Raw genomic sequence first — 456092 nt, 5'->3', positions numbered from 1 at the left:
CGGCCATCTCCTTCCATTTGGAGAGCATCTTCCTGGGCCTCATCTCCACGGGCAGGTTGAGCCTGTGGCAGAAGTAGCTGACAACGCCCTGGTCCTCCAGCAGCAGAGGCACTCGGTACACCGAAGTCACGTCATGGACACAGATCACCTGCAAGAACGAACTGTTTATCGATTGACGTGCTGCCGAAATTCCGTACAATAACTGGCGCGAAAGATCCGCCTTTTATCACCTGCGTGGGCTCCACGTGACAAAACATGGAGATCTTCTCCTTCACCGCCGTTTCCAAGGGCGTTGCGCAGCGGCACATGATCTGAAGCACAGATTGGACTTTTCTTTTTGCACGTGTATCCAGTTTTGACAGCATCGATTTGTCTCGGTGCTCGTATTTTTTTGCCTCACCAGGTCGGGAGACAAGCCGAGGCCTCTGAGCTCCCGCACGCTGTTTTGTGTCGGCTTGGTTTTCTGCTCTCCTGTCGTGTTTGGCTGGAGAGAAAAACAAAGGCCTTTAAGGGGGGGGGCTCATAAAATTAAATACTTTTGCGCTACAAATATCAATTCATGCTTTTTTTCCACAACCAATGCTGTATTAAAACAAATTTGTTTTGTAAAACATGGGTTTATTCCTGTTTGGCACCCCCGGCCCCCCTTCCCATTTAACAAGCCACAATTATTCAGTCAGATCTCGGAAACACGGTGCAGGTCCTTTAATCATAGTTATTATTGAATATATTTACCAGTGACATTTTGAGTCGGCTTTTCAGATGGATTTTATTTATTAAAAACCAAGTGTCCCAATTATTCAACCTCTTGTCGTTCCGCACTGCATTTCAAAAAAGTTTTAATATACAGTCAAACCTCGGTTTTCGAACGTCTCTGTTATTGACCAAATCGGTTTTCGACCAAAACTTTCGAGTTTTTTATGCCTCGGATGACGACCGAATTTCGGTTCTCGAACAAACTGAGCACACTTGAATGCGTCACTTGACTCCTCTCGCCTTCCTTACTCAAGGAAGTGACGCTTCCTCAGGTAGACGAGGAAGTGACGCTTCCTCGTGTAGCGTTCCATTGTGAACAGACGTGTTCAATAAAGTATTTTTTTTTTAAAAGAGTGTGGTTTCGGTTTTCGAACAGCCTTCTGGAACGGATTGTGGTCGAAAACCGAGGTATGACTGTATTTTTGTTAATTGGCAAATCATGAAAAATCTGAAATGGAGTCTTGAACCTTCATTTTTAAATGTACGCGAAAATAACAATGACGCACTTGTCGGAAGCCTTTTCTGAAGGGTTTGAAGAAGAGTGAAACAGCAGCGAGGGAGGGGGTGGGGTGTAATCACTCACCTGCGGCACGAGGCTCACGTGGATGTTGCAGAAGTTCTCCCTCTTCACCTTGAATTGAAACTGCCTGAAGGCCTCAATGAACGGCATGCTCTCGATGTCTCCCACCGTGCCCCCCAGCTGCGGACACCGCACACCGGCTTTAGGGCGCATTGCATCATCGTGACAGGGCCGAGATCGATTTTGAGGTTCAACATTTTCATCAGATGGCATCATGTGTCTCGAAATGTATTTTGACATCACTTTAAATGTCTTCACTCTGGCCCATCAGTTTTTTGACATATTGTCATTTTTGTCAGTTTGTTTCACCCGTAAAATCTTGCGCACTACAGAGGTGATTTTGCGTGTGTGTGTGTGTGTGTGTGTGTGTGTGTGTGTGTGTGTGTGTGATAAACAACCGAGAGCACAAGACGATATCTTCAAGATGAACCGACCGCAATTGCGCTTCGTTTTGGACTGAAGACATTGAGTAATAGTCACAGCCGGCTGTGCACACCCAACCGTGCAGCAGATCGCCGACAGATGCGCGCGCTTCACCGCCTCAGGCAACGCACCAAAGCAAAACATTCAGTCCTCTTTCGCCACAACATGTGGCTTCGTATTTTTACTCACACAGCACTTTTTATTTTTTTTAAACCCAGTTTAGGCCACAAAGTGTATAAAAGCCAAGCCAACTGACCTCTATGACACAAACTTGAGGCTCGACGCCATCCCCGTCCACGGAAACCTTGGCCTGATTCATCACCCACTCCTGGATCGCATCGGTGATGTGAGGAACCACTGGACGGGGTGGAAAAGACACAATTCTAAGGTTTGCATGCCCACTGATATGGGCATTAAAAATAAATGCATTGTTATTGTGGTCTATTTTAAACAATATAATGGCTTTAGAATCCTTTATTTATTTATTTATTTTAGCTATTTGCGTGATTACTACATTGAACGATCTTTGGGTTGAAATATAGATCTTTTTTTTTCCAATTGTAAGCATAATATTTAAAAATTTATCATTTTCAGTACTTGAAAAAAATATACACTTTTTCAACTGTAACTACATGAATGTTCCATTAAGCATCCTATGTATCTTTATAAAGTTAATCCATTTTCATGTATGCATTTATTTCACGTAAAATCGTTTTCTTTCTTTTAAACACAAAATATTTAATGACAATTAATGGACTTTATAAAAGACTGCTGTGTAAATATACGGTAGCACATTAGCGCTGAGTGGGGTAAAAATACGTCGTCTGAATTCCAAATTTAAAGCTTTGTTCGTTCCCCACCAAACATTAAACATTATAATTCATATTTCAAGCTCCCTAAATAAAAGTAGCCGAGTCAACTGGTATCATGACATGGCTGCTTTACGTCTAAATGCACAATAAGGGCTCATTTAAACAAATGACAGCAATGGTTAAACTAAATAAACAAACAAAAAGGCTCCAAAGCTACATTATTAGCGGTTTCTCACCTTGCACGGTCTTGCCCAGGTAGTCTCCTCTCCTCTCCTTGTTGATGACCGACTGGTAGATCTTCCCCGTGGTCAGGTTGTTGTCCCTCGTCAGGCGGATATCCAGGAAACGCTCGTAGTTGCCCAAGTCCAGATCCACCTCACCGCCATCATCCAGCACAAAAACCTCACCTATATGCACACGGAGAATGCACTAGTGTGGCTCTTCGAACAAAAGTAGCATCCATCTTGTCAAATATTAACCACGCGGCACGAAACTAGGCTCTAAGTAACCGAGACGTCCGGTTGACTGACCATGCTCATAAGGCGAGAAAGTGCCGGCGTCTATGTTGATGTACGGGTCAATTTTGATGGCTGTGACGTGAAGGCCGCATGACTTGAGGAGCGTGCCCACGCTGCTGGCGATGATGCCCTTGCCGATGCCGGAAATCACACCGCCGGTGACTAGGATGTACTTCATAGTGGCATAGGAGATCTGGACGGAGAGCACACATGGTATCGACGGTCAACGTTTGACAAAAGCACTTCAAACGGAGATGAGCGTAAAGTATCAACACCATACATCCAACATGTACTCAATCATGAACTCATGTGACATAAATGGACTGTAGTCAGGGGTTTAATTATTCAACCCAAACAAGCCACCTTCACATTAATCTCATCATGAGTATACAAGCCAAAATAACAAGCTAGAATGGGCAAACAAATATACACACGGGCACTTCACACAAGTCATTGAACTCACCCTTTTGGTATTTGATGACAAAAATGAATGTTGGGCAATGTAAGCAAATTGTAATGGCAGTAGTAGAGTACACAGGCTATCACGTAGTAGTAAGTAGATGCATCAGGGGAGAAGCAGAACTATACTTTCAGTTTCACTTGGGACTGTGCACAACATGCATTCAAGGACTGTCAACAAAACAAACACATATGGGGTATTCGTTTCAAATGATTAAACCTAACCCCAAGATTCAACTAGATGGTTACAAAGTAATACGTTCATGTCTTTGAACAAAAACAAAAAAATAGAGAATGGACAAGATTGTTAGGGAATAATGTGAAATAAATCTGCCCTTTCAATCTACGGAATCAAGAATTTTCTCTGTAGAGTCAGTTTTCTCCGCAGGATCAATACATTTTTTCTCTTCTTTGTAGATTCCTTGGGGCATTGTTTAACCGTGTGATGATCACTGTTGGTCAGATGACTTCGAAAGGGACAGTAGTTTTACTTTATTTTTGTTTTTACTATGCTTGAGTTACATTCGCTTGCATACAGTGCAGCACACACGCAAACAAACAATATTCTCGTGACTCTGGGTTAAGGCTTGACTGTGTTGACCGTTTATGGATATTTCAACCATCATTCTTAATCTCTAAAAAATATGCGGCACTTCATCAGGGGTGCCCAGATGCGGTCCTCGAAAGTTTGTTTATTGAACATATAAAACATACAATACAATAATAAATTGACAAAAGTCAAAGCTCCATAAGCAGCCCGTTTTCGATGTCTCCCTCCGCCGCCAAAACACCTGATTCAAATGATCAGGAGCCTTACGAGGCTGCCTTCTGCAAAGATTGCTGATGCAGGAGGTAAACTTGTAAAACAGGCTGGATAAGGGCTCTCGCGGACGCACTTGGGCATCATTGTACTACGTGTACGAAGACGTCGTTCAAGCATGGCCTATTTTGAACGCACGGAAATGAAATGGCGGGAGTTTGACTTAGTTTAACGGCTGTTCCGCACTTTTGCAACGCAGGCACGCCGGTAAGTCATTCACGATTTGGTCTTCATTTCTAAACGCTAATGGACTCTATTTTAATTACTGTGATCTTACGGCAATGAATTCAAACTCAAATTACGTTAGCTTGCTAGTGGGAAGCGCTCATTGTCAAAAGATTTGAGGCGTTCGCACGTCAACGTGTGCGCAAATCAACGTCAGCATACTTACCAAGCGACTACACATCAACAGTCGTGTGGAGTCGAATGGATGCGATGCGTTTATCTGCGTTATTGGAGCCTTTTGGTGTGTATCCGAGGGCTGTTTTGCACGCTGACAACAACACGTGCAGGACAAGCTGACTTTCCTGGACGTTCTTCTTCGACTACACTTCCCACCGACTTTCAGGACTTTCTTTACGATGCTGCCCCCTACAGATTAGTATTTTTTTCTTGTTTTGTTATTGAGACTAAATTAAACAATGACAAACACACAAATGTATAACAAAATTTATAAACACAAATGCAACACAAGAAATAAGCATAAAAAGGCACGGTAAACTTTCATCCGAGGTTAACAAAAGAAAACTCACTAAAAAACTCAAGAAACGCTTTTATTGTTCCACTTGTGAAAGGAGACATTGATTCTATCCTCGCTTATGTACAACTGCTTAGAACGACAATGCACATACAAAAATAGTCGCTACGATTGTATAACTGTTTATGTTTAATGTTCTGTGTTCTATGATATTATTTTTGTTATTTTATGTTTACTGCTGCAAAGCGCTTCATTGCAGCTGCAGCTATTGTGAAATAAGTACATGAACAGAAATGTATTTATTGTATTGTATTCTTTATTCATTTCAATGTCTTTACATTTAGATTATCTCTAAAACGAATATATATACATTTAGAAGGGATTTGGACATTCTTAATTTGTAAAAAAAATAATAATAATAAAATAAAATTTGCCCAGTAACTGCATAATACTGATCAGGACAAAGACTTGTCACCAAAGACAAAACTTGTAGACGAGAAAAATAAATGACAATATTTGCCTTTTTGTGTCTGTTAATATTTAGCATATATTTATTTTCTAATTTATGCGATTGTTTAAAATTAAAAAAAGTATTTTGCTTCCGCCGCTGCTGTGACGTCATCCTACCAAGCTTCTTTACTTCCTGAGTTACTTCTTTACTTCTTGAGTCACTCACCGGTCTCCTCTATACCACGCCTCTTTCAAAATCGGCCAATCAGAAGCAGAGGTTTTGGCTCGTCCCAAAAATCTTCCGGAATGGAAGATAATAAGCATTGGTTTTCATTCGACATCTTTATTCAAGTACCGTAAACGGAGTGCTTCCAGGTTAGTGTGCGTTCATTATTGTCGTCATTGTAAAAATAATGGACTGTTTTTATGGTTCAAACACCCTATTTCACTATATGTTTGTAGTTCTAAATTTGACTCGAATATTCACCACTAGATGGCATAGAACTTCCATGATATGTTGCCTGAGCTGCTGAGCCAACAATGGGTTCGGCTATTCGCACGTCGGAGACAGGTGTCGCTGATGGTGTAGTTCAGGCATGTCCAGCTCCGGTCCTGGAGGGCCACTGTCCTGCCTGTTTTCTATCTCTCTGGGCTGCAACACACCTGATTCAGATGATCAGCTCATCAGCCAGCTCTGAAGCAGCATTAGAACAATTCTGATTATTTGAATCAGGTGTGTTGCTCCTGGGAGAGCTGGAAAACAGGCAGGACAGCGGCCCTTGAGGACCGACTTTGGACACCCCTGGTGTAGTTAAACTCGCCTGACTTGTGAGCGGGCTGCGTGGAATCCGTTCCAACTCAGTGACGGTGTGAATGGTTGTTTGTCTCTATAAGTGCCTTGCGAATGACTGGCAACCATTTCAGTGTGTAGTCTACCTTGCACCCGGAGTCAGCTGGGAGAGGATCCAGCGCCCCCCCCCCCCCCACCCCGTTCAGGATAAGCGGTGTTGAGTATGGATGGATGGCTAATGAAGGCGAAACGAGACATCGGTGTGACACAGGGATTTGTGTTATTGTTCCAGGAGGTAATCTCTGTGGTTAAGTGACGCCTAATAAAATCAACCGGTGCTCCCCAAAATGTCACTCATGCCACACAGATTGAGACATTAAGCGTCTCCCTTAATGTATAGACTACTCTGGTGCATGCTCCAGATTTCTAATCCTGCACCAGTCTCGATCTAATTAAAGGCCTCATCCTCGCCACCTCATTTTGAAAAGTCACTCCTTTCAATTACTGATGACAAGTGAGCACCGACACACATTAACCTCCTACGTGAAGAGCTCCTTTGGCTGCCCACCATCTCTCCCTGCAAGAACACGGTGGCAGGCGGGCAATCCAAAGGCAGTTCCACCTCTTTGGAATGTGCTAATCGCATTTAAGCAAAGATGATGATAACACGGTACTTTGTCATGCCACGTTTTTGCAATATGTTTTGGTCACGTGACCCAGCATTGGCGGAGTCCGCTGCAAGGACACGTGCTGGGCTGTTAATTATTGTCCATACCTGTTTGGCACGTGACCTTTAGGAGCTTCCTGCAAGAGAGAACAACAAGATTGACAAAATTTCAGAAATGGATGATGATGATGATGATGATGATGATCATCCACTTCAAATGACTGCAGGCGAGGCACCTCTCAAACGGGAGATGTGACCTAATTTTCGCACCTATTTCACATTGAAGCTCATATAAAATTGATTGACTTTGCCACTATTATAGCGGACACCGGGCTGTCGTAATGTGATCGCGCCGGTGTCGGCTACGCTCAGCGAGGTTTATGGAGATATTAAAATGGAGCAAATTAAAAGTGAAATTGCATTCGTCTTTGCACGGTCTGATGCAGAGTAGCTGCAGCGTCAATCTAAATAAACGGATGTTTGCGAATGTTCCCCGGAGGGATTTGTCTCCTAACCCTCTGCCGTAACTAAAGCATGGTACACACAGGCTGATAATTTCACCCTTCCGATCAAATTTAGCAAAGGTCTGATTTTCAGATGTCTCTAAAATATTGTCCTAAGTGATTATCTTGTGCTATGGGGTGTGTGTTCAGAGTGATTTTTCCTCTCTTATCTGCTTGGAAAATGGTTCAGGTTGATGGTTCTAAGTGTTAAATATCTTCATCATTCATGAAAGGTGGGCGAGTATCGATAACAGGTATTGGGCCATACCACCCTGATTTCAATCTATTGGCTGCTTATGAAGGCTCCTGATACCAGTCCCCGTTAGGGCCCCCCAAAAAAATTAAACAATCGAGTTAGTCCCCCTCCCCAGTTTTTACGGCATATTCGGTGGCGGTTTGACACATTGGTGAATCATCATGTCAAGAAGAAAGGCATTGTGATCATCAAAATTTCATTTATCAAAGGTACAAGTTGTACTGGTACTCTGCATAGGTAGTGGTGAGTACTCAAGAGTGAATACTGATATCCTGTAAAAGGCCAGGACCCGCCTTTTAAAGTCTCTCACACACACACACACACACACACACACACACACACACACACACACACACACACACACAGACGGATAGATAGATAGCATCTATCTAGCTAGCTGGCTAGCTAGCTAGTTATCTCTAGTGTGTTCATGCGTGTTATAGTGCTCCGGTGCCGCTTGATTTATTTGGTTTGTTTGTTTTTTGGGTATTTAACCGTTCAATAAACGGCTGAAAGTCCTTCTTATTTTTTTCATTTCACTCATGTGCACTCAAAGCTCATTGAGTGTACAAATATTGGCCTACAACACAAAGGGGAAAAAAAATCGACCCAGTAACACATTGCAACCGGTAAAATGTTCAAACTGCGGCACTCGTATGTCAAGGTTACCCCTGTATTTTGTAATAAGTGTAAAAAGGATAACATATTTAAAACAGCTGAGCCCTCTGCTGGATGTGGTGGGGCACCGCCTCCCTTGCCCCGAATGGAGAGTTGTATTTCCAGTTCTCACGCACCCGCATGCACATTATATTTGAAGTCCTTCATGCAAGCGACAACAAGGTCAGGTGTGGTTGTGAAGCGGCGCCTCGGGCAAACAATAGTCTGTCAGGAATTCGACTCAAGAGCGTCTGCTTTCTTATCATTGTGTTAAAGCTAAGTCGCGCTGCTGCTTTTACATCCTGCGTGCGCGTGTGAGCATCTGGAGCATTGAAAGCTGCTTGCTGGAGACACAGTGCACAGTGGTTCTCAAACTGTTTAAGTAGCACATTGATGATCAAATTCATCTCCAACTATTTTAATAATCAGGTAACTGTTTAAAACCATTGTTTGACTTGAAATTGCCCCAATCCTCTGATTTCAGCCAGTCAATGCGAGCTAGCTACGGTCATTATTATTATTCAAACGAACACAAGTTAATGTTTGAGCAATCAATCTAAAAGGTAACACCTGAGCACCTAAATGCACCCATCAGGCACATGTTCCAATACTTTTGCTCACTTGAACAGTGGGTTGGCTTTAAAAAAAAAAAAAAAAAAAAAAAAGGTGCTCTGTCAGGGGTTGTTTAACACATCTTGATGACCTCTTCTACCGCCCAGGCTGCTCTTCTCGGCAATAATGTTCCATTTTGCACAATTTAAGGTGAGTTAAACGGGCAAGTGAAACAGTTTGAAACATCACAGTAACAGGGATGCATCGACTTGGAGAACCCCTCGAAAATTTTGAACTGTCACACAATCTGGCAATGGACTCCCCTGAGTTGTAGACAAAAAAAAAATGTATATATATATATGTGTATAGATATATATACACATAGAGAGAGATGTGTGTTTGTGTGCTTTTGTACAATATATTGTAAAACGACCCCGATTTTGTTTTATTTTATTTTTTAAACAAAACACTAAATTACTCTGAAACCCATTTTTCAATTCTTTGCTCTGTTGTACTTAGGTTGAAGTGACCATTCCGAGCAGACTTTGAGTTCTGGCAAACTGTCGTTCGGTGGGAATTCTTGTCACATTGCTATTTGTGATATCGATCGAAATATATTTCTTGATGTGTAATTCTGTCAAACGTGCGCAGTGAGTCGACATAATTCCGAATCTCATTTTCCACAATGCATCTGCATTTGTACTCCCTGCTCTCTGCGCGTGTCATGTCACTTGTTCATTTGATTGATAGGCTGGCATTCAATTCCAGTTGACAAAATTTGTACACGTTCCAAGTCGCATGTCAACAATAGCTCGGTAATTGGCTGTTGTTTGGATCGCTACTTTGAGCAGCTCTGTATTTGCATGCGCCACGGCGGAGTGTGACACCCACCATTGTAATGTAATGGCAAGCCATTACATAAGACACCAGAGTTTGAGAAAGCCAATGTCGGTTGAAGGGCGTTGCCTGTTTGTTGTGCGCGCAGACTCGAGTCTTTGTGAGCTCCTCCCGTAACTTGCGGCAAGTCTAATTTGATTACAAGCGCAGAGGGAGGATCAGCCTCGAGGGATGGCGCTTGTTCAATACTCGATTGCGGGTGAGGGGGCACGGATGACAATGACCAGAGTTAAGAATTGACAAAGTCGCATACAAATAGGTTAGGAAAGATGGAGTCGAAGAGAGACTTCTACCAGGGGAGGCGGATGAGGTTCACTCATACAGATGCCAACGGCTCCCGTGCCGTTTATCACATCCAAACTGCTAGCGTGGAGTCGCTCATTTAATGCTTGTTTCACGCCTCCTGCACCAAAGGGCTTCTTTACACAGGAGCGTTTGAACTGAAAATAGAAAAAATGATGTCGTTTCGCCAATTGCTTTACACGACAACAGTGTTTAAGAGTCTAAAAAAATGCAAATGTTAAAAAAAAAAAGTTAATCCCCCTTTTTTTGTGTTATTTCAGAAACACGCTCAGATGCCAAAAGGTGCCAACAAAGTCCTGTCCGTATAGGAAAGTAGTAAAGTAACTGATATCAGGTGATACTTTCTTCTCCGATGGCCTCGACACACCAATCTGACGTCGGCAATCGGGAGGCGGGCCGGGTGTCGGCTTGGTGTCAGGTGAGTATTCATTCACGCACATGCGCAGAAGGTTTGAAGTAGTTGGCATCTCAGCCAGCTGGTTGTGACGTGAACGCTGTCACTATCCCAGCGCAACGTGCCAACATTTCGACCGATGCACATTGATGACAGACAATGTGGGGATAAGACCAATGTAAATGTTTTGTGAAGAAAAAAAAAAAATTTCGACCATATTTGGAAATGCAGTTTCTTCACAACTGCTTCATCGACACCGTGCGGTGCCCAAAGTGCTTTGCAGTGCCTCACGTTCACTCATTCACACATTCATTAACTAATTGGTGACTGCTGTCATACAATGGCATGCGCTGCCAGTCTCACTGGGAGCAATTTAGGGTTCGGCGTGTTGCCCAAGGACACTCCAACAGTGGACAATTTAGCCACAGCCAGCCATAATTATCATACAACTGCAGTAATATTGGCAATATCCCACCCTAGCTTTGCCTCCTTGCTCACCATGCATACCACCACCCACGCTCTCTGATCCAGCAGTTTTGTCAACGGCTTTATTCCCAACGGCCGCGTTACTTTCGGAATCTTGGACAGCCGCTCACAGGTCAGTTTGCGGGGGAGGATATTGTTGTGTCTTGGTGGGCCACACGCGAAAAGTGCAGTAACATCACGCATGCCGCCGTCCCCCCCCATCGTGTGGGGTGTTACAATTTCAAAATCTGTTAAGATGTTAAAAGTGTGTCTGTACCCAGCTTTGCAGGAATCTTGTAGATTAATAATTATAAAACACTGTCACCATTTTCATTTCTGGGTCAATGGTGACGTTGCCACAACCAAAATAGCGAGGCTTCTCCTGCAAAGTGTCATTTACTAACACCGTCACATTCTTGACAAGCATACATCGACTCCCACCAAATCCAAGTGAGTATCCTTGGGGCCCTAAAATAACTCCTTGCATTGGAAAGTGAGGGGGTAGCAAAGATGAGGGTTGAACCCCGGTGCCTTGTGACCGTGTGCATCAGGGCTCGTTGACCACGCGGCCCTCTCAAGTCAGTTGTCGGGGGCCGACTGAACAAGTGGTTCTTTTATTGACAACTCTCGGCCTCTTCATGCATTGAATAGCGCTTGCCGACACCAATCAACTGTGGCAGCGTCGTTTACAGGCCGGAGAGCTATGGCTGCCTGCTGATGGGAAAATAAAAAAACACTCGCGACCTCTTCTTGTCAGGTTTGTTCCTTTCTCAAAAGGCTCCAGCCAGTACAAGTGCCAGTTTTGTACACCTGTGAGTTGAAAAATGGGCACCCGTGTTCACAAAAAAACCCCAAAACAAACAAAGAACACCCCCCCCCTGCCCCCACACAAGGAACTACCAAATAAACAAAGTTCATAAAAAAAGCCAAAAGTATCAAAGAGACACACACAAATAGAATAAAGTGAAAACTACAGGAACCAGAACTTGAAGTCGTTAATGTGACAGCATCAACAACAACAAACCGAGAAGGACTCAACCAAAGCAGGGAGCTAAATACAGTCAAACTGGCGAGACAACAAGGCACACCTGGACAACACACGATTGGCTGAAGGCAGCTGATTGATGGATCCAAGGAACCGGACTGATGAGTACAAGTGGGAATGAAAACCTAATGAGTAGAGATGACATGAAAAAAAAGGGTCCCAGGAGAAACATGACAAACTGTGAAATAAAATTAAATCTAATCAAAACTAAGGTAGCAAAAAAAAAAAAAAAGATCATTCATCAGAGTTGGCACTCAAATCTGAGTCAAAATATTGACTTCCCGCTATATTTTATTTCATAACATTCAACAAATGACTCCGGTGCCTGCATTTTTATATTACGCTGTTTTTTCTTTTTTTTTGGTGAAACCTGGATTGCATAACTGTCATTCAATGAATGAGTCAACTTTGTCAAACTTACTTCGAGTCCCTTGAAGGTGTTTGGACCACATAACAGTGTAGCGAGATGTGCGTTTATCATTTTGACAAACAATTTCCTTGTTGACCAAATAGTGAACTTAGTGACGTTTGCTCTTGGGTTCAGACCATTATTAAGGATATGAGGTAATTTGATCATTGAAGGACACCGCCCCCCCCCCCCCTATTTTCATGCAAGGCAAATATTTACTCAAGAGACAACTTTATGCTAGCTAGCTGGCTAGCTAGCTAGCTATGCAGTTATATTCATCCCGTGACAGAAACATAACTAGCTGATCAGTCAATGAAAAAGTATTGATGAATGTAAATTCCCCGCACGTGCCATTGCATGATCATTATTTCTTCTTTGCACTGTGGTCTTCCACAATTTTGCAATTTGAAACATATTTTATTTTGCCACCACGCCATCATAAGTCAAATGTCAGTGCATCATGCCCACAAAGGAGCTACAGTGTTACACAATGTAGTGTCCTATTTTGGTGGCCTTATCAATAGGGGATTTGTTTCACAGCCTCTCAGCCGCGTCTTTGTCCGTGAGAAGTCCTCATGAAGGAGCGCAGGAGGGGGGCGAGGTCGAGGGGGGGGGGGGGACAATGGGCGTCTTGATCGGAACGACGTATCACTTTGGATCACATGTATAGAGGAATGCGGCAGCATGACCAGCCAGAACCGATGCGGTTTGGCCCCCGTGCGGACCGTGAACATCTGCGAACAAGCCTAACGAGTGTGATGGCATCAGGAGCAAGGTTCAGTCAGGTCTCATCCTGAGCTTCAAAGCCTCCCGCGGCTAAGTGCAGGAGAAAAGGCTGACTTGTTACCACGAGAAACAAAAAGCTATTGACCGGCGACCTTCTCTGTCACAGGGCCTGTGTCACACTTGGTTGCTCACAAATAGTACCTGAATCCAGTACCTCTCGATAATATTCCTCTTGTCCGCATACTGTCCTGAATTTCAGTCTTGGGCTTGCGGTGACTTTGCGGAGGCCAAACTGGACCTTTATGGCCCGCCTCTCCGTCAATGTTTATCAAGGAAATCCTCAGCGCTGATGCTGGAACGGAGCTTGAATTTACATCGGAAACGATCCACTTAAGACTGTCGACTGTTGAGGTCAGCAGGCGCTCGCGAGTCGGAACCCCGGCCCGCTTCCTTTCGCTTTTCCAGGGCGCTGAACCACGGCCGCCGTAAAAGCAATGATCAGAGGATCTCACCTCTCTCTCCACACCCAATGAGTATGGAATGCAGCGTGCATGTGCGATCAACCTCCCGTTGACACCCGGTGCTCGTGATGGGCAATTTTATGGCCGGCACGAGGGTGAGCGCAGCACACAAGATGTTTAAAAAAAAAAAAAACATCGGGCAAGGCCACGGGGAGTGATTGCAATCCTCAGCTATTTGTTTTGGAGAGCCAGGGGGAGGGGCTGGGGCACTTGGAGATGGATGTGATCTCACGTTAATTGTGTGGGCGCGCATGTATGCGCGGGATGTGTTGTTGAAATTTCTGAGAGCAGTGCAGATTTGTGTGTGTTTTTTTTTTTTTTACAAGCTCAGCAGGGGTTTGCGCTAATGTGTACGTGCAAGTCAGCGAGTCTCGTGAGTGTGTGTGAGTGCTCTACTTCAACACTCGGCTGGGGTTAACGCCTGGAGTCTTCGGAGTGTGATGCTGAATTTGCAGAGTCTTCTGAGCCCAAAGCAGACTAGCACGTTATCGGCAAGTCTTTTGCTACATAGCAATGCTTTGGTACCAAACAACCATTTTCTTGCTGTTTCTACAAGTCAAATAAAACACACATCAGTACACATGTCTGCATTAGAAAACAGCAGAATCCCTGAGGCTGAACATGGTCTGTTCCGGAAGACTTGTTGACATGCCATTTGTCCCCAAAAATGACAGATCAGCTCTCACCTTAACTCTGTGTCATTGAAAGCAACAAACTAAACCACATATATGAACAAAATTGTAATTATTGACTCGGATCTGAGTTTTTATCAACCACATAAAAGCTTTTACTAACTTACCTGAGACCACCAGAAAAATATCGTTCGAATGAAGGGTTTTCTGTCACAAGACACAGGAAAAACTTGCTCATGCTTTTATTTTCAGTAGGTTCGATTACTGTAATGGTGTCTTGACAAGTGTCAGAAAAAAAAAAAATCAATTGGTGCCGCCAGAGTCCATACAAACGCCAGGAAACCGGTTTTCATAGGGCTTGTTGTTGGTCAGCCGAGTCTATTCTGGATTCCACAACCAATTGGCACCGTAAATTTCCAAATGCTAGATAGCTAGCTTTCACAGAATTCACGCTGCAATTTCTGTTGTTCAAAGTTGGCATGTCAACTTTCGTTTTTTCTTCCAAGATTGCTTTCACTGCAGCTTGTCGCCTTGCGGGATTGTGTCCATTTTGAGTTTACTTTCACATTCCGAAGTCTTAAAATGTAGTCATCATTTCTTCTTCTTGGCTCGTAATCATGTGTCCTCTGGTCTTTCTTCCTCTTCCAGCTTTTTTTTTTTTTTTTTTGCCTGCCTGCCAGCTCCTAAGCCTTTTGGAACCTATTTGGTTATATAAAGATGTCGAGTTTCCTGCCCTGGCCAAGGTAAGCCTGCGTACAGCACATCGCGCATTGCAACATTTTGGTATTTTGACACCTCTTTTTGGAGGGATAAATTGTTTTTTTTTTCATCATTTATAAAACCGCCATAAAAATGCCATTCTGAGCTCAAAGTGCTGCTCAACAAGAGGAAACACAGTCCTTGCAGGAATCACAAGTACCCGCGTGGTATTTTGAGAACGGAAATCAAATCATTACATTTGGACCTATTTAAACTTAACATTTAGTGGTCTTGCAGTGTCTATAGTTAACTTCCGCTTTGGCAAATGTCAGTTGTCATCTTTCATTTGGGATCCTTTCCAAAGTGTAAAAGGCCCAACTTGGCACTAGTGCAAGGTACAAGCAAGGAGGATATTTTTTTAAATGTATGTCATGTACTTTAGTCCACAGCATACCTCACTTTTAGGTTACGGAGAACTGTTTATTTGATTTGAAACCCCCTTGGAAATGGAATTTGACATTTTCCAATTTTGAGTTGATTTTTTTTTTCTGTTTGTCCTTTATGGTGTGATTGCACTTCGTGTAGTATTTGAGTCTGTTGGAGTTGGAGTCAGAGTAGGGGATGCAGAGAACAGGGAAATAAGGAAATTAATGACTCGCTGTGGCAACCCCTGAAAAGGGACAAGCCGAAAGAAGAAGAAGAAGTGGTATTTGAGTCTGTTCTTATTTTTCTTATTACAGCGTGGAGCTACTATCTTGATCCAGAAAGTAAAAAACCCTGCCACAGTTTGGCTTTAGCCAAAGGTGCCTCAACTCACCGGCAGTTAAACGGACGGTTGAAGAAAAGCACCTGTGGCTGAAGCCGAACTGTGGCAGGGTTTTTATTTTCTGGACCTGGATTCGCCACCTCTGTGGATTTCATTTGCCGTTTGTTATTTTTATTGTTCTGCACCCTTATTCCAATAAAATACATTTTTAGCGCTCATATTCGTGTTTCTCTGGGCTCCAATAGTCGGTGTACTAGTTCACAACAGTTGACATGTTTTCCCTTGTGAGGGTAAGTGCTAGATAGATAAAACCGATGAGGAATCGCCAATGTGTCAAACTGCCGCCGATAGCGGCAACCACTGCAAAGGAGGGTTAACTCGACATCTGAAATGTTTCGCCTTAAGTATCGGTGGCTGGTATCGGCAGCCTCCGCAAAATAGAGACTCGATACCTTAGAATAAGGCAGTTATCGGCACAATACCGACAACTGGTATCAGTCCTAGCATTTATTTATATGTAACCAAAGCCTGAACTATTCAAGTTAAACTGGACTTTTTGGGGGGAGCTGAATCCATGTGGACACACCTTAAATTAACCACCTTGTGACCAAATTCACTCACTCTCCCCTGCTGAGGAATGATGAAGGTCGATTCTAATTGATCTCCTTCTCAGTTAGCTGCTCCTCTGCCACGCAGGCCGCCACTCTATCAGCCATCAGTCATCCGCTTTCCCTTCCCTTACCCAGCAGTCGATCCAGACCAGAGGTGGAACCAAAATGCCCAGTCTGGCATGCATAATCCCCCAATGCTGACCTGAATTCCTCTCGTTTTTTTTTTTTTTGTCCTCTGCTACTTGTGCTTCAGTGTTCCAGTCAGCGGCACCCGCCCACTTTCCATTTCCTCTCTTTTGCTCCCGATGCCCTTTTCCGACACATTATGTTACTTTTGTCGCGTCACTTGGTGTGAATTTGACACATTGCCTGCGCGTCACCTGTTTATCAGGATTTCACTTTGTGCAAACACTCGGCAGCGTGCGTGTGCATGTGTGTGTGTCTATGTGGGGAGGGTGTTTCCAAGGTTACCGCCGAGGCACTAAATAACTGTGACAGCTGTGGCTGGGGACTCTAGTCAAGCAAAACGATATCGCCATAGATACAGAGTACTAGTCAGCAACAACACTTAATTCCCCTGTGGCGTTAAACACAAACAAATAGGCATTTGGATGTGAAGCCATAACCACAATTTGCGCGTCCTTCTTTTAGCAGGTCATTGAGTCTGTTGTGTCATTTATTATCAGGAGAGTGTGGGCATGCTTGCAAATGATCGTCTCAACCTCTAAACATTTCTAGAGGGCCACTTTTGAAGAATATTAAAAAGCAGAACAACAAATCTGCAGTGAAATCATGTGTATGTTACTGAGCGGTTAGAGGCAACGGAGAATGCTTAGATTGTAATCTCCACAGTAGTGCGCCCGTGGCCATCTGTGCCGCAGTGATGGTGTGTGTGTGTGTGTGTGTGTGTGTGTGTTTGTGTGTGCGCCTCTTGGCCTGCGTGACGTCTGTTCTAAGCCCAGTGCGGGCTGGTGGCGCATGCATTCATCTCGCCGTCACCCAAAAGCAGATGTCGCCAGGACGATGGGGAGCGGCAGATTGCGGTGGCAGGCGACCGGTGGCAGGTTGAATGTGTCTCCGCCCCACGGTGCCCAGCAGATGGAAGCTGAGGTCATTATCTGTTCGCTATCTTCATCCACCTAGGAAAATAAATAAATAAATACAACACCTTGAGGCGGGCTCCTACGGAGTCAATCAGTACCTGAACACGACATGAAAGTAACTGACTGGGTTGAGCCAAATTTGTGAAATCCTCCGTCCATACTTTGTGTTCATTTTGTCCGTCTGTCAGCCACATTTAGTGCCACGAAAACTGTGAGGGCAATGTTAAGATTGGAAAAGAATGATTCCTTTATTTATTTTTTCTTCTATTTGTACCCTTTCATGCACCCTGTAAACTGATAAAATAATAACCCGTCCACTGTCGTGACTGATGTCCCTGAAAGGGGTTAATAGTGAATTCATAAATACGGTAATATGAAGATTTGCAGAAAAACACTTGGCCACGTACACTATATAAAACCAATTGAACAAGACTCAGCACAGTCAACCTTCGTTCATCACTGGGGCTGCTTTCCTGACTCACCTGCAATAGTTGCAAAGCTGCAAGTTTCGATCAAACCTTTGACCGTCACATTCCAAAAACATGCACGGTAGGTTCATGGAACATTTTAAATCAAGGGTGTCAAATTCATTTTTTGTAATGAGCTGCATTTTAGTTACCATTTCCCTTGGTGGGCCGTTATGACTGAAACCATATAAGGAAGTCAATAATACTGGTTTATTTAACTATTGTTGAAGTTATTGTAATGAGGGGTTTGATAACAAGACAATGCTTACAATAGCTGGCTCTTATTTATTACATATGAGAATCGTTTCATTTTGGTCGAGATTTTGGCAAGCATCACGGAAGCTGACATGTTTGATTCGCTTTCGCGGGCCACAGAAAATTATGTGGTGGGCTAAATCTGGCCCCTGGGCCTTGAGTTTGACACGTATACTTTAAATTGTCCCGAGGTGTGATTGTAAACGGTTGGTTGTCGATGCGTGCCCGGCGATTGGCCGGCATCCAATTCAGGGTGTTACCCCGCCTGCGTGTCAACAAACACGCGCATACCATCGCAGGCTTTACATTGCACACACGCATGAAGCAATTTAATCTGTTTGTTGTGTCGCTGATGATTGAAAATAAATTGCGCCCGTCTTCTTCGCCGCACCTTATTTGTGCTGTCCGACGTGTGCGCTATCCCCAAATTGTTGGGCCACTTGAATTTCTCTCATCACTGGTAAAAAAATCAAATAAAAACAGAACATTAATAAGTGGCCATTCAGAGTGAATATCCAAGTCATCAACTACACTCGGAAAGTAGGGCAGCCTGGAAGAGAAGCGCTGTGTCACAGTAGGCGGCCGTTGCTGCTTTATTACATTGCCCGGATCCTTGGATAATAGGCTGTACAGTATACTGCATACAGACGTGACTAAGTCCTTGTTTACGTGCATCTTGTCATGTCCTTTCTGTGTGTGCTCTGCTTAAGGCAGCTGTCAGTAACAGAGGGTCTTTTCTCACTCTCTCACAATAAGGCTGCATGGAGTAGCTACCTTGCGAGTCGGGGGGGGGGGTGGGTGGTAGGGGCTTCGCGCTTATCCCTGCAGGCTACAGTAGCCTGAACGGCGCAAATATCACTTCATACTGTACGCGAATGTGTGTTTAATCCGTTTCCTCCAAGCAGATACATGTTCCAGATGCGTGATTTGTATGATTGAGGGCAGTGTTTGTGGAACAGCGTTGTTTGCAGCCGCGGCGGCGTGGCGCCAAATGCGCAATTCTTCCCGTTTTTTGTTGGCTCTCTGGGTTAAAAGCTGCGCTCGAGCCACATTTGGGCACAGCGTCTCCTGCGCAATCAGCGCGCCGGAGGTGTCGGTTGGTTTACAGCCCCTCGCACGCATGTGGCACGCAGATGTGCTCCAAAGGCCCTCTCTCCGGGGGGCGTTGCTGTCCGGCCGTTAGCGTCATTTTATTGAGCCACCGAGGTGATCAAAGGTTGCGATGGTTGCTTTTCCGAGTGTTTGTTTTCTACTGATTGTCTTGGACGGTGTTTTTTTGCGGTGGTAGATGTATGGCAGTGCCTTCGGGGGTTGTCTTAGATGCGGGAATAGAAATAACTAGCTTGCGCAGCACACTGTTTTGACCGTATTAAAGACATGAGCGTTCACCAAACAAGGAGAGGCTGTTGTGTCCTTGCAGGCCGCTGTTGTGATCATGAGAGGTTTTAAACAACGTTGGGCAATCTCAGGGGGGCGCCCACTTCAGAACTGCTTTAGTTTGCACTCATGAAGTCAACCTCACAAGAGAAAAAGATGCGATATCACCACCTTAGAGGTCACCTTTTTTATCAGAGCTCAATTTTTGGTCTATCGGGATTAACCAACCAAAACAAAGTCTATTTGTTTATTTTTTGGTTGCTGTTTTTTGAAAAACTTCTGTCAAGATTAGCAAATAATAATTACCAAAACGTCTTTTTAATCATTCAAGAAATAGCACATGAATCTCAATGTCAAACGTCAGGCATGCCTTTGTTATCTACAGCTTGGATTGTTTGGCCTTGGCAGAGGTCTGCGCTCACGAGTGCCGTTCTGCTTCTTAGTTTTTCCTCAAGTGCACCAAGTGGGCAAACATTTCTTGACCTGAATTCCATCAGCACATGTTTTGTCGGTGAGCAGCCAATGAGAAGCTCATGAGTGACTTTTAAACACCTTTCAAAAATAAACCTAAACCCTAAACACAGGCTAACTGGGAGTAAGACCACTTCATGTTTCATCGAACTAATTCTGTCTCCACTTTTCCGATGAAGTTCAATATTTTATATTTATTTAGTTTTTGGGGGCCTCAGTCTAATTTCACAGATTTGCCTCTTTGCGCCAGATTGTGGACAGTGTGGTTCCACATAATGTCGTTAATTACACAGTAGCACAACAAAAACAATTCTAAGCAGTTGCTTTTTCCCTGAGGACACTTTAAGCGACAATTTGTAGTAATTTTAACTTTAATACAAGAGCGCTTTTACAGCACAAGACCATGGCCCAAAGTACACCCCCCCCCCCCCTCTTCGGTCAAAATACACAAAAGCGAAAGATAAACTGCCCACGCAAAGACCCTGTGTAGTGAATTCAGAGATTTGTTTTTGAAAATGCATATCTAAGGATACTATAATTGCTGAAACCCGAGCAAAGACCGTATGTAGTATAGCATTTGTGGAAATATAAAGCTGTTTTTCACCATTGCAATTTCCCTGATTTTTTTTGGGGGGGGGGGGGGGGGGCTGTGGCTAAAAGTCCAGGATGAACTGCCCCTGCTCCTCTGTATGAGAACTTGAGTATCCCCAATGACATTATTGATAATATGCTGCATTTGCAACATGCTAGTAGGTAGCTAGCTATGCCTGCACTTTGAAAATCCCTTTGCATCGTCCGTAAGCGACTCCGCTTTGGAGTACCTCATTGTCTTCTTTGAGTATGCAACCATCGTCAGACAAAGGCCAAAGAGTGAGGGAGGGTGAAAAAAATACATTTGAACAACTCCGACTTGACAACCAAGTGGGGCTTTAGGCTTTCTTGGCTACTTTAGAGTGCCTTGTTGTCTGCTGTGAGCGCACGTTAATCATGGAGAGAAGGCAGAATAACATGGGGGAAAAAATAGGTTTGCTCAGTATGTACGGTATACACTGGAAACGTTCTAAATTTGGACTTGGGTAGAGATTTGGTCTCCATCACCAAATCGCGATCATGACTTCATCATGTCTACCTCAGTGGAAAAATGGCTTCAAGCACATCTGATCACAGAGTTTGAGGAGCCATCGCCTGCAAGTTTTTTTTTTTTTTTAACCAGCTCCTAGCTGGTCCGTCAACATCAAACAGTCACCCATCCTCCCCGCTGTCCCGGCTGCTCGCGACCTTGGGGGAATGCTCGGTGCTCAGTCTCATGCAAATGGCACTGCTCACCCAGCCCTCCTGTCCTGCAGAGCCAATGCAAATGATCACTTTCAATATTGTATGTCGTTGCCAACCGGGGTGGAAGGTCGGGCGTTGCAACTAGGCGAGCTGCTACTTGTTCACAAACAGCCCACAGGGTGAGAAGGAAAGCAAGGCTCCGCGAAGACAAAGGTAAAAGCATCGTTTGTGTTTTGACCGTGGAGGAAGCACTTCATCACCAAGTTGCCAAATTACACTCATTAAGTGTGCCGATCCGCTGCCTGCATACTAATTGTGACACAGGCAGTGGACGCATAACCAAATACAATTACCGCCTTCCTCCACGGCGACAGCTAATGCTATTATGTGCCAATATTGCGGCTTATGTTTTCAGAAACAGTCAAGTCATTTAAAAGTAGATCTCCCAGAATATGGCCCATTTTGAAACATGTGGGTTAAAAGATCTAAAAGGGGAAAAAGTATCACCCAGATTCAGCATTCCCCTTTGATTCAAGACAACAAAATGTTTTTTACAATTTTTCAATATTGGACCCAATCGAGATTTTGTTTGACATCACAAGATCGAGTTTTTTGTGCTAATCATTATTTTATGGAGATGGTTTATGTTTTGCCCTTAAGACACGGTCATTTTAGCAGAGATTTGAGTTGATTGCCAAACATAAAAAAGACAAAAAAATATTGGCACAATTGTATCAGGGATCCCCAACCTCTTTTTGCCCCACGGACCGGTTTCATGTCAGACAATATTTTCAGTGTTTTCAGGTAATATTTCAAATCATCCTTCCGCATCTGTTTAGACCAACAGTAGTGCATATGTGTGACGTTCATAGGGTATCGCGGCCGCAGATTCCCAGCGTGCTGACGACATTTGACTTGACATTTTACTCTCCCTGCCTCTGCCCACACAGCAACTTCCCATATCATCTATAAGTAATTCAATTAGGGTGGAGACTGTTTGGTGACCAGACGGAAGCTTAAGCATTAACATAATTCCAGACTGTGAGGCACACTCCACTCTGTGGTGAGCCTGCATGTGTCCTCCTCCACCGCGCACACACACACACACACACACATGTGCACACCCCAAAACCAACTGAGCATCTCTGAGAATTTTATTATCATTCTCTTGGAGCGTTTTAGTGAGTAATCGTTGGGATTTGCAGCTCCTGATCCGCCATTTACATGTCAAAACCTCCCTGGGCTCTGGATGTAAGGGACCCAATTTGGAATGACAAAGCTCAGCCAGACACAGCTGATCCACAAAAGAGGGGCTGGTTAAGTTCTTCCTCCCAGTCACCAGCTGCTCCACTGACCCATAGAAACCCCCCCATTCAGCACAGCACTGCACAGCGGTGCTGCCACGTGCGCGCCATCTGAGGAGCTCGCCTCTCATCTATCTCATTTGCTACCATTGATTATGTTATCGGGGACACTCAGTTAGGGACATTGTGTTCCTATTCGCTTTTTATTCACTCAATTTGCGACTTGATTGGATGCGTGTCGGACAGGAAAAGGCAACGTTTTCCAAAGGTGCGGAACAAATGACAAACACAAGCGGTGCCATGATGCACACGTTTAATTCGTTGCGTCGTATTTCAAATCATCTTTCCGTATTTCAATGGACGAAAATGGAATCACAACCCTGCCCCTCCATTTTTTTTTTTAAACTCAAAATGTTGTACGGCAGACCCGTTGTAAACAAAGGACATTTTGAAGTGCGTAATCTTACATGTTTTCATATCAAAACAGCAATGGAAGGGTTCGTTTTTTTGCATGGGTACTGCACATTCATTTTTTATTGTTTTTTACAATGAATCAAAAAAACCCTTTTTCAAGATACCCCCTGCCTGCTCGAGGATGAATAAATTAGCTCTTACATCATTCATTTGGGTCGTGACACTTTAGTTTGGACATGTTTCATAAAGGAAAGAGGTTGCACAACAAGCTAATCCCCTCACAGTTGTCTCTTCCGTGCGATTATGTAAACTCCAGATGATTCAATCCTTCCCTTTCATGCGTTTTGTGTATTCTGTCGGGCACCGTCATTGATTTGCTTTAACACCAGCGTGTGCAGCGTCGATCACATGGACGCGGGTTCTGTTTGTGTCCGCCTCTCGACACAAAGCGGTTAAGGGATGTGTCACCCCTCCTAGCATTGTGCACTGGAAATACAGGATCCAGGCCAGGGGCTTAGTTTTGGAGGTCACGCCCATTGTGTTTTTCTTAGATTTTGGCCATCATTACCAAGGGGATTCAAACATTTTCCAACAGCAGCCGGTGTTTCCATAAGTGAGGCCGGAGAGTACCTGACTGCTCGTTATAAGTAAGACAACCGCTGGGCCTCAAACCAGATGGTCAGGTAGGGCCGGCTCCTGTTGATGCAAGGGGGGCGGATTGTGTAAGTAGATTTAAACCGGCGAAAAATGGGGACGCGTTTCATTAGCGTCGCCGGCGGCAGCTCTATATATGGCGCGCGAGCCCACAGAAACAGACGTGCGGAGATGAAAATAGCCTTTAATAGCCCCGTTTGGGGAGTTTTATTCCATCCCACTCTGCTGCCACAAGGAAAGTGACAGACGGCGCAGAGTCCGCTGAGAGCGGGCTCCATTCACCCAACCGCCGCGCTCCCTCGGGCCGAGAGGGAAGGTGGGAGAGTGTGGGAAAAAGGAGGGGCGGTGGAACAATAGAGGTGGGTTATGGTGGGGTGAACAGAAAGACGAGTGACAAGAATGAGCTGGAAGCCGTGTTGTTTGATCGGCGCTCCAGGAATTATATAACCAAATACCTCGTTTACCGACGTGTGATCATTCATGCGTGATCATGCATTTTTTACACATGAAGCAACTTCATTCTTCCCACTTGAAGTTTACGAGACGCGACCTCAAAACGTTTCAGTCAATCATTAAAAAATAAAAATAAAAACATGGCATCCAGCTGCAAGAAGTTACGATTCAGTCTGCTCTTGAATAGCTCGTTCGACTCTCAGCAACCTTTGACAACACACGTTATCTTTTGTTGGCAGCCTTGGAACTCCACCAGACTGTAGGCCGACACACATTTGCATTGACAGAATAGAGTAGAATGGAATCATCATTTTTTTGGGGGTGGGGGGTGGTGAAGAGATTTTTGGCCATGTGCCAACTGAGCTATGACTCCTGATCGTATTCAGCCAACTTTGTTTTCATGAAGCATAAGCACAGTGACGTCCAGTCTGTCCTCAAAACAGTTTGCCGCTACTACCGCTACCAGTCCTGCCACTCACAATCTGACAAACTGTGACAGTTAGCTGCTTACATTCGCCTTCTTATGACATAAGCTAATACCCGCCAAATTTTCGCCGCCGTCGTGAGTATTGAGATATTTTTTCTGTAGCCCAAAATCGACTATTCAGATTGTCCTTGGCAATTAGCATTATCTCGCCGCCTGTTGCACATCAGTAAAATTCAATCAAAATCCTTTGTGTTGCAAAAATAATTTTGAATTCCGTTTCCAGAGCTCGGTTGAAACGGGGATCAATTGAGATCTGAATTTGAATCAGAATCATACAAATGTAAATGTGATTGTCACAGCCATACTACTGCTATTTTGCAACGATTTAGGTGAGAGTTACCTCATGTATGATGAATCTATAATGAAGACTTAGCGGGTCCTTATAATATCCCCTAGCAAGGCTATATTAAAAGGCTTTGGTCTCTGGAGGGTACTCTGTGCACATTCACTTGTAATAGCTTTTTCATCCAGAGGTGTCCTGAGCTGGAAGAACATTCACAGTCAATGCTGCTGCTGCTGCTGCTGCTGCAGATGTGTTGGGGGTTGGGAAGCATGGAAGGATGGAGGGAGTGTGGGTGGTAGAAACCCAATCCCCTCATATTGGGTGCACATTGCCCCCAGAGAGTATCCAAGAAACCGGAGGCCCAGCTGTCCTTAACAATGGATCTGCCCCTCACCAGCCACCACTCAAAAAGAATGGGGGAGGGGGGGGGGGCTCATTGTGACTCCTCAAGGGCTGCGTCCAGGGAGACTAGCCAGAACATGCTCTCCTTCAACACAGACATGTCTATTGCTGCTTGAGACACGAAACGTGCATTCTATTGCCATCACATGGCTATCACAAGCTTCTGTTGCTAAAACTTCATATTTAGTGGATCAACAGCAGGGTTGTCCAAAATCCGTTAGTACTAGTCCTCTAATAGTTACATTTCATGCTTTGAGTCTGAAATGTGTGACAAGACATGACCGTGACCTTTTTAAGGGCATAGCTTCATAAAATGAAATGGACACTGACATGATAACATTTTACCTATAGCATTCGCTGACCTTCATATGAAGCATTCAAAGTGATTTGGATGGCTTGGTAAAAGGAACAAGAAAATGGGGACAGAATGAGAGCTAATGATGACAACAAACTGTCCTAAGACTTTGGTGGTATTTGGCCGCTCAAGTTAGTTTGCATTTGATGTAAGCCAACTTGGAATAATTTCTGCCAGAGCGAGTGTTGTTGTATGTCTTTGTGTCTGGGGCTTTGCCGTTCTTTTGTTCACATAGAACGTTCAAAGCCTCTGAGGTGAACAAAAGTGAGCACTAAAGCTAGCTATTCAATGTAAATCCTCATGCTACAGTGGAGAGAGAACAGACATTAGTTTTCGCTTATATAAGCTAACAGAGCATGTCCGTTTATAGCCTGATTAAGTGCCTTTATTTACACGTTCATTTTAGTTCGGTGTTTAATTGCTAGCTCTCAATTGTTTGACGGTGTACTGAAACTAATCAAGCATTTATTTCTTTACTTATCGTCTATATATTTATTCATCTAATCGTTCATGTATTTGGTGACAGATTATTGTTTCAGTCATTACATGCTCAGAGCAACCGAGGTGGAAAAAAGGCTAACTCTAACAGACAATTTCTACTCAATGTAGGCTACTAGCGTGTCACATCTTAATGTAGCTTTCGGTTTGTCCTGTTTGGATCGTTAATTTTTTTTTTTTTATAGCAGGTCAAAAGGTATCTTGTAACCATGGTGGTTAGCTGGCTATCTTGTATAATTTCACAATTGGATTGAGTTTGTTTCATAGTTTAATTTACAGTGTTTTCTTAAAAAACATTTTGAGCGACCAAAATCTGCAACTCAAGCTAGCAGCAAAGGCAACGCAGCTATTGTGATCTGTAGATTCTCTCATGAGATGGGTTAGAAAATTCTTACGTTCTGGTAGATTTGGACAGTGTTGTTTTAAAATGCAATGCTTTTCACAGCAAGAATAACCAAAAGCTTGTACAATATTACCCCACTGTGACGGTTACATTGTGTTGGCCATGCGAGTGTTGTGTTTCTCTTACTTTCGAATAAACTGTTTCAAGCATCCACAATGGCCGAAAATAACAACTTAAGCCTGCACTAAAAGCAAACGGGCCGTATCGACCTATTGCAACCGCTAGCTGCTCATGTTCTGTTCCTCTGAAATTGGGAGTGTTAATCTTTTCCCGTTTTGTACAGTGTTTTGTGACAAATTTGAAAGCATTCACACGATCAAGAGCTTTGCTTTAGCGCCCCACAAAAAAAAATTAAATTAACCCAAAAAAAAGGGTTTTGTAGTCATTTCTTGTCCGTTAGTTGCTAACGCTACATTGTTTTGAAGGTGAAGTTTTCTTGTTTTGCTTCATTGTTTTGTTACAAAATGCCACATACTGTTTAGCGTGCCACCTAAGAAACAAACAATCCAATATTTTGTGACAGCTGGCTGTTAGTGTTCGCCTACCGTCGACTATTTTCAAGTTGCTTGATCTAAAATAGGAACATTATAACCACTTAGCGAAACCTTTGCCCCATGCGGTACTTCTAACATGTAGAGAAAAACACCGGCGTTTATTTACAAATACTAGTTGATTGGCACTTACTTTCCAAATTCATGTACAGACATTAATTTTCTTCTAATCACCGGCATGAGCTGTCAGTCTTTTATTGTGCCCTAACTGCTGATTGTTGATGAGGATGGTGCTGCGATAAGTGACTTGGAGTTTGTCGGGAGGGACTGAGAGACATGTGGGTGAGACAAAGAGAGGCAAACGTTGTTGTGGGATGCTGTTTTCGTGTAGGTGAGCGTCTCTCAGGTATTCCTCCTCCCGCCAGCGAGGTCTTTTATTCCGTGCAGCACAAACAGACACAAAGTCCACCGGGGGAAGCAGCAGTCTGTCAGTTCTGAGGCTTATGTTGAAGGCTGCCCCTCCCCCTCACCCCACAATACAACAACGATTCTCTCTCTCTCTCTCTCTCTCTCTCTCTCTCTCTCTCTCTCTCTCTCTCATATGCTTGAAGGCATATGAGACAGACACATACACGCAGAGGGGCGGCCTTTTTCTCCTTCACACACTCAATTGTCCTCTATGCCCTCCCTCTGTTTATTCACGGCGACCCCGGTGCTGATACCATCTAATTCTATCTCAATTACATCAGCCAACTCCCTATCCTGCTCACCAACAACTGTTTTCCTTCATACCCCTGGCTGTCGACCTCAATCAGCACTGTGCCTTGAATAATAATAACAATACTACTGCTAATAAATAATGCAATAAATACTTGCCAAACTCACCTGCTTGTGAGTTCTTCTGTCAAAATATTGTTTTGTTTGTGCTTAGTGTTTTTGATTGAGTGACATAAGGGAAACTGCTCGTGCCGAAGTGAAACCCCCCCCAAATTCTATTAAAAAAAACAAACAAACAAAACAACTCAGAGGATGCTCCACAACCCATAAAAAGACCAATTATTTATTTCGTACTCGCTAATTCATACATATATTTGAGGCAGTGATACATGCATGTTATACAGTATATGGTTTTCAAAATGCGGTGTATGAAACGAATCTGAACGTTCACACAAGCTTCTGAGCGTTCCTTGGACCACGTCAGACATGCACATGACGGCTAAACCAGTATCACACCAGTCCAAAACCTGAGACAAGTTACATGATGTAGGTATGACACAAAAAAATTCAAACCACCTATATATTAAAAAAGAACATAATTGTATAGACATTTGTGACAAGAATAAAATCACCCACAGTGCATTGCTTTTATTTTAGCACGCCGGTTATTTTAAAGCATCGTGACTTAAGTCTCAATTAAAATCTGCATGAATAAAGATGCACTTTTCCCACACAAATCTTCCATGTGCAAAAGAGCCTCATTTAAAGGGCTCGTAAACAATGCCCATGTTTGGACTTCCCGAAGAGAGCGATGCCCGTGTCGCCTGCAGCGTCTCGTCAGTGGCGAGTGTGAGTGCATGTGGATCAGTGTATAATTCAAACCATAGCAGAACAACTGAGTGTGCCCCCTCACTTACGCTACTGAAACTGTAAGGGAGGAGGCAATGGTGTGGTGTCCTGTTTTTAGATTAAACTGGGGTGGAAATAAAGGAATGAGTATAGAAATGTAATGTGTGTGTGCCAGCATCACCGTGTGCGCTGAAAGGGTGCGAACAGTGTGCACTTGCTCACGCTAAGAATTCAAAATGGCTTCCGTCCTTGTTCAAGTCGGTGCATACCTTCTTGAATTTCTTTTTGGGGTGCGTCCTGTTGTGTCCACCACTGGTACTGTTGTCAACGGCCAATCCAATTCTAACATTCCCCGGGGAGCTAATCAAGTGAGCTTGGGGAAGGAATTTCATTGGTGACTGCTAAAATCCATTTATTTTCGCAAGGATTTTCGTGATTACAAAGAATTGCCAGTTTTCCAGCATGTTGAGGCCCCCAAAAATTGTTTGGACATTAGTCTAAAAAAAAATAAAAAATAAAATTACACATTGGCATTCCAAGAGGGCCTGTGTATGGCCTGGTACTCAGCCCCTATTAATAGTGTGAAGGAAGGAAAAACAATGCAACAAATAGCAACGCTATGATTGGCACGGATTATAACCCGAGCAAACAAACACAAAACAATGTGGATTTAGGACAAAGCGAGAGCATGCGGAGAGTGGGAAATTGGACCGTTTCATTCCGTTGCATCAGCACCCCAGCTTGCTTTGTTACACCAAATAATAAGGGGGTGGTCACGCGTTATAAACTTGCAAATTGTGATGCAACGGACAAAAAAAAAAAGATTTCTGTGAGATATGATTTCTGTTCTGTGTTCGCCTCTAATTATACGCTGCTGCCTTTCCTGTAGCCAGAAAGCCCCCCCCCCAAAAAAACCCCTAAAAGCTCGTACCTCCCCTTCCCTTGGCAGGTGAGCCATAAAGTGAAGAATTGTTACCCGACCGAGTCGTAAATCATTCATGCAGATTTGATTGGTTTGAATGTCCCTTCACATGCGACGTTTTAGCATCACCGTTGTCTTTTTAATGAGATGCTGGTGCACATTGCACAGACAGTTATGTCACATTGACCAATTGTGTTCTTTTACTTTTGAAGGGTTCCATATTTTGTAAAATAAATAAATAAAAAACACTCGTGCCATCCCCTCTCGTTTTTTTCCGTGATTTCCCATCTTTGTTCCTTGTTCTCCAGTCAAATGCTTCCTTGTGGACTTTTTTTTCTCCGCTTTTGGCAGTTAATAATATCCAATACAGTACTAAAACTAACCGTTTTAATGATTTCTGTGACTTGGTGCAGAGGGCAGGTCAGGTGCTTCTGATCCTGCCGCAAGACTGTCAGGAACATTTTGTAATGCAGTGGAACCCCAAAATATGAACTTATATAATCAGAGAAGCATGGACATAGAAACATTGTGTTACAGACAATGTGCAAGATACCATTTTACAGTCTGAACGGTCTCACAAGTTAACAAATGTTAAGGGTGAAACTAAAAGTACATCAAAGACTTCGTACACATCTCAACTTTTCTTTTTTTAAAGTCTTGCCTGGATTCAGTAGCCAATCCGATCGCAGCGGTGCATGATAGATGCTAATTATAGTTAGCATGAAGCTAAGATGTGTTTTGAGAGAAGTTGTAATTGTCTTTGTTTTATGTTTACTTTGACAGTAAATTTCAAGTGGGGCAGCCTGGTGGTCCAGTGGTTAGCGCATTGACCTCACTGTGCAGAGGTCGTGGGTTCAATCCCAGCCTTCCTGTGTGAAGTTTGCATGTTTTCCAAGGACCTGCGTGGTTTTTATTCGGGTACTCCGGTTTCCTCCCACATTCAAAAAACTTGCATGGCAGGCTAATTGAACATTCTAAATTGTCCCAAGGTGTGAGTGCGAGTGCAGATGGTTGTTCGTCTGTGTGTGCCCTGCGATTGGTTCAGGGTGTCCCCCGCCCACTGCCCGACGACGGCTGGGATGGGCTTCAGCACCCCCGCGTCCCTTGTGAGGATTATGCGGATCGGAAAATGAATTAATGAATTTCAAGTGGGCGTGGCATGTTACACAATTTGCCAAAAGTGTAAGTTGAGTTCCATTCACCGGCAACATTCAGAGCTCGCATTTCAAGTTTGAGCTCACAAGTAAAAAAATAAAAAATACGAGGCCGAGTGACAACTCGCATCTCAGAGACTCCTTTGGATCACTTGGAGGGCTGCGGAGGGGTTAAATCAAAACCGATTTTCCGATTCATTTTTTTGCTACACCCCTGGTCACTTGGATCTCAGAGCACCACCGTAGCAATCCAAGAAGACCCTGAATTGGACCTCATTGTCGTCCTAATTTTTTTTCCCATGTAGTGGTGCACATCGCTGCCACTCACAGGACCGGAGTAGCACAACAACAACCATTATAACAGCGCGAAGTAGAACCGTTTTATAAACGACTGGCACGTCGTCTGCACACGTCGACGTTTTCCTGCTGTTTCGTACGTACAGCGTGACATGAACCACAACACTGAAATATGAAATCTGCCATTGTGTGAGATTTCGACTCAGCTCGAGCAGAGGTCCACGCTCGGCAAAGCGCTCGTATTTTTCCCGCTGCTTCTTGAGTGGTGGTTTGCGCCGATCCATTACAGAACGTCAACGCGCAGAGAGAGGACATTTGACAGTCTGTCATTGAACTCCCGCCGTGCACTGACCATCGAGTTCCTGTTCCAGACAATAACAGGAAGTGGTTAACAAGCTCCCCGACTGGCAAGTCCAGTCGTGGAAATTCTACACGTCCTCCCACAACAGCAACAACGTCCCGATACCGAATATAAGTGAATCTCTTCCTCCAATCTATTTTGCATGCGGAAACCAAAATATCTGGCATAACAGAAATTAAAAGAGCGCTTTGGGGTGAAGCGAGAAGGCTTTAAATAATGCATGCGTGTGTACAAACTGCAGGGGCTGACTTCTTCTATATTTCCAAAAGCAGTGACCTTTACCTTGCTTCGCATACAAATGAAGCGAGTGCTTCGACGCCGCCGTCATGTTTATGTGAATGTTAATCATGCTTGGCTTGCCCCGAGTGGCCGCTGCAGTGGATACTGGAGGGAAAACAGGCGCGCTTCCCCCCCCCCCCCCTTTTTTTTTTTTTTTGCCCAACATATTGCACCTCAGCGGACAAACAAAGGCTAAAAACAGAACCGTGTTTTCATTTGCGGTTTGGAATCGATGTTGTCGAGTTATTTCTGGGAGGCAGCGTTGCGCTGTGACTAATCAATGGAAAAAATGAGTGGTGATTCTTGTGCTTTTTTTTTTCGTTCGAAACGATGATGCAACATCGCCAAAGGTCATGTTGTGGTTAGCAAGGAGGCATTTCCCCCTTTGATGTGCTCCCTTGTGCTCTCTTTTTTCAGTCTTTCTTCATCTGGATGGATGACTGTGTTTTATTGTCACACATGGACAAGGAACAGATCAAGATCTCTATGGGCAATCAATCAAATGGCATATGCCGGATTGTGGCTAATGCCTCTTTAAGACAAAAGTGAGCTATGAATTGAGATGTCAGATCCACTTGCGCTTCTTCTTTTTTTTGCCTTCCCAATGCCGCTAAATGGTGCCGCGACCGGTATAATATCCGCCGTCCTTCTGCAAACACGCGCCACTCCCAGAAAGGTTTTGCTACGTTTCTCCTTCGCCTCAGCCTGTAATTAATGTTCTTCAGGAGAGGGGGGGGGGGGGGGGGGGATGTGTAAATATAGTTGCTCAGTCTTTTAGCCAATTACGCAGAACAAAGACAGCGGATGTCAGCAGAATCCTCAGCGCTCGGGGAGCTCCGAGCACCAGCAGGCCTGACCTTCAGGCTTTCACGTCTTTACCGCTCCTTATCTGCCACGCGTTACTTTCTTATTGGCGTCTTGGCTCAATCTGCTGCAGTCTTCCAAGGACGGCTCCGCCGTTTGAATCAAACAAGCCCCCCCTCTTTTTTTTTTTTTTTTTGGACTGCATATTCCAGCACAATTATCATACTCGAAATAACAGACATTGGCCAAGGTCGAACAGCCCTAATTTGGATCGGCACCAAATTGGAAGCTTTTATGTAGGCAGCCACACCAAAAAATGTGGTGGACGCATTCTTGGCTCTGATTGCGTCGCTCTTAAAGATTTGTCGACATTAACGTTGAAGTGGTTGTATTGTTTTCTGAATCCTGCTAACTATAATGATATATAGATTTAAAAAAAAAAAACATCAATGAAGAGACTGGCGGAGTCGTTTTTGCATAACTTTGCATACCCCCACCCCCACAATACCGTGCAGAAATAAGCTTCTATGGGAAAATGAAATCACCCCAATCCACACCACAAATGAATTTGTCACACCCGAACACAATATTTTATGGAGATGTGAAAGGTAGTGTTGGTGTGAGGAAAAGAAAACATTTAAACATGAATAAAAGGACAATTTCTTTAATTCACGCTGTTTATTAATATTATTATTGTTATTATGTTATGATAATGATGAGGATAATTACTATTCATTTCTCTCCGTGGATTTTACATAACTGTGCTAATTGTAAAAGTAAGAAAGAAAAATAATGACAATGGTCAAATGACATTTCCTGGATCTCCACCAAAATATGTTATTAGGTGATTTCTTGCTCAGTGACAACCAATTGATGATTTACAAAGTTTTGTGAGGACTCATTAAAGTTGCAAAACTGCCGCATTGTTCCCCAATAAGAAAAAAAATATATCTCTTCAAATTGCAATTGGTCTGCATCCCCTCATTTGAATGGCTTCATTCTCGGCCCATACCGCAGTCCCGGTGAAAGCGTCATGAAAATCTGCATGTTTTGCTCAATTCTGCCAACTATTGAAGGGAAATCACAACAATGAAGAAACATTTCAAGGCTACCAAAACCAAAGGGAATTTCCAACAAAATGTAATTGGTTCTTTGATGGCCATTGTCAAAATTCCTGGCTCTTGTTGAATTTGTTTTTCTCCGAGTCTGACAAAAAGTCAAAGAGGAAATAACCTTGTAGTATGTTCTCAACAGCTGGGGTGGGGAGTGTGGGGGTGTGGGGGGAGAAAAAAATGCCGGAAAATGAATGTTTTCGCTTTTGGCAAGCGTCCACACAATTTGGTGGAACTCGCCATCGACGTGACCACGTCCTCCGGCCAAAACACAAAACAAACCGCGCCGTTTTAAAGTCATCCCTCTAATTGTATCTATGACCTATTTCGGAACAGGTTCATCGTCCAGGCTCTGTTTTCTTTGATTTAAAAAAAAAGCTCTCGGCACTCTTGCACCTCGCATATGCAAATGAAGTGTTTTGAGCAGCTTGTGCAAGGCGGCGAGCTGTATGTATTGTAGCAGAATGCCGGACTGGCTGATCTTTCTGGAAAGACTGGCTGCGCAAAGAGGAAGAAGATGCTCCCACTGACTCGTGTGTGTGTGTGTGTGTGTGTGTGTGTGTGTGTGTGTGTGTGTGTGTGTGTGTGTGTGTGTGTGTGTGTGTGTGTGTGTGTGTGTGTGTGTGTGTGTGTGTGTGTGTGTGTATACACCCCGGAGTCAATAAGCGAACCAACGCGTTTGATGGGGGCGAGTACTGTACCAGCTTTAAGTTGACTGAGCTGGTCCGCATTCATAAAGCATCGGTTTGCTCTTCTATTTGCATTCTTCAAGTGGGGTACGGAGGGGACTAGCATTGTGTGTTGTAGTGACACAATGTCACATACGTACATGCCCAACCTTACAGTAGTCAACCCAGGGCCACTTACAGAAAAGACGCAGGTACTCCTTTGGATGGAATTAAAACTCAGATGGAACCTTAATCATGAGTATGGGAACGTAAAGAAAGCCTAGATATATTTTTTTTAAACTGGATTTAAAAGCAGTAGCACTTGGGGCTCACTTCAGTTTTGTTGGTAGTTTATTCCATTGGCGGCATAACGGCGAAATACTGATGCACCGTCTTTGCTTTGATCTCTGGGCTCCAATAAGATAAGATAAGATAAGATAAGATAAGAAAACCTTTATTCGTCTCGCAATGGAGAAATTCACGATTCACAGCAGCAAAGTTATGAAAGGAAGAAGTAGAACAACAAAATATAGGAGCTGCTGGAAAGGCAGCCACTCACGCGGCGCCATTTTGAAGTCAAAATAACAAAAATAACACAACACAACACATAGGACACAGACAGTCGTGCAATCTTCACCACTTTTATGCATACACTTTGTTGTCTGTAGCAGTTATAGATGAAAGAGGAGAGGATCAAAGTGTCCTTTCACCAGTGGATCAGAGACGTCATGCTGAAAATGGCACCCGAATCTGCTGACCTCAGAACCCGACTGACTTTCTATTGAATTACAGTCGCATTTTTTTTTCATGTGTTCAGGAGCCAACCCATTCAGGGATTTGTCGACCAATAGCAGTGTTTTAAAATCTATTTAACAGCTGAGTGGGAGCCAGTGTCAAGCCTGAAGCACTGGAGTCATGGGTTCTGATTTCTTAGTTCTTCCCGAGCTGCAAAGTAACATCAATCCAAATCAATTATTTATTTATTTATTTTTTACATTGCAAAAGGTGGCTTTTTTTCCGTATTTATCATTCAGGAAAGAATTTATCTTTAAGTCGGGCTACTGGAAGAGGTTGGTATCGATGAAAATGCGAGTCCAAATGAGGTTTATTTAGCCTCGTTGTAAATGCCATCCTCGTGTTTTATTTATTTTTAATTATTTTTTTTTATCCGCTACATCTTGTCACAGGCCATTTGCATGATTCACATGGCTTAATTGATCTCATTTGCATATATAAGGAACAGCCAGGCTTCCTCTCAGCTATCCAGCCTCAACATCTCGCCTATGGGGTCTTTGTTTACTCCATCGCACCGGCATCACTATTCATGAGTCTTATCTGAAAACACTCCAGAAGAATTCCGGAAACGTGAGCGATATTTCTTTTGTGAAAGAAACACAAGGAGCCCCATTTGACATTGATCTATGACAAAAGGCCATGGGGAACAACAACAACAACAACAACAGCGCCGTCGGATCCTCCAGAAGCGCCGTGACCTGTGGCGAAGGCAGCCGGAGGTGTGGCTCGCTGCCTCCAGGACGTCTTAAAATAGGTCACACGTGTGGGAGGACAGATCCTTGTCGGCACACACCATCAGCGTTCGTATACGTCCTGATGGGATGCCGTTTGCTTAGAGGAAGTGGGGATTGGTTATCAATTACATTTGCGCCGCTGGTGCAGGCAACCAGAAGGGAGCAAAGAGCAGGGGGGGGGGGGTGTTTGTTTAAACAAAGTGGACATTCATCAACGCTGCCAATCGTAGCCGACATGATTAAGTTACCCACAGCGGGGGTCGCTTGTGCACTCGCACTCTGGACTTAAGTGCAAGGACAGATGCTGGTGTCAGAAAGACGATGGGATCAGAACAAGTAGTGATTCAACTCCTGGACTAAAGTTTAAAAAAAAAACATAATTACAAACTTTGATTTGTAACTGAGCAGAAAAGTAACAAAAATTAACAGCCCTCCACACAAAAGTTTCTCTCTTCTATTAATTTGCAAAGTGCTCGTACTGAGAAGAAAAGTCACATGACAAGTCGTATGTTTTTTTTCCAACGGCGTCGGATGTTCCTGCAACTTATACTCAGGTGCGACATGTGCGTATCGATTAAAACTAGAGCTACGACTGGCACCCAAAATCCCTGTTCCGTAATCAGCTTGACTTTTTTTTTGGGGCAGTTTGCAAATACATAACCTGCCGGCTGGCCACCGGCACTAATGCACCAATAATATTTGCCAACATGTCAAACGACAGTTGAAGAAGAAACGGAAGAAGAAGAAGAAGAAGTAGTTGTAGTCGTACTCATGGCAACTACGGTAAGCCATTTTGAACTAAAAAGTAAAACTTTTTGGTAGTAAGTTACAAGCGGGAGTAAAAGATGCTTTTTTGACTCTATGACTTTAAAATATCGTAAAATAAAATGTCATTGGCATGCTAACGTTTAGCATCAATAGTCAAGGTCTTTAAGCAACGGATATTAGAATACAAAAGTAGGGAGAGGGTGCCTGGTCGCGTGAGTTCCCAAAGTAGTCGAATTAACATCTGCATTTTACACTCAGGGTAAACTGTCGCCGAAGTGTCACAACAAGCAAGCGAACGGACGGCAGTGGCAGCCCGCCGAGCCGCCAGCGACTCCCTCTTACGAGCCGACATGAAACATTCTGTAAGCCGGTGAGAAATGTCTTGGCGAGGAGCATGCTTCTGACACCAAGCCATCACATGCACTTTCGATCTGCTCGACTCGTTCTTTTGCGTTCACGTGTGACAAAGTTCCACAGCGACGCAAGAGGGGAAATTTTGCCCTCGTCGACGTAGCGCCATCTTGGCCAAAAAAGGGTAACACGCACACAAACACACACACACGTCATGGCAATTGTATTGATATGTATCTTCCCTGCTGAAGACGCCAAAATCTGACCAAATCGCGCATTTACGGTCGCCTTCAAAACTGACCAAACGTGTTCGACAGGGCAAATGGACGACGGCCTTTTCTTGATGCAATTCACCACCCACTCGATGCAATGATTCAGTCGCTTCAATTTGTCTGATGTCATAGCATTTATCCGGACCATTTCTGAGCTTCTTGAGTACTACATGATGGCAGAGTTGCGTCATTAGCGCGGTCAGCACTGAGTTCCGCTCAACTTTTCCATCACGAGGGCCGCGCTTCTCGCGAACGGTGACTCTTTGCCAATCGGCTTGATCACTCTCGACTTATCATCACATGAGTGAGACGGAAGTTGGGTTGATAAAAGCGTTACTTGGAAGCAAAAAAAAAAAAAGAGACTCTTCAATGGAAGTGACTTGTGGAATATGTCTTGGGGGATTTTTTTTAAAGGATGGGGGAGGGGGAGCGGGGGTGTACCAAACCCAAGTGAAATAGTCTGCTGCTTCTTCTCTGCCAGTTGTCACAAGAGTAAACAGGATGTGTGCAGCGTATTAGAGGGTGGGGGGAGGGCCGGCCGGCAAGGCGTAAGCCTCCAAAAGAGGAGCAAAGCAAGCTAAGCTGAGTGGATACGCCTTTCTGACAGACAATGAGTGTTATGAGCAACAGCCGAAATGACGCGGCCACACATCATTTTCCTGACAAGGTCTCAGGGTGTTTTGATTCAGCGGCGCACTGACTCATGGCGCCATAAAAGAAGCAGCTGATCACTTTGAGACCAACAATGACAAATTGAAAAGAGGAATTGAAGGTGGAGACAGCGCTTCTATTCTGATACGCCTTTGGCGAAATGGACAGTTGGGATGTTTACGAACGAGTGGCAGTAAAATGTCAGTGGATTGTCAGTGGATTCCCCTACAAAAAAAAAAAAAACAAATCTCATGGTTCAAAACTGTGGTTTGTCGATTTGGATGTCAAATGTGTTTGTATTATTCCAATTTTTCGTCCATATTTTCCATCCATCCATTTTCCGATCCGCTTTACCCTCACAAGGGTCGCGGGGGTTGCCGGAGCCTATCCCAGCTGTCTTCGGGCACTTGGCGGGGGACACCCTGAACCGGTTGCCAGTCAATCACAGGGCACACAGAGACGAACAACCATCTGCGCTAACACTCACCCCTAGGAACAATTTTTGTGTTTTAAATCAGCCTGCCATGCATGTTTATGGAATGTGGGAGGAAACCGGAGTACCCGGAGAAAACCCACGCAGGCCCGGGGAGAAAATGCAAACTCCGCACAGGAAGACCAGAGCCAGCATCGAACCTGCGACCTCTGCACTGTGAGATCGACGCGCTAACCACTAACCGCTAAGCACCGGGCCGCCCTATACTGTATTTTCCATTTCACTTCAAATCAATATCGGCTTAAATTGTCACTCATTGGCCTCTTTGATGATATTCGTTTTTTAAAATGCTGAAAAGATCAGTCATCAAAGGTATGCAGGGGAAAAAGCGTGACCAAAGCTGGATTTAACAGCATTTATACTTGGGGCTGACTTCACTTCTGTTAGCAACTTTTTCCATTTGTGCGCAGCATAACAGCTAAATGCCGCTTCACCTTGTTTGCTTTGAAACCCGGGTGCCGCAAACTGACACAAGTTTGCCGTCCTCAGAGCACTACTGGTTTTATAGTCCATGAGCGTTGATGTCTTCAGGACCAGAACCAGTGCTTTGTAGACCAGTAGCGGAATCTTCATCGCCGGAGGAGGCTTGTCCATCCCGATGCTCCATGTGTTGTCTTTTGTCAGGGTTCCTTGCAGTGTCACGGACCAGCCATGTTGCTTTTCATCACGCAACTAGTTTGCTTCTCTTCAGCCGAGCGACGTCTGCCAGGCTCTCGTCGCTTGGCGGCATGTCAATTTCATGACCGCAGCGTGTCATCGCCGCCAATTCTCTGCCTGCGTGCGCGATTCACTCGGACGCTCGCAAACGATTGTCGTGGACGCTTAATCCCGCGGGTCGAGTCAGGTACACTGCACGATGATGAGGCGGGCTGTGCGGGGACTGAGGCGACGTGCGGACTGACAAGCAGACAGACAAGCGTGGCCGCTAATGCGGCAGGCAGGGAGGCGCTGATGGCCGGTTGCCAAGGTGACACAGGCCAGCCGGGTTGTGTCTCATTTGCGGATGCAAACGAGACCTTGCAGCTCTTACCGACGCTTGCAAAGCCTCCTCGGGAGACGTCAACTAAAACCCTCGCTCCCGGGAGAACGGCTCCCGCCCCTTGTTCCTGCGCACACCTGATCTGACGAAGGAAGGCATGCGCGAGTATTTGTTTGCTTTTCATGTTTTCCTGCAACCCGCCTCCTTTTGTGTCCAGTGGGCTCCTCTTGAGAAGAAGGATTGCGAGTGGCTTCGAAAAGTGTCCGACAACCCCCCACATTGACATCTTCCCTCCTTGTATCCTGCAAGCCTCCATTGATTCTCTCTGTTGAATTGGCCCTTTTCAGAGAGGGGGAGGTTTTGGGAGGGAGGGGGGGGGGGGGGCGGCAGGGGTAGGGGGGGGGGTGTCTGCTGTTGAATAACAGCTCTCAGCCGATGCAGCACTCCATCCCAACGACAACAAAAAGGCAGACTCCTTTGTTTAGCTAAAGGTAAACAGCTGGGAACAGATGATGCTGGTCGGGGTGATTTTTACGTGGCCGCAGCCAAGTGGGGTGACAAGGTTTTGTTGTGGAGGACACAAACGCACAACCGGAGAGCCAATCAAGTCACACAGGAAGAAAAAGGAAACAAAAACAACAACAACAGGTTTTTAATTTGTTTGCCAAGATCAGAAAGCATCATCGGAGGGCACTCTGCTCCAACACCCGAAAGACCGGATGACATTTAAAACGTAACGTGCTGTGATTTCGTCGGAAATCCTCCCAACGAAAATAAACACTTGTATTACGGTGACAATTTTCCAGTAGAGTGAGTAACGAAACCGCATGTGCGCTTTGCAGTGACTCAAGTTTAAAGGGGAACGAAACCCATGATGTCAACTTTCTGGGACATTCTAAATGTGGGTATCTTCTTTATCAGGCCAGTGCTTCCTAAAATCTACAAAATATGTATTGTTAAAAAAAAACACAAGATTTAAAGTGATCTATTTGTATATGGGAGCCGCCACTTTCAAGTCTTTCACTCTCAGGAGTGGTGGCTTTGGTAGAGGGGTAAAGCGCTTTCTCCCCAGTGGACATGGTGTCATGACATTTTTTTTGCAATGGGCCCATTTTGCCTTCGATGCTATTATTTCTTCTTGGTTGGATTTCCTGTTAGTCTGGATGCGCTGTGGCTCGGTGCTCCCTCTCATAGGTCGGTTTTGGTACAGCGACAGACATCTATGTTGGATGAGGAGACATAATATTGTTGACATAATGTGTGTGGTGTGTTTCTGGGAGTCAGATCCGGATTCCAACACAATACAATACTGATAATTGAATAATTTGCAGATTCATTATAAAAATAAAAACGCTGCCCGCTGGTCGCCTGGTTTGCGTGTCGGCCTCACAGTGCGGAGGTGCAGGGTTCGATTCCGGCTTTACTGTGTGGAATCTGCACGTTCTCCCCGTGCCTGCTTGGGTTTTTTGCGGGTACTGCAGTTTCCTCCCACATTCCAGAAACATGCATGGCAGGTTAATGAAACACTCTAAATTGTCCCTAGGTGTGACTGTGAGCGCGGATGGTTGTTCGTCTTTGTGTGTCCTGCGATTGGCTGGCAACCGGTTCAGGGTGTCGCCCGCCTACTGCCTATAGACAACTGGGCTAGGCTTTGGCATGCCCGTGACCCTCGTGGAAAATGGATGGATGGAATAGAAATATATAATGATTGAAATAACTTCCTTTAACTCCTTGAACAATATTTGCCCGTTTCAAAAGAGCACATTTTGGCCAATTAATTGGTCAGGCCCACTAAATTGACACAAACTGGCCCACCTCCGTTTTGTTCAGATTTCAAAACAATTTCCAAGGAAATTATGGAAGCTCCCCAAATTTCCCGAATTGCACCAAACCGGCAGTTCGACTTTCCATGTAAACATGTTGACTACGACATGTTTGTTTGTTTTTTTAAACGAGAAACAGGCTCTACAATATGTAGACTTAATAAAACGCATTAAAAACACCCCGTCGCGGCCACCCCAGCATGAAAAACATCTCCCACCCCCCTTCCAAATCGTAGCAAGTAATTAACGAGAGAGTAAATGCATTATTAGTTGCGATCATTTCGCAGTGGCGAGTACAAAACGAGTGCAAATGGAAGGCCCATTAACAAGTGAGGCTGACATACACTTATGAGAAATGCCACATATGCCGCGCCGACCAAATCCTGAATGGTTAAATGGTCATGAATAATTAGGGCATTCTCTCAGTGAGCAGATGTCTCTTTCTGCCGAGCGCCGCTCCTCGCAAGGATGAACTGGCGGTGAGATAAGCCCGGTGGAGGAGTCGGGTAAGGGAGGGGGTTGTGGTGAGGGGAGGGGGCGCTCATCTTTTTCGACTTCTTTTCCGGATGTGAAAGCAGAAAATATTGGACGATGCGGTCTGTTGAGACAGTATAGCGTTGGGGCACAATCACACACTCCCCCGCATACGTAACGCTCTCTCACACTCAGACACACACACACACACACGCGCGCATACACACACATACACATTGAAGACTGATCAATGCGTCCGGCCCACTGACCTTCCCCCAAAACACACACACAGGACATCACACGGGTTATTTACGAGCATTCCCACTTGAAGTCCGATGAGGCTTTGGTCCTAAGGATCCACTCATGCGTCTGCGCAGCCATAAATTTCAGAGTTCACGACTTAAATATTGATAATCGCTTGTCTTGTCCAAAGAGATGGGACACTTTGTCTTGTAAGTATCTTCCTGAGCTTTCCGAGGACTGTTTCTTTTAATGGCTTGATGCTTGAAAGAAGGAGGGGGACGCCTCATTGGTCAATAGTGTGTTCAGGAGATCGGTGGAGGTTAAATGGAAAATTGACATCCCTATTGACGATTCTTTTATTGAAGCTGCCATTAAAAAAAAAACACAAATAAACACGCTGAATGCCTTCAAGCACGAGAGAAGCTATGTTGACACGATGGGGCGGTAATGAGCAAAAGACGCAAAAGTGGGGTCTCGTCTGCACTTTTTATTTCCCGTTTTGACGTGCGTTGATCGGAGAAAATATGCGCGGTGACGCAAGAGTGTGTGGAAGCCGATTGTGTGTGCATGCCGGGCGGCTAGGCGGTGCTGTGATTGTATTGTATTGTACTTAAAAGTGAAATACAACTGATCTGTGCTCAAACAATGTACTGTAGTGGATTGAAAAAAAACTGAAGCCAATGTAACTCTTTAAACATTTAATTTTGGGAGTCTTTCACATATGCGAGAGCCCACATACCATTAGTGGTACTCGTAGCGCACTTCAAAGAACCACTGGATACGAAATAGTACAAATTTATCCAATGAGTTAATAGGTTGCAGACTAGTTCATTCGGCACTGTTTGTAACCCTGAAAATGTCACGGTTTGGGTTCATGGCAAACCCGAAGCTCTCTTTGAAGCCTACTTCGAAGCCGTCTGTGGTTCGTATGCCAGGCCGGTCGTTAGCGATGTAACTGGCTAAACTGGTCATTTGGCTCTGATTTGATTATGGAGCATCATCAAGAAGATGCTCATTATGCAAAAGCAGAAGTTGAATAAGGCGTGCATTTGAATAACTTTCCACTCTTGGGACCATGTTTGATTTACGTAATATCAAGTCGAAGGCAAAGAAGAAGCCTTGGAGCTAATGTCGCTGGAGAGGGATCGAAAAACAAAAACACTGATGAAGCCCGGATGACAAAATGAAAGAAAAACAACATCAAGCTCAAACCTTGAGAATGACGGCCTGGCTCTACAAAAATAACAAAACTCTCGTTTTAGGTCGCGGATGACCCGGTGATGCTCAGGTGATTCCCGTGGGTGCTTTGTAATGTCAGCATTGAGTCATTCAAAGAGATGCTGAACATTATCGATGTTGGTCTTTGTGGCATTAACACAGATACAAAAAATAAAAACAAAAAAGCGGCCATCTAATTAAATGCGTTGCCTTTTGTGGAAGGAACGGTCTACCGCCTGTCCGGTCTCGAGCGTTGTTTCCCATGCTCGCTGTCACTCGTTGTTTGACGAGCAAACCGAGACGGCTCTTAGGCGGCTCTTTAGGCGGCTCCGGTGTCCGAACGGGGATTTATATCCGGGCAGATTGCGCGCCACAAATTACGCTCTCCGAGCCGACACGTTCAATAAAAGCAGAACCTAACAATCCTCCTGAGGTTGAGAGGATTTATGCGGGTATTATGCTCATCGACTGCACCTCCACCTCGGGAAGGTCTTCGGAACAACACTTCATATTAGCCCTCATGGGAGGCACTAGACAATCCCGCATTGCTGGATTTCCCCTGCAGGTCCAAGGGCCCAAATCCAATTTAAATCCGATATCGCTGATTATTTTTGGGATGCATTCCAAGTGACACATGGATCTAATCTGGAGTTGTTTTCACTGGCGGCAAATATGAAACATGAAAGGAGTCAAATAAATGATCCCAAAGGGCAGAAAAAAAAATGTGTTGTGATATTTCTTAATGTCGTTGTTTTGGTTTCATTGCATCACGACACGATTCACAACCTGCACTCAGTTCAGAAACAGATCCGAAATTGAAAAGATATGCCTCATCATTCGGTTTATCCGATAAATTGAGGTCGCCTCTGCCTTTCAATTAGCCCTCCCCCCTCCGCAGAATAACGCCCCGCCAGCCACAGCCTGACGGTTTTATGGCGTGTAAATGCAATATCATAAAAGTCTGTAAAGGTCACGCGGTGCCCGCCGCTAAAAAAGTGTATCTCGGCGCGGTGATGTGACTTGACTGGCGAAAATCTGCGGAAGGCGATAACTGTCAGTGTTCATGCGGCGACACGCAATCCAATCGCGGAGCGTCGCGCTAAAGGTCAGCCAATGCAAACAAGCGCGCCGTCGATATATGCATTTATGGATTTGTTTCTAGAGGGGTGCGGCGAGGGGGAGGGTTTGACATGGAGGGGAGGTGACTTGAACTCTGGGATTTTTAAGCGGGGGGGGGGGGGGGACCGATGAGGAAACAATATTATTAAGGCGATTGAATTACACGCAAGCAAATTTGAACAAAATCAATGAGGAGCATGTTTAGGGCTCCAAGCTCATTGATTGTGATGCAGTTTTTTTCCCCCCTTTTAAGCCTGCCCGCCCTCAGTTATGACTGTTCTGCACTGGGGACAAAGATATGAGTCACAAGGAGACGATGACTTATTCCTCAGCCGAGCCGCTCGACAGCTTTTACTGTCCTATCGAGACGTGTTGTAACCTTCGAGTTCCACTTCCCTTTTTCACTCATCATCATGTACACCTGCACAATTGAACGACATCCAACACAAGAGCTGGAAAGACTTAAGGCAGGGGTGTCAAACTCATTTTTGTCGCGGGTCACTATGGAGTTACGTCTTCCCTCGGAGGGCCATGACAACAGAAACCGAATTAACGTTTCATCATCACATCATATTATTACTTGTACACCCCAAAATTGATGGCTTCCTAGTTTTGAAATCAGTCAACAGTGTAGCAAAATTATCACAAAATCTCAACATTATTTACGACACATGACAATTTGGCATTTCGGTACAGATTTTAGCAAGCATCATGGAATTTGACACCCACGATTTGCTTTAGCGGGCCACATAAAATGACATGGCGGGCCGAATCTGGCCCCCGAACCTTGAGTTTGACACCTGTGACTTAAGGGATAATAAAGGTCAAAATTCCCATTTCGGAAACATCGGATATCATCTGTTTACATGTGTGAGCGGACAGAGAATATCCCAATTTAAACGGCGACGCACGGAGAACGTGACGCAAATACATGTCGTTTTCCACTTGTTGCGTTCTACCGTCGATAAAACCCATTCGACTCATGTCACCCGCCGCAGGAGTAAAGCGCTCGGTTTTTGCCTCACTCACCAAAGTGAGAGAGTCATTAAGCATTGTGAGGTGATCAGAAGTGCGGTCATTTCGATCCCATGACAAATGTGCGAATAACGAATCGTCAAGTCATTGCAAGTGTCCTATTAAAATTATGAGCAAGGCACCAAACTGCATACACACAAAAATATGACACCAACCACTCGAGCTTGTGTGAATCTAAGGGTGTGCCTAATTTTTTTGGGCCGTCGAGTGCACGTAGAGTGTGTATGTGGGGTGATGAAACCGCTTGACTGTTTCAATTCAAAGCGCTTTTCCGTCTCGGGCGTTTTCGTTTTCGATCAGAGCAAACTTTTTTTTTTCCCGCACTAAATCTCATCGTTGACAGGACGGTAATTCTCAACAGTCGGGGGACTGTTTGTCGGGGCAAAGTGTCACACCAGTCAAATGGCACTTGGTAGAAGCAAGGTGGGGGGGTTGGTGATTGTGTGTTGGCCTGGCTGAAGGTATTTGTGTGTGAAAAGGAAGTGTGCGTCCCTGATCACCACATCAGCAGGAAATCTCGGCAGGAGGCCTGCTTGTGGCGCCCCCCGCGTTTTGCAGTCCTTTTGCAACTGACACACTGGTGCAAGTTAGAAAATAGCCCTCCCCCTCCCCCCAAAAAATATTTTTTTGCATTTCGTACAAGAAGTAGTGCGCATGCAGCCAAGTGCTAAAGTGTGATGATTTTAGATGCGTTCCAACACATTCGTTAAGCTATGTAAAATGCGCCGAGCGGCCAAAAGGAGCGTCACAATGAGGTGATCTTTTACTTCAGAGCTTGGATTGATTTATTTCCCATCCACTTGGCAAACTGGCCCAAGCATTTTACTTTTTTTTTTTTTCAAATGAACTTCACAGCTTCCTAAAACGCTAGTTGAGGCACAAAGCCACTTGATCTTATGCTCAAAATGTGGGCGCCGAGCCAGCTGGAAGCACAGCAGTGGGGCGGGGGAAAGGGGGGGGGCGCAGGGTGGTGAAGTTGGAAGTAGCCGTTGGCTGGTGTGCTGCCCATTCTCATTTAGTAAACTTCACTTGCGCTCAAGTCTCCGCAACTCGAAGTGACATCGCTCCACTCGCTGTTGTGAATGTGTTGCTGCAACAATTCACCCGAAAAAGGGAAATATTTGCACCCACCTTAAAAAAATAAATAAATAATATAAGGTCGAGAGGGTGAAGTGCCGACAGACTGAAAAAATATATATAATAATTAAAAAAAATAAGAGAGGAGGACAGAATGGGGAGCTCTGAATCGCCAGACGGTGCCAAGATTTTCTTTGTTGAAAAAGGAAAAACCATAACGGGGAGGGGAAAAAGCAAACCATGCTCCTATAAGGTATGGGGGGAGTAGGAGGGTATTGGTTCACGGACATTATCGCCCAGACACCCTCAGCAGGCCATCGCGGCCTTGAATAAGGTCACACCATCTCCTCAACAGCACACTTGCTTATTTGGTCACTTTAAGGGGTGTGGCCCAGTGATTGGCATCCGAGTTGGCCGGTTCAAATTTGATGTGAGCGAAGAATTCGGGGATTTTCATTTTGTATTTGTATATCCAGTTCAATGAACGGCTCAAAGTGCATCACCGAGGCCGTCAGATTACTATGATGGCGCCATTTTATTTTTTCCCCTTCACTCGCACGGTACGGTATCTGAACCTTGCCCGTATTTCAGATTTTGACTCACAACACAGAGTGAAAAAAACTTGCCACTACATGTGTAAATCCCCCCAAAAAAGCACACGATCCTTTTCACATTCTCCTTCATACACTTTTGTATTGTCTTTCTGTTACGTTTTATAACAGCGTGAGCAACAAAAGCAAATCCAAGCCTTTTATTGGGTCTCATCACCAAAAGAGTGATGGACTAACTGCACATTTGCACCGGTAGCAACATGTCGCTTTTATTTCCTCCGCGGACGACTTATCGGCTTGACACTTTTAAGCAGAACGGCGGCTCAGACGTCCACCATTTACTATAATTGAGAACCGCATAAAGTGGGTCCCCGGCAGACCATTGTGAGATTTTATTGTGACGTACAGACAATACGGCTCGGCTTGAACGCCGTCGATTGGGTAATAATGGACGTATTGATTCCAGCGGTGCACTTGACCGTCTGCATCTGCTCTGTGACATCACGCCTTTCGCATGACAGCGCAAGGAACAAAAAGACCTCAAGGAGGTAAATCTTCCTGTTTAATGTCAAGAGTCCAGAACACATACCAAAAAAAAAAATAATCATCATCATCATTATGATGTAGCTGTGCGGGGAACATTGCAGCTTTTGTCCTCCAAGAGCAGTAGCTTGTCTCCTCTGTATCATCTTATAAAAGAGGAACAAGATGGCTTCCCTTGAAAGGAAGCGTATGATTTGCAGAAATGCCATCGTGGTGAAAATAAACAACACGCCGGCGCTTACGTAAGCCTCTGGATCTTCTTTCTCCGTTCTGTCCTTTCCAATCAAGGCTTTTACTCTACCCGCTCGGTAAAGAGTAAAACCGCGGCTGGAAGTGTTTGTGCAATTTACTGTTCAGACAGCCGCACAAAAAAAAAAAAAGAAAAAGATGACCCCGGGCAATCAAATTTGACAAAGCACACCATTCACGCGCAGAACATGTAAGCAATGCAGGCAATTTGTTTTTGCGTCTATATTTAGGGCCGCCATTACGCAATAGCGCTCTATTAAACTATTTGTATCAAGTGGAATTCTCTGGGAAGCGTCATCAACAGTATTGCCTTGTCATATCCCCCCCGTCCCGTCCCATGCTGTTAGCAATAAGCCCTCCCACCTCCACTGCGTCCCCCCACCTCGACAAAACACCACGCAACAGGGTGGAGGTCAAAACAGACTGCAGATAAGAGAGACGGAGAAGGAGGCGGAGTCTGAGGGTGGATGACGGTGGGACGTACTCCCTGACCGCAGAGCACAATGTCTTATCTTGTCCTCGCCGGTTATCAGCCGCACACGGAGCATGTGTCCTCTGCCGTCAGAAATTTTAATAATCATCAAGGGAAGGCGAACAAACAGAGCAGCGGAAAAAGCCAAGAGCTTGATTGTTTTTTTTGGGTTTTTTTTTTTTTTTTACTGTTGTGATGCAGCAGTTACATTTGATGTCATGTTGCCCTCCTATTTTTATTTTTTTTTCCCCCCGTCGTGTTACTCCCTCAAAAGTGTTTTGATCATCAATAACACAAGTGTGAAACTCAAGGCCCGCCATCTCAATTTTAATATGGCACACACGCAAAAAGCTTGACATCATTTTTCTCTCAATTTCTGTTCCAAACTGAAGTGCATGATTCGCTCTTTCCATTTTCACTTGACAATTGAAAAAATTCAAATGTCACTGATTACGAAGTTGTTTGCTTGTTTGTTTGGGGGGTTTTGTGACTGTTAGACAAGTTTCAGCAACCTTAAAAACCTTGACACTTGGTTTCGACCTTACTTTTGAGAAGCTCGGTCATCTGGGAGGGGCTTAAAGTAGAGCTGCTGCTCTTCTGCATTGAACGGAGCCAGATGAGGTGGCTCGGGCATCTGGTTAGGATGCCTCCTGGATGCTTTCCTATTGAGGTGTTTTGGGAACGATCCAATACAGAGACGTTCTCTGGGCTGCAAATGCCAATGGACATTCACACCCGCCAAAAGCCGAGATTCAAACCTTGAACTATTTTTACTATTGTGGTTTAACTGTGACCAAATTTGTGAATCTTTTCCAGAATGTCCGGGCCACTCGGAGTCACCGTTCTCTTCCAGTGGCCTGGGAAGGAAATCGATGAACTCATGATGGTTCTTATGTGTTCTCGAAGTCACTACTGGTGCAGTCATTGGCTGAGTTCCATGGCAATCATGACAAGCAGCGCGTCCGTCCGCCTTCATGTGGACGTTTGTAAGCCAACCTGTCAATCATTACGCATCAACGGTTCAGCTGCGTCCGCGCCATGGAATGAGGCGGTGACTGTAAACAAGTGAGAAAACAGCAGGCCAAGTCTTGCTTTCAGGGTCTTGTTACGGATGCGTGCCAAAGATCTGGAGAGAATTTCCCTGCGTCCCGTGTTCTCGATTCATGCGTTCAAACAGCAATATCCCGGGGATGAGCCCAGACTGGATCTTGGATAAGCCGCTAGCCTCATGGCTTAGCCCCCCCCGCCACCCTCCTTCCCGCTCCCGCCCTCCCTGGGCAACGTACACGACACTTGCCAATTTAATAAAAAGCGACTTTGTCATGCGTATCTCTCCCGCAGCTTCCTGGCCCTGAGTGACAACAGTGTGAGTGGAGAAGAAAAACAGGAAGACGGGCAGAAGCGATCAAGGCTGAACGCAGGCATTTACAGTACGTTTTTTTATCTGAACATAAAAAAGCCGCAGCGCACGTCCTCGCGAGGACATTGCTCAACATGTCGAGCCGAGGGTGGCGCAACGCAACGCAGATAGGTTTCCCGGACAGGAAAGGAGAACTTGTCGCTTCCTGTCAAATGGCAACGTCGAACTGTCAGCGCTCGGGCGAGAGCGGAACTCGGCTCGGTGGCGGCCTACGCGGGAAGATTGACGGACCGAACTTTGCACATTTGCCCTTTTCCTCTGTGGTGTCTTTGAAATTCTCCCCAACGGTTTGTCGGTTGGCGTAACCCAACCCCAACCCAAACACACCACAGACTTGTGTGACAGTGCCTGAAACATCTCAAATATGCCAAGATCCCCCCCCCCCCACCCCACGAGGTTCTTGTCATGTAAATGCATCCTGTCGGTGGAGCTGCTATAGCTCAACTAAAATGCACATAGAACTAGGCTGCACTTTAAAGCCCCCCTACTCTCCCACCCAGAGAGCAAAGGTGTTCTGTTTTCCACAGTTTTTCTTTCTGTAGCCCAATTCCATAATCCGGCAATGCCCCCCCCCCCCCAAGCCCCCCACCCTCGACACCATCCACACACACTTCCTGATTATCTCGCTGCCGTAATGAAGCGCTTGAGCGCGAACTGAGTCCAAAGTGATTTTGTGCTGTGAGTCATTTGGGTAAATATGGGGAATGACAGCGCTGACTTTCAATTTGGGCTCAGCTGTTTAAGCAGCCTAGTTGGAGCTCACAAACGCGCTGACAGACGCACGCGCAGCTGTCGGCGCTTTAGGTGATGTTTTTTTTTTTTGTTGTTTTTGTTTTGCTTTGGGAAGATTGTTTAATGCGTAGATGCAAGAGTTGCAGCGACAAGCGTTTGGTGTTCCGCAGATGGGCCCGCGGCAAAGGCCGAGCGTGTTTGAACCATCTCCAGTGTTACTGCGGCCGTGTATCGGGCGATTAGGCCGGCTTCGATTTCGACGGCTCCCCGAATGGCAAACGGAAAAAAATTATATTACGCCGGGAACTCGACGTACCGTATTTGGCAGCCCAGTGGAAAAGTGATCACCGCAAAAATAACTGTACTGGCTGCCTGACGAAAAGGGGCTGAATGACTTCAGATTATTTCTAGTCGATACTAAACGTGTTGATCGTCGAGTTGACGCGAATCAATGATGCCATTTATAACCTATTGTCTGATGTGGATCGAGTTTTGCAAGAGTTTTATAAGATCCAAGTGACTGTGAGACCCTAAAGTTCGTATCTCACTGATCAGCAAAGGTTTGCAAATGTGTGCGCAAATTTCTTTACGACAAGAAAAACATGTTTGAGACTATTAAAATTCTTACAGAATTTCTTTGTGACCTTGAAGGAGCCCTGACCAAAAAACAACAACATTCCCTACGTGTGCACACACACGTGCAAACCTTGGCTGCTCGGTGAAGCAAGGCCTTCTAGTGAGTGCTAGCTTTCCACACGAATTAATCACTTGGGCGTCCATGTTGTTGCCAAAAAACGTGATTGGCAATAAATCGACCTCAAGCTTGACCTGTCATTGTGGAGTGGTTAAGTTGGCTAGTCAGTTCAACCCCTTTGAATAAACACATTTAAAAATACAAGAAGAAAGTAATAGTAGAAGAAGCTAGGCTAACTGTTAGCTGATCTGCTAACTACTCTCGTCATTTGTACTACGCCGAATGACTTGGGAGACACCTTAGACTTGTACAAACCCTCAACACAAGCAGTTGCTCCTCTGTTTGTGTACGGCAACAGTGCAGGCTGCAGGTCGCTTCCCGATTGGCTGTTGCTCACGTTTGACGTTTGTATTTGGCCCTTTTGCCAACCCAGATCGTAAAATTGATTGAAAAATGCTCCACGTGAGACAGGTTGTTGGTATTCAGGCCTCACCGCGCGTCGGTTTCCTGCAACACGGGGCTGTAAACAAACCTTTTGGAGACGAGATCAAAGTCCTGCGCTAAGCTAGCCAAACAGGCTGCCGGTACACGCGGGTGCACGTGCGAGGAGTGACACCGGGTGCTCAACTTCTCCTGACATCTGTGAAGCAATTAGCTGAAAGAAGAGAAAACATCTCTGCCCACCCCCCCTCCTCCTCCCCGCCCCCCACTCGTCTCTCGCACCCCTCCTCCATCACCGCGTGCAGTGCATCCCTTCCCTTCCTCCACCAAACTCCCAACCAAGCGCAGGACAGCACAGCCCAGCCGGCCGGCTTCGGCCTTGTTGCAAAGCCGCCCGCCCCTGTCTGGCCTGCGCTGGTGTGAGATACTCATGGGGGGGGGGGGGGGGGGGGGGGGGGGCATTCAGGGCCTGGGGGGTGGGGGGGTGGGGTGATGAGGTTGGATGTCAAGAATGTGGCTCATGGTCGACTCTTTTGTGTGTTTTGTGCGAGATGAATAGGCCCACATCGGGGCTGGGGCGCTCGGCGGGCTTCCCCGTTGACTTGTGTGCTCGAAAAGCCTTCAAAACGAGACAGTTGATCAACTTCAAAACGCCCACTTCTCAGAGACCGACAGATCTCCTTCATGTATCGTGTCTCATCATCATAGGATGATGAGTTGGCTGTCATTTCAATTCGATGCCTCGAGCGTTCCATCCTCCCTCGGTTAATATTCACTCAAGCAAATTAGTTGACGAGCATTAAAAAAAAAAAAATGCTATTTAGTAGATATATTTTCGGTTTCCGAAAGAAGATTCATTCTCTTTGAAGTGAATAAATGTCATGGACAAGCGCTGTCAAAACAGTCGAGCAAACATTGCGGAGTGCATTCGTTTGTCTGTCTGTTGGCGGACGACTTCCTGGTTTATGCAGAATGACCAAAGACGACTGTGACTGTGGAATGGTCGCGGCTTCACTCAAAACGAGAAAAAAAAGTTTCATCGTAACCGCCACGTCGTACTGTTGGACGTCACTTGTACATTAGAAAGTCATTTGTTTATTTCTTGGATGAGGCCGGAGGTACGAAATGTCTTAAAACCACAATGTGAACCGCTACGCAACCGATGCCCACTTTGCTCACAATCCCCCCCCCCCCCCCCCCCCCCAAAATTGCTACGAGACCCGGTCACCCTTCTCCCCGTTTGTCCCCGAAACCCAACAGCCTGCAGGCTACAGCTATATAGAAATATGTTCCGTTTTATTGCTAATTATTTACAACCCGTCACCTCATTAACAGCGCTGGAGAGATAATGAAAGATTTAATAGGTCACTCTTTCCGCCGTGTTCTTCTACTCCCTCCTTACTTCACCGGTGCCGGTTTGACAAACCGGACGGGCGGTTCTGGTGTCCACTCGTCGGCTTTCTCCTGTGCCGTGAGTACATTCCTCGAGGCAACTGGAAACATCATCAGTGGCTCTAAGGCAGGAAGTGCAGTGGAGGGAACATGATTAGTGTGTGTGTCGACAACGATGCCCCGGGCGAGTAACACTGAAGAATGGTGTTGCTTGGATATGGAGGCGGCGCAGCTCGTGCTTGTGACTGTAAATGACCGACATTGCTCGGTAACCATCGCAAGAATGGCTGACGCGAGCCGCTTTGTGCTGTTTGCGTAGCTTGCATGAAGTCATCATCGACGTGTGTGTGAACACCTGCGAGGCACTAAGGTGACTTATCAGGCCTCGGGCATCGAGATAAGAGGGGAAAGGGATTTCTCAGGTGCGGCGGGGAACGTTATTTCTGCGGTTATCTGACGGCTCAGACTTCCCTTCGCGGGCTCGACTTTCGAAAAGCTTTGAATGCCGCCTGTCAAACTCTCAAGGGTTCCAAACGATTTCAGGACATTTTCACGTCTTTCGCACAACCGCGCACACAGAAACCGTCGCTACGCGAAGGCCGCTAATGGGCCCGTTTGAAACCAGCGAGAGGGCACGTCTGGCGTCTGTTTTTATTTTTGTTTTGTTTTTTTAACTGCCATTGTTTTGGATCTGGACACGGGATTGTTGGAAGGGGTCCGATATCTGGCAACAGCACTTCAACTGACAACCACAAAACAGTTGCAAGAGGGAATTTCCGCCTCAAAGTAGATGAGGAGTGATAGGGGGGAGGGGGGGGGGGTTTGAAGGGAGGCGACACAGAATAAAAGTGACAGTTTGGAGATGGGCTTGTTCCGTCTCTGCTTTTTTTTTGTTGCAGAGGATGTGGTCGCGTTGGCTTCATCAAGACACAATCTTCAGCTCTTAGCGGGAAGCAGTTGGGATGAGAACCAGCCTCTCCAAATCTGAGGCCGTGTCCCTCAGCCGGAATAGGGCGGACTGCCCCCCTCCCTGTACGGGTTGAGGAGGAGTTGGGCACTTGAAGAACGCGAGCTGGGCGATTGACGAGATGGAGAGCTGAGCCATAAGGCGAAGCTCTCGAGTTAACGGTCCCTCTACGTTCCCCCTGCGATTGGCTGGCAATCGGTTCAGGGTGTCCCCCGCCTACTGCCCGAAGACAGCTGGGATAGGCTCCGGCAACCCCCGCGCGACCCTTCTGAGGGTAAAGCGGATCGGAAAATGGATGGATGGCTTTTTTTGGGGTTTACAATTTTTCTGAAGTCATTCGATTGTAATGATCACAGTAACGACTAAGCAAATGTTCCACAAGACTCCGGTTGGCCATGATCGTTTCCATTTTTGAGCAGCAAGACTGCTGCCAGAAACGCACTCGCAAGCTAGCAAATACAGCCTTGCATTATATAATGAAGTACATCATCTGGGTTTACGCTCCAAATTAAAGAAGATTTCAAAATGCCCCTGTTGGGTTTTGCAGTTGGCTATTTGGATGGTTGCCAATCAGTATTAGATAAATTCCAAGCATTTTTTTTTTTACACGCCCTGACCTCGTTTCAGACTGGAAAAGACCTGATGAGGCCTGGTCATTAAAATGCCAGCGTTTTAATGTCCTTGAAGTAGTTGAAGGAAATGATGGCTGGACACTCTGTACGAGGAATTCCGAATGGAACACAGGTGGCGTATTTGGAAGTAGCTCAGTAACGAGTTTGCCAAAAGCATTTAAGCACTGAACGCTGAAGCACGTAATAGAGCACCCGAACTTTAGATTTTGGACTTTGCAACTTTTTTTTTTTTTGCCACGACAAAATATGCTATGGTTAAAATATGCACGCAGCCGTGAATGACACAAAACACTGTCAGGATAACACAACAGTATATCCTTCCATTTTCTGTATCGCCGATCCTGTTCTGGGTTACTTGATTTTGAGTACACCCGGTCGCCAATCAGTCTCGGGGTCCATCGATAGAAAGCCGACCATTCGCGCTCACTTTCACACTGCCACTGAGTGGCAACTGTACAAAGGCTGCCTGCACTGTATTCAGGTGAGTGGCCCACCGCATCGTCCGTGACCCTCATGCATAGAAAAACGGATTTTATGATGCGACCAAGCGGGGAAGACAGGTGGGCAATCGACTTCCTCATTCAGATGAAAATATTACGTAGCTTTGGACATTTTCATTTTCATTCAAAAGGTGTGCTGTAGTTATAAAAATCCCGATGGCAATTGGGAAAAAAAGAAATGCCTGGCTCAGTGGCAGTTCGCTAATAATTAATGAGACTGCGGACTTTGTGTTGTTTGGATGACTTCCCGAAGAAATTAAAATCTGGATCACTCTTGTTTGTTTACCGTTGCGTTACCCTGATAATGAGTTTATTTTTAGGTGTGTTTTTGTTTTGTTTTTTTGCTGCGACACGCGCGTGGACTTGGTTTACTCGAGTCGACCATGTGACCCCCCCAGTGCATAACGTGACTCAGTCCTGTTTCGCAGAACTGTTCATACCGAGCGTACAAATCGACAAAAACAGAATGCGCTCTCTCTCTCTCTCTCTCTCTCTTTCTCGAAGCTCTCTGTTTACAAATCCATACACTTTACCGACCGCGAAACACGGAGGAGGCCTGTTTATGTTCCGAGGCCGCGTTTCGCCGCACAGGGTGCCTTGGATCGGTTCGCAGTGCGATGGGTACAATTACTTCTAATGACAAGGCGTTGTGGAGCAAAACGTGCTGACGAGCGTCAGAAAGCTCGGTCTCAGTCACAGGTCACGGATTCCGCGAAGGGAGGAAAACCCAAAACACACGGGGGGGGGGGGGGGTGGAAAGAAAAAAAAACACCGCAGAAAGGCTACGAAGAAGGTCTGTTCACATCTTGATCGAACATTTGCGGAAGGAGCTGAAACTTGCAGTCGGCAGGTGCACGGACGGACGGGGCTCAATGGGAGTGACAAAAATAGTTTTCGGCGGTGGCCTGAAAAGGGCTGCCGGCTTTGGTTTCCATCATTTTGGGCCAGTCCTTTTTAGTCTGTTGGGCCACAACTCAAACGCAGTTGCTGATTTCTATTCATTCGTTTTCAGACCACTCTTCAATTACAATTACTTTGCTTGGTTTTAAGTTCTTCTTCTTCTTCTTCTTATTATTATTATTATTATCATGATTTTTTTTAAATTATTGTTTTTATTTTTTGTATTTTTTTTGCATCACGTTCATGCATGTTTTTCTAGTGGCGTTGGCTAGAACCCCCCCCCCCAACCCCCCACGAGGTGCCCATAGAAATGAAAACATTTTGATCTTCATAGCCCGCCAATCCACCGAGGTTGTACTGCCGCATTCCTGTTTCATTTACACATGTACCTACAACTTTTCTCCTAACCTGATGTGGGCTGCGTTTAATTTTAGTCACAGAAAATGCTGTGGGCCGAAAAAAAAAACAACCACACAGCACCATCAAATAGAAACAACAAAAACAAGGTGAGTCAGCATTCATGTGGAACAATCACAAACGTGTTGTCGGAAAGTCTTTCCTCAAGTGGTACATTCCGACCACCCCCAATCCGGACGCCCCCCCTTCCACTTTTCTTTTCTTTTTTTTTTTTTTGAAACTTTCACTCAGCCTCCAATCCAAAGTCCCTCACACCCACTTCTGTGTTCCAGCACGGTACACTGGACTCAGAACCTCCCCCCACCCTCCCGGCAACCTTGACTCAGACTTATTGCCCTCGCTCAGCTGCTCACCTCCATGCCGACTGTTGATTGGTGCGCCAGAGGAGAAGGAAGCCTTGGGAGTATTTATAGAGATTCTCTGGTTTACCAGAACAATAACAAGCCTCCGCCCCACCCCCACCCCCTTAACCACCTTTTCAACACAAACAAAGTGAAGAGGCCACATGACTTGTCGGTTTCACGTGGGACACTTTGCACGTCGCTCGCATGCGGCGATAACAAGACTAGAAGGTGAACTTTGTCAAGCGGGGCCGCGTGCGTGAAGAAATCACGTCCGCCGGTCGCTTTGACGCACATGACGGCAAGTGACTTTTTCACATGCTGTCAACATTCGTGCGATGCAATTTGACATGCGGGCTTACATCCATCCATCTATTTTCTGATCCGCTTTTATCCTTACAAGGGTCGCAGGGGTGCCGGAGCCTATCCGAGCCGTCTTTGAGCACCAGGCGGGGGACACCCTGAACGGGTTGCCAGCTAATCGCAAGTCACACACAGACGAACAACGATCCGCGCTCACACTCATACCTAGGGACAATTTAGAGCACAGGTGTCAAAATCAAGGCCCGGGGGCCAGATCTGGCCCACCACATCATTTTATGTGGCCCTCGAAAGCAATTCAAACATGGCAAATTCTATGAAGCTTGCTAAAATATGTACCAAAATTTCAAATTCTCATATGTAATAAATGAGAGAGACGTTGAAAGCATTTTTCTTGTTGCCAAACACCCCGTTACAATCACATAAACTATTATTCTTGACTTCTTAAAATGATTTCAATCATAATGGCCCTCCAAGGAAAATGGTACCTAAAATGTTGCCCGTGACAAAAATGACTTTGACACCCCTGATTTTGAGTGTTCAATCAGCCTGCCATTCATGTTTTTGGAATGTGGGAGAAAACCGCAGTACCCGGAAAAAACCCGCACATGCAGGGAGAACATGCAAACAGAGCCGGAATCGAACCCTCTACCTCTGACTGAGGTCGACGCGCTAACTACTGGACCACCGGGGCCGCCCGCCAGTTTATATAACAAAGGGCCCGCCAGCTTATATGACAAACGGGCTTGCTTTTCCTTTCAGTCCTTGAAAAACATTCCGGGTAACAGATGACAACTTTTGTCAGTGAAAACTGTATGCTGCATATCAGGCCAATATTTGGCGATGACTGGAATAAGGAAAAACACCATCAAACGTTTGATTGCCACATACTCATATCCAGACAAAACATGTCAGGAAGATATTGATTATTAACTTGAACAATTTGAAACCGCATTGTAATAAAGGCGTTTATTTTGTTCCGTGGGCAAGCTTGGACCTTAACTTATCAAAATCGATCACTCGCCGTTAAAATTAACGCCGATGCCGTTAACTCATTCAGTACCAACCAATTCTGGACCAAGTCTGAAAAGACGTATAAAAACGTCTTTGGGAGTGAATGAGTTAATCAAAAACCCAATTGTTTAGGGTTTGTTTTTTTTTTTCATTTTAAAAATAAATAAATAAACAGCGCTGTGTTGGATAAAAACATGAAAAAAAAAACCAAAACGGAATGTCCTTCTGTTTTACAATGGAGCTCTCTTCCGACAGTGGTGGCGTAACCCGTACGTAAATTGAAGTTATAAGTCAACAAAATCAATTACAAGTCATGTGTCTACCTTCACGGTGACTCGGCCTGCTTTCAGACGTTTATTGTGCCCGAGTCGATCGTGAGTCTCGAATTCGTTTTACAAAGCTTCCACACCCTTCTACGTTTTGCGCCGTTGTCATGTCAACCAAAACGACCACCGTTTGCATCCAATCTTATGCAAACGGACGTCGTCGTTATGGAAGTCAGAGACCTCTTTTTTTCAAATCTGGATGTGAATCCAGTATGGCGGAGCGACCAATTGTCCGCTGTGGCTGGTGAGCTCCGTTTGGCGATTACCCGCGTTCACTTTGCTCCCGTTTTGCTGGCGCGCGTGCGTTTGGGGTGTGGGCCCGTGGATTTTTGTTTCAAGTCTTCAGTCGTGGCGGTCAAAGTGGATATAAGTTACTTGGAAAGCAAGTAATTTGTTTGTTTCAAGCCATGGAAACGATTCTCCCAATATGTATCGACCTGACTGAGGCAAAAAGAAATAAATAAAATAATTTATCATCAGGATAATTGCTTGATGAGTCAAACTCGGGTCCTTAAAAAAAACAACAACAAAAAAACCAGTATTGTGACAAAATCTCACTTTTGTAGGCATGCCGGGACATTAAAAGAGACACTGTATCAGCACGTGTAATTACTTGCACTGGATAATGGATTTGCTGAGGCGGCGGCATCTGACGTAGCACTCGTCGTTTGATGTTTTTCGGTATGTCGAGCATGCACACGCCTCACAGATTCACTCGGTTAATTGGCGCAACAATTGCGGAGGTCGACCGATTTGCCGCGATGGAGGATACCTCCGTAGGAATGTCGGCATGGAGATTGGCCAACGGCGGTTTGAGCGGAGCCGAGTTGTGCAAAGCCTCGCCGGCGCAGACATTTGCGACGTGGTCGGGGTTGGCTGTTTATTCTGAAGTCTGAAAAAGCTGTGAAATTTCACCTGGTTTCCGCCGAGTGCTGCGATTGTTGTTTTGTTTTTTGTTTTTTTTTCGATGGCTGACTCAAGTTGCCGTTTCAGCTACTAGGAGAGCTTTGGCGTCATCCCATCCCAACCATCATCGTTTAATTGGCCAATTACTTCAGCAAAGTACATTCATGCAACACCCACTCCCGACTCCAGACTACTTTCTCTTCATTTGTTTTCTTTCCATTCAATCCGTGACTTTGCGCAACCTATGAAAGTAAAGCGAATCCGGCAGAGCATCGCCGAGGCCCCAAAGGATACGCCATACTGAGAAGTGGGACGGTTCCGTTTTGGGGTGGGGCCTTCTTGGTGAAGGGTCATGTGATGTTTGCCCGAAGGTTTACACCGACAGTGGGGCGGAACATTTGTTTTGGTTTCCAAGATCAAAAGGTGTGGGGGGAAAAAAAAAAACGATTCTTGCTTTTGGCCCGGGTGTCAGTTTGGAAAGCCTTTAGGCGTTTTAGTAATGGTGGTGCAATTTGCAAAATAATTCGACAAAGGAAATTAACTTTTGATTGCACCACCAATTACCTTTAAATGAAGAGGGTATTTTTTTTGTTTTATTTTTTTTTTAATGGGACTTACAAAAGTTCACTGACAATGAGACGATTTGGGTTAAGTCATTTCGAGAATGAAAACATAAAATGCTACCGTGCCGGGCGGAACCCAACAAGACCAGTTGGTCCAAACAAGCTTGTCGGTAAAGCTGTCACTTTCGGAACGCTCGAATGGGGATATTGAGGGTGGGGACAAAAAAAAAAAATTTGACCTGACCGCTGCGTCCTTCCTTGGAAACTCTTTCAACTCATTTTTACTTGTGATTGTTTGAATACCTCTCCACCCATTAAAGTCGGATTACATGACGCTCCACTTTTTACGTAATCAACACTAATTAACTTCATGTCTGAGGAGCGTTTGTCATCCCATTTTCCTCGGCGCTACAAAGATAGGTAGGCAGATCAGTCCGGGGGTCTTAAATCCCTAAATCTCATGGTGGTGGGGGGGGGGGGACCACAATTTTCCATTTGCGCATCAATTCGCTGTCACTAATGATGAGTCATCCATTCACACTGTGAACATTCGCGAGAGCGCCGTCACCCCATCATCTTAAAATACGGCGCATGCGGAGTCGACGTGAAACGCCGCCCTGGCGTGACTCATGCTGAGGCGCAGGCCGGCGGCCCACGCCAACGCTGAGTGGAAGTGCCGCTTGCACCCTATTGCTCCTATTAACAAAGTCACATGACCCCCCCCACCCCCATTTCACCCCCCCCCCCCACACACACACATACACCACCACTCTAGCAAGCACGCATGCACGCTCACTCACACGTTAGGGATCGATAAATGGCTCAAGGCAGCTGTGTCCATGTGTTTGTTTGTGTTGAGTGTTGGCCACGCCCCCAAAACCATGGACTACAGTCAGTGGGCAGGATACAGTTCTCCAATGCACACAAAGCCGAAGCCCGACGACGTTTTGTAGAAATATTTGTTGTTTGTACTTAAAAAAAAAAAATAAATCGCGTTTGACACAGCCGGCAATGCAAGTCTACTGGAAATTGGGACTCTTCTGGTCCGATCATTTGGCACCCATTTCAATGGAAACGCACAAAATAACGACGGCATCAAACCAGTTTGCTACCTGGTGGAAACACAGTGAAAGGTCAACACTTCATATTCGTTGGATGTTATTTATTTATTTATTTATTTATTCACGATAAGCATCCGTTTGGCTTAATCAAGAAATAAATAAGGAGGCTTCGAACTGTTGCACACCACTTCCAGCTGAGATTTTCTGTCAACCTAAATGCAAAACAAAAGAGAATTGCGCAGTGTGAATTGAAAATTTAGCGCAAAGCTCACAAACGGAAACAGCAGGCTAACAACAAGACATGCCAACAGTCAGCACTGATAGCGGCGGATATTTGAACGCCAATGACGAAGCAACACATGTAGACAGAGGGTAACAATACTCACAGGCATGTATTCGACATCCTCTATGAAAAAGAAGCGGATATTAAAGCGTCTTACACAGTCACTTACAGTAGTACTTGCAGTACAAGGAGAGGTACTATTCTTCTTCACTTGTATCTGCATGACTGTACTTCATGACAGTATCGTACTTGTTACTTTTGACAAATTCAGCAACAATCATACATTGCTCACAAATCAATTTTTATTCCAAATATACTTCATTACAAATCACAGAAAAGTGTCACACAAAATCGCACGCTTATATTTCTATATCACAATTATAAATGTAATCTCACAATGTATATACAAAGCAGGACTCGATGTTGGTTAAGTGCGAAGGGGTAGGGTGAGGGTAAATTAGAATTTTTTTTATTTTTGGCCTGTGTGATTGTGTGCTGTGAACTGTTTCACTCTGGCTCAACAGAGCCCAGAAGAGCATTCAATGTTGATTTTGTTTTTTTTATTTGCACTGACTGACTGGTTGGGTGACTTCCTCAGTGAAGAGCGCCCCTCACCTGGCAGTAGCTTGTTGATACTCGCTTAAAATGGCCTCGGACAATGTCAAACAATGACAAAAGGCCTGCCGAGCGATCGTTTGCCATTTCCAGGCACACATGTTCCCTGGATGATAGATCGTCTCCCTCACGTCTCCACACACTCACTCTTGGGGGGGGGGGGCAGTTTCATTTGGGGAAAGTAGGCGCGGGGGTCGTTGTCCTCAAGTGGACAATCGGCAACACGTGCATCTGGCGAGCGCCGGGTCGCATCGATAGTCGGCACACGCAGCGCATGGGCGCACAGCTGTGGCTACATGGCCTAGAATAGCACATTCCTCCGTGCGCCCCCTCCTCGCAAGGACCCACTTGCTAGCTCACGCGGACCACATGTGGACGTGCATAAACAAACAAAACGGCAAAAAACAACCCCCCAACCCCACCCACACACACACAAAGAAACATGCTCTTTTAACGACCCCATTGCCACAATTGGATTCCCCGCTTATTCCTCGTGCACACACACACTCAAGGCACGCTCATGTAAGCACCTAAATGTCCTTTCAAGGCTTATGTTGCTTCCTGTGTCTCTTGCAACACACGTCTCATGTCTCCTGAGCAAAAAAAAAAAAAAAAAGAGGTCAGCTGGCTGCAGGGCCTTTTCCTATTGGGCTCCCTTCTCTCTCTCTCTCTCTCTCTTGAATAATCTGGTTGATGACATCACAGCGGCTAAGTTTACAGTCAGGCAGCAAGGCTCTGGCATGAATTCAATGGGGGAGTAGAAGAGACTGCCATGTAAACTGCATTTTTCTGACCAGCCAGGTCAGCGGTGGTAAAGAGATGTCTGCTTATATCAAGGTTAAAAAAAATAATAATAACAACAACGGAATAAGGTCGGACTAACTTCAATTACGGAAGTCATGTTTAGACATGAGTGGTTCTAGAATATCAGATCCTTGCTGGTGCAGATCTAAAATGCAACAGTTACAGTTAGTATTACTTTTTATTTTTACTCTCTACATCCCCCCCTCCCACCCCCCGGCCCAAAAAAAAATACATTTTGTCATGTTGCATCTCTAAGTAAATGACTTGTTTCTATCTATCGACCTATCTATGGAAGGAAAAGGATGTCTGTTTTTCTTTAAAGTGAAACGCAGCGGGAGAAGAGTATTTAAATGTCTTTCCAGTGTCACCGCTCTGAAGACTGCCCTTTTCTCCGTTACGCCCCTGCACAATTACACTAATGGGCCAATGGGAAGAGAGAAGCACCCCCCCCCGCTCCCCCATGACTCCGCCCCCCCCCCCTTTCCCACCTCCCTCCTCCTCCTCCCTCCACGGAGAAGACCGCCTTCCTTCCTCGGGAGCTTTTTAGATGTGCATAATCCCCGAGTTGACCCAGAAAATCGTCAGTCGCTCGCTTGAAGATCTGATGCTGCAGTCTTTGTGCGCACCTCACCCGGCAATGACGCGCGGCCCCGCGGACTCCTCGCACTGAGCGATAAACCCCCCCGCCCCCCCACACCCCTTCTACCTCCCTCCTCTCCTCACCTCTCCCTCCCTCTCCTTCCTCACCGCAGCGGACCACCGAACCAGCGGACCGGGCCGAGAGCTTTGAGTGGACTAACTTTGGACTTTTTCTTTTTCTTTTTTTTTTTCTTTTTTTTTTTGTCGCGGAGGAGCTGAGCACGGTAAGCGGTGCACATTGTGTTGTTGTTGTTGTTGTTGCATTGAATCGCAAAGCCGGAGAATGTTGGCGTTTCTCTTGCCGTGTGTGTGCGCGCGCATGCCTCCTCGCTATCTCCTCACCGCGTCGCCCCATTGTTTCCTCGTTTGTGTCAAAGGCGCCCTTAAAAAAAAAGGATTGTGATGATTCCGTGACGGAGGGAGGGGGGCCGGGAGGGGGGGTCGGTTGGTAAGGACCCGAATTGAGACGCGCCGCGCGTTGCATCGGTGTTCTTTGTTGCAACCTTGCGTGCGTAAAAATCTGCCCGTGTGTGTGTGTGTGCGGGTCTACACCCCCCCTGCCCCCCGCCTCCCCACACCGCCGCCGCTCCATTGCATTGAATTGGACACTGAAGCCATTTTCAAAGGCAATCGCGTCGCTTCTTGTCCTGTGAATGTGACACGTTTTCAAAGCGGCGTTCATGAGGAAGAAGACTAAATGGCGCAAGGTGAGGGCATCCTAACAACCCGATGTGTGTGTGTGTGTTGTCCCCGCAGGAGGCATGGCAGAGCACCTCATGATGCCCATGAATCACGGTTCAGCCGGCGCCGGTCTCCACGCGTACCGGATGGGCATGAACGGCCTTGCGGCGGGCCACCCACCGCACGGCCAGCAGGCCTCGACCATGCGGGCCATGCCCGGCGGCCAGATGATGCACTACGCCGGCGCGCAGGCCGGCATGGAGATGCGCCAACGGCAGGGTATGGTGCCACCCGGCGGGCCCATGAGCGGCGCCCAAATGGGGCACCACCACCAGATGATGTACAACGGGCAGCAGCATCACATGCACCAGGCCCAGCAGCAGCAGGTCCAACAACAACAACAGCAGCAGCAGCAGCAGCAGCAGCAGCAGCAACACGCCGCCCAGCAGAGCCAGTTCATGAACGGAGGCCTGACGTCGCAGCAGCTCATGGCCAGCATGCAGCTCCAAAAACTCAACACGCAATATCATGGACACCCGCTGGGCCCCATGGGCGGCGGCGGCGGGGGTCACATGGGCAACCCGGCCAACCAGTACCGCATGAACCCGGCCCAACTGGCCAACATGCAGCACATGGCGGTCCCGGCGCTGGCGCTGAACGGCATGGATGCGGACATGATCGACGAGGAGGCGCTCACCTCGCTGGTGGTGGAGCTCGGCCTGGACCGGGTCCAGGAGCTGCCCGAACTCTTCCTGGGCCAGAACGAGTTTGACTTCATCTCGGACTTTGTCAGCAAACAGCAGCCCAGCACGGTTAGCTGCTGAGACCACCCCGTTGCTCCCCTCCCCCCCCCCCAAACCCCGCAAATAGAAAAGCTCCACATAACCACCTAGCCCGGATCAACGGGACAAACACACGGATGGTGCCCTCATCATTTTTTTTTTTTAAGGACCGCCGAGCCGAGGACTTGCGCGGAGAACTCTGCCGGTGGGTCGTCGTGGTCTACAGGGTGCTGGGAGGGGGTTATAGTTTCCCCTCCCCACTTCCTGGACGTGAATGTAAAAAGACGAAAACAAAAGTCACAAAGCCACTCTGAACAATGACACTGTGTTTCCGCCGAGGTGTATTTATTTATAATCGGACGTGGAGAACCACCACCAGCCGGGGCCAAGTGATTCGTCAAGATTTGACTTTCTTTAGTCAGCCCACCCCCCTGCACCCCCCCCCCTTTCCTCATCCTCCAGCTTGTTATTAAAATAAGCTCAGAAGGTCCAAAAAGGAGCCTTAATTTTATGAGGCGTCGTCCAATTTTTCAGAGTTTAAAAAAAAAAAACAATTTTTTTTTTTTGGATGTGCTGTTCTCAAAAAAAATAAATAAATCAACTGCTTGTACTGTATGAAGCTGTATAACTCCAACATGTCCACACTGTTTTGTGTTCTCATGGAGACGTAGAACCGCCTTAATCACGCAGATTCTTATTTATTATTGGTTGGTTGTAGTCCCTTTTTTTTTTTTTTTTTTTGGTTTGTTTGTTTTTGGGTGGATGAGATTTTGAAAGGAGGGAGGGACGGTCTTTGTGAAAGGTTTTAAGGATCAATAAAGATGGCCTGGATATAGAAGTGTGGCCTGCTTTTCCATTCATTGCATAGCCTCTCGCTCCCGAGCCGCCCGCCGTGGCTGTTTGTCCTCACCACCCCCACCCCGCCCACCTCCCCTCAACTAAGTCCCGAGGTTTAACCCGCAACTGAGGGTACACCTTGCTTTCTACCGCCATGGCAATGTGATACAATATTTATACGCTGGAGGTGCGCCCCTGCAGTCGGCCAATTGTGGTCATTTTGGGGCCTGACGCGGTTTTTGAGTGCCATCTATGTGAAATACTGCATTTTAAAAAAAAATTCAAGGTCTTAACAGTTGTGTAAGAAATCTCAAGTCAAGCTTTTTATGGTTGCAGCCTTTTCAAATGGTGCAATCCGAAAGATGGTGTTGTCAAAGACGATGATTTTTGGAGAAATTTCAAGTGGATCAGAGTTCATGGGTGAGAGGTGCTCCCTATTGACTCTTCTGGCATTGGCGCCCATTTGGTCAAATTGTGAAAAAATGTCTTGCGGTGCTACACCAGTGTGAGAAATTTCAAGTCAATCAGACTTACATTTCACTTTGGTCAGTTTGGTGCTCGATAAAGCGGTCCAAATTTGGCAAAATTCTACAAGATTTATTTTTTTGGTCACGTTACGCTTGTGAGAAATTTTCAAGTCAATAACAAATCATGTGTCGGCTTTTTTAAAATGTTATTTCTTTAAATATTGGTACGTAATCACAAGTCTTAAAACTACAATCAGAAAGATTATTTTTTGGGAATTTTTCAAGTCAATCGGATTTGAGCGGTGCTGCCTCTTAAATGTTTTGGGGCTTAATAACGGTGACAATTTTGCCCTTTTCGGGCAAAATTCCAGAATCCAAAGGTATTGTAGGGACGATGAGCTGCATCAGTGTGCTCAATATTTCAAGTCAGTCTGACTTTTACTGAGGTTTTTCTTTTCATATGGGAGATAGAGAGCGACGGTAGTAAAACGCCACGAGCTAAACGATCATGAGAAGACAACAGCCGGATTTGTGTGAGAACTTGCAAGTCAGACTTACGGGGTGGGATGATGACGATTTTAGTGCGCAATAACACTGGCTCAACTTGTGTTTGAGAAGTTTCAAGTCATTCACTTCAAGGCTGAGAATGTTTTGAGGTTAGATAAGATACAACTTGTGGAAAACACTGAGCGTGACTCGTTGAGAAATTTCAAGTCAAACACATTTTGGTTCGACTGTGTGACGTAAAAAAAACAAAAAACAAAAACATGGGAGTTGAAGAACATTTTTCATGTCCACAATATTGACCTGGCCTTGTGTGAGAATTTTCGATTCACCCACTTAAAGGGCGGCGGGAAGAGGCTTTTGAATTTTTTTGTAATCACGGCGCTCATTAACGGCGTCGCCAACTGGCAAAGCATTCTGATCCAAAACATGTTTTCGTACTATGAGCTGGAATGAGAAATTGCAAGTCGATCCAATTTAATGTTCTGTCGATCGTATCCGGATTGTAGGTGATTGTAATTGTGATTGTGTTGCTTGGATGTTTCTCGTATGACTTGCAAATACGGAAATAATTCACACAACGTAGACAATGTTGGCACCTACGGGAAATTTTGAATTGTCTGGGCCGCCATCTTCGGAGCGTTACATTTTGTTCCCGCTGATTCATTATATTGACACCCAAGTGGTAGATACTCACTCATTGGTTTTGCTGGCCATCAATTTAAAATCAAGTCTCTTACATAAATACAGTGCTAGCTATACATTTCGCTGTGTTTGTTTACGTTCAATAAACACCAGCCACGAAAAGGGAAGAAGCTTTGAAAAGTCGTGTTTAACTGACATTAGTTTCACTTAAAGCACTGTGAACATTTGGTTCCTTGATGCGCTTGTGTGTGTGTGTGTGTGTATGGGTTGGGGGAGGTGTGACTGGCCAAAGAATGCTTACCTTGATGGGGGTTTAAGTGACTTAAAGCTTGTAAGCCGTGACTCACAAGAAGCCTGGTGCCTTTTCACAGCTCGGGAACACACACACACACACACACACACACACACACACACACACCAGGTGGACGGACAACTCAGATAGATGTTGAGGACTCGAAGACTTATGTCCCAAAGTTCAAGTTAGACCACTTGGGTGAGCCTTATAAAATGTTTTTCTTTTTTTAATTAACAGCATTCCCATCTGGTAAAAATCCGTTGTTGTTGTTGTTGTTGAGAACACTGAGGTGGACTTGTTGGAGAATTTTCAAGTAAAAAAAAAAAAAAAAAAAGCTGGAAGACAAATTCCGCCTTTTATAGTTGCCATCATTACGCAAATGTGACCATTTAAATGTTTGTTGTTGTCGAGAATCCAAAGCATGTCTTTGTACTTAAAACCGAATTTATGCGTGAGGATTTTCAAGTCAGTCAGACTTCTTTCTCTCTTTGTCTGTTCATCTTAATTCAGAGCCGATATTGCACATGATAGCAATTCAAATTTAAAATGGGGAAAAAAAAGTTACGTTTCTATGCTTTTCTTTCCCACTGCTAATATGAGAAATTTCAAGTCAGCAACACTAATTGGGTGACAGGTGCGGCCTTTTACATGATGTGTCTCAATAACAGCTGGTAAAATGATGCCTTCCTTCTCAAGGGTTTAGTTTGGCTTGTGTGTGAGAAATTTCAAGTCATTCACTCTCACTGGATGAGGTCAGGCAGCATTTTAGAGTTTGTAATGATGAGAAATTTCAGGATAGTCATATTTAGCATCGTAGCACATTAGCATAATTTTCTAGGTTGACCGTGATGCACGTTAGGAAATTTCAAGTCAATGGCATTTACTGTGTGTCTTTTTTCATGTCAAGAACATTCAGCCGGATTGAAATGTCAACTTTAGAGGCCTCTTTAACCCCCCCCCCCCCCCCAGATGCTAACGGAATGTGAAAATAGCCAACCTTCGACTGCATCCGTGTGCGTTGCTGTGTGCTAATTAGCATAAACGGTGAAGAGAGTGAGTGATGCGGCGCTCAATTTTTTTTTGGGGGGGGGGTTGTTGTGTGCCTGCGGGCGATGAGGCGCTTGATTGGAGGTCACGCTGAGGGAAATATCGTGGCCGCATTTAGCGTATCACATTGTCAACAGAAGCATCTTTAGCAACGCGAGCGCTAATGGGGGGGGGGGGGGGGGGGGACAAGCACTTCCCGAAATAGTCGCTGCTGCAACTTATTGCTCCAGTTTTGGCCTTCCCATTTCTTCTTCACTTAATGTTGTTGTTGTGCTTTTCATCAAAGCCGTGCACATTTTCATTTACATGTTGACATTTCTTTGATAGCAAATTTCACACGTGTCAAATTTCAAGTATCTTGTTGGGTCTAAGATTTGGGGCGAAATCTGTGGCGCAAGTGTTTGATGTTGAGGAAAACTGAATTGGATTGTGTGAGAAATTTCAAGAGTCAATCCCGTTTTGTGGGTGACTGAAGCTGGCCTTTAAATGACGATATATGTGTGAGAAATTGCAGCATTTTGAACGTTGACTTTTTGTGACTTCATAACAGTGAGTAAAAACATACGATTTGAAGGATGTTTTTATGTTGAGAACTTTGGGCCGGGCTTGCGGGTGAGAAATTTCAAGTCATTTACTGATTTGGGTGAGAGGTGTAGCCTGATCAAATTTGACATTTTGCGGCAAAATAACAGTTAGTGCCATTGTCTTTTTTTTTTTCTCTAAGGCAGCGCTGAGTTGGACTTTTGTTTTGAGAATTTTCAAGTCACTCACACCTGTTGGATGAGGGGCACAGCCTTTTAAATGTTGCGTAATCGTCAGAAAAATGTTGCCACGATGTCTCGTCTAGACTAGAGAATATCGAGCTGGGCTTGTGTGTCGGAAATTTCAAGTCACACCTTTTACGGGTTGAGAGGGGCGGCCTTTTAAACGTTGACATTTTGCATCTTAATAACAACTCGTAACTTTCTCTCTATTGTCTAGAGACCATGGAGTGGAAGACAACTTGAGAGCGGGACGTTATTGGAGGACGACCGACGAGGAAGTATCCCTGTTAACCAATTAAGCGCCTGCGTATTTTCTTTGGCTTGTGGAGAGAGAAAAGGTCGTCAAAGTAGGCCAAGGCACATCGCTTAGCAACGGGCATCGTGCATGCCACCGATTTGGTGAGACGGTCTGCGTTCGTGCGTGTGCACGTGCCTGCGTGGGCTCGCGCGCGCGTGGCGCCCGCTCGCATATCGGCTAATTGCGCGTTGTAATGTTATGCCTCAATTAAAGCGGCAGCGCGTGCTCATATCAGCTTCATAAAGATGAGAACGGCTCCGGCAGCCGATCGGATGCGACGCTGGCTCGCTGTAATTAGGAATCGTGCGTCCGAGTCGTTGCCTCAGATCACTGATCTTACTCGTCTCTTATCATGGTGGACATGGCTGGACACTGTTAGCATTTTAGCATGCACGTGGTGTGTGAGCATGTCTTGCCATTACAAAAAAATAAAAATTTAAAATTAAAAATCTCAAAAACCTTTGAAAATAATTTCAGCATTTAAGAGTTTGGAGATATTTTATTCAAGAGGAGAATGAGGGCAGCAAGAAAGCAGTAACATTTGAAGAGACACATAGGCCGAATGAATACAAAATTATAAACATGCTCAAGTCTTAGACTCGCAGACTCCCGTTGCCAGAGCACTCCAATTTTGTTTTGTTGCCCTAAGTCTCCTCATTTGAGAATACACGTACTCCATATGAAAGTAAACACACGACAAACTCCACTTTGTTGTCCTTAATCTCCTCACAAACAACACAAAAATGTTCAAGAGGAGACTAAGGACAGCAGCCACGAGTTTTAGCCTGTGCAGGACTTCACATTCTCCACATACATGCAGCCACTTAGCGAGAACACAAATTTTATTCAACAAGAGACTGAGGGCAGTCAGAAGATTGTAAGATGTGAGGATACAGAGCTAGAAATGACAAAACTGAACACATCAGGTTCACGTTAGCTAAACCAGTTGCTGTGCCTAAGCTTTGGAAATTTTTATACTCCACAGTCTCCACTTTATTGCACTTTGCCCTCAACCGAGGAGAGCGACTGCCGGACATGATCAAAAGTTCATTTTCAAAGTGGGACTTTTCAATGCAAAAGCCGGCTCCCGCGCAGGGGGAAGCATAGAAAGGATGAGGATTTTATGACCTAGTGGTTAGCAAGTCAAATCCGGAGGCAATTATTCCTTCGTGCTCCTTTAAGAGCCCACCTGCCCGCCCGCCCGCCTGCCGGCCTCAGTCAGCGTACGTTTGCGACTTCTGCTTTTTGCTGCAAACCGTCTTCCTCTGTCAGCTCATCGTGTTCTCGTTTTAAGTCACCCGACCCAAGCCGCATGCTGACAAATAAGGCAATGCGAAAGAGGGTATTAAAATATATATGTTTAAAAAAAAAGTTTTGTTGGAGGTTTTGCCAACAGGTGCCTTTCTGATGCCGATGGAAAAACACCTCACGTGTTTATGTCCTTTTATTGTTCGTAGGCTTTGTTACAGGGAAGGATGGACGTCCATTTGCAGCTTTCACGCATGAGCGGGCCTTGGAGGAGGTGCTCAAACACACACGCACACACACATGCCCACACACATGCAGTCGGGCATACAACGTGATCAAACAAGCTAACGTCCCAGTATCAGCGCGGCGTCGAGAGAAGCGGGATTCATGTGACGAAGCAGCGCTTTGCACAACTCTTAAGAAAGTAAACAAAACAACAGGTCAAGGTCTCAAGGTTTGAATGTTTTGGGGAGGAAATAAAACCCATGTCTTGATTATACAACAAATACGTAGAAGGTCACTTGCTCGAGTTACAAGTACAGTGGTGCCTTGAGATCTCATTGAATGGAATAATCCATTGCAGTCTCAAATCCAGTCTCGAATCATTATATTTTTATGATTAATAAAACTCCTTTTTAATGAATTAGGATGAAAAACAATGAAAGTTACCTTGGCCAATTGGGGCAGTATAAGACAGACAGGCGTACTGGACATGTACGTCTGTATAGTAGAGACCTCCCAGCTCCTTGCAGAGGATAAAGAATATATCCCTGTGAGTACTGTTAAATCGAATGTGTCACTGCACCGTAGGAATTGAAATTGTGACTTGAATCCCAAGCAGCGTTTTGGCAAATGGTGAACATATTCCTGTCTAGTTTAGCATGCCTGGGATTGCGTTGCGCCTCAGTGAGCTGCGCGCCACCGATGCGCCTGATAATTTGTTCACAGAAAGAAGACCGCGCTTGGTGTGAAGTAAAACCATGCACACCTTCATTTTCGTGCCGCGACATATGCGCGCTTGTGATTTTGGTGTACCGAGTTGCGCATTGCGGACAGAGGTTCAGATTACACTTCTCCGGCGCACCTGTCGATTTGGTCAGAAAAAATTGACTGTATTTTGGACTACCTAAAACAACGTCGAACTTGTGGCGCAGGTGGTGTACCGCGATTTCGTTGTACGAAAATATGGCTCAATAAGCCTAACCAATTAAGGCCAAAACATACATGGAACAAAAATGTGATATTTCTAAAAAAAACTTGAATACAGATTCATGTATTGCTTTTTGTTTTGAAAAAATACATGGGAAGATGGCCTTAAAAAAGAGATTATTAAATGATTTTCCAAACTCGTTCAGCCCTACTGTAGAGGATTCGATGGCTGCCATCGAATGAGTTAAAATGCGAAATGTGAGAATCGCAACAGTGTCCACAATTCGATCCGCGTTGAACACAAAGAAGAGAAAGTGTGCGATGACGAGACAACTTGGTGTTATTTATTGACAACAAGGGCATGTTTCTGTCTGTTTGTTTGACAGTTTCTACGGGTGGGGGAGTTGGGGACTCGATGGGGCACGCTTGAACTTGCCAGATCATTTCAAGGTTTTTTTTTTTTTTGTCACGTCGGCGGTTTAGGTGTTTCGCTGGTGGGAAAACAGCAAATCCCTCGGGGGTTAAGGTTCATTTGGATGGACTCGGGCGCAACTTCCTGACACGTGACCGTTGTTTCATGCAAAGTGTGTGTGTGTGTGTGTTTGTGGATCGGTACGCGCCCTAATCGCATCCACGCCGCGTTCTTTCCAGGAGACACTCAGTTAAGCTAATTGTTTTGTTTTCCGGCCGCAAGCTGCTGAGGGAGGGTGGGGTGGGGGGGGGGGGTGGCTGTAAAAGACAGCCATGTATGGAGCACATGCAAGCCTCGGCGGCTAAGTGACTGATTTTGGCATGTCGAGGCAGGTGACAGGTTGCCAGGCGACGGGAGACTCCTCCTCCTTCGCCGCCCTCCCGAAATCTGGCCTCGCATGATTTGCCAGCTCTTTGAAGTCAAAAGCAGCCGGTGTAAATAATTGATTTCCCTGCACGCGGCTGACACCTCGTCGCGGCCCGAGCACGTCGAGGCATCCCGACGACGTCTGAAGGTAGTAAATATTTAAGGTGCGTGTGATTTACACCGGCTGCGGTTTTTGCAGAAGGGGGGGGGGGGGCAAAGTTTGGTCACGCAGAATGAATATGTTATGCTTTGTTTGTATTCCGTCACCAGGTGAATTCCCTCCGTTTAATAAAACACTCAGTCTTTCTGATGTGATTTGTCAAAGCATACCGAACCGATTGTGAAAGTGACATTCAAAGGAGAAGTAATTGCTTTTGTTTGGTTTTGCTCCCAGCCTCCCCCTGCAGGCTTCATTTATTTGAAGCCACATCAGTAGAGATGCGCACTTTACCCTATCTGCTGGTTTGTACTACGTCATCCGTCCGCGACTTGGACACCCTTCCGTCATCGTCCCTCCGTCGTCGTCATTTTAGAGCGTTTACTTCCAGTCCGGCCCACACCTCCGGGGGGGGGGGGGAAGCGCCCGGGCATGATACAATGTCATGTAGGAATCCTCTTTTCAATTTTATACTCCAAAACAAGTAGTAAAACATACGTCCTTCATCCCATATCATTGTTTAAAAAGTTAGCGAGGTAATGTCTGTGCATGATCGCGGCACCTGTTTTTAGCCAGTTATGAACCTTTTAGTCACCGTGTAACATAAGGTATTACGAAAATGAATATGCACCTATATCACATGGGCCAATTTGTTTTGTTTGTTTGTTTGTTTTTTGCTTTGATCCAAGGTCAGCAAGACAAATGAGAATTTGTTCTCAATTGCCTTTAATAAAGGTGAAATAGGAGGAAAAACACTTTTGTGTTGCAGTCCTTTCATATGAAACAAATTTGTAAAACGTATATGGTGAACACCGTTTATCACAGGGATACGTTCCAGATCCACCCACAAAAATGGAAAATCTGCGATCGGCAGACCCTATTAAACAGCATTTTTGATGGTTTTGTGAGGCCCCACGGAGGGGACTTGGGTGGAGGATTTTTACTCTGGCATGATACAGTAAAGACGTACAACCAATATGCTATTTAAATTTGGCTTTTCAGACTTTGTAAATTACACTTTAGACTTTGTCATTTCAAGGAGCTGTCGAGCAACTTTTGGAAAGTCACGTGTGTCTTCATAGTAGTAAAAAAATATATATATCTATATATATATAGAGAGAGAGATATATAGATGCACACAGTATGTAACTTTTTTCTTTTTTTTGCTACGGTACGGATACGGACTCGCCAGGTTTCAGCAACAGAGCTGCAAACAGATGTTTTTTTTTTGTTTTTTTTTTACACAAGCGAACAAAGACAATTGTGTTGCTGGTGTATAAAGGCACATTTATTACATTGCGCTGTCTCAACAACCGAATGTACCAACACAAATAATCCAAGTGTGTTGACTGATAATATTGCTTTCATTTTTCTTGGGAAAGGCATCGGCGTGTTGACGCTGTAACATATTTCACAAGCCGATCAATAATGACTGAGGCCCAATTCTGCTGCGGGGGCCTTCTCACTGAATTGCATTATGTTGCAAGGACTTCATATGATTCTATTTACACCGTGTACACGCGGCTTTTATGTGACCCGACCGGTCGGGTCCAATTTTTATGAGAGCAGAGACGAGGAAACGTTTCGCGGGCCCGGCCAGCCGGCAGGCACGTTTGTTAATAGGCTAGACGGGAGCCAAAGAGTATTAGGGCAGCCTGTGTTCTGTACACAGTGTCTTCATGAGCGCAGCTTTAGAGCTACGTGCTAATCTGGTGACAGCGGCGAGCACATGCTTCCAAAGGCAGACTCGCTGTCTGTAAGCGTGGGGGTGGAATTAATACAAGAGAGCGCTTCTTGTCAGGCTTTACGTGAGGCTGCTGCGCTCATCAAGTAACACAAACGTGGCCATTCATTCTCTATTGTGTTTCATTTGAACTGCCCTTTGCAGTGGTTTGTAGATGAGTCAACTGCCCCTTCCATGAAGTTTCCAGGTTTGCGGCCCCGCTATTTCTCTGCCTTTTTTTCCGTGCAGTTAATGACTTGACAAGTTTACATTTGGTGTAATTCCACTGTCGAGCACCAGATGGCGGCACGTTATGTAGTTTGAGACAGTGTAAATTTGGGAAAAGTCCAGTCTGCTAACCTTTACGTCACCTCTCCTTCACCCTTGTTGGATGATGTCATCCGGTCAAGGAGAGGTGGCTCCTTTTCAACTTCGCTTTCACATGAATTTGAGTCCACTCTTCCTCACGTCATTGCGCCACGGCGAGTAATGCTAACCCAAGTCTGGCTTGCGGACTTGGCCTGCGAAACTCTTTGCTTGAGCCCCCATCCCACTGAGCTGCGACCACCAGGAGTAACCTTTGACAAAGGTGTCTTAAAGGTTCCATCCTGCCACCTTTCCTAAACATCTGTAGGATTTGAACAAAGTACCCTCCAAGTACTTCTGTTTTTTTTACATGCTTGGATAGGAAAATAATTTCCCAGGCAAAAACAAGAACCTGAATAGGCCTTTTGTTTTTTTTTTTTGTTTTTTTGGTTATTTTTTGAAACGTCATCCTCTCACATCCTGCTTTTTACACCGACAGAAAGTGACGGCTGTGGTCTTTGGGCTCTCCCACCCCTATTTAACAGGCACACTCAGAGCCCCGTGAGCACAAAAAGTAGGCCTGCTGCTGCTTTTCAGTGTCATGAATTTTAAATTTAGAATGATGCCACCGGCATGTTGAAACATTGAGGCATGAGATGATTCACAAAAAGTGACCAATCGTTTTTACATACAGTGGGGCCTGAAAGGCCTCCAAGTGGTCAATTTTTGACTGCTCTTGTTGTCATTAAGGTGGCAGCTGATCTGTAAGCCCAAGAAAGCTGGCACGTTTGAGCAGAAGGCGCCCTGCACACAAACAGCAGAGCAACACATGTTGACAGACAACAAAACGGTACACTCTCGCATATACAGTATTCTTTGTCGTTTGCGTGAAAAACTTAATATTAATGCCGCACTCATGAACTGAGAGGAGCTGAGACATCTCAGAGAATTTTATAGCCATCAGTGAGTCTGCCCCCAAGTGGCCAAGGCCAGCACACCAGAGCAAGCACATTGCATTAAACTCTCACGGCTGTATGTTTTTATAAAGCACAACAATATGGAGCGCTATTTTTCCCTCTTTAAAATGCACATTGCAACAAAGTTTGTTGCATTTTTTTGGAGGGGGGCTGAAACTGATTCCTGCATGATTTGACACAAGTTACGAGCGTGGTCACATCGTGAGTGACATTCTTATTTCATCGGCACCACTGTGTACACAACCGAGAATTTACACTCACAGTCACACCTAAGAACAATTTAAAGTAAACCGAACATGTATGTTTTGGGATGTGGGAGGAACAGAGTACAACAGAGATTAGAACCTGGATTTCCTGACTGGTAGGCAGATCTACTATAAACACTTGCCCCCACCGTGCTCCGTGAGGTTGGAATTGCACCAGGCAGGAAAGATACACTTCTGAAGAGGCACAAAATAAAGTTCCAACCGCCGTTGTGCAAGACATCAGTAGAGCAGTTAGCTTGACATGAAGACGGTTACAGCTCCTCAGTAAGCCGCAGTAATATTAGCACAGGATCAGGATTGAAGGCCTGCGATTATTGTTATATGAGCTGTCTCCGCTGTTTGCGTTCACATATCCGTACTGTATCGGTGTGTCTGTTGCTTTGCAAACAGAGCACACTCTCAAAGGGCTTCGCAAGCGTCACCCCTGCACTGGAAGCGTCTTAAGCGCCCCGAGGCTGCTTAGGAAATGCAGTAGCGCCCAGGAGAGGATGAGATGCGACCGCGAGACCTGAGTTGAATCGGATTTCTCTGTTTGTAAGGTGCTCCGCGTCTCTACATACAGTTTTAAAAGAAAAAGTCTTTCTTCTCAAAACTGACAATTCATGCTTTAAGTAACGTTTCATTGAAGCAATAGCTTTGAAGGAGTACGTGATGTGGGCAAGCAATCCTGATTGTGAAGACGAGAGGCAGATTAGGTTGATATCGCAACACATCCATCCATCCATCCATTTTCCGATCCGCTTTATCCTCACAAGGGTCGCGGGGGGTGCTGGAGCCTATCCCAGCCGTCTTCGGGCAGTAGGCGGGGGACACCCAGAACCGGTTGCCAGCCAATCGCAGGGCACACACAGACAAACAATGATCCGTGCCCACACTCACACCTAGAGACAATTTGGAGTGTTCAATCCGCTTGCCATGCATGTTTTTGGAATGTGGGAGGAAACCGAAGTACCCGGAGAAAACCCACGGATGAAATCTGATTGGGCCAAAAAAAAAAAAAGACCTGGAGGCAATGCAGCCTAGATAAATGCGGCAAAAGAAGGGAATAGACTGTTGGGAATAAATTCTCAATGGTGCCTTGAGATACGAGTTTAATTCAATCTGTGACCTATGTTCATAATTCAAGTACTCTGTCAAAGAATTGTCTCCTAAGAGAAAATGTCTGGTCCAGCCACCTTGAAAGAAAATTCAAACATTTTTGCTTCTTTGTAGGGCTATCATGTTGGTTGTTCTTCACAGTGGATAAAGAAAATAGGTTTGTGTTTAGATTGCTTGAACAAAACCATCACATGCTAACTCTTAGCCCATGTGCCTATGCAGTATCCCATAGTACGTAAGCATTAAGCGAGTAGAGGCAGTTCATTTAAATAAGCGACGTGCAATACTTTGTGTAGTTTAAAAAAATTGTTTTGCTTAGTTTGAGCATAAACGTCAGCTGAGAGTGTCAAAAACGGCTTGAAGCCTCCTTTCTTGATGAATTGTTCACTGTGTGCAATTGCTGCTTGTTTTGACATGAGTCGCCTGGCGTAATACAGCGCTCTCAAGGCTACCCCTGTTTTACTTTTGAAGCTGTAAATGTTCTTTGGTGTTTCTGATAGTGTTTAGCCTTGCTGACCTCCCACCACCGCCTTCATCGTACACTGGTGAACATATTTTTGCACTTGGGCTGAACAAGGTTTTACGCGACTTCCCATGGAACAAACGTTTTGAATATAGTCGAACAAGCCAACCTGTTCGTGCTTCTACGCACATCGACAACACCTTCCTACGTCATGTGATGTATGACTACGTAAATCTTGCACATACACATCCAGGTCGAAGCACTGCTATCTATACGCCATTACGTGTCACTCATTACAATACATCTCGAACGCGCTTTGAGAGGTGACCGTGGGCCAGGCAGCACTTTCACAAATGTGCAATATTCAGCACAAAGAGCTGTTATTTCTGGCTATAAATAGCGCCACTTACGCCCCCCCGCCACACACACACACACACACACTGGCTAGCATGCACAATAAGCCCAGGCATCAGGGCCCTGGCTTGTGACATTGTGTGTAGTGTTCTCTCACACATGCACGTCAGTTACAATCAGTGGGCTGGGTCACTCTTTTCCTGTTTGCACTCAAAGGATGCGGTTGAACGGTTTTGCCGACGTCACGCATCGCACATGCTAAGAGAAGCCCAGTGGTGTGGTGACATCCAATGACAGTGAAGGCCGTTGTTGTCATCACCGAGCACACACAAAATGGTGTGGCGGATGCAAAAATGGCTGCTTATGAAGAGTCCGAGTAGGAAAGAAAAAAAAACATAGTGATGATGGCGCTGAGGGGAACAGATGGAGATGTGGCCCACCCATGGCACAACATGTCACAGTCCCAAGGAGAAACACCAAGGAGACAAAGGAAGGGAGGGTGGGAGGAAGGAAGGAGCCATAGTGCGACTCTGCTACCCCCTGCTGGCTAAAATGTGTCGATGTAAGTTATTGACGGTTCAGCAATTTACATACTGTATTGTCCTCTGACTTTTAATATATTTTTTGAAATAGGATTCGTGTATGGAAGTGAAGCGGCTCTCTGTGGAAGAGGAGAACGGAACCAATCTCTGTATTCGATTATTTGATTGTTTTATTGTCAATGTTTTTAATGTTACGTGTGCTGTTGTGTTATTGTTACTTTATGTCAAATGTTCTAGAAAGTGCTTCGTTGCGGCTGCAGCTGTTGTGAAAGATGTCATCTATTGTACTGTATGTAGTATGTGTCCAACACACTCAAAACACAATATGAGCAATTAAAAGTTACATTATATATTTATTTAACAGTGTTAACAGGTGATAGTCTTCAAGTAGGAACTCTAATATTATAGTATCAAAACTTTTTTTTTTTTTTTAACAAGTAAAAATGACCAATGTAAATGACACAGATAACAAGAAACGACAGATGTTGTCACGGCAAAATGATTATACTTTATCATTTAGCGATAAAAAGCAAATTCCTCTGGCCATAGTTAATGTTGCGTGCGCCTCTAAAGAGACGTTTGTTACAAGCACTGCCAGCTCTTTGCACCGAACGTAGTGATTATATCAGTAAACGTTCTCAAACAAAAAGGCAAAACACATTATATTAAAAGTATAAAAAGTGAAAATGTACAATCAGGCTATTGAAAAAAAAAAAGCCCATTTTGATGTGTAATTGTCATAAAAACAAACAACAACAACAAAAAAAAAAAGACTACAGACATATCCCATGCTGCCTTGGGGCTGGATTGTGCTACATGAAATCAATGTCCTCATTGGATGAGGTGGACGTGGTTCCGAAGATGGCGGCCGATATACGCAACGAGTCAAATCGTGCTCCTGGAAGTGAGCGAAGACCTTTGGAAGGCAAATCTGCGGAACATCGGGCTCCTCCTGTGCTCAGGCTCGTTTGAGCCTGTCGATGTGAAAGGTGAGTTTGAGGGCGGGGCCCAGCTTCAATCCCATATACTTCATCATGGTGTCGCTGCGCAACAGCAACAGTGCCTTGCCGTCGATTTCCTGCCGCAGAGGACATTGCGCGTTCATTGCACAGTTGCACCTTACAAATGATTGTATTCCTTCCTACTTCGCATGCTGAAATATATCGCAGCTTTGTCTTACGTGTTTCCTGAACAGGTCTGCGTGCGGTGCCAGCACGGGGTCGATGTCTTTAATGTAGCGCATGACGTCGTCGACGCTCCACAGGTTGGGATCCTGACCGCCAGATTTGGTGCCCTCCCCAAAACAACTTGATCCTTAAAGCAGCACCAGCGCAGACTCATTGCAGGGACGGCCGGGGGAGCGTGCTTGCGAGTGCGTGTCGTGTGTATTTACCCGACGAGCTGGCACGATGCACACGGATCCCCGACGTTGGCGTTAACGAGCTCGGGGAGAGGGGGCTCGTCTTTAAATGTTCCAACGTCGCCGCGACAGCGGGCTCCCCTGACCAACGCAGTGATGAAATGCGCAAATAGTTCAACTAAATGTCATCTTTATAGATGCCACATGCCACGAACCTTCTCTTCAAACGCTGCCGTATAGTCACTTTTGCTGATTAAGAATGCGTTCAGACTTGACTGAAGAATTGAACTTGACAGATGCCACTTGGGAGGATTTTTGTTTTAACCCTTTCAGGGACAGCGGTTACTGCAGTGGACAGCTTACCATGTCATCAGGTTGCATAAAAAGGTTGACATCAGGATTGTCTCACAATCATTCATTCACAGTTGACACCTTGACCACTTTCTTTAAACCCCGCTTTAAATTTCATCTTTCCGAATACATGAAGACAATTTTCCTTTAACGCCACTAAAAACTAAGCTTTGCCAATCCCACGCCGCACACTTGGCCATTGAACGCCACTGTGTAATTCAGTTGAACAGATCCCGACTTAAAGCGGTTTCTCTTTAAATTCGACCATAAATGTCCGGCATGGGGGGGACTTGCCTAACTTGGTGAAGTCGATCACAAAAATTGGTTGCTCCAAAAATCTCTGCCTCAAAACTATAATTAATGATTTTCATATCATGTTTGTGGCATTAGGACCATGTTTGGCCCCTTTCATGTTTCCATAGGGACATTTATTGCTGACGGACACAGCCACTCGGCAACAAATGTCCAACTTCCTTCCTTCCTTCCTACTGAGCCACACTGAATAGTTGAAAAGATGCCCAAGGTTTGGGGTCTCTTGAAAAGAAAAGAGTTGAATGGATTTACTACAAAGCGGAGAGGGAGGAGTTTCAAGTCAGCAACATGCGGATGTGAACACGTGAAGAGACCTGCTGCTTGAGGTAAATAACTCGGAGCTCAGTTCCACCAGACCATGCTTGTATCTCGGGTTTGTGCTTGCAAGGAGAAAAAAAAAAAATCGCCCAATGATGGCTCGAAAGTTGGGTCACTGAAGGCACCGCTGTAGAGAGTATATTGCGGATCTTTGCAAGTGGGCCCGCACACCACCCGCGATAAATGGGGGGCTGACGACAGCTGTCATTTAACTGTCATCTGAAGTGTGAAGACCCCAACCCCACGGCCGAATTGACGCGTACCTGTAATGAAGGTGCGTCTGTCGTAATGCAGGCTTTCTCTGGCCACAGGCTGACTGCCAAAAAGCGGGTCGCAGTGTAGATTGTGGCAGAGCTTCTCCAGGAAGCGGAGGACATAGGTGACGCTGCTGGCGGTGGGCAGCGTCAACGTGTGCTGCTGCTTCTCGAAGAAGGCTGCGAGCACAAATCCACCCGCAAATTGTATTTCCATTGCGGGTCATTTGATGGGCAAAATAACCTCACCTGAAATGACTTCACCGCCCTGGCCGGGTTTAAGGCAGGAGAAGACGCTGGCCTGGTTGTGGGCGGAGTCGACGCAGGCTTGGACGCACTGCTGAAGCACCGACGACGCCTGGGCGGGCCCAAAGTGGTCCGGCAGCTGCTGGATGCGCTGCTGGTTCAGATGGGGACCGACCTTGCCATACTTGTTTAGGTAGACACATACTAGGGGGACAAAAAGACAATGAACCCCCCGTTTATCGTCGGCGTGGATACGTTCCAGATCCACCCGCAGTAGGGTGAAACTCTGGGATGCCAATGTGTTGAGAATACACTGTGTAATGTAGCGTGTGGATATGTGCATGTGCCTTTAAGAGGCGGGGCCTGGTGGGGTGGATTGCGATGTGCATGAGCCCTGTGAGTTGAGCCGGATGTGAGTTGTGGCCGACAGCAGCTCCTGCGCGAGTGTCCTTCATTGTGGTTATGCGTTTGACTGTTCTCCAGGAAATCAATAAATGGTGTTGGCGATTGTGGCTCGCCTTTCTCGCATGCGGGGGGCATCCAAGTAAATGTATGTCGAGTGTAAGCCCACATATTTGCGATTCGCTACTTGCATCTTCACCTCGTCGCGGATTTGTTTCGGTTCTTCGTTGAAAAGTAATATTTGCTGTTTTTGTGCTCAGACCAAAACCTTGTCTGCATTAAAATGACTTGTTGCTTTGGTGCCGTCTTGGAGCTAAGGCACTATGTTGAAGTGAGTTTGGGAGCGTCATGTAGTTTGTTGTAAGATTTATTCATTCATTTTTTTCACCGGAGTGTCATTTACTTGCCGATTTTCGCTTTTACTGACCGGTCTTTGTCCCATTTGCGGGTACTGTAAAAGCCCATAAAAACGCAATATAGCGGCGGGTGAAAACTATTTTTGGTACCTGTAGGTGCCTGTAGTGCAAATTTGGGGATGGTGGCATTGTCGAGCGGCACAGTGCTGGTGTCGGGCTCTGGGGTGCTGCTGGTGGGAGACGTGGGGACCGGGTGAGGCACCAGGCGAGGTTTTCTCTGGACACAGAAGCGTCACGGCATCAGGAAATTTGGGCAGTCAGCTGTCATTGTTTCGCTTAAAATGGTCTAAATCTCCTGATTTCAGCTTTTTCAACTGTATTTATCTGATTACCGCAGTCCTTTGTAAAAGCAAACTGATTATCTTTTGGGTTGTATTTAAAAATAATAATAATAATAATAATAATTTGCAAACATCTGCTTTTACCTTGGCAAACAATAAGCCATCCAAGTAACTAAATCAATCCCTCGCATGTGATATTGCTTCACTGGCGTTTAGTTGTTGTTTTGTTTACCACTAAACAATTCCGCATAAATAATTGGAGCGTAAACAGAAATAGGGGAAAATATATTTTGTATTACACTTTAAACGCGAAAATAAAATTGGATCTGATTGATGGAAGGAATAATCAATTCTAAAAATAATCCAGAGTGGTAGCCCTAACGCTAAAATTTATTATTTTTTTGGGGGGGGGGCTGATCTCTTAAGCTTTTTTTTTTTTTTTTGCATAGTTTTGCGAGATAACTGTAAAGTAAATATGGTTGGCAGTTGTTTCGGCGTCGCATGAGAAACAGCAGCTACAAAGTAAAGCTACAGGCCAAGAAATCAATCAAATACAGCACTGGCAATGCTGGCCGGTTAACAGCTTCAACGACTGCTCTCCGGTGGCTCCATTATGATTCGTGTTGGCCACTTTTATGATTTGTTTGCCAGCTTGCTAAGTGGAAGCGTCACACAGAAAACAATCTGCTGTACTTGTCAAAAGCCATTAGGTGTGCAACCGCTACCTTGCTGCCAGGCTTTGGCCCTCTTTTCTTTGGAATCTTGACGGGTGCGTCCTGCATCTGTGGCAGGGCTAACCTCTGCGCCCAGTTGACCGGGACTCTGCCGCGGGGTCGTCCCGGAGCCGTCGTAGGCCGCCCGGGCCCGGCCGTGGCGTCTGGCAAGAAGCTGGCTCTCTTTACCCAGCCCAACTGCAATGAGGCAAAGCAACTTGATGATAGAACTAATGGGGGCGGTACCGCACTGCCAAAAACTCGGTAGACTTGGTGGGGACTCATGCAATATGATAGCACACAACAATACAATGTATGTTATTATCTATCTAAAAATATGACAAAAAAAAACACATGACACTCACCCAAGATGCTGATTATCGAATGTATGAATGCATGGGTTGAGATTGCTAGAGAGCTATTTTGCTAGCGGAAGTTAGCTACAAGAAGTTTTGCTTCGACCAACATCATCAAGGGCCAGCGCTGTGGCCCGTGAGGATGACTTTCCATCCATCCATTTTCCGAACCGCTTGATCCTCACTAGGGTCGCGGGGGGTGCTGGAGCCTATCCCAGCCGTCTTCGGGCAGTAGGCGGGGACACCCTGGATCAGTTGCCAGCCAATCGCAGGGCACACAGAGACGAACAACCATTCACGCCCACACTCACACCTAGGGACAATTTAGAGCGTCCAATCAGCCTGCCATGCATGTATTTTGGAATGTGGGAGGAAACCGGAGCACCCGGAGAAAACCCACGCAGGCCCGGGGAGAACATGCAAACTCCACACAGGGAGGCCGGAGCTGGAATTGAACCTGGTACCTCTGCACTGTGAAGCCGACGTGCTAACCACTGGACTACCGGGCCGCCGAGGATGAATTTGAAATGAGAAAAGTTAGAGCGTCTGCAACCTACCTTACGTCCCGGTTTGGGTCCTCGTTTCTTGGGGATCTTAACGGGCTCCAGGCTTTTCTCCGTCTGGATGCTTGGCGGTCCCAAGGCTGAGGCCTTTTGACTCCAAGAGCCCTTGACTTTTCGCCGTCCGGGTTTGCGGCCCCTCTGGCCGCCGGCTTTGCTTACCGCGGGGGTCGTGTGCACGGCCGAGGTCTCGACGGCCCCGTCCGTTAACGGTCCGCTGGTCTTTGGCATCACAGCTGCAATAGTAGACAGGGGCCGGAAAAAAAACAAAAAACAGGGCGTGGGTTACCAGGAATGTTTCGGGAAACACAACATAGTAAAATGAATACCGAGTCATATGATCACGAGGGAGGGAAAGAGCTCGAGGTTACATGAGGCTGTTCACTGAGAAACGCTGACCTACAAACACTTCATGATACTGGCAACACTGTCGCATTATTTGCATTAAAGGCAGCTCATTCATTCAATCCAACTATCCCAATGCCAAGCAATATATCTCTTTGTTTCCCTTTTTGGGCAATTTAAAAAAATAAAATAAAATAAAGGCACCAGTGATGGCAAAGAGGGGGAAAAAAAAAAATTGCTCCTCAGAAAACGGTACGCTCTGTCCAGGCTGCTCGGTAGAATTTGGATAATTTTTAAGACCCACAGAATATCGTGTTCTGTCAAAATACAGGCAACGTCTTTTCTCTTGACTGTGAAACACCGTTTTTTTGCTACCAACTCGCGACACATGCTCTGCTTATACCAAACGTACGTGTAGCCGGCTCAAGTGCAAGGTACCTAAACGTGTCCTCTCCCTCATAATAGACACAAGTCGAACGACCCCGATGAATCTTTTTCTTCCACTCAAAAGCTGTGCTGATCTCAAAGCCAAAAGGACGCAACAGCGCCATCAAGAACGATATGTTGGCCATGAGTGGTTTACAAACCTGACTACCGCAGACAAGCTCGACGAGAGCGTCTTCCAAGGCCTAGCTGTTCAAAACAGTCCGATTCTAGTTCACAGATAAAAACATCCGCTGTCGTGAAGGAGTTGAAAAGGGACTTATGATGGTGACAGTTTGACCCAGGAAATGATGACTTCAATTTCCATTGTTTCATTTCGGGATTTCTTCCACAGAATTTTCTTGTTGCCTAAATAGCGCCGAAAAGCGCATCATGAGCATTGTCTAAATCGAATGGAACAAGGCGGCAAATCTAGGCAAGATTTGAACCCAGCCTGCCTTTCAAATGCTGCGACGTAGCAACCGGCGGTGTGAATTTAAGCCTTTGAGGCGCCACTCAGTGTGAGGAAGGCAGCTGCTGATAGATCGGAGGTCACACTGACAGTCAATCAAACACCTTCGGCAGACAGGTGCCACGGGAAAATTACTTCTAAGAAGCGCAGGAGGGAAAGGAAACTTGTGTACAATATACACCCTGCGGGGATCTCAGATGAAATATACTCCGATCAATGCAGCGTTGCAAGTTGCAACAAGTTGTCATTCGGTGGAAAAAAAAAAAAAATCCTTACAGATGGGTTTAATTCTTTGCTAACACGTTTTAGGACCTTGCGGTGCCGCGTTCATTGAGCAGTGGCAGCCGTTGCCCACACCGAAGTGTTGAGCAAGCAAATTCTTGTTTTCACACAGTCACACACGCGAGCGGCAACCTCCTGGGGGAAACTTTCATTCTCTCACTTGAAGTGCATTTCGGCTATTCCACTCTTCTTACCTTCGCTACCCTGGCTCAAATTAAAAGTCGCACGTGTCATCTCGCGTGCTTCCTTCCCTGCAGATTAATTTTTGTCTCGCGCCCTCAGTGACACTCGTCCTGTGTCGCTCCTCCCTGCTCTTCTCTCCTCCCGCTATCTGCTCACCAGTCTACAGTTTATTGGCATACATTCAAATAGAAGTTTCTCAGGAGTGCCCGCCCAACCCATCAAGGCCAAAATGTGCGATGCGCACCTTTTGTTCCGGGCGGCTGCAGGTTGTCCCCGGTGCGTGCGCACCAGCCAACCGGGAAGATGTCGCGCGAGTCGTAGCGGCAGTAGTAGTCGAAGGCCCCCCGCCAGCCGTCAAAAGTAACCTGCAGCTCCACTCCGCGCAGAGCGCCCACAGTGGCCGGGCAGATGAAGTGAGGGTTTTTGCGGTCTACCGCCTCCAGTTTCATGCCCACTTGGAAGGAGTTCTGCTCTGGCGCGGGGGGCTCCTGCTGTGGATGATGCGCAGGAAAAAGGTCACGGTACGTGACACGGCGTAATATATCGCGCGGGCCTTGAATCCCAGAAACCTTACGGCCGATGACGGATGAATTTAAAACTGTGTTAAGGTCAGGGAACTATTTATTTATAGTTTCTGTTAACTTTATCAGAGATGCTGCTGACCTTGGGAACTGTCTCCACCCTTTGGAATTAAAACAAGATCAGTGAAAATTTAACATGACATGTATTTTGAAATTTTGCAAATGTTATTTACGGTGGAGAATAATATGGAGGTATTGTTTTAAGTTTTCATTGAACTTTTTAAGACATGCTGATGACCACGGGAGCTCCCTGAACTTGTTAGAATTTAAAAACGATGTTTACTGTCCAAAAAAAAGTGTTGGAGTTTGTATTTGTTTTTATTTTATTTTATTTTTTTAACATTTTGATGGCAATAAGTTCCCTTCTAGTGAAAGTAAATATCAGCTCCAAATTGGGAGAATGCGGAATGAAGCCCCACTTCAAAAGTAAAGTAAGTCAGGGGAACCCCCCCAACATATCTTTGTTGAATTGTCACGCCTTTCATGGGGCTCATGCAATTATATTAAATACAGATGCAGCGTGCCAAACCAAATTGCATGATGAACTGAGACGCTGTCTACTCGAATGGAGACGACTATTTGAGGACCTGCGTGCGAGTGATGTAGAGTTACCTTGTGAAAGATGCGCGGAGGCGCCATCTCAGCACCATTTAGTGTCTTCAGAAGAAACAAGGGCCAGGAGGATGCGTTTAGACGGAAACCTGACCCGTGAATTTTCAGAATTTGAGCTATTCCGTCTAAGGCCAAACCACAATCAATCATGGCCAATGTCAGTGCGCGGTGTCTTTTACCAAGCGGGGGCTGCAACATCCCGCCGCTCTTCTCGCAGTTGCCAATGGGCTGGATCTCGGACGAGTCCACCAGGCGCCAGAAGTCGTTCTTGTTGTCGGAGCCGTCGAGGCGCAGGCGGAGCCGCGACCCCGTCAGGCCCACCACCGTGGCGATGCAGGTGGACGTGGTGTTGCGCGGGTCCTGAGCCTCCAGTTTCATGCCGGCTTTGAACTCATTCACGGGCGGCGTAAGGCTCTAGAGGGGTCGTTGATTGAGACGTGAGTGGCAGATTGCCGTTCTCTACGCCGACAAGGTTATCGTTTACCTGACGGAAGCATGACACAGGTGCTGCACTGGCGCCTGTCTCTTTGAGGTACTTCTCCCAACTGAAATGGCCTGTGTGGAAAGAAATACGATTCATACATTTGTGCAGGACTTGCTTTGAGAATGGGGCCTCTGAAGTTAAATGCTCTGAAGTCGCGTGATTTGGTGACACCTTTCCCAAAGAGCGGCCTCAACGGTGGTGTATAAGGAGAGGGGACATCATGTGGACTTGTCCAGTGACGTTGCTTGCAAAGCAACAGGGCAGGATAAATGATCGTCGGGTATTCAATTTGCACCCTGTTGCCGGCATTGTGGACCCCATCTCTGTTATAGCCGATCATACTTCAGAAAGCAAATAACTCCAAAGGTCAACTCTGCGCCCACATTATGACAGTGACTTTTATGGAGACCCATAATGATCTTTGGCAACTTAATAAGAATTACCTTGGAACAGGGAAGGCAACCGGGAGGGCCGTCCACTCCGAGCGTGCTTGATCTTTCTTGCATCTTTCCACTCTATAGCTAAAAAGGTTTTGACAGTAAAATAAATCCATCTACCGGAGAAATTCCTCTCAGTCAATATTTGATGTGAGCATTGCACTTTGGAAAAAAAAAAGAGACGCCACTGAAAATGCCATAACTGATTGCAAATGCAACAGCGACGAGCTATTCAATAAATCTTTTGAATGACACAATAATAACATGTTACCTTTCTGCGGCACAGGCTTCCTCATGCTCCACTGCTACGGAACAATCTCAGGATATGAAAGTAGCTGACCACCCTAAGAGATTTAAAACAAACAAAAAAAAACTCAACTCAAGTAAACAGGCCAACCACAAGATTCAGGAATTCATTTCAAAACATGTTTATAATTGGGGTTGTACTGCTGTATTCATGGAGGTGTTTCTCATCATTCATCTCCTATAGAATGAGGTGCAACAATTAATCAATAACGTGACAACTACAGTAAGTGATGGTCAAATTTGTTGTAATTACATAATCCATGAATAGTTTAATTAACAATTGTCCAAATCTTTGGACTCTCTGCTTCTCGACAGTAAATATTCCGATTTCTGGAGTCCTCTACGAAAGCGGAGAGATCATCTTTTAATCGATGACGCAAATCATCTTTTTTTGCAACCGTAGTAGTAATAACCCGTAGTTGATGTGTCGTGAAACCTGAAACAGCCTGAGAAATGCATCTCAAACTCATGACAGTGCATGAAGGTGTACCTTACGTAGCGTCCGATGAGTGTACGCAGTGTTTGATGGATGAGTGAAGAATAGCGCCAACAATGAATTCGACGCGTATCACCCCCCCCCCCCCCCCCCGATAATACGGCACCGACTTACCTTAGAAGTTCATGACCGCTAAGCGATGTTCTCTTCCCACCAGACCGGCTTGTTTTCCACACAAGTGCGCCTTTTTCTTTCGGCGATCAAGTCCAAGCGAGCCGCCACCTTCCAAGACGACGAATGACAAAACAACAACATTAACGGGGTCTTCAACTTCACTTTCAACTAAAGCCTCCTCGGCTCCCTGAAGTCTCGAATCTGCCAGAAAAATAAAGCACACTGTTCGGTTAGCTTGGCTCGCCCACGTTAGTGACACGCAGACGGCAGACGCGCGGCGCCTCATTCAAAGTACAAAAGCCTCCTCCTCCCTCCTCCTAGCTTCCCCCTCGACACACAAGCCGAGGAGTCCTGCCAGCTCGGCTTGACAGGCGGCGTTGCTAGTCAGGAGCTCGGCTAACCAACGCTACCACTACGGTGTAAGTCCCACAAAAAAGCCAGTACGTGTAACATGACAGTACTTGACTTGTTATGACAAACACATACGTGCCAATGCAGGCAATCGAGGCTCGGAAGCTAACTAGCTTAGCATGCTAAGCGCTAGCTCGTTGTTGACCTTATTAAAAAAAAATCTATATACATGATGGCAATGCGTACGACAAGAAGTGTACCAGGCACACTTTCTGAGGCGGTCGCGTTTGCTTTTGCAGGCTCCGCGACGACGCCGTGTCCTGATAGAAGACGCAGCTGTCAAGTCTTGTTTGGAGACGCGAGCTGGCTTTGTAGCGTGTTGTTGTTGCCAAGGAGTTACCGCCACGCCGCCATTTTTGCGACTGGATGTCGATTGATCGTTGAGTAAACTGGGGGTGCTGGGGGGCTGAGGGGGCTTTTCCAGACGGTACGACGAGACCCTGCAAGATGGTCAGAAGAGGAAATAGCGTAACCCAGTGGCCAAAATGTGGTACAATATTACAAGAACAGCGTCACAAGAAACACGCTTCATCTCGTGGGGTAGATACACAATTGTACAGTAGAGATGAAAAAAACGTTACAATTTGTTTATATATATATATATATATATACACATATATATATATATGCATTCATAGATAAAGGGCAGAGGAAAGCCGTTGTAGTGGATGTAGCGGTCTCAAGTGATGGAAACATCAGAAAGAAGGAACACGAGAAACTCGAGAAACACCAAGGACTCAGAGAGGTGCTGGAGAGAGCCTGGAAGGTAAAGGTGACAGTCGTGCCTGCGGTGGTCGGAGCACTCGGGGCAGTGACCCCCAAACTAGATGAGTGGTTGCAACAGATCGGATATCTCAGTCCAGAAATGTGTAGTGCTGGGAACAGCAAGGATACTGCGCAGAACCCTCAAGCTTCCTGGCCTCTGGTAGAGGACCCGAGCTGAATGGGGGACGGGCACCACCTGAGGGGTGAGACGAGGATTTAAAAAAATGTTTTGCATTGAAAATGTATGATCAAAAATGAAATATAAGAAAAGTACTTTTTTTTTTTGCATGCGTGCACATATTTTGTCCATATTTAAAATAGCATTTTTGGAAATGCCATTCAGGTTAGGAAATGTGAGGTATTGTGTGGACCCCAATAACAACAAACTGATATCCGGGCCTGCTTAATTGAATAAAAAGCTGTTATACTCTCAGGAAACCATGATTTATTTTGGTTTGTGAAAGGCAACAGGTGGATACACAGGTTTATTGTGCCTTCTGACATATAATCAAAGAAAATTTTATTTTTCTGCCTGTCGCAGGCATTGATAAATGAACAAATTATTTGAAATTGCATGATTTCCCACATTTACAGTACCGTGCGTTGGTTGTTAGGAGGATTGTTGATGTAAAAGATTGATAGATCACTGCCACAGTATTTGCAATTTGCATTAAAAGATTTATATTCCAACATTGTAGCTCAATACGTTTCGATGCTTACACACACGAAAGACTTCTATCTTAATAAAAGGCTACTATCATACACCGTATAAATATCTGTTCTCATAAATGATTGCAAGAAAGTCATGATTGTTTTAAATGTTACTGCAGTACAGCGCGATGGTGCAATTTAAGCACATTAAGTAAGATGTGTTCTAGTTCTAAAATAAAATAAAGATTGCCTGGAGCAAAACCTGACATTATTTATAGCTATTTGTTCCAGTAAAAAATATTCGAACATAGTGAACCCACAAATAGGGAATTTTAATATTTCATACATATTTCTGAATATAGTAGGCCTGGAATGAAGTCTTATAAAACAGTGTTTCTCTTAAAATTTTCAGGACACTTACCCAATAATGAAATAAAATGCAGAGCTCTATTCTCTAAATCTGTCGCAACCGTAGCACTGCCGAGCCATCCAACAATATACAGTGAACTGCTTAGACAACCATGCATAGGTGTTTCAAGGTTGTTGTTGCGGATGTGCTGAAGCACTCCTAAAATGAATCCCAAGATCCATAAAAATTGAGTAGTAAATAATAATCACTTTTACATAGTCTTGAAACACGTAAAATTGGACAGAAATAGTTTGAAACCGAATTTTTCAACAAAAAAAATCTGCTAGCTGAGTGCTAGTGTTATACCCACACAGAGCGATAAACTGTCTTCCAAGGATATGGCGCAAGTACCTGACTTAAACATGGACATTTGACACATTTCCTCAAGCACTCAATACCAACACGCTATATACTTTACCAGTCCTCATTTTTGCTTCATTTAATCGTAGCTCACTTTTTATGTTGTGAGGTAGGCAAAAGTTTTCCTACAGCTAAGAAATGATTCATTCTAATGGTCGTTCGCACAGTACCACAGTACAGTACTCTTTTTGAAGTGGAGTGAAAGAAGCTAGATGTTGTGTCAAGTCCATGTGTTAAGAATAAAACCAAGATGCTCGTGACAAGCTAACTGACTGGATGGCAATGAACATTCTAACTCCAACTCAGACAGGAAGAGGGAGGATTTTTAGATATTTATGTTTAAAGTACTGGCACAAAGTTATTGTATTACATTTCATTTCCTGTAAAAGTACAAAATTAAGTCCGGTGTCCATTTTATGATATTTTTAATACAGAATACAGTAGTTGGACTGGTTTACCATTACTACTACAACTACAAAAAAATGTGGATGTAGAGGTGCTACTGTATCAGAATGAGTTGTCTCCTTTCAGAAATTAGTCGTGTTACAGTCTGCTTGTTTTGTAAATGTAATCCAGTCCTCTTTGTCAGATTTCACAATTGTGTCACAGACTTTACCAAGAGGTGAAAGCACTTCTTGGGAATGTACAAAAATGACAGACCGTAGTAACTTCTGACCCAACGAAGTCGAATTGAGGCTGCAGTCGAAAACTGCCTTTATTCAGATGTAAGGGTGCAAAACCTGAAACGAGCTGCCATGTCAATTAAGGACCGAGTGGCAAACGTTGCTATGTAATTTGGAGAGAACCAACACCCCCAGCACTCTGCTTGTGTGTGTCATGGTCAGGGCTGCTCATGCCCGGCTTCATCCTGTGTTGGGCAGGCCGTGGCCCCGTGCACCCCCCCATTCCACCTCCCAATCCTCCTTGCAGGCCAGTCAATTATGTTCGGTTTCACACGGTGAAAAGGGTTAATTGGCAGTGCCCACGCGCCTGATTGGACCTGTTTCACGCCTGTCGGCCTTCATCGCTTCAAAGGAAGCCACCCCCCACCCGCTCCCCCTCGCCGCCACCAGTCCACCGGGAGACGTTATCAGAGCACTCACGCAGTCACACTCCTAGTGGACATGCACGCAGTGTTCTTCAAAAAACGCCCGTCTGATAGTCGTGGGAGCTCGAATTTGTGCACACGAGCGACACTGCACTCGAGCTAGTGTGCTCATGCTGAGACGTGAGCATGTTTACGTTCTACCGTTGACCACAAGGGGTCAGTGTTGCTTCAATCAAGACCCATGATCACTCCTGTCTCATTATCATCATCATCATCGTCGCCATCATTTTGCTATCCTCTGAGGACCCAATGATCCATCACGGCACATTGTTCTGTCATTTCAAATCACTCGTTAAATCCTAATAATGATCGTCTTCTTTCATTATGTAATATTCATGCCGTCCTTTTCTCTCTCTCCTTTTTTTTTTTAAAGTCGATTTTGTCTTGAAGAGTGGCTCATTGTCAAGTTTCCCTCCAGTGTTATTGTGTGCTTGTCTCTCAGTAAGTCCATGTGATCTTAGTTCTTTATTAATAAGGCATAAGCCACACAGAGCTGCCGGCACCCAACTCCATTATGGCCGCCATACAAGTTCGTTAGAGCCAATTAACTGCACGGACAATGGGCCTTGCTCAGCGGCTATTTCGTTCATGAAGCACGGTGCTTTCAATATATTATGGTGCTATAAGTCTTGCAAAGGTGCTTTTGAAAGCTCGTGGCATGAACAAGCCTCTCAATAGTGTCTGCTTTCCTGAGAATTTAGTTGGGTTTCATAATCATCTCTCCTCAATGGTGCTGGCCCTAATTGATCGTCAGTCACATTTTGACAATTCGCTAAAATCCGCACCTACAGTCAGATCCATAAATATCAGGACATGGATATGATTCTCATCTTTTTTTGGCTTGAAACCTACAGCGTTTTAACTACGGACTTTCAGCTTTGATTTGAGGGTATTTTTCTTCAACTCAGGTGAGCGTTTATATAGGTGCCTCCCACTTTTTAAGGGACCAAATGGATGGATCAATGGTGGATGGATACAACTTTATTGTCAAATGTGCTGAATGTGTAACAAATGTAATGGGACAAATGAACAATCCCGAGTAAGACTTTCACTTTTAACTACATATGTATGGTTTTTACAGAATTTTTACAGCTTGGTGAATGTCACATTTTACCAAAGAAATATTTGTTGGAAAAGCCAGCATGCAGTTTGAGAAAGAATCTTTGTATGCTTCACTGTTTAAGCCACAGGTGCATATTTTTTGATTTAATGATGTAATTACCGGTACTGTATATTTTTATAAAATATAATATTGCTCATTGCTATTTTTCTCATTCAGAAATACATCAGATTTAATTTATTTCTTTTTGTCATGAGTCAGGAATGGACTAAGGGCATTTCCATTGATTTCAATGGCGAAAAAGTATTTGGTATCCAAGTGAGAAACAAGTACTCAAGGAACAGAGTCATATCTCAAGGGACCGCTATACTTACAGCATTATTACGACTTGGCCATGGCGACATCTAGCTGAGTCTCACCTAAACCTACAAGCGTAATTTTTGTTGTGAAAGATCATGCGATGGCAAGGAATTTTTGACTGGCCGTCACATCTGCGACGTTGCGACACTTCAAAATTTGAATTGCCACTTGCCTCTCCTCCTACAGTTGTCCCTCCTTATATCACAATTAAGTTTTTGCTGCTTCAGTGCATCATGATTTAATTTTTTTACTTTTGTACTATATCGCAAATTATTGGGGAGGGTGCTTTAATGGCAGAGAATTTCTTAAATTTGGGCTCATTTCTCAAGTAACGTGACCCCCGCGATATAAAGGGGATTACTGTAATTTAGACATTAAAAGAAAATGAATGTCTACATTCCGTGTCAGTGGTAATTCAGAACAAGGCGGAAACGTGCCGTCTTCTACAGACATTGTTCAAGTGGCTAAAGTGCTACATGTGTGTTTGTGCGTCCTTCTGTTTTTACCTCACACTCGGCGGGTGCATTTCTGGCGACCCAAAGAAGTGCAGTGTCGAGTGTGAAGACGCTTGGACATCCAATCCCTAAAATGTGTTTTTGCTCTCACTTGTTCACAGCCACACGTTTCCATGGGATTTCCTTCACGTGCCTTCGTCGCCGGCTTGCATCGCTTCGTCAGCGGGACTCTGCCACCTGGAACTCTCCGTTCAGGAGTCAAAGGTATCAAACGCTACAAGTCATGCCGAAAGCAAAGCTGCAGTTATGGATGGAGACGTCACAGGCAAAAGCTTTGGACACTTAAGTCAGTCAGTCCCAAAGACGTTTTTAAACGTCTTTTCAGACTTGGTCCAGAATTGGCTGGTACTGAATGAGTTAATGATGCATTTTGAGAACACAAAAATTTTTCTCTTTGCAACAGAAAGTTTTTTTTCAAACTGTATTAGGTTTGCACATCCGGCTGTGTTTTACTTTTCTCTTAGTGAACTTAGATACAAAGAAATATTTTTGATGCAGCCCAACGGCATCAATAAAAATGTAAACAAGAGCACGGAGGGAGCGCAAAACTCTGCTGAAGCTTGAAATTTTTGAAAGGTAAGATCAATGAGGGATCGACCACAACCGTGAGACGTTCAAACGGTTGTGATGGAGGCATTTTTACTCCAGTCCTGTAGGGGGCGGCAAAGCGTGGATTTCATATTTTCCCTTGCATGTGTGGATTCTTGGCATGAAGTCATCTTTGTTGACAAATTGTGATGTTTGTCGCCTTTTGAAATTATATCCGCTTATGAAAAAGGCAAAAAAAAATCTGATTCCAATTCACATATCGGCCCAAAAAATATACTGTATATATATCGGAATTGATCTGCAGCGTGAATAGAGCCTTATGATGTGGCGCATATCGGCATGTGAGTTTGAGACCAGTGTTTGTGAAATGTGTCAAAGAATGAGTTGTGTCTCGATCAATCTTACCTTGCTTCTTGGCCCCCGCCAATCCACCTTTCCCAGTGACCCTGCACAGGTTAAGCAGTATTACAAATAGTCGGTACACGGGACCAGCTTCTCAATTTGGCAGCAGACTCAGTTTTGGGTCTGTTCCGAGTGTCTTGCTCGCTCTTTCTCATTTTTATCACACTAATTGAGTCTGGCTGGGCTTGCTGGCAATGTGTTTTTGGACTTCCCAACATGTCGCCGAAGGTGTCCGTTCGCCAATGGCCGGGCTCCATCTTCGCGGCCTGTTTCTGCTCACACAGGCGGGACGGCGAGGATCTTTTCCCACTGCGCCTCCTTGTCACTTTCAGCACTCTGGCACGCTCCAACAAAGTCACCCCCACACCTACCCCTCCTTTATTCACACGGACACAAATATCCACATCCACGCCGTCATTAGCGCGCGCACATGCACACACACACACACACACACACACACACACACACGAGCATGTGCACACAGCGAGAGTCAGATTGCGTGTGTTCCCTCCCAACTGTGCCTCAGAGGACCGTGAGCGTGTGTTGCACAGACGAGGACACGCACACACAAACGCGAGTCCTGCTACACACTCCCCATCACTGCTGGCATCCTGGGAGGGACACGCGAGAGGGAGAGCGAGCACGAGCATATGTTGGATCGACGTTTGTCGGAGGGGGGGATATTTCTCTTTGGATGTTGTCTCACAAGCTCTGACGGCGTGGCGCAGAAAGAAGTCGTTATTTTTTTTCTCTTTTTTTTTTTCTCCCCCGTCCAATTTATTAATCCTTTTAGGCGATGTTCTCTGTTCAGAAATGCAAATTGAATCAATCTGAGGCTGACTTTAAGACTTTTCAAGTGGGATTTAATTAGAAGCCGGGGCCTGCAGTTTTTAATGAGAGAGGGGGTGGAGAAAGAGAGAGAGAGAGAGAGAAAAGATTCATGGGGAGGGAGAGTGGGTTTGCGGTTTTGATCTGGGGTCCTGCTGGAGAAAGGATACACAAACACACAACAAACACACACACACACACACACACACACACACACACACACAAAGTTAGAAACATGCGCACATGCACGCAAATTCACCCTGTGTTTGGTTTTTCCCTCATCTCTGTCTTCCGAGAGTTCAAGCAGACATCTTTTTTCACTTGAAATTACATCTCCAAATCTGCCGCCCAAAAGTTCGTCAGTGTTAAAGGAATGACGCTTGACTTTGGACTTCAATGATGTTTTGAGCGGAAGAGGGCAGGGTTGGAAACATGGTTCAAGACAGATGTCTGTTGAAGGGGAAAAGTTCACTTTTGGAAATATTAGGACCGAAATATCAGAGAATTAATACCGTGGATGTTTGCGAATCTTATTTTATACCCTGTTGGATTCGATCAGTTCAAAGCAGTTTCATGTACTCAGGATGGGAAGAACAAGGCCGGTTCGACAAATGTACTTTCAAATTAAGGCTTTCGGTCGTGAAAGTCTAAAGATCGGTCGAACTTTTCCCAGTGAAGATGCCTTTGACCTACGTTAAGTACAAACACTTGAGATCTAGTCTGAAATCAAGAATTAGCGACTCATTTGAAATGCCGCCCATGAAGTGTACTGATTTGACCTGAACCATATAAATTCCTCCCGCTCTGACAAAAGGCCGTGAGCCTCAAAGCCTAAAAAGTGGTTGAAATTCCATAGTGACATTGTCTGTGACCGAACTGCCCCAAACACTTAACTCATTCACTCCCAAAGACGTTTTTATACGTCTTTTCAGACTTGGTCTAGAATTGGATGGTACTGAATGAGTTAAAAGGTCGGGAATCTGTCGAGTTGTTCGGCAAATGGGCTTTCACCGATAGAGCGCTTTTCTACCTTCAAGGTACTCAAAGTGCTTTGACTACGTCCTCGTTCACCCACTGCTGACGCCGGAGCAACTGGGCTTCTTCTTAGGCGAAGGCAGTCTCGTCACATCAGCGCGGCTCGGTTCAAACAAAGTCGATTCGGTTTCACGCGTGCCTTTCGCTTGACTCACTGAGAAGGATCGAGACATCCAAACGTGGCGTGTCGTCAACGAGCACACGCATGTACGCTATGTGTGTCAGAGCCCAAATGTTATTTCTGTGTTTATTGTGTTTATTTTTAGTCATTGCCGCTCTTTTGAACATTTACGGACCCTCCCGTCACTCGAGTACCAACGATTGTAACAGACAGCGCCTCCTTCAAAAGGAAATCTGCTTCTTGGATTCATCAGAGACTTTTCACTGCCATTTGGCTTCCGCACACTCTGGATGATACATTTTGGGGGGGGGGGGGATATGGTGCCGTTGGAAAGGGTGAAGTCAGCCCGTGGTGCCAGGATGTGGTTTTGTTGGGAGCCCTCCGCCCTTTTCTCTTTTGCCTTTCCTGCCACCCACTCAAAGCGGGGCTTTGGAAACGGCATTGGCGTTTTTGAGGGCAGTAGCGTGACATCTTCACGGCCGCGCTGTCGGAATTGTATTTTTTATTTTCTCTCTGTTGTCCCTTCTATGCGTTTCCCATTCTGTGTTGAGGAATCCACTAAAGTGGGAGGGGAAGGCTTTGACTCATGAGTGCTTCTAAATTGACCATTTCCACTTTCAGAGGATTGTGTGTGATGCTGTCTAACAGGAGATGCGGTTTGTCTCTGTGGGGGAGGAAAAAGAAAAAAAAAAGCTGCGATAAATGTCAGGAAGATTATTTCAGTCTTGCAAAGCTTAACACGGTGTAGGACAAAACATGAAGAGATAGGAAGCAAAACAGCAATTTTCGACGACCACTTGCAAAAGAGGAACAAGATGCGAGGACGCCCCTTTTAAGTCAAAACAGCCAGCGCGTGCCACCGCGAGAAAAATGTTTGTCAACCGGCCTCGCACCGTCAATGTTTAAACAATACTAATTAATCTCCGTTATAGGAACATGTAATTAATCTCCCTCTCATCCATTATGGCTGTCTCTCTGTCTGCGCGCTCACATTTTAATGGAACATGAAAGGGAAACCCAAAGAGCAAATGCTATGTTGTGGTCCTTGCGGGGAGCTCATTGTGGGACTCACATCAGAGGAGAAGACAGGCCGAGAGGCAGACGGACGGACATGTTTTGACAAACAGACAGTTGGTCCAAAACTCCTCCCCATCCGAGCGCTCTGTGCCACCTCTCCCTCACTCGCCGTCTTTGAACTAAGGCCTTCATTAACAATCTGCTGATTAACAAGCTGGGGAACACAGGGGGTAGATGGATCAGAGGCGCACGGATAGACAGCGAGAGACATGGAGAGAAATAATAAGAGCGGGATGCAAGTGAAGACTGCATCCGCACTATGCCGCCACATTCAGACTGCATATTAATTTCCACAGGGCCGCGGCAACAACACTAAAAATACAGCTTCATTAAAAAAAAAAAAAGAGGCAAGGAAAAAAAAATGGATGGAAAAGTTGGACGTGACTCAAACTTAGCTGCAATGCAATGAAACATCCAATCAGCTTTGGCATACTATTGACACCATCGCCATTCCTCGGAGATCAATTTGTTTTAACAATTAGCTTGTTAATTAATCAACAAGCGTGCAGAAATCCTACTTTTGGGGGGGGGGGGGGGTCCAAATGTCTGTCATACATTTGCTGACTCCACAAATTGTGACCCTACGAATTTTTCAAGATCCTTAAGCTGATTATTATTTATTTTTTAATTTATTTTTTGCTTTGACTTGCGATCAAAAATTTGGCATACAAGCGCCGTAATTCCAACAATAAGCAGCAGTTGGGCAGATGGTGAACACAAAAAGGAGGCTTCAAACTGCTTTACTGTCAGTCACTCCTGATTGAAATTTGCTTCCAAAGTCAACACAAAACAAAGAGAAGGATACATGATGGATTCAAAACAACCTTGTCGCTGTGCCTTCAGTCCGCTTACCTTATTGCTAACAAACAGCGCAAAGTGTGATAGACAGGCTAACAAATTAGCACCTAGCATGTTAAAACGCTTTGAGCAACAGTTATTTGAACACAAATAGTACATCAACGGCCACACAAAAGACTGACACTATACTGTAACAATACCTCCAGGCATATAAAAAAGGCATATAAAAATAACAAAACAACACATACACTCGTAGTTAGTGATGTAAAATGAGTCCCTTTATGTCAAGTGATGGCTATTCTTTATTTTTATTTTTTTTTTGCGTCCCCTTTCATAATGAGTGTTTCCAATAAGCCAAAGACCAAGTTCGTTGACCGAGGTTAATGAAGGACAGGGGGCTTGGGCTCCAACTTTCATCAGCCATATTTCTCCGGGAAATCTCTGTCAAAATTACAAACGTATGACCTTTGTTCATTTGTCTCGTAGATTGTTATGATTGCCCCCCCCCCGCCCCCCAAAAAATATTTTGGCAGCAACTGGAAGCTGTTCAAACCACAGGCACATGGTTTGACGGCATGCCATTCTGTGTTTGCTTCACTCGGCTTTCGTCCGGTTTGTTGTGTTCCAGTTGAGGCCTCATTAATACCGAGGTTGCTAGACCATGGAGACAAAAGAGTGGGCGCGAGAGCAAACTTTTCACGACGTTCTGCATTCCGATGTCAAAAGGAAAAGCGCCGTGACAGACGACAAAACTATCATGGCACTCCTTGCCAGCAACGAGGGCCGACATAACGTTTGGGCCCCGTTTATTCCTCGACATTCATTTTCCTTACACTCAGACGGGTAACTGATGAACCGTTTTTATTTTTTTTCAAAACCTTAACTATACATCCAGCCCCTCTCATAGGGGTGTCTTATAAATCGATTTTCAAAACCACCAACAGGACCCCAAAACTTTAATCTTATTACTACAGTATGGGCGTTTTGAGAACGGATATTCTTCAGAACCCCAACCCGATGCCTGTCACCCCCGAACCTTAATCAGCCGCGTTTATCGAACTCGTCTTCTTCACCGCTGTATTTTAGAGTAATAAGTCGGCTCACTTTTCTGATGCTATCTGACACCGGATCATCCAGGGAGCATGAGTCCAATCAGTAACATTGTCCTTGGGAGTATTCTACCCATAGCTGTTGTCAGGTTTTTAGCAATCATTCTATTTGTGAGCAACACAACCCTATTGATTGTCACGGTGTGTTCCACAATGTCAACAACAACTCTGCTTTTCCTTTTACCGCTAATCGTTGAGGCCTTTGTATATTTCCGTGATCTCAACTCTTTCATGCGCCCCCGTAACCTGATCACATGACAAGCCGTCCGCTGTAGTAACCGCTGTCCCTGAATGGGTAAGAATAAAAGATGAGCTCGGCTGGCTATTTTTATTTATTTATTCATATATTTAATTGTAGTTCATCGAAAAGTGCACCATGCAAAACAGGCAGGGAGGTTTTCATCAGAAAAGACGACGCAGACTCCACTATTTGCATACCGCCACCTCTGCACCGGACACAATTTAAATTCAACTCGAAAGAAAAGTTCGGATTTCATTTCGTTATCTTTAAACGTATTAAACGAGTTAAATACAGAGCTTAGCAAGTCGGGGGAGTCAGGAATCATTTTCAGACGCTAACAGCTTATTAGCCCGTGTGTTTAGTGCAAGTAGCAGGAATATACAAAGAAGCGGCGAAGGAGACGATGAATCGGACCGGGAGGGATGGGAAAAACCCGGTCTGACACGGGGTGTTAGACAGCGGCAGGGATTCGGGCTGATGCGGCCAGACAGCGAAGTAGATGGCCTGACGGACGGATCGAGCGAGACAGGATCCACGGAGGCGGCGAGTGCGAAGGAACCGTCTGCGAATTAATGGTGCCTCTCATCGCAAGTTGAATGCTCTCCGGCGAAAGAAAAAAAAACAAGCAAGTCAGTCCAACAAATAATGAATACGCAAATAAATAAATCAGGCCGTAAATATATGAATAAACATGATGAAACTTCTGAAGGACGGATGGTGATGGATATGCAGTCATGGTGCGTATTTGCCCGTCTTTGTTAATTGATTTTTTTGCGTTTGAAAATGTTCATGTTTGCCTGTTAAGGTCGTGAACGTGTATACATACATGCATACATACATACATACATACATACGTGCATACATACATATCAGAGGCGATTGCTCTAAGACTGCAAGGGAAGCTCACCTTCCCCTAAAATGTCAAAATATAATTGATCAAATAGATTTGTGTACATACAATTGTGTGCGCATGTCATTGACTAAATATGCGCTACAAGGCGCTCAACTTCTGTTCCCGAATCACAGCTTCTTACTACTGGTTACGACGCGACTCTCTTCTCATTCATTCTCACAGCTTCATTGTGCTTTAAACTGTGTGGACGCTGAGCGTCTACAGCGCGGACGCTGGGCGTCGAGAGAGTTCAGTGTAGGTCGTCTCAATGCATTGAAACGAGACGAGTCATTGGATAAATGATGGTTTTTGTCCCGCCCATCTGACGCTCTGCGTTTCTGGGAGTCTATGGAAAATGGGCGTTTATGGTCTGGTCCGGACGCTCAGCTTTTCTGCATGATGATTGGATGATCTGTCTGAGGCCGAATCTCTTTTTGATTGACAGCGACATGAGCCAATCACCGGTCTGAAGATGTAGGCCTCCGTGGGAGCGTTTTTCAATTCTCATTCTGTTCTGAGTTGAACTGGAGACTTCTTCTAATCATTTTAGCGACGCTCTTTTTGTTAAAATGACAAGCGACAGATTAATCTTTTATTTCTGGTGTGTTTTATTGTAGTTGCTTGTGTTCGCAGACTGACTTATATCAACCCAGTTAAGTCCCTGGAAAAGACGCCTTGTTGGTATGACAGTGTCACATATCATTTTCTTGAAAAGGAACGCAGAGTAGAATTCACGTATAAATAAACGGACATATTTTGTGATGTAGCCCCAAATTGAGCTTCCCCTCCCCGACAGACCAGCATCCGCCACTGGCACATATGTACTTGACGTAGGCTTGTAGGCATCCATTAGAGTGCGTCGGAGCGTCGCGGTCGACCGAGAGTTCGTCCTTGCTTAAGTTTGTATTTACTTGCGTTTGGCTTTGTGATGCATTTATCCATTTTTATTTGCGTCGGCCAACTCGCGTGTGTACGTGTGTGCATGTGTGTGTGTGGTGGGCTCTCTAGTGAGTCTCCTTAACATCAAACAGCTGGAAGTGATAAAATATTTAGGAAGCACTGGGAGTCTGTGAATATTAATACGGCCTTTTCCTTCTGTCTCTCCAATCTCCCCGTCTTTTTTTCTCATCTGCCTCCTTCGTTCCTCGACCGTGCGTCAGGCCGCCTAGCGCCGCTACATGTGTCCGCGCGTCCCCTCTCGCGACCCCGCTGATGGGGGTACATCACAGCGCTTTAATTGGGAGTCGCCCACGCCCGCCGGCACGGGCGGAGAGGAGTTGACCTCTGTCGCGCCGGTGGCGTCGGTTTCTCACCGCGCGGGGGATAAGCCGTGTCACATGTCCCCGCGTGGTGCCCGGCGGCGGAAATGGACTTGGCCACGGCGCACCCCTGCGCCATGTCAAACACGAGAGCAGACCAACTGGCAGGGACTTGCACTGGCTCATGAACAAGCACAGCCATGGGGCCTCTTTACCCGCGCTTGGTATTTTTTGGAGTTCAAGCCTTAGCGTCGACTGCATTACTAGCGCTGGAACAGCTAAAGCAGGGTACAAATTGGAGCATTTATACACTGATCACGGACAGCAGAAACAGGATTGTTGGATGGAATTTATAGATACATGTGCATCCACAGCGTTATTTCCTCCCCGGATCGTCCGAGACTCATAAATGCTAAACCTGATGATGATTTTCAATTTCTTGTGCTCCGACGAATCCTTTTCGGATCTCTTATCTAAGCTAGCCGTTTTGGCTGCTGTTTCAACGCGCTTGCCGCATAAAAGCAGCAAGCACACCGAGGCCGATGGTTTCCCCATCATGTGTAAGGGCCCTCGAATTTGAACCCTTTCAGGGACAGCGGTTACTTCAGTGGACAGCTTGTCATGTTATCGGGTTACAGCCGCAAGCCAGGGTGAGAAAAGCATGAAAGGGTTCAAATCACTTCAGATGCTCAAAATTGGTACATTTTAACCAGGCTTAAATTGAATGGCTGGCTGGAAATTGAACGTGAAATGACACAAAACTCTGTAACAAGTTAATTACTGACAGGCGGTATCTCAAATTCTTCACGCACTTTGAAATAATGCTGAAAATTGGGCACGGCAAGGAACGTGTATTCCAAAACGTCTCGGCCCGGCTATGATACAAAATCAGATTCTGTTCTATTTCCTGCGGGGATTTCGTGTTGAAGAGCTCTATGAACAGACCTGACCTTTCCTTCAGCAGTCATCTTGTCTGAAGATGCAGCTCACCTTAAAGCCTTCAGGCTAGGGTGAGAATCGCAAAATGGATTCTACATAAACGATCAAAACCAACAATGCGGATCACGAGAGGCCATTCTTGACTTGTCGCCGCGCAGGAAAGCAGGTGGCCTGATCGCTAGCATATCGCAGGACAGGCAGACGGGAGGATGCCGCCTGTTGTAGCGTCAATGTCGAGAGCGGCAATGTAATTACAGGCGTTCTGATAAAAATCAATCTCATCTATGACGCTCGCAGCACATTTCGCCGGCTCAAAAGATGCCTGCCTCGTTTCGAGAGAGAGAGGGAGAGAGAAATGGCAGGAAGTTGAGGTGGAGGGATGAGAACTGCAGCCATCTCTTATGTGCACTCAAGTTGCGCCGCTGAGGCATTTTCTCGAACAATTCTGAAAAATCACTGTCTGTTCAACTGCAGTGACCTCAGCACGTTGGCGCGATTTCAGGCTTGGCTAGGTGGCGCTGTATCTCCGTATATCCGGGCAGGAGAACAATGGCTCGTAATTCAGCAAGTTTCTTTTCCCCACCCCACTTTTCCCTCCCCGGAACATGTGTGTGTGGGGGGTTTTTTTCTTTTCTTTTTTGGCGACTTTCTTCTTTGTGATAAAGACAGCAAGCATCGTATTTGTACCAACAGGCCCATTTTTTTAACCTGATTAAAATTTACGGGAATAGTCCAGATGTCATGATATTGAGGGCAATCAAGAACAAGCGGTTTTATATGATCAGCATGTGACAGATGAAAAGGTTTTTTTTTTTTGATGTTGCGCTACTGACATGCCATCAAGGGCCCGCAACAAAAATGTGGATTGACTTAAGAGTCAGTTTCCGATTTATTTTCATCTGACGGGAGGAGGTTCTGGGACTTTCCACATGTGATATCAACGGATGTGACTTGGCGTCTAAATCGATTTGGAATGGATTGTGAATGTAGACAAGAGAAGTAGAACCCTGTGTTATCCCCGCCGAAGGCAAATTCAGTTTCACATTCCGAAGTCTGGCGCAGCAGGACTTGAACTTAAGCCTCCCTTTGGTCTGGTGCGGTCCGCGAGCCAACACGTGTTGACAGTGTGCATCGTCAACGATGCTTACAAGAACAGGATGTCTTTCCAACTTGTAGAATGGACAGCGACGTAAGTGCCAGACGTTTTTTAACTATTTTATTTTTAACCTTGTCACTCAAGCAATCAAGAATAATTTGAATAGCGAAAGACAAAACCATGCAACCATGCAGACAAATATGATATTCACCACGTGTCCTGTTATTATCTTGTGACCAGTTCAGGGTGTGCGCCGCCTCTTGCCCAACAACGTCAGCCGGAATAGGCCGCAACTGGATAAGGGCGACAGAAAATAGATGAATGGATGGATAAGCGCCCTTTGCCGTCATGGTTTCTGATGATACAATGATCTTCGGTACGTGTCCTGTAAGCGTTCAGGAGATGGACAGAAACACGCAACAAATGGTTACCAACGGAAGGTTTTGGCTGGCCATGAAAGTGGTTGCATGTCATAGCAACCTCTGCTTCCTCGCGTCGACTTGTCCGTCCTGTCCCCATCCTATCAGGCGTCCGGTGAAATAACGAACACAAAACGCAAGGTTTCAGTGTGACAGCAGAAGCGCGGAGGAAGGAGATGATCAGAGCAGGCTGTCGGCCCCTGGTTTCAGATTTTTGCCAAGAATACTCTGGTGACCTTTAGATCCAATTTTGAATTTTTGAGGGATGTTTTCCATTTGCGGGCCTGTGAAAGGAATTCTCAAAGAAAGAGTGTCACGCGAAGGTGTTGAGCCACCATGAGAATCCTCAATTCACTTCAAATGCAGCAACGAGGAACTCTTTTGGTGAGATCAAGGCCATTGTCCCAAAATACAGAACTGTGGATTTGCCGTCTTTTGATGGGTGAAGAGCTTTGTCAATTGGAATGAGATCTGGGGACTGTAACTAAAACTCGAGCATGTGATTCCGATTATTTTTCAGGAAAAAAAAAGGACCTCTATTGTGAATGGAAGCATCTGCAGTTCTTCTTTCCACTCTCATTAATGCAGTTTTCCCCCTTTTGTTTGATAGCCATCTGCACAGTTACAATTTTTGAAATCGTCTACATATATCTGTAAAAATCCGATATTGCTGTTGTTGTTTTAGCATTGGCGGGATTATCGCATGTGCTGTAGTACCAACGCCAATTGACCCAATTAGCTCCGAGAGTCTATTGATTCTGAAGTTACAATTTGTTCATATTATAGATGGATTGCTATTATCCCACAATGCTCTTCCCCTGCCAAGGAGACAAAGGCACGGAAAGTGACACAAAACAGACGGGTGCGCAAGCACGCACGCACGCACGTACACAGCTGTCGAAGGAGAGAAAAGACAGAGATGGAGGAGAAAGGCGTCAGTGTGGAGAGGATTTATGAGCCGGGCCTGTCTGTTGGCGATGGGCCTGGGCCCTCTGTGGTCCACTCCTCTGTAATATTCACCACTCCTCAGGCTCCCAAGTGTCTGCCTGCGGCCGCAGTGTGCACTCACACGCACGCACGCACACGCGCGCGTTGCAGACGGCTCCAGAAGAATCCAGTCAGTGTGCAATTACCCTTCTGCTGTCATTGGGCAGTTAACATCTGCTTGCTCTTTTGTCTCTTCTCATCCCTTTTTTTTTTCTTTTTGCGTATTCATTCATCTCACCTTTCCGCCCGTCCCCGACGCCCCACCTGACCTAGTGCGCGGACGTAGAGACGAAGCCACGAAAACCGCCGGTTGGCGTGGTCAAGCGCACTGGAATTCCACTTAACTGGCACCGACGGTCAACTGGTTTCGAGAGCGCCGAGTGAGTGGCGGCTGGACTGCAAAATCTTCCATGTCTCAAAAGCGCACAGAAGGATGATAGCGGAAACCTTGAAAGTCAAACGGTGAAGTTGGGCTCAGTTGAAGCAAACTACAAAATCCGTGATGTCCAGTATCCCTCGGTAACTTTTTAAACGACGATACTGAGGATGAATGAAGTGAGTTTTATTATGATTTGCAATGTGTTCCGGTCATTTAGAGCAGAACATTGAAAAGGTTGATCGAAAGTCGTGCAGACTTTGGGGATGGTAGTGTTTAATAAAACTGCTGGAGCGGAGCGCGTGAGTGGTGGTATGCATGGTGAGCAGAGAGCTGAGATTGGGTGAGGTTTTGTCCTTGCCTTTGTTCGACATTTCTCGAAGTACATTTGCGAGAGCCCTCGCGAACATCATGTTGCTGTTCTGCAGACAGCAAACTAGTCGAGACTGAATCAACTCTGTGAAAGGTGCACAATGCAACAATGGTGGCGGGCAGCGCTGTCGAGCAGGTCAGGGCCGAACAAGGACTCGTTGAACAAAGAGGCACAGGAACAGCACGGCGATGCAAACGGAAAAAAAGTAGATAGCCTAAACAGGACTGTGATATAGGGGATTTTTGTGTGTGTGTGTGTGTGTGTGTGTGTTTTTGTGGCTTGGTTGCCATGGTTACAGCTACAGGAACTCAGTCGCTTTATCCATCCATCCATTTTCTGATCCGCTGTATCCTCACAAGGGTCGAGGGGGGTGCTGGAGCCTATCCCAGCCGTCTTTGGGTAGCAGGCGGGGGACACCCTGAACCGGTTGCCACCCAATTGCAGGGCACACAGAGACAAACAACCATCCGCGCTCACACCCACACCTTAGAGTGGTCAATCAGCCTCCCATGCATGTTTTTGGAATGTGGGAGGAAACCGGAGTACCCGGAGAAAACCCACACAGGCATAGGGAGAACATGCAAACTCCACACAGGTAGGCCAGAGCCAGGATCGAACCCGCGACCTCTGCACTATGAGGTGGACGTGACAAGCACTGGATCACCAGGCCGCCCAGCCGCTTTATTTATTCATTAATTTCTTTATTTATTTTGCATATGATGAATCCAACCAAATTACAATTAGCCGTTACAGAAGCTAGCTCGTTGTTATCACAAAAACACAAACACATCTTGTGTTCTGCTATATATGCTCAGCTGGTAAATTGTTATGATATGAGGGGGTGGAAACTTGTTTTGTGACTTGTTCATTTATTTTCCCAGGCTGGTTAGCACAAAATGTTGTTCCATGTGTTTTGTATTTTGACGCTGCAGTCACAAAATACACAGCAAAGACATTCACTCAAAAATCAGCTGAAGATGATCCAGCCCAAAAAAAGAAAAAAAAAAAAACGAATGAAGCAGATTGCAGGAAAGAGTCATCAAATAAGCATTCAGTTGGGATCAAGTGCACCACTGACACACGTTCCGGGCTAGCTCGCTAATAAGCTGCTTATGTGCATCAAACGCGCGCAGCTCCGCTTTTTGTTTAGAGGCCGGTTTGATCTTGAGGAGGTAGGAGGTGACATGGCGCCTGCTCGTGGCTTGTAGCCGCCACGCTTGTCTTTTTTACTCGCTGCGCCGTGTAACGCCGTCAATCTGCGAGCTGCTGTCAATCACGCCAGACATTAGCATGCAACTCCAGCCAGCCGAGACGGAGGCCTCATTTATTTTAAACTATGCCGCCATTATTTCAGGCGGCACAGAGGGATAAATTAAATCTGATTTGAATTTTAGAGGAAAAAGTAAGGAAATAGAAAAGCACGGTGTTTAATTTGCTTGTCTTCTCGTTTGACGTGACGTTTCGGGTACAATATGTGACATTCGACAGAGCAAGGATAATGCAACACTGTGCCGTAGTGGCATCTGCCTCACAGTCCAGACGTCCTGGGTTCAAATCTTGACTTAGGTCCTCACACGAGGAGCTTGCATGTCCTCTCCGTGCTCGTGGAAATATACGAATGATAGGTGCCCTGCCCTCCTTTCGGTTGCAATCTTCTACGTGGCACCTGCTGATTATTCATTGCAAGGTACCTCGTTTTGTTTGTTCTGAGTTTTTCCCAAGTTAGCTAATTTCATGTCAACCTTTTGTCAAGTCATCTTTATTTTTTTGTTGTTGTTGTTGTATTTTTCCTCACGCTTGCGTGCTCTTTAGGATTAAATAAATACTGTCAAAACTGCATAGCTATATTTGTTTGCCCCAATGATTCAGTTGTGACGATGATAGCCGCAGCTGCGACATTGTTAGCATGACTTATACATAATGGAGCGTCACTATTTCCAGCGGGGCATGTCCTTACTACAATTTAAGGTGGGATTCACATAATTTTTCTACACATACGACAAAGAATACTGTGACTATTGATGAAATGATGAAATACCCACCGCTAAAAGGGTAAGAACAGCCACATAGATGCTAACCATTGCCTATGTTAACATTAGCTTTAAGATAGCAGACTAAAGGCTAATCTACGTGGTTGTTTTAAATACACGAAGTGTAATTCTCTTTGTGTGATGTTTCGTGTGACAGTAAACTTCAACTGTGAGGAAACAACTTGGAGTCTCTTTTCCTGAAAAATCTCTTATATACCACTCATATCTCAAGTTTACGTTTGCAAGTCAAAGCAAACAAGAATAATAATAGTAATAATCCGAATGACACTGTCACTCGTATCTCAGGGCATGACGGTATATGAAAATCCCTTTCCCGTTATTACGGAGTAGAGTAGGATCTTGAACTCAGCCATGATGATTGTTTGAACTTGTGATGTGATTGTATGCTTGGACTGTCATTCATTGGCTAATACAGGACGCTTCCGGGGCCCGCGTGTAAGGTAGTTGCAATGAGGCAGTGCTGCCGTTTTTAACAAAGAGACAACATGGGGACGGCTGACAAAGGAAGAATAAAGCGAGGGCGATAAAGAATTGGGAAGGTGAGAGTACAGAGAAGAGGGACTGAGGACTGTGAGGGACACATGAGAGAGTCCAAAAGGAAAGGAGTGCTAGCGGGGCGAGCTTATGAAATTGAGCCCGTCCGCACGTTCAAAGCCAGTGCATGAGGGATTTGACAATAAGAAAGACTGGGAAGGAAAAAACCCCCCCAAAAAACATCAGTGGCACAGAAACAACAAAAGCAAGAAAAGCAGCAAGGAGGATGAGGAAGACTTTGGAAGTAACCCATAAAAAGTGTCCTTTTTATTTTTTGGGAGGCCTCTACATGCAGTATGTTGGACACGTCAAGGGGACACTGTGAAACACTTTAAATGCAGAAGATGCATGTGCTGCTTTCTTTCAAATGTGACCTTTTGGAGCGTTTTAGCAAAATTGGATGTGATGGATATTGAGTGGAACTTTGGACCTCAAACACAAACCATTTCAGGAGGGTGATTCATTTTCCCAATTAGAAATATTCATAGTACTGTGAAATGAATACGCCCTTTGGCCATCATAAAATTTGACTGGTGCTCAGGTAATGTTTTAAATTTCATTTTAGCGTAATTAAAGATGCCATAAAGTGAATTCAGAGATTAGTTGCAAAAGACATTCATTTTATACTTTAAATCCATGAATTTGCTTTAAGTGCTGAAAATTCGTTTTCCCTGATTTCTTTGGAGCGCTAGCACGACGCCCAGTGATTCACTTGGGCGTCACGCATGAGTCGCCCCCCCTACCCACTCATCCGCCAAGATATTACAACTGAGCGTCTTTATTTCATTTGGCACAATTGTGCGTTACCATTTCTACCAATACCGCATGCTTTTAACTAGCTAGGTGTGTCTCCAAGCCGCAAAAATGTATCAGTGACTGGACGAGCCCACCACTGGTCCATGGCGTCCAGCGGCCTGTGAGCTGGTGAGCTAGCCGGTGAGCTAGCTGGTGAGCTAGCCGGTGAGCTAGCCGGTTGGCTAGCGTCTCTTGTTGACGCATCGAAAAGCCTTGAGACCACTGAGTGGGATTTGTCACAGCCAACATAGGCTTTAAGTGGATAGATTTTCTTTGCTAAAACATATAGGCATTACATAAATGTTAGTGCAAACTTATTTGATTGACAGTTGAAAGTGTAACGAGAAAGGCAGATTTGTATTTTGTTTTTTTAAAGAAGCGATTCTTCTATCTAGTAATTCTATGGGATATTTCTTTTGTCCGACTGTTTGCCTCTTGAAAAACTTTGTGTGACTCAAATCTCAAGGCAGCACTGTAATTATAATTCCTGTATTTCCAAATCTCACTGACCAGCGTCCTCGTAATTAACTATGTTCGACAGGTTCCACTGTACCGACTCCAACTTTCCAACTCAGCTCTCTCTTGTGTCAGATATCAAAATCCGCAACATAGCCATCCATACGGCATTTATTTATTTATTTTTAGGAAAACTCGGGTTATGTTCAGGGAGTTGGAGCGGGCGGCAGATTCGCTGCATAACACGAGGGCGGCGAGCCCCCCTCTGAGAGCCAGTGCTCAGAAGTGGCCTTGCGGCGCTACCCGCCACTTCCAAACAGCATCATGAAGGAGCGTCACTGTGGCGGCCGTCGAGACCCAATTCAAAGAACCCCCGGCCACAGCATGTGAGGTATGCTGAGGGACGGGATGCAAAGAGCAAGAGGAATGTGGATGCTCCTCCATATCCTGCCATTGCCTCCCCACATTCCACCCTTTGTCTTTTTTTTTTATTTTTTATCCCTGACATTTTTGTCTCTGCGACGACTTTCTACATTTGCATAAGTGAGCCGAGCGTCCCAAATTGTGCTCTCTCTTCCCTCCCTTTTAGTTAACAAGAGCAGAGAGTTCAAAGTGTAGCCCAAACGGCTTACATGTGTTTCGATTAAGAAGCTGGCACGCACTTGCCATTTTAATGGGCTTTCCCTGCTCTTAGTTTGCGCGGCGCTGGGAATTCGGAGGTAAAAGGCTCTTAATTGCTCCGGCTATGGCAGGAATGCGGTGGGTCGGATGGCAGGAATGCTGCGTGACGCTTTAAGGCCCATATGTGGGCACAGATGCTCAAATGGCACACACAGCAGAAAAAAAAGAACACCAGAAGGTTGAAGGTCAAGTTAAGGCGGCGCTGTGCATAGAGGCAATCAATTAGCACCTGCTGTGTTTAATGTGATCAAGATCATTGCCTCTTGACTAACTGGCCTTTATTCAGTGCGAGCGCCACCTCACTGGGCCTTGAGCTTTTCATGGGGTCTCGCCGGCCCTTGTTTTGTTCTTAGTCCTGAAAAAGAAAAGATTACTGTTCAGCTGCTACTATTTGTATCTGGGAAACCTACGCCAACTCTTCAAATGAACTAATGGATGGGAAAAAAAAACACACACATAAAAGAGCCACTTAGAGACGAGTCGACAGTCTTACATTTTTTTAATGCAGCTCTTGTATTGAAAGTTCTCTCTCCATTGCGATCACTGCAAAATTTCAGCTTTGTGTGCGTGTGTGTGTGTGTGTGTGTGTGTGTATATATATATATATATATATATATATATATATATATATATATACTGTATATGGTGGCGCGGGCACCCACAGCGGCTCCTCTTGTTGTCTGTTGTCTGTTTAAGAGGGAGGAAATTTCAGCTGTGCTGTATTACACATTTGACAATAAAGTTGTACTTGATACTTGATATATCTTACGTTATTTCGTGCAACCAGCTGATGTAATAAAATTGAGTAAATTCAGCGACATTTTTTTCGCTGTAATTTTTTTCACCTGACTGGGATATAAATACCCTCAAATTAAAACTGTGTTCCACTCTCCTTTTGGAATACTTCACCCTTCTTAAAGCCCACTGGGTGCAAAATGATCCCAGCCATGTAAAATTAGAAAACGAGAGGAGGAAGGAGGAAAAAAAAAGCATAACCAATGCTGTGGCATGTGACCTAATGACAGGTTTGTGGAGGGAAATGAGTGGTGGTGGGGGGGGGGGGGCGTGGGTGTGTGGCACAATCATCACCTTTTGTCCCACGGTGGTTTGTGGTGTGCCCGTTGGGCGGGCAGGCCTCCTTGTGGGTGCCCGCTGAAGGCTGGGGGAGTGGAGGTGTGCTGAGATGAGGATTAACATATGAAAACTCACTCTCTCTCACACACACACACACACACACACACACACACACACACACACACACACACACACACACACACACACACATTCCAAGTCACCCTATTATTATCATTATGCAAGTGTGACTGCAAATGGTCCCCGTGAGCGCCAACAGATATGAAGGCATTTTTGATGAGACACACGCTCACGCACACACTCATGGTTCCCTTCGACCTCTGCTCCGAGGCGAGACAGCGCCAGCACACAGGCTGCCGCGGGCGCCCAGCGCCAGCGTGTGTGCCCAGCTGCATGCCAACTGCGCCTGCGGGCAGCCCGGCCCCCACGCACCCAAGGGAGCGAACGGCCTCTATGTTCTCCATCCTTGCCGCCTCCCGATTCCGCCCGCCCCAGTTTTCCTCACCCTCTCTCCACTGTCCTCCCTTCCCCGTTTCTCCCGTCCATCTCTTTTTCCTCTCACTCTGGCTACAAGTCCTGGAGAGTGACTGACAGGCTGTGAATTGCTCTGAGGCTATACCCAGATAAAAGGCAAGGCATACACACGCACACACATGCACACACACACTTCACTGAGAATCACATCCACTGTCAAAGACACAAATCCCACCATTCTCATATTGGGACGGCTGCAATACACACTCCAACCAATGTGGAGTGACAATCTCTTTGTCCGCTCCCTCCGCCCTGATGCTGAGTGTTTGGTCACTCGCTGTAATGTTGCCTGTGTGTGTGTATGTGTGTGTGAGAGACAGAGACACAGACACAGACAGACAGACAGACAGACAGAGAGAGACTGACGCAGGCAGAGTCAGTGTGTGTGTTTGTGAGAGGGGAAGATATTGCATCGCAGTGTGTGGTGTCAGCTCTGGCTGCGTGAGCTGACACTGATTATAGTCTTCACAGCTCGCTCCCATCACAGGCAAACCATACAGACGAGGCCAAAGCCCGTTATTTAAAAAAAAAAAAAAAAGTTGCAACGCTGCTGCCTGGGTACGCAATTGCATTGCTCTTATATGCCTTCAGCTGCTTGGCTATTTGCCTACACCGCTGGTTTGTAGACATCAAAATCGGATCTCTGAATTATGACAAACGCTTCTGAGAGTGTGTGAATCAGAATTGGACAAACAAGATTAGAGTAAAATACGCACCTAAAGTGGACCAAAAGAGTTCGAACAGGTGTTATTTATGACCTCCGTGTACACGACGAGCCCTCACTACAATGAGCAGCAAAGGATTAGCTTTTGGAGTGTCCTTTGGCTTCTTAGTGACACATATGTGTCATTAAGGTTCATTTAACAGGGTTCCAGAGTGCTTTTTTTTTGTCTTAAAAAACAAGAACTCAAGAACAATAGTTTTTTTTTCTTTTTGGGAGATTGGATTGGAACGGATTAATGGCATTTTCATTCGATTCAATGAGGAAAGATGACTTGTGATGCGATCCTAGTCATGGCACCACTGTTTAAAAAAAAAAAAAAAAAGCAAAATAGTTTTTTATTTTTCTCAATGGCGTTGGTGGCAAACCACAGGTGTTGTATTGATGCAGGATTTTGGTAAGCCTACGCTGAATGGCTTTCTGCTTGTCTTTGCCTGTTGTGCCAAGTGTTAGGCCGCACTTTGGAGTGTATAATTATTATCACAAGCCTTGTGTCTTTCCCCTCAAATGCGGCGACACCACGCGCAAGCACTGAGACGAACAAACGGCGACGTCTGAGGGCCCCGCTCTCACATTTCAGTGTCATCGACTGCTTTACGCCACATAGAAAAAGCAGTCCATGCTCGATGAAGCGAGTAATGGGTGCATTTGACTAGCTGGAGTGGAAAAGCTGAGGTAGCGAGGGTGGGTGGTGGGGGGAGGGCAGTGGGAGGGGATGGGGGGGGGGTTGTCGACAGGTGAGGTAATGAGGATGGGAGACAGATTGAAGGTGATTAGCACAAAGGAGGGAAGGGCGGCGGCCCGCGCTTCATGTTACAACAGAGCCAGTTACCTCGTCATCTGCAGCCTCAGCGGGCGTTGGCGTGACGTGCCGCACGACGCCGGCAGCAATCTGTGTGCCTGATGCCAAGCCAACCGGAGTGGTGGCGCTGACGAGAGAGGCGCTGCTAGCTAGCGCGCGACTGTGGCTATTTGTTTAACGACAGCGGATTACAACCCTTTGAGGGGCCGTGAATAATGTAACGCCCATTTGACCTGAAATCGAATAGAAGTCGTGTATACGAAGAAAATAATAATAAATATGTTTTTTTTAAATGGCGATATGGTATCCCTACAAAACAGGGTTGGGACAGTGCAGGTACAGTACGGTCTGTAACTCGGTTGTGGGGCCGTGGTTCTGTACGACTAAGTAGATATTTTGTGCATCAAGAAAACACGTTTTTTTTTTTCAACTCTCCATATGTGCTCTTTATTCTGATTGTCAGCAAAAACTGTATTTTGTAATCGTTCAGAAACTCAGAACGCAGTTGGAATGTGCTGACCACCGAGTTAGAGCGTCGCATTGAATTTTGATTTGGCATTTGCAGATGATTTCCTAAACAAAGTACTGACTTGTTCACAATGACACAAAATTAAAGGAACTGTTTTTTGTGTGATGTTGAGCACAATCAACTCCACGTGAAGGGAAAATGCTCTTATTTCATTTTTTTATCGTTTCACGGTCGATGCAATAAATGCACAAAAATAACAAATATTGAATGATTTCATGATTATGATTCTACAAGGCTTGAAATAACTTTTTTCTTTGCGTAATAATTTTATTTATTGATTTATTGTGTTTTTTTTTCGATCTCTAATCACATTTTTACATCTTTGATTCCCATTGCGCACTGCAACAAAATGTATTTTCTGGCCTAGAGACATTTTCAATGGAGCATTTTCAAACACAAATACACATTTCAGTTTGAATTTAGTATTTCTGAAAAGATTGCAAGGTCTTTAGGCAAAGCGAAATTGATTTTTAAAAAAATCATCATCATCAACATCATTTTGAGAACATTTCTTGTGGAGACCTCAAAAGTCAAGATCAAACCTCAGGACTCTTGTGAAAACAAATAACACAAATAATATTGTAAATAATTTACACAGTATTTTTATACTTTGGGCCATATTAGCCTCCTGGCTGGCAGAGGCTCTCATGGAGCGTGATTCATCAATGGTTTCGGTCGCGTTTAGAAGTATTGAGTACAACATAATTTTCTCTCCGACATGTATTAATTTACCTCTTATTTGGCTATTCAAACTTGAATGTGCTCTGCTTTATCACGGATACAGCCAGACCTCTATGAAAAGTGTACTCCATAACTTAAAATAACTTAGCAATTTGCATGGCTTCTCCATTTTTTCCTGGTCAGCTCTTTGTGAGAATGATACTTTTCAGAAATGGCGCTTTTTCGCCACCTTGGAAGTGACGATGACTGTCTCCACAATATTTAGCCGCACTAGCTAGCTAGCCGAAACGCGTTGCGAGCTAGCTGGTGCGGCATCAGTAGCAGCGAGCTTGGACCTCCGATAAAATCTGCCTTTGATCTGAGTATATTGCTCCACTTGAATGCGTTTGGGTCCAGCCCAGTGAAGCTTTTTGGGTACCGTCTCGGCATTTCATTCATTGAAAAAAAATGTAGTGATTCTCAGTTTTGCTGTTCAGCGTGTTTCGATGCTATTTTTGACTGGCCAACTGCCATGTGAAACCGCTTATTCTGAACCTAATTTGAATTGTGATTATGTTGGGCAATCATAGAATTCTTTTGATTCAATTGCGTAACAAACTGCATAAACTACTCTGCGGACATCATTTAAAAAATATGGAAATTCAAAACAAATTATTCCTAAGTTGGCAGCTCGGTGGTTATTTTGCCACCTGTCGTGCCGGCAGCCTTCTGATGCATTTTCACATGGACAAAAATCGAAACAAAATGCAATTAATGGGCGTTAACTTGGACAATACGACACGACTGCGTGCCAGGCTCAATCTGCGAAAGAACAGAACAAGTCAGCCGATACCTCAACCTCTCAGGCACTTGAGTCAGCGCGACGGCTGCAGACTCTGGAGAGTCGCCACCGCCGGTCTGGCCCTGAATCACGAACAGCGCTGACGAGCGCCCTTGTGCCCACGGCCGCAGTGTGAATGTTAAATGTAGCTGTGCGCTCCCGTCATCCGTGCGCAAATGGCACAATGCGCACCTCGGTGCGCGGTGTGCATTAACCCCCCGACTGGAGATGATGTAACGGCGAGGTCGGCGGAGGTCGAGCATTGTTCGCGGTGCCTTGCATGATGGAAGCCATCCGTTACTTATGCTATTTATAAAAAGCCCGACTGGATTTACAGAGATGTCTTGGAACAAGCGTACTGAAGCGTGAGACCAATAATTGGGCCAAGTTTTCTCTCGCTTGTCGTCTGTCTCGAAAAGATTATCCTGACCGATTATCCTTTGGTGTGGGGTGCATTAAGAGTGATTCCCCACCTCCTGATCTGCTCATGGACTGGTCAGGGCCAATAATGGTAAATGTTACAGCTCTTCGAGTTTTACTTGCGCAAATCCTGACACCAATTTGGGCCAAGCCACATATGTGATGATTGCGAAGTGAAACGGAACGAGTTGTGTTGTATTTGTGTATATTTATGATCTAAAACGATAATCAGAGAAGCTAACAGTCTGTCAAGCGTCTTCTCTTACTCCTCTTTCTTCTTTTTTGTATTTCCCGACGCGCCACGCTGCCTCTCACAGGTCTCTCGGTGCTATGACAGAAGTCTTGTGTCGGTCATTTGGTGTTTGCTGTCTCGCGTTTTAAAAATCAGGAACTTTACTTTACCCTGCTTGAAGACCATGCTAATGAACGCCTACTCTTTCCAGATCAAATGGAACTTTTAGCCTCTGAATGAATCTGGTTTGTATGGATTCCAGGCTATTTTTCACTCCACTTGAAATCATGAAAATAGTCCGTTCCGAGATCTGCGTTCATTGCAGCCGTCATCACACTTTTATGACTTTGAAAGACAGTTTTAGAGAGGGTCGTAAAAGTGTTTAAAAACAACAGTACGGATTTAGAGGTACGGTTTATCATGAAAATTGTGACTGTCTGGAAGGATGTTGGTGATTAAGTCTCTTTTTTAAGAATATTGATTTAAAGCAAGATGAGAGGCTCTCTGCATTGGTTTATCAATAAAAGTGCACCATTCAATTTCAATGGCTCTCAAAGACGAGAATGAAGTCTCATCATTGCCGAAGTAAAATTAGCGTGCGGTTTTCCCACCGTGGTCTTGATGGCCTCCAGATGGCCGCCTCAGTTTACCCGCTTGCAGCTTCTGTGGGCGGCGGCTGGCGGCGGTGAAAATACCGATGTGCAGTGCGTAGCGGCATGCGAGGAGCAGGTGTATGGCGGCGTAGCGGTGGCGCAGATCCCGTTCCCGCTGCCGGGCCCCTTCCGTTGCTAAATGACTGCGTTGCTGCCCCGCCTCTTTTGACTTTGTTTTTTTTGTCGGGTTTTTTTTTTTAGCTTTTGAAATGTAGCCAGGCAGATGTTCATGTACCACACCTGTACGAGATGCAGCCTTTAACAGGCTGAACACACATACTTACGCTTATTCAGGCATCCATTTTGTATGAGGGGTGGCATTCACGTGATACCATCATAGAATTTTGCCAGTGATAAGAATAGTGTCTGAATAAGAAGAAAAGGATCCATGAAAATGCCGATATCTATGAAACTGAAAAAGATGGGGGGGGGCACACTGAGCCTACATGAAAATTAAATCTACTCATTTAACACGACATGACCCTAAAATGAAGCTTCACAATGTTCCATTTTACTGTATGAAAAAATACTTTTTTAAAGCCTTCTTGCTATGTTGCCGAAGAAATGGTCCCATTTCAAAATTAAAACCCTTCGAATGAAAATAAATGAAACCAATGTCAAAATTCAAAACACGTATGAGTTATAACTCAAATGTTGTCAACTCAGATTTTTTTTCTTCTGGGATTTTTCCAATAGATGTCATTGCGAAAAGCTGACTCAAGTAGTAAGAACAATGACAAATGAAGTCATACGATTTTCAGCCTCTGCCCCACAGAACGGAGTGTCTGATGAGGTAAAAGACAGGTTCTTTGAAAGCTTTAAATAGCCCATCCTCAGCATGGATCAAAGTGAAAAGGTTTTTAAAATCGGCGCAAACCGAAATGGACACGTTGGTCGAGCTGAAGACAGATTTTTACCAAGTCCATGTAGGAAACAGGCTTGGCAAAAGGAATCAGGAGCGGAGGAATAATTCTTTTATGTGCCAGGAATGTCAAATGTGGCTCTTGAGCCGCATGCAGCTCTTTAGCGCCGCCCTGGTGGCTCCGTGGAACTTTTTCAAAAATGTTTGAAAATGGAAAAAGATGGGGGCGGGAAATATATTTTTTGACACAGTTTGCCGTGAGAGATTATCAAGTATGCTGTCGGACGCTGTCCAATTTCACTTCATTGGTCAGACGGTTATTGATTCACACTAAATGATTTGTCTCGTGCTATATTTATGCCAGCGACATGTTGTGACAGGCTGAACAATTCACCTTACTCTCCACGAGGTGGCAGAAAGCGCCTCAGTAAAATGTGCCTCCACTTTTCGGAATGTTTTGGTTTGGTGGCATACTGAGAATTTTTTTATTTTATTTTATTTTTTTACGTCAAAGCAGTGATATGCACTTTTCGTTGTGGTGTGACGATATCGATAGTACATCATCTCACTACATCACACGCGCTTGGTTCTTCCGGCTAGCAGGAATGACACATGATGATATCACTCTTGCGTACATGCATGTTCTCACAAGGCCTGACCTGATCCAGTGACACGCATCTCTCTTGAACCTCTTTGCCCCTGGACGTGCAGTTTCTCCCACCTCGGCGCTACACGCCTCCATCCCCCGCCGCCTCGCCTTTCGATATTGTGTGCCATTACACTTGCGCGTTTTTGCAGCTGGAGCCGGCCTGTCTGGCCGGCGCGGCCTTAATGGAGAGGTGTACGGCGAGCCTGCAGGAGAGACGGTCTTGCTTTCTCACACGCTGCTGTCAAAAAGCATACAGGCCTGATTAACGACAACAGCCACAATAGCTCTTTATGCATTCTCTCCTCTCGGCTGGCCCGCTGCCAAGCCAGCCTCAGGGATGTAGAGGTGTACTCCTGCTTCTGTGTGTGTGTGTGTGTGTACGTGTGTGCGTTTGCCAGAGAGAGAGAGAGAGAGAGGAAGGTGAGGGATGTAATATGTTATAATTATGTGTGTGCTCTATGTAGGGGAGGGAGGCTTTCTAAAAAGTGCCAAAGAGAATAATCAAACGCTGCAAAGCCAATTCACAACTCGCCAAGTGGACTGAGGTCTTTGACAGATTTGAAAAATGCGGCCTTTTTTTAAGAAAAAAAAAATATATATACTGTATATATGTATAAAATATATATTCATCCATCCATTTTCCGAACCGCTTGATCATCACTAGGGTCGCGGGGGGTGCTGGAGCCTATCCCAGCCGTCTTCGGGCAGTAGGCGGGGACACCCTGAATCAGTTGCCAACCAATCGCAGGGCACACAGAGACAAACAACCATTCACGCCCACACTCACACCTAGGGACAATCAGCCTGCCATGCATGTTTTTGGAATGTGGGAGGAAACCGGAGCACCCGGAGAAAACCCACGCAGGCCCGGGGAGAACATGCAAACTCCACACAGGGAGGCCGGAGCTGTAATTGAACCCGGTACCTCTGCACTGTGAAGTCGAGGTGCTAACCACTGGACTACCGGGCCGCCCATAAAATATATATATATATTTTAAAAATATATATATATACAGTATATACAGTATATATATATATATATACATTTTTTGGGGTAGGCATTCATCAAGCAAAATCTGTCTGTTTGTCTCCACACACACGCATATACATATATATGCGTGTATATATATATATATATATATATATGCGTGTATATGTATATATATGTATATATATATATGCGTGTATATATATATATATGCGTGTATATATATATATACACATACTCACACACACACACACACACACACACACACACACACAATGTGAGGCCGTAGTATGTCACGTGGATGTTGTGGCATTCTCTGAAGCTCACTCGTACCTCAAAATTCTTCTTGGAACACAAAGCGCAAAATGAAGCCAGCAAAACTTCTCGTAAGTTGGTTCTCTCTCTGTAAGCCAAGGTCCCGCTGATCTGATCCTGGGACTGCAACACTACCAGTCAGTCTCCAACCCAGTTGGATACTGTAGCCCTGAAAGTTCCGAACTGTTGTTGCTGCTCGACGTCGAGGCGCGGTTGCGCGGTTGCGCGCTTGTGCGCTTGCGCTCTTGCGGGTGCACGCTCGCTAGCAGCCATCTCCCCTCGCTCCTAACACAGAAAGGTTGAGAAGAGCCATCTTTCATCTCCTCTGCATCATCACAGCGTCTGCATTATTAATGGGCCTGATTACTGTAATCAAAAATTCTTATTTATTTGGAGGAAGGAGGAGGAAGAGCAGGGATGGAGGGCGGCGGCGGCGGCGGCGGCGGCGGCGGCGGGGCCTGCGCAGGCTTCTCTCTCCAGACAAAAAACCTTTTGGTCTCCTGCTTTAATTTTTCAGAAATGGAGATGCCGCAGTGCCCTATCTTCCCCGAGTTCAGAGCTAAGCTAGTTAGGCGCACATAAACATGCAAATACAGAAGCTCTGACATTCAAACTTTTTTTTTTCTCCTTTCCCTCGCAGACTTTGAGCCTCGCCTTGCCGACACTTACGCACACTCATGCCGCACACACGCCCGAAGATAACTGTCAATAATAGCTTCTTCACCAAGACAATCATGCAGACCTTCAGAAGTAGCCGAGGCAGAAAGCGCAGCGTACGCGTCCTTGCCTTTCATCCGCCTTTTTGAGCTTCCTTCCAGCCTCTTCAATGAAATCTGCCTCCTTTGGCCTTCCTCCTCCTCCTTTTCTCTCCTTCCATGCTTCCTCCTCAGCCAGCCTGTCTTAATCTCTCCTGGCGCCGCCATTTGCATGCAAATAGTCCATTAGCGGCTGTGGCAAGAGGAGACGCAGCCAGGAGCTCACCACCAGGTAATCAAGGACAAAAGGAGTGCAGGAAAGGCGGGTGATGAAAAGAAAGATGGAGTGCCGGAGGAAAGGGGGAGAGGAAGGTGGGGGGTGAGGGGCGGGCACCCGAGATCACAGGTGAAATATGGCGGCGTGGCAAGCGGCGCAGAGGAAGGAAAAGGTGAGGCGAGGAGAGGTGACATGCGGAAGCAGGAGGTGATCTTTTGTAATGCAAAAGGTTCGAGTTAAGATTCGAACGAGTGCAGCGCGCTGGGGATCAGAGCAGACTTCAGTGGCGCTTGTCGCCGCGTCTCTCGGCAAGCTTTAACAACTCAAAAGCAAGTCGGCGTTGATTTCATGTTTTATCTGCATTTTTTTCCCCTCCTTTTAAAGCATCTTGCAACAAAATAGCTCGTGACAATGCATTGCCGATAAAAAAGTTGCGGAAAATGCTAGCATCTCAAGTGGTATGCTTTTTTTTTTTCTTCACATGTTCAAACAATTGCCGTGTTTCTTAAAGAGGGGCTTTGAAGTATGAGTGGCTGAACCTCCGAGCGTTTCAAGATACAAGACATCTTTACGAAACAAGTAGCACGAGTAGACAAACCGTGAACAATTTATCCCACCACCCAAAATATAAAAAAGTAAAACCCTTCAAGCTATTAAATGTCAGTCTCCGATGGACTTTAAGCTCAAACTAAAGATAAAATTAGGAGACCTACACGTTGTGCGTGCTTCAAAAACATACTGCAGCTTAATGCTAATGCTAACCCAAAATTGCAAGCGTATACAGTACATGTAACCTTTTGCTTAAGCAATTGCATTCGACCACACTTTTGAGTAGTAGCATATTTTTATCCATTCACCATTCCATTTTGATTAGCTTCCAAAATATTCACTATATCTGTCCTCGGTCATATTCTTTATCATCTGCAAGGAGCTCAGATGAGCTGCGAGGAACTTTCATTGGGCGGATGTTTTTTTTTTTTTTTCATAAACACCACCGTATTCTTTTTGCTTGCAAGAAATATAAGATTTGCACAAAGCAAGGCTGCAATCGGGCAGGGTTCGATTCCAAAGTTGGGGAACTTGGCTTGCTTTGTATCTTGCATATGAGCGTCTGTGTTGCTTGGCGAGCTATTACATGTTGTGTTGGAACATGTCAGGTGTTGTAAACCTCTTACAACACACGTTTGCAGCAGGCAGAATGACAGTAAAGGGGGGGGGGGATCATACAAGACGACATTTTAATTCCCAAATCTGACATTTTTTTTTCAGCTCCTTAATATAAGGCATTTGCACATATTACAATCTTGTCAGTTTACATTAAGGAGTAGGTGAAACATGGCAAATGTGGTTTTAATTCATGACGTCCTAAAAAACAAAACAAAACAAAACAAACAAACAAAAAAAAAGAATCGGCCATCCTCACCTCGCATCCACGTGCACCGATGCATGCGCTAGTTAAACTTCTTATGGGAGAAGAAGCGCATAAGCGTCAAAGGAAATGAGCCTCTCTCCATCGACACCCCCCCTCACCCCCTCCCGCTGCGAAGTTCTTGATTGCGGCCTGTTTGATGTCCTAAACGCGGCGTGCTAAGATTTGCTCTCTGTTCCTCACCGAGCCCCGTTTGAAGCCGTGCTTGAGCGACACCGCATTCGCCTTGCTACACTCTTCCTTAAAATGGCAATTATTCCTCTTTATTTTATTTATTTTATTTATATATTTATAATAATATCTTCCTGAGCTCGTCGCATATGGCGGGGCGGCGGAGGAGGGCGACACGGAGCGCTGACTCGCACCCACACACTTGATTTTAACGAAGCCGTAAATATGCACGCTGCAAATACTTCTCTCTCCTGACTTGAGACAGCCGCTTTACTGTTTCCTCAACGCCTTTTTTTTTTTTTTTTTTTGCCCTCCTCCCTGTCACAAGTATTACTGAAATTACACCTCCCGCAGATATCAGCAGCATGCACCTATTAAGGCTCATACATTACTGTCACGGGTGCTTGGTTGAACCTGCCTCCCCTGCTTCTCCGCGTCTTCATAAGCTTCTGCTGTCAGTTGGGGGAATATAAAAGAGTCTTTCGAGATACAAGGCACCGTAAAGATGTTTATTACCTCCACCAGGGAGGTGATTATTCACTCCGCAGTGTCTTTATGTGCTCGCGGGATCGCGCAGAGGCCAGTGATTGTCATCAGGGACTTCTTTGAAATTTCTTCACACCAACAGCCCAGTCCGGTCTGGAATCACGTTGGTACCGTCCGTTTGTCAAGTCATCCGTTTGATACAGAGAGACGAAATAAGATCTTATTTTTAATTATTATTATTATTTTATTTTTTTTACCAGAGTCTGAAAGAAGTTGTATTTGGAAAAAGCAGGTGAGATAGATAGATAGATAGATAGATTAATAGCCTCTTCACTTTTGCAAAGTGAAGAGGTTGAGAAAGCTGCTGGAACAGAGCGTGAAGGTGGTGGTATGCACGGTGAGCAGAGAGTGAAGATAAGGTGGGGTCATACCAATAAATAAACATTACCATAATTACATAAACATGGCCCAGTGACTTTTTAATTGAATAATTGGAGAAAATCATTTTTTATGTACAACTTTATTCTTGTTGCATGACTTAAAAAACGTATTTTTTTTCATCCAACTTTATCCTCATTATGATTTTTTTTCTTGACCTAAATGTATGTGATCTTTTGATGCGTACTTTAATCTGACTTGAACATCACGCGCTTTGTGCACGCCGAATGTCGAGGTGTCGTGTCAGAGCAGGTTTCACCCAAACCAGATCCAGATTGCGCTTTCGTCTTTATGGGTGGAAAATCCCGTTTAGAATTCTGCCCTTACATCTCAGATCTGGCTCAAGATGAAAACCTCGCCGCCTTTTAACAATTAAGATCGTGATCTCTCCTTTGTGCGAAGTAAGGTCACCGCTCGTCCAGCTTGGAGTCGCGCGCGCACGCACCAGCACACGTTCCACCCGCCGCTTGTGTGTTCTCGTCGCGATGCGCCGCCTGCCACACCAAGCCGGCGTGATGCAAAGGCACGCGCACGGCAAAGCGCGCCGCGCCGAGACGGCGGAGGACACGCTCGACTCGCCCAACTTGGCCTGTGCCCAGCGGTGCACTCCCCTTTTATGACCCATGTTTTATGGTTTATTTAAAAAGTAACAGTCCCTTTATAGGTCATTAAAGTCCAAATAAAAGCCAGCAGACTGCACTGCACTGGAGTGGGGCGCGAGCAGACGCCAGCCACGTTGCAATACATACAAGGGCAAGGCAAAGAGCTTCCGAGGCCAAGACGGGTTGACCTTACTTACGCTTTGCATCGCCTCCCTGGCCCGAAACCGATGAGCTTAGAAGCAGAAAAACGTACAATGCCGAAACAACGTCGGACTGGAAATTCTCAATGACCTTTGAAATTGCATATGCAGGCGATAGCCACTTTCAAGTAAATAATGACGGGCTGGTGGTGAGCACTTACGCCTCGGGGTTCAGATATTTGGCGTCCGAATCTTGGGTCTGGTCTTCCTGTGTGGTGTTTATATGTTCTCCCTGCATTTTAGCGGGTTTCCACCAGGTACAGTTTATGGTGGGTGTTATGTTCTAGAAGTCCCCCAGAGCGAGGAAAATCTGCAAAATAGTGACCGTGTGCTTCATTATTTGTATATTTTCAAAATAGTCATGCATATAAAACCAATATAGTGGTACCTCTACTTACGAATGTCTCTTCATATGAAATTTTCAAGTTACGAAACGCCTCAAAAGGAAAATATTGCCTCTTGTTGTTAAAGACATTTCAAGATACGAAAGGTAAAAAAAATATAGTATGGGCTGCAACTCACAGCTCCGAGTAACCTGAACGCAACATACTTCTAGCTGCTCTGCCATTGGCTATTGCCTAGCATCTTCCTGGCATCCCATTGGCTAAGAGGGACCTCTACCGTATGTGTCGATATGTGGTGTAGATAGCTAAATAGATAGAGATGTGTCTATCCAGCGTCCTCGTCATTCGCCCCTCAGGCGTTTTGATAGTGTTTACGTAAATGTGAATCACCCAGAAAAAGTGTTCGCTCACTATGCTAATGTTTGCGATTCGACATTTTCAAAGGATTGTTAAAAGCCGACAAAAGCAAACGTCCTTGGATCAGTTCTTTACAAAACGCCAGACAAAAACCACCTCTGAGAGAGAACATGAACTAAAGAGGGCAAAAAAATGATGAGGACGATGAGTTCAAAGTTCAATGGCCATCATTTTTCCTTATTATTCTATTCTTTGTTTTTTTCCACAACTCTCATTTATTGCGCAATAATCTAATTGTAACGTGTATTTGTTACAAATTTTGATGCATTTTTATGCTTTCGAAAACATTTATGTCAGAATTTTGGGAGGGCGAGGAACGGATTAGGGCATTTACATGGAAAATGCGTCTCTACTTACAAAATTTTCTAGTTAAGAAATTTCTCTTAGAACCAATTCATTTTGTAAATAGAGGTACCACTGTATATATGCATGTGAGGGCTGAGCGTTACTTTTGTCCTCTCGTTCCACACTGTAGAATCTGCGACGTTGAATATGCGTGTGACTGGATTCTCGTTCTCTTGATGCCGACTCTTGAGGACGATACTTCTGCTAAAACAAGTGTCACATAAAAACCCAAAGAAAAAGCACTGCGCACGAGTTCATATTTTCACGCGTTTGTTTCTAAGATGTGTTTGAACCATTTTCACGGGATTGCTCGCGCTCAATAGCAACCACACTTTGGGTGGCGGATGAATGAATGGAATGAAGCTAATGCATGCGCGTGGACGCCTCGCCACCGCTTTGGATGGTTACACTTTGACCCCTGCGCGGCGGCAAAGTGGCCATGATTAACGCGGCAGAAATGTCAGCGGGGAATAATGGGCGCGGTGTAATTATGCAGCCCATGCGGCCACGGCGAGAGCAGATGAGATGGACGGCCGTCCGTCCAAATGCAGGTTGTCGTTTCGCAAATCGCTTTGATTCTTCGGCAGGACGTCGGTGTCCTCAAGTTCAATATGAGACAGAAAGAAAGATTTGTCGATATCATTTTGAAGTCAATTGTTCGACATGTATGGATATGAATTTTGCGTGTAAGACGTAAAGAGATATTGAGTGTAATCGGGTCCGAAAATAGTATTTATTTAATTTCCTGATCAGTATGTTGAATTGCATGTTGTTGCATTTAATAGTCGTGTTGGCCTATTTTTAAAGGTTAACAGTCGTGAGGGTTAACCAGTTCATGCACCCTGTATGCTAATAACCCGATAAGCTGTCCACTGTAGTCACTGCTGTCCCTGAAAGGGTCAATTGTTCACACGATGGCATCTTTCTCCAAGTTAAAGAGCTCTCGACGTTGACGCTCACGCACTCTCCAGCAATCGACAGGCTACCAAAAGAGGAACCAAGGCAAGTTCCTAAAATGGCAAAGGACAAGACGGAGAAGCGGCGGTCATCGCCGGTGTAGCGATATCATTTCATATCGTCATCAGAGTCAATTACTGAATCAATTAGTCGTGTCGCCGTAGCTTGATCGTATCGTTATTTATTATGAAATGACGGCGGAAGACATGAACCGACACGCGGCACATGGCGGCTTGAATCAGCAGATGCTAACATGCCTTGTGCAAGAACTGTGTGCAGATCACCTCCCACCACACGCAAAATTTGGCGTTGCCGTCATTGATAAAAGCACTTCCCGACGCTCGATAAATCAGTGATATCCAATATCCTATCCAGCTGGCGCATGTATCTCGTGATGCCCTTTTCGTCAAAGTGAGGTGTGAATTCACTTGGACGGAATGTTGATGGGGCGGCCCGGTGATCCATTGGTCGATCTCACAGTGCAGAGGTCGTGGGTTCAATCCCGGCTCCGACCTTCCTGTGTGGAGTTTGCATGTTCTCCCCGGCCCTGCGTGGGTTTTCTCCGGGTACTCCGGTTTCCTCCTACATTCCAAAAACATGCACGGCAGGCTGATTGAACACTCCAAATTGTCCCTCGGTGTGAGTGTGAGCGAGGATGGTTGTTCGTCTTTGTGTGTGCCTTGCCATTGGCTGGCAACCCGTTCAGGGGTTGTCCCCCCGCCTACTGCCCCAAAGACAGCTGGGATAGGCTCCGGCACCCCCCCCCCCCCCCCACCCTCCGGCAACCTTTGTTAGAATAAAGCTGATCGGAAAATGGATGGATGGAATGTTGAAGGTTGGTTTTTCTCCCCGTTCGTCTGTGGCGTGCTGGTGTTGCTATGCTGCCAATGTGGCTGCGTCAAGACATGCACGCGGGAACGTTCACGTGACATCTGGAACTCTATTGTTATTGTTTTTTTGTTTTGTTTTTTTAGGCGATGCCAATAATAGCGTACCGGCCTTCATACCGTGACGATATGGTACCACATGTTGATTAGCTTCTCGTTGACTGGAGGTAACTTCCGCGTGAACAAGACAATAAAAAGTGGCTGCGATTTAGCCTTCTTTACGCTCACGCGTACGTCGCGACTCGCGGGTGAATCACACACGCGTCGTCATATCGGAGACGAGCCGCTCAATAACAACACTTTGTGTGTGTAAACGAGCGGCAAGGCCGAGTGCAAGTTGTGTTGCCCGTGACGTCCTCGCGGCGAAAGGTCTGCGTTATATGTTGGCGTCCTTGACGCCGTATAACCGGGCGCTCGTACAAATCCTCTGTTGCAATATGTGTACGTTTCCTTTGTCTGCAGAAGTCATAAAAGGAAACCGAAAGATGGCGAGGGGGCAGAAAGCTTTTTCGTTGTGCATTCACCTCGCAGAAGCAGCGAGTAATGTCTGAGATTTGTGTGTGCGAGCACGTGTGTGTGTGTGTGTGTGTATGTGCGCGTGCGCGTGGCTCATCCTCAGAAAGGGTGAGGTGGCCTTTGCCCTCCTCTTTTTCACTAGCTCCGTCCGAACGCGCGTGTGAGAGGGGGCACGGCCAGCGAGGCCTCTGTCTTATTAGCGATAATGAGAGAGAGCAAGACACTCTGCCAATTTACATCCGTAATCTGATATTAGTTCCTGCCGCCCACAGTGGATGGGAGCACACACACACACACACACACACACACACACACACACACACACACACACACACACACACACACACACAGAGTGCAGAAGGGTGTGTGAGCAATGGCAGAGGTGCACAAAATCTCCCTCACTCTCAGAGGTGCAATGATTGTATGAATATTGAGGGCTCAACCATAGAAGTGCAATTGTGTAATTTAATCCACTTGTACTTTGCAATCGTCACTTTGCAATGTGAAATGATCCCAAACATTCTCTCTGGACAGTCTTTTATGCCCGCTTTCCTCCTGCCTCACACTTTTTGCTCTGCAGTAGATGTTGACAGGCGGCCCCGGTGGACGTCTGGTTCACGCGTCGGTCTCACAGTGCAGAGGTGCCGGGTTTGATTCCGGCTCCGGCCTTCTTGTGTGGAGTTTGCATGTTCTCCCCGTGCCTGCGTGGGTTTTCTCCGGGTACTCCGGTTTCCTCCCACATTCCAAAAACTTGGTGTGGCAGGTTAATGGAGCACTCTAAATCGTCCCACGGTGTGAGCGCGGATGGTTGTTTGTCTCTGTGTGCCCTGCGATTGGCTGGCAACCGGTTCAGGGTGTCCCCCGCCTACTGCCCGAAGATTGCTGGGATAGACCCGCGACCCTTGTGAGGTTACAGCAGATCAGAAAATGGGATTCTGTTCAATGTTGGCTCGGTATCGGGTGGGACTCGGATCAAGGGTGAGGGAGCGGCAGTCAAAATCCACTCCCGTGTCTGTCGGTCCTCTGCAGTGACAAAATAATCACTTCGAAATCCAGTGAGATGGCGAATAATCCACAATATAATGTGGTATTATTACATAAGTAAAATGAACAAAATCTGCGATGCAGTGAAACCACAAAAGCTGAACCGACATCTCGCGGGCGAAGACGTTGGCCCTTTCTCTTACCTTTCCTTTTAGCCTTGACCCTCGTTGCATTAACCTTACCTGCAGCTCCAAAAGTGTATTTGTGTGTTACTGCATTTTTTTTTCCCTTTCCCTCTCTCGATGTTGCGCATGGCGTCTCCTCGTACCGCCACACACTCTTTCTCACCAATTACCTGTCTGCAGGGCTCCGTCTGTGTTGTGTGATTGAAAGAGGAACCCAAGGATGTGTGTGTGTGTGCGTGCGCGCGCGCTCGCACGCATATGGCAGCTTGTGTGAGAGAATGTGTGTGTGTGTGTGTGTGTGTGTGTGTCTCGGCGTCTCATTCTTCTGTTTCCCCCTCCGGATCTCATGTATAATTTATGAGCTGCCTCATGAATATGCTAATTAGCCGACATGCAGGGAGAGGTGAGAGGGCTTCCCCTGTTCTATTCTTACATCCGTCTGATGAGAGAGCAAAAGAGAAAGGGATGGAGAGGAAAGAGGATGGTGGGTGGGTATTGGAGGAAAGAGGATAAATAAATGAGGGAGGAGGGTGCGGCAGGGCGGGGGCGCTCGACGACAAAGGGCATGATGCTGGAAGAAGAGTGCGCGGAAAACGCATTTATATGAAATCCCCACCGCTCAACAAATACGCATTGTGGCAATATGGGCGCCGGTGAGCCTGGCGTTGTTGCTCAATAATGTGCCGGAGACAAATGAATCACCCATGCTGAGGGGATGCGGGGGGCGAAATTGGAGGCGGCGGTGAGGGGGGGGGGGGGGACCAATGAGATGAAACAAAAGAAAATAGTTGTTCTGTCGATATTTCAGTCGTGATTTTTATTGTTTTTGTCAAGGCGGGTAAGTCGGCGTCAAGACTTGGGCGCCTTGCTGTGTTTTGGGCACCATGATCATTTTCCGACATCCGAATGTAGTTGGAAATGAATATAAGAATGACTTTCATACCAACTGGGACAGGTCACTTCAAAAATGGAGCAGTTAACTTCACAGTGGAGAAGGGGAGACGCGGCGAGAGATGGTGCGCGTGAAAGTCTCTGCCCACAATTCACAGACGGCAAGACAGCAAAGTCACACTCGGGACGGGAAAGTCACACTCGGTTGTCTTTGTAGCAGAAACCCCAACAGCCACGGGGCCAGCCAAACAAGCCGTGATATGGCAGAACCGGTGTCTCTGTTGAGATTATAGGAGCGGACCACACACGATAGGACCAAAACTCTTAAATTCCTGTTTTTCGTTTTGTTTTTGTCTTTATGTGCTGGCTCTGTAACAGATAATCTTTCAAGATGTGAAAACATCCTTATGTGTGTACCAGGCCTAAGTACATAGTGTGAGTACTTTTTTGTTGGAGCTGTCCTTGAATTACCCAAAAAAAAAAAAAGGCTGACAAAAGCAGGATAATCAGATACGTTGCATTGAGGTGGTAGCGAGATTTAGCCAATAGCTAACAAACTAGCCACAAGAGGGAGGAGTAAACATCAAACGCATCGTCTTCAAAGTTGCGTAACATGAAAAAGCTTTTAAAGCACATCAAACCCTGACAGGCAGCTGCGGCAACATCTCGCTCGCCTTTCTTCTCGCTTCTTCTTCTTCTTCTTCAACTGCACTCCTCTATCTGCCGGGCCGCTGCCGCCGCCACCGTCGCCTCGCCTTTTGTCTCGCAATTTTGCTCACAGGATGGGAAATAGTGCATGACATGCTCAGTATCTCCGCGCGTGTGTGTGTGTGTGTGTGTGTGGTGCAGCCCCGTGTGTAGCGAGGGCATTTCAGTCGACAGCTGATGATTCAGCATCTGTCCCCGCGCTTACGTAAGAGACGCGCACATGAGGCCCGAGCGGCCGACTGGCTGACCGAACGGCAAAACGCGCCGGACGGACACGCCGGCGACCCTCCGGCATGCAAATGAGCACGCCAGCCGCCGCGCTGTACTCCAAATCCACCTGTGCGTCTAATGAGAGCCATATCAAACACTTCCTCTTCTTTTCTGCTACTTGCGTTTGCCATGATGGAATAATTGCCCCGCTGGGATTTCAATGAGGGATTCGGGTTAGACCAAGTGGACGTCACGTGGGGGTGTCTGGGCTCAGTCATAGCTTGAGCTGCCTGCCAATCACACACCAAACCCAAAAGTCAAACAAGGATATTCTATATTCGTCATTGCTAATACTGCCGACGAAGCTAAACCAAAATTCCGTTCTGAATCCGTCAATGAATCGATTATAAAAGCAGTTGTTCATTTGATAGACAATTAGTTGGTGAGTCGTGGATTCATTGTCGCATCCCTGCACCTCGTGAAAAAAATCATTCGATGAAACCATTTGGTTCGGTTGAACATTTTACATATAGAATGTCAATTTTTGTGTGTGTACGTGCGTCACGTCTCCCAGGAAACTTTTGCTGATACCCAAGAGGGGGGGAGGAGAAAAAAAACACGATTAAGCCAGTGAGAGAGCAAGAGCGAGTTCGGCACAGGGGCGGACCCGAGTTCATTACGCTCAACTTGGATGGCGGCGGGAGGGAGAAAATGGAGACTGACAAGAATAGCGCCTGTCGGCATGCAAATCGATGCAGTTAGCGAGCCGACCTGCCTCCTTATCAACATACAATGGCAAACACACACACACACACACAAATGCGCATATTTACAACACACAAAAGTGAGTGTTTGGCTGAAGGTTGCACATGCCGGGAGCATGCACAAGCATAGCTTTCGGTGCTTGAAAAGCAGAAGGCAAAAAACAAAAAACAAAAAAACCTAACGGACGACGTGTGCCCTTCAGAGCGCGAGCCTGACGGGGAGATGGACGTCTGGGGTGGGCCCCTCGGAGTCCCGCGGAGGACTCAAGGTCACGCGCTGTAACGGCGAGAGATGCCGTAACGTAGTGGAAAACGCCTGCAACCAGCCCGCGCATGCCCAAGCGTGACACTTTGAGTGGACCCTTTTGAGGAGAAGTGAAAGTAGAGAAAGTAGGCGAGAGCGAGCGAGGTGTCGCCTCTCCTCACTGATCCCCAATGCCGAGGGGGATTTGCATACATTTTTAATCAAAGCAAATTAGATCATAACCAAATTAAAGCGCGCTTTCCAGCCGCCCCCTTTCTCTGTCTGCCTCCTGTTCCATCCTCCCACCTTTCTCCCCATCATTTAATTATAGACGCTAATAGGTAGACCACTGCAGAAACTTCACCAGCATGAAGATAATTGACCAAATAAACGGACGGTGCTTAACACGTGTATGAGGCCAGCAACCGATGTAAGATGGATGCCACAGCTGCCCAACATTAACAGCGATGGTGAGAAGCAAAATGGTGTCACGACTAATGCGGGTATATGTAGAAGCTCGACGATCCATCGTGTTATTGCTCCTGCCAAGAATACATTTTCAAATCAAAAAAATTGTTTACTAGGATTCATCATTGTGTTATTTGCAGTGGCGCCTTGAGATCTTAGTCGAAAAAAAGTCAAATCAGATCATCTTTCGCCGTTGAAATGAAAAAGCCATTCGTCTGTTCCAGTCGCAAAATATATGCTTTTTACTAAGCATCTGTAATATTGTACCGTTTAAAAAAAGAGTAATGACGTAAATAAATAGAGTGTAAAGAACACTTCAACAACAACATTCAACATTCATTCAACAATGCTTGCAGCCATGTATTCTTTATCCTCTGCATAGAGCGAATAATATTGATGCTGTACTAGTGAGCTGAGACATCTAGTAACAGGAACAAGGCCGGCCCGAAAATTGCAAAAATTTGCAAATAATTTACGCCCCGTTATATAATTGCACCGAAAATAATAAATTACAGCATTTTTAAAAATTGGGGGGGGGGGGGGGGAATCAATGATTATTATTATTATTATTATTTGAATAACATTACTACAACTAATACTACTCATAGTAATAATAATAGTCATAACTTTCAGTTTTTGCAAGCTGCATAAGGTTGAAGTTTGTCAGGTGTGAGGGGTGCATAATGCGCTGTCACGAGCTAATCCGGGAGCGTGGTGATGGGCACGATGGCATCTTCCTCCCCTCCTCGTCTTCCTCCCGCATCCTGTATGTGAATGTGTCATGGAGGAGACATCAGGAGGCTGCCTGCTGATTTATTCATGATATGACTTTTAATATCATTTACTGGGACATGGAAGTCTGCATCTTAAATAGGCCTGCAGGCACCTTTGGGTGGCGGCGTGCAGAACGCGCATCCATTTTGTGTGAGTGTGTGTGTTTCGGAGGGTGGGGCAGGGGGGCAGTACGTGTGGAGACATCTCGATTCCTCGTATGTCTTGTCACCGTTTAATATGTGTTTGGTTTTGGGTTGCCAAATGTGTGACGCGTTTTACGTGGGGGATTATGTTTTCGGGAAAACAGCTGCAGGTCGATTTGTCATGGAGAACAGTGGTGCCCTGAGATACAAGTTAAATCTGTTCCGTGATCTCACTTGTGTCTCAGAATCAGGATGCCATTCATATCAAACCTTGCTGTTGTATGCGTGGGTAGAAAGGAGTTACTTTTATTTTATTTTATTATTATTTTTTGTCAATTCCAAGAGGAAACAGGCCATTTCAGAAACATCAGAGGAGCCCTCAGTTGCAAGCTATTAAAACGCACAGACCGAACCATGGACGTAATCAAGAATGTCCCAGTTTGCGGTGCTGATGACATTTCAAGTTCTTGTGGCCATTTGTTTTAACTTCACCTCTGTGTCTTGAAAGGTTGAGCAAGTGGTCAGGTATTGGCTGCTAGCGCTAGCTAGTAACTTGTAGCTAACTCATTCAGCGATGAGCTTCGGCGTATACTCGCTCCACGTAACTTCAGATCTTTTACATTTAGCGTGATTATTTGTGATTGTAGCCCCTCCAATGCAGGGGTCGCTGCTTACAACAATTCGACGTGATTCTTGGTTCCCCATTGATGGAATTTAACAAGCAACAAAACAAACTAGCCCGCTAGCTGGCGATGTTACTCACCTTGCCGTACTAGTCGAGTTAGCTTTGAGTTTGTAGTTCTCCTTTCTGTTGACCAAGCAGGTCTCGCAGGTTTCCCTCGAGGTTCCTCCACGAAACAAAGATGAACATCAGGCCACTTTCTAGCCTTCTAGCCTCTAGCCAGAGAGCGAAGCGCGATCAGAGCACCATGTGCAGCAACGCCACAGTTTTGTATGTGCACACTGCACACGCTGCGTCCATTAACTCATTCAGTACCAGCCAATTCTGGATCAAGTCTGAAAAGCCGTTTAAAAACGTCTTTGGGAGTGAATGAGTTAAGAAACATGTGCGGTGACGTGGGTGAAGCCAGTTGCGAGATGAAGACGCCAGTAAACGGTTAAACGCGCGTCAAGACCAAATGCCGCTGCTCCGAGCCATTTTGAGCGGCGACAGGGCCAAGTGGAGTTTTATTGTATTTATTTATTTATTTCGGGCCCGTGCGCGTCCTGAGCTGAAGGTGGGGGTAAAGATGAGTCTCAAATCTGGAGGCGAAGAACACTCATTTCCACTGTAAAGGATCACACGGCAGTGTGACTGGGGGTGCCTCGTGGATTAAAGAACATTCCCTAAAAAATGGAGCTGAACGCTTAAATGTGCAATTAGTCGGACGTTTATTTTCTCTCCATGTCTCAGTACTTGTAAGAACGTACGCAGATGACTTGAGGCTGTATCGCAAAAGCTGTTCGGCGCACTTAAGCTTTGGCAACTTTTCTATTTTTAACGCCTTTGCATGAGCGGGAGCCTGGAGCTATTTGTTAGCATGCTAGAAGCGGGCTAGTTGGCCTCCCGTTTCAAAGTCGGAGCTAACAAATTTGCTTGGAGTTCATATTAGTGTTTGCGGCTACGTTACGAGAACTTGAAAAATGCGATGCGAGTCAATGGAATGGCTTAAATCACGTCATTTTGGATTTGTGCCTAAACGCTCCATAATAATTTGGAAAAATGAGATGGGGGGAAAAGACACTCTGGGCTGTATCGACATGACCGGGTATCGACGTGTATCGAGGAGACGGGTTGGTCATTTCGAAGGTTATTCAAGAGAAATAAAAGGAGTGAACTAACTGCAGCTAAAATTGAAAAAACGTTTTTGTGAACAAAATCCAGTGCCCTTTTAAAAACTACAACTCGATCTACATATTTATAAAACTAAAAGTAAAACTGCTCAACAAATTGGTGCGACATTTTTTTTAAATCTGAGATGCACGTAAGCTTTTCTATTAGATATTTTTTTCGATTGATTGCAAATCTGTCAATGTTTTTTTTTTCTCTGGCACATCATGTTTTCATCATCATCATAATAATTATAATACAATAAATAATATCTATGCTAATGTTAATGAATTAAGGGCAACAGGTGGACTTTTATTTGAAACATTATAGGTATAAATGACAAAGCATGGTAAAATCTGTGTTGCGCAAGCAAGCTTTTCTTGGTCAAACTTAAAAAAACCAAAACTGAAAATATCTGAAGAACTTGCTCTGCCGAAACAAAAACAAAGACATTTTTGAAATCAGCATTAAAAATACATTCAGGGGATAGGGACACAAAGTCATCTCTGATTAAAATTGGCTGTTGACCAGTTGAATGAAAGTGTAAATTGACATTTACATCAATTAATATCAAACGTGAGCTTTTCAAAGAAAAATAAGGTCCAACAGTCATTTGGGGATCTTCGTTTACTTTATTAGACTTATTGTAGTAATTATTAATAAGAATAGTGTTATCATACTTATTGTGATTTTTCTTTTTTTTAAATCATCTTGACTCGAGAAATGCTCTCTGTGTCTTTGCTCAATAGCTGCATGGGCGGTGAGGAAGGCGAGCCAGGGCCAACCACTGGTAAAAAGTACAACACATTCTCAGTGTGATGTGCAACAGTTGCAGAAAACGTCCAACAAATCTCTTAGAGTTCGGGAAACAAGAATGGAGGCGGTCCAGTGGGAGACATGAACTGCATGCGTGAGTGTGCGCGTGCCTGCGTGCGTGTGTGTGTGTGTGTGTGTGTGCGTGCGTGTGTGTGTGATGTCTGACGGGCGAAAGCGTTGCTGCGTGCCTGCCGGTCCAACGTGCCCGCGAGTCAGCCATCAAACTTTCACGTGGGCACATCAATAATTCAGCACGCTGCATTGTGCAAGTAACGGCGTGCCACTGAGGCTGACGACAAAGCGTGGAGGGGCCGAGGACAGACGGGCAAGACGTCACACGTCTTTTGGAGCTAATTGCTCTCTCTTCTCCACTCGTGCGTGTCCAATTAGAAGCATTCGTAACATTTCAACGCAGTCGCCGTCGTGTTCAAGATCAACTGCACGCGTCACGTTTTGTGTCGTCATTGCGATGTGCTGGAGCTAGCAGGCAAAAAGTGTGTCAGAAAAAGTTCCAGGACCGGCATCACAAACTCTGTGACCCCCGCCTATAAGCCGTCAATCGGATGCTTTTTTTTGTTTTTTGTTTTTTGTTTTTTTTTTGTTTGTTTGGGGTTTTTTTTTTGCTCACTTGCTTTGATATGAGCGCTGTAAGGTGGCAGTGAACTCAGCTCAACTCACTTTGTAACAAGCAGCAGTTTGGCAGAGAGCAAATAAGTCTTCAAAAAGGAGAATTGTTCGAGGTCTTCAGTGCCCTTCCCAGTTGGTCTAAAACTAAATGCGAAACAGACGATTACACCTACAGTGTTGTATTTAAAGCAATCACATAGCTTAGCATTTCAGTCCGCTAGGTTAATGCTAACACTAAATAGCATTCATGTTGTGGCAACAGATTGTACACAAACAATGCAGCAAAATACTCACAGTCATATATTCTTTATCCTCTGGAAAGAATGTCTAATATTAGTGCCGTACCGATGAGCTGTAAGGAAGCAGCTTACGCATCTTTCCTTGGGGAAAGGCCAATTAGCTTCATGTTGATAAACCATGCAAAACAGCATAGATATATGAACAGTTAGCATCAGTACTTGTGGTGTTATTACCTGTGAATCAACACAAATTTGAATACAAACAGTGCTGCAACACATAGACAGACAACATTACAATACTCACAAGCATGTATTCTTTATCCTCCGGAAGAATAACTAACATGACTGCCATATAGAGAAGCTGAGAGAGGAGCCTGGTCTTCTCTACATTATATGAAGGAAATATGCTACTGTTTTTTGGGAAGCCACATATTCCTTTTTTTTCTTCACATTCTTGACTTAGAATGATTTGGCCCACTCGGTGCCATTTTGTCTGCTGAGCGTGTCTTTAGCGGGACGCAGCCTCGTTTGTTGTACTTTGTATGACCAATTCCAAAAGGTCAATAGCGTATTTACTTTGTATTATTGCATTGTGCCTGATGTGCTGTTGGAGGGTGGAGCAATTCTAATGTCACTTTTTGCTCTGGACATGGACAGTGCCAGCAAGGCCTTCCCTGCTTGCCTAAAAAAATGTCAGAAGACATTTACCACCTAAATTTGGATATTTGTTTTGTCAAATGATATTCATTTCTACCCAACAGTCTATTCAGTTCTCTTTTTTTTTTTCAAACGATTTCTCTTGGCTGCCCTGCTTACATTTATGTGGATGCTCACGTTTTTTTTTTTGTTTTTTTTAAAATTCCAATCAGATTTCAGGATCTAGTAGTTGCCATGTCAGGCTAATCTGCCATGGGCCAATACAATTAGTCGCAATCTTCTGATCGGCTATTCGGAGCAAAATTTTATTTCATCATCAGCATCTCTGGCGACTATGTTGTTTATTTATTGCTTATTCCGATTTTCTGCTTTTGTCACAGATCAATATAAATTCAATTCGTGGGTCTTCATTAGGAATGTTTGATCCCATTTTTTAACATATGATACGAGTACTAGTACGAGTATTCATTCTTGAGCACTAACAGTGGCAAGTACCCATACCTCAAGTTTTTTTTCCGATATAGATAATTTCATCGAACACATTGACAAAATATTGCGGCTATATGATGTGTCATACTGCAGTCTAGCACCAACTACTGGCAAGGAGGACTTACTCAAGGTCAGATTTGGTTTTGTCTTGAGTATTGGTGGCTAGTATCGGCAACCTCCATGGTTACTCGATACCTTAAATTAAGGCTGGTATTGGTACTCGCCCATCTCTTGTTTTCATAATTGCAACATGATAAACAAAGTGACGGATTAGGTCAGGTAAGGGCCCAGGTAGCAAATACAACATCTTCCTTTGCTTCCTTTTGCTTCTGCTTATGTAAAAAAAAAAAAAAAAAAAAACCTGGCTTTTTCTTACTGTGTTTTTTTTTTTTTTTTGTCAGCTGATGGAGCACAAACGTACTGCGCGGCGTCAACGCGTGTTTTCTCACACATGCGCACACCCAGACATGGACTTGATGTTGGCGTGCGAGCCTGCGAACGGAGACGACTGACAGGCGAGGCAAAGTGCTGATGGGGGCTGGGGGCTGGGGGGGGGCAACCTTCCTTCATGGAATTCTCAAGCGATGGGAACGTAGTGGATGTGGATGGTTGCATGGGAATAACCCAAATCGAGGAGATTTCACCATCCGGACTGGAAGACCTCCGCCAAGGCCGAGCAATCACAATTTGCATCAACATTTGTGCGGGAATGAAATGATTTCAAAATTCTGTTTTACATCCAGCCAGAAATGATGTGAGTTTAAATGTAAGGGGTTTTTTTTTCTCAATTAATTTTGTTCATCTGATGTTTCAACTCAAAAGGAGGCCCGCCCCGTCACTTTTAATAATAATAATAATAATAATAATAATAATAATAATACATTTTATTTATAAGCGCCTTTCAAGACCCCCAAGGACACTTTACAATAAGTAATAAATACCACTGAAGAGCCCCTGAAAGGCCCTCCGTCCTCGCCCTCCTCCCAATGACTGCCAAGCGACCTTTGGTCACGTGACCTTGCAGAAGCACGGCGGCTGACCTTGGACGGCGGGCCCAGCGCGACCTGCTTGAGGGCGACGCGGCGTCTCCGTGTACGTTGCCTCATCACGCCAATGTGACGAATCTCAAGCAGTGCGTTTTTCGCACCCTCGGTTACTTCAGACGAACTGAGGTCACGCTGGGGTCACGTCCAAGGTCACTGCTCAGGCGATCCAGGAGTTATTTTCCCACCAATGTAATACAGCAAAAATAAATAAATAATAATTAGTATTTTAAATTATTCATTATTCATTAACTTGTGATTTATTTATAAAAATATTTTACACATTGTGATATTTTAATATTCAGGATGAACACTATTTTCTATTTAATATTGCATTCTTAAGATTACCAGGGTTCATTTTTATTTAAGTTTGTAAATATTTAATCATGGAATGTACTTTCGATATGTAGCCGTTGCAATCTCTTGAAAATTTGACCTTTTACTCAAAATTAAGTCAAATGTCTGTTTTGTGAAGACTCATATTTTGGACCAAACTTAATGCATTGTCCTGTGTTACTTTTATGCATTTTTTTTCGGCAACTTGTGAAGCTTTGGTGAACTTTTGCTGGACATTTTCACGCCGGGGTGAACTCATTTTTGTTGCCACTGTGTTGAGACTTACACACACATACACAGAGTATATCATTCTATTACATTTTTTGAAATTATTGTTGTCATAGAGCATTTTGATCATGAAATATTCATGAGTGATTTGTTGCATTTTTACTTCGACATGTCATTCGTGTCGAAGTAAAGTGACGAGAATACTATTCAACTTTTTATGACTTCAAATGTCATAAAACCAAAACAAACAACTGTTGCTCTCCTTGCCCACATGCCTGGGCATCACCGTACCTTAAATACTTCATTTGAATGTTGCTCACAAATCCAATTTTGGCTCGCATCACAAAGCAAAAAATTGACCAAACTCGGAGCAGGTGGGGAGATGAGCCGAAGTGCGCGGCCCAGCGCAGACCTCATCAATATTTCAAGCGGCTCTCAATTCGAGCCAGTGTTCCGGTGAACCGTCGCCGTCCGCGCTGTTCACCTCGGCGGGGGTTCCGACCTGAAAGGGCGCGAGGGGAGTTGATGTGATGTCATTGCCTAAATGTACCGTCATGATGTTATACCACACGTCAGAGTGGTAAGAATTGAATAGGGCCGTCCCCGGGGATGACTGACATGAAATCACGAGCCAACGTTCGTTGTGGTTGTCACGGCGCCCCAGACAAGTGGCTCAACTGCATCGAATTAAAATTAAGCACACAGCCTTGAAAATTAACACCGCAACCTTGCCCGCACGACATATTTATGGGCGTGTCATTCAGGGGCCTGTTCGCTCAAGATTTAAATTGGATTTTCGACAAAAACTAAAACATGTCTCGAGTCTTTGAAATGTCACTTTCAAAAAGTTTGTTTTTAACAGAAGGAATATGACAACACAGGGTTTTCATATCAATACAGTATATTTCATGTCAACCTCTTCAAAGATTGTCCAAAGCTTCTTTAACCAAGGAGTCTCATGTACTTTGCTCCCATTAAATACTTTGCAATTGATTCTACCCTCTGACATTGTAACCAATCGATTCCATCAACGTAACATTTCACCTATCCGTTGGTTAAACGCAGGGACCCGCATCTATAATAAATCCATCCGTACTTCATTTCTGAAGAGGTCAGATTTTTTTTTTTTTGTTTTGAAACAACCCCTTAAGGAAATCTTGTGAGTGCAAATGAAAGGACTGAATGAGAGAAGCTAAAGTGCTATTTCAACGGCGAAATGAAGAGATGGGAAAGAGGCGAGCACTCGCACGCACACACGCACGCTCGCTCGTTCTCTGGGCTTTGCGCCGCCCTCGAACTGGCGGCCGTCGTGGTTAAAGGTGAAACCCAAAGGTCCAACGTAATCGCTTCCCCGGAGAAGAGTCACAATGCACAACGTGGCCTTGAGCTCCTGCCGTGCGCTTCCTCCACCCGAATTCTCAATCAGTTTTGCGATGGCTGCCGGGCAACCTTGGAGATTTCCTCGCTTCCTTTGTCCGATTGTCCTTCCACGCCGCGCTTCACACGGCACAATTGGCACAATTGCAAAAACGCAAGTCAACTCCGCTTCGTTGCAGGGGATGCATTACAAAACAACTCGCCAACGGGGAAAAACCGCAGAGACAGAAAAAAAACATATCGCTGGGCGGAATCCTTGTACAGTGGTACCACGACTTACGAACGTCTCTTCATACGAAATTTTCAAGTTACGAAACGTCTCAATTGGAAAATATTGCCTCTTGTTACGAAAGAAACTTCAAGCTAAGAAAGGTACAGATACAGTATGGACTGCTACTCGCAGCTCCGAGTTTCCTGAAGGCAACATACTTCTAGCTGCTCTGCCATTGACTATTACCGAGCATCATCCTGGCATCCCATTGGCTAAGAGGGGCCTCTACCGTGTCTGTCTATGAGTGTAGATAGCTAAATAGATGGATATGTGTCGATGCAGCGTCCTCGTCATTAGCCCCTGGATTTTGGGGGGGCTTGGAACGAATTAGGGCATTTACATGGAAAACGCGTCTCTACTTACAAAATTGCTTCCAGAACCAATTAATTTCGTAAGTAGCGCTACCACTGTAGCTGCAAAATTACCACTTTTCAGGAGACCCCCATAATGCCGTTCAAACATAAACGTTTAGCCACTCAGGAAGGATGAGAGGTGCACTTTTACAATAATTTGTCAAATTAACACCCACATGTGTGGACTCACCAAGTGGATTGAGTTGTGAAAAAAATATATTGACCAAATTATGACACAAGATTTCTTGTCCCGAGATCAGATTTTGACCCGCCTCCGTCCTTCGGCCGCTGCGAGGTGTTTCGGCGCCGCCCGAGATCTGAGATCAGTCTGCCGTTGACCCGCTGTGAGCCTGAGCTGCGGGCCCTGCTGAGTAGTGAGAAATTAATTAAGAGTGAAACAGCAGCAGGAGGCAAAGATGGAGGGGGAGGAAGAGGAACGGGAGCCTTCCAAAGTGCCTGCGGTGACCGGAGGGGGGGGGGGGGGGGGGGTCTTCTCCGGAAGGATCAAGACAATTATTGCTATTATCATTGTCTAATGTGCATCTCTGTCTCCTCACTTGACTCGGCCTTTGATTGTCGCCCCCTTCTGGCCCCTCTTTTATGCCTCCCCCCCCAACCCCACCACCGCCCACTCCTCCTTTACCTCCCCAGAGCAAGGACGCGCTGTTTGCCGGTGGCGGCCGCAGAAGAGGCCCTAATGAGATGTCTATCGCCTCCGTCTAGACTGGACTGCACCCCCAGCCCCCACCCCCACACACAGCCCACAAGCACCAGTGCACCACCAGGCAATGTATTACACACTGTTCCCTGTCTCCAGCCCAGGGAATAGTAAGTGAGTTTGTGTGTGTGTGTGTGTGTGTGTGTGTGTGTGTGTGTGTGGCATGACCAACGTGTCTGGGAGGCAGGGGAGCTGCACTTGGCAATAGATTTGGGCTTTTTTTTTTTTTTTTTTGCATGCTTGTTTGTGCGCATATGTTGACAGTGTGTGTTGGAAATGGCACGATTTGGGGGCAGGCCGCCGGGTCGGCAACGCGACGCCGTGATGGATGCCCTGGCACGCACCCCTCATCGTCCCTCATCCCAAACTCTGATTGCCTATTCGGACACCCCCCCCCCCCCCCCCTGAAAAAAATGGGAAGGATAATGCCCTCTAAATCAAACTATCCTTGTTATCAAAGCCAAGCCTGCAGTCTCTTCCAGCTAGGCACTCCCACAGTGGAGCTCCACCAGAGGGACCAACACCAGGGGGCCCTTCGTGACTCCGCCGAGTCCTCTCCATTGGCAAAGGCAACATTTCTTTCACACTTTTTTGTTTTAGCTTTTAACTGGTCGAATATCCGCTCCAGCCTTTTTGTGGATTTAGCATGTTGGGCTTTATAAAGACTCGTCAATGCATTTGAACTTTCATTCTAAAACACGTGCCTTTAAAACATGCCATTTTGATAGCTTGGCACCACAAACACCTGTTTGCAAAACAATATTCCTCTGTTTTTTCCTTGCTTAGCGCTCATTCAGAAAAGAAAGACAAAATCGCATTACATGTTGTTTAGGAACTAGCTAGCGTCGGCTCAATGGTATGTCACATGTTGCTGTTTAAGAGCTACAGTGTTGGCTAGCTAGTGATGGCTCAACTTTTATGCTATCAAAGCAACATTTTCCCTGAGCATTGCTAACCTCTGTTTGCAAAATAGTTCTGCTTAGTGATCATATTGAAAAGAAGACAAAAACTATGACATGGTTTTGTAAGAGCTTGTTAGTGTTGGCTCAACTTTTATGCTAAATCGGGTAATGCCAACTTAATATTTTACTGTGTGGTTTTTTTTTCCAGATTCGTTTTTTATTTAATTAGATTTTTTTATACTTAAATTAATTAATTCCCACTACAGTTTCTTGTAGACTGATGTGGTCTTTCCACAATATTGTGTACCTCCATGTTTTTGTTCCAGGTGGCCTTCATCTGCACAAAATGTACAGCACGTGTTTGCTGTTGTGGTTCAAGGTTGGAGTGTGAGTGTGATTGAATCAAAATATTCAGCTCCGCCTTGTTTCGCTCTTGTTTTTGGAGACTGTGTCCCTAATCAAGAGTCTGCCGTTGGAAAGGAATCAGTCAGTTTGGTACACGTGAAAAGATGGATCTTCTCTCACTACGGCGGCTTCGTCTTCACATTGTGCGTGTGGCATCTCTCATGCTAACCTGCAGCACACAGACACACACAAGTGACTCTTTAATGAACAGAGTGTGTGTGTGTGTGCGCGTGCACGCGCGTGTTCGGGGGTGGGTAGAAAGAGAGAGAGAGCGAAATGAAAGAGAGACAGCGGGCTCGTTAGCAGCCATGCTGAAAGTCTGCTCCAGTTACTCGCTCGACTGGGGGGGGCCGCCTGTGTTTTTTTCTTTCCTTTTTTTCACTCTGATGCGTTTGTGCGTCGCACCTCCCTCCCTCACTCACCTTTTCACCCCTCCTTCCTGGTGACACACTCCCTGAAGGTCACGTAAGGGAGCCGACAAGGTGAGTCACCTTCAGCTCTCTTTGTGGACGGTCACTGCCAAGCAAGGCCTCTCTGCCGGCCTAAAAATGAGCCTAAACACTAAACAAAAGCTTGGACTCGCATCAAAATTCGACATTTGTGTTGGCATTAGCCACCGAATGACCAAATCAACTCGAATAAGTTACTTCATTGGTGTCCAATCTGTGGCCCGGGGGCCATTTGTGGCCCACCATCCTTTTTATATACATATTAAAAAAAAGACATTTACTCCTAATAAAATAATTCTATGCACTGTAGACCTCCTCTGAAAATATATATCAATGGGATGGATGTGCGTAATTTGTGTTACAATCAAATGTCTTTTTTTTCCACACTTAACGTTTTGTGTTATTGTATTAAATATCAATGAATGGTTGCAGTACGTTTCCTGAAACCATCTGAGGTTGGTTCAGACCAATCGAGCTTTTACAGTCTGCCACCTGCAGTACATCACCATTCTCTGGAAAAATATTCTTGCCTCAGTTCACCTTGCTGCCGTCGACGAGAAGTTTGGGAGGGTGGTCGGGTGTGGGGGCGACTGTTAATAATCGGAGGCACTTTTGCGTTATTCATGCATGCCTGCGCGAGCGCGCGTCCCGCGGGAGGTCGCAAACAGCTCTTATCCGCCGCCATCGAAGGCTGACGCTCCAAAGCTGCTGCCATCAGCCACAAACTCATTAATTACTCTTTAGTATCAAGCCGTAATTAGAGACACCAATCAGGAGGAAGATGCACCCCATCCCTCACTCTCCTTCCACCCCCAGCCCTATTAGCACTGTGCTGTGTGCAAAGTGATCTAAACTAAAGCTGAGATGGTTGGAGGACGGGAGAGGGGGGAGACAAAGGATGGAGAGAGAAGGGGGGCACAGAGGTCATGTGAGAAAGAACACAAGAGGGGGGTGATGTCGACACCGAAGAGGAGCATTAATTTGACATTAATTGTGTCATCTTGTGCTTTATTGACCCCCCCCCACACCCCCCCAAACCCTCGCCTCGCAACGCGTCACCTCCCCTCCTCCCACCCACGCAAACACCTCTCATCCTTCCTGAGTGGCTCAAGAGATGAGCAAAGACGTGTCTCGAATGGGAGGGGTGAGGATGATGAGGGTGACACGGGGACAAGAGGATGAAGAGGTGAGAGGTTTTGCGGGCGGTCTCCAAGGGACGCGCCGGCAACACCGTCTTTGCCATTGAGTCAGGACGTCAATGTGGAGACCCATTGATGATGTCATTGATGGTGTCATCAGAACACAAATCAGCTTTCCACATTGAAATGAATGGAAATGCCATTAATCCGTTCTTTTATATTGTGACTCATATCATATTCTTCAAAAGTAACCGCGTTCTACTTGAGCACAGTTTTTGGCTACTCTGTCCACTTCTGCTCATTTCTTGAAAATAGCCCTAATATTTGATACAGTTCTTTTATTGAACGCGATTCGACCCTGTCGGTGTACCTAATAATGTGTCCAGTGTGTTTTGCGCCACCAGGCCAAGTTGCGATCATTTCGTCATGTTGCATCACGGTTGCATCTACACTATTTCGGATTCCTCGCTAACCTTCTGCGTTAACGACAACACCAAAAACAAACTCGTAAAGATCGTCTTTGGCGGTCATTCAGGAACGCGTGTGCGCACGTGGATTTGTGTTTGTGTGTGTGTGTGTGTGTGTGTGTCCGTGCGTCTGCGTGATTCCGTCTAATTTTCTTACCAAATATAGACGCTGCCATCAGGCCGCCATCTGCAGCAGATTATTGGACTTGTGCGAGTTACCTGGCACCCATTTGGACTTCCAGTCCAAATGCTTGTCCGCACACACACACGCGAACACACACACATATGTTGGCTGTATTCAGAATCCTTCCCGAGCCATGACATACTGTAGTGTGTTGTAAAGCGGCTTCGCAATTTTGTGGTGCTGTGAGTGAATTTTTTTAAATCGGTTAATAAATGATTCCGTTTAATTTTTACTCAAAGTAGCGTGTTTTCACTTATGCTACGCCACACAAGTACAATTTCGTCTTGCTTTAAAAATTTGGGGGTATAGTTCCCCTTGAAATGGTCGGCAACTGTTTGGTTTGGTGGAGAAAATGACGTGCACAAGTGAGATCATCCAAAGTTCTAATTTTCAGTTCAATTTGTCTTCTCTCTTTCCTTTTTTTTAACCTCATCTTGTCTAAAATCCCTTCACGACTGAAAAGCTATTTGAAGAAGCGGAAGAAGAAGAAGAAAAAAAACGTTATTTCAGTTATAATGCACGGCGAGATTTAGAAATCCATTTCATCCATCCATTTGATGAAGTACTTATCCTCATCGGGGTAGCAGGCAGATTTAAAAATAACCAACCCCACCCCCTTGGCCACCCCCAAAAATGTGCCTGGGTTAAAAAGAAAAGGGCAGACGCTATCTAAAATAAACAATTGTATGTAGGCGCTTTTAGCCTAAAAAAATGACCATGAGCCATTTTTAGCCGAAAAAACCCGACCATGTATAGTAAGGCGTTTTTAGACGAAAACAACGACCATGTACAATAAGACGTTTTTAGCCGAAAAAAAATGACCATGGATAGTAAGGCGTTTTTAGCCGAAAAAAGAGACCATGTGTAGGAAGGTGTTTTTAGCCGAAAAAACGACCATGGATAGTAAGGCGTTTTTAGCCGAAAAAAGAGACCATGTGTAGGAAGGTGTTTTTAGCCGAAAAAAAACGACCATGAATAGTAAGGGGTTTTTAGCCGAAAAAAATGACCATGTATAGTCCGGCATTTTTAGCCGAAAGAAAACCAACCATATATAGTCAGGCGTTTTTAGCTGAAATAAATGACCATGTATAGTAAGGCATTTTAACTCGAAAAAACGACATAGTATAGTAAGGCGTTTTTGGCCCGAAAAAAACGACATAGTATAGTATGGCGTTTTTAGCCGAAAAAAAAACGACCATTATAGTAAGGCGTTTTTAGCCCGAAAAAAACGGCATAGTATTGTAAGGCGTTTTTAGCCCGAAAAAAACAGCATAATATAGTAAGGCGTTTTTAGCCCGAAAAAAACGATATAGTATAGTATGGCGTTTTTAGCCGAAAAAAAAACGACCATTATAGTAAGGCGTTTTTAGCCCGAAAAAAACGGCATAGTATTGTAAGGCGTTTTTAGCCCGAAAAAAACAGCATAATATAGTAAGGCGTTTTTAGCCGAAAAAAAAAACGACCATGTATAGTAAGGCGTTTTAGCCCGAAAAAACCGGCATAGTATAGTAAGGCGTTTTTAGCCTGAAAAAAACGACATAGAATAGTATGGCGTTTTTAGCCGAAAAAAAAACGACCATGTATAGTAAAGCGTTTTTAGCCCGAAAAAAACAACAGTATAGATAGTAAGGCGTTTTTCGCCCGAAAAAAAACGACATAGTATAGTAAGGCGTTTTTAGCCCGAAAAAAACGACATGGTATATATAGTATGGCGTTTTTAGCCGAAAAAACCCCCCCGACCATGTATAGTAAGCCGTTTTTAGCCCGAAAAAAACTACACAGTATAGTAAGTTGTTTTTAGCCCGAAAAAAACGACATAGTATAGTAAGGCATTTTTAGCCCGAAAAAAACGACATAGTATAGTAAGTCGTTTCAAGCCCGAAAAAAACGAGATAGTATAGTAAGGCGTTTTTAGCCCGAAAAAAACGACATAGTATATATAGTAAGGCGTTTTTAGCCCGAAAAAAAGGACATAGTATAGTAAGGCTTTTTTAGCCCAAAGAAACGACATAGTATATATAGTAAGGCGTTTTTAAGCCGAAAAAAACGACATAGTATAGTAAGGCGTTTTTAGCCTGAAAAAACGACATAGTATATATAGTAAGGCGTTTTTAGGCCAAAAAAAACGACCATGTATAGTAAGGCGTTTTTAGCTAAAAATGAAACGACATAGTATAGTAAGGCGTTTTTAGCCCGAAAAAAACGGCATAGTATAGTAAGGCATTTTTAGCCCGAAAAAAACGGCATAGTATATATAGTAAGGCGTTTTTACCCCGAAAAAAACGACAGTATAGTATGACGTTTTTAGCCCGAAAAAAACGGCATAGTATAGTAAGGCGTTTTTAGCCCGAAAAAAATGACATAGTATAGTAAGGCGTTTTTAGCCCGAAAAAAAACGACCATGTATAGTAAGGCGTTTTTAGGCCAAAAAAAACGACCATGTATAGTAAGGCGTTTTTAGCTAAAAAAAACCCCCGACATAGTATAGTAAGTCGTTTCAAGCCCGAAAAAAACGAGATAGTATAGTAAGGCGTTTTTAGCCCGAAAAAAACGACATAGTATATATAGTAAGGCGTTTTTAGCCCGAAAAAAAGGACATAGTATAGTAAGGCTTTTTTAGCCCAAAGAAACGACATAGTATATATAGTAAGGCGTTTTTAAGCCGAAAAAAAACGACATAGTATAGTAAGGCGATTTTAGCCTGAAAAAAACGACATAGTATAATAAGGCGTTTTTAGCCCGAAAAAAACGACATAGTATAGTAAGGCGTTTTTAGCCCGAAAAAAAAAACGACCATGTATAGTAAGGCGTTTTTAGCCGAAAAAAGAGACCATGTGTAGGAAGGTGTTTTTAGCCGAAAAAAAACGACCATGAATAGTAAGGGGTTTTTAGCCGAAAAAAATGACCATGTATAGTCCGGCATTTTTAGCCGAAAGAAAACCAACCATATATAGTCAGGCGTTTTTAGCTGAAATAAATGACCATGTATAGTAAGGCATTTTAACTCGAAAAAACGACATAGTATAGTAAGGCGTTTTTGGCCCGAAAAAAACGACATAGTATAGTATGGCGTTTTTAGCCGAAAAAAAAACGACCATTATAGTAAGGCGTTTTTAGCCCGAAAAAAACGGCATAGTATTGTAAGGCGTTTTTAGCCCGAAAAAAACAGCATAATATAGTAAGGCGTTTTTAGCCCGAAAAAAACGATATAGTATAGTATGGCGTTTTTAGCCGAAAAAAAAACGACCATTATAGTAAGGCGTTTTTAGCCCGAAAAAAACGGCATAGTATTGTAAGGCGTTTTTAGCCCGAAAAAAACAGCATAATATAGTAAGGCGTTTTTAGCCGAAAAAAAAAACGACCATGTATAGTAAGGCGTTTTAGCCCGAAAAAACCGGCATAGTATAGTAAGGCGTTTTTAGCCTGAAAAAAACGACATAGAATAGTATGGCGTTTTTAGCCGAAAAAAAAACGACCATGTATAGTAAAGCGTTTTTAGCCCGAAAAAAACAACAGTATAGATAGTAAGGCGTTTTTCGCCCGAAAAAAAACGACATAGTATAGTAAGGCGTTTTTAGCCCGAAAAAAACGACATGGTATATATAGTATGGCGTTTTTAGCCGAAAAAACCCCCCCGACCATGTATAGTAAGCCGTTTTTAGCCCGAAAAAAACTACACAGTATAGTAAGTTGTTTTTAGCCCGAAAAAAACGACATAGTATAGTAAGGCATTTTTAGCCCGAAAAAAACGACATAGTATAGTAAGTCGTTTCAAGCCCGAAAAAAACGAGATAGTATAGTAAGGCGTTTTTAGCCCGAAAAAAACGACATAGTATATATAGTAAGGCGTTTTTAGCCCGAAAAAAAGGACATAGTATAGTAAGGCTTTTTTAGCCCAAAGAAACGACATAGTATATATAGTAAGGCGTTTTTAAGCCGAAAAAAACGACATAGTATAGTAAGGCGTTTTTAGCCTGAAAAAAACGACATAGTATATATAGTAAGGCGTTTTTAGGCCAAAAAAAACGACCATGTATAGTAAGGCGTTTTTAGCTAAAAATGAAACGACATAGTATAGTAAGGCGTTTTTAGCCCGAAAAAAACGGCATAGTATAGTAAGGCATTTTTAGCCCGAAAAAAACGGCATAGTATATATAGTAAGGCGTTTTTACCCCGAAAAAAACGACAGTATAGTATGACGTTTTTAGCCCCAAAAAAACGGCATAGTATAGTAAGGCGTTTTTAGCCCGAAAAAAATGACATAGTATAGTAAGGCGTTTTTAGCCCGAAAAAAAACGACCATGTATAGTAAGGCGTTTTTAGGCCAAAAAAAACGACCATGTATAGTAAGGCGTTTTTAGCTAAAAAAAAACCCCGACATAGTATAGTAAGTCGTTTCAAGCCCGAAAAAAACGAGATAGTATAGTAAGGCGTTTTTAGCCCGAAAAAAACGACATAGTATATATAGTAAGGCGTTTTTAGCCCGAAAAAAAGGACATAGTATAGTAAGGCTTTTTTAGCCCAAAGAAACGACATAGTATATATAGTAAGGCGTTTTTAAGCCGAAAAAAAACGACATAGTATAGTAAGGCGATTTTAGCCTGAAAAAAACGACATAGTATAATAAGGCGTTTTTAGCCCGAAAAAAACGACATAGTATAGTAAGGCGTTTTTAGCCCGAAAAAAAAAACGACCATGTATAGTAAGGCGTTTTTAGGCCAAAAAAAACGACATAGTATAGTAAGGCGTTTTTAGCTAAAAAAAAAAAAACGACATAGTATAGTAAGTCGCTTCAAGCCCGAAAAAAACGAGATAGTATAGTAAGGCGTTTTTAGCCCGAAAAAAAAGGACATAGTATAGTAAGGCTTTTTTAGCCCAAAGAAACGACATAGTATATATAGTAAGGCGTTTTTAAGCCGAAAAAAACGACATAGTATAGTAAGGCGATTTTAGCCTGAAAAAACCGACATAGTATAGTAAGGCGTTTTTAGCCCGAAAAAAACGACATAGTATAGTAAGGCGATTTTAGCCTGAAAAAACCGACATAGTATAGTAAGGCGTTTTTAGGCCGAAAAAACCGACATAGTATAGTAAGGCGTTTTTAGCTAAAAAAGAAACAACATAGTATAGTAAGGCGTTTTCAGGCCAAAAAAAAACGACATAGTATAGTAAGGCGTTTTTAGCCTGAAAAAAGCGACATAGTATAGTAAGGTGTTTTTAGCCCGAAAAAAATGACATAGTATAGTAAGGCGTTTTTAGCTAAAAAAGAAATGACATAGTATATGTAGTAAGGCGTTTTTAGCCCGAAAAAAAAGGACATAGTATAGTAAGGCTTTTTTAGCCCAAAAAAACGACATAGTATAGTAAGGCGTTTTTAGGCCGAAAAAAACGACATAGTATAGTAAGGCGTTTTTAGGCCGAAAAAACCGACATAGTATAGTAAGGAGTTTTTAGCCCGAAAAAAATGACATAGTATAGTAAGGCGTTTTTAGCTAAAAAAGAAACGACATAATATAGTAAGGCGTTTTTAGGCCAAAAAAAACGACATAGTATAGTAAGGCGTTTTTGGCCGGAAAAAACGACATAGTATAGTAAGGCGTTTTTAGCCTGAAAAAAACGACATAGTATAGTAAGGCGTTTTTAGCCCGAAAAAAATGACATAGTATAGTAAGGCGTTTTTAGCTAAAAAAGAAACGACATAGTATAGTAAGGCGTTTTAAGGCCGAAAAAAATGACATAGTATAGTAAGGCGTTTTTAGCCCGAAAAAAACGACATAGTATAGTAAGGCGTTTTAGCCCAAAAAAACGACATAGTATAGTAAGGAGTTTTGAGGCCGAAAAAAACGACATAGTATAGTAAGGCGTTTTTAGCCCGAAAAAAACGACATAGTATAGTAAGGCGTTTTTAGCTTAAAAAAAAAAACGACATAGTATAGTAAGGCGTTTTTAGCTAAAAAAAAACGACATAGTATTGTAAGGCGTTTTTAGCCCGAAAAAAACGACATAGTATAGTAAGGCGTTTTTAGGCCGAAAAAAACGACATAGTATAATAGTAAGCCTTTTTTAGCCCGGAAAAACCGACATAGTATAGTAAGCCGTTTTTAGGCCGAAAAAAACGACATAGTATAATAGTAAGCCGTTTTTAGCCCGAAAAAAACGACATAGTATAGTAAGGCGTTTTTAGCCCGAAAAAAACGACATAGTATAGTAAGGCGTTTTTAGGCGGGAAAAAAACGACATAGTATAGTAAGGCGTTTTTAGCCCGAAAAAAACAACATAGTATAGTAAGGCGTTTTTAGCCCGAAAAAAATGACATAGTATAGTAAGGCGTTTTAGCCCAAAAAAACGACATAGTATAGTAAGGAGTTTTGAGGCCGAAAAAAAACGACATAGTATAGTAAGGCGTTTTTAGCCCGAAAAAAATGACATAGTATAGTAAGGCGTTTTTAGCTAAAAAAAAAAAAAACGACATAGTATAGTAAGGCGTTTTTAGCTAAAAAAAACGACATAGTATAGTAAGGCGTTTTTAGCCCGAAAAAAACGACATAGTATAGTAAGGCGTTTTTAGGCCGAAAAAAACGACATAGTATAATAGTAAGCCTTTTTTAGCCCGGAAAAACCGACATAGTATAGTAAGCCGTTTTTAGGCCGAAAAAAACGACATAGTATAATAGTAAGCCGTTTTTAGCCCGAAAAAAACGACATAGTATAGTATGGCGTTTTTAGCCCGAAAAAAACGACATAGTATAGTAAGGCGTTTTTAGCTTAAAAAAAAAAAAAAACGACATAGTATAGTAAGGCGTTTTTAGCTAAAAAAAACGACATAGTATAGTAAGGCGTTTTTAGGCGGGAAAAAACGACATAGTATGGTAAGGCGTTTTAAGCCCGAAAAAAACGACATAGTAAAGTAAGGCGTTTTTAGCTTAAAAAAAAAAAAAGACATAGTATAGTAAGGCATTTTTAGGCCAAACAACATGGTCGTTTGAACGGTGGTTTCCTTGATTGAACACCTGCATGTGTACCTCTCCACCACCAGTGACATTGACTGTATCTGCACGATCGGCATATTTGACATGCACTCCGGAAAGTTTGCAGGAAAAAGTAACCTCATGTTTGGTGTTGTATTTTCACACATCACTGAGTGGGGTTCGAACCGGGGTTGCCTGGACTTTGCAAACACCTGCATCTGTACCCCTACACCACCAGTGACTGTGGCCTGCTCTGCACTATAGGCATATTTGACATGCACTCCGGAAAGTTTGCAGGAAAAAGTAACCTCATGTTTGGTGTTGTATTTTCATTCATCACTGAGCAGGGTTCGAACCGGGGTTGCCTGGACCAAACAGCTGCAACTGTACCCCTACACCACCAGTGACTGTGATTTGCCCTGCACTATAGGCGTATTTGGCATGCACAAGGGAGGGTTTACAGTTAAAAAAAATAAAATAAAAGCAAAGCGTTTGGTGTATTTTATTTTCACATGTGACTGAGCGGGGTTTGAACCCAGGGAGCCTGGACCGAAAGCTGGCGCGGGTGCCTCGACACTTTCTTTCTATGTCGTTTTTTTCGGGCTAAAAACGGCTTACTATACTATGTCGTTTTTTTCGTCTGAAAATGCCATACTAGACTATGTCGTTTTTTTTTCGGGCAAAAAACGCCTTACTATACGATGTCGTTTTTTTCGTCTAAAAACGCCTTACTATACTATGTCGTTTTTTTTCGGGCAAAAAACGCCTTACTATACGAGGTTGTTTTTTTCGTCTAAAAACGCCTTACTGTACATGGTCGTTTTTTTCATCTAAAAACGCCTTACTATACATGGTCGTTTTTTTCGTCGGAAAACACCTTACTATACATGGTCGTTTTTTCGGCTAAAAACGCCTTACTATACATGGTCGTTTTTTTCGTCTAGAAACGCCTTACTATACATGGTCTTTTTTTTCGGCTAAAAATGCCTTACTATACATGGTCGTTTTTTCGGCTAAAAACGCCTTACTATACATGGTCGTTTTTTTCGGCGGAAAACGCCTTACTATACATGGTCATTTTTTTTCGGCTAAAAACGCCTTACTATACATGGTCGTTTTTTCGTCTAAAAACGCCTTACTATGCATGGTCGTTTTTTTGTGTCTAAAAAGGCCTTACTATACATGGTCGTTTTTTCGGCTAAAAACGCCTTACTATACATGGTCGTTTTTTCATCGAAAAACGCCTTACTATACATGATCGTTTTTTTCGGCTAAAAACGCCGTACTATACATGGTCGTTTTTTTCGTCTAAAAACGCCTTACTGCACATGGTCGTTTTTTTTTCCGTCTAAAAACGCCTTCCTATACATGATCGTTTTTTTCGTCTAAAAACGCCTTACTATACATGGTCGTTTTTTTCGTCTAAAAATGCCTTACTATTCATGGTCGTTTTTTTGGGGGGCTAAAAATGCCTTACGATACATGGTCTTTTTTTTCGTCTAAAAACGCCATGGTCGTTTTTTTTCATCTAAAAATGCCTAACTATGTGGTTGGGGGTTTTTTCGGTTAAAAACGCCTTACTATACATGGTCTTTTTTTTTCCAGCTAAAAACGCCTTACTATACATAGTCGTTTTTTTCGTCTAAAAACGCCTTACCCTACATATTCGTTTTTTTCATCTAAAAATGCCTTACCATACATGGTCGTTTTTTTCGTCTAAAAACGCCTTACTATTCATTGTCGTTATTTTTTTGGGCTACAAACGCCTTACTGTACATGGTCGTTTTTTTTTTTTTCAGCTAAAAACAACTTACTATACATGGTCGGGGGCGGGGGGGTTTTGGCTAAAAACGCCTTAATATATATTTACAGTATATATATAAATTTAAGCCTTCCAAGGTAATGCAAAGTCTCTTCCCAGGTGGACTTGACGGGGCGGCATTAATAACTTAAATGGCGAGAGTCGCGTCCGCCAGGACGAGCAGAACGCTGACATCGGGCTAATTGATTGGGCCTTTTGCGGTCGACTTTAAAAGGCCCTTAAGGTTTTGCGTGATGACCCTTCTCCACCATCTCGCACGTGTCGCGTCGTGTGGGGTTTTTCAACTCTTTGAATACGAAAAAAAAAAAAACGTAATCCAGATCAAAAGTGCCACTGTTGTGCGAAAGTTTTCTCCAAAAGATGCTTCTCGAACAAAAGCTCCAAAACCGATCGAGACTTTTTTTCATAACCACAGTTTAAAGCGAGCTCAGCAAATCTTGGCTCCGTGTGGAATTTGCACATGCAAATTAGCGATGACTCTTAAGGCATCTAAATTGTTAACATAAATGGCTGCTTGTCTACCTATGCCGTTCGAATGGCCGGCAACCAGTCCATGGCGTACCCCCCCGTCTTGCCCAAAAGTCAGCCTGGATAGGCTCCACTTCATCCGTGACTGATGAGCGCTAAAGAATGGCTGGAGATGTCTGATGGAGCAAGAAGTGCCGAGACCTCACAAGCTCTCTTCAAGGACACGGTCGCTCCGTCCGCTAGCGCTTAGCGCTTAGCGGCGTCCCCAGCCAGCCTTTAGCACGGAGGGCGGTCTGAAAGCATCTACGACGGAGGAGGAAGGACCTGCTCCCAGATGCTTGAGTGGATGAGTAATGACTCGCTAATGCTGTCTCGTTCTCTGCGATAATGAGGAAAAGAAGAGCAGACCCTCCCCGAGGCGCAGCACCTGGACCGAGTGGACTGGCTGGCTGGCTCTGCCCGGTGCACCTCCCAGGAGAGCCTTGCTCTGGATCCACGCCAGACTCCAAAGTGGACCTCCTCGTGCCCCACGGAGAATTGATGGAGCGTCTTGGGAAAGTTTTAGCTCATCTAAATAAAAAAAACTTCATTCTGCTCCTCATTTCTTTCCCTGTGGGAGGTCATTGCGGAGTGGAGTCAGTCGCCCCTTTTATGCTGCCTGAAGGGCTTTGGGGTTCTTAAATTTCTAAGTCCACTTGTATAACTCTCTGTGACTCTTCCAGTATCTCTTCTTCACAACCTGCTGATGCCACTCTAAGCTCAGTGGCTGTTTGAAGCCTAGCAATGGCGAGATACTTTGTGATCACATGCTACACTTCCAGCTTATCAGCGAAGCAAGGGGTCGGTCATGTGGTGGTCTGGTGGGCACACATGGCTACCGATGGAACGGCTTCCTCGTATTTATTGATGATGTGACCGCTGCTAAAAGCTGCAGCACAAATTTTGGTCGAAATATTTTATAACTAGGCCTTTTTGTAGAAATCTAGGAAATTTGTGTTGCTGCTAAATATACGCGTGTGAGTGCACATGTGCGTTTGGGGGGCGGGAGGGGGGGGTGGGCTGGTCTCCCCTGGGGCCTGGCAGTATGGCGCTGTAGTGCTGCACACTCCTCCCGTGAAAACACCTCCAGTGGGAGCAGGACAGCTGTGGCCAACCTATCCCCGCTTCGTGGGCCATAACGAGCCTCATGACACACACCTATTACGCCGACACTGACAATCTGGCTGCCTGCTTCGTGTGTGTGTGTGTCACATTCACAGTCACACATGCACACACAGTGCTTTTCACACGTCGACTGAAAAAAAAATAAAAAATGATGTCCCCAGACTGCCACAGGTCTCATTGTCATCCTCACGCAGGCATTTCATCCAAGGACCAAAAGCTCCAAGTCAGGCCAGACCTCTGTCCGCCAAGGCTTCAATCAGTTGACACCCGGAAAAAGCAGTGACTGAATGCGCACACCATCCTGGACGCAAAGAGCACAACACATTGATGTTATTTGATGACCTTTGTAAGTGTCTAAATGCATGTTAAATGTGAATGGCTGCCAATCTGGAAGAGGAATTTAAAAGTTAATTCTAAAAAGGATGAAAATAAATATTTTCAGCTTGACCGTGTATAGAGGAGGTCGGGGTTTTTTTTTTTTATGGGAGGGGTGGATTTTGGGCACCATGTGTATATTCTGTCAGCAACGACAAACAGATTGGAGTTCTTTCTTTTAAATGCATTTATTTAACAGTCACCAGATGATGAGATACATTCTCTTGAAAAAAAGAAATAGACAACAAAACTGATATTCTTTTGAGATTTTTTTTTAAAAACTATTTTACAATATTCTTAATATATAGATTTTGTACAAAATAAATGTAAGTAAAACAGGAAGGGGGAGGGGGGGTTGACATCTTAAAAAACAGGAGGAGGGGGGTGTACAGGCGTTGACTGAAACAACTACCACATTTAGGATTCGACAAAGACCAATCTCTTTCATAAATAAATATAGGAAAATTAGACATCACGTACAGCTCTCTTTTCGGATAGAAGAAGTGTGTCGCTTGCGTGTGGCTTCGACAAACGCAACTTGCCCGTTTTTCTGGGAAGGCTCCACACCTTTCCCCAACCAGTACGTTCTACTGAAACCAGTGCGACCGAAAAGCCCTGCAATTGGAGGTGTGTTTCCCTCACTTAATGGTCTGATAGTCTCTGCCATGTTTTGACCTTTGGCTCAAACAATAACGCCCCCCCCCTCCCCACACACAACCCACCTTTTGCTTTTGTCTGCAAGCCCAAATGCACCGAGGGTCTCCTTGGAGGAGCCAGAGAAGAAGAAGAGGTGGGGGGGGGGGGGGTAAAGGGTGTCCTCGCCATGACTTCTTCAAGGCCAATGAGGAAGAAACACCCCCCCACCACCACCACCACCTTTCCCACCACTCTATTCTTCACCACATCCCCATGTACTCCACCCACCACCCCCACACTCACAAACACAGAGACAATCGAGCAAAGCACAGATGTGGGCGGGCGACCGACCGGAGTCTGGGAAGAAGGTCAAACTTGCAACATCATTTCACCGACAAGAGTTTCCTCACTGCTAATACGTCAGCGCTGTTGGTCCTTAGAATTTGCAACGACACAACGACATCTACACAATAAACACACAGGGAAAAAAAAGGGGGGGCGGGGGGGGGGGGGATGTGCGTGAATGGATTTGCGGGCTTCTCATCAACCCGAGCCCCTTTCACAGTGGCTCCCCAAACCCCTCCCGAATTCCTCTCCTGCGTGTAAGGTACCGACCAACGCGGGATGGGAATGGGCTTCTCACCTCGTGTCCGAAGGCGTAACTGACCAAACTGTGATTTGACGGGAAGGTGCGGTGTGAAAGGGGGCGGGGAAAAGTCATGACCGAAAAGCGATGTCAAAAAAAGGATTTTCTGTCAAGGGGGGACTGAAGGCAAACATTTTCTTTGCAAAAATAAATTCTCTGTGACCTCACTGTAGACTAAACACTGCATTCTGATTCCTATTTGCGTTCGTGGAATAAGAATGAAGGAGATGAATCCGTCCAGTTGTATCCATATCGGGGCGCTGCCGTTTTGTCATGTGCCAACCGTTTGGCGTCCACTGAAAATGACGTCAAAATGCCCTCGGGCTCACATTGCGAACGTCACGACTCACCTGCTGTCTGGGTTTGGTCATGTGACCTTCGCAATGCGAGCCCGAGGGCACTTTGACGTCAAATTCAGTTGGCGGTTGTCTGACGGCAGAGGACAAAATGGCAGCAATTTGAGAGCAGTGAAAACCGATGAAACACTGAAATAACCGCAAATGCAAGATTCCGAACAATACAATGTTTTCGACTAGTGGGGCCACATTAGATGTACTATTGCAGAGAATGTTTTTGCCTCGAGTTCCCCTTTAAGGGCCAAACTTCATTTCTATCTGGTTGAAAAGTGGACGCTGACATTGGCATCGCACCAGTTCGTCCTGGCTCTCTCAACAACCCTCCCCCCCCCCCCCCCCCTCCTCTCACCACCGCCTATTCCCCTGCTCGGGTGAGATATGGGAGGACAATGTGTTAGATTCTCAATAATGACGCATCGCTGCCGCATCACTTTGGAGATTAAAAGCAAGATGCTGAATTTCAATCAAGCCCCATTAATGGCTCGCTGTGAGTAATGGCCACTTTGTCTCCGCTGGCAGGCGAGAGGAGAGAGAGAGAGAGAGACAGAAACAGAGAGAGGGAGAGAGAGAGACACTTCCAGACAGCGGTGCAAGAGCGAGAAAGTGCGAGAGAGCGAACGGCTCCAGAGGCCCAGGTGAGACAAGGTGAGACAAGTTTTTAATTCACCAAATTGCATGCAAGCGAATAATGATAGAATCCATTTGGTGATGTAGTGACAACACGCCTTGGCCGAATGGCAAGGGGACATTAACGAAACATCGCATCCGACAGAAGAGTCAAAAGTGCCAAGGTCCGGATGTATGAAGCCGTAAATTACGAGAACGCCAGCGCTAAGACATTGGCGAGAATTGATTGGATCTCATGAGCATGAATTTCATTATGAGGAAGCCGGTTCCGGATCAAAAATTGATTTGCATTTATTGAGTTTTTGCTCCGGTCGCTGTGCCGCAATCGTACTGCGGCAAGGTGTTTTCATTTATTTATTATCGTTAACAATGTTTGGTCCCCACTTGTGACGATGACTGATTAAGGGTCCTATTTGAGTTTGACTTCTGACACTTGATCAACTCAGAGAACGCGCCGGGTTCTGCAAGAGCCGCTCTGCGAACGCACTTGCGATAAAGTGCACGGAGAGTTCATCTCTCGTGGTGGATGAGAAGCGATGATGCTGAGAGATTGTCATCACAGTATAGCTGATATGAGGAAATACCAAATGAGACATGAGCTCGGACTCACAGGGAGAGGTGGGGTGTGGGTCGGGGGCGGGGTAGGACCAAAAACAAAAAAGGGGAAGGGGGCGACAGACAACAAAGAAAGACATGGTCCTATAGTCTCTGTGTCAAGTCAGGTATGTCACAGTTGAGCACAGTGCTTCATGGGTACGATTGTTCTTTCGTGGACGCCAGACGGGCGGTCTCAGAGTTCAGCCGGGGACCCAGCTCTGGTTGCTGTGGCTTTGCTGCGGACCGGCCAGTCCGCTCATTCCCATCCCCATGCCCATGGTCACACCCATGCCCATCCCCATTCCGATGCCCACCCCCTGGGCGAGGGAGCAGTCAAAGTTGAAGTCCATCTCCTCTCCAGAGTCCATGATGTCATGGAGGAGGATGGACTCCACGTCACAGTCCAAGCTGCCCTGGAACATGTCGATGTCCAGGTCAGCGGGTAGTCTCTCGTGCGGGTGGGCTTGGTGGTAGCCGTGGTGGTACCCCCCGGTGCCGTTGCTGGCGACCATACCCTGACCGTGGTGGAAGGGTCCGTTCGCCATGGCTTGGTGCTGTGGATCGGTATAATGGTTGTGACGGGGGTGCGGATGCGGCGCGGTGGCCAAATGGCAGGAGTCTTGGGGCATGCCGAGCATCCCCGCCGGGTTGGGGGGCAGCGTGGTCGACGCCGGGAGGTGGGCGTGCGACGGCGGGCTGTACAGATAGGGAGTTTTGTGATTGTAGCTCTGCAGCCGGTTGCCGTTGCCGCACGGGTTCAGGGGCGGCGCTCGGGGCGGGGTGTGGTTATGGCCGAGGCCGTGAGATGAGTTGTGGTTGTGAAGGGATGTATGGCTGTGAGTTCTGTTGTGGCTGTGACTGTGAGGTCCGTTGTGGCTCTGGCCGTGGCCGTCGTGGTGCCCGGCGTGGTGGCTGTGAGGGTTGGAGCCGTTGCACGACATCAGCGGTTGGCCTTCTCTCTTCAGGCCCAGCATCATTTCCTTGGGACAGTACGGCTGCCCGGTTGACCCTCCGGTCAGAAGACTCTGCAGGGCGTTGGTGCTGGAATAGGCTCGCATCGTTCCGGAGAACCTGGCCGGCTTATTTTCTTGAATGGTTTGCATGGGCGAGTGGTGGCGCATCATGCCCATGCCTGCCGTACCGTACCCCCCTGTTCCGTAGGAGGACTGGCTCTTCACTCCAAAACTGTAGTGGTAGACTGAGGTCTGGTGCTTCTGTCTGCAGACAGACGGATGCTGTTGGTGTTGCTGCTGTGAATGATGGTGATGATAGCCATCTTCCATCAGCTGTTCATCGAGACTGATGGCGCCTGTCAGGCTCGCCAGCTGAGGCAATTGCTCAAGGGGAGGACAGCGGTTGGCTGCCCCCATGGACGGAGAGCGGGCGGTGGGTGACGGGTAGAGGCGGGGGGAGGTGGAGCAGGAAAGGCCTCCTTCGTCGGGTTCTTCCGGTTCCCCCTCCGCTAGGATGGGTGACAAACGCCCGCTCAGGGTGGAGGCGGACGAGCTGGCCCTCGAGTGGAGATCCGTCCAGGCGTCAAACTCACTGTCCGTCACCGAGGTCCCTCCAGAACCGGGTAGGCCTTTATGCGGCGGGCTGCCGTGGTCCGGGGAGCTCTGTAGGCCCGCGACGGCCGACCCCGCTCCGATTCCAGGACGTCCGACCCGCTTGCCTCGAATGCGACCTTTGCTCTTGAGATACTTGGTGTTGTTGTCCATGGAGACGGCTCGCCGCCTCGGAGCCTTGCCCATCTTCCCGCCGTCTGGGTTCAACATCCACCAGGAGCTCTTTCCCGTGCCCTCGTTCTGAACGCGGATGAAACGGGTGTGCAGCGACAGGTTGTGACGGATGGAATTCTGCAGAGACACAGAAGAAAAAGGCGGATTAAGGATCATATTAAGACCCTCCAGAGGACACGTGTCCATATCCTTGTCTGTGGTCAGGACTGAAAGCGACGTTGTGGCTCTTTGGTATTTCTGTGACAACGACAGCGAGCTCTCACTTCACGGTGGAGATCTGTTCCTACACACACACACACACACACACACACACACACACGGCTTCAGAGGACAGTCGGAGCTGCCGAGGCGCGCTCAGACCCTGTCGGCCAGCGCCAACCCGAAAGGAGCCGCGCCGCCGTCTTTCGAGGCGCTCGGCACGCACGTCGGTCCTCCTACTTTGGCTCCCATCAATCCAGCTGTCCTCCTCTTCTTCTCCGTTCAGAACGGGCCCTGATGTGAGCTGCTGCGGATGGCTGTTGTGCATGTTTGAAGTCTGCGCCAGGCTGGCTGAGTGCCAGCCGCCGTCGCTCTCCGGAGCGTGCCTTGAATGGGAGGATGTATCAAGAGATTGAGCTGGGGGGCAAGGAAGGCTAATGGATGGATCCCAATTTCCAATGTCTATTGCCACAGCCAATCTCCTTCCTCGCCTCCCCTCCATTTTTTTTTCTGTCCCCGTCGCAATCCCCCAATTTCTATTCCGTCATTGAGTGCCTCTTCTTTTTCTGTGTCGTTTCTTATTTCCCACATTTCTTCCGCGCCCACAACAATCATTTTCCACGTCTGCTTTCAATCGCTCTGCCGTCAATTATGCAGTGTGTCACCAATTACGTTCCCATTATCCTGCCGGCGTGTACAGTCAGCCACTCGCTAATTCAGAGGATCTCGTTTTTGTATTATCGTTTACATTTCAAGTGCTGCTGGATGCGGAAGTTTCCGATACGGGGGCAGAGCCACCCGCCGAAAATTTGCCGTTTTTTTTTTTTTTTTTTTGCGTGCCAAGCACTTCGGCAAGCACCCGCTGTGGTTTGGGAATGTAGGGCGACAATCGGTTCATTGAAATTGAGGGGGTACACACACTTCCACCGTCTCCATTATGTTTCGGATTATTTGTATTCACGGCGAAATGCGCGCCGGGGAAACAAAATAAATCAAATTCTGGCAGAGAACACGCAGGGAGAGGCAGAGACGGGGAGACGAACTGAATTCAGGTGATCTGAAAATGCCTCCTTGGGTTATCTCACTGTGACACCTCCGGCGGCGCGGCGCCATGGCAACCTGGTAAACGCGCAATGGCAGAACTATATCATATTGTGGTGAGCGATGGAAGGAGAGCGGGGGATGGGGGGGAGGGGGGGAGGGTGGCGGAAGATGCGGGAGGTTCTTTTGATGCCGCTGCTCCAACACTAAACAGCCTTTCATCTCGGCTGTGCAAAGGCCCGCAGGGGACGTCGGCTCCCCGCTACTGACGGCTTTTTGACGCACCAACTCCACCCCCAACCCCCCCAAAAAAAATCACCCCCCCCCCCCCCAACCGATCACACCGCTCCCCATCATTTTATGCCTTAAGTGAAATATTCCGTCTCTCTCTGATGATAACCTCGTCCACCCGCATGATGACGATTTCGAAGAACAGACCACGTCTATTCACATTAGCTCCTTTCACACTAGCCATGTAGGTCATTTTCTTCCTCCCTAAAACTCACCATTGTGTGTGTGTAAGGTACCGGCATAGGATGGGCGGTTGGAGTTTCAAACTTGCCTGCTTCTCACGTACGATCAGGGACAGTTTTATCATCCGTGAATCACCGTCCACGCCGCTTTGTGTCGAAAGCATTTGCCCAAGACATCCCATTCGCTAAGAAGGACCTCGTCCGTATGTGTCTGTGTGTGTAGATAGAATGCGTCTATGCAGCGTCCTCGTTACTTGCCCTTAGGGCCATGAGGCATTCCGTTAGTTTTACGTAAATGTGAATCACCCAGAAAAAAATTTCACCAGTCCGACGATCGCTCACGATGCGGATGTTTGCCTTGGACATTTTTGAAGGATTGTCAAAAGCCGACAAAAGCAAACATCCTTGGATCAGTTCTTTCCAAAATGCCAGCCAAAAAACACTTCTGAGAGAGAAGATGAACTTAAGAGGGCAAAAAAACGATGAGGATGCATTTAAAAGTTAGATGACCATCATTTTTATTCTTTACTCTATTCTTTGTTTTTTACATGACGCCCAACTCTCATTTATTGTGCAATACTCTAATGGTAACATGTATTTGTTGCATATTTTGATGCATTTGTATGCTTTAGAAAACATTTATGTCCGAATTTTGGGAGGGCTTGGAACGGATTATGGCATTTACATGGAAAACGCGTCTCGACTTACATCATTTTCTAGTTAATTAATTTCTTCCAGAACCAATTAATTTCATAAGTAGAGGTTCCACTGCATCTGAATGCGCGAAGCCCCAACGACCGAAGGTGCCAGTGTGCCGCTTTGGTGAGGGCCGTCTAAAAGGTACAGGCAAGTAAGCCTGTAAGGTGACAATTGGTGGACGACCGTCCAGACGTATGATGTTTTGTGGTTCTGGACAGAATGAAATGAACGACATTGGGCACTCCAACCAAAGACGTGAAACAATGTCCGTACTTCGGAATTTATCACCGCATGCGTTCACGCTCGTGATAAGCCTACGAGTGCTCCGACTTGCGTACAAAATCGCGTTCCAGCAATGTCGTTGGAATGGAACGTCATCTATCAACAGTGGAACCCCCGAGGATTCATATCTGTACATCCTCCGTAAAAATTTCGGTGCAAAAACAAGTCTGAAAAAAATGTCAAAACATTGCACATTTAGCAAAATTAAAGCTTTTTGGAATCATAACAATCCAAATATCAGCTTGTGAAATCCTGTAGCAACATTAAATTCACACATGCTGTACGTCCTCATTCAGACACCGAGGACAAGCTCGGTTTCTGGTTCTTCAGATGCCATTTGTGGCGTGTTTTCATGAAATGCCGGAGAATAAAAGTGTTCGTACACGGTTGTCACTGGAGTCAAGATGTGTGAAAAAGATTCCAAGCCTCTGCAGCCCATCTGAGAGTAAATGGGGCCAACCCCGGCCCAGCTGCACTTGCACTTCAGGCTAAAACTCTGTGTGACCCGTCTGATTCAAATCTCAATTTTATCCCCGTGTGAGGGAAGAGCAGCCACACTAAACTTGGAGGGATTTGCCGTCATCCCAAACCCTCTTTATCTGATGAATCCACCTGCTAGAGAGATTTGGGAGATTTCGGACGGCGGCCAGCCATGACGCTGGTCATCAGCATCAGCCAGGCTCCGAGCGCCACATGTTCTGGTTCGAGCAGCTGAAATGAGAGGACGGCTATGCCGGTGTTTTCCACCGTGTGGGTGTTGCGCTTCATTTCAGCTTCTCCCGGGTCTCAGCCTTGCGGGGGCAATTTTGGCCAAACGATGGCCCTCGCGCCCCCAAAACAGGCAGTCGCTACTAATCCATCTCTATCCCAGCGTAATCCCCGACAATCCTGAGCTAATCCCAAGTAGATTCAGTGGCACTCCCAGCTGGGCGTCTCGCACAGAGCCGCGCCAGGTCACCGCGGATGCGGCGGGCAAGCCCGGATATGCCGGGATTCGGTAGCGACGCCGAATATTAACGTGGAAACGATCCTATAGAATGGGATCGTTCCACTTCCGAGGGTTTACAAAAACCTTGACATCATTTGAAATCGGAGTGTGGCCCCGGTAAATAATCTTAAATGAGCTTCATGTTGGAAAAACATCAGACGTCTCAAAAATTCCAACAGATGTAGAATTCCACAAAACTTGACTCATGTTCAATATTTGCGTAACAATCACTTTTTGCCTTCCGTGCGAGTATAACGGCACCATCGGATTCTGACCCTGAATTACTAACACTGAATTTTATCCATCTATCCATCCATTTTCTGAACCGGTTTATCCACACAAGGGTCACCAGGGGTGTTGCAGCCTATCCCAACTGTCTTTGGGAAGTAGGCGGGGGACACTCTGAACCGGTTGCCAGCCAATCGCAGGGCACACAGAGACGAACAACCATCCTCGCTCACACTCACACTTAGGGACAATTTAGAGTGTTCAATCAGCCTGTCATGCATGTTTTTGGAATGTGGGAGGAAAGCGGAATACCCGGAGAAAACCCACGCAGGCACGGCGTGAACACGCAAATTCCACATGGGAAGGCCGGAGCCGGGATCGAACCCACGACCTCTGCACTGTGATGTCGACACGATAACCACTGGATCCACCGGGCACACCGCTGAATTTTACTCCCATCAAAAAATATTCAATGTATACGTTATTGTAACCCTTTCACGCACCCTGTAACCCGATAACGAGATAAACTGAGTTCGGTCTTTGGCGCGGGGCTCGTCAAGCCAGCTAGCTTCCGTCCTACACTGGGGCCTAGCTAGCTTTGCCACATTTTCACCCCTTTCAGATGGAATAGAATAAAATCAAAAACTTTATTATGTATAAAATATTCATAGAATGGAAATTTTCTCCTCCACCCCCCCACTCCCCGCCCCCAAGCTCGCCAAGGCAGACAAATGAAGCCGGCAAAAACATACAATGACAGGGGAACACACACATCACACGCTCGGGTCCGGGAAACGACTTCCTATTCAAATCATTCCCACCCTTTAATACAACGGGCCTTCGAGAAAGGCCGCTAAATAATTAATGAAGCGGCGGCAGGGTCTATACAGATGCACTTTCTGCTCCTGGAATATTTGGTGGGAGGAGGGGGGAAAACACACACACACAAAAAAGAATTCAGAAAGTAGTTGTTATGGGTTGCAGACCAGCACACACACAAAGCGAATTAGGTCAAACGGGGATAATTCGGGTTATACAGTAAAAGAGGATAAGGTAATTGAGAAGCACCAATCACAGCCAATTAAAGTGAACAAAATTCTCCTGGCTGATTGGAATCGAGACTCATTAGGGTCTAAACGGCCAGGCGGCTTCTTTGGCTATTTCGACAATGGACGGCAAAGCATCCGAATGGCTTCTTTGGACTCAAAATAATAAGCTGGACAGCAAAAACGGAGCACTGGGAGACGGTGAAATAGACATAATCCACCTGCAGCAACAACTCGCCAATGCTGCTGCGCGATGATGACTTTGTGTAAGGTACTCATCACGTCAAGGAAAAGACAATCAACCCCCTGCGGATGTGGAATATTATTTCTAAAAGACGACTTGTCACCGATGCTCGGTTCAAGAAAACTGGAAATGGATTAGTGTCGTCAGAGTGTCGACAGCATGTGTTCCTGCGACGTACGTCTTCACACGGGGGGGGGCAAAGGCGAGCCAGAGCGGCGGACGCACTTTTGGCTCATTTATTGAACAATAACACAATAATGAGTTTGCTGCCGGCCACGCCGCTCATCCCGACATTCGTAAACAAAACTCGGCGATGTCTCGCGGCTACCCAGCCGGGCACCGCCCCCCTCAAGCCACACGCATACGCACAGAGACGACAATGTGTATTCTACAGGATTTCCGATATCTAGGAATATATTTCATGCTTGCATTAAATTTTCTTGTGTGTTCGATTGACTTTACAATGGGTCTAAAAAGTGAATCGCAGTCGGTTTAAGTCTGTTTTGTTCAATTTAAATCTGGCATATAACACCCTCCCACCCCCCAACCCAACCCGCGAACAATGGAGGTTCACTGTATTTGTGAAGGACAAACTTCAAAGAGACGTCTCACAACACTAGTGGCACAAAAATGCTACAAAACTGCAAAAAAAAAAAAAAAATGCAATGTTTTGTTTTTTTAAATTCAAATATATACAGGCAATCGTGTTAACGTTTGGGCATCCGTTAGATGAGATAAGATAACCTTTATTTGTCCCACACTGGGGAAATTTGCAACCATCCTTATTTTTAAATGTGCACTGCATATACAATAAAGTGATTGAATGAAAACATGAAATTGTCTGGGTGGCCCTAAACGTCTTTCCATCCATCCATCCATTTCCTGATCTGCTTTATCCTCACAAGGGTCGCGGGGGGTGCTTGAGCCGATCCCAGCCGTCTTCGGGCAGTAGGTGGGGGACAATTGTTTGCGCTCACACTCACACCTAGGGACAATTTCGAGTGTCCAATCAGCCTGCCATGCAGGTTTTTGGAATGTGGGAGGAAAGCGGTTTACCCAGAGAAAAACCACGTAGGCACAGGGAGAACATGCAAACCCCACACAGGAAGGTTAGAATCGAACCCTGCACCTCTGCACTGAGAGGGCCGACGCGCTAACCACTGGGCCACCTGGTCGCCCTCGTAGTAAATATATAACAGTAAATAAATACTATAGTGACAAAATATAGAACTATTATTTCCAAATACTGCGATTGGCTGGCAACCGGTTCAGGGTGTCCCCCGCCTACTGCCCGAAGACGGCTGGGATAGGCTCCAGGACCCCCCGCGACCCTAGTGAGGATTAAGCGGTTCGGAGAATGAATGAATAAACGAATTATTTCAAAATATGTGTATTGATTACTTCACTGTGGGTTTTTTTTTTTTTTTGCATAGCAGTTGGTGTTTAGCTATCATCGCGATACTCTTTAGTGACTGGTAAAAGTGACTTTAGAAAAACAGGACGTTTGTTGTCAAGGCTGTTGACAGTCTAATTATATTTCACAAACAAGGAAAAGACTGTCTTTGTGCGGTTCGTTGCCCGTGTTTTTTGTTTAGGTTTGAGGAACGCTTTGAGGTCGGACCTCGGGAGCGCCACGTGGCTTAGATCAGATTTTCAGAGCTGTCTCGAATAAGTCCCGATGATCTGGTCATTGGAGAGTTTCTACAACAGCCTCGAGACAACACCGAACAGAGACGTTCACTCCGATGCTAGCGCTAACGTGACATCATTGTGTCCAGACCGAGCTAACGTTCTTGTAGATGACTGAGGGAAATGATGTCGGTTTGTTTTACAACATTGTTGACAGTTTAATCATATATTTACAAACAAAAACAAAACACTAGTGTGGTTGCTTGACTGGAACGTTTTGTGATTGGACCGCGTTAGCGCCACGCGGACTCGAACGCCTCCAAAAATCTTCACCAAGGAATGTGATTGCTACGGTAAAATGCTAACAGATGAAACACTGTACAATCCAAACTGGTGTTTGTACAAACTCTATAACGTTGGCACCAATGCTAGCGCTAACATGACATACCCAGTCTGAGTGAAAGTTGACTACTGTGGGCATAGAACGGATAATTATATAGTGACAGAAAAAGAATAGAACAGTGGTCGCCCGTGCTTTTCTTGATGCTCAAGGTAGCATTTTTCAGATTTTTTTTCTCCGTCTTGAATACATCAAAACACACACACACACACACACACACACACGCACAACATAACCTAACACTTGATATGAGTTTCGTTGTTTACTTTCATTGTGTTGTTTATTGACTGTTGCTATTGCTATTGTCAAATCAAATCGAAAGCGCCAAGCAATAGTGTTTTTGTCTGTGGAACATATCCTCAGTTGCGTGTGAATTGTAACAGGGCGGGGGTGTCCAAATCTGGTCCTCAGGGGCCCTGATCCAATATGTTTTTAGATGTCTCCCTCCTCTAACGACGCCTGATTCTAACGATCAGGATTGTTTTATCAGGCTACTGAAGATGCCAACCCCACACTCTGCCCATCTGCAGGCTTTCGTCATCTATCGACAGAGCTCTAAGATGCCACAACGTTGGTACCAAAGCTTTCGCCGATGGGAAAGTAGCAATTGGTGCTGAGGTAGGTATTAGCTACGTTAAACCTGGGTTGTCGGTGGAAATTACAGTAAGCCATTGCCACACGTCTATGTGCATTTTTGCTGCATTTTCTTCCCCATCCAATCATCTGTAAGCCGTTTTTGAGGACAAGGAAAGGAAATTTATTTTGAACGTGCCAAACGCAGTGAAATGCTAGATCCAGGGTTGCTATGGTAACGATGGGGCGGGGCGGGGGCGCCAAACCATGTTCGAGCCGTTATGTAAAGGTCAAACGATCACATATTGTTGCATTGGCGCAGCGAGTGGGGCAAGCGTTACTTCTGTCTGCGCCGATGATTTGTGTGGGATAACCTGAGTGGCACGGCGGCAGCTGCGCGCTGAGGTACAGAGGGGGCGAAGGGATGGGAAAATTGAGGTACCGTAAGGGGCCCCGCCGTCCCAGGCGCACAAAGGGTTGCCCTCAAAATGCCCCAGACTTAACCCACTCGCAAAGAAGAAGCCGAGAGCGCGGGGGCTGGGGGGGGGGGGGGGGGGGGGGGCGAGAGGAAGCGGATCAAACGGTGTCATCGCGAGGCAGCGAGGTCTGGGAAAGAAAGCGTCGGAAGCCGGCTGAAGGGGCGAAAGCGGCGTTGGGGGCGCCGGGCCCCGCTAAGAGACGCAGCAGCTGCTCTTGTAGAGACGCTTGCCACACTCCACTGGTATTACCCCAGCAATTTTCACGCAGAATGGAGCCATTAGGTCTTGGTCAAAAAGCGGGGGGGGGGGGGGGGTGTCCCTGCATGGCGCGCATTGATTTGATGGGGCGAAATCAAGAGGGACGAACACAAGCGCTAGCTGTGTTGATTGTGATTTCTTTTTTTCAATTCCGTGTGCGCAAGGCGGCAGGGATCAGGGGAACGGCGGAGGGAAAAGTGTGGGCGCAGGGGGGGGGGGGGGGGTGAGGGGCTCTCAACACAGGCACAGTTTTGTTCTGCGCAGGAATGAGTTTTGTCAGCTAAGCCTGTCTCGGGGCTATTGGTGGAAATTAGCGCCGGCTAAATATTCGCTTTCCCTGATTGATGTCACGGCTGGAGTTGTCCCCCTCCTTTGAAGGGAAATAAAGAATCCAGGGGATAAATAGGGACAGGGTTACGGGAAAGGGGGGGGGGCGGAGGAGAGGAACTGGTGTCTGTGGGAACCTGGAATGAGGTCTAAAGGGCCGAACGGCTGCACAGATATGACACAAAGGAGCCCAGACGATATGACGTACTGGCGACAAGCGAGACGGCGAAGAAAACAACACGGGGAACGTTTGCGGGCACGCGTGAGAGCGAGAGACGGAGCTATTTGCCTGAGCGGCTCCGAGCGAGATGATTAAAATCCCTTTAGGAGGCTTCTTTAAGAGAGACAGATGGGCAGGGCGGCCTGTTTTTGGAATGAAATCAAATTGAAGAGATTAAAAATAGGCGAGGCGTCGATTAGGAGGTGAGAAACAGTTACTCCTCCGCCACACGACACTGTCACCTCTGCAAGCGCCGCGCAGGCTCAATAAAGCTGCTATTAGTGGCATCGGGGGCCGGGTTGGACCAGTGTGGAGTCTGGCAATTGGCACCGATGGTCATGTCTTGCACAAGAAGCAGGCGGGGGGGGGGGGGGGGGGGGCAAGGTGAGCTGGGGCCACTCGGTGGCGTCCACACCCTGGACTGGTCATTTCAATGAACGTGCGTGTTGTGGAAGGTGGGAGGAGCCTGATCCACACAAGCATGCCGAGAGGATGCAGATGCCACAGAAGCCCAAAAGGACACACACGCGCGAACCAGTCAAGTCACAAATGAAGGCATAAACACCCCCACAAACAAAAATAAAAAAATCTAACAGGTGTCCAATTATTGTTCGTTCAAAGGTGAAACCAGTTTGAAAGTCCTCATTCCTGAAAAAGTGGTCAAAAAAGCGAGCTGACATCAGAAAAATGCGCATTCGGGGGGACTTTATGATGCTGGATGGTTTCTTCGTTTATGATTGACAGGTGGTGTAATCTCTTACTTAGACCCACCGTCACTTCAACAACCGTTTTAGTTATTCGGGAATCAAAAATCATGTGAAAATATTTTTTTGAAATGCCACAAGCAACGCATTTGAAAGGTCACCCCGTCCTTTTCTTTATGGCGCACGTTTAAATTCTTTCAAATGTTTGAAGTCGACTTCCAAGAATGACCCGATGTCATTCAAGGTGCAGTTTGTCATCAAAACCGCAGCGCACGTGATTGTTCTTAGACAGCTTAAGCGGCAGATATGTAAATCTATCTTTTCACAGCCATCGCTCTTAATGCTTTTTAAGCGGATTCCGCCCGCAGTGTCCGCATCCGAGCGAGGGCGTGTGTGTGCAAATGTTCATACTAACGGCAACTGATTCGAGTACCTCTCAGCTTGCGAAATGACGCGTGAGTACAATGCTCGCAATGTCATTAAAGCGTAGCAGACATATTTAGGCCCCCCAATACATATTTGTACACTGAATTCAACAAGTTAAAAAAAAACGTGTACATTTTGGCAAGTTCGTGTATCCTAGTGAAAATTGATTTTGGAGTGCCCCAACCCTTCAAAACTTACTCCAGCGAAAATATTTGTGGCAAGGGAGGGGGAACTATTCGGTTTGGGATGGTGCTGCACAGAGACAGACCCGCGAGCTGTGAGCAAATTCACTCCATCAGACGTTGTCGTGGGAAGTCAAAGCCCCCCTTCTAACCTTGCTTCGCTCTTTGAAATAAACCGAATTCCCCAATCAATGTAAGATGACGCAGTGAACAAAAAGAAACTAATCGTAACAAATTGACCAAACGTATATCGAAACGCGCAGCTAGCAGGTAGCCACGACTTCCGAAGATGAAGCTATTTCGACAAGAGAAGTTCCTCCCACGAGCCACGTCGACAAAAAATAAATAAATAATGAGGCAACACAAGAAACCCGTTGAATCGTTTGAACGAGAAGCACCAAACTGACCAAGTGGAAAGTGCGAAAACGCGAGCAGAAGTTTGCCTGCCCACGGAAACATCAGCCGCTTAGTCGCTAATAATAACGAGCCAGCAGCCACCGGATGAAAGCAGCAACCAATCGTGTCCCACTCGCAAGTAGCAATGATGCTAACGCCGTGTGTAGCATCGTCGTAACTTCAACAATGATTATGTTTACATTATGAGGCGTATTTATTCATCCCGATTGGTCTATTTCTTCGTAGTTCACTGTGTTTATTTTATTTTATTCCACATTTGCTGTGCGGTAGAATAACACTACTTGAAATGAATGAATGTCGAATTACTCTATAATTATCTTTGTTGTCAGTACCTGGGGTTTAAAACTGACAATTTAAAAGCAATACAAAAAAAAAGGTTGCCGGTCTGCGAATAGCATGTACTTGTCTCAACCTGTGCATGGCATAAAAAAGGTTGGAGTCCACTGCTCCAAAGTGAGCGACGTCAAAGTTTGCTAATCATTGAGGATTCTCATAAAATTACAAAGGGGTATCTCCACAAAATTAGGTTTGCACATCTATCGTAACTGGACGCACCAAAAAGTCTCAAGATCCATGCTCATAATAGGCTCGATTCCTGTATTCATGGGTGACAAGATGATTAAAAAAAATTCCTTTTGATGGTTATCGAATTGAGGTCTGGCAGTATTTTGCTTGATGATTGCTTGGAAATTTTTTTACGGATGCGCTGTCGTAGAGGTGGCGAAATGATTCATAAGCATGCAAAGTTTCGGGACCCAAACGGTGCTCGTTTCCTCATCAGCGTAGGGATACGTTGACATGCCTGTTTGCAGTCATACTTGCTGTGTTGTTGTTGTTTTTTTTGGGGGGGGGGGGGGGGGGTTCGCTTTATAGCTATGGCCTACACGTGTTTTGCTTACAAACATTTCCCATAATTTCGGTGACGGCACAGTCCAAATTACAAACAAATCCGGAACTCTGCTGTACATTGAAGGCGTTTGCGGACAGCAGCAAGTTACGACATGCCGATCGTACCTTTAAAGCAATAGCTGTCAACTCAATGCTGAATGTGAGCAGGTAAGAAAAAGAAAACAAAATCACAAATGTGGCTTCCCAGGACTCCCATTGTACTCAAATTGACTGAATTTGTACAGTCGAGCGATTCAAAAGGTGCTCCATATCCGACCCCATTATTCCGCAACACCGCGGGAGTGCCATTTATGAAAAAGGCTGCGAATGGAAAGCCAAAAGCGTCGCGCGCTCCTGCGCCGGATCAGGAAGTGGACGTGGAGAGGGGCCTGTAATGGAGTTGGTGGGGGATTCCTGCCTGACTGTGCACTAATTGCGGCCAACGGTTGGCGAGCCGTCAGCGAAGCCCGCCCCCGGTGCCAAAGGGAGGCGTTGGCATCGGGGCGGCGACGGGGCGAAGGGCTGCCACAGCTTTGGAGGGTAAAAATAGACGCGGACAGATTAGCGGAGCATCTGAGACCCGGACAGGGGATCGGAAAATCCACTCGGCTAATGCCAGGGACAGCTGAGTGTTGCCGGTGGGCGTAAAGGGGACACAATCTGGGCCTCGCATCTGACGCCCACGCATGTTAAAACGGGAAAAAAAAAGTGTTGTGGTGGACACACAGTGCGGAGGGTTTTTTTTTTTTTTTTTTTTTAATGCGGATACCTGCAAGGGAGGCCGAGCTCACACCCGCCCACGGAGGATTCACACAACAGGTGTTTTGGCTCGGCCACCTGTGGGGCCGGCAGCCTGCTCGCACTTCACACACTTGGTGCCGAGGGAGCAAACTAACATTTTCCACTGGGCTTGCCATGCCTTTGTTCACTGAAAGCAACATTGGAGAGGAGGCACTTTATGAGCCGTTTTTTTTTTTTTTTTTTTTCACAAGACGGGCAGAATCTGAACGTGCGAGCTTTGGCGGGTCCACGTGTGCACCTGTGTGTCGAAAGGCGTCATTATTTATACATTGGAGCACTTTAATAGCCCACAGACGCAGTGTGGATTAGATTATGGTGCCTCCATATGAATTAATGCCCCCCCCCGACCCCCATCCATTTATTTTTGTTTTTCATCGCTATGTACTCTCGTTCGGAACGAGATTCTAATTCCCCTCGTTTTAAAGGTCAGCGAACGCCACACAAAAAGCCAAGCCGTTGAACGCGCGCGCGAATAAACAGTGTCTGACAATTTGAGTGTTTGTACAAGAACGACGAACAACCCAATGGAGGCGCTTCCCCGACTTTGCCCCCCCCCCCGGCCCCCCGCCACACATCAAGTGACGCAACAGAACGGAATAATCCTGAACCGATTACAGCCGACGACTCCTCGCCACCCTGCGACAGAAACCGCGTCCGCTCGGGTTGTGATCGGAGAAACCACGGTCCGAGGCGCCACGTTTGAATTCTTACTGAACCACAAACAACATGGTGCGATTGTCAAGGAAGAAACACGCTCTGGATGCCGTTGCTTTCCAGTAATCCCTCATTTAATCGCGAAATTTAGGTTCCAGACCAGGCACGCCATATACAAAACGCGTTAAACAGCCGCCGTAGTTTGTTTGAATCATTTCAATATGCATATAACAACACAATATATGCATGCGTTGTGCGGGTAATCGTTTTTTTTTGTCCATTCCTAACTGTAATATCTGTGATGTGGAATGTTTGTGGCCTGTTGAGCGAGGTGTAAGTCGATGCATGAGAATGTCGAGTGGGCTGGCTCTTAACTTGCAAAAAGCGCTCGCCACTCCGCGTGTTTCGTGACGCTGTCAGTTGCGGCTATTGGCAGGTCGGCGAAGGAGGTGCCCCGCCCCTGCTTGACTGCATTTTCTTACCGTTTGCTCAGTAAACCGAGTGAAAGTCCACTGGCGACTGTGTCAAGTTAGCAGAGGTAGACGAGATTAAATTCGCTAACAATGTTTGCCCACAGACATCTGTGGCATCTTCTTTTTATTACATTTCGACAACTTTTCCTCCAGATTCAAGTTTATTGCTACGTCAATCCACGGTAACAGTCCGCGTGGAGAAATTATTACCACTGTCATCTGTGATACACTAGCGCGATAAAAATGTCAAAAAATCTGCAAAAAGTGAACCGCCATATAGCGAGGAAATCTGTATTCTAATATTTGAAAGGCTGTTGGCAATGATAGCATTGACCGCAATCTTGCATGTCGGCAACAGAGACTCGCCACGCTTTGCTTTTTATCCACAAGTACCGAGGAAATATTATTGTATAGTACATTATGCGTACATTATATACCGTATACTGTATTGGTTGTGGTTGGCAGGAACCAAAAATATAATTTTCACTGCGAAAACAGCATGTGATACAAAATGCCATTTTTGATGAGCCAGTAATGACATCTGCAACATTTTGACACCATGCGTGGTTCAAATTTCCGATGAAATTTCCAACGGTCGACGACACATGAGCACTAACGACACAGCAGCTCAGGCGCATTGCTGACAAGTTTTCCAAGTTATGAACCACCATTTTTTTTTTTTTAGACCAAATTTGAGTTACGTGCAAGCTTCGGAAAAGCCGTGGCTCGATGACGTCAGCGACACAACTCACAAAACCGGCATCTCACTCACATCTCATCACAACTCATGAAAATGCCGCACTTGCAAGTTAAGGTAACGCTGTAAATAAATTTTTAGACATCAGAGCGCTGATTTGATTGTGAAGCCTCTGTTGGTATGCGCAGAGACTCAAATCATCATTTTTCTTTTCTGCTTTTTTTTTTTTTTAGCCTCCCCCTAATCTCATTCCTAACGATGACAATCTAATTTCCCACGTTCTAAAGGTCAGCGAACACCACCGATGACACTTGAATGAACGTCGTTCTCAGCATTTAATTCAATTTTGCCCGCCGCTTGCCGAGCAAACGCCGCGCGCTAAAATTCCTTGCATTGCATCCCGGCGTGTCCCCCCCACAATAAAGCACCATACCACACACACACACACACACACACACACATGCACTGGCGGGTGAAGATAAGTCAGTCAAGTGCTAGTTTGTGTTATATGTTCATAAAATAAGCTCCTTAATTTTGCACTCTCAGTTAAAGTGGGGTGGATAAACACACAATACAATACAATCACACAGACACACACACAGACATGCCGGTGTGACACAAAGCTTGGCACACCGGGCACACTCGTTACCGCAATGCCAAGCTACCAGTTGCTAAGGAGACCTGTGGGAGAAGGAGGGTTCCGTGTTGTTGCCATAGCAGCCAGCTCGCTCCCTGCCAGCCAGCTCCCTCGGGGTGGGGGAGAAACAGCGCCAGAGGTGGGTGGGTGGTCGGAGGGCGGGGGGGGGGGGGGGGGGTGAAGTTGCTACAGAGGTAGAGGGCAGTGGTTTAAACGGGCTATGAGGTGCCGCGGAACTTCATTAGGCCCACCCCACGTGACCACGCACGCACAAAGACGACGATAGAACAAAGGGGGTCTTGAATACAGAGAGGACCACCAGCTTGGAAGTTTGCAGGGACGCAGAGGACGAGCAAGGCCGCGCGAAGATCTGCATGTGTGTGTGTGTGTGTCTGTTTTTGGCGCAACGACCTTGCCCTTCATCGCCAGCATCCCCCTAAAAAATAAAAATAAAAACATTCACCCACCAGCCGTCAAAAGGCAGGAGCAGTCTCAATGGCACGCATCACCACGTACGTCACGCGGACATAACAACTCCAAAACATTTTTAAAGGAGGTGCGCTGTCTAAACGCCGGTGTCGATGCGAGTCCGTTCGCGCGATCAATTCTAAGTCAATGACAAAATCAGCCGCTTATTATTTGTACATATTTTTGAGCTATTTATTCATTTTTATTTTGGGCCTTTCAATATCTTGCTCAAACACACAACCTGCGGGTTAGCAGATGACGTCTCGATCACTGAGCAATGCCTGCCTAGTTTTTAAGTGTTTTCATAATTTTTTTATATATGGTAATCCCTTGATTATCCAGAACAACCTCGCAATCGACAAAATCTGCAAAGTGGCAACCAAATATTTGTTTATTAAGTCCCCGCCCGCTCTTTCTGCACTGTGGTATCTGCGACGTTGAATGTGCGCCGGCCGTGCTGAGTGACATGGAAGTCATTGAATGGCTAAAGCGTTCAGCCACTCTGCGTAGTGAGTGGCAGCGGGTCAGTCGAGGTGAGTTGACGGGGAATGTGCTTGTGTTTGACTTTAGTTTGTTACGGTTGATTAAAAAACAAAAACAAAAATGGATTAAAGGTGTGCCAGAAGCTAACGCTAACCACCTGCTATGGATCGCTTTTCGTTCAAGCCAGCGATCTTCTTTCTTCTTTTACCACTTAAACTGCACGGTTCTAACTAACGTCGGTCGTCGCTATGAAATTAGCTAACAATGTTTACTTCACCCTTGATGTGCCGTCGTGTCACTTAGCTCAATTGTGCTAATAGTCTCGTTGAACTTCTGTCAAGTGCGAAATGATCCCAAACATTTGCACGCGATGTCTTTTCGCACACTTAGCTCCTGGCTCGCTAGTCTGCGGTAACACAAAAAGAAAATACGGCCCGCAAAATCCCCACGACATCGGGAATAACCGACTTAAGTTACGAAGCTTACCCTGGAATGAATTCGTTCTATTTGCGTGACTTCGAACGAAGGAAATGTGAGATGGAAATTTTGAAATCATCTTCGCTCACAAATATAAACATTGAAAATATCGTCATTCGGTTTGAACGTTGGTTTCACATGATTAAAATGTGGTCAATTTGGTGTAAAAACAACTGCATCATTTTTTTTTTTGGTCACACTTTAATCATGTGCTAGCGGTGTACAATTAAGTCCATTCAAAGGACGGCTTTTTCAGTATCCCTTCCTTAAGTCCCGAGTAATTAAAAGTTGTCTTGGTTTTTAATTAGCTGTCGATTGAGAGCGCCAGTTATCATCCCGGTGGACCATCCAGTCAAGCCATTGATTTGAATTTGCAGGAAGCCTCGCAGGTCATTAATCAATTTTCCTATTTGTCCTTTTATGGTCATAGCTGAGATTTCAATACGTTGCAAAAGATTACGCTCAACCCGACTACGTTAATGAGGTTCAGATCAACGTGATAAGTGACTTTCCGTCACGGCCGCCCGCACTCATTATGTTTCCTGAGTCTGAGGACGTGCCATCACTTTTTTTTTGTTGTTGCCGTTGTTGTTGTTTATTTTTATATTGCGTGTGTGTGTGTGTGGTTCTGATATTTTACCATCAAATTGAAGGAAAAGTCAAAATGCCAAATGTCTCCTCTTGGACTTAAACGAGTGCCTTTAAGTCAGCGAGTGGCTAATGAGCGTCTCTTCTCAACAGTGCCGCCGCTGTTTTTGTTTATGGCTTCAGCAACATGAATTCTTTAAAAAAAAAGGGGGGGGGGGAATAGAAAAAAAAATGGATGGTTGGGGATAAATCACGAGAATCCGGCGGGGGTTTTTAAGAGCCACGTTACAAAACCAGAGCGTCGCATCTTTTGCAAAACGACATGCGACGTGGTTGGACGTTCATGACGAGAACATTTAGGCTGGATTTACACTGCGCGATTAAAGTGGCAACTTTTTCCTTTCAGGTGGCACACCTTGGATACGTGAAATGTGAAAAAATACAAATAAATCTGATTCGTATCAGATGTCTCCTGATGCAAGCTTGAGGCCCAGCAACACAAGCAAACATGTTTAAAACAGCGCTTGATAATATGTTCATGTTTTTTTTTAAACATACAGTAATGACAACCAAATAGAACAGAATGCAGAAGGTCGACTATCACTTATTCTACACAGAGGATAAAGAATATTGCCTTTGAGTCATGTTATGTTATCTGTCTGTGTCGTTGGCACTAAGGCGTTTTGGATTTTTTTTGTTGTTTTTTTAGGCAAAGCTATGTGGTTATTTTGAATACACAACGTATAATTCTCTTAGTCTGATGTTTAGTTTGACAGTAGATTTCGACATGGAGGACCAAAAAAATGGGGTCACTCATATCTCCAACAGATTTGGAGAAAAAATACTTTTTGGCAGCACAAGGTGAGAAAGGGTTAATAAAAACCTACCGGTACTTAATATTTTGTGCACAAGAGCTCCTTGACACCGCTTATCACGTCATGTCCAGCCAATGTCTCCCATTTCCATACCGCCGACGGTTCCTTTTAATCAACACGGGGCCCACGCGAGCCTCGCGGCCGATCCGATAAGGCACAATCAATCCTTTGTGCTCGCTAATTTTGTCCGCTGCGAGCATTTGGTTTTTTTGTTTACGAAACCAATTTCTCATAGATCAGATGAGATTAAAAGTCTTAAAAAATATAGATATAAAGACCTTATTAACAAGTTGTTGTTGCTAAATTCCCGCTAGCCCGCATGTCTGGAACAGAGGAAAGAGGGGAATTCCTGCTGGGGGGGGGGGATATCATCATGTGCTTTGACAGGCAAAAAATATCAGATGACAAAGTTCCGCACTTCTATACAACCAATGAAAAGACGTTTGACTGCATTCACGACCGCAATGAATGCTTCAAGTGTACATCAATCCGTCCATTTTCTAGGGCGCCTGTCCTCAGTCTCGCGGGTGAGCTGGAGCTCGTCCCGGCTGACTCATGGGGCACATAGAGGAAAATCTTGGGCTGATATTCGCACAATTTGGACAACTTGGAGTCCAAACAACATTGTAAAGTGTCGCCGATCCCAATTGACTTTGGGTGAGAGGCGGGCTATACGTCGGACCAGAAGCGGCGGAAGCAGGGTTGTTGTTTTTGCTTGGTGTCAAGTTGGACTTGAAGCCAATCACTGAATTCCTCTCTGTGAGCGAAAAAGAGGAGCAATTAACCAGTGAGGTAGCGATTCGCAGGTGGTGAGTGTTAAAAGGAGGATTGGCAGAAGTAAAATGGGGACAATGACAGCGCGATTGTCTTATAGGTGCGCGCCGGGCGTCACGCCATCAAACGGATGAGTTCCTCCGCGAATACGGTAGTTGCCTCCTTGGCAGCGTGCCCCCCCCCCCCAAAAGAAGACCGGCTCGACCTCGAAATAGGTACGCTACGGATGTCGCCGACATGCACCGCGTGCTAACGACTCACGAACAACTACGGTGGCCGTAAATTACGGAGAAGGTGCCGAGACGCATCACGGTTAAACGAGATGCGTGGCTTCAAAGTCTTCGTATGAGTTTTGTGGCAATTTAAACTCAAGTTGTCCTGTGTGGTCTCGGTGCGGAGCGCAAGCGGCGTCTGACATCGTTTGATTCCGCCGCGCACCCACTAGAACCCCACCCCCACCCCCACCCGCTCCCCGCCCCTCTACTCTTGCCCGCTTTTCCCCACGTTTGAAGCTGGCATGAGGACGATGAGATCCAGGGAGGCGCCTCTCATCTGAGAGGAATGAGGATACTGGCGGGTTGGGGGGTGGGGGGGGGGCGGTTGTAAGGAAATGCACAAGTACCCCCTCCCTATTCAGCTCCATGAAACAAAAAAGCGCCCAATTAAGTCAGTTTGAGTTAGGGTCTTTTTGTGTGTGTGTTTATTGTGAGCGGGGCGGCGGGGGACGGTGGGGGGGGGGTGGATTGAACTGTGGATGCAATAAATGGAAATAAGGGGGAAATACGCTAAGTAGCTGAGACTATCTAAAAGGCGGCAGGGTATACTGTATGTGTGTGTGCGCGTCGGGGGGGGGGGCAGGGGGGGAGGCTCTTTCCTTTGCTTGTTGTGTGCGTCCCTCCCCAACCCCACCCCGCGCCATTCTCCCGCCTTGGAGGGCCAAACTCGGCTCTCAGCTCCTCGACGGGAGACGCTGAAATATTAATCGCCACGCTCCAGCCGCCGACGAGCGAACACAATCGCTTCAAACTCCCACCCTAATGAGTGTGTTCATGAATGGCTAATGCGCACAGATGGGTGGCTGATGACGGGATGGCTCGCAACGGGGAGGAGGTTGTGTGTGTGCGTGTGTGTGTGTTGAGGGGGCGGGGGGCATAGAAAGACAAAGTGGGGGTTGTGGAAAGTGAAATTGTTTAGGCGGGGGCGCAGGGATGCTGGTTGTGTAGGGGGGGGGGGGTGCACAGGCACGCCGTGACCTTTTAAGAGCCTCCTGAAAACTTAATTAAGACTAACCCTTCTCTATACTCCCTTCAACACACACACACACACACACACACGCACACTATAGCGATAGCATTAACACGCTAAAGCGGACCCCCGACTATTCGCTATTCACAATTTTTTTTTTTCCTGTGGGATATCCTCAGCGACTCCATGTACTGTGAGGCTCAAGAGCAGCTTTGACTACTCAGCTCGGAAAGCATATTACTACTTTCCCCTCAAAAGGGAAAAGTAGTAATATGTGCTATGCAATATCTATATATGATGATTTGAGATATGCTATATCTCAACAGTTAGACAAAAAGTTTGCTTGTTGGGGAGAAGCTCCAGTAAGTGGCTCTTCGCAGAGGATAAGGAATGTAAACCTGTGAGCATTGTCATCTGATCTGCATGCTTAATCTGTCCGTCGCGTAAATAATGACGCGTAGATTAATTATCGGACCGTACGCGTGGTGTTTCTTATTGTGTGCTAGCGGAGGCTGCAAGTTTCCAACACACTGTGAACTTTGAAAAACCTGCACTGTAACACACACTCTCACACACACACACGCATGCACGCACACAACCAAATACTACTATTACTACACTACACGCTTCTCATCTAAGACTTCATCCCATTACAAGCACAAACGGACGAGCTTCCTCACAGGACGAAACGTCACAGGACGACAAGCTCAGACTGTTCACGTTGCTATCCCGAGTTAACCGAAGACACGGGTGGACATGAAAAGGGCACGAAGCGCCCCCCGTCCCCCGTCCCGCACGGCCACAACTCATCAAAAGAACACAGCTGACCGCGGATGAGTCGCTTCACCCGAATTGGCGATTCGTACGGCGGTGCGCGAAGGGCTCCACGTCGGGTTTACGACAGTCCTGACCTATGCCGTGTGCCGAAAAACAAGTTGGCCTGGGAACACATAAGAAGTCATCCGCGCCCGTTGGTTGGTGTGTCCTCACTAGTTTTCAATTAAGTGTTACGTTGATATTTTTATGGGAGTTTTAAGGGACCAAAAGTAATGGAAAAATGCTACAATCAAACTTTGAAATTTAGTTGCAAGTCCTTTGCCGTTGCATAAAACCAGAAGAATTTCATCCCCGGCCCCCGATGCTCCGCCGGCCCTCAACGGCAGCCGTCTTCACTTCCTGCTTGTTGTTGCTTGGGGGCATTTTCCCCTTCACTTTTGTCTTTGGCAAGTGGAACGCGCGCTCAATCGGATTTAGGTCAGGTGCTGTATTCGATGGCCAGTGTACTTTGCCTTCAAGAACGCTTGGGTCGCCCTCGCCATGAGAGCGCACATGTGCTCTCATTTCCATTTGGAGGTCATGTGCTCCCTGACGTCATGCGCCGAAAAATGCGGGTTAACGCGTCTTCCCAGGACGTTTCCGCAGAGGCCACCTGGGGATTAAGTGCAGCCGCGCATATGCAGACGCGCACGCACACACACACACACACACACACACACACACACACACACACACACACACACACACACACACACACACACACACACACAAGGGCACACACACTCGCACACACTCACACCCGCGCACACCCACCCACACACACATACACACTCACACACACAGGCAGAAAACTGCATCTAATTAGAGGAGTGAGATGCTCTGACCTAATTCCTAACCTCTCCTCCGCTGCCAGTCTTAGGGCCTCCCCTCGCATCGGTTGGATTAGGCGGGAAAATGGAAAGTGGCGCACCGTGTGGGAGCCGGAGCACGACGGGGATTCAGACGGGTGAAGGCAAAGGTGGTCACGGCGTCATTAACGACGGACGTTGGCATATCGTGAGTACCGTATTTACGCTCACAGCGGGCTGGGCTGTTACTCAACTGCAGGTGGGTGGCAAGTGTCTATTAGGGGTGGGGGGAGGGGGGACGACGACCCTTTGGCGGATGATGCAGAAGTGTGAGAGATATAAGTTGGATTCGTTCCGTGACACCAATCACTTGTGTTATTTCAAATCATTTTACACCATAGAAATGACAGCCACCCCCCCCCCCCAAAAATGTGTTATTGTAATTCAGAGCTAAATAGGATTACATTTGAACAGTGGCCTGCCTTGGCCACCTGGGGGCAGCATACATATACAGTATATAGACACATCAGCCCCTCTCAGCTCCTTGCGGAGGAAAAAGAATATGTGTGTGTGCCATTATGTCGAATGTCCAAACGTTTTGCTGCGGCATTTGTCCTCAAATGTCTGTCACCTCAATTGTTTGTGAATGCATTGCCATGAAGTGTTAGCGTTAGCGTTAGCATTATGTTAGCAGGCTAAAGGCTCAACTATGTGGTTGTTTGAAGTACACAACATGAAATTCTTGTAATATATCTCGCAATGAGTCTCTGGGAAGTCTCACAAAAACTGGACCTCTTCTGTTACTCTGCGGCATGATGTCACTTCAAGATTGATCCCCAGTAGCTGGTGAAAATAGTTTGGTTGGCTTGGTTAAAAGTGGAGCACTGTAACGTGACTGCGCCGAAGGACCCGCTCAGCCACGAAGAGAAATGCGTAAGAGTTTTTTAAATTAGCAATGGAACATGCATGACTTTTTTGTCTCTGGTAAAATACCAACTTCAACGATGTCGTGTTTAGGACCACAACCACGATTTGATGAGAAGATTTTGGAGATGCAAGCATCCCATCTGACAACGACTCCGGTATAGAGTCTCGCTATATCGCGGATTGCCACGTCCTGGAAATGTGCCCCACACAATAAACAGGGGTTCACTGTACCTAATAAATTGTCCAGCGTGTCGCATGGCATGCCCACTCTTATGCGTCGCCACAGTTCCAAGACCCTCGGGCGAGCTCGCCCGGGATCACCCTGATGTCCCGCCTGATGGTCCGTCTGTCCGTCACGTTGAAATTCACGCCGACGGACGCGGCCGTATTTATAGTGAAGGTGCGTGATGGGGGGGGAACGGGGGGTGGGGGAAGGGCGCGGTGGGGCGTTTGTGCCAAGCGAGAGACTCGGCGACACACATCTGTCAGCATCTTTGCATGGGATGATACGCGCATGCGGAAAGGTGCTGCACCTTTGCATTTTCGTGTGTGTCACGGCTCTCCTGGAAGGAACGGAGGGAGGGAGGGAGGGAGGGAGGAAGGGAACGGGGAGGGTGGCGGTGCGCCGTGGTTGGGCTGCAGCGGCAGTTTCCGCCTGAGTGCGACTGTCAGTGGGCATCAGTCAAGCCCAGCAGTGTGGCAGGACGCGGGGATCATTAGTGGAGACGCGGGGAGCGAGAGAGGACGGCAGAGTGGAGATGCGGGCAGGAAAAAGGGGGCCGGCGAGCGGCTGCGTTGAGTCGGCCGCCGCGTCTTAATATCCCGTCTTGAGAGCATTACGCACACGGCACTGCACTTTCCTCTCAGTCACGCAATCGGCCCCTCCGCTGAGACCCCGGCCCGGGCCTCCCTCTCCGTCACTCCCCCCCTCCCGTCTGCATCCATCCATCCGCACCCAGGCTGTCTTCGCCCCCCCCTCTCTGAAGACATACCCTCACTTAAGAAGGAGTGCGACGCGGGTCCCCACCCCACTCCCGCGTTCCATCTCAGTTTTTTTTTTTGTCTGCCCCACATCCCACCTTGCACTTTTCCTCCCCGTGACTTGACCTGCTCCTAACCGCGACGAGATGGAACAGCTGTGCGACACATGTTGCCAGATGGCCCCCACGCGGATAAAAGTGATGGGACGCCAGGTCATGGCACAAACGGCGAGAGGACATTGCATGCGTGGGAATTTGGGGGACGGTAGACGCGGGGGGGGGGAGGACGTGCTGGCTCGCCATCTTGTCATTCGGGCATGTGACAAGAATTCCTCAAAATCTGTCATACTGCCGAGTCTGGTTGGAATGGTCACTTCAAACCGAGGACAACAAACCAAGAAGTTAAAAATTGGAGGAGAGGTTCCGGAGAAATTTGGCCATTTCGGGGGAATGTTTTTTTTTTTTTTCCGATATTGCCTACGGAAATTTCGGTTGACATCAGCTTCACATTTGAGCAAAACGGGATAGCTCGATTAGAGCGTATCTCCTCGACCCTGTGGTTTCGTTCTTCTGTTTGGTGAACTCCGATTGGCTGACAAGTTTCAGTTCAAAATAGCCGCCAATAAGTTTGTGCGGGCCAAAATTTCAACGGGTTCTCCAAGTTGACGCGTCCAAATCGACGTGACATTTCAAACGGCGTCACTTTCCTTAAAGTAGGGCAATAGAAGAGGTCATGTGCTGTAGTCATTTGCTGCTTTTTGTGAAATAATTTTTCATGGAGGACCGAAGAGGCCTTCAAGTGCTCATTCCATGTTTTTTTTTCTCCACAAAGATGCGGCCACTTGTCAAGTTGCTACTCAAAGGTGGTGGTGGTGGGGGGGGGGGGGGGGGTTCTACACTTAACCAAATTCCCGTTTATCGCAGGGGATAAGCATTGTCATATGATCAGTCTGTGACCTGCACGGCGACGCCCTATGCCGAATATCGCAATCAACATCGCTGACATTTACCAAAAACAACCGTGTCTACAAAGCTAACCCGTGTTAGCACATGTGGCAAATCCTCCCCTGGCTCGCCGGGATTCCAGGTTCGCTGCTCCCATCTGTTTGTTTTGCCGTCGTTCGCTTTTACGGCTACCCTACACAAACGCTTTTAACGGCCAACCCGGCGACACATCGTCCGTCTGGGCCCCGGCAGCTCGGATTTGGCAGCTCGCGGAGCGCGTAGTTGAGCATTACGCTATGCTAATGACCGTAGCCGCGTGATATCGTGGCACTCTAATCTGGCCGCATGCCAGGGAAACTGAGAGATTAACGTTTTTTTTTTGGGGGGGGGGGGGGGTCCACCAAATAGAGAATGTGTGAGCGAGCGGTTGGAAGAGGACGCAGACAGCTCAAAGGAATTAGGTCCTCAAATAGATGGTTGATTATTTGTAGTAGCACAGACACCGTAAAGGACTACTACACAGATTCGGGCCTCGCCCGTTGCAAGCAGCGGTATATATTTTTAAAAAGTGATCCGCTTCGAACGGTCAAGACTGTACAGGTGCGACTGAGCAAAATCCATGCTCTTTGACCTTCAACTTGTTTGATTATCAAATTTCTATTACCTATAATAAAAAAATGGTTATGCTGCATTACCTCATGGGGGAAGAGAACAGGGGCTAGGACATATTTGAAGAGCTTTGGGATAAAATACGGAAATGGGAGTTTGGAACATTCAGAGCGTGATTCTTCAAATATGTCAAATAATCAACAATCATTTAGAGTCTTTTCTGTACAGCGGTACCTCTACTTAGGAAATTAATTGGTTCTGGAAGAAATTTCTGAACAAGATAATTATTTAAGTAGAGGCGCGTTTTCCATGTAAATGCCCTAATCCGTTCCAAGCCCCCCAAAATTCAGACATAAATGTTTTATAAAGCATAAAAATGCATCAGAATATGTAACGGATACATGTTACAATTAGATTATTGCACAATAAATGAGAGTTGTGCATAATGTAAAAAAACAAAGGAGTATAAAAATGATGGTCATTTAACTTTTACATGCGTCCTCATCCTTTGTTGCCCTCTTTAGTTCATTTTTGTGTTTTTTGCCTGGCGTTTTGTCAAGAACTGATCCAAGGACGTTTGCTTTTGTCGGCTTAGAACAATCTTTTGAAAATGTCCAAGGCAAACATCAGCACAGTGAGCGATCGCCAGACTGGTGAACATTTCTTCTGGGTGATTCCCATTTACATAAAACTATCGGAACGTCTCATGACCCGAGGGGCGAATAACAGGGACGCTGCATAGACACAATCTATCTACACACACAGACACATACGGTAGAGGTCCTTCTTAGCCAATGGGATGCCAGAATTTTACCCTCACAGCCCCTGCGGCAAAAATCGGTCAAATCCAATCCGCATTTTGAACGATATCGCTTTCAAATTTGACCGTGGACTTTGACGAACGGAAAGCAATAGCCACTCTTGAGTTCCACAGCAAAACGACAGCCGGCACTTGGATGAACTTTCATTGGACTGCCGTTTGTTTGCATGAGAAGGCAGATCATACTTCATATCTCGAAGCTCATTTCTGGGGAGTCATCCCAATGTCGTGAGCACTTTTTGCCGGTGCGCACAGACACAACGGCAAGCGTGGGACAAGGTGTGTGAGCGCCTGACGCTCACACACAAACTTGCCCTTGTTCAGTGACCATCTCTCCCTAATCACTATTCCAGACGCAGCGCCACCTTCTTCTAGACAAGCGCGCACACACGCACAAAGAGTCACCCACGGACAAGCTTGACCCGCCCTCCCTTCTTCATTGCGCGCCCCCCCCCCCCCACCACCAATCGGCTTCCCTCTCACACCTCCTTGCCACTCATCTGGATCTTTGCACCGCGGTGGATCACTTGGGCGTATTTGCTGAATACTCGAAGAAGTTGATGGCAGCTATGAGGGGTTCAAGAGAGCTAAGCGGAACGAGGCAAGGGGGATTTTCCATTGAAAATCGTTTTGAAAATATCAAATAAGTTTGGAGTAGCCCCTTAATGCCGTTTTTCTCTCGTCCCCAACCCACAATGACCAAACTGAATCTGAAATAAAGTTCAAATGAAATTTCTTTTTTTTTTGGGTGGGCGGGGTGGTATGATTTGGTGAAGGAGCTGAGCTAAAAGACGAAGTTCTCAATTTACCGGTTGATCAATGTTCCCGCCCTCACCAACTATGGTCACGACCTCTGGGACCGCAATAATATTGTCCCAACATTATTGCATCATGAGATTATTTTTTTTTTTGACATATGCGCCAAAAAAAAAAAAAAATGGTGGCTCGCTACTTTTGACATTGGACGGCAAGGAAAACACCAATTGTTGAACGGATTTCAAAAAGCGCTTTGATAACAACAAGAAATAAACTCCGTACGTCATGAAAAGTTTCGACAGTTTCAAATTTGCATTCGGAATTTGCTTTGTCGGACCACATAAAATGATTGGACGGGCCGCATCAGGCCCGCAGGCCTTGGGTTTGACACCGGGACCTTATGCAATACATTTTGATGCTGCTCCCGAAATATACACACACACACAAACACGCACACGCACGAGCACGAGAACGCACACTCGCCCCTACCCCCGCACCATTTACCCATTTGGCACTAATTGAAGGATCTTTTTTCAGAAGCTGTAATTGCACACATTTAATTATTTATTTTGATGGGAGGCAATCTGGTGGATAGTGGTGTGTGTGTGTGTGTGAGAGAGTGGGGTTGGGGGCGTGTGCGCGCACACGTGCGTGTGGCGCAAAAGAGCGCGGGTGGGCGAGATGGCGCGGGTCGTCGCAGCTTTTCATCTAAATGTGTGTGAGGGCAGCGCTACTCTTAGTCTAGGCTAAGGCTCTGCTGGGATTTGAATGTATGAACAGAATATGAGGAATTCGCTCAAACGTGTGCGTGCGTGAGAGCGAGCGAGCGGGCGTGCGGCCATCCCAAAGTGCATGAGCTCTCCGAGTGCAGCGGGAGTGCACTAATGGACGGACACTTGAACTGAAGTGTATGTGCAGAATGTAGCTGAAGTGCAGCCAAGTCTGACTTGGAAGCTGCGCGTCTCCACTCTCTGACTCTTTGTCGTGGTCGTTGCCTATCAGGTTCTGATTTTCATCTTCTCGCATTGACAGAAGCTTAACCCCACCGCCCCCCCCCCCGCACCCCCCCCCCCCTCCCTCCACCGCCATCCACTCTCCCTGTTAAACCTCCTTTGAGCAGGAGACGTGCGGATCGGGCGGGTGGCCGGCAGTCTCGCCTGGTCTCCCGCTGTGCTCTGAGCGGAATGAAATAAGGGGAGATGACATGTAACCACCAGTAGTCTTGACCTTTATCAAGCTCGGCCGCCTGCTGCAGGCTGAATGAGACATTAAGAAAATGACTGAGCATTATTAACCCCTACTTACTTACTTATACAAACAGACATGCACGCGCGCACGCGCACACATCTTCACCAACTGTGGATTTATTTATTTTTTTTATACTGCTGATTGTTAAATCCAACCATCAAACTGGGAATAACAGTCGTGACGTATGCACAAACTCCACTACAGCAGTGTATATTTATATATATATATATTATAAAAACAAGCTGTAGCTTAGTTATTTGCGTGGCCGTTTCCTTCACTCTGATGTTAATTTCTGTAGATGGCAGGGTGCAATGCCCTGACATGTATGAAAATGGCTGGAATTGGAATCATTTGCTGAATTCTTATTCCACGAACGCACTATTAATCAGAATGTGTTTAAATAAGCAAGCCAGATCGAACGCATGATTGCAAAGAATTTTTTTTTTTTGCCTCGAGTTCCCTTTTCAAAAAGGGTTTTATGATGGTGACAGATTGAGCCTGCAATCGATTAATTCCTTTTCCATTCCGACCTATGGGAAAATTGTTTTGAAACTGGAACAACTCGGGAGTCAACCAATAGTACGATCTAGCACTATATGCATTTTTTTTCCTTTTGTTTTTGCAAGTGTGGACTTTCATGTGACCCTTTTTTACAAAGAACAGAGTGGCTCAACTTGTGATTGATCCCGCATGTCGAACTCGCCTTTTATGAACCCGCGCGAGTGCTTCAAACTGAGGCGAAACCTGTGAGGGCCCAGATGTGGACCCTGGCGACCTCGCTGTACATCTGACAAGACAGCATTTGCCTGCTTTGCTTTCTGCTTTTCTCCTTCTCATTTGGCAGCGTGCACGTGTGGCCGCCCTGCTGCTCCACAGTCAATCAATGAGCAGTGACAATTCCCATAGTGACATTTAGGCAGAAGAAAGCCGGGCATTTATCACTTTAGTTGGAAAGAAGATGGGGAAAAGAATGAGTGAGTGAGCCCATGTGTGTGTGTGTGAGGGTGAGGGAAGGATGGTGAGAAAGAGAGAGAGAACGAGAGAGAGCTGGCAAGAGCGGGCGCCACGGATGAAAAGGGGATTTCAAACGCACATGAAAGCAGCAGGAGAAATGAGCGAGGAACGAGGGAAATGAGCGATAAAAAGGCTACTTTGTGGGGGAGCGGGGCGAGTGCGAAACGGAACAAGTGAGGAGAGAAGAGGAGGAAGGGGAGGCCCGCCAGTGATTGACAGCGGCAAAGAGCAAGACAAAGAAGGAAAAGAAGAAGGGGATTGGCTGAGAAAACCCCAGGCTGTGGAAAGGAGTTACAAATGTAAAAAAAAAAAAATAGAAAGGCGGGGGAGAGAAAGAGAGTGGGGCGAGGGGAAGGAAAGAGGAGGAAGGGAGGCATGAAAAAGGGAAATTTGAGAGAGAAAAGAGAGAGGGAGCCAGACGAGTCGGGTTCATTCGAGGCGACGAGCGCTCACACCTCACACGGTCAGCATACTAAACGCCGGACCCTGTCCTGACCCAGATTAACGCAATGACATACAAATCCAATTGGGAAGCATTTGCCCACCACCCCCACCGAACTGCCCGCCCAACCCGCCTTGACCGGAGCCATCCCGTCTCTCTCTCTCTCTCTCTCTCCCTCGCTCTGTCACAGCTGCTCTCACACGCACCTCGTAACCCATCAACCACGGCCAAATCCCCTGCCAGATTGGTTGGAATATGCCAAAAATAAAATACAGTTTACACCAAGCGCTACAATTTGGTTCATAAGCTACACGTGTCACACGAGTCCATACGTAGACGGAAATGAAATATTTCCGCCACGGCTCTTCCCAAACCGGGCCTAGTTGCAACAAAATGCAATGATTTTAATCCGAGAGGAGACTGAGGGCAGCAAGAAAACGGGCAGCGACGGCAAAATTGAGACTGTGGAGTATAAGCACTGCGGCCATGTCATGACGTAGTGGGCGACATGAATGAAATCCGTGGCTGCAGAGAACCCCAAACATTTTTTTTTTTTTAAAAGACGTTAACCCTTTCAGGGACAGCGGCGACTACAGTGGACAGTTTGTCATGATATCAGGCTACAGGTTATCATTCTTGCTACATGAAAGGGTTGAAGTATGAAATTCACATCATTTCCAACTGGGATGTGATTTTTATTCATATCTTCACATGGTCATTGTTTTTTTTGGGAGGCGGGGGGGGGGGCGGGGCGGGGCTCTAGCGCAAAGCACAGCCACGCCACCGTTTCTGATGATGGACAAACGAGTACAAGAAGCCGGACTGAAAGGAACCGCCGTATTTTGAAGCCTGCGCACGCAAAGTGATTTCTTTCCAAGGTCGGCTCCCTCTTCCGGGCTCAGGTAAAGCTGACATTAGCGCTCTCAGCGGGGCGCTCGGCAGCCGCTACCCGAGGTGACCTCGGCTCCATCCGTCAGCCGCGGTCGCCCGGCTCGGGCCGCCGTCCATTAGCATAACAAGCATCCCTTCGGCACATAACTCTTGCCGCTCCTCCTTTTTCTATCAACCTGCTGCAATCAGTCACCGCTAACAACATTTCCCTTTGTGATGCATCCCCCCCTTCCCCCCCGCCATAACACACCTCCTCACCCCGCGCCCATCCCCTCCTCCCATCACTTCTGAGTTCAGGTAAAGTGATGGACAATATCCCAGACCCGCAACCCCTTTCCGCTCCTGACAGAGCCTTGATGGACAGGCTGAGGGAGGGGGTGGGAGGGGTGCGCACAGAGGAAAAGGTCCAGAGACGAACGCCGTTTAGCTCGGCATGCATCATCGCCTTCCTCGGGGGACGGCTGCCTAGCGACAACGCGCCGCGTAAACACACGTGCGGGCGGGCGGCCATCCATCCCGTGGGTACAGGAAGAGCGACGTTGGTTGCGGGGGGGGGGTTGTAACGGTGGGGAGGGGGGAGAAAGCGAATCAGGAAATGGGCGGCGTGATTTGTGGCAGAACCGTTTTGTGTCCGGGAGAGCAATCCGGCTCGGGGCGCACTTCATCTTGCGGCGAGGACGCATCTGTGTTGTTTATCTAACGCCGCTGCCGTCTTGTTACATTGAAATATTCATACACATGTATGACAAGATCAGGCCCATTATGGCGCTCTCGCCACGGGGGAGCGGGCATCAGTCAGAGTAAATTATGAAGACAAGACGCATTTCATAATCCTACGGATAGGCTTCAAGTGGAGTATCATTGCGGGCCGGCATCAATCACGGGCGCGCATATTGTCTATGCTGTCATCAGTATGATAATGTGCGATGGGCTATTTCAAGGATAAACTCGCCATTACAATATTTCACAAAGCATGTAAGCAAAGGAAAAGACATTAAGGCCTGGTGTCGTGTACGTCATCAGACATCACATGACCGGTGGTTCAAAGAGATCGGCCGCATAAACAGATGAGGCGTCGAGTGCAACGCTCTCTAAATCGTAAAATCCATATCATCTCCAACGCCGTTGAGCGATCGCGATGCGAGTTGGCAAAGCGAAAGGTCAGTTTGGATGGCGCTATGCCAAACAACCGTAAAAACCTGATTTCACGGAACCTCTGGGGTTCTATTTTAGTTACCAACGCGAGGCACGTGGCTTGACGCCCAATGTGGGTGATTTCCCAGATCGGCGGACTCGGAGGGGAAAGTCTGCGCCGCTGTGGGAGTGGTCACAGTCTACATTAATCATTGGCAATCAAAGCAGCTCCTTTGATTGCCTTTAAACGCGGTGCACTCATCCCCGCACGAAAGCCTTGACATGGTGAAAGGACATCGAGGAGGGAATTAGGCACATGGAGACCGCGCCCCCAGTGATCACGAGTGTTCCCCCTCTCCATAGATGTGCCATCCAGCGGAATGACTTAAAATAACTACAACACTATGATTCAGAGGGTTCCATGCACACTATTCGCATATTTCTGGATAAAATATGACTCATGAGCCCAACTGTTGTCCATGCGCTGGTTTTAGACATGGTCTGGGCAGGGATTGAATTCAGATCGATTTTCTAACACCAAAACTATCACTTTGCCAGGCATATCGCCAAGAGCTCATTCACCTGCGCGGGTGTGCCCACCTCGGCGGGACCCCGGTCTGCCGAACTGGGCACCGCCAGCTTTGAGCTAAGAAGAAAATCGGGATCTGCCCACATTTGCACTCTTAATCCGGAAAAAAAAAAGATGATTGAGTTTAGATGTTTTTATAGTCAAATTTGCTGAGTCATTTTGGCATCGAACGATATCGTGTAACACAGATAGACAAAAAAAGTAAATGTGATGCAAATTTGATCTCGCTCGGTCCAAACAGCACTCGTGAACGGTAGAAAACGCATATCTTGAAGTACAAATAAAAATATTATGGCGCACGCTAATAAGAAGTAGCTAGCGCGGGCCCGCCCGGGGGCCACGGCGTCGCGTTCTCGAAGACAAAGCAGAAGCGAGCAGGGCACGCCGGGCCCTGTGGTGCTGGAGGAGAAGGAGCCAGCGTGACTGCCGCATGCCCGCCCGCCCGCCTGCCTGCCTTCCCGCCCGCAATTAAGGCGGAATCAGGGAGAAATCTGCGCTGCCTTGATAATGAGCTTCGTCTGAATTATTAACGAGAGCTGCTCCCCCGGGACTCGGACTCCCACTGAGCCCATCAACCCCCCCCCCCCTACGCCCCAGCCCCCGCCCCCCCCCCCCCAAACACCCCCCACGTACACTCACACGGAGAAATAGCACACAAACGCAGCAGCACAACAATGCCAGAGCGCGGCAACATGGCCGCCACACACGTGTTGCCTGAAATGTTCATTTTAGTGCCGGTTGGCACATTTGAATGAAAAATGAACGCGCACGTTTTCTGTGTATATTATGACGCACTTGATGACTTTTTTTTCCTTTTCTGGCACGCACTAGAGAATTTGAAGAGTCGACTTTTTGTACTTGTCACTTTTTGGCAGGTATTTCAAGTTGTGAATCGTTGCCAAGGATCATCTGTGCTGCGATATGCAAAAGTGGGTGGATTACCTTCACGTGGCGCTGGAATTGATAATATTACAGTGTCGTCACGAATGATTCGATGAACTGATTTTGATCTGAGGCCAAAAAAAAAAACAGTAATGCGCATGATTGTTTTGGAAATACGAGAAATCAGCTTTTGTTTGTTGAAGGAAGTGGCAAAGTTCAAATGTAGCCTAATGCGTTTTTATGTTTTGCTTTGTTTTTGTTTTTGGGTTTGGTTTTTCAAGTGTTCCTGCTTAATTTCTGTTCCATTTGTTTTTGTTAACTTCAGGCATTGGTCTCAAAACTTTCTGTGAACTCAACCAGCAGTCTGAAAAGAGAATGTAGGGGAAATTGCCTTCGAGAAGTAATAAGAAAATTTCAAATGTTCAAATTGATGTGTTGACATAAAATACAGCGTAATCAGTTTTGAATAACAGAAAGACAAAATTTCTTTTGTGACAAATCGAAGAAGGAATTTTTACAGAGAATTTCTTGTGAGTTAAGTTTGACATTTCTATGATTATTTTTTTATGGAAAGAGCAGTGTTAAAAAAAAGAAGGCTGTGACCTACACTCCATTTCACAAGGTGGCAGTAAAGCACCAAAATTTGTTAGCCAACCGCCAAAAGACGAGAGAAGAAAATGACATCGAAGAAAAAGCACCGATAGTCATGACAACTTGGTTTCGGTTTCCACAAAGATTTACAAGGCCCACCAGGATTTTATCTTCGGCTACGATGCGACGCGGGATTTTTTTAGTTAAGGTCGGCCCAACTTTAAAAGAAAACTTTTTGGGCATTTTAGGATCCGCATTTTAGGATTTTAGGCAGCCGCCAGCGTGCTTAACAGTTCAACAGATTATCAAATACGCGTATGGGAAATGTATGCGAGTGGTTTTACGTTTAAAGCTCTTTGGGCAGTCACCGTATGATGCGGATACACTGATCAATAGTGCACTCGATTTACCAATTACACTGGATTTTCATCTGTTGGATTAGGACATGTTTTGTTTTGGGGGCTTTTTGGACGGATGAACAGACGAACTGACGGACCGGTGAAATTTACTGAGCGGAGCGATGACGGAAAGCGAGCTTAAAATAACATGGACGGACTGACCGGGGAACGATTACAATTTGGTTCGATTTGAAATAATGATGACGAATAATGGACCAGCAAAATTCCCTGACACGCCCACTTCTGGCGGTTATGTGGCTGACGCACAATGAATTAATCAATACATGGCTTTTATTTTGGCGAGTAGAGTGGCCATCGGTTCACCATGTTTGTTAAAGGAAGGGGGGGGGGGGGTCCATTTCTATCATTTCCTACATTTGTTTCTTTTGAACTAAAATCACGTCCCGCTTCCTGTAACGTGCACCTGCACTGACATGAAGGGAAATGTGTTGTTTCTGGCCAGTGCCTCCCAAAAATAGTCCTTTTCCAATTGTTTGGAATGTGTGGCAGGGACTGGAGGGGCACTGCAAGCCACTCACACAAACGCTGTCCTATTTTTGCTGCTACCAGAGGAGGAGCTGGAGGATATCGGAACAGGAACAAGGGGATGTTTATTCCCATTTTATTGCGTTGGTGTGTGTGTGTGTGTGTGTGGGTGATGAATGGAAGCCTCCCCCCCTCCCCCGCCCGACCCCCAAGTTCAGCCAGCAGCACTGGCGTGACTCACAAACCCCTCAACTGTCCCCCTCTGCGCCTCCCCGCCCCTGCGCCCCAATTTCATAACGCGTTTCCTGGAAACATCCAAGCAGTGGTGTAACACTCGGGGCCGTCGACCCCGCCATCAAACGTTCACGACATCAAACTTTTACACACAGCAACACACCACCGCGTCTGTCCCCGCAGCTGCCAAAGGCATTTGCACCCACTCCACCCCGAATTTTTTTTTTTTTTTTTTTAAATCTCCCCACCCAAAAAAAAAAAAATAAAAAATAAAAGATCTTTCAAAACAAGCCTGACAGCAAAGCGGGCACCACAGAGACCGTCTTCACCCCTCCCAAGAACACAGTGTTCCTCCATGGGTGGTTCCAGTTTGTTTGATGCAAATGTGCACAAATAGTGGCAAGCGTCACCCTTACTGCTGCCGCCCCCCCTAAAAAAAAAACAAAAAAAACATTTGAAGCCACGTGCTCTCTGCAACATCCCGGAAGACTTGGCCAAAACCGTTTCCATCGCACACAAACCCCCGTAGAAAACAACTTCGAAAACAAAGGCCGCCATTGAAGGCATCACGATGAAAAAAAAAAAACATTTCTACAAACTAAGCCTGTTTGTCAAAGTAAAAATTTCCATTTAGTGGTGGCTGTGAGCGTGACCCCCGAAACATTTGCTTTATTCGGCCTTCCTGGATTTTCTTTTTTTAATTCGGCCCTTGAAGGCAGTTTTTCTAAGGAGCGTGAAATTTGCTCGGCATGTCTATCTTCAAGAAAGAAGTCTTGCCCAAAAAAGACACAGGAAATCTGCTGCCCTTGTTTCAATTTGACATTTTTAGGTCATTTTGTACCTCTCTGGGTGTCCTTCAAAGACAAACTTACGGTACAGATTTGGTTTTATGGCTACCAAATCTCCAGAAAATCTACAAGACAGACGGTTGACACGAAAGTGCCAGAGCTTTCCATTTTGGTCCTTGCATTTGGGTGGGGCCAGCTGGCAAAGTTTGACAACTCACCATGAAACAAGAAACTCATAACTGTGTAAAGATGCACTTGCTAAGATGAAATTTGCTCGGCATTTCTTGCATGAGTAGACCCACAAAAAAAACTAACAACAAAAAAAAGTCTCAAAAGACCATGCCCAGAAAAGGAAGTCAGCCATTTTGGTTTAAAGCCATTCCAAAAGAAAAACTCATCGTAGCAATTTGCTCTCAATGAAATTTGGAAGGCATGAGTAGACCCACCAAAAATAAATCTCAAAAGACTATGCCCAAAAAGACACAGGAAGTCTGCCATTTTGGCCATTTCTAAAAGTAAAGGACAAACTGCTTATGGTTTGGTCCAACTGGTACCAAATTTGGACCATGTACACTCGATGGATCGGGGACGCTAAGCTGCCAAGCGTTGGCGTTTTTGTCAATGTGCTTGAACGGGGCATGCTCGTGAAATTTGATGAGTCGACATAAAACTGGAAACTTGCATAACTCAGCTCGCTCGATATGTTGATAGCCAGTTTTCTTCCTTGGTAGGATGAAATTTGGCAGGCACGTCGATCACGAGCGGACGTCCAAATATGTCTCTGGAAAGCATTCTACTTTGAATGCTGCAAATTTCCGCCGTTTCCAGGAGACTGACTTTGAGAGTCCAAATTTAAAGAAGGTCTACTTGACAGCTAGCGGACACGACACCGCTGAACATGCATAATTATGCAGGCGGATTTCAGTTGCCTACTGCGCCGGCGTACTTCGCTAATGTGCAATTATTCTACCTGACCCCTTTATACTTGAGTCTGGCGCAGACCCCCCCCCCCCCCCCACCCCCTCCAGTTTGAGAATACCTGCCCTACTGAGATCAAAGTTTAAAAAAAAAATATTAAATTAAAAATCGAATTAAAAGCTTCAATATGCCGGAGAAAATGTATGAAACATACTGAGAAATATACACACACAGCGGCACCTGGTTAGCTCCCATCCCTCCGCCCCCCTCCGCCCCCCCCCCACCCACTTTTTTTTAAGCGAGCATGGCTAACAGGCTTGGTAGGAAATGCTTAAACCGATGAAGCTCTATTCAGCTGCAAACTACATCTAAATTAGTTCAAGCCTGTCGAATTGTGAACTTGACGCTCTCATCCCTCTTGCGTTCTGCTCCAAAAGCCCCGGCAGCTCAAGGGAGAGGAGCGGAGGGGAAATCCGGCATTGTTATCCTATTATCTGGGAGATAATGTGAGATATGAGATTTCCTCTTAGATTAGAGTAGGCGTACTGCTTAAGGCGGTCTTGCCTGTTCGCAATCCCGAGGCCACGGCGCTTCTCGGCAACGGCTCCTCGCCCCGGCGTGCATTTTGCGCCAAAAACCCGCCAAGACGCAAAGAACGACGGAGGCAGGGAGAGAAGTAATGGATGGATGGCGGCAGTGATGAAAGAGCAGGAATCAAAGAAAACCGATGGAAGGAAATTGCAAAGTGGGCAAATTCGCATTGTTTTTCATTCTGCCCCCCCCCACACCCCCACCGTCCTGATTGCCGTCTGCCGAATTTGAATGCGTGCCCATGCTTTTGCTAATTTGCATGTACATTAATCATTTTCAGTGAGAAATGAACTGCCTGAAGGCTTCGAGGGAAGGTTGGCGTCGGCGCGAGGGGTGGGGGGGACGGGGGCCATGGCATCGTGCATCTTGGCATCCGACCGGCGACCCCGACGAATACGCCGCCTGAATTCAACGTGGCTCGCAACGCGCGAGCCGACGAGAGACGTAAGGTGCTCATAATCCCGCAACATAAATCTGCCCAACATGCATCATATGCTCTCATTCTAAACGTGTGCGTGTGCGTGTGCGTGGGTGTGTGTGTGTGTGTGTGTGTGTGGCACTCTCAAATTACTCTGCTCCCCTGAGCCAAGACGGAGGATAAAATATGAATCAGCTGATGTCTTGGATAGTTTCCAGTCTCTCCAGGCTTCCCAGCCAATCGTCAAGTGACACAAGCTTGCACATGAAGTGTACCATAGCAGACACACACACACAAACACACACACACAAACACACACACACAATCTAGGCACACTTTCAAAATCCCACCATGTCATGAACACTCTCTGACTACCTCCTTCAATCCGTTGGGGTTACGAAGCACAGTGGAACCTCTCAGGTTAAACTGCAAAACCATGGCAGGATGCTAGCCAACCTCAAATCAATATTCTGCTCCTCGGTTGTACAGTTAAAGCACGAGCAATGTTTTACCTCACATTTTCACGCTCTTCTGAAAGCACGGACGCCTGACTGATTTCAAGTTAGGTTGCAGTTCGGAAAAGTCACAATTTCCAATGGGCAAAGTGACACGCATGCTAAAACTGTGACCGCCGCTGCGAAGTGTTAGCATACGTCGGGGTGTCCCGTTATAAATGATCACAAAGCGAGCTGGGGGCCATTCTTAATGAATCGATTTGCTAAACGGCTGCTTTTTGAGAAGGGAGCTGAGAGGAGTATCCTGCCCCCGCATTTTTACGCTCATATCTCAAGTTTGGCTCGCAAGTCAAAGCAAACTACCGGCTGAGTGACTGTTCATATCTCAAAGCAGTGGCGCGCCATGTCGCTCGTATCTCAAGACAGTGCTTTTTGTGACATTTTTTGATATTTTGCTCGCCATTTTTCCACAGGTAAAATGTTTTCCTGAGCTCAAGAAAAATTAACACAAAAAAGGAGCTGCCCCCACGAAATGTTTGGTTGGATTGAATGCAACGCGCCCGTGGGGTACATACACGCTGATCTAGAATATTCAGGCGACGCCAAACAATAAGGACGACATATATTTTTACGGCCGCCTTGCGCTGCGCTACAACAATAAAATTCTACGGTAGCTTTTGTTTGTTTGTTTTTTTTTTGGTAAATCTGAGCATCTGCCTGTCAGCGTTTCCAACTGGCTGCGCAATCCTCCCCCCCCCCCTCCCCCAATGGACTCCCAAGCGTTGGGAAAAGCCCTGCGCTGCCATAACAGAAGGGCCAAGGAATAACAGATTTCTCCATCATTACGCTGACATATACATTAACGGCCAACGCCGACCCTGACGACACGATCTGACGCCCTAAATGAAGTTCTTCTATGTACCTTCAGGCCATCTCCACAACCGCTCCAACACATCAATCCAGTTCCATCGCGATCCCACCATTGAACAAGTGAGGGGCGAAAACGACGTGCACAACGTCCTCTGCGCTGACACGCTGTCAGGCCAATCACGCTGGCGGAGCGCGCACGCCTATGGAAGGAGACAGCCCCTCCCTCAGCAACGCCCCCCCCCCCACAAAAGAGGCAAACAAACAAGGCACAACGTGACGCTTGGCTGCAACTGACAAGTGCCTCTCCCATGCGCCGCGCATTCCAGATGCACCTGTGGAGGCCTTCAATTCATCGAGACACAAAGCAAACGCTGGCCACTCTGCGATAGGGATTTTTGGTGAAACCCTCACCGATTCACACGGTCACAATTTGAATTGATGGTAGGTTGTTTTTTCTTCCCCCTATGGGGCAAGGAAATTATGGTTTGGTATTTTGTCGTGCCTTCTGAAACACTCTGTTGTCACAAGATTATCCATCCATGCAAGCATCCATCTATTTTCGAATCCGCTTTTCTTTCACGAGGCGTGCCGGAGGCTATCCCAGCTATCTTTGAGCAGTAAGCGGGGGGAAACCCTGAACCGGTTGCGAGCCAATCGCAGGGCGCACATAGAGTAACAACCATTCACGCTCACAATTGCACCGAAGGACACTTTTGAGTGTTCTATTAACCTGCCATGCATGTTTTTGGAATGGACACCCCTGGTCAGTCCACATGTGTGGGGATTAATTTTACAAATTATTGATCAATAAAAAAATGTAAGTAAAAAATGGCACTCTCTCTTTTTGATCATGCTGTTACTATGGCGCGTTTGGGGTCTCTTGAAAAGTGATCATTTTGGAGACAGAAGAACCCCCCCACCCCCATGCCAGAGTTACATATTTGTATTTGATTTTTTTATTTTGTTTTAGTTTACCTCTGTATTTGATTTTTTTAGTATGCTTTGCCGGGTCCGACTGCAAATGAGTACCTGTTGCCTTACCTGCATAAATAAAGGTTAAATTAATAAATGTACAATACTGCCTTGAGATACAAGTAGCGCCGAGATACAAGCCAACAAAAAAAAAAATTCTTTTGTTTTTTGGAGGGTTGGGAGGGGGCTGGGGAGTGAAGGCTGGAACGGATTAATGGCCTTTCCATTCATTTCAATGGCGAAAGATAATTTGCAATTGAGTGGTTTGAGTTGAGAATGTGGTTACAAAATGAATTAAACTCATAGGCGGGACGAGAACGGGTTCTGTACGTTTGTTTCATTGGTTTGCCAGTCCCCGTATGGATGCATGCCCATTTTGAAATCATACAACTTCATTATTTGGTTTGAAAGCCGCTGGTCTGGGTGTTTCATAATGCCGTAATGGCTCTTTGTCCTTCTGATCAGTACAATATGGCAAATCCGACCATGCTAGCTTTCCCTAGTACGCAGACTACCTCGGCGGTTAGTATTCCTCCATTTTTTAAAAAAAATTAACACACCACAGAAACCATGAGAGCAGATCGGATTACCGCTCAACTTTAGGGCATCCGACAATAAAGGGCCAATTAATCTCCCCTGCGGTGGTGACGAGTACAGCTGGGAGGCGTAGGAAGGGTTCAAAAGTGCACAGCGCTTCCTAAACTCCCTCCTGTAAGAAGGTAATTGGGAAGTCGTGACCCGAGGATGCCGCAGCCTTCCAAGAAGTCAAAAGCCATCAGGTATTTATAGGAGCTTAATGGCGGTGTCTAGGTGTAGCCCCGGTCTAGCACTCTGATCCCGTCACCGTCGCCTCTGTTCCGCCGCGACTCACGGCGGGAATAATTTATGCCTTTGAGGAGGATTTTTTTTTTTTTCCCAGTACCGCCGCATATAGTCCAGGTTTGATACGCGGTCCCAAGAGGTTGCTTTGCTTTTAGTTGGACATACAACCCTCCAAGCCATCTCCCACGCAAACAGCCAAGCAACAGCACTTCATTTCATTTCATTTGATTTCGTCAGCAGCTTACCGACAATTATGTGCTGCCCACCCCCCCCCCCCCACCCTTCAAATTCTCCACCACATCAGAAAGAGAATCTGTTTATGTTGAAGCCAACGTTTTGCTCGTGGTTAATTCTCTTTCGCAGTGCTGCTAAAAGGAATCGCCCATTCTGAATAAAAGGCTGAAATGGTCGGACACAATGGCAAACAGACTTGTTCAAATTAGACTCGTCATGCTCAGACCATCTTTTAAATGTCCTTTTTCAAACACAATCTGACTCAAAGATTTTTTTTGAACCCATCGGGTTTCTCTTTCAAGAAGATGGATGGAAAACAATCCCAAGATGTTTCATATCAAGTAGGCTCGTTGCAGGACAAACAAGACTCTTTTGACAGTGCATCCGTATGAAACCATTTCCGCTTCCTGTTTGTCTGGACCCTCCAGCCGCCGCATGTGACCACGCGCCGGCCGCTCACGTCTTAGACCAGCCTGCTTTAAACGTCTTAGCTAATCCCCCGCCATGATTACCTGCAGCGGGGCCCCTCGTCTGGACCATGGACTGGAATAGCCCGCCACCACCTCCTTCCAACCCCTTCATTTGCCGTCACATAAATAGCAAGTCGCTTAAAGATCAAGAAGTCGGGCCTGTGCGGGTCAAGAGGTTACGTGCGGCGTAGTAGGACTGAAGTCTACCTGGAGACGTGCCTTAGCGCGGTTCACTTTAATGGGGCAGGATTAAAGTGTCAGTCAGGTGCGTGTTGTCCCCGCCATCGAGCGGTGACTGGGTTTAGCCGTTATGCAACACACAACAAGTTTCATCCAAAAAAAGGCAAATCCCCCCCCCCTCCGAGGGAGGTTGGGGGGTGGGGGGAGAAATGAATGGACACGGTACGATTGTACTGTTTGCATGACACGCCTAGAAGATGTAGTAATGGGACGACGTGACAGCTCCATGTGATAAATTTAGCAATGGGCATATGAATACATGTTCAATAATGAGATTAGCGAGGAGAGAGGAGGCGGCCAGCGCTAAATCCCGTTTTATAGCCAAGGATATCCTACGAACCCACATATCATGTCAAGTATTTGACAGGAATGCCAACAGCCCCGACAATGCGCCCACAGACCGGCCTTGGCCGCGCACGTTTCTCACGCATCGCCGCGGAAAAGCGACTCCATTCACATGCAAATGTGACAAGAAAGCGAGCGAGGGCTCCGAGATCGCCGCTCGGCGAAGGTGAGCGATCTTTCGCCGACCCTTCCCTCTCGTCTGCTCAAACGGTCACGGGTGAGGGGCGACCGGGCAGGCACTGGATGATAACGCGGGCATATGTCCGGGGGGGTGGGTGGGGGATGTATGCAAGGGGGGGGGGGGGGGGGGGGAAAGGGGGGGGGCGGGGGGAAAAGGGGGGGCGTTATTCTAGGCTCCCGGCCAGATAGACGGCGGAGGCTGCGTTGTGCGTGCTAAGTTCTCATCATCCTTTTGAATATTTACCCACTGTGGGCAGCTGACCTCGTGATCCCCCCCCCCCCCTCCATTACAAGTACGGACTCTCATTCGCTTCAAGAGGCCAACATTAGAGCAGCTACTCCAACGGCGATACGTGCAACACCCCCATTAACTTGACGTGTGTATCACTGTCACAAAGAGAGGTACAGTCCAAAGGCCTCTCGGTGTCGTCTGCACTAAATGGACCTCATGGGACTAATTAGTGGGCACCAAGGTAACAGTTTGTCTACTTTAGCAGGGCAAAAGAGGACATGTTCCAAATGCATCAGGTGCAGGGAAGTCGTACATGAGGGCCAATACAACCCTACAAATTCAACGGCAATTTGCCTGAAAGCATTCACGTTTGCTTTTTGGGTTCTGCATGGGTGCCCATCGACACTTTGGTAGATGAGACCTTGAGGGGCATGAGTTGGCATAAACCGTATTTGATAAAGGGGTCAAGACTTTATTCTAAGAGGCATCTCACACGTGCCAATCGGGACACACATAATGAGTATTTACGTGCACACATACACTCCAACTGGTGCTCAAGCTCTTTTTGCTCTGGATGGGAAAATGTTTTTTTCTTTTTACTTCATCCCGAATTATGATGATTACTCTCTCATCACTTCCTCCCAACGTTTTGATATTTGAGAGGCATTTTTTGGAGTTCCTGGGCCAATGGTAGCTTCATTTACTGAGGGGGGCGGGGGGATCACAGGCACCTGAAATGGTGGCAGGTGTGTGCTGGGATCCGTTAATCTGAGTTTGAATGTTATTGTTTAATTCTGAACACAGCGATGTCCCCATTTAAAAGAGGGTGTGCGCACTTATGCAACTGTTACTTCGCTTCTTTCTTTTTCTTTAACTTTTCCTCTCAATTTCCCGACTTGAGTTGTACGGGGTACAGTTTACCTCGAGTGGAAAAAAAGTTTTTCAGGATTTGTCGTGATCTCAGTTTTGTGTACCACAAAAACAGAGGTGTGGGGGGGGGGGTTATTCCACTTTATGGCTTCCCCCCTCCCCCAAAAAAACGTTTTAATAGTTGTTTTATTGACTGTTTTAATTGTGTTAAAGAAAAATACATTTCTTCACAGCATCTTGCCATTGGGTGCCTATAATTGATTTTTTTTCAGCTTGAGATGCACCTGCCCCCCCCCCAAATATCTATGTGCTAGAACCTACCCCCTAAAAGTACTGACATACTTCTGTAGTTTGGTACCCTTGGCACTTTGATGTCGAGACCTTTGATTCCTAGACACGTTTTTGTTCCCGGAAGTTGTTTTATTTAATTCGTGCAAATTCTCTATCAGGGGACCCAAAAAAAAAAAACATTGTCTGACAATCAGCATCCAGACTCAAGCGACGAGCATGTCGTATAAAAGCGGATGTTTCATGCACTGCTGACCTGCTTGCCAGGCTCGTTACACGCACGCCGCAAGTGGCGACTCTCCAGTCTCAAGTCAATCAGCCATCGGTGATCAATTAGAATGATTGGCAGCCTGAATGAACCGTGACGAGCTCACGCGTGGTTGCCGTCCGCGCGTGAGCTCCACTCACACCCCCATCTCGCGTCGCCCGCTCGGCGGACGCCTAAACAAAGGCTTTGGCGAACCGTGCGTGCGCATCCGCTCCCAAGTGTGCGTGGCGCCTTACCTTCCATCCCGCCGAGCTGTTGCTGTCGCCTTTATCCTTGAAATAGGGCACGAAGCGGACCATCCAGTCGTAGATCTGCGACAGCGTCAGCCTCTTCTCCGGGGTGCTCTCGATGGCGCGGGTGATGAGGTCCGCGTACGACTGGTTCCCCCACGCGTTCCGCCGCGACGACTTGGCTTTGCGCAGCGGTCCGCTGGCGTCCAGGCACGGGTGCGCGGCGCCGGCCGGTGCCGGGGCGCCGGCCGGATGCTTGAGCTCGCCCGGCGCGCCGCCAGCCAGCAGCCCGGCTCGGCACGCCGGTACGTCCTCCGGCTCCACCTTGATGCCGGCCAACGGGAGCCCCCCGCTGACCTCGTGGAAATCCTCCGGGCAGGGCAGCGGCCAGGTGCACGAGCGAGGCCGGCTTTGCGGCTCGAAATCCGAATCAACCTGATGAGCGTCCAGTTCGTCGTCCTCCATCATCAACATTTGCGTGCCTGGTGGGAGAAATCAAAGCTGCGGGGCTGGCGTGGCGTGGAGTCGGCGATACATCCACGTTATTTGATTTTTTTTGGGGGGGGGGGGGGGGCGTGGGGGCAGGAGGGGTTCTCCGCACCGTGCGTGTCTCGCTGGATCACTTCACGCCGAAAATGCTCACGCGGCTCTTCAACTTACGGCGTGGATCAACGAGGGAGGGGGGGTCGGCGGCATAGACGGATCATGATGAATCGAATCACAGCAGCGGGCGCATCATCGCGTGTAAAGACAGCAGCAGCAATAAAAGTAACAACACCTTTTCGTCCATTTTAGCCGAAAAAAAAAACCTCCAATGAAACGTCCCTTTTTTGATCAGCAGCACGTCGAAGATGCCGGCATCGATTCTCCTCCGGCAGCGGCGGCGGCAGCAACAGATGATATTCGAGATGCGTGCGCAGCTTTAACGGTCGATAAATCCACCGAGGAGACACCGGGAAGGTACGGAGAAAGGCAGGGAAGGATCACCCGGGGGAGGGAGGGAGGGGGGGGGGGGCGAGGCCTGATTGTAGCGTGAATTATTCAATCTTTCCGTTGAAGCAAGTCGGCGGGCGTACCGGCGTCTACAATTCGAATAAAGAGGCGTGACGAAGCGGTGGATTTCCAGGCAACAACAACGAGAAGAAAAAAAAAAAAAAGAAAACAGGCGTCCACTTGTCAGCTCTCATGAAAAAAAAAAAGACCCAAAAATGTCAATGAAATGCACTCCTCGCGCTCAGCTGACACGCACGTCATCCGCAAATGAATGCGAGGAGGTGACGCGCGCGCCGTGGCCGTGGAGTGCCAGGCAAGAGATGCTGTCAATTGTGGAGTGCGCTCAGGAAATCAATACACTCCCCATCGTGATCGCATTGAGACCCCCAACTCTGCCCTCCTTCCTTCCCTCCTTCTCTCTCTCTCCTCCAGTTTGAGGCTCCACAATCCTTCAATCAAAAAAAGAAAAGAAAAGCCTGGTGAGTGAGTGTTCGTTCTGGCGCAGCGCCGCTTTGTGTGTGCCAGATTCCACGCCCAGCCGTGATTTAGAGAGAAAAAAAAAATTATATCTACACGAGAGGTGGAATTTGGTCACAATTCCACTCATGCATGCACGAGTAAATGCGCGGTGGGGTGGGGGGGGGGGTGGACACTACAATGCTGTGAGGGGATTTGCGCCATGTGCGTGACTGCAAGCGTGTGTCCAGGCTGAGTGTGGAGCGTCCAAATGCCCCCCCCCCCCCACCCCACAGGGGACTGGAGAGCGCGCAGGTTTCACCTCTGCTGATTATTTGGCGGCTATACCCCAGCGAGTGTAATTTTCGATGGCGATTAGACAGATTTAACTCCGATTAAAGAAGATTAGGTAACCCTAGATTTTTAATCCGGAGGAAGTGAGGTGAAATGGGGTCTTTAACCAAATTAAATGTCCACGACACACGCCATGGGTGAGGAAATAAAACGGTTGATCGGAGATCCACGGGCGATGATCTCGATCTGTGTGCCTTGCTGGTTGATACCCCTGCCCCTCCTACTCAATTCCATCGGCAGACACCCTGGCCGCTGACAGCCACAGGTGCTCCAAATAGAACCCATAACAAAAACCAACCATAATTCGGAATATGAACGCTATTCTAATTGTGGCTCGAATACCGCTCCGTAGTTTTTTTTTACCTTTAATCAGCCAGAAAGATTGGACCCGGGCTATTTTGCAGTCTGCCACGCATTTCACGCAGACTCACACCTGTTATGTTGGTGCTTGCCGCAAGGAAGCCGATTACTTATTCATGAACTTTACAGTAAGATCCATTTTCACACATACGCACCCGAAGACGCGTGCACACTGACGCCACAATGTAATGTACTATTATTTCGCTCATAGTTCACATGATCGCGTTTTCGTTTTTTTTTTTTAAAGTCAATTTTGGATGCGGTTACGGTTATCCACAACAGCAACGATCATTTTTATGCTCCATTGTGATGCTCAACAACTTTCGGATGTTGTGTGGGATGCGCCAAGTATCTCGGTCGATGTCGTTCACGATGCTGAGCTCGGCAGACGACACTAAAAACACTTCATATTGAGGCACTTACTTGCTAACGCACGCGCGAGTCACTTTGTGGAGGAACCCAAACATATTACGTTTCATCTGGCGATTAGCCCGCCTCTTCGGTGGCCCAAAAAAACGTGCCTTCAAATGAAGCTGCAGTAATAAACTAACCACCAGAGGGTGCTAGAACTGCACAAATGGAAAATAACATAACTTCAAACTTTTAATATCGTGACATGACGACGATATCGCGGGGGTACTGCCGATATCGTTACATCCCTAATCGTGTCATCACATCACGAGACAAGTTCAATTCACCACCGGTGTGAGGTTACAGTGCCACCTGTTGGCTTGGCATGCACTTAAATGACCATCGATGTGTTTTCATTTGAGCTAACTCGGTTGGAGAATCTTTGGAGTCGTTGGAATGGACCTTCTTGAATGCTTTTGTATCTCGTCTCCCTGCACAAATCGGGCCTCGAATTTGCAACGAGAGGACAGAGGCTGGAGTCGTGGCGTCGCATTGTGCGTGAGAGTGGGAGCAGCTGCGGCCGTGCCTCCTACAGCACATTTGAGCTGATGCGAAGCATTTTTTCGGAGGGCCGCGCTAGCCACATCAGAACCATTGTTTTGAGTGTGCGAGAGCAAGTCTGCCAATGTGCCTTCTGCATGCAAAGCGGGCACTTCAAAGTGGCACAACACTCCGAGCACATACCTCATGCCGGACCCACACTTGAGCCAGTACGCCCGATGTTTCCAGCTATGACCTCAAGGTCGGCTACGCTGCCTGCATCGTTTGACCAAAAGGGGCCGAGCCGAGTTGCCTCGTTCCGACGGGTCAGAATGAGTGACAATAGGCGAAAATCTGGTCAGAGTCAAGCAAGTGAGTCAGAAAGTGAGACGGCCAAAGCCGTGAGAGGTTTTTTTAAAACGACATTGTCCCCATACCAGACATTCCACAACCATTGTGGCTGGCTGCTCTGCGGCTGATCCTGGAACAGCGCGTTCCTCGCAGCAGTAATCACCTCGCCCGGCCGCAAGCGAGGAAGCTGCAGCATCAACCAGGCGCAGCATTTGAGCCTGTCAATTAGCACCCTGGAATTCTTTTTGCAAAAGGCTCAGGGACATATTTTTCCTCCCGGCCTCCAAAAACAAAACAACCCCCCCCCCCCCCCCGAAAAAAACCCCAAAGCCTACCCTGGTTTCTTTGACTTCAGCGGCCCCTCACAACCTCACTATGTTGTGTAATATCTGCAAAGCTACCCATTGGGATCGCAATAAAAGGACGCTGAAGAAACCACAAGATCACTCAGGGGAGTTTGATGCGTGTCGAGAAACCGAAGACCACCCCTCACCCCCGGCTCCTTCCCTCTCTTTTCTTTCCCATGGTGGTTTCTCCCTTTCCCAGCACACAAGCCGCACACTCTAACAAGCATATGGGCTCGCAATGACACAGGAAGGAGACGACTCCAATCCAGGCCAACAGTTGGAGACGTTCCTTCGAAGGTGAAGCTGGATTTCAGCCCCCCTGGCGGCGCTGGCCCCACGCCGCCTGACTTAAAGACTTTCTGCTCCGAGCATGATCCCCGCCTTCGACGTGGACGTCTTTGTCATGCGCGCTGCCAACTTGGCATATTCAGCCTCGGAGACGACAAAGGCGATGGCTGCCAAGAGTTTTAATTAAGACCGTGGTGAAATGGAAAAAAAAATCAAAAAAGGCACACGCAGGTAATGACTCCTCTGCCTGTTTCTTCGATCTCACAAAATGTGATTAATTATCACTAGCTGCCTTGGCCAATTAATTACATTTAATAGGTAAATGCCCTGCCCTGCGATTGGCTGGCAACTGATTCAGGGTGTCCCCCGCCTACTGCCCGGAGACGGCTGGGATAGGCTCCAGCACCCCCCGCGACCCTAGTGAGGATCAAGCGGTTCGGAAAATGGATGGATGGATGGAGGTAAATGCCCGAGGAACGAAAAAAAATTGTGTTCCAAGGGAGTCCATCCAAATCCTCTCATTGCCATCCTGGCCAGCCTATTTGGAGAAAGCTTCCAAATTTAAACAGATAGAGCTCATCGGATTGTAGATGTGGATTATCAAAATGACATTGTTCAACGTTTGGTATGTTCATTCACTAACTTCAGTTCGACTTGGACAACTAGAACAAAAATGAAACAAATCAATCCAACTCAGTTATGGTGACATCAAAATGCATACGCATTCTAAATAAAACCTGTGCTCCGCCTCCAAAATCTCTCCATCGGCTGCATGTTTATTATGTCAGTTACCCGAATGAATAATGGTTTTCACTCGATGATTCCAAACATTCTGATTTCCCTGTAGTTTTGGTTCACAAGAAACTACCACAATATCAACACCTCAAAGGGCAAACCCTGGGACGTGCGTGGTATTAATCCTCGAGAGCCGATCGAGCCTCGTCAATATTGTGACGCTGTGCAAATTGAGAGAGGGCCACTCTACGAGTCAGAGTTCCTCCAAATAAAGCATGCGGCACATATTGCCTCTGGCAGGGAGTTGAAGGCCTCACTTGTGCATGTCAATGGTTGGCTGCGGCCACGAAAGCCGAGTAGGCCCGACGCCAAGACACTGATTAGCCCGGCAAGGCCTCCATTCTCCCGGCGATGCGGAGCGGAGGTGCAGTGGGAGTACGGCTCATCACCAAAGAGCACTGTGCTAAACACAAGTTGAAGTGGAAGAAAGCCAGGAAACTGTAGAGTACCCATGCCGGACATAGAAAGCCTTGGGCAAGGAGGCATCTGCCTCTTTAATGCATAATTCAGGCCGAGCTGAAACATCGCGCTTTGGTCCCTCAGCTTGCTGGAAAACATCCACCAGATGATCTGGAATCGCCGGCCATCATCTTGACGCAGTAGCCACATCATTAGGGATAGCTGCGCAAAGATCGGTACAAAAGCTTGATGAACTACAGTGATCCCTGACTTATCGAGGTTAATGGGGACCCGGGACCACCCGCGAAAGACGAAAATCCGCGAAGTAGGGTTTGAGTAACCCACGTGATAAGACATAAAGGAGGTTGCTGGGCGGGGTTGCACAGCCAATCAGCGCACGGTATAAGTCCACTCGTGCTGTCATTGGTCGACATCACGCTGGGAAACAATCAAGTAAAGCCATATACAAAAGCCAAAAAGTAGTTTATCATGCCAAAGAGACCGGCTTGTTCCTGTTTGCAGACTAAACAAGTTAAGATAACGACATTTGAGAAAAAAGTGAAGTTACCCGCCTCAGGACGTCGCGCCTGTGACGCGTCCACAGCTGCTATGACAAACCGCCAATCATCATCATGACTCCTGCAATTTCCTCGGCATACATTGGGTGCGTTTCCCACTTCTGCCGAGGTTTGTGTGTTAGGTCACTCCCTAAGACAACAAAAGGCGGGAGATGAGCAAAATGTGTCCAGAGCTGTTCTGAGATTGTAATGGATTGTGCCCAAGTAAGACATCGCTACTTGACTCCTAGTCTGTCTTGGGTTTTCAAGTTTGTCTTAAGGGTCTGCGTGCCTGACAGACCTGACAACTGTCACAGAGAGATAGTGGTTGACTTCCAACTTCCTGTGTTTTTCAACCATTATAAATTCTGGATAGTCATTGTATTTGTTTCAGAATGATACCGCACCACAAGTGATATCGACTCATTCAGTACCAGCCAATTCTGGACCAAGTCTGAAAAGACGTTTAAAAACGTCTTTGGGAGTGAATGAGTAAGTAACATTATTCCACGGCACGACATGGACGAACGCGGCTGGAGTGGAGCTCATGAAACAATGAGAGTTGGCGACTCGTAAGTGGACACCAAACAACGGACAATGCGCTGCGATGGAAAAAAATTGTGACCCTTATCGGGTTTGGAGGCTCCACATCAAGTGTACCGGTGCAGAGCATTGACAAAAAGGTGGGATGATTGTCAAGGAAGCCGATTGTCACAGAGCGAGGAACAGGGCGAGAATAACGGCCAGAATGGTTCGGACATCTTCAACGCCGTTCACTGGCGATTCCCATTTTGAATCACCGCAAAACTGGGGACCCTCGTGAAAAGTAGTTAATGAACCAACCACACCCAGTGCGCAACATTTCTGTCGCATTAAAATAAAGCCAAACTACTTAATCAAGAAAGGTGTGCGCTGCGCAATACTGCGACCTAGTGGGAAAAAAAATCAATCATGTTTATGTTAGCATCCGTTTGGAGCAAATAATTAGCGTATGCAAATAATATTTCAATGCCATCACCATATTGCACTGAGCAGCCATGTCGCGGTAAGTTCCATTTTGGGTTCTACGGCTGTCGTCACGCGCAAAGAACACAAGAGACAAATTCACTTGTGGAATTAATCCCTGAGGGTTAGATGTCAAACATGTTGGTTTGAACTGCCAATTTAAAAAAAAAAGGCCATTTTATTACAGTTAATGTACAATGAAATCCTTTCTCTGCATTAAACACATTCGCGAGTAACATTAGATCAATTTACCTGTCTGTACATTTATTTTGATTGCCTTAGTTTGTAGAAGTGTAGAGCTGAAGCGCAACCGACGGAGAGATTTTTCGTCACATGGAGAAAACATCGGGCTCAGAAGGAGGAAGTTGGGAGAGCGCTTGCATTGCATCGCATTAAATTGCAGTCAAGTAGCTAATTTGGCGCCCCCGTGATCGCATACGCAAAAGATGTAAGTGCAGCGACTGTGCGTACCGGCCACACCGTCCCACGTTTCCACCTCAGCAAATTTTCTCTCATCACCTGTGATTTGCAGCTAGGTCAACTCGTACGGACAGACGTCGGCCCCGAGCGCTTCCCCCATGACACGCAAAGGCGGTCGCCTTACATGGCAAATGCATCTTCCTGGACGGATATAATCAGAGGCACTCATGTCTTATTGGCCGCATTATTATGTCAACTGACAGGATGTGCATTAGTTACTTCAGTCGCCGCGCTGCAGATTGGCCATAATGTTGACACACTGGCGGAGAGGCCAATTTGGAGCACAGCGTGAAGTGGGAAGAACCTGAGGCAGATGCGAAGCTTTCATGTGTAATAGTCCCAGCTCAAGTTCCCATGAAAGAGGCACTAATGGGTTAACAGTGCAATGAGCTGGAGAGGGGAGGGAAAATCAATGCTTTTGTGGAGGGGAAGAAAGAGAGCCTTTCACAGGTCTATGTATCATTACGCAATTGAGAAAGCTAATTAGTGTGTGTGTGGGGGGGGGGGGGGCAGATCTCGCAGCTAATTATTTCCATGGCAACCAAACCTCCTGTACATGATCTGCGGTGGTGAGAAAAGCAGAGCAATTAGGAGGCCAGCCGCATTGAGGAGCAACAGTGACCCCTAGTGTACAAGGGGTGGCATGTCCATTATACTTATATACAGTATGTATACCAAAAAAAAAAAAAAAAAAAAAAGAATAGCTGTAGTAGGAAATTAGCAATATGTCATTATGTTTCATTGTTGCTCGAGTATGCACGTTGTGTATTTCGGTCCTGGGCCTTCGTTTGGGACTTACCCGGCTTGTGACAAAGACGTCACAATTTTAAAAACCATCAAAACAGAATGCAACTTACATCTGTAACAGTTTAACAGTTCAATCTTTATCTAGTAACATGACTTAAACAATTTAAAAAAAAAATACCATAAATCATACTGACCAAAGACTCCAACCATCTACAAAAAATTTTGTTGATTTCTTGTTTAACTCTTCCCCTATGCCAGCAAAGTTCAGGAACGGGCAGAACAAGTAAAAAAAAAAAAAGTTATCCCGTTAGATGGCAGAAGGTACGGCAAACTTTTGGGTCCAGCCAAGTGATGGCTTCCGGTGAGTGTATTAAAATAAACAGGGCCATATTTCACACCGAGTATGCCGTGTCAAGATGATCGTTATTTCAGTATTTTTGTTTGGTGGCCATGAGATGTGAATGGTTTCAAATTGGTGCCTTGACTCAAAGACGGTTGGGAAGCACTGCCTTAGTGGGAACTACGGCCTCTCATCTATAAACTGTCAATCTGTCATCTGTCCGTCAATGTCTCTGTTTGCTGGGATCAATCTTCTCCAGGTGAACCAGAGGTTTGAGCTGTTCCGCAAAACTGCGCATGTCCTCCGACACGGTGTCCTGGCCGGCGGGCGCCAACACGCTCAGCTCTACCAAGTAAGACAGCGACAGCCGCTCCGTGTTGTCCGTGTTCCCCGGGACCAGGATTCGCGACAGTTTGCTGACCACCACTTTCATGGCGCCTTTGCGGAAAATGTGCCCGTTGGCCACAAACTCGTGGTCCATGCGGAAGCCCATCTCGTTGAGGAACTCGGGCAAACTGTGCGAGGCGGCCACGTCCACGCAGTTGCGCACCAGTGCGTGGCGGCTCTTGTCGCCCACCTCCGGCTGCCCCAGGTAACGCAGGTGCCACGGGGCGGCAGGCTGGGAAAGCGAGCGACGGGCACGCAGGATAAAAGGGTTACCTTGCTGGCCTTTCAGCAGATAAACCAGCTCGTGGTCAGTGAAGGTGGAAGGTTCCATGTTGTCGCAAAGGCCTCGCAGGCGATGCAAGAGGCTTTCCAGGGCCTGGTCCAACACACTTCCTGAAGCCATACGCAATGTGGTGTGGTGAGATAAGGGCTGGGCAAGGTTAGTGATCAATTGCAGGTCAATCATGGTGATTGGCTGTGAGTGCATTTGCTCGATCCAATATGATTGAAATGCATGTGACAGCGACCTTTGCGCAAAATGGATTTGTATTTTATTTTTTTTAAGTTTGATCTGTAAAACACAAAAACATTATTGGTTTATAACGCGTGCTGTTGCTCTACTTCACTTTTAGAATCGTGTGCCATGAAAAAAAAATTTTGGGATTTTTTTTTTTTCTGAGACACAACACCGAGCCCTATGATGAATAGAAGTGCAAAAGTCGCCTTGCTTTATTCGGCAACAGCTAAATTTATTACACTTACTTAATCCCCCAAAAAATGAATAAATACAATCTTCTGTGTCAAACATGGTCTAATATGGGTCTTCTGTTTTGGAAGGGGGCGGCCCGGTATCAAGTGGTTAGCACGTCGGCTTCACAGTGCAGAGGTACCGGGTTCAATTCCAGCTCCGGCCTCCCTGTGTGGAGTTTGCATGTTCTCCCCGGGCCTGTGTGGGTTTTCTCCGGGTGCTCCGGTTTCCTCCCACGTTCCAAAAACATGCATGGCAGGCTGATTGAACACTGTAAATTGTCCCTAGGTGTGAGTGTGAGCGTGCATGGTTGTTCGTCTCTGTGTGCCCTGCGATTGGCTGGCAACTGGTTCAGAGTGTCCCCCGCCTACTGCCCGAAGACGGCTGGGATAGGCTCCAGCACCCCCCGCGACCCTAGTGAGGATTGAGCGGTTCGGAAAATGGATGGATGGATGGATGTTTTGGAAGGCCCTTACGTACTTTTGTCCCAAGTTACTGAGTTCAAATACTGTTTGCTGCTGCCTTCAGCTTGTGCTTCCGGGTTTTTTTTGCTTTATGTGTTACGAGTGGGAAAATATCTCAAGAGAAAACTATACACAGTATTTTAATAATAAAAACGATGCTTAAATAACGGTTCATATTGTCTCATATTCAACTCACACATTTTGAAGGCATTCGAAGCTATTTGTGCTTCGTGTAATGTTGGCAACATTGAGAGATCTTTGTTTACCGCTCAAAACAACCCATTACCCATTATTGAGTGTATGTCTGGTCTTCATGACGTATTATGCACACATTATGTTTCTACCTCTAGTCATTTCCTCTGACGGGGAATGCATCTTACCTTGTAAAAGGTACTCCATCATGTTGATGGTGCCGCCGGTAACGGGCATCACAGTGACTGGAGGAGCCTCCATCTCGCTTCAGCAACTGTAAACTAGAACAACGGTTTGCACTTCACCTCAACTCAATGATCGTGCTAAGATAGCGGGGGGGGGGGGGGGACATCGATGGGTCACCTTTGATTTCCAGAAGTTCCAGCTGCCGTAGGTCACCGGCAAAGACAGCCGGCCTCCGCAGGAAACACCGAGGAGCCAAGAGGCCTCGCGGTCGTCTAATAAAACGCCTCAACAGCAGTGCCAGCTACCAAGGAATGTCCGCGTGTTTATGAGTTAACTAATACAAGTTACGTTTATGAAGGCACCAGAACAACATTAACGGAGCTAGAGAAGGAAAACGCGGCTCTGTTCACGATGTGTAGCGGTGTAAGCTAGCAAGCTAACTAGCCGCTAGTTAAGTTGTCGGAACCGTGGTTAAAACTCGCTTCATTACGTCGCGAGCGAAACAACGCATTTGTCTGGGACGCCACACAAGACAGTTGACCAACTTGTGCTTCTTTGCTCCCGCTACTACTTTTGCTGTTCTTCTTCTTCTTGTTATTTGATTATTGGCAAACACCGCCAACTAGTGGTAAGGAGTACATTGCTACGTTTTTTATTGGTTACTGTATTGTATAATTATTACTGTACTTAATACTCAGATATAACATTTTAACTACAGTGACTAGTCACCGTGTATGTTAATAATTGCTTATTTTTAGTATTTAAAAATATAATATTCGAATTTGCAATGAGGTTCACAGCATTCTATCTGATTTCGGGATCGTGTTTCTATTTATTTTTAATAAAAATATAAAACGTTTTTATATTCTTCCAATGTTCCTCTTGTTCCCAGGTTATTCCTTGGATGTCAGTTTATGTTGTAGCACTTTTCACAGCAATCGCTATTGTCTCTACTCCCGATTCAGCTTGAGTGCAGCTGATTATTTCAACAATAAAGTGTGTAGTACAACGTTTTTTTAATCGTAATCTCATTTTACTTTGCAAAAGTGCCTTCCACTTTCCTGACTTAGCCCATTTCTTTACTTAATAACTTACCACCTCTGCATTTGATATTTTCCCCCTTCCTTTTGTGCAACTCTTTGACAAACTGCCGCCACCTAGAGGAACAAGTCAAGAAACGCGCGGCAGTGCGTGAATTGGGAGTGATTTACAACAAAAGTTACACAGCCATGTTATCAATAGTGACACTTACACAACAAACATTCATGTGACGTTAAGGAAAGCGAACAATGGAGTCGGCTTCGAGTGAATTATTGATCTGTGCCCACCCCGCCCATCGTGGTGTGAGCTCCGTTGACGTCACGTCTACTGGCGAGCAAGTTAGTAAAAAAAATATCTGCGCATGTTAGTTGTTTAACCTAGTGGCCTTTTTTCTTTCTTGTCCTCCCGGAGCGGTTGCCCTTGCCGTAATATGTCGCTTAGCGAGTCTTTCGGGTACTTGCCGTCGTCCTGGTTCGGGTTCGTGCTGCACTCGCTCGCTCTGCTGTGCCTGGTCGCCGTCGTCTACAAAGTCGTCGTGCTCCTGATTCAGAGGAGGGATGCCTTGCGAAACTTTAAGGCGTTCACGGGACCGCCGGGGCACTGGTTCTTTGGGCATGTCCTGCAGGTGAGAAACATTCAAACTTGCTGAGGTTATTCTGTTTGCAATGCTTGGCGACCTTGACGTCGCGTGCAACTGAAATGCGTTTGCATGCACGACACTTGTTGCTCAGGCATGTTGCCTTGCTCTCTTACAGTTTAAACAAGATGGGACTGACTTAGACCAGATGGTCAAATGGGGGGAGCAGCACCCCTATGCCTTCCCTCTGTGGTTTGGTCCCTGTGTCTGTTACATGAACATCCACCATCCAGATTATGTGAAAAGCATCCTGACATCAACAGGTCTCGAATCTATTTATATTTTCTATTGTCGCACGCCCACGACACCTGTGAGGATAAGCGGATTCGAAAATGGATGGATGGATGACGTAGAGCGGACGTCTGCAAGCAAGACTTTCTACGATGGCTTTAAACACGATCAGAAACACCAAAGATCCATTGATCACCTAAATGTTAACATTTTTCTTCTCTGACATTGTAATAATAGTAATTTGGTTGAATAAACTAGAATAGGTGAAGAGACCCAAGTACAATAAGAAAATTGCTTGATGCTGATAGAAAATGAGGTGTAAATTGCTCCAATTATTGAACTATCAAGGTATGTCTAATAGTTTTGGGAATGAGATGTGGATTAAATTGGCTCAATCCCCAATCAAGGAACGTGTGCTACTGAATCTGATGTCACTTGTTTTTTTGTTTTCTCATTTACCTTACAGAGCCAAAAGATGATTATGCTTACAAATTCATCAAGACCTGGATTGGTAAGACCGACTTTTTTTCCCCCCCCCTGCTGCCCGATGTGGCAAAAGTAATTAATGATATAATACATCTTTATTGATGTAGTGCTTTTAGAACAGCTGCAGTACCCGTTGACACCTGCGGGGGGAAAAATGGGGATAAAAACTTCTCCGTATGCAAAATAATCCATTTTGAACGTGCATGGCGTTTATATTGAGAAGAAAGCACTAGCTGGCGTCGGCTGAACATTTATGCTTTCAAAAAAAGTTGTCTTAATGTTGTGAACTCACTTCCAAAAAAAATGCTAAAATGGTAAAAACAACTGGAAAAAATACACCCCACCTGCATATGTTTCTTCAGAAAGGGTGAGGATTTTTTTTTTTTTTTAACGCCAGCCGTTGATGGTTATGACGTTTGCATTTGCTAAATACCTTCCAAAGTGATTCTGCACTTCCGCGCACGTTGCATCCTCAGGTGACGGCCTGCTGGTTTCTCACGGTCAGAAATGGTTCCGCCACAGAAGGCTCCTGACGCCGGGTTTCCATTACGACGTGCTGAAATCACACCTAAAATTAATGTCAGAGTCAGCTAAAACCATGTTGGTAAGTACCTACCCCTTGACATGTAACTCACAGACCAAAAAAGTGGAATTCAAATGTTCTTTGAGACGCACTTACATCCAAATATCCACACAAATCTCATTCAGAGGATGCATCAATTGCTTGTTTTGTTTTTTTTGCGGAGGGGGGGGGGGGTTGTGGTAGTGTGTCAGGATTAGGAGACGAGGTTTGGTTGCGATTGAGTCACAAACTCTCTATTACACTGAAAAGTATTTCAGCAAGAAAAGCAGAAATTGAAGCAAAAGACAGGTTGAACGCTTCCGAATATGACATGTGGACCCGCTAGGACAAATGGGAGCGTTATTCCAGCAGCGGCGAGTCCTTCGAGCTGTTTGAACACGTCAGCCTGATGACACTGGACACCATCATGAAGTGCGCGTTCAGTCGCAACAGCAACTGTCAGACCGAAAGGTCAGCCCGCGCCAGCCGCGCTCGTCTGCGCGTCCCCCTTTCTGGGCAGCACCCCAACCTAAACACTTTGCCTCTTCGCTATCTGCTTTCAGTGGAACCAACGAGTACATCAAATCGGTGTACCAGCTCACCGATTTGATCAACCTTCGCTTTCGGACCTTTCCTTACCACAACGACCTCATTTTCTACCTGAGTCCGCACGGCTTCAGGCACAGGAGAGCCTGCAAGGTGGCTCATAGTCATACGGGTAAAAGCTCCGCGTCCCATATTACGATGGGGGGGGGGGGGGGGGGGGGGGTCGGGGTGTCGTCGTCAAGTCAGATCTTCTGTCTTTGTCTTTTCAAAGAGGAAGTGATAAGGAAGAGAAAAGAAGCCCTGAAGGAAGAGAAGGAGCCGGAGCGTATCCGCACCAAAAGGACGTTGGACTTTCTGGACATTCTGCTCTTGGCAAGAGTAAGTTTCGTAACTTGAAATTTCTTTCTTAACTCATTCACTCCCAAAGACGTTTTCAAACGTCTTTTCAGACTTGGTCCAGAATTGGCTGGTACTGAATGAGTTAACAAGAGGCAATATATCCCTCTTGAGATGTTTCGTAACTTGAAAAGTTACGTCTGTTTCATATGGAGAGACGTTCGTAAGTCGAGGTACCACTGTAGTGAATTGTTGTCTTATCTTAATAGCAAGTTTCGATTGCTTGGCATGCCAGCAAGTGATTTGTTGTTTTTTTTTTATGTCCAATCGTCAAGGATGAGAATGAGCAGGAGCTTTCAGATGAAGACATCCGAGCCGAGGTGGACACCTTCATGTTTGAGGGCCACGACACCACCGCCAGTGGCATCTCCTTCATCCTCCACACCCTCGCCTGCCACCCGGAACACCAGAACAAGTGCCGGGAGGAGATCGCCCAAGTCCTGGACGGCAAAGACAACATGGAGTGGTAACATATTTCCACGGAGAGAGCGGCGTCTCTTGTTATAAGAGTCAAAGAGTTTGATGATTAACCAGGACGGTCTTTGCCAGGGAGGATCTGAGCAAAATGCCCTACACCACCATGTGCATCAAAGAATCGCTGCGGCTGTTCCCGCCTGTGCCGGGAATGGCCCGAAAACTCACCAAACCCATCACTTTTTTGGATGGAAGGACTATGCCGGCAGGTCAGTCGTGTCTCAATGGACATAAAAAAATTTTTACTGGCACCTGAATAATGTATGGTACACCACGTTTTAAATTATGATGCAAAATGGACCTCGCAACCGATGTCATCTGGGAGAGGCTCCAGCCAGGCCTTGTCAGGCTAAGCAGCACAGAAAACGAGCGGCTGAAAAATGTCGCGTTTGTTGTTTTTTTTTTAAACTTTTTTGTAGGTTCTCTCGTCGGGACGAGTGTGTATGCGCTCCACAGGAACGCCACAGTCTGGGAAAACCCAAATGTAAGTAAGGCTTATGATGAAGACATTTGAACTCGTTCGCTGCCCAAGTGTACACTTGTCAATTACCATTTTTTTCAAAAGCGCAATCCTACTCCACTGCAAATTTCAATCATGGAAAGCACTTCACTGATGCACGACCATCACGAGATGATATTTATGCCTCCTTTGAGATGTCAGCAGTTTGTGCGTTCGCTAGGAGGAACGGCTGCATTTTGTGCAACCTAGCTTTCTTCTACCGCAGATTTTTTTTAAAAGACGGGGAAAAAAGGCAGAATCAAACTTCTTTTTTTCCCTGGTGAAAAGAAAAAGTCTATTCTTTCATTTAGTAGATTTGGTGTATGTCATCAATGGCCACAATGTCCGCAGGAGCTTGAAATTGTCAATATGCTGCAAAATGGCTAGCCGCGAATGAGTTGAACAACCGTCATTTAGCCACCAATGACAAAAACAAATTTGAAAATACGATACTCCTAAGTGGTTGAGATGACACAATGGTTAGAAAAAAAAAGAGCCTACGAATGGCAAACAAAGGAAAGAAAAGTTACTAAGAAAAATGGCGTGCCAAAGGCGTCTTCCATTCTATGTTAGCATTCAGCTAGCCAGCCGCTGTAAGGTATATTTGGTTGTTTGAGCAATATCTTCTCCTATTTTGTTTTTTCCGTCATGTACATGGAAAAACGTGTGACTTTCGCACGTCTGCAAGCGCTGCCGGGTTTGAGGCAAAGATACTGAAGTAAACCGAGTGTTGCTATTTCTTTGCTCACAATTGAGAAAAGACAGGAATGGCAATTTTCCGGCGATACGCGGAAATCCGCCATTTTATTTCTTAAATTGATCATTTTTGTGAATCGTCTAAATCCGGTGAGAAAATTTTAGGGGGGGGTCAGGTACCTTATCGTCGAGTTTTCACGAGCTCTCCCGATCAGTCTTCGCCCCTTTCCGCTTTTTTCATCACTAGCCATTGCCATCCCTGAAAAGAAGCAATACTAATCTCAACAGACATAACATTTTGAATCACGCCGTCACTAGAGTCTTCCAAATCCCCCCACAAACAGTCACATTTTTGTCTTTTCATGTCATTGCAGATGTTTGACCCACTTCGCTTCCTGCCGGAGAACTCTTCCGAAAGGTCACCGCATGCTTTTGTCCCCTTCTCTGCTGGCCCCAGGTCAGTTTGCGTGATGCGGTGCAAATCCTCAAGGCGGGGAGGCTTCTCTTTTTTGCCCCACCTATTTACCAAACACAAAAATGCGGACAGATTTACTTTGAGGGGTCAACAACTACCTATACAAAGTACATCTTCATTCATTGTTTCCCTACCATCTGAAAGCTATTATTTTTTATTTAAAAAAAAGGTACCTTTCCAGAGTTTGGCTGGTCCTGCGACTTGTATATATTGACTTGTATATATGAAGGAAAAAAAAGTTGTGTCAGGCTGGCCAAGTGGTATCGGTGTCATAGTGTCTGAGTATTTTTGTCGAATCCAAGTACAAAAGTACAGTATCGTAAAAGTGTACTCAAAAATAGAACAGTTCGACAAATACATAGAGAAGAGCATAGAATGGTCGAATGGCTTGCTTGCCAGAGCTCTTGTCTTGGCAGAACAATTTATAAAATGAATCAAATTGTGATTTTAAAAAAAAAATAAAAATCAGCCCCAATTGGATCTTAGTCCACAGATGTGTGTATTCCCATCCTTGTAGGAACTGCATCGGTCAGAACTTTGCCATGAACGAGCTGAAAGTGGTGGTGGCTTCAACTCTGAGGAGGTACCAGCTGATGGAGAACCCCACGAGGAAGCCCAAGATCATTCCTCGACTGGTGCTTCGCTCGCTCAATGGCATCCACATAAGGATCAAAGCTCTGGACACCTGAGTCCGTCTTGTCAGTGATATTTTAGTCCCTCTATTCACCACTATGGCTGCAGAATCTTACCCAGGCCGTCCTCTTACCGTGACCCCCCGCACTATTCCACTCTTTGCACGTTTCGTTCGTTTTTCATTAACGCGGCTGTCTTGTTTTTGGTCAGGTTTGTTTACGTTTTTGTTCATAGGTGCTGTCAATGAATTTCTTCTTTTTTTTGTTTTTCCAGGAATAACAAAAGTAATGCGTGGCCGCCAGTGCACCATTCATTTTGCGGCCAGTAAAGACAAAAACGATTCTGAAAAATAACGTAGGACATTTATTTGGAATATGAATAAGAAAACCTTTATATTACACTGCCACTGGTGTGAACATTTTACATTTCAGCTAACGTGGTTACTGAGTGGCCAAGTAAGTTCAATGTTCGCCTGACAGGTGGTCAATGTTTACCAAACATGAGTTGGAAATTTCTTTCCACATGAGACGCGTCGCCAGTTTTGAATTCAGGAAAGTAAAACCGTCACATTTATCATAATTTGGCAGAAATACAAAATTAACACCATATGCTTGTGCGGACTTTCAAATGATGTCAATTTGTAGTAGGGCTGTCGCTATTGAAAAATGTAATTTCTCGACATGTTCTTCTATTAAATTGAGAAAGCTTCTTTTGATTTATTTCAGTTGATTTTAAATGTCCTTCAATCTTTTGTTGGTAACTGTGTTGAAATGTTGGCAATGTATTTTCTTTCAGTAATTTTAATAAGGTCTTTTTGCTTTGCCTTTTAATGTTGTCGGCCGATCAATGTGTTAAAACTTTTCGGTGTTGTGCTCTTGGTTGTGTGAAGCCCATTGAGATGTCTTGTGTATGTAATGTGCTAAAAAAAAATAATAAGTTGCCTGCCTTCCTTTCATGAAATCAGAGAATTACTGTTGAGACAAATCACCACTGAAGGTTATTACAGCATCTAACAAATCAAAATAATATCAAATGTACTTTTTAGAATTAAAATCAGTCTTGAGTTATTATTATTTTTGAATGAATACTTTTGGCCATGTTAATGGAACTTGGAGAGCATTGTGTAAAAAGTTGCTCTGAATCTTAGGCGTAGTGCTGAGGACCCCTGATGGACGATTTAAATACTACATTGGCAAAAAAAAAATATTCCACCGTCCGCAAGTGTAACTCAGCCAAAAGAACACAGCCTCGAATTAAGAAATACAGCATAATGTAAACAACAAAGCCCCACTATTGGCATTACAAAGTTTCGTTTAGAAACCTACGAGGGTGATGCTTGTGCGTTGTTGTTGCTGTCCGTTCCTAAAAAGGGTCTGGTTACAACAACTACGGCTAATATGTTCCGTACTGAAGTGCACTTTAAAGGGTCAAACTCGTGTACATTATTCGATAGATTCATTAAACATATTGGAATGTATTTAAAGTCTTTAATTGTATTCCATTGATGGAATGTATTAACATTTATTTACTCAATTTTATTGTCATCTTTGTCACTTGTTAGTATTTGTTGTTTCCCACAGTACCATAATACAAGATGTAGACATTGAATACCTCACAGTACAACGAGTGCTTCACATTGTTAAATTTTTACAGCCTCCTTGTGTTTTATTCCTGAGTGTCAAATTGGACCAACCTGACACCCCCCCTCCCCCAAGGACCCAAACATACATGTGCAACCGCGCAAATAAAAAGGTAAAAGACCAGCAATTCATTTAAGGATCAATCAGTTTAATTTAACCCAAAGCAGGAAGCCATTACTTATCTTGTTGTATGAATAGTATGTTATGCCAATCAATATATATCGCTTGCATGGACAGATGAATGAAGATATACAGTGTTTGTATGTATTTGATGAGCTCTCGCACCCCCCACCAAATGAGTACAGCACCTGTGGCTGAACCAAAACTGTTGCAGGGTTTTTTAACTTTCGGGAACTGGTTTTGCCACCTCTGGTCAAGCATCCAGAGGTTTGATTTGAATGTGGATGCCAGTTTCGGGGCGAAGCACAATTCTATAAAGGGGCCTGGGCTTCTTAGTGGGGTCCTCAATCAGCTGGTACCTCTTGAGCATCAAAGCCACGACCACTTTTATCTCGTTCATGGCGAAACTCTGACCAATGCAGTTCCTAAGGGGCGAGGTGGGAAAAAAATATACTCACTGTTCGCTGGAGATAAACAGTCACACACAAGAACACGTGGACGAACCTTAAGCCTGCGGAGAAGGGCACAAATGCATGTGGGGACCTTTGGGAAGTGTTGTCTGGCAGGAATCGTAACGGGTCAAACAGCTGAGATGACCCAAGATGGCAAAATGACAAATTTCAGCAGCAAATCCTCTTAAATACTTGGGTATTTCTAATAAAGGGATCTAAGGGCTCCATTTTCATTGCTGGTGCAAGTGAAAATGCCGATTTTTGTCGGGGTGCAAAGCTGTGTGGGTGTGTCCTTGAAGATAAGCGCGGCAGAGTGACAACACTGTGACAGAAAGTCCGAAAGTTACACCTGCCTGGGCCACAGAATAGTGGCTCAGCTGGTCTAACACGATTTTGGTGAATTTGATAGGAGCGCAGTCAGACAGCGGGTGTAAAACCTTCAGAGTCATTGCACAAATCAATTAACGCTCGGGTCAAACACAGACGCCCGCATTCTTTTCTGCACAGAGATGCCTTCAGGAAAGATGTGAATGCGTCACATTAAATGGAATGGAAAGAGTCACTTCAATTGCCGGCATTTGAAGGCGGTTGTGGTATGCCCACAACGGCGCAGACCACCCTTTTTCTTTCTTTTTTTTTAAATACACTGATTTTGCGCAAAATTACCAACACAGCGGATGTGTCGCCGCACAGATTTACACCGCTCGTCACGGCAGAATTGCACCAGTCACGTAAATAGAACCCCGCGTGTTTGGAGCAATGACACGAGAAAAGCTAGGCCAGTGACACCACCAGTCAAAAGAGTTTCACTTGCATCAGGGTTCTCCCAGACGGTTGCATTCCTGTGTAGTGCAAACACCAGCAGAGCAATCAAAGAACCTATAAGAAAAGGAAATACAGTGAATTCCTATTTTTCCCATGGATATAGTCCAGAGCTACGCGATACAGGGCAGCCAATAAAAAATTTATTTACTTAGTTAGTTATTTTAGGCTTAGAATTAGGAAGCAGCTACTGCTTGTGTTGTGTGTGTGTGTGTGTGTGGATACCATATCTGACAGCTCATTCATAACAATGATAAGGGGCACTACAAGACCTCCAATTTTGGCCCACAGCCTGCGTGCACACGCACACATACACACACACACACACACACACACAATTGGGACGCCTTGTGTGGTAACTTGAAAAACTTGTACAGTATGTTGGGGCACTCATAAGTCAAAGCACCACTGCGGCGCTAATGTTGTTGGGTAATATTCCGAGAATGTGTTTTCAGCTCTCGACGGACGAAAACAGTTGCCCTAACCACTGACCTTCTGGCAAAGTTCTTCCGTCAAAAAAAGTCATTGGTTTGGTGAGTTTTCTGGAAACTACTGGAACAGGCGGGTAAAGCCGAAGGGATTCTTTGATGCACATGGTGGTGTAAGGCATGTTCGCCAGATCCTCCCTAGTGAAAGATGACACAGACCAAACGATCGCCATCATGGTCAGGTTGAGGTTGAGGTTGGAGAAAACTGTGCAAAGCAGTGAAAGCGTTTTTCTGCCCAAAGTGAAGATGTGTTTACCAATCCACGGTGTCCTTGTCACCCAGGACTTGGGTGACCTCCTCCCTGCATATTTTCTGATGTTCTGGGTTGCAAGCCAGAGTGTAAAAAATAAAAGAGAGAGCAACGGCGCTGCTTTCATGGCCCGCCACCATGAAGGTCTTCACCTCTGCTTGTATTTCTTCATTTGTCAGGCCCGCCTGATTGTCACCCTATGAAGAAAAAAAAAATGCTTGTTACGTGGTCAAATAGTGCTCCAGCCATTTCCTTCACGGGAGTCGTGGGTGAGCTGGAGCATAACCCAGCTGACTTTGGGTCCACCCTGGACTGGCGCTAACACTCGCATTCACACTTTAAGATGATGCAGTCTTGAATTAAGCTAGCATGCGTGTTTATGGAACAGGGGTGGAAGTTGCATCGTCAATGCTGCAGTAACTACAAAAAAAAAAAAAATGTTCTCAGGTGGAAGAGTTCCTCATTGAGAAATGCCAGCCATTTGATCTACCGAGGGAATTCACGAATATGATTGCAGCTGCTGTGTACGTGACTCCCAGACCTAATGTCGAAGCTAACAAGGCACTCAGAGATTCTTGAAGTCGCCAGTGGGCTCTTGACCAAACACCCAGACAGAGATTTCTTGGGATTTCAACCACACCACCTTAAAAGTCTGCGCTGGGGGAGCCTGGAATTTTTTTACACAAAGTCCGCAGTCGGTTCATATCCAAAAGAACACCTCCAATTGTTATCACACTGCGCTCCGGATGTCCTCAAGGCTCCGTACTCAGCCCGTTGTTATTCACGCTGCAAAATGCACGACTGTGTATCCATATAAGAGGGCAAGAAGAACATTAAACAGCTAGAGGGTTGGTGCACAGAGGATAACCTGCTGCTCTACATGGACAATTCATTCCCCGTTACAATTTGATGTATGGTATATTTGATGTGTGTTTTTTTTTAATGAAACATACTCTTGCTGAGAGTAGAGTGTCCAGAAAGTCCAATTTTGCGGTGGCCGGGAGGTGGTGCGGCTCCTTCGCTTCCTGCGCTAGTTGTTCTTTTCTCTGTTTTATCACTTCATCTGTGAAAAAGCAAAAGAAAAGATGATTGAGTAACAATGAACCCTTGCGAAATCGCGCTTCATTTTCACTGCCCCCGAATATCGTCCATGTTTCAACAAAAGCTCTTCTTCAATGGACACTCGCAATTGTTCGCGGGTCATTGGGATCGGGGCTTTTGGCAATTTTTTTATGGTTCTGTAGAACATTGGTGTTTAGATGGACGATGTTGGGCTTTCTTAAGTTCAACACATTTCTGATATTGTTTCTCGATATCACGGATTTTCATATTTTGTGGATGTATCTGGAACGCAACGCAACTGCAAACAGGGCTTGATGGGAGTTTCTGTGAGCAAATCAATTAGGAACGGGTGATCCTTTGCAGAGTTTTACCTGTACAGCCGTTAAAGGCTTTGCAGGCTCTCCTGTAGCTGAAGCCGAGAGGGCTCAGATGGAATAGGAGCTTGTTGTGGTAAAGAGGGTTTCGGAAGCGCAAGCAGCCAATTTCGGCGAGCTCCCTTGTTACTTTGAGGAACTCGGGTGTTCGGCTGAAACCAGAAAAATGAAGCGTTAGCTTTTCCTGTGCCAGAAAGAGAAGGAAATAATCAGAAGCACTGCAAGGCTGACCTCGCGGTCTTTTTCTTGGAGCTAAAGGCGCAGTTCATGATGATGTCCATCGTCATGACGGTGATGTGTTCACATATCTCAAAGGACTCACCGGTGTTTGAATAGCGCTCCAATTTGTCCTGGTGACAATGGGTCAGCAAGTCAGACTTGGCAAAGGCCAGTTTTAAAAGGCACGGTGTGGTGGGTTGTGGGTGGGGGGTACTTTGGATGAGATGGACTCTGTTAGGCACTGGCTTGACACATGAGCCATCCACCAAGTGGTTGGTTGATAAGCCTGATATCATCTGCCACAAACCCCAAATGCGAGGACTGTATTTTTCGCATTATAAGGCACACCTTCAACGAATGGCCTATTTTAAAACGGTTTTCATATAGAGGGCACACCGCATAGAATAGATGCTACAGTCGTAGCTGCAGTTGCGTTAGGTAACCAGCAGATGGAGCAACACTAAAGGGAATGCAATTAAACACAAGACAGCTTTATTTTTATTTCAGGCTTTAACAAGCTTTAACAAAGCCCTTAACCTGAACAATTAAAATACTACGGCCGAGAAATAAGAATATTGATCCATATATAAGCGCATCGGATTATAAGGCGCACGGTCGGCTTTTGAGAAAATAGGAATGCTTTTAGGTGCGCCTTATAGTGCGGAAACTTTTGCCACCCATGGTAGTCAAGGAAGAACAACAACATGTACTCACCAACATAGTATTTGCTGCCTGGGACATCACTTTCACATACGGTTTCAAAATATCAATACGAAACGCCGGATTCAGGAGCTTTCTGTGGATAAGCCATTTCTCATCATCCAACAACAATAAGCCGTCACCTGAGGATTCAAGATGGTGGCATGTCAAAGTGTGCCCGAGAAATGAAACTCTGGCATGAATCACTCCAAAATGTCTCTCACCAATCCAGTCCAGAAAAATCTGATATGACATATTCTTTGGCTCTGTAAGAGATGGGACACGGCATAATTTCTTGTTGTGAAGCACGGACAACAGAGGGATTTATATTGTGCCAATACGCAACCCAGATTTGCTGGGTATCTACGCTCCAAAAATGGAAGCCGTATTGCTTCCTCACCTTTTCTGTTAAAGTTCTCTGATGTGACGAAACCCCATCTAGGTATTTATCTTGTGTGTTTTATGCTTGTGCCAATTATGAAAGCAATTCAAAGGGGTGCCAATTATTCACATATTACTACTTGTGGGCTGGCCCAGTCCCGATGCCCCACCAATGGCAAGGGTCCACTGTACGCCTTTTTCACAACCTTGAGATTGACTGGCGTTTAAACTTGTAATATTACCAATCACCACGAGATGGCAGACAGGGCTTGGCATGCTCCCCGAAACTACAAGGGTAGGCTAAATAAGATTTTGTGGATTTGGAATGATTTTTTTTTTCCTCATGTCAAAAAGGTTTTTTATTTATTTATTGGTCATACATCTGTTTTATTTGCCAACCCAGTGGCACCGATGAAAAACTGTGACCCCCACCCCCACCCCAGTATTTAAGTTGATTCAATTTCTTTTGCCATTTTCAGCAACAAGTATGAGTATTATACATGAGAAATGATGGTACACTTCAATTTATTTGTAACATCTGCTCTGCTACCTCCTATTTGAAATGTTGATAGAAATGCAAATAGACACCTGAGGACGTCAAAAAGGTTTTAGCGTAATCGGGGTGGTGGATGTAGAGGAATTTAATGGGACCGTGGCGAATGGTGAAAGCGTAGGGGTACTGCCTCCCCCATTTGATCAGCTGTTCCAAGCCAGACTCATCTTGTTGAACCTGAAAAAAAACCACACACACACACGCACACAAAGATGTTCTCTGTAGCCTGAAACCTCTCAGTCTTTCCTTAATGAATGTGTTTGTATGTCTTACCATGAAAGTATGACCCATCAACCAGTGTCCGGCTGGTCCTGGAAAGATCGGAGGTTTTCCAGCGGCATCCCTTAGCTGAAGCAGCACTGCCAATAATTTATAGATAACAGCGACAAGGAGGCAAACGACAGCCGTTTGCATGAAGCGGCCCAATTCAAGACCCTCCAAGGCTTCAGTGAGCCCCATGTCGTCGTGTATCAATTCCAGAAAGAAAGAGAGGACAAGAAAGTGACACTTGGTACGCAAAACCTGCTAAGGTGCGCTGCGCTTTTATCGGCATTGTGGGCGGGGCTCGTTGAGCACAAAGTTGCCAAACAGCCACTTTTCTCCTTTGCAAATTTATGAATATTTTGATGAAGCGAACCCACGACACGGATGCCATTGAGACCTGGGAGCTCTTTCCAACTTTAAAATATGTCTTTTTTTTGCGGAGTTTTTTCAAACATGGAGTCAACCAAAAAGGCCGAACCCCAATTACGACTGTAAAGATTAAAACTTGTCCTGAAAGGATTACGTGTGATAAAAATGGTAACTAAATTCATGTTCCATCACATTTTTTCTAAAATGTATTGCAATAAATGCAACCAACTTCACAAATGCACTGTCCATTATTCAAAAATATCATTTAAGCCGCCGGAGCAAATGTCCGCGGTTTGAAGATTGAATTCACAGATTCTTTCGCATACCACCGGTGGTATTTGTATCACACTTTGAGAATCACTGACAGGGAAAAGCAGCAAATGGCAAGCTTTGACATGTTTTTTTAAAAAGTTTATTTCTGGTCCTTGACATGATGTGGAAAAAAAATTAAAAGACGGGAGGTGAACAGTCAAGGTCGAGAAGAAACTAAAGGGGTAAAAAAAAAAAAAAAATAATCTAACTTATCCCTGATGGCGAGGTGGTCTCGGACCCTCCGCCCTTCACCCAAGCCACTAAAGCTTTATATAGAGAGGTACACTTCACAGCTGGCATCGAGTCACACTCACTCATTTCATTCCATTTGGACTGAGAGCACCGACGCTCTCCATTTAAGACTAGCAGTCCGCGTGAATGCCATTTTAAAACCAGCTCCGAATATAAACTGAGTCCGATGATATTTTTTTTCATACCAGCGGCCTCATATGTGGAAGAGCCGGCATCCCGTTTCCCGCATTTTATCGGTCCTGTCACCACTTAGTGCATTGCTCAAGAGTTCCTGAGAAGAAGAAGTGCAGCATAACAAAAACAAAGGCAACTTCATCCCGTTCATTTCTATGATAATTGATAACAATACAACTCTGCGCTAAACAAGAAGAGAGTTGTATTTTTTTTCACGTCCAAATACTTTGAACATGAAAAAAAAATACAACGAAACAAAAAAAACAAAAAACAAAAAGTCTTAAATGGTCGGTCCCATGCGACTTAAAGACAATTACTCAGGTGAGCATAGTGCGTTTTACATTCAACACCAACAGGAGGTGCCAGAAGCAATTATTGCTGCGTTCCCACTTCTGGGAAATGGAAATTTCGCAACAAAGTCGATTCAAAACATGACCGAGAAGCGAAATAAGTAGTGGATGAATTTGATTTTTTTCTACAAATTGATTTGACTATTTCTTTCATTGAATCCACCTCCTCATCATGTCGGGCTCTCAGGGGTTACAGTACTGTACCCGCCATGTGATCAGTGAGGTCTTGCTACATGCCTCAGTAGGTGCTGCTGTTTTGATTTGCTTGTTTTGACTGAGGTGGAAGAAAGAGGTGAGGGCTTACAAACACAAATTGGAGAAACAAATGCTAGCAGTGACCTCAAAGGAGACTGAAACTGTCAAGAAACAGCACTTTGGCAAATATTGACCAGTTTTTCAAAAACTAGTTTTTAGTCTCCTGCCACTCCCAGTTGATATTGATTCTGTAACCAAAGCTGAACATATTTTTTTATACAATTACACGTGTGTTTAAAACAAATATTTGGCTTAGCCTTGAGTGCGTTAGCGTCACTGGATACTTTCTATGCAATTTCCAGCGGTAAACAGTCAAAATTTTCGTCAGCCTGCAAACATATCGTTTACAGTCGACAGCAAGTGACAAAATGCGTTTTTCAAAGGTGTTAGTTGTACATGGAAAATAACGAAATATTATTATTATTTTCACTGCTTAAAATGGCTAAATTAGTAAGCATCCCTTCTCATGCTGCTACATAACAGGAAACACATGACCCGTTATGCAACTGGTGTTAGAACACAGACATTCAATTTAACAGTACTCCCAGTCATAGATTCTTTTTCGTACCGCAAGGAGTTGAGGAACTGCGACGCTACACCCGTGGCTCTCCGGCGCAATTGCGAGTTGGTCAGTTCCAATTATCCTTTTCTAGCACCTGAGCATACAGTTAGCTAGCCATGCAGTTAGCTAGCCATGCCCCCCGCCGAAAAATGAAATCTTCCCTTGGTGCCAAAATTTACAGAACTGCTCGCTGGCGTTCTTGACATTCGAAAGTATTCGGAATTTTGAGTTCTTCGGGCTGCCATAATATGTGTGAGGTGAGGCGTTCATTTAGAACGAGGCCAGCGACCGTGTCCGTCGTGTGCGCACGAATGACGCTTGCCGAAGATCGGTTACTGTACGTTCCCCTGAAGTGTCCCCGTTAGGCGGACTCACGCAACGGCACAACAGTAAGCGGTGCGGCGTCGTATCAGACGAGCCGGCCAGCCGTCCAGAAGCCTGTTAGCTCAGGTGCTAGCGGCCGACTAGCGCCTCTGAAAAACCCCGTGACAACCAGAAGATGTCACCATGTAGGTATACTGAGGCATGAAATCAATGCGACACGTACAAACGTAACCGATTGACAGGTGGCAGTTTAGCCGACAGACCTACAACATCTGAGAGGCGAGAGAAGGGGTGGATTTCATATCAAATTTTTTAAATACATTTTGAAAACATTTTTTCGTTATAGGTGAATTTCTATTTAATCAAATTTGGGAAGTTTGTTTACAACTGTGTGGTGTGCCCAATTTAGAAAACACTTTTATTTTCATTTGACCCGAACTTTAAATGTCCATGTGTAATACTAGACTTCAGAAACATTACGGAATTAATTTTTTTTTTAAGTAGATGCCACACCCTTCCCCACAGCATCGATCAGAGGGAACTCATGACAGAAATTACAGCAAAATCTAATTGTTTAACAAACAGTCAGGGCACTTTTTAAGTTTTGAATCGAGGTGACTCTTCATAACACGAGACGGTAAATTTCTAAGTTCCCAGTTTTCTCAAAGGCAGCGCAGGCAAGACAACTGAGAAAATGGAAGTCCCTTGCAGGAATATAATGTCATTTAAAAAGAATGTTACAGGTAAATCTCACTATTGAAAAAAACTTTTAGTTTTTATCCTTTGGATGTGTGTTTAATAAAAGCATCCATATTTCAAGTAATGATGCCGGGATGTTTAAACTAACCTGTTGGGCGAGTACGTTGGTTTTCTCCTTAGCTTTTTTGATTGAGCACACAACGGACTCCACAAACTGCGCTGTTACACTCATTTGGCCTTTCTGCTACAAAAATTTAGTGCCACCTCTGGAGTCTTGAACACTGGGGTAGGCAACCTCTTTCCAAAAGTCATAAGTCAATGAACAACATTTTTTTTTTTTAAGAAGGCGGGCCAAATAAAAGGCTCTGGCTGGCCCGAGTTCCACAGGTTGCCCACCCCTGTTCGAAGAGGCTACCATGGGTTATTGTGCAGTACCTGACTGGGTTTACATGTGCAAGTAGTGGAGAGCGCAAAGAAGGGACGAGGAGCCACATTCTCAAGTGCACCAACGACATTAAGACCGTTGACCAACCTTGGATTTGATCCCACAAAAAAAAGCAGAAAAATAAGTAAACACAATAAATAAATAAATACAGAAAAAGGGGTAAATGCTCTTGTTCATCCCCACACCTTTTTTTTTTTGGTTGTCACTATTAAGAAAGCCAAACTTGCATGTGGGAAGGCTGAAATTGACAGTCTTTAAAGAGGCGAAAACAACTTTTGAGCAAGACTTGGTCTTTTTGGTCAATCAACACAGAAAACTCAACTATGGAAGCAGAAGGAGTTCTTTGGACCCAACATTGGCTACAATTTTTTTTTTAATTATCAAGTAACTAGAACTTTGGTTCCAGCACCAAATCTAAGCAAAGACAGAGAGCACTTGGCTGCACTTTTACCACAAGTGACCATTCCCAAAACGATAATATTCACCGTCGCTCCATTTTGCAGCTTCGAATTTCTTGTTTGCAACTTGAAAAGCATCCCAGTAAACGCGAGTATGAACACAAAAATTGGAAAAGGCGGCTTGAAGGGGAACTCCAGGCAAACATGATCTTTGCATAGGTGCCCACTAGTCGAAAGGCTCTATTGTGATGAATATTGCTTTCGTGTCATAAATACGAAGCAAATGAATCCATCTGTTGTCATCCATCTCAAGCGGCTGCCATTTTGGTTTTATACCGCCCTCTGCTGTTGACTAAAAAAACAACAACATCACAGTGCCACCAGGCTCGCATTGGGAACATCACGCCTCACCTGTTTTACGAGTTTGGTCACGTGACGTTCACTTTGTGTGCCCGGGGGCACTTTGATGTCATTTTCAGCCAACGGGACAGAATGGCAGCATCCTGAGATTGTTTTAAAACGAATTCATCTCCTGCATTTTTACCCCCACAAAGTCAATAATCATAAGAATATTTTGGTTGGACTCGTGGGGGCACATCATATCAATGAGAAAATTCATCACGAGTTTCCCCTTTGAACCTAGAAAGAAGAAGAGTGGACAAACAAACATTTAAAACGACTCAGAAAACCCGTTTGACATTTTGTGGGGGGGGGGTTCCACATGGAGCAGCAGGTCGAGCCACCTGAGTGAGATTATAATATATGTTTTTTTTTTTTTTAACGTGGATGTAAGACCACACTCAGACTCAAACATTCACTATACGTCCTCCTCCACCTCACCAATCTTCTCCGCGGCTTCCAGTGGCCAGCTTTGACGCTGCGAGGTGAATCCCTCGGGATCCTTGGCCCCGTCTTCCCTGATCCTTCGCTGCTCGGCGCCTCGCAGAAGGAGGCTGTGGTAGTTGGCGAACCGGTGCGGGCTGAGCTGCGCCAGAGCCTGCATCGCGAGCGAGCGCTCCCTGTCGGCGTCCGTTTGGAACATGCCGCCTTCCAGCATGGTGGGCCGCGAGAAAGCCGAAGAGTGGGGCCGCGGCGGCTGGAGGCGCTCGCCCGCGTCCACGTCAGCTTCCTGGTGGTCGTCGGGACCTCGTCTGGGCCAGCGCGTGCGCAGCTCCAGGCAGCTGTGTCCCTTGCGGTGGCGCTGGAGGTGGTCCTCGCGGGCGAAGGCCTTGTGGCAGAGCAGGCACTCGAAGGGCCGCGCGCCGCTGTGCAGGGACAAGTGGTTCTTCAGGTCGTACGAGTGCAGGAAGCGGGCGGGGCAGTGCGGACACGAGTAGGGACGCTCGCCCGTGTGCTTTCGCATGTGGATCTTCAACTTGTCATTCCTAGATGCAAAAACACAACAGGTGGTGAAAAGACGGCCGGGGGTTGCGCGAGGATGGGCAACCAAACTGCGACATCAAATCTCCAGTCCATTTGGCTGGTGTGAGAGCTCCAATTCAACGACCAGCCGCGGGAAATGATCCGACTTATTACCCAATTATTCGGCACAGAAATGAATACGGTTCACCATCACGGGAATCCCAGTCATATATTCTTTATCCTCTGCAAGGTGCTGAGATGAGCTGTCTCTTCTATACTGCCCTCCGGTGGCCAAAGTGGGAGGCAGCAAAATGGCCATTCAATTGATGCAAAGTGTGACAATATTGTTTTAATTCTTTGCAATTCTATTTATGTCATTACTGCAAAACAGCAAAAAATATATATTTTTGTAAGATAATATATTTTTTGGCTGTTTTTTTTTTTGGTCTTAAGTGGATTCATGACATTTCCATTCCTTTCACTGAGGAAAGTTGATTTGCGAAAGGGGTGATTTGAGTTTCCGAAATAAACAGTGAGATTTTCTCATGTAATTGCAATCAATAATAAAGTTTGGGAAACGCTGTTTTTTCATCATCCGATTATCGCGGACTTGCTGACATGGGTGGGAAGGGATCGTAAAGCCCTCCGATTTTTGCGCGAGTGTTGTAAGGTATCAGGAAGAATTATTGAATGCTCTTCCCCTAGACGGTAGAAGATACAATTACCCCGTGTAAATTTCAAGAAACATTTTTATTTGGAGGTGCCAAGTGCACACTTAGTGGCGTACCGACATGCAACGTGAGTGCCATTTAACGACTGCAGTGGTTCCTGTCGCCACTGAGCGACAATAATCACAAAAGGAAGAATGAGAATGGCGAGAAATAATTCAGTCTAAGAAGAGTGTCCACGACACACTCGGTCAAATATTGTTTAAGATGATCGCACCAAATTTCAGTTTCATTCTTCTTATTTCATTGACAGGCAGTGAGTAATTTTAATTTATGCCGAGTTGCGCAACATAAATGAATAGAATGACTGGTCATGATCGAGCTCCACAGTCAACAAACGGCACACGTACACGCACCCGATGAACTCCCATGTCATTAATGCAATTGTTTCTCTTGCCAGTTGCTCATTGTAATTATCGAATTGCAAATATGAATGGCAGCTTCAACCTTGAACAATAGAAATGAAAACAACGCATTGTTTTTCCACTGGCGCGACGGCACACTGAAACGGGCCAATAGCTGGATGCTGAAAGAGCAGCAGGCAAGTGCACACATACACCCCACGTGGTGCTCAAGCACTTGCACTTCTGCCGAAGCCCCCCCATCCTTTTTTTTTCTTCATTCATATATTGGAAAAAAAAAATAATCATAATAAAAAACTCTCAGTAATCATTTCCAGCGTTTTGATATTTGATGGGCAGTTGAGTCTTTGGGAGAATTGCACATGCGCTGCCATTACATTGTCCAGATTGTTAATTAAGAATTAGTGGACAAAAAGAAAGTTGTATCGCTTTAACTTGGTCTCATTTTTTGTATCCGACAAAGACTCGGGCTTGTAACCCAGCGCAGGGTAAGCACCTGCAGAAATCGGAGAGATGGGTGTCGTATTCTGGAGGTTTGCGTACCTGGTGAAGCGAACCCCGCAGGCGGAGCACTGGAAGGGTTTCTCTCCGGTGTGCGTCCTCATGTGTCGAGGCAGTTTTCCCGCTCCGTGGATGATCTTCTGACAGACGGGACACTGCTGAGGCATTTGCGACTTCCTCTTCCTGCCGACCCCGACCTCCGTCGTTGCCGAGGCCGACGCCGCGCCGATCCCCCGCTCGGCCACGGAGGAAGTGGTTGAGGTGCTTTCCATCAGCGTACCTTCGTTGCCAAAGCCCTCCATGTCTTCTTCTTCGGACAGTTTGTCCTCCGGGGGGGCGGCTGTGGGTGGGGGCCATTGGTTCATCCAGTGTAGGTGGCCTCCATTTAACGTGGGGCCCCTCTCTGGTACTCGGACCGCCCCGGCGTCGCCGTTCTTCCTCCATTTGAAGAGAAGCTCGTCCGGTTCCGGGCTGAGGGGTTGGGCGGGGGGCAGCGAGCACATGCTCTCCGACAGAGGTGAAGGGTACGAGACCGGGGAAACGGGCGGCGGGTTCAAAAGTGAGTCGATGTGATGCGGCTGCACTTTTTTCACCTTCTTCCGGTCCGTTTTCCTTCGGGATCCGCGCTCGACTGCCGGCCTCTGAACGGCATCCGCGTGCTGCTGCCTCTCCTCCTCTTCCGGCTCCGCCTTCTCCCCCAGGATGTCCCTGCAGGCGTCCGCCACGCACTGGATGCCCAAAAGCTGAGCCCCCCGCAGCACGTCCCTCATCCCGGAGCAGGGGATGGTCAAGGTGGCCGTGTAGGCGAACTCCAGCAGGGCGTCCAGGGCGTCGGGCGCCACGCAGTCCAGCTGGCACACGCTGAAACCTCCGCCACCGCCCTCACCGCAGCCGCCTTCCTCTGCCCCGAAGAGCCGGCGGAAGTAGAGACTGACGGCGGCCATGACGGCGCGGTGGGTCGGGTAACGTGCCCCGCGAGAGGTCAGAGTGAGGTCGCACAGGAGCCCCGAGCGCCTCTGGTCATTGAGGTGGGAGAGAAGCTCGTTGCTGTGCTCCGGGAAGGGGATTCCAATCAGACCGTCCTCGCCTGAAGACATCACCACCTGGGGAAACACAGAAAGTCTTTCAGTCCCGCAATACCGGTCACTCACCACTGGGTGGCAGTGTCGCTTTGCAAACAACAAAATTGCTGTTCCGGCTCCTTGTCAGAGGCTTTCAAAGGGGAAGCGGCTGCATTGAATTCAGTAGTTTTGAGTTGTTCTAAAAGTGGTTAGCATCTCTTTAAACATGTATGACAGTCATGTCAGCGTTGTCAAAGAGATTATGATGAGCCTGGAATGATTCAATTCACTTTACATCACAGCAAATTAGAATCGAAAATGTCCATCAACATGTTTTTGACGTCGATTTAAAAAAGTGTCTTGAGGTTTTTGGGATAGGGTTTTTTTTCTTAGTTTTTAAGTTTGACCTCTAAAAGCTTGTGCAACACAGATTTTACCATGCAAGGTAAAGCTTTATGGTTTCAGATATTGCACCTGTTGCTGAAGAAACAATAATTCATGCATAATAATAAATACATGATGAGATTACATTTCGTCATCATCATCATGATTATTATTTAAAAATCTGAAGTGCTAGAGAAAAAAAATGAGGGCAGATTCAGAATCGGCACCAAAAATTCTTGTTAAAAATAGTATTATGTGTTATGACATTTTTTTTTAAAAAGTGTTTTCAAATGAACCATCCAAACATTTTTTTTTATAATTGTGCTTGTCCTCATGATCATCATAGACCACCCTGGACTTTTATTATTTAAAAAAAAAATAGAACAAGATTATACTCAAGCCCCATAACTGAGCAGACTACATATTTCTATAGTGAAAGAGAAAGTCTTTTTTTGGGAGGCTATATTAACATACAGTACATGAAAACACACCTAATTTTAAGGGTCCCAGACGGGACTTCCGAAATTGACGAACTAGCCCGCCCCCCCTCGTCAAAAGCTGGAAATGATTATCCTTGTGAAGCCAGAGTTTTTGACACAACTGGAAATGGATTGGTGTACCAAATGAAGCGTCCAGTGAGTGTAGCTTCGTTTTTGGACATCGTGCACGCGAAGGACAGTGTAAGCGAGGCTCAGCAGCCGTCTCTTATCCCATCTACTCTGTTTCCATACATGACTTCCTTTAGAGTTAGCGATGATGCGTGCCTCACACACTTGTGTGGACGGGAGGCCTGTAAATTGTTTGAGAGGAGCGGAACAGACACAGGATTATGCAATGACGGAGCGGCGTAACCACAGGCCACTTGGTTAATTCCCTTTATAGCATTAGCCGTTTGATTAAAATACCTGAGCAAGAAGCGAGGTCCAAATGGACCCGGAAGGAAAGAAAGAAAGAAAAGAAAGACGCGCCCTCGCAGGAGGAAGTGGAAATGTAGAGTGGGCGAGAGAATGAGGAAGATTAAAAAATGCAACATAACCTAGGCTGGTTTACGCTCACATTTGTGTCCTGTCAATGACGCTAATGTCTGACTTCACAATCTTATTATTTTATTTTAATTTATGTATTTATTTATTTTTTTTACTGACAGGATGCTCCACTTGGATGAACACGAAACCAAAGTGTGGAAGAAGCTAGACTGGTGATAAAGAAGATCCCTTTTTGGCCTTCGCTACATTGCGCTTCAATTATCGCGGCTTCACTCCATCGCGTTCCCCCCCCCCCCCCTCCAAAGTACTGTATTCAGAAAAAAATGCCAAATGACTCAGAGGTTTTGTATATGGCTGTACTTGATTGGTTCCCAGCGATGTCGACCAATGACAGCGACGAGTGGATCTATACCGTGAGCTGATTGGCTGTGCAGCCCCACCCAGCAACCTCCCTTGTGTCTTATCACGTGGGTGCCTATGATCAGTGTCTAGACACACTGTTGTGTTCGCTACTTGTGCTTGTGCGTGCGCACGTACGTACGTGTGTGTGTGTGTGTGTGTGTGTGTGTGTGTGTGGCTAGGGTAGGGGTGCACGCGAGAGCAAGTCTCTCTCGCTCTCTCTCAAAAGGCAATGCAGATGAATGTTAATTACTGTATAAGGTTTTATAATTAAAGATTTAAGTAAACGTGTAATGCCGTAGTCATTGTCTCAAATATGTCAAGTATAAATACTGTTTACATATTTTAAACATGCTGGTACCCACAAACCCTTACACAAAAATTCCTAAGGGGGGGGGGGGGGGGGGGGGCAAACCCCACTTCACGGATTTTCGTCTTTCGCGGGTGGTCCCGGTCCCCATTCACCGCGATAAGTGAGGGATCACTGTAGTAGCAACCATTGGGGGGGAGGGGTGACTAAAATTTGGATGCTAATGTGCTGCGTGCGCACCAAAACGATGTAAGGCACATTACATGAGTTAAGCAGCAAATGCTAAAGTTGGTGCACGTCCATCGGCGGTAGCACGTGGGCTGAAACTTAACCAATAGATAAATGAGCACGATACATTTCAAGTTCCTGGGAATCACAGTCTCCCAGGACATGAAGTGGGAAGTCAACACCATCTCCATCCTGAAAAGGGCCCGGCAGAGGATGTACTTCCTGAGGCTGCTGAGGAAGCATGGCCTGCCACAGGAGGTGCTACGACAGTTCTACACGGCAGTCATCGAATCAATCCTGTGTTCTTCCATCACGGTTTGGTTTGGGGCCGCCACAAAAAAGGACAAAATCCGACTTCAACGGACAGTTAGGACGGCGGAAAAAATCGTTGGCACCGCCCTACCCACTCTTGAGGACTTGCACACTGCAAGAATCAAGACAAGGGCACGGAAAATCCTCCTGGATCCCCCGCACCCTGCCCACCACCTTTTCCAGCTACTCCCCTCAGGCAGACGCTACAGATCCATGCGCACCAAATCCAGTAGACACTTAAACAGCTTCTTCCCTCTAGCCATTAACTCCTTAAACAGTCACTGACGTAGTCACTCTTCTTGTACTACAAATACTGCTACTGGTTACTCTAAAATGGTTCAATGATTTGTTGTTTACGATGATACTAATGCAGCGTGTTATACCGGAGACAAATCCCTTGCGTGTTCTACATACTTGGCCAATAAAGATGATTCTGATTCTGATTAAATGTCAATGCTGCTCACCTAGGCAGAACCCCCCACCCCCGCCAAACATCTTTGATGGGTCATTAATCTCTGAACAGCGCCCCACTCTCAAATTGCGGAACAACCAGCTCGTCCCGCAGGTCACTCTCTCTCTCTCTCTCTCTCTCTCTCTCTCCCCCCTTCTTGCTTGACCGCCACACAAAGAGCTCCCCACCCCAAAAACGAATCAACAGATTTGTATTTGTCTCGAGAATGGTCATTTTGGTCTAAAAAAATGTCAAAATTTTCATCCCTGCGCAGTACCTTTTCAGGCGTGGTATGCAATTTGTATACAGGCGCCCTCTGGTGGTATACAAAACAATAACATATTTAAATGCCCTTGTCCACAATGTTACAGTGATCTCAAATGCGTTTTGTTCTTTTTTTCCAATGCCGTACAGGACATGCAATTTAGTTGTATTGAACCTTTAAGTACCAGACATTTGCATTCAATCTTTTGCAGCAACGTGACAAGTGGAGGGGGTGTGAGCACTTCAAAGACCTGCAAAATGTATGTAACTTTTATGTGCAACATGTTTCAATTGAATCATGACTGAAGTCCAGATTTTAGATTTGATTTGATTTTTTTTATGCTGGGGTCAAAAGTTGGACAACCGGATAAAGTCAAGCTGAGAATGTCTTTGCATACTGATCCTCTTTTGGAACGCGCGGGAGCTGAAGACAACCCGGCTGACTCTCTTCACTGAAACTAGAATACGCATGTTTCTGGCATTTGGGGTGCTGAGAGGAAACTTGCGTAAGCGGGGAGAACAAGCAAACTTCACGCTTCCGGAAATTGAGAACCGTGACACACCGCACACCACCAGTTCAGCGCGCTGCCCGGATCATTTCTAATATTTCCTATTCGACTCCGATTCTCATGGAGCCCCTGGGTACCGAGACCCAAGTCCCTTGTCCTGCCTCCCCTCATCCGCATTCTACCTACTCAACACTCGTAATTCCCCACACCTGAGCGGACCTGATTTTCCACAAACAACCCGAGCTGCACACACCCACAGCCAGCAGCGGCGGCAGCCCTCCGCTTGTTGTCTCCTTCCCATAGCAACTGGCAGCCCCCTGGCCATCCAATAAGAGCGTTCCCACGACGCCCTACACAACCACGCTACATCCACCAGACGAACCTGCTCCAAAACACACCCAGTCAAACACACATGCGCCCCCCCCCCCCCCGACGGGCACGCACATAAATATAAGCGCACGTTGCATGTCAGCCTGTGGTCTCATCCAACCCCCACGCACGTAAACACACACCCTGTCCCGTTTTGCCCCCACCCACCATTGTTAGATTTAACCTGTTATGTGACAATCTTAACTGCGATCTATTTAAAACTGGCAAAGGTGAACTCCACCCATTAGAAAAGAAGTCAAGCCAATTAAACGGTTGACAACAGCTTGGCAAATCAATGCTAAGATCCCCACACGCAGTGGCACAATCAACATCGTGAGTCAAGAGTAGCTCTTCGGCCCACGCCAGTGTGACACTATGAACACGAGAAGTCCAAACTTTCGGTTAGATGGTATTTATTGAGGCGCAGCCACCTTGAAGTCAACCCAAGATCACCATGGTTAACAAAATCCATTCTCGCCATTGGCCCAGCAGTACGAAGGGGCACGGCATCTCAAACGGGCTGAAGCAAGACAAAAAATATGCTGTATAAATTCTTGATTCTTGGGGTCTTTTCACATTCACTCCAAAATGCACACTTTTTTTTTAACATTATGACCACTTCAACTTATACAACTGCACTACGACTATACTCCAAAAACAGTTTGGGTCAAAAATAAAACAATTTGGGTTAAAAAAAAAAATCATAATGGACCGATCCACGACTTGGGTCAATCTGATCCAACTTTCTGGGTTGTTTTCCACAAAACAACCACCAAAAATTGGGTTGCTTTTTTTGTTAGTCCACAAGTACTGAGATCGTGTTAAAACAAACAAAAAAAGAACCTAAAATCCTACCTTTCCTGTCTTTAAGGGCCTCGGCGGTAAGCATCTCATGGCATCCATCTTTTTTGCTCTGCTTTCAAAGCACTTGCTCCTACTTCCTCCTCCTCGCCTCAGATGAGCAACTTGAAAGTTCTCCTCTCTTTCTAAGTGTCATGTTCAAGCGTTCATCCTGTTCGGCACGTACGTCGGCTTGCTCGTTTGGCCTGCTGCGATCAAAAGTGACTGAGACACCCCTCCCCCCCCCCACCCGCGGGTACATAGACGGCCGCCTACGTGCCCCCGATTACTAAAACATCCAATTCCGATAAATGTCAGCTGCTCGCCATCGTATTCGGAACAAGTTCGACAGGCTGTATCCGGCCATGGCAGAACCATGGCTCTTCAGTCAAATCAATAATCAATTATATCTCAACAGGTTAGTCCGGAAGCAAAACTTCCAAACAAAGAACAACACTTGACGGTTCAACAATCCCCTCCAAAAAAAAGTCTGGGCAAAGTCAAAGCGCCAAAACTCACATATTGGCGCCATGAGTCATTTGACGCCAAAACACAAACATTTTGAAAGGTGCAATACAAGACTTCAAACATGGAAACTGATGCCTCGCTTTAAAAAGCACGAAACAGCCAAAACCAGAAACCAAATGACATCAACGTGCCTTATTTTTTTACCCTAAAGCCTTTTCATGTGCTTGACTGAGGAAGGAAGTTGATTAAATTGTAGCTTACATATTTATGTTTCGGTGAAATACTATCATGCATAGTACGGCAGTGACAGGGCGTGCCGTATCATGTCGAAAGTCATGGGGGGTGGGAGGTGTGGGGGCGGAAATTGGTAAGAGCAATTTTAGGCAAACAAAAGATTCGTTCTTGCTGGCTGTTTTTAACTCTTTGTTGTTGTTGTGCATACAAACATGGCCAGCAAAATGGCCTCCGCATATTAGCTGACCATGCTGAGTGTTGAGTGACAGACCAAAACAAAAAGGTACATTTTTATCTGCAATCCTTTTTTTGTTTTGTTTTGTTTTTAAACAACCGAGCTTCTCAATGGATGGTGACAAATTATTTTAACAGCTCCCTTAAAAGCTATGCTTTATTATCTTTGTCAAGGCAGAACTTGTGCTGGCGAGTAATTAAGTATAGTAAAAAAATAATAATAATAATAAAAAAATGAAACGTTTCCTTCGAAACCATTATTTCGACTAATTTTAAGCCAAACAACCGATAAAATACAATACATATCCAAGTTGCCGAGGCTGTGTTTTGAACCCTGGCCACTACGCACTGCTAAGTTTATTCCTTTTAAGCATGCCGGGCCACTTTTGGGCTTCCAAAAGCACATTTTCGCTTTCGACCAAATAACATTTAATAATCAAAACAGGATGTTGTGATGATGTAAGGAAAAACCACCACCGGGATACACTTTTGGGGGAGGCCCGATGTCGCTAGTTTAGGCTAGCCCGCTCGCCATCACTAGCAGTGGGAACACAGAATGGCAGCGAGGAACAAATTCGGTGACACAAAATGGGCTAGGCCCGATGTCGCTAGCTTGGGTTAGCCCGCTCGCCATCACTGACAGTGGGAAGACAAAATGACAGCGAGGAACAAATGCGGTGACACAAAATGGGCTAGGCCCGATGTCGCTAGCTTGGGTTAGCCCGCTCGCCATCACTGGCAGTGGGAACACAAAATGACAGCGAGGAACAAATGCGGTGACACAAAATGGGCTAGGCCCGATGTCGCTAGCTTGGGTTAGCCCGCTCGCCATCACTGGCAGTGGGAACACAAAATGGCAGCGAGAAACAAGTGCGGCGACACAAAAAGATGGTTTGTTGCTCGAATATTCCGTCAAGTAACACACGGAACATAACTGCGCTAACTAGTACTTTATTCATCATAGAAGGAGATGTTGTAGGAGACCACTCGCACCAACACACCACCACGCGTTACGGCGCCATGTAGTTCATGTCGTAACACTTGTCAGAATACGGAATACGGTCAGTGTGTGTTAATATTTCATCAAAATGGAGAGCGGCAGCTATGAGTTAGCATGGTGACCTGCAATCTTGCAATATTATATACAAGTCTGCCTTCAAATGGAATAAAAGCACCAATGAAATAGCAACACTGAAACTGAAATGCTTCATTCTGCAAAACCTGGCCACTACGTGGTGTCTGACAACACACTGCGCTGCCGGGACGGACACATTGTCGGTAAACATTTTAATAACTTTATAATTGATTTGTTCTTTGAAGCATCAATGTTAATTTGTGCAATTGCAATGCTTTGGTTTGAGTGAGGCGAGCACACAGCCATAGCCAGGAAGTCATAATTTAGTCCAATATACACATGACACGAAGTACTCAGGAATGGTTTACTCTTTCAGGATTAAATGGTATATTAAAAATAAGATCAATATGAAATAATCATGAAAACTTTACGTATTATACCACGAATACACAGGGGGAGGGGGGGGGGGGGCAGCCACAACTTGGCTCAACACTCCAAAAGGTTTAAATGTCGGAGCCTGCCTTGTCAAGACCAATCTTGGTTACTCTTTTTGTTTTTATGAAACCAATTGGTAAAAACTTTGGGACAATAAACTTCAGGGACTCAATCATTAAATGATGAGCTTTAGTTCAGTGTGAAATAAAGGAAATTCTTTCATAACAACATGAAATGTGTAAACTAAACATCCGCTACACTATTCCTTCACAATGTATCCTGCCGCACCTTGTTATAATCACGCTGAAATATACGTTTTATACGACATTTCCGAACCGCTTCTGAAAAACGGGATGTCCCCATACGACCTGATCAGACTCATTAAAATGACAATTGCAATTCGTACCCGGGGAAATCTTTTTTTTTTCCTTTTTCTTCAAATGCACGTCAATGGAAAGAGTGCAATTTCAGATGAATTAAAGTAAGGTACAACGAGGGGGGTTTTCGGAGGAGCCCGCATGACATTTCCTGTCCCGGACGCGCTCAAATACATCAAGATGCATGCATCACGGCTAATTTGCCCTCATCACGTGGTATCCCTTAAAGCACACTCGGAAAAAATCGCAAGTTGTTGTTGTTGATTCAAGACATGAAACCGAAGACAAAACGTGGACTCTTTTGTCTGTATGAACCGGCGCACTTCTCGGTGCAGACATTGACACCGCAAGAGGATAAAAACACAACCGCTGGCTTAAATGTCACAAAGCACCTCTGGTTACATATTCATTACCCGAACTGGTTTCTTCATGTTAATTGTGTTTCGGGGAATCAATTAAATTTGACATAAGGTGTGCTTTTTATCTTCATTTTCCACCAAACTTATAGTCCATATCAAGAATGTTAACTCTCAAGCGGCCACCAACGGCTCGCGCTGCTTTTCGATACTATCCGTTATTCCTTTGCCGCAAATATCTGGGCGAGTTGAGCTCCGGGGCGAGTCTTTGTCATTCGCCTGCTTTCATTATGCAACATGGCTTCCTCTCGCCAAGTCGTTACTTTCAGGGCCTCTTCGTAGAATACGGAGCGTTTCATCATGGTTGTTTTTCGCCGCTGGGGGTCTCCACGCAAATAAAGAGTGAAAATTGAACAGAAGATGCATTTTGGGACGGAAACTTCATGAGGGTCCACGAGCAGCGTAACTACCGGGAAAGTGAGCAAAACGTGCACGTGACTTCTGCATTTGAAAAGAAAAAAAAAAGAAAAGAAGGGGTCACAGTGTCTGTGTGTATATCAAAAATCCCAATGTACGTACGTACGCACACACACACACAGGCAGTGTATGCGTGTGGAACTACGAGTGTTATTCTAATGGCTCTTGTTTTCCATTAAACTTAAGTAAGTTTTCCCAGTCCACCTCAATTATATCAAGCTCCAACATGAGCGGGGGGAAAAAGTGACTTTATGCTCTTCAGAGAAAAGCACGGCCGAGAGGGAGAAATGCTCTTATGAGGTCTGATGTCACATGTTTTCCAATGTGCTAGAGTATGAGTATGTGTGTGTGTGTGTTTTATTTTTTTTATTTTCACTCGAGGCCGCTTTCACAACAATATCGCTTATTTACTACTCCTATATCTGTGACTTCCGCCCGAGCGCGTTAGTTGTTTATTTGTCGAGATTACACAAGAACTTCACAACCGATTTCCTAGAAACGCCGCGGCGCGTGTTCCGAGGAAGAAAACGTGAAACTGCTTCATCCAGATAGAGGAATTTATTTCGGGCGGCTTGAGTCACAGTGGAAGCGTTCTTATGTGTCTCCACCACCCCCCCCCCCCCTCCCACCATGCAAATGGTACGGTCTCGCCTATTGCGATCGTATTATGATCAAACGTAACAACAAACAACTTGAAAAATAAATAATGTGGTTTGGTGAATTTAGATCCTCAATGGCGCCACGGTCGAAACACCCCACCAACATCCCAATCATCTCCAAATGGTCGAGTCCAACATTGCAAATGGACTTTTGTTCTCGAGCAAATAGCGTAATTGCAATGTTTGCATCTCGGTTTGTTTTTCAGGAACGCAATCTCTCTTTTTTGGTCCCTTAATTCATGAAGGAACCATTGCCCCCTTTTTCCAGAGTTAGAAATGGTGCGGTCTGGTCATCTTACGCCATTGTCCGTAAACCAGGAAGTGACTTGCTCAGATGCTACTACCCAGCGTTTTGCAATTTCAGTGACAACAGTACGGTTCAGGCCACCCCAAAATTAAAAAAGGCTCCAGTCCTTCTGTCTAACATCATCCTCCATCAATCAGGAAAACCTCATATATTGATCAATGAAACACCTCACACCAAGTTTTAATGGCTTTTTTTTCTGAAATGGTCCAAGTCCAGAATTCCTACTGTAGACAATTTCCATGAAGCGGTGAGTATTTTTTTTTCTTTTTGTTAGAAAGTCACCATCAACCAGCTCCTCATCCCCAAAAAAAAAAAAAAAGTAGTCCCAATGTCTTAGTCATTATTCATAATTTTGCTGCTGTAAATTGGGAATTTCTCCATTGTGAGACAAATTACGGTTTTCTTATCTCCTCTTGTTAACATCCTCAATGAATCATCAAGTCGGATAGCTAACAGACGAATAAACATCATCTTCAAAGTCCGTGTTGTGTCTTCACAAAATGTAAAAACTCTTCTCCAAGTGGGATATCGCACCTTGAACCAGAAATCAACCTGCAAACGTTTTTTTTTTCCATGATTAAAATTTGTTATTCCCATGTTCATAAACAAGTCAAGTTGGAATAATTTCACGTCCCAAAGTAAAGAAATACATTTAAAAAATGCTGCGGTCTTCCATGGAGCAGAAAGTGACCTGCTAACATGTACAACCTAAAGCATTCCACAAATTTTGACACTTTTTTGGGAGGATTTTCATTTGATCATTTTGCCGTTTGAGTCACAGTGAAACGACTCCCTCCAATCCGAGATTTTTTTTTTTTTAAGAAAAACAACCGGGTATTCTGTCATCACCAACAGTTTCATGCATTACACCCCAAAAAAAGTAGCGATCATCCTCACACTATAGAAAGTGGAAGTGCCCTGCTAACATACTGACAGAAAAACTGCCCGACCACTTTTTTGTAGTCGTTTTGAACAAGGTCTGTGCTCTCTTGAACGTTATGACAGTTATGATTGACATTCTTGAGAAGGGAACTGTCATTGAATTAAAAAAAAAATGCCCAACATTACTCCACGTCAATCCCACGCAGCTCAAGTATTACTCGAACAAGAACTCATTGCTCACACTGTACGGTAAAGGAAGCCCTCCTCTACATAACCAACACACGTCGACAGCCGCCGTCACTCACGACCACACGACAAAATCGACCCAAGCGGAGGCAAAAGCGACATGAAGAAGCTCCTCGTTACCGTTTGTCCTCCGCACGCTCGTCCTCCTCTCATGGCTCGTCTTCTCCCGCGTCAAAGAGCCAAACAGACTCTTTACACTTGACTTGTTTAGGGAGGGTGACGGGGGCGGTGAGGGGGGGGGGGGGTGGGGAGGTAGTGAAAGGGGCGATTTCGTGGGACACCTCGGAGGAAGAGGAAGGGAGGAGGGAGCAAGTGTGGAGGGGGGGGGATGACAGGAGAGGCCAGCACCGCACACTTGACTCGCAAGAACCTCCTTTGAGCGCACCGCATTTATTGTTTGTTTGTTTATTGAACATAAAACATATATACAGTAATAATTTGACAGAAAATAAGGTAGATAAAAAAAGTAAAAAGAAAGAAATCAATCTTCATTCAACACAGTTATTATGTTCAAGGGAGTAGGAAGAAGTAAAAAACTTATCTAGTCCTACCCCGTTATGTGATTGATATAAAAATGATTTATTAGATACAATCAGAAAAGAAAAAAAGTAAGAAGAAAGAAGTCTCCATTAAGGCTCATACTTTACCCTTAACCGTGATATTTTTACAACTTTTGGTTTGTATCGGGATTATATACTTCCACACCCTGACACTCTTGTGTCAATTTTCTCTTGTATTCATAATGGATATTTATATACCTTTCTCTATTTATCAACTTAGTTCTGATTTATCATTATATTTAATGTTTTGAATTTATCATTTTAACTCTGATTGATGTAGGTTGTTTGTACTATTTTTTTTGAATTTGTTTTTGAACTCAGCAAGCGATTTACTCATTTTCAGGTCCGTTTCGAGATTATTCCACAGATTAACACCTTTGATAGATACACTTCTTTGCTTGATGTTTGTTCTTGTTTTGAGTTTTTTGAATAAGTTGGTACCTCTTAAATCATAGCTGCTTTCTCGAATTTCGAAAAACTTCTGAATGTTTTGGCAGAGCAGGTTATTGTGTGCTTTGTACATTAATTGGGCGATTTTAAAGTCAACCAGGTCATAAAATTTCATCGTATTTAATTTGATAAATAGTGGATTTGTGGGTTCCGTATATTTTGATCTATTAATAATTCGAATTGCTTTTTTTTTGTAGGTTGAGAATAGGGAGTGTGTTTGTTTTGCAGGCATTTCCCCATATTTCTACACAGTAGGTCATTTAAGATCATGAAGAAAAAAAACACACTCAAGTTCCACTTGTTCTCTTTGCATCCAGCCACGAGGAATTCATCAAGACTCAGCCATGGACATTTAAATGCTCATTTGTGTCACGTCCTCATCAAAAGTGTGTGCGTGCACACACACACACACACACACGCGGTCTTAGTTCTAACACATGACATTATTTATTTCACTGCCTAGGGTGACAGCAGATGACTACTGATTTAGAGACATCGTTTGACTTCAAATTGTCCCAATTCTCCGAATTTCAGCCTCTCAACAGTAAATATGCTCCGCATTTCTGTAGTTCGCCATGAAAGCAGAGATTTTATCTTTGTTTTTAATCAAAAATGAGACATTTGCAAGCATCTGCTTTTACTCTGGGAAACAATGAGCCACATTTTTGCCTGTTTTTGACACGTTACAGACCAAAACCATCATCGAATTAGGTTTGTGCATTTTCCCTTTTGAAAAAGGGCCATCAGTCAACCACCAGGGAAGCAACGCATGAAGGCTTGATGAATGAAGCTGCCCAAATAACAAGCACGTTGAGCCTGCAGCAATAGCCTCAAATCACTCGATGGACTGATGAGAGCGAGTCATATCAAGAGAAGAAAGGACCGCAAAAATTGGAGATGAGGAGCGAGTGGCTCCGAAGGGATCAACATCCGTTGTCTAGACCTGTTGCAAATTCGGCGCATGTGGCGTTAAAAAGATAATACTGTAGTATCTCTACTTACAAAATGAATTGGTTATGGAAGAAATTTCTTCACGAGGAGGTTTTGTTAAGTAGAGACACGTTTTCCATGCAAATGCTCTAATCCGTTCCAAGCCTCCCAAAATTCAGACGGAAATGTTTCCTGAAGCGTAAAAACGCATCAAAATATGTAACAAATACATGTTGCAATTAGATTATTGCATAATAAATGAGAGTTGTGCATAATGTAAAAATAAAAAATAAAATGAAGACTAAAAATGATGGTCATTTAACTTTTAACTGCGTTCTCATCGTTTTTCGCCCTCTTTAGTTCATGTTCTCTCAGGAGTGATTTTTACCTGGCGTTTTGGAAAGAACTGATCCAAGGACGTTTGCGTGTATCAGCTTTTAACAATCCTTCGTCAGCATAGTGAGCGATCACCGGACTGGTAAACTCATTCACATTTACGTCAAACTATCGGACGCTTTAAAGACACATATCTATCTATCTACACACATAGACACATACGCTCGAGGTCGCTCTTAGCCAATGGGATGCCAGGATGATACTCGGTAATAGCCAATGGCAGAGCAGCTATAAGTATGTTGCGTTCAGGAAAGTCGGAGCCGAGAGTTGCAGCCCATACTGTATTTTTACCTTTCGTATCTTGAAATTTTATTTTGTAACGAGAGGCAATATTTTCCTGTTGAGGCGTTTCGTAACTTGAAAATTTCGTATGATGAGACGTTCCTAAGTAGGGGTAGCACTGTAGCTTATTTATTCTGTTAGCCGTGGGGAAATAAATTTTGCGTTTTCAACTATTTGCTCAACCTGTATTGTTTTGTGTTTTTTGTTATTGTAAAGTGTCCTTGGGTGTCTTGAAAGGCGCTTATAAATAAAATGTATTATTATTATTATATATTATTTAACATGTATCCTAAAATGGCAACATCTTGGTTTGGAAGGTTCACTTGGCACAAATTGCCTGTTGAAAAGCAGGAATTATCTCATTCAACGCCAAACACGTTTTTCTTCATGCTTTTTAAAAATCCAGGCATTACATCCCAGGTACATCTTTATGTATTTTAAAAAAAAACACACACACACATGGTAGGGTTAAAAAAAGGAATGAAAATAGCCGGCACTGAATGAGTTTTTTTTAAAACAAAAACAAAAACATTTTGTCTAACATGATGAATAACTGATTACTATTCATGACTACAATAGATCCAAATTATCGGGATCGGCCATAATCGTGCAGCTTTGATATTTATATTTGCTTTCAATTCGCGTTGCTGCACTCTGTCGTCTGCCAGGTCGGCATTGCAGCTGAGGATCTGAACTGAAGAAATAACGGTTAAATAAATCATCTTACAGCTCTTGCATTGGATATCACTTGAGAGCACGACTTGGTGTGTGTATGTGTGATTTCTGCCACACTTGCCACAATAAAAAGACGCACACAAAAAAAAGAAGAAAGCGCAGGAAGACGGGTTGGAAAAAGGAAGCGTCTGTGATTTCGAACGACATGTAGGAGGGGCTGCATGAACACGTTCTTAGAAATCACACAAGAAAAGTGCGTTTAACGGGGGAGGAGACGGGAGGGGTGGGCGTCGAGATGCTCGGGGAGATAATGCGGAGAGAGAAGACAAGGTTAAAACAGGAAAATCTCGTCGGAAGGGGCCTCCGACAATCTGTGTCAGGGAGGAGACGTGAAACAAGAGCGCTCAGCAAAGAGTTGCGTTTCAGGGCCAAAAGAGAGAAGAGGGCCGACGCAAATGGAGAAGGGAGAGCAACCGCCACCGACAGAGAGGCGGGCGAACACGCCGCCGCCGCCACGCAAAATTTCTTGCGCATGTCGCGGCGGAAGTGCATCAACATTAGCAACGTCGCCATCGCTTTCTGCGGCTCCAACCAAGCGCATTTTGGGCAAAATTGAGAGTGAGTGAGAGTGAGAGATTGAGAGAGCGAGAGAGAGAGAGCGTTCGAGGATGTGTGGGCGAATCCAATTCGACATGTGACGTCAGTTAACGTGTTCGACAAAAACTGGATTTCTCTATGTGTGGTTTTGATTTGATGAGTCCCAACCCAAACGGCATCCTGTTTAACTCGGCATGACTGCGGTGCATAAATGAATTCTATTCATGATTTGCAGCGATGTGCGATATTTGACAACCTTGGAACCCAACAAAAGGTTTTCTGAAAAAAAAAAATGGCACTACCAATCTCCATGCATGAGGTTAGCAAATCGTGTAGGACTTGAGCTTGGGAATTGACTAGTTTTGCTTGTCATTATTTGGGTGATGCCAGGACAGAAGGGTACTCGTGATTGCAAAAAGGACAAAGACTGACGATCACTAACCAACCGTGACATCGGAAAGGATCTGGTGGCTCGCTACAGCATGAGCAATATGAGCATCTCAAAAGTGTGGCTTGAGGCGACAATTAGGTGATTAATGGACAACTACTCAATTATGAAAACTAATCGACAACTATTCCGAGAACGGAGTCATCGGTTTGAGACTTAAATTTGTTCACATCCTCCGAGTTTTAGCCTCTCAACAGTAAATATTCTCCCATGTAGTCCCATGAAAATGAGACATTTGCAAACATCTGCTTTTACTTTGGAAAACAATGATTGACAATTTTTGCTGACTTTTTTATGGATGTTGCGGACAACACCAGGAACTGGATCAGAATCAATTTGTGAATATGCATTTTCTGCACTGTCAATTTCAAAATATGTCCCCTTTTTGAATAAAGGGAGGTGAATATAAAGGTGTTTATTTTATTCGATTCGGCGATTTATCGATTAATATGAAAATAAACTTTAATACAGCACTAAATGATTGTGTTTTTTTTAATGGCGGTCAACTCTCGAGGTTCCACTGAGAAAATAAAGACTAATAAAAACATTTATTTCAGTATATTTAAACAGGCATTTAAGCCCAAAGAAAATGCTGACTTTCGTTCATTTGAATATATATAAAAAATAAGAATAATGTGTGATCAAACAACCTAAACAGCATGTGACGCCGAAAAAATAAAACGTGGCAGAGGGTTGTCAGCGTACAACAATACATTGACAGCAAAAACTTAGTCGACTAGTTGCTAGAGTGAGAATATGCCTCGTTTCGCGCGGCGAATCTGTCCACAGTACTCGCGACATGTTCAACACTGCCATACGAAAGTAGATTCCTCAAAAGTGTAGACACAAGTTGCAAAATGCAACAGTAAGTATTCCGATGCATTTCCATAGACACACATTCAAATGCAATTTGGACTGAATATGCAGATTAATCCCCGAAGAGGAAATTCAATGCATATTCCGCTGTATGTTTGTGCTGCGCAAACAACACACAAGAGAGCGCAGTGGGAGGATGCCTTGCTCAGGGGCACATTAGCATTTTGCTGTTTGACAATGATCCGCCGCAGGACTGGAAGCATGACCCTCCTTTTGCGAAGCCCAAGTGCTTGCTGATAATCCGATGCCGCCTGGATTTATCATCGCAGTTATCAACGTCTACAACTAAAGGGCGTGACGGAGTGAACCGAAAAAGACATTTTCAAGCCAACGTGGCCGTGAGATGTTACAACAAGTTGCCACATCACTGGGAGGGTCTCAACAACTGCTGCTGTCATCCTTACAAGTCAACTGACTAATTTAACAAGAACATGTCGCAAACGCACGCACACACACGCACGCGTGCGCATACAAAAACAAACGCTGCAAAGCTAAGTGATCGCGATCAGTTTCCTTTTCCTGCATTCGCTCAAGGTGGTCGAGCGGTAGCCGCGATGGAGCGATACCTGAAAAAGCGAGCGCTACGCCAAGTCAGCAGAGAGTCGATCGGAGCACACGAAGTGTGACGTCACACCTTCCTGACGAGACACTGATAGCGGGCTCGGTAAAGAGCAGGCGCTTCCTGTCAATCCGTGAATATCGCGTCCGTAAAGGAGGAACTTACCGTACGGCTGACTAATTGGCACACGAGCTAACAATCAGCATCTACACTATGTAGCGGTGTTGTTACCCGTGAAGCAACAGTAACAGCGGAGTAAGACACATAAATCCTCTTTGGCATAAGGTAGCAACACTCACAGGAATATTTTCTTTATCTATGCAAAGAACGACTAAAATGGGTGCTGTACTGAACAGCCAAGAGGCACTGAGCCTACAGTACCTGTACAGCATTTATATTTTTAAAATTATTTTTGTGTTTATGTAATGACTGTTAGCTTTATATTTTATTTTAAAAAAAACACCTATCATGATATTTTTCATTACAAACGTGTTTACTTTGTATTTGGAACACATTAATGGAATTTCCATCCATTTCAATGGGGAAAGGATATTTGAGATGCAAGTATGATACAATGAATCACCAACGTAAGAGTGTTACCGGTACTTACATTGGTGATTCATTGTAAATTCATTATTTTGCCATCAAAAGCACATTTTCATTAGTGTTGTTGTTGGTACCTAATAGAAGATTCCAGATAGTCCTGACGAGGCGTCACTCAAGCAAACACTCTTAGCATCAAAGTCACAGTTGGGTATGAAATATATCTTTTTCACAAAACGCTTCTTTTCTGCATTTTCAGAGGCTCCAAAATAGGTGTTTTGGATGTTTTACTGTGGATGACTGAAAAACGAACTTTTTGCATGTGATGAGCTTCTGTGTTTACAAAAAACAATTTCCCGTGAGCCTTGAAAAGATCAGTCAGAATGCTCTAAATTGGCTTTCACGCAAGAGGCTCTCTTCTTCGAAAATGGCTGGCGTTGAAAGATTTCATGAACCCATTCAACAAACATCCATTCAACGATGACAATGTCCATTCCCGGTTGTGACACTTTGCAGCTAGTCACGCGCAAATGAAGTGAGCCAACGCAACGTATCACGATAACGAGTTTTCACCAGTCGGCGGGATGTTGCCGACACTGCATGAAGGTGAATATTCATATTTCACGTCATGCTGAAATGTCCAAATGCCCATTAAGTGTGATCTTGGACAACAACAATAGAAATATTTGAAGGAAGCACGCTAACATTGTACAGTAAGGCCGTGTCGTTCATTGTAATGCCGATATTTCTCACCCCCTTATCAGCACAATGAACGGAGGCACTTAATGGGGGGTTTTCTTCCTCCGAAAGAGGACCAAATGCGGCTTGGTGGAGTTCCCCTTCCACACATGTGACCTCAAGTGGGGGGTGGGGGGGGTCACTTTCAAATGTGGGGGTGTCTTGCTCATTACGCCTGGGTGTTTCTGTCTTCTCACTTTCCCTGAAGCTAACGCCATTATGATAAGCGCCGGCTCAGAAGCGTCAGTCTGTCTTACTCGAAGAGTTGAATCACAAGCCGCGGAGGAGTCACAGGAGTGCGCCGCGCTCGGGAGCGCGGGAGGGACCTCCGAGGCTGTCGCGGCGCCCCGTGACTAAAAATGAGGAAATGGCACACGCACAACTTCCTCTATTGACACATGTCGAGTGGGGGCAAGACTCAACTGTAGCACAGTGGACTGACCACACACACACACACAACTAGCACCTGTTGAGAATGCATCATCCGTCGGACTTTGCTTACTTAGCAGGAATGAATGAGTCGAAAAGATGAGGGAAAACTTTTCCACCAATTGAAATGATTGCGGCCAAAGAGCTCAAGACGCAACATCATGATGAGAAAGTCGAAAGGATGAGAAATGGGAGTTCGTGCATACACAGTGTTGCTGGAAGCCCTCCATTCGAAACCACCTTTCACCACGCCACAGACACATGGTAGTCACCAGTCACACGCTAGCAGAGCCAGGATCACATGCTTTCTTACACCATGAAGCAAGTACACACACTCGCACACGCTTTTACTCAGCGAGATGCTTTCGCGCGCCTCACTCGGTTGTTATTTGGGAAACGATTATCAATCGATCACATTTTGAAACAAGTGAAGCAAAATGGAGTTTGTTGTCTAAAGAACAGGACATGGGACAAATAAAGGACATCTTAAATCATCCACGCGAGGTTGAGCTTCAGCCACACTTTGGCACAAATCCGGCAAGACGCATTCATCTGCTTAGTTTAACATTTACGAGGCAGCAAGACTTCAGAACTGTCAGAGATTCTCCTTTCCCATGAACAAATAATGCTGAAACAATTCACGGATTCCTTCAATTGATTTCATCAAAATATTGGCCGAAACGTGTTGGCCTCCGCTACCGTAGATGGCGCTGTGCTCCTTTTGGCTCTTATAATTTTGAGCTTTTTCACACTGACCATTTATGTCAAAGAGAGACATGGCCATTCAGTCAGTCCATCACTGACGGACATCCGTTTGACTGACGAACGACGAGCAACTTCCAAAAAAAAAAAAAAAACAGACTAAGCAATGATGGAAACGCGTTTTCGTCTGTCAGTTCAATCGTCACTAAGCGGGTCAAATGCTGACGAAACTCTCAGTCCGTCACTGCTGGGTTGGGTGCCCGTTTCCCCTGACGACTGAAGAAAACACGTCCGCCTTTGTCTGCTGTATGCTTGTTTGCAATATGACAACGTCACATACCGTATTAGCTAAATGTGAAGCTTTTTAAACTGCCAATCAAACCTCGGGGATCATTGAACTTGAGCATACCGTACTCATAAAAGTGCAAGTGTAGTTTTTGGCTCAATTCCTGGAGCGTCTTTTAAAAGCAGAGAGCGTGGGCTGCGCTCAAACCACACAGGAGTTAACTTCCAGGCTGCCTATGAAATATTCAAGCGCTCCACCACTTTGTCCATCTCCGCAGGCCCGACGTGGTGTTTTTTTTTTTTTTCCAGGCAGCCCTGCCCGTATGACAGAAGCCCCGCCTACTTGGCATGGCATTGCCACGTCACTTTAATGGCTGCATTTGTGTGTGGCCAGCATAACTACAGAGAAGGCCAAGAAAGATTTTTCACAGCTCATCCCAAGCGTGAAATTTGCTGCTCAGCAACCCCTAACAAGATGGGTGGCCACGGTTTAATCTTATTTGATTGGGGGGGGGGGGGGTTATTGCGGTTATTGTAGCATATTTTTAAAGTTGAGTTTTCAAGGAATCAATGTTTTTTTTTTTTTCTAATTGTAGGACCAACACACATTTCCACATAGTATGATGTCATGAATTACAATACCTGAGGTCCCAGGTCAGCCCAGGAAGTCCCAAGACTAATGAAATTGAAAACTGAACAACAAAATAGAACCAAATAAAGGTGATAAAAAGAGGAGGGAGCTACTTACACAGTTTGAATGTGTGCAAATACGAAATGTCTGACATGAATTGCTTTTACAAGTTCCAACTGAGTGTGAGGTCCTGACGGTAAATGTGATTGGATGAACATGTCGGGGGAGGGCGGGGCCAGTGCAAACGAGGACAGGTGCGGTGTGAGTGAGCCAACTCCTGGTTGGAGTCAAGACTGAAAAAATATGAATGACATCAAAATGTCAACTCGAGTAACATCTTAGCTTCGACCGCAAAACATCTCAAGTCATAAAACGCCCTGGTGCCAGATCGTGATCCAGAATAGGAATTTCGTAGAGGATTAGCTGTTAATTAAAATTCATCAGTATAACTACAACTACAATTATAAAAATAATTTTACATTATATTGAATAATTCAATTCACACTTGAATAACTAAGCAATATTAATTCATTGCCAAGGATGTTTTTTTTATTTTTTTAAGAATCCAGGCAATCAATCCCAGGTACTTCTTTATGTATTTTTTTTTCTTGTAGTAAGATAAGGCAGGAGCTGAGAATGGCTGGTACTGATTAATAAATAAAAAATTTCAAAATAATGAAAAATTCCCAAAACACGTTGCAATCATCAAACATCAACACAGTCATTTCCTTTTTTTTCCAATATATTTTTTTTAATTTACCGAGTGTACAGTTAACATCAGCATTTGCTCACCTATACACAAAGTTAGACACGCTGCTCTTTATCATCTTTCTTTTCAGGACACACTAAAAGAGCATTTCTCTAAAAGTCAGTCCACTTGCTGTGGGCTGACTGCAAACAAGCCTCACATTACAAGACATTTTGTGAGGATGTCGCACCCAACATGAATATTAATGACATTAATAATAATCATGAGCTGCCTTTAATCTTGACAAGAGCATGATTCCTACCTGCAGTCCATAAACAGCGGCGAGAATGGCTCCTTTTCCGTCTCCCTCCCTTTGGTGGTCTCAGCTGCTGTCTTCCAACCTGAGAGAAGAAATAAAATTCACTTTGAGAATTTTCCATGATGACCTTGATCTCTTTTAAGTCCCACAAAAGGGGAGTCTGAGGAGCCTAAAAAGGACGTGACCTCAAATAAAGGATGTGCTGAGTGAGTACAATAGTGCACTCACTCTCACATGATACAACTCACATTTGTCATGTAAGGATTGGAGAAGTGATGCGTGTTTGGGTCTAGTTTAAAAAAAAATAATTTTTTTAAAGCCAGCCACATCCTGTAACATCATTACAGATATTATCAGTTGGGTCAACGCAAGCCTTTCGAAGCTGCGTTTTTATATTTAGCCCATTTGTAATCGCATTCGGCTACAGTAGGAGATTGGGAGGCCGCACTGCCGAAAAGTGCAAGCCGATTCTGACTCCACATATGATGATGACGATGATGTTGATGAAGCGTTGTCATGGAAGGAAGCAGGCAAGCATAGAGGTCGCGCCAGGACAGCGGAAGGTAGAGATGAAGCAGATGTCCAATTATCCCGGGCGGCCATTGGCATCCGATTGCTGTTGGATGGGCGTGACGGATGGACCTTGCACCTCCCGCCATGGCAGCGGCAGCGGCGGCCATGGTGATCACACACAGTAAAAAGAAAGGCCGACTTCCAAGGGGCTTCTGCACTCTTTCGAAAATCAGCATTCAAGCTCCAGAAATACGAAAGATTGAGATTGTACTGCATGTCGACGGCCAGGATGAGTTCCGCTCCTGGGAAGGAGCAATGTTACTTCGAGCTGAAAAGGTGGACGAAGCCTTGCTCCAAACAAACAAAATGTCGAGCAAATACGTTGATTTAAATCGGGATGTTCGGATGCCACTAGTTGGTGAGCCTTGCCTTATAGTCTTCAGTTTGTTATGATTTGCACTTGACAGCAGTGTGCAACTGCGCTGCATCGCACCAGAGAGCCACTTCTAATATTTTGACCTAAGCTGACATGAGGAAGTCAAGTGAGGTGGTATCGCACCTGCATGGGCGTCTCTCGACTGAACCACACAAGTCGTTTGAGTGTGCCCATTGCAGGGGAAACCAAACCTAAGCCAGTTGAGCTTGTTGGGCCGGTCTGTCAGAGGGGCGAGCCAGCCTCATCTACCTCTGTGAACACACAGACACACACACACACACAAGCCCACTGGCATGTCAGGCCTCCCCACCCCTTCAAGCATGCGCCAGTACACAAAACACAGGGTGCGCCCTTGTTATGAAGAGGATGGTGATGAGGATGATGGTGGTGAGACCACGCACTAACGAGCAGTGTGGCTAAATCCCCCCTGCCCCCCCCCCCCCTGCATGCGTGTGCACGGCAGGCAGGTGACGTGCGTGGAGCGGGTTAGGTTTTGGATATCAGCCCACGTCTTCTATAATTAGCAAGCACACAAATGGACTCCGCGACCCCTCCTCTCGCTCTTTTTCTTTCTCTGGCTCTCCCTCTACTTCTCACCTGGTTGATAAATTTATGCTCCAAACTATCACGCAACGGAGCACAAGGCCACTACCGTGGAATAGTAAATGTACCCGTGACGTCGCTGGCGAGTCCTCCCGTGACCCTGCTCTGAAACTAAAGGAGGAGGAGGAGGAGGTGAAACGGGCGCGGACATATACGTGCTGTATGTTCAATATACGAACGCCTCTACAAATAAATGAATTCAAACACAAGGAAGGTGTTGGAGTCGAAATGTTTGCACGCACCTGTGTGTCACCTGTCCGGTGACTCGTCGCCTCCCACCGCTCACTTCCTGGTTCGTGTCGACCCGAAATGCCAACTTCTTCCTCGTGTTGTTTTTTTGGTTTGCTTGTTTGTTTGTTTTTTAAATTCTTCAATAAATTAATATAATCCACCCGCGAGGTCCACAGCCTTCGCTTCAGCTCACAACTTGGTCACACGGTGTCGCGTCCACATCACCGGTCAAAGCCCCCACCCCCTCGCCGGCGACACTGCCTCCTCTGGCCCACTCCAACGTCTCCTGCTCCGCCTTCCGAGAACCAGGAAGCGGCTTGGCCTACTTAACGCCCCGCCAAGCGCCGATTGGCTTCGGTGTCGTGGGAGAGGAGATCGCCGGCGGTAGTGGGCAGGACCCTGGGGCAGGCGGAAGTAAGAGGGAGGCGGGCCGACCAACAGGCCCGATGAGCCGGCGGGGGAAGAAGACAGGTGGGAGGGATTGTAGCATCAGGTGGATGTTGAGCAAAATGACCTTAAAAAAATCAATGTTATCAGATTTTACAAGGTTCTGGATGAAATTGAATGAACATTAGAAGTCGAATGTGAAGTGTCAGCCAGTTAGAGGACAAGCAGCTCCTTTATGTTGCTAAACTTTGGTATCTACTGTTACTGTTTTAATAAACAACACTTTACCAACTAAACCGCAAAAAAAATATTAGTTTCATGTTCACGCAGTGACTTGTGTGCCAGTATCAATATATTAGTGGTATTTGAGTGTTGGATGCACTTTTGACAAGACTCGACCCATTGGCTGTGGATGGTGGGATAAGCAATTATATTTCTCAGCCTGGTTGCTTGCTTGCTATGGTGTGAAAGTAATGATTTTGATTGATGTTGACTATAAGAATGAAATGTTTTTTTAATTCAAACAGATTTTAGAGTTTGCATTCAGCTGAATTGTATATTTACGCTTTAAATGTGACGTAAATAATCATTTAAAAATGTGGCGGAGTATCAAGTGATCAAAGAAATAGGTTCACAGATATCCCAAATTTTCCCAAGGTATGGGGGTGGCCAAAGGCGTGGCCACTTCTGGCCACCCTGCAGCTCCGGCCCTGCTACATGCGTAGTCCATCTTCTCGTGTTCACCAGTCAGAAAAGCTGATTAGAGCATCCACCTCACAGTTCTGGTTGGGGGGTTCAAATCAAGGCTCCATTATTCCTATGCGGAGTTTGTGTAATTTCCTGGTATCGGGCCATAACCTCTTATGTCACAATTTGCAAAATGTTACATTTTTCCACAAATCAATATTGATCAGTCACCAAATGTGTGTGTCTGTGATTTTGAACAACTGTTGATCAATGTAAAGTGTTAAAAATGGCTTGCTGTCTTTGACGATGTAATGTGAATAGATGAACAAATTTAAGAGCTGATTTTTTTTTGTATCCTGAAAAGTTCTGGGGGGGGGGGGGGGGGTTCTACATAAATGTTGGCTATTGCCTAGATTTTCATATTAAATTGTTTTTACTTTCATCTCGAAAATAAACAAACTCACACTCTGTGGGTGGTGAGATTAATTTAATATCGTCTGTGGTATGAACAGCAATAGTTTAAAAAAACGTGACTCATTCATCTCAGACAAGACACATACAGGTATGTATTTAGAGGAATAAACGTTGCATTGTGTTTCATGCAGACAATAGAGTCGGTTTGATGTGGTCTTGAGTGGGAATCTCTGCTTTTCTCTCTAAGTTTGAATCCTCGTCTCTCTCTTCCTCGGTGGGTTCCAAAGTTAGAGTGCAGGAAGTGGTGAGCTCCACTAGCCCACTTTTTTATACCACCCCCTCCTTCACACAAAATCTCTGCTTGTTCTGCGCGTGTGCTGCCAGATGTGTGCAGACTTGCCAAAGTCTTGTTTAAGACCTACGCAAAGTTGATTTCTATAAGTTGTTGTTTAATTATTCTTTTGCAATGAGACTTCAAGATGAGTGATGCAGCTCAGAACAGAAGCACAGGTGCCTTCACAATGATGCCCACTGGAACTAACCAAGTAGCCCCCAAGGACCACGTGAGCCACCCATGGGCCAGTTTGAAAAAAATAATTTATGAGACGTAGTGATTTCCTAAGAATGTCGTAGAAGTGATCGTTTGAAAATGTAAACAGTTGCAGAGATTGGTTTTAAAAAGTGGTACATATTGATATTTCAAGAGTCTGTGTGTTTATATGGCTATGCTTTTATGTACACGACTATTCTTGATGAGCTTCTATGTTGTGTCAAGTTCGTGATGATTCAAAATTTCATGAATCTCAGCCGTAGCACCTGTCATGGGAGCCTTCTTAATTGCCCATCAGAGCGGTATTATTTTTACTTGGGCCCTTCGTCACGCTGCTCTCGCAAATTCACGATTGCAGTCAATATTTGGATGAATCACACTTCTTGGCTTATTGTGATAAAATAAGATGAAGAAAAAAAGTACGTCGGTTCCCGAATGCGCCTTCTGGGTCTTGTGCGCCTTTCGAAACGGCGTTTATAGGGTCGGAGGAAAACCTGGACCTGACAGCAAGTGGGTCTAATGATCAGAACGTTGTCGCCATCTAGCGATCACTGACATTTAAAGCACACAACCGAGGTTTCCGGCATGATCGGCACTTGTCTTAGTTTTAATGCCATAAAACGTCCTTGCATGACATGTTTGGTGTTATGCGTTCTGAATTTGCGTGGTGAAACTCACCAGGTCCAAATCAAACAGCGACTGAACGTAACTCCAACGTACCACGATGCCTCTTATGTGGCAACTGTAAAAAGTCATCATGCCCTCGAGAGCGGCAGGTTAAATAACTGCGCTGCTCACTGGTGAAGGAGGATATTCATTTACATGGAGACGAAATGGGACAGATTCAGGAAAACTTCACCTTGGACACAAGCGAGGCCGCCCTGCTGAGAGGCGTCGAGATTAACTGGGAAATAAAGGGGACAAGAGGCAACGCGGTGCTGAATGAATCCGGCTGCTCCCGAGTACAAGGTCACCGTGGAGCTGCAATAAAATAGAGAACTCAAACGAAAGCAGATAACAAGGCATCAAAACGTCTCTTGTGTGTTCAACGTGAATTCAAGTGGATCCAATGTTAACCTGAAAATAATTACCAACTGAATACAGTGGTTCCTCTACTTACGAATGTCTCTTCATACGAAATTTTCAAGTTACGAAACGTCTCAACAGGAAAGTATTGCCTATTGTTACGGAAGGAATTTTAAGATACGAAAGGTAAAAAAAATAAAATACAGTATGGTCCGCAAACTGCAGCTCCGAGTTTCCTGAACGCAACATACTTATAGATGCTCTGCTATTGGCTAAGACCGATCATCATCCTGGCATCCTATTGGGTTAGAGGGACTTCTCGCATGTGTTTATGCGTATAGATATATAAATGTGGAGAGAGAGAGAGAGAGAGAGAGAGAGAGAGAATGTGTTCTGCGTCCTCGGCGTTCGGATATTTTTTATATAAATGTAAATCACCCAGAAAAGGTGTTCACCAGTCAAGCGATTGCTCACTATGCTGATGTTTGCCTGGACATTTTCGAAGGTTCAGTGTTGTTTTACCTGAAATTGGAAGCAATGGTGGCATGTCAGCACAGTCCCGTCCGTCACTTCCAATCCGGCGCTGCCAGCAACCATTGTTGACCCAAGACATTAATTATGCATTGAAGGAAAAAGAGGCACAAACATATTCAAATAAGCACATGCCCCCAACACCTTCCACGGGATGATATCTAAAGCAGCTTTATTCTTATTATAGAGTCACACATACAACAGCATCATGACAATCTGTTCCTCCCACCATTCTGACATGGAATTGCTCTTTTTTTTTTTGTTTCTTTGTTTTTACTCCATTCGAAAGCTAGAGTTGTGATAAATACAAAATCAACCATTTTGGTCCTTAAATATAGATCTCGTCTAGGCATCGTGGTATCCTTGTTGCTACCCACACAGAACATCAAACGTGAGTGGAAATGGGAGGGAAAGCGAGACCGCAAAACAAGTAGGAGGCCGCCCGCGTGATGAACAAGAGGCTGGCGGGGTGTCGAGGAAACCGTGAGCGGCGTCAAAAGGAAGCGTTTGCCTGCCGAGCTGTGAAATCACATGAAAGCTGCGCGGACAGACATGAAAAGCCAGAGTGGAAGGCGGCCGAGCGGGCACGTATTTACAAAGCAGCCAAAGCAAAGTCAGCCACAGCGAACAGCGCAGAGGCAGTGAAAGACTACGATTGACACAAGTTGCCTGGAGGAAAGTTCAAAAGTTTGCCGCATATGAAAAAAAACTAAACACACGAACACACACACACTTGGGACGAAACAAAACTCATGTTTGTGTACTGCTCCTAGCTATTCACGCGTGGCGATCTTTTCGCTGTTATTACACTTTGATGAAGACGGGAGGCAAAAGGAAGCCGTGTCTATTGCCTGTACGCATTTGCTCGCTCCTTTTCCACATAAATCACATTTTCATATCTTCATAGTTTCAGTACAGTGACGTACAGTACTGTGCATAAGTCTTGGGTCACATTTAGATTTCTTGGTTCTGACCCGTGGTTTACAAAACTCTTTACATCAACACCACAATGACCAACATGAAAATACAGCAGTCTTGTCGAGGTTTCCTAAAAACTATATTGAATATGTTTTGTTACCCACTGTCACATTATGCTCACGTTTGAGTAGTAATACGACACTGAAATGTAAGAAAATGAAAAACGTACGGTAAAGATTCAGTTAAAACATATTTGCTCAGAAACACAAGAGGGAGCCCACGGACCACGAGTGTAACACGTCATACCGCATTTTAAGAATCACTGGTTTGAGAACACGCAAAATTATCTCTTAGCAACGGCCTAGCAAGGATTGTCAGCGCCAGAGCTGGGTAGAATTATTTGTGACCTGTGAGAGAGAGAGAGAGAGAGAGAAGGCTTATAAGAACAAAAGCAGGTCTCTTCCATCCTTAATTGTCTAATCATCCTTAATTGACGAATCATAAATATGTCTGCTGCACACCTGTGAGATCGCTGGCCTGTGTGTGCGTGTGTGTATATGTGTGTGTGTGTGTGTGTGTGTTAGTGCGCTCTGCTCAAGCCCAAAGGCCCACGTGGGTCAATTTTTTTTTTATGTAAATGCTAATTGGTCGCTACTTCACGGATTTTCGTTTATCGCGGGTGGTTTTGGTCCCCATTAACCGCGATAAACAAGGGATTACTGTATATCAATTTTCTCGAGTCCTTGTTCTTATTGGGGTCTCAGATGAATATGGAGAGGCAGCGGACACGGTGCACCGGTCGCCAGCCAATGGCACGGCACATGTGCACAAACAACGATTCACCCTCGCAGAGACAGGTTGGAAGCCGGAATACCTGCAGAAAAATGTAAAGCCAAGATTCCAACTCTGAACCTCAGAATCAGGTAGACGTCTTTACCGCTATTTAATCTCATTAACAAAAACAAAACGGTTATTTGCTAAAAATCCAAGAACGAAACAAGTCGACTAAAACAGATGTCAGAGTTGCTAACAGTCGGTTGGTCAAATGATCGCATCGTTCACTGTGTGTTTTTCTTTCGGTTTCTGTTTTGTCTGTTTTTTTTTTTTACATTCAATATTTCCAATTAAACAATACGCTTACATTCAAACAATCGTAAGGTCGCTGTACTATAGATCACCGAAACATCAATACTGGAAGTGTCCAAACACTTGTGCACAGTATTGGAAGCTATTTCACATGTATTGCTGTTTTCATCCACCAGGGAATGCAAATGGAGCAAATTCCCCACCCACTGTTGGTTCTTTGCTTCCGCATCCCTGCCCCTAGCTTGCCCCAACCATCACTGACCCCCATTTTGAGTGTAGGCCTGTACACACGTTGCATGTCTTCTTCCTTGATGGGTGGCCTGGTTGAGTCACACAAACACGTCATGTTCTAAGGCGACCACATCCTAGCATGAATGCAAACACCATGAAACTGTCCACGTGAGACTTGATTTCTGTCTGTATGTCCGATTTCCTCTTCCTTTTTGCTTTCACATGTTGGCAGGCAGTTTGTGTCTCAGTCCCTCTGAGTCTTTTCTGGCCACCGGCAGCTGGGGGTCGTTTTTCCCGACCTTAGGGGAGGTGTTGTTAGCCGGAGTGGTTGTATGCGTTGATGGGACGGTGGAAGCCTGCAAGGGCGAATGGAGTTTGGAGGGATGGGCCGATGCGACTGCGGTGGCTGTGTTTTGTTTTGGTGGGTGTGTGGATGCGGCGGCAGAGCCACTCGGAGATGTCGTGGCCAAAGATGGGGGCTTTGTTGAGACCGGGTTTGACTTTGCGGGACGATTCAACGCCGATGTGGTGCTCGGGGTGAGTACGGGATGGGTTTGCTTAACTGGGTGAACGGTGAACCGCACTTTGGTGGGGGAGCTTGTGCTCACAGAGCCAGGATTTGAGGGTAGGGGTGAAGCAGGTTTGGGGATCTGGCTGGAAGAGGGGGTCCGGGCGGAACTAAATACAGAAGGATGCAGACAGGATGTTGGACTTGGGGATTTACTCAGGGGAGGGTTGGATGTTGGCGGTGAAGGCGGCGCGAGTGTCTGGGTAGGATTTGGTGAAAAGACCGACGTTAGCGTTGGAGTAGCGGTTTGGGTGGTGGTCGGCGGATGGGTGCGCGCCACCTGGGTGAGAGTTGGGGATGGGATTGGGGTTGGTACAGGGCTGGGACCAGACAACGGTGACGCGGTCGGCGGCGTAATGGATGCCTTGACCCGGGCACCTTGCGGGGGGGCCGAGGACACGGCAACCACGGGCGACGGGAGTGAAGAGCTCAGAGACGACTTGGGTCCGAACGTTTGAGGCAGTGGAACCGGAGTGGAAACAGACGATGGCGGAGGGGTGGACGAGGGCGAGGGTGATGAAGAGCGTGGAGAAGGAGTGGCGATTGGTTTGGGACGCGGCGTTGACACGAGTGACAGCGGGGCGGTTCCTGTCAAGGGAGGTGTGGAGCAGGGAGGCGGCGAGGACGAGCGGGAAGGTGCATTCGGACTTGGTTTTGGACGGGGCGTCTGCGAGGGCGCCGGTGTCGGCGACGAGGGAGTGGGAGCGGGTGAAGGGACGGCAGATGGCGGCGTTTGCTTTGGAGAGGAAGCGGCAGACGTCATGTGCGGAGATGTGGAGATGGGCGGGGGGTTCGTGTGAGGGGCACATTGTGCGTACATGGCGGGCTGAATCGGCGGTTGCATTTGCGCGTTGGATGTAAGATTCGCAACGGGCTGCACCGGAGGGTTGGAGGTTAGCATTCCTGCGCTGCCACCTCGAGCTAACTGCCCTGCCAGGAAAGGAGCTGCGAGCAAATTCCCGCCAGACGCCTTCCGATGGAGAGTGGGGTGAGGCTGCAATCCGGCCCAGGAGCGGTGAGGCAGGGTGGGCTGTGATGCCGACAGCAGCCTGGCTTCTTGGGTGAGTCTGCCTAACGCGGGCAGGCCTTGACAACCGTTGCCCCCGTGGCGCAGCAGCGCTTCTTTTGCCCCCTGCTGGTTCGTCACCGAAGTGCTGCTGTCTAACGGGCCGACGGCGGCGGGAGACGGATTGCTGCCCTGCATCTTGGGTATGGGTGGAGTTGACGCTCCAAGAGCTCCACCAAGCGCCGATGGATAATCAGCCTGGAGGCGCAGGTTGTAGTGAAGAGTCCTTCCTTGTTGGACTGGCACAGAGGAGGCCGCGGCCGGAGGAGTTTTGGCCACCGGTGGGGACGTCAAGCCGCCGAGCGGGCCCACGGTGGAGGGGGAGGCAGGGAACGCTCTGGGGGACAAACCTCCCATCCCGCTCATTGCCATCATTCCGATGAGGGAGCTGACCGAGGGGCGCAGGGGTTGCAAAACGGGAGCCCGAGGAGGTGAAAGCGGAAACGTCGAGGAGGGTGACGGTGAGATAAGAGGCGAGGGCAGGAAGAAAGTGCCCCCTAGTGGATGCTGCTGCTGCTGCTGTTGCTGCATGAGGGCGATGGCCACGTTGCTGGTCGCGGCGGCCGTTTGCAGCGGGGCATGGACCAGTGGCGCCCAGATGACGGGGCGGGGCCTGGGGGACATTGCGCCACTTCCTCCGATGACGCCGCTTCTTCCCGCCGCGGCTGCCGCGATGGCGTCCTGCATGGCCGGCATGCTGTCGTGCTTGACGATCTGCTGGACCAAAATGCTGTCGCAGGAGCCCAGACTGCCCGCTGTCAGGCCCCCGCCACCTGCTCCCGGACCTCCACCACCCCGACCGCCGCCACGGCCCATACTGCCCCCGAGCGAACCTCCTTGAGATGACTTCCGTAGCAGCACCGAGTTCTTCCTGCCTGTCGGGGAACAACGCAAACAAACATTTTTCTCCAATAAATGTATAAGGCAGTGATGACAAACAACTAAGTGAGTTGGAAGTGTGAAAAAATAAAATAAAAATCAGCCATGTCAGACCTTCCTGTGTTGTGGCCGTGAGTCATCACAGATCGCATCTGGCTGTTTGTTCTTTATCTTTTGTTGTTTGAAAATAATTTTGTGTTGAGCAAAAATGGAATTAAATTAAATCATTCACTCCCAAAGACGTTTTTAAACGTCTTTTCAGACTTGGTCTAGAATTGGCTGGTACTGAATGAGTTAAAAACGTGTAAAAATGACGGTATGCAGGCCATGACTGACAGCAAACTAAGATTGAAGACCTCCTGGAAAGTTTTTATGATGATCACAGTGTAACCCTGAAGCCGTTATTTCAATGCACATTATTTCCATCAAGAAAATGTTTTCCAAATCCAAACACATCAAAGTTTTGCGGTTCGTGAGTGCCCTTTAAATTGTTCGGGTTTCACAGCTTTTGATCATTCCGTTTTTCTCTCGTCATTTAAAGATGTGCTCTGACCTTTCTTCAAAGGACGTGGCTCACAATAGTGCCTTAAGACTTGAAAATTGCTGTCCCATAATTGCTGGATTAAGATTAAAAAAAAAAACACATGGAAAAAAAAAGGCAGGAAAGTCAGAAATTACCTATGCGGTCCAATCGGTCGACAGCGACGGTCTCGAAGGCTCGCCTCATCATGGGGTGCTCCTCCAGAACCTCATTAAAGCTGTCCACACTGAGAGAGTACAGACGGCAATATGTGTCTGCACGCACGCTGGCCGTCCTCCGCCCTCGAGTCAACAAACAGATTTCTGGGATCGGAAAGGCAACAAAAGCAAATGGGAAGATCAAGAAAGGCACGCAAACAGAAACATCTTCCTCCCGGGAAGACGTCACCTCCGAAGTAAGAGCCGTCGCTCAGTTTGGTCTCCTTGTTGCCACGGGTGAGCACGCCGACACGGCCGTGCTGGATGAAGTACATCTTCCTTCCGACGGTGCCCTCTCGGATGATGAAGTCGGCCGGCTGGAAGACCTCGAAGCGAAGTTTGGTGAGCACGGCGGTGACAAAGTTGGGGTCGGCGTTGGCGAACAGCGGCATGTTGGCCACCAGGCTGCGGCAGTTAAAGCTCACGATCTCCTGCGCACACGGACGGTGGAACAACGTTTCTTGTCCATCCATGTTTTTTTTTTCATGTCTCTGCCTCTTGCTCCAGACTTTCCCGCTGCTGGGTCAACCAAATCACAACGGAGAGGCTTGTTGCCGCCTATCAATGCACTGTTTTCAAAGCCAAACAGCAATCGAGAAGCGGAATGTGAACCATAACGGCTAATTGAAGAGAATTTTTTTTTTAGTGCCAGCCTAAAAACGGCCAGGTAGTGGCATTCAAAATTTCGCTGTCTAATCTGAAAAAAAAAATAATAATCAAATAAGGTGTATTTTTTTCAGATATCATTAGCTAAATTAGCTTTTTTCGCTACTCAGTTCCAAAGTGAGCAGTGCTACGTTTCGAGCCAATGCTAGCTAGCTCTTCACATCCAACGTAGCGTGATTTTTTTTCACTTCTCAGTACAATTAGAGCAGTTTAGAAAATATGAACGCAGAGAAAGGATTAATTCAGAGAAGCTTCCAAAACAGGTATTGCAGATACTGTAAAAATTCATTTTTACCTTTATACTTCAGTACATTTTAGAATCTGTACTTGTTGTTCAAGAGTTGATTAAATACTCTACTTTCATTTGTTTTTTTTTTCTTTCAACATGAATATCTTCTACTCGAGTAGAGTGTGAGTACTTTTGCCACCTTTGCTACGGACAGGCCGAACAGCCAATCGCAGGGGACATGACACACAAACAAGCAACCGGTGACTTACTTTGACACATCTGGACAATTCAGAGTCTTCATTGAAACTAACAAGAACATTTTTGGATTGTAGGAGGAAGCCGGAGTAACCAGAGAAAAGCCACACAAGCATGGGGGGGCAACAGTCATCGGAGAAATCAGGAAAAAGTGCTGACCACTTGTCTACCTTGCTGCCCATAATTTGTGTTTTTAGTGTGTGTGTGTACCTCTTTAAGTGGCTCACTGAGCTCTCCCAGGATGTTCTCCTCGTCAAACATTTTCCCTTGGAAGCGGTGCTCATAGTACTCGTGGATTTTTTGCCGCACGTCTGCGGGAAGCTTGTGGAAGGACATGTACTGCTCCACCTGCTTGTACTGCACGCACACACACACACAAAAGCTTCTTTATGCTTATTGAACAACGTATTCTACTTTATTTTCCATTTGGGGCCTATTCATGTTTTTGTTTTTTGTTTAAATCATGAAAAAAGAAAACTTTTTTTTTTCCTGGGACATCAATCAGTAATAGTCGCAATATTTGTTTTTTTTATTTCATGGTACTTGGAGGATCAAATTTAAAATTTTGGGGAAAATCATGTCGCAAGATTATTTATTTCATCAAAATTTGAGTTGAAAAAAAATGACTACACTTTAAAATAAAATGACATCACAATTTTAAATTACATTTGAAAATCAAATAAAAATGTAAAATTAAATTTAATGCAATTCATGGTTGAAATCTGATATTTCGGGGCAAATTTGATCACAACTGTAAATCAATGAAACAAGCATACAAATTAAACTGCACGACAATTTAAAAATCAATCCCCTTATAGATACATTTCGAGTACATTAAATTAGCATTGAAAACGGGATAAGATGTCTTCCTTAATTTGCTCAACCAGAAACAAAATTTTACAAATGTCAAATGTGAAAGACGGATACCAAAACTAGACTACAGTCCAACTGTGTAATGCGGCGGCTTATTCAGAAATCTGACAAAGGTTTTGGGACACCTGGCCATTGCCTGAACAGGACGCCAAAATGGAAGAGAATATTGAAGTGGTACTCATTGCTTCTCCAACAGTTTTCACTTTTCTGACTTTCTGCCTGATGTTGGAGCATGCAAGATTATTATTATTTTTTGACATTACGCTATACCGCCCTCTATTTTAGATTCTTCCACGCCACACTCCCCAAAACACGTCTTTCCGACCTTTGGAAGCATACAATAATCCATAACGTTCCGATTGGGGTGAAAGCGTGTCACGCGCGGTCACCTTCTCCTGGTATTGCCGCCGCGACGAGTCCAACGACTGGATGAGTGCGGTGGCGTGGCCGATGAACATGGCGTAGCAGGTGGCTCCCACGATCATACTCAGCATGGTGAGCCACACGTCGGTCATGCCCTCCGGGGCCTGGGCGCCGTAGCCGATGCACAGCATGTGGCTCATGGCTTTGAAGAGGGCGTACGAGTACTGCACGCCCCACGTGTCGTTCTGCGGGGGCCAAAAGGAGCGCTGCATTTCACGCCACACATTTCACATCCCCGGTCGGCAAAATCAAGCTGTACACTTGACGTCAATCGCGACAAATTTGAGCATAACGCCTCCCTTGCGAGTAAAGTCAGCAAAGGTCTGGTCGAAAAGATTATCCTGAGTAATTATCGTGTCGAGTGCGTTAAGCAGATTAAAAATGTTTCTGATAAAATTTGAGCATTTTCGCTCTTGCCTAAAATGGTCTGATTGGCTCTGTAAAATATTATGCTGAGTGATTATCTTTTTCACTTCCGATATGATACCAATATTGCAGCTCGAGGAAGGTCCGATACCAATATCTATATGATACGATATCAGCAGTATGTTCAGAATCAAAGTGGCTAACCAGAGAGGAGCAGGAACAGAGTCGGGAATGAACTCCATCCATCCATTTTCCGAACCGCTTGATCCTCACTAGGGTCGCGGGGGGTGCTGGAGCCTATCCCAGCCATCTCCGGGCAGTAGGCGGGGGACACCCTGAATCAGTTGCCAGCCAATCGCAGGGCACACAGAGACGAACAACCACCCACGCCCACACTCACACCTAGGGACAATTTAGAGCGTCCAATCAGCCTGACCTGCATGTTTTTGGAATGTGGGAGGAAACCGGAGCACCCGGAGAAAACCCACGCAGGCCCGGGGAGAACATGCAAACTCCACACAGGGAGGCCGGAGCTGGAATCGAACCCGGTACCTCTGCACTGTGAAGCCGACGTGCTAACCACTGGACTACCGGGCCGCCCTTCGGGAATGAACTGCATGTATGTAAGTGCTAATATCGGAGATTTTAGATGTAGATCATATTTAATCCGACATTTTTTTTTCTGATATCGGACCGATATTCAATATCAATACCGGATCGTGATGCCCTTAGTTCAGTGGGAACTTTCTCAACGATCTTCTTGGCTAACGGTGAGGACCGATAATCGTAAACGTTAAACCTGTTCAATATTTACAAGTGCAAATCCTCATCCCCGAGTTTGGCTCTTCTTCTCGTATTTTCCTTCAGTTTGGATGGCCTACGGTTCCGCTCAGTCTCTGTGGGTGACGAGACTCATAATTGTCAGTGGGGACAGTACATGTGGTGCGCTGCGTTTGGCATCTGGAACACGCCACACACTGTCAAAGCAGAACACACCACGCACTGTGTTCTTTTTTTTTCTTGTCCTGTTTGGGGGTCACTCACGTTGTAAAAATAGGCTAGGCTGTTAAAAATGATTTTGCTTAAGAGTCGGACTTCTTACCACCAAGCAAGGGGCCAATTAATCCGTCTCAAAGCACATTTTAAACTGAAACACACCAATTGAGAGTGTCATGCTTGACAAAAAATTAAATATAAAAATATCTCATCAGCTATAGAAGGACAATTATGCAATTTTAAAGGTCAAACTGAATGCAAATTGGACCCACATGGAATACTGTGTGTGTTATGTGTGCTCAACACACGAGGGGACTTTCTCCAGGGATGATCCTAGCATTTGGCTGCTTGGCAACAGCCGCCTTGGCAACGGCGGTGACATGACTCAGCGCTTCATTCATTTGGGTCCTGTTGTGTGTATATTTTACCTTCAAAAAAATAAAATAAAATACACCCATTCACAAACACACTTCCACCACATCACTCTGGAGGATTTGTGTGATATTTTCCCCTCCCTCATGGGGCTATGTGATGATCATGACGCTTTTATTCCAGTCGGCCATCTTGTTGCATGAGCCAATTAACAGCAAACATCGTACGCGCGCACACACACACACAAACGCAGATAACCCGACAAGCAGGCCTGGGTGGGCGCCATGGGAAATATAAAGTGCGGGGTGTTCAAACAAAGCGAGAGTTGGCTCTGTGGTTTTGAACGAAAAAGGCAAACTTGGCCCTCTCACCACCATCAGGTTCTTGGAGACCCAGCAGTCGGGCGGGAAGTCCTGCAGCATGGGCACCAGGAACTGCAGGCAACCGTCCCAGTGGCACAGCAACAGCATCATCCCGATCAGATTGACGATTCTCACCATGGCGCTGGCCAGGTCGTACGTCATGTGGAAAATCTGAGGAGGGGCAAGCCACGGTGGACTCGGCACAATTAGCGGGATGCGCTTGAACCCCGATAATAAAGCAGGTGACTTTTTCTAGGCGAACGTGGCACCGATTCTCAATTCCCGCGCCTCATCGGAAGGCAAAGTCAAGTTGGGGAAGAGGTTTCACCCGTCGAGTGCGAGGCTCTCACCTCCTCCCACTGGTGGATGTAGCGTATGAGTCTGGAGAGCCGCAGCAGCCGAAGCAAGCTGAGGATTTTGGTGAAGCGGACGATGCGCAACGCCCTCGCCGTCCGGTACACCTCGGAGTCCAGACTGTCCACCATCAGGAAGATGTAGTCCACAGGGATGGAGGACACAAAGTCCACCAGGAACCAGCTCTTCAGGTAGTTCTGGCGGATGGCCCTGTGGCACAATCGGTTTGGTAGCGTTCCATATTTGGAGCACCGAGCCGGGCGGAAGCGCTCGGAGTGTTAGCCTCTGTGTTTGGTCACATGACGTTCACAATGTGAGCCCGAGGGCACTTTGACATCAATTTCGGTCGGCAGCAGACAACAGGAAAGGACAAAATGGCAGCGCCCTCAGATGGATAAAAAAGGATGGATTCATCTGCCTAATTCTTATTCCACAAACATAATGCTAATCAGAACACCGGTGGGCCGCACAGAAATATTTGACCTTGAGTACTACTTTCAGAATCCCCTCCACCGCCCCTCTAGCTTGATGCTAACCTCCAACGGAAATTACACTTGCCATGCTAACGGTTAGCATCGACACTTGCGGTTTTGCCTTTTCAGCAACAAATATTTGAACGTAAACGTTGGAACTAAACACTTAAGACGGATACTGTGAAGTTCTCAAAGATATGTGTCGTTTACCTCCCACAAAAAAAATAAAATAATAATAATAATATTACAGCAAGTTACTGAGTGGTCGTAGAAGAAGCCGATGTTTCTTCGTTTGGATGAGTGCACGACACAGTAGTGGGCAAGCAGTACAATGAGCAACGAACGCTTTAAATTCTCAATGTGACTCATCTGACTGAGTCGAGACACCAAGTGTTTGGGTTTTGCTAGCCGCCGCCGCCGCCGATGCTAACGTACACGCGCACACCCACTCACCGGGGGTCCAGCAGTATTTCCGTACTGTCCTCCTTGACGATGCCCGTGCGGAAGTTGAGGACCAGGTCGACCATGAAGAGCGTGTCGGACACCACGTTGAAGATGATCCACGACGGCGTGTTCTCGTCACGGAAGAAGGTGATGCCCACCGGCAGCACGATCAAGTTGCCCATCATCAGCACCAGCATTAACAGGTCCCAGTAGAACCTGCACGGGGACCAACAAGGGCTTTTTGAAACACCAAAAAAAAAAAAAAAAAAACTGGGGCAACTAAGTGAACTGTGGAGGACAAACGGATCTTATCGGTAACCTTGAGACGCCTCATCCATCTGGATTGCGTGCGCGCCCTTTGGGAAGGCGGGAGTGACGCAAAGGCCCGCTTCCGGAACGACGGCGACGCGGCGATGTTGAACGTGATTAACGGATGACACGCCAGACGACCCAATCATGTGCAGGCCACTTGTGTTCTCCTTCTGCCTCTCTCCCAAACGGTCGCTCTCTCATCCATCACCCGTATCCGTATCAATGACTCGTCTCACACACGCGCACACACACACAACAACACACTCTGGCTTTCAGAGAGTGCACTCAAGTGCTGTGGTCGATCGCTATTGAGCTCTAATTTGGTAACAAAACCTCATGGTGGGACCACTAGACTGATGAAGATGAAGTACGATTCATCACACACACATGCGCGCACAAGCACACACACACACGCCCATTTACTGCTGCCATAGCGATATATGGAGATGAATTGTGACCTTGAGGACTCCTTTTGTTCACTGTGATTACAGAGAACAATTTGATGACACGGTGTGATCCAGTGGGATGGGTAACCATGAATGAATAAGAAGGAAGAATGAAAAGAAATTGGAGTGCAACATGCAGTCCACTCGGATGCGAGATGCTCTCTTACAACCATGACTCCCTCGTTATAGTACCTTCAAAATGGCAGCGACAGTTTAAGGCAAAAGGAGGTCTTAAATCAGGGGGTGGGCAAAGTTCGGCCTGCTCTGTTCTTTCGCCCCGCCATCAAGGGTTTGTCATTATCACTACTCCGAGAGTCTTCGTTGCATTCATTTAGCCATTTTGTTTGTTGTAGCTAAAAGTCATAAGCTATGGGGTTTTTTTTTTAAATGAATGTGTTCAAAACAAAACAAAAGTTATAAAAATATCACGGTTAAGGGTAAAGTATGAGCCTTAATGGAGACTTCTTTCTTCTTACTTTCTTTCTTTTCCGAATGATATAAAAAATGATTTATTAGATATAAACACATAACGGGGTAGGACTAGATACGTTTTTTTACTTCTTCCTACTCCCTTGAACATAATAACTGTGTTGAATGAAGACTGATTTCTTTCTTTTTTAGTATTTTATTTACCTTATTTTCTGTCAAATTATTACCGTATATGTTTTATGTTCAATAAACAAACCAAACCAAATGCGGGAATGTTGATCCTGCCATTGATCCTGCCTTGCTGGGATCCAGCCCCCCCCCCCCCCCCCCCAAAGCCTTCGGACACTAGAACCGCCCCTGCTGAGACGTAAAAATGTGAGCGAGTCAAGCGGCGGCGTCAATACTCTCCGGATGCACCGTCGATGGCAAGCTGGGTGCCTGAGAAGCTTTCTGATCTGGAAAGAGTGGACCCATGCGACGACTTGAGTAGATGTGCGTACGTGTACGTGTGTGTGCGCAAAGTTATTGAAGTGGACCCCGTTGCTAGCGTGCGCATCAGAATTGCAAATGCAATTATAGTTGCTCGATGGGCGCTCTTGCCAGTGCTCTGATGAGCGTGAGCAGGTGCTGGGCGGGAAGTAGTGACCTGCGAGGAACTGCTCAGCTGGTGTCACACTCCATGCTCATTTCACCCACCGCGTCTCCTGTGATTGCGGCCTTGTCTGCCTTGATGAGAAGACGAGGGCCGTTTCTCTCGCTACGCAAGTAAATGTGCGCAATGATATGTTTATTTTTTTATTTTTTTCGTTTTTACGTGTCAAGACGCTCTCGGATTTGCGACTGCTGCTAGCGCCGAGCCGGCACGCTTTGGCTGTCGATTTATATTCATTTTGACGTTAAGCGAGGGACACCCTGGACTGGTCGCCAGTCAATCACCTGACATGCTTATCGATGAATAATTTTGTGTCTTTAATTAAATTTATAATCGTATTTGTGGGATGTGGGAGGAAGCACAAGTACCCACATGCAGTGGCTGAGAAGGGTGTGGGAGGCGGGGCCTCTCCACTAGCTCCGCCAGTGCCCACACGGGATAGATAGTGCCCAGATTTGAGATTTGAAACCCAAATGTCAGAACTTCAAGGCAGACTTCATAACTATGAGTCCAATATTGCTTCTTTGTCCCCAATTTTCATGACGCCTTTGCAACGCTTTTCAATTCCATTTCAAACGGAAACTGAAGCGATTCAAAAACGGAACCAACAAAATTCAATCCAAAATGTTAATTTTTCACCAGGCCACCACGGACGCAAACATGAAGCCAATTTCTTTTGAACCAAGTACAACCAAAGTAATAAAAAAGCCAAAGTTAGTGAACTGAAAATACCTCTGGAAAAAACAAAAAAAAAAGCAATTTCTTTCAGCCAGCTGCTCGCTTTGTTCTGAAATTAATTGATGGAAATAAATGCAATAAAGTCCCGGCCGTAGACGTCACCGAAACAAGTAATAAGACTCGCTTGGTTGGCCATGGACAAAAGTAGTGAGACGTCGCCGCAGTCTTACTGCCTTCGATCCGAGTCGGCTCGCTTCACATTCAGGATATTGTTTCTTTTAGAAAGTGTCAACCAAAAGCCAAAGAAAAAGCAAAACGCATCTTGCATTATAGTGAAACAAAACGGCGCAAAGACATCGAGAAGTTTCTATTCAGCCAATTGACATAATAATCGCCTCTGCACTATCTCTGCCTCATGACCTGAAGTTGTTCCCGGCTGAGGATTCAGAGCCACTTTCAAGCAACGGCCACGGTCCACCCAAAAAAAAAAAAAAAGTGGGAGGCACACTTATCAACTGTTATCAAAAAAGATAAGGCAACAGCTGTGGTTGCAAGCTGCAATTGCAGACGGCTAACCGCTAACAACTTTCGGTGATGGAGGTCACATGCCACCGTAGGTGAAAGCTGACCTGCTTTTTTATTTTATTTTTTGTTTTAAATACCTTTTTTTGTGAAAGTGAAACTGAACGGCTGCTTAGCATGTAGTGTCCACTAACACGATAAATTTTAATACACACAGGCGCACAAATCCCCCGTGCGATCGATTTGCGACCAATCCGCAGGCTATCGGTCGATCGCGATCGACTGGTTCTTCACTGAAGAACAAGGAACGGTAAAGGGGGCTTGAGACTTAATTGGTCTTTACTCTCGCTTCAGATTACAGGTACTTAACTCAAAAGTTATATGCGTTGAATTTTGCATGATGCACACTCAAGGTGCATAATTTACAACGGGCATACATAATTAATCAATCTGCAATTGTAATCCTCCGCCGGCGGCAATTGGAATTACGAATCTCACTGAGGCGGGTACGCGTGGATTTCAACGGAGCGAGATTACCTGCGCACGCACGCGCTCCTAACACGACGTCAGCGCGGACTTCAATTTGACAGACACGCAATACAAGTGCATGTGTGTGTGTGCGTGTGTGTCAGATGAAACAAAAAGTGGGCCAGGAGGATCCCTGGAGATCAAGTCATCCATTGTTGCCTCAGTGTGTCTTGGCCCTTGGCATTTTACGAAAGGCGGTGTCACATTGGCATGTCCACGAATGATTGCATTGTCAGCGTACACCAGACAAGTGCAATTTCCAGAGTGGAACACAACGCCATCCGTGACACTGCTCAACTTAAAATTGGTTCAGATGTCAGAAAAAAAATTGAAAGCATTTCAATTTATATTTGTCCAAGCTATCGCCATCATAAAAAAAAATCATCAAACACCTCGGCCATTTGTTCACAAGCGCCAAGCTAGCTAGCGTGAGAAGCTAGCATAGCAATCTATCTATATCTTCACTCGGTCCAACATCACAAAAAGCCCTCTGTCCACAAAACGATGAGTCAGACCATCTATGGCCGAGAGTCGTGTCAAATTAATGGTAGTGGGACAATAAACAGGAAGTTGGAACCAACCAAAATAAAACCAGCAAAAACACTCAACCGGCTTCAACAAAAACAACACGAAGATTTAACTCACATTAACTCATTCACTCCCAAAGACGTTTTTAAACGTCTTTTCAGACGTGGTTCAGAATCGGTTGGTACTGAATGAGTTAAAGGCATTATTTTTATTTTTTTTACAGAAAAGAGAGCCGGGTGCCCTATTTGTTTGTACTTTTGAGGGTCGGAATCTTAGTGCTTCCGTAAGATGCGGAGTTTCTATGTTCCTCTCAAATTCTACAAACATGCCATGCTAGGTTCATTAAACCCTCTCAGTCTGGGCTGTCACGCTCAACTGGTGTGGGGGCCACTGGAGATCAAGGCGGCATATGTCAGAGCCGCAACAAGTACAATACTCCGCAAAAAAGAGGTTCACGTATTTTTACTCTGACAAGTGGAGACGTGGCTGTCAAAATTGGACGACTTGTCACCTGCACTTTGCCTGCGACGGAAACAACCCTCACTCTGCCTGACGCCCCCCCCCCCCTCCGTCATCTCTTGCTCCCCCCCAACACCTATTCTTGTTCTGCCTTCATACATCCTCGACTGCGTCCTCCCTCTCCTTTACTGCCTTGTAAAATGGTGGCCTCCTTCACCGCCGCCAGCGACTCTTGATTTTTAAGTGTGCTGTGATCTCCTGTCAATGTATTTCCTCGACCGCTTATACTTGTTGACCTGGGGCCAATTCCAGTTGATTTGGGGTGAGAAGTAGGCTACAACCAAGACTGGTCGCCAGCCAATAACAGTATTGATCGGTGATTCTCAAATATTTTACACGGAGTATCACCTCAAGAAATACTGGACAATCCAAGTACCACCAAAGTATCCGAAATATTGTAAGTCACTGACACAGCTTGAACATTAAAAGTGCGCTTAACCCTTTCATGCATCATGTAACCTGATGGCATGGTAAGCTGTACTAACCCCTGTCCCTGAAAGGGTTAAATAAAAACCTAAAAAAAACATAACATGTACTTTAAAAATGCTGATTAAATTTCACACAAGTGAAATAAAAATTGGATCGAAAATTTCCAAAGGCCGGAAGTTGCCACAACGGATTTGCATGAAATCATCCGTGTCGCCGATAACATCAAATAAATTCTCTTCGATAAGTGGGGGGAATAATTTGCTTCTCGAGATCAGTTGCCATCATCATCAAGGCTCCCTCGATTATGTTCCTCCTGTCACTGTTTGGTTTTCTTGTTTCTTTTTAATATGTGTAGCTGATACATCTCAAAGATTTCAACCCTTGTTGTCTTCCTCTCTCTCCAGAAATTGGTCACTCAAGTCACGTGACGTAAGTCGAGTCAGACGAGTTCGAATGGAGTCCGACTTTTTCTTTTTAGGTACAACCTGCTTGGCAAAAACGCATGCATGACTTGACGTTGACTGCAACGACAATAAAGTCATCTTGTTTACAGTTAAATATCTGCATTTTGAACAAAGCGTGCTCTTTTTATTTTCTTTTTTTTGGGGCGGGGGGCGGGGGGGGGGGGGGTGAAGGGACATTTGTGCGACATTTGTGGCAACCAAGTCCAGTTATTATTAAATTGACCTGGGTCTTGCTTAAAAACCGAAGGTTGAGTAGAAGACACTGGAAAAATTTGCAATAATAAAATTTTTAAAAAAAACATACTCGAGTAAAGCCCATTGAAAAATCAAGTTGAGTAAGGCAATGAAGTAGTCCTGGTTGTAATCTGTGTACGTGCATGTTTGTCTTACCTGAAGTCGCTGTAGGGGTGTATGATCCAGGCGCCGGCCGACTTGAGTCGTTCCTGTTCCAGAGCCACGGCCTTGTGGGATCCGAACATGCGCAGGCTAAACTTGTTGACGCCGGGCTGCAGCATGGCTCCGAACTGCCTCTGGATGAAGGTGCTCTGGTTGGACTGGCTGTAGTCGTCTCCGTCCAGCCCCAGGCCGAACCCGGCCAGCGCCGACGGTCCCAGCGTATCGGGCGTCCCCGCCGCCGTGGTGTTGCACGCGGTCGTGGTGGTGGTCTCCGGTCCGGTGGCCACCACCATCACCCCCGTGCCCGCCGACGAGGAGGTGGAGGCCAGGGCGGGACGGGAGGGGGCGAATCCCACCGAGCGGGGCGGAGGGTGAGCGAGAGGCACCGGGGTGGTCGGCGTGCCTGCCGTGCGGAAGGGGTGGCCCGAGCTCATGATGGAGAGGCGGCGGCCGCGTCCTCCCGAGGGGGCGGCGGGGTCGCCCCCGAAAGAAGCCTTCTCGCCCTCTAGGGACACCTGGGACAGCCTGTAGCCCGGCGAGGGGAGGCTGCCCTTGCTGCGCCTCTTCGACTCGGCTCCGTTACGTCGGGGGAGGCTGTCACCCCCGGAGCCTCCCGCGCTACTCGGCGTCCCCGCACCCCCCACCACCCCATCCATCCGTGAGGAGGATCAAAATTAGGGGAGGGGGGGGAATATATATATCAACAGTATTTTGAGCTGCAGGTCATCTGTCGGGTTTTGGCTCACAGTTTAAGTATGGCAACAGTTGTTTGAGAGATGTTGAAGTTCCCTTGAGCAAGGCACCGACCCTTTGACGCCGACATCTCTCCTTGCATGCCCGCACGTGTGTCAAATGGCTCTCCGGTAGTGTTGATTCAACGCAAATATACGTCAGAGTGTGACTTGAATTTTCTCCCTAAAAGATGAGTAAAATAAATTCAAAATATTCAAAAAGTCATTGTGCCTTTGGGTCGCAGAATCAATCTCCATTTGGATGGCAGCGTGTGACGTTGGTCCTCAAAGATGTTTTTACTCTCCTTCCTCGTCCTTGAGAGCTCCGCCGGAGGCCCTCTCTCGCCTCTCCACAGCCGCCCTCATCGCGCCGACGCCGGTCACACCGGCACCGGATCGCCGCTCTCCCGAGACGGCAGTGGAAACAATGCCGGATCCCTTTTCCTCCGCCCCGCGCACGACGAAGGATGATCGGGTGCACATACAGGCGAGCAAGGGCGTTGGGTTCGCTATCAAGAAGGGGGGGGGGGGGGGGGGTCGTCGGTGGGCAGTGAGGGGCGCACTAAATTAGACTCCCAATCGGAGGCGCGCCAGCCCGAGTTGAGTCGCCACGGAAGGCGCGGTGACGTTCACGGTTGGGGTAAAAAAAGAAAAGGAAAAAGGGTGATGGAGGAGGGAAGACGCCGCCGAAGTCTCGCTCACGACCCCAAGCCCCCCCCCCCCTTCCAAAATAACAACGATGGATGGTTGCCGCTCTGAACACGGTCACCTTCTCCTCGGCATCATCCACGCGCGCTCCCACTCGCGAGGACCTTCCGTGACATCTTGTCCACAAGGACGCGCGCTCATGAGAACCGGGATGATGACGGCGTCCTCTTCCGCTTCGCTTCGAAAAAAAAAAAAATCAACAACTTGTTGAGTAGTCCAAGTGTCGCCTCGCCTTCCGTCCTTCGGAAGACATCCGACCGTGTGACGTCACGGGTGGATTTCACTTCTCCCCACGAGGTCGCAGAGCCTCTCGCGCGTTGATGAAATTCGATCCCTCAACACATCCGCACGCCTTCCTGTTGTCTTTTGCTGAACGAGTGGATTGAATGGACCTGTCGTCATGACGTCCGAACCCTCCCCGACATCCTCCAGACGCACGCGTCCGCTGGCCGCTTGTGCGTCATCCACGCGCGCCCATCCAAGAGGGGGTGGGGGGAGTGTGGGGGGCAAACATGACAACCTAGTCCCGCATATTACTTAAACGCAGACGAGGAGGGAAGACGCACACATTTGTTCTCCACGTGCCCACTTAACGGTGCATGTTGAGATTGTCAGCGTCATGGGTGGCAGCCACGTTTCAAGAAAACTCCTCTTTAATTGGCCATGATAGACATCAGCTGTGATCACTCCCACAGGGCACGACACAAAGTAAAAAAAAAAAAAAGATGCAATGTTGTGAAGCCGCAAAAACTGAGCCGTGATCGAGTGAGGGACAACTGCACTAAGGGAGGGGAGGGGAGGGGAGGGGAGGGGAGGGGGGGGGTGAAAGGTCAACTCTTTCTGTGATTTAAAAATTCTCAGACGGATTCGCAACCCGCTCATTTTCCACCGACTGCCATCCGAATGTCTGAGAGGCCAACCTAGGGAGGAGCGAAACAAAATAAAGCACCAGAAAGAATGGCGTCATGACTTTATGGACGGAGCAGTGTGCCGTTGCGGGCATCTGGCTCATCTCAACGAACAAAAGACCACGAGTCATCTCTCCGATCTGCTATCGTAAAAAAATAAAACAAAAGAACTGCTCCGGCGGAGAGAAAGACTGCGGCTGAAATCAAAGGACAGAGTCCATAATCGTATATTGCGGCGGTTATCTTTCTTTCTTTTTTTTAACCATCACTCACACGTCAAAGAGAGGCAAAGAATATGAGAGTGGACGGCCAAAACCGGAGCGGCTCCCTTCCCATCCCGAGCACAAGAGGAGAGAGGAGAGGTTACGATTGCTTCAAGTTTTATTGGCTGAGCCGGAGTCATTGCTTTGAAAACAGACACGCATCGTGCCCGAGTGGAAATGTGAGCTAGCTTAATCACACGCCACTGTCGCGAAGTGTAACCGTAAGTGTTCGCCGGAGACGGCCGCTGACGGCTACGTGACGTTGACGGCCCTCATGATGTTCGTGTGACCCGACCCCGGGATCCAGCCGGTCACAATGATCACCATGTCGCCCTCTTTGAAGAATCCTCTCGCCTTGCCTGTTCCACACAAGAAATAACCCAGCGTCAAGGCACGGCCGGAAACGTCGACGCGGGTTACACGGTTTAACGACGGCGTCACGTTCCCTGAGTGAGGCTGGATCTCAAATTTGGATCAACATTGCCAAGTTAGTGGCAGAAAACAAACAAAAAAACCCAAAACCCTTACCTATTTCTATTCCAAAGTTGACACGGTTGTCGACATCGTCGGCCCAGACGGGCGCTGGTAGAGGGTGAAAGAGGACGGGGAAGACTCCTCGCAGCAACTGCGACTGACGCGCCACCTGGACAAAAAAAAGAGCTTCAACTTATTAGCCAGCACGCTGCAATTTTGATTGGGATATTTTGGGCCTCGTCTAGGCATGAAAAAAAAAAAGTTCCATCAGCCTGCCATGCGGGTTTTTGGAATGTGGGAGGAAACCGGAGTACCCGGAGAAAACCCACGCAGGCCCGGGGAGAACATGCAAATTCCACACAGGAAGGACCACTATAGCGCCTGCACGATAGTAATTTTCAGGGGTTGCATTTCAAGGTAGTTAAAAAATAGCGATGGAATCAACATCTTGGGACTTTTACCTGCGGGATTTTTGACCCCACCGCCGCCTTCAAAGGCAGCTCAGTGGCTCGAAGGAACCCCGCTTGCGACCATCAGCGCGACCACACCAATGCCCAGACGTGACGCTGCGGACGACTCACCTGAGCGCTGACCTTCAGGTGGCGCCGCCGCATAGCGCGCGAGGGTGGATTAATGACACATGACTCACAAGTCAGCGCGTTTCTAATCCAGTCGTGGCCCACATTTCAAACTATTTTGGATCGCGACAAAATGACGGGCAAGTAAGTCAAATAAACGCTAGCGGTGGAGTCATGAGATAACATCGGCACCCATGTTATACTTAGAAAAATAAAAAATAAACCCCTAAAAGATACATGTTGGCGTAGGATGCAATTTATGATACTCGGCTCTTCTCTTGTTTAACGTGGGGTGAGTTTGAAACGAGCGATTTCACGTTTCTGTGGGTGCGACGCTAACAAAGGCGTCAGTCACTGCTCACTCATTTTCAAGGCAGTTGGCTGGTTGTGTACCTGCGGGCTCCTGGTGACGGCAATGATTGGACAGCGGGGCCGATACCTGGACAGGAGGTGTGCCGCCCTGTATACACACACACACACACACACACACACACACGGAAATATGATAAATATGCATGACTGAAAGCTTAAATATGTCCCGTTTATTATATCGGCGAGCAGAGGTCATCCCAGGGAATCTGTTTGCATGCACAAAACAGAAGGCAAAACACAATCATTCCTGTGGGGACTGAAAACAGAAAAAGGCATTTGTTCCGTCAGCTGATTTCCTTCGGGAGATATGACTAACATTCGGTTGTTTGTTTCTGAAAGTCTGTTTGCTATAAGGAAAAATAAAAATAAATGAAGTCCATCATTTTCAGGAAGTATTCAACAGAATGACTGCGAGTTGCAGTTAAAACAGTGTCAGGCTGCAAATCAATGAAACCCAAAAAGCTTGCTGAAAACTTGTTTGTTTTTTTTGGGTGATTATTTTGTGAAAACGTACATATTGCGGAAGTACTACCATGATGTCAACAGACGCTTAATGTGCTGAGAAATTAGAAAAGTCTGCACTCAATAATATACCTTAAAAATATACTTCATAGAAAACAAACAAACAAACAAACAAACAAAAAGAAAAGAAAGAAATTGTGATGTGCAAACCTCGGCCACATAGGGGCAGTATAAGACAGTCGCACAGATATCCTGTAATAATATTAGCCGCTCTTCACAGAGGATAAAAAGCATATGTCTTGTTCTATTGTTTGTCCACAAGTGTTGCTGCATTGTTTGTGTTCGGATATCCATTGCTTTAAGGTGAACAAGCCTGCCGCAGACATGCTAATCGTTAGCGAATATGCCGGTGGTGTTTCCCATTGTATGTGAGCATTAAAAAAGAGGAGACTATGTAGCCGTTTTAAATACACAATGTGTATTTTTTTTTTTTAATGTTTGCTTTGACAGAAACTTTTGTGAAGAACAATTGCTAACGTTATTATTTCATTTGTATCTGATGAAACCACAAAAAAATGTTTGGGGTTTTTTTTGTTGTTGTTTTTTTTCAATTGAGGGTTTGTACGGATAAGGTTAGAGTGCCCACCTGCCACTAGAGGTGAGGACGATAATGGCGCCAGCGCAGCACTTAAAGGACGACTCAACGGCCCCGATGGCCGTGACCTCTGTGGGGTCCGAGGACAGCGGGGTCAGGCGGCGCAGCTCCTCAAATAGCTGCTGGTGGAAAATGGCCGCCTCTGCCTCCCTGCAAATCTGACAGCAAGGGATGAGACAGTCAGCGGGGTGGGGGGGTGGGGGGGGTTCTATGAGCAACACGCACACACGCGCACCGAGTGCATCATGGCGACTGCCTTCACGGGAAACAGGCCCTTGGCGGTCTCGCCGGATAGCATCACGCAGTCGGCTCCGTCCAGCACGGCGTTGGCCACGTCACTGCCCTCTGCTCGCGTGGGCCGCGGGTGGACCATCATGCTCTCCAGCATCTGCGCACACGCACACGCACACGCACACGCACACGCACACGCACACGCACACACACACACACACACACACACACACACACACACACACACACACACACACACACACAAACCTCGATTTTAATTCCCTGAGCCACAGAACAGGCATTTGAATCACATTGGCATATTTTAAACAAAGTGAAATAATCGGTGAGATTTTGCGAAGGACCAAATGATTGAAAAATACAACTCACCATAACACTGACTGTAGTACAGTGGTGCCTTGATATGAGTTTTATTTGTTCGATGCCCATTAAAACATTCATATCTTAAATCATCTTCTCCCATAGAAATGAATGGAAATGCCATTAATCCGTTCTAGCCTTGCTAAATTAGTCAAATCAATATAAAATAGTTTGGGCAATTATTGTTTGAGTGAGTGTTCACAGGGTAAGAAAATGATTGCAAAATCTGACCTGCGTGGCGCAGATGACAGGCTTGCCGGATGCGTTGCAGCGACCAATCATCATCTTCTGGGCGATGAAGACTTTCTCGGCGGGGATCTCGATGCCCAGGTCTCCCCTGGCGACCATCACGCCATCGCTTTCCGCCAAGATTTCCTCAATGCTGATACACAAATGAATGAATAGGGGGAGAGGGAGAGAAGAGGTGGGGGACTTCATGTTTGGGATCGCAGCAAAAATCGAATATTTTTGCTGCGTGACTCACGGGGCAGGCATCCAAAATGAGCGTGCCGCAGATGAGACGGTTATGACAAATATCCCACCGTAATTGCACCGAATCAAATATTCATGAGACGCTCAGGAGAAATCGATCATTATGAACGGCCGCCGGCAAAGTTGGCGGCAGATAAGTAATGGCGGAACGTCGGCTCGGAATCGTAAATTGTGTCACGATTACATTAAGTGGTGGCCGTACGTCACGCGGGCAGACTGCGAGCGGCGGGTCAAAGTCCCAGCTGACACCGGCTGTCAGGCGGCCATCAACGCCCCTTTCAGCGCCGCATCATGAACTCGCCCCCCCCCTCCAGCTACTGGCCGACGCTCCAGGAATTAATCCCTTTCCAAATGCTGCTCATCATTTCCTCAACCGCAAAGCTGGCTTCTGGCTCTTTTTCTCCACACCATGGGAACTGCTGCACATTTCGCAACTTCTCTGTACATTAGTCACAAAATTGGGGGATATTGGACTGTCGGCTAAAAACTTCAAATCTCCATTCTCTTCCGCTTATCCAAGGTCGAGTCAAGGACGAGCAGCTTTAAGCAGGGAAGCCCCGACTTCTGTCTCCCAAACCTCAGAGACCCCACACTCTGTTTCCAAACTTATAATAATAAGACAACTTGCCTTGAAGACAAAATATATATATATATATATATATATATATATATATATATATATACAGTATATATATGTATAAAAATACAGATAGCAAGAGATAAATATTTTGAAATATGTCTATATCTATTTTTGGATGAGTTGGATAAATAATAAACGGGTAATGACGAGTAAAATTGTCTCTCTGGTCCATTTTAGTGACGTAACATGCTCGGTGAGGCAAAGTATATTGAACCCATTGACTCTCGTTCCTCCTCTGCAAAGCCAGAGATAGGGCCAAGGTGGGGCACGACATTCCAGTCTCCACAGATTACGATGATGAATAAAATGTTTCATCAAGTTGAACGGCCGCCAGTTTGCGCTGTACTCGTAAGCATCAAAAGCCGTGCCGGCCGGCTGTGCCGTCGCTGCTTTTATGTTTACACCCGGCTATTAATTGAGACAAAGCTCCGTTCGGGCAGAGATTTCACATGAATGACATAAGGGTGGACTCACTTCTGGACTCCTTGGCGACTTTCCACCTTGCTGATCACCTTGATGTTCCTCCCGTGCGGGCCCAGGGCTCGCCTCACGTCGCGGACGTCCTTCGCGGAGCGGATGAAACTGGCGAATACGATGTCCACGCCCTGGGCCACGCCGAACCTCAGGTCGGCCTCGTCCCGCTCGCTGACCGCCGGCATGCCGATCAGATCGCAGCCGGGCAGGTTGACGCCTTTGCGGCTGCAGAGCACGCCGTCAGCCTCCACCACCGTGTCCACCCAGTCCGGACCTGCCCCGGCGCCCCATACGTTGGCTACATCAGCGAAATCTGATCTCACTTCTGTCTATTGATTATTGATGATCAAATATATTTTGAAAGAGAAATTTGCCTTCACGTTGTTGGATTTATTTGCGCTTATTTGTGACAGCATATCATGCATCATATTGACAGTACATTATTTGTTCGGAATTCATTCGCAAATGTATTACAATGAGAAAACGAGTTTTAGATGTATCGTTCTTTTCAATGATATCACATCACGTGCAATACAGTCATTATTTATTAAAATATTTCTTAAAATATCCATCCATCCATTTTCCGAACCGCTTGATCCTCACTAGGGTCGCGGGGGGTGCTGGAGCCTATCCCAGCCGTCTTCGGGCAGTAGGCGGGGACACCCTGAATCAGTTGCCAGCCAATCGCAGGGCACACAGAGACGAACAACCATTCACGCCCACACTCACACCTAGGGACAATTTAGAGCGTCCAATCAGCCTGCCATGCATGTTTTTGGAATGTGGGAGGAAACCGGAGCACCCGGAGAAAACCCACGCAGGCCCGGGGAGAACATGCAAACTCCACACAGGGAGGCCAGAGCTGGAATCGAACCCGGTACCTCTGCACCGTGAAGCCGACGTGCTAACCACTGGACTACCGGGCCGCCCATTTCTTAAAATATGAGCTTTAAATTGATTATGTTTTATTTGTTTTCAATTACAGTGGTACCTCTACATAAGAAATGAATTGGTTCTAGAAGAAATTTCTTAACTAGAAAATTTTGGAAGTAGAGACGCGTTTTCCATGTAAGTGCCCTAATCCGTTCCAAGCCCCCCCGGCACCCCCAAATTCCGACATGAATGTTTTCTAAAACATAAAAATGCATCAGAATATATAACAAATACATGCGACAATTAGATCATTGCACAATAAATGAGAGTTTTGCATAAGGTAAAAAACTAAGAGCAGAGTAAAGAATAAAAATGACCCATCTGATCAAGTCACGTCCCATTTGAAAATACATTTTGCCACCACCTACTGGACTGGAGTGTAACTGCCCAGCACATCAGGCGGGGGGGCGACAGTCATTTCGTACCTGTTTCCTGAACTTTAAGTCCAATGAGGCCGTCGTCGATGTAGATCTTGTCCCCGCTCTTTAGGACCCGCGGTAGATCGGGATAGTCCACCCAGATGTTCTTGCCATCTGTGGAGTCTTTGTCGGCTTGTGCCGTCACCACGCGAACATGGCTGCCCTTTTCCAGCTTCACCTCCTCCTCCACTTTCTTCACAAACAAACACACGTGTTGTAGAGCGCACACACACACACACACTTTCGTATGTTTATTTAACTTTGTCCATGTGTTGCTCAAATGATGACTCGTGATTACAGTCAGCCATCTGCTCCATTTAAAGTTGCAGTCAGATGGCAGGAAGTGTTGTTGGCGGCCCAAATCCCAAGTGTGTTCGTATTTGTATACTTTCTCCATGGCGACATAACTACGATCTGTGCGCCGCGTGCGTCATGCAGAGCATCCAATAATCCAATCAAGACATGAAAAGGTTTCCAACAGCTTGCAGTAATTTAGCACGCAAAGTAGACGAGGTGCAACGTGAACACAAGAGTCCCAAAATAGCACATGACAACACCACCTGTTGTTACCACGATTAAATGCGCAGAAAGATAATAACTAAGAGGATGTATAAAAATGGACTTTTTAAACTGCCCTTGCACCTCACCCTTAAGGGTCAAGGGGGCTGCAGCAGCTAAAAGCAGATTAATTTCAACCAGCAATATGATCAAGCGTTGATATTCTTTGATCCTTGGGGTATTTCCACTCCGAGCACGCCACAGCCATGTTATTACAAGAAAAATCAACGGCAAAAAATGATCTGCGTTGTGCTGTTTTACCCCGTTCACTAATCCAGTGCGTATCTCTGGTCCTTTGGTATCCAAGGCGATGGCCACAGGCCGATAGTACAGCGGGTCAGATGTGACCGTCTCCACCGCCTCGCGGATGTTCTTGATGGTTTCGCTGTGGTACTGAAAGACAATCGATACACGTCGAGAGCGTTGTGAGAGCGCAAAAAAAAAACAATTGTGGGCCAATGCTGCGTGGACACGCACCTCGTGGGAACCGTGTGAAAAATTCAAACGTGCGATGTTCATCCCGGCTTTGACCATCTCTTGGAGTTTGGCAACGGATCGGGAAGCGGGACCTTCAAGGAAGGAAGTACATTTTTATTTACATCGCTCTTTTCAAAATATATCGCTGCCTTGTTATACACAATATATGTACTGCAACGCATGACGAAAGAAGAATCAGGAAAAAGTCCCTGCGGGATAGATGACATGATTCAGTGTGATGTCACTGTCCTTGGACGAAGCTGGGCCAATCTGTCAACAAGTCAGAGTGACAGTTGGCCGACTCCAACGTGAGCAGCGCGCGAGCGTGTCTGACAAGCTGCTGCTCACTCGCCAGCGAACACACGGCGACGGGCGACGAGATCGCCTTTTATTGACAGCGAGCAGGTGTTTTGCTGACCGATGGTGCACACGATGCTGGTGTTGCGGGCCGTGATGGGTTCCTGGTCGATGTCCAGAAGACACAGGTGCTCCAGGAAGGTGTCGGCCATGCTGGCGTCCAGCTGCTGGCGCTGGATGAAAGAGTCGGGCATCGTCATGGCCTCCGAGTAGCGTCTGATGCGAGCTGCACACGGACAAAAAAAGAACAAAAAATGGTCAACAGGCTCAGACGGGCCGACATGGAGTGTTCATCGGCTGCAGTACGCACGCCACGCGATCATAACTCATTCACTCCCAAAGACGGTTTTAAACGTCTTTTCAGACTTGGTCTAGAACTGGCTAGTACTGAATGAGTTAACGATAAGCCCATATCAGAGACGTCACTCACGATTGCGACCAGCCGAGTTTGAAAGGAAACAAGCGACTGTCGTTTTCTAACAGCTGAACGTTCGTCTGCAGGGGAAGCGCGATGGATGTTAGCTTGCGCTGCCTGAAGCGTACTTGAGTAAAAAGTCCCTCCGCCGCGCCTTCAAACGAGATAACGTTTTATTTGCTTTTGTTCTCGGCCGAAGACTTATTACCGAAGACAATATGGTCTTAATTTCCTCCCCCAGGGTACATATCGTTATCTCTACAACAAGAAATGTAACAGCGGCCTCGGCATGCGTATGCAAGATTGTATGAAGTGTCAGTCACGCTAACCGAATTGCATTTCTGTATTCATCTTGTGTGTCATGGCTGGAAAAGGACAGGCTGAGCATGCTCAAATGCCACGTGAATGTGAAAATCATAATTTGCATTCATGAGCGTGCCATGACAGAAATACGAGACGCGTCCCCCATTCATGGACTGCAGTAAGAAAAGCTGGAGATACTCAGACACATTTAGATCGAGCTCTTTTTCCTTATCGGGGGCCGTTTTCGAGTTATATGACGGTTAAGCGTGATTCATTTGATTGGCATTCGTCCTTTCTTCATCCAGTTAAGACAACGGAGAATAGAAATGTGTCTGAAGGGGGGGGGGGGGGGCAATCAACGTCATAGGGGACAGAATGATTGTGATACATTCCGAGCAGTTTGTGGTTGGAATGTTATTTGGGTTGTTTCAATACTCCAACGGGCCGGATCTGGGCCACAGGTCATAGGTCGCGGAGCCGTGATGGAGCCACCCCCAGGCGGTCGTGAATGCAAGACGGACGGTCCCGATCGATATCCCGCTCCGACAGCGGCACGTTGGAGTAGAATGGAAGCAGCCTGGGGGGGCCTTGACATTTAACGCCAAACGCATTTACATGATGTTTATGCTCAAAGGAATGTGGGGGGGGGGGGGGGACTCCACTGCTACTTGCCACTCAAGTGCTAAAGTTTACATCTCTGGGGGGGGTGATGAAAAAAAAAACCACACTCATCAGAGTTGACAAAATATTCGGAGGTAGACACAATTTTACAGGGAGAAAAGTGCTAGGTGATAGGCTACAGGCAGAATATTGTTATATTCGCAATATCGTCAGGAACATGTTCTGACAAGATGATTTGAGATACGCCAATGTTTGAGCATTTTGATCTCGAGGCACAACTGAATTTAATTTAAATAAATAAATAAAAATAATACTGCAGCTAACATGGGGCTCATAACAAGGTCCGTGTGATTAAAAAAAAAAAAAGGCTTCACTCACCCATTTTGACACCAGCAGGCACCTCTTGTTGCTTTACTCGTTTTTTTATTTAAGTGAAATATGAAATATTTTGGATGTCTTTTGAATGTCGCCTCTGTCTTAACTGCTTGTTTCCACTCAGCACGCACACTTAATCACACACGCTCATAATCAAAGTCGTGTAGCCACGCCTCCACCTGCCTCTCTCATTAACCCTCTCAACCCTCCACACACACGCACACATCACGTTACGTCAGGACGTCGGTGTGAGGATCGTGAAAGTGTCAGAAACCAAATTGGTCTAATAACGTGGATTACGCCACACAAGTGCGCTGAAGGTCAGTGTGACATTTATCTATTTGTGGCATCGCTGCAGCATTACGCAATTCACACAAAAACTGAAACACACGTTGTGTGAGATCAAGTGTGACCCTCCCACTCAAAGGTCATGAGGAACATGACACAAATCACCGGTGAGGATATCGTCATTCTCATTATTTTCCTTCGAAACATTTGCAGCAACTCCAACTTAACTGCAATCTTGAAAAAGTTTTAAAATTGGTGTGCGATCATAAAATCCAACGACTTTAGATTGCTGTCAATCAGTCATGATCTCGTGTTCCAATGAGGACAAAAATATCCCCAAATATGTGCAATTTTTCCATGCTGGGTGATATTAAGTGTGGGAATAAACCGGAAATTTGCTATTTAAAAAAAAACACGATGGCATTAGTTTTTCCAAATACAAATTTTCTGAAAACTGCAACAAATTCCAAATTTGTAGTCATTAAAAAGAAGAAAAATAATATGAAGGCAAAATAAATTAATGCAAAATAATGAATATACAATTAATATTTTTTAAATGAGTAAAAGGGTAAAATGACACTGAAATAAATACAATTGAGATGAAATAACTGCAATTCAAAGGAAATAAAATTGCATCAAATCCAATCGCATTCAGCTTAAAAAGAAATGAACATGAATAAAATTTAATTGGCCACGATTTGAGTTGAAGGTGAGGCAACAACTTGTCTCGTCCTTCCTGTTGAGATTCATGAAAATTTTGCGAGCTCAATCACGACTGGCTCACGCCGTGTGATGCGTTGACGACTTTTAGACTTTGACACAGGCTGCAATGATGTCAAGTGACCCTTTTTTGCCCCCCAACTTGTCTCTCAGCTATTTTTATTTCTTTTAAATAGTAACTTGTGACTCAGCTTGGCAGACGGAAGCAGGAGTAAATCTTTAGCTAGGGAGCAAACAGACCTTTGCACCTTTGCCGCCGCACAAGCGCAATTTAACAATGCGTGCTCATCAAGTATTCTTGTGTCATATAAATAAAATAAAATAAAAGATCTGCCCAGCACAGTCACGTTGATCAAAAGTTGTCATTTCACGCGCGTGCCTCACTTTGGAAGCCAGCAGCCTTTTTCCAAAAGGTGGACATGGTGTCCAGTATTTCCCTCGTTGCACTGCAGCTCATGACAAAATCAAACGTGACCATGAACTCGTGCAAATAATAAACTGGCGAGCATGCAAAATCGGGCCGCGGCGGAAGAAAGACGAGACGATGATAGGAAAGCCGGAAAATAGGAAAGCAAGCACCAACCTGTCGGACGCAGCAAGCCGCAGGCCGTGAATGAAAGTCGACAAACAGCCCGAGCAGGAAAGGCCGGGAGGGCTGCCTCAGCTTGAGCGCCACCTACAGGACAATTCTGGCAGACATTTGCTCATCACGAAAACCACAGGGCATAGAAAGCACACTTTATTTGGACTTGAGTCAACCATTGTTTGAATACAAAGTGAAAAGGGGTTGGGCAGTACTGTACTTGTGTGTGTGTGTGTGTGTGTGTGTGTGTGTGTGTGTGCGCGCGCGTGTCAGAGCATCCTGAAGGTGATCCTGGGAGGGGACTCGGGCTGCAGGATGAGCATGAACTTGGTGTCGATGTCTTGAGACGAGGACACGCTGAGGTGGAAGTTGAGCAGGATCTAAGCGCACAAAGAAAAAGGCCGGCCGGCCTCAAGTCAAGAAATGCTCTTTTGGAGCCCAACGACAGCCTCGACCGCCAGCGTCCTCACTTTCTGCTTGTTGTTTGGCCTTCGGCAAGTGAAACGCATGCTCAGTTGGATTCATTTCAGGTGATAAAAAATATTAAATACTGTAAATAACTACAGTACATACATACGTTAAAAAAAAAAAAAAAAAAAAAAACCCTGAGTTTTAAAAGGGCAGGTTTTTCCAGGGATATAAAAAGTCGACAACCCCTGTTCAAATGCCAGATTTGATGTCAATCAAATTCAATTGATTTTTTTTTGTTTTGTTTTGTTTTCCCTTTTTGAAAGAGGAGGTAGAACTACAGAAGGAAAGCATACCATGTCACTTGTGGTCAAGAGTGGTTTAAAAAGCCAACACACCCCTGGATTACATCTGGGGTTGAGGGGGGGTGGTGTTAAAAATAATATCTAATATCTATAAGAAAAATCATTTCCAAAAAATTTGACAAAAAAACTCTTACTGTCCAATCCAGAAGACATTCCTTTTCTTTCTGTCACTCTTAAATGCCTTTCAATTTTTTTTTTGTGTTCTTTTAATAATTCATAGTAAGGTACTTTTGTTGTCTTTGCTTTGCCTTCAGCCATTCGTTTGTAGATGCTTTTAGGATTGGCCCTTTTGGTTGTGTGAAGCACATAGAGTTGGCTTGTGTATGAAATGTGCTACATGAATACAACTTGCCTAGAATTTCTAGGGTTTCCTTTGCCTTGAATGAAGGTTGCATGAGGGCGCCAGTTTCACCCCCTCATTGCACTTTCTGCGATGGGCAAAACGGATCGGAAATGGGCGCGAAAAAAAAAAAAAACACCTCACGTGCATGAGCAAGAGTTGAATCTCGTTCTCCGCGATCCTGCGGCCGACGCACTGCCTGGAGCCGAAGCCAAACGCCAGCGAGCGGAACGCCCCGCCGCCGTCGGCCCTTTCCTGTCGCATTCGGGTCCAACGAGCCGGGTCGAAGGTCAGCGGGTCGTCGAAGACCTCCGCACTCCTCCCCATGGGGTAAAGACAGGCCTGGACTAAGGTCTGAGGGCGCAGAAGACGCCACTCTAACGTTTGGATGTTGGCGCCGTGATTGGTTGACGCGATTGACTCACTCCGGCCGGAATCTTGTAGTTCTGGAGAACGAGATCTCGGACTGGGTAGCGCTGAACCGTGATGCCGACTGGATACAGCCTGGAGAAACGCAGGTGAGTTTTGTAAGCACCGCGGCAATGAAAGTCTAAAGTGAATTCAGACGATTCACAAAGCGATTTGTGTACCCGACGGACCAACGCAGACAGACAACATGTCGTTTTTTGTCATGATTATTTTTAAGATCAGTATTACCGTATTGGCCCGAATATAAGACGGTGTTTTTTGCATTGAAATAAGACTGAAAAAGTGGGGGTCGTCTTATATTCGGGGTCTAGACATTATACCCATTCCCGACGCTAGATGGCGCCAGATATCATTGAAGCGAATGCTGAACTTGACTCCCAGGCCAAAGTGAACCCCTGTCACGAAGAATAAAAATAAAAATAGCGCTAGCACGAAGAAGAAAAATAAAAAATAGCGGTAAGAAAAGAAAGAAGAAAATAATAGAAGAGATAACAGAAAATGGAGAAACGTAGCGACAATCTGGGGAAAAGTGGGTCGAAGATCGGTTGGTTAACCGGCAGCTGAGGAGAAGTTACGATGTAATTTACATTTCAAAAACCAGAAGCCATTCATTTACGAATGTGATTGCACTTTAGATTTAAATGAGGCAAAAAAAAAATGCTTTTTCTCTCAAATATATTGTTATAATCATTTGTTTCAGATGCACTGTAATTATTTTCTGTATAAAAATTAATTTGGTGTTCAAAATGTCTTTTTTCAAACTTGAGTCTTGAAAAAGAGGGGGTCGTCTTATAATCAGGGCCGTCTTATATTCGGCCCAATACGGTATCTAAAGACAAATGAATAGTGAATAAAAAGTTATTTGCATACCTGAGAATCTCCTTGACGGTGCCTTTAAGTAGCGGTGCCCCCTCCAGAGCTTTGTGAGGGTCGCCGTGGGCCCGGCCCACCGACTCGGTCACCTGCTGCCTGACGCTTTCCTGCATAGCGGGGTTCCGAGCCAGCTCGAACAAAGCGAATTGCAGCGGCACCGCCGTCTGGACAGAAATCAACGCAATCAATCGGTGCAAGGAGATCAACGGAGCGGCCGCGTCACTCACGCACCGTGTCGACCGCGCCGGCCATCAGTTCGGTCATGTTGGCTTTGATGGTCTCGCGAGTCAACTGGCCTTTCTCCAGGAGCTGGCCCAGAACTCCGGGGACCTCGCCCACATCGGGTCTGGAAGACAAGCGCTGGAAGCCCCTCTTAATACTGGTCTCGGCTGCAAGGACACAAGCGGCTTAAGTGCGCGCAAAATGATTTCAAAATCTCAACGTTATTTATTACAAATGACAATTTGACATTTCGGTACAGATTTGAGCAAATTGACACACATGATTTGCTTTCGCGGGCCACATAAAATGACCTGGCGGGCCGGATCTGGCACCCGGGCCTTGAGTTTCACACCTGTGAAGTACAAGCCCTCATCACCCAAGCAAGTACCGAGACCTGAAAAATCGAGAAATGTTGATCTGACGCTACCGTGGTCGAAAATGTGGTCCCACGCAGTGGCATGCTGCGTCCACAAGGAGGCGCCCAAGCGCTCCAGCAAGGCGGAGGGCAGGTAGAGGAGGGGCACGGTGGTGGCCAGCATTCTTTCCACTGCCCAGATGAACTTCTGAGACTCCATGGAGGGCGTTGACGAGAAAAGGCCGATGCGCTCCCCGTACAGAACGTAGCAGCTGGCTGCGTGAGACGAGACGAGATTATCTGTCTTTATGTTTTTGCTGCAAAATATGTGTTCATACATCCGTTGGTTCAAGGGTCACATCACTGCCACGTAGATGCTAACGGTTAGCATCTGTTTATGGTGTTTGTGTGATACTTTCTTGAAGACAATCGTTGCCCTTTGCAATCTCGCAGTTGGCTTTTTCTTGTCTTGAGGACTATTTTTTGATGATTATTTTTCTGACACCCACCCACCCACGCACGCGCGCGCGCGCACACACACAATTCAACGTCCCTCATACTACAGTGTAAAACGTGAGGATTGTGACCCCGTCTGGACAAAAATGATATCTGCACAGTGCATGTATTCTGGAAGTGAGCGCCTGCGATACATGAGGAAGGAAATCCATTTTGGAATAAGGGTATAGCACAAGAAAAATGGCCACTTTTGCATTGGAGCCGTCTTGCGAGGAAAAATGCAAAACGATTACAGAGGGATCCGACATCAACTCTGACCTTCCAGCGCAAAAGCGAAGAGGTCCGGACTGGGGTTCAAGGTCAGGCTGCTTTTGCCGTGCTTCACGCCGGTCTGGTCCTCCAGGCGGCTCCCGATCATGCGGCAGAAGTCCCTCGCTACCTCGTCCATGTGGGGAACGAAACGCTTGACTGCCGCGCTCAGCATCACCTCCTTGTTGAGGAGCAGACGGTCGGCGCGCCACTCGGCACCGTTCCTGCCCACACACGGACAGTCAGTAAGGCTCTGTGTGTGTGTGTGTGTGAGAGAGAGTGTGTGTGAGTTGCTGACTTGAGGAAGACTCCTTTTTCGTGCCCGCGGATCTCTCTGTGCAAGGCCCACGGCTGCAGGACCATCCGTTGCGGGTTTAGGCCTTCGTAACGGAACAACTCAGCGATGTCTCCTGGCAACATGATGTTCACGCTGCTTTGAAGGCCCAGGTGCTCCCTTTAGCGTGCAAACACACACGCACACGCACAGTAAATCCCTGAAAGTAACACATTGAGACATAAGGTGGTGAATTGAGAACGGGTCCAAAGCATACCACATCGTACATTATGCGTCAATCCAGATAAAGATCCAACACAAACCACGTCACCTGTTATTTACTGACGTCGAGGATGAATTAGAACCAAAGCATCTCACATCACGTGCTTCCTGTCCATAGTGAGTAGTAGACTATGATCCAAAGCATGCCACATCATCCGTCATCTTTATCCGTGTCAGGGATCAGCTCATGGTCCACGGCATACCAAATCATGTGTGTTAGGTGACTTTGAGACAATGAGCTCATGATCCAAAGCATGTCACATCATGCGTTATCTTATATCGATGTATGGAGAGGATTCTCTTGTGATCCAAGGCATACCACATCACGCTATTCGGACTGAAGGAGATGAAGCCATCGTTCTCTCTTAGCAGACAGGATCGGCTGGCGATCCAAAGCATACCACATCATCGCGAGCGGGAAGTACCTGTAGATGGGTCCCAGCGAGTTGAAGGAGCTTTCCATGTGCTTGTGGAGCAGCCGGAAACGACCTTCCCTCCAGAAGGTGAGCAGATTGAGCCATCTGTTGGCCCCCGTGTGCGGGATCTCCTCAAAGCTCCTCACGCCGCCGCCGCCGCCGCTCGTCCCTACGACTTCTCCCGCTTCTTTCCCGCCCGGCGTCATGCCGAGCGCCCTGGAGGCCGTGGCGCCGCCCAGCCGGGCCGGGATGCGCGTTCTCAGTGCCGTGGCCATGCTCGTCGCGGGCGCCAGTGAAATGTCAGGTCCGGTTTACTGCGGGAAGCCTTGGAAGCGGCGGTCTTGATAGCGGCTGATGATTTATGGACGCTAAGGTGGACGGTTCAAGAGAAGGACAACAAAACACGACAGCGCTGCCCAGAAAAGACGGCAGAGAGGACGTCCAGATGCACAAATAAAGCTTTATTCAAACATTTGTTCACGCTTTCAATGACATTTGAGACACTCTCCTCGTCTGTAGAAAATATACATTTACACACCAATTGGAGGTCACTTCATGGAGAAAAATAGAAATAAAAATAAAAAGTCCTGTTGCGTATGTAAGCAATGGACAAACCTTTGTGATTCCGTTTTTTTAAGAAATTACAGATTTTACAGGGCCAAGTTGTACATACAGGAGACTTAAATTGTTTTTTAAAAAAATGTTTAAAAAGTTAAAATGTGTACATAAAATATTTTAAATAATTCACTCTAATGTTTGAATTATTTTGAACACATTTAATATGCATGGGATTTATTAAAGGGGTGGCCACTATTTCAGCAAATACAAAAACATTTCATTTTTAATTCTTTTTATTTTTTTTTTGTCTGACTGTACATTTCACAAAAACGTAATGAAAAAAATGTCCCTACGAGTGCTCACAGCCAAAATAGCTAAAACACCTTCCTGGAGATTGCAGCAAGGATGTCGTCATGACAACCACTTTTGCTGACACACAGCCCAGCATAGGACGTTACCAAATACTTTTGATATTTAACAGAGTTAAGATCAATGAATTCAAATGAAAACGTTTTCAATGGTTTTAATCTACTACGGGGCAACTTGTACAAATATTTGGAAATTATATTTGTAGAGAAAAAAATTATGTACAGTATATATGTGTATATATATTCGATTACCTTTTTTGATTTGATTGGCTGGGGGATGTCACAGTGTAATTGGTAAATCGAGTGCGTTTTGGAGTCAAATGACCAAATACGATTCCTTGCCCTATAAAGACATAATCGTATTGTACAACAGTTTGTGCTTGACCATGAGGGGGTCATTTCAAAAAGACATTTTTGTGCACCGGCACGTCGATCACATGACTTGACAAGAGCGCCCTCTGTGTGGCGTGGCAGCGGCGCGTTTGGCGCCTTTCCCTTCCGCCAGCGGGCCCAAGCCGAGGCCTTGGAAGGCGTCGAGCAGGTTGAAGCCGTCATCCTTGGTTTTGCTGTCGGGACGCAGCAGCTTGGACAGCTCGCGGGGGAGCGACACTTTGCCGCCAACGCATTTCAGGTGGCTGGCATCCTTGGAGTTCTTATCGAAAGGGAACAAAACACAACATTCGGGCCTTGAACAAACAACGGGGTGTCTTTTCCAATCTCGCTCTTTAATAAAAAATAAATAAAAACTATATAAGCATGGAGGGAGATTTTCACTCGACTGCAATGACGTGCATATCTCCCGAATGCTACGCAAACGCACCTCTGCGAGCTGATATTTTCTCCTGAAGTGAGATCTCATGGCTGCTCTCTCAGCATTCTTCTGAGCATTCGTGGCTTTGCGCAGCTTTCTGAATGCAAAAAAACATACATGACATAAAAATAAACATGAGGCTCTCTGGACTGAACTCTCTTCCGTGATCAATGTCCGTACAGTCGGCTGTTATTCAAACACATGAAATAGTTAGCATGTGAGCTCCTGAGCCAATGACAACATATCCCACTGGAACGGCGCGCTTAAAATTAAGGTTGACTACCACCTAGAGGACTGGAGTGGAATAGGTTCTGCATTTCTGATCCTGTCGATTCAATGCAACTTCCGTCAGCAATGTCACGATACAATGTAGCTGCGATCCAGCTACATGGATCGGCACCGTCCTAGCGCATAACGGTCAGATATTGACAAAGCATCATTTTTATGTTATTGATCGATTGAATCGATATGAATTCATGAAATCATTTTATACGCAAAATGATCAATGCTTTTTTATTTTGTATTCAGGTTTAAGTTTTATTTGTATTTATTGTTCTTTTTCGCTTGTGCACATCATCTCTGATCGGCGCCGAAGATTTATGTCATATGCAACATAGATAAAAAATAATAATAGGTCAACATAAATCATGGCGGCCGGCGCTGAAGACAACGAAGCAAATTGTTTGTCTCAATGGAAACACTTTTGTGAGAAAGTCTTGACAACTGCGGTGACGCCGAATCGAATAGAGATCGAGCTTGTTCCGATATCAATTTCTTTTTGTTTTTTTTACATTTTGCAATCAGTAAAGCCGAGTTGAGAAAAAATTCCAATGAGAAGGCATTCTACTCTGTTCATTTGAAGTTACCTTCAATGATGTTAGCTTTATGTACTGTACAGCGGAAAATATTCTTACGGTATCAAAACATGACCGATATCGTCAGTATCGCATGTAATTGCGCCCAAAAAAAGTGATATATATCGCTTAGTTAATATTGATACCGGCACGTATTGCAACATTACACCGCTACTTCGAACGCATGATGAATTGGAAAAGAGGAAAGATAACTTGCTACGTTTACACTTGCCTCTCTTTATCCAAGTCGGCCTGGTAAGCACGACCCACCGAAGGATACTTTGAGGGAGTTGGTCGAGGGGGGGCCTTTCCCGACCTGCCGCAGCGTCCTCTTCCTCCCGCCCGTGGAACTCTGTTGGTCTTGCTTTTGGCAAACCACTTCCTGTTGCTTACGGTGCACACGCAGCTGCTGAGCCTCCTGATGGGCGCACGAAGAGATTTTTTCACTCTTGCCATGGACTCCATGATCTACTGACGCAACAAAGAGCGTCGTTAAAAGGGAAACTCCAAACATTTTCTTTCGTCATGATGCTTTTTTATTTATTTTTTGACGATGAAGGTCGAAGCTTTTCAGTGTGAAGGTGCAGTTGCAGACCTGCCTTTTAAATGCCCAGATCAAAAGAAATCCAAGTTGTGGCAATGGATGAAAACAAAAACTTTACATTTTTTCTTCGTTGTTTGCGACGATCAAAATGTGGCCTCCGAACGAACGTGACTTACTAATTTAGACTTTTTGACGGAGGCCTGCGTTGTTGTGCTTCTCTCCTTTGGTCATGCTGTGTGGATGTGACGGGTCACATTCGGGAATCAGGACGTGCTCTCAGGAAGTAATAAGTCAGGTGGAGACCTGGGCAAGGACAAGGACGCTAGTCACACACACACACACACACAGGCAGCATGGAAAGAATGATGTTCTGGCAGTGAAAGACGGCGCAAGTATTTATTTAACCTTTGCTTATCCAGCTAAGGCAGTTGAGGACGCTCATTTGCAAAGCCTTTTAGCCTAAATAGAGCACATGAAAGCAAAGTAAAATAAGAGAGAGAGCAGACACATATTTGCTCGGTAACTGCAGCCATTTGTTGCCGATATCGGGATTTGCTGACGGGGCTAATTGTCGAAAACTGGGTGAGAGGTCTGCAGACTGGCGGTTCCACTTTAGGCAACAGATATTTGTGGAAAATGACATGACAGCAACTTCCTGAATCACGCTAGGAGGAGGAGGAGTGTATTCCAAAATACTGCCGCCTGGTAGCCCGGGTGGGCACAATGAACTGGATTGCAGCATGAAATCACGGCGCACAAACTTTACATCAGACTGAATGATTAATCTTGAGTTTCGATCCATTCCAGTAATTTTCCTTATTAAAGAAAAACACTTGTGGGGATTTTGTCAGGAAGGCTGCAAGGGATGAATGGCAATTCCATCGATTTCAATGGGCAGAGGATATAAAATGCAGGGTTTTGAGCCGTGTATGTGGTCACGGAACAAATTAGATTCATAACTCAAGGCGTCACTGTCAAACAAACTGTCCCAAGTGATATAGTTATACATTTACACAACACGCAGCTTTATGGTGAACACGTACCCATTCGTGAGCGACGCGAGACTCACCCATGGTTGAAGGTCGGTGGTCAGAGTTGGCAAAAAGGATTGTGCAAAATTCTTGATTCTAACAGATGCCTTCACATCTACCTGTTTGAAACTGAACACAAGGACCAATAACGAAAGTTATGATCAGCCCTGACCCATCGGTGTGGTCTATTCCTGGAGGAGGCGACCCTTCCTCTTCTTTTGGTTGACCACGCCACCCTCCTGCAAGGATTAGCACTTAATAAGGAAGATCTCATTAGCCGGGGCAGGTAATGCACTCCCATGACTCACGTGCTCAGCTACAAGGCTTTAAAAAAAAAAAAAGGGACACATAAGGATGATGTCATGCACACTGATACCAGCCGGCTGCTTTGTGAAGCATCGACTTGGCCCCAGTTGACCGGACCCCTTGATGTCTAATTTAAAAATGAATTGTCGTTCCAACACGATGCGGTGTACGGCTGCACTGAACATTTAATTCCTGATTCTGATTCTTTCGCTTGTCACTAGTAAAACCAGTATTAGAAGAATCCTACAGTGGGAAATTGAAGAAAATAATAATAATAATAATAATACATTTTATTTATAAGCGCCTTTCAAGACACCCAAGGACACTTTACAACAACAAAAAACACAAAACTGTGGACTTTAGCCTGGTTTGATCAATCAACTTTGATCAATATTATAGCACATATCACACTTGCTCAACAAAATGTACATGATGGCCACAAAGTGGGGTTATTGGTCACTATTGCTGAGCACATTGTGTCCTCGGAGCTGTGTGTGAGAATGGTACAATAGCTTCCCGTGCAAGGGCGCTAAAAAGAGCCACTTAGAGGATTTCCATGTGGATCAGTGTCCAACACGTGCACACACATTGCCGAGAGGTCAGCGGGGAAACGCACAAAAGCTGCATACGAAACGCACGCCATCGGGCCGACTGGTTTAGAAACGATGCGACGAGGTCACCCGGTGAGGACCGGAGAGGAAGACGGCTAACTAAAGTTAGCTCCTTAACGTGACTTAGCTTGCGCTGATACGCCACACGACATCGTACACGTGCTGACTGACAAATGCATGACGTAGCAAAGCGCAGCTTACAGGCACGGGTGCTAACAAGTCATTAAAGAATACAGGAAAATCACGTATCTTCGCTGTTAGCCAAGCAAAGTTTTTTTTGGGGGGTGGGGGGTAACTTAGTTTGGGTGGAAAATGCTTTTTGCCAGTGTAGCGCCATTTACAAAGGTATACCTGTATGTATAAATATATATTTTTCAAGCATTTGCTAAATTAGATTTCCCCCATTGTTCACAGAAAGACTCGCTATTTTTTCCTAATCCTCAAACACACATTTTTCCTTGTCTTAAATTCTGAGTGGGAGTTCCGAAACTGAAATCGTCAAGATAGGAAAAAGATCCGCAGCCTTCATCTTTTGTACAAGCCATCCTAATTTAATGTCCACTCATCCATGTTCACCAATGGATAATCGATGGCTAGCTTTAGCATCAACAACAAACTGCCACCTTTTTCGGCAAATAACAGAATACAGTAGGTTTATTAAAAAAAAAAAAAAAAACAACAAATTCTGCAACCAGACGTCGCGAGTCGAAAACAAAGTTGTGAATATAGCATTTCCATACATTTTAATAAAGAAAGATGATTTCAAGGCTGGTGTTTTGAGTTAAGAGCAGAGTCACAGAACAAATTAAGCTTTTATCTCAAGGTGTCACTGTATTTACATTAAATCAGCAAATAGTGTTGCCAGAAGATGACGACGGGCAGATAAGTGTACCCCCCCACACACACACACGGCTCGACCAAGGTTGGAGGTAAGAACGCACAATGGCAGCCTTGAGTGTTCGCTCTGCACTCCATCAAGAAGCCAGAGTCAATGGCAACAGACGTGAGCCGTCCGTGCCGTGTGACATTCGCTCCTTTTTATTTCCCCCGTTTCGACCAAGTTGTTGCAACTTGGTCGAAACAGTTTGCAGTTTTTTGTTAGCATTAAGCTAGCAGGAGGAAATCATGCAGCAGGCAACATGGTTTGGTTGTTGAAATCAACAACGTGTACATCTCTTTTATGGTCCAGCTTTGTGTTCCAATGTTGTCCAGGGTTCAGCAAGTCAAGAGAGCCAGGAAGGACTTTTCCAACGATAGGGAGATGATACACTGCGAGATCTGGTGGGCACTGCCCCTCCCAGTCACCCTAATGCAGAATTCCCACTACCAGTGTTACAAACTGGTACGATTTGGTTCAACCCGGATCTGGCTCATGTTCCCACTGCAAGCGGGAAGGCAAAAAAAGTGTCCGCGCCATCAATGGCGTGACATTGTTAGCCGTGCAACGCACGGCGCTGTCCTGTGCCATTTCTGCCGTTGCCAAGAGGTAACCATTCTGATCAACAAGTCAACAGACTCATTCTGGTCAACCGACTGCACCGTTTCTAGCGCCGCTCTCCAGTGTCGTACCACTGCGTTTGGTACGCCGCAATATTCCGTGCGAACCTCATTGCTTTCCATGGGGAAACTATCGGCCCATATTGTAGCCATTTCTCGGTGTCTGACTCCTTGCTGACTGTTGGGGTTGCAGAAAGAAAGGGTGGCTCAAAGCGGAGGAAAGAGAGATGCGTTTGGAAGGCTCGTACTCCAGCGTCCTCTCCAGAAGGTCAAAAAACTGATGGTGTTCCCTGCCCTGTGACAGCAGGTATTTCTGTGGGGGGGTGTCAAGTTAAGGTTTTAAACTCTTGACTTGGTGTTGAAAAGATGGGTGGCAAGCTTACCTGCAAAGGCTTGCACTTGGCTTTGACGTAGCGTCCAGACTTGGAGCACTCGTTCCAGTTCAGGCGGCCACAGTGGAAATAGCTCTGCTTCCTGGATAGAAGAATTTTTGTTGAATGGGGGGCGGGGGGGGGGGGGGGCTGTCCAAGGCGGCCCGGTGGTCCAGTGGTTAGCGCGAGTGCAGAGGTACCGGGTTCAATTCCAGCTCCGGCCTCCCTGTGTGGAGTTTGCATGTTCTCCCCTGGCCTGGGTGGGTTTTCTGTGCGGGTACTCGGGTTTCCTCCCACATTCCAAAAACATGCACGGCAAACTGATTGAACACTCTAAATTGTCCCTAGGTGCGAGTGTGAGCGCGGATGGTTGTTCGTCTCTGTGTGCCGTGCGATTGGCTGGCAACCAGTTCAGGGTGTCCCCCGCCTACTGCCCCAAGACAGCTGGGATAGGCTCCAGCACCCCGCCGCGACCCTTGTGAGGATAAAGCGCATCGGAGAATTGGATGGATGGTGTCCGATGTTTCCTACTCAACTGAAGGCATTTGTTTGCTCAAGGCACAAAGTGACTAATTTAAGAAGCATTCCAACGAAGGCCACTATTTTGACCGTGTAGCGCTTGTTACCTGCTCCTTCGAACCATTCTCTGAGGAATCGGCCCATGGATGTGTTCCATCATAGCAAGATGCTCCTTATTGTCGTGAGTCTGTCGGAGCAGATGTCACATCAAATTCATCTGCTCTGGATTTGCAGTGGTGCAAAGCCACAGGTTAAAGACCTGGTACAGAGTGAATCCTGCGTAGTACTCAAACAGGATGCAGCCGATACTCCACACATCGCAAGGGTGACTCCAACCCAACTCTGCAACGGACACAAGTCAGATCACGGCGGCCAAACGCCGGATATAACGCGCGCCTTACCCAGTATGACCTCAGGGGCTCGATAGTGGCGCGTGGAGATGACGGTAGAGTGGTGTTCAAGGTCAAATGTGGCACTCCCAAAATCCACCACGCGCACCGTGGTGTCTTTGAGGCGCTTCTCGTTGCACTTCTGCAAGAAGAACAGACGCAGCAAGCGGAACCGGTCCAGACATTAGAAATGTGTGATTGTGGTTCCTCGCGCACTACAAAACCAGTCCGCCATTTGGGAGTTCAACAGCCTCAGTATCATGCTCCTTGTCTCAAGTTTAAACGTTCATACCATTTAGTGATCAAGGTTTCACAGTCAAAAGTGTTCCTAGAAATCCTGGCGGTCAGTATATAGAAGTGGAATTCAAATTCCTGACGTTCCAGTTGTCAGGTCACCCCCAAGGTCCTCGCAAGTCACAATTCCTGCTTCAAAGTGTGTCAGTTGCTCGAGTATTTCAAGAGTTTCCTTTGTCCTTCCTGTTCTTCTGGATTTCAGTCGGCCCCGTGTTCCAGTTTTGTCCCATAGTTAAAAAAACTGTTGCGACTTTGCACGTATTTGGTACACAAAGGGCACCTTAGGACGTGTTCCTAACATCCAAGCGTTCCATTGCCAAGTATTCCACCTCGTGTTCAATGGCTGTCATATTTATGATATTATTGGATTCCAATGGACCAAGTCTGACCAGTTTTTGTGAGCGTTAAAAAAGTTTGCATCTGGTCCCCAGTGTTCTGATTTGGACTGAGCCCAAACCCAAAGCAACAGTATGTTTGAGGGTGGCCTGTGATGAAAATGTTTTACTCTGTTGACAATCGGCTTGATTTCAATAATGGCCGTCGTGCTATTTAATATGATAATTTTTCTCAGCAAAATGCCACAACAAGGTCAACACAACCGACAGCATACATGAATCGACATATTTCTATAAATACATTTTAAGTGGGTGATGCTGTGCTTTTTGAGAGTCGCTTTCACCAGTGCAACAATCAAGAAAGTGCTCTCTCTGTCTTTCTCTTTTTTTTCTCTTCTAACCTTCAGTTTTCCTATCCCCGGCCTGCGTGTCTGCTTTTGGTTTCTAACCTTGTCAGCATTGTATATGACAGAGTAGTCAGAGTTGACAAAAAGGATGTTCTCTGGCTTCAGGTCGGTGTGCGTCAGCCTGTTGTCATGGAGAACTGCAGTGAAAAGAGAAGGAAGGGAAGGTGGTGGGGGGCGGGGCGGGGGGGGGCGTTAGGTGGCGATTAATAGAGCGGAAGGCAACAACGCCCTCTTCTGGTTGACGCGGGTTGGTGTCAATGTTAGAAAATGTGATGACATCACAAACCGACGGTATTTTTTTCGTTGAGAAACTGTTCATCTCAATTTTACTGACATGAAGTTCAATCATATGTTTAGTTGTGCAACGTTTATGGAATTCAGACTTCAACATCTCAGCATGTGATGATAAATGACTTACTGTCTTTGAGAGACTTGCGCAATTTACAACATGGTGACAGGCCTAAAGCCATATTACCCATTACTGTAGCCCTAATGAACTTGAGTTAAACTCAGACACACTTAGAATCTCATCTCATCCTCAGAGTTGCCTCCCCCCCACCCCGCACATCGCAGCTCGCAGTCTTCCCAACTTCATAATCCTCTTACTGACATCAGACACATTTATCAACGAGCAAGTAAGGAATAAAAATAAAGTGGCTACGCCACTTGCAACGCTTCAACTTGGTACTCACAGCTGCCGGCGCGGCAGATCTGCTGGGCCATGTGTCGGATGTGGTGGATGGGGTAAGGCAGGAAGTTGTTGCCTTTCTGGAAGTCGAAGGTGCTGACGGACAAGAGCTCGAAGGAGATGCAGATGTGGCCGTAGTAGGCGAACCAGTCCAGCATCTGCACACAGTGGCTGGATTTGGGGAGAAAAGGATGGAGAGTTGCATCACCCTGACACCCAATGACTGGTCCATTGATAGAGCAAAACGTATTGATGAATGAACATGAAAGCAGCAGGCACAATGTAGCTCAGTGGCCAGGAATAAAAGTCTTAAAAACCCCCAGCATAAAATCCTCAAAACTTCGGGCAGTAGGCGGGGGACACCCTGAACCAGTCGCCAGCCAATCGTATAGATGAACAACACTCACACCGAGGGACAATTTAGAGTCTTCAATCAGCCTGCCATGTACCTTTTTGGAATGTGGGAGGAAACCGGAGTACCCGGAGAAAACCCACGCAGGCCCGGGGAGAACACCCAAACTCCACACAGGAAGGTCGGAGCCGGGATCGAACCCACAACCTCTACACTGTGAGGTCGACGCGCTTAATCACTGGCCCACCGGGTTGCCCACTAACAAGTCAATTTTGTAAAAAAAAAAAAAAAAACCTTCAGTAAACAATGTCACATGTTCCCAATCTTGAGGGTATTTTTTTTTTCAAACCAACGATTTGGGGTTAATATTTCTTGAAGTGACATTGCAACCACCGATAGGTGGTAAGTGTTGCTACCATGTCAGAAAGTACTAATTCGAGGCATCTATTTGTGTTGCGGGGGTTTCTAGGGGAGAACATGCATAGTTGGCTAATACTCGGGGTGTGACGTGTCTGAAGAAATGTGCGACGAAAGAGAAACCTCTCACTATAGTTTGTGCTGGTCTTTGCGGCTAATTTTCTCCAGCACGTTGATCTCCAGTTTGGCCGCTTCTCTGTACTTCTCGATGTTCTTAATGATCTTCAGAGCAATTTGACACCCGCTCCTGCGCGTTCGAGAAAAAGGAGTTAACATCCCACTTCCTGAATTCTAACTCGTCTTTCATGAGCGCACGATTTTGATGAGATGGGATTTTTTTTTTTTTTTACCTCTTGTGGTCCAAACATTGAACCACCTTCCCAAAGGTCCCTTCGCCCAGCGTGTCCAAGATCTCATCTGCGAGACCAACATGACTGCGTGTTAACATCATGGAGGAAACGCTGAACTGTTACCTACATCGGTCCTCGAGGACGTCCCCCTTTTTGTAGGCCAGGTGGCCGTTCTCCGTGTCTCGGTCGGCATCGGCTGCCGCTTCACGACTTCCTCGCTGGGGAAAAGTCAAGAGTTTGGTGTACACAAATGGGATATTGATAAGCAAATACGCATGTGGATGAACTTTAATAAGATGTGACATCTGACCTCTTTGGAGGCGTCAGGGCTCTATTTCCATCCACATTCGGCGACTGTTATTAATATCGGAAGCCTCAGCGTGCGCATGTCGTACTACGGCCGCTCCGTAGGTGCGTACTTGCAACCAACTAATGCATGGGCGGTTTTAGGTCAAGGCCACGATGGACGCACAAAGAGATACTCACCGACAAGCAGAGGCACAAACAATCCAGGAAGTTTTTGTACACAGAGTGAAGCGTCGTCTTGCCCATTGTGTGCAGGAGAGGATGGAGGAAGAAAAAAAAATAATAATCGGTCCCGCCGCCACTTGAGGGGAAAAAACGGGGCTGGAGATTGTCAGCTCACATCGAAAGCGGAGGGAGAAAAGTACGCAGGAACAAGACGGTCACGCCACGCATGAAGCAAAGGCGGCAACTCCAAGGGCAAAAAGTGAGAGAAGGCAACAGGACGGAGCGGAGACTAATAATAAACCTCGGTGGCGCTGACAAGCCCTCTTGGAGTGGAGGAAGACTCAAGATGTGGCCGGAGAGGGGGCGGGGGGGGGGGGGGGGGGGAGCAGTGCTCCGGTTTCACTTCACTGTGCCGCCGTCCTCGCACCTCCTTAACCTCGCCTGTGTTTTGCCACACCTGTCCTGATGGGCACTGCTCACGTATCTGACACTAAACAGCGCACGCTCGCATCACATTGGATTGAACTTTATTGGACGGGATGTCAAGATAACGGCGAATTTCTTACACTTTAAAAAAAAAAAAGAAGTGGACAAACTGTGTGGCATGTAAAAACAACTGTCAAGATTATTAGAATCTGCCTGCTGCGACTATCGTAAAAACAACAGCAAGTTTTTTTTAACTCATTGCCATTTACAACAAGTAACAAACATCAGGTCGCTTTCAAGATGTAAAAACGTACAACAATTACATTTGATACAATGTAGAAAAATGTTCTGCCTTGAAACAAGTATGAATAAAATCTGAAGTTGTAAAAATGTCGAACAACTACTTGGTGTTACAATTTCCAAATTTCTTTTGGGACTTTTAAACCAGTATTCTGAAAGTCAGAATGTGTAAAAATGTACAACGGATACGATGAACAACGAACAGATTGAAGAAAGGGGGAGATGCTTTCACTAAGGCAGAAGCTCCTTGTCGTACTTGGGACCAGGTAGGATCACGATGTCCCCGTATGGTTCGAACTGCTCTGCACGCAACTTACCAGTCGCCAAAATATCTACAAGACAACAACAGCGCAAGTATCGCATTGAATTGCAAAATCTCGTAATAGGTCAAAATCACACATTGTGGCCGTTCTCGCGATTGATCTTTTCCCTCTGATATGTTCATCTACTGTTATGTCGTCGGGGTCAAAGCCAAAACTTCCAAGTCCAAATTTGGTCAATTTTTTTTCCGCCGACAATCGTCGACAAAAAAAAAAAAAACAGGACAAATCCTGTCCGAACCAAGCTACACAACACAACAAAAGTGGAGCAGGAAAAGGTTCGACTGCTCACGCGCATTTCCACCAAGCTCGACGACGAGCAAATATGTCCACAGCTGAATCTCATGAGCGAGCGGTAATTTATCACAATCACTAATCATCAAATACTCTTTGTCAATTTGTGTCAATTGAAATTGTCATTATTTCAGCCATTTTGTTTGACGGCGCGGTGGGATTTTTTTTCTCATGTAAAATGGCTCGGCTCAATTTAAGTTTGGGAAACATCGGCGTTTGTAATCACAGTCAATCCTTTTGAACTTGGCTAATGGTTGACAACAGTCATCTTACCAAGGAGCTTCTGGAAAATGTTGCCGACAGTCTTACGGTTGGGCTCTGGCGGAAGGAGAGAATGAAAAAGCAGAGCTTTATCTTCCAGCTCGCCCAACCATGGCCTGCAGACACACACACGCACACGCACACACGTCAGTGCACACGATCACACGCGCGCGCTCGCACTCCCGTCGCTCCTCATCTGCCAGGAGTGCGGCTCAGAAGCAGGTGATGATGATTACGTCACAGACTCCTCTGATTTCGCCGACCTGTCTTCCGGCAATTCGGGGATCTCCTGCAGTGCGGCGCCATCTTGGGACACGCTGATGGATGGAAACGGGTCACGTAAAGGAGACGTTACCTCGCTCCTCATATTCACAAACAAGTGGATACCTTGCGATATGACTTTCTTTCGTACCGAGACCAAATTTGCAGCGCAAAATTATTCAAATCATCTTTCCCCATTGGAATGAATGGAAATGCAGTTAATCCGTTCCAGCCGCAAAGGTTACCTATTCTCGAAACATTTGCGGTTCATATAACCTGAAATTTTTGATCAGAAAAACTGGTTTAGCATAGTTTGGGATTACAGCAATTTCTATTCTTTGTTTTGACTTAAAAAAAAAACAACTTGCAACTGGGGGTTCAGTATCTGGCTCAAGAACACTTCGACATGGCCACAATGGCCAGGGATTGAACCCACAACCTCTGGGTTGAGAGAAAACCACTCTACCATTGATCCATGGTGCCTGTCGCTTTTTGGTTTCTTTTTTTGAAAATGCAGTTTTTTAAAAAAAAAGTTTTTCTTGATTTAATATTTGAGTGCCAGATAAAATAAGTCACCAAGGGGTAGAGCAATGCGGGGCACGGTGGTCAATTCGTGAGCACGCCCGCCTCAGTTCAGGGTGCACCTCGCCGACTGCCCGAAGACTGCTGGAATAAGCTCCGCCCTCTTGAGGATAAGAGCTTCAGACTGATCGTGTCCTTCCACCCCAAAAGGAAACCGATGTGAATTGCAGGTTGCCAGATCCTGTGAAGTGTGCTGGCACCATCTAGCCGTGGTGATGGAAAGCACGCCAAGTATTTGGAATTCTGCTCATACCTCGAGACATCCATCAGGTGGTATCGCAAGGCACCGCTGCGCATATTTCTATGAAAATCACCTTTCTTGCTCGAGTGGGTCGATTGGGGAGATGTGTTTGGGGGATTCCCGCCGGTTGGACACCTCCAGTGGAAGTGAACCAGAACCTGCCACACACACACACACACACGCATGTAACACAGGGACAAAATACTGCATCCCTATTTTTCACAGAGGAGTCAAATCCAGGTTAAAAAAAATTGACAGACCCTGCATAGTTTGGCTTTCGCCACAGGTGCTTCGACTCTACCGGTGGGAAAACAAGCTCACAGAGTCAAAGCACAAGTAGCTAAAGCTCAACCGTGTCAGGCTATTGTTGTCTCGGGACAAGAATTGCAGCTGCCCTGCGTGTACCTGACATTTCTGGCGCCTCGGGTTCTGGTCCATCTCTCGGCACCTGCCACCACACACACACGACACGACACAAGAGTCAACTCGTCATCACATTTGCTGTCCTCCAAATAAGTAGTGTGCCTCCCTCCTCCTTCCCCTTGCTAACCTCGGCGCTGCTGCCGTCGGGCCCGATCGCTCGCCCTTCCTCAGAACTACTGGTGGCCGCGCCTTCGCCGACGGGCCACAGCTCGGTGCTGGCGAGAGGCGTGATGGTGGCGGCCTGTGTCCATTGCAAGTGTAACTCTTCAGGTAAAACTGTGGGAAGGAGAGCAGCGGCGGAGGAATGGGAGGGAGAAATAGCTCGGTGTTATATTTTTGGAAAGGTGACTGAGGTGAGCTTTCAAAGATGCAGCAGGTGGAGAAGCGTGAGGACAGAGAAGAATGCGAACGAAGGTGAAAGCTGTTATGGACGGACGGGGGAGGAATACATTTATTTCATAGTTTTTAAGAAAACGGGGGTCTTAGAGCTCAAACGTAGAGAAAAATTTCTCCGTTTTGGATTCCGCACCCCCAAAAATCAGTTAAAAACAGTTCTCGGAGCGAACTCCACAGAAACTGCGTCAGTGTGACCACTTGCCAAAAGATTTGTTTGTGACACTTCAAAAGACGGTGCGTGAAAGTGCGACGCGACTTGCGATACTGACAGCCACAGGGCTGGCTGAGCAGCTCCTGATCAGTTTTCAGCCCGTGCGACTCGGCCGGGAGGAGCCGCTGCGTCCTGGTCCCAAACAAGTCGTCCTTGATCTGCTGCTCCAGCTCCTCATGGGGAATCTGCGTCTGCGGGTCCAAGAAGATCAGTTGCCTCCCCCTCTTCCTCTTCCTCTTCGGCTGTGTCTCCTCTGGGCGGGGCGCATCCTAGGACGCAAGAACAGTCGCCGTAATTTGCCAGCCAAGAATAGAACATTGCGGTTGCTAGAACGGGACATTCGGAATCACATTTGTAACTCGACAAGACTTCTGAAAGGAATCGGGAGCTTAAAGCGACACCGTGACATCATCCTTCAGTGTTCAAATCATTCCGAAGCTTCGAGACCCTCACCTGTGTCCAACGAGACGCACATTTCGCACTGAAGTTTTGTTGCGTGACCTTGGCGCTAAGTGCCATAAAACGAAAGGCTGCAAACAAAGAGGAAGTAGTGGCTCTTGGCTTCGAGATGCGTTGCCACCCGGCTGAAATCCTCCGCAAAAATAAAGCGATGACAAATGCTGTCACAGAGTAATGCCTCAACTTCCCACAAAGGGCGGCAAAGACATGAAAGCGATGGATTCGGATGCTTCCCAGGTGCTTTGAGCGATGTCATGACATCGGCGCTTTCTCTCTATGATCTCACCTCAGATCTTCTTGTACGATGATACAATACGATTGTGAAAAAGTTCAACCGCAGAGGTCAACTTGGCTGCGTATGATAGTGATATAAATTTTGATAGTCGGAAGTCAGACTGGGTAAAAAATACGGTGCGGGGGGGGCTACCGCTGGCACGCCCATAGTCTCTGACCTGCCCTCACATTGACCACGAAGAAAAATGTAAAACAGGCAGAGCTTTTGTTTTGAAAGTTGTGCTTTTTACGTGCACGCGAGCGTACGTTGGTCCGAGCGAGGTCGCGCGCAAGAGCGAGCATTTCTGTTCAAAGTGTCGCAGTGTTAGTGACGTTTTCGCGTATATAAGATAAGAAGATAAGAAAACCTTTATTAGTCTCGCAATGGAGAAATTCCAGATTCACAGCAGCAAAGTTATGAAAGGAAGAAGTAGAACAACAAAATATAGGAGCTGCTGGAAATCTCTGACCCCTGCGGCAAATTATTTTATTTTCCCCCAAAAAAGAGACGAGCAAATGACATGGTGGTCCGAATGCGAGTGCCGGCCTTATTTTCTGCACGGTAGAGGGAAGAGGGCCAAGACGTTTTGGCCTGACAAAACTGTACGCAAACCTACAATTTCATATACCGTATTGGCCCGAATATAAGACGGTGTTTTTTGCATTGAAATAAGACTGAAAAAGTGGGGGTCGTCTTATATTCGGGGTCTAGACATTGTACAAATTCACGACGCTAGATGGCGCCAGATATCATTGAAGCGAATGCTGAACTTGACTCCCCAGGCCAAAGTGAACCCCTGCCATGAAGAATAAAAATAAAAATAGTGGTAGCACGAAGAAGAAAAATAAAAAATAGCGGTAAGAAAAGAAAGAAGAAAATAATAGAAGAGATAACAGAAAATGGAGAAACGTAGCGACAATCTGGAGAAAAGTGGGTCGAAGATCGGTTGGTTAACCGGCAGCTGAGGAGAAGTTACGATGTAATTTGCATTTCAAAAACCAGAAGCCATTCATTTACGAATGTGATTGCACTTTAGATTTGAATGATGCAAAATGACATGCTTTTTCTCTCAAATATATTGTTATAATCATTTGTTTCAGATGCACTGTCATTTTTTTCTGTATAAAAATTTATTTGGTGTTCAAAGTCTTTTTTCAAACTTGGGTCTTGAAAAAGAGGGGGTCGTCTTATAATCAGGGCCGTCTTATATACGGGCCGATACGGTACTGTACATATTGGCTGTAATATAAGTTATCACTGTATCATCATACATCATGACCGTCAATAAGATTCTCTTTCCCACTTGTCTCAATATTAGACAGTCGTGACGAGGAACGTCCCCTGCGAGTTGGCGGTTAGTGCACAAAATAAATATCATCATCATCGCCTTTTTTATTCAGACCAGCGAGCCTCCTCAGGTTTGTACCTTCATGTCTGGGGCCGGCACCGCAGCCATCGGAGGTGACGAGGATGGCGGGGGAGGAGCAACGGGGGTCATTTGATCAGCGAGGGGTTGAGGCATCCCCGGGGATCCATCCCGGGTAGGCAAGATGAGGTCCTGGCCGGATGCCGTCGTGGGATCCGCTCTAAACAAGGACGGTCACAGTGATGGATAGTTTCGCAATGGACGTAAATCCGAGCAGAGAGCGTTGCGGCCAGACAGGACGTTCCTCGTGTGACGATTCGTGTTTATTATTATGTTTAGAAAATACCACAGTTTTCATGCAGGTCATATCATATTTTGTTGTATTTATCCGGCTTTAAAGGCCCATCCCTGAAAATATCGTCTGACATTAAACCGCTCCGTGGGGCAAAAAAGGTTGCGGACCGAGGGGTTAGACCCAATGTTGATCATTTCGCGGACAAGCGCAAGGCCGGTGGATCTTTGAGGAGGGATGCGCATCTGTGGGAGTGGTCACAGCTAACTTCACTCATGGTGAGTCAAAGTTTCATTGCATGCTGGAATCTCCACATGGCAGAGGCACATCTGCTTGCGTTTGTCGCCGCTGATGTGAAAATTATAAAAACTAGCAGCGATCGGGTTGAGTCAAGTCGTGACCTTTCAGCTGACTTCAGACTCGTCTGCTAGCATCCATATGTGTAGCTTCCACAGTGACGCTTACATCATCGGAGCCAATAGCGGAAGTGGCGTGTTCTCAAAAATAGATCGCGATTATCTACCAAATATTTTTGTTCTTTTTTAACCTTTTTGGACACTGTGAACCGTGATATTTATTTTATTATTTTTAATACCCGATTCACCTCATTCTCCAGCCGTAATGAGATCTCGTTCATACATTTGCATAACACATTACTGGCAATCCGGAGCAATTGGCGGCTCTGTATTTTTGAAGGAAATAAATCTGATCTCCATCTTGCCTGTTCCCTGATCAAATTCATCAAAATCGCCTTTGACCAACAGTGCCAGTATTTGGATGACGTCTGAGCAGGCGTCGTTTTATCTGAGTGTTCATTTATGTGCGTAGCTGTGTAAAATGTGTGTCGTCTTTCAGATTTGGCTTTACGTGAGGGCGGTCCCTGTGGCCTCTCTCCCAAGCGTCGGCTCCCTCGCTCGCTCCACCTCTGCCGCATCTTCTGCCGCTGAAAAGGGACGCATAGACGAGAAGTTGACTGTTGCCGTGCCTTCCGGCGTCATGGGAAACGGTGGCTCACCGGTCAGGAAGTGGTCAGGCTGGGCCTGCAGAGCTTCAATTGTAACGTCGACATTGTCAAACAGGTCTTGGCCAAAAAACTGCCAATAAACACCAAATCAAATCAAACGGAAGCCTGAACGTTTTCCCACTCCTGTCCGCTCTGGTGAGTGTGTGTGTGTGTGTGTGGTACCTCGGGTAAAACTATGACAGCGGGTTCCGGCTCTTTGATGGTGATGCTTTGTGGAGACACGGTGTGTCCTGGGAGAGGGTCGAAACCAAGAGTCACATAACACGCGGGAAGCATTTCATCAGCATGACATTTGCAGTGTCAATGTGACATCAGGATCTCCTGCGCAACATAGCAACATGGAGCGGAAGCATCGAGCAGAAAAGATTCTCTCTGGTTGCAGACGGACATGTATTTTTTTTCTGTGTTATGCTCGTAACATGTTCAACTTTCTCAAGCAGCCTATCATGGAAGGCTTTCATCAAAATGGTGCAGCTCCCTTTTGATGCTAATGAGGACAAGCGATGCCGAAAATGGAATGATGGTAAATTGCTATTACTGCTCATCGGTGAAGCCGAGCGGACCGGGGAGGGTTCAAGCTCTGTAGAAGAGGCTCGTCGCTCGGGGGTTTGCTCCATCTGAGACACAAACGCAACGTGAATGGAACAATTAGGCATCGAAGCGGCACAGCAACCTTCCTGTTCTTGTATAACCTCCTCCAAGCACAAACCATCAATAAACGTATGTCTTGTAATTTCCGGACTATAGAGCGCACTTGATTATAAGCCACCACATTTTAAATGGAAAAAAAAAATGTGTGCACATATAAGCCGCACCTGTATATAAGCCGCAGGTGCCCACATTGCAACCGGAGATATTTACAAAGAAAGCCGGTACACAGAAAGCGTTTTTCAAAGTTTCAATAACTTTTCTTTCCAAATAGTGCCTGTACACGGTAGCACCACGGCAGTAAAATAGCATCAACAGGTCTGGTTAAAAAAAAAACCCATAAAAGTAACTGTTCGTTGTCGACTAATGCTTTTTTTTTTTCTATGAAGAAAAAATCCTCACTTGCCGTAACACTCGGTCAACCATTCCTTCATTCGGTTTTCTACCATCTACGCTTTCGTGTCGACTTTCACGACAATGTCTTTAGGAAGTTTTTTTTGTTGTTGTTGCCATCGTAATCCTTGGTGGATGCAAAACACAGGTCAAACGCGCCCTCTCATGGCCGGTTGTTTTCGGTGTGTGACGGATGATAGCGTCTTCCTCGACACGTATATATCAACTCGTCTCATTCTTACCTTTTATTCTTGAGCGCTCCCTGACAACCATTAGAAAAATCGGTATATAGGCCTGTTCATTATATAAGCCGCAGAGTTGAAAGCGTGTGACAAAAGCCGCGGCTTATAGTCCAGAAATTACGGTATGTGTTTTCAGCACCTGCATTAGAGTGCTGGGACTTGGCATGAACTCTTCCATCTCTCCAAATAGTGGGTCCAGCGGCCCATCGATCTCATCCAGGAGAGACAGAGGGTCTGTGCAAAGCATCATTTTTCTAGCAGGAAACATAAAGAGACGCCATCTTATTCACTGCCGGAAAATGCGCGAGATGTGCAAGATTAGGCCTCACCTGCCCAAGTCCGCCATGTCCAGCTTCCTGGGTCTGGTATACTTCAACAACTTGCCAACAAGGGACTGGAGCTCCTCTGAAGGGGGACAGTATGTGAAACCACTTTTTGCCACTTACTTCCTTACTGCTTCATATGTTTCTCTTTACAAAACGCAAAACTACTCCAGTTTCTGGGAGCAACATTTGACTGGTGTTTTTTTTTTTTCTCAGAATGGCTGCAGGTGGAAGAGTTACGAGTGGTGGCGTGCGTGTGACGTGAGCGCTTCCTCACTCAGAAACATGGCACACTGGCGATGGTAGACCACCACCACGCCATACTGCAGCTGGGAGGACAAGTAGAGGGAAAAGCGAGGCCGCGGCATGCCGGGCTGAGGAGGCTGGACCTGTTCCAGGATGTAGCTCATGATGTCGTCACTGGGAAGTCATCAAGTGCATATTTCCGGGCATGAGCAACTCATTAATTTTTTTTTTATTGGTCTAAGCAAACATACCCAAAAAACCCCAGTAAGAACAGTCCCAAAAATAGTTTCTCTGTGCTGTGCACATTTTTTTGTGCCTCAAGTTCCACTCCTTGCCCCCCAAAAATGCAAAAAAAGTAAATGTAATAACACAATAGTAATAGTTTCTCAGGCATGCATAATACAGGAAAAGACACTAAATATGAAATAGTCATTGTAACTTATGTCATGACTAACATTCAGGGCCACGACAACATAACTCAAAGGGCATAATTGAAGACCATGTTCTTTTATTTTTCAACTTTAAAACGTGTTAACGGGGTCTTAATATGACAGTGAGGCAGGTTCAAGTGAGATGATGAGAACGAATAGAAGAAAAGTGATCTTACCAGGTTCGCGGAACATTGACTTGGAGCAATTCGCGGCGAGTAACGGTGACGCCACGAGTCGCCACCAACCTACATACAGCAAAGAAGAAAAAATAAAGAAGAGTTCATCTGAATCCACTACAAGTGCAGCGGTCGTCCGGAGACAATCCATTATTTCACTGTCATCATTAGAGCGCAAAATGAGCAAGAAACCGATTTTGGGGGAGACGCGGCTGGGCTACACCCTGGACTGGTCGCCGGGCAAAAACAGACAAACAAGCATTGCCAGTCACGAAGGTCTCAATGTGTGCGTAGTTGTGCTACTTGAACAAAGGAGACGCGTGGGCTGCATAAACAGATTATTTCATTTTCTAATTACACGTCTATACCCGTATTTCGCCACTGCTTTCAGACACGCTCAATGAAATTGATTGTACGCCCCCCCCCCCAAAAAAAACCCAGATTAAGTGGCATTTTGAAGTTCATTTCCATCCAAAATGATGGCGTCTTACATCATTCGAACATCATCGCTTCTTGAAAAAAAGGGGATTCGTGCGCTGCCTATGCAGATCATTTTCATTTTCTAATTCCACGTAAATAACGGTACTTAAATCTTTTGCAAGGTGAAATACTTTGTCTGAAAACTAATTATGTTGACTAATATAGGTTTCATCATAGCACCTTAGCCAGAGCAATTATCGTGGTTTATCGTTGGCTAGCTAGTCGATCACATTTATATTGAATTAACAAATGATGTACATTTTACTCACCAAATCGTAGAAAAACATCCAGTGCCTCGCCTTAAAACAACTGGGTAGTAAAACATATTGGATAAGTGAGTTAAAGTTGTTAAAAGGTTTCTCACGAAATTGATCGTAGGTATTTTTGAAAGTTTTAGAAGTAGGGGGGATTGTCGAATGTTTCTGCATGGGACGCTGTGATTGGTCCATCCGATTTGGTTGTCAGGGAAGGGAAGACTTTCTTTTCGAGGGGGATGGAGATTGATGGAGATTACATCGCACATTACACAGAAGATTCGAGATTTAAAATAGATACCGGTGGCCTCTCCAGATACGGCTGGGTGATATGGTAAAATTAAAATTAAATCTCAATTTTTTTTCCCACTGAAAAAAAAAATCGCTTCAATTGACAGCAAACAAGCTTTCAAATTTCTTGTTTTTTCCTCCCAGTATTAACATTGCACCATCCGTCACAAAATTATTGTCAATCATTGTTTTTAAAAATCCAACACATTCCTCCGTTGAAAAATGTCCAAGCACGTTGATAAATCTGTTTTAACATATATAGTAAGGGCTAAATGAGCAAATGGCAATGTTCAGCACGACTGATCTTTTCTATGGAATTCCATTATCATCTGGAAAGCAACGTGAAAATGATCCCGCTTCTGTTGCGCTCGAACATTCAAGCTAGCTGGAATTAAAGTCAGTGCCCACAATCCTTCCGTCATTATTCAAATGCAGCAGAAGAATGAAACTCTGAGATCTTATTACAGGTGGCCAAACAATTGCATTTACCAGTATAAGTCACTTCAAGTGTTTCCTTCATTTGATTACATGCATGATTTTGGCGTGTCCCATACACAGCTCTGCAGTGTTTATGACCCAAGTCAGCAAAAATCACCTTGAGTAATAAATTATTGAACCGTGCAGTCCTACTTCCCTCTTGTAGTGGGAAAAAAAGGAATAAACAAGCACCCTGGAGCAGCACTTTCTGAAAGAAAAGGACATTTTATTCCACTGTAACTCAACCTTCTTTCATGAATGAATATTAAAAAAAAATAGCTGTCATGAAACTCTAACTCAAAAGACAACAAGCACATCCTATCTTTTTGTTTTGTTTTAAAGAAGCGGTGCGGTCACAGGAGTCTACCGCGACACTCGGTGGAGCCGCAGCAGCAAAGCAGCACTTTGCCTTGCACGCTGCCCACTTCGTAGTTGTAGTCCCACGTCAGCTCCGTACCCGCCCGGATACGCCTGCGCAAGGACATGAGGATGTGATTGAGGAAAAAAAACAAAACAACCTGAAACCAAACACGACTTCCAAACAAATGCAGGACTTATCACATATCATTTACAACACTTGAGCGGCAAACGTTTGCTACTCCCCCGCCCGTCAGCATGTAAGGTGAGCGACAAACTCACTTGCTAGCAAAAAATGCCACCCAGGGGAACCTCAAGTCATGCGTGTCCACAAAGACGTTCTGGACAAACAGGTTGGGACTGCAGCTATGCTGTAGCGCCAAAAAGAGAGGACAGAGAAGTGATGGCGATCACCTTCGGTCAAAAGACTTTGTCGAGCTCACTCACGTTGAGGTAGCGGCCGAGGTTTCCCTCCAGCTTGGCGTCGATGATGTAACATGACTCTTCGCCGTCGAAGAATTGCCGCGTGTTTTTGTGGCCGCTCTCGCCGCCGCCGCCGCCGCCGGTTGTGCCCTGCTGGCCCGACTTCCCGCCGGGCCCGCCCTGAGACGCTCCGCCTCCAGGCGCGCCCGTCTTCACCATCATGCCGTGGCCGGTCTTGAGCGCGATGCCGCGAGTGGATTTCACGGCCACTTGCTTCTTGACCACGCCTGAACAAAGCGGGAGACTCAAATTAGGAGCGCATCAGCAGGGATGCGGCTCGTTTGTCCCTCTTCTCACCCGGGGCGGCTTTGTCTTTCTCCTTATTGTCGTCTGACCCGGAGCTGATGGTCTGGACGTCGTCGCTGTCCGAGAGAGTGGTAATGTCTTGCTTTTTGGGCGTATCAGGCTTCACTTGGCTGCGAGTCAAGACGGGGCACATTGAGGATTGGATCATTGCTGTTTGAACGTTACGTTTGATTCCAGGTGGTGAGCGATAACGCACCTCTTGAGGTCTCCGGAGTCCTGTGAAGGAAACAGAAAAGGATCAGGATTCAAATGACATAACATATGCCACACTGGGAAAAAATATTTTATTAAGTGGTTCTAGAAGAGTGTGTTTTTGAACAATATGTGCATGCTTGGTCTTGACGTAAATGCTCAGCAACGTCACCTATGCACTTGAAAATGGCGGCCTCTTACCAGAGCACGTTTTCGACCGGAGAACTTGTTTTAAACTACTCGTAACTTGTTTTTTTTTAATCAAGATGTTGCTTTCATAAAAGTGCTAAAACTTATCGCAACTACTGTGCTCAATAGACAAATGAACGCCATCTCGGTCAATCACGCGACGGTGACACACATCTCCAGCTGAGCAATTTCACGTCGCGCAGAATGTAAATGGCACATCGGAACGGATCACGTGATGTTAAAACAGTTGCCCAGAGATCTTCATTTCGAATGATTTCAATCAGAATGACAAAACGCATTTTCGTCGTCGTCGTGATTTTCTTGGTGTTGACTCACCTTCTTTATTCCCTGGCTGGTGAGCCAGGAAGCCACTTTGCTTTTTCCCGTCTCCTCGGTCACGGGCAGCGACTTGTCGTCACCTTTGGCCGCCGCGGGATTCCCATCTTTGTCGTCTTGACTCCCTGAGGGAGGAGGGAAGCGTTCACGAGACAAATGTTGCTCTCGGCGTGAAATCGATCAGACCGAAGTGCGATAGGCAGGAGTGGAGGGGGGGGGGGGGGAATCCCCTCCTGTCTTTGTTATTAATTTGTTTTATTGTTATATGAAGAATGATATCATATGCTCCATGCACAGCACTTTGTAAACAGCTGCGGTTGTTTTAAAGTGCTCCATAAAACATAAACTTGAGTTTATGTGACATGGGCTGCTGATCGTGTACGTGCTAGAAGCATGGCGTTGATACTTTATGATCCTCTCAGTTTTATGTGCATTTAAAGGCATTTTGGAGGGGAAATCAACTATTTGTGTATGGGCTGAGTCTCTGTCCCATTACCCCGGTTTTGGCAGCACCAGAGTGTCGTCAAGCTACGCAGATACCACGCGGTGGAATAAGACTTTTCAAGAAGCCCCTCAAAGCAAACATTGCAAGCTTGGAGCGCGGGAGTCACTTCGGACTCAGAAAGCTCACCTTCCTTGTGGCCTTTGGCTTGTCCACGCGTGGTGTAACTCCTCCACACAGAACTGCTGCTGTAGTAGGTGTCTTTGACAAACGTGTCATCCGAACTGTCGCTTTCGTCACTCTTGGAATCCTTATCTTCTTCCTCGTTGCTTTCCTCCGACGACCTCGAGCTGTCAGCTGCGGGAGCGGTGACGAACCAGGCAGTCAAGCGTTACGATGAACTGCTACTGGAACAGGCCCACAACCGTGAGGGGCGGGGGGGGGGGGGGGGGGGGGGGGGGGGGGGGGGCTCACCCTTTTTGCCCTGCCGTCCAAAGGAGTTTGCTGCCACTAAGGCAGACGGCTGGATTTTTAACCTGGACATGTCCACACCGCTGCCCTCGCTGTCGGAGCAGTGGGCCTCACTCTCGTAGCCCTCCTTGAAGTTCTCCACACTCTCAATGTGGTCCAGGTTAGCAAAATACTCGTCGCCCATCTCCAAGCCTTCTTTGTCGGCAAAGTCATCCGTCAGGATTTTACCTGAAGGAGTCAAGCAGCGACTTTGAAATAAACAGTAGCCTTGTGTATGGTTTTTTTTTTCCCCTCCACTTGAGGATGTGACGTACCGGCGTAGATGCAGACGAAGGAGCCCTTGGCCACGTCATCCAAGCAGCGGATGCCCCAGCCTTTGTTTTGGGTCTTGAAGAGCTGAAGACGCACCTGCAGGCCGTGCTGCACCAGCCGGTTGGTGCACATTTGAGAGCAGCACTTGCAGCGCTTATTACACTCGTAGATGCTGAGCAGATGCGGCACACGAAAGCCAGTGAGTCAATGTGTGATGAGGAACCTCTCTGTCCGGTCACGCGAAAAATTCTGACCCTGTGGGTAGGCACTCCTCGAGACGCTTGTTCAGAAAGCCAGCGTTTGGGTTGATCTGTCCACCAGGAGTACAACCGGTAGCCTGTAGTGTCAGCTGATGGCAAGAACATTTGGACCTGGAACCAAACGCGAAGACGAGTATCAGATGCCCGAGCCACCTCATCTGGCTCCTCTCGAAGTGGAGAAGCGGCTCGACTCTTGAGCCCCTCCCAGATGAGGTTCTCACCCGTTTTGTTTTTATTTGACGGCCAATTCCTGGTTGCTCACTCAAGTTGCTTGTCGATTGGCTATCAAGATTCACTGCGTCAAGAGTCACGAGTAGTTGGCTTTCCCGATTTTATCTTTAGATTGACACGATTATTGGTACAAACTCACTCTCTAAGCACACCTCGGACCAAAGGATAATCTTACAGGACAAACTTCGAAAACATCAATCTCGGATGGAGTGCAACTTGACTCACTTGTCCTGACAGCCATCGGTGCAATCGCACCCAACCAGGAAATCTGGACTCGTGTTGATGAACACCCCGTCCTCCGGAATGCGCTCTTTGCCTTGAAAAGTGAGGAAAACAACTTTCATCCATCACTCGGTTCGAAATTACAGTTGTCAACCTAAAGGCAGAATCAATACGTCATTAACCGCATCCGTTGCGTGCTTACTGTAGGCAACTTTAGGGGGCGGCGTGGAATCAATCTCGTTGACGCAGGAGAGCGGGATGTCCTCGTTCCCTCTGGTGATGTCTGCGATGTAATAGAAGGGCCTGAGCGGCTGGAAGTTGCGGTCCACCAGCACGTAGGGGTCCAGACAGAACATCTCCAAGAAGATGAAGTCACAGGTGGTCTGGAAGAGGTAGCGCTGGATCTCGATCATGTTACGCAGGCAGAGGCCGCACGGGGCCTTGTAGATCACGTGGAAGGTCATCTACAGTGGGGGAGAATTTGCACACGTTCAGCACCAATTGGAGGAAGGCGGCCCGGCATCGCCCGCCGTGTCCCGGCCCCGCGTTGCTTCGGGCTCACCTTGCGGTTGACTTTGCGCCGGCCCGTCATGCGTCGGAAGTCGTACAGCAGCGGAATGAGGAGAGGGTTCTTCCCTCGGTGCATGTCGCGCTTGGCCGGCCGTACGCGGTTCAAACAGGCCGGCTGGCAGAGGTGCTCCATGTAGAAGATGCGGTCGGTCGGGGCTCGGTACGACGGCTGGTGCGGGATGGTGACCGCCGGGTGGGCCGTCGCGGGCGGGGTGGCGGGGGCCGCCGTCGCTTTGGGATACAACTGAACCGGCACGGGAGTCTCTACGGGACTGATGATTAAGGAAAGAGAATTAGATCAGCTCAACACTTCGATGCTACTGCTTGTGATGATTGTGCAGCGGCCATTTCACCTTGGCACGTTGCTGGGGTTGGTGGCGAGCGACTGCATGACTTTAGAGGCGTGGGTGCCGCCTACGCCAGGAACAAACGGAGACGTGCTCTTCTTGGCCATCTGATGTTTGGTTCTTCGTGGGGAGCACAGGCAGAAAAACAAAGTGAGCCAGTGGGAATGATTATCGCTTATCATTGATAAATCTACACGGGCGAAAACATACGTTTTATCGAGTTTTGTCCAACCACCGTGCGCACGACTTCACCAAACGGGCAGGCACACGCGCATGGGCAGTGAACATTTCCGGAACAATGAGCGATTTACAGTTGGAATAGGACACGTGCCACACGGGCGACATTAAAAACAAACGCTGTGCCGAGCATTTTTAACGAGCGAGAAGTACGAGATGAGCTAAACTGCCGGAGGTAGGCGCCACTTCAATGCGAGTGGATACATTCCCTTTAGTGAGGTTGTGTGTGTACATCTTTGGGCATACAGTTAGCGTCTGTAATTCTCAATAGACATCAACGTACTCGGAACGTGGCAACTGAGTGAGGTTACTGCTTGTTGGGGTGGTTGGCGGCTGTTGGATTTGAGGTGTCAGAAGGCCCTGGGGGGGTGCCGGCTTAATCGGAGAAACTCCAATGGGAGAAGCTCCAACATGGCCGTCGCTAGTGTACTGGACTACGGGGCCTTTACTTCTCAGTGCACCTGGAGATCAACACAACAAGCAAAGCAGTTCAATGGAAATGCAATTCCAGCTTCCCAAAAACAAGTGTAATGTGTTTTTAATAAGAAATTCAGCACCCTGTGTACTGTTACACTGAATAAGAATTAATTGCTACATCCATATGCAGTGCTACATCCATATGGATCACATGTGTCAAACTCAAGGCCCGGGGGCCAGATCTGGCCTGCTTGGTCAATTTATGTGGCCCGTGAAAGCAAATCACGTGCGTCAACTAGCTTAGATCTGTACCAAAATGGCAAATTGTCATGTGTAATAAATAGTGTTGAGATTTTGCAATAATTTCGTTACCTTGTTTACCATCACTTAAACAGTAATAAAAAAACGATTTGAAATCGACTTGACTGATTTTTAAACTAGTAGCCTATTGATTTGTTGTGCACAGGTAATAATAATTACCTGTGCACAACATAATTCTGTGGTTTCTCTGTCACAACGGCCCTCCATGGGAAGACGTAACTCCAAATTGGCCCACAACTAAAATGAGTTTGACACCCGTGATATGGATGGACTGAGCCAGTGCCAAACTACCCCAGTAGGCGGAGGTAATAAATCACTCTAGGCAGACAAGAATTTGTCGACACGTTGCTCCACCGTTTGTGTGTTCAAATATCCCGCTGCTGTATGCGTTACAACAACACAACGGCACCGATGTTACACTTTAGCATCTCGGGTGCTATGCATTGTTAGCAGTAAGCTGTTTATATGCCTCTATCAATACCTCTCTTATCGTGTCAATCAAAACTGAGGATTACAATTTTAGTCAAGGCATAATTTCGATAGCGTGCAGGTGTGTGTAACAAAGGCGCTGATGAGCATATTCGAGTGGGTGTTACCCATATTGGGTCGCGTCCTCAGCTGGCCGGCCAGCTTCTTCTCTTGCGTGTTGGCGGTGGTCATCTTCAAGTTGAACATCGGCTCCAACCTGGTGGAGCCGCGGTAGATCCACTCACTCCTCTTATCATCCTGATGCACAGCAAATGAGGCTGAGCAACCGTTTGTCCAAATCAATGAACAATAGACAGTGGATATATAAAAGGTCTACACACCCCTGTTCAACAGCCAAATTTTCGAGACATCAAAAAATGAGATTGAGATATGTCATTTCGAAACCTTCCACCTTTAACGTGACCTACATAACCTGTACAAGTACAATGAAAGACAAACTGAAATCTTTCAAGGATTAAAAAAAAACAAAAAAAACAACAACGCCAGAATAAGTTGGTTACATAAATATGCACAACCTCAAACTGATCATTTGGTGATAGCACTCAAGACTTTTTGGGTAGGGGTCCATCAGTAGCAATGTGACAAGATTTCCAAAAAATGACAGCCTGTCAAAAAGTCTGGTTGGAATGGCCACTTCAACCTGAGCACATGCATCGAGAATTTGAAGAATTAGCTGCTGTGATCCTGAAAGTTTGCGTTTTGGTGCTGGGAAAAAAAAGAATTTTTTTTTTGACATCACGACAACCTGCCAATTGGACAGGGGCGTGCAGATTCTTGCTATTTAATGCTGTTTCACTATCACAGGATCATTTGATTCAAGTGTGGTTTCTTTGTACCAGAAAAAGGATCTTGACCAAGCTGCCGTCCACTTCCTCGACTTTACTTTTCCACCAGGTTCCCTCCCACTCTGTTTTGATGATCTGGCCAACTTTAAGGAGCACCATGGGCCTGCTGGGATACGCCGTGATGTACTCCTCGATGAAGTCTCGACACGACGCGTCCTCAATGTCCTCCCACGTACGCTTCACTGTCAATTAAACAATAATATTAATAAAAATAAAAAAAAAACATTTAGCAACAGTAACGATGGTTAAAAAAATAAGAGCTACATGAATGTACAAGTTTATACAAAAGTCTCATTTCTATGAGTTTATTTGTTTATTTTTTTAATTAATAGGTTTTCATTATTTTCAATATTATTGATGTACATAATTTGTTGAGGGTGGAAGAATGCCACGTAACCAAACCGGTAATTGGATCATCATTCATTTACGCTTGCGCATTTTTTGCGCTGTCCATTTGAAAAAGTGTCAAGTCTTTGAATAAAGGGATGGAAATGTAAAAAATATTGTACTAATAGCATCATTTATGGTTGAATAAAGGAGTGATTATCAACAAGCTTGGTCCATGATCAAAATGAATGTTAGTCGCAGAGCCAATTCGAGAAGAAAAGGAGCCTTACATGGTCTGCAGACAGGGAAGAGGTCCGGAAGGTTGACGTAGGAAGCGTAGCCGTCGTCGAAGAAGATCAAGAACCTGCCAGACAAACGGGGACGTCAAGCGGCGGATCTCCTTCAACTTCCGTTTGACCTCGTCTGGCGACGCGCCTCATCTGATTCTTGGTGGTGGGCATCTCCGCCACGATGCCGGCGTACAGCCACATTTGGTGGCTGTCCTTGTACTTGGCCACCACGCGGGCCCCCACGAACAGACTCTCCAAGGTGGGGTTGTAGTCAAAGGCCACGTGGTTCCCAGAGAGCAGGCTCTTGCCTTTGTCAAACTTCACTTTGTATTTATAGGAATTTGTGCCTGAACGTGCGCACAACAACACAGTCGGTCAAGTTGCACCACTTTGAATGTTGTCAGTGGAAACGGTCGCGCACCGATGGCGTTGATGGCAACCAGGGTGCCCTTGTGCCAGGTCTTCATGCGTTTCTTGCCCAGAATGTTCATGCCCACTTGCAGCTCATCTTCTCTCTTCTTGGGGCTGATGTGGCTCACGGGCTGAGTGCTGATCTGAGACACGATCACGGCTGGCGGCGTGGGGTGAGGACCTGCGGGATGGGGAGACTGCGTTTAGCGCTGGAAAGTTTGCTAAATGGAAATATGAGAACGCAAGAGAGGAGCAAAAACATATAAAGGTATTTATAACAGCAGTAGAGTTTGGTGTCACTTTTGATGTATGCACAATAAACATTCTCAAAATGACATTATGTGGCAGTGGCTCTTATCCCTTTTTAAAAAAAAAACAATTTAGCTTTGCTTCTAGACATAAAAATACAGTTTGCTGGTATACACAAGGTCTATTTAAGATATAAAAACTGCCCATTTTATACACAAAAAAAAAGAAAGCCAATTGTTTTTGTTTTTTTGTTCAATAAAACCTTCCTGGGATTAACCTGCAAAAATGGTTGGATGGAATGATGGATGGATGGTTGCATAGACAAATAGTTTTACAAAATTTGAAAGTTCCTCCTCAAATTAAGTCATTGATTCACAAAACTGCTCCGCAGAGAAAATAAATTCTCTAGGGGGGAAAGCACGCACCTGACTGTGCTGGCGATCTGGTTAAGGTGTTCCCTGGCGAAGGTCTGGTGACGATTTGGACCAATTTGTTGACCTGCTCAGCCGTTTTCCTGATCGCAGTGGCGGTATCCTGAATCCAACAGCAACAGCATCAGCGTTATGTCACAGTGAGGCCGGATCCATGTACGCACGTCAATCTCTTTCCATTTTTGTCACGGGTAAGCTTTTGCCTATCCCAGCTGACTTTGGGCACACCCCTGAGGGGGCACAGGCCGGACAGGTCAGCGGCCCGGCCAAGGGCAACTAATTATCCCACTCACGGCCACAAACGGTCCGAAGTCCTCCTGGTGCTTACCATTGGTTCTTGAATGGTGATGACAGATTTCTGTGGCGGGACCACTGACATGCGGAGAGAAGTGAAACAAGGTATGAATTGCTCATTTGAATTACAAGAAACTGGTCCCACATGAAAGCTGATTTGGGACAAACTTAAGTCTTTGAAGAGATTTCCTGTCCCAACGTTGCCAATTTATTTAGTAGGGACAAAAAGGTTTTGGATACAGTGGTGTCTTGAGGTACCAGTTGAAATTCTTAGCCAGATACCTAATTTAAAACACTCGCATCTCAAATTTTCCCTCACCAATGAAATTAATTGGGTTAGAACAACGTTGCATTGATGCTAATAGTTAGCCAGTCCCTATGGCATTTCCCATTAGGCTAGCACTAGCATTAGGCTAGTATTAGCATTAAGCTAGCAAACTAAAGGGAAAACTGTGTGGTTGCTTTAAATACATGTCACACTCCATGTTTTATGTTTAGTTTGACGTTAAACTTCAAACGTGAGAGGCAATAAACAGCTTGAAGTCTCTTTTGGTTCATTCACTGGTTGCAAAACGGCTGCTTGTTGTGAAGTGAGTTGAGTTGACAAGAAGCAGCAGTTTGGTAACCAATGAACAATTCTTCACAAAAGAGGCTTCGAGCTGTTGCATACCACTCCCGCTTGAAGTTTATACAATACAACACTTCATTACATCACACGTTAAGCTTTTAAAACAAAATAAAAATAATACAACACAACACATAAAAAAATGAAACATCTGAAGAAGAAGCAGGACTATCCTTCTTCGTTTGTGTCCATGTGACTGTAGTGTTACAGTCTCTTGGTGACCAAGACGGGCACACCAGAAGGAGCAGTACAGTCAATTGGGTTGGAGCATTAAATTATATTCCACAAACCGTTTCATTCTTTACATTCCATTTAATTATGCTTTATAATTCTATTTTTACAGAGAGCTGTTGTTTTCACGTATTTAAAAAATATACAGTTATATATGTATATTATTTTTGGTGGTTGAACACTGGAACGGATTAATGGCAATGCCACTCATTCCCACAGGGAAAGACGATATGCCATGTTTCATAAAAGAGGGTGGACTGTATCATATTGGAGGAATCCATTTTGAGCAGGGTGCGCAAGCACTCACAGCATCCGACGGCGATGACGTCATCGTCGTCATCGTCATCATCTATCTCTATGACCTCAGCACTCATAGGGCCTCCGCCGCCGTCTTCGTCCTCTGAGCTGCTCTTGTACACCAGCCCGTTCTTCTGGTACGTCTCCCTCACCAGCTTTTCGCACTCCACCAATGACCTGAGGGCCGAGAGGAACGAGAGGAACCAGCGTGACTCGGCAAGCGCCGGCACTGCCGGTGCAGCAGCTCACTTTTTGGTATCGTTGATGAGCTTCTCCGTGGCCGCCTCCTCTTGCTCCTTCTGCTCCACCCGCTGAGTCAGCTCACTGAGCTGAGCCCGTTTCTTCTGCACGAGCTCGCTGTTCTCCACCATCTCGTTGATCAACTTCTTCAGCTCATCCAGAGAGACGCCCAGCTCATCCTCCAGAGCCGAGTCCCAGCCCTCCACCTCCATTCTGAAAGAGGCCAAATGGACAGTAACTAACCATTTTCCCTCAAAGAGTGATGGCATGCGACCAACCATTCCTCACCAAATATAGAAAACTATGGGCATTTTTAATTAGCAGGGGCTGACAAATACTGATTTCAACTGTCAACAAAATTAATCACACAACCAATGCTTGAAGATGTTGTTTGTTCACTTGGATAGTTTGATTGTGGACTGATGAAGTGACGATAGAATGGTGGAAGCATACTGCTGCCACACAAGATTTACACACACAAAAAAAACAACAACATTTTGTATCATGTTATATTGTGATGAGTTTGACTTGCACATTCGTCAAACAATTCTGGTCACAGGTTTTTTTTTTTTTTTTTTTTGTTTTATAAATTAAAAATCAGGGCGGCCCGGTAGTCCAGTGGTTAGCACGTCGGCTTCACAGTGCAGAGGTACCGGGTTCGATTCCAGCTCCGGCCTCCCTGTGTGGAGTTTGCATGTTCTCCCCGGGCCTGCGTGGGTTTTCTCCGGGTGCTCCGGTTTCCTCCCACATTCCAAAAACATGCATGTCAGGCTGATTGGACGCTCTAAATTGTCCCTAGGTGTGAGTGTGGGCATGGATGGTTGTTCGTCTCTGTGTGCCCTGCGATTGGCTGGCAACTGATTCAGGGTGTCCCCCGCCTACTGCCCGGAGCTGGCTGGGATAGGCTCCAGCACCCCCCGCGACCCTAGTGAGGATCAAGCGGTTCGGAAAATGGATGGATGGATGGAAATTAAAAATCACAAGCTATGCAACTACGCTCCTTTCCTAAAATACTGTAAACAATGAAATAAAGTCAGTCCAACTATTTCAAAAGATTTAAAATTTAAACAGAAGACAAACACAAACACCCACGGCTCCATCAGATTTCAACCGGAAGGAATTGTTACATTCTATCTTGTCAAATGCGCAAGTCAAATTTATTTGATAGTGGAGGAGGGATTTTTTTGGAGTGGGTTTTTTTTTTCGTGTGGCAATACCTCGCGTCTGTACTTATGCAATATTTTAAACTTGAAATATGGAATATATTCGCATTTATTTAACATTGAGAAGTCTGAGCATTCATTTGATGTCTATCCTGTTTTAAAGTTGCACCCGGCACTTTCAGGCCAACCATTATGCTGATGTGTATGTCCCTCGGTGAAAGTGGGTTTGACGTCCCTGAGAAAGTAGACAATTCAAGGACGACTGATGGTTATAATTAGACTGTCTATTATTCAGCCTTGGTGGTGAACCGGGAGATTTTGCTGACGTAAACTATGTGGATTGATGCAACAAAAGATACATTGAAGCTCTTGTGACACTATGCAGATTTTATTGTCAGTCATCTTTGTGATGCATTTTGGCATGCGTGAGAGTGATGCTTGTGTTTGCGCAATAGGTAATCTTGTTATACATGAAATATTACAAATAGGTGATGGTGGAGCATCTTTTTAAACACTGTAAACAAGCTCGCCGTGATGCGCTCAAGTGCTCAGACTCCCTTCTTGAACGCCAACGGACGTTCATTGCGAGGCGAAGGAATCGACTAAAACATCTGACCAAAAAGTAGCTTCGTTCAAAAGCAAAGATGCTAGCAGGTTAGCCTAGCCTTAGCGGTGAGAAAGTCTCCGGTGTGGGATGACTGCCTGCAGGTAACCTCGAGAAAGCCCACAAACTTGTTCTCTCTCTCGTTCTCAACCGCGTCACAAAGAGCGTGGTGCGGCGAAAACAGGACTGGAAGGCAACACTTACCCATCGCCAGTGTCCATCTTGCGTGCTCGCACGTCAATACCAACCACTAACTTGCTTAAGCTAGCAGCGAAATAGGTCGGCGCATGTTTCTCCGGCATCATCGGAGTGGGCGGGGTTATCTCCTCTGCTGCCTAGTTCAAAATCAATAAATAAAAACATACATAATACACGCCGACTCGCGGGTTTGTTGGTGAACACGCAAACATACTCTCTTTTTAAACTCACTTTTACTTCTTTTTTTTAGGCGGGGGTCGGGGTGAATAGGGGGGCATTCTTGTATCTTATCAATTAAACAGACAAAAGTGACGGGTTTTTCCCCCAAATTAAAATCATTCCAAATAGTTAACGTAATTTCTTAAATTGTAAAACGTAATCAATAATTCCTAAACGACTGATTCTATTAAGTGAACTGCATATTGTAATTTCTAATTATTTGATAAATTACTGCATGTCACAGAAACGAATTATATTGTATTGTGAATTTAGAAATTGTATTACTTTCCATTCACGTAATAGTATTTATTTTTCAATTGATTAAATAAAATGTGAATGTTCTTCTTTTTTTTTGGAAAATGTCATTTTAAAACGTAATTATTTTGTGTGTTTGTGTATTTCATAAATAATTACTTTTTCATGTTATTCAATGTATAGTAAAATGTAATTTGTAATTATTTAATAAATTAACATTTCCATTAATTAAACAACAAAAATATGACTTTAATACCGGAATGAAAACTAGAGAATTTAAATGTAGTACAATGCAGTCGAATAGCAAGTATCGAAAAACAGGTTGTATACATTACCAGTAATGTACGGTAAGTGTTTGGCATCACATTGGGGATGACATGGCTGTCATAGAGGTCGTTTCCCAACTCAGAAGTAGTACAATCCCTGGTCATTGCAATCATAACACTACAAATGGGAACATGAAAATTTAATTGTGATTCCATAATTTCAGGTGATTGACTGTTCCAACTAATTTCTAAAACTGTTATCTCATCAATTGAAAACATCCCCATTGCATAAAATGTAAAAAATAAAACCAAGCAGCAATTTTAATTATTTGACCTGCAGAACCCTCCAATTATGAACAGTAAGATAGAGATACTTACATTCATTGTTGAAGATGTGTTCCAGCTAAGGGGCGAACAACAACAACAAAATCTCCCATTTCTTTCATATTTTATCAATATAACAATTTATTACAAAAACAAACATTTCGTTCACGTGTTGAACATTTCTTAAACATTTACAGAATATTTATATATTTGTGTCTCTATGAGTGTGATAAAAGTTCACATCATTGGAAAACCCCTGCACAAAAGAGCAACCAAAAAGAGTCACCAAAAAAAGCTCCTTGAAAAAAGGCTTTACATACAGCGAGTGTCGAATGGGCGTTGCACACACAAAAAAATGGCCGAATTTCAACTCATTTCAACGTTTAAAATTATTTTAAATATTTATCAGCCCACAACATTGTGATCAAACAACAAAAAGATTGAGTTGGCAAAACTTTCAGTCCAGTTTCAATTGCTTGTCTCAAACATGAAAGCAATTATTCATAATAATTACTTTACCTCTATTTTTCCCCCCATTTGTATCCCCAAACACCATGATTAAACCATGACAGAAAAGACCAACCAAGCATCGCTCGTCAGACAACCACTCAACGACTACAATTAGGACGCACACAAAAATAGAATGGCTTTAAAAATACACAATGTGGGGTTTTTTTTGTAACTTATTGCTGTGTGGTCTTATTACATATTTTGTTTGGCTTCTCCTTTTTTCCTTTTTTTTTGAAAGAAAAGGAATACAAAGTGCCCATACATGGTACAGAGTATTTTGCAGGGCGAAAGAAGAGATTACCAAGCATATCTGAAACAGACTCCGAAAACAGATTGATACTTATACACGCACGCACGTATTTGATACATACAGTATGCAGACAAGGTGTTTACCTAAAACGAATCGATTGGAAAACAAATCAACCCCCCCCCCCCCAAAAAAAAAAATAAGGTGTACAGTGGAAGCTCCAATCTACTAGGACAAATGTTTGGTCAAAACATGCTTCAAATGTCATACAACTGTTGATCATAATGTGTCTCAATGCATCAGGACTGAATTTGTTACACAGTGTGTATACACACACACACAGGTTGCAAGGTTGGCAGTTTTGTTTTCTCTCTCAGTTGTCATCTTACCATTTTCAGCTTTTAAAACAATTCAACATTTTATTTTCTATTTAGTTGGTGGAGCTTTCATGCCAGTGTGCTCACTAGATGGAGGATTTTTGTAATTGGAAGTGCACGAGCAACACTGAACGGATGGTGGGTTGACGTTAGAGGTTCCACTGTACGTAAAATTAAAAAAAAATAAAAAAGGAAAAAAAATCTGCCCAGAGAAAAACAGAAAGAATACATAAGTGAAGCCACATTGAAAACAGTACTCAGTGTGAAACCCAAGTAATGTAGAAGCACTCCATGAAGTAGTGCCGACATGCAGAGGCCCGGCATGGATTTAAAAACGTCTATAAGGGAAGGATAAACAGAGCGTGTTCCCGTGTGTGTGCGCAAACAATATTTAAAAAAAAGAAATAAAATAAAAACACCTGTCATTTCCTGAGAGTTATTAAAAAGAAAAGATTGGATCCATGAAGTCTAACTGCAACAAGTTCAAATTGCCTGAGAAGAATCAGGAACGTACAAGAACAAAAGGCCATTGTGTGTGAGTGTGTGTGAACTGATTCACTACCTGTCTGTTTACCTGTCTGATTTTTGTCGAGAAAATGGCTGCCATCCCTTGATTCTTTTTTTTTTCACTCCCCCGATCGTCTAACCTGCAGTCACTACTCTCCGTGGCTCCTTGTTGAGCAGTGCAAGGGAAGCCAAAGCAAAAAGCAAAGACAGATGCTCTCAAAAGCAGGAGAGATGGATGAGTCAAAAGTAACAAAGAGGGAAAAGTCTTTGATGGGTTGGGGGGGGGGGGAGGCGGAGTACACCTGCAGTCACTCATTAAATGAGGGGTACATGGGAATATCAAAGTCATCGCTGTTGAAGGTGCTGGGCTGGTCTAGCATGGACAACACGTCCTGAAAAGAGAGAGACACATATAGAGGATTAATACCAGTGGTTGACTTTTTCCACTGCTGTCCATCCATCCACATTTTCTCCTGCTTGGGTGGGCGGAGCCTATACCAGGCACCTATACCTATATACGAGCACCACGACAAGAGTGTGTGCACTTGCATCACTCACAGTAAACATGTCTTGCTGGTTGCCTTGTGCGTGAGGGTGCTGGTCTGCGTTGCCCTGCGAATGCTGCTGCTGGCCTTGCCATTGGGGCCACACTGCCTCCGTTGCCCGCGAAGGGAATTGCGATTGGGAAGCATCTGGAATGCGAGAACCAGCTGTGAGCCAATTCGTCAATCGTCTGGGACATCAAAGCGAAAGAGAGACGCGCATATGAACGCCACTTACCGTAACCGTTTGTGTTGGCACTGGCGCGCGCGTTGATTTGTGGATAGTTTGCGCCGCTGGTCTGGCTGGGAGCAGCACCCGTGGGCATCTGGCCAAAAGAACTAGAAGAGCCGAATCCCCCCATGGGAGCAAATGGTGGTGACATTGTCTTTGCTGCTTGGGGAGCCACCTGCTGCAAAGTGAGGAGACGAGTTACCGATTATTAGGTCGATCTAAGGTGATTATTTTTAGTACTAGCCATTTTCAGACCCTTGTTTACGCTGAGATTTTTTTTTTTTTAACCTGGGATTGAATATGTGAAGTCTCAAGACATAAATATGTCTTTGAGAGGTTGGCATTTATAAACAGGATTAAATGTTGGGGCTATTACTGCTGCAACTACAAAAAACAGGGTGCATTATTGTATTGTATCTCAAACAGACATGGGGAAAAACCCCATCAACGAATTACACTAACAACAGGACCAATATTCCACCAGATGGCAGCAAAATCTGCAAATATGCAAATGATGGACTGTGAATATTGGGAGGGGGAGTTACTGTACCTGAGTATTGAATTGCGTTCCGCCACCTGCTCCAGGACCAGGCCATCCTCCTGACGGTCCTCCATGGAGGGGGCTGGCAGTGTTGGAGGGGGTGACAGGCTGTGGGCCTCCATTTTGCCGGGACATCTGGGCCAGCATCTGTCCTGCTGAGTGGGTCGGCTGTGACATCTGCGGCGCCATACCAACCGGCCTGTACAATGCGGAAGGAGGGAAATGGAAGGAAAAAACTTAACAAAAAACAACATGCATCAAAGAAAAGAACAAGATGGCACGGCAACAATTATAGCAGCCTAGAAAGGCCAGGCAACAATAGAGGAATTAGACCACAAAGCCAATAGTTTTGGCCTGGCAGCATCAACTACCACTAGAAAATTGATGCGGTTAACCCGAAAAAGCTTTCTTGTGGAATCTGTCTTACGAATGACAGAACGGCATGTCAAATCTTGTTCGCTCTGATCAGCTCCGCAAAACGTGATGAATTCTAAATACATGTGACAGCAAATGAAATGACAGTCAAGCAGGGTGTGGACCCACTGCAATGTCTACTTCAATATATTTCATTACATTTTTACCATAGGAGACACATGATTGCGAGACCTTCAATTTAAAATGACCAGTTCGTCGAAAATAATTCCAATGCAGATTGGTGGGGGCGAGTTCTTTGTGGAAATATGATTTAATCATTTCATCATAAAGAAATATCATCAATATCCAACCTGTATGTATCATTGGCGCGACCGGCGTTGAAATTGTTGACAGCGGGATAGATTTGAGCTGAGGGCGTTGAAGTGGCGATCACGCCCTTGGTCTGACTGGGGCCCTGGAAAAGGGACGGCGAGTACAGGTCTGGCTTTTCCAGGCTCTTGTTGTGGTCCGGCCCGGTCAAAGTCACCGACTGCACCGGCATCTGATGACAACCGTACCAGTGAACATGTTCCAAAAACTCATTTTGCCTCAGACTACGATCCATAAAATATAAATGATATCATTATACATTCATACATGTATGGATTGGAACATTCAGCACAATAAAGTGCCACAAGCATCACGTCACTGTCCAAAATGGAATCCTTGCAACTCCAAAATCACAACTTTTTAGGACATTTTGCTGGCGTCGCCAAACGTCGCATCGTTCAATCGTACTTTATATTGCAGACACATTGCTCCCCAACAAAATCCCCAAATCATGTTCAATCACAAATAGTTAAAAGGGTTTTATGATGATTATTTAAGGGAAGCATCTTGGCGGCTATACTTCATAAAATCATGACAATTTTTTGTGTAAAACGCTCCTGGCATTGATTGTGAGTAGTGCCACTGTGTTCCATCCGATCGGTCACCATTCGCAACAGCAAGAGGCTGTACCTGTGAGAGCGTTATCGGTCCTGCCTCGTACAGGCTGTCTCTGGCCCCGCCCCCTTCCAGCTCAGCCTGCTGCTGTTGCTGCTGCAATTGCCTGTGAAAGGACAAGACTATGAGTGACGACCGCAAGTGCCGTCGGAGCAGGCTCATTAAGAATCCCACCGCACCTGCACCGAGTGAGTGACAAACACAAAAGAAAGAAAAATAAAAATGAATACAAGAGCCCACCACCGGTCACCATCAAAAAAGAGACAAGGAGAGTATTCGCTTTACATTCTGGTGGAGCATATGCTGCTCCCATGCAAATGACACCTGAATAACCTTGTTAGAAGTAGGGCTGGGCAATTACATTGATGGATCAAATTCAAATTTGGTTTCTCATGAAAACTTGATCATTGAAGAACAGTAGAGTACTCAAAGCATTGTCCTAATCTATTAAAAAAATGTAGTCCACTTATAAAAGCTCCATTGCAGCTTTCGTCTTGCACTCTTAATTGATGTGTGTACTTCATGCATGCATGGCACCATGCGGAGCCTCAGAGGCCCCGGCAGCGCGCAGAAGGAACAGCCTGTATTTATTCATTCATCTTTACATTTATTGCTATCAGTTGAACATGCTTGATTATTGTGTTACTTTGTTGCAAATGTATTTTCTGGTTGTTCTTTCAAGTCAGGTTTAAAATTGAGTTTTGGTTACAGTTTTCAAATTAATGAATAATCATGTTTTCAAATGGTTATCCCCCCCCCCCCCCATAATGGCCCAGCCTTAGTTTGAAGTACACTACAGTCCATCTGACACCGTTTCGACATGCATTAACGCTAACACCAGGAATGCTGTCAGGAGGAAGGGAGGAGCTGGACGTCCGCCGTGAAGAAGGCGCTACTTTTTGACCCAGCCTGCTCTCACCTGGTAGCTACCTGGCTCGGGCTAACGACCACAGGGGGGCTGTTTGAGCCACTCTGACCCAGGGAGCGGGGCAGCAAAACCCCCGGGGAATGGATGGGGGTGAGGGGGTCCTGAGTCGCATTTCTATTGCCGCCCCCCACCCCAAGAGGTGGCATATAGGGAGACAGGGATCAGTGTGACATTGGGAGAATGTAAAAGAACGTGCGGACTGGAGTCATAACTAAACATTTTCCTTACATCATGACAAATTTGACATCATTTTAATAAGGAGAGTTAATGATGGAATTAGGTCAGATAATCACCAGCAAGAAAAACTAAGCTCGAAATACGCAACTCACTTGACGTTGACATTTGTGCAGATGATGTATTCAATCTCCTCAGAAAATGGATTCTGGAAGGTGAAGCAACTGGTTCTCATCCAAAGCCATTCTCTGGATTTGGTGCGGAACCTGAACATCACGGAAAGCACTTGACCCTTCAGCTTCATCACCTGCGGACACAGAGAAGCATGCTGATGTTCATGCGAGTTAAGTGCCAAACGCATGACACCACGTTTGAAGAGCCTCACCAGAAATTTACGATGCAGCGAGCGCAACCATTCAACATGAAACCAGTGCCCACGGATTCAAGGGAGCAAGCAATTTCATTCACTCACGGCAAGAACTACCCATTGAAGCATTTGACGACAGTCACCGAATTCCTTTTGGTGTGAAGACGTATGCATGCATGACTTTAACATCACTCATCCTCCAGCATAAAAATGGGAGTTGAAGACCGTGCGAAGGGCTTACAAGCGAAATAAACTGCTTGTTGGCTGGCTGGCTGCTGTGTTTGAGCACAAACCAAAGTCAAAGTGCTGTATATGAGATGGAACATTCGCATCAACTACAAGAAATACAATTATATCATTACAATAATAACAGTAAAATTATAATTCCTCGAATAACAAGTCTATTCAGACAAGTCACTGGCTGAAGGCATTTCAACTTCATCTGTTGTAAAGGCTGAAAGAATGAAGGCGAGTTGGAACGTTCATGTTGAATTACTGAAGCGATGGTAGCATGCTCACCTGTTGCCTCTATGATATTTTATGTTTCTACACTGCGTGGAAAAAAATAAAACGAAAAACGATGGGTATTTCATTCGGTAGGAGAACCCTCCCCCCACTCCCCAAACATTTAACCTATGCCCAAAAAGAAGTCGGCAATTTTGGATTGAAGTGGCCATTTTAACTTATTTTTGCTCATTTCGCAGGCGTCCCTCAAAAGTAAACTTGATTTTGTCTCATTAGAAGAACACTTACAAGACAGTTGGGCAACAATGAATTGTAAAATATTTACTTTTCATTCTTGTCTGTGGGTGGAGCACGACAGCAACATCTGGCGACTCGCCCAAGAAAGCGGAACAAAAGAAATCATCGTAATAATTATTAATTTGTACCACATTGGGTACATTGGATCCATGTGGCCTACCATTACTTACATAATAACGAAGCGCACACACGCAACACATGTGATGAGAGACAAGAGCGTGGCTGCACACTGCCTGCTGCAAACATTCACGCACGCACCACTACATTGCTGGGTCATGTTTCACACATGTGACCTTTAACAAATCACACTGAAGGGCAGAAGGCATTAGGAGACCAGTTAGTCATGCGCATTGGGTAAAATGATCCTCGGCAGTGGCGCCACAACAAAAACATGAACATAAAAACTGAAAATATGTATTGTGTCAAACGGGCGACCATAAGTAAACCCAATTGTGAAAATGATTGAATTTCTTTCAACTGTGACAACGTTTTAAATGTTGCTACCACGGTAGACCCAGAGGCGATTGTCTGTGGCGTATTTCTTGAATGGTTGTTTGTCTGGCGACCATTCCAGGGTGTAATCATAAATAAACTGGGCTGCCACGCAAACCTAAGAAGGACAACCACTGGCTACACGAACTGGTTGGCTGTTCCAATGTTTTGGGTTTTTTTGTACCTGTTGGAAGCTGTCTCGGAGCAAGCCCTGGTCTTCAGGATGGGCCAATTCCAGTATATTTTTTCCCAACAGTTCCTAAAAGACACACCTTGTTAACTCATGCTATGTAATTAACTCAATCACTCCCAAAGACGTTTTTAAACGTCATTTCAGACTTGGTCCAGAATTGGCTGGTACTGAATGAGTTAAGCTTCTCAACCAAAAAAAAAAAAAAAAGACAACATGTGAGTTCAAGCTCCACAATTTATTTTCACAAATTCACAATTCCTTTATTCAAACAACATGAAACAAAAGAGCGTTAAGGTGGGGGCGTGTACCTGAGGCTGGTAGCTGATGGCTGCCACACAGCGGTGGTCGACAAAGGTGAAAACGCCCTGGCAGTTATGGCGTGAAATGAACTCCACTGGAACACTGATACTGTTGACGTCCGTGTCACCTGGACAGCAGGTCACCTGAGGCGGGTCGTTGCATTTGAAAGAGAAATACGCCGACCATTATGACGGGCAGCATTTAACAAAGCCACTCGTGCGACTCAACCGCTTGTCAACTGTATGAGTTGTAGCAGCAAGTGACGGAGAACGGACAGAGGATTTCGAATCCCAGCGAAATTGTGCAAACATCAGACGTAATCCGCTTTCGAAAAGTCTGCAGCGTGGCCATGAAGTCATATTTTGTGGTTGATATGCTCAGAGACACGCGTCTCCACTGCCATCACAGGACTGACCAGTGAGCTGACTAAATCACGCTGGTAGGTTCTTAATTGGAGACAACGTAATGGATGCAGATGCACGCACGGCGTGAATCCAACCTGTAGTCTGCCGATGGCGACGAGACAGTAGCGACTCCCCTGCGTGTTGTCCGCGTCACTGTCTGATAAGGACACCCCTGAAGCGCAAAAGTGTATTTGAGCACAGGAGTTGCATGTACACCGCATCAAGAAGCTATTCGCAGCACTTGACTTCACAGCCTTTGTCCAAAAGGGATTCAATTCATTTCCTCCAAAAGGTCCACACACACACACCACATGTGATCACGTGATTCTCCTTTCCTTTGAGATTTCATGTATGTTAACGAATTGCTTGATAAAAAGGAAAACAATCCCGCCTCAAGAGCCTCGATCTTGTGAATGGAACCACAATTTCAAAAGGTGTGACGACTCAATGTGAGGTTTGTTTGCAAATGCATTAAAAGATACAAAACGTAGAAATCACATGTCAGTATTCTTTGCTTCGTACTGTTTTTTTTTTTTTTTTATGGACGCACCTTCAGCAGCAATTATAGCCTCAAGTTTTGTTTTGTTTGTTTTACCCACCTCTGGATAGTTTCGGCAGTTCTTTTTTGTAGCAACGGCGTAAGTGTACCAAGCTTGTGGTATCATATTCAAAAGAAGTGGATGCGGGAATTGCTGCTTAAAGTACATCAACAAAACACTGACCAATGTTTGTGTGGACATGATCACTTGCTTTTTATTTTAGAGATTTTGCAGGTAGCTACAAATGGAGGGGGGAAAAAAAAAAGCGTTGCCATTTATGAGGTACTGTGTGTGGAATTTGAGGAGTAAAATGAGATGGCTCCATTTTGGAATCAGGCTGTAAGAAGGAAAATGTAGAAAGAGTGAAGTGCTGCGAATATTTCAGCGGCCAGCATGTTTTACCTGCAGGCGGCCAGGATTTGATGTATCCTGTACAGTGGACCACCACGTACTGAGGCTCGCCCTCCTTTGCTGCACCCAAACCGTTCCTAATTTGAAGCAGCGGGGGTGGGGGGGGGGGGGGGGAATAAAGATTAAATGTGCCCCATATGCAGGAGTCCGTCACACGAGCACGATACTGCGGTAGGGATAATTCGCAGCCTTGGTTCTCATCACCTGTTTCTATTCCTAAGGAAGTTTAGTCTGTTCATGGACATGGGTTCCACTGGACAGGAGCCACACCTGCAATTAGAACCAAAACCACCATGTGAAGAAATGTTGCATTCGGGCGCACCTCTCACTCACTAGATGTCGCATCAACAATAGGACAGACACCTCATTCTGCATATGAATGATCGCCGGGCTCCCATCGTCATCCTGGCGGAGGACTGCTGGCTCTCCTTCTTCACAGTTCCCGTTTTCAAGTCCAACATCCTCCCTTTGATGGAGCACAATCAGGCGATTAGCAAACCCCGACTCCTTCGAGACAAGAGCTTTCCTGCTGTGCGCTTTGGATACCTGTGTTGTTATTCTCGGCGGTGGACAGCTGCTCCCTCAGCTTCTCCGTGTCATCGGGGTGCAGCTGGTCGTACAGGGACGAGCCCAGCCAGTCGGACTGCGACTGGTTCAGGACGGGTGTCAGCGAGTCCGACACGTAAACGATGCGACCCGTCTCACACGACACCACGAACAGAAAGCCATCTGCTGCCTCCAGGATGAGGTGCTTCAGCTCCTGCAGTCAAACGGCATCGGGCTCGGTATTAAAACGCAGCGAAAAGCATTTCAACTTGCACAGTACAGGTATATCAGCTGCAACGGAAATCCAAAGCTATTACTTGTGTACCAACTCAAAGTTGCGCCCCCCACAATCCAGGAAAAAAACCCCAACCAAAAACACGCAACTATTCTTTGCAGGTTGTATCGGAATTAAAGGCAGCCACATAAGAAAGCGCAGCACAATGAATTGAATTGAAGCGTTACATCTTGACTGCGCAAACTGTTGAATTTGTAACATTCGCGTGCTTATAAAATACATTCTAGTGCTCTGTTCCTTATTGCACAAACATTTCAAAGTCTTTATTAGGATTCAAGTGTTACGAGCATGGTCAAGATCCCCAATAAATTAATATCTCAAGGCACCACTGTACACTTGGCAGACAAAGGGTATTTCAAAGACTTGGGACTTTTTCATCTGCATGTGGGAAAATACCCCCCCCCCCCCCCCCCCAAATCGTGGATTTGGAGTTTGCAGTCTCACTATTTCATTGATTTTTTTGGGCCAGTTGGAAACTTTTGAAAGCGCACAAATTTTTTAAGCATGTGAAAACGGGAAGGAGGCCAATTTCAAATTCACTTTTTCCCCCATTGATAATTTGATAATTATAGGAATGTCCAATTATCCTTGCTCTCTCGGGATGTATGACATGTTTTTAAATGCGTGTTTGTGTTGTTTTAAAAGTATATTTTAGGATCTTAAAGGTAAGTGCTGTAAATGGTATAAAAACTCACCTCAATCTCTGTATCAGGGATTTTGCATTTATTGCTGCAATGGTATATTGGGGGTCTATAACCTCTATGATGTAGGTAGGTTGACTGTATTTTGTTGTCGTGGATGTCGGAGTGTCAGGAAAATCTGTGCAATTGTTTAATAATTGTCAGCCTATTTTCAATGACGAAAAGCTAGTGTGAACCGTGATCCATCCCGCTGTCTTTAATTGGTTCCCCCTCTCAACTTAATACCATCCCAAGAGTGTCTTCACCTGGTCGGTGAGAAAGGACGGTTTGTAGGAGCCGTCCGGGTTGGTGTTGCCGCTGCCCCTCAGTGCCTTCATGTGGGATACGGCCATTCGCAGAATGGTAAGCTTGTCGGGCTTGCGTGCCAGCGCGCTGCACGTGGGCACCATATCCGACAGCTCCGTGATGTAGGCCGTCATCTTGTTCCGCCTCCGCCGCTCGATCTCGCTGTGGTTCTCCCTGGAGCGGACGGGACAGGAGGGAGAGCCGGATGGACAACGCGAGGGAGAGCTTAGAGTTAATGTCATAATGTGCCAGTGGGCCGTCTCTGAAGAAGAGCTGGGAATGAGATGAATAAATCGTGATTTGTCCAAAAAGAAAAGGAAAAAAAATGAATTTGAGCAAGCGAGTCTGCTCTTTCAATGTCAGGTGTATGACAACAGAGAGAGCAAGAGCTGACCAAGAGAAAGAGACCGCCTGAGGAGAGGGAATAAAGAGAAAAGAGAAGGATTACCGACGTGAAACATAGTGAAAGTTGTTAGTGAGCCATAAAAAATGGACTTGTCTCTGTTGGGGAAGACGCGCAAGATTGACAGGGTTGATATCCCTGACAGTCCTGTCAAGATGGAGAGTGAGCTCGCGGTCCCGACAAAAGGTTCACACACACGACTTAATTCAGCGGTCCCTACCTCGCAAAGCGCTCTTTGTCGTTGGAGCCTCCTGTGTCGTCGTCACACCTGATGAAAGAGGGAACGGGCAGATCGCCATCAGTTGGCAGCTGTCGCCACGGCGACATGGAACACAATGTACGCCATGATAAGACTCCAGTACCTGAACAACTTGTTTCCTTCGTCGTCATCGTCAAAATCAGGCCTGCAATCCAAGTAGGAGACATAAAATAGCAGCGACACGATACAATAATAATACGAAAAGGCCTTCTATATTCTGGAACACTAAACATTTTTTGCAGTCGACTGTAATGAGATGAAAGTCAAGTCTAAGTTGACTAATTGATGACATTATTGATTTTTTTTGACCAGCATAGGAAGTAGGAAGAAAAAAAAAACAGTTTAGAAATAAAACCAAGCGTGAGGCTGAATGCTGGTGTTGGCAAATGTTTTACTAGTTAAGGAGTGGCCGCTCTCTTTTTGTGCTCAGGAGATGAGCACGTCAGAGAACGGGACATCAAAGCCCCCCCCCCCCCCCCCCCCCTTCGCCATTCACAAAGCAGCCATTTCTGTGTCATTATTTCTATTCCACTTGTGGTTTTTATTTTATCTGAGGATATACTTTTGAATTGTGCAACTACAGCAAAGGATCATGTTTGCAGATTGAATTTGGGGGGAAAAAAAAAAAAGGATGTATATTGTGACGTGACAATGACGTTTGTGCAAAGACGTGAAAAAATTTGCCCAAAGTCCTCGTGTGGTTGGAGCGGCCACTTCAAACTGCGTTTAATGCACCAAGACATTTGGAAATGGGATGATTGGTTGCAAGAAAAAAAAAGTCACAATTAGTTGGTCTCAAGCTTGAAACGTTGCAGAGTCCTGACGTGTCAACTCATCAGTTCGACCCCTTTTCTTTGTATTGCTACAATGGCAATACATTTAATATTTTAGTCTGTTTTGGTCACACCGCAGGAGTCCGATTACGAATTTGATCAGAAAAACTTGGCCAATCCCAAATTCAAAGTAACAAGAGGGAAATCAGAAGGTGTCGCTCACATAATTACGAGCGTGTTATTGAACACTTACGCTGCTCGTCTCTTGCTTCCTTTTGGGACGACAGCTCCGCCACTGGCTTGGGCCCCGCCTGCTCCCATGGCCAGATCCGGCTCGGCTAAATCTATTAATAAACAAACAATGGGGCAGAAACCATAGGTCAAAAATCCAATTGGGGGGCCCAGCGCAATCAGCGACAATAAAGTATGTGACACAGACAGAAAAAGAGAAGAATATTTCAAAAGCAGTTCATTGCAGCCTTTCATCTGTAATTTGAGAGTATTTACATCCAAATCAGGTATCGAGTGAAGGAATGGCAACGTGCCTTGCACTTCTGAAGGGACCAAATGGAATGAGACAAAGGAATAATCAGAAAAGAAGCTTTGCCTTTTGAACGAATACTTGGTGGCAAATCATTTGTAGTCGCATCGAGCCTGAAGTGCGGAATTCACCAACTGCGACAACAAACACTGAATTTCATCCCGAGTGACGACAACTATCTCCAGTTTCAGCTTGTTGTTGCATGTGATATTTTCCCTTTACTTCTGCCTTTAAGATAAAGGTTTTCTTATTTGTCTCACAATGGAGGGATTCCCACTTTACAGCAGCATAATTAGGGAGAAAGTAGAAGACAAAAAGTGTATCAATATAAATATAAAAAATATAAATATCAGCATATTAAAAATGGGTGAGTGGGGGTGAATCCAGGTTTACAGGACCGTCTATTCAATAGCCTGACAGCTGTCGGCAGGAACAAGCGGCGGTACCTCTCCTTCTTATCAATCTCTTGCTGAAGGAGCTTCAATAGAATAACCGATTTTTTTACAGTGACAGGCCGACACATCAAGAAATCCAAGGGAACCAGTTCCATTGACAGCCAACCTGGCAATGGCACAGCTGAGCAGCCTATTGTGTTTTGATCCCTTCAAAAGTGGGAGGCACATATACAAATTGGTCATTCCTACAAATTCATTCATTAAAGCTTAAAGTCTGCAGTTAAAGCACATCACGCTTCTTTCATTTCAAATCATTTGTGGTTCCAAAAAAAATAATAAATCACATCGCAACATTTATTCATCTGACTAATGCACTTTTACAAATCAACAAGATAGAGTATGCACAACGCATGCAGTGCAGTTGTCGCCGTGAGCATCCACAATTGCTTCACTATCGTCATTTTTGAACGTTTATGGAAAACAAGCAAAAACGGCAAATTCAAAACAACAACAACAAAAAAACTAGATTCAACCCTTGTGGATTTCTACGCCCTGGCTGATGAGCATAAACATTGACGAGACCCCCCGAGCACACTGTCATTTCTTAATGATTTTATGACAGTAAGATCGAAATGAGACGAGCAATTGTGCTAGTAGGTGCCGAGTTGTGCAAGTCCCCTTCTCCTCTGAGCACTTAGCTTAGCTCTGAGGCTAGTTTAGGCGCCGCTGTCACGCTATTTTGAGCAAAGTGTCCCACTTGACGACAGGGTACAAAACGCGCTGTAAACAACAAGCAGCTATGTCCGTAGAATGTCGATGTGACTTTTGTGGCACTTTACCTTGGTTTGAAGATGACATGTCCGTGTGGAGCAACATAAACAAACTACTTCGGGGAAGGAAAAAAATGGACCCCAAACCCCCGTTCCTCCCTCCCACCCCCTAAGCTAGAAGCTAACTAGCACTACGGCCAAATCCTCAATGGCACGTCCCTAATGTGCACTCAACAGGTCGGTGCCATGCCTGGCGCGTTTCTCAGAAGGGCTCGAAGGTTCGAAGGCAAGAAAAAGTCAACGCCGGAGCTCGGTTTGAGGTGTTTTCCCGATTTGTGTCGGCTTTCAACCGAACTCTGGCTTCAAGATGGCGCTCCTAGCTTCGCGAGCTACAAGCACAGTGTTTTGTTTTCCGCTTCCCCCATTGGACGAGAGGCCAGCCGGATACACATGACGTCACAGGTTGGGAAACCGTGTTAAGCCACGCCCCCCGGCTTTGGGCGAGAGTACAGTATTACCACAATCACGTTTGCAAAAAAGACCACAAAAAGTTTAAAATGACAATCGTCTTACCAGAAATATACATGTAGTTATGTTTAACTATTTAAGACAAAGTATTCACAGTGCTTCACATTCGCCAACTCTACCCTGACAGCCCCCCCTCCCCAGAACTAATTAATTTCCCCCTCTAAATTTTCCTCACACAACCCCAGAATGACCACATGAAAAAAACAGAAATCACATTTATATAGATTCGGTGGCGGAGCTACAGTACTTTTGTAACGCAAAACACTGTTATCTCAAATTATATTTCCCCTTTGAAATGATTTAAAAATGCCATTAATCATTTCCTGGCTCTGCCACAAAAAAAAGAAATCAAAAGGAAAATGGCACTAACTAATGTACTTTATAAAACATACAGCAATAGTGTAGTGAAATAGAATGAGGGGAAAAAATTTAACAATTTTTGGCACATTTAACGGACATTGTGCTGCTCCTTCTGATGCGTACCCATTGGCTACCTTGAACCATCCGATTTTAGTTTTTGGAGATGTAAGACATAATTTCTCCATTGCGAGACTAATAAAGGTTTTCTTAATTCAGATGAGCTATACTTGAGATGTGAGCACTTTATGGCAGTAAACTGTAAGTAAATAAGTAAGGCAGCAGTTTGGCAAATAATCAGCATTTCAAAAACCCCACTCCCTGTTTAAGTTTACTGTCAAACTAAACAGAAAATAAAGAGAATGACACACTATTAACAACCAATGTTGCCTTAAGAACAGACCCTGCCCGTTTAATGCTAACAAATACTGTAATGGGAAGTACCATTGGCATGCTAATGGTTAGCACAACTCTTTGGCCTCACCAGGAGGAACAATACACTTGATTGGAATGCAACAGTACAATAATATAGAGTGGTTATTTATCTTTAAAAAAAAACAGCTTTTTTGAAACTGATTAAGAGCAATTGAATTGGGGAAAGGTGATTTGACAAGTGTTTTGAGTTACAACCGTGTTCACGTCACAAACTAAATTTCTGTCTCAAGGCACCACTGTACAATGAATGAAATATCAATTGCAAAACCAGATTAGTTTTGCCTTTGGAGTGTGGGTTGTGAATTTGGGTTCGTGGTATAAACGGCGTCCTGTGGGTCCGACAGTTCTGAAGTAACAAATATGGGAAGCAATGTCACACACAATTGGGCTGAGAGGCCACAAGAAGAAAAAAAGAGCTTTCTTGAGGCTTTGTAGCTTCAGGACACACATTAAACTAAAGAGGCTGGACCTAAATCTTTAAACTCAAAGTAATGTCGACCACAAAACAGAAAGAGAAACGGAGCAAGACTCCTGGTTGTTGGATTAGCATTATACTGCACCTGCATGACGGTTGGGGATTCTCAATTGATCCGAAGTTTCATGATGAAACAAATGAATACAATGGACTTCATTCTCTGTGGAATCTAAAATGAGAACAACTTGAAAATGAATCATTTGCTTCAAATACTTCGGTAAGAAAGAATACAAGACATACAAGATTGTCGATGTGATTCATAATCTTTTGTTTTTATTATTAATAACAATACTTAGGGAGTCATTTAACAAAAACAAAAAATAATAATACTGTAACCCGGACCCAGGTTTTGCTTGTGCGACCGGGGGAAGAAGAAAGCTTGCTGGTCGGTTGGTCGTGATTAGTTTGAAAGGAAAGTAGAGCAATAAAGGTAGGTGGCGGTGGAATGGGGGATACGTGGAGGAGGAGAGTGAAGAAGGAGGACATGCTGCTTGTGATGTGTGTGTGTGTGTGTGTGTATAGGAGGCGGAGACAGAGAAGAACAGGACAAGCAGAGGAGAGGGAATGTCCCATAAATTACAAATAAGGCACTTGACATTGGAGGGAAAAAAAAATTGAAATGTTAAAGCATAACAAAACATGGCTTTGCGATAACCTCCTGGCGACGTCAAATATCACACTTCGAGACTCTTTTCATGTACAAAATGTTTGCCCGGGTTCATCAACATCACCCAAGCAACTAGGCAGTGGTCTTTAACATGAGCAAGATTCCACTTGTTCCGATAAATGTGAATAAAACAAAAAAACAGCAAACACAATCAAAGCTGCAATTCTGCAAACGGGTCAAATCTGAAACAGTGCTCAACATACTGCTTCCATGAATAGTGGCTGTTCCTCAACTGCAGATGGGAAGAGGCATCGATGTGAACTTGGGTAGTTACAACACATCCCTGTGAGCCGCATGCCTCCAGTGTTGCTAAGCGCAGTGATTCCATGCGTGGAGGGCGAGAAACCCAAAACAAGGGATGCCGGCACATTGTGCTGCATGCGGTTGCACACATCGCCGTACAATTACCACCACGGGGCTAGGAATAACCTTTCATGGGTAATTTCTTTTCCAAGTGTTCTTTATTGAGAGCCCATGTGTGGGCATTAACAAACAAAAAAAAAAGGTAAAGCCCATGACAATCGGTTGATAAATGAGCATTTTTCAAGTTATTGTTGAGGCCTGTGTATTGTCTTTAACAGGAAAGTCACCCTTGCCAACATGGCCACCATGTAAGCGGGGCGGTTAATTGGGCTGCGACAATGCGCTGGCATGAAATGAATGTTGTGGTCGTTTTAAAACAGTCTTCCCCAACAAGTGGGAACATTCAACGACTTATTTTATATATATACTGTATATATATATTGGAGAGAGAGAGAAATTTGAACATTTTCTCCATTAGGGGGCAGTGTTGTATTTGGCGTTTCCGTCACTGTCTTCTTCAGGGTGCCAGCAACTCAGAGATTAAAAAAAAAAAAACAAATCTGATGTGCTCGGAAAAAAGTAAATATATTTTTGAAATCAGCATCAAGAATACGTTATGGCCATCTCTGATTAAAATTTGCTGTTGACCGGCTTCAATTTGCAAAACGACTACCTTGGGAGCATGGTCGGTCTGTTGGAGGGATGGTCACTATTTGAGGGCAGACAGTAAGCTTGAGAAAATATTTTGGGACTGTAGCTTTGTGGCATTGGAAGTGAATGAAAGTCCCAAGAGCTTGACAGAAAGTGTGAGGCACACAGTTTTGAAAGTCAAAGAAAGGAAGTGTGAGGTTGTGCAAAGACATCGCGATAGCTCGTTGCATAGACACAATTCAGGTAAATAAATGCCCCGTCCTCCCCTTTCATAAGAGGGATGCTCCATTTGTTCAGTTTTAGTCAAAGCAAAAAGCAAAAACAATTAAAGCGAGGTTTAAAAATGGTGCTCTGTTTTTTTTTTTCTTTTGAAAGAAGCCGTTATTGGGCTGTAAGGCACACAGAGTTGGAGCGAGCGAGGAAAGCTACGCGGGGCGTGGCGCGGTCACTCCCCTCCGCCCTCCTCTCCAGTTTCTTCCCTGTCTGCAGTGAGAACGCACGCGGGCCCACATCAGAGTCAGGCCACCGTTGATGACCAAGCAAGACTGAGCCATGATGCTTCCTGCCGCGTTCGTTTGGCTTTGTCCAAATGTGTGTGTATGTGTGTGTGCGTCGTGCTGTACAAAGGTGTCAAATTTGCATCTCTCTCGCCGCCGCCTGTGCCGCCGGCATACGAGTCCATGCGGCGTGCACGTCCTTGCTGTCATTCCAACTTGCTGTGGTTGTTGTTGAGCACCGCGTGGCCGTTCTGCAGCGGTCCGTTTGCCTTTGGGACCTTTTTAACGTCCTCCTCTTCCTCCTCATCTTCGGACTCGTCCGTCTCGTCCTTGTCGCTGCGCTCGTCATCCACCTTTTCCTGCAAGTAGGAGAAAGCGTGCGTGCGTGATCCTTTTGATGCGCAATGAGCCAAAGGCTTGCATGACGTCACATGAGATGACGCTTCCACCTTTCTGTCATTTGTCAACATTTTGGCGGACTGAAAGTCCCCGAAAAGTGAATAAGAATGTCTTCTAACTTTGACACCACCACAGAGAAGTGTTGCAAACGACAGGGCGGGGCTTTGTTAAGAACCTTTCGAATCGATTTCGAGCCTTGTGATTGGAATTCGATTCCTTATTGATTTGAATGCTTTCATCGTGATTCAGTCAGAAGTAGTAATAAACAAAAAAATTATCGTAGCTTTCGACAAGGTTTAAATATTGATCCGGATGCTCCTGTGAATATGTCCTGTGTCCCCTTGCATTTTTGAGCAATAAAACATTTGGAAATAAACAATGGCACAATTAATTTGTGCACATGGTGTCCAAAAGCAAAAAAATCATGACAGTTCTGTATAAACTGAAAAAGTAAAGCCACCCCTAAAAAAGAAAATAGTAAAGCCTAAAGTGAATCATTTAGCAGTATTTCTGAACAGATCCCGCATAAGGGCGGCTTGATTTCTAAGTGACTCGATGAAAAAGTGTGTCATGAAGGCACGCCAAAATTAAAAATAAAAATAGTGAACACAGAGTACTACAAAAAGTAGTCTTCACGCGTTTGTCAATTATCTTCAAACTTTTAAAATGTATTTCGGGGGGGGGGGGGGGGGGGATAAATCGCGGAATGTACTTGACAGGGTCTTTCAAAAACACTTACATTGTTGGTGAGGAAGCGGACGGCAATCCGTATGATGAGAATGGCCCAGAAGATGTGAAGACACTGCAGCACCATGAGAAGACCATTGAAGAAGTAGTAGCCAAAGAAGGGCTCATAGATGGTCACGGGGTACACCCAAGTGCAGTAGATGATCCTGCATAGATGGTCCATTTTTAGGATGACAACATTTTGAAAAGACTTTCTATGTAGGCGTGGCCAAAGGTTGCGGCCCGCCATCCACTGACAGTGACTCAACTGGCTTCACACAGTTTGCCGCATAACACGCGTGAGTATAGCTAGCAGACACGGACTCCAATAAGTTGCTTAGAGAGTTTAAAAAAAAACTGCCACGATCCATGCTAAACTTTGGCATGTCAATTGGAGTTTTCCAATATGTCAGCATTAAGCAAGCAGGCCATTCTGAAAGCCTTGTTTAGGGTTGTTTTAAATATGCACGGCCTAACTCTCAGTTTTCAACGTTTAGTTTGACAGTGAACTTCAAAAGCATTTGAAATCACTTTTGAAAAAAACATTTCACAACGTGTCAACCAGCTGCTTGGTGTGAAGTGAGCGGAGTCGAGTCCGCCGCTACCGCCTAGCGCTTGGATCTCACATTACGCTGGTCAACAGCAGTGATGGCTTTACGTGTCCCTTTGGACGTTGGTTTAAAATATGTCTTTTTTTTTCTAGCAGATGAGCTTTTTTTTTTAGATACTTTTCCTTTTTAATTTTTTTTTTAACTGTTATTATTAACCCTTTCATGCACCCTGTAACCTGATAACACGATAAACTGTCCACTGTAGTAACCGCTGTCCCTGAAAGGGTTAAATCTGAACCCCTACCTCAAGAATTTGTTAGCCCGGTCACTCATGAGTCAGGGGATCAAGGTAAAGAATTTCTGGATGGATTGCTTTCGGAATGTTTAATCAATTCAAGTTGAAGAACGCCAATTTTCAACACTACCGGAAGGGAAAGATGCCGAGGCGAGTTACGATGAAGACTGCGGCGAATACGATGAAGATGTAGTTGCAGGCATTTCGCCAGCCAGCATAGTTGAACATCTTGGCAGACTGGGGGGAGGGAGGGAGAGAGAGAGAGAGAGAGAGAGAGAGAGAGAGAGAGAGAGAGAGAGAGGAAAAATGTGAGTATTTCTCCACTAGGTGGCAGTGTTGTATTTGGCATTTCTGTCTTCTTCAGTTTGCCAAACTCAACTTAACCTTATTGACGCAACTGTTGGATTTAAAAAAGCCTGATTTGTGTGTTTACCTCCAGGAGGTAATCAGAGGAGTCATGCACCAGCATGATGAGCGTTCCGGCACGGATGTAGTTGACGCACCAAGAGAAGCTGATGAGGAGGATGGTTGCCACATGGTGGACTATCTGCTCCTTGAAGTCCTATAAGATAAAAAAATCAGCCGTTTTATCTTATTCACGCGTCCGCCGGGTTCGAAACCTGCTGTGCGCAGGATTTTCATTCAGCTGACGCACGTCGAGCAAAGTCCAAACACATGCGTTCGGTCTCATACACACGTGCGACAACAGTCCAACGTCCACACACACACACACACACATGCCAGATGCCAGAATGGATCACACAGCGAGAGGACAGAATGAGTTTTCTTGTTTTGCCCCCTCTCAATCACCCAGTAGGGTCGTTTGTGGGATTTGCTTCGATTTTTTTGATCCACTGACTTTGCGTTTGACATCGGAGGCCACGCTGAAGAGCAGGGAGCCGTAGAAGCCCAGTTCGATCATGTAGTACCAATACTGAGATGGGAGCAGAGTCTGAGGAAGGGAAATAAACCAACATCAATCCGTTTCGTGTTGTGGAAAACTTGATTTGAAAAAACAAGCAAAAAACAAAACAAACAAAATTAAAACAAAGGGGGGGTGACATGCACTAATTACACTGGTCACCAAACTACCATTTTTTTTTAAATCAGAGATGCAAGTAAACCTTTCTGGACATGTTTTTTGCGCAGATTCCAAAACTGCCCTTGTTTTTTCCGTAGCACATCATCTTTTCAAAATCGTAACAATAATAACAATAATATGTAATAGAGTAATACTGTATTTTTAGCCATACTTATGAATGAAGGGTTAGGCACAGAAACGATTTTTTTTCCCTCTGAAATCTTAACGCTATAAATGACAATGCATCGTATAATCTGGATTGCGCGGCCTTTTTTGGTCAAATGCTATTATAGACTAATAAAAAAGAAAACATGAACCCGGTCTGTTGGGGGGTAAAAAAGTACAGCCATTAGGAAAAAAAAATCAAGACCATATTGGCCTTTACCTGGAAAGTAGAAATGTTTTTCTTAAAAAAAATAATATTTTTTTCTAAATTTACCAATATATAAAAATTCATGTAATTCCTGCATCTGGCCAAAACAGCCCTTTGCATTTCATTCCAAGTGCGCTTTCAAGAGACGTACCAGCACAGGAAAGCCTTGCCACATCTCCTGCACGTCATACAGCCAAGGTTTCTGCAAGAAGGACAAGTCAAGTCAAGTCAAGTCAACTGTATTTATAGAGCACTTTCAAACAGCCATCGCTGCATTCAAAGTGCTGTACATGGAGCAATTTAACATGCACAATAAACAGTAAGACAAATCGGTAATAAAGGCGGTAGAAAGCACCAAACAGAAAAACCAAGAACAAATCTAAGTCATGCTGAGTCGAATGCCAAAGAATACAAGTGAGTTTTGAGGAGGGTTTTGAAGATGGGCAGCGAGGAGGCTTGCTGAATGTTCAGTGGGAGGTCATTCCAGAGAGAGGAACCAGCAACAGAAAAGGCTCGATCCCCTCTGAGCCTCAGTTTAGTTCTTGGTACTTCTAATAATGTCTGGTCCACAGACCTGAGGCGCCGGGCAGGTGTGTAGGGGCGGATGAGCTCAGAGAGGTAAGGTGGTGCTAGATTATTCAGAGATTTGAAAACAAATAAGAGGATCTTGAAAATAACTCTAAAATGTATGGGGAGCCAGTGAAGGGATGCCAGAGTAGGAGTTATGTGCTCCCTCTTACGAGTACCAGTCAAGAGGCGGGCAGCGGCATTCTGGACCAGCTGACCCCCCCCCCCCCCAAAAAAAATCAGCAGTCAAAACAAGATCTCAGCGTGCATGGGACACGAGGACGTAAATGAGGTGGGAGGAGGGAGAAGACAGCCGAGGTATGGCGGTTATACTCACATCGATGAGGGCGGCCAGGCCAGCAATGAAAGCAAGAAGGTAAAAGGTAAATCTCCAACTGCAAGAGAACACACACACATAGACAGACTTTCTGCTCAGTCAATGGAGAGAAACAGTTGGCGCATTTACTAACACGCATGCGAGCATACACAAACACACAACACAAATCCTCAGTTGAAGGGCAACTACAGTCGGGTGCACACATGGTCACCAATCAGGCCAGATTTGAGATCATTCAGCAGAGGCACGATTATCAAATTCCTCCAAAGTCAGATTGTTGCGGTCACACTTAAAAAAATAACATAAAAAAAAGTACAGTCACTTGACTTGAAGTCCTTGCCAATATCGAGACCCGATCCACGAACAATACAATTACTAAACGTTCAGATTCATTCTAAATATCCAACTCTGGGCTACATCCCATTTTTTCCCTTTTAAATAAAATTCAAATTGTTTTCTCTTTTTATGGGACTTAGTTTTTAATGACTTCATTTTGAGTCATCCTTTCGTGTCCAAAATAATCCTTGTATGTTTGATGCCCATATCCTGTGAGTGTAAGCTCAGGTGCTGTCCGGTTTTCCAGTTTAGAAAAAGTGAGTTCTAATCTTATCACAGGATGAGGTCGTTGTTTTAACCGCACCTCTATTTCCATGAATGATCACACACTAACTTAAGCAGCAGTGGTGATTGAGTTACTGTGGGTCATGCGCTAACGATTGTGTGTGTCAAGGCAAAAGGTACATGGAGGCATTATAACATGTGCAGGCTAAAAATAGAGCGCTACTTTCGTCCGCAGAAATGTGCTCATGGAGTCGGGAGTGACACATGAATGGCAGCAGCTCGGAGCACCGCTCTTGGCAACGTGGCACACGCCGTATGTCCGCGTATGTGTGTGCGCTTACCTGGCCTCTCGAAACTTTTTCAGCAAACTCGGCCTGTCCTGATTCCGCCGCCTTCGAAACCATCGTTGCACTTGTCTTTCCGAGCAGCCCGTCTGCTTGCAAAGACTCACGAGAGAAACCTGCATTTGCAATTGCAAACCGCCGATTAGTAATGTTTCGAGGCGAAATATGCTCGACGGCTATGGACATCTACCTGCGTGGGGTTTTTGGTAACTTTGCAAAAGTACGACTCCAATGTGGGGTTGTGAGGCACCCTGAGCCGTACTGTTTCTTTTACCCCGAGTAAAGAGGCCAGAGGCGTTGCCACCGTCCTGCAAAACAACATGGCTGTCAGTGATAGCGTGAACGGAAAATAGTAGTGGCCCCAGTAGTGCACCATGAGGGACACCATAATAATGAATTTACTAATCCAAAAGAAGAAGAGAATTGGGACAAAAGGTGCAAAAAATATATATACATTCAATTTGATGATACAATCAATTTGAAACATGATTTGACGAGCCCTGTAAAATGACAACGCTGAAGACGCCGAGACACACACACACACACACACACACACACACATACATACGCATGGAAGCACGCAAACTGACCTTTCAAAGACCTGACGGACAATTAGGAATAAGAGAGCGATGGGCAGGGCCACCCACAAATCGGTCGCTTTGGCATACACTCGTCCATCCCGGTCCTCCAGGTCAGCCCAGCCCAGACCTTCGGGAAACCACAACCGCTCTTGCCAGAACCAGGCGCTCAGCTCGGACAGCATCCTAAAACACAAGACACATTAGAAGTAAAAATGAAGATGGGGCACACATGCTCCACGCCCAGACCAAAATAGTCACAGCACTCCAAGCAAAGTGTAAGTGCAGCAGGGGGTTCACAACCACACGTGTGTCTCGTGAGCCGGGGCAGTCATTGGGCACAGTCGGTACGATGTCATTTCAAGAATTCGACAGTGGCACAATCGCTTGGTCTGAAACTGGAAGCCTGGTGGTTTGCATTTGACTGATGCGTACAGCGGAGGCCGAGCCTGTGGAGGCCCACGAGAGGGAGCGTGACTCAGAGCGACTGCAACTTTACATTCATACTTTCCAACAGCGCATCCCTCGGCCCCTTTACACAGCGCACCCAGCGAGGACGTGACGAGTTGGAGGGAGTGGCAGAGTTAAAAAGGGGGAAGCGGCATGTGAGCGATTACTCATCGTATGTGCACGGCGGCGGGGGAATGGCCCCCCTTCCATTCTTGGGACTCTCAGTCTCAGCATCTGTCAATCCTTAAGCATTTCCATCCCCACCAGTAATCTGCAAGGGTTCCTTCCCCCTCTTTGGCCTGGTGGCATGTGTAATTCTCCCCTCCCTCTATGACTTTGGAAACATGCAGCTTAGATTCTTTTTCGGATTACAGCGGAGCAAGCCAAAACGCATTATCCACACTTGCTTTGAAAGTAAACGTATTACACTGTGTAATAGTGAATCACTGGATCTGTTCAAAATGATTTTCTAGCTCCTGCCACGGCTCACAGTCGCAACCTTTAACTCTGGTGTCCCTCATGGTGCAGTATTGGGGCCACTACTGATTTCTCTCGATGCTCATCACGTGTGACACAAGACCTCCGACTATCTGACTACCTATTACAATCGGCTGTAGCTGGAGGCCCATACTTTCTCAACATCCATAAAATGTCCAGGGTCCTCAGACGAGAAGCTGCACAGCTCTGTTTAAAATTTGCTTGAATTTTCTGGCAAGCCTGTGATTGGCTCCTGACCACTCAAGAGTGCGGGGCCGGTCACCCAATGTCATTTGTAGAATAATACCAAACGGATAGGTGCTGCCTTTGCGACAGTTAGGGACGGCGATGCCAACAATAGTGACATTTGCCGGACTTCAAGATGCCGATTCTATGATTCACCAATATTGTCAACCCATGAGTTTGAAAAACTGCCATTCCGCTTTTCTACATCTCAACCTAGCCATTCAGTTTTTGACGGCATTTTCCTGTGATGGACCCATTTTCAGCATGCTGTTTGTTGTCATACCAGACACAGCTGTGCACTAGCGTATGCTTGAGTCGGTCGGGTGGGGCAAAGAAAATGCCTAAGTGAAATTTACAGTCAACCAAGATTTAACGCGTCCGTGTTAGAATCTCAAGAGGAATATTCATGTTCTAAAAAACGGCGGTGAGGACACATGCCAAAATTCACTGTGCTTCTACAGAGACGTTTTATTCGTGGGCTGTGTTTAATTATACAGTAGACAGCGTTAAACAGCTCTTTTTTTTTTTAAAAATGACATGATTTAAAGATGGAATGGAGGAACATCTGTTGGAAAAGCGCTATATACTGTAAACAAAGTTGGGTTGGGAACAAAGGGATCATTGAAAACTATGCATCGGAACAATGTGCTTTTTTTATTTTCTTTTTATCTCCATGCGTAAATCCATTTCCGAAAACGCAAGCCTGGATTGGTCGCCAATCAAATGCTTGGCACATATTGACAAACAACAATTCAGAACGATGCACAACAGTTTTCAAGACCTTTTGGGTGATGTTGCGGTGTGCTCTCACCTACAGAAAAAATGGGCTAAAAAGCACCTTCAAATTTGAGTAAAATGGTAAAAAAAAAAAAAAAAAAAAACATCCACTCAACATTTTTGTTGCTAGTCAGGAAGGCCCTGCTCGGACTGGTTTAGAGTTTCAGTTAAAAGATCCAACCAAGAGCTCATTCAGGCCATAAATTCGACGGCAGCGTCACCAGTTTTAAAAACAATGGCGCAATTATTAAAATAACTATCGGAAGCTGCACATAAAGAACATTCTTTGCGAGAAGAGCAATGCGGGCAGTAAAATACAGTGGTACCTCTACTGACAAAATTCATTGGTTCTGAAAGAAATTACTTAACTAGAACATTTTGGAAGTAAAGACGCATTTTCCATGTAAATGCCCTAATTCGTTCAAAGCCCCCCCCCCCCCCATAAGTATGCTGCGTTCAGGAAACGCCCATACTGTATTCTTACCCATCTTGAAATTTCTTTCGTAACAAGAAGCAATATTTTCCTGTTGAGGCGTTTCATAACTTGAAAATTTGAAATGAAGACGCATTCGAAGGTAGAGGGACCACTGTAGCTCGCTAGCAAACAATCGTGAATGTATTTCTTACGGAGGATTTTAGAGGCATTTGAAGTGCTCATTCCATGTTTTGAGGGGGGAGGGGGGTCTTCACATCACATTGCTACAAAATCTTAGTAGGACAAAATGAAAGATTCAACCCCCAGTGCTGTGTGGTACCCTCGTGTGAGCCGCCGTCCATGAAACACCGTACTGTATGGCACAGTCTATTTTTCACTCCATGTCATATTAGTCAATCCCCCCCCTCCCCCCCGACTCCCCAGCACAAGTGCAAGACGGGACGGCTGACATAGTTTTCCCACTTTATTTTGCCAACTCTTCAAGCCAACAGCGCGTTTGTTGTGCAATGTCCCATAACACTAAACCAGAAATCTAAACTACAACAGATAAGAAAATTACTTTGAGCAAAGGAAGGGTCCAAAGGGGAGCAACAGGCAAGTATTAGACTGTTGCCGCAAGGTTGGAGGGAATTTCCAAATCAAGGTGACATATTTCGGTTCATGTGCTGAGATCATCTGTTGATTTCAGCAGTTTTAAGGACTTTTTCTCCCCTCCCGTGAATAACATTCCATTGGTCGAGCAGATCATATGAGTCGGCTCTGACCATTTCAAAGGCCCAATGAAAGAGAGGGGATGCCTCTGGCAGGGGAGGGAGACGGGAAGTTGTGTGTGTGTGTGTCTGTGTGTCTCTCTCTAGCTCTCTCACCGCCAAGCTACGTTCGAAAGACACGGTGATTCAAAAGAGGGAGGCCCAGCTTCAGTTCTTCTCCAATCTGCAAACCCCAAAAAACAAAAGTCTCCAATGGTAAAGGCTCTTTGCGTTTTGGACTAATCGCAAAGCTAAATGGAGCAGACGGCAGCCAGGTATCGAGTTGGGGGACAATGCAGGGAACGTTAACATCCGGCTGCCATCACGGCACAAGAGCTCCGTACTGTCTCTTGACTTTTTTAATCAATGAAGAACAAGTTATCGAGTCAACTAATAGATGGTTTACCGCGGGACAGAAAGCAAGAACGGGAGCAAATCATTCGCAGCCATGAGACGTGCGCCAGAGCAAACCATTCCACGTATTCGTCGTCTGGAACGATGACTCATTCATAACACGAGTTAAGTTTTCCAAGGAAGAGCGTCTACATGCTCAATGTGGGAGGTGGACGACAAATACAGGACATCGAGAGATCACAAACTCGCTTCATGAAACAACTTTTTGACATAAACGAGTAGAAATAGAGCCCTAAATTCTTGATTGATCCCAAAGAGACGATCATCATGACACCAAGCGACTTTCCAGGACACCAGGTGCAATTCTTCGGTTCAGTACGCATCGTTTTGCATTGCCACTGCATCCAAAACGTCCAACCCGCACCATCCCAGTTATCAGTACAGCGGTTTTCGGTAAACCGCGGCGTTTTCGTTAATACGGCGGCGTAGGTGACCGCTAATGCAGTCATAAAATCAGAACTACAGAACCATATTTTGATTGAACCAAACGATTTCGAGGCCACAAAACGAGAACAATCTCATGAAAAACAGGAAGTATTCTCATGCAAGTTTGTGACCTGAAAATATTTTACAAGGGCGACAATCAGAAACAGAAGAGCTCCTGTACAAAAAATTTTTTCAATCATACTATGAACTAGAGGAGCTATGGACATTCTAATGCATGGGGTTCCCATTACACCGATTGCGATCGACCGGTAGATCGCGGACTGGTCCCAAGTCGATCGCGAGGGTGTAGAGGAGGATAAAAAAACCTTTCGATCCCGCCCGTACCGTCGCAAACCCGAGTGTACAGCTTGCGAATTGTTTTGCTGAATGGGCCATCGTGCCGCCGCCGTTTCCCAGCAGCTCTGCGGGCAGAGCCGCCAAAGCCTGAATGCGCACATTGTGGCCTGAAGTGGCAGTCGGGGGAGGCTGGCATGCTTCGCGCACACGCTTCGTTAGCGTTAACTCGGGTCAGGCCTCCCGAGTGTCAAACCAATCATCAAAATTTGTAGCATTCCTGACAAAGCCGTCGAAGAAGATGCGGCCGTCCAGCAAAGACAGTAAAAGAGTCACTCTCCATATTTGCTGACCTGTTCACGAAATGTTTTCCATACAGTGGACGGCAATCACAACAAAGTCAATGTTCATGCTTTTGACACAGATTTGTGACCTGATGAATTGGGGATTAAACCGGCTCGCAGGCAGAGGAGAAACATCCCATTCGGCAGACACGAACGGGGGGGTCATAATATTCGTGGATTGTCTTCTGCTGACTGGAGAGGCCAAGTCTGCTTCCTTGCTGAGCACAACGTGACTGGCCACATGCCATGCATGCGGTGCATGTGAGAATCTATGAGAGGAAAAGCCAACAGCTTCTCTGTCTTCTACGGAGCCTGCTCATTATTTCGAAGCGTCATAGTTCCAAATAGTACCTCAAAAGTATGACTCGTGTCACACAACCGGTGTGATACTTTCGTCCAGCGTTAGCCAGTGCTCAGTGTCAAGCTAGTTGGAGGTGACAACCAACAGTCAGGTGCCTCACGGTCCTCCAAAGTGCAGAACAATTTGTCCTTGCAATACTTTGTACAACTTTATATATTTTTTTCCCACTCCTGAAACAATGACTGCATTGCGAACAAATCAATCTTGCTAGCAAATAACATCGTTTCACTTATCTGTGTGAAAAGTACCCACAAAGTGTGAAAAGTATTTCCTGAAAAGTTAGTGCACATTTCGTTGTTGTTCTTTCAAATTATATTTAAAGAAGAGTTTTCAGGGATTCAATGAATTTCTCTTTGCTCAAAATACAAGGATGCAAAGGTCAAAGGACTTTTTTTTTCTTATGCCAACACACATTTCTGAATGACATGGCACAAATTACAAGACCTGAGGTCCCAGCTAAGCCCAGTTTCAGACTCGTGAAAATAAAAATAAAACACTAACATAAGATATAAATAAATATGGGAAAGATAACGGGGTATTCTTATTCGCATCAAATGTGTGGACATAGCACAATGAAAACGCAAGACGCTTGAATTTCATGAGGTATTTACAAGGTCATTTTGTACTTAAGGAATAATCATTACATTCATCGTGATTTCAATCTCAATCAGAGTCATTGGGATATTTATTATTTCCGGAATCATCCAGCCCTACCAGTCAGTTGTCGTGTGCATTATTTAGACAATCCATTCATTTAACTTTCACTGCAAGGCCACGCAACGAGCTGCCGATAAACGGATATTTATTTTTCATGACCAGGGCGAGAGTGTTCCACTTCCTGTAGATGTGTACATCTCAATCAGCCTAATGTATGGATAATGGCACAAAGCATGAGCCTTAAGCAAGTAATGTTTGATTAGTGCGTAAAATGCTATCATTTATTCATTGTAAATACAGGACGCGTGTACTTAAGAACAACAGTTTGGTCAAAGAGCGATAAACAAAGCATGAAATCATCACAAATGTACATATGAGCAGTGAGTTGAGCTGAAGCCCATCTCGGGCTGACTGGGTGAGAATTGGGTTACGTCCTGGACTGGTCGCCAGTCAATCACATATTACAGTGACAAACAAGCCGTCACACCTACGAACAGCAGTAATTCTCAACTGAAGGGTCAGGATTACTCAATTACTCGAGGAATCAATGGAATACTGTTATCAATAGGATCGATTCTACAAATATTTATTTGTGGCAACCCTAGCTGAGAACCAAAGAATTAGTCTAACTTGCATTTGTTGTGGGAGAACATGCAAACTACACACAGCAAGGACAAAGCTCGAATTCGAACTCCGGGAACTGTGAGGCAACCACCACTACAGGCAAACCCAAATAAACAAGTGTTTTATTGTATTCTTTTTGTATAAGTGGAAGAAGACCAGCAAAGGTTTCACTGCTCAGGTCGTGAGGTCGACTGATGCTGTTTTTACTGTGCGTAAGTCAAATCATCAATCTTAGCGTAATCAAGCGGGACAATCCAACCGCAGCGAGGAGTGTCAAAGTAATGACCGATCCTTAAAATCGAATCGAGTGTCTCAATAAATGTTTGGTTATTTACTAGCAACAGTCACTACTCTTCCAGCTGTGCGTTAGCCTACTAAGCTAACTTTCATACAGAATGCCGAACAGCGACGCTTAGTATCAAAATGCCGACAAAAACAGACCACGGTGTGTTTCAGAATAAATGTATGCGAATGTTTTAGACGTGGACGCGGCGTTTAGTAGCCAAAGGCCCGCTATTTGAAGCTAATTAAATGACTCGCGTGAGTGTGTGATGACGTCGTCGCCATTCGCCTGCCAACCCGCCGCAAAACGCACACATTTGGCCCAAAGCGAGAAATTGGGGAACCGGTACTTACTTTTTTTCTTGTCTTCTTTCTTCCCGCAGACAATTGGGGAATTCGTTCGGCTTGGCCCCCACTCCCCCCCCCCACAAAAAAAATTTGGTTTCCACAGAGACAAGCGAGCTAACGGTGCCGCTGAATGAATGTCCAGCTCAAGCTTAGCAGCACACGCAGACTCTTTACATCTTCGAAAGTTCGAATATCACTTTTCTGATGAAGAAAAAAAAAAAAGATGTCCCTAATAGGCCGTTGAAAGCAACACCGAGAGATTTACACACGTGGCGGGGTAGCGCGATGCTGCACTGCGCCCGCTTGTTGTTCCCCTCAGTTGTGTTTTCTTCTTGCTTTTTCTCCTCCGCGTTATGCTGTGTAAAAGCCTGCGGAGTCCGTCCGGCTGCGTTTGGCCGGCCAGAGGCGAAAGCTGGCCGGGGGAAAGCCAGAGAAAAAGAGTGCGGGCGCGGGGGAGCAAGGCACCAAGGCAGGCGGGGCGAGGAGTGAGTGAATAACGGAGAGGGAGGGACAACGACTCGCTGGATGGATGGCGGCCAAGCGTCCGACACTGAGACACATCCGCGTTTTGTTCCGCTCGGAGGACACACAGACAAACAGGCAGGCAGACCAGCGGTTGTCCTTACCGTTTGTCGTGCAGATGTATGCAGCTGTGTCCACGCATTTACAACAACGCCAAGATTAGCCCACAAGTCTGTTCCCTGTTGGACAATTTTCATTTAAAACAAGACCTCAAAACAGCTAATTGGTATCATAATACTTGATTAATCTGATAATGGATTAGTTGTCAATTAATCAATGAATTATTGCACAACTAAACTAACTACATTAGTGTAGTGAACTGAAATCGTGTATGGAGAGATTAAAACAAACAAACTCATGATAATAAACGGCCAACTCCCTCAAAGAAAAACACGAGATAACAGAGAACACTTGCCTCATACACGACGCGTTTTTTAATTAATGGCGCCTCCTGCTGGTCACAAATGGAATAACAAAAGACAATATTTTGAAAGAGGAATGAAACTTGAAGGGTTCCTGAAACCTTCTGTCCTATTTATGCTTTCCACATTTGGGCGTTTAAAACCACTTTATACAAAATTTGAACATTCCACAATTTCTAATATGCATTGAAGTAATAACACACGGCTATCCAGATACAGTAGAGTAAAAATTATGAACAATATTCCCCCCCAAAAATGTATGACTCAGTGAGGCATGATTAAAATGCAGAAATGCGTTTTTTCTTGCACGATGGACTGTAGGGAAATGATTCACGATTCCACCATTCCTTGCTCACGCCCACGCTTTGTAAAACACGACAGGACACGTCTGTAGTAGGATACTTTTTATTTTAACTTAAAAAGAGAGCGAATCAAAAACAGGGTTCAATAAATTAGAAATAAATATAATCGTTGTTGTCATTAATAATACATTATAATTACGCCATTGCGAGAGTCTGACACAAACAGGCCCTCGGAACGTTTTGTTTTTTTTGTTTTCTCTAGAAAATTTCTAAAATGAAAATATTGCAACCCACTCAGTCCCCTTTTCTCCCCCACCCAATAAACAAAATAATTAGATAAATAAATAAAAAATAGCTCAAATATTAAAACCTCCCGAATAAAAGTGCGACCAACCCCCCTCCCCCTCCCTGTGTTGTTCACCTAAAATCTACGTAGAAATTTAAAATAGGTTAGTGATTTTCCCATTGTACAATTTGGAATGTGATAATCCCTTTTGACGAAGATGATAATGTTATTCGTGGTCATAATAACAATAACAATGACAATAATAATAATAATAATAATAATGTTGTGTCCTTTTTCAGAGTTGCTAAAGATCTTTTTGCATGTTTTTTTCATGTTTTTAAATGCTGTTCTTTGTCGACTAAGTTATTTACACCTTCTCCCCTTTCTGTGTGTTTTCTTTCTTTGCTTCTGTCTTGTTTTACATTTTTTTGTACTGAAATGAAAACACCGTCATCCGGTCAGCCCCTCTATATTTGTCAGGTAATAGAGATGTATAGAAATGTCTATGGAAGTGATATATCAGCACTTTTTTCTTTTTTTTTTAAAGTAAACTGTCCACATACGTCAGGCTCGCACTGGACTAAAACACCCTGTCGGCGACTAGATGGCGCTCTCGGCTCTACGTGGAGTGTGTTTGTAGTATGTACACTTGTCGGCGGTCTTGGAGGTTGCTTGTGTGTGTGTGTGTGTGTGTGTGTGTGTGTGTGTGTCAGCGCAAGCACGGAAAAGCACTCCTGTGCACAGAGGAAAAAGCGCTCTGGAATTTCCACCTCGGCTTGGAAAGGTCATCTGTGAACGGAGGGATGGATGGATGGATGGATGGAAAGTATGATAATGGCGGTGGTTGACAAGGGGTAGAGAGAAGGACAGAAGCTTCGTTAGACGTCATATTTTGTGTACCGTGGTTCAAAGTAGCGGCGGGACACCAAATGGATATTGTCATGTCCTGTTTTCTTGTATATGTTGTCCCTCTGATTGGTTGAGCTTAAAATGTGCACCAAAGCTTCATTTACAGGGGCGTGCGAATATTGTTCCAGTGGCATCCTCTTTGGATGCAAATGAAGCATGTGTGTGTTATGCGAAAGTGTTTTTGCAAATAACATCACACGCCTTTTATTTATAATAGGGGGCGCTGTGTGAAAACGCTTCTCACACTGCCGTGACAGCTGCGACACATTTTTGTGTGTGATATTTGGACTGAACTCAAACGCAGGGCATTTGCTACATGTCGTTTTTCCTCTCAGAATTCCTCATTCGGTTGAAGGCTCTTCTACAGTATGCAAGAGGCATTTGTTTTTTCAACCATCACAACCACAATCCAGTGGAACCTCCAAAAGTAAAAAGGATTTCTTTTTTTTTTTTACTTGCTTGCACATAAAAGTTCAATACAACCTGTATGTAAAATTTGTGTTTGAAAAAAAACTGTCCTATTCTGGCACAATAAATAAATAAATAAAATACAATTTTAAAAAATAGTTTAAATTACTGTCATTTTGAGGTGTTATCTTTTTCCCATACCACTAGAGGGAGCCCATAACACTTTGAAAATCACTGCCTGAGATTATATTTGGTGATTATGTTGCACTTCCCTTTGTACCTCCAAACACATGATTACAATTGGAAAATAATAACGCCTATTTGGAAATATCACATGACTATCGACCTCAGTTTGAAATACAGTGCTGTTCGACCCGTATTGACACTACACACAGTAGTCATGAATAGTTTCTCTTCTCCTGTGACACGCGTGTAAACACACGCATAAGCACTCACCATCTGTTCAATGGAGCAGTGACACAAAACCCACAGAAACTCATCAAAAACAAAGCGACGAAAGAATCAAACCACACAATGGCTCAAATGACCGCTGCGCGTCAGTAACAAATGTCCAATCGTATTTATCGTGTCTTGACTTTTGTCCGCTATTGATCAGAGTGTCAATAGAAAAATCGCCCGACACAATCTGTGGTCACCACGGCAACAGGACATGCAGGTCAGCCGACGGCCGCTCGCTCGATGTGACGACACAAAGACGGTCGAGCCTACGCAGGCAATCAATCGGCCAAGGCAACCCAAACAGAGGCCGGCCAATCAACTCGCAACTATGTTTGAGGAAGTGGGCGGGGGAGGGGCTTTTATCGCTCACCAGGCGACCATTGCCTTAGCGATGGTGGTACTGCTGAAAACTGATTGGACGGAAGGATCTCGGCTGAGTTGCCATGATAGCAAAAGAAACAGAACAGCAGCAGGGAAGAAAATCAACATGATTGCAGTCAATTAAAATTGGACATTTTACTGCCATCCTGTGCTGACGACGGTTGTAATAAAAGACCATTAGCGCCGACCGTACTTTATTTATCTATTGTTCGTATTTCAATACCGGTAATGGAGAATTTTTCTTTTTGAACAAAATAACAAAATACAGTATATTAACTATATTTACAGTTTCACGTGTACATGTGGCTAAAAAGCGAAGTGTGGAAAGTCTCTGTCACTGAAATAAATGGGATGTTGTTAGCATACCCTCTTTTATTTCTTGCCGGTTTTCTCCTTCGTACCATTAAAGCTACCTTGGCCACGGCAATGTATTTGTTCTTTGTGGACCAACAAAAATTTGTGGACCAACAAAAATGAATACACTACAGCATGTCTTGTTCACAATTGTCAGGCTCAATTGTGCTCAGTTTAGACGCCCTCACCACATAACTTGGAATTTGTTTATCTTTCACTTGAATTCATCCGAGGGTGTTTGGTGCCACTGTTTTGCCCAGAAAAACATTGTCGACGTTATATTTCCTCGTTGCTCTGTTTTCATTTCGTCTCGTTATTTCTTCCCGGTGTTTGACTCATGCGCTATCACCTTTGGTTTGGCGTGTCATGAGCAAGCTCACCTTCATTTCTGTATTCATCCTCGGTCTGTCACTCAGTACGGGCGGTTGGCATCCTTGGGCCTCTTGAGCTGCACTTTCAGTCTCTTCATGCCAATCTGGAAGCCGTTCATCGCCTGGATGGCGGCCTGAGCGCTGGCCGGGTTGTCGAAACTCACAAATCCTGGAAGGGGAGGATGACAAAAAAAAAAAAAAAAAAGAGGACAGCTTGTTTTGAGGATCCTGGAATTCATGTCATCCCGCCTCAACTTTGAGACACAGCACGGCACTGTACATCAAAATAATTAATGGGCAGCATAACTCATCCTCTGTAAGCCTCCCCCACACCCTGTGTATTATTTTTTTTTTTTACCACTTGTCCTTTGCTGTGTCCGATACAGCCGCTGTCTGCCTTCCCGCTGCTCCCTTTGTCTACCACATGGGTGTGTGTGTGTTTACGTGTGCGTCTCACCAAAACATTTGCTCTGGTTGGTGGCCCGGTCAACAAACACCTTCGCCGAAATGACATTGCCAAAGGGCAAAAACATCTGCAGCATTTCGGAATCACTGAACTCCTGAGGCAGGTGGTAGATGAAGATGTTGCAGCCCTCAGGACCTGCCGCACACACAAGACAACTTTATAGGGGATGTCTGGAGAAAAGGGGTGTGGTCCTAAACACAGACTAAAAAAAAAAAAAAAAGTCATCACCTTCTCTTTGCTGCTGTTGCTGGGGCTGCTGGTGTTGCTGGGCAACCAGCGTCGGCTGCTGGGGGAACGGCTGACCGACCAATCCGTAGGCGGCGGGGTACGCCGCTACTGGGGCAGACAAACGGCGACGTTATCCGATTGGGCGGCGCCAACAGGTGGCAACACGGGAACGTCCAATGGGGTGTGTTTATTTCCAGCCCAAATGTGTCCCGTTGAAGGTGAAAACTATAAAACGTCTGCAAAAACAATGACCGAGACCACCGCTGTCCCCCACCTCCCTCTCCACTCTGTGGCGATAAATCCTCCACACACGCAGCGCATTTTCGATCATGATGCTTGACGGACCAGCTTTTAAGAAGAATAACAATATTCCACAAGTTCGCCTTCCTCTTTCGAACTTGGGCCAAACTGTTGTAGTGGAATACAGTCAATATGAAAAAGCTGTTTTCAGTCGGAAATATGCTGCATTTATCAACCGATACAGTGATTTCTTCATATATTTGTGGTTGAATAATAACTGCAATTTCAACCCTTTGCAGGTTTTTTTCCCCCCGACACTTTGCGAAGAACACCCGAGGTGTCGCCAAATCAATGTCTACGTAGGAATTGTTGCCAAGGAACTATGTTGAAGTGACTCACGGTATATGAGAGACAAGCTTTGTCTGTCGGAAAGGAGCAAAGTTTAGCCTGGGTTGTTAGCGGAAGTTACAGAGTCTTCACCGCTTCTGCACGGACACGTGCACATCCGGAATATTTGGGGGGGGGGGGTTTCTGAAGCGCCTGTTGTTAAAACTATTGAGGAATTTATCGAAAAATAGTTGACGACCAGAGAAAAAAGTAAATAAATAAGTAATGGGGGAAATAAAATACAATAAAATGGTAGCATATGTTTACCACCAAAAAGAAGATCAGACAAATTGCAAGTGGTTGATGTGTGTGAGGCTCCAGAGTGGAGTGCACCCACCTGTGTAGTGCTGCATGCCGGCATAGGCCTGCTGGAGCGGGTCCAAAGCTGCTGGAGTTTGAGCTGGGAAAAAAAAAACGATGTTGAGATTGAAAAATTAACTGTTCCTTGTTGTTGTTTGAAATGCCACATTCTGACTCAGCGCTTTTCCAATTGTGAGGCGCAGAAGAGGACTTGAGAGATGGCATCTTGTCATCGACATGATCTTCACATCAATGAATGGCATTCATTATCATTGGCAAATGTGTTATTTCAGTAGCGTGTATCAAACCGGTCGTCCATTGCACCATTTTGTTTGAGAGGGGGAAAAAAAACGCAGCATTCCTTACTTGGTCAAAAGAGGAAACAGCGGCGAGCAAAACGCTTTACCAAATCGGCTGCAGACAATCCGTATTGTTAACGTGGGCGGACAGGATTTATCGTAATGCATATGCAGTGCTACCCAGTGACCGCAGAGGAATTATTTTAGCTGTCAGGAGAGAACCACAAAAAAAAAAAAAGACTTTCAATTTTACAAAAGGTGATGGCTAATATGAAAAGGATTTCTATATGATGCTGAGACGGTCATACAAAAAAACTGAAAAGGCAAGCATTGGTGAATTATTTATGGTTCCTCGCTTCTGAAAAGTGAAAAAAAAAAAAAAAAGACTTGAAATTTGACAATGGTGAAATGGAGGCTGATGTCAAACGAATTTGCAGGCATACAATGTTGAGACTAATCATAATAATTCACAAAACAGAAAAGTGCACCGCGAGCAGAGATGAATCCTTTTGATGTCAGAACCAAAGTGAAATGTTCAAAAAAAAAAAAAAGGCCATTTGTTGACGACTGTAGTTTCACATCCATCATATACCTTGATATGTGTGAACGCCGTTGGTGTATAATGTCTCGGTGCCTTGCTGTCCGTTGGTTGGTGCGGGCACGCTGCCGTAACCATTCACTCCGATTGGCGGGGGGAGAGCTGGCACGGGCGTAGCTGCGATAGTCGGTGGAGTGTTCGTCCCTGCAGGCATGAATTGCACAGACAAAATCTCAGCCATCGTTGACGACATTTATGCAGAGTTGATTTCGAGTTGAACTAAAAATGGCTGGAAAAATATGACGGGCTGGGTGAGTATGGAGTCTAGGTATCGGTATCGGGACGATACCAGCATTATTTTAAGGTATCGGGTACTTTTGAAGGATGCCGAACCCCCCCCTCCCAAAAACATCAAAAAAAGTCTTCGTGGCCTGCAGGTGAAACAATGAATCATCTCGGGCGTCAGAAAGACATAAAGGTCTTTGTGTTGTTGAAATTGTATGTATTATAAGTAAAAGGGGCGTCACGATCCAATATTGATATCGGATAACAGTCCGATATCAGCAAAATAAATATGAATAAATAAACAAAAAAATAAAAATATAGTTTTCAACGTTTATAGTTTTTTTCCTCAGGGTCCTTTAATTTATTTTATTTTTATTTTATTCAAGTGCACTTCGTTTTTATGTTTGAGGTTGAATTTATATCACCCAGATGTTTGGAATCAGTGGGTCCTATTTTCTATTGTTGTTTGTTTGAATAGTATCACTTGATCACGTTTCTTCTAACATTTCCTACTGAAAAAAATAAAATCATGTATCATTCATGTTGATATTGTTTGGGATCGAGCTAGGTATCGGGCAGTACTCGAGGCTGCAATCAAAATCGGCATGGTATCTGAAGTGCAAAAAAAGTTGAAATTGATGGCAAAACGCCTCAGTGGAGCGAAGCGAGCGCCTACCGGAGGACGGCGTGATGGGCGTGATGGGCGTGGCGATGATTCCGTTGGCATTGAGTGCCGCCATCTGCTGCATCTGTACGGCGGCGACTGTCGCCACGGGGGACAAGTACGCCGACTGGGCGACCAGAGCCTGCTGTTGGACAAGCTGTAGCGTGGGGACGGGGGAGGAGGGGATCGTGGAAGAGCACGTGGAAGACAAAGAGACAGTTAAATGTTTCTGGGAAGATGCGAGAGAGGAGGGCGAGGGACAAGGGAGAGCGAGTGATGGAAGAGCAGATGAATAGAGATCTAATTACGAGAGCATTATGGCCCGAGTCAGTGGGTTAATGGCGGCGTGTTGCAGGCGGGCTAAATGCCAGATGACGTACGTCCTGTTGTCCGGCTAACAAGGTTAGCAGCAATTAGCCGTCGGAAAGTGAGGACATCCTTTCACGAGTGCGCCACTTGCCTGAGCGTTGACCGCCTGCGTGTAGGCGTTGTAGGCGGGGAAGTTGAGGGTCATGGGGCTGAAGATGCCCAGCTGGGAGGCCACTTGCTGCATCCTCCTCAGCCCCCGCTCCTTCTCCGTGTCGGCGAACTTCACCACCAGACTGGACGACGCCCCCTGGCACGAAAGCGCGTCGCCGTCAGCGTCAGACTTGTCATCGACATGATCTTCACATCAATGAATGGCATTCATTATCATTGGCAAATGTGTTATTTCAGTAGCGTGTATCAAACCGGTCGTCCTTTGCACCATTCGGTCGCCAAGAAGTGGCTTTCACTTTTCAAAACGCTTTGGTTCACAGCCATTGTGAAACTTGTCCAAATGCTCGCAATTTCAGCCTCGAATATTCTGATTTCTTTTGTCCTCCATGAAAGCTTCCCGATTATCTCTGTCAGACATTTTCTGACATGTTACGGATCAAACCAGAAACTGAATCAGAATCAATCTACTGAAAAAAGGCCATCTATGAAGTGAGGCCGTTCTAGCAATGACCTGTTTTGTTTTGTTTTTTTGTTTTGTTTCGGGGTTTTTTCCTGACAGGAAATGGGAGGAATCGATTTGAGCACGGTGTTTTTCTTAAGTGGTCTATTCAAGGAAACGTGATAATGGGATGGCTAGTCTTGCTCATCTTTTCATTTATTGTATAGATTTGGCTCACGCAAGCCCGGATCGCTGTTTCATAGCCAAAGGCCCGGAGGCTTTCTGATCATTTGGAAGCACCTTCAACTCACAGGCATTGTGCGACTCCCGTGCAGGCTATTGATTGCAGCCTGGGCTTCAGCGTGTCCCTGGAATTTGACAAATGCACACCCTAAAGGAACAGGAACAACAAAAGCGAGTCAGTCAGACAACATGAGCTCCATTCAAATCAGCCGTGACCCGTCGCGTACCTTTGCTGGTGCCGTCAGGTCCTCTCAACACGGTGCACTCGTCGATGCTGCCAAAGGGCTCAAACAGCCTTCGAACGTCCTCGTCGCTCTGTTGCTTTCCCAGCATGCCCACAAACAACTTCCTGTCCTCTGAGGTGCAAAGCGAACAAGGAGGAAAATGATTTGGAGCAGAGTCTGCTCTTGAAAATCATATTCTTAGCAGCCAGAGGTCCTCCAGGGGTCCTTTGAGGCCACTTACGTAGACACAAACGACGACACTACCACGGTGAGTCGGTTTCTCTGTAATATTAAACATTGGTCGTACTAGAGGATGATAAAGAAGATGTACATGCTTGTGAGTATTTTTAATTTGTGTGTCTATATGTGTTACTCTACAATTTTTGTTCAAACATTTGTTGCTTAAATGGTTATTAAACAGTAAATCATTGATGCTGACCGTTTGCATCTCAATGGTGATTCTTATTACATGTTAGCATTAAGCTAAGCTAGTTCTCAAGGCAATAAACACCATGTAATTCTCTTTGTTTCATGTTTATTTTGACAGTAAATTTCCACTGGGAATGACAACAAACAGATTGGAGCCTTCTTCTTCTTTTTTTTTTTTAAGAACTGTGAATTATTTGCCATAACGCTGCCGAATTGAGGTCACTGCCATCACAGAGCGCTCTCAAGTTTGCACTCAAGTCATAGTAAAAAAATCATAAGTCAGGGCACTCGTATCTCAAGGCACCACTGTATTCCTCTGTTAATTTTCACATTCAACTGTAGAGACTAATAAGATATGACTCACAAATTATCTTAAATCACAATTGCTTAAAAAAGGAAATATTCATCATCGCGGCCCTGACATGCAAATTTTGGCCTGTTTTATTGCCACTTCTCTCCTCTTCTGCATGGGGTACGTTGGCGGCAATGAATGAGCTGAGGTTGTTGCTGCCGCGACTCCACCCACTCCCTCACAGGCGCTTCATATTATCACAAGGACTCTTTTGCATTGAACTCGCGCCGTTTAAAGTGTGCAGAATTTCATTATGCGGTATAATTTTATGTGGTCAATGACGCTTCAAAGGTTAAGGGCAATAAAAATCCAATTGAAATGGATTGAATTGAGCTCACATTATCAACTTAACTGCTTCAACAAAAATTTTCCTGTCGCATTTTCTTGTTTTGAAAGATGACTGAACTTTCTTTGCACCCACTTGCTCCACTCACAAAAGCTGCCGGTGCCTATTAGTCACTTCGAGAAAAAATGGTAGTGAATTTTAACGCAAACCACAGCTTATGATGCTCCGGACCTTAAACATCATTTCATCTGTGCTAGTACGTTTGTTGTTTTTGTAGGACACTACCTCGGTTTTCCACCAGGGAGCAGTATTCACTACAGTGGAATAAGGAGAGTCTGTGTGTGGAGGCTGCCAAACTCCCCTGATGACTGCTCTCCATATCTGTCTGATCCATTTTGACTCTTAGTCTTCTCTCTGTCGTTCAGTGTGTGTGTGCGCGCGCCTCACCTCCTCTCCCCTCACTGTCGGCTGGTTTCACCTGGATCGGCCGATTCATCTGCGGGTGAAAAAGCATGAATACAAAGCGGTCTTGGTATTTGACAATAGTCTAATTGTGATGCTTTGATATCCACTATTAGAGAGCCATCAGAAAATGTCAACGCACTGTCACGTGTCTGCCTCCTATTAGACTTTTTGACCTCGATTACAGAAAGTCGAGTGTCTTCAAACACTATACGAGTCCTAAACAAGTACGGCAATACCACCCGGTAAAAAAAAAAGAAGAAATGACAACGCAGAAATTTTGGTAGTGGTATTCATGCATGGTTGAGCAGATGGCAAACTAACCTTTCTCCCCAAAAGGTGTGCTACGTGTGCTTGCTTACTTGAAGCTATTTGTTCCCAACTCCTATAAAATACGATTTGCCTCATAACATGACTGTAGAAGCAATTTCGAAAAACAAGGTGGGGGAGGGGTGGAGACACATGAAGAGTTCAGTTGCCGTATTTTAAGCAGGTATAGTCTCTTGAAGTCAGATTTATGCTATCATGACACCACCAAATCATACCTGATTTAATCATAACCCGGAGGGAAAAGCCCAATGACTTATTCCCTGGTATGTACAATATGTTCTTGTGGTTTTAACCTTTGTTCGGCAAATGACATTTGTCATTTTTCACTCGGGAATTTTGACCGCGGGTGTTTCTCACATAACCGCTCTTTCTCTCCTTCTGACACACGCGTGCACATACACGCGCACATGCAAACACACAGTCAGAGTGGAAGCACCGCGGGGGGATTGAGAAGTGACGAGATTAAGAATGAAGGCCAGCTGATCTGGATTACAGGGCAACTACGTATTAGATGAGGGACACGAGTAGGGTTGAGGGAAGACAAGTAGGGGGAGGAGGGGTGGCGGTTGAAGTGACATGCGGCGGGGAGGGGGGGGGGAGCTGACGGCCACAGTGGTCCAAAATAAAAATATAAAAGAATAAACAAAATAAAATAAAAAAGATGGAGAAGAAGGGAGAGGCCTGGGGGACCCCGGCTGACTTTGGAGCGACATAAAGGGCAGATGGAAGGCCAAGAGGAACACAGGCAATGAATGGGACCGCTGGAGAGGAGAGGAGAACCGGGGGGGGGGGCTTAGCAGGCATTGCATCGACGGAGAAATGGAGTGTGGGAGGATGAAAGCAAAGCTGGTGCTGGAGAGGATGATTCAAAAAGGGAAAGAAAGAAAAAAAAGAGATGGAGAGACAGGGAGAGCGAGAGAGAGAGACAGAGAGAGAGAGAGAGAGAGTGAGAGAGAGGACGGGATGAAGGAAGCGTGATTCAGTCGTGACTCGCTCTGTCTAAAAAATGTCACGACTACCGAGATCCATCGCCCGGGATTTATTATGCATGCATGCACACACATGTTCTGCATAGCCCCTCAGCGCGCACACACACACGCACACACACACCCACACACACAGCCAGAGCAAGAACAAGTGCAAAACACACACACACACACACACACACACAGCCAGAGCAAGAACAAGTGCAAAACACACACACACACACACACACACAGCCAGAGCAAGAACAAGTGCAAAACACACACACACACACACACACACACACACACGCACACACACACACACAGCCAGAGCAAGAACAAGTGCAAAACACACACACACACACACACACACACACACACACACACACACACACACACACACACACACACACGGTGCTTAGTCATAGCACTGAGGCAATGAGACAGTGTTAATGCCACAGGGAGAAGACGAAGGCTGCGGGAATGATGGTGATAAAAGAAAAGTCAAGAAATGCAAGAACAATCCCTGAGAGAGAAGGAGTTCCTGAAAGAGAAGGTAAAAGACTTGGGGGGGGGGGGGGGGGACAATATTGATTCCAAGCAGAGTGAAAAGAACAACTACAGCATGTGGCCGACACACCCATTTTCACCCAATTGAAGCTTCAGCCGTGCTACAAAGCAAAGAACGTGAACGCATCCATTTTGCCATCTGTGGCATTGTAGGGCTCGGCCAGCATTAAATATGAATGATCATTATCCAGATATTGAAAAGCTTGTCAATGCAAGTATACTTCTCGGTGTTACGTGAGTATGGCGCAAGGAAACCCACTTCGGACGAAAAGCCACTTCCGTCAGTGCTTAGCCTGTCATTTTTTTATTTTTTCCAATAAAAATTTCTCATCAGAAAATCGTCAGTCTGACGCGATGCCCAACCTCTGGAAATGACCGCGCACTCCCCAACGCTTCTTGCTTCCTCTGAATGCATTTAGACGGCGGTGGCCGCGATGCGATTTTTCAGCCGTGACGGCCGAATTAGCCGTGCCGTGAATCAACGCGGGGTTACAAAAATCCAAAACAAAAGGGGAGGACGTGAAAAAGATGATGCGATTGAAGGAAGGGAGGCTTTCGAAAGAGGCAACAGGGAGATGTTGAGAGAAGCGAGGGAAAGGTCCCAGTGGGGTGTTAAGGCAATGTAATGAAGCTGGTAATTGAGGAGGGAGGGGGACGGAGAGGGGCTGGGGGGGCAGCTCCGGGAGAGACTGATCCATACGTTTGATTAATCAGCTCTTAGCTGTCACCACAAGCTATTGATCGAAGGCAAGGCCATCCCAGGTGCAAACAGGCTGTTCGCATCATCACGCGCGCCAGCAGAACGTAGGGCAGGGGAAGGCTAAGATGCACATTTTTAACCTCGCGCCTTTATTGACGGCAGCTGACGGCTCACATAAACCGACAGAAATTACACGCGGCAACGGCGGCACCGGCGTTCCCAGTGACCTTGGATTCACACTTCTCTCCTCATCCATCCATCCATCCATCCATCCATCCATCCATTCATCATTTCCCAGCCCTGCTCTGATTGCTGTCCATCCATCTTGCGCTATCAAGTCATCGATCAGTCACGTCTTGTTCATTGATTCGAGGCTGTGTCGTAGACGAGGCGGCTGATTGTTGCCAGATCTGTGCCACTGGCCTTCCTTCTTTCCGACAATCTATCCATCAGCACCTCCGTCTCTCCCTTCATTAGGCCTTGATTGTGACTGTGAAAGAGGCTCGGGTTGGGGGGGCTGGGGGGGGGGGCAACCTGCGCCATCGGTTCCTCTTATGTGAGATTTCTACTCAAAGTGACATCTCGGGGCGGGAGGAACACAAAGCGCGGTGAGAAGAAACAGCAGGTGTGTCTGCCGAGACAAAACAACGGCATCGGAAAATCGTCAGGGCAACCGGCCGGTTGCTATGGCGATCGTATGACGGCACGCGCGCGCACACACACACACACACACACACATGGGCTAGGTAAACAAGGATGCTGGTTGCCAAGGGCGACTGCTGCGATCTTCTGGTAAACAAAGCATTTGTGCCGGGCGGTGCTTTGCCACTATTTTTGCGCTTGCCTTCCCTTTGTCAAATATTGCAACGGTGTCAAGTAATCGATGAGGAAAAATGGATGAATGGAAGGAGGCGGACGATGTGGAAAATGGGAGGAGATGTCGCCGTCTATCCATTTTCATTATCCTCATGAGGTTTGTGGGTGAGCTGGGGCCGATCCCGGCGGAGTTTGGGGCAATCGCGGGGCGCAAATAAATGAGCAAGTTTTTTGGGGGTAGGGGGGGGGGGCACTTTTTTCTTAAAGAACAAAAGCGAGGGACGAAGAATAGATTTGTGACTTCACAGTACCGTTTAAAGACTGAGCGTTTCCGTATTTGTCCGCGGTTGTTCGCGAGTGATTTTGTGTCACGATAGTTGGCAATATTGGCCAGTCCAGTCATCATACATCTGACTGAGCGGAGGTTTTATTCCATTATTAACTGCTTTCATTTTGGTTTCATCATAATCAAGTTTGACTCTTTTACGGACGGTAGGGTAGTCGACTGGTGAGCACGTGCAGAGGTGCAGGGTTCGACCCCAGGCCCCGGCCTTCCTGTGCGGAGTGTGCATGTTCTCCCTGTGCCTGCGTGGGTTTTCTCCGGGTGTTCCGGTTTCCTCCCATATTCCAAAAACATGCATGGTAGCTAAACTGAACACTCGAAATTGTCCCGATTTGTGACTGTGAGTGTGGATGGTTATTCGTCTTTGCGTGCCCTGCGATTGGCTGGCAACCGGTTCAGGGTGTCCCCCGCCTACTGCCCGAAGACAGCTGGGGTGGGCTCCAGCACGCCCAGCGACTCTTGTGAGGAGAAGCGGATAAGAAAATGGATGGATGGACTGCGCTACGCTAACTCGGGAGGCATTTTGGCCCGTTCACCAAAAAAGCCGTTCCTCCCCACACAAAACACTCAATTCATCTCATCATCAGATTTTCAAAATTCTCGCGACGTTATACGGTTAGAGTGGCCCAACGAAACAGACTCAGCGGTTCATCACAGTATTAATCGACAACTCAGCGGGCTCGGAAACAAGATGGATTCTCAGGATATCGTCAAGTCAAATAATATACCGTGAGAATTCAGCTCGCAGGCAAAGTTCTATGTAGAATTGATCTCCGGGCGGAAATTCGCTTCGTTTCGTCCAACTTTGTATCGTGTGTCAAGTATCGCGCCGGCATGTCAGACACGGCGTACTCGGTCTTTCTTTCCGTTTAGAGGACACGCGTGAAGAGCCACGCGCTCCTTTCGAGTTAGATTACCCTCTCATTATTCACGTTCCAATTAAGACTTCATTAACACAAGCCATCTGCAGACAAGCAGGCGCTCTGTCGTGCGTTTTTTTTTTTTTTTTTGGTTGGTTGTTTTGTGTGTGTGTGTGGGGGGGGGGGGGGGCGGAGGGAGACAGAGAACCTCGCATGTGGTGCGAGGGATAGGGAATTGGTATGTGAGCAGTGGCGTGTGCATGCACGGGAACTATGCGATATATGATGGCCACTCAAGAGTTGGCTGGCGCGTCCTCACACGTACACGCATGAGTGAGGGCCTGCATGCAAACGCGCCCTCCATTTGCATGCTGCGCCGCCAACAAATAATTCAAAAAAAGAAAAAAAAAACCACGCTGGCAAGAGACAGTCACTCACACGGTACACACTTTTCCCCTCCCGTTGTATTTGCGCGCGAAGAAACACATCCTCTACACATACAGTTAATCTCACTCACTGCCTTCAGTAATGCAGGGAGGATTGTGCCAGGATTAGGGGATATTAAATCCTTGGATTATCCAATCAAATCGTATTCTACTCCCTCCCCCGCCTACGCAAAATCAGCGGAACGAACCATTGCCCCATATCCAGAGAGGAGGGGACCGTGCGCCTGTGTGTGTGTGTGTGTGTGTACTTGGGCTATTTGGAACATGCGTGGATTAAATTACAGTGTTAAATCATTTATGTATTTACATTCATTGTGGTTTGCTATGAAAACGCTGGGGGGCAATCTCCCCCCGCAAAAATGAATGATGAGACTGATTACAGCGCACAGCATGAGAACATACAATTATTTTTGTGCATATGTTAAGGACACAGACCCCCCCCCCCCCCCCCCACCCTCCTCCCCACTCCCAGCAGTTTCACATGTCCTTTTAGCAGAAGTATTTTGATCCTCGGCGATTTTTGCCTCGTCCCCACCTCCGAGCCGAAAGCCTCCCAAATCTCTGCCTGATGGTGCCACACTGCATGCTAGCCTCGCATTTTCTTTTCGAGCCGTTCTTCTCTCTCTCTCTTTCCGTCCCACGATTACCTCCTCCTCCTCCTCATCTTCTTCTTCTCCCGCTCATTTCCTCGCCGTGATTGCGAGCGTGCCCAGTAGCCAGACAAATTCATTATGTGGAGTCATGTGAATTGGAAGAAACCGAAATCAGGCCCGGGCAACCGACCGCGTCGTCTGCCTGTTTGTGTCACAACAACAGCAAACAGAATACAAAAAGCCTATTGCCTAGTTCAGTACAGTGGTACCTCTACATATGAACGTCTCTTCATACGAATTTTTCAAGTTACGAAAAATCTCAACAGGGAAAGTTTGCCCCTTGTTACGAAAGAAATTTCAAGTTACGAAAGGTAAAAATACAGTATGGCCCGCTACTCGCAGCTCCGTGTTTCCTGAACGCAACATACTTCTAGCTGCTCTGCCATTGGCTATTACCGAGCATCATCCTGGCATCCCATTGGCTAAGAGGGACCTCCTTGGATCGGTTCTTTACAAAGCGCCAGGCAAAAACTACGTCTGAGAGAGAACATGAACTAAAGAGGGCAAGAAAAGGTGAGAGGCCCAGTGAAAAGTTAAAGGACCCTCATTTTTATTCTTTGCTCTATTTCTTTGTTTTTTACATGATGCCCAACCCTCCTTTATTGCTCAATAATCTAATTGTAAGATGACTGAAGTCAAGATGGCGCCCGAGTAGGCAGCCGTCAGCAAGTGCTCTCATGAGCCTTGCTTTTTTTTTTGTTGTTTTTGTGTTTGTTTTGTCACTTTGTGTTTGTTGTTACGTCGTGTGGACCTGATGTGGACTTTTTTCAGCATTTTTTGGCCACGACATTCATCAAGGAGGAGACTCTGTGCTTGGTGGTTGCGCCTTCTCGGCAGCATGGGTATACCAGCACCGTTTTTGACTGGGAGGGATGTCGGCGCCATTTGACTGTCGTTGCTGGACAGTCCCGGGGCGCTTGTGTCTTGCGCCTGGAATGGGCAGCATTTTTCACAGCCCCGCTTTGTTCAGCGGAGAGATCAGTGCTGTTGAACGGTCTGCGGCTGGATGGATGTAAGGCTTGAGGAGCCGACGATGAGAAGAAAGGAGCGTTAGCGCGGAGCGCCGATGCGGATTTGGAACTGGGAGTCGCGGCTTGGAGTTTGAAGCGGATTACGTGGGACAGGAGAAGTGAACGAATCTCTTTTCGTCAATGGACGCTACCGCTTCGTGTTTGCTTTCAAAACTTAGCTTGTAGCAGACGTGTGCACATTTTCAGCATGACGTCTCTGATCCACTGGTGAAAGGACACTTTGATCCTCTCCTCTTTCATCTAGAACTGCTTCAGACAACAAAATGTATGCAGAAAAGTGGCGAAGATTGCACGACTGTGTCCTATGTGTTGTGTTGTGTTATTTTTGTTATTTTGACTTCAAAATGGCGCCGCGAGAGTGGCTGCCTTTCCAGCAGCTCCTATATTTTGTTGTTCTTTCATAACTTTGCTGCTGTGAATTGGGAATTTCTCCATTGCGAGACTAATAAAGGTTTTCTTATCTTATCTTATTTGTTACATATCTTGATGCATTTTTATGCTTTAGAAAACATTTACGTGTGAATTTTTGGGGGGTCTTGGAACAGATTAGGGCATTTACATTGAAAATGCGTCTCGACTTCCAAAATTTTCTAGTGAAGAAATTTCTTCCAGAACCAATAAGTAGAGGTACCGCAGTATGCTTGTTTATTCCGACAATATACTCTCTTGGGGTCTATTTTGGTATATAAAGTATTTGTATTTATTTTGATACGTTGGCAAATTTCAACTTGCATTATAACTGCTGTATTCCCCTTGTTTTTTCTTTTTTAAATCCATCTGCTGACCCCGTACTTGTCCGTTCATGGTGGAAGCCCATCGCCATTACAGCGCGTGTGTGTGCCGAGATGCAGCACGCAACACGGCGTCCCCACGAAGCGTGCGGTGCGGGTGTTTACGCGGCTCCTTCACAGCTGGATGAAAAGCAAGGTAGAGCAGCTCGGCCCGCCGCCACTACCGACCCCCCCCCCCCCCGCCCCCGCCACCACCCCGCTCTTTCTCTCACTATCTCATCGCATTGGGCTTTGCATCCCGGGGTTACCTAGCAACCTGGCCTCTCGCTCAGCACTGTCGCTTGGCAACCGGGACCTGCTAGCATAATATAAACTCCCCCCTCCCTCTCACCCACACCCCACCACTCTCCCCCACCGTACTCACATCTCCTCTGTCTTCTCACGTCTGCTTTTCACACCTGAGGAGTAGGCGACAGAGCCGCGTTCTTGATTCGAGCAGATTTTTTTAATAATCTGGCTCATGCCCCTCCCCCCCTCAACACACACACACACACACACAATAATGCTGTGAAAGCACGCATAGAGCAGAACTAACCACCTTGTCGATTTGCCTAATATGAGTGTGTTTTTGTCAGAGCATCCTGCATGAGGCGCGCGGAGCACTCAGTGAAATTTGATCCTTTGGATTTAGCGGCGCATAATCCAACAGGACTATAGCGGATAAATGTTAGACCTTTGCACTTGGAGCTTCTTTCTATTTCGGGGGAGTCTAAGTCCTTTGGGAAATGGGCCGGAGAATTAAAAAGGCTGCCTCAAATCCATACAAATTTATGATTGCAGGGGGGGGGGGGGGGGGGGAAACAGGAATGAGATTACATTCGGGGCAAAGCCAGTGACACATTTGGCAATTTTTGGAAGGAAAAAAACAAAACAGAAAAAACGGAAAGAGAAAAAGTGCAGAATAATGTAACATTTCTAATCCTGTAGTCTCCTGTCATGTTGCATTCAAATCATTTGGGAGACTGTAATTTCCTCTCGGGTGGTGTGCAATCATCTGATTGCAACATATATTTGTAACATATTTTGATGCATTTTTGTGCTTTATAAGACATTTATGTCTGATTTTTGAGGGGGGGGGGGGGGGGGCTTGGAACGAATTAGGGCACTTAAATGGAAAACACGTCTCTACTTACAAAACTTTCTCGTGAAGAAAATTCTTCCAGAACCAATTAATTTCATAAGTAGAGGTACCACTGTATTTTGACGGACCGACATTTCGGGGGCAATCTTGTCTCATTACTAATATCAAAAGGGGAGCGGCACTCTCTTCTGCTTTGTCTCCCAACATCCGTGTACTGAGTTCTACTCAGGCCGACCAGCAAGAAGGCAATTATCCCGGCAGCGGGCTGAAGTGGGCTGAGAGAGATGACCTTAAGTGAAAGGGTCGCAGCCCAGGTGCCACCCAAGTCCCGCCGTGGCCTTCCTGGTCTAATCACACGCCGGCGGAGTACACAGCCACCGCCGGCTCTGACAGATGTCTTTGTCCCAAAGTGACAGAAGTGCGCCCAGACGTCACCCCCGCCAGCGCCGCCACCTTCCAGAGACCCCCATTCTTACACGCACCACCCGCCTGGCCCTTCCTCCACGCTCATTATGGCAAACTTTTGTCTGTCTTCTTCCTTCTCGCGAACCCCGCCTTCCCCTGCTCCTCCCCGTCTCACCCGAACCCCCCCCCCCCCTCGCGGTCTATTCATGCCAAACCTCTTCATGACCCACACACTGCTCTTTATCCCCCACCTGCCCCCCCCGCCCCTTTCAATCAGATGAATTCACACGTTCCATTCACTCTTCCTCATATGGCCGTATACGTTTGCCTATGTGCGGATTTTAGCGTGTTAGCATCCGACAGACTTTGATGGATTTGTAATCAAGCTGAAAATAGTTTGGGGCAAAAAAGGACAAAATCCGACTTCAACGGACAGTTAGGACGGCGGAAAAAATCGTTGGCACCGCCCTACCCACTCTTGAGGACTTGCACACTGCAAGAATCAAGACAAGGGCACGGAAAATCCTCCTGGATCCCCCGCACCCTGCCCACCACCTTTTCCAGCTACTCCCCTCAGGCAGACGCTACAGATCCATGCGCACCAAATCCAGTAGACACTTAAACAGCTTCTTCCCTCTAGCCATTAACTCCTTAAACAGTCACTGACGTAGTCACTCTTCTTGTACTACAAATACTGCTACTGGTTACTCTAAAATGGTTCAATGATTTGTTGTTTACGATGATACTAATGCAGCGTGTTATACCGGAGACAAATTCCTTGTGTGTTCTACATACTTGGCCAATAAAGATGATTCTGATTCTGATTCTGATTCTGATTCATTCAGGGCACTTTTTTTGCATCTTGACTTTTTTTTTTTTTTAATACAGATATTTTAATTTTGTTTTCAGAGGAGGTTTGTTTTAGTTTCGTTTTCACTATTTTTAGTCTTAGTTTTAGTTTTTTTTTTTTTTTTTAAATACCTGTTATTTCGGACAGACGTATAACTGGTGAGTGAACTAAAAATTACCAAACCACTATTTGGCCTTCCTTCTTCCGTACAGCCGTGGAGTATTACAGCTGCCCTAAAACGTTTTGAACCGAGAATTATAAATTTAGCATCAACCCCAAAAGCTGATGTCTGAAATAAAACGATGAAAGCGGAGGATATTTTAGCTGCAATTATTCTATAGTTTTGTAAAATGGAGTTTATTCATTATTGTTTTGTTGTGGTTGTTTTTCTTAAACCCCCTGAGTCATTTCATTTGTTTTCGTGAGCTGTAATAACCTCGATTGTAACGCGCTACCTCGTACAAACATGGTCTTTCCATCAATGTAGTCACCTCGTGACGGAGGGTGCGCGTATAAAAAGCGTGAATGTTATAGAAAGCGAGTCAAAAGGAGGGCGGGATGCTGCCGCTGCGATCCGTGTGCGTTTGGAGCTGAGCGCACTAAGCCTACTCCAGTGCAAATGCGGGGACCCTCAGACATCTGTCAAGGTTCCGGCCCTTTCTTTGAATGCTAGACGATGAACAGCAATGAGCCAAACTAATTCTTTACCGGCGGGTATGCCGAAGAGAAGGAGAAAAACAGCCAAACAAGGAGTCGAAAGCAAAGATTGAACTCAGACTTTTCTGACAAAAAAGTCACAATATTCAGAGACAAAAAAACTAACAAAAAAAAAAGAAAGCCCAACGAACAGGGTGTAATATTTTCGAATGTCAGGTCTCCAGAGAGGGAGAGAGCAGCTGCTGGTCTCAGACTGTTGGCTTTGGATTCATGAGGGGGGGGGGGGGGGGGGGGATTTTGGCTCATTAAAAGAGTGACTTTATTGTTTGCAAAATGATGGTTTTATTTACATTTCCATTTAGATGATGCCTAAATGACAGTTTATTCTCAGGATATGAAACCTTCATATCGTCTCAGATTAGAGTGGCTGTCTTTCCAGCAGCTCCTACATTTTGTTCTTCTACTTCTTCCTTTCATAACTTTGCTGCTAGGGAATTGGTAATTTCTCCATTGTGAGACTAATAAAGGTTTTCTGATCTTATCTCATTACAACCTTCGTACCCATAACGTTGATGATTTATTTTCGGGGAACAATGCAGGGATATTACAACTTTTCATTTTTCAAATGAATTCCCTTCAACATTCGAATTTAAGTTTTCAAATTGATACTTTTTTTTTTTGGATGTAACAAATTCTTTCTCATGAAATCATGACTTGAATATTTCAACTTTATTCGTGCCACACTACGATTGTATTAGTGCACCTTTTCCTCAAAAGACGACATCATTCTCAGACTATAATTAGGGCGCCGACAACTAATATATATATATTTTTAAAGAGCGATTTATCGGTTAATTCATTTTTCAAAAAGTCAATGAATTGGGTTTTTAAAAAAAAATCCCTTCCTTTTTTTTTTTTTTTTTAAACAACAGGTAATTCTTTCAAAAACGCACAAATGTACACTGATGACGATCCGGCTCCTGTTTTGGTGTGTCACGTGTCAGAAAATGATGATCATTGTTTTCTGAAGTAAAAGCGCAAGTTTGCAAAGGTCTTATTTGAATATTCACTGTTAAAATCAGGCAATTTGGACAGTTTTAAGAGATACAAATTCGCCAACAGACTATCCCGCCTCGAATGACAACGTTCTTCTCATGGGACGGCAACTTAACGTGCTCATGATAATACAACTCGATTCTTCACATTCTAACCTTTTTTTTTTTTTTTTTGGTCAAATCTCCACCGTACTTATTGTACAAATACAATAAAACATTTTCAGTTTTGTAGAGAGGGGAAAAAACCAAGCGAGAGTTGCGGCATTACAGGCAAAGCTTGAAGGAGAGTTCGGATTGCCCAGCGGCCATCGGCCGGCTGATTGCATTGTAACTCAACTGCTTGGATGCGGACGCGCGTACCTAAGACGCTCGATGTAAACGAGGCCCCGCGTGAGTGCCCGGAGCCAAACTCGTATTTTACCTGACGGACGCCGCCTGGTTTCACCTTTGAGCTCCTTTCGACCTTGGCATCTGACAAGACGTACAACCGGGCAGGCAAAAATCTGATCCTGCTAATCATGCAACCGCGATGAATTTATTTACAAGAGAGGCCGAGTTACAACTGTTCCTCGCTGAGTGTATTCGCGCGTGCGTGTGTGCATACATGCTGGTGTGTGTGTGTGTGTGTGTGTGTGTGCGTGTGCTCGCGTGTGTATCCTAAAGAGGCAGGTGCTCTCTTGGGGTCATACTTTTATGAGGCTATGATTAGATTCTGCCTCATTTTTGTGGTGAAATATGAGGCGTGCCCTCTTTCTCTCTCTCTCTCCATGTTGCATGTACAAATCCACTCGCGCACGCGTACACACACACACACACACACACACGCACGCACGCACGCACGCCAAAGACTTTTGTTTAAAACAAACAGGCTAAATCCCTATCGGTCTTAGCTGTACACAAACCGCAACCCCCCCCCCCCCCCCCCCCGGCCCCCTACCCATCGCTTTGCATGCCTCGTCTTCATCACAAACTCTGGCTCCGCCCTCTTTCTCTCATCCCACAACACAAACACACACGCGTACACACATTTGATTCTACATTTGTCCCCCTACTCCCTTCCCGTCCCACACACAGCGGAGATAAAAATAGAGAATCAGAACGAGGGAAGGGGCGGGGGTGGGGGCAATACACATCACAAACCCCATCAGGCGGGGAGAGATAGAGGCAGAGGAGGAGGAGGAAGAGGAGAGCGAGAAAATGAAAGAGAGGCAAGAGAGGAGGAAGCACGGTTGCGTTCTAATTTGAAAGTGCAGCAGTAAGCAGTGAAGGGGAATAGTAAACAGTGCTGCTGACCACATAAATATGCGAAATTAGCCCACAAATTTCACCCTGGCGGATAATTGCTCATCATAGCTTTGGCCCGTCGGGAGGCCTCCTGCAGGGCATCTTTGATTCCCCACGGAAAAACACGCACAACTTTACACGCTTGGCGGAGGCCATAAGGCGAAGCTCCCGAGTTGAACAGTTTGAAACTCGTCGATAGTTCAGTCCTTCAGCTCAGTGAAGTAAGCCAAGGTATCGAGTGTGTTTTAAGGAGCGTTCTGTGAAAAGATACTTTTTAAAAACATACAGTAGCGTCATAATGAAATCTATGCAGGTTTTGTCGCGTTTTCTCCTTCAACTGTGTGCAACTTGGCCACCTGGGGGCAGTCTATGAAAGACGGACATACTCCATTTGTGGCCTCAGCTCCTCTCTCAGCTCGTCAGTACAGCAATCACAGTTGTTCTTTGCACAAGATAAAGAATACGTGCCCGGACGTTTTGCTATATTCTCTTTCTACGTGTGTTGCGCCGTTTGCATTCAACTCTCCGTTGATTCAAGGCTAAAAGGATGAAGATATCACACGCGGATGCTAATTTTTAGCCCGTGTGCCTATCCATGGATCACGTCTGGAAAAACTCAGAGGTCTCAGTAAATCAGTATAATACAGACATTTCACAGAGGCGAAAGGAAAATATGCCTGCGTGTGCTGTTTTGAATTGTGAATCTACCTTTGTTGCTGCACTGTTTGTGTTCAAATTAGCGCCGCCTCAAATTAATCTTTTTTCGGAGTCAATTATCCTGTCGATGTTTCATCGATTAGTCAGGGAATCACCTCCCCACCCCACTGTACAACATCCCCGTGGCATACATTTTTGTTCTGACCGATTTTTGCAGTCGATACAACCGAGTCGGTCCACTTTTTTTCCCAGCCCTCGATACCACTTGTTTTCAGACCCATACCAGTACGAGTATTTCGGCCCAATAAGCTACCCGTCATCGGTTCGCCCCTAATTATAAATCCTCTACATAGGTGCGATCATTTCCCCGTCAATGGTATTTCCATTCTGTATTGTAATTATATTTAAATATACAAGATTTATTTGTCTTCATGTTTCATGTTTGTTTTGAGAGGCAACTTCATCTGGGAGCGGCAATAAAACAACTTTTTTTTTTTTTTCAACAGTTACTCACAACCTGCTGTTGTCCGGTTCACCGCCGCCTATCTTATAAACATGCGCGCTACTCTGAAAGTTACAGTTCAGAAATGCTCTGTGATTAGCCTGGAACAAATCCAATCACTCCACGTGATTTATCAATTTGTTTTAAGAATGTAAACAACTTGGAAGACAAACCGGCACGTGTCATCGTTTATCACTTCCTCGAGGGATTTTGATGAGCCCAAAAAAAAAACATCGGCGACAGAACAGCGATGCCCGCAGCTACCCGGGATCCTCCCGCAAGCTCGCCTCGAACTCCTTTCAAGGTAACCGCTCGAGAATTGCGCCACGACATACGCGTTGAATCGATATCATCAAATACAAAGTGGATATTTTCACAAGTGCATTGATGCGCTGTCATAATGATGCGTGTTCATAATTTACCACGCTACCAGTGTGTCATGGATGCAAAGCTCTTTGTGTGTGTGTGTGTGTGCGTGTACATAGTCTAGGCTCTAATTAAAGAACAGAGCTCCCCGGATAGCAGTGAGGCATGACAGCGCACACCTGCTAAGCTGCTTATCGCACTTTAATTTCACCTATACTAAGATTCGGGGGAAGTCAGCGTGACCAAGCCAATACCGCTTGTTTGGATGTGCGATTGTGTAGCAAGTCTGAAGTGGAACAAAGATGAGGGGAGTGATAACGGGCCGGGTGAGGGAGGAGGGAGCACATTTAAATGGCGAGAGAGAGAGCGAGAGAGAGAGCGAGATCAACGGCGGAGAACAAAAGGGAGAGATAAGGCAAAGATTACAGAGGAAATACAGCAGCTGTAGCCTGGCAAAGATCGAGATGAGGAGAGCGGAGAGAGCCAGCTGGAGAGGCGGGGAAAAAGCTAAAGAAGTCATGTGCGAAGCTGATGGCGAGGAGATGCGGACACTTTCGAATGCGCGCGCCTTCCTTTGCGCGGTTTTCGGGCGGCCGTGCGAGCGTGTATGCAAAGTGAACGCCACTCGTGACCGAGTGTCACTTCTGGTGAGCGCCACTCCACTCGAAGCGCTACTGGACAAAGTCGCACTTGTTCCGTGACGTAAAAGGAGAGAATAGGCATCGCGTTGTTTGGGTCTGTCGAATACGGAATAGCTCTATAACTCAACGTATAACGAATAAGTGTTTTGAAAGGACTGAATATATTTTTTTTTGCATTTTCCTCATACAGACAACGCTGTCAAATCAATGGAATGGAATGGAAATGAAAAATGATTTCGCCCGATGCTCCCAAAAAACAAAAATGTTTTTGTTTCATAACAAAAATGTTACTCTGTAAGATTGTATTTTATAACAACAGAGTCATGAACTTACTTAAATAGAAGGTTAAGAATTAAACAGTTTAATATGGCAATCCAATTTATGGTGCTGATGTTCCGGTGTGCCTGTCTTGGCGCTTTCCATTCCGTTATGCAGACCCAAACAAATAAGAATCGTACCTCAACACTAAGTGACTCAATAAGATGTGGTAAACTCGCCCCCTTTTCAGAGAGGATAAAGAAGATATGCCTGCGAGTATTGCAATATCGGTCTACACTTGTGTTCTTTTACTTTTTAAATCGCGAGAGTTTCGTAGTGGACTTCCCAAAGACAAGTCTCATGTAACCGAAAACATGATAAGCTGTCCACTGTAGTAACCGCTGTCCCTGAAAGGGTAAAAAAAAAAAAAAAACATGTATGTAGTAAATAAATATACAGCAAGTCAATGTATGAACAACACTTCTAAAGTTCCATTCAAGGAGCAAGATGTCAAAGGTTATAGCTCAAAGCAGGGGCGGGGAGCCGCTCTCTGAGCTGTAAAACTTTCCTTCGAGGACAAGGATGAGAAGGACAAAACATCCCCTTCGATTCTTTGGGACAAATGGGAACCTAACGGTTTGCTGTTTGGGCTTCGTTCTGATTTTGAGACCAATTTCATTGAAATCAGAAGAACGCGGTCGCTGAAATTGTTGTTATTTGAACACGGTCGTCTCGAGGCACCGCCGTCGATAAGTTTGAGGTGCAAATGTGGACCTATATGAGCCCGATATACATGAGCTCTTTTATATCCAAGAGGAGATATCGCTGTTGCATCAAATACGGCAAAACATGTCCCGGTCTCAATTTGCAGCCACCGTGCCTGATAAAATCTCCCCGTGTGCTTTGATTTCCTTGGAAGTAAACAGAAGCTGCAGGATGTTGGCCATCTGTCCATCTGCGCTTTCTTATTCTCTCTTTTCCCAGCCTGGTTCGAACTGACCCGTCATCGAATGGCGCATGCGTGCGAACATGTCGATCCGCCAATCCGGATACTCTTCACTTGACATGCCACCAGCACGTCCAATTTAAAAGACGCACGCAGGCACACACACTTTCAGCCTCCGTCGTCCCACGATGAGTGCGGGATCTGACTATGAAAATGAGTTAGCGAGAAACTAATCATGCGGCTTAACAAGTGGAGCCGCGGAAGAAGAGGAGGGTGTGGGCGGTGTGAAACGGTCAAAAGGGTCAACTAATCAAGAGGAGGGGAAATGAAACGAAGTGTGCGAGGGTGGGGGCGGGGGGGGGTGCGGGCGTAAAAACGGCGACGTCGAGAGGACGACTTAGGAGAAGGGTCGCCGTAAATGACTGTGAAATGAGAATCCGAGGAGGACGAGCCAGTGCCCAACCAGGAGGGGGGGGGGAGTAAAGGACATTAAGGGGAAAAAGGCGCATGAAGGGATACCACAGAGATATTTGAAAGCAGCGAAAGGGACGCTTGTGAGCAGAATATTCAGTCATATTGCGCTCGCATAAAGGCAGCAGTTGAACAGAGGACAGAGGGGGGGGGGGGATTTGAATGGAAAAGGAGATAAAAGGGAAAGCAGAGAGGGCTGAATGAGGACGAGATGAAAAGGACGCGACAGAGGGATGGTAGGTGAAGACAAGGATAAATGGTCTCAATCCGGTCGGAGGGGTTGGACAAAAAGGTGACAGCTAGTCATGGCAGATAGAAATTACAATAAGAGGTGTCACTCATAGCGGGCAACCCATGGCAGCTTCACACTGACCTGGTACCTTGGGCTTCGGGTGCTTTGCTGAAACTAGGTTGGAATATCCATTAACGCCCCGCCCCAAAAAATAAATAAATTAAAGTCCATCCCTTGTTTGCCAAGAACTGGGTGCAAGACGAAAAAACTATGACAGAGCAAAGGGACATTAGGAAGCTGCAGGTAGAATTAGCAACATTTCTGCTTGATGGGTAAGTTAATCACTCCTTTTCACATTTTTACTTGCTTATACGTTCCAAAACATAAAACTACAAACTAAATTTAACACACCGTTTTGACTAAGTCATGCTATCAACGTAGCATCCACGGCTAACCTCAGCTCGTTCCCAGAGCTAATAATAGCGTCGCATCGCTAGCGCCGCTATTTTATCAAAGCTGGATGCGCTTCAGCGAAGTAAGGCAACATTCGAAAGCTATTTAACCTTTGATGTTAAAATACAGTTTGGATTGTTCACAGTGAGCAGGCGCAAATTTGAGGTCTCGCCTCCCTGTTCATACAGGATACACTTCATGATGGTGAATCTTCTTGTCTGTTTTTTTTGACAGGTGGTCTAATGAATTTAAGCACTCACTGCACATGAGATTTGTACTCCCACCCACCACCCCCGCAAAAAAATATATATATATATTTAACTGTACCTTGTCACTGAAAGCGGACACGTTACACAAGCCCTTAAAGGGATAAAAAGAAAAATCTAAAAGCCATCAACAGGATACATGCAGACACCGCCATACTACTCACAACGCTGATCAACAGGCCTCCATTTTGTCGTAAAATGGACAAAGTTTGTTTACGTGCCGGGCAAAATGGCGCATAATCGTCATTAGAATAAATTCAACGTGTCGTGCGTATCACGAAGGAGGGAGAGATAAGGTCAGCGGATGACTCAAAAGAGGCGGGGGCAGCGGCAGACAGTCAGGAAACATAAAGGTCAGCCCCCCTCAAAGCGCCCCTAATTGGATTAATGCCACACTTCACCTGCTGTGTTTGCACGCGTGAAACCATGACATGATTACAACTCGGCGTGTGTACATATATCATGCATGTATAGTTGCGGAACCTCTAAAGTACTGTGGTGGAGAATGCCAGCCACAGGAAAGGATATCATTTCACCTAAGTGGTCCGAAAATGATTTATTCACAACAAACAATCTTTCGACCATCTATGCCAGTGACATACAGTGACAGACAGAGCAGACCCAGATTTCACATTGCAAAAGCGCATTTTGTGAGGAACTTGAGACAATTTGATCAGTATTTCCATGTACTATGTAAGATACAGTGGTACCTCTACTTAGGAAATTAATTAGTTCTGGAAAAAAATTGTTAACTAGAAAATTTTGTAAGTAGAGACGTGTTTTCCATGTAAATGCCCTAATTCGTTCCAAGCCCCACCAAAATTCAGACATAAATGTTTCCTACAGCATAATGCATCAAAATATGGAACAAATACATGTTACAATTAGATTATTGCACAATAAATGAGAGTTGTACATTATGTAAAAAACAAAGTAAAGAATAAAAATGATGGTCATTTAACTTTGAACTGCATCCTCATCGTTTTTTTGCCCTCTTTAGTTCATGTTGTCTCTCAGAAGTGGTTTTTACCTGCCGTTTTGTAAAGAACTGATCCAAGAACGGCGGCTTTTAATAATCCTTCGAAAATGTCCAAGGCAAACATCCGCAACCGTGAGCGATCGCCGGACTGGTGAACACTTTTTCGCTGTAAAACTATCGGAACGCCTCATGACCCGAGGGGCGAAGGACAGGGACGCTGCATAGACACATTCTATCTACGAAACACAGACACACGGTAGCGGTCCTTCTTAGCCAATGGGATGCCAGGAAGATGCTAGGTAATAGCCAATGGCAGAGCAGCTATAAGTATGATACCTTCAGGAAACTCAAAGCTGCGAGTAGCAGCCCCTACTGTGTTTTTACCTTTCATAACTTGAGATTTCTTTCATACCAAGTGGCAATATTTTCCTTGAGGCGTTTCGTAACTTGAAAATTCCGTATGAAGAGACGTTCATAAGTAGAGGTACATCTGTGTGTACCTTGGCTCAACAGTCCCGCCCGCCTCTCGCTCAATGTCAGCTGCGATAGTTTCCCGGTAACCCACGACCCCAAATGAGTGCCGAAAAATGGATGGACGGGTTGACTATTTTGTATTTTGGACATTTGGAGCCCCCGCTGTACAATAAACAGGGATGACATTATCGATGTGAATATTCCCCCCCCCACTCCCCCACAAGGGCGTTCTATCGCGACTCCAACCACTATGCCAGCGAGATCTTATCAGTACACTTGCCTGTAGACAAGTTGCGGGAAGCCAAACTCTGATTAGCGGTGGAAGGACTCAGCCAAAATGAGATTGAGGGCGGCTCGGGGATCCTAAATGCACGTCGGCCATCCTCTCCTCTTAAGCGTCGCAAATAGTTTGCGATAAGGGAGGAGGATGCCATTTCCACGTCACCTATCTCTGTTTTCCACTTCCCGCTCGCAGCGCCGGGAGCCCCGGAAAAAAAAAAAAGAGGTTAAAATAATGCAAACTATTTCAAACGGTTAGCGTAAAATCCCTTTTTAAGCGCTCGGGAAATCAGGTCAGAGAGAAAAGGCGAGGGGCGGGGGGTGGAAAAGCGGCGAGGGAGTGACGGAGAAGTACAGCGTATGAGACAGTCACAGAGCTCCATCCATAATGAACGGCGTCCTCGGCCCGCTCAGCCGCGCCACGCGACGCCTCACCAGAGAGCGAGCGAGACAAAGGGGGAACGGCCACATTAATTACACACGCTCTCCAGGCGGCAGCTATCACTGCGGGCTAAACGCCTGAGATGGACCGACGGAGAGCGATGGCAACATGGAGATGATGATGATGATGCGTTAGCCGTCCGCCCCCCCCCCTACCCCAGGGAGAGCGAATGTTTGTCCTTAGCAGCACGACACCTGCTGGCTTGCCCACTTATGTCTTACGTTCTTATCAACGGCAGCTCAACTTTCAGGAGCGCGCACGCACGCAGGTAGACTTCTTTGATCAGCAGAATACACGACGGGCCGTTGGGAAGTGCAATCGATGTATCGGCAGATAACTGATTGACAAACAGGCGCCAACTATTTTGGCAATCGAATCGTTTGCCGCTGTTGTTTACGTTGCGCAAATCCTCCGGTTTCAGCTTCTCTGTGACCTCATGAATGCAGCTACCATATTAGGAGAAAAGTTCAATTGGGTGTGAGAACCCCTTTAAATCACTGGATTGCGTAAAACCTCGTTTGTAAAATGAACGCAACATCGGTGGCAATTTCCGTGGAGTTTTCACTAAGCTAGTGCACTTTTTTTTTTTTTTTAATCCTCAGTTTTACAAGTCAGTTTTACATCCATCCATCCATTTTCCGATCCGCTTATCCTCACAGGGTTCACGGGGAGTGCTGGAGCCTATCCCAGCTGTCTTCGGGCAGTAGGCGGGGGACACCCTGAACCGGTTGCCAGCCAATCGCAGGGCACACAGAGACGAACAACCATCCACGCTCACGCTCACACGTAGGGACAATTTGGAGTGTTCAATCAGCCTGCCATGCATGTTTTTGGAATGTGGGAGGAAACCGGAGTACCCGTAGAAAACCCAACAAATCAACTTCTTGCATCCAGATCAAACAAAGACGAAATGGTGGCTGACGCCAAGCTTTCTATTGTCCGCCCTTTTAAGACAACATCAAAGTTTCACTCTGGTGCAAAAGGCAAAATTACGGAATAAAAGAAAAAAATAATTTAAAAAAAAAAAAAAGAGGCAATATTGCGCAACATCAAAATTCATGTATTCAACCACCCAAACACCAAACCAACGCATCCACGTAAATAAATCTCCAACCACATTATGAAACTCTCCATAAATATTGACACTTTATACAGCTCCGGCACACGACCAGAGACAAACAAATTTTGTACCCAATAATTCCGTGTACCATTTCGGCACGGTTGCGTCATCTTGAATTCATCCTTGACGCAATTTCATTCCACAATCAAAAATGATCCACGGGTTCACTCCTTGTTTTTTTTTCCTTTAATCATGAACCTAGACGTTCCTCTCAGTTCATCATGACCAAGAAGAGCCTCCGAACAAAGTCCGAGAAGCCTATGATGATGATGATGATGATGATTTACATGAGCCCTTTTCAAATCCCGAACTTGTCTATCGCTGTACACGATTGTAGCGTGTGAACATGAAGGGTGTGGAGCGTGTGATGCGCACTTACCCCCGGTAGTGTTTTCTGCTCGTGAAGGGCGCTCTGGGCTTTCAGCGCAGACTCCCTCGCACAGTACGTCAGAAATGCACATCCTGTCACAAAGACAACCAGTGAGGAGCAAGAAGGGAGGGTCGGTAAAGTGTAGTAGTGGCTCAGGAGGGAGGCTCAAATATTCATCGCTCTCCGTCGGAGTCTCTGTATCAACCCCCCCCCCCCCCTACCCACCCCCTTCCTCTACACACATACAGTCGAGAGGAAGACCACCATTTAAGAAGACTTTGACTGATTTTCTCTCCCTGATGACTTGTCAGCTGCCAAGGTTTATTGTGCAGGGGGGGGGGGGGGGATTACAGATATGAATATTCATGCACTGCAACGATACCTAACACCACCATGATGATGCACTTGAGAGCAGAGGACACTCCACACGGGCACGTCACAGTTCAGAACGGCACGCCACGAGTCAGCACACACGACAGCACCACAGGCGTGTGCGCGAGGGCTAAACAAGGCCTCGCCGGCGCCGCACACTCACTCAGGTCTACGCCGGCCGCAAATACCAACCACTTGGCATGCCTCACGATCACTCCAAATACACGCCCCTCCCCTCCCGCCCCCCACCCCACCCGCTGCTTGCCTATGGGTCTGTACCTGCGTCTGTGTGTGTGAGGGAGGCTGGCCGGAGCCGTTTACTACACCTGTCACCAGCACTAAGACAACAAGATTAGCAGCAGGTTAGCATCCCGGTAAGAGGCTGATGAAGTTACGTATGTCAAAAAAGGAAAACAAGACGCCATGATTAGGACAAGGACGATCACAAAGGGCTGCGGGTAGATGGGAGGGGAGGGGCTGAGGGAGGGGGGGGGGCGTCACAGATGACAGCGGAAGCCCCAAAGTGGAACTTCCTGGAACAGGCTCGCTCGAAACGTCACCTGACCTGAGTTCAGCCAGCTAGTATCGCGTCGGTGGACTGAATCAACTAATCGTGGATAGTTGGCAAAACGTATTCGTAATACGAAAGGGGATTCGTTTAATCAGAACTTTTTTTTTCCCGTGTTAGCGGTGCGCAAATAAATTGATTAATCGCAACTATTTTTGATTAATCTTGTCCAAAACCTTTTCAACAGCTTATCTCCCGCTTAAAAACAAAAACAAGAGACAAGAACCGAACGATTTTACGTAGGACAGAGGAAATGCTGGACGACAATCACGAGTCGACCGTACTCAACGACGACAACAAAGACGATGTCAACGGGCGCCGGGACTTTGTTGACATTTTTCAGGGACAAAAGTTCATTTTTGTTTCAAAAGCAGCAAGTTTTCTCCGTGTTCTGTTCAGCGACAATTTTGTTGCTACGTTATTCATCAACCCCCAAGGAAATATTTTGGGTGAATTCATTGATGTTAAATTGTTGAACATTTGATGAAAATATATCAGTGGTGGTGTCCAAAAGGCAAGTTTTGAATGATGTCATTTCCCTGAAGGCAGAAAATGGATTTTATGAAGGACATGCCACCTCGCCCTAGCAACTTCTTTTAGTTTATTAGCTACCAACTCGCAGTTTTTTGCTTTCAGTTCCCATCACAAAGGTTTGTGACGCCAAGTCTTTTGATTTGGATCTTCCGTGACTGCTGTCTTGCATTGGAGTCCATCTGCTCGCCACGTTTGACATTCAGAGTGACGCCGCAAAAAAAAAAAGCTCATCGTGCTCACCCGTACTCCAAAGCTTACATCTGACGCTTACATCTGACGTGCCGGATTTGATTTCACACGAGTGTCACTGTTAATATTAAGAAACCAAACATAACGTGTTCCACTTCGGAGGTTCTCCTGTAAGTTAACTCATTCACTCCCAAAGACGTTTTTAAACGTCTTTTCAGACTGGGTCCAGAATTAGCTGGTATTGAATGAGTTAACAAGGAACAAGATGCACGCACGAGCACAGACACACACACACACACACACACACACACACGCACACACACACACACACAAGCATCTCACGGTCCATCTCATTGCTTTTAAGAGGAGCTTACTGTGGCCGAGAGGATTCTCAAAACAGCAGATTCTTCCTCTTGTATCACACAGGCTTACAGGCCCATTACACTGATTGGCGCATACAGTCTAATCTGCTTCATAACACACACGCACATACACACACGCACGCGCACAAAAGAGCACCTCCGACAGTGTGCATTTTCCACAGTTCATCTCAAGTTTGCCTGGCGTATGTTTAGATGGAAGTTGGACATGACGTCTTTAAGTAAGAGTCGGGGCAAGGGGTGTTCAGCGTTTTCTCGCTGTCGCGCTTGCCGGAAGCCAAAAGGAGGTGTCGCGGTTTCCATGGCAACATCTATCTGCGAGCGCAATCCACGTGCCGGCCCGACGGCGGCGCTCACCTTTGTGCATGCCGGTGTATTTGTCCTTGATGACGGTGAGCTCGTAGATTTTGCCAAACTGCTCAAAAATGGGCTTGAGGTCCTTCTCCTCCAGGTTGCGGGGAATCTGGCCCACAAATAGCTTGATGGCGTCGGCTTCCTTCATCGGGGCGGGGGTTGTGGGAGGGGGCGGGGGCCGAGGACCAAACAATTGAGAGGCAGGTATCCCCCCCAAAGTGGAGGAGTGGTTGGCACTTTCCGGATCTAAATGATGGAAAACAACAAAAGTTAGGACACTCGTGGGTGTCCGAAGTTTAGCTTGGGGGCTATTTGCAGCCCACAGTTTTGCCCCCCCCCACCCCACCCCTCGATACTCTTATGCTCCCGCGGTGTAATCCAGTCATACATTTGAACACGATGAAGAAGCTTTAGCATTATACTGAAAAGAAATAAATGGAGGATTCTTAAATGTTTGCATACTTGAACACCAAAGTATTACTGAATTGAACACAAATAAAATTGACAGCATTTCGCCGGCCACAAAGCATAATTGCAGAGCATAAAAGTTCGTTTTCAATTTTTGGGGGAAAACGAGGCAAAAAGTATTTTTAGAACACACATTACTATTTTTTTTTAATTGATACTCTAACAAAAACCTTCGAACAAGTGAACAAGTAAGCGCAAAGGAAAAAGACCCAATTTAAAAAAAAATGTGCCTTCTAAAAATTGTTGTTTCTTGTTTTCCCAAAAAATTGAAAAATGACAATTATACTGTGTGGCCGATGATTTTAAAACTCTGATCAAACATATTAAAATGAGCATAGTACATTGTTCAGTGCAGTTCAGTTTTATTTAACTTTTAAATCCAGTAGCTTAAATATTTCAGTTTTTTTTTAATGTTTAGGAAGGAAAAAAATTACATTTAATTCTTAATTGAATCTTTAAGTCCATTTTTTTCTCCTGTAATTATGAGCAGTGTTAATGTTCAAACTGTGCATGATGTTAAAGTGGCTTCCACTATAAAATGCAGCACATTAAACATACATATATTTGTTTAAAAAATTCTAGGGCTAAACCGGGCCCTAGGACGATGAGCCAAGAATTTTTCCAGATGCTACTTCCTGACAAATGGCAGAGAGCCACTGAAATAAGAGAAGCTGTCACACCACTACTTTTCACCTGTCATCTCGAACAAGGTACAGCCTGTTTTTTTTTTAAATATATATACCGCTTGACTTCATTCCCACTAGGAAAAGTGATTCAACGGTCAATTTAGATTTTACCCTGTGAAAAACTGGGGACATTTTTTTATAATTGTTTCTTAAAAGTGAGTTTCGCCAACAACTCTGTGATTACTTTTGAATCGAATAAGCATAGCGAGAACATCTGCCTGACATTCAAGAGGTTCAGACTTTTGGCCCTTCCTTTGTGATGTTTGGGCGACCGCACTTCAACACCGGAGGCCCCCCCACCTGACCCCCCCCCCCCCCCAAGGCTGTACGCTCAGCATCTTGCTGGATTCCCGATACAGCACGATTACAAAGAAGAGTGGGTTTTTTTTTTTGTTGTTGTTGTTGATGTTATTCCTTTCCTACATTGCAACTAGCTTTAGCATGTTAAATAATCGAACAGGGATTTTTTTTAAATTAAGTTTGCATACAGGGGACTTGGGCTTGTAAAAAAATGTGTAAATATATTCCACGAGGGTTTATCATATTTTATTTTTAGGCGCACGTTTATAGTACCGAAACGATCTATAAAGCTTGAAAATGCACAGGATTGAGTCGCGATTGTGTGTGTGCGCATCTGATGACAAAGAGGCTAAGCGCAGCTTCTGTTGAACAATTATGCAAATTTTAATGAGCCAATCAAAAAACAATAATGGCACTGTTTCCCTTCGATCAAAAGAACATGAATGGGACTTGGTGGGGGTGGGTGCTAAGCGTGTGCGTGCGTGTGTTACCTTTTTTTTTTTCCGTGGAGAAAGCGGCCGTGGCGATGCCTACAAGTGCAGAAAGGAGAACAACATGATTGTATAGGACGGGCTTCTTTGTTTAGGCAGCTGGAGGTTACAACACGGATGTCATAAGGGGGGCTCCCTTTGCTCTTTGTCCGACCGCCCCCTTCCTTTCCCTCCCTCTCTGTGTACGTACACACACACACAACACACAACACACACACAGGGGAGGGAAAAACCATGTTTCAAAGTCTTACCTCTCGCAGGTGAAGCTTGTCACACAGCCAAAAAAGGAGTGATGCTCGTCTGGTCGTCGTCCTCTGTGTGAGCGTGTGCGTGTGTGTGCGCGTGTGTCCCTTCCTCTCGTGCGGTGGATGCTCTTCTCTCTTTTCTCTCCTTTGTGCCTCCTACTCGGATACTACAAGTTGTGTCTTTACGATAAATAAAGAAATAAGCCCAGAGGAACACTATTCTTAGCAACTAATGGTTTCAAGTGGCATACACTTGAGAGGAACTCACGAGGAAAAAAAAAACAAAACAAACAAACAAACAAAAGAAAAACCGCCGACTTCCTCGAGCTAGCTTGTTTTCACTTTGACGACGTGATGATGACAAACTAAATGGCGGGCGAAAAGGCTTAATTGCTGCTGCCCGTGAAAAGAAAAGAGGAAAAAAGCGGCTTCTCCCTTCTTCTTTGTCGTGACTGTTCCGCGCTGCTCTGGCTTAGCTTTGCTGTTGCGTTTTTTTTTTGTTTGTTTGTTTGTTTGTTTAGTTTTTAGGATAAAAATGTGTCGCACGCGTGTTTGCTTGCGTCTCCCCCGTCCGACGACTGCCTTCGCTTTGCTTTCACATCCTCGTGCAGCTTCATCGCTCTCCCTCCGACTGCCCCTCCCCCTACTCGTGACGTGTTTCGGGAACCGTCTACAAATAGCATAAACGTTTACACCAAATACACGGACCCAGGATCATTACAACCCTCACTTTCCTACAAACAAACACTGTAAAATAAAATAAAGTGACATTTCCATCTAAATAATACCAAATAAATACCTGTCAAACATGTTTTGGGTCAATTTACGGGTCAGAATTTGTAGATGTTGCCTTGGTGTCGACGCCTATTGTTCTTGCCTGGAGCCCTGGCCTTGGTGCTGAAACGAGACGCTCCCTTTATTCCGCCTCTTTCTGTGGGAAACAAACAAAAGTTCGATCATACTAACGACAACAATCTTTGTTCCGATGAAAATGTAAAATCTCAGAAGGATGGTTCATAAGTGATCTTATCCTGACTGGGACCCGCCAAGTTGCGACCCACTTTTGGAGAAAAACGACAGTAAATCATACAAGAGGTGTTTCAGGACCGCTGTCACAAAATATAGAGTCAGCGCTATAAATAAAGGGACAAGGTATTCTCACGTATTTTCCTCTAAACGCTACCATTCTTTTACTTTGTTGTTACAATACTGTGGAAAAGTCACCACTAGCTTTATTTTTTAGAGTGATCGTTCACAACAATCACTATGACTTGTATAACTTGAATTTATAGGATGAAGAAGCAACAAATTACATTTCAACAACCCTTCACCAAAACACTACATGGTGAACCAGGACTTTTCCATAGCACTGTTAATTCTTGATTATCATTGCAACGTGTATAGTTTATATTGTTGCACTGAATCTGCACTCGTTTAAATGTGACGTTATCATTAATACATGTACATTTGTATTATATTACCCATGATACATACCAGCAAATTTTTCACTCATTGATGTATTATCTATCAACGTCATTGTAGACGCCTGCCAATAATTTACTTCCCATTTTGCATGAACTGTCCAAATGCTAACGATACATTAATCGCTTATGGGTAGAATTGCACTCCTTGTTTGTTTAGTCTTGTTTTGTTAATGCACTTAAACGAATGAAGCAATAGTCGAGTGAGGAAGGGGCGAGCTGGGGGGCCGGGGGGGGGGGGGGGCTATATGTTCGCTTGCGATGCGCGCCCCCAACGCCGCGCATGCACGCGCTCACGACCGACTACAGCTGCCGCTCACGCCGGAGAGTGAAATCACACTCACGCCCACTCCGAGTAATGACGGAAGGGGAGGGAGGTGGCCTACTTTTCACTCAATTGTGCTGTTTCACTCAATGACAGCGAGGCGACGTAAGCCCAACTAACCTGACGTGTGCGTGCACGCGCGTGTGCGTTGGTGTGAAGGAGAGGGGGGAGGGGGGGATCACAGAGTTCAGGGTAATTTACTACAGCTAAAGGTCACCATCTGCCTGCCTTGCCTCGTGCCCTCCGTGAGCAAGCAACCCTGCCACATACGTGTACCACGCGCGCATGCGCATGCGCACACACTCATTTCCACGTATTTCACCGCACCGGGGGCGTCCGGCGGTAACCCGGCAGAGGCACGCAAGCCCCGCACGAAGCGCTCCGAGGATGTTGACCGCATGCAAGCAGGGAAGGCCTGCACGCCACCGGAGCGCTGGAGTCTTCCCCACGCGACAAAGAGTGAACACTAAGAAGGCCTGCAACGCACCACTACAAGGAAGCTGATTTGGGAACCCAGGTCGCGCCATCTTTGACTGCCCCAGAAAAGCGGGACAACATGCTGAGTCATCATCCGTTTAAGATCATCCAGTAAAGTGGCTGATTGTTCGCAACTTGGATGGCAAACATCACATTTGATGCCAGGACAAGCTCTCAATGTTGAAGGGGCCAGAAGTAATGGGACACACATTCATCCAACTTTTGAATACTTGATAGCAAATCCTTTGCAAGCAGCCTTAAGTGTGAAACCCACCAACGACCTCAGCAGATGCTGGATTTCATCCTTGTTGATGCTCTGCCAGCCCTCTACTGCGACTGTTTTTTCACTTCCTTCTTATTTTTGTCTTCAGCATGTGAAATGGGATTCAGCTGATTGTATGCAATCAGCTGACCCGAATCAATAGGATTCGGGGCAGCTGATTGAATTAGCCATTACGTAATATTTTACTTAGTTGCCTCAATTTTTGGGGGGGGGGGGGTGAGATGATGATGATGATGATGATGATTGCACAGTATGCCTCGGGTCATTGCCCTCCTGCACTCCAGCGCCATCCATCTGATGAGTTGCCAAGCATATGGCTGAATATGAGCAGATAACGTTCTAGGATTCATATCCTGCTGCTTTTGTCAGCGCCGTCCCGTTCCTAAATAGGGGGGAGCAGTTCCATTGGCAGATATACATACATTTCAAGTTTGTTACAGCTACAGCTGTTGTGAAACCGTTATACAAATAAAGATGTGTTGTGTTTCATGTATGCGCGGGCCTGGCCATGAACCACACTTCTTTTCAAGGATCAAAGATGCCAGAGACAGAATAGGAGGTGCTCAAAAAACTTGAAAGTAGGTCATCCCCACATTTTGTTCACCTCAAAACCCAGATTAGGTTACGAGCCTGACATGAAATAATAAATGATACGCCGTAACATAAAAAAAACTTAAGTGTCACGGCAGACGTGAATTTACTGGTATAAACAAGCCCTTTGATGTGAAATGGCGTCGTCTGCTCGTTGATCGATAAAGTAGCTCTCATCATTTTACCGTGACGATCGGCGACCCAATAAAAATTGACCCGCAACCCATTTTCGTTCCCGAGTTTATATTTGGGAAAGCGGGCCCGCGATAAAAGTAAGACAGGAAGCCCATTTTTATTAAATGAACGAGCAAAGACGCTTGGCACCCAAAGTGAACATTTGTCAAGTTGCCCCTGGTGAGTGGAATTTCCCCACTAACACGCACAATTGTGCAGAACCCGACTTAAAAGCTCCAAATAGATTCCGCGACGAGAACCAGAAGTTGTTTTGTTTTTGTTGAAGCGGTTGAAGTTGAATTTAGGTGACAAAAACAAACAAACAAACATGGATGTCAATACACATGCAGTCATACAAAAAGTGCAAAGATGTCGCTTTCGTCATCGCTTTTAACCACTCATTAAAAAAAGGTTGGTTATCAATCAAGCGAGTCGTATTTTTAAATGAAGGTAGCTCATTGAAAAAAGAGGCTTTTAGTATTTTAGCCATTAACTTCACCCTAATATTTAATAAATACGAAAGGTTTTCATTTTCTGATACAAATGTAATCTGGAAACGAAATACATTCGAGCCATCACATTTGACATTAGCAGTAGAGAATGAATAAGTGGAAGACATTTCACGTGAAACAGATGAGCTCACCTTGGTGTACAGTGATCTCTCGCTACTTTGCGGTTCACTTATCGCGGTTTCAGTGCATCAGTGTTTTTCAAAAGTATTCATCCAAAAAAAAAAAAAAGCGAAAATGCCGCAAAAGGTTCACGAGAGGCAACAAAAGTCAGCAAAACAACAGTGAGTCACATAGAGCAACATATACAGTACTACATGTATATGTTTACTGTATTTAGTTATTTATACACTAACCTAACCTAAATAAATGTATACTGTATATATATATATATATATATTCACCAGGTGCTCCGATTGAAAAAAAAAAACAAAGGTCAAGCATGGATGAGGACATCAGGCGGATTGACAAAAGAATCGATCAGTGCTCCCCTAGGTTAGGGAACAATTTAGCGATTACCTTTAAATAGAACAAGACACGTTTTGGGCGGCACGGTGACCACGTGATTCTGCGAGGTTGTCATCCACGTTCCAAAAACACGCACGTGAGCTTCAGTGAGGAGTCAAAGGGGTTTTGTATGGATTTGGATATCCGATAGTTGTAACTTTCGACTGTAAACTTGAGAAACACCGATGAATCGAAACATGACTCAATGGCGCCACCCATTGACAGTAGCGGCCACACACTTTTTTTTCTTTGTCAATGATCACAAGTCTTTCTTCATCCGTTGTTTCAGTTTTATTGAGTTCACTTCGCATTGGGATAGTAAATTTGTCGCACTGTTTTTGTCTACTATGAGGTGTGTGTGTGTGTACAGGAATAAAAGGTGCGTTTGTAATAAAATCTGGTGGTTGATAGAGAGAGAAACAACAAAACAAAATAAATTACCGGTACATGTTCTTTGATATAGATAAATTACTATCCTTTCCTTTTCACATATATCTAAAGTCACTACGGGAGAGACAAAATTTGGAAGACTCTGAAGCACGCGAATGAATAGGAAAGCAGACACGGAGATTCTCTTTCTTGATGTTAGGTACGTGCCAGGTAGATGTGAATCAATTCGGTGGACAACAACTAAACTCAGTTAAAAATATAAGCGCCGACTATGTTCAACACATCTTATCCACATGAAAAACATACATAATATACAGATGCCTCACCTTACAAGTGGGAGCGTGTGTGCTGATTTTGTGCCGTGTGAGAGGTATTAAAAAAAAAAACAGGAAGGGGGCTTAAAACAATGAGGGTACTCACACACATACAGTATATACAGTTGATCATCACAATGTGCTCAATATTTGCCGTCAAGACAAGGCGGGACGAGCATGTTTTATCACTTGCGACATGAAACTTCTGTTGAGTGTGAACTGTTGAAACTGGACACAATGACATCTTGGCCTGTTTGTGTGATTTTAATGACAACCACAATTGGCTTGATTTAAACTGAGCTGAGTGACATCACCTTTGCTCGGGGACCACATGGACTTTTTGCATATTTGGTGTTTCAATGGCTCCTTTGGTTCATCCTTTTTTTTTTTTAAATAATTTTTAAATTTTTTTAGCAATTAATGCTGAAAGAGCACTTAAAGGGAACATTTTTGGCAAACAAATACGTCAGAAAACCTTAGATAGTTGACCGATGAGAGGCTGCAGGATACACAAATACAAAAAGTAGAAGCGGTCCACAATGTCCTGCGTGATGCGCATTTTCTAGTTTTTCTTCTGGGACTCTATGTTCATGATCGGCGTAAATCTATCACGGCGTGCGGCATATTTGTGCACATAAGGCGGGTTTGACCCAACGCTGGAAATTTTGCAGAACAGCGCAGGAAGGCGGCCCTGGGAGAGGGAGGGTTGCGCCGCGGTGGGAGTGGAAACAGTGGACTTCAATCAAAGTGGCTCCTTGCATTCGCAGAAGCACATGCACGCTGTTCAGTGGGCACTTACAGCCCGGCCGCTGAGTCAATCGAATGTGCCAAAATGGCAAATTATGCGCAGCGCTCGATGAATTCGCCGGCGTTTGCACAACAGCAGAGGTGCACTATCTACAAAAGTTAAACCCTTAGACTTGGATGTACGACTTTATGTCTGGTGAAGATAAGAAGTCTTTTTTTTTTTTTTGTAGCTGCTTGAAAACAACTTCATAGCATCGTCCCTTCAACGAGTTGAAATCAAGACTCCCTACCTGGCCTGTCCTCTTGGGCTAACACGGTGAGTGAAGAAAGGCAAGATGTGGCCATTTAACGGGGCGTGTGCCGAGAGAAGCGGACGCTTTCACTGGATTTTTTTTTGCCGCAACTGAGAGCCAAACCACTAAAAGGTTATCGACAACATGCCTCCACAAGTGAATGATCCAGTTTGGGCTGTCCATGGTGGGGTGGAGGGTGGGGGTTGTGATCGGGCAACTGGGGCCCAGTCTTGAACTTCTTGCACACCGGGGCTTGCCTGCCTGCAACTGGCCTGTCAGTGTCTCTTGGCACGTAGCGCTGCGCTGTGCGTGCACGAGGCGCAGCACGCCGTCTTGTAGTAGGAGTAGACGCAGAGCCTGGCCTGCACCACCATCACGCAGTTGTGCCGTCTGTCCCTGCAATTCTCGTCTGTGGTTCCAAAACAAAGCAAAGGAGAGAGAGGGTGAGGGGGTGGGTGACAGGTTGGTGCACACATATTCTCCAGACGGCGTGTCCCAAAACAAATTAAACGGTAACCCCGCCCCTACATTGTGGGGGTGACGTTATAGTCCACCCTTGCAATAATTGAAATCCCAAATATAGAACAAAAATCGATTTCAATGGTCCCGAATATTGTACCGATCCCTCGTTGTGATTGTTGTTCAACAAATCGCACCCCCCCACCCCCAAACAAAAACTTACTCAACACCTCACAACATAAATCAATAATCATGTCTAAAAATGTACTTTGTTCACTATAAAATCAGACGGCCATTGCTATAGGCATTAAAAAACAATTAGGAAATACTAATTACTTAATTTAAAAAAATAGTAATAATTCTGGGGAAAACCATTTTTAAAACCCTTCAAAATTTCCAGAAGCGCTGACAAACATTGAATACACAGTTTCCATGAAAAACTGGTCCTGCCCTATACTAGGAGCTGAGTAGGGCTAATCATTTTTTAGAAAGATATGAAGGACAATAGCAGCTCAATAACATTTCAATTTTGACACGGTTGACTTTTTGGGGGGGGGGGCACAAAATGAGTTCTTGCCCCTTCAGTTTTCTTGTTAAGCAGTTTTGTGGCATCCTCGAATTGTAAATGTTATGCGAGAGAGCCCTGTGGAACTGTTTTTAAGCATGCTTTAAAAAATAGATCATCAAAAGTGAAATATGTGCAGAGTACGCACTCTGCACATATTTCGCTAATCACAGGCTGACATGTCCTTTGTCCATATTTAAAATGGTAGTTTGCCCCCCCCCCCCCCCCCCCGCCGCCACCACCACCAAAGTAGCCCTGATGAAAAATTGTGAGCCCCTCCAAGCATTCAAATTTTTCCATCCTTGATTCCAAATGGCGATCGCCGAATGCGATTTGAGTGAAGTGAGTGCTGTGCAGAGCGAGCGGCTTTCAACCTGGGACTTGCGGGCTGCATGGTATGGTGTTGCAGATTTGTTCCTGTACGGGCTTCATGTCGACACCACAGTTCTGGCTGTGCCTTTTGTCCGCGGTCAGACAGCGCACCTCCCTCATCTGGAGGCCTTTTCCGCACGAGCGAGAGCACTGACACCGACGACACACAAAAAGCACATTGTAGACCGCGCCATCGGCATCCGTTCCATCTCGCGGGCGTGTTTGCGTCTCACCGCGCTCCACTCGGTGGTGAACCACCGCGGCTGGCAATCGCCCATCTCGCACTCCTGCACGGCCGCCGGTTTGTCCGCGTGAGCGCATTCGGCCGAGGGCACGACGGTGAAATCGTTGCCCGTCTTCTGGACGCAAATGACGTCCCGACGCTGGGTTCCGTTGCCGCACGGAACGTTGCACTGGAAGACCAACGTCACTTGGTCACAAGGCAAAATAAATGCAGAAAGTCGAAACAAGGCCGGAAAAGATTGAAAGGCGGACATTTACGCCTACGCTGGCTGATTTGAAATCAAGCATTCTAACCTGCGTCCACGGGCTGCTGTACCAACTGGCGACGGTCACACAGGGACCCCCGTTGCAAGCTTTCAGCTCGGCCGGCTTCTCCCCTACGCAGCCGCCGGCTCCCTCGCCCTCACGAACCCCTCCGCGCGTCAGGCACACCACCTCCCTCTTCTGCACGCCGGGCCCGCACCGCGCCGAGCACTTGGAACAAGCGGAGCGGACGGCGGGTTACCGACGAGAGCATCCCGTGCATTTGTAGGTGTGGGCGGGGGGCGGGCGGGAGGGAGGGAACACTCACGGTGGAGGTCCAAGCGGACGAGTACCAGTTGGTGACGCACGGGCCCATGTTGCACTCCTCGCTGCCCAGCGGCCGAGCCCGGGAACTGCACTCCATGTCGTTCACCACGCTGCCTTCGTCGCTCACGCAACGCACGCTCCTCGTCCTCTTGCCTACGCCGCAGTCCACCGAGCACTGTACACACACACACACACACACACACGCGCACATGACATGAATAAACCCTATGACCTCATGATTCATATGGCCAAGTTAATCTACTGCACTTGAGCAAATAGTGAACGATTAATCGCAAACGAGGCTTCAAGTTGTTTCATGCATCATCATATATTCTTTATCCTCCTCATATTACTGCCGTATGGATGAGCTGAGACGCCTCAAAGAGGCCTTACGAATCCCACTAGTGTTCTAGGCAATTTACCCCCACTGCAATATGATTGGCTGCCTTATCCAGTGGGATTTCTTACAACGGCTCAATGAAGTGTATCTGTTTGTCTTCTACTGCCTCCTGGTGGCCAGGCAAGGAAAGCACACCAGAGGGCGCAAGCATTCAATTGCAATGCAATGTGACAAAAACAAAATGAGAAATTTTAACTCGAGATGCATTATTGTAAACATTTTAAAATAGTGTCGTCCCATTTTTTTGGAATATATTTTACATTATATACATTACTAAGCTTTATTTCCAGGCTTTTTAGGAGAGGGTTATATTTTTCAATTTCAATATAAAATTCATTTTTTACATTTGCATTATATTTTTATATTATTATATCCCCACCAGCCGCCTCTCCCGCGTCAGTTCCCAATCACGGCTATTCGTCTGATGAAGTACTGCAGTAATTGAAATAAAGGTAAAACACTGCCAAAGCGCAGGTGGTGGATTTGTATTTTTGTACGTTACCGTGCTCCAGTCGGAGCCAACCTCCCAGTGTGAGCAGAGCTGCAACTGGCAGGCCTGGGTGGACTCGGGCGGGACGAGTCCGGCGCAGCGCTGGGGGTGGACCATGGTGGAGCGGTTGCCGAAACTTTGCCTGCACTGCAGCTGGCGTTGCTGCGCGCCGGGCCCACACGACACGCTGCACTCCGACCAGGCGCTCGCCTCCCAGCTGCTCGGACCGCACGGAGAGAGAAAACAACACCGTCACCAACATGCAACTTTACACAACACGCAAAACTGAACTCGGGCAATTAATACATTGTATCCTATAAGGATGACAGAATGCCATTTATTAAACTCCCTCAAACATGAGACAATCTTTTTTTTTGAAAAAGCTCTGATTCGAAAACAAACTAGCAATAGTCTCTCTTCCGAGGTGGAGGTCGTGCGCGCGTCTTTGCTCACAATGGCGGACAGGCGTGCATATTGCAAGGCTCCTCATCTGGTGTCGGCTTAGCGGCAGAGTCGCATTTCCTCTCGGGCACTTCCTCATCTGTGTGGCGATCAATGCAGATGATCTCTCGATATTGATGGCCTGTGAGGAGAACGCCGGGGTGAGACGTGTACTTGCGCTCGCACACGGCAGCCACACGAGGGAGACACAACACATCATTTCAAACTGGTCAGGGGGAGGCTCCCACCCAGGCTCGGCGACGCCATAGCACATGGCAGATGGGCTGTTTTGAATCCAGTGGTGCCTTGAGATAGGAGATGAACTCGCACTCGTAATTCGAAGCAGTCTTATCTCAAATCATATCCGACTGAAATGAATGGAAATGCCACTCACCCATCACAGCCTTCACACCCCCCCCCCGGCCCCCCAAAAAGATTGTTGTAATGTGCATTTTAATGAGCAAAATTAGCTCTCCATAATGTTGCACTTCTTAAAAATCTTAAAAAATAGGCAGTTATGACAGAAATGGAACTCAAATTAATTCAACAGTGTTTGTCATACAGTATTTTCTCAGCCTGCCTTGCCCACCTGGGGCCTGTAAAAGACAGATAGATGGATGCACTGTACTTGGATGTCTGTACTGAAAACATATGTCAGCTCCTCGCAGAGGATAAATAATATGTGACAGTGAGTACTGTTATATTGAATGTCCCAGCTCCTATATTTTGTTGTTCTACTTCTTCCTTTCATAACTTTGCTGTTGTGGATCTGGAATTTCTCCATTGCGAGACTAATAAATGTTTTCTTAATATTTTGCTGTACTGTTTGTGTTCAACTATCAGTCACTCAAAGGGTTACATATTCGTTTTTTATTACGTGTTAGCATTAGTGTGCATGTGAGTGTTTGTTTTCGATATAGTCCAACGCAGTGCTGTGTCCTTAGGTCATTCATTGCTCTCTTTGATGTTGTGTGTGTTTGCGCACTTGTGGTTGGTGGGGGGAATTTAATTCATGTGAAGGACTTTGAGTTGCATTCTTCCGTAGGAAAAGCCTGATTGATTGATACTGTAAATACATAATGTGTAATCTTCTTGTGTAGTTTTTGAGTAAGCTTCAGCTGAGAGTGGCATTAAACATCTTCAAGACTATTTCACAATTTGTTACTACTGCTTCTTGCGAAGTGAGTTGAATTGAGTTCATTGCCACCATAATCGCACTCGCATCTCAAGTTTGCATTCGTGGGTCAAAGGACGAAAAAAAAAAAAGCTTGTTCCGTGAAAAACACACGGTCCAGTTGAGTCATATTTCAAGGCACCATTGCACTAGCATCTATCCTTCTACGATATTTGCTTTGAGGCGTCGGCATCAGGTGCGGACGGAAGGGGGCGGGTCTGACCTTTGCCACAGGAAGCGGAACACGGCGTCAAAGAGCCCCTCCTCCACACGAACGGCGGCTGCGTGTCCAGTGGCAGGTCAGTGCGAGGCGGGATGCGAGCGTACCGGTTGGGCGCGGAGACCCGGTGCGGGGATCTCTCGCCGGCCCAGCGCTCCGACGACAAGGGTGCGAAGAGGGAGGAAGAGGAGGAGGAAGATGAAGAGGAGGAGGGGAAAGAAGGGTTGGAATGAGGAGGAGGAGGAGCGGCGGCAGGCACAGGTTCTTGGATGGACACGCTGTGGGCACCTGCGCACAAGGAGGATGCCTCCAGTCCATATGGGTCACGCATGCACACGCACCAGAACCAGAACAACATACGCCCCCTCCTCCCATTCAACGCATCATTCATTACTCCAATTGAATTGATGTAACTTTTCAAAGAGATCTGCGATGAATGTTGCATTTTAAGCCGTGCGAATGTACTGACCGCGAAGGGACGCCCGTCCCTGCGTCTGCCTCTCACTGGGCGTCTCTCCTTCTGTCTTTTCCACGGGGATGTAAAACTCGTAGTCGATGCCCGGGTTCTGCTGGTGGAAAATGATCTGCACAAACACCACACACAGTCACATATAGACTGATAATATAACAACAATCGCAGGCATATATTCTTTATCCTCTGTGAGAAAAAAAACCCCAACTCTTATTACGGCACCTTCCTGAGTCACTGCAGTGCTATTAAAAAAAAGTGCCATCCTTTATCCTCAATTGTGTCTGCATGAGTGTATTACACAGGACTGCCTCCTGGTGGCCAAGAGAAACACGCCACAAGGAGCAGCACGATGAACTGGGTGGCAGCATTCAATTCTAGTTTCCTAAAATAAATAAATAAATCGCAAATCCCATAAAATGGGAGGGGGGGGGGGAGAAACATGCTTGCGTTAACACGCTAAGAAGTTGTTGCTCGTAAATGCAACTGTACATCTTGACTCGACAAAAGTATGCCGCTGATCTGCTGCAGATTGTGTGCATGCATGCTGCACGTGCACCTCACGTGAAGCATACTCGGGCGGTCGAACAACGCTTACAATGTCCAAGGTCATCCAAACATAACTCAGCGGGGTTCCCGTTTTAATGTGCTATTTTTATTTTTTTTTTGCTATCTAAAAAAAATGTATACGTGTGTGTGTGTGTGTGTGCGTGCGTGTGCGTGCGTGTGGACGTGAAGAGACGGGACATGCAGGAAGTCATGCTCCGCTGACTATGAATCCTAATAAGAAGGTTCTGATTTCCATTAGGATCGTGGAGAGTTTTGTGTGTTTTTCAAGCGGCACCGCCCACACGGAGATGTTGAATCTTCATCCATCTGGAAATGTTTTCACTGCATCCATTCACTCACAGCGCAACCTGAAGTTGTTTGATATGCCTGAAGGCTTTTCGCACGCAGCCTCTGGTACACGTTTGGCAAAGATATGACTATACATTGCATCATGACAAGTTTGACTCGTAACGTTAGGACTCGATTCTCGATATGAGCAAGATCATATTGAGAAAAACATTGGCGGCTGGATCTCGAAAGAGGAGTTTAGCAATGAAGTAAAACAAGCCAAAATCCGGTCATTGAAGCGGATGTTGTGTGAGTGTTTGTTGACTTTTTTCGACCTCCTGCCCCGAAGTGACTGCAGACAAATCTGCTGATGACTCCCTTTTTCTTTAATAAAATCTTAGCCCGAGGTTAATGTTGTTATTAGCCGGCCCGCTTTCGCCAGTTTCAAGATATCTCCTCTAATCCCGCTCTCATGCTGACACAATGTTGTCTCGCACCGAGATCTTGACACACACGAGGGGAAGCTCAGCCTGTGGCCACGCATGCTTTTACAATTTTGTTTGTTCTCCGATGTCAAATAGTTTGTGCGGACGCCACTTTGGTGCGGAAGACGCATACTCACATAGAGCTGCAACTGTGTGCTGGTGGGTCCGGGCGCCCTGAGGGACTCCCCACGCTCGTCTTCCCCCTCCGCCTGCGCTCGAGGTCGGGCGTAAGTGAAGGTGGTCCCACCCGCCTGGTATTCCCCCGGGGGGTCCACGGCCCAGCGGCCGTTCACCACCGAAGCCCCCGTTCCGCTTCTCATGGCTGCGGGGTGAACAAGGTGTGTCAGAGGCACTAAAGTCGGTTAGTCAAAACACACCGGGGCACTCTCATTAGCAAGCGCAAGCTGTCAAGACAAATAGACACGCTCACTTGGCTTGGCCCTCAAACAATGTGAGCCTTATCTTCTCCGACTCTGCCCAGCCACAACATTTACAATCTCCCGCTAAAGCCAGCAAACACCCCCTCGAGGGCCAAACTCGCACTTTAAACAGACACAGTGGTGCCTCCAGATACAAGTTCATTGCATTCCGTGACCACACCCTCTGCACCAAAACACTTGAATCTCAAATCATTTTCCCCCAATGAAGCGAATGAACGTGTAATTTGTTTTGCAATTTGGGAGTGTTCAATCAGTTTGTGGAATGTGGGAGGAAACTGGAGTACCCGGAGAAAACCCACGCAGGCCCGGGGGAGAACATGCAAAGTCTACACAGGAAGGCCGGAGCTGGAATTGAACCCGGTACCGCTGCACTGTGAGGTCGATGAGCTAACCACTGGACCACCGGGCCACCCACTCAATAATATTGTGTTTTATAAAAGCAGAGTCATCAAAATATAAAACATTCAACAGTTTGGATGTTATAATTTAATACTGCATCCAATTCTGTGTGCTGCTCCTTCCGGTGTGCCAACCTTGGCCACCGGGGCGCAGTATAAAACGACAAAAGTGGCACCCCGACCACGACTCCCGCTTCTTCTACTCGAAGTGATTCATTACGATACTGTTTTGGGTTCACAGTCCTGCGATGTCACACACTCAATTTTGTTCTTTTGTATTCAGACTGTTGTTCCGCTTTCGCCACCAGGTGGCAGTACACTGTTCTATTTAACCGTATGAATTGAAGCGAAGAAGAGAAAACGAAGCATTCCAAGATCAGTCGCTTTTTTGTCTGAGGACATTCCGACAAGATGACGAAATGCCTCAATCCTCAGCCATCCTGCATTTTGCGCCTACCGAAAGCAACTGCTCTTGGTTGATTTTGTCATGCGCATCTTTGAGCATGACTATTGATTGATATTGGATTTTTAAAAGGTCTTTTCTATAAAATAGATCACAGATCTACGTAACATATCGACACAGTAGGTCAGGAATAAAGCAATTGCATCATGTGACCGATTGATATTTGCTTTTAGCAATTCTCCGCGATGGCTTTGGCCATTTTTCCTTTGGTATAAATTATACGCGACATCCAGGACAGATATTCATCAGTCATAATTCAGTGATAAACGGGGTTCGGCTGTCAAGTTTAGGTTTTTTTTTTTTTTTTTTGTGAGCCGCTCACCCAGGTAGTTGGGACTGGCCCGCCTCTCCGTGATGTTAATAAAGGTGGCCCCTGCCGGGATGTCCAAGATCTTGTGGTAGCCGAGGGGAACGCTGACATTTTGGAAGCTGCCCGTCACCTTCTGACAAGCCGTGTCCCGCCCACCGCAGACGCCGCACTTGTCCAGCACCGAGCCGGAGCCCAGGACGCCGTCGCAGCCCTCCGTCTGGTGGCCGCCGGAGGGAGGGTCGACACAACAAAAAGAAAAAACAAGGGGAGGGATGAAGACAAATGGACATTCCGATCTTGTAAACATTTCGCATGCGCTGTCGGTGTTTATGTCGCTGATGCTGTGCAATTCGGACATTTACGAGCGTGACCGCTGCCAAATGCTGACAGGGTGAACGAGGGCAAAAGGAGGCTGACCAAGCGCCCGCTTTTATGAGAATAGATCCACTTTGGGATCTTCTTTTTATTGTGGCTTGCCTAGCCGGGTTCCCACGGAGCCTTGTGTTCCGATTAGAATGAAACCGAAGAACCAAACGGAATGAAAATGCTCCTTTGAAACACCTCCATCAGAATAAAAAGGCCAAATTCAAATGGAATTTCATGGGAATTCGCACGGGTGGCGTATTCCGGAATAGCCAAGCTGCGTCCGGTCGGCACATTCTCTGTCTTGATGGAAATGCGTAGTGACGTCGTCCGATCCGCAATGGCAGCGTCGTCTGCGACGGGAGAACTTGTTTTGAACTACGGTTTTCACCGATTTATTGGTTGCGGTTAAAAAAAAAAGCACCCGAACCAGGTGCCAACCTTTGGAGTCCAGCTGCCGTGGCTGCTTTCCAGCGCTTTATTGTCAGCTGCGAGTGTGCGCATGCCACACCGAGAATACATAATGCATAGCGAGGAGAGGGTAAAAAAAAAAAAAACAGAACAACCCAACAACAAAAACAAATAAAACTCGACAGCTCCAGTAGCTTGCAAATGAGGCTTCGGACCCGCGTCACTGCTATAGAGTGCCTTGTTGTCAGCAGTGAGTGCATGCGCATCGCAGCAAGAAAGGGTAAGACGGACAAAATTGCATTCACGTTTCCAAGTCGGGGAAGAAACATTTGATTGACAGTCCAGCGTTGTTTTTGCACATTCAGCGTTCGGAAGATTCCATCACTTTATATATATACTGTATATATATATATTTGTGAATCTTTTCAATTTGGCAGGCTCGTGAACGACACCCTCTCTCTGCGGTATGCCCAATTTACAAGACATTCATCAATTGGCATCGTCGTCAATTTTTGTGCAGTCAGGTCAATGTCGGTCATTAGAGCGGCACCAGTAAATTGTCCCGATTGACATTACGTGGCGGTTTGGACAAATTATTGGACAAAATCTGTCATTTCCCTCTAAAATAATGTTAATTCTTAAAAATGTCATTTATGTTGGTGAAAAGAACCTCTGGACGTCACAAGTGAATTTCGCCGCACTCACCAGACATTGTCCTTGGACGCACACATCGTTGGAGGTGGCATTGAAGCAAGGCGTCCCGTCTCGCACCTGCTCGGCCTGCCGAACGTAGAAGCGATAGCCCGCCGGACGGCACGTCAGCTCGCATTGCTTCTCCGGGCCGACTGAAACACACGTCAAGAACGTCAACGGCTAACCTTGCATTCAGAAGTCAAAGCGACAACTAGTTTTTTTTTTCTTTCTTTCTTTTTATGGCTTTCGACGCAGGATGACCAAACGGGGGCTCGGGTCCAATGGAAGCAGTAGAGAACATCGCGTTATTCGGGAATGCCACTTGAGTTCTACGCAGTCGTGTCAAAGTGCGGCAGCCTAGTCATATTGCAGTGGGGGATTGTCCTGGGATTCGTACTCACGCTTCATTGAGACGTCTCAGCTCATCTGAGCTCATCAGCAGAGCACTGATATTAGTCATTCGACACGGGGCATAAAGTGTTGTTGTAAAGTGTGTTGACTTTCTCGCAATTGTAGCGCAATATCTCAAGTCTTTCTGGTGTGGTGCCAAACATCCGCTTTCAGGAACTAAGACTCCAAACCAAACTGATCAGTCAATTCCCCAACCCCGCTCGCAAGTGAGCACATGCCCACGAGAGAGCGAGACCTTTAATCACGAGCAAGGGCTGAGATTTACGAGGAGCCCGGGAGGCCCACGCTTCACCGTGAAATATATGGAACTGTTCATGGAGAGGGGGGAGCGACCCGAGGGAGTTGGAGGGCCGCTTTAAAAGAAAACGCCAAAAAGTTTTAGCACTCACATAGACTAGAGAACTCCGATACGTCACAGGGGAGTCAGAGTGGTCCGCAAGTGGATTTTTTTAAATGGGCTAATGTATTACGTGTTACTCTAGACCAGCGGTTCTTAACCTTGTTAGGGGTACTGAATCCAGCCAACTCATATGCACATTCATCCAACCTTTCATGAGTGAAAAATAAAAACACGATTTTTTTTAATATAAATTCACACATAAAAAACGCAAAAAAAAGTAAATACAATTTCAAGACATAAGTATACGTTTTTTTCAATAGTGCACAAAATGAACCGTGCATGACGTACTATAACACTTTGACTACTGAGCGAACTAAATTTCCCGCAGCACTGATTGGACAAACAATGTCATGTGATCATCTGCAGCCAATCTGACTCAACATTGACATGTTGAGTCAGGTGTGTCTTAACCTCCACGGAAGAGGCTCCGTCGAACCCCTGAGACCGATTCACCGAACCCCCGGGGGTCGATCGAGCCCAGGTTAACTCATTCACTCCCAAAGACGTTTTTAAACGTCTTTTCAGACTTGGTCCAGAATTGGCTGGTACTGAATTCAGAACCACTGCTCTCGACTCTTGACTGCAATGCAGATACGGAGCATTAACGGCTGACATTGCAGTGAACCGCTGCCTGGTTGTCGATTTGACGTTTACGAATTCTACCGTCCCCTACTCGCTATGTCGCGATTCACTTTTGTGCTTCTTCGTTGCACTACATCTTTATCGCAGATTGCCTACCGCTGCTAATTCGAATGAACTGTAATCCCTTCTTTCAATGGCTTGATTGAACAAGCAGCAACGCAATACAGTACAGGAATGACGAGCACATTGTTCGCCGCCCTCGTTGATGGCCTCAACCGACGCCGCCACTCAACATGCAAACTAGCATACGGTTTAGCCAGTTGACAGCCAGCCAAGTGCATTGTACACCCTCGCCGGCTAACTTTCACACCATTCACAAGCCAGTCGTGACTTTAAAGGGCACAGGAATCCAACGAGTGCTAACTATTAGCATCGATAGTTTCACAGCACTTGAACCTAAACGGTTCACATGTGGACAGGTAATATATAAAGAAGGAGATTGAATTTTCTACTCCTCTGGGAAGAATCTGGACCCGATGTCGAAACGGGTCGCTGGAGATGTCTTTAACTTTCAATTGAAGAGAACCTGCCTTTGTCCATAACAGCGTCATACGTTCCATTCCCTCCCTAGCGCTAAAAGAATGAGATGATCTTACTCTCGGAAAGAATGCGTTTCCAAATAAAGACGATTCCTTTTAAAAGTGACAAAGCATTTGCGAAATGACTAACACAGGCAGCTGGTGGCTCCAGGGATCGACATTCTCTCGGAGGTAAGAGACTGGCGGTGTTATGGGGTTAAAGTCCTCCAGCAATGGACGGACGGGTCTGTGCTCATATGAGAGATAGAGCGCGATAGACATGAGCTCATAGTGGCAGAAAAGGGTCACAGATTGAGTTGCATATAGGTTTGGCGGTGAAAAGGACATTTTTAACGCTGTCTCCGCTAAATTACTCGAAATCCACCCACAGTTCCACGCATATACAAAGTATATTTATACTCGATATAAGACTTTAAAAAAAAAAGTGGTTTCTTCTCCAAATATTTTGACTTTGGAGATTTTGGAGCTGGTGTTGCAAAAAAAAAAAAAAAAAATTCTGTGTGTCAATTTATCTCGCTGTGGGTCCACTCTCAGTCGAAACATATATCGCTAACATAGGGCCTCCGGGTGGCGCGGTTCAAATAGCAGATGCTCAACGTCTCCTTGGGCAGCAGTGGTAAAAATCACACACACCTGCTCAGGTGTCGTATGTGCGAGTTTGAAGAATGAGCGGCATTTCGAGGTGAAAGCACCAGAAAGGGTCCAAAATGCAGCAGAAAACCACCAGCCGACATCAAGTCAAGTTAGGCGTCACCGTTGCTTCCCTGCTGGATAAAGTCAACATCGTTAGCTAATTTAATTTAACCTGCCGCTGCTAGTTAGAACGAATTGTCATCCCTCCGCAACCGCTGGTGCTCTTTCAATCGCTTTACTGGATGAATGGTCTCAAAATACCTTGGCCGCAAGCGCACCTTCGCCCACCTGCCGACGGCCTCAACTGCTCCCGTCACGCTACGCGCTCGCTCGCTAACGCTAAAGCCGGTTCGCAGCCGGCCGACCGCGCAGCCTCATTTTCTCGTTTCCATGTCACTCAACAGGCCACCCCGTCTTTGAAAGGCAGGCACGCAGTTTGGCGTTGCAGATTCTACAGGGGAGGAAGTGGAGAAAAACAATACCCGTTTGTAGCTACGTCGACATAAATTCGAGCAAAACTCGGTTGCTACTTTTGTGAATTTCATCTAATAAGGAATGACGAGTACACTAAACACGCGGGGGCCGGCCGAAAGCGAGAGGAAGAAGCCGAGTCCCCGGCCTGCCTTTCTGTGTCTCTTTCCATTCGCTCTCATAGTTTTTCTCTTTTTTTTTTTGGAGAGATTAGACTGTAGACAGTGGCGGGGGGGCGGGGGGGCGGGGGGTAAGGGTGGCGGATCAAAAAGTGCTCTGCGCGCGCATGCTCGTGTAGCCTTCGTCCTCACTTGCTGCAGGTCAATCTTTTTTTTTTTGGGGGGGGCGGGGGGACAATATCGAGCCAATGTCTGTCGGCCTGATTCTCTCCTCCGCCGCTTCTGTCCCTACCGTCACTCTCGGAGCTCACTCGGTGTTTCAGACAGTGGAATATTTGTCCTCTAAATATACTTCCTCCCCCGCTATCGCTCCATCTAAACACACTCTGGCAGAGAAAGAGAAAGCGAGAGGCAACGCTGGGGCAGGAAGTGATGGGAGGGGAGGCTGGGGGGAGGGGGTTGAAGCCGGAGAAATTGAAACCAAAAAAAACAACACCAGCACGTGCAGCGCTTACAGAGGACTTTCGAGCGCATTTCAGATACGTTGGGAGGCCTCGGCATTGGGCATCGTGTTGTAAATATCGATCCGACTGGCAACAGGCAAAATGGCTGCCGGGAGTTCAGTTATGGCAAAATTGTTTTGAAAAGAGGGCACGTCTCAAACTGGACTCAAGCACAGAGAACCATTCTCCTGCACGGGACTGCATTTTGTCTTTCACATTCACGTGCTCGTCCTTGTCGGTCAAGTCCTGCAAATTGCCCTATTTTGGATATTTGGAGTTGCGCAAAGATTTGGTGGCCATCCAATGGGTGTGGACTGAAGTGAACACGCTCAAGTTGAGCGCGTCAAAGCTGACGTCATGTGCAAGGACGCGAAGAGTGGAAGTGAACTGCGGCTCGTTGTCTCCGGCGTAATCAAACGCGTACGATTGGCCGTGGAGCTTCCCGTTTGAGGGCGGTTGTTTTTCTTCACTCCTGACTTTCTTTCTACGTTCGCCTCGTTGAATGACAAAAGCCAGAGTGGATCGTGGTTGAAGGACTCACTTTTCAGAAGACCATTTCGCTTCATATCCAAAACAGGAGACAGAGAATATAAATTAAATTACCGAGAATATTAAAAATCTCGGTAATTTAAATGTTTATGGAAAATACGCAAAATTGATTAGAACATAATACATTCTCCCCTTTGATTTTAGTTTTCATAATGAAGTAGAATTGAATAACCAATTATTTCAGAAAATCGATATTTATGCAAGTAGGCTGCTTTAGAGTGCCTCGTTGTCCGACGTGAAGGTTTTTTCTCCAAATGACAGAAAAAATGAAAAACTGATGCGAGGCAATTTTTCCTGGGATTCTTGATCATGTAAATCAAGGGCTTTATCTCACGATCGACAATTTCTATTTGAAATGAGACGTCAAGGAAAATCGCACTAAGTATGCAACTTAAAAACGAGTTAAATCATTTATGAAGAAATTTGGAGTCTCATAACATTTGGAAAAAGTGAACAAAAATCCCTAAAAGTTTCGGTTCTCCAAATTTATATCAATCATGTATTAGTTGTTGTAGTTCTTCGCCACTTTTGGGGGGGGGGGGGGGTCCATTTATTTTCTGGGCATTTCCTGTTTTGGAAATATTTTCCGGCACTGTTTGATCAAAGATTACAGTTTCTTTGAGGAGGCGTTTGTTTGTTTCCTCCCCAAATTCTATTTATACCACTCTAAATTCCTAAAGAAATTATTCAACAATAGTTTGTCTCAGAATCAAACGAGCCATGAAGCTCGTTATGGCCCGTGGACATCAACTTATCGTCAATGATGACTGTCTGATGATCATCTGCAGTGCATAGAAAAAGTCCGCACACCCCATGATATTATTTTTACCAAAATGAACGTGAGCTCTAACCTGCACAACCATACTGCATTAAAGTCATTGCAGAAGTGTGCACACCCTCATAGCTGGGAATATGGCTGTCCATAATGAACCAGCTCACATTGAAGCGGACGTCAGCGCGCACACCTGCCGCCATTTCACGAAAGGGCCTCTGATTCAACTAAAATAGAGTTCCAGCTGCTCTAGGAGGCTTTTCCTGACATTGCTTTCTTGCAGCTGTTGAAAGCGTTCTTCTTCACAATAGTCACACAGAGGAATACGTGATTATCATTTTGATCATTTTAAATTTTGGAATTAGCAATTCCGCCAGACGACGAGTCAACTTTGCCACGCTTGTTCGGCCCGAACATATCGACGAGGAATGCAGAGGCGCTGCGTGCAAAAAGACGGATGGGAGCGGAGACATATGCGGACAGAAATGTTCACGCATAGACATCCAGGGAGACCAAGACGCAACAGTCGGATGTGACGGAATGTGCTGGAACGTAACGCCCCGCTTTGGCCCAATCTATTGCATTGTCGAGGGGCTACGGCGCATGTGAAACTATTAACAGGAGTCGACAGATGAAAAGCTTTGCGTCACACAGAGACGAAAATAAACAACTTTACGCATGATTATCGATACATTTTGCAACTCTCCCGCTTATCCCGGGAAAGAAACGCACACCAAAACATGACAAAATGTGTGTTGTGCAAAAAACATTGTTTCAGTTGTTTATACAACAACAGGACACGCTCTCAAAAAGATCAAAAGCAAATTTTGGGGTCAGAATGGTGGAAAATATGACAAAATGACTTTTGCTGGTTTCTTTTCTTTTCTTTCTTTCGCGACATCACGAAACGTGGCATTTAAACTGGATGTTCAGATCTCGACCTCAATAGTGACGTTTCTAACAGTGTCCTACATTCCAAACCTTTCAGAAAGCCAAAAGAAAACAAAAGTCGGTCAGGCCACGTCGCCTTCATGTGACACTTGCATCCTATCACCTCCCTCTCGCTGCCTCCATTTCTCTCCGGCTTTTATCTCATTCGGCAGGAATCTGCTGAGAACTGAGTCAAAGCAGGGAGGAGAAACTTGGCAGCGATGAAGGCAGACAGAAAGGGAGAAGTTGGACAAATGAGGGGGGAACAGAAAAGAAGGGGAGAAGGTTTTGTGTGTGTGTGTGTGTAAAAAATGAGTTGGGGCCCCATTGGCTATCTTGTGGCTCCACCTCACACATACCACACCCCACCCCTCAAAAAAGTGACATTTATCCACAGGTGGAAGAAATGGCCACACATTTGAGTTACGTTGAATTGTTTAGAAACGACAACAAAAAAACATGACTCCAAAAGTAGAAGTCATGATTCAACTCATGGACTTGTACTTTGGTAAAGGTATAAAAGCAGGCGAAATGATTTTGTAATGGCAAAAAAAAAAAAAAAAAGTGTTTTCGTAGCACTGCTAATGTTGCGACCTGACGACCAAAAATGATAAATCAGCTATGACTGAAAAGACAGGGAGAAGAATTACAGTGATGCCTTTGAGTTAGGAGTTGAATCCGTTCCTTGACTATGCTCCTAACTCAAATCACCCGGATCTCAAATCAACCGTCCCATTTGAAATGAATGGAAATGCCTTTAATTCGTTCCAGCAACAACAAAATTCACACTTTAAAGAAAGCCAAAGAGCACTGGATTTTAAAATAGAAATATACACTAAAAGAGGATGCAAAAGAAAAAAAAAGTGCTTCTATGGTTTGTGAAGTATCATCAAAACACACAGTAGTCAGTGTGTGTCTTGCCCCTTTAAATGGGACGCCCTCCAGCAGTGGTCTCAGACCTTTTTTTTTTCCTGTTAGGGACCAATTTTTCACAGACCGTCAACCATTCATCAAAAACAGGAGGGTGAGGCTTATGGAGGTGGGGGGGGGGGGGGGGGGTAATGCATATCCCATATTCCACTCTGCTCAAATGTTTTTTTTCTTTTTCTTCAATCAATCTGTGCGGCCTGGTGCCCCTCCCCACTGTGGGTTAGTCTTACTCTATTTGTCTCAGTGAAGAAAAAAAGGACCAAAAATGGCCCCAGGACATAGTTTGGGTGCTAACTAATTTTGCCAAAGTAAGGAGTACAGTGTATCGGTTTTGAATGTAAGGAGTAAAACTCAATAGTAACGTTATTACTTGGCAGTAGCTCAAGACCGGCGGTTGGGTGACGCCTGCTGAGTGTGTCCTCACCCTCAGTGAAAGGCTCCCAGTCGTAGAGACGATCCATGAACTCTTTGGCGTTGAAGGCGGCGCACTGCTCGGCTCTGGAATCCAGCGGGACTCCGGCGCACACCTGAAAGACAACAAACAGCTTTCAAACAAGCGCGCGGCCATGTTGTGGATGTTCGGTCCTCTGAGAGGCAATTTTGAAAATCACGGGGTGGGGGGGGCGCTAATAACAAAAAAGAGGGGAAACGGCTCATGGAGCACAAACACACATACACACATACACACACACTCGGTCTGCGCGCGGCATTTTGGCAGCCGGGGCAGCACTCCGCCATATGGAAGGAATCGATTTTCTGCGAGCGGCCAAGCAGATAAATCCATCTTGGCCTTTTGAGTTTGCCACCGCAAACTGCGAGCGACTCCAGCAACACGTGCGCGCGCTCGCCGCATTCAAGCGCGCTCCACCTGCCTTTCAAGCAGCAGACATGAGCGCTTCGATTTCGCGGTCGGGGGGGGGGGGGGGGGGGGGGTGGAGTAAGCGCTCGACTGCCAAACGCCGCGCCGCACTCACACGAGCACAAGATACACAAGTTGATGCGCTACCGGGGGAAACGCTAACATTGAATCCCCGCTGCGGCAGATCATTTGAATTTACGGAATCCTTGTGGAGAATTTTATTTGTGTGTTGAACACAAGTCGCGGTTTGATTTGCAACGTGGTTTGCATTTGTTATGTTTGGATCGGGACTTAAAATTTCAACACCGCTTTTCCTTATGTTGATACTTGTTGCCCCCCCCCCCTGACCCCCACTCCCCCCATCGCTTGCTGCTATGAAAAATGTGAATTTAAAAAGCAGATTATATATATTTAAAAAAAAGGAAACAAATTAGTTGCTCATAACAACGCGAAATATATGAAGTAAGAAAATCGAATGTATCCGAATACTCGATTATTCTATCAAATTTTCAGTAGAATACTCCAAATATTGAAATCGTTGATAGCTGCAGCCATATGTTCAACTTCATTCATTCATTCATTTCCCGAACCGCTTCATCCTCATTAGGGTCGCGGGGGGTGCTGGAGCCTATCCCAGCCGTCTTCGGGCAGTAGGCCGGGGACACCCTGAACCGGTTGCCAGCCAATCGCAAGGTACACAGAGACGAACAACCATCCATGCCCACACTCACACCTAGGGACAATTTAGAGCGTCCAATCAACCTGCCATGCATGTTTTTGGAATGTGGGAGGAAACCGGAGTACTCGGAGAAAACCCACACAGGGCCGGGGGAGAACATGCAAACTCCATACCAGAACTGGAATTGAACCCGGTACCTCTGCACTGTGAAGTTGACGTGCTAACCACTGGACTACCGGGGCGCTTATGTTCAACTTCCCGATGATATTGTTTCTTTGTTTAATTAAAAAAAAAAAAATAAAAAAAAATCTTGTCCCTAAAATGAATTCCAACGATCTCCTTGGTTTTAGTCTTTATTCATTACGATCACACATGAGGCTTCGGCGGTTCAAATGAATGAATTGCATTTCAGGGGCTGCAACAGAAACCGTACCGCCCAAAAATAAAATAAAATAAAATAAAAAAAAACTTTCCGAACGACGGCTCACGTCTTGCAAAACTCTCAAGTTGAGGCCTTTTTACACATCTCAAGACATCCCCCCCCAACCGGAGTTGTCGGATGAATTGTTGCAGCCTTACCGCCGGAATGTGATAAAAACCAGGACGATGTCTGCGGTTCGAACACGGCATGCTCTTTAGCTGCGAGACCGCAATTTGTGAAAGCTAAAGGGACAAGTGCATGTGCGTCCCCCCCCCCCCCCCCCCCCCCCCAACAAATGCAACAAACGCAAGGCACCAACGGACATCAACAAGGACGGTTTGTGGCTTGCGGTCTGGCACAAAGTCCGAATTTGTGGGCGGCTCCCAAGTGCGTCGAAATGTTAAGTGGAAACACAAGTGCGTACGTGTGTGTGTGTGTGTGTGTGGGCGGTTGAAGGTCAGTATACAAGCGGCACCTGAAGTCTTGAAAGCTTGCCTGCTTTGCGGTGGTTAATGGCTGTAAATACTCGCGGGGGATGTAAACACACGTTGGGCTCCGATTCCAAGTGGGTGCTTCCTCTGCGGCGGACCCGCGACGGCGGGGGCCCCTCGCGCAAGCGCGGCGGGTTTGGAGCGCGGTTAGGACGAGCAGGTGCTTTTCGCGTGAAATGGAGCAGATGGACATCCATGCTGGGATTGCACTGTAGAGGGAGTGTGTCAAAATAAAGGGGCGGGGGGGGGGGGGGGTAATGGACTAAATTGGCGAGGTGGGGGGGGGGGGGTGCGAAGGAAGAGCCAGAACAGACGTGGGGAGACAAAACGTTCGGGGGATCTGGAGAGTATTTGCGTGGCGTGGGAGCGGGCGTGGGCCCCCCCCCCCCGTGATATCACCAGGCTATGAGAAGGGAGAGGTGGGACAGGGTGGCAGAAAAACTCTCCCAAATATTGAAAAATATCAGCGAATAGGGGGGCCCGGTGGGCCAGTGGTTAGCGCGTCGACCTCACAGGGCAGAGGTACCGGGTTCGATTTCAACTCTGGCCTTCCGCGTGGGTTTTCTCCGGGTAATCCGGTTTCCTCCCACATTCCAAAAACATGCACGGCTGGTTAATGGAACACTCGGAATTGGCTATTCTCGTCTTCGGCCCCCTCCACAGGTTTCCAACGGGCTTGAGGTCTGGGGACTGACATGGCGATGGGAGGAGCTTAATTCTGCGGCTACGAATTTCAGAACGAGAGTGTGCCTCTGCGAGACGGTGATGATGGAGGGGACTGTAAATCCGTCTCAACTGAGTTATTGTACTGCGTTTGCGTTGTCCATCATCGGATGCTAATTCCGCATGAAGATCACAAACGTTTTGCTCACGCAAGGGAAACTTTGACTGCTTCAATGGAGGCGCTCAGGACTTATGAGACGAGATGTGGCGTAGTCTGAAATTGTGGAGAGGGAAGAAGAAGGCGCGGGCGAAATGAACCGCTGGCGTCTCGCTCGCGGCCGCCTTCATTAACGTGCCAAATCTTGAAAAAAAATGAAAACTTGCATGCGGGCGACACAAACCAGACGGCTTTTGTTTACACGCTGGGACCGCCTCATCTCAAAGTCAACACCGACTGTTACCGTGACGACCACTTTTGGTTAGCATCGCATGGCACATTCCTGGATGTAGTAAGTGGTGCCTTGAGATAAGAGTTCAGTTTGTTCCGTGACCACCCTTGTAACACACAACATCCATATCTCAACTCACCATTCCCGATTGAAATGCTTAGAAAAGTCATGAATATATTAGCGCCACCCCTAAAAAAAACGAACAAACCTACTCAAAAACACTCATTAAAATTAAATGAATTTAGAAAAATGTCAAAATGAACCCAAAAAACTATGAAAAATCCAAAACTATATGAAAACCTTGTTCAAATATCCCCTCCTTTGAAACCTGCGCCTCTTGATGCTAACTGTTAGCATCTCAATGTAGTTTTGCATTGTTTGTTAGCATTAAGCTAAGCAGACGTTTTCACAAGACAAAGCTATGTTGTTCGAATGACATCACCGATAATTGTCTTTGTTTTACGTTTACATTGACAGTTAACTTCAGCTGGGACTGGCATTAAAATGCATTGAACCCTTTTGGGGAGATGAATTGTTCACCATGTGCCAAAGTGCCGCTTCTAGTCAGGTCAGACAAATTGATATCACTGCCACCGAAGAATTGTCTTATCTCAAGTTGACGCTCGCAAGCCAAAGCAAACATCATCCGAAAAACTTGGAAGCGCGGGTCACTTGTATGTCAAGGCCCCACTGTATTTCTTTTTTTTTTGTTTTGTTTTTTTAGCATCGAGCGTGTGAGCTCATCCACGAAGTCTCGTTCATCGTCTTAGTTAGGTAACCCTCCATTCGTTCAGAAATCAAACCGTGAAAAATCGGCCAAGCGCGGTAGCGATCAGGTTCATAATCTTGACAACGGCGCTCTCATTTTGGTCCCCCTTCGGGGAATGTCGCCTTTCCTTCCAGAGGTCAAGGCCACCCCCTCCTTTATCCCCCCCCCGGCCACCTGAAAAGTCCAAAAGGTTCACATCTCCACGCGCCTTCCCTCGTACAATCGCTCATTGTTGCCTCGCTGCCACCAATCAACTCGTAAACTGCTTGAGTGGGATTTATTTCACCAGGCAAACTTGGCCTGCTGGAATAACGAAGGAGCGAGCTGCTCTCAAAGCCAACACGCGTCCCAAAAAACTCCCTTCCTCATTTCACTGCACGTCTTTACAACATGTGAGGGTTTGCTGTTTTTTTTCCCCATTGCCTAAGAGAGACGGAGGGAAACAAAAAAACAAAACAAAACAAAAAACCTCAGGAAATAAAGCTATCTATCTTGATACGACCGACGAATGGTCCATTTTCAAGTGGAATGCTTCCATTTGGTTCCAATCAGTGGGATTACCAATCCATTCGATATACAACTGAAGCTTTTTCTCATATGTCACGACATCAAAAGGCGTAACAAAGCTCCAACTAATCAATTTAATTCAATTCAGAGGAACGTCCAATCATCAGCGACATCAAAGCGATGCGTGTGCTTTTTGTTTTTTCTCAGAAAAGACAATGGGACACATATCTCGATCCATGGCATGCCATAGCATTCCAGGACGGCACATTTTTGAATGGAACGATCCACATTTTTTTTTTTGTTTTTTTTTTTTAACTCAAATGCATTTTCGATCCTCGTTTTTCCTAAAATAAAAGTCAGGTCACTTGATTCCCGTATAACAACTTTTTGGCGGGTGTTTAAATCAAGAGAAAGCTTTCTGTTGTTGTTGCTGGCACCATCGGAGGCGGCGGTAGCGGCGGCCCGCCGCGGCGATTGACGGCGAACCGTGGAGGAGCCTTTGTCAAGAAAACACCAGCCTGAGCTGACAGAATGAGTGAAGGACATATGCAAGCAAAGAACAGCTGCAAGAAAAGTCAATGCAGCTGCTCAAAGGGTTTCTTCTCGACGTGGAGTGCAAAAGTGCACGTGCGCACGCACACACACACACGCACAGCCATACAGTACCACACACATACAAACACACACGGGTCCTAATCACACATAACACTCCCGGGTGAAAAACAAACCCCAAGCCAGAAACGTCGAATAAGTTTTGTACAAGAGAATTTTGTGTGTGTGTGAATGGAATGGTCCCAGTGGTGCGTCATCCAGATTGACGCCATACAAGTGAGTTTTTGCCTGCACAGCTGGACATGTGAACTCGCACAAGAGCGACTGACACGGTCATTCCTCAAGCATTACGGCCATGTGAGGCGCACACGCACGCGGCCCACCTTCGCAACACAAAACTGAAATCTGAACAAGGTCAAGCCCTACAGTTCGTGTGTGTGTGAAATGAGCATTTTGTCCTGAAGCTAAATTGAAACCATCTCATGATCCAAAGTATACCACATCATATCCATCTACTCAACCTATCCATCCATCCATTCATTTATCTATCCATTTCCCGATCCGCTTTATCCTAACAAGGGTCGAGGGGGGTGCTGGAGCCGATCCCGGGTGTCTTCGGGCAGTAGGCAGGGGACACCCTGATCCGGTTGCCAGCCAATCGCAGGGCACACAGAGACGAACAACCATCCGCGCTCACACTCACACCGAGGGACAATTTGGAGTGTTCAATCAGCCTGCCATGCATGTTTTTGGAATGTGGGGAGCAAAGCGGAGTACCCGGAGAAAACCCACGGAGGCCCGGGGAGAACATGCAAACTCCACACAGGAAGGCCTGTCGTCAAAACGTTGTTCGCGACCGCGGCAACATCCACATGCTGTCTCTATTCTCACTTGACAATCACACTATGGTTTTATGGTTTAAAAGTGATACAGTACAACATACTGCTTGGGGAGCCTGAAAAACTGAAACTGAATTGCAGCGTTGCCTTGAAAGATGAAATCACTCATTGTGCGGGTGGGACACGACAACGGTCTTTTTTTTTTTTCACTCCCTATGTTTGGCCATGTCTAGTTTTTTTAATTAATTTTTGTAATCTGGATGTGGGTGTGTGCACAGATCCATTGTTTTTGTTCGCGATTAGCATTCGACGGCAGGAAGCAGCCAGACCTCAACCTTGACCGTCCCGGCCCCCCCAAAAAAATACAGTTACAAGGAACTCGGAAATGATATTAAAAAAAAAAAATAGCATCGATCAACAATATCAGCCGCCCTCCTGCAGCCAACCAGATACGAGGCTCACAGACAACCAAAAGGCACAAGGACGTGTTTGGCAACAACAAAAAGAATGACGATGACAATAATACGAAGGAGATAAGCGAAAGCAAGGTGGGAAACGTAAGAGGCGGCGGACGGAATGTTCCTGATGTTGGCTGACAACAAGCTGACATTGTTTCGTTTGCAGCAGCGACTTCATGATCATCGTCATGCTTCCTTCTGGCACATACGAGCGCTTTTATTTACAATTCCTCAAACAAGTTGTTGGAAATGTCTTCTTTTTTTTTGCAGCCCAGAGGGGTCCAGCTGGGTAGTCACAAGTTGGTTGCAACCTCAAGCATGTCTCGCTCCACATTATTTACAAAAAGAACCAACTGTTCACATAAACAAGAACTTCTACTGTCAACTGAGACCAGAAGTATATCCGGCACACACGAGAAGCCTTTCCAAAGAACGCAGCCACTACTGTTAGCTTACATAGTCGACGGCTTGTTAGCTTAATGACCAAAACTATTGCTAAATTGCCTCCCTTCAGATACGAGTTAAGTTCGTTCCGTGCAACCCAAAGCACTCAAATTCCTCATTGAAACGAATGGCAATTACTTTAATTCAAAATAAATAAACAAACAAACCAAAAAAAAAAAACATTTCGGTGTTAGCACTCAGTTTGTGCGTCACATTGTGATGCTGCAATCTAATTCATCGTGTCTGGCTCAGCTACCGCGAAGCAGAGTCATACTGCAGTCTTGCAGACACAAACAAAGAAGAATAGAACTTTTGACTTCGTCTCCTGAAAGTGAGTCAGTGAGATGCGGTCACAGTGGAGGATAAAGAATATATGCCTGTGTGTGTGTGTGTTGCTATTTTATCCATCTACATGTGTTGCTCCACAGTTTGTGTTCAAACATCCGTAGCTTTTCAAACTGCAACTACCCATACCAACCGTTAGCATGTAAACGGTGTTCTGCCTTGTTTGTTAGCATTGAGCTAAGTGGTAATTTTAAAAAGATGACGAGTAATTGTCGAGGGATTTTTTTTTAAACGTTTGACATTGTAGTTTCTACAACGAGAAGGAAGAAAAAAACACAACTGGGCCGCTGTATTGTTGCGCTCGCATTTCGGTCCTGCGCGCGCTTGTCACGTATTCCACAGAAGGGAAAAAAACTAAACCAAAAATAATTTGCGTAATTAGTGAATTGTGAACTGTAAATAAGCGCAGAATCACTGTGTTATTTTTAAACCTCCTTCCTTGAAACAGAACAAAACAACCCCCCCCCCCCCACAAAAAAACAACAACAAAACAAAAAGGCATACAGGCACCATGCCCCTTTGTAACATTGTTTCACTTTTCAATGAAAACACATGTTGGCCAGAACTTTTCTTTTTACTCGGCCGGAGCGCTAATAAACCGAAAAAGAAAACGGCTGCTGATAAAACGTTGAAAGAAAGACTTGAAAAGGGAAGCGCGCCGCCCTCACTCACGCCACACGGGAGCTCGTGATTCAACCCACTGCGGATTGTTCCGTCGCTCACTTGTGCGCACACCCGCCGAATAACGCGTTTCCTGTGTGGCAACGCCCCGGTCATGACATCATCAGGAGATGGAGGCCAAGGTGAGCGCCTTCTTAGCGCCTTAGGTCGGCGTGAAGGCGCGTTGAAAGGCGCGCCGCAGGTTGCCGACTGCGTGAAACAGATTCGCTCCGCGAGGAGGGTCGAGCGCACGGTTGTCTAGTGGAATCTTTGGCTTTTTACGAGGACCCGGAGTGTTGAAACGACATGTCTGCTGCTGCTGATTTCTTCTTCTTCTTCTTCAGCTGGCTGCTTCTCAAATTCCACCTTTTCCTTCCCCCCGCGCTTCTGACAGGAGGTCCTAACGCACACACGCTCACACACAGGTCCGTCTCGCAGGCACTTTTCCATGAATTCTCCCTTTCTTCTGGCGCACACTCGCATTCTGTTGCGACTGACCCCGCTTCTCTCTCCCGCCGTTTTAACTTTCCCACAAAGCAACGTGTCGGCGTCGTACTCGGGGCGCGGATCAATCCTGCACGCGGCGTCCACAAAAGAGCGCGCGGCTCAGCTGGCGCGCCTTTTCCCATCTCCACGGAAAACGTATTTGCAACGCAACATTTTCAACCCAACGTCAAAGATCCTTTCAAATATCCTTTCACGGATTTTTCAGGAGTTTGCACACGGCCACGTGAGATTCCTTTGGACCCCCCCCATTCCCACCCCACCAAAATGCAGGCATCTTCAATCCAAATTCGGAGGATTCTGGTTGCAAGGCAAAAGGTTGTTATTGCAAACATCTGGAACCCGTAAAAAAATGTTTCAATTGCTGTCAAACAATCTCATAATGGCAGATTTCCTCGCCGCGACATTAATTTGTGGTTTTGCCAAGAGCATGTTTTGTTTTCCACGAGAAAGACAAATGTTGACTGAATACAAACCAAGTCGGGCTATCAGGTCTGCAGACTCGGGTCAATTCGTGGAGAACTAGAGTTCAAAACAAACACGGTGAAGCAGCATTTAGGTGTTGTGCTGCGGGCAGACGGAATCAGCGAACCCAGCAGAAATCAAGTCAATGTTTTTCCAATCGAGAATACAAACGATGATGTTCCTTTTCACACCGGTGATTCTTTTAAAGCATTTTTTCAAATCAGATTCTCCAAATGTTTTTCAGATGTACTTTTGTTTCTTTACTTTTTAAATGTCTTTCACGCTTTTTTTGCAATGCTGTGAAACACAGTGACTGATCAAAGCTGCCTTCCCTTGCCTCTTGTGTGTGTGTACTTTAAATGAAACCATGTCGCTGCGACTGAAGGACAACTCCCTCCCTCACTCCTCCGCACTCTTAATCGTTTTCTTGCAAGTCGAACCCCCCCCCCCCCCCCCCACAAGCTAATGCTGCCATTTTCATTTGCACTTCACGCTGCTGCACGTTCCTGAACTCATCACCTCCTCCCCAAAACAGAACCCCCTTTCGCTGCTACCGACTGAGTCGCCCCCCTCGCAGTCTGACACTGAACACGCACCTCATTTCCATTTTCACCGTAAAAACAAAAAACAAAAAAACCACCGCCAGTCACACTCATGTTGGGCTGTGTTATGAGACACAGAAATAATTAAAGTTATAGTCGCTCGCCTTCACTCACCAACACGCACACGTGCGCAGGCACAATATGCTGAGCAACGGGCGCGAGCGGTAAGAAACAATATGCATGATCGTTTACTGTACTCAAGTCGATTTTTCCAGCGGTCTGTACTTAAGAATTTATATTTCCGACGACTGAATTACTTTTCCTCCCCCTGAAAAATAAATACATAAGTAAATAAATTGCTCTCCCACCTCCTCTCCATAACACACGCAAGCTAACAACGAGGCACTCTAAAGAGGTCCCACCAATGCACTATCTGACGGGAAGATGCGTAAAGAGGGCATAGCTAACTTGCTAACAGCATGTTACAATATTTAAGTTGCTGGAGTTCTCACATATATGGGAAGGGCCTCCAAAGTTCATCACAAGGGGGCATTTCAGTTTTGTTCAAAAACATTTTTTGAAAACTGAAATAGGGAAAAGCAATGTAAGGCAATGGGCTGTAATTTTTGTGACCGCTGTTAAAACAAGCAGGGCGCTGAGTAATGCAATTTTGATCATTTTGAAGATGCCTACAGGCCGGCATAGCTGTCAGAGGGAGGTCCACGCCATTGTGGGAGTGGTCAGAACAGACTTGGCCAATCCAAACAGCTCCTTTCCTTCCCTTTATATGCGGCGCACTCATTGCACACAAAGGTCCCGACATGGTGGAAGCACATCAACACCGCGAAATGGTCACCAATCCTCAAATCATTTGTGTGCCCCCACCCCGCCTCACTTGAGGTATGCCTCACACAGGGACCAAAGTTAGGATGGACTTTCTGCCACCAAATTGTCCCTCTGCCATCTCCAAGATATTCCTTCCTTCAACTCCGGGAGTTGAGGTGAGTTCAGGGTTCTACTTTTGGGATCTAGTGAGCTGCAGAGCACGCGTACCCCAGCCCAAATGTGAACCAGCCAGGCCGGAACAAACGAGACTTGTGCCGAGGCTAAAGCGGTCCCAAATATGCTGGGCGATTAGAGCTGCTGCCAGAGAACAAACGCATTTGGTGATGGGGCCTATCCAAGAGGAGAGCAGGAGCAAGGCGGGCCGGGGGGGGGGTGGATGGCAAATTATCGGCAGAGAAAGTCAAGAACCCGAGCGTGCCGAGTGGGCGCCACTCACCGTTTGGAGAGCCCACTTCCGCTTATCGGCTGCACTGGCTTAATGCGTGCGCGCCACTATTTTCGTCCCTGGGATCAAATCTGAGAGGATCATTTTCCTCCCGTTGATTGCATTTGCGCCTCGCGTCAGGATCGATCACGGCGGAAAATCGAAAGACGAGTTTGCTAAAGAGCGAGCCCGAGGGTTAAAGCGCTCTCGTCGCGTTTCCAAGAAAAAGCTTTACAAGGGTTGAGTTGCGCTTGGGTGTCGGTCGCAACGTGCTGCGGCAGCGATTGGATGAATGAAGTCAGAGACTACGTGCGGCTTAAATTGGTGACACTGCCGGGAAGAGGAGCAGGATTTTTTTTTCTTTGTTTCAAAAATGCATTGGATGTGTTTCAAGGGCAGTTGCAGCCAAGGTGACTCATGATTACTATTGGAGAAAAAAAAGCTTGTTTTTATGATTTAGAAACAAAACGAGAAGCCATTGTGACCGACAGTCCGCTCCATAAGTATTGGGACAGGAACACAATTTGTCATCGGTTGAGCGCCAAACTCCCCCACGATGCCTTTGAAGAGAAACCAAGATATGCTCAAAATGCAACCGTTCAGCTTTAACTTGAGTCGGAATGACAACAATTCGAATAAACTCCGTCGTCACCTCCCTGTACAATTATGCAAATTAGTATAAGTGAGGCCTGCCAGTGGGAATGATCACTCCTCATGATCAGATAATCGGCTCATCAAGCCATGAGTCAACAATGAAAAAAAAAAAAGCAAGAACTTCACAAAAGGCCAGCGGTTACAAAGTGGCTGAAATGAGTTGACTGATGAGGGTGCATGGGATAGGGTGAGAACCTCAGTCATCCAGGAGATGAGGTGGCTCGGGCATCTGCTTATGACGCCTCCCTGGTGAGGTGTTCTGGGCATGTCCCACTGGCAGGTCGCCGCGGGAATGACCCAGGAAACACCAACTGCCCTGGGAGGACTTCAAGACCCCTCCGGAAGAGCAGGGTGAAGTGGCTGGGGAAAGGGAAGTGTGGGCTTTTCTGCTTAAGTTGCTTCCCTGTGACCCAACCCAGGTAAGCAGATGGCAATGCATGGATGGATGGTTGGAAGTGGCATGATTTTTTTTTCTCCAAAAAATATGTTTTGCATATTTTACCTCCAAGTGTTCCTCGACCACCCCCCCCCCCTCTCCAAAAACTAGACTGCAAATTTGTCATTATAGCAACAGCAGAAGTTAAAATGTGCTCCTCTCAACCACTTTCATGGTTCACAGCTTACCAAATATGGTTCGCATGCCTGATAAACGGTTACGTTTGTCCTTGGACTTGTGGGTGGTTGAGTTGGACATTATTCAGGCATCCAGCGGACCTCCTCGAAGGGTTTTGGTCCTCTCTAAATGTCACTTTTAATTGCGGGAGCTCCCAAGCGTGGCATTCTTGTCTCGGCGAAACCGCAGCCACGGCGAGCTTAGCTTGGCTTTCGTCACCTGCCTGGCCAGTCAACACCCCCCGCTCACAATAAACCCCCCATAACCCATCCAGCTTCCATACAGGACAGCACAGCAGGCTACTACCACCCGTTACTGTGTACCATCATGAGCAAAGCCTCCAAGCAGATGTGTGTATTCTGGGTTTCATCCTGACACACACACGTGCACACACGTTTCATCGGTTCCATGTCAGTGCTCATAGACAACAAGGCCAGTGTTGGCGCTAGGGAATGATGGAAGCCTCCCAAAACACTCTGTTGACCTTCATGTTCTCTGTTGGATGCCACCGGCCTTCAACACTCTGCCCTCATTTATGGTAATCGGGACTGTAGGTGACACACACGTGCGTGTTGAGGAGCTTGAAGGTAGACAAAGGTCACGTTGTATTTTTTGCAAATACAGTGGTACCTTGAGATACAAGTGGCCTGACTGACAACATTTTCACGATAAGAGCCGTCATACGAAAACATTTGAGGGAATTTTTTTGGCTGTGCTTTGCTTTGCTTTGACTCATTTCGTCATAGTAGCACTTTGGCAGATAGCGAGCTGCCGTTCAAAAGAGGCTTCGAGCTATTTTCCTGCCCCTCCCAATTGAAACATTCTCTAAAACAACAACAACAACCCCAAATATACATAATAGCCATTTAAAACAAACTGATAGCGCCGTCTTTGAATCTGCTATGTTAACCCTTTCAATGTCAAAGTAGCAAAATTGCACCAAGCAACATTTACGGTCTGCCTTCATCTCGGAACCATTTTCAAACTACCACCTTTTGAAATAATGACATCAGAACTGAATATTTATTGAAAACCCTCTGGTGCCGAAAGGCGTAATGCTAATGCTATATAGCATCTGTGTAGCGCCATACCCCTTTAACAACACACAGGCAATATAGCAGTACCTACAGTTAAACATTCTTTCTCCTCAGCAAAGAGAAACAGATATTAGTGCCGTACTGATGACTCTTTCAGTGCCACCGGGTGGCCAAAGCCGGCACATTGAAAAGAACATCACGTTGGCCAACTGATGCGGTGTGATCAAAACAATTGGATTGAGAGACATTCATCGTCGGGTAGGGCATCAATGAGGGTGCGGTTTGACATCTTACCTGTGAGAAGCACCTGCGATATTCCTGCTCGGGACCGGCGCATCGGTAGTTGTGCGGCGTTCTCCTCCGTCCTCCGAGACCCGCCTCGTCCCCCACGTGTGGTCCGAGGGGATGCTGAAGCGGATACGCGTTGCCGGCTTGTGGCACCTGGGTTCCGAATCCCGGGTGGGCCATCCTTTCCCTGTGCATGGGCCGGTGAAGAGGGGAGGCGTAGGCAAAAGAGGCGGCGCCCGGCCGCGACGGAAGCGAGCCGGGCGGGGGCGGAGCCGTAACAGTGCGCCAGTCGAAGCGGCGGTGACCGGCCGGGACTGATGATGATGAAGATGAAGAAGGAGAATGCGTCAGGAAGTGAGGAGGAGAGGGTGGTACTCGGACCCTCCTGTGCTCGCTTTTGGCAGGCGATTGGGGCGTGGCAGTCGTGGCGGGAACGGCGCTGGTTGCGTCCTCCTCCTCATCGGCGGACAGTTTGGACGCCGGCGTATCCGAGGTGGTGCCGTTGGCTGTGTGACGAGCCTGGCGGCTAGGCCGGTGCAAAGGCAAGGAGAAGGGGACTTTCCCGTAGCCAAACTGACCCGGACGGATGGCTGAGGACCTACAAGACGCACACAATAACATCCACATCCCAAAAATGAAGTGATGATGCTAACGTCAGGATCATTGTCTTGATTTTCCAAACTTTTGTTCTAAATGGTGGAATAACACATGCATCCATTCTTTATCCTCTCAGGAAAGTTTCCAATATTAGCGATATCAGTAGTAGTAGTGCAGCGCTAGCATTAAAAGAAGATGAAGAAAAACTGGGAGCTGAAGTCTGACCTGACTCACATCCCCAAGTAAGAAAGCAATAACACAGTTGTAACATAATTCAATGTCTGAGCAGGGCATCCGTTTAACTTGCAATGCTTTAATGACCCAGAACGTAACAAACGCTCCGTAATGCCAAAACTAAAGTCCAAGCAGGTCTTTATAAAATAAATCCTTTTGACCGCAGTTACAAAATCATCATGGTCACAGCGTTTACACACCGAGTCTTCAAACACTTTTCCCGAGTGCCCCGTTGCTCGTTTTGGAAGACATTAAGCCTAAATCAGACAGGAAGATGATAAATTCCGTCCTCCCAGCCTGATGCCTTATGCAAGCCACGCTAATTTTATTTCCTGCAAGTCACTTTGCAGACAACCTCGCAAAGGTCAGATTTCGCATTAAGTCTAGTACGCTTTTGTCCTGGTCTGGAAAGCACTCCCCCACCCCCGAAAAAGCAAAAAAAAAAATGTCGGCTCACCTCCTGACAGGAAAACCCTCCCGAGCGGCGCCGGCCGACCTCCTGCCGCCTCCTGCGCCCGCCCGCAGCGCCGTGGGGCCCCCGGGCCTCCTCACGCTGCGCTGCTGCTGCTGCTCGTAGGCACGCGAGGCCGCGCGGTAAGGCGGCCGGTACACGGACACTCTGTTCCCACCGGTGGCGGGGTACTCCGCTTGGTAGAAAGCCGCCGCCGGATGGTCGCTTCCTGGCGGGGTATTCCGGTAGAGCGACAGCCCCTGGTTGGGATCGGGTGCCCGGTGATTGGGTGGGAGTTGACGGGAAGGGTGGAAGGTATGCCCGCCACCGCCGCCCGGGAGATACCCGCCCCAGTTGGTTGACGGGTAGGAGACGGAGGGCGGGCTGGGCGGAGGCGGCAGACACTTCCTGCTTCTCTGCGACACGCCCACTCCACATGACTGGGAGCAAGAGGACCACTCCGCCCACACAGACCACACCCCTTCCACAGGCTCCGCCTCTAACACTTGCCTGGACCTCCGTCCGGGTACCTAATGCACACACACACACACACACACACACACACACACACACACACACACACACACACACACACACACACACACACACACACACACACACACACACACACACACACACACACACACACACACACACACACAAAACATTTTCACTTCTTGCAGCTTAGTGAGGGCGAGAGGCAGGATACACCCTGGAGTGGTCACCAGCCAATCACAGGGTGCATAAAAGGGATGCCTTGACATCCAAGTGGCACAGTGAATGAATTTAAGTGCCGTACTGATGAGCCGAGAGGAATTGAGACGTCTCAATGAAACATTATTGTGAATCAACAACAAGCAAACAACTTTTTGTACTCGCATTAACCCCGATGGACAATTGAGTCTTCAAGGGATCCGACTTTCAAGATTTTGGGATGTGGGCGGAGCCACAGAAGCCACAGTGATCATTCAATGAATTCCTGTGTTTACACCCTAAGGCTTCTTCCTTGGCCTGTCAGAAATCATTTTTGCAACGTCGTCATTATGCCAACAAAAGCTAGCGTTGGCCCAAGACTTTTCCAAAACGCCGGAATTCCACTGTCGACACTCGTTGCGCAATCAGAGCAAGTCCTCTGGCGGTAGCGCATATTTTCGCACGCACAAAGTCATCTTTGCTGTGCCCTCGCGAAAAACATGATGACATATCATCGCAGCAAAGATGTTTACAGTTGCTGTTTATACTCCAAACGTGCTGCAGCAAGCAAGAAACAGTGGCAAAGTTCGGACGTTTTTCTGAGTGACCTCACTGAACTTCTCACGACACCCCGCCCAACCCCCACAAAAAGTCTTGGATGTACGTGCAAAGGAAATGCGTGTGTTTGTTTTGCTGCGCTACAAAAATGTGCTTAATCCAAAGCTCACTTTCCAGGCCTTCAAGCAGAACATCGGAACAGGGCAATATTGGAGTGTTCTTTTCATTCGAAAACGAGTAAGCGTGTTTAGTCTACAGCAATCGCAGCCCACAAAACGACTTGCTTCAAGTCAGGCATTTCCAGGACACAATCTAAATTGGGAGTTGAAGGCAGGCCATCGAGATATTTTTTTCTTTTCATTTGTAAAGGTGTGTTAAGCAATAGTAAAAAATTTCGCTCCATGGGTTTTTCCTGCGTTCAAAATTGCGCGGCGACCGATTGATATCGCCGAACACGGTGTAAAGCTCCAGCCGCGCGGATTGAACGATTGATGTCCCTCTGCGGCAGCTTCGTATTTTAACTGCAGTTGCAGCGTTGCGCCACTATGGGGTGCTTTATCAACAGCAGTGCAAAGGAACGACGTGAAGCAACTACCGAAGAAGAAACTGATCGAATCATGCGTGTCCCCCCGCGAGTCGGTGCGATCGGCATCCTGAGTTGATGTACAAACAAGTAAATATTGCCTTTTTTTTATTGCATTCAAGCATGTCATGTTATTTATTTTTAAGCAACCGCCGAGTCCGGGTGAAATAGAGCAGAGAAATTACCGCAACAGGCAGTTTAAATGTAATTATTCACGGTGTGGAAATTTGGTCCGAAACATTTTGTGATAGCGAGAGTCAGAATGCAGGACAGGACGAGTCGGCGAGGCACGAGTATGTGGAATCGTGAGCATGTCAATGTGGTTTTACACTCTTGTTAGCATTAAGCTAAGCAGACTTTGTGAAAGCAAAGCTACGTGGTTGTTTTAAAGGCTTCAAAAAGTCAGGATTTTGCTTGCTTTACTTTTCTGCAATTCTTTTCAACAAGTCGCAGCCCTAAGATCATTCAAATGGATGCGTTTAATGTGAAAGCGCCCCATCAAAAACTACCAAAAGGAGAAATTTCCACATCTTTCCAGACGTGTGGAAGTGCTTAGAAGGGCAAGAGGCCAGCTGTCCCAATACTTTTGTCCGGGCATGATCCTCAAGGCTCACGAGTTTCCTTCCTTCTCACGCCAAAATGTAAATCCTCAATCCGCGCGAGATCGGAGGGGATTGAGTCACCTGCCAAGCACGCAGCTTGACAGCAGATGGACGGCGGGAGGCAAGCGCGGGTGTGTGGGTGCGGGTGCGCGTCGTGTGTTATGACGTGTAGGGAGCGAGCAAAGACCGGCCAGCCTTTGCTCTCTTTCTTCTGTGGCGTCAAATGATAAAAGACATTTTGTAACAAGTCGCTCGCTGGCCTGCTTGGCACAACAGCAAAGAAAAAATTAGCGCACAAAAGTTTCCATTCAGCAAATTGGGAATGCTCCACTTCGTTGCTCGCTCAAAGCCTGTCAAGTGTGTCAATATGTGCGTGTAAACACGTCGCACACGTGTGCGCTTTGCCGAGAACTCCGAGGGCCGAACGACACATTTAGGGAGCGGCGGCGGGGGGGGGGGGGGGGGGCGACAGTGTGCTTGGTCAAATGTGCTCACTAGCGCCCAAGCCTGTTCCATAGCGTTAAAGTCAAGACATGCTGGAATGCAAATGACAGGTCCGAGGTAAAATGGCGGGAGGGAGGACAAGGAGAGCGAAAGGAGCAGGAGAAATGAGTTAGGAGGGGCATGGAAGGGGAGGGGGGGGGGGGGGTCAAAGCGGACAGGCCTAATGACTGTGTGTGCGTGTGTGTGTGTCAATGAGTGACATCAAACACACAGCTGCCACATAGCTGGAGCATTAATGAGGAGTGCGCGGTGACCCTGAAGGAGGGCGGCAGTGACCTCCTGTTACTTGCTACTGCTCCGACTCCTCCAACCCTGTACCGCCAGACCCGCAGCCCACCGCTCAACTTTTTTTTTTTTTTTTTTTAACCCAATGATCACAAAGGCGTTACTGTGGCTCCTTGACAGCTACGCGCCCCACCATAGGAAAAAACGGATTAATGACTCACAAAGTCACACACGGTCGGCTAAATCACAAGCTGCCTTGCGTGGGCGGCGGCGACGGCGGCGATACATTTCGTGAAGGGCCAGACTTCAAAGTGGCCCAAAAAAATTTGGCCATTTGGACAATTAATGATATTTTTTTTAAGTGTCTAAACCACTCATTGTTTGTAAAAAAAAATAAAAAATATCGGTTCTTGTAATAATCAATATCACAATATTTTATCAATAGGATAAAAGCGGTTCGGAAAATGAATGAATGAATGATAACCAATTAGTAGACAATCGATTAATTGTTACACCTCTAATAATGTATTGATCACATCTCAAGTCGTCTTTCCCCATTGAAATATGTGGCAATACCATTAATCCGTTTCAGTTTACCCCCCCATTACCAAAAAAAAAAAAAAACATTTTTGAAATGAGGATTTTCATGAGGAAAAATCAGCACTGTGAAATATCGTTTATCTTAAAATAAAAATAAAAAGGTCATGACATAATAAATAGAATTAAATGTTGTCAGACTTTTTGCGTCAATTCAACGGTCATTATGCTGCTCCTCATGTTGTGCGCGCCTTGGCCAAGTAGGGGGCAGTATAATACAAATACAGTCAATGGCGCCAGGACAAGTCACAACTTCTCATATTGGTTATTCTTTGCCGAGGACAAAGAAGATATGCACGCGGGTACTGTTATATTTTCTGTCTGCATGTGTTGCTCAAACATTTGTTGGTGGCGTGAGGCTAAAAACTACAAAGTCCTCTGGAATGAAACTGGATCACATCCACAATGTTTGGCATCACTGGGATTCCAAAGGAATTGAAATTCTGGGCCAAGACGGAACAGATTCATCGCGACTTCCATGCCAAAATCCGAGCACTCAAACAAAAGCGGAGCGCCATTTTTGGGCTTGTCAATTGTTTGTTAGTGGGCCACTTCCTGGTTGCTACAGGATCACATGTGACAAATTAACAGGACAGGACGCTCCAGTTAGCAAAGGATCCAAGTTATGCCCCAATTATGTTATATTTCAACATTTGACAGGTCATTGCAAAGTGGGAAGTACTGAATATTGCAGGCAGTGATATATAACGACACGACAAGTTTGAATTCACACCCGAGACGTGGAGTCATTTTGCAATAACACTTTTATAATTTCACACGTGGCTGCGGTCAAAAAAGCAAAGCGCGGAGAGTCTCTGTTGCCAAAATGCACGACTGCAGTCGATGACTGGAGCCAAAAAGTCTCGTTTTCCTTCGCTCCGCAATTATAAGACGGCGATTTGCTTCTTCGTTGACAATTTGGCCAAGTTGAGTGTGATTCAAAACAAATGCGCAGCGCCTCAAAAAGTTCTTTCACGGCAAGAACGCCAGGGGTCACCGTTTTTCCGCCGCAGTGACTCGGGGTCAAACCGACGGGCGCGCGCGGACTTCAAGCCCCTGCTTTGACCGTTATGGGATGGCGAAACAAGTGTGAAGCAACCGGTTTGATGGCTTCACCTTTCACCTCGCCAGAAAGAAGTCAATGGAAGCAGTGTGTGAGGAGCTCATGACTCACCTTCCTCTTGGCCGGCTTGGTCACAGAGGTCGCGACCTCCACAAAAGCCCACAGCGCAAACAGCCTGCAAGGGGAAGAAGAGCAGAAGCTTTAAGAAAAGACAAAAAAAAATTAAAAATTGGCTGACAGGGCTCTTGATGGGATGACGCTGACGTCGATGTGTTTCGTTTTTAGTCATGATGGCCCGACGCAGGTGGCGGGCGGGCCGAACTCGAGTTGATTTTCCATCCGCACATAAACATCATCGACATCAGTGTGGGAAAAATCCTGCGAGGTGCTAACAAACGAATGGCTTTCGACAGCAAGCATGTTTTCCCTTCGCATGCCTTTCTCCGCAACCCTATACAGCCTGTGGATGTGCTACGCGCGCACGCACGCACGCGCGCGCACTGGCTTGCACAATCGGTCAAACGGCTTAACTTCACCCCGCGCTGTCAAGCTTCTTTTATTCGCGGTTTGCCGGAGAAACAAAGCGGCTTACGTTGGAGAATTGCATTTGATGGGGAGTTTTGACATTTCTGAAGCGTAGCGGCCCGCAAGTGAGGGCAAAGCAATCGATGCAAGAGTTTGATTTCACTTTGCTCGAAGGTGGACTTGATTGCTGGCTGTGGTCTTTTTTTTTTTTTGGGCTTGGAAGGGATTTTTTTTTTATGCTTTTGGTCATTGCTAAAGCAGGTTGGAATTTTTTTTTTTTTCACCAATAATGATATCCTGTAACGTGATAAAATGAGAGGCTGTCCACCGTCGTACCCGCTGTCCCTGAAAGGGTTAACTTGCAAAATGAGTTTAAAAAAATGTGACAATACAAAGAATTGGCCATCACTCCAAAACAAAAAATTGTCCAGGGCGGCTGTCAGGAGGCCCAAAGCAACATTGAAAGAACTGCGGGAATTTCCGGAAAATATGTGTGACAATTTCAGGCTACTGTACGTTGTAAGGTGGCAAGACGGAAGCCTCATCTTACAAAAAAAAAAAACATCCAAGCCCAACGACATCTTCAAACACACTTGAAATCTCCCAAACACGTTTACACGAGCTGTTCCGGGCTCATCAAGGCAACGCTCAAATTTTGGGATCACCAAAACACCACCAGAACTTCAATGACGCGCGGTAGCGAAATAGGAAGAGTTCCAAATAGCAGTCACGGTTAGTACAAAACTGAAAAGAAAAAAAAAAGTCAGGAAAAAAGCCTCCTAGAACTGAGTTAAGTTCATTTTGGGAAATTGGGAGCCACCTGAGTCATAACTCAAGGCGGCACTTTATTTCTTCGGGGCTTGGCTTCTCAAGTGCAGACGAATAAATGCAAAAGTGAGTTTATTTGAAGGTGGTTTGACGTTTTTCAAACGACGTTAAAATATCCTTTTTTTGGTGGCAGGTTTTGTGTCTCCTTCCAAGCAGTTGCCCTGCCTTGAAGCCAATTTGGCCTCCTCGACTTTCTTGATTGACTTCTTGCTACCGCAACGTGGTTTTTTGGTACTTTTGGGGCCTTGCAGTCACTTGCAAAGCACGCAGAGTGCAGCTCGACTGCGATTTTCATCTCATTTGGCTCGTTCAACAACTATTTTGAAAAGGATTCCCGGACAGAGACGAGCTGCTAAACAGTCCGGGACAAGCAAGTGTGGCAAACATCCCAGCCGAGTGGTGACATGCCACTAAACGCCTCAGTCCCATTCAAGAACTTTTGTCTTCTTTCTGCGAGCTTCTGTCTCTAAACCCCCCCCCCCCAAAAAAAACAAAACAAAACAACCGCGAGCATCACCGCGGCGTGCAGCCCGCAAGCCACACTCCAGTCCGGCTAATTACTGATGTGGTGCACCGCTTTCTGCCTCCCTTTCGCAGCCTGTACACCACCCCCCCCCCCCCCACCCCCAAAAAAAAGACACACGCACGCACATCGAGCGACTGACAAAAGGGTCCACGGCACAAGAGAGCCACCGAGGCCGAAGTAAAGACCTCCCGCGACGAGCTCGGCGTTTCTGTGACACATTGTTCCAACCATCTCGCTGGCAACTTCAACGGCGTCCATTTTAACGGCAATCGAAGCGCAAGCACATTTACCCCCCCCCCCCCAAAAAGTTCTTAAGTTTGCGTACCTGAAGACACAAGCGAGCCGCATGCTCCACACAGACTCCGCCGGCGACGATCAGTCCAGTTTGGGGATCGATTATCGGTGCGTGTGAGGAGCGGTGGTGGGGGTGGGGTGCCGCGTGGGGGGGCGGGGGGGGCAAGCAAACAATGCGTCAAGTGTCCAACTTGTTGTCGTTGCCTCTTCACTCTCGTTTCCTCTTGCGTGCGCGCGTGTCCCCTTTTCCTCCTGTCACTGTTCTGCCTGCCTGCTCGCCCGCCAACGTGCAAAGTGGGAAGGTCTCCCGTCGTCGCGCCCCCCCCGCGCCGAACGCACACACTCCACCGGACCACTTCACCCGCCCTCCCTACACCTTTCCTAAAAAAAACTTTTTTTCTTCCCCTTCTTTTTCCTGGATGGTCAACAACACACTTTCGCCAAACCTATTCTTGACGCTAAACTTGTTTTTTTTTCCTTCCACATCAGCTTTTTGCGATCGTTTTTAAGCTTTGCGCAAGACGGATTTTTACCATGCGTTCAAGGGCGGATCCAGCATTTTTTTTTCCTTTCTAAAGGGGTGCTTGACCCATACATTTGGTTGAGAAAACAATTTATCCAAATACCTTACAAAATTAAATAAAATGCTGCTTGGTTTTAATTGGGGATACACTGATTTCTGGTGGGGCTAGAGCCCCCCCCCCCATAGCTCCAGCATAGCGCCAACCCGGCATGCCTTATCATTTATAGTTCACGTTTCAGAAAAAAACAAAAACAAAAACCTAATCCTTCATTCGTAAATATTAAATTGATGACTATATTATGTATTGCAATTGTATTATAATCGGCGGCCTCTGGTGGAAGTTGCCGATACCAGTCACCCGATACTTCAGTCCGAAAAAAAAAAGGGGACAATTAGTAGTTTTTCGTTTTTCTGCCTGGCACTAAAAGTCGCTAGCATAGATTGATGAAGAAACATATTTGTAGCTGATTATTTACTGATGGGCTGGGCTGATGCACTGAGATTGACAGTTTGCTTCTTCTTCCAGGCGATGACTCCAAAACACTTCAAACTGTAAGAACTGACTGTGAGAATTTAGTTGTGTGCAAAAAAATTCCCAGTTTGGGCCAACAATTCCACTTCCTAAATCTTGAGCATTTTCCCGAGCACTGTCGATCCAACTGCTGTCGTATAAATCATCTTTGGATGCTAGCAAAGACGCGCTAGCAGCTGCACTAAATCATCCGCACCAACCAGTAATCGAGTCAACTTGGCCGACCGCCTCGAATTCAAAATGGACACTCCACACACGTCAACACCACCGCAAGACGTCAACGCATGTACAGTATGCGGGATGCGGATCTTGCGATACGAGTTCAAGTCAGGCCACGACCACGCTTGCAAGTCAAAACATTTTAATATCACCTTTCCCCATTGGCTCTCCGAGTACAATTCAAAGTTAAATATAACTGAAGCGTACTTGGCAAGTGATAGGCAGACCACTAGAGGGAGGCCACGCTCGACAAGTAAGTAGTACGCATGCCACACTTGGAGAATCACTTCTCTGTATTATTGAGCTTTAGGAAATCATGTAGTGATAAAATAATTAACTGCAATGTATTTTATTTCTTTTTACAAAAATATAATTCCATTCAAATTGCATTTCTGTGACCAGTTACGGTTTTATACTGCCTTTCACCCAGAAGTACAATTTCACCCCCCCCCCCTTCAAATTCATTGCAGCTGCTTTTGGTGTGAACATTGAGGCCACCGGGGGCAGTACAAGAGTTAAACAAACAAACAAAGAAGAGTTGAGCTCAGCTACTGCAAGTGACTCAGTTAGCCGCAGATGTTTTTTTTTTTTTTGTTTGCAGCGGATAAAGAATACGTGCTTGCTAGTCATCTTACGTGGTCTGTCCTGGATGTCAGATCCTCTTAGGTCCTGCTTTTTGTGCCTACAGAAAGCAATGTCTGTCGCTCCATTTTATAAGACGCATCTTATGGCCTGATTATTGATGTATATTGTCAGATAAGTTGATTAGTTTGGGGAAAGTGGTGGTTTCCTCCAGTCAGCTATCTCTGAGCGTGATTCCAGCTCATTCCTCCTCTCAAAGCAAGAGTCCTCCGCCCAGTCCAAGAATACGACTTTCCTCACCTTTCTACAAAGTGAGAAACCATCCCTGCACCGCCCCAGCGGGTTAAAACACACAGTGAGTGCGAAGTGGGACAAACGGACAAGTGGCACTGGTCTCTCTTGTGATCCAAAAAAAATGTTTGTTAGCGTTTCGTGAAGCAACCAGCTTGGTGACGATGAAAGTGGCGCGGCAGAGAGAGGCGGGGTTTTACTGAACCAGGCATCTTACTTCCTGGTTTGAAACATAGCCACAAAAACAAATCCTATATCATCAAAAATTTGCTCGGAATTGCGCCGAATGTAATATCTAATCATATATGCGCCTTTGAGTGAACTGCAGATAGGTTAAAAATCATATGATATGGTCCCTTTTAAAAATGAAATGCCGTAAATGCTCTCAAAATACGCGGCGGGAGGACTTCAATCGGCTATTTCGAGCAATGGAGGGCCGTGGGAGGGGGTTGGATTACGGGATATTATTTATGTCCATGACGATTGTCTGTAAACTTGCGAGCATAACTGCATGTGCGGGGCAGAGGAGAGGCGTGATGAAGGGATGACATAAGTGTCTGTGCGCCCCCCCACCCCCCACCCCTCCACCCCTTTGCACGCACATTATCACGCTCACGCCGACACGGCGGGTCCTGCCTCAGCTATCATAACTCTCCCGGGATCTCAATTCATCCGATGGACGCTCCATTGTGCTGGCTCGCACTGATGGCCGCCCGTCATCCGCTCTCGGTCGGAAGCGGCATCTGCCCCGTGGCGGGGGGTGGGTGGGGAGGGGGTACAAAAAGTATTATGGGATGCCGCAGGGCCAACACAAACATGAATGTTCTGGAACAAACCGCGAAGGAGGGGCGGACGCTTACGCAGCGTCACTTCCACAACGTCAGATAAACCGGAAATGGATCGGCCGTTGGGGAGACTCCGGAAATTCCCGACGGCCGCCGTGCACTCGCTTACTATCGTGGCAATGCAGCAACGCATTGATAAGTCATTTAAATCCGATTATCACTCTGGAAATAGGAACATGTTAATAATATTACTTGTTAACCCCCCCCCCCCCCCCCCCCCGCGAAGAAGTGTTCATATATTAGAGTGACGCGTTACTGGCATCAACCAATCACCATCTTGCGATAGCTCGATGATAGGCACTAATTTGCATTAAATGTCAGTGAATGACGGCCATGTTTTGTTCAAGCGGAGCGGCAAAATGGTGCGCACGCATGTGTGTGTGGTTGCGACATCCGCAGAGCAGATGTGCAAAGTGCCACCTCCCACAGTGTTGACACTATTTTTATTTGCTTGTGATTCCCCAACATTCCCTGTGAGTCACAACAGGTTTCCTTTTTCTTTTTTTTTTCCCCCACCGCTTACTTCCATTTTAGAGAGGGTTTTCCAAGACGAAAAAGGACAGGACGGCAAAATGTTTTGGTTCAACTAGTTGGATCAAGACCAGAGGGGATTTTCTTTTTCAGGCCAGATTGGACTCGGATGCTTATTGAGCAACTTGGGGGCCATAAACCTTCCAAGTGAGTGAAAAGTTCAAAGGTCTCGGCGCCTGATTCTATTTACAGTGGAACCTGACAGCAACGCTGGAGGACCTCCCAATTAGTTGACTCGGGAACTCTCTCTCTCACACTGGGAAAGCTCGTCGGCACGCGGGCTAACAATTAGCATCCGCAACACAAGTAGACGGACCATATCACAATAGTCATAGGCATTTTTGTTTTTGTATCCTCTGCGATGAACAACAAAAATCACTGACGTACTGAGAAGCTGAGAAAGGAGCTGAGCCTCCAGTAGAGTGCAGTCACATGTCTGGGTTTTTTTTTTCCTCATCATGGGGAAAGATGATTTGAGATACGACTGAGTTGCTCGTGAGAGAAGAGACCCAATAGGAAATTGTATCAAGGAATTCGACTGTATATTTCTGCTACGTTTCTAGGCAGAGGCCGTGTGACAGTAAGTTTTACGAGCAGCGGTTTTCGTGAGCCCGTGCGACTCCTGAGTCATCGTGACGCCGGGTCACTGTGACTCATGTTTTCATTTCAGAAGGACATTCGAGTCGACGAATGCCCCGCACTCAAGAGTAACATTTTTCCACTCAGGCCTTCCCCAACCAGCCAAGTGGCCTAATCGCTACAACCGTGCCAGAGAGACTACAGGCTCTTCAATGTGCTTGCCCTCTAAATGACCTTCCAGGGGACGGCTCATTAGAACGTTTTCCAAAAGAAATATCATTTGAGCCAATTCGCTGAAGTAGATTGCATGCATTATTAAGCAAGGTTATTCTAGTTAATGACAACAAAATAAATCAAAATTGCAACTGTTTTGTTAAAACACCAAACAAATTAAAATTACATCTTACGCTTTAAAACTATACGTATACACACAAACAAAAAAAACAACAACAACACAAAGCATTTTTGAAAAGTACAGAAAAAAAACCTATTCTACAGACAAAAACTATCTGAATAATTTTTTTTAAATGTCAAAACAGAATAAAAACTAACTATAATGCAAAATCTAAAACGATTAAAACTCCTCAATGTAACTGCCACCGGACACAAATTGTTGCGTGTTTGGCCGCAGTTTGGTCAGGTGACGTTGGCAATGCGAGCCCGAGGGCGCTTTGATGTCAATTTATAGGTGACAGCAGGGGGCGGTATAACCCTAAAATGGATTAAAAACCGAATTTGGTGTCGAGACTTGCCAGAGCGCTGAGTGCATATTGCGAAGACGTTTTGCCTTGAGTTTCCCTTTCCATGAAAACCCACCATCGTTTTAGAGTCATAAACAACACAGTACAAGAACCCCTTTGACTGTTTACTAGCGCTGAGCTGCCACGTTTCATTGGACTCGCTACCCAATTATCAGTCAAATAACTTTTCTCACTTTTGCAACAGTCCAACAAGATGAGTCTTTCCTAATGTCAAGCGTCATTTGCTGGATACGGCTAGGCACACCTTCAAACGGGACTCATCATCAGTAAGGAAGTTGTGGAACAGCCAACAACAAAACGGAAAATGAGGACATTTTGGTGCATGTTCAACACGTAACCGCAGCGGGCGCCGTGTGACCGAACGACAGCGTAATTGGCTGTCACGGTTCTCATACGCCATCCACACCCACCGACGCTAATAACGGCGGTTGCTTTTCTTGGCCGACACGCCGGCGATGGTGACGGAGATTAGCCGACATCAAAGAGCGTCAAAGTGCCACCACATTAAAAGAGCCGACCGGGGATTTTGAAAGTGCAAATAGGGAAAAAAAAAAAAAGTCAGCAGGAGGAATGCGGGTGGATTCCAGGCACATGTATTGACATATGTTGGATTCAAGAGGGTGTTGTTAGAGGGGTGGAGATCTTTGGAATTGGCATCGGCGTGTCCATCAGGAAACGCGATTTGCCGGAGGTCACTGGCGTGGCCGGCGGTGTTGTGTGACCACTCGTAGCGGACCGCCTGCTCCTTTGAAATTCAGCGGCGGCCATTTTGATGCCCGCCGCCAGCAGGCGCACGATCCATCACCGCATCTTTTGTATTTACAACGCTATTAAAGCCGCGCTTTCACATTTCCGCCAAGTCCAATATTACAACATTGTTTGCGTAATATTATATACCATGAGTTGATGACCATTTATTTGGGGGGGGGGGGGGGAGATGATTTCAGATACAAGTGCTTTGCAAGCACGAGATAAACTCCCCTCAAAGGCACAATTGTATCATTTGTACAAATACAGCTTGGATGTCAGAAGATCGAGAACCAGTGTCCTACTGCACAAAGGGGTACATATGGTTTGGGAATTCTGAGGGGGCGGTCGTTGGATCTCAAAAAGCGGACAAACCCCTCCGTGTGAGGGAGTGATGGCCGCAATCGCCGGGAACATGCAAAGCGGGGGTGTGCACAGAAAGCGGCCTGAGACGTGGCGTGTTTTTGTGCGCAGGCGCCGCGTGTCGCAACAGATCCGCTCTCGGTCTCAGATGACTGATCTGACGAATAGCGCTCGCGCTTCCGCACTGGGTCACGGCCCCCGCAGGGGTCATGAATCACTCAGAAACCTCTGACACGCCATTATGTGCCACTAGCGCCATCCCCAAAGGCCTCCCGCCCTCCCCGAGAGCCGCTTTTTACGGTCGGCGTTCACGAAGCCCCCGGGTGGAGGGTCACGAGTGTCGCTCCGACGGCCGACGCTAACTGGGCGAACGAGTTTAAGTGTCGCCATTAGGTAAAGGCCGCCATGAGCCGTTTTGGTTTAGGCGTGATGACGATAGGAGTCGAGGGGACTGGCGGGACGGAAACTGACGGGGGAAGAGTGACATCTCCGGAAAGGCTCAGAGCAAGCATGAGGGGCATCTGGGGAGTGTTTGCACAAACTTGTACTGCACGTGCGTTTTTATTTTGGGTCTGTGTGTATGGCTGACGTGAAGCCTAATTAAGTTTGCGCTCATTTAGTGGCCAGATGTATTTATTTACTCAAATGCTAATGGGACGAAGTGCGCTAGTAAGGGGAAGGCCTTCACTTCAACATGAGCAAATTTTCTTGTGATATTTGAACCTAGAGTAACATTAACTATTTCAGTTTTATACTTTTTTCAACTATTTGATAAATATGACCATTTCCCGAAAACGTTCTTTTACACAATGTCTTTCTGTTCTAAATTATTCTCAAAAACAAGACAAGTTTTTTTTTCTCATAATAATATGCGTCTGGCACATTACAATTTTAGTTTTGTAACGTTACGACTGCCGTATTTTCCGCACTATAAGGCACGCCTAAAAGCATTCGATTTTATCAAAAGCCGACAGTGCGCCTTATAATCTGATGTGCCTTATATACCGGATCAATATTCAGATTTCTTGGACGTAGTATTTTAAACGTTCTGTACAGCGCTTTGTTACAACTTTAGCGGTTGTGAAAGCGCTATATAAATGTATTGTATTGTATTTAGCGTAGCTCCATCTAGTGGATGCATTGCGCAACCACAGCTACTATTGTAGCTTCCATTCTATGCGCCTTTCAGGCGCCACCCTACATATGAAAACAGTTTTAAAATAGGCCATTCGTAGAAGGTGCACCTTATTGTCCGAAGTGCCTTATAGTGCGGAAAATACGGTAATTGTTCTTCATAATTCACAAAGATTTTTTTTCTCGTAATGCGACTTTTGCACATATTGCATTTTAATTTCCTATCGTTACAACTTCTTTCTTGGACAACTATAACATTTTTTGAAATGTCATTTATTAACTTATACTTTTTTTGCCGATTGTAACTTTTCCACAAAATATGAGTCCCATTCAACTACAACTATAACAGACGTTTCTTCTCCTCTTTGATGCTCATAAAGTCACACATTTTTTCTTGTCACGTGTACTACAAGTTTATACATTTAAAAATATATATATTTTCCAAGTAACACGGCACTTAGTCGTAATGTCGAGAACAATAAACAATGTTGGGATGTATCGGACAGTCAAGTAAAGTTTGAAACTCAAAGTTGGAAGAATTGGGGAGAAATGTCAAGAAAGGAGGCAGACAGCGGAACAAATAAGTTGCACGCTTGCCTGGCGGGATGTCAGGGTGTCTCATGGAATTGTCGACAGACATCTTGAGATTCCGCATAAAACGCAAGATCATCGCCAACACTTGAAATTTACAACATGCGGGAAGACTGCACACTAATTCAATCAGGGGGAGACTGTATCGGTAGGTGTCGGTGTTTTGGTTAGCGACAGAGTTCAAAGTTGCCTACTTGCTACTGAAACAACAGGTACTGATGCGCTTTGATGACATTTTATTTTGTTGTTCCTGAGGTGGGGAGACACAGAAAGCATTCTCCAATGCATTCCACCTTGCAGGACCATATTTCAACTACAATGACAGAATATCCAAGGAGTGGTAAAACATTTAGTCATCAGGAGGATTTATAATGGCAAAAATCACACATCTGAGGAACAACAGCGGATGATATAAGGGGTACGTGTCATCAGCAGCATTCCCGGTAGCGGTCCTGTTGGTGGTCCAGAAAGTCAAACTGGGCAAGATGACACCGTCATGAAATGACATCACCCATCAGAGTATATGGGTGTCCAAAGTCGGTCTCAAGGGCCGCTACGCCCCATGTTTTAGATGTGCCCCTCTTGCAACGCATCTCATTCAAACACAGCTTGTTGCAGAGTTGATCATTTGAATCAGGTGTGTTGCAGGAGCCACGACGGATCCTCGAGGACAGGAGCCGGACTTGGCGAGCAGTACAGTCAGTCGTGCCTTGAGATAAGAGAGCTCATGTCTTGGAAAAGCTCTTACTTGGCGTTACTCAGAGGTGTCAAGTCCAGGTCTTGAAGGTAAAAAGCCCCCCACAGTTTAGCTTTAGCCACAGGTGCTTCTACTGCTGCTTGGGAAGAAGCACCAATGGCTCAAGACAAACTACAGCAGGGCTTTTAGTTTCTGGACCTGGATTAGACACCTCTGAGTAACCCCACTTAAGAGTTGTCGCAAGATTGAAGAAGTCACTGGGCCGATTGTTGACTTTGACTCGCAAGCTCAAGCTTCAGATACAAGACGTGAATGGTGGTAGTGAACTCAACTGAAGTGACTTAACAAGGCAGCAGTTGAGCAAACAGTCAAAAATGAATTTTTAAAAATCTGCTACGTGCCACTACTAAATAAATTCAAGTTGATTGTCAAATTAAGGTTAAAACAAAACTGTAGCATTCCGCTGCCTCCTGGTGGAGCACATCAGAAGGAGCAGAACAATGAATTGGATTGCAGCATGAAATTCAGAAGCCAAAACTGTGTTTTTTTTGGGGGGGGGGGTGCATTCATATCATTATTTAGTATAATACCATAGAGTGCTAGTTTCCCGCATTAAAAACACAAACTGTTTTGGGGGGATGGGGGGGGGGGGATGAATGAAAATTCCATTCTTTTCAATGACGTAACATGATATGAGACACGTGTTCTGAGTTCC

General features: G+C 45.9%; 19 protein-coding genes and 2 long non-coding RNA genes across 38 annotated transcripts in view; 4 read left to right on the top strand and 17 right to left on the bottom strand.

Annotated features, from left to right (window-relative positions):
* Window positions 1–4895, bottom strand: part of ctps1b (CTP synthase 1b) — a 12269-nt gene extending 7374 nt beyond the window's left edge. Inside the window, exons 1-8 of the mRNA XM_086114117.1 lie at window positions 4760–4895; window positions 3102–3282; window positions 2808–2978; window positions 2016–2116; window positions 1340–1456; window positions 401–484; window positions 231–311; window positions 1–148 (exon numbers count right to left, since the gene is read on the bottom strand). The exon at window positions 1–148 is cut by the window's left edge and continues 4 nt beyond it. Of these exons, the coding sequence (XP_085970243.1) occupies window positions 1–148; window positions 231–311; window positions 401–484; window positions 1340–1456; window positions 2016–2116; window positions 2808–2978; window positions 3102–3282; window positions 4760–4774 (898 nt within the window). The 5' untranslated portion in view covers window positions 4775–4895. The remainder of the gene's footprint in view (window positions 149–230; window positions 312–400; window positions 485–1339; window positions 1457–2015; window positions 2117–2807; window positions 2979–3101; window positions 3283–4759) is intronic.
* Window positions 4896–14986: 10091 nt separating this feature from the next.
* LOC147204171 (uncharacterized) lies at window positions 14987–144218 on the top strand. The gene is made up of 5 exons (XR_015101290.1): window positions 14987–15075; window positions 69318–70920; window positions 77275–80868; window positions 94564–94666; window positions 142832–144218. It is a non-coding gene; the product is annotated as an uncharacterized LOC147204171 (long non-coding RNA).
* Window positions 62967–65379, top strand: cited4b (Cbp/p300 interacting transactivator with ED-rich tail 4b). Its single transcript, XM_086114645.1, has 2 exons — window positions 62967–63302; window positions 63835–65379. The coding sequence occupies exon 2, from the start codon at window positions 63840–63842 to the stop codon at window positions 64581–64583; it is 744 nt and encodes a 247-aa protein (XP_085970771.1). The 5' UTR covers window positions 62967–63302; window positions 63835–63839; the 3' UTR covers window positions 64584–65379.
* On the bottom strand, window positions 78853–89585 carry LOC147204172 (polycomb protein SCMH1-like). 3 transcript variants are annotated; one of them, XM_086114644.1, is made up of 16 exons: window positions 89444–89585; window positions 88824–88931; window positions 88179–88251; window positions 87914–87991; window positions 87471–87541; window positions 87166–87400; window positions 86987–87075; window positions 86038–86284; window positions 84086–84324; window positions 83185–83370; window positions 82269–82395; window positions 81364–81564; window positions 81124–81294; window positions 79913–80020; window positions 79700–79833; window positions 78853–79597 (listed from the first exon to the last, which is right to left on the bottom strand). In XM_086114644.1, the coding sequence occupies exons 3-16, from the start codon at window positions 88201–88203 to the stop codon at window positions 79478–79480; spliced, it is 2031 nt and encodes a 676-aa protein (XP_085970770.1). In that variant the 5' UTR covers window positions 88204–88251; window positions 88824–88931; window positions 89444–89585; the 3' UTR covers window positions 78853–79477. The 3 variants fall into 3 exon arrangements, with proteins under 3 accessions (XP_085970770.1, XP_085970768.1, XP_085970769.1); XM_086114642.1 differs by having other exon boundaries at window positions 89435–89582; XM_086114643.1 differs by having other exon boundaries at window positions 89404–89498.
* A 13176-nt stretch (window positions 144219–157394) lies between the features above and the next one.
* On the bottom strand, window positions 157395–206127 carry LOC147204170 (forkhead box protein O6-like). Its single transcript, XM_086113614.1, has 2 exons — window positions 205485–206127; window positions 157395–161959 (listed from the first exon to the last, which is right to left on the bottom strand). The coding sequence occupies exons 1-2, from the start codon at window positions 205950–205952 to the stop codon at window positions 160304–160306; spliced, it is 2124 nt and encodes a 707-aa protein (XP_085969740.1). The 5' UTR covers window positions 205953–206127; the 3' UTR covers window positions 157395–160303.
* A 683-nt stretch (window positions 206128–206810) lies between these two features.
* On the top strand, window positions 206811–211599 carry LOC147204169 (uncharacterized). The gene is made up of 3 exons (XR_015101185.1): window positions 206811–206950; window positions 209430–209836; window positions 209980–211599. It is a non-coding gene; the product is annotated as an uncharacterized LOC147204169 (long non-coding RNA).
* Window positions 211600–213616: 2017 nt separating this feature from the next.
* On the bottom strand, window positions 213617–217457 carry med18 (mediator of RNA polymerase II transcription, subunit 18 homolog (yeast)). 5 transcript variants are annotated; one of them, XM_086113623.1, is made up of 4 exons: window positions 217321–217457; window positions 216914–216975; window positions 215821–216119; window positions 213617–214621 (listed from the first exon to the last, which is right to left on the bottom strand). In XM_086113623.1, exons 3-4 carry the CDS (start codon window positions 215891–215893, stop codon window positions 214065–214067), a joined length of 630 nt encoding a protein of 209 aa, XP_085969749.1. In that variant the 5' UTR covers window positions 215894–216119; window positions 216914–216975; window positions 217321–217457; the 3' UTR covers window positions 213617–214064. The 5 variants fall into 5 exon arrangements, with proteins under 5 accessions (XP_085969749.1, XP_085969747.1, XP_085969750.1 ...); XM_086113621.1 differs by lacking the exon at window positions 217321–217457 and adding an exon at window positions 217071–217192 and having other exon boundaries at window positions 215821–215913; window positions 215996–216975; XM_086113624.1 differs by lacking the exon at window positions 217321–217457 and adding an exon at window positions 217071–217192 and having other exon boundaries at window positions 215821–215906; window positions 215996–216975.
* On the top strand, window positions 217290–223564 carry LOC147204167 (cytochrome P450 4B1-like). Its single transcript, XM_086113618.1, has 12 exons — window positions 217290–217484; window positions 217615–217759; window positions 218194–218238; window positions 218690–218817; window positions 219122–219246; window positions 219339–219493; window positions 219593–219699; window positions 219993–220183; window positions 220267–220400; window positions 220611–220675; window positions 221761–221843; window positions 222379–223564. The coding sequence occupies exons 1-12, from the start codon at window positions 217290–217292 to the stop codon at window positions 222548–222550; spliced, it is 1545 nt and encodes a 514-aa protein (XP_085969744.1). The 3' UTR covers window positions 222551–223564.
* A 640-nt stretch (window positions 223565–224204) lies between these two features.
* LOC147204166 (cytochrome P450 4B1-like) lies at window positions 224205–230445 on the bottom strand. Its single transcript, XM_086113619.1, has 12 exons — window positions 229828–230445; window positions 229590–229731; window positions 228845–228886; window positions 228636–228763; window positions 227934–228052; window positions 227700–227854; window positions 227220–227329; window positions 226273–226463; window positions 226021–226154; window positions 225521–225585; window positions 224759–224841; window positions 224205–224679 (listed from the first exon to the last, which is right to left on the bottom strand). Exons 1-12 carry the CDS (start codon window positions 230011–230013, stop codon window positions 224508–224510), a joined length of 1527 nt encoding a protein of 508 aa, XP_085969745.1. The 5' UTR covers window positions 230014–230445; the 3' UTR covers window positions 224205–224507.
* A 138-nt stretch (window positions 230446–230583) lies between these two features.
* On the bottom strand, window positions 230584–260953 carry zbtb7b (zinc finger and BTB domain containing 7B). Of its 3 annotated transcripts, XM_086113617.1 has the most exons (4): window positions 260677–260953; window positions 258886–258964; window positions 236954–238014; window positions 230584–235343 (listed from the first exon to the last, which is right to left on the bottom strand). In XM_086113617.1, the coding sequence occupies exons 3-4, from the start codon at window positions 238006–238008 to the stop codon at window positions 234776–234778; spliced, it is 1623 nt and encodes a 540-aa protein (XP_085969743.1). In that variant the 5' UTR covers window positions 238009–238014; window positions 258886–258964; window positions 260677–260953; the 3' UTR covers window positions 230584–234775. The 3 variants fall into 3 exon arrangements, with proteins under 3 accessions (XP_085969743.1, XP_085969742.1, XP_085969741.1); XM_086113616.1 differs by lacking the exons at window positions 258886–258964; window positions 260677–260953 and adding an exon at window positions 248895–248966; XM_086113615.1 differs by lacking the exons at window positions 258886–258964; window positions 260677–260953 and adding an exon at window positions 243040–243222.
* Window positions 260954–264415: 3462 nt separating this feature from the next.
* Window positions 264416–282656, bottom strand: LOC147204164 (potassium/sodium hyperpolarization-activated cyclic nucleotide-gated channel 3). Its single transcript, XM_086113973.1, has 9 exons — window positions 281457–282656; window positions 275569–275775; window positions 274639–274852; window positions 274298–274459; window positions 272159–272377; window positions 271107–271253; window positions 269937–270177; window positions 269687–269851; window positions 264416–269004 (listed from the first exon to the last, which is right to left on the bottom strand). Exons 1-9 carry the CDS (start codon window positions 282116–282118, stop codon window positions 266714–266716), a joined length of 4308 nt encoding a protein of 1435 aa, XP_085970099.1. The 5' UTR covers window positions 282119–282656; the 3' UTR covers window positions 264416–266713.
* A 1516-nt stretch (window positions 282657–284172) lies between these two features.
* Window positions 284173–295024, bottom strand: pklr (pyruvate kinase L/R). Of its 2 annotated transcripts, none has more exons than XM_086113174.1 (12): window positions 294878–295024; window positions 291634–291798; window positions 291216–291307; window positions 291000–291131; window positions 290187–290373; window positions 288829–289102; window positions 287454–287604; window positions 286849–287001; window positions 286605–286771; window positions 285518–285584; window positions 284601–284715; window positions 284173–284431 (listed from the first exon to the last, which is right to left on the bottom strand). In XM_086113174.1, the coding sequence occupies exons 2-12, from the start codon at window positions 291770–291772 to the stop codon at window positions 284325–284327; spliced, it is 1584 nt and encodes a 527-aa protein (XP_085969300.1). In that variant the 5' UTR covers window positions 291773–291798; window positions 294878–295024; the 3' UTR covers window positions 284173–284324. The 2 variants fall into 2 exon arrangements, with proteins under 2 accessions (XP_085969300.1, XP_085969299.1); XM_086113173.1 differs by lacking the exon at window positions 294878–295024 and adding an exon at window positions 293290–293364.
* An 88-nt stretch (window positions 295025–295112) lies between these two features.
* On the bottom strand, window positions 295113–299901 carry cyp11c1 (cytochrome P450, family 11, subfamily C, polypeptide 1). Its single transcript, XM_086113175.1, has 9 exons — window positions 299616–299901; window positions 298933–299088; window positions 298644–298858; window positions 297942–298145; window positions 297524–297681; window positions 297290–297456; window positions 296416–296494; window positions 296135–296344; window positions 295113–295257 (listed from the first exon to the last, which is right to left on the bottom strand). Exons 1-9 carry the CDS (start codon window positions 299879–299881, stop codon window positions 295147–295149), a joined length of 1566 nt encoding a protein of 521 aa, XP_085969301.1. The 5' UTR covers window positions 299882–299901; the 3' UTR covers window positions 295113–295146.
* Window positions 299902–300046: 145 nt separating this feature from the next.
* On the bottom strand, window positions 300047–304035 carry LOC147204161 (complexin-3-like). The gene is made up of 5 exons (XM_086113176.1): window positions 303811–304035; window positions 302918–303044; window positions 302426–302665; window positions 301353–301436; window positions 300047–301184 (listed from the first exon to the last, which is right to left on the bottom strand). The coding sequence occupies exons 3-5, from the start codon at window positions 302660–302662 to the stop codon at window positions 300966–300968; spliced, it is 540 nt and encodes a 179-aa protein (XP_085969302.1). The 5' UTR covers window positions 302663–302665; window positions 302918–303044; window positions 303811–304035; the 3' UTR covers window positions 300047–300965.
* A 517-nt stretch (window positions 304036–304552) lies between these two features.
* clk2b (CDC-like kinase 2b) lies at window positions 304553–311068 on the bottom strand. Its single transcript, XM_086113180.1, has 11 exons — window positions 310795–311068; window positions 310436–310526; window positions 310309–310375; window positions 310089–310205; window positions 309194–309360; window positions 308544–308638; window positions 307478–307607; window positions 307336–307418; window positions 307184–307263; window positions 306570–306660; window positions 304553–306499 (listed from the first exon to the last, which is right to left on the bottom strand). Exons 1-11 carry the CDS (start codon window positions 310858–310860, stop codon window positions 306317–306319), a joined length of 1170 nt encoding a protein of 389 aa, XP_085969306.1. The 5' UTR covers window positions 310861–311068; the 3' UTR covers window positions 304553–306316.
* A 221-nt stretch (window positions 311069–311289) lies between these two features.
* On the bottom strand, window positions 311290–322095 carry LOC147204159 (meiotic recombination protein REC8 homolog). 2 transcript variants are annotated; one of them, XM_086113179.1, is made up of 17 exons: window positions 321989–322095; window positions 320369–320437; window positions 319793–319935; window positions 319522–319597; window positions 319332–319446; window positions 318448–318526; window positions 318072–318139; window positions 317901–317979; window positions 317753–317828; window positions 316654–316813; window positions 314553–314763; window positions 314015–314163; window positions 313870–313912; window positions 313538–313622; window positions 312644–312697; window positions 312393–312496; window positions 311290–311837 (listed from the first exon to the last, which is right to left on the bottom strand). In XM_086113179.1, the coding sequence occupies exons 1-17, from the start codon at window positions 322093–322095 to the stop codon at window positions 311737–311739; spliced, it is 1719 nt and encodes a 572-aa protein (XP_085969305.1). In that variant the 3' UTR covers window positions 311290–311736. The 2 variants fall into 2 exon arrangements, with proteins under 2 accessions (XP_085969305.1, XP_085969304.1); XM_086113178.1 differs by having other exon boundaries at window positions 317753–317979.
* Window positions 322076–334350, bottom strand: setdb1b (SET domain bifurcated histone lysine methyltransferase 1b). The gene is made up of 25 exons (XM_086113177.1): window positions 334264–334350; window positions 332302–332505; window positions 332063–332229; window positions 330934–330977; window positions 330600–330708; window positions 329936–330106; window positions 329660–329861; window positions 329515–329588; window positions 328889–329079; window positions 328160–328289; window positions 327109–327286; window positions 326595–326708; window positions 326234–326513; window positions 325874–326135; window positions 325675–325765; window positions 325213–325329; window positions 324961–325130; window positions 324650–324874; window positions 324365–324532; window positions 323734–323858; window positions 323213–323232; window positions 323008–323126; window positions 322675–322937; window positions 322510–322598; window positions 322076–322341 (listed from the first exon to the last, which is right to left on the bottom strand). Exons 1-25 carry the CDS (start codon window positions 334278–334280, stop codon window positions 322224–322226), a joined length of 3648 nt encoding a protein of 1215 aa, XP_085969303.1. The 5' UTR covers window positions 334281–334350; the 3' UTR covers window positions 322076–322223.
* Window positions 334351–335444: 1094 nt separating this feature from the next.
* arnt (aryl hydrocarbon receptor nuclear translocator) lies at window positions 335445–349559 on the bottom strand. Of its 4 annotated transcripts, none has more exons than XM_086113326.1 (20): window positions 349244–349559; window positions 347722–347812; window positions 346799–346840; window positions 346657–346704; window positions 345994–346207; window positions 344753–344966; window positions 344570–344672; window positions 344411–344476; window positions 344198–344283; window positions 343352–343428; window positions 342861–342995; window positions 342544–342618; window positions 340894–341045; window positions 340556–340678; window positions 339652–339742; window positions 339003–339193; window positions 338287–338476; window positions 337743–337914; window positions 337521–337654; window positions 335445–337354 (listed from the first exon to the last, which is right to left on the bottom strand). In XM_086113326.1, the coding sequence occupies exons 1-20, from the start codon at window positions 349278–349280 to the stop codon at window positions 337271–337273; spliced, it is 2325 nt and encodes a 774-aa protein (XP_085969452.1). In that variant the 5' UTR covers window positions 349281–349559; the 3' UTR covers window positions 335445–337270. The 4 variants fall into 4 exon arrangements, with proteins under 4 accessions (XP_085969452.1, XP_085969453.1, XP_085969454.1 ...); XM_086113327.1 differs by having other exon boundaries at window positions 337743–337911; XM_086113328.1 differs by lacking the exon at window positions 340556–340678.
* Window positions 349560–351213: 1654 nt separating this feature from the next.
* Window positions 351214–366269, bottom strand: cers2b (ceramide synthase 2b). The gene is made up of 11 exons (XM_086114515.1): window positions 365791–366269; window positions 358912–359085; window positions 358512–358629; window positions 358319–358437; window positions 357417–357474; window positions 356664–356714; window positions 355918–356010; window positions 355492–355620; window positions 355189–355295; window positions 354226–354379; window positions 351214–353446 (listed from the first exon to the last, which is right to left on the bottom strand). Exons 2-11 carry the CDS (start codon window positions 359082–359084, stop codon window positions 353294–353296), a joined length of 1155 nt encoding a protein of 384 aa, XP_085970641.1. The 5' UTR covers window position 359085; window positions 365791–366269; the 3' UTR covers window positions 351214–353293.
* An 850-nt stretch (window positions 366270–367119) lies between these two features.
* celf3b (cugbp, Elav-like family member 3b) lies at window positions 367120–402987 on the bottom strand. Of its 5 annotated transcripts, none has more exons than XM_086114510.1 (15): window positions 402407–402987; window positions 402156–402194; window positions 400214–400456; window positions 397823–397905; window positions 376506–376554; window positions 374995–375123; window positions 374836–374915; window positions 374066–374221; window positions 373618–373834; window positions 372711–372860; window positions 371857–371919; window positions 370893–371000; window positions 370656–370799; window positions 370208–370367; window positions 367120–368105 (listed from the first exon to the last, which is right to left on the bottom strand). In XM_086114510.1, the coding sequence occupies exons 3-14, from the start codon at window positions 400356–400358 to the stop codon at window positions 370240–370242; spliced, it is 1452 nt and encodes a 483-aa protein (XP_085970636.1). In that variant the 5' UTR covers window positions 400359–400456; window positions 402156–402194; window positions 402407–402987; the 3' UTR covers window positions 367120–368105; window positions 370208–370239. The 5 variants fall into 5 exon arrangements, with proteins under 5 accessions (XP_085970636.1, XP_085970637.1, XP_085970638.1 ...); XM_086114511.1 differs by having other exon boundaries at window positions 370893–370997; XM_086114512.1 differs by having other exon boundaries at window positions 373618–373762.
* Window positions 402988–407514: 4527 nt separating this feature from the next.
* On the bottom strand, window positions 407515–447282 carry adamtsl4 (ADAMTS-like 4). Its single transcript, XM_086113916.1, has 17 exons — window positions 447014–447282; window positions 444921–444984; window positions 439991–440514; window positions 438709–439300; window positions 425618–425720; window positions 418307–418446; window positions 416840–417044; window positions 415354–415538; window positions 413895–414009; window positions 413429–413713; window positions 412044–412173; window positions 411603–411807; window positions 410702–410875; window positions 410425–410604; window positions 410121–410300; window positions 409890–410037; window positions 407515–408900 (listed from the first exon to the last, which is right to left on the bottom strand). The coding sequence occupies exons 1-17, from the start codon at window positions 447034–447036 to the stop codon at window positions 408767–408769; spliced, it is 3387 nt and encodes a 1128-aa protein (XP_085970042.1). The 5' UTR covers window positions 447037–447282; the 3' UTR covers window positions 407515–408766.
* Between the last annotated feature and the right edge of the window lie 8810 nt (window positions 447283–456092).

Source organism: Hippocampus guttulatus, chromosome 6 (genome assembly GCF_054856545.1).
Source record: "Hippocampus guttulatus isolate MCC_2025c chromosome 6, RoL_Hgut_1.0, whole genome shotgun sequence".
In the NCBI taxonomy this organism is placed as follows: Eukaryota; Metazoa; Chordata; class Actinopteri; order Syngnathiformes; family Syngnathidae; genus Hippocampus; species Hippocampus guttulatus.
The sequence above is the reverse complement of the archived record's forward strand: the minus strand, read 5'-3'. Positions and strand labels throughout refer to the sequence as shown.

Coding starts and splice junctions, on each gene's coding strand:
- cited4b (XM_086114645.1), top strand. CDS start 63,840: ATGGCAGAGCACCTCATGATGCCCATGAATCACGGTTCAGCCGGCGCC.
- LOC147204172 (XM_086114644.1), bottom strand. CDS start 88,203: ATGAGGAAGCCTGTGCCGCAGAAAG. Junction 82,396..83,184: donor GGCCAAAGCCTGGCAGCAAG/GTAGCGGTTGCA, acceptor TTCTGTGTCCAG/AGAAAACCTCGCCTGGTGCC. Junction 80,021..81,123: donor CAGACGCACCTTCATTACAG/GTACGCGTCAAT, acceptor TGCGTTGGTCAG/GGGAGCCCGCTGTCGCGGCG.
- LOC147204170 (XM_086113614.1), bottom strand. CDS start 205,952: ATGTTGATGATGGAGGACGACGAACTGGACGCTCATCAGGTTGATTCG. Junction 161,960..205,484: donor ACAGCTCGGCGGGATGGAAG/GTAAGGCGCCAC, acceptor GTGTCTCTGCAG/AATTCCATCCGTCACAACCT.
- med18 (XM_086113620.1), bottom strand. CDS start 215,893: ATGGAGGCTCCTCCAGTCACTGTGATGCCCGTTACCGGCGGCACCATC. Junction 214,622..215,820: donor GATGGAGTACCTTTTACAAG/GTAAGATGCATT, acceptor GTATGGCTTCAG/GAAGTGTGTTGGACCAGGCC.
- LOC147204167 (XM_086113618.1), top strand. CDS start 217,290: ATGTCGCTTAGCGAGTCTTTCGGGTACTTGCCGTCGTCCTGGTTCGGG. Junction 217,760..218,193: donor AAGCATCCTGACATCAACAG/GTCTCGAATCTA, acceptor TTTACCTTACAG/AGCCAAAAGATGATTATGCT. Junction 220,401..220,610: donor TGGAAGGACTATGCCGGCAG/GTCAGTCGTGTC, acceptor ACTTTTTTGTAG/GTTCTCTCGTCGGGACGAGT.
- LOC147204166 (XM_086113619.1), bottom strand. CDS start 230,013: ATGGGGCTCACTGAAGCCTTGGAGGGTCTTGAATTGGGCCGCTTCATG. Junction 228,887..229,589: donor AACCTTTTTGACGTCCTCAG/GTGTCTATTTGC, acceptor CATCTCTTACAG/AGCCAAAGAATATGTCATAT. Junction 227,855..227,933: donor TCCAAGAAAAAGACCGCGAG/GTCAGCCTTGCA, acceptor TTCTGGTTTCAG/CCGAACACCCGAGTTCCTCA.
- zbtb7b (XM_086113615.1), bottom strand. CDS start 243,087: ATGGATGCCATGAGATGCTTACCGCCGAGGCCCTTAAAGACAGGAAAG. Junction 238,015..243,039: donor GGCCCTTAAAGACAGGAAAG/GTAGGATTTTAG, acceptor GTGTTTCCCCAG/GTGGTGATGTCTTCAGGCGA. Junction 235,344..236,953: donor TGCGGGGTTCGCTTCACCAG/GTACGCAAACCT, acceptor TTTTGCATCTAG/GAATGACAAGTTGAAGATCC.
- LOC147204164 (XM_086113973.1), bottom strand. CDS start 282,118: ATGGATGGGGTGGTGGGGGGTGCGGGGACGCCGAGTAGCGCGGGAGGC. Junction 275,776..281,456: donor CACCCCTACAGCGACTTCAG/GTAAGACAAACA, acceptor GTCCCCGTGCAG/GTTCTACTGGGACCTGTTAA. Junction 270,178..271,106: donor TCAGTGAGCCACTTAAAGAG/GTACACACACAC, acceptor CCGTGTGCGCAG/GAGATCGTGAGCTTTAACTG.
- pklr (XM_086113173.1), bottom strand. Junction 291,132..291,215: donor TTTCACACGGTTCCCACGAG/GTGCGTGTCCAC, acceptor ATTGTCTTTCAG/TACCACAGCGAAACCATCAA. Junction 286,772..286,848: donor CAGTCGCCATGATGCACTCG/GTGCGCGTGTGT, acceptor CCTTGCTGTCAG/ATTTGCAGGGAGGCAGAGGC.
- cyp11c1 (XM_086113175.1), bottom strand. CDS start 299,881: ATGGCCACGGCACTGAGAACGCGCATCCCGGCCCGGCTGGGCGGCGCC. Junction 298,859..298,932: donor GAAAAAGGAGTCTTCCTCAA/GTCAGCAACTCA, acceptor GTGTGTGGGCAG/GAACGGTGCCGAGTGGCGCG. Junction 295,258..296,134: donor TTCAACTCTTGCTCATGCAC/GTGAGGTGTTTT, acceptor TTGTGCGCTTAG/ATCCTGCTCAACTTCCACCT.
- LOC147204161 (XM_086113176.1), bottom strand. CDS start 302,662: ATGGAGTCCATGGCAAGAGTGAAAAAATCTCTTCGTGCGCCCATCAGG. Junction 301,437..302,425: donor ACTTGGATAAAGAGAGGCAA/GTGTAAACGTAG, acceptor GCATTCAGAAAG/CTGCGCAAAGCCACGAATGC. Junction 301,185..301,352: donor GAAAATATCAGCTCGCAGAG/GTGCGTTTGCGT, acceptor CCTTTCGATAAG/AACTCCAAGGATGCCAGCCA.
- clk2b (XM_086113180.1), bottom strand. CDS start 310,860: ATGGGCAAGACGACGCTTCACTCTGTGTACAAAAACTTCCTGGATTGT. Junction 310,527..310,794: donor GTTTGTGCCTCTGCTTGTCG/GTGAGTATCTCT, acceptor ACTTTTCCCCAG/CGAGGAAGTCGTGAAGCGGC. Junction 309,361..310,088: donor AAAGACCAGCACAAACTATA/GTGAGAGGTTTC, acceptor CCCCAAATCCAG/CCACTGTGTGCAGATGCTGG.
- LOC147204159 (XM_086113178.1), bottom strand. CDS start 322,095: ATGTCCTTTTCTTTCAGAAAGTGCTGCTCCAGGGTGCTTGTTTATTCC. Junction 317,980..318,071: donor CTGTCATAGTTTTACCCGAG/GTACCACACACA, acceptor GTTTATTGGCAG/TTTTTTGGCCAAGACCTGTT. Junction 316,814..317,752: donor GCCACAGGGACCGCCCTCAC/GTAAAGCCAAAT, acceptor GTCCTTGTTTAG/AGCGGATCCCACGACGGCAT.
- setdb1b (XM_086113177.1), bottom strand. Junction 332,230..332,301: donor CTCATCAACGATACCAAAAA/GTGAGCTGCTGC, acceptor CTCGGCCCTCAG/GTCATTGGTGGAGTGCGAAA. Junction 325,330..325,674: donor ACCGATGGCTGTCAGGACAA/GTGAGTCAAGTT, acceptor GTTTGGTTCCAG/GTCCAAATGTTCTTGCCATC.
- arnt (XM_086113326.1), bottom strand. CDS start 349,280: ATGTTGCTCCACACGGACATGTCATCTTCAAACCAAG. Junction 344,967..345,993: donor CGTCCTTTCTCACCGACCAG/GTGAAGACACTC, acceptor GTTTGACTGCAG/GAGCTGAAGCACCTCATCCT. Junction 344,477..344,569: donor TCATTCATATGCAGAATGAG/GTGTCTGTCCTA, acceptor TTCTAATTGCAG/GTGTGGCTCCTGTCCAGTGG.
- cers2b (XM_086114515.1), bottom strand. CDS start 359,084: ATGCTGTCCGAGCTGAGCGCCTGGTTCTGGCAAGAGCGGTTGTGGTTT. Junction 355,296..355,491: donor CCTCTGATTACCTCCTGGAG/GTAAACACACAA, acceptor CCCTCCCCCCAG/TCTGCCAAGATGTTCAACTA. Junction 353,447..354,225: donor TCCGCTTCCTCACCAACAAT/GTAAGTGTTTTT, acceptor TCCTACTTGCAG/GAAAAGGTGGATGACGAGCG.
- celf3b (XM_086114510.1), bottom strand. CDS start 400,358: ATGAAGGAAGCCGACGCCATCAAGCTATTTGTGGGCCAGATTCCCCGC. Junction 374,916..374,994: donor ACCTGACGGCACCAGCAAAG/GTACGCGACGGG, acceptor CTGTTCCTTTAG/GGTGTGCATTTGTCAAATTC. Junction 373,835..374,065: donor CGCAGGCGGTCAACGCTCAG/GCAAGTGGCGCA, acceptor GCATCTTCCCAG/AAACATTTAACTGTCTCTTT.
- adamtsl4 (XM_086113916.1), bottom strand. CDS start 447,036: ATGCGGCTCGCTTGTGTCTTCAG. Junction 412,174..413,428: donor TTCCGCTTCCTGTGGCAAAG/GTCAGACCCGCC, acceptor TTCTCCTCACAG/GCCATCAATATCGAGAGATC. Junction 410,876..411,602: donor TTGGCTCCGACTGGAGCACG/GTAACGTACAAA, acceptor GTGTGTGTACAG/TGCTCGGTGGACTGCGGCGT.